Source organism: Microcaecilia unicolor, chromosome 1 (genome assembly GCF_901765095.1).
Source record: "Microcaecilia unicolor chromosome 1, aMicUni1.1, whole genome shotgun sequence".
Taxonomy (NCBI): Eukaryota; Metazoa; Chordata; class Amphibia; order Gymnophiona; family Siphonopidae; genus Microcaecilia; species Microcaecilia unicolor.
In genome coordinates, this window is record NC_044031.1 from 406,900,373 (window position 1) to 407,335,021 (window position 434,649).

Sequence of the window (434,649 nt, forward strand, 5' to 3'; positions counted from 1 at the left end):
AAATTCTAGACAAGAGCCAAAATTCCAGGCCAGGGGTCAAATTTTTAGGTAGGAGTCAAAACTCTAGACTGAGGGTTTATACTGTATGGTGGGGGTCAACACTAAGTTAAGGAGTCAAAACATCTGTTCAGGGGTAAAAATTCTAGACAAGAGTCAAAATTCCAGGCTAGGGGCCAAAACTTAAGTTCAATATTCTCTGATCGGCTCAAAACTAAATGAAGGAGTCAAAACTTCTGTGCAGGGGTCAAAATCCTAGAAAATAGTCAAAATTCCAGGTCAGGGGTCAAAACATTTAAGTAGGAGTCAAAACTGTGGACTGAGGGTCAGTACTTCCTGCTGGGGGTTAAAACTAAATTAAGGAGTCAAAACTTCTGTGCAGGAGTCAAAATCCTAGAAAAGGGTCAAAATTCCAGGCCAGGGGTCAAAATGTTTAGGTAGGAGTCAAAACTACAGACTGAGGGTCAATATACCCTTGTGGGGGTCAAAAAATAAATTAAGGTGTCAAAACGTCTGTGCAGGGGCCAGTATTCTACACAAGAGTTAAAATTCCAGTCCAGGCATCAAAATTTTTAGACAGGAATCAGAATTCTAGACAAGAGTCGACAGATTGGTGGGCATGTCAAGATGATGGCAAGCTGTTGATCTCGTCTGAGCTCTCTCTCTGGTTGCTCTTTGTTTTGTTTTTCTTCATTTCCAATGTCACATACGAAGCGAAAGGGGACAGTAAAGGCTGGTTCCTTGATGGCTAGAACCTCCTCGCCACAACAGCAATCCATTGAGAGGATTGTCCTGTCCTAAATACCAAGAGTTGCCCTGCTGTTGCTCTAGGAGGAGGAGACCCTGGAGACTTGGGGTTGGATGTCACTCTTCCCCCCCCCCCCCCAGTTCTAAACCTACCACCTTTCCCCAAGGGACTTGCATCTCAGCAGAGGTCTCCTGAATCAGAAGGCGCTGAGGGTAGACCTTTGGCTCGAGGATCTGAGAAGGCAAGTCCTGACGAAGGTTTGACTTCTGTGGGAGTTCCAACTGAGCATGAGGCTCTAACATGGAAGCCAGAGGCAATAACTTTGGAGAGCATATGGGAAGCTCTCCAACAACTGGATATTACGTTGGCCAAATCTGTGGCAGACGTTTCTGTCCAGTGAGTACAGTTGATAGTTTGTCTAAATCCTTAGAGGGCACCAATGCAGAATTTACTGCTGAAATTTTTGAGGTTAACGAAGATATTATAAATTTGCATGATTTATCAGTTACAATGATAAAAGATAAACTGTTATTACAAAAGAAAATTGAGGCGCGCACACAAGCACGAAACGAGATGGCCGCTTAGAGATTGAGCTCGGTTTCCCGTTATATTACTTTTCCTTATCATAACATTGGATCACGTATATTGGTGGTAAGCAGCGCATTATGGCTTCATCAAGAACACATAAAAATGAGGTTATGATTCAATATTCATTTAAAGGGCTAAAGAGGTCGAAGCAGGAGCTGCTGTCACCAAGTAAAAATAAAAATGACAGCCGCGAAGAAGTTTCTCTTCAAACCTTGCTGGCTGAACTGCTTCAGGTTAAAGATTTAATCAAGGGTAACGCAGAGACATTGTCTGACCTTAAAGAAGAAATTCTTAGTATTAAGCAGCAGCAATCCTTACATTCTTGAGCAGTCCGAAAACCGTTTAAATGCTCAGGCTGATCAACTGTCAGAGATTCCAAAACTGACTCAGAAACTACAGCGGCTAGACAGAGAGCTAGAAGATTTAAATAATAGATCTCGGAGAAAAAATATTAAAATTCTGGGTTTACCAGAGAAATGTGAAGGACAGGATTTATTTCAATTTTTGTTGTCATGGATTCCAAAAGTCTTAGGTACATCTTTCTCACAGCCACTGGAGTTCGAAAGAGTCCACAGAGCACCGTTGTTTCTTATACAAGGGGCAAAGAGGCCACATCCGATAGTGGCAAGATTATTACGATATCAGCAAGCTTATCAGATTCTACAACTGGCAAAAGCAAAATCTCCATTGAAATTTGAGGGTCACTCCATTCTTGTTGTGGCAGATCTTCATAAAAATACTATAGACAGAAGAAAAAGGTTTCTAGCAATGCGTATTCACTTGAAAAGCATAGGAGCTGGATATGGGCTGTTCTTCCCTGCAACAATGAAAATTATGATTAACAACGGCGAAGATCCTGATGCACTGATGGTTTACCTGGATCAGCAGGGTTTTTCACCTATGGATGTCTCTGCTAAGAAGTTTTTGTCTGCCTCTTGACTTGTTCAAATATTATTCAGGTCTCACTAAGTAGCCTAGTGGTTAATGCAGCGGACTCTGATCCTGGGGAACTGGGTTTGATTCCCACTGCAGCTCCTTGTGACTCTGGGCAAGTCACTTAACCCTCCATTGCCCCAGGTACAAATAAGTAACTGTATATACTATGTAAACCACTTTGAATGTAGTTACAAAAACCACAGAAAGGCGGTATATCAAGTCCCATTCCCTTTCTGATGTTAGAGTTTTCTTTTATTCATTTCAATTAGATTAAGTTATTACTATATCCCGTTTTACTTATGGGAAGCTATAGTTCTCTCTATGGCTGCGAGTTAGGCTTGTGATGGCACATAAAAAGTTACTTTTTGCTGTTTTAGAAGCTGTTTATTCAATTATTATTATTTTTGTTTACAGATACTGTTATTTTTCAAAATGCTGAGCTTTATATTCTATTTTTACCTCTACAAGGCTAGGTGTTTTTCACACACTATTGTTTCATTGACCACGACTTTTATTGCTTTAAATGACCAGTCAACTTAATTTTCTCTCAATCAATATAAAGGGTCTAAACAACCCGTTTAAGAGAAACAAGTTTTGGACTTATATTTTAAAACTGTCACCAGAGGTTCTTTTTATTCAAGAAACTCATTTAGATTCTAATACAGTACGGTTACTCACAAATCAAAAATATATCCTCAGTTCATGTTCTCCAGCAATGGGGAAAAAAGAATGGTACTGCTATCTTCTTAAAATCTTCTTTATCTTTCTCTATTATTTCTTCCAATTCTGATTCAGAGGGTAGATGGTCTTATGTTGTTACATCACTTGGATCATTACAATTTTTCTTTGGTTGTATTTATGCTCCAACAAATGATGACCCACAATTCTTTTAAAAAATTGCTGATACTTTAATAAACTATTTTCATATTCCTATTTTAATTGGTGGAGACTTTAATGTAACTCTGAATCCTATGTTAGATAGAAAATCTACTTGCTTAGCACCTTCATCTAAATGTAGATCAGTTCTCCTGAAAATTATGGAAGACTTAAACTTACATGATATTTGGAGAATACTAAATCCAACAACTAAAGATTATACTTTTGACTCTATTCCTCATAAATCCTTTTCAAGGGTTGATATGTTTTTAGTATCTAGTGAACTAATTTCGGATATTACTGCTGCAAGTATCTTACCAATGATTATTTCAGACCATGCGCCTATACGCTTGTCACTATCAAGTATAGGTGCTGAAAAGTCTCCTATAGTTTGGAGATTTAATGCAAGATTAATTAACGAAGATGGTTTTAAAGAGACTATTATCAAAGGTATTGAAGAGTTTTGCTCTTTAAATAAAATAGAAGATACCTCTTTGTGCAATTGGTGCGATACTTTAAAGGCGTACATAAGAGGTATCATCATAAATTTCACTGCAATGTGGTATAAAAAGCAGAAAGTGGAACTATCCAATCTAGAAACAAAAATTAGATCCTTAGAACTTGAATATGCTTCTAACTCAAAATTTGGTATTTTTAAAACTCTGTGTAAATATTTTTCAGACTATAATTCTATATTATCTAAAGTCTCTTATCATCAAATGGTTATCTTTGGAGCTAAGTATTACTCTGAAAATAATAAAATGGGTCGTATGCTAGCTAATTTGTTGAAAGGAAAAAAGAGCAAAACAAAGGTGGTATCTCTTAGAGACCCAGGTAGTAATTCTATAGTCACAAACGATTCCAAAATATTGAAGCTATTTGAAAACTTTTATAACAAGTAATATACCTCAGAGCTATCTGCTTCAGATCAGACTATTAAAGATTTCTTAAAAGATCTACCATTCCCTAAATTATCACAACAACAAACACATCTCTTGGATTCATCATTCACAATAAAAGAGATTGAGCAAGCCATAAAATATTTGACATTAAACAAATCTCCTGGTCCAGATGGTTTTACAGCAGAATACTATAAATTTTTGGTAAAGAATTATCTCCTCTGTTGTTAGAATATTTTTCTGGCATTTCAGAGAATCACTATGTGAATGGTACATTTACAGAAGCTAAAATTATTGTTCTGCCTAAACCAGATAGAGACTTAACCTTAGTTTTTAACTATAGGCTAATCTCATTAATTAATCTAGATAGCAAGATTTATGCTAAATTGCTGGCACTCAGGTTATCCAAACTGTTATCAGATATTAGTCATCCTGATCAATGTGGTTTTATGCTTAATAGATCCACATGTGATAATGCCGGATTATTTTGTAATATTCTTCCGGTGGCTAATCAACAGACTGAGTTCCAGTTCCAGCCCAGATACGGAGTCCACTCCGAGTCCCAGTTCCAGCCAAGAGGCTAAGTCTAAGCCCAGTAACGGTTCTGGCCCAGATGCTGAATCCAAGCCGAGTTCCAGTTCCGGCCAAGATGCTGAGTCCAAGCCGAGTTCTAGCCCAGACACTGAGTCCAGTCCAAGTTCTAGCTCCAGCCCAGACACTGAGTCTAGGTCAAGTTCTAGCTCCAGCCAAGATGCTGAGTCCAGGTCAAGTTCCGAGTCCAGTCAAGATGCTGAGTTCACTCTGGGTTCCAGTCCTGATTCCTGTTCAAGTTCCAGCCCAGCTACCCCTGGTCATGTTTTGAAACTCCTCCGTAGGTTTCATCATTCTTACCCATGGAGACCCGAATCACCCGTGGAGACCGGGGGAGCCTTGAGGGGGAGGTACTGTCACGATTGTGCCCATATTTCATGCTCTCATGCATCTCGCTACCTGGTGGTTAGACCTGGTGGCTGTGATGGACTGTCTGTTTGCTGTTTCCCATGTTCCAGAAGTCATGCTAGTCCGGTCCGGATTTTCCAGCCTTCCAGACTGTCTTGGGATTTTTGGAATTAAGCAGCACCCTTACCTGGTAACCTCTCTTGTATGTTGCCTTTATTAACCACCTGGAAACTTTCTTCTTTGCCTTGGCAACAGAGGTCTTAAGTTGTGTTCCTGTCCCTGTTGGTCTCTTGCGGTTCCTGCCCTGAAAGCTTTCTTTGTCAGCTTGACCCTGCTTGTTTTCCTGGATTATTCTACTGATTGCTGCCTGCCTTTGACCCTGCTGGTTTCCTGGCTTATTCTCCTGTTTGCTGCCTGCCCAAGTCCCTGCTTGATTCCTGGTTTACTACTGATTGCCGCCAGCCTATAGACTGTTTGGTTCCTGGTTTCCCTTCTGCTTTGCTGCCTGCCAGTAAGACTCTGCTTGGCTTGTGGACTATTCTCCTGCTTACTGCTTATTGCTTCTGTTCCAGTCCAGCAGCTTCAGTCTGGCTGTTCCAGTTCTGGTGGTACCAGTCTGTTCTGCCTTGCCTCCTGTTTGGGTGATTCGCCTGCTGCTGCTGCTCCTTGGCAGTGGCCCAAGGGCTCACTATTCCTGACCAGCGTGACACATACTGAGCTGTGACTGTATGGAATTCTCTACCATACTCATTTAGATCTTGTAGACACTATCCATGTCTAGGAAAGGAGTAAAAAAACATTTTTATTTAGGAAATATGTCTGTGGTAATCTTGATTGATATTGATATTTTATTCCTAGTTTGCGTTTAAATATCTTTATTCAGAAAAACAGAGTGGGGTTCACACTTTCCACAGCAATCGAACACAACAGAAAAAAGGGGGTGGAGAGGGCCCAATGTCAAGAGGTCAGTCACCACACTCAAGGGTAAGATGCTCCAGAAAAGCCTTTATTGGGACCCAACATGGTCCGTGTTTCGGCTGTATCAGCCTTCTTCAGGGGTCAATCAATGGATGTTCTATAATATATTAATTGATGGAGCATTTACTTCTTGCTCACAAAGCCAGCTTTTGTTCTGGATGAGCTGGCTTTGTGAGCAAGAAGTGTGACTTTGGAAGAAAAATTAAACATATATCCCCAGAATGGGAAGCATGGGCTTCATGTGACTTTTATTAATTGATCGGTAAATGCTCCATCAATCAATATATTATAGAACATCCATTGATTGACCCCTGAAGAAGGTTGATTCAGCCAAAACACGGACCGTGTTGGGTCCCAATAAAGGCTTTTCTGGAGCATCTTACCCTTGAGTGTGGTGACTGATCTCTTGACATTGGGCCCTCTCCACCCCCTTTTTTTCTGTTAAATATCTTTATTGTCATTATCCGTTCAAAAAATAGATCAAGCGAAACATATAGCAGTATGATTTGGACAGTGAACAGGTTTCAAATGTTTTTCTCCTCCTCCCCCTACCCACCCACAACCTTCTCCCATTAAGACACATGATAAAGCACTTAACCTATCATTCAGGAAAGGAGTCACAGGTGCAGAGTGTTCAAAATAGAAGAGCAAATATGTGGTTCTAGAGTGTTCAAATAAGCAGTCCATAGCTTTAGATACCATTTCTTAGTTTTCCAACCTTGAGTGTCCAAGGAAAGTTGCTCCATAGTTAACAAAATATACATTTGCTTTTTCCATAAGGTCAAGGATGGAGGGGCATCATGAATCCTCTGCAATAAGATACAACGCTTAGCTATTTGAGATGCCTTGAGAAGGAAGATATTGGACACTCAAGTACCTTCTACAATTCCCTGCATGTCATCCAAAAGGCACATCTTTAGGGTCTCTGTCCAGTTCTCCTGATAAAAGAGAACTCAGATAAGCCCATTTTATTCCAAGTTTAAATTCTTATTATAAATGCTGGATGGTATGGTCTGGTCTCTTTAATTATGTGATCCGCCAAGAACTATTGAGGTATTGCTGGAATATGAAACCCAGGTTAATGTAATTGGAAGAGAGAGCATGCAAATCTCTCTCATGCCTATTCAGTAGGAGCCTCGAAGACTAGGAGTGAACACCAAGGGAGTACGGCAAACTTTACATCTGACAGAATGTCCTGGAAAGTTGAAGTGTTCTCTTACTGGCTTTTTGAATGTTGTCAATTTGAATGTTATGTTTGTTCTGATTTATTCTTTTTCTTGTCTTCAGAAGCTCATATATTGATTAATCTATAATGTGTCATCATCCTCTTCCATTTTTGCTATGCCAGACTATTGCAGCTACCCTTCCGGATGGTTGGTTCTAATATTAAAAGTGGTAGAGAAGAACAGAAAGAAACAAAATTAAGACTCTGTCACATCTATTGAGTTCACACATTTTTAATATTTTAAAACATTCCTGATGCAAGGAGAATGTCAAAATATAGAATCATTTTAATATTTCAAATTCTTGGGGCATGCTTCAAATTTCTCATTAGTCTGTTGAAGATAATACTCCTGTGTCACAAAAATACAATTTAAACCTTAAAGTTTCAGCTGCCTTCCTTATCAATTTGTTAAATTCCCAGGTGCATTGTGTGTCTACCCTGTGCAATAATTTTCTTTGTGTCTTTGTTTATCAAATCAACAGTTACAAATGCAAGACTTTGTCCTTGTTTCAAAACCTGAGCAGTGATCAGTATGGAATCCCCGAGTTTAGCAGTATCCATGTACCTTAAAAACATAAAAACAAGTTGAAAATATATATATATATATTTAGGCACATCAAAATTATCATAAAGCTATCATTGCTCAAAAGGTATACATTGTATAGTGGTTATCAACAGACAATATCAACTCAAAAAGCCAGCAAAGTTAAAACGTTGCCTGAGGATGCAGTGGTAAAATATTCACATTCTTGAAAAATGACAAATTTAACTTTTATTGTGATTCACATGCTGGCACATTCTAGCAGCTACCAAGTTTCCTCTCTGGTGTCTCCAACTCCACAAGGGTTGAGAGGGCAGTCTTTCGAAAGAAGCTCTGAAACCAAGGATGAAATATGAACGTGTTTCATCTTTTAAGCTCTTAGCTGTTGACTCTATCGGGCTCATTTTCGAAAGAGAAGGACGTCCATCTTTTGACATAAAACGGAAGATGGATATCCTCTCAGGGACCTCCAAATCGGTATAATCAAAACCCGATTTTGGACGTCTCTAGCGGAAGTCCGTCGCAAGGACGTCCAAAGTTCAAGGGGGCGTGTCAGAGGCGTAGCGAAGGCAGGACTTGGGCGTGCCTAACACTTGGACGTCTTTGACCCATAATTGAAAAAAACAAGGACATCCCTGACAAACACTTGGACGTTTTCACCCGGACCCGGTTTTGTTATGAATAAGGCACAAAAAGGTGCCTGAAATGACCAGATAACCATTGGAGAGAATCGGGGATGACCTCCCATTACTCCTCCAGTGATCACTAATCCCCTCCCACCCTCAAAAAACATCTTTCAAAATATGTCATGCCAGCCTCAGCTGTCATACTCAGGTCCATGACAGCAGTATGCAGGTCCCTGGAGAAGTTTTAGTGGGTACTGCAGTGCACTTTAGACAGGTGGACCCAGGCCCATACCCCCGTACCTGTTACATTTGTGGAGGAAACAGCGAGCTCTCCAAACCCCACCACAAACCCACTGTACCCATATATAGGTGCCCCCCTTCACCTGTAAGGGCTATAGTAGTGGTGTACAGTTGTGGGTAGTAGGTTTTGGGGGGGGGGGGGGGGGTTGGGGGGCTCAGCACACAAGGTAAGGGAGCTATGTTCCTGGGAGCATTTTATGAAGTCCACTGCAATGCTCCCTAGGGAACCCAGATGGTGTCTTGGCATATTAGGGGGACCAGGGCACTACAAATGCTGGCTCCTCCCATGCCCAAATGGCTTGCATTTGGATGTTTTTGACATGGACGTCTTTGGTTTTCGAAAATCGCCGAAAGTCAGAAACGTCCATGTCTAGGTACCACCCCTTCACCCATAAGGGCTATGGTAATGGTGTAGAGTTGTGGGGAGTGGGTTTTGGGGGGGGATTTGGGGGGGCTTAGCACCCAAGGTAAGGGAGCTAGGCACCTGGGAACTATTTTAATGCTTTTTTTTAACTTGTTAAAAGTGCCCCCTAGGGTGCCCAGTTGGTGTCCTGGCATGTGAGGGGGACTACATATCCTGGCCCCTCCCATGACCAAATGCCTTGGATTTGGCCAGATTTGAGATGGCCGGCTTCGGTTTCCATTCTCGCTGAAAATCGATGCTAAGTCTACCAACCACAACCTCAATTCTTGTCCTCTAGTTTTACCATTCTCCCTTCTCTGGAAAACATTTGTTTCTATATTAATACCATAGACGTCTGTATCATATCGCCCCTGTTCCTTCTCTCCTCTAGGGTATACATATTCAGATCTCATATGTCTTTTGGTGCAAGCCCCGTATCATTTTTGTCATTTTCCTCTGGACTGCTTCAAGTCTTCTTACATCTTTAGCAAGATATGGCCTCCAAAACTGAACACAATACTCCAGGTGGGGCCTCACCAACAACTTGTACAGGGGCATCAACATCTCATTTTTTTCTGCTGATTATGCAGCCTAGCATCCTCCTGGCCACGGCTGTTGCCTTGTCGCATTGTTTCTTCACCATTAGATCCTCAGACACCAACACCCCAAGGTCTCTCTCCTGAGTCGAGCTTACTAATCTCACCCCTTCTATTCGGTATCTCTCTTTCGGGTTTCTGCACCCCAAGTGCATCACTCTACATTTCTTGGCATTAAATTTTAACTACCCACAGTTCTCAAGTACTCACTTTACACCAATATTATGATGTTTCACATAAATCATTAATTTTGATATTTTACAGTGCCTTTCATACATACATACCACTAATCATCAATCTCTCACCAGTCACTCCAGAACTCCTTATTTCTAGCCTGTCTCTCCAACACATTTAATCACTACTGCATCGCACCAGTTATCACTCTGCTAGCACAAGCTAGTTATTACATCACTGAATGATACATATACAGCTCACATCGAGGCTTTCCCACTTGCCCACATAAAAAACTCAAAAGCGCTTATTTTCTATTTCAAGTCACAACAGCATAGAAGTCCTTGTTATATCAATGACCCACATATATATATCGGGATCAAGTAAGCAGTCCGTGGGGATGCCAAATTGGGAGCTTTAAACTTCTTTTATGCAGTTGTATAGCTGTGCTCAGTGCGTACGATTTTAGGCATAATAAAGGCTACTGGAGGTACCGCACAAATCCATTCAGCTACTATTCATTGAGTCATTATGGTTCCCAATATGTGACCGCATTTCATCAGAGACTTCATCAGGAGAACCAAATCATCCTCTCTATAAATAAGATAAACACAATGTACTACCCTCGGCACATTAACATCATAGGCAGACTCAAGAAGAATGTCAGGAAGTATTTTTTCACGGAGAGAGGGTGGTGGATGCTTGGAATGCCCTCCCGCGGGAGGTGGTGGAGATGAAAACGGTAACGGAATTCAAACATGCGTGGGATAAACATAAAGGAATCCTGTGCAGAAGGAAGGGATCCTCAGGAGCTTGCCTAGAATGGGTGGCAGAGCTGGTGGTTGGGAGGCGGGGCTAGTGCTGGGCAGACTTATACGGTCTGTGCCGGGGCTACTGGTTGGGAGGTAGGACTAGTGCTGGGCAGACTTATATGGTCTGTGCTGGGGTTGGTGGTTGGGCGGTGGGGATAGTGCTGGGCAAACTTATACGGTCTGTGCCAGAGCCGGTGGTGGGAGGCGGGGTTGGTGGTTGGGAGGCGGGGATAGGGCTGGACAGACTTATATGGTCTGTGACCTGAAGAGGACAGTACAAATAAAAAAGTAGCACATATGAATTTATCTTCTTGGGCAGACTGGATGGACCGTGCAGGTCTTTTTCTGCCATCATCTACTATGTTACTATGTTTTTTAAATTAATCACCTATTCTATACAGTGAAATATAACAATGGCTGCTTACCATCAGGTCTGTTGTCCAAGCCTGGATTACCGGAAATTACCTCAGAGCGTAATGACGTGTTCCTTATAGCTGATATTTAAATAATGCTGGAACTCCACCCCCTACTACCAAATTGTTCCAATTAAACCCATTCAAATTCAAGGTTCAATCCACAAGGGGCCACCATATTGCATTGAAATATATATCTTTGTTCAAGGTTCAATAGCCGTTCACTGACATCACCCCCCCGTGCAGCCAGCAGAATCTGTATTAATGCCAGGCATCGCAAATCATCTACATTATGGTTATGACTGATCCAATGGGCAACCAATAGCACTTCAGTCTTATGATTTTTCAAATTGCTAATATGTTCTGCAAGTCTATTTTTCAATTTCCGTTTGGTTTTCCCGATGTAGTATTTTAAACATGGACACATGATGCAGTATCCAACCCGTTCACTATTACATGTAGTGTTGGACTGTAAATAGAAGCGCCTATTGGACCCTGGGATCATTACTGAATTTGTCGTTGCTGCATATCTACAGTACACGCATCTGCCACATGGGGAATGATGTCCATCAAAAGTATGGGAGAAAGGTCTCTTTAACAATTCACCCAAATTCGCCTTATGGCGATATGCCATCTTGGGGTGCTCTTTAAATTCCGGATACACTGACAACACGTGCCAGTACTTGTGTATAACCCGACCAATCTTAGGTGCCTGATAGGAAAACAGAAGGACACATGCCAAAGGGCTGGCCATCAATGTCTGTCTGGGAGTCAATAACTAGGACCTGAGTGAGTAACAAGCCCTTTTATTTGCCTTCATAAGAACTCTTAATGGGTACCCTCGCTCCCTAAACCTACCCATCATATACTCAGCCTGTATCTTAAACTCATCCAAAGATGAGCACAATCAACACAGTCTTAAAAACTGACCGACAGGAACACCCTTTCTTAATGCCACATGATGATGACTAGTGTAATGTAACAGGGTGTTCCTGTCGGTGGGCTTCCTGAATATGGTGGTGGCCATAGAACCAGCAGCTGTTTTCCTAATTTTAATGTCCAAAAATTCGATCTTGTCTCTAGCGATCCGAGATGCAAACTTGACATGAGGGTCAACTGCATTAAAGGGTAGTGATAAATGTGTGTAATTCCTGTTCTTATCCCCGCCAAAAAAGGATCACATCATCTATATACCTCTTCCACAACACAACCTGAGTGAATTGGGGAGAGGTATATACATGTCTGTTTTCGAAATCTGTCATGTAGAGACATGCCAGGGAGGGCGCTACCATAGCCCCCATGCCTACCCCACATTTTTGAACATAAATTTTTTGTTGGAACTCAAAATAGTTGTTGCATATGACCTAGGTTAATAATTGTCGTAGGATCGAGTTTCTTGTTTTTGAAGTTAACATTTGATCCAGATATTCACACGCCACCTGAATAACTTTACTTTGGGGCAGGTTGGTATATAGTGCTACTACGTCTAGTCCTACCATCAAAAAATCAGTATCTTTGTCATCCCCCTCTATTTTAATTTGTTCCAAAATCTGGATAAAATTTGTAGAGTCGCGAACATACGATTCAGCCCGACTCACGAGGGGTCGAAGGTAACTATCAATGAATTTCGAGAGGGGCTCTAAAACCGATTCCCGGGTACACACTATAGGGCAACCGGGAGGGTCCACTATGGACTTATGGACTTTGGGGACGAAATAAATGTAAGGGATCTTGGGTTTAGGATGACACAGATATCTTTGTTCTTTTTTAGTTAGTGTCCCATCTAAAAAGCTTTATCAACATACTCCCTTATACATACTTTTAACCCCTCAGTAGGATCTTCTTCAACATTAGTGTACAATTCCTCTTGTGACAATTGTCTCAACCCTTCAACTATATACTTCTGTGTGTCCATTACCACAGTGGATCCTCCCTTATCAGCCCTTAAAATTGTCAGCTGTTGATTATTGGCTAACTGATGAATAATTTGCTGTTGTTCCGCAGGTAAGTTATTGCCCCTAGTAATAGTCGTACCTTCTATGTTATCAAGTTCCGGCAATACCAGTTTCTGGAGCGCTGCAATAGAGGGATCCATAGGGCCAGGAGGGACCCATCTGGATTTGCCAATACTGGGCGGTAATGCCTGTGCATTACCACCATCTGGCTGGGGTATGCCAAAAAACCTACACAACCGGAGATCCTTGAAAAATTTGTATAACCCCTGCCGGCTCGCGACCGCATCATAATTAGTTGAAGGGACAAATGATAACCCTTTATTAAGCACATTTTGTTGTTCCAGTGATAAATTGATAGTAGAAATATTGATGACATTACTCATTTCTTTGTTTTCCTCAGTTTGATAGAGAGTTTACTTGAATCTATTTTGGTTTCGACTATCGTCTCTTGCCCTGCACAGGGAGACATAAAAAGAAGCCGGCAGTATACTGTCAGTTTCCTGTCTACTATTTTGTGCTATGGTAGTATGCAGTTGCCCCTTATCCCGCCTATTGTCATCTTCCCCAGACGAATCACTAGAAGAGAGTTTAAAATTAACTCTCCTACCTCCTGGCCGCCCTCTTCGCCCTCTATTACGTTTGTCCATCCAGCTGTGTATAAACCCTTTCGTATAATCATAACTGGTGTGATGCAGTAGTGATTAAATGTGTTGGAGAGACAGGCTAGAAATAAGGAGTTCTGGAGTGACTGGTGAGAGATTGATGATTAGTGGTATGTATGTATGAAAGGCACTGTAAAATATCAAAATTAATGATTTATGTGAAACATCATAATATTGGTGTAAAGTGAGTACTTGAGAACTGTGGGTATTAATAATTGTACTCTAGTTAAAGGAATTTTCCCCTTTTGTATGATAATTAAATTTTAACTGCCAGACCCTCGACCATTCTTCTAAGGTTCGGAGATCCCTTCTCATCGTTTCTACTCCCTCCAGGGTATCCAATCTACTGGCTATTTTCGTGTCATCCGCAAAAAGGCACACTTTTCCTTCCAACCCTTCAGCAATATCTCCCACAAATATATTAAACAGAATAGGCCCCAGCACCGACCCCTGAGGAACTCCACTGCTCATCTTCCTTTCTTTTGAGCGGATTCCATTTACCACCACCCTCTGTCACCTGTCAGTCAACCAGTTTCTTATCCAGTTCACCACTTTCAGTCCTAAGTTCAACCCTTTCAGCTTATTCACGAGTCTCTGTGGGGGACCGTATCAAAGGCTTTGCTGACGTCCAAGTACATTACATCTAGTGCACGTCCTTCATCCAGTTCTTTGGTCACCCAGTCAAAGAAGTCAATAAGATTCGTTTGGCAGGATTTTCCTTTGGTAAAGCCATGTTGCCATGGGTCCGGTTACCCATCGGCTTCTAGAAAATTAACTATCCTTTCTTTCAGCAGCGACTCCATTATTTTTCCTACCACCGACATGAGACTTATCGGTCTGTAGTTTCCCACTTCTTCCCTGTCTCCACTTTTGTGAAGAGGGACCACATCCACTCGTCTCCAATCCGGCGGAATTTCTCCAATCTCTAAAGATCTATTAAATAAATTTTTAAGACGTTCCTCCGGGACCTTCCTGAGCTCCCTCAGTATCCTGAGATGTATCCCATCCCGCCCCATAGCTTTGTCCACCTTCAGATTCTCAAGCTGTTCATAAACTCTTTCTTCTGTAAACGGTGCAGCGTCCACTCCATTCCCAGACGTTCCCTCGGCAGCCGACCGCGGTCCTTCCCACATCATCTTTACTTTTGATGTAGGCACAGGAAAAAAAATTTTAATGCAAAATTTTTTTTAATGCTCCCAGGTTTCAACCTAATTCATGTCTATTGTGTGATATAAATATCATAAATAAGTAAATAAATAGATAGAAACTATCTCTAATGTTGAGCAACTGATTCTCATAACATGATGTCTGTTTTAGTGGTCCCTTACCAGGATTTTATTTTATTTTTATTTATTTACATCAATTTATATACCGTATCTTATTGCTACTGCAAGACAGAACGGTTTACAATTTATAAAAAAAAAAAAAAAAGCAGTACAATAAGTACAAATTGGACAAACATTAGAACTCCAATCATTACAGGAAAGCACAGCAAACCCAACAAACTAGCTACATAAGATGAAAACAATATAACTCATGATTAATACACAGGAGAACACTGCAGATACAAAATTAAATACATAATATAATCTACACAGACAGATAATACAGTTTTGACTTAGTATATATTACAGATGCCCATTTATAACCTTTCTTCCATTATTCTAAATTCTGATCTACATACTCGATAAAGTAGAAGGTTTTCAAAAGTTTCCGAAAATGAAAGTAAGATTTCTCAAGTCTGATCTCTTTTGGAAGGCCATTCCAAAGAGAGGGAGACAGATAGAAAAAAGCCGAATTCCGTGTAGATTCCCATCTAGCCCTAGCAAGGATAAAAAAACTCTTCACGAATATGACAGTGCTAGGGTGTCCCTATAACCAGCCCCTCCAAATGACACACTGATTATGATTTATAACAAATTACTACTCTACCTATAAAAAGTTATTATATTCCATCTGTGTTCATCTGTATGCTGCACAAGCCAGTATGTTTGAAAATATAAGCGAGATTAAATGAAAATGCTACCAACAATAAAGAATGACAACATGGATGCAGCAGTTCATAGGTTTGCCTGCTTTGTTTTGAGTGTAGAGCGATGACGGCTGTGCAGGGAAGGGGAAACTGAGATTGACCTAATTGGCTTCAATGTTTTGATCAAGCCAGACTTCGGTGGGTCCAGACCCCGAGGTGAGGGAGCACATTTTAGCCCCCCCCCCCCGCTGCCGCCGCCATTACTGACCCCCCCAACCATTGCCGACTTCCGCCGCCACCACCACGACGACCCCTGCCGATGACCCTCTCGACCCCCTCCCGCCGCCAACCCTCCCCCGCCATCACCGTGGGCTACCTTTGATGGCGGGAGACCCCAATCCCCGCCAGCCGAGGAGGTCCTCTTCTTCCCGCGAAGGCTGCTTCGTTCTGTTTCTCACACACTAATTTTTAGCACAAGCTAAAAACACTAGCGCACGCTTGTAAGCAGGGCCCTAAGTGAGGAGGATTTTCAGGGTAGAAATATTAAAGCATTAGATATGTGAATTGCTATTTTGAGAAAGTAGTGGATGAATTAGCCTCCCCATCCCCCCCCAAAAATGCCCGATACAAATTGTGATTGGTTAAAATCATCTGGCTTGTTTTCAACTGGGCCTTACTCTATTAGACAGAGGCAATTGGAACAGAGGTGGAAGAGAGTGAACAACAAAGAATCTCTACTGAGATTTAAGGAGATTTGGGTGTTTATAGGGAAGAAATTTGGGAAGGCCAAGAAGTTATTTATTGTTAAACAGTTGACTATAGATGGGGATAGATCTGCACATTTTTTTGAGATCCAGAAAAAAAAATTACCAATGCCCTGGGTTTAAATTTAAAAGGTGGACCTGGGTTTACTATATATAAAAATAAAGAAATTAAGTAAAAAAAAAAAAGATCAAATTAGGAAGAATATGGGATGGGAGGTGAATTTGGATACTGAGATGTATATGAGAGGTGACACCTTTCACTTATCTCTAAATTTTGGAGGCAACTTTAATCTGTCTTTTGATAATGCAATAAATAAATATAACACCTAATTTGGAACAATTTAGGATAGTGACCATGGAGGAAGTTGAAGAAATGTTGGGTAGAATTAAAACCATATTGTATCAATCTGACCCAATTCTTACCTGCTTTTTAAAAATGGTAAAATGTTGGACAATGCCACTTTTAATCTGTCTTAATAGTGTGCTGTTGAAGGGCATTCTGCCTACAGTATTAAAGCACACAATTGTATAGCCCCTTTTTAAAGGGGGTAGTTTAGATGGATGATGTTAACTTCCTATTGTTCATTCTTTCAATTGCCTTTTGAGAGAGTGTTTATCAAGAAGTTTATGCACAATTACTGGAATCTGTGGAGATGACTGGAGCACTCAATAGCAGGCCATCAAGCTTTTGGAGAAATCATGGAACAGAGACTGTTTTGACCTCTCTTATTAATTATATTAGATATAATTTGACAAGGGAAATGGTATCTTATTTCTCCTACTTGATTTAACAACAGCCTTTGATACTGTAAATCAGTGGTTCCCAAACCTGGTCCTGGAGGCACCCCAGACAGTCTGGTTTTTGTGATATTCACAATGAATATTCATGAGAGAGATCTGCATGCACTGCCTCCACTGCATGCAAATCTCTCTCATAAATATTCATCGTGGATATTCCAAAAACCTGACTGGCTGAGGTGCATCCAGGATCAGGTTTGGGAACCACTGCTGTAAATCACTATTTCTTATGAGAAGGTTAACTAAGCTGGGATTTCAGGGGAAAGTTATGAACTGGACTGGTTTGTTTCTTTCTGAGCTCTCAACATGTTATTTGGAATGGGAAGAACTCTGAAAGTATATGCTTTTATTGAAGCCTACCTCAGGGTTCAGTATTTCCCCCCTATTTTTTTGCATTTTTATTTAGGCCCCATGGTTTTGATTATAGAGCACTGTGGCTTAGATTGCCATTTATTAGCAGATGATGTGCAATTATAGCTAGAATTTAAGAAAATCTGAATTTTCAGAATGGCTTAAGACTAAAAGACCTGCTGTATGTGGTTCTCTAGACATCAGAGGACATTCTTTTGTGCTATCTATAGATCATGTTTCTTGGGTAGAAAAATAAGTGGGAAAAATATTCTAGGAGTTTGGTGGGATAAATAATTTAATTTTAACTAACAGATTTGGCAATTCAAGATGGCGGCGTGTTAAGACGCGCTGAGGGACACTCGTAGAACTCGTTTCGGAGGAACAAACTCCCCAGCATAATGCCCCACACCAAACGTAAGGGGTCGGCGAGATTGATCCCACCACCAACCTCGACTTCCTCTCCGCTCCAGACGGGTCTCGAGCGATTCTTGGTGCCGGTCTCCCAGACGAGACGGGGATCCCACTGCGGGGACTTCAAGGGAAGTTGAAACCCTGCTGGGAGATGAAGTGTCTCTTTCTCCACCTTTGACACAGAGACCTCCGAACCCAGCGTCAGCCTCGATCCCAGTGGGTGAACTTTGCCCTGCAGGAAGTGTATTGGGTAAGCTCACCAGTGAGGGGTTGGAATCGTCACGAAAGATGCTGAGGACTGAGACAGGAGTCTCAGAGAAAATGCAGGAGGAAATAAGCCTAGGAATGATTTGGAGGAAGGTGAATGAAATGGACAGTACTCTATAACAGACATCAGGTGAAGTTTCTACTATTAAAATTAAGTTTGAAGAATTAAATTTGAAAGTGGATAAACTAGAAGGTGAATTAGCTGGAAAAATTCAAAATATTCAGAAGGAAGTAGATTCTATGCAAGAATTTAAGCAGGCTATTGTTAAAGATAATATGGATCTCAGAAGAAAAGTGGAACAGATTGAAAATTTTAATAGGAGATTAAATTTACGCCTGCTGAACTTTCCAAAAATATTTGGGATGAACCCGAATGATTTATTTAGAAGATATTTAAATGAAGTATTAAAAATACCCCAGGAATTGATGCCGCCAGTAAATAAAATATATTATATTACAAACATATCAAAGGAAGATGCGGGGGAAAACCAAGAATTACAAGTAAATGGGAAAGGTCTCGGAGACATTTCAGCTATATTGGAACAAACTTTAGATGAAAACATGGAAAGATCCACTCTGCTTGTATCTTTAATATTTGAGCAAGACCTTAATAATATAATGAGACTCTATTTCAAAAATTTGAAGACATGTTTTGGAGGTATAAAGGTAGAAATATTCCCTGATGTGACGAAAATGACCCAACAAAGGAGAAAAGCTTTCTTGGCTTTAAAATCCAAGGACAATAGAAATCGGTGGTACATTCTTCTTAGCATACCCCTGTAAGTGTAATGTTAAGTTGGGTGAGGTGAAATATACTTTTTATTCACCTGACCACCTGAAATCATTTCTGGACTTGAAACAACTTAAGTAAATAGATAAAGCTTGGAATAGCACGCCATTATTTTCTTCTTTTTTTATTTTAATATGTAGAATCTTCCCTAACTCTTATTGCTCTCTCTCAAAATGTAAATGTGGGCTACCAAGCAAAGAAAATTCATTTTGTTGTTGTGAATTGTGATAATGTTGATTTATGTCATTAATTTACTCTTATTTTTGAAGCATTTGCGGCTGTATTTCGAATAACAAGTTGTTCTTGTTAAAATCTTAAATAAATAAATAAATAACAGATTTTTCTTTTGTATTTTCTTCATCTGTAAACTTGTGATTACTTTGTAGACTGTGACCATACTCAGAATCTGGCCGTCTTTATTCATGCCTATGTTCTTTCTAGAGTTACTAAAATGGCTTGTATTGTGATCTCCCAAAATATCAACTGAAGAGACTGCAGTTAGGCTAAAATACAGCTGCTCGTCTATTAACAAACAAAAGTTTCTGATCGTGTCACTCCCCTCTTAGTGGAGTTTCACTGGTTGCCAATCGAACAGCATGTTTGTTTTAAATTAGTAAGTTTTTAGTTTTTAACACTTTACATTTAGAGGTCCTTTATATTTCGAGATCGCTTGAAATATTATGAACCTTCAATGCAACTTTGCTCTTCCAAGTGGTCTCAAACTACAGGTTACTTTTGGAATATTAGGTCCAAAATTGTGGAATGTGTTACCAGTTGAATTTCGTCAAATTCAACACTATGAAAAGTTTAAGAAGCTTTTGAAGACCTGATTTTATGAGAAATATGTTTGTAAAGGGTTTTAGTTATATTTAACTAGCCGTTGAGCCCGTGAAAACGGGCTACTTTTGGAATGGGGGGGGGGGGTTTCTGAGCCCCCCCCCCCGGAGTCGCCGCTGCCGCCCCTCCACCCGGCCCGAGCAGCACTGTAAACTTACATCAGCACGCAGCAGCAGGCACATCAATACGTGTGATGGGGGCGGGACAGAGAGGGAAGTCTCTACTGGCATGCTGCAGACGTCGGAACCGCTCCCCCTCCCCCCTCCCCCCTCCCCCGGATTCGCCGCCGCCCCTCCATCTGGCCCGAGCACTGTGAACTTACATCAGCACGCAGCAGCAGGCACATCAATACGTGTGATGGGGACGGGACAGAGAGGGAAGTCTGTACTGGCATGCTGCAGACGTCGGAACCACTCCCCCTCCCCCAGAGTCGCCGCCGCCCCTCCATCTGGCCCGAGCACTGTGAACTTACATCACCATGCAGCAGCAGGCACATCAGCAAAGCTGCCGTCGGGGCGGCTCTTCCTTCTCTGCCTGTGTCCCGCCCTCGTGTGACGTAACGTCGGCGAGGGTGGGACAAAGGCAGAGAAGGAAGCCTGACGGCAGCTTTGCTGATGTGCCTGCTGCTGCGTGGTGATGTAAGTTCACAGTGCTCGGGCCAGATGGAGGGGCTGCGGCGACTCCGGGGGAGGGGGAGCGGTTCCGACGTCTGCAGCATGCCAGTAGAGACTTCCCTCTCTGTCCCGCCCCCATCACACGTATTGAAGCGGGGGTGGGGCAGAGAGGGAAGTCTCTACTGTGCATTTGCGAGTGAGTATGGTCACTCGCCGTTTATGTGTTTGATTGATTTAGTAGGTCCAGTGATTGTTTACATTTGTGAAGGCCTGGAATGGTGTTGGTTGGTTGAAGATATTTTGATGTATATTTAAATTATTGTAATTCGCCTCAAGCTGTTTGGTGAGGTAAATAATCAAGTTTTGTAAAGTAAAGTAATTTCTCTCGCGGAATGCTTTCCTGTGCTAACTGGCCTAAGAACCCTGGATCTGCATCTCCCCTACTAATTGCATTCATTTTTCTCTTTCTCTAATCCCTAACTACAAACTACCCCTCCTTCTGAACGCTGATGGGATGGTTTACTTCTTAGCCTATAATGTATCTCGGAAAGCTGTGGTAACATTGGTGGATACAAACTGAAGAACCTCAGATGTTAAAAGTTGATGCCTTTCAGAGTAAATGACCTCCCTGCAGGCCCTTGGCCTCCTTGATTATTTCACTCAGCAGGTGGATGAAGGCATGGGAACTTGGGCTTAACACTTTACATCCTCAATAGGACATAAAACAGCACTTCCTCATTCCCTCCCAGTAGCTTTGTAAGATCTCACTCACGTTATGTTCATATCCACGCTGACTGCTAGCTGTCCTCTCTCTGTATACAGCAATGCAGCTGATGAAATGGTATCCACAAGAGTGGCCGTCATACCTCCGTGTAATGTACCATTTGCATTTGTATGCTCGTCTTCAATTTTCATATCACAAACAACCTTCCCTGGACTTGCAGAAATAAGATTCATCTAGTAAAAGAGAAGGACAAAATAAAGTATGCCCAACTATGCACATTCTATAATACATCACCCAAAATATAAGCTTCCAAAATAAATAAGTAAATAAATACCTACATACATAAAACATAAATAAAGGAATGACAGTATATTAACTACTGGGCCCATCTGAACCCTCTTGGACCTGAATGAATCAGCTTTCCTCTTTTCCAGTACTTCTATTGTAACCAGACTGCTGAGCAAGTAAATCAGGAGGCCGAGACGCTGACTTCCAAAGCAAGACAACTTTTATTAGCTAGCTGACACAGTACTAAGTTCAGACTCAGGATACTGTGTGTCGAGCGTCATCTGACACTCATTCTTATACATCATTAGTGATCATGCGCATAACACATGTCATACATCACACAAACACATGCGCAGTACAGTTAGTAGTTCTGTAGTTCTCACAGAGAAAGAATATGTCAGTTTCACAGAAAATGTTACTTTGCAAGAAAATGTAACTTATTGCATTGTTTCAGCACATCCACATAATATAGCCTTTGTATAGTGATCACGAGACTGCGCTGACAGAGCTGGCTGTCTCCCGTAATTGCTGACTACTACAAATTGTTATCTGACTGCTGGTTAACAAAGAGGTTTTACGATTACCAAGTTCAAGCTGTAGGTTTAATCTAGGTTCATTAGAGGAACTCTGATTCTTTGGTTAAAACACAACTTTGGTTAAAACACAAAAGTATTTGTATTTGCAAAGTCCAAGTATGAAAAGGTCCTTCTAGAGCAAATAGTGCAACCTCTCCCCTTACACTATTAGGAAAACTCCCCCTTAACCTCCAACAGCAAATAATTCCCTAATGTAAGAGCAGAAAAATTAAAGAACTACTAGGGGTCAGGCAGAGCCATCTTGAAAACTAGTCAAAATCAAGCACTGTATAACGATCCTAAAATCTTCAGAAGATAACGTGGGTTTGATTTTGCTGATCAATGTCTGAAGGAGGATTTAATAACAAATCTAATATGCTATTTTCTTGTTAAACTGGAATCCGCCTACAATTGTTGAGATAGTGCAGAATAGAAAATTTAAAAATAAATAAAATCACTCCTGAACTGCAGATTTCCTGTGAAACAAGACCTGAATACATTAACCTCTAAATGTCTGGTTGTCTTTTTGTCTTGTATCCTACCCATAGTATGTTGGTTTTATCAGGGTTGATTTTCAGTTTCAGGGTGCAAAACCACTCATAAAGCATTCTTTCATTAGTGAATATACAGATAATGGGTTTGTTCCTGGGAATAAAATAATGATGTTGTCCATGTAGGCATAATGTTTGATTTTGTATGGCGTTAAAATCTTCGCTATGTCTCTGAGATAGAAGTTGAAAAGAATAGGGGTGAGTTGGGAGCCTTGGAGACCTCCATGTTTCACGGGTCATGGTTGAGATTGAGATTGTTGCCATTTGACTTGAATGGATTTGTGTTTTAGAAATTCTGAGAACCAATTGAGTACTCTATCTCTCACTTCTACTTCGAGAATTGTTAAGAGGGTTTCATGGTTGACCAGGTCAAAGGCAGCCGATAGGTCTAGTTGCATATTGAAAATTTACTGATCTTTATCCATGAGAAGGTGTAGTTCCAATAGAAAACCTCTCATTACTATTTCTGTGCTGTATGTAGAGCAGAATCCTGACTGGATTCAGTAGTTGGTGTTGTTCCATGTAGTCCTGTAATTGGATTGCAACCGTGGTTTCCAGGATCTTAGCTATGGTGGGTATGTTTGCTACTGATCGGTAGTTGTTGGGAGAATTCTTGTCAAGTGATTCTCCTTTGATCAGTGGGTTAAGTACTATTCCTCCTAGTTCTTTTGGGAAACAGCCTTTAGTTAACGTGGTGTCTACTAGCGTGGTTAAGTGGTACAGTATCTTCGCTGGTGCTCGTTTAAGATACTCTGCCCTGCATGGGTCAAGAATGCATAGTCCTCTAGAGATGTTTTTTTTTATCATGAGTTTGAGATCTAGATAGTTTGATTTTGTGAAGTTGGACCATTGATGGTCAGCGGGGCATTTGTTTTCCAGTGTTTCAATTTTTTTCTGTTGTGTGTTCTGAAGCTGATGCCTTGAGAATAGTGTCAAGTAGTTTTTCTGACTTCTCCTGAAAGAAAGTTTTGAGGATTTCTGCCGTTAACCTGGATTCTAAGTTTGTTTGCATTGATTTGGTCATTGATTCTACTAGCTGAGGGGAGCGGGTTGAATTGCTATTTTCAGTCACCTTGTGGCTGTAGTATTTCTGTTTTTTGAATTTTATCTTTTCCTCGTATATTTTGATCTGAACTCTCCAGGTGTTTTTGTGTTGTGTGTTTTGGTTTCTAGTTTCCTGCATGTTTTTTGCAGGTTTATTATTTCTGATGTGCACCATGGATTAGTCTTTGATTTGGACGTTAGTTTTTCTTGTAGTGGGGATATTTCATCCCATGTGTCTTGTATTGATTTGCTCCATGTTGAGACCATCTCGTCTGTAGAATTGTGTGTGTGTGTGTGTGGGGGGTGATTTCTCTCTACTAGTTTCCATAGCTTTGGCTCGTCTATATTGCCTCTGGTCATCCAAGTTTCCACAATGCAGACTACATCATAATGTTTTTCTTCTATGAAGCCTCTTACAATATTGCATTTCTGGCAGATCTGGCGTTGAAGTAGCCCAGTATGATGGGGGATGGTGTTGTGTATTTTTATGTTCCTGTTCGTGTGTTTTTGATTGTCTGGGTGGTATGATAAGAGTTTGTCTCCTAGTTTTATTTTTATTTTTATTTCTCATTGTGTTAATTTTCTCCCTTGTAATGATTGGGATCAGGTAGCTGCCTCCGCTGTTGTAATCTGCTTTTATGGTTGTGCTTAGGTTACTGTCTCTGCTAACTCCTTTGCTGTAGTTTTTTAGATTATGGTAGTTAATATTTGCTTTAAGGCTAGATGTTGATTTCTTGTTGTGTGTCTACATTGTCTTTTTGTTCTCCATATAGGTATGTGTCAGATTTGATTCACACATAAGAACATAAGTGCTGTCATACTGGGACAGACAGAAGGTTCATCAAGCCAGCATCTTGTTTCCAACAGTGGCAAGGTTCCAAAACAGTACAATATATTTTATGCTGCTTATTCTAGAAATAAGCAGTGGATTTTTCCAAGTCCATCTTAATAATGGCTTATAGACTTTTCTTTTAGAAAGCTATCCAAACCTTTTTTAAACCCCGCTAAGCTAACCGCTTTTACTACATTTGCTGGCAAAGAATTATAGAGTTTAATCACATGTTGAGTGAAGAAATATTTTCTCTGATGTGTTTTAAATTTACTACTTTGTAACTTCATTGCATGCTCCCTAGTCCTAGTATTTTTGGAAAGAGTAAACAAGCAATTAACATCTATCCATTCACTGCACTCATTATTTTATAGACCTCTATCATATCTCCCCTCAGCCATCTTTTCTCCAAGCTGAAGAGCCCTAGCTACTTTAGCCTTTCCTCATTGGGAAGTCAACCTATCCCCTTTATCATTTTCGTCGCCCTTCTCTGTACCTTTTCTAATTCTACTATATCTTTTTTGAGATGTTCTGACCAGAATTGCACACAGTATTTGAGGTGCAGTTGCATCATGGAGTGATACAAAGGCATTATAACATCCTAAATTTTGTTTTTCATTCCTTTTCTAATAATACCTAACATTCTATTTGCTTTCTTAGCCACCGCCACCACAGACTGAACAGAAGGATTCAATGGATCATCAACAATGACACCTAGATCTCTTTCCTGATCGGTGACTCCTGTAGGAGTATTTCCCTGTGATCTAGCCTAAGCTGGTCTTGGCCTATACAAGCCTATGACATCTTGGTATAATAAGATGGCTGCTGCAACATCTCTGTGTCAGCAAGATCCAGCTTCAGCTTGTGGAAAATCACTGACAGGCTTGCTAAAGCCAAGGACAGTCTGTGTTCTAAACACCCCCTTCTATCACCCTGAGAACGGAGTAGGGAGGCAGACATGGCTCCAGAAGTTACCATTCTCCAAGGTCACAAAACAAAGAACTCTTCTTGCCATGTACTGAACTGGACAAGATCATGATTGGTTCCTACCGTCACCTGACCGAGAGGTACGGGGAAAGCGGGAACAGAAGTAAGGAGTGAGTCGGAGACCCTTGGAAGAGGGGCAACTGGTAAGAGGACCCGGGAAATCCAGCAAGGCTCGGGGGAGCCAGAGACTTTGTATGATACCAACCTCGTGACCTGCATCCTGGTGCAAATACCTGTGGCAGAGATATTGGCTCTGATAACCAAAGGAGTGACGGGAACCTACGCTGATAAAGACCTGCACTACATAAGACACAGACAGCTAAAATAGCGTCTGGGGAGATTCTGCTCCGGTCTTATCTGAAGCCGTCATCAGGACAGCGTGGTAAGATCACAGAGATATATTTCCTGGTCTGGGGTTAGGCACTGGTTTTATCTAAGTACGACTGGTTTATGTCAGCTCTTGGTCAGGGACAGCAGCTAATGTGTATTTTGCATAAGATGTGATAAGTTTCATAAGGATTATTAGGTTATCATTTGTACTGTTCTAATCATTATCGTACTTAGTCTCAGGATAATCAGAGTGTAGTTTAGACAATATATTTTCGGTAGTGCTCATATCAGTAAGGGATATTTTTATTGCATAAGCTAGCGCAGAGTATTTTTATTTTCTTATCCATAATAAAGCTAATATATATATATATATATATATATCTATCAGCTGTGTCTTTCTTTTTCACTCTACACACCAACACCTGGAGAGGTGCCAGAAGCAAGATTCCTGTATCTCACCCTAGACAGAGCTAGTGAGTCTGTTAGGCAGACTTATGCATCAGGGAATCTTGGTATAAGTAATCTGTGGGTACCTGTTGCCCAAAGTATTATTTATCTCACCCTACTCTCCTAATGTGGAATCTTGCACCACGTAACTATAGTTTGGGTTCCTCACATGCATCACTTTGCAGTTGCTCACATTAAACATCATCTGCCATTTGGAAGCCTAGTCTCCCAGTCTCGTAAGGTCCTCTTGTAATGTCTCACAATCCTCTCGCGATTTAACAACTTTGAATAACTTTGTGTCGTCAGCAAATTTAATTATATGTAACATAGTAAATGACGGCAGATAAAGACCTGTACGGTCCATCCAGCCTGCCCAAAAAGATAAACTCATTATACATGGTATGCAATACTTTATATGTATACCCAAGTTTGATTTGCCGTTGCCTTTTTCAGGGCACAGACCATAGAAGTCTGCTCTGTACTGTTCTTGTACTAAAATTTCTGAAGTTAACACTCACTAGTTACTCCCATCTCTAGATCATTTATAAATATATTAAAAAGCAGTGGTCCCAGCACAGACCCCTGGGGAACCCTACCATCTACCCTTCTCCATTGAGAATACTGACCATTTAACCCTACTCTTTCAATCTTTTAGCCAGTTTCTGATCCCCATTAGAACACCACCTCCTATCCCATGACTCCAATTTCCTCTGGAGTCTTTCATAAGGTACTATGTCAAATGTCTTTTGAAAATCCAGATACACAATATCAACTGGCTCATCTTTATCGACATGTTTGTTCACCCCTTCAAAGAAATGTAGTAGATTGGTGAGGCAAGATTTCCCTTCACTAAATCCATGTTGACTTTGTCTCATTAATCCATGCCTCTGCATATGCTCTGAATTTTGTTCTACAGTGGGGGAAATAAGTATTTGATCCCTTGCTGATTTTGTAAGTGTGCCCACTGACAAAGACATGAGCAGCCCATAATTGAAGGGTAGGTTATTGATAACAGTGAGAGATAGCACATCACAAATTAAATCCGGAAAATCACATTGTGGAAAGTATATGAATTTATTTGCATTCTGCAGAGGGAAATAAGTATTTGATCCCTCTGGCAAACAAGACCTAATACTTGGTGGCAAAACCCTTGTTGGCAAGCACAGCGGTCAGAAGTCTTCTGTAGTTGATGATGAGGTTTGCACACATGTCAGGAGGAATTTTGGTCCACTCCTCTTTGCAGATCATCTCTAAATCATTAAGAGTTCTGGGCTGTCGCTTGGCAACTCGCAGCTTCAGCTCCCTCCATAAGTTTTCAATGGGATTAAGGTCTGGTGACTGGCTAGGCCACTCCATGACCCTAATGTGCTTCTTCCTGAGCCACTCCTTTGTTGCCTTGGCTGTATGTTTTGGGTCATTGTCGTGCTGGAAGACCCAGCCACGACCCATTTTTAAGGCCCTGGCGGAGGGAAGGAGGTTGTCACTCAGAATTGTACGGTACATGGCCCCATCCATTCTCCCATTGATGCGGTGAAGTAGTCCTGTGCCCTCAGCAGAGAAACACCCCCAAAACATAACATTTCCACCTCCATGCTTGACAGTGGGGACGGTGTTCTTTGGGTCATAGGCAGCATTTCTCTTCCTCCAAACACGGCGAGTTGAGTTCATGCCAAAGAGCTCAATTTTTGTCTCATCTGACCACAGCACCTTCTCCCAATCACTCTCGGCATCATCCAGGTGTTCACTGGCAAACTTCAGACGGGCCGTCACATGTGCCTTCCGGAGCAGGGGGACCTTGCGGGCACTGCAGGATTGCAATCCGTTATGTCGTAATGTGTTACCAATGGTTTTCGTGGTGACAGTGGTCCCAGCTGCCTTGAGATCATTGACAAGTTCCTCCCTTGTAGTTGTAGGCTGATTTCTAACCTTCCTCATGATCAAGGATACCCCACGAGGTGAGATTTTGCGTGGAGCCCCAGATCTTTGTCGATTGACAGTCATTTTGTACTTCTTCCATTTTCTTACTATGGCACCAACAGTTGTCTCCTTCTCGCCCAGCGTCTTACTGATGGTTTTGTAGCCCATTCCAGCCTTGTGCAGGTGTATGATCTTGTCCCTGACATCCTTAGACAACTCCTTGCTCTTGGCCATTTTGTAGAGGTTAGAGTCTGACTGATTCACTGAGTCTGTGGACAGGTGTCTTTCATACAGGTGACCATTGCCGACAGCTGTCTGTCATGCAGGTAACGAGTTGATTTGGAGCATCTACCTGGTCTGTAGGGGCCAGATCTCTTACTGGTTGGTGGGGGATCAAATACTTATTTCCCTCTGCAGAATGCAAATAAATTCATATACTTTCCACAATGTGATTTTCCGGATTTAATTTGTGATGTGCTATCTCTCACTGTTACCAATAACCTACCCTTCAATTATGGGCTGCTCATGTCTTTGTCAGTGGGCACACTTACAAAATCAGCAAGGGATCAAATACTTATTTCCCCCACTGTATATAATAATCTCTATCATTTTGCCCAGTACCGACATCAGGCTCACCAGTCCATAATTTCCCAGATCACCTCTGGAACCTTTTTAAAAAATTGGCGTTACATTGGCCACCCTCCAATCTTCCGGTACCAGGCTTGATTTTAAAGATATACTACTAACAATAGTTCTGCAAGTTCATTTTTCAATTCTATTAGTACTCTGCGATGAATACCATCCAGTCCAGACAATTTGCTACTCTTCAATTTGTCAAATTGCGCATTACATCTCCAAGGTTTATAGCGATTTAATTCAGTTTCTCTAACTCGTTAGCTTTGAAAAACATTTTTGGCACCAGTATCTCTCCCAAATCTTCCTCGGTGATGACTGAAGTAAAAAATTCATTTAATCTCTCCACTATGACTTTGTCTTCCCTGATTGCCCCTTTTAACCCTCGGTCATCTAGTGGTCCAACTGATTCTTTTGCTGGCTTCTTGCTTTTAATATACCTAAAAAAGATTTTACTATATGTTTTTGCCTCCAACTCAATCTTTTTTTCAAAGTCCCTCTTTGTCTTCCTTATCAGCGCTTTGCATTTGACTTGTCATTCCTTATGCTGTTTCTTATTATTTTCAGTCAGATCCTTCTTCCATTTTCTGAAGGATTTTCTTTTCACTCTTTTCACTTTTTAACAATGCTGGCTGTTGTTTGGCTTCCCTTCCTCCTTTTATTATACATGGACTATAACTAGCCTGCACTTCCACGATGGAATTTTTGAACAGCATCCATGCCTGATGTAAATTATTTCACCTTCGCAGCTACTCCTTTAAGTTTTTTCTTTTTTAACCATTCTTCTCATTTTATTATAGTCTCATTTTTGAAAGTTAAATGCTAACATATTACATAGTAACATAGTAGATGACGGCAGAAAAAGACCTGCACGGTCCATCCAGTCTGCCCAACAAGATAAACTCATATGTGCTACTTTTTGTGTATACCCTACCTTGATTTGTACCTGTCCTCTTCAGGGCACAGACCGTATAAGTCTGCCCAGCACTATCCCCGCCTCCCAACCACCAGCCCCGCCTCCCACCACTGGCTCTGGCATAGACCGTATAAGTCTGCCCAGCACTATCTCCGCCTCCCAACCACCAGCCCCGCCTCCCACCACCGGCTCTGGCATAGACTGTATAAGTCTGCCCAGCACTATCTCCGCCTCCCAACCACCAGTCTCGCCTCCCACCACTGGCTCTGGCATAGACCGTATAAGTCTGCCCAGCACCATCCCCGCCTACCAACCACCAGCCCCGCCTCCCACCACCGGCTCTGCCACCCAATCTCAGCTAAGCTCCTGAGGATCCATTTCTTCTGAACAGGATTCTTGTATGTTTATCCCACGTATGTTTGAATTCCATTACCGTTTTCATTTCCACCACCTCCCGTGGGAGGGCATTCCAAGCATCCACTACTCTCTCCGTGAAAAAATACTTCCTGACATTTTTCTTGAGTCTGCCCTCCTTCAATCTCACTTCATGTCCTCTCTGCCAATATCAAATCTGTTTATATTATGATCACTGTTATCAAGCAGCCCCAGCACATTACCTCCTGCACCAGATCATGCACTCCACTAATGACTAGGTCTACAATTTTTCCCATCTTATTGCAGGGCCGCTGAGAGACTGAGCCGGGCCCAGGGCAAGGCCCCCCCGGGCCCCCCCCCCCCGCTACCACCACCCCCTCCAATCGCTACTCAGGTCGTCGGCGCCGCAGTCCCCAGTCTCCACCCGCCCACCCCCAGCCCAGTCGACAGCCCCCCTGCATTCAAATTGGCAGCACCTCACCTCCATGTGAAAGCGCAGCACCGGCAGATCGCCTCCCTTCGGGCCTTCCCTCCCTGTGTCCCACCCTCGCTGAAACAGGAAGTTACATCAGACGAGGGCAGGACACAGGGAGGGAAGGCCCGAAGGGAGGCGATCTGCTGGCAATGCGTGTGCTTCGATCGGTGTGCCTTTGGCCTTCCCTTCTGTCTCTTAAGCTCTGGTCCCACCCCTCATAGGCGGGACCAGAGCTTGAGAGACAGAAAGGAAGGCCGAAGGCGCGCCAAGCGAAAAACACGCGCTTCGCTGCTGCTGCACGCCGCCTTAACCCCGAGGACGGTCCGCTTTTTAAATTTCAGAGGGGGAGGGGGGTTCCTGGTGCTGGGAGGGAGGGAGGGAGGACGGGCGGGCAGCCTGATGCTTGTTTGGTTGGAGGGAGGGCGGGAGGCAGGCCTGGTGCTGGGTGGGTGGGAGAGAGGCTTGGTGCTGCTGGGTGGGAGGGAGGCCTGCTGCTGGGTGCTGGGTGGGAGGGCGGCCGACCTGGTGCTGGGTGGGAGGGAGGCCTGCTACTGGGTGCTGCTGCTGGGTGCTGGGTGGGTGGGAGGCCTGATGTTGGGTGCTGGGTGGGAGGGCGGCAGGCCTGGTGCTGGGAGGGAGGGCGGCAGGCCTGGTGCTGGGTGGTACTGGGTGGGAGGGAGGCCTGCTACTGGGTGCTGGGTGGGAGGGCGGCAGACCTGGTGCTGGGTGGGAGGGAGGCCTGATGCTGGGTGCTACTGGGTGCTGGGAGGGAGGCCTGCTACTGGGTGCTGCTGCTGGGTGCTGGGAGGGAGGGCTGCCTGGTGCTGGGAGGGAAGGCGGCAGGCCTGGTGCTGGGTGGTGCTGGGTGGGAGGGAAGCCTGCTACTGGGTGCTGGTGCTGAGTGGGAGGGAGGCCTGATGTTGGGTGGGAGGGAGGCCTGATGCTGGGTGCTGCTAGGTGGGAGGGAGGGAGGGATACCTGGTGCTGGGAGGGAGGGCAGGGGGGAGAGGAGGGTGGCTGGAAATGGGTGGCTGGAGGGGAGAGGAGGGTTGCTGGACATGGATGGAGGGCAAGAAATGAAGAAGAAAGGAGGAAAGCAAAGAAATAAATGGAAAGGAAGCCCTGGAAATGGAGTTAAGAGAACAGATAGAGAGCAGCAGAATCAGAGACTGGACCAATATGGATAGAAAAACAAAATCACCAGACATCAAAGGTAGAAAAAATCATTTTATTTTCATTTTAATGTTTGGAATATGTCCAATTTGAGAATTTACATCTGCTGTCTTATTTTGCACTGGGTATACTGGAGCTGTAACAGCTTACAGAAATGATTTATAATGAAAAAAAATCATGTTATTTTTTCCTCCTATACTAGTATAATATTTTCAATGATGTCTGTTTATATGCGCCATGGCTGGTGTAAGGGATGTGGCTATCATAGGGGTGGAGTCATATGTGGTAACCCCGCCCATAATGAGTACCAGCACTTTGCGATAAATAATTCGATTTTGGGTTGCTGTTTGGGCACTTGGTCTCTGAAAGGTTCGCCATCACTGATGTAGACTAAACTTAAAACCCAAGAAGCCACACTGCATCACTAGAAAAAGAGAAATCGAAACAGCACTCTGCAAAATATAAAGAAAGCAGTGTAAAATTACTGTAAAACTGACATTTTCCAGTCAGTGAATTAAAAATAATTTTTTTCTTTCTACCTTTGTTGTTTGGTCATTTTGTTTTCTTTTTCCCATCATGTTTGTCTCAGTCTCCAGTTTCTGGCTTTTCTTAACTTTCTTCACATGATCTCCAGTTCATCTGCCACTTCTTCTCTCCCTTCCTGCCTTCTTCACTTTCTCTCCTATATCCACCTCTGAATTGATCTTTTCCTTTCAGCTTTCCTTCATTTAGTTTTCTGCCTCTTAGACTTCATTCATTTTTACTACTCAGTCTTCAATCTTCCTTTTTATTTTTAACCACATCTGCCTACAGTTTTAATCTCCCTTACTCCAGCCCTCCCATTCTTCATCCTATTATTTCATAGTTTTTTTTTTTTTTGCTATCCCCTCTTTTCCATCACCGTCTCTTTCCTCTCTTCTGTACAGCACCCTTTTTCTATTTTCACTCCTCTGACCAGTACATTCTCTTTCGTTTTCTCTTACCCCCCCCCCCCCCCCGTCCAGGATGTCCTCTTTCCCTCACCTCCATCCAGCATCTCTCCCTGACACCCTACTCTCCCCTCGTATGCAGCATTCCTCCTTGTCCTTCTCTCCTTTCCATATCAGCATCTCCCCTATATCCCTACTCCTCCCATGTGCAGCATACCCCTTCTCGGTCCTCATCCCTGTGCAATGTCCAGTACCCCCCTCTGTTTTTTTATTCCCCCTTGTCCAGCATCTCCCTAGTCTTCCTACTCACCTCATGTCTAGCAACCTCCAATATTCCCTCCCTCTTCCAAGCCAGCAATTGCCCTCATTCAACCCCTTTAGAGGCCTATCCCCTTCCATCCAGCTGGATGGAGTGTTAGGGAAAGATGCTGGAGGGGGTGAGAGAAAACAAGAGAGAATATACTGGGCAGAGGAGTGAAAATAGAAAGAGGGTGCTGTACAGTAGGGAGGAAAGAGAAGGTGCTGGAAAAGGGGGGAGAGTTAGCAAAAAAAAAAACTGTGAAATAATAGGACACCTCTCTCCCCCCCCTTCCATCTAGTGTGTGCCTCCTCTACTTTTTCCATCCATCCTGCACTCTTTCCCCTTCCATCCAATGTCTGCCCCCTTTCTCCCTTCTCTCTCCCTATTTTCCAGAGTCTGTCCCTTCTCTTCCACCTTCCTTTCGCCATCTGTCCCTTTTCTAAACCATCTCACTGACTCTTTCTTCCAGCACCTGCCCCTTCTCTCTGACCATTCCTTCTAGTATTTGTCCCCTCTATTCCTCCTTCCAACCAGCACCCGTCCCTTCCCACTCTCCATTCAGTAACTGTCTCTTCCAGATCTTTCTCCTCCCCTTCTTTCTGACTCTTTCTTTCAGGATCCCATCCAGCCCCTCTCTTCCTCCTTCCAACCAGCATGTGTCCCATCCCTTTCTCTCTCTGACCCTCTCATCCAGCTCCTGTCCCCTCTGCCGTCTTCCCCTTTCCTTCCAGCAAAGATTACTCAAATTGGCTTCACCCTCTCTTCTGCCCGTCTCTCCCATCTGTGGTCACTTTTTACTTCCTGAAGCGTTCTCCCTTCAGCATCGGCGATTTTCAGTCAGCCTGCTAGAGTCGGGGCTTCTGCTTCTCCTCCTCAGGCACATCCCACCTCTGCGGAAAACAGGAATTTGCTTAGAGTAGGCGGGACGCGCGCCTGAGGAGGAGAAGCAGAAGCCCCGACGCTGGCAGGCTGACTGATAATCACCGGTGCTGAAGGGAGAACGCTTCGGGAAGTAAAAGTGACCTCGCGGACGGGAGAGCGTGGGCAGAAGAAGAGATGGCAAAAGATTAAACAAGACTCAGGAGGGAGCAGAAAAAAAATATTTATCGAGTTGAGGCGCATAGGCGCCACTTTTTTAAACAGCTGTTTAGGGGAGCGACAGCTCCCCCTGCGCCCCACTTGGCTACGCTTCTGAGTATAGGGGTAATTATTATTGTGTTCCACATTTTGTTAGCCTCCCTAATTTCTGATAGCATTTCTACATCTGTCTGTTCATTCTGACCAGGTGGACGTTGGTATACTCCTATCATTATCCTTTTCCCCTTTACACATGGAATTTAAATCTATAGGGATTCCAAGCAGGGGTGTAGCTACGTGGGGCCATGGAGGCATGGGCCACCGTAGATTTGGCCCTGCCACCCCCGCGCCAACTCCTTTGACCCCCCCCCCTCCCGCCGCCAACCCTTCCCTGCTGCTGGCGGATACCTTTGCCAGCGGGGATCCCCAACCTCCACCAGCCGAAGTGCTCTTCTCCGGCGCGGCCGCATTGCTGATCTGCAAGGGCAGGCTAAACAGAAGCCTACCCTTGCAGATCAACAATGCGGCCACGCAGGCTTCTGTTTATGTGAGTGTACGTGCAGGACGTCAGTCTCACAGAAACATAAGCCTGCCCTTGCAGATCAGCACCGTGGCCGCGCCAGAGAAGAGGACTTTGGCTGGCGGGGGTTGGGGATCCCCGCCAGCAAAAGGACCCGACGGTGGTGGGGGAGGGTTGGCGGCGGGGGAAGAGGGGGTCGAAAGGGTTGGCGCCTGGGGGGGGTTCAAAAATGGCGGCAGGGGTTATAAATGGCGGGAGGGGTCAGTGGCGCCGGGGGGGGGGGGCTAAAATATGTCCCCTCACCTTGGGCTCTGGACCCCCTCCCGCCGAAGTCTGGCTACGCCCTTGGGTTGAACAGTCCTGGAAAGGCTGGGCCTACTCTTCTGGCACCTGATGAGCGACTGAAGGACTTGCCCCAAGTGCTGGAGACCTAGTTTATTTTTAACCCATTCTGTTCCACAGTAGAAGCAGCATCTTGACAAATCTTTCCCAACCACCTTTAGATAGGAATATGGGCTTGCAGTTCTGTTCTGTTCTGCTGCCACCATTCTATCAGTAAGAGATAAAATGGAAGGGATTATCCTTCAAATTTACACAGCTGTATCTTTCCTTCAAGTAGGGCAATCAAATATCACAGTTCCATTGCATGGAACTTTTCAGGTCTTCTAAACTGTGCCTCTGTGACTGGTGAAAAAGCATTATGGTTTTCTCCTGCTAAGTGTGGATCTGCATGTACTTCAGGCTTCTCTTACAAAAGAGAAATAAGAGGTCCTTTCAGAGAACAGGGTGGGAAGTAAGAAAACAAGACATGAGCTGTCTAACCTTGATGTCAACCACCATCTAGTTTATAAACCTATTTCCCAAAGCAACAGAGGTCAGACTGGTATGTGCTCATGGCTGAGAGCTCATTTACCTTCCCTTCCGGAAAGCACTAAAAACCCATTTATTCAAGCAAGCCTATCCAAATGATCCTGATTAATCTATTGAACCATCTAATGAACCATCTACCTACACGTACCCCATGATAACGACATTAACCCTAACTATATCTCCCACCTCACTCCCCTCTCCATTGCCTATTTCTACCTATTCATCTTGCCTTTTATTGCGATATATTTTACTTTTACCCTCTAATAATATTCTGTATTCCTTTTACTATGTAAGCCGCATTGAACCTGCTTTGAGTGAGAAAGTGCAGGGTACAAATATAATAATAATAATTTATAAAGATTTGTCATGCATGTGAAAGGGCTTTTATAGAATTCCCCTAGGAGTCATGCATTTAAAAGTGTGCACGGTGACAAGGTGACCCAAGCATACATGTATTCAGAGATAAAGTTTTAGTGCAGTATGAGTGGAGTTGCAATTTACTTCTGTTTGTAAAATACATACAGATATTCATGTCTGCTCATGAGCAGGCATAAATGTCTATAGCTTCAGTCTCGCACAATTTCTGCTGCTTTGCCATTAGTGTTTTATAAAGATACAGAAGTGCCTACATGTCTTTATAAAATAGGCTGGAAATCGGTACCCACTTGACTTACTTAAGAACCAACCATTATGAAATTACTCTCTGGTAATTTTATAAAGTCAGCTCCACACAGATGTGAGCATGCATGCATGTAAATGGCCTCATAAAATACTGACTGGTGTGAATGTACACATTTTGACATGCTGGTGTGTACTTTGCTGGTAGGCGTGCACAGGGGCATAGTTTGGATGAAGCATGTAGATTATAAGGCAGTATAATTTATGTGTCTACAGTAAAAAAAACTTGGCATGGACATTTACACCAGTTCCAGGGCTGGCATAGATATCCACATGTGCAATGTACTCACTGTCTATGCTACTTAGGCTTGTATTTTATAAAAGACTCTTAGCAGGGCCGTGCCTAGGGTCTCCGGCGCCCCCCCGCAGTTGCTCCCCCCCCCCCGAAAACGATCGCTACACTACCCGCCCTCTTCTCCCCAGATCCTTTTCCTTTTTTTTTGTTTAAATTTACCTCTGTCCAGCAGCAGCGTAGTGTTAGTGAGAAGGAGGCGGCACTCCCCCGCCCCAACGTGTCAGTCTTCCCTTCGCTCAGTGTCCCGCCTTCTTCTGACGTAATTTCTGATGTCAGAAGAAGGCGGAACTGAGCGAAGGGAAGACTGAACGTCGGGGCAGGGGAGCGTCGCCTACTCACTAACGCTACGCTGCCGCCGGACAGAGGTAAATTTAAACAAAAAAAAAAAAAGGAAAAGGATCTGAGGAGAAGAGGGCGAGGTAAGCATGGTGCGGCGGGGCGCCCCCCAGAGGATGGCACCCTCCTGCCATGCTTACCTCGCTTACCGTGTTGGCACGGCCCTGACTCTTAGGTGCAGTAAAAAAATTCTGCTTGAATGGAAGTCTACTTTGATGCCTAAAAGTCTCTCTCTCTCTTTTTTTTCACTAAACTGTGTTAAGTGCTTAGCATGCGGTTAGCATGTGAAAAGTGGCTATTGCAAAATCGCGGTAACGGGTTACGCATTAATTTTGCATATTCCAGTGCTGTCAGGGGTGCCAAAAAGTAAAGCACACAAGTGGGTAGAATATAGATAAAGAAAGAGCATGCCCAAGATTTGGTGTTAGCATGCTAACTGCTAAGTCCGAAGTTGACGCAAAGGCATTTAGCGCCTGCTAATTGCAATGCTAGTGTGCAACTGAATAACCAACATGCTGGGAACACCCCCACACACTGGCACACTATTTCTACTGTTAGTACATGCTACTTTTCAGCATGAAGCCATGTTAACAGTAAATTATACCTAATGCTGGTATAAATGTCCATGCCACAGTCTTACAAGTATGTGCCTAAATTACAGTAGTTTATAAGCTATGTACTTGCATACTCCACCCCTATGCATGCCCACTGTCAAAGAACACACTATCAATTCAAAATACGTACCTTTGTACCAGTTGGAATTTTGTAAGAGGCCATATATTGTATATGTGCCTAAAATACTACCAAGTGTACCGGCCTCTCATAACATTACCAGTACACTTTTTCTGTCAAATTGATTAAATGGAACAGGATTCTATAATCCAAAATAATCTGTTATCATTAGATAATTAAGTTGATTGTAACACCGTTGAAACAAATATTCAAAAATATACTGTACTTCTTTCTGATGGGTTCCCCTGATTTGTGAAAAATGATTTAAGGAAAGCTTGCTCAATCCAACTGCATTTCAAGCTGTAGAATAATTAAATGACTCCTGTGAAGCCAGTGAGAATGTTATTAATATTTTATTTCTTATTCCATACCTTATTAGTAACTCGTTCAAAACTAGGAAGGTCCATTATGGCTTTCATGAATTGCCGCAAGTGGTTTATGGACATTGTGCTCATGGTGCACTGATAACTGGATTATCCTGGAACAGAAAACAGAGTACGAATGGGAAGATTAAAAGATGGTTAAGGATTGAAAAACATATTCTCCTGCTTGCCTCGGTCATGGTTTATGTTTGTTTATGCTTATTCAGTATTTGATAAACCGCCTTTCAGGCAAATGCAAATACAGAAGAAATAATCAAAAAGAACCACAATTATACGATAGGACAGAAGAAAATAGAGGAGAGGGGGAAGAGGGAGGATAAGAAGGTAGCATGGGAAAGTTTGGTGGACACTGTTGACCAGCAGGGCTAGGAACCTCCATGGAAGGCCAATGAGAATATCCGATGTAAGACTGCTCAGTCTGAACATCAGAGGATAGGGAATTCCAGAGTGCGATAGAGAAAAAAAGCAGAGTGACAGGTAGATTTGAGCCTCGCACAATACACAGGAGGGAGGCTGTGACGATGTCCAGAAGACTGTAATGCCTATGAGGGAGTATAAGGGAAGACAGATAGAAAGGGACCCCTGAATGTAGGACTTTGTGAGTCAGTGTCAAGATTACTTACACTGTCAGGGAGACAGCTAAAGGCAGGAACAAAATTGGATTGGATTGGATTTATTACTTATAACCTGCCCTTATCCAGGGCAGCGAACAAAAATACATTTAAAAAAATCATACAAAAACAATTACAAAACAAATTCTTCATAATGCACAATCAAAAATGAAAACAGAAAACAATGTCCAGGTGCCCTAGATGACAAGGAAGTAGCACCAGCAGGCACATAATACGCTAAGCTTTACATGTTGGTACACGTCGCTCATTTTTAAGTTCACTTGGCGCTGTGAGGGCCCGGGCGGGTGGAGGAGGGAGCAGGGGCGGTGACAACCTCAGGGGGGCGGTGGGGGCGGGGCCTCGGGGGTGCGGAGGAGGCCGGGGCTGCGGGAAGCTGTTATTTCAATGCAGGGGGGAGGGGGGGGAGCGGCAGCGATCTCAGGGGGGGGGGGCGAAGGACGTCTATAAAGGACGTCCATAGGCACAGCTCATCTTTTTTTTAATATATATAGTGAAGCCCCGACGACAGGTACAGACCTCTAGTTAGATTTTCCAGCATTAAGGCAATCGGAAAAGGTTAGTGCATCTCATTACAATAGGGTTTCTACACAATTTGCTCATCTGCATTCAGTTTTCATTAGCTGCTAGCGTCCGGAAAAAGGCTCGGAGAAGCCTTTAGTGCATGCCAGGGTTTACTACTTCCTCTTTAATGGCTCGTTAAAGGCTCATTGTTTAATGCATCTGGCCCTAAGGAAAGGGCTTTAACAAGTCTTTAGTGCATCTTGGCTGAGCTAAACATGTATACTCTGGAGGAAAGGAGAAACAGGGGTGATATGATACAGACGTTCAAATATTTGAAAGGTATAAATCCGCAAACGAACCTTTTCAGGAGATGCGAAGGCAGTAGAACGAGAGGACATGAAATGAGACTGAAGGGGGGCGGACTCAAGAAAAATGTCAGGAAGTATTTTTTCACGGAGAGAGTAGTGGATGCTTGGAATGCCCTCCCGCGGGAGGTGGTGGAAAAGAAAACGGTAACGGAATTCAAACATGTGGGATAAACATAAAGGAATCCTGTTCAGAAGGAATGGATCCTCAGGAGCTTAGTCGAGATTGGGTGGCAGAGCCGGTGGTGGGAGGCGGGGATAGTGCTGCTGGGCAGACTTATACGGTCTGTGCCCTGAAGAGCACAGGTACAAATCAAAGTAGGGTATACACAAAATCGGTTTTCGATTATACCGATTTGGGCACCCACGGGAGAAAGGCGCCCATCTCCCGATTTGGGTCAAAATATGGGCATCTTTCTCTTTCGAAAATAAGCTGGATACTGTTCTTTTCTTAACTGAATATTTAGGCACATTTAAGCTTCCTATCCTACCAAAAGCTTACTGCTTCTAAGGTAACAGATATATATAAACTTCACTTTCAAAATCTCTTAGCCTATACTTGGAGAACATATGAGATTTTAGAGGCTGATTGAGTTTCAGATTCAGCACCAAAAGTGACCCAAAATCCAGGTTAAGGTTTCTGCATTTTCATGTAAATGTAAAACTATAATCAGTCAACTCTAAGGGCTTGTATACTAAGCTGCACTAAGGGCGTGCTACCGTTTTTAGCGCATACTAAACATTAGCACGTGCTAAACGCTAAAGATATCCATAGGAATTTAAGTGTGTCTCTAGTGTGTAGCACGCACTATAAATGCTAGCACGTCGTAGTAAACAGGGCCCTAAGTTTTGAAACCAACGCCTTCTCTTGAGTATAGCTTCTTTTTTTTTTTCAACTTCAGATATAGATAACATGTATAATCTAATCAGTTAAAACATGGATACAAGCACTATTGCAATTTGGAATATAAAATCTAGAAATAGAAACAAAAACAAAGTTAGTTTCCTAGAAAAAAAGATTAAACTGAAGCCTAGGATTATACATTAAACAATACTGAAAGCATAATAAATTGGTTCAAATTAGTTCTATAGATCAATGACTAACACCAAAATTATTCAGGCACAAAGCCTATTCACCTATCACAAGGCCAAGATCAAAGAACTTCTTTCTTCCCCCTTCAAAGGTCTGTGGCTTTGCTTCAAAGGCTTTGCTGTAATCCAAATAGCTCACATCTAGCATATGCACTCAATCCAGTTCTCTGGTCATCCAGTCAAATCAGATTCATTTGACATGATTTTCCTTTGGTAAAACCATGTTGCCTGGGATCTAGTAAGCCATTGGATTCTAGGAATTTTACTGTTCTTTTTGTTCAGCAGTACCTCCATTACTGGCCTTTAGTTTCCAACTTCTCTGTCACCATTTTTGTGGAGAGGGACCACATCAATTCTTTTCCAATTCTGTGGAACCTTCCCTGTCTCCAAGGATCTATTATACAAATCTTTAAGATGATCTACCAGAACATCTTTGAGCTCCTTCAGTATCTTTGGGTGTTTCTCATTTGACCCCATGGCTTTGTCCACTTTCAGTTTCCAGTTGTTCATAAACACTTATTTTCTTCTGTGAACGATGTGATATCTACTCCACACTAACATCTAGTCCTGTATTTCCCATATTTTTATCCAGCATGATTCCACATGACCAAAACAATATAGAGGATTGTGAAAAATTGCAAGAAGACCTTACGAGACTGGGAGACTGGGTATCCAAATGGCAGATGACACTTTAAGCGATCAAGTGCAAAGTGATGCATGTGGGAAAGAGGAACCAAACTATAGCTACTTGATGCAAGGTTCCACATTAGGATCACCGACCAGGAAAAGGATCTAGGTATCATCATTGATAATACTTTAAAATCCTCGGCTCAGTGCAGTATCAGCTAAGAAAGCAAATAGGATGTCAGGTATTATTAGGAAACGAATGGAAAGCAAAAATGAGAATGTTATAATGCTTTTGTATTGCTGCATAGTGTGACCACATCTCGAATACTATGTGCAATTCTGGTCACCGCATCTCTAAAAATATATAGTGGAATTAGAAAAGATACGGATTAGGGTGACAATAATGATAAAGAGGATGGGACAACTTCCCTATGAGGAAAGGCTAAAATGGCTAAGGCTCTTCAATTTGGAGAAGAGACGGCTAAGGAGGGAGATATGACAGAGGTCTATAAAATAATGAGTGGAATGGGTGGGTGTGAATCACTTGTTTACTCTTTCCGAAAATACTATGACTGGGGGATTGCTATTAAATAGTAAATTTCAAACAAATTTTAGAAAATATTTCTTCATTCAAAGTGTAATCAAACTCTGCAATTCATTTCCAGGGAATGTGATAAAAGGAGTTATTAGCAGGGTTTAAATAAGGTTTGGATAACTTCCTAAAAGAAAAGTCCATAAGCCATTATTAAGATGGACTTGGGGAAAATGCACTGCTTATTTCTAGGATAAGCAGCATAAAATCTATTTTACTGTTTTGGGATGTTGCCAGGTACTTGTGGCTTGGATTGGCCACTGTTGGAAACAGGATACTGGGCTTGATGGACCTTCGAACTGTCTCAGTATGGCAACACTTAGTGTTCTATATTCTTAAGGCTTCCATTTGCTGTTTCTCCCCCTCACCTCCTCCCTCACCATACCCAATGCAGGGAATCAGTTAAGTAGCAGCAGGAGTTGGCACAGTGCTTATGAACTGATGTGTGCTCACAGGCCTCAGCCCTTTACAGAGCTTTCTGGTCCAATGGGAAGCCCATACATAAATACATGGCGTCTCTCATACTCCATGTTGACTGCCACAGTTCTGTTTATGACCCCCATCTACTGATTTTGCAACTGCGTTTGGGGTTATAACATGATTTAGGAATGGCTGCTCTAGTCATTGAGAAACTCTTTCCCTTCTGAATAAAACAAAATGCATGTCTTCAGCAGCATAAAGGGGAGCCCTTTTTTGTGTGTGGACAGTAGACTAATAACCTAACGTCACATATATGTCTCAGGCACCACCACCATCCTTTTCAGTCCTGTCTGTTACTCCCCTTCTTCCATATCTTATGCTATCCAGTAATATGTCCATATCCCTCTCCCTTTTCTCTATTTGAAATTAATTGTAACTTAGGCCTCTTGTTGTGCTCTCCCACTTTCCCTTTATCATAACTGCTTAGATATTGGGTTTTTTAAATAATTATTTATCATTTTAAACATTTTACAAGATATTCCACTTGAGTAGGAAAAACAGATTAATCAGTTTACCAAAATATAGTTTAACAAAGAAATCAAAATCTTTTCCATCTTGTCTTAGACCACAAAAAAAAAAAACAGGGGGATAGAGCCAATAAACACTCAGGAGAAGAGGATTAAGAAAACAATAAGGAAAGGCTTTACGGATATCCACTGTTTATCTAGATTTCTTATCCCTGGAATTAATACTGGTTGACTCCAAAACAATTTTCATGATATTTTTTTCTGATCTATAAATAGTTTTAAGTGATCCGGTAAGAAGAAAACATATTTTACATCCATATATTTTATAATGCATTTACACGGATAATTTAGGTTAAAGATAGCACCTAATGCCAAGACAGCTGGTCGTAAAGATAAGAAATCTTTCCTTCTTGTTTGTGTCTGTTTGGTGACATCTGGGAAAACCCAGATTTTTCCTCCATAGGATTCTGTAGGTTTCTTAGAGCCAGTTTTCTCACCAGCTCCAAGTCCTGTTGAAATACAAATGACACCAACAATGTCTGTCTATCAGTTATAGAAATCAAGGAGGTTTCCAAAAGTTCTGAGACATTTAAGTCACTTTGTGGGATCTGCAAATCTTCATTAATTTTTTTTGATGGTAGATAATACATTTTATTCAAAGGTGGTATTTTATCTGAAGCAAATTTTAAATTTTCCACTAAATACCTTTTAAATATATCCGTTGGAGAATACACTGGTGTCTTAGGAAAATTTAACAATTGAAGGTTTAATCTTCGATTGTAATTTTCAAAGTACTCAAGTCTGTTATGTATTAGTGTATTGTCCTGTATCAGTTTTACAGTTGTTTCTTTCATTTTAGTGGTATCAATATTCAAAAGGTTTATTCTCTCGTTAACCTCGCTTTTCATTGTGGTAAATGCACTATTTAAATTTTGCACATTTTCAGAAAGAATATCAATCTTGCCTGTTGAGGTCCTCACCGCATTATCCAAACGCTGGAGCACCTCCCATATCGTCTCCAGCGTCTCCTTCGAACTTAAGGCCGTAGATATTGTTGGCCTTTCCTGAGGAGCAACAACGCCCTCTGGCTCCGATGTCAGGGAAGCCCCGGTTGGAAACCCAACTTTCTGGCCCAGCGGTGGAGCGCCTTCTCTGATTTCCGGGGTTAACGATCCACCCCTCAAGTCGAGTATCGCCGGTTGCAAAGGCGGGCAGAGAGTTGGAGGAGACAACGACGTGTCTATTTCCTGGATCACGGCGTCTCCTATCGCGTTACATCAGCGGGAACTCCAAACCTTTGGTCAGTGGATTGACGCATCAGGAACTTCTCAATCGTCTGCTGGTCGGGCGTTGACGTTAGCGACTGCTGGGCCATCGACCTAACAGTCCCTTTCCTCTTTGTATGAGGCATGTTGGTAAAGTAGGTAAAAAAATCTTAACAAGAAAAGCAAGAAAAAGATCAATCCCCAGCAGCGTTAAGCTAGTCACAGGCGCGAACAGATGGTACAGCCGCCATCTTGCTCCGCCCCCCTTCCATCTAGATATTGTTTATGATTGGCAATATATCACATAATACTGAACAGTGATAATTCACTTGAGATTTAATCCCACACTGAGGACAGTGAGCAGTGTTGAAAGTCACGTGTAATGCACATCACCTTCCTCTTGGAGAGCTCATTTATGAAGCTCTGTGTTGGTTCTTTGCCAGCACCCTGGTGCTCAGAGCTCTTACTGATGTGATTCTAATCTTTTGATGCTCTGTAACTGGGATTATCTAGCACTAATAAATTTTCTCTGTAGGTGACTAAAACAGGAGGCCTGCCTGCGAATATTTTGGACGTTTGGGAATTTCTGGGCAAACCTGAACACTGCCGTTACACATGGGACACCAAGATGAACGGTAACCTGAGAGCGCCATACACCTGCAGGCTACGATTTGATCGTGTATTGTACCGTGCTGCTGCGACTGCGGGCCAGATGATACTACGTGCTCTGGACATCATTGGGCTAGAAAAGCTAGACTGCGGTAGATTTCCTAGTGATCTCTGGGGTTTGCTGTGCAGCTTTGATGTCATATTGTAGCATAAGAGAACACGTGGTTTTATTTTGTGAGCGAATTTATAAACTGGAATGGTTTTTAGTAAGCAATGCAGGAATTTTGGAGCTAAAGCCTGCTGCATTTGGCAGTTCACAGCTTTTAAGGGAATAGCTTTTTACTAGGCTTCCATTTTTATTAGATGTTCGAATCCAATTGAATATTGCTTTATCTCCAACATAAGGGATGTAGATCTTTTTATACAAATAAGATGCTGTCAAATTATATATGTGCCTAATTAGCTAATTGTGCCCCCCACCAAAAAAAAGTTTGTGTTTTTTAATCTAAAAGAAATATAAATAATATAGATATTGTGGTACTAATTTGTCTGACAAGGCTATGGTTTGGAATAAATTGCCTACTTCAAGGTAAGTTAAAAAGCATTTCCCTCTAATGTGTATTAAGTTGCCATATTTATAGCAATATATACATAATCCAATGGCATCCAAGTGTCCCTGCTCTCCAGAAATTCTTTGCAGTTATAAAAATCTTTTAGGATGAGTTGAAGAGTAAAAAATAACATCCATTTAATAATAATAAACTCTCAAATGTCCTACAGTTCTTTAAAAATACACAATTTTTTTTAAATTGTACCCCATGCTTTCCCACTCATGGTAGGCTCAATGTGGCTTACATACACAGGTACTTATTTGTACCTGGGGCAATGGGGGGTTAAGTGACTTGCCCACAGTTACAAGGAGCTGTGCCTGAAGTGGGAATTGAACTCAGTTCCTCAGGACCAGAGTCTACCACCGTAACCACTAGGCCACTCCTCCACAAATCCCTTGAAAGATGTAAAAACAAATGTCAATAGAATCAATCTAGAGATCCTAAATAGGCTTCACACATTGGGGAATTAATTCAAACATTTCCAAATGAAGTGATTTTTGTAAACGTCTGTATATTGCAATAAAAAGATACTTTACAAGGCAGTTGGTTCCAAGATAAAACTATTGTCATTTGATTGCTCTGCGAAGGTAGGTTTCAAATCACCATGCCAGTTTAATCATTTCAGATAAACAACAGTAGTTTCCCTCTAATTGGCAACAATCATTGTATAGGTCAAAGTAAAATGCAAAAAGTCATTGCACCTGTGTTCTTAACACTTTAACTGCAGGATTCTGGTTCAGTGAATGAAATTGCAACTCTTATCCAAGTCAAGCACTTAGTATACCTTCATTTGTTTTACTGATACTACATATATCTTGTTTCCAGTTTGAAAAACTGATAAAATTAAAATCAGAGATGTTAAATTTTTGCTTTTTGTAGTCAGTGTGACAAATGGAGTTGCTCTTGTTTTTATTTGTTTCTACAACATATTATTGATATATTTGTATATCAGATTAAAAAATGTGCAAGGGTCTGGGACCAAAGAAATACATGCAGTTAACCGGAGCGTGCACTTAACCGTTGTGACCCAAAGAAGCTTGACATCTGATAAACATATGTACAGTACTGTTTATTATACGTACAGTATACAGTCTCCGTTAACTGACGTTATATAGTCTCCATTAACTGACGTTAGGCTTACTTGAAGTAATCAGTCATAGTCCTCTGTACACTATTGTGTCTGTGAGTTCCATAGACTACGTCTGCCAGACGGTAAAAACTGTCATAGCACTGACATCCAGTGGCCTCCAAATAGGCCCGCACAGTGTTGAGACTCTCCAGCGCTCTTGCAAAAGTGACAGGAGGTTGTTGAATTTCGTCAGCATGTGCCTCGCTGCTCATTTCATCATCTGTTTCATCATCAGCCATTGCCTGCGTGTAGGCGCATATCTGGACATCAGTGCTATCGTCAGCTGTTTGTAGATCGTAATCAACAGCTACGTAGTGATGAAACTCCTCTTCAGTAACACCGGCTAGGATGTCAATAGCCTGTTCATCTGACGCGTTTGCAACAGCTGCATCTGTTTCATCCCTCTCCACATCCCTAACAAAGCGTGCCCGCTTGTAGCAGTTCACAATGGTTGCCTGTGTAACATGATTCCAGGCTTCTTTCTGCATATGTAGGGAATCCAACAGTGATAGATTACGAGCTGGTTCAACAGCACGTTTATCCTTGCCAGTCTGGTCATCCATAACGCTCATCAGACGGCGTAGCACAAGAGCCCGATAATGTTGTTTGAAATTGGCTATCATGCTCTGATCCATAGGTTGGATCAGAGAGGTAGTGTTTGGTGGCAGGAAGACTACTACTACTACTACTATTAGCATTTCTATAGCGCTACAAGGCATATGCAGCGCACCTTGATGTTAGACAGCCTGACATCATCCCTGTGTGCAGCACAAATATCACAAAGCAACAAAATCTGACGCTTTTGTGCCCGCATTCTAGTGTCTAACTTCTTTAGCTGCTGCTTCCAAATTTCCCCAGTCATCCATGAACTTGCATTAGCCTCATATGACACAGGAAGTCGCTTAACATTCTTGAAGCAATGGGGCTGTTTGCTCTTTCCAATGACGAGTGGTTCCAACATCTCACTCCCATCTATATTGCAGCAAAGGAGGATCATCAGTTGGTCCTTCGACGTTTTACTTCCTGTAGTTTCGGCTTGTTTGAATGCAAGTGTTCCATCAGGAATTGCTCGCCAGTAGAGACCGTTTTCTTCAGCATTGAAAATGTCATGAGGTGCAAACTCGTTCAAGATGGTAGGAAGAACTGAAACAACCCAATTTTCAGCACCAAAGTAATCAGTGTCTTGTTTTTCACCATGCTGTTTCTTGAATTTTATGTTGCTCCTCTCCATCCATCTTTCCAACCATCCAACAGTAGCTTTGAATTCAGTTAGTCCAAGACTTTCAGCTAGCTGGTTAGCTTTCTCCATAAGCAGTGGACCACTGACAGGAAACTGTCTGCTCCTGATTCGAGAAAACCACCGAAGAAGAGCATCTTCTACCTCCTCAGCTTTTCCCACCCGTTTTTCGTTTCGGTTGTGGATTTGCATTGTTTTGCCAGTCTTCCAGAAGCTGGTCTTTCTGCTTCAAGACACGTGAAATTTGACTGGGATTGACACCATATTCTTTAGCAATAGATGCTTGAATTTGTTTGTTTTCTAATTTTTTAAGAACTTCTATTCATTCAGCCAGTGTTAAAATCTTACAGTTGCACGATGACGATGACTCCAGTGTACACTCTATCAACATTCTTTCGCTTATTCTGCCTGTGGCAGTTAAAGGGGCAGTAAATTTGAAATCTTGTTGGTTGTCACGCACCAATCGGCTTCCATATTCCATGCGCGCGCTTATGTGGAGTCTTTCCTGCAGAGGAGCGGTCTTAAACCATGCATATACGCGAATCTTGCACTTATCAGTGGTGCACTAAACTGAAGTTTGTCCCCATAGAAATTGATGGTGCCAAAAACGGGACCGAAGTACGGCATTCAGTTAAACAGAGCATGCACTTATCCAACGTGCACTTAAATGGAGTGCACTGTATATTATATATGTGTATATATATATATATATATATATATATATACATATATATATATATATATATATATATATATATATATACATATATATAAATAAATTCTGTGAATTGTTTCTGGTTTTATATTGCTTGTGGTTTTTTTTTAATCTGAAGGTAGAAATAAACTATAAACCAGGTTACTTTCATTTTTCCAAATTAGTTTTTCCTTCCTCTCTGTCTCCCATCCTGTCCTTAATGTAATCTAACTCGCCTGTTTACAAAGCCGCGCAGTTGAAAGGGGTGTGCCAGCATCTCTGCGTGGCTTAGTAAACAAGGGGTAAGTATCCTGCCAAAGTTTCTCAAATGGGGGGGGGGGGGCATACCTTCAAACCTGTTTTCACACTGTTGCAGTTTTCTTCTGCTTTTAGGGGCCCTTTTACTAAACCACGTAGGTGCCTACACACACCCAATGCACATCAATTTGGAATTACCACCCAGCTACCGTGTGGCCTGGGAGGTAATTTCATTTTATACGTGTGTCCACTACACGTAACGGAAAATATTTTTTATTTTCTGGCGAACGGCGCTAACCGGGTGGTAAAAGGCATTCTACGCTGTAGATCATTACTGCCCGGTTAATGTGTGAGACCTTACTGCTAAGTCAATGGGTGGTGGTAAGGTCTCAGACTCAAAATGGACGCGTGGCAATTTTCATTTGGCTGCACGTCCATTTTCGGCCAAAATTTTTAAAAAGGCATTTTTTTTACAGGGGTGCTGAAAAATGGATCTGCGAGCGTCCAGAACACAAGCTTACACTGGCGCAGGCCATTTCTCAGCACACCTTAGTAAAAGGACCTCTTAGTTCTGTATAGTTTCTGTCCTACTGCCAGTTGAGATGTTTGCAGTCTGTGACAATGCTAACCTCAGATTCAAGAAGGGTACCTCTTCTGTATGAGTCTCTACTAATTCTGTTTACTCCAGAGACTGTTTAATTTAATGACAGTACAATATATGCAAAGATGCTAATTCATTAGGTATAAGATTAGTCTCTCTGCATGTGTATGGTTGCAGTATAACACAGTCTGTGCATTTTCCACTGTTAGCTGATTCCTTACTATTATTGATCTTTCAGTAAGTACATTTGCTGTGGGTGGTCACTAGCTGAGTAGCAGGGGGTAATTGTAACAGCAGCAGGGTAGAGTTACAAGGCCCAAAATGTTCAGCACCATATATATGCAAAAAAGAAGTTTATAAAATGCACTTAAAATGATTTACATGAAAGTCTTTTGGTTTCACACTTCCCTATGAGTTCATTTATCAGAAATAAATGCAAATCCACTGACACACAGAGAATCTGAAAGTTGATTGTGGATGGGCAAGCAAAAAACCATCGTGAATCAGGTTTTTTATTCATTATGAAATGCACATAACAGTGACCACAAGATGGATATATATAAAACTGATCACCTTTATTTTTCACATTTCTTTTGTTTGTAAAGAAAATTAAAATAAAAGTAAGAATACTTGAACACTGTACCTTTTTCCACCACCATCTCCCTGTTCTTCAGTCCATCTCTTTCCTCTACATTAAGCCTCTTCCCTTGCTTCTCCCATTAGCCTGTCCAGCCCTATGACAGACCTGGGTCCTGGCTTCCTGTGTCAGCTTGGAATAAATCTGAGATGAGGGTTGGAAATTCTGCTGTATGCTTTTAAAAATTTTGCTGCAGTTCTTACAAGACTGTATATGCAAACCTCTTTTTTGTTAAATTGTAAATGGTTTTGCTCAAATGTTCCTTTAAAATATTTTTTTTCCAATCTAGTGTGTATTAATCATTTTCTTTCTTTCTTGTTTGTCTCAATCTTTCTGTAGCACCACATGATTTTATGCAGTCCTAGGTTTGTGCTCATTTATATATATAAGAGAGCTGCTGTCCTGTTTATATTGTATAATTACATAAGGGATTGACCCCGATGCAGGAAGGCATTGTAGCTGAAATATGGCTGCTGTTGACTCATTTGTTCCTTTTGTGAATAAAGGATTACATTGCTTCTTGGTAGACATGGGGAAGCAACTGCTTGCCCTGGGATTTGTAGCATGTAACGTTGCGACATTTTGGGTTTCTGCCAGGTACTTGTGACCTGGATTTACTGCTGTTGGAAATGGGATACTGGGTATCACGTCTGTAAAGCGTTGTGAGTTCTTAGGCCAAGCAAAGCTTGGCAGCTGAACAAAACCTCACCTTACCTGCAGGCCACTGGTGAAACAGGCAATCGGAACCAGATCAGATCTCGGGGCCAGCAGCCAGCCAGAGCAGAAGTCAACTCTAGACCGAGTCTAAGAGCAGGCAGTGAAAGATAGCTGAAGTCAAATCCAGGCAAGTCTCTAGGCAGGCAGCAAGTAATATCGGTAGTCAGAATCCAGGCAAAGTCTTTAGGCAGGTAGCAAGTAATATCGGTAGTCAGAATCCAGGCAAAGTCTCTAGGCAGGCAGCAAGCAATATCAGTAGTCAAATCCAGGTAAAGTCTTTAGGCAGGCAGCAAGTAATATTGGTAGTCAGAATCCAGGCAAAGTCTTTAGGCAGGCAGCAAGCAATATCGGTAGTCAGAATCCAGGCAAAGTCTTTAGGCAGGCAGCAAGCAATATCGGTAGTCAGAATCCAGGCAAAGTCTTTAGGCGGGCAGCAAGCAATATCGGTAGTCAGAATCCAGGCAAAGTCTTTAGGCGGGCAGCAAGCAATATCAGTAGTCAAATCCAGGCAAATTCTTTAGGCAGGCAGCAAGTAATATCGGTAGTCAGAATCTAGGAAAAGTCTTTAGGCAGGCAGCAAGCAATATCAGTAGTCAAATCCAGGCAAAGTCTCTAGGCAGGCGGCAAGCAATATTAGTAGTCAAATCCAGGCAAAGTTTTTAGGCAGGCAGCAAGTAATATCGGTAGTCAGAATCCAGGCAAAGTCTTTAGGCAGGCAGCAAGTAGAAGCACACAAAAGACAGTCTCACTAACAAGAAGCCGAAACAAGGAACTGCCACAGGAACTCCCCAGAAATAGTCCGATCCTCAGAGACAGAATAAGATCAGCTGACAGAAAGATCATCGATAGGTCTCAGGTCCCGAGCAGGAGGAGTTACCCCAGAGAGGCAACCAATCCCCTCACAGCGGTAGGCGGGACCAACCCCGGCAGACCCGGAAGGCCATCCAGGGAATCCACACGCAGAACCCAAGCCCGCACACACTGCATGGCGATCAGCCCCAGAAACGGGCGTCGCCCCGGCACAAACCTCCTCCAGTAACTCCAAACATCCTCCTACCTCAGAGGAGCACCATAACCGACCACACACTGCCGGCCGTCTCCGCACCACCCGAGCATGATGAAAACCAGGTGAGGGGTGCGACACTGGGCTAGATGGACCATGGGTCTGACCCAATGTGGCTACTCTTATGTTCTTATGGCATTTTTTAATTCTTTATTTAATTATTAGGATTTATTTACTGCCTTTTTGAAGGAATTCACTCAAGGCGGTGTACAGTAAGAATAGATTAAACATGAACAGGAGGCAATTACAGCAGTAAAAATATTTGAACAACAATACAAAGTATGGCATGGTATACTACTTGCAATAACAACACTATGTACTAGAACATTATAATTGGTAGCGAAGGGTAAGGCAAAGTTGTAGCATATAGATGAGTAAGAAAGTAGGAAGAATTAGAAAGTAAGGTGATTGATTTGAAGAAAGTTGCACGTGAGGTCAGAGAGATGGTTAAATATTATCTCAGCTAGGGTAGGAGTGGATAAACATGTCCCGCTGCAGTATGTGCAGCCCGAGTCAATCCTTGTGTGTGTGAGTGAGACTAACAAAGTTAGTTACTTCTTCCATTAAAGGCTTGGTTGAAGAGCCAAGCTTTCACCTGCATCCTGAAGTACAGATAGTCTTGTGTTAAGCAGAGCCTTTCAGGCAATGCATTCCAGAGTGTGGGGGCTACTCTGGAGAAGGCTCGCTTGCGGGTATCACATCGTGTAATGTCTTTTGGCGAGGGTGTAGTAGTGAAAGTCCTTGGGAGGACCATAGTGTCCTTGGCGGTATGTGGAGGATCTTTGTATAGCTCTCTGCTGTTGGATCCCTTTTTGGGAGACCTATTCTCTGTGATCTATCCACACTTCTGGCATTCACAACACCTAGCTGGTTAACAGTTAATCGACCTGTTTTTCAGAAACATGCCCAAACCTTTTTAAATTTTAGCTGTACTATTAACTTTGACCACAGTGTCCTGGAACAAATGCCATAGCCTAATTCTTTATTAAAAAAAAAACCTCTTAACTTTGTTTTGAATCTGTTACCAATTAGTTTCCGTGTATCTTTTTCAGTCCTATAATTTGATGGAATATAATGGTTTCCTTTTTATTTTATTCATTTGGGACACAGTATTAAAAGTTTGCCTATGCTATAAAAGACCACAAAATGGCAGTATAGAAGCTAATTATATCTGTTCATCAGTCTAATACAATGTAGTTCACTGAAATCTCTAACCCCCTCCCCCTCCTCTTTTAAAATTGTTATAGTTGCATCATATTTGGTATATAGACAAAATATTTTATTTACCCTACCTCTATGGCTACAGTGGTTTAATGATAGGCAACTTGCTTTGAGAGATTTGCTAAATAGTGTATTTCCAAGGCCTGGGAATGGGGGCGGGCGGGAGGGTTCTCTGAAATGTACCTGACATCCAGGATTAACTGTGTTAACAAAACTATGTAAGCCACTTTGAGCCTGCAAATAGGTGGGAAAATGTGGGATACAAATGCAATAAATAAATAAATAAATACTTGTGAGTCTGGGATTTAAACTTATGTTGCCTTCCTTTTATAACATATGTACATGCTATATTGGGAAAGACCAAAGGTCCATCAAGCCCAGCATCCTGTTTCCAACAGTGGACAACAATCTAGGTCACAAATACCTGGCAAGATCCCAAAAAGTACAAAACATGTTATGCTGTTTATCCCAGAACTAGTGGATTTTGCCCAAGTCCATTTAACAATGGTCTATGGACTTTTCCTTTAGGAAGCTGTCCAAACCTTTTTTTTTAAAATTGTTTATTTATAACCATTTAAATGTTTACAAGCGATAAAACAACTTGCCAGAAACACAGAGAAGGTAATATATAGGAATTATTTCAATCAGGTAATTCTATTCTCTTCCTTAGACCACTAAATAGGGAGAGTGAAACAAGACAAGGAGATCAATTAAACAGTAAACAGAAAAGAAAAAAAACGTGGTATTAACCTGTTTTCCCCCCAGATATTACTCATCTAATTCATTATTCCACATTGATCATCTGGTTGGCTTCTTCAAGCCCAATACGGTATATAGTCAATTCATTTCATTGAAAACATACTTATTATCCAATATTAGTTAGAAATAATACATCTGATTACATTCTTTCTCTTTTAAAAAAACAGAAGTTATTTAACAATACATATACTTAAGTCTCTAATTCAGATCCCACTGATTAAAGTAATCCCAGTTTTCACAGGCTTCACTTCTTTTAAAGTAATAATTGAGGAAATATTTCTGAGGAAAACTTTAGGAGTCATACCCGGAACTCTGGGAAAAACAATAATCTCGATATTAATCATCTATAATAATATTCATTTTATTATTCAAAGTTTCTGGTCTATTATCATTTTCAGGATCATAACCACTTCTTGCTTGTGTAGAACTTTTGTTATATCAATTTTTCACTCTCAAAGGGTTCAGTTAAATTGTCCATGTAACTCTCTAATAAGATTATATCTGAAACAAAATTATTTATTGCCACCGTTAGGTCCCGAAGGGCCTTCCAGATTATATTCAATGTAACCTCTATCATATCTCCCCTCAGCTGCCTTTTCTCCAAGCTGAAGAGCCCTAGCCGCTTTAGCCTTTCCTCATAGGGAAGTCATCCCATCCCCTTTATCATTTTCATTGTCCTTCTGTGTACCTTTTCTAATTCCACTATATCTTTTTTGAGATGCGGCGACCAGAATTGAACACAATATTCAAAGTGCGGTCACACCATGGAGCGGTACAAAGGCATTATAACATCCTCACACCTGTTTTCCATTCCTTTCGTAACTATACCTAACATTCTATTTGCTTTCTTAGCCGCAGCAGCACACTGAGCAGAAGGTTTCAACGTATCATCAACGATGACACCTAGATCCCTTTCTTGGTCTGTGACTCCTAACGTGGAACCTTGCATAACATAGCTATAATTCGGGTTCCTCTTTCCCACATGCATCACTTTGCACTTGATCACATTAAACGTCATCTGCCATTTAGATGCCCAGTCTCCCAGAGGCAGATGCACTAAGCTTTAATGACCCTTTAACGACCCTCTAACGAAGAATCTTCAAACTGTGGTATGCATTAAAGGCCATTTTCCAACCACGGTAGCAGAAAACGAAAACAGAATGCAGATGAGCAAATTGTGTAGAAACCCCATAGAAATGAGATGCATCAAAGTTTTCCGACTACCCTAACGCAGGAAAAGTGCTGGAAAGCTAACTGTACCTGTCTTTAGGGCTATCTGACTGAAAACTGTAATGTAAAAAAACAAAAAAAAAGCGGGGGGGGGGGGGGGGGGGGGGGGGGGGGAAGGAAACGCGCGTCAGGGACGTCTTTTATTGACGCCTGAGGTCACTGCTGCTCCCCGCTCCCCCTACATCACTATAAAACTGAAAAATAAAAGTTCGGGAGGGGGCAAAGGCGCTCGTCAGGAGTGTCCTTTAATGACGTCCTTGCCCCCCCCCCGCCCTTGGCCACCGCTGCTGCTCCCCGCTTCCTCCGCCAGCATTAAATAAAAGAAAACAAAAATCAAAGCTTCGGCCCCCCTCCCTTCCTGTCTCTCAACTCTTTCTTTCCCCACACAGCTCCGCGCCCCCCCCCCCCCCGCACGGGCAAGAAGACCAGATCACTACAGTCTTCAGGACGTCTCTCTCCTTCGTCTTCCCTGACCTGGCCCTGCCCCCATCTGACGTTGGAGGGGGGGGCGTTGTCAACGATCTCAAGGGGGCCGGTGGGGGCGGGGGGCGGAGGATGGCGGGAGGCGGAGCTGTGTGGGGAAAGAAAGAGTTGAGAGACAGGAAGGGAGGGTTGCCGAAGCTTTGATTTTTGTTTTCTTTTATTTAATGCTGGCGGAGGAAGTGGGGAGCAGCAGTGGCGACCACGGGCCGGGGGGGGGGGGGGGGGACAAGACCGTCCATACAGGATGCTCCTGACGAGCGCCTTTGCCCCCTCCCGATCCATGTGTTTGTGTTTTGTTTGTTTTTTTATTTTTTTGGTTTTTTGACGTTTGTGGCATGCGCAGAGCAGCCAGCATAACGCTTGGCTGCTCTGCGCATGCTTTAGGGGCCGATTATCGATGGGGATTACACCAGAGTGGTGCATTGTACTTTCAAATACCACACCGAACATGTGCGACTTGTTTTTTTGCTGCATTGTTTGTTTTTTTAAATTCAGTAACAGCTTTTACGTTTTTGCTTTCTTTACGTTTGGTTGATGCATCTGGCTCCCAGTCTCTTAAGGTCAGTGGCGTAGCTACGTGGGGCCTGAGGGGACCTGGACCCCCCTCCCGGTGAACCCGCCCCCGCCGCTGCCTACCTTCACTTTTGCTGGTGGGGGACCCCACTCCCCGCCAGCTGACGTCCTCTCCGTCCTGCTCCTGCTCCTGTTGCATGCATTGCTGACGTCCTGCACGTTGTATGTGCGACGTCAGACTCAGAGAACAGAACTGTTCTCTGAGTCTGACGTCGCACATACAACGTGCAGGACGTCAGCAATGCATGGATCAGGACGGAGAGGACTTTGGCTGGCGGGGAGTGGGGTCCCCCGCCAGCAAAAGTGAAGGTAGGTGGCGGCGGGAGGGGGGTCGGCAAAGACATGGGGGGGGGGGGGCGGCGATGGCGTGGGGGGGGGGGTGGCACCAGGGGGAGGGCTAAAATGTGCCCCCTCCCCTCGGGCTTTGGACCCCCCTCCCACGGAAGTCTGGCTACACCCCTGTTTAAGGTCCTCTTGTCACAATCCTCCCGCGATTTAACGACTTTGAATAACTTTGTGTCATCAGCAAATTTAATTACCTCACTAGTTACTCCCATCTCTAGGTCATTTATAAATATGTGAAAAAGCAGCGATCCCATCACAGACCCCTGGGGAACCACACTAACTACCCTTCTCCATTGAGAATACTGACCATTTAACCCTACTCTCTGTTTTCTATCTTTTAACCAGTTTTTAATCCACAACAGAACACTATCTCCTATCCCATGACTCTCCAATTTCTTCTGGAATCTTTCATGAGGTACTTTGTCAAACACCTTCTGAAAATCCAGATACACAATATCAACCGGCTCACCTGTATCCACATGTTTGTTCACCCCTTCAAAGAAATGTAGTAGATTGGTGAGGCAAGATTTCCCTTCACTAAATCCATGTTGACATGTCTCATTAATCCATGCTTTTGAATATGCTCTGTAATTTTGTTCTTTATAATAGTCTCTACCATTTTGCCCGGCACCGACGTCAGACTCACCGGTCTAAAATTTCCCAGATTTCTTCTGGAACCTTTCTAAAAAATTGACATTACATTGGCCACCCTCCAATCTTCCGGTACCACGCTAGATTTTAAAGATAAATTACATATTACTAACAATAGCTCTGCAAGTTCCTTTTTCAGTTCTATCAGTACTCTGGGATGAACTGCCCCATTACACCCTCCAGGTTTACAGAGAATTCATTAAGTTTCTCTGATTCATCAGCTTTGAATACCATTTCTGGCACCTGTATCCCACCCAAATCTTCCTCAGTGAAGACCGAAGCAAAGAATTCATTTAATCACTCCACTACTGCTTTGTCTTCCCTGATCGCCCCTTTTACTCCTCGGTCATCTAGCGGTCCAACCGATTTTTTTTGCCAGCTTCCTGTTTTTAATATACCTAAAAAAAAATTTACTATGTGTTTTTGCCTGCAACGCAATCTTTTTTTCGAAGTCCCTCTTAGCCTTCCTTATCAGCGCTTGCATTTGAACTGGCATTCCTTATTTATTTATTTATTTGTTACATTTGTATCCCACATTTTCCCACCTATTTGCAGGTTCAATGTGGCTTACATAGTACCGTAAAGGCGTTCGCCAAATCCGGTAGAGAAACAAATACATGGTGATGTTGTGGTCGATTAAGGTTCAGGCACAATGGGGATCGAAGAGAGGAGAGGTTATATAGTGTCCACTACGAGTCTTTGGTTTTGCTGAGTTTTTGGTTATGCTGTTTCTTATTATTTTCAGTCGGTTACTTCTTCCATTTTTGGAAGAATTTTCTTTTAGCTCTAATAGCTTCCTTCACCTCACTTTTTAACCATGCTGGCTGTCGTTTGGTCTTCCATCCTTCTTTTTTAATATGCAGAATATATTTGGCCTGGGCTTCCAGGATGGTGGTTTTGATCAGCATCCACGCCTGATGTAAATTTTTGACCCTCGCAGTCGCTCCTTTAAGGTTTTTTTTTTCACCGTTCTTCTCATTTTATCATAGTCTCCTTTTTTAAAGTTAAACGCTAACATATTTTATTTCCTATGTATACTTACTTCAAAGCTAATATCAAATCCGATCATATTATGATCACTGTTATAAAGTGGCCCCAGCACCATTACCTCCCGCACCAGATCATGCGCTCCACTAAGGTCTAGAATTTTTCCTTCTCTCGTCAGCTCCTCTACCAGCTGCTCCATAAAGCTATCCTTGATTTCATCAAGGAATTTTACCTCCCTAGTGTGCCCTGATGTTACATTTACCCAGTCAATATCAGGGTAATTGAAATCACCCATTATTATTGTGTTGCCCAGTTTGTTTGTGTCCCTAATTTCCTTTAACAGTTCTGCATCTGTCTGTTCATCCTGTCCAGGTGGACGGTAGTACACTCCAATCACTATCCTTTTCCCCTTTAAACATGGAATTTCAATCCACAGGGATTCCAAGTAGTGTTTTGTTTCAGAATTTTCAATCTATTTGATTCAAGGCTATCCTTAATATACAATGCTACCCCTCCACCAATTCGATCCACCCTATAACTACGATATAATTTGTACCCCGGTATGACAGTACCCCACTGATTATCCTCCTTCCACCAGGTCTCAGAGATGCCTATTATATCTGATTTTTCATTTAGTGCAATATATTCTAACCCTCCCATCTTATTTCTTAGGCTCCTGGCATTTGCATATAGACATTTCAAACTATGTTTGTTTCTATTTACATCATGCTTAGTACTTGACAATATTAATTTGCAATCTTTTGTCTGATTTTTATTTATTATTATTTATTGCACTTGTATCCCACATTTTCCAACCTATTTGCAGGCTCAATGTGGCTTACAAAAATCTGATCTACTATGGTCTTTTTTGCAACCTCACTATCAGGATACCCTATCTTCCCTGTTTTGGTGATATCTTTGAAAGATACCTTATCAGGAACCATGCGCTTCTGAGCGACTGTTGGCCTTCCCCCCATTTCTAGTTTAAATGCTGCTCTATCTCCTTTTTAAATGCTGATGCCAGCAGTCTGGTCCCACCCTGGTTAAGGTGGAGCCCATCCTTTCGGAATAGGCTCCCCCTTCCCCAGAATGTTGCCCAGTTCCTAACAAATCTAAAACCCTCATCCCTGCACCATCGTCTCATCCACGCATTGAGACTCCGGAGCTCTGCCAGTCTCTTGGGCCCTGCGCGTGGAACGGGTAGCATTTCAGAAAATGCTACCCTAGATGTTCAGGATTTGAGCTTTCTACCTAAGAGCCTAAATTTGGCTTCCAGAACCTCTCTCCCACATTTTCCTATGTCATTGGTACCCACATGTACCAAGACAACTGGCTCCTCCCCAGCACTATCTAAAATGCTATCTGGGTGACGTGTGAGGTCCTCCACCTTCGCACCAGGCAGGCAAGTCACCAGGCCATCCTCACGGCCACCAGCCACCCAGCTATCTATATGCCTAATGATCGAATCACCAACTACAACAGCTGTCCTAACCTTTCCCTCCCGGGCAGCACTTGGAGACATATCCTCAGTGCGAGAGGATAGTATATCCCCTGGTGGGCAGGTCCTGGCAACAGGAGTACTTCCTACTTCACCAGGGTGATGCTCTCCTTCTAGGAGACCTTCCTCCTCCAAGGTAGCACAGGGGCTACCAGACTGGAGGTGGGACTTCTCTACAACATCCCTGTAGGTCTCCTCTATGTACCTGTCTGTTTCCCTCAGCTCCACCAAGTCTGCTACTCTAGCCTCAAGAGAACGGATACGTTTTCTGAGAGGTAGGAGCTCTTTGCATCGGGCACATACATACGACATCTCACCAACTGGGAGATAATCATACATGTGACACTCAATGCAAAAGACTGGATAGCACCCCTCTCGCTGATGGACTGCTGACTCCATATTAGTGTTTTTGAGTTTTTCAATAATTTAAAACTTGCTACAGTACTAAGGATATTAGCCTAATATAAAAATGTCTTTTAGTTTATGATAGTATATTGTATGATTTAGTTAGTGTTTCCTTCTTAGATGGTAATGAAATGTATTAAAACTCTGTAAGAGCACTCCTTGCTTGTTACCCTAATTACAATAACTGACTATAAATGAAGAGTTTTCCTAGGGGTGGGCAGGTGGGAAGACTAAACTAGATCCTGCAGTGCCTGCTAGATTCTGTTAATGCTGTGGTACAAAGTTTTTAAAACTAAGTGGAAAAGACTATGGAGATTTAGTTGATAAAATTTGCTTTTTATATTTTTATTTTGCCTATCACTAACCTACAATTCCTCCTTTAAACCCCAATCTTTAAGTTCCCAAAGCACAAATAGTGTTCACTTCCCAGAGAAATGTCCTCTTCTCTCAGAACTTCTCAGAAAGAATTAATGTAAAAGTTTTTGTGTCTGTCTACTTTAGGGTAAAATAGCGTTTCACAGCAAGTTACCAAATCTGACTTGCTAGAAGAGGAGATAGTGGATGCAGCAGCTGGGCAGACTGGCCATTTGGTCTTTTATCTGGCATCATGTTTCTGTGTTTAAATGCCACTGAATATCGCCACTTACTCAGTGATAAGCGATTTAACTGGGCAGGACAGGTTCCAGCTTTATTACAATTGCTTTGAATATGGACCAAAGTGTTTTGCTCTGATACTGCACATTTTTGTTCCTATCTTTAAAACTTGCAGGAGACCTTTCTGCTTGTTTAAAAAAAAAAAAAAAGACAAAACTTGCAGTTCATCTTGAAAAATTGACAAGAAATCCTCTGCTCAAAACCTACTCTGCTCCTGCCTCGGTGAAAACATTTTGGTGTTATAGGACATCATTTCTGTCTGTGCATTGCAAAGGAATGCTTACTGACCTCATTACCATACATTTCAGTACAATTTGTGGCCATTTTACTGTGCATGTTAAGACTGGTGCTCAAGCCCTCTGAGCATTTGATACACAATTATGTGCATACAAATCCTCTGTTAACTGTATGTTAGCATTGGTGGTAGCTTTGAGCTCATCCTCCCGCCTTGAAGTTAATACAGCCCAAGATGAGCAGTGGCTAGTACTTAGGGGACATCCTTTAACCCATTAGTGCCCAATGATGACCACTAAAGGGAATCAGGGATCACCTCCCCTTACTCCCCCAAATCACAAAACATTTTTCCAAACAGCATTTTAAAAAGGAAAAGATAGACTTTTTTTGTAGAAAATTAACTTTCCTGTTTTACAAAAAATGTCCAAATTCAGACTTAGATTTCATATCCAAAAATGCCCCTTGTGCATTTGACTTGCCCAAAGTCACAAGGAGCAGCAGTGGGAATTGAACCCATGTTGCCAGGATCAAAGCCCGCTGCATTAAGCCACTCCTCTTCTGTTTTGGATGTCTTTTGTTTGAAAATGGACCAAAAAAAAAAAAAGGATGTCCAAATCACAAGACATCCATAGCATTTTTGAACACAAAAGATAGATGTCTATCTTTTTCGAAAATGACCTTCTTTCCTGTTCAGAATTTGGATGTTTTTGTAAAACGTCATGCCACAGTAAATTGTTCTTGGAACTTTGAAAGTAAAAGTGTGTGTGTGTGTGTATGACCTCATGGAGTCTCATATCCTTCAAGAACTGATTCATGACTGTCTAGGAAGGATTGCAACAATAACAGTGTAATTCCTCCCTGAACCTGAGCAGTCCCATTCAAATTAACAGGGGTCCAAAGGCCATGAACAGTAATTAGTTCCTGAACACTACAAAGTTGCCTGAGCGAATGCAAGACAGATGAGCAGATGAACCAGGGATCAACCATGGGATTTATTTTTCAGGGTCTCCTTTTACCTGATCCCAGATCTCCCTAAGGCGGGAGGGGGAGATGATAGGTGTTTCAAGCCAACAGAGTATCTGAGGGGTTTGAAATTCTTGTTCAGAACTGATATACTGGGTGTACCAAGGCCTCAGACCTCACTGACCCAGATCTTAGGCCTGCTCTTGCACCTCCCTGTGGTAGCGTGGGGGAAGCCAACTTGTAAAGAATTCAACAAGATCATCAAAAGCGTTTTGTCAGAACATCCAGCTGAGGGTCTCAGAGGTACTAACCAGTCATCAAACCTCTTGTCTCTTTGGTATAAATGCACAGAAAGGAAACTCTGGAATGAGGGGGTCACAAAATCAGAGTGAAAAGGGATAGTCATTAGTAATCTAAGGCAATCTCTCTTTAAAGAAAAGATGGTGGATGCTTGGAATAGCCTGACAGTACATGAAGCACCAACAGTCTGTGAGGGAAAGCTAATATCTGGAGTGAAGCTACAAAGAAAATCTATGGTAGCAACATTTAATTTTTGAAAGGACAACCAGTGGCGTACCAAGGGGGGGCGGTGGGGGCGGTCCGCCCCGGGTGCACGCCGCTGGGGGGTGCCGTGCGCCTGTCGGCTTTTCATTTTCATGCTCCCTTTGCCCCAGAACAGGTTACTTCCTGTTCTGGGGCAGAGGGAGCATGAAAACAAAGAGCCAGCAGGCGCGCGGCACCCCCCCCCCAGCGGCGTGCACCCGGTGGGGGGGGGGGTTCATTCGCTGGGGGGGGGCGTCGCGCTGTTCCGGGGGGGGGCACTGCACCCGGGGGGTGGGGCACATCGGCGATCTGCCCCAGGTGTCAGCCCCCATAGGAACGCCACTGAGGACAACTATTATAACATGAGAAAAATGGTTTAAAAAGAAGCTAAAAGTATCAACTGCAAAGGTTAGGACTTTAAATCAGGCATGGATGTTGTTTAAAAACACCATCTTGGAAGCCCAGGCATTCCACATATTGTATATAATTAGGTCTGCCTCACCCATTTGGGCAGCGGAAGCCGTGGGCTCTCTGTACTATCCTGGAAAGAACTTCATATCCCCTCTAGATCCTTAATTACCCCAACCTGGTATCTGCTCATGACAGTGTTACTCGGTCAAGGCAGTATAGACCCTTGTAATTAGAAAGGAACCCAGTATGTAGTAGATATAATAAGATAGTTTATTACAATCTTACCAATGGTAGTACAGGCAAGTTAAGCATTCACCTAATGGAGCAGCATATCATGGCACGTCCTCTCTCTCTAGCCTTCTGGAGTCTTCCTTCTCTGGTCTTCTTCTCCTCTTGTCTGCTCTAATACCCCTCAAACTGCTGCTTATATACAATTTTGGCCCTATTCATTTCAATGGACCCCAGCTGTCTCAACAGGGCTCCTAGCCCTTATCAGTTGATCAGAATGACTTCATATGTTCCCAAACCTTCCTCTAGCCCCCCCTTTGGATGTTCTCACCCAGGATGCAGCTGACCCAGTACTATCTCTACATAACCATAGCAACTCTTGCTTATGACGTCTTGCAGGTGCCAGTCTTAGGATTGTTTATAGAGTAGATTGCCCCCACCCTTGCCAGTTCTCAATTACCTCATTTCAGCACTTGCCACAGTGAAATGTAACTGTGTTAAAGGTGATCTCTGATTTTTACAAGCTAGCTCTCTTTTGTATCAGAGATGATTTTGATTTCTAAGAGAGGCCTAGCTCTTATTATGAGCCATTGGCCTGTATTTTACTGAGAGCAAGGGCTAGCATAACTCTTCATTCCCCTCTTGCCAGGGCCCTCAGGGGGGGCTGGCACACATGACTACTAGTGTGGGTGTGATTATCCTTTCCAGAGGGCTCTTAGAGTTCTGTGGGGGAATGTATAGGGTTAAGGTGACAGGGGCGCTCTGGCACAATAAGGAACAAGGCCATAGCGAGAGTCAGCATGTGGATACATAATTATATGCTGGATGAAATGCAGCTTTAGGTTTCCCCTTTTATCATAACAAAGCCAAGGGGGTCTAACTATCTTAGACCCACCCCTCTAGGGTGGAGTTAGACTTGAAAACATGTGAAGTCAACCAAATCTAGGTACCATACAATGGAATCAATAAGGTCAAGTGCATATGATTGTGATTGATTAATATATCATGATTACAAAGCTGATGTTGGAAGGCGGGGGAAAGAAATTTTTCAATCAAAATTTATCATTAGTCAAACTTTGAATGTGTAAATATAGCTAAAGCTGGTGTTAATAGGGAACAAATATTTCATTTTAGCGTTTAAAAAGGATTAATATTGGCCAAATAATGAATAACTACTGCAAACTCAGGAGCATTATAATTAGAAGTATTGCAAAGGGTAAGCTATGGGTGTCATAGGCCTATATTATATATGAAGGGCCTGCTGCTTAACCTGCAGTAGTCTTATAATTATGGGCAAGATAATAGTTTTGCCATTATCTTACTGCTAGGTGTAATAGATCTATATCATATATGAAGGCACTGTTGAGTTATAGTGTTTTTGGAAAATACATAGGAACATAATCTTTTTCTTCCTTTATACAGAATATGAAGCAAATATGTGTTAAAGAAATGAATTGATCTGCTTCACTTTCTCTTGATGATTAAGAAATCATCAACAGTAGAAAACAGTCTGCTTAGTTACTATTTGAGGTCCAGTGATGAAAGGTACAACAGTCTAAAAATGGAGAGAAAACAATCTAAACCTGTCTATATAAATTAGCAAAATGTAACAAACTAGAAAGAAACATATGATAGTTCAATTAAACAGCATAAGCAGAATAAATATCTTCCTTAATAAAAGAGGTGTACTTGCGTTACAGGCATTAAAGTAAAAATAGGAAAAATAAATAGCAGTAGTCCTACACAAAATTTATGATGGAAATGTAGTTTGTCTTGTACTGAGAGTAGTAACAAGGAGGCTTAAGACAAACCTCTGAACATAGGGAATAATGTACCAGACAACAGTATCAACACCTGATTTAGTAGCTAATTCTGTTGACTAAGGCAGAAAGGTCTTGTAATGCCTTTATAAAGGAATCATCAGTATCAGTATTACTGGGAATATAACAATGATTTCTGGCTTTAAATTGATCAAGTACCCCTCTTGACACTCCTATAGCATTTATAGTGACAATAGAGGTACGGCACCTGTCAATCTGTATGCAGAGTAAAGTTTATAAATTTCAACATATCTATGTCCAGTTTTCCAAATGAAAAACCAAGGATGCCACCCACTTTGACCAATGCTATAGGTGACATACCAAAAAGATACAGGTTCTCTGGTGGAGGGTCTGGTTGGTGGATGTGTACTCTGTTTAGTTTTTAATTTGTCCACATCCCTGGAAAATTGCAAAGTTAAAACAAATGATGATTCGTATTGTCAGGAATAATAGAATTAAAAAGGGCAAGTAATGATTAGATATAGGGTTTCAATTAAAACAGAGTAAATCAACTGTTGGGGTACCTAGGGTGGATTTTTGTGATTATTACTATGTATACTGAAAAAACCTGTGAGTCTTTTCAAATGTATAGTAGATTAGTCCTGGAACCAAAATTAGGAATTATAGAAGTACAAGTCCCAATACAGTTGTTGGAGTACAGAGTACAGTGTCCTCTTGTGGGTAGTTGGACTTGCATCACACAGTTCCACTGGAAAGATGGCAAGTGCAGTAGTAGGCTCTCTTTGATGTGCAATGTTCCGTTCAGGTAAGGTGGTAATGTCTGTAGTTGTCAGATGCTTGGAAAATGTTCTTTTAGTCCATGAACTTGAAGTGGTGGCAGAGGCTGCAGAACCAGTGGTAACTACTGAGCTGGTGGGGATGGCTTGAAAGGGACTGAATCAGGAGCCTTGTAGATGCAGATGTCTGTTAGGTGGACCTAGGAAGCGTGGTCTCATAACTTTACTAATTTGGAAGGGCCCTACGTAAATAGGGGTATAGTACTTCCGGTGAACCAAATCTCCAACTGTGAGAGCTTTTGGATAACTGGTGGCAAAGGAAGGGCTATTATTACCCCTCCCCTCTTCTGACTGAGATTTCCTGTGAAAATCGAAGACAGAAAAAGTAATAATAATAAACAGAATATTGGCAGGCAAGTTGTTATCAGGATTGGCTTTAAAAAGGCAGATGGGGTGGCTTGAAGAGCTAACAAGGCAAGCGGCAGAGCATTGAGCCATTTGTTAATTCAATTTACCATAAATTGTATTAATTTAGTTTTTAAAAGTGCATCGTAGTGCTCAACTAGGCCATTGCTAGTAGGTTTGTAAATACAAGCAGTGCGGTGTGAAATGCCCAATGCAAGAATAAAAAGACTTGAGGAACTCATTAAAAACCAAAACCATTGTCTATAGTAATCCTGCAGGGAATACCAAATATGGGAATAATCTCTTGACAGAGAGAAAGTCATGGTCATGGCACTTTCTCTGATGCAAGGATAAGCTTCTATTTATTATTATTATTATTTTGTTTTAATTTTTTTAGAAAGCATCTACTCAGACAAGCAGGTACCTTTTATCTTTCACAGGTATCTGCATATCTGTAAAATTAGTATAGGCCTGGCCCTTGCACAAGTGACCAGTAGGTATACAGCAGATGATATACTGATCTGGAATGACTTCAATTAGAGAAGCTTTCTCATGTGGTATTCAAATTTGTTGCCAGTAATTCTTATACATTGCCTGAGAAACAGAAAAGCATTTTGAACAGAAAAATTTAGGGAATTAGGGAAATTCAGTATTGGGTAAATTGTAAGGGATACCCCATCCAGTGAAATAACAGATCCAGGTAGGGTATTTATTTATATGAAAAAGAAATAAGCAGTTAGTGTAGAGACTTCAACTATTGTTGTGTGTAAAGAAATGTGATCTGTTTGAGAGCATATACAGAGAAATAGAAACAAGATATAGATATTATACAGTGGGGGAAATAAGTATTTGATCCCTTGCTGATTTTGTAAGTTTGCCCACTGACAAAGACATGAGCAGCCCATAATTGAAGGGTAGGTTATTGGTAACAGTGAGAGATAGCACATCACAAATTAAATCCGGAAAATCACATTGTGGAAAGTATATGAATTTATTTGCATTCTGCAGAGGGAAATAAGTATTTAATCCCTCTGGCAAACAAGACCTAATACTTGGTGGCAAAACCCTTGTTGGCAAGCACAGCGGTCAGACGTCTTCTGTAGTTGATGATGAGGTTTGCACACATGTCAGGAGGAATTTTGGTCCACTCCTCTTTGCAGATCATCTCTAAATCATTAAGAGTTCTGGGCTGTCGCTTGGCAACTCGCATCTTCAGCTCCCTCCATAAGTTTTCAATGGGATTAAGGTCTGGTGACTGGCTAGGCCACTCCATGACCCTAATGTGCTTCTTCCTGAGCCACTCCTTTGTTGCCTTGGCTGTATGTTTTGGGTCATTGTCGTGCTGGAAGACCCAGCCACGACCCATTTTTAAGGCCCTGGCGGAGGGAAGGAGGTTGTCACTCAGAATTGTACGGTACATGGCCCCATCCATTCTCCCATTGATGCGGTGAAGTAGTCCTGTGCCCTTAGCAGAGAAACACCCCCAAAACATAACATTTCCACCTCCATGCTTGACAGTGGGGACGGTGTTCTTTGGGTCATAGGCAGCATTTCTCTTCCTCCAAACACGGCGAGTTGAGTTCATGCCAAAGAGCTCAATTTTTGTCTCATCTGACCACAGCACCTTCTCCCAATCACTCTCGGCATCATCCAGGTGTTCACTGGCAAACTTCAGACGGGCCGTCACATGTGCCTTCCGGAGCAGGGGGACCTTGCGGGCACTGCAGGATTGCAATCCGTTATGTCGTAATGTGTTACCAATGGTTTTCGTGGTGACAGTGGTCCCAGCTGCCTTGAGATCATTGACAAGTTCCCCCCTTGTAGTTGTAGGCTGATTTCTAACCTTCCTCATGATCAAGGATACCCCACGAGGTGAGATTTTGCGTGGAGCCCCAGATCTTTGTCGATTGACAGTCATTTTGTACTTCTTCCATTTTCTTACTATGGCACCAACAGTTGTCTCCTTCTCGCCCAGCGTCTTACTGATGGTTTTGTAGCCCATTCCAGCCTTGTGCAGGTGTATGATCTTGTCCCTGACATCCTTAGACAGCTCCTTGCTCTTGGCCATTTTGTAGAGGTTAGAGTCTGACTGATTCACTGAGTCTGTGGACAGGTGTCTTTCATACAGGTGACCATTGCCGACAGCTGTCTGTCATGCAGGTAACGAGTTGATTTGGAGCATCTACCTGGTCTGTAGGGGCCAGATCTCTTACTGGTTGGTGGGGGATCAAATACTTATTTCCCTCTGCAGAATGCAAATAAATTCATATACTTTCCACAATGTGATTTTCCGGATTTAATTTGTGATGTGCTATCTCTCACTGTTACCAATAACCTACCCTTCAATTATGGGCTGCTCATGTCTTTGTCAGTGGGCAAACTTACAAAATCAGCAAGGGATCAAATACTTATTTCCCCCACTGTATGGGCATAACACTGTTTGTTGTGATTGTGTAGACAGACAAAAAGCATTATAACTCAAAAAGCTTTAGGTAGAATAGAAGGCCACACATAAATAGAGCACAGAGGATAGCAGATACTTTACCACATTCAAACTTTTCAAAATTCCTCTTCACCGTCTACGACTTTGCTCTGCACCCACTTGACTTGCGATATTCTTTCTTAAGGGTCTGTCATGCGAATGTCTACTTATATGCACTTATAGAAAGCACATCCAATGATACATGAACAGCTAGACTATTTTACCATGCAAACATTTCTGAAACCTGTCATATTTGAAAATATCATTTCCTTATAACCTTTATAATTATCCCAAAAATGAATGGGATTCGCACATCCATTTACCTTCCTCCACAACTTAATCAAAACTATACTGGAAATTTGTATCATGATAGCCCCCATGGTGGCTAAAAAGTAGGAAAAAAAACAGTTTGCAAAGTCAGAAAAATAAAAATAATTTAAAAATAAATAAAGTTGAATGGCAGGCTTTGAACCCATCAACTTGGTCATATGGAATGAGTGCAGTAGAAAAGAGAGTATGGGCTGAGTAAATGAGCAGGATTGAGAAAGCAGCCTGTTCATTTCCATTGCATAAGTTCTGCTTGTGTTACTGAAGACTGCAAAATAGAGGAAAAAAAATAAAGAAAAAAAATCTTGTGAAGGGGGGTGGGGGGACATCAGGGGGAGGGGGGTGTGACAGGGGGGGATGGGTGGAGGAGAGAGCGGGGGAGTTGAGGAAAGGGGTAGCGAAGAGGAAGGGGTGTGGGAGTGGAATGAGGGGTAGAGGAAGGGGGGTAGGAGGCATAGAGGAAGGAGGGGCTGTGCGGGGAGAGGGAGGGCTGAGGGGGAAGAGGGGGGCTATGGAGGGAGAGGAAGGGAGGGCTGAGGGGGGCTGTGAAGGGAGAGAAAGGGAGGGCTGAGGGGGTAGAGAAAGGGAGGGCTGTGAAGGGAGAGAAAGGGAGGGCTGAGGGGGTAGAGAAAGGGAGGGCTGTGGGGGGAGAGAAAGGGAGGGCTGAGGGGGAAGAGGGGGGCTGTGAAGTGAGAGAAAGGGAGGGCTAAGGGGGTAGAGAAAGGGAGGGCTGAGGGGGAAGAGGGGGGCTGATGGGGGATAGGAAAGAGGGGGTAGAGGTGGAGTATGGGGTGGGGTTAATGCATCCGGGGTGTGCAGTGGCAGGGTGAGATCAGGACCAAAGGACACCTGACCTGCTGTTACCTGGCGTGCCAGGTCATCAGCTAAATTGCTGTTATTAGGGTATTGGATGAGTGATCTTTATAATATAGATCAAGCATAAAAGAGTCTAGAATTTGGACATGAAAAAGTGCAGTGCATTTTAAATATTCCTGTGTCCTGTAATTCAGCAGCTGTGAAACAGAAAATAGTTAATTTGTAGGCAGACGAATCTGCACTTGCTAACGACAGTTCATAAATCTTTACACACACAGTGACGTCGGAGAGAAAATGGAAGGGAAAGAATTTCCTTTCAAGTTCTCCGGTAGCAGAAAATACAAATTTAAACAAAAGAGAGTTGAACAGAAAACAGTAAACGGTGGGAATTTATTAAAAATCAAAAGTGAGAAATAATGAGTTTTATCTTGTCAGCGGCATTGCTTATCTTTAAAAGTTTAAAGAAAACTGTTCAGTGCTACAGACAAGTATTATAGACAAGTAGCAGAAGAAAATACAGCTGTTAATCAAAAGAGATTTTGTCAGAAGGCAGTGAACAGTGAGACTTCATTATTCAGATGTTTGAAGTAAAGGAAAAAAATAAACCAAGGATCACATTTTTTCTTTTTTCCCTTTTTGTTTCCAGTCTGTGAATAACAAAGCAAGGAAAAAAGTAACAGAATAGATAACTCTATCTGTAAATAGTTTGCGGGAGTTCATAGTGAATGTTTAAAGAAGCAGGCTAGGGGCTTCTGGTGGCTTTAGGGGGAAGTGCCCTATAATTCTGTTTCAATCAAGTAATAAAGTTTTGGAAGTAGCGGCACTTCTGCTAGGGGAGGGGGAGGGGGGGAAGAGTACTCAGCATGACCTTGAAGTACAGAAAAAGGCTTTCCCAGTGTGAGTGTTTACACAGAGAAAAGCAGAGATGCAGCTTTAAGCATGAAGCACAGAAGAATGCATTTTTATGTCTGAGTAACTCTGGCTCAAACCAGATGGACACAAGACCATTCTGTTTTATTTTAAAAAAAGAATAACTTGCACAATTTAATTGCAGATTTAGCTAAAAACAAATCTATTAAATTGTTTTGATTCAGGGGATGGAGGTCTACATAATCTGTTAATAGAAAGCCTGATGAACTGGGATCATTTTATTCCTATGTAAATATCAGATAAAGTAATGGCATTAAACCATGGCATTTTAGTACCAGATATGGTCAAAAAAACATATATGGATAATACAGTAATTCAAGACAGTGTAGGAAGTAACTACTATTTAGAATTAAGTCAGGAGAGACAGTAGGACTACTAAAACTAGAATATTACCAAACACACTCAGGATAACTTCTAATCTTTAATCTAATAGTTTAAGCATTGTTCTCCACAAAATTATAGTTGAGCAGAGTGACCACAGGGTGCTTATAATCTGCTCTGGTACAGGCCATGCCTAGTTACAGAGAACGGCGTGTGTCAGGGAACAATTGCTGGACAGGAGGATTAGTACGCCGGGCATACCTATGAAAGGCCTGCGGATTTCGGCGACATTCTGCTGCAAAATAACCTAACCGATGGCATCTCCAGCACCTAATATGTGCGCAGTGATTTGGGCAGGCAATTTCTGGATGTCGCAAGACATTAGGAGCCTGGTCCATTTTGTCAAGTGCAGTCTCTGCGTCAATTGGTGACTGACCTGGACAAGCATTGCCCGAAGGGATGGGGAATAACTGGGAATTCACTGGTTTAGAGGGCTGGGTTAGAAGTTCATTGGAGAACCCTGACTCATATGATGGCGGAGCCCCCTCACATGGAGTTGGAGGTGTGGCTGCATCCAAAGGTGGATGTACCGGGCTTTGGGAAGGGTGCAGAGACTGGGGATTACCTTTCTGCAACCCAATAAGGAGGAGTATCGCATTAAGGTATTTATCAAAAGGGAAGATCTGTAGAACATTCTCTAGGGGCGTGGCCATGGTAAGAAAAGTATATGGCAGTAAAAGTGGCACTAATGGTGCTGTGTAATTATGTGCTTAACTTTTATTACAGTGGGAAAGGAGTCTAACAACGTAAATCTGCATTAAAAATTAATTAAAGTGAATTATATACTTACCTGTCTTCAGAACTTTCCAGTGTGCAGGGATACTTCACAAAAGTGAAGGAAACCTGTGAATAAGGGTTGCCTAGGGCAATTTCATAAAGGTACAATTATAGCTGAACCGGTCAAAAACAAAAAGAAAATTGCAATGTGCATGCAAACAAAAAAATTCTCAATATGTGTTTGTAATAGCCAAGGTACTTAGCAAAACCCCGTGGTCTAAACCTGGCCCATCAATTAGTGCGTCCACTTATTGAGAGTACACTCAGGATACATCACAAGACACTTAAGACAGGGTGGCTAAAGGTTACCTGTATTACAAAAAAAACCGCAGTTCACCTTGAACCAGAAGAAAAAAACCCTCAACCTCGGTCAGGAGATCGGACAAAAAAACCCCCTCAGTTACTCTGAACTGGACCCTCAGTTTCACTGGACTGGACAAACTCTCGGTCACTCTAGACCGGAAAAAAGAACCCTTGGTTCCACACCTAAAACCGGAATAACCCTCAGTCAATTTAGACTGGAATACAAAAATATCCCTCAGTATTAAACTGGAACTCTTGGTCACCTTGACCAGTATAAAACCCCTCGGCCAACTGTAGACCGGTTAACATAAAAAACCTATTAAAAAAAACCAAAACGTAATGGTCAGCTAAAATTATAGTACCTGAATGAGGGCAACCCCAAAAAAACTACCTATGGGTATTCACCAAGGGACATAGGGTCCAAACAGCTCTCTGTAATAGAGACCTCAAGAGAAAACCCACAGCTCTGTAAAAAGGCAGTAAAAAGTCTGTTTGAAATCAGCGTGTCTATCCTGCTTCAGTGAGTGTCTGTAGACAGCACAAGCAGAGCTGAATTAGTAAACGATGTATGGTTGGCCACTTGCCCAGAAACAAGACAAAGAAAATGTACTGTGCAACGGCCAGTCCCAAAAAAGTGTCCTGCACAAGGCCTAAAACCCTCAAAAGTACCTTGGTAGAGGTTAGAAGGCGCTTCTTACTCCCTTTATTAGTACTGGGGAAAGCGCAGCAACCTACAGACTGTAAGAAGTCCGGAACCTGCACAAAGGGTGGGGGTCAGTGTCCAGTAATTGGAAACTGGCTACTGCGTGATCCAGCTTAAAGTGGTGATTAGGGACCGCAGCCAGGGGAAAGGCTGTTTGTGTATCAGAAAGTGCTGCCAAAGGAGGCAGACTGAAAATCTAGAGATAAGGAATCATAAATCTCATCGGCATTAAGGGAAGGACCCTTGCATTAGTCCACCGTCGAGAATATGTTGAAAAAAAAAAAGTTGTACCAGTTCCGAGAGATGAAACTGGAGTTTAAAGGTGTGAAAAAGATAAGAGAGGGAGTTAGTGAGATGGATTTAGGAGCAATACAGTTGACAGAGGATAGACAGCGGGAGGTTAAAAAGAATACATGTGTAAATGACTGTTTAACTTGTACCACTTTAACATGGGACATAAAAACATAAGAAAAGAAAATTACTGCTGTTATACCCCTGTTTTTTTTTTTCCAAAAGGGAAAAAAACCCAGAAAGCCAAGTTACTTTTAAAAGTGCAGGGCTGGAGAGATAAGACAGCTAAGCTTGGCACATCTCCCAGCTTTTTGTGGCCTTGACAAACTGAGTTAAAGTGCTCGTTAGGAAGAACTTTAAACAATGAAAGAAAAAAATGCTTGATTTTAAAATACAGTTCAGTGGTCAGAAAAATGTTTTAAAGTAAGTTACAGTTCTGTGCTGCAAATCAGAGTGAATCAAATTAAAAGTATAATGAAAAAATATTATAGAGAAATTTATAGTCCGTGCCCAATGTTAAGAAAAGGTACTTAACTGTTAATTAAAAGTTAGGGAGGCAGATCCCAATCTCAGAGGGACAGGAGACCCCATCCTCTGCTTACCAAAAATGTATATAATTAGGTCTGCCTCACCCATTTGGGCAGCGGAAGCCATGGGCTCTCTGTACTATCCTGGAAAGAACTTCATATCCCCTCTAGATCCTTAATTACCCCAACCTGGTATCTGCTCATGACAGTGTTACTCGGTCAAGGCAGTATAGACCCTTGTAATTAGAAAGGAACCCAGTATGTAGTAGATATAATAAGATAGTTTATTACTATCTTACCAATGGTAGTACAGGCAAGTTAAGCATTCACCTAATGGAGCAGCATATCATGGCACGTCCTCTCTCTCTAGCCTTCTGGAGTCTTCCTTCTCTGGTCTTCTTCTCCTCTTGTCTGCTCTAATACCCCTCAAACTGCTGCTTATATACAATTTTGGCCCTATTTATTTCAATGGACCCCAGCTGTCTCAACAGGGCTCCTAGCCCTTATCAGTTGATCAGAATGACTTCATATGTTCCCAAACCTTCCTCTAGCCCCCCCTTTGGATGTTCTCACCCGGGGTGCAGCTGACCCAGTACTATCTCTACATAACTATAGCAACTCTTGCTTATGATGTCTTGCAGGTGCCAGTCTTAGGATTGTTTAGAGAGTAGATTGCCCCCACCCTTGCCAGTTCTCAATTACCTCATTTCAGCACTTGCCACAGTGAAATGTAACTCTGTCAAAGTGATCTCTGATTTTTACAAGCTAGCTCTCTTTTGTATCAGAGATGATTTTGATTTCTAAGAGAGACCTAGCTCTTATTATGAGCCATTGGCCTGTATTTTACTGAGAGCAAGGGCTAGCATAACTCTTCAATATTTACAAAGGTGGTGTGGAGGAACTGAAGTGAACTTGGAAGACGTACTGAGCTAAATCGACAAATTAAATAGTAAATCATCTGGACCAGATGGCATTCATCCAAGGGTACTGGAAGAACTCAAACATGAAATTGCTGATCTTCTGTTAGGAATCTGTAACCTGTCATTAAAATAGTCCATAGTACCTGAAGATTGGAGGGTGGCCATTGTAATACCAATTTTTAAAAAGGTTTCTAGGAATGATCCAGGAAATTATAGACCGGTAAGCCTGTCAGGGCCAGGCAAAATAGCAGGAACTATTATAAAAGAAAATAAATTACGGAAAACAAAAACATGGTTTAATGGGACATAGTCAGGGGTGGAGTCAGCAAAGGGAAGTCTTGCCTCACCAACTTGCTTCATTTCTTTGAAGGCATGAATAAACTGGTCATTAAAGTTGAAGTGGTTGATGTACTGTGTCTAGATTTTCATAAAGCTTTTGACAAAGTTCCTCATGAGAGACTCCTGAGAAAATTAAAGAGTCATGGCATAGAAGGCAATGATCTGTGTGGATTAGGAATTGGTTGTTGGACAGAAAACAGAAGTTAGAGTTAAATGGCCATTTCTCTGAATGGAGGAGGATGAATAGTGGAGTGCGGCAGGGATCTGTGCTGGGACCGGTGCTATTTAACATATTTATAAATGATATGGAAATCAGAACAAGTGAGGTGATTAAATTTGCAGATGACAGGGAGAGCAATCTTTTTTTAGACCCCCCAATACAAACAACGCAGCAGGACATAGAACAGACACAAGTGGTGCGCCCCACACGTCAAACGAGGAAACCCTATTAGTGGATCACTGGATGAGACATGAACATAAAGTGGAGGAGTTAACATTTATAGTTCTGGTGCAGATGGATACCACTAGGGGGGGCAATATACTGCAGAATATGTTGAAGGTAGAACAACGTTTAATGTTTCAGTGGAAGACGGTTTCCCCCACAGGGTTGAATAAAGCAATAGAGTGGGAGGGTCAATAAAAGAGAGGAAAATCTGAACACAGGGTAAAGGAATCAAAACTTGCAGGACGCATGCGTGGCGTCTGAGGAGATTTCAGCGCCATTTTGGGCAGGCTGGTATGAGTCCCGACCTGACAAAGCTGAGAAGCAGAGTTCATTTTTAATTGTGACAAGGTATGTAGAAGATATAAAAAGTGTTTATTATCATTTTCAGAATTGTAGAAAGTAAGAGAGGATGCCTCACTGTTTGTTTTTTGGATTATAGTCATCGCCCCTGATGATGCCTAGAGTGAAACACGATTGTGTTGGGCTTCATTATAGAGAACACAGTGTGATGTGAAAAACGAGTGGTGACATTGAGAACGAGGAGCTGCTTGGCTGCAGCACACAGTGCATTGTAAAAACAAAGCGTAAAGGCAGAAATAGCAGCCCTCTGCTGGAAATCTTTTGAACCGGAAAGACACATTGAAAGAATGAGGCAATTGAGAACCCGCAGGAGATTGAAAACAACTCAAGATAAGAGACTATCACAAACACATGGGAGAGTTGTACAGGTCTTTAAAATCAATATTAAGAACAATTCCATGAATAGAGGGGGTCATTGGGTAACAAAGAGGGGCATAATCGAACGGGGCGCCCAAGTTTTCATAAGGGCGTCCTTGGACGGCCCCGCGAAGGGGCGGGGAAACCCGTATTATCAAAACAAGATGGGCATCCATCTTTCGTTTCGATAATACGGTCGGGGACGCCCAAATCTCCACATTTACGTCGATCTTAGAGATGGTCGTCCCCGGTTTTCAGCCAAAATGGAAACCGAGGACACCCATCTCAAAAACGACCAAATCCAAGCCTTTTGGTCATGGGAGGAGCCAGAATTAGTAGTGCACTGGTCCCCCTCACATGCCAGGACACCAACCGGACACCCTAGGGGGCACTGCAGTGGACTTCACAAATTGCTCGCAGGTGCATAGCTCCCTTACTTTGGGTGCTGAGCCCCCCCAAACCCACTCCCCACAACTGTACACCACTACCATAGCCCTAAGGGGTGAAGAGGGGCACCTAAATGTGGGTACAGTGGGTTTTGGGTAGGATTTGGAGGGCTCACATTTACCACCACAAGTGTAACAGGTAGGGGGGATGGGCCTGGGTCCGCCTGGCTGAAGTGCACTGCACCCACTAAAACTGCTCCGGGGACCTGCATACTGCTGTCATGGAGCTGGGTATGACATTTGAGGCTGGCAAAAAATATTTCTAAAGTTTTTTTTTCAGGGTAGGAGGGGTTTGGTGACCACTGGGGGAGTAAGGGAAGGTCATCCCCGATTCCCTACGGTGGTCATCTGATTAGTTCGGGCATCTTTTCATGGCTTGGTCACAAGAAAAAAAGGACCAAGTTGGCCAAGTGCTCGTCAGGGACGCCCTTCTTTTTTTCCATTATCAGCCGAGGTCGCCCATCTCTTAATCACGCCCCAGTCCCGCCTTTGCTATGGTGCTGACACCCCCCCATGAACTTTGGTCGTCCCCACGATGGAAAGCTGTTGAGGACTTCCAAAATCGGCTTTCGATTATGCCGATTTGGGCAACCCTGAGAGAAGGACACCCATCTCCCGATTTGTGTTGGAAGATGGGTGCCCTTCTCTTTTGAAAATAAGCCTGACAGTGACCACAGTAAAAGATAGTATGGTTTATGTAAAGGTTTGATTTCAATCAGCAGCAAACAGTTTGAACTACTCACACTGTGTATTGAATGTATTTAGAGAAAGACTGTAGTGTGGTGTATGAATGCATAGTGAGTGAAGCAGTGAGGATAAGGGAGTTTTTACAGATATGTGAATTCTAGATTATGAAGAAAATAAATGAATAAAGATTTGCTAAAAAGTATAAGGAATTAAAGACAAGTTACTGGGGAAAGTGAATGTATATTGTAACTATTTGAAGAAATTTCTCACGAGGGTAGGATATATGCATATTCATTAGGGATAACATGAAAAAGCAATCCATTGGTGGCCCTCAAAGACTGGGAGTGAATGCCAAGACTATAGCATCCTCAGACCTAGAGGAATAAAACCTGAGCCGGGTATGGAATCCTTTAATAGTACATATCACTGCCACTTAGCTACAGGACCAGAGCTATAGATCCAATACATTATGAAAAATTGTGAGAGCTCGATAACAGTTTTGTTGGTATCTTCCAGATTAAAATATGATTTTACCAGCTACTATGCAAGGGGCAGAAGATGGGCTCATTTTTCTTAGCACGTTAATGTGGACAATTAGTGCTTCAGTACACCAAGATATTAATACCATGAAGAAACACACAAAACACGTTTTTACCGAATCTAAACATTTATTAGCTGGAAATCAGCAAGTACAGCCATTTAATATCCAGATTTAACACACACTTTCAATGATAACGTCCTTTGAAAACTTTCAATTTCTTCTTTCTGAAACTGAATTCTGTATCACAAGTGACTGATTAGTGTTACTCCTATATGCTGTTTCTCATTGTGTAGTATTAAAAATAATAATAAAAATCACAAGTTTTATTAAAACCTTTCTTTAATCGTAATGCTTTCAAATGAACGTGTATAATGCCTTTTTATACATTTACCAGTGGCTGGTAAACATATAGCTTCTCTATTTGTAGATACTTAAACCCTATATAATGAAAGGGAGGATGGAGCAAAGGCAGGAACCAAAAACCATCTATATGGTAGTAACATTCAACCACAATCCCCTTGGATTCTATATATCGTGCCCAGCTTTCTGCATGCATTAGAGATGTGCACAAATATACTAGTTCCATAAGTAGAAAGACTAGGGGACACTTGAGAAAGTTACATGGAAATCTTTTAAAACAAATAGGAGGAAATATTTTTCCACTCAACAAATAGTTAAGCTCTGGAACTCTTTGCTGGAGGATGTGGTAAGAGCAGTTAGTGTATCTGGGTTTAAAAAAGGTTTGGACAAATTCCTGGAGGAAAAGTCCATAGTCTGCTATTGAGACAGACATGGGAAGCAACTGCTTGCCCTGGGATTTGTTGTATGGAATATTGCCACAATTTGGGTTTCTGTCAGGTACTTGTGACCTGGCTTGGCCACTGTTTGGAAAATAGGATATTGGGCTAGAGGGACCACTGGTCTGACCCAGTATGGCTACTCTTATGTACTAATGAGCTCAGAAGTATCAATAATTGGGTGCTAATTATTGATGTTAATTGGCATTCTTAAAAATCTGCACATCTCACTGCACACTACACTATAAAGCATGGCACCTAAACTTCAATCGCATGTATCTGAAAAGGGGACACGGCCAGTGACGTTCCAAAAAGCTATGCGCAGATTGACAGAATTCACCTGAAGCATGCCTAAGTTGAGTGCTGCCATTTTCACCTTCTTTTAGCAGGCGTAAGTACGTGCCCAAAAGTTAGGCACAGGATCTGCACTGAATGCTATTCTATAAAGGATGTGCTCCCTTTATAGAACAGCTCTTAGCGCTCAAGTTTTTCAGCACCATTTGCTGAATTCCCTCCAATATGGATAATTTATGCCTTTAGTTTAGGCCTGCTAAATAGTAGGCCTAAACTAATAGTTGGTAGCAAATTTAAATTATAATACTGACCACTACCAGCACTGAATATTGTCCTCACAATATCGATCAGTTATGTAAGAATGTACCATTCCAACAAAGTGGTGAATACTGCCCTGAGAAGCCACAACACAGTAACTCAAATTTTGTCAAAACTAAGCTAACTCACCAGATGTCCTGTAGTTAACTGTGTATTTCTTAATCAGGAAGCCATTTAACTTTTGGATGCATTTTCAAGCCTGCAGCAAAACTCCAAAATACAGCATTTCTTGATAAATGGGAGATAAGCCAGAATACAGTACTGTATTAGTTTTAGTCAATAATGACATCATGGGGACTTATTCAAAGAAATCAGTTTTTTGGACTTCTCTCATATTTACGTTCTCAACAGTTACTGTGTTTTGGCTTTTCAGGATAGAATAATAGTCGGGGGGGGGGGGGGGGGGGGTGGGGGGGGGGGGGGGGTAAGACTGGCACTTACTTCATAAATATGCACATATATGACTAAAAACCTTCAGAAATATAGGCCAGGCCAGCTGGCAAGTAATCTAGACTACTCAGGAAATCTAGACTACCCAGCTTGACATTTCGTCCTTTAGATTGTAAGCTCCTTTGAGCAGGGACTGTCCTTCTTTGTTAAACTGTACAGCGCTGCGTAACCCTAATAGCGCTTTAGAAATGTTAAGTAGTAGTAGTAGTAGTAAGTAGCAAATGGTTTCTTTTTTAATAAACTAACTGAATATATTTAAAAAACAAAACAGCCTTTTACGCACTGTGGTAAAAGGGGGCCTTGGCGCATCAAAACAACGCCCAGATGCTACCACAGGCTTCCTTTTACCGAATATGGTAAAAGGGGACCTAAGTAGATTAACATCATCCATACTGGGGGTAATTCTCAGCAGCAATGGCCATATATTTAGCAACACTAAACACACACATGTACCCCCAGATTCTCTATAATGAGACTTAAATTGCCCACACAAATCCGGTCGTATTCTGGATTTGTGCATGCAACTTAATTAGGAAACAAGTCAATCAGCGCTGATAATTGCCAATTAACAAGCAATTATGACACACACTGGCATGAGAATTTACACGAACTAAATGTATTCTGTAACATGATGTGCGCAAATTCTAAGTCACATAGTTGAAAAGAGGCTGTGACCATGGGCGGGTCATGGGCGCTTCTAAACTCTATGCGCGTTGTTATAGAATACATCTGGTCTGCACCTAATTAAGGCATCAGCATTTACATCAAGTTTTACCTAGCGTAACTGTCCGTGACTAAATTTAGTCATGTGGACGGGTGCTCAGCTTATTCTATAAACCTTGAGTTAATTTAGGCGTATTCTATAAAGTACACCTAAATTTAGGCGTATTTTATAGACTAAGCCAAGGTGTATTTTTTGGGGGTGCCGATTTTTTAGGTGTGATATATAAAATCTAGTCCGTAGTGTGGTGACTGCTCCTAATTGGCAGTCCTAAACTAAAAGTACAACTTACCTGTACATTAGATGAATATCACCACTGTGCAGATGATATCTGGTTGCCTCTTCACTCTGCCCCTTCTACCATAAGGATAGTATCATGGAAGTTATACATATTTTCAACCAGCTGAAAATCAAATACCTTTCAAAAACAGGAGGTAATTACGGCCTTTATTAAAAATTAAGAAAATACTATACTCCTGCTGAAAGTATACTTGTGGGAGTGGTGTTCTTGTATCCCACACACTACTTTAAGGGTCCTTTTAATAGGTAGAAAGTGGTCTTAGCATGATCTTATGTAGGGTTTTTCCCGAACATTAAGTCCATTTTTACTGTAGCAGTAAAATGGCTGATTTTCTATTTTTTTCAATGAATGGCCATGGGCTAATGTCAACATTAAAAACAATTACCGCTACCCATTTTGTAGGCGGTAAGGGCTCACACGATAATCCTACGCTAATCAGCACACGATAATGTAGAAGCACTTAACTGATTAGCACAGATACACCCATTCTCAACCCTCAACACGCTCTCTCAACCCAAAAATAAAAGATCTTTTAGTGTGTTGGTAGCGTGTAACAATTTGGAACTTACCATAGGACACCTGAGTACATCCCATTGTAAGACCTTTTAAGCAGTAGTAAATGCAGGCTAGCTTAGTAAAAGGATCCTTTAGCTTGCTGGTGCACTAATACGTTTTCTTGTGCATGAAAATACTGTATTACGATGTAGGTAAAATATCTGTTGGTGAACCACTGCACCCAGAATGCGAAAAAAATCCAAAATAGAAACAAAATAACCTCCCCAACCAAATTTTTAATCATGATCACTGAATTTTAAGTTGTACATGAGACCTTTCCAATGTTAATTCATTCTGGGGGTCTTTTACTACGCCACAGTAGAGTTTTCAGCTCATGGTAGAAATCAGCTAGCGGTAAATGCCAAGATGTCCATTATATTCCTATGCGCATCTTGGCGTTTACCGGCAACTGATTTCTACCGCAGCTTAGTAATGACCCCCTCTACTTCTCTACTGATCCTAGGTCACAGAGATGAACACAATTTCTACAAAAGTAATTCTCTTAACTTTGACTGAATTATCTTGAGTACTAACTTCACCCTTCAAAATAAATTGGTTCCTATTGGCAAACGCAGTTTATATGACTGTTACATAAAATTAATGACTCCCTCACCACAAAAAAAGGAATACATTTATGCTTATAAATATTTCTAAAAAAAATCCTACATTTAAAAAAAATTTCAATCACTGAACCATTTTATCAAACTTGACAATCTATTCTCCAAAATATTTATATTTCATCTCTAGGAAGATTAAAATTGTGTTACTGATTTGGCACAGAACATGAAAACTGCTACCAGATACTTGCCTCCTCTCTCCCATATTAGCAGAATCAGAAAATGCTGTTGTATTTCTTTTTCCTCACCAACTGTCTCTTCACTATAAAAATGTATTCTCCTTGCCACCATTTTCATAACATCATGAATGTGATATATACTGCTCAATACATGCCCAGATCACAACTATTTTGAAATTTAAAGCAGATATTTCTAAGAGGCCCTTTAAATAAAGCTTAGAGCATGCTAAATGCTAAGAAGTCCACGCTTTAAAATGGACTTCTTAGCATTTAGCAGTGAGTAAACCAAAAAGAAAAATAGGACATTAGCTGGTGCAAAGTGCACACATATTCTAGGGAAAAAAATATAACCCTCTTTTTGGGCTCATCTCTCTATATAAAAGGCACCACCAACGTTCTAAATGAAGCCTCCAGCCGGAAGTGTGAAGGGGGAGAGATATCCGGTTTCCCCATGAGTGTCTGCCCCGCCCTCGCTCTCTCTGTAACACAAACAGTGAAGGAAAACACCGCAAAGCACGAAATCAAATTGCTCTCTCTGTAACAGTGAAGGACTCAGAGGGGGGAGGGGAGAGAGGGCAGAAGCCCTCACTAACTCTGTAACACCAACACAGCACAGGGGGGGGGGGGGGACAGAGAGGACAGACAGCACAGGGGAAGGGAGAGAGGGCAGAGGGCAGGGACACACACACTCCCACATGCACACAGAAGAAAACCTTGCTAGCCCCCCGTTTCATTTGCATCAGAAACGGGGCTTTTTTACTAGTATAAAAATAAGATCATGATATGCCTTTTACGCTTGGGAATGTACAAAAAAAGCACAACAACTGATTTGGCACCGATACTTCTAGAAAAACATGTTAAAACAGCAATGGCTAATACAAATACGTCAAACCTGTTTTTAATGGCTCAGTTATTAATTTGTCTTCCATTAATTATCATGAATGCAATTCAGAGAGCTGTGGCACACACGTATGGCAGAGTGATACACCCATACAGCCTTTTCCAGCTTGCATCTCGGCTCTGGACTAGAGAGTTGCACGGGGACAGAAATGCGACCCGTCCCCGCCGGAATCAAACCCGTCCCCGCTTATCCCCGCCAGAATCTAACCCATCCCCGTGAGTAATCTCCTCCGTCCCTGCCCATCCCACGTGGGTGATCTCCTCCGTCCTCACCCGTCCCCATATCAGAGAAAACACTTCTTCACTCATTAATATACTGAATCTTAGAAAAAGGGCAATAAATACATAAAACAAACTGAAGTTTTTTCTACAATACAAGAGAGAGAATTATTGGTCACCCAAACAGCACAATGCCCTCAACAAAAGAAACAAGTGGGTATGCTAATGCTTTAGCTGCAGTAAAACAGCTCACAAACAGCCAGTTCCCACCATGTGAGAAATAAACTGCCTATACATATAAAAAATAAAAGTAGTTAGCTGAGCTCACCTCTGTGCAGTTCTCTTCTGTGGATGACTCAGTCACTCACTCACAGTCACTAGTAGTACTCACTGCCCCTTCTCTTTTGGTCTGGCTCTGGTCACAGTACCACAGCTGCTGAACTTCTGCTGCCTTCAGTTCTCTCTCCTTCAGTGCCAGTTGCTCTGTCCTGCTCCCTCCCTCTCTCCTCTGTGACACAGCTGATCTGCTCCTGCTACCTCTTCCTCTCCTCCTGCAGTGCTCCTCGTGCTGCTGCTTGCTGCTGTCCTCTTCTCTTTCCTCCTACAGCACTGCTGCTGTGCTGCCCATGTGCTTGATCCAAGTGCTTCCTCCTCGGAGATGATTGATGGTGAGTCTGATTTTAAGCATGGTCAGAGTCTGCTTTTATTCATTGGTAGCGCGGACCTGGCTGAAGCCTGCTGTTCTCAGCAGTATTAACAAAATACGAACCAGATACTATCAAAACGTGGATACAATAATAACAAAGGTGAAAGCTTGACCTCACATTTGACTTAAATACTGTGGAGACTAATTCTCACATATGCGATATAATATTTTTTATTTTGGGGGGTTCTCAGAGTATTAACTCACCCAACATGAGGCTATATATATTTGACTTACAGTCTCTACGGGTGGTTGAGCATCTCAATCATTGAACCCCTCCGTGGTTTTTTAATATATTTTTTATATCGTGACGTAACCAAACCACTCTAAAGTGCTCCAACCATATAAGAGTTAATAACTCTACCACAGTAATAAAAATTAATAAAAATATAAGTGTCAAGCTAACACCTACTGTTCCACTAGTCCTCAGTGAACACAGAATATGGAACAATATCTTAGGGAAGCTATAACTCAGCTATCAAACAATGACTATTATTCTCCACTTTCTCAAGATTCTACTCCGATGTTGATGCAGGAAATAGCAGATATTATACAGGAGGCAGTTTCCGAAGGGGTACTGTTGAAGTCTGAAGTGGAGGAGTGGCCTAGTGGTTAAGGTGGTGGACTTTGGTCCTGGGGAACTGAGGAACTGAGTTCGATTCCCACTTCAGGCACAGGCAGCTCCTTGTGACTCTGGGCAAGTCACTTAACCCTCCATTGCCCCATGTAAGCCGCATTGAGCCTGCCATGAGTGGGAAAGCGCGGGGTACAAATGTAACAAACAAAAAAAAAAAAACATCCAAAGATACCTATTTTTTATACTGTTCCTAAGGTACACAAAAGACTTAATCCTCCAGGTCGTCTGATAGTCTCCTTGAGAGATACTGTGTTGGAACCTTTATCTCACTTTCTTGATATACATTTACAACCTTTTGTAACATCAGCAAGATCTTATATCAAGGACACATCCCACTTCTTGAGAGAGTTGTCTTTGATAGGCCCTGTCACCACAGATATGATTTTTGTGACCCTCGATGTGGAGTCTTTGTATTCTAACATACCCCAAATTGCTGCATTGAATATTGTGCAAAATACATTGGAGAAACGATCTGCCACGTCTAGGGTCACTAATGCCTTTCTAATACAGTTGGCTGAATTGGTGCTTTTGAAGAATTATTTTGCTTTTGGAAATACATTTTATGGTAAAAAAACATGGTGTTGCTATGGGCATGGCAGCTGCCCCTAGTATAGCTAATTTGTATGTTAGCTCTTTTGAGGACAGACATTTATATACCTCATCATGGTTTCAACATATCACTACGTGGCATTGGTTTATTGACGATGTTTTTTTCATATGGACCTTTGGTCTTTTCCCAGAGTGGCAGTGCTTATGTACTTCTATACAGACACTACAGCTGTTTGTGGCTTGGTTGAATACTATAGACTAGAACTTAAAATTTACAATGCAATATAGCAGAGAAAGTATATCGTTCTTGGATACTTTGGTTTTCAAACAAGATCATCAATTGTCAGTCACAGTATACAGAAAGTCTACGGATCGCAATTCTTTATTAGAATATCATAGTCATCACCCATATTGAATGAGGGAATCCTTGCCAGTGGGACAACTTTTGCGTCTTCGACATATTTGTTCATCTGATGCATTATTTCTTCAGCAATCTTCTCATCTCATTCAATGTTGTTATGACTGGAGATGTGTGAGCCCTTGTGCCCCGACTGAGCACGGCGAAGATGGAGAGATGCCGTACTCGGTCAGGCAGCCAGACAACCCCTAGCTTCACCTGGGAAGCAACCACCGTTCACCGAGAGTTGAGCCCTCAGCTGCAGGTGGCCACCAGGACTTCTGGAACCGGCGGGGTTGCACAGCCGCTGACCAGGATGGCAGGATGGTGATGAAATCCATGGACAGGTCCTCCCATGGATGCTGTGGTATCGGCATGGGCTGCATCAGCCCCCACTGCTTCTGATGTGAAGACTTAGTTCGGGCGCACACCGGACAGGTAGACACTTATTGGAGAACATCCTGCGCCATCCGGGGCCACCAATACAATCAGGAGATCAGATGTAAGGTCTTGTAGAAACCAAAGTGTCCAGCAAATTCGGACGCGTGCCCCCAGCGCAGCACCTTCCTACGGAGACCCACTGGAACGGCCTTCTGGCAAGCGGCACTGGCCCCAGACATTTTTTTTGGCTGTCCTCGATCAACGCAGGAATCCCGCATGTACCGTTCCGTCCCTGCGGCACTCCCGCTGACCAGGGATCCGTTCCCACGGCACTCCCGCAGACCAGGGGGGGAACCCGTGGGATCCCCGCGAACCCCGTTCCCGTGCAGACCTCTACTCTGGACAGAAGATGCTCACTGACATATGGTTCTCTCATTTGGGTCTTAACAGTAATTAGCAGATTTTACCATGATATCCATAAAGCTTTCTGGTTCACACCACCACAGGGACACCACACATTTAGCCCATTGCATGAGCAATTAAGATGTGATAAAGTTCTGATTACAGATTGTTACATGCATTGCCCTTATGCAGTTGTGGTAGAATTTAAATCCTAGCGTTTGGATATCTCAATCATTTTTTTCACTGAAGGAGTGTGCAACTGTGATCTTTTCTCTTTTTGGGGGTAAATTTGCTAGCTCCTTTTTCTACTATAAGGTGCACCTCAAATAAAAGTGCCTTTATTTTTTATTATTGAATTATGCAACTCTTTTTAAAGGATATGACTTTCTCAAATCACATTTTCACATATTTCAAACCTTTATGGAAAAACACAAAGTTGAGATCCGAATACGAAGTTACATTCATGGAAGTGATGCATTAACCATAGACACTGAGCCTTAGGTTCCCAGGACAGAATTAGAAAATAAGGCCAGCAGAGATGCAAAGATGAGAAGAATTGTGGACAGGCTTCAAAATCTGAGCTCATCTGATGAAACAGAAAAGCTTTGTCAATGGATCTGCTTCATCATGAGCCAGAGCAAGTTATGGGCCAAACACATAAGAACTTGCCCAATCCAAGTTTAACAGGGTGTCATGAATTAACGCAGATGGGACTAATGCTATGGGGACTTCTTCATCCTATGAAGTTCTTTGACTCATTCTTATAGCTTTCACTTGCAATCCTGACTAGCACAGTAATGGCTACTTGAGTCTCTATGCCCATCACTCCTTTGATAACATCAAGGTAAGAGATGCTAAAATCCTTGCTATTCTCCCATTGCTGTATAGTTCTGCAGCTACAGTCCTGAGTAACAGCTTGGTTTTATACAATGCCAGGATGGAGGGAGTGAATTCAAAGAAGGCTAATGGATAAAACTCTGCCCTGAGAAGAATGAAGATTCCAGATGGGAATACGTAATCTCACTCTTCACTTTGTTGTTTTCCCTTTGTCCCCTGTAAAGTTGGTCTATGTACTCTTGCACATATGGCTTGCCTCAGATGGTCACAATACAACTTTATTGTCTTTTAGGCCTACATCTCTTTCCATAAGTTGTCATACTTTGCAGCTACCTCCCATGGTCGACAGTTGCAGGATATATCTCCTTCACGTGTTGCAGCTGGTGCTGTTGCTTTTCATGCTGCTCTTTAGCTTTACAAGAGGCTGGAAGAGAGGTACTTGGTTCAACGACAACCCTTCACACCCCAACCCCCACGTGTGTGCTATTTCAACAGCACTCTCAAGCATCCTCAGCCCAGGGAGACAGGGTCTGAGCTGAAAACATAACCAAAATTCCCTTCTTAGCAAAGTGCAACCCTGTTATTTTAAAAATCTGCAATAGATGTGGGTTTGTGCTGGTGATAAAGAATACCACTTTTGTTGTAAATAAAACAAAAACACAGTTTGACCTCAAAACTCGAAACAACATTCTCACACCTGGGCATCATAAATTCCTTTGCTGGTACTTCTTTAGAGACCTCAAGGCTTGCTACTGTTCTGTAAAAACAGAAAAGGATTCATTTCATTTGACAAGGTAAGAGGTTATATTACACAGGTAGGCCAAGGATCTGCAGATTAGACTAATATTTTCAAGATTTTTGATAACCTTTCTAAATTTCTTTTCCTCTTTCCATCATTTTTCACAAGCCTCCAAAGCATAGATATTTGATCTCCAAGTACTCATCAATGCCATATTTTGAGCCCTCACGACCTAGGCCAGACTGTTTCACACCACCAAAAGGACATTCCACTGATGACAAAAGTCCCTCATTTACACCAACCATCCCGACCTCCAGACGCTCTGCTACTCTCCAGATCTGAGCTGGGTCCTGGGAGTAGAAGTAACCTGCAACAAGTAAAAAAAAAGCACGTGAGGCAGCAGACAGATAGACAAACAGATTCATAAGTATGTAAGTGGAACTGTTCCCATGGCCTGGAGTACGTGGTCACATACCACCTGAATTCTGGTTAAGACGGTCCTAAACGTATCAGTCTGATGGGAGGGATTCCAGCTTCCCTTTCAAATTTACACAGCAAGGGGACTAAAAGCAATCAATTTTTGCAGACATGGAAGGGAATCACAAAATATGGGTAAAGCGAAAACAAAACAAAGTGTAAAAGTTAAAAAAAAAAATAAAAAATATTAAGCTGAATAAAGAGCTCTGATGTCATAAAGAGTAAATGGTCAACTTAACCCTTTCATTTCAGCAAGGAAGATAAGACCTGTTCAAACTGGTTGTCACCATGTTTCTAGAGGTTTTAACTGATAAACATAGGCGGTCTGTGACTCAGATGTTTGGAGAGGCTAAAGTAAGGTGGGGTATGGGGCTGGCCAAGATAGAGCAGAGCAAGTTAAATTCTTTGGCTTTGGGGGGGGGGGGGCACCTATGTCAGTAGTGAAGGGACAACGGGGCACCTTTGACCAGAGCAAGGAAGGCGTCCTTCACTGTGTGGCTCTGGTGCACCTGCACCAGCTGTCTCCCCCTAGTACCTCCATTACCGATGGTAATATGCAAACTGAATACTCTCCAGGAATTATGCCAACAAAAATAAAAATAATGCACTAACATAATACAACATATTAAAGAGAACAATATTTGCAATATTCTAGGAAAATACACAGGCACTTTAACACTTGGCTCACAGTCAGCTCTAGCTCCCCAGTCCAACATCTTCCTGATGACCATGGAACAGTGGCACAACAGAAATCCTGTGGTTACTCGCAGCCATAAAATTATTTGCCTATCAGGTTTTTTTGGTAGGTTGCCAAATAGCCACCAGGCTTTGGACCTGTTGCCCTTTAGTTTATGGTTGAGTTACTGAACATGTTTGGAATATTTATTATCTGTATTAGCGGAAGGTTTTTGTGCTGATTGGTTTAGATACCATTGCATATTATGGATTCCACCTAATGGTTAGAGCAGGATGAGAATCAGGGAAGTCAAGAGTTCAAATCCCATTTCTAGTCCTTGAGATCTTGGAGAAGTTAATTAACCCTCATTGCCACAGGTACAAACTTACCCCTCTGTTTACAAAGCTACGTGACAATGCCAACACAGGCCATTCAAAGTGAATAGGCTGCATGACTTTGTAAACAGGGTGTTAGATTGCAAGCCCTCCCGGGACAAGAAAATACCTACTTTACCTGAATGTAAACTGCATTGAGCTACAACTGAGAAAGGTGAGAGTTACATTCAAATGCAAAATCCAGTACTAGATATATTATGAAATAATACAAAACCCTACAAAACTCACCAGGAAACACATAAGAATATCCTACTTAGGAAAAGTAGGATGAACAAGCCCAAACTGGTCTGGAGGCACCAGGGACGACAAACGAACAACAGCAAACTAACACCAGTACGGCAAAGGAGCGGAGGAGTGGCCTAGTGGTCAGAGCACCGGTCTTGCAATCCAGAGGTGGCTGGTTCAAATCCCACTGCTGTTCTTTGTGATCTTGGGCAAGTCACTTAACCCTCCATTGCCTCAGGTACAAACTTAGATTGTGAGCCCTCCTGGGACAGAGAAATATCCAGTGTACTTGAATGAAACTCACCTTGAGCTACTACTGAAAAAGGTGTGAGCAAAAATCTAAATAAATAAAGAGAAAATTTATTGACATTGAAGTACCTGACACAGCCACGTTTTGGAGGATGCCTGCATCAGGACTATCAATTCTTTGCTACAGTTACAAAATTTGTAACTTGGCATCTAGTGTGACTGAAGCTCTGAACTGTTAGTCTTCTTACCATTGTTGAGCATCAGAAATGCTTCCATTCCTGTGCATCACTAATTTTGCTGTGGCTCAATATTGCTATTCTTTGCAGCAAAGAATTGATAGCACTGACATCCACCAAAACATGGCCACGTCGACTACTTCAATGTCAATAAATTTTCTCTCCACAACATGGCTTGCTGTTTGTTTCTTTGGCCTCCCTGGTATCTCCGGACCAGGTTAGACTTGTTCATCCTATGAATGGTCTTGTTGCCTCCTAAATATTCTCCCACCTAGGAAAAGGCTGCACCATAAACAATACAGTGAACAGTAGAACATCAATACACCTACTGAAAAACTAAAGCTGGATTAGTACAGATCAATCCTACCAGGCCATTCGATGCTAACAGAAAACCTGGTCTCTTTCATATATGCAAAACACAGGTAGACCCTCGCCAAGTATAGAAGCCAGACTCTGCATGCAGTACAACATCAAAGAAATAGAAACAGTGATGCATGACCCCCCCTGCACTGTGAAAAATATAAAATGGCAAATGTAAATAAAAAAAAACCTGACATAGTTCAATCACTACATTAAAAATTAACAAAAACGGAAACTAAGGTGCTACCTTTTTATTTGACTAACTTAATACATTTCTTTGGCTAGCTTCTGGAGGCCAAAACCTCCTTCTTTAGATCAGGGCGGTGCATTGCTGTTTTGGTATACTATCCTGTCCTAAAGAAGAAGATTTTGGTCCCCAAAAGCTAGTGAAAAAAATGTATTGTTAGTCCAGTAGAATGGTATCACTTTATTTTCTATTTTTTTCTTTTTATTTAGTAAACTTTAAAGTGGACACAGCTATCACATCACTTAACCCTAAATTTAAAATAAAATTCTTTTTTCTACCTTTGTTGTCCAGCCATTTAATTTTTCTAATTCAGTTGGTCTCAGTTTCTGCTTTCTTCTATCCTTTCTTAACTCTTTCCAAGGATCTCCAGTCCATCAGTCATTTTTTTTTACTCTCCTGTCTTCTTCACCTCCTCCACTACATCCAGCTCCAACATTGATTCTGCCGCTCTATCCACTCATATTTCATTAATTCTTATTATCCAGTCTTCACTCTCCCTCTTTTTCCATTTTTACTGTGTCCACCTAAAGTTGTTCATCTTTTCCCTTCACCCCAGCCCCCCATTCCCCTTCCTCTTATTCCCGTCTTTCACTAACTCTTTCCTCTCTCTCCCCCTTGCCAACTAGACTCATCTCACTCCCCCCCCCCCCCCCAAATATCCAGGCTCTTTCTATCAAACTGCCCGTGCCATCCAGCATTTTTCTCTCTCTACAACTGCCATCCAGCATTAACCCTCTCTGTCTGTTTCTGCCCCTGGCATGTAGCATTGCTTCCATCTCTCCCTTCACACCAGCATTACTGCTGTCTCTCTCCCCTTCCTATACATTATTGCCCACCCTCTCTCCATCCCACCCATCACTGCCTTTCTCTCTCTCCCCTCCCACCCAGTACTGACCCACCTCTTTCTCTCCCATCATGTAGCATTGCCCCATCTCTCTCTCTCCTATGCAGTATTGCACCACTCTCTCTGCCCACCAGTCCTGCATTGTCTCTCTCTCTCTCTCTCCTCCAATCCAGTATTGTCCCTCTCTCCTCCCCAACCAGCATTTCCCGTCTCTCTTCCCTCCTTTATCCAGTATTGCCCCTGTGTCTCTCTCTCCCAGTCAATCTCTTGCACCAATCCACCTCTGGATCTCTCTCCCCCACCCCAATTAAGTATTGCCCAGCTCTCGAGTATCTCTCACTCTCCAAATCAACATTCCCTCCCTCATTCAGTATTTTCCCTTTTACCTCCCTCATCAGGGCCGGTGCTAGGGTTTCTGACGCCCTCCTGCAGCCTATTAGTCGGCGCCTCTACCCTTCTAGGGGTGGGATCATTATGGCTCTGCCCCTACAGCAGTCACACCCACAGTAGCCACACCCCTTTTACCAGCCATGGCACATATAAACAGGCATCATTGAAAATATTACATCAGTATAGGAGAAGAAAATAACTTGTGTTGTTTTTTGTTTTCATTATAAATAATTTCTGTACGCTGTTACAGCTCCAGTATATCCAAAATGACACAAACCAAATTAGCATAGAGACCAGGAATTAGAAGAACAGTCTTGCCAAACCTGAAACAATAATGCTATCAAAATCTCAGAACCTAACAAACAGATCCCTATTCAGACACTTGGCCTTGCAGTCACACATGCAGAACAGAGATAGCCCCTCTTCAAATTCTTCAAAAATTAACCTGAAATCCTAAGAATCTAAACTCTGCATGCAGCACAATACCATAAAAACAGAAAGAAACGTATTGCTATACACTGCAAAATAAGACAGTAGATATAAATTCTCAAAGTGGACATATTCCAAACACTAAAATGAAAATAAAATGATTTTTTCTACCTTAGTTGACTGGTGACTTTGTTTTTCTGATCATGCTGGTCCCAGTATCTGATCCTGCTGCTATCTGTTCTCTTAACTCTGTTTCCAGGGTTTCCTTTCCATTTATTTCTTTATTCTCCTCCTTTCTTCTTCATTTCTTGCCCTACATCAATAAGTAAAAGCTGGGTCCTCCGCAAACTTAACTGGAGGAGGTATAAAGTAGATCCAGCTTCTGCCTATTTTCTCCATCCATGTGTTGCTTTTCTCCTCTCTTCCTTTTCCCTCATCTCCATCAGTATACATCTCCTTCCTCTCTTTCCTCACCTCTATCCATATGCACCTCCTTCCTCTCTCTTCCCTCTCCTCCATCCATGTCCAGCATTTTTCCTCCTCCCCTCCATTCATGTCCAGCATTTCTCCTCTCTCCCCTCCATTCATGTTCATCTCACTTCCTCTCTCTTCCCTCCCCTCCATCCACGTCCAGCATTTCTCCACTCTCCCCTCCATCCAGGTGCATCTCTTTCCTCTGTCTTCTCTCCCCTCCATCCATGTCCAGCATTTTTCCTCTCACCCCTCTCCTCCATCCATGTGCATCTACTTATTTCCTCCCTTTCATCCCTGGCAACCTGCGGTGTTTAAATCTTTTATTTTACCTCAAGTCACAGCAGCAGCAGTGAAAGCAGCAGGCTCCGGCTAGCCTCTAGCCTTCCCTTCCCTCTCTGTGTCCCGCCCTCCTCTGATGTAATTTCCTCTTTCCACGAGGGCAGGACACTGAGAGGGAAGGGAAGGCTAGAGGTGAGCCAGAGCCTGCTGCTTTCACTGCTACTGCTGCTGTGACTTGAGGTAAAATAAAAGATTTAAACACCGCAGGTTGTCAGGGATGAAAGCAGGGCTGTCGGGGAGCTGAGGGCGGGCAGGTGGGATCCAAGAGCTGCCTGCAGGTGAGCTGCCCAGGCGGCGGTAAGCATGTTTTGTGGCACCCTCCAGAGGTCAGCGCCCCCCTGCCATGCTTACCACGCTTACCAGGTTCCGCCAGCTCTGTCCCTCACCCCTCTCTCTCTCCTACCCAACCTGTCACTATGTAGCATCTTTCTTTCCTTCTGGTGCCTCCCCTGTTGAACTACCATACTAAAGTTACAGTAAAGACATGCCGCTACTTCCTCTTGTGGCTCCACCCCTTCTAAGAGAGGAAGTTGATATTTGAAGGAGCTGCCAGAGGAAGTAGCAGAACGCAGAGCTGCAGTCCTGCGCCTTTACTGTAACTTTAGTTCGGCACAACAGAGGAGGCACCAAGAGATGGGTTAGCAAGCGAAGAAGTTTTGAGGCAGCAATACCAGATGGGCGAGCAAGCAAAGAAGTTTATGGTTGTAGCTTGGGAGGCTTAGACTCCCCCAAGCCTCTTATATGAGGCACCTATGCTGATAAACTACTACTACTATTTAGCATTAACAATAAAATACCATGAAGATTGGTTCTTCTTTGCTTGGTTATGGTTTTGTAGTTCTGATATTTTTGGATAATGTTATGGCTGTCAGGGTCCCTTTGAGTGGTTCAATAATTTCAATTATTGGTTGAGTATGCATTATGGCAGATATCTGTTAGCAGACGTACGTTACTGAATTATTTAATGTTTCTAGAAATGCAACCCCTCCCAAACCCTAAAATACCCCCCAACCCCCTCCCCACTGTATATTATTCTAAAAATGAGGTCTTACCTGCTAAGCCTACTCTGGTTGAATTTGCTATGGACACTGCTTCGTCCTCTGTGTCAAACCTGTCAATTGAAAGCAGCAGATAGCAGTAACAGAGGCAGTCAGAAACACACAGGCAAATCCCATTTTGCTCTCCTCTCTGAAAAACTGATGCAGTTCCTCAGCATCAAGAGCAAACTTCAGGCTTTTTACAAAACAAAATGTCAAGAGATCTCTCCTCAACTGTTACTTCTTTTTCCAAGGTAAGAAGACAAGCACCAGAAACAAATTTTGGACTTCATGCAAGAAACAAGTAAACACTATCTACTATGCAAAATCAAAATGCCTCATCTCACGTCCTGTTAAAGCAACATTCTTCAAGTATCAAGTTGCCTGTTAGAGCCCAACTGAACCCAGGATCTTTGGTTTCTGCCAAAAAAGAATCTCACACCAAAATTGGTGCTTGGATTTGGCAGAAACCGAAAACACCCCCCCCCCCCCTCAGTCTCCGTCACCTTCAATTCTACCCAACCACCCGTAGGCCCTTCCTTGGGCCTAACTAAGGAATCCCTGGTGGTTTGGTGGCCTCTCTGGGGACAGGAACGAACCCCATTCATTCCTACCCTGTGCCGCTGCTCCATTGCAATGGCTGCCAAGACTGATATGGGACGTCCCGGCAGCCATTTTCTGATTGGAACCTGTGCTAGTTCCAATCCACAATTGGCTGCCAGGACCTACACGGCAGTCTTAGTAGTCACTGCAATGCAGCAGCAGCATGAGGCCATTAGATTACCAGGGATTCCTAAGGTAGGCTGGCAGAAGCCCTACGGGGAGGTTGGGCAAGGTGGGGGTGGTGAGAGGGTTTCAGCTGAAAATGCAGAGGCATTTTTTGCCAAAACCCAAACCCAGATTTCGGTGCAGAATCTGAAACCACAACTCTGTTGGCCTCTAGTGCCTGTTAATTTCTACCCTCACCCATTTCTAGGTCTTTACCTGTTTTTGTTCCTATATATTTTTTATTTGTAATATTTTACATTTTTATCTTACCTGGTTATATTTCCAGGCACCCAACCACAGCTGCCAACTGAAATTTAGTGAATTTGTCTTGGGCTGACATGGTTTATATTAATTGAAATCCAAATTTATAAGCCATTCTCATTCTATACCCAAAAGGAAATTAGGGTGTGCACAATAAAATAAAACAAATTATATAATAAAGAAATAAAAAATAGTGAACAAATAAGTCTTAATTAAATATATACAGAATAGAAATCAACACACATCACTTAAAAACAAATATTAATGCCTTATAGACATTGTTTATGAGATAAGGTTTTGCCATTTATTTTCTGAATTTGAATTTATATATTGCTAGAGAATTATGCACTAAGACTATAAGATTTTAATTGCATAAAAAAATCTGCTTAAAAATGCTCTTGCCCTGCAGGCATCCTTTGTGCCAGCAGTTAAGCAGAATGAAAGGGAAGGGAAAGGGGATGGGACTTGATATACTGCCTTTCTGTGGTAACAATAAAAACAGTTTACATATTATATACAGGTACTTATTTTGCACCTGGGGCAATAGAGGGCTAAGTGACTTGCCCAGAGTCACAAACAGCTGCAGTGGGAATCAAACCCAACTGAACAGGATCAAAGCCTGCTGCACTAACCACTAACCAATGATTAAATTTGGTGGATTAAGTTAAAATGCTGAACATTAAACAACCCTTTCCAACTCAATTGGGTAGATGACTTGACTCATGTACTCTGCCTTGCTGTAAGGATCAAAATTTGATCAGTCCAATTAAACATCAAACATTCCATCTATCATATATGATATCAATTTGGCAAATTTGTTTGTTGCTACCGAGGCCCCCATTTTTTTTGTCTGTTACATTTTCCATCTTCCTGTTAGCTTACTGGTCTATGGCCAAGACTGAACCTGCTCTAAGACTTAAGTTCCAACTATTGTACCAATTAAACTGTGCTGAGTGTGAAAATGTTTTAGACACAGCCAGCGGCCTCAAGCCACTTACTTTATTACTGGAGCCAGAGGCCCAAAGGTCTCCTCCTGTGTGCACAGCATGTCAGTCGTCACATTGCTCAGAAGAGTCGGCTCAAAGAAGTTCTTCCCATAGTTGTGTCTCTTTCCCCCAGTCATTATATGTGCTCCTTTAGAGACAGCGTCACTCACATGCCTTTCTACCTGAGGAAACAAATCAGTTTACTTTAACAATGATTTCCTATATATCTAAGGGGTTCACCAAAATCAGATTTCATGAACATTTATCCCCCGGATTTAGACATCATATCGAAAATGCCCCTCCACATGAATTTAGCAGCTGGGCACACACCTGCTAGTGAATAGTGAGAGACTAAGGGGAGCCCACTGCATTGTTCCATGGATTTGTGGAGGCTGAAGAGTTTTTGAAAGGTCAGAAGCAATAGACTACAAATGTCACTAGGAAACTTCAATGATATGAAGGGAAGACAGCCATGCCCAAATCAAATGACTCTATGATGAAACAAAAAGGGGCAAATCACTGAAAAAATAAAGAGGAACACTCCTGACTGATGCTCAGGCCTAAGAGGGCCATGTAAGCCTGAGAAAAATAAAGATAATTTAAAAACTTCCCTTAAGGGAAGGAAGGAAAAATATCCTGAAGAGAGAAAAGGGCAATTCAGGGCAAAAATGCCCACGAAGGAAGGCATAAAAGCTCAAAAAGAGAAAAACAGGCAGATGCTGTGAGGACCCTCGACCAACGTGTTCTCTCCTCACCGTGGATGAAAAGAGACTGATGGTCCTGCACTCGTGCATGCACGGTGGGAGCGCTGCTGCGAGCTCTTAAAGATATAGTACACTAAATAATGTCCAATACCAGGCGCTGTGGATGATGTCACCCACATGTGGGAATCAACTGGCCGGATTGACCTCGGAGAACCCTAGTTTTCCCCTCTCAAATTCTGAATCAAAATAAACTTTGAGAACTAAGAAATTTCAACAATACCTATGTTGCCAACCCTTTGATTACATACTACTAATAAAGCAAAGTTAACAGATGTTTTCTATAAACAGCACGATTAATCTGGCACATAGGTGGTGACATCATTACACAGCTCTACGTTTCCATATGCAGCAATACCCTGAGTGTTGTAGGTGTGTTTTGGCCGGGACTAGGAAGGGTCCAAAATCAGGATGTCCAACAGCAATTACCGAAGGGAAGGAAACATCCAAGAATAAAAAGAAGTACGTTCTTAGTTAGACTTGTTTCAGTCACATCTAAAGGTGTTCTAATCAAGCACCTGGCCACTGGAGGGATTAAAGAATGACACCTCCTTAATCTCCCCACTGGTTGCTGTCCCCTTTCCCTCTTCCCTGAAAGTGAAACAGGAAAGGAAAACCAGGCTCTGTGACAGCTTCAGTATTATGGGCATTCTGAACAGAGCAGCATGCAGATCTGAGGAACAGCCTTAATGGTCAGTACAGTGGACTTTAAACCAAGTGACGCAGGTTCAAATCCCACTTTGTGTGCCCTCTAGAAACAGAAAAATAAACATATAAGCCATCAACAAGACTGAAGGCTATTTGAAGTGGTGTACATTCAGGTACAGTAGATATTTTTCTGTTCCTGGAGGGCTCACAATTATCAAAAGAGTTAAAGCAGGATTTGAACCTGGGTCCCTTGCTTTACAGTCCACTGCACTAACCACTAGACTGCCTTCTGCTCTGTAGCTAGCTGGTGACAACCTAAGGGACAGAGATAGCCCTAACCCAAGTCCCCAAGGAAAGATGTGAAACCCATGGAGAGCAGTCTTTCAGTGGCAGTTTATTTCAGAACAGTTATTTACTTCATGAAGCCTTTGGCATTTTTGCGGCTGCCAAGCTCACAAGATAAGTGAATAGTTTATTATGTATATAGTAATTGAAAACAATATCTGCTTAGTTTGGTTTGTCATTACAGCTGGCTTTAGTGGCATGTTAAATTGCAGTAAGACTACAAATTGGGCATATTTGTACTTATAGCACGATATATAGCACTTGAGTGAGTGAGTGAGCTCCCAATGAAAGAAGTGCTATATCCCGCTATAGAGTGGTCTAAATAGACTAACACGTGGGTCTTTGATTGTCTGATGGAGCTCCTCTCATATTAATTTCTTTTCATAGTTATTCAGTGATTATTAGATTGGTACCTTTTCCTGGTTTTTGGTTGTGGTTCTGCTCTGCATGGACATCTGGGTGGCTATTTTCTAAGAATGTTGCCATACAGATGTCTATGTTCCTTGTTTTCCCCCATTCAAAATTTGGACACTCCAGTTTGTAAAATGACTTTTACTAGGTGTTAAGGGCTCCCGCGCTAATCGGGCAGCGTGAGGCAGGGCTCACCTACATTCTGCCTTCAAACACACCCCCTGCACTAAAAAATAAAACTTATTTTTTAGCATGGGACTGGCATGCTGCCATTGGCAAACTACTGTGGGATGCCTCAGTGCGTCCTTGGCATTGCTTTTGGGCACACGGTAGGCATGCCCTAGTGCCTACTGCCCCTTAGTAAAAGGGCCCCTTAATAAGTTTAGGCCATATTTGAACAAAGAATGACTTTCCATTTTTTCCAGAGAAAGGGGGGTTATTTTTACTTACCTTTTCCACTGCCTTTTCATTAATTAATGGGCCTTGGGTTGTGCCTTCCTGGAATCCACTTCCCACACGCAGCTCTCTCTGAATGGCTTCAGCAAACTTTTTCACAAAGGTATCATGGATTCCCTTCTGTACCAAGAAACGGTTTGTGCAGACACAAGTCTGAGGGCACACATATGAAAGCAGTTAAGAAATAGAAAGAACATGGCACACAGATTTTTTCATTGAGTTATGCTACAGGAAACATTCATGAACAAGGCATCAGTATTAACAAGCCACCACAGAGTCACAGACTCACCTACTGTGCGAAGAGATCATAAGGAACCTCTCCTCTCCCCTCCTTGACTTTAGGAGAAGTATGAAAGAAAGTGCCGAAGACTACAATTTTTAAAAAAGTACGAGTGGTAATATTCAGCCGCTGGTAGTCAGCATTTCTTTAAAACACTGACTACTGCTGCCAAAATTATGTCTGGATATTCAATGCTGGCCTTGTCCAGGTACTGGCATTAAATATTGAGGTATGTGTGGACAGCCAGTGCTTAACTGGATAAATGCCAATATTCAGTCCTTAACCAGTTAAGTTAAACTGGAGAGAGACAGGACTGGTACTTATGTGGTCCTATTTGGGATGTAAGAAATCGTTATTGACTACATATGGTGCAAAATACAGGTGCACATCTAATATTTAGAGTATCTAAGTTTGAGAGGGCATCACTGTTGTTGGTAAAGCTACACTAACTGCCCATAGAAGGTCAATTATTATTTAAACTTTGTATATTCATCTTCCAAATAATATACAGAATTGTTCCCAGCTATATGTAGGGTCTCATTTATTTATTTATTTTAAAAACCTCTAACCCGATTATACCCTAAGTCGTTTCCGTACAAATATACATATTAAAATACAAAATTAAAATATAAACAAATCTTCCAGTGACATACATAAACAGTGCTGCCATCACAAACTCTCCAACCCTATGTTGCCCATCAGAAAAAAGCTTGAACAAAAAGCTGTCTTTTTTTAAACATTTTATTAAATTGCTGAATACTAGTACTTATACTAGGGATGCATTTTGATTAAAGGTTTTAAATTGTAATTAATTACACAATCAACATTTTTTATCTCGCTATTAAATGTGGGGTATAGCCAGCAGTCCACTGGGGGGAGGGCACAAGGATAGACTAGGGGACATGCATTTCCTCCCCCTCATTAGATATCATACCATTGCTGGTGGGGATGCTGAAGCCCCGCAGGTCAAAGAAATCCACTGCCAAAGCAGCCCCCTTCCTCCTTGTGGTGCCTCAGAAGCAAGAAAGTCAGCCGGCACTCCCTGTACATGAACAGTTCATGCACAAACTGAGCATGCTTGGGAAGTGCAAGCTGACTACTTCATTCCTGATGCAGTACAAAGAGGAAGGGGGTGACTCAGGCAGCAAATTTCTTCGGTTGGCAGGGCTTGAGCTACCCCACCAGCTAGTGAACAGGTACTACAGCTTTGGAGGGGGCTGGGGCCCAGGTCTCCAAGGCCCCTCTCCTCCTCTCCCCTGTGGTTATGCCACTGATTAAATGCCCAACACCTTCCTTACTCTCACCTCCAGGTCCAATTCTCTCTCCCTTCCTCCCCTCTTCCTCCAGGTCCATTATCTCTCACTAAACCCCCCACCCCCGGTCCTACACCGCTCTCTTTTTCTTCCTTCCCTCCACCCTCTCCACTCCAAGTCCATTATTTCTCACTCCCTCTCTCTGAGTCCAACATCTCTCCCTCTCTCTTCTCCCTCCATCCTTCTCTCCCTATTTCCCCCTCTCCACCCGTGCACAGTCCAACATCTCTCCCTCCTCTTTTGGCTGTGCTTGCCGTCCTCTCCCCCCCCCCCCCGACACCCCAGGTTCTCTCTCTCTCCCTCCCCCACGGCCACCTAAGGTTCTCTCTCTCTTTCTCCCCTCCCCCCCCCCACTGCCACCCAATGTCCTCTCTTTCTCCCCTCCCCCCCACTGCCACCCAATGTCCTCTCTCTCTTTCTCCCCTTCCCCCCCCACTGCCACCCAGTGTCCTCTCTCTCTTTCTCCCCCCCTCCCACAACCCAAGGTTCTCTCTTTCTTTCTATCCCCCCCCCCCACCATGGCCACCTGAGATTCTCTCTTCCTCTCTCCCTCCTCATGGTCACCTGAGGTTCTCTTTCTCCCCCTCCCCCCACCCCGACAGCCACCTGTGGTACTCTTAATTCCTTCTGCCACTGCCTGCAAGTAGTCCAGCATCTCTGCCCCCCCCCCCCCCCCACAACACCACCGGTGGCACTCTCTTCCCTCCCCTTCCCACCCGGTTTTACCATTTTCCTTTTCAGAAAAATCTTTGGCCCTGCAGCCACAGCAGCGGTACTGAAAAGCTGCCTGTGGCCTTTTCCGGCCTTCCCTCTGACCTATCCCAAACACGAAGCTGGGTCAGAAGAGGGCGGGACACATGAGAGGGAAGGCCCAGTGCAAGCCACAAGCAGCTTTTCAGTGACACTGCTGCGGCTACAGGGCCAAAGATTTTACTAAAAATGGAAAAAGGTAAAACCGGGTGGGTGCTGAAAAGCTGTCTGTGGCCTGCACCAGGCCTTCCCTCTGATGTGTCCCACCCTCTTCTGATGCAAATTCCTGTTTGAGACGGGTCAGAAGGAAGGACTGGTGCAGACCGTCGGCAGCTTTTTCAGTATCACTGCTGTGGCTACTGGGCCAAAGATTTTACTGAAAATGGAAAAAGGCAAAACTGGGTGGGAAGGGAAGAGGAGAGAAGAGAGCCACCGACAGTCTAGGAAGGGCGGGGGGGGGGGGGGGGGGGGGGGGGAGAGATGGCAAGCAGGAAAGGAGGCAGGCGTTAACATGCAGCCTTAACTTATAAGCAACTGGCCAGGCAAAGCATTCCACATAAGTGAATGCTGATGCTCGAATAGTAGCATAATGCACAGAGGACACCAAATGTAAACCCAAGCATCTAGTAAAGCTGGATCTTAAAGACCTTCCAGAAGCGAACAGAGTGAATACCCTACCAAAGCACCATGGCATTTTATCATGAACCACTTGATAAATAAGAGTCAAAACTTTATACTGCACTCTATATTTCACAGGCAACCAACACTGGTGTTATATGGTCAAATTTGGAGATTCCATCAACCAATCTAGCAGCTGCATTCTGCACAATTTGTAACGCTTTAAGCCTATACTCTGGAACAACCAAATAGAGTTGAAGTAGGCTATTTCTGACAGAACCATTGCCTGAATAACACTCCTAAAATCAACCAAGCATAACATAGGTTTTAATTGAAACAACATTCACAATTGATGAAAGGCTGACTGAACCACACGCACAATTTGTTCTTTCATCGTAAGCTGAGAATCTACAATCACACCCAGTAACTTTATCGCAATCTCACCCACACAAATAGTCAGAGACCAGCAATTACCACTTTCCCTACAATAAGAATTTCAGTTTTATCAACATTCAAAATGTCATCCATTTACAAATCTCATTCATATAAAATGTCAATCGCAGTCAACTCCTCTCCCCATGTTACTACTGGGGGAAAAAACTGAATATCATCGGAATACAGCCGATACTCCAAACCTACTCAAGGACTTTACACCAAGGGGCCATATAAATGATAAACAGGAATGCAGACAAGGCAGAACCTTGTGGGACCCCCCTTAACATTAGAAACCCCTCCTCCACTTTGAACAAAACACGTTCTGACAAATAGGAAGCAAACCAAGCATAAGTACATAAGTACATAAGTAGTGCCATACTGGGAAAGACCAAAGGTCCATCTAGCCCAGCATCCTGTCACCGACAGTGGCCAATCCAGGTCAAGGGCACCTGGCACGCTCCCCAAACGTAAAAACATTCCAGACAAGTTATACCTAAAAATGCGGAATTTTTCCAAGTCCATTTAATAGCGGTCTATGGACTTGTCCTTTAGGAATCTATCTAACCCCTTTTTAAACTCCGTCAAGCTAACCGCCCGTACCACGTTCTCCGGCAACGAATTCCAGAGTTGGGTGAAGAAAGATTTTCTCCGATTCGTTTTAAATTTACCACACTGTAGCTTCAACTCATGCCCTCTAGTCCTATTATTTTTGGATAGCGTGAACAGTCGCTTCACATCCACCCGATCCATTCCACTCATTATTTTATACACTTCTATCATATCTCCCCTCAGCCGTCTCTTCTCCAAGCTGAAAAGCCCTAGCCTTCTCAGCCTCTCTTCATAGGAAAGTCGTCCCATCCCCACTATCATTTTCGTCGCCCTTCGCTGTACCTTTTCCAATTCTACTATATCTTTTTTGAGATACGGAGACCAGTACTGAACACAATACTCCAGGTGCGGTCGCACCATGGAGCGATACAACGGCATTATAACATCCGCACACCTGGACTCCATACCCTTCCTAATAACACCCAACATTCTATTTGCTTTCCTAGCCGCAGCAGCACACTGAGCAGAAGGTTTCAGCGTATCATCGACGACGACACCCAGATCCCTTTCTTGATCCGTAACTCCTAACGCGGAACCTTGCAAGACGTAGCTATAATTCGGGTTCCTCTTACCCACATGCATCACTTTGCACTTGTCAACATTGAACTTCATCTGCCACTTGCACGCCCATTCTCCCAGTCTCACAAGGTCCTCCTGTAATCGTTCACATTCCTCCTGCGACTTGACGACCCTGAATAATTTTGTGTCATCGGCGAATTTAATTACCTCACTTACCCCTCATACCCAACTTCTGTAATTTAGCCAAAAGTATAGCCCAATCAACACAGTCAAAGGCATATGACACATTTAAAGAAATCAAACTATTTCTATCCATACCTCTCCTCAAAGCATCTACTGTAGAGATTAACAATGTTTCCATACTGTAGGCTTTTCTAAACCTATACTGAAACTTATCCAAACAATTATTCTCCTCCACAAAGGCTTCGAGTTGCTTCAAAACAGCCTTCTCAATAACTTTCCCCAAAAAAGGGACAATGGAAATAGGTCTATAACTACCCATGCTTTCTGGATCTCATTTTTCAACAGTGGTTTCACAGTAATTTGCTTACAAACAACTGAAGTTCACCCTGTGAGAGACCTATTTATAATACATGTCAAAGGTAGTGCAATTTTGATAGCCATTTGACGGATGACTCCAGAAGAGCAAGGGTCAGACAAAGACTAGAGTATGAGTAATCAGAGACCATCCTTGTCATCTCTTGAACCTCAACCTCTTCAAACCCAACCCATTTTAACTCTGGAACCTGCAACTCCTGTTCTTTCCCTTGATGTTCACAAACTTCCATCCTCTTCTCTAAAGTAGCCATCTTATCCATCAAAAAATTTGCATAAGCCATAGCATCAGGCCCACTCTCCTTACACTTATCATCATAACCATTAACCTAATACTTCACTGTATGATAAAACTCCCGTGGTCTATTCAAAGCCTCCTGAATCCGCTTTCTAAAATAATCATTTTTCATTCACTCACACAAGATCACAAGATTTTCTCTTAGCCTGTCTTAACTCTCTCTTAACTTGCATAGTTGGTTCAGTTCTCCAAGGACACAGTCTATACTCATACCTCTGTACCACCACCTTTTTCATAGGAGCCTACCATATCCAAAGCATGACTCAAAGCCCTATTCCACCTTTCAACAGCATCACTAATTCCATCATCAATACATAAAGTAGGCAACCACTGATCAGCCAAAGCCTTAATTTCAAGCTGTGATCGAACATATAAGACCTCAGCATATGACGGGGGTTTATGGGGCAGGACAGTGTTAAGGGTGTTCCTTAGCGTTCTTGTTAGGTGACTGGTAACATTGACAAGTGAAAAATTTCTCTAACGAAAATCTGTATTTTGTGTAATTCCCGTACACAGATTTGTATAACAAGTCTTGAGTTTTCAATGTTATTTATTATTTCATTTTTTTCTTTCTTTCTTCTGAATCAATAATCTAATAAAACAAAAGTTTTTTGTTTTTTTTTAAAATCAAAACAATTAGTGAGGGTCTCAGAAATAAAATATAGAACATTCCAGCAGAGCCAAGGTGCAAAAATATGTTACCTAACTGGGCATCTCTTCCAAAATAAAATTAGTACAACTTTGTAAAAAAAAAAAAAAAAGAAGTTCTGCAAATACATCAAAACCTGTATCCAACAAAGCTGCGTACAGCACTGAAATGAAGCCCTCTGTGTACAGGGCTCCCATTCTCCCCTCAGACACCAGCCATGCACAGAAGCATCTGGAGGAAGCTGGCTTCTGCAGGGAGAACATAGAAATTTCTATTTTGGTGAATTGATAATCCCATTCAGAAAGGACAGTGCTGCATTATTATGCCAAGATGAAGGAATGATAGATCCAGTCTCCCACAGGAGAAGAAACAGTGGAACAGTGGCTCAATTTAGCCCTGCATTTATCAACAACAGAACCAAGCAATCAAACACACAGACAAGCACTGAAGGGTATATATAAACCTTCATCCACGTGAATGTTAAGGTAGTTATAGCCAAAGTCAGCTTGCTACAAAAAACGAACTGCCACTTTCAAATACTGTTTGCAAGTTAGTGGAAAAAAAAGTTAGTTGCTCCCTCTACTCTTCCCTCCCCCATCCCCCAATCCCACTCTTGCTTTTGCTACACAGAAGGAAACGCACTTGTCCTGAGTTGCGATACTTTGAAGCTAAGGCTCCTGCTACAGCTTTGTTGATATCTGCGCTATCAAACACGATGAATGGGGCGTGGCCCCCAAGCTCCATAGAAACTCTCTTTACGGTGCCAGCTGCATGCTGTAGAAGTATCTGCAGACAAGAGAAGGAGACAACGCCACATTATAAAAGGCAACACATTTTGTATCGAAGTGCCATGATTCACCAAAATCATTCCAAAAGTTGCACACACCAGCAAAACACATACACACAGATACAGGCAAATGGAACAAACTGTGAGGGAGATTTTAACAACCTACCTAACAGGTGACCAAAAAAAAAAAAGTAGAGGCCTCATAAAAGTGTCAATCACCTATCCAGAATTTCTTTCTGTTAAAGAAAAATGTCAGCAAACTCAGGTAAGACATAGGAGGAAAAAAGTGCGCTCAGGAAAGAGGCACTAGCAGTGTGTGCTGTAGGATCGGTTCTTGGTCTCGTTCTTTTGAAAAGAAAAGCAGGATCCTGGCATAAGTAAGTACAGAGAGGAAATTCAGTACATTAGCATTTAACTTTCAAAAACAGACTATGACAAAATGATGAGAATGGTTAAAAAAAAAAAAAAACCAACAAAAAACTTAAGAGGAGCAGCTGCAAAGGTCCAAAATTTACATCAAGGGTGGATGCTATTCAAAAATACCCTCCTGGAAGTCCAGACCAAATATATTCCATGTATTAAAAGAGGAATGAAGGCCAAATGACAGCCAACATAGTTAAAAAGTGAGGTGAAGAAAACTATTAAAAGAAAATCCTTCAGAAAATGGAAAACGGATCTGACTGAAAGTAACAGGAAACTGCAAGTCAAATGCAAAGTGCTGATAAGGAAGGCAAAAAGACTTCAAAAAGAAGATTGTGATGGAGGGAAAAAAAAACACATAGTAAAAACCTTTTTAGGTATATTAGAAGCAAGAAGCCAGTAAAAGAAACAGTTGGATCGTTGGATGACCAAGGGGTAAAAGGAGCACTTAGGGAAGACAAGGCTATAGCAGAGAGATTAAATGAACTCTGCTTCAATCTTCACAGAGGAAGAAGAGAGATACCAGTGCTAGAAACAGTATTCAATGCAGACGAGTCAGAGAAGATGAATCAAATCTCTGTAAACCTGGAAGATGTAATGGGGCAATTTGACAAACTGAAAGTAGCAAATTGTCTAGACAGGATTGTATACCTCCTGAGGAAATAAGAAAGCCTTGGGATAGGCAGTAACATCCTAATGTGGATTAAAAACTGGTTAAAAGACAGAAAACAGAGAGTAGAGTTAAATGGTCAGTATTCTCAATGGGGACGAGTAGATAGTGGGATATCCCAGGGGTCTATACTGAGACTACTGTTTTTTTTAAACATATTTATAAATGGTCTACAGATGGAAATAAACGGATTGTAAAACAATTTCAAGAGAACCTTATGAGGAGACTGGGCATCCAAATGGCAGATGATGTTTTAATGTGCACAAGTGCAAAGAGATGCATGTGGGAAAGAGGAACCCAAACTATAGCTACATGATGCAAGGTTCCACATTAGGTGTCATCACCCAGGAAAAGGATCTAGGTGTCATTGTTGATACGTTGAAAACCTCTGCTCAGTGTGCAGCGAACAGAATCTTAGGAATATAAAACAAAAATGAGATTTGAATAATGCTTTTGTATTGTCCCATGGTGCGACTGCACCTTGAATACTGTATGCAATTTTGGTCCCCGCATCTCAAAAAATATAAAATAGGATTAGAAAAAGTACAGAGAAGGACGATGAAAATAATAAAGGTGATGTGAAGACTTCCCTATGAGGAAAGGTTTAAGTAGCTAGGACTCTTCGGCTTGGAGAAGAGACGGCTGAGGTGAGATATGATAGAGGTCTATACAATACTGAGTGGAGTGGAACAGGTAGAAAGTGAATTACTACTACTACTACTACTACTATTTAGCATTTATATAGCACTACAAGGCATACACAGCGCTGCACAAACATAGAAGAAAGACAGTCCCTGCTCAAAGAGCTTACAATCTAATAGACAAAAATAAAGTAAGCAAATCAAATCAATTAATGTGAACGGGAAGGAAGAGAGGAGGGTAGGTGGAGGCGAGTGGTTACAAGTGGTTACGAGTCAAAAGCAATGTTAAAGAGGTGGGCTTTCAGTCTAGATTTAAAGGTGGCCAAGGATGGGGCAAGACGTAGGGGCTCAGGAAGTTTATTCCAGGCGTAGGGTGCAGCGAAACAGGAGGCGCGAAGTCTGGAGTTGGCAGTAGTGGAGACGGGAACAGATAAGAAGGATTTATCCATGGAGCGGAGTGCACGGGAAGGGGTGTAGGGAAGGACGAGTGTGGAGAGATACTGGGGAGCAGCAGAGTGAGTACATTTATAGGTTAGTAGAAGAAGTTTGAACAGGATGCGAAAACAGATAGGGAGCCAGTGAAGGGTCTTGAGGAGAGGGGTAGTATGAGTAAAGCGACCCTGGCGGAAGATGAGACGGGCAGCAGAGTTTTGAACCCACTGGAGAGGGGAGAGGTGACTAAGTGGGAGGCCAGCAAGAAGCAGATTGCAGTAGTCTAAACGAGAGGTGACAAGGGTGTGGATGAGGGTTTTGGTAGAGTGCTCGGAAAGAAAGGGGCGGATTTTACGGATGTTGTAAAGAAAGAAACGACAGGTCTTGGCAATCTGCTGGATATGAGCAGAGAAGGAGAGAGACGAGTCAAAGATGACCCCAAGGTTTTGAGCTGAGGAGACAAGGGAGAATGAGAGAGCCATCAACAGAAATAGAAAACAGGGGGAGCGGGGAGGTGGGTTTGGGGGGGAAAATGAGAAGCTCGGTTTTGGTCATATTTAATTTCAGGTGGCGTTGAGACATCCAGACAGCAATGTCAGACAAGCACGCTGAAACTTTGGTTTGGATGCAAGGTGAGATATCAGGGGTAGAAAGGTAGATTTGGGAGTCATCAGCATAGAGATGGTAGGAAAAGCCATGGGATGAGATTAATGAACCAAGGGAAGAAGTGTAGATAGAAAAGAGGAGGGAACCAAGAACAGAACCCTGAGGTATGCCGACAGGCAGAGGGATAGAAGTAGAAAAGGATCCACCAGAGTGAACATTAAAGGTGCGGAGGGAGAGGTAGGAAGAGAACCAGGAAAGGACAGAGCCCTGGAATCCAAGTGAGGACAGGGTATCGAGAAGTATGATGTGATCGACAGTGTCAAAAGCAGTGGAAAGATCAAGAAGAATGAGGATGGAATAATGACCTCTGGATTTAGCCAGTAGTAGGTCATTGGAGACTTTAGTAAGCGCAGTTTCGGTTGAGTGGAGAGGGTGAAAACCAGATTGTAGTGGGTCAAGAATAGCATGTGAGGAGAGAAAATCAAGGCAGCGGCGGTGAACAGCACGCTCAAGTAATTTGGAGAGAAAAGGAAGGAGGGAGATGGGTCGGTAATTAGAGGGACAAGTAGGGTCGAGTGAAGGCTTCTTAAGGAGAGGTGTGACCACAGCATGTTTAAAGGCAGCAGGGACAGTCGCAGTGGAAAGTGAGAGGTTGAGAATGTGACAGATAAAAGGAATAAGAGCAGGAGAGGTGGCATTAAGAAGGTGGGTGGGAATGGGATCAGAGGAACAGGTGGTACATTTTGAGGAAGAAAGGAGAAGTGTAGTTTCCTCAATAGTAACTTCAGGAAAGGAGGAAAGGGAATGAGGGGAAGGAGAGAGAGGGGAACAGACTAGTGGAGGGAGAGGTGGTGAGGTAGAGAAAGCAAGGTTTATCTTTGGAACCTTGTTGTGAAAGATTTCAGCAAGGGTCTGAGGAGATAATGAAGGGGGAGTTGGGGGAGGGGGCACCTTGAGGAGAGAGTTCAATGTGGTGAAGAGAAGTCGAGGATTAGAGCCAAGAGAGTTGGTCAGTTGGATATAATAATCCTGTTTGGCACGTAAAAGAGCAGATTGGAAGGAGGTCAGCATGAACTTAAAGTGTAAGAAATCAGCAAGGGCCCGAGATTTCCGCCAGAGGCGTTCTGCGGAGCGGGTACAGGAACGTAGGTAGCGGATATTAGAAGTCAGCCAAGGTTGGGGTTTTGTAAGCCTTACAGGGCGGGTCATCAAAGGTGCAAGAGTGTCTAAGGCAGAGGATAGAGTATTTTTGTAAGAAGAAACAGCCTCGTTTGCAGACGTGGATGGTGCCACAGTAGAGAGGAGGTTTGAAACATGGGAGGATAGAGATGAAGGGTCAATATCGTGAAGATTCCTAGATAAATTAGATAAGATAGGACGGGACTGGGAGGGAGGAGATTTAAGTGTGAAAGTTATAAGATGGTGATCAGAGGAGGGAAGATCAGAGGCAAGGAAACTAGAGGGTGAACAGTTTGAGGAGAAGATGAGATCAAGACAGTGACCATTTTGATGAGTGGAGGAGGTGGAGCATAGTTGGAGATTAAAGGAGGATGTTAAAGCAAGTAACTTGGAAATATAAGAGTTGGAAGGATCATTAGCAGGAATATTAAAGTCACCAAGGATGAGAGAGGGGGAGGAAGGATCATTGAAGAAGGTAAGCCAGGCGTCAAAGTCACTGAAAAAGGATGAAAGGGACTTATCAGGGGGACGATAAATGACCGCTATTCGAAGAGGCAGGAGAGAAAAGGCGGATACAGTGGACTTCCAAGGAGGAAAAACAGTGAGACTGAGGTGGAAGAAGGGGTTGAAATCTGGAGGAGGGAGAGAGAAGTAGTCCAACACCTCCCCCACGGCCAGCAGGGCGAGGAGTATGTGAAAATAGATAACCGCCATGGCACAGGGCTGCGACTGAAGCAGAGTCATCAGGGCAGAGCCAGGTTTCTGTTATGGCGAGCAGATGGAGGTGACGCGAGATAAAGAGGTCCTGGATATAGGCGAGTTTGTTACAGATAGAGCAGGCATTCCATAGGGCGCAAGAGAAGGGCAGAGAAGAGGAGGGGAGTAGAGAAATAGAGATGAGGTTAGAGAGGTCGCGGTGAGATCTGTAGAGTTGGGATAATAGTTGGTGAGGGGGGCCAGGATTGGGATTCATGTCACCAGCTGAGAGTAAGAGAAGGAGTAAAAGAGATAACATTCAATGGGGCGATACATTCGCATACTGTCAGTTAAAGCATTACATACAGTCTCTGGATCAGGTTTGACTCGCCCAGAAGTTGGGAGGGAAAATGAAAAATTTCTCTGCAGAGATCTCAGACGAAGAACCATCTGTTTCAGGGTTACATAGGGCATTGTGGGCGAATTGTTGCTGAATCTACCAGGATCATTTAAGGGAGCGACACCAGAGCACACCCTGTTCTTTCGCAAACTTAATTTGCTGGCAAAGAAACTTTTTATGTGGATGGTAGGGGGTGGTCTATGATTAGAACAGTCGCAGGAAACTGGAAGCAGAACCGGCTATCTAAAGCGACAATATGAGACTTCCCCTGAAATACACATATTGAGTGATCAGTTTATTGTTTTCTACTTTTGTTTATTTGTTGAGTTGTTCATATTGAATAAGTAGAGTGCCATACAGAAGTTTTACAGTATTTCTAGGATAAGCAGCATAAAAACTGCTTTACTCTTTATGGATCTTACCAGGTACTGGCAAGACCTGGATTGGCCACTCTTGGAAACAGGATGCTAGGCTTGATGGACCTTCAGTCTGTCCCAGTATGGCAATGCTTATGTTCTTACGTAACCCTATCTGATAATCTTATGGTGGCCAAACAGGTATATAAGGCGATGGCAAAAGCCAGAGGCTGCTTGGGTGCCTAGGGAGAATGGTCAGCTGGAAAAAGGTGGTGTTAGTGCCTCTGTATAATTCTCAGCAAGACCTTATATACAGTACTATGTGAAATTCTGAACAACACACCTTCACAAGTATAAAAAACTATTGGAGTCAGTGCAGAGAGAGACTAATGCCTGACTACAATTGTCAACAGTCTTTGTCATACGATATATGGGGGACAGGTTTCAAAATCTAACATGTACCCCTTGGAGGAAAGGGCAAGAAGGATAGACATTTAAATACCTCCAAGGTATAAATACACAGGGGGGTTCTGATCAGGGGCCATGGGATGAGATGAAAGAGTAGATTCAGAAGTAATAGAAGGAAAATTTCTTTACTGAAAGGGAAGTGGATACACAGAACAGCCTCTCAGGGGATGTGGTGGAAACAAGAACAGTATCAGAATTCTAGCAAGCACGGGACAAGCACAGAGGATCTCTGAGGGACAGAAAGGGATTGTAGAGACTGAGATATTGTTGTGTATAGTAGATTGGATAAGCCACACAGTCTCTCTCTGTCATGTTCTATGTTTCCTCCAAGGTCTTCTCCCCCACCATGCAAAAACCTCCAGTTTTAATGTCTGTCACATACCTTTCCTGTTGCAGTTGAACCAGTGAAAGAGATTTTAGCCACCAAAGGGTCCGTGCAAAGAGCCTCTCCCACAGAAGGTGCTTTTTCTTTAGAACAGGGGACAACATTATACACACCTGCAGGAATCCCAGCCTGGTCGGCCAGCTACAATAATAAAAAAAAAGTGTCACATAATCATGTTATCAATCCTCTGATAAGCAACTGAACTGTAAAGTGCAAACCAATTTGGGAAACCTGAACCAGTTCAAGAAAAAGGGCCCACTATCAATAGTAACCATAGAAGCGTAGTCCAGCAACTTGTATGCCTCAGGGTTTCCCAGACCCACATCATTAATCAGCTGTATTGCGGATTTTATTCTGGCAGAATTTGCTGATCTCATTAGAAGTCTCTGCACATCCCTCTTTTGGAGGTAGTCACCCACGGTACTGCAACTGTGTCACCACTCAATGGCACTGCAATATGCTCTAGTCATCTGAAATGTCAACTAAGAAAGTTGAACCCAGAGCAAAATTTTAAGGAGTCTCTCTAAATTCTGGGTCCCAGAACACCGTTAACAGGGCAATAACAGATGCCTGGATCGATATTTTTAAAAAACTGCTACACGTTTCCCAACTACGGCTGACAGGGCCCTTCACCTCTGAATGAATTGGATGTGTCATCTTACATACACATACTGAAAACTGCATCACAAAGAATTGCTGGGTTTGCCAGTACTGGGAAAATTGGGTGACCGGGAAATAGTCCTGTGCACATCCACTTATTTCTGTACTGCATATAAAACCTAGATAAAGCACAACAAACTAAAGTGAAGAACCAACAAGCAGAAGATCAAAAGCCCCGTGCTGTTCCAAACAGCGCTCTAAAAATAGCGCTGGAACAGCACTAGGCATTATTAGACCTATGATCAGAGATGACATGCAAATTTAAGCATGCAATTATCTCTGATTATGGGGTAGAAGTGCAGGAGAATTATGCCTGAGCATGCACTCAGCACAATACTCCCACACTTGTTTTGACAGGTCTAGGCTGTCAAAAGCCCAGACCTGTCAAACACAGGGGTTGGAAGTCCATGGAACCACCAGACCCCAACTACCCCTGCCCCGAGCAAGGCAAAACGGGGGCTGGAGGTCCGGTGGACCTCTGGTCCCCCCGTCGACCCCCCCTCCAGGTTCAGGGGGGGCTGGAGATCTGGTGGGTCTCCAGCCCCCCAACTCCCCTCCGTATTTCTAAAAAGTCCCTGGTGGCCCAGTGGGCGACTGACCCCCCCCCCCCCCCCCCGGTGACAGGGGGCTGGAGGTCTGCTGGACCTCCAGTCCCCCTGACACAGTTCAGGGAGGGCTAGAGATCCAGTGGGTCTCCAGCCCCCGCTCACCCCCCAGCATTAGCAAGGGGTCCCTGGTGGTCCAGTGTCAATCCCCCTACCCCCCCCACCTTGAGTTGGAGGGAGGTAGCCTGCCTCCCTCTTTTTTCTTCGATGCCGCCTGCAAAATGGTGGTGCCCAGCCCTGCCCAGTGTATCCTGAGATGCGCTGGGCGGGGCTTCACACCATATAAGGGAGAAACTCCCTTATATGGTGTGAAGCCCCGCCCAGCGCATCCCAGGATACACTGAGCAGGGATGGGCGTCACCATTTTGCAGGCGTTGTCGAAGGAAGAGGAGGGAGGCAGGCTACCTCCCTCCTTCAACTCAAGGTAGGGGGTGGGGGGATTGACAATGGACCACCTGGGACCCCTTGCTAATGCTGGGGGGGAGGGGGGCTGGAGACCCACCGGATCTCCAGCCCTCCCTGAACTGTGTCGGGGGGGGGGGGGGGGGGTTGGGGGACTGGAGGTCTGTTGATCATGGGGTGGTATCAAACACAGGCGCTAGTATGGCGCTAACAGCCTCTAGCACCGGCGTTTGCTTCTGATCATCCATATGCAAATGTACTATCCATTGTAAAATAACCCACAAAGGAGAAGATAAAATGTCAATAGTGATAGCAGACAATGTGTTATATTCATTAACAAATGGAAAGTTCTTTGCTTCAATAACACAAGTACAGGTTAATATGCAGGACCTACACAGTCGAAAGTGGGTGCCAAGCACGTTTAACACTTGGCAATAAAAAACACTATACAGCCAAAAGTTAAGTTTTATATGAGGCATGCTTCCAAAATTCAGCCACTCTCTGCATGAGTTAAAACATCCAAGTATTTTCAGTGGAGGCACTTAAACATTTACTACTGTTGAAAATCTGCATGATCAAGCTGCCTTTTTTGTTTCTTGGAGTGAAACCTGTGAACTGCACTTGGGACTTTCTGTGGTGCTTATCTGCATGGCTTGTTCTGTTTCCTTCATTTGACACCAACAAGTAACATCAGAGACAGCTGATTCAGACCTTTCAAAGGGGCAGGCCTGTAAGTTAGGCCATGCCAAAAGGCCTATCCCTTTATGCATCTCTAATTAGGCTCTGGTTTGCGTTTTGTTTTTAACTTAGGGGTCCCGAGCCCCCTCTAAGAAGGCTAGAGTGACCTTAATCTGACTCCATCTCTAAATAGCGCTAGTACTGGGGTAATCAGGGGGTTGTGAAGTGGGTTGTGAAGTTCTAAGAGGAGTTGCCACTGAGAAAGACGTTAGATCTAAGAGACCCGCATTAGTCCGCCTCTCAGCACTGGCAAGGAATAGATACCAGCCTTATGACAAACTGGATTTAGGTTACAAGTTATACAATGCCGCGAAAGATAGCCTGATGTAGCAAAAGCATTTATACTTACAGCCTTTCATCATTAAGTGAAGCCCACAAATCACCATTTGGAATGAGGAGTTTATTTGCAAATCAGACTTTAATCAGGTACATTCATCAAACAGATTCTGGGTTCAATTGGACAGAGCCCTGCCGTCTGAGAAGTGCTGAAGACGACTCCCCAAAATTAAGCCCAAATCGCCCTCCTTTTATACTGTCGTCTCTCAATAGAAGTCTATGGCAGCACCTATTTTGGGACCTATTTTTTTCAAATATTTCTCAATTTCTGTGGTTAAACTGTCGTGTCCTGCCATCTGTTGTTCTGTACCCAACTCTTTCCGTTCCAGCTATTGCAAGTTATTTCGCAATTTCCTCTTTTGTCAACATGTTTTTCTCTTCTGCCAGAACATCTTATTCTTAGCATATCAGTTTCACTTCCCCTTTTTCTATTATCTTATGATCTAAGTTTCATCTTATAGAAAGACAAACTCCATTTTAATAAGTGCTACATTCAATTTGTACGTTATCAGGCCTAGTCAGTGCTTTTCAGCTGTACAAAGCTATGTAGCTTGGCCTGCCACTATTCCAGTGGATAGATCTTAGGGTAGAACACATATTAACTTGCAGGAAAAGCAAGTCCATGCTCAGCCAGTCATAGATTTTTAAACCTAGCTGGTATTTTTACAGCCTGAGTCCTAAAATCTGGCCTTCCACCCTTCCGGTGGGCATCTTGCTGTAGTATAATTATACATTCCCCACTTGTCACCCCCTCTGGAGAGGGGTGACACAAAGCTCGTCAAGCTTGTCATCATCCATTCCAGAAGGTGGTAAGCTATCAAACGAGAGGGGGAGTTTTGGTCTTACAAATTGTTAGAAGGTATGGTGCAAGATAGGAAACTTCATTCTCAGGTGATATATTATTTGGGCGTATGGAATTCCCTTTATATTACTCTATCCCTTGGGCCTTAATCTTGATGTTACCCCTCTTGAGGCTAACTCAAACCTGTAGTGAGAGAGGTTTTATGAATGGGACAAATCCATGAGTTCATCTGCAAAATCTCATGAAGTATAGGTATGTGGGTAATAGCAATTTCAGGTGGATCATACTAATAAATACTTTCAGGTCTTGCTATGACTTCTATTGCATCTGTTGCATAGTACATGGGGAGATAATCTAATGTATCTATCTCAGTGGTCCTCGAAAGGAACAGTGGTTTTGATTAAGCATTGTTATGGTGGCTCAACAAATATATGGTTAGTACTCAGATTGCAGGCTGTTTTAGGTTGTAGGTATTCAGAATCCTTAAACAAGTATGAGGTTGTCATATCCAGCAAAAAGGGTCAATCCTAGGAAAATTTATATTAACAAAGGTCATGCATGGATATTGACATATGCATAATGACCTGGAAGTATGGGAAGCATTTTATATATCCGTTACCCCACTTGGAGCTTAGTCTAACCTACAGAAAGACATGCAACTTAAGTAAGCCTATACCAAAGTTAAACAATTGCATAACAGGTTGATACAAACAGGGTTTACACCTGCATTACATAAACAGAAATAACGGGGAAACTCTTAGAAAAACAATTAGAACAATAAAGGAAATAATAGGAAAATAAAAATAAAACCTTTTCAATATATATAGACAGGATTGCTGCTAAACTGGAAAATAAAACAAAATATGAATCTATAATGTCCATAAACAGCAACAGTTAATCTCAAATGAAGTATCAGTTCTGAACTCTCTTTCATCGATCATGGTTGAGGCGGTGGAAGCGCTGAAGAATCTGGACGGAGATCTGGAAGATCTAACAGGGCTGGATTTTCATGGTTGGCCTGCTGAAGGAAGTGGCTGGTCTTGAGATGGTTAGGCTGGTAACATCAGGTTCTGCGACTGAGTAAACACGTATATCTTTCACATGGACCCAAGACTTGTGGTCCAGTAGTTTGCAAGGTGTAAAGATCATTGCCACAACCTTAGGGGATCTAACATCATTTGGGCCTGGATAGATCTTGAAGACGTATTTATGGTGTACAAACTTGGATCTTTCCATGTCTTTATTCTAGGCATATACCATCAAGTCCATCAAGAGTCAGAGGCTGGCAAAGGAATAAGCAAACTAACTGTATGCCTGAATGATACATTGCTATATCTTGGTGGGCATAATAAGTGTGAATTGAATAAGCAAAAATAATATATAAATGTCAAGAGAAATGAAAGACAAAGGTGTATTTTGCTGTGTAGGGACAAAACATGCCATGCATATGGCACTATGTAGCACTATGAACCTCACTTCCTTGAAACAGGCTTAGGCCAGTGTCAGTTCCTACACAGAGGTTTGTTTGCAGACCTCGGGCACATTGCTGACACATCAAGGCCCAAGCAAGGCAAAGTAACTTTCAATTACAACCCTGTTTACAGAGAAGGGGGACTTCGTGGTCAGAAGAAATCAGTTGTCTGGTTTCCCAAAGACACAACACTGGAAAACATCAGACTTTGTTATTCCAGTTATTCTAGTCAGAATGGCACCAAACCAGAAGAACCTCTTCCATAAGCATGAAGCAAGCTGGCTGTTATCTTGTGCAGTTCATGTGAGAGATGCTATCAGCTGGCCTGAGCCAGCCACATAATGAAGGTGCATTCATCTGTGGCATCACCTGCTTGCATGATCTTGCCCGGTGGGGAGAGCTTACCTGATGACCGACTTGGCCCACCTGCTGCTGACCAGTCATCCAGAGAAAGAGAGAGCGTCTGCCATTCCAGCTTTGCTGCCTGTTTCCTTCTTCAGCTCCCTGACTGTTTCTAAGTTTGTGAGTGTGAGGGAGTCTTTTCCATTGGTCGGGTTGCACTTCTCTCTTTTGTGTTATAGTGCCTAGGGGGTGTTCGGTGTCCTAATAATTCAGGACTAGGTGCAAGTGTGTGTTATCTTTACTCCATCTTGACAGGTACTTAAAACTCAGTACTTTACTATTATTTTGGGTAATTTTGCATAAGTGCATTGTCTCTGACTGACACTGTTACTGCTATAAGATAATAAGCTTACTGCTGCCAATATTTCTAATGAACCATAAATTTTTCTTATGGTGTCTGAGCCTTGTGTCCTATTCGTTGTGTTATCTTGGACTAAGAATTCGGATCCGTAAGAGGAAGGTTATGACCCATCCATTCCAGAGTGCTAAATGTCTATTTTCTGTCATCTTTTTACCTTCCCTCATTGCCCATTCTCTACCAGGGGCTGGGTAATTGTGATTAGTTCCCACAGCTGCACAACTGTGTGTTTTTATTTAGAAGAATGCACCTGCAAGATAAGTGTGTGTGTGTGTGTATGTGGGTTCTAAAATAGTCATGCCTGGAGAGTCAAACCCTGTCTTATTTGGAAAGGGCATTATGGTCTTGATAAGCTTCTTAACAGATCTAGCATTCTGGGGCTATGTAGCCTCTTTGAAAAGCTTCTACTGTATAGAACTATTAGTAATAATATTATTATTTATTTGTTGCATTTGTACCCCACATTTTCCTACCTAGGATTAAGATCTTGTATGACTTGTTGATAATATAGCTTGGATGTTTTGTGTATTATAGGACCCTGACACTCTACTGCTGGTACTACGCCCTTGAATTTACTTTACCCTCCTGGCTATACTTTTTGGCCTGGTTTATGTTTGGAAAATGTGTTTTGGAGATATTCAGGTTATGAAGGAATATGCATTTGTTTTAGGAGTTGGGCCTTGGTATTAATGTATTGTCCCTCTAATCTTGATCCTTCATTGCTGGCTGAATTTGTAGTTAATTTTCCAATTAAATTTGAAAACGTTTTCATTCTGAGCGGTTTTAATATTCATGGCAATGAACCTTCTTTGCCAGTGGTTGATTCTTTTCTTTTTCTTTCTTTAACTTACTATGGCAGCTAGAGACTGACCAAAACTGAATCTGCAGCCGAAATTCACCACTTAGTTTTGGCTGAAACCGGCACCACCCCAGCCGTGTTCCTGAACAGGAACAGCCCTCACTCCCTGCCACTGAAGAAAAGGAGCCCCTCCTGGACCAACTTGTAGGCCTGCCCCCTCCCAGACCCACCTGTAAGCCCAACCCCTCCCCCCACGGGAGCCAGCATAGCCCCAGTCACGCCTGCCCACACCGGTTCCTTGGTCAAAATAGCTGCTGGGACTTCCAGTGAGAGTCTCGCAAGACTGCTGCTGGAGGTCCTAGAAGCCATTTTGAGATTGAAGCCATCATTGCCCTGACTAGCCACTACACTACTAACAAAATAGTAGGGTTGGGGGGAGTGAATGCACTCCTTCTGTGAGTGGGGAGGAAGGAGGGAGGAAGTGGGGGCTGCACAACACAGTTTCAGCTGAAAATGCAATGGCATTTTTGTCCAAAACTGAAACAAGGCCAAATACCAATTTCAGGCTGGTTTTGGCACCGAAGCCGAAGGAGAAAATTATGCCTTTCCTGATAATTTTCTTTCCGTTAGTTACAGGAGATGAATCCAGAGACTTGTGAGTTGTGACCATCTACCAGAAGGTGGAGATAGAAAACATTAAACTGAACTCTGTCATATAGGATGGTATGCTCCTTGGCCAGTCAGTATTTCTCATAACAAAGCAGGACAATCAAAGCAACCAAGTAGGCAAACAGTCCTCCTCCTCACAGCCAGGGGATAGAAATCTGACCATGACATCTGTAGGCCCAACACCTAAGGAAGAAACTAGAGAAATTGATCCCAAACAGCAAACAGGTGGGACCGTGGATTCATATGCTGTGATTAAAGGAAAGATAACTATCAGGTAAGGCATAACTTCTCCTTCCTTGTCAACAGCAGATGAATCCTGAATCTGGAGTAGAGAATGACACAGGGATAGGGACCCACGGTAAATTTGCATTAAAAAGAAATACAGCATTTACCACGGGACCAAAACTTTTTACCACCTAACAGAAGCAGTTAAAAACCTTGATCCTGCAGTAAAAAAAAACAAAAAACACATGATTACCATGGGTCTGGCATCCCAGTGTGTCTTCCTTCCTCCCTCCCAGTCTTCCCACCTTCGCGAAACAGGAAGTTACACCACAAAGCAGGAGGCGGGAGCCAACAGAGGGAAGGCCCCGGAGTAGGCCTGTAGGGATCCTCCTCGTGGCTGCAAGATAGAGAGACACACCGGGGAGGCAGAGGGGGAGGAAAACAAAATACCGGACCGGGGGAGTGGCAGGAAGCAGATGCTGACTCAGACAGCACTGCAACCAACAGTGATTCAACTGTGGTGCAGTATTTGCACACACCAGTTCTTGTGAGCCCTCTGCGCTGATATACAGCACAGCAGCAGAGTTTTTTGGCCATAGCGCGTTCTGGCGGCTCGAGTTGATTTTTTTTTCTTTATAAAATCCGTTGCACATACCTGGCACTTGTTTATTTATTTATGAACTGAAATCATCTCTCCCAGGCCTTCACACACTCTTCCTCCGAAGAGGTTGAGGCTGTTGTCTGGCCATGGCACCCAATTAGACAACAGGAGGAGGGAGAGATTCAGCCACCTGAGTGTCGCACCCCCAAGGCGCTAAGGGAACCTCCCACGCCAGTGCACAGAAAAGAAAAACCTAGCTAAACAAAGGAGAAACCAACTGCATTTTGTAAAAAAGAACTCTCCTTTAAACTAGAAAGAGCAAAGCATAAAGAGAAAAAGGTAAGAGACTGAAGGGCTCACTCAGCTGATGGAGACTGAGAATACTGAATCTACCTCTAGCTAGCCAGGGCTCTTATTGACTCTCTCTCGAGTCAGAATTCTCAGTCTCCACTGGCTGGAAGGCATGCATAACCCATTAGTCACTTCCTGGGCTGGTCCAGAGGGACGCTAAGGAAAGGCCTTTTGGTTTGCTTTAATCTTATTTTATTTAGGGTTACTTTGGTCTTAAGATGACTTTTTAGGACAACTGTTCTTTAATTTTTGTTTTATTATGTCAGGTTTCTATTGATGTATTTTGTCATGGTGTGTTGCTGTTTTATATTTCTTTGATATTATGTATGTCCTTATTATACTGTGCTTTGCATAGTTTACTGCCTGAAGCTGACAGAATATAAATAGTTTCAAATAAATAAAATAAATAACTTAAAACTGATTTATCACCCACTGCCTTAAACTTCTACTTTTAGAAATTTTCACCTTTTCAAAGATAGTAGGGATAATCATGTTTTAGTTTCCAAGATACCAATTAACCAGGCTCAGACCTCTCAACAGAGATTGCTGTATTACTGGGTTACCTTGAACTACACAGCATATGCTAACCATGGCTCCCTATCTGCTATAGGGACAATTTTATTCCTTTAGACCCTGCAGCAGATAACGGGCTAACCAATAGTAAATGACCCCCTAATCCCACTGGTACATAGGTAAGATTATTTCAAGGCAGTGCAGAGAGCTCAAATGAAGGGCTCCAAGCAAAATATTGAAGAGAGGCCTATCTAGAAGGGAAGCCACCAGAAGAGATAGAGAAGCAGATTCCATGAAGGCTGTCTAATCCCCTGGGCCTTTTACACTACAGGGATTGCTTGAGTAGAATTTACATCACTGTTTCAAGATAGTCACATTATAACTGTGTAATACAGACATTCTGCAACCTACACTGCGACATTAGTGCCTTTCTGTGGACCTGCTGCTCCCTCTTCCTACCATGCCAGGAGGCATGGAGGAACATCCTAGTGTTTAAAGCAGCAAGATGAGAACCAGGGAAGCCGATGTTCAAATCCCACTTCTTCCACTGATACTCCTTATGACCTTGGGCAGATCATTTTATCATCTATTGCCTTTGGTTATAAACTTGACAGTAAGCTTTCTGAAGCAGAAAAATACCTACTGTACTGGAATGTAATTCGCCTTGAGCTCAGGTGTAGAAAGACAAATATTTCAATCTAAAGTCCAAATCCATATCTCCAGGTAATCACAAAGGAGCTCACCTCAGCAAGTGCTAAGGCCGACAGAGGCGTGTCTTCTGCAGGCTTCACCACTACTGTGCAGCCAGCTGCTAGAGCAGCTGCCACCTTCCGCGTGATCATAGCGCTGGGGAAATTCCACTGAAGAACAAGAGGGATGGGAGGGAAGAGCAAATTTGAGATTATTCCTCTGTGAATGACAACTGGTTACACTGACATTTTCATATCTAACGCTCTAATGTAAACCAAGTTCACTAAAAATCTTGGGCTGGATCTTCAGCTGTGACAGTCGGCCTATTAATTTACAAAATGGCTGTGGCATTTAAATTAATATATATACAGCGGCATTTTAGAAAAGACATAAAAACCTAGAACTGAGAAGTCCAAGTCTGGATGTCTCAAGTTCTGCAACTATTTTACAAGAGGATCTGACATGGTAGAACCTATTCTAAAACACAAGGAGAAGCGAACATTTGTGTGTCAGTTACACGCAGTACGAACATCTATTTTAGACAAACATCTAAAATATCAACAGATGAAAACAGGCGCATAAATGTCCACATCATGGAATAGCAACAGACTTTTCATGGCATTAGTTCAGTGATAAAATCCTGTTTTTACAAACTGCGCTTAAATTACCCAATTCGTTGCTCTTTGGCGACAGATGCTTTGCGAGTCACTATGCATTCTAGATTAGATTACTGTAATGCATTACTGACTGGGTCAAATGTATCAGAACTTTAGCATCTTCGTCTTGCCCAAAATTCATCGCTTCGTCTGCTCATTGGTACATCGAAATATGATCACATTACTCCTGCCTATCGATCAGAACACTGGCTCCCAGCACCATCTTGACTAGTTTATAAGATACTTCTACTGGTTTTTATGGTTCAAGCTACTAGTACATCAACATATCTTGTGCAATATCTAATCCACTATGAATCTGGCCGTCTTTTAATATCATCGCAATAAATATATTGATAGTGCCTTCGCATGCTTCTATGCGTTTAGTGCGTCTCTGCAAATGGTTCCTTGGCGTACTAGGACCTCAACTTTGGAAACAACTCCCACTATCTCTTCATCTGGAGAAGTCTTTTGATAAATTTAAGGAAGACTTAAAGACTCATTTATTTAGAACAGCTTTCCCACACTGCAGGGGGGTGGCTGGGCCTCCACCAGGATCTGTGTTTCTGTGTAATTGTATAATCTTTTGGACTTTTAGTACTGTCTTATAATGTTTTTTGCTTTAACACCATCATGTAACTGTAAAATCTTTTGAACTTTAGTACTGTCTTATGTCTTTTGCTTTAACACCATCATGTAATTCACCACCATGTAACACAAACCCTCTGTAAAGCTAATGTATATTCACTTCTATTTCTAGTACCCATGATGTATTGTAAGCCACATTGAGCCTGCAAAGAGGTGGGATAATGTGGGATACAAATGCAATAAATAAAAATAAATAAATAAATGTGTGGTTATGCTTTTATTTTCTAGCTTTTCACTGATCTGTTATCTTTTCTTTCCTATTGACTTTGTAGTTCTTTTCTGTCTAAACTTCTTTTGTATACCGCTCAGAAGGTGCCCAATGATGTAGTATATCAAATTGAAAAAACCTGGACTTCTATGTGACTAAAATAGATATTTATTTTTTCCCAAACCCATCAAGGATGCCCAGTATTCCTTGCCAGTTTTGCTTTCTCAAGGGGGGGGGGGGGGGGGGGGGGGGGATGGACGGACATCCACAGACACACATACATCAATCACTAGGAGTTAAAAGGGTAATCTCCCTGATCCCTTCAGTGGAGCACTGCTCAATAGGAGCACTTTTCCAAAACCTAGATATCCCAAGTAGCAGATGTAAACCCTCATATGGATCTTTTAGGGCATAGAAGTTCATTTAATTTATGAAATGGGGAATAAACGTTCAGTTCTTAGGCCCACTTAATCCCACCCCAAACATATTCAAACCATGGCCCCTTGCCATTTGCATGTCCTTCAGTTTTAAACATGTATATCCCTGCTTAGTAAAATCAGCACTTAGATATTTATGCAATATGACCACCTAAGTGCTGATCTATGTGTGTCTAAAATATGACTAGTGCTTCTAAAACAAGCACCCCAAACCATTAGGGAATGGATCCTCAGAAGCTTAGCTGAAATTGGGTGGCGGAGCAGGTGGGGGGAAGAGGGGTTGGTGGTTGGGAGGCTAGGATAGGGGAGGGCAGACTTATACGGTCTGTACCAGAGCCGGTGATGGGAGACGGGACTGGTGGTTGGGAGGCGGGAAATACTGCTGGGCAGACTTATACGGTCTGTGCCCTGAAAAAGACAGGTACAAATTCAAGATATGAGTTTATCTTGGGCAGACTAGATGGACCATGCAGGTCTTTTTCTGCCGTCATCTACTATGTTACTATGTATGTTACTATGTTACATAGTGCTGAATGTACATATTCACTGCTAACAGCCACTGCCTGCTCAGGTTAGGTCTAAACTAAATGTAGAAACTCTCAGGTCGATATTCAAAGCAATTTAATTGGCCAGAAACAACTCCTGGAGAGTTAAATCGCCTGTTCAGGGTTAACCACTAATTTTCAGTGGAATTTAACCAGTCAGTGCCAAACTGCAAACCAGCTATTTTGGGGACATTCTGGTAGCAAGAGTTAGCAGTTGGCCAGTTAAGTGCTGATATTCAGCAATTAACCACATAAATAGGACCACAAAAAAGTCAGTCCTATCTTTATGTGGTAACCAATGTTCCCTCTAAGCAGAGCGCATGAGCAATTGCTCACACATTTTAGGAGAGTCGCTCACAGATTTTACACGGTTGCTCACAATTTCTTTTTTTTTTTTTGTGCTATATACAGAAATACATTGCTAATACTGGTGCTCAAAAATTGATCCGCCTACGCTCCACAAAAAAACGGATATTCAATGCCAAAGTCCGGACAGGGTCCAGCATTGAATATCTGGGAATAATGCCGGTGGCGGTCAGCAAAACTCTTGGGTGCCACCGGCTGAATACCTACCCTTAGTATAGGAGAGGAATATCACTGCCATACACATAGTTTTGGTTTGCCACACCTGCTCCAACCTCACTCTGCCCCTCCAATATATAAAGATAGTGGCAGAGCAGCTGGACAGATCTTCAGTCTACGGCTATCCATGCAGGAGTTGAAAATCTACAAATAACTATCTGAATACTGGCCCACCTCCTTCACTTTGGGAAAGCAGGAGCTCCGCAAAGGAAACAGTTGTACACGAAGCTTTGAATTCTAGTAATCAAATCATGATAAAAGACTTGCATGGTCTGGAATATTCCAATACAGTGAAGTTTTTAGGTTACTTTTATACTGGCCAGTAAAACATCACAATATGCAAAGACAATAGTCTGTCTAGCAACAATATTGGCACGTAAGTACAGTATACCTCACTAAAAACTGTGAAAGCATGTTACATGTCTCCTTTAATTACTAAAAGCAAATGATTATCACATCAGATGGACATGGATCATAACCCTGCTGTCATACCTATGCAAAACTTAAACCTCCAAAGATTCCTACATATTTTACACTGGACTTGCTCCAGGGCAGACGTCATATCCTGAGAAGTGCTATCAACCTGGCCCATGTATCATTCTTTATGTTCACAGTAGTAAAAAATGCCCGTTTCAAAAAGGAAGGAAACAGGCGCTAGCAAGGCCATCCCCCACCCTCCCTCGCTGTTCCAGACTCTGCCCTCCCTCCGTTTTCACCCCCCCTTCCGCAACCCTGTCGACCCCCCTTCTCGGCGAAAACCGTCCCCCGCCGCCGTCCAGTACCTGTGCTGACGGGGGACCCCCAACCCCCGTCAGCCGAAGTCCTGTGCTGGCCTTCGCGGCGTTGCTTCTTCAATGATTTTGTGTAGACGCACGCAGAGGAACTTGAACCGAAGATCACTGAAGAAGCAACGCCGCGAAGGCCAGCACAGGACTTCGGCTGACGGGGGTTGGGGTCCCCCGTCAGCACAGGTACTGGACGGCGGCGGGGGACAGTTTTCGCCGAGAAGGGGGGGGGGGTCGACAGTGTTGCGGAAGGGGGGGTCCAGTGGGCCGTAAAGTGTGGGGGGGGGGGGGGGTGTTGTAATCGGAGGGAGGGCGGAGTGTGGAACTCGGTTAGTGAGGGGGGGGGTGGTCTATGTTGCCCCTCTCCCTGCCACTTGCTCCGAAGTGGCAGGGAGCAGCGCAATGACAGCTGATTCCCAGGCAGGGGGAGGAGTATACTCCTCCCCTTGCTTTGGTATCAACTGTCACTGACGTCAGTGCGTGCCTGCCTAGCAGACCACCTCCGAGGGAGGCACGGTCCCAGGCACATTCGAACGTTGGAGGTGAGAATTATTATATAGGATAAACCATGGACTAATTCAGAATCCCCAATTACCCAAGAACATCTTATGAGGTGAAGTTCACTAGCCCCATCATTTAAGCTAATGTTTAACTACAAAAAAAATGCCCTCTTATAAATTTCACTCCCTTTACAGAAGATTCCCCCCCCCCCCCCCCCCCCCCCCCCAGTTCTTTCGTCAGAGTCTTTTTTAAATCCAAGCAGCAGTGGCTATAGCTTTGAATTTGAGCTGTAAAATACTGGGCAGTCCTTAAGCAGCCCTAATAACAATTGTCTAAAGGTGGAGACTTTTCATCCCCTTTTTCACAAACTAAAATGGCAGCACTGGGGGGGGGGGGGGGGGGGGGGGGGAGGGAAAGGAAACAAATAAGGAAAAATTTAGACTTACTTGCTAATTTTCATTATTGAGTCCTGCCAGATTATTCCTGATGCGTGCATTTTGTTCTCCTACAAGCAGAGGCAGAGAACACCAACTTGCTGACCTCATATATAGGGTTCTGTTCAGTATTCAGCACTGCAGAACCAAACCCTACAACAAACAATAGTTTCCCCCTTTTTTAACTAAGAGAGCTTGTGAACTGCAACTCGTGGCCTCCCGACTGTCAAGTTCATGAGCAAGGACTGAGAATCCAATTAATCTTGGGAGAGCTAATGACAAAAACCACCACAATATCTGAATTTTCATATACTATAAACAGGAAGAGCAAACAAATAAGGGTGTGTATCCAGGGCTGGTGTGATAGAACTCAAGGAAATTAGCAGATGAATCCAAATTTTCTCTTTCTTGTCAATCCACCATTCAGTCCCAATGCATGGAATGTACCCAAGCTTTTTATGCAGTTGTCCTGCTGCAAAGCCCTCCTACTGTCTGCTGGAAGGGTGAAAATCACAAAGCTTCAAGTTATCAGGTTCCAGAAAACAGATTTTAGCCAACTCTATCCTAATACATTATGGGACCTGCAACATTAATTTCAATGAGAAGAATCAAATACCAGCACCACCAATGCTTTGGGATATGCATTCAAAAGCAGGACTGGCGCTATAAGGATGCCTGGATTAATAGGAAAAGGAATGGCCAGCAGGAAGAAAGAAGCAATAATGCTTCTATATAAGTCTTGGTGAGACCTCATTTAGATTACTGTGTAGAATTCTGAAGAGCGTCCCTTCAAAAAGATATGAACAGGATGGAGTCAGTCCAGGGGGCGGCTACAATAAAGGTCAGTGGTCTTCGTTATAAAGCGTATGGGGACAGATTTTAAAGATCTCAATATGTAGAAAGGAGGGAGAGGGGCGATATGATGGAGAAATGTAAATATCTCTGTGGCATAAACAAACAGGAGGCGAGTTTCTTTCAATGGAAAAGCTGTGGAATAAGGGAGCACAGGATGAAAGTGAAAGGGCAAAGACTCAGGAGTACCCTGAGGAAATACTTCATGGAAAGGGTGGTGAATTTGTGGACCAGCCTCCCAGTGGAGGAGATGAAGACTGTACCTGAATTCAAGAAAGCTTGGAATAAGTATCTAGGATTTTTAAGGGAGAGGAAGGGATAGTAGAAGTCGTGGATGGGTAGACTGGATAGATCTTAGGGTCTTTATCTGCCTTCATTTTCTTTGTTTCTATAGCCACAAAGTCAATCTCCTGAAACTGGGAAACTTGGCAGCTCTGGAAGTCTGCAATTTGGTGTTCTCTGCTTACATCTACTGAAAGGGAGACAAAAAAAAAGCATCAGGACTAGACTAATGGGACAAAAAGGAAAAACCTATTTGCTGAAATATCTGAAGCTGATGAGCTTGAAAATAATGCCAAAATTCAAGGACATCAGAGAACCTATGGTAGGTTCAAAGATGGAGGACTCATTTATGCTTAATAAATCAGGGCCTAAACCTACAAACTCAGTGGCTACATTCGTATCTGTATTTTTTATGCCTTTTTCTTTCCTCTGACTAGATCACCTTGCTGGCCCAGGGTTGGAAGGGAAACCTCCTCCCCTGACTGAATTCCCAAGTGTCACTCTTTGATCAGCAGAAGTCACCCTCCACAGTAGCAACCATATTATTTATGTTAGGTGTTTTGCGGACCACGCTATTGCACCTACCGGAGTGATTATAGCTGCCACACCAACCGGCTGCTTCAGCACCAAGAGGCGGCGATCCCTCACAGGAGAAGGAATTATGTCACCATAAGTATGACGAGCTTCTTCTGAGAACCATTCAACAAAGCCAGCGGAGTAGAGCGTCTCCCCCATGGCCTCCTTCAGTGGTTTGCCCTGTGGTTTGCCAATCAGGAAAGGACACAAATCACACACACCATCTGGAGTAAATCCAAACCCTCATATAGGTGACACCTGCAGACATAAGAGCTGTTGTAGTGGGATGCAGTAGGAATTTGGTGGGTTTTGGAGGGTTCACCATACAATGTAAGGAAGTAATGGTGAGATGTGTACCTGGAACATTTTATGTGAAGTCCACTACAGTGCCCCCCCCCCCCCCCCCCAAGGTGCCCCACTGCTTTGCTGCAATATCTGTGTAGCCAGTCTACTAAAAATGCTGCCCCCCCCCCCCCCAATACATCCCAATGGCTTGTTTTTGTGCATTTTTCCCCTTGCGCCTCTTTTTTTTTTAATGGCCCAAAAAGATAGATGCACTGAGACAAAAACATTTACCAAATGACCTTTTTCGAAACAAAAATTTGGACGATTTTATGGTTTGAAAACAGTTGTGTTCAGTACTGCCCACTTTTTGATCTGGGCAGTGTGAGCAAAGCATTTCTTCTAAAAGGAAACCATCCAGCTTATTTTCGAAAGAGGACAACGCCCATCTTTCGACACAAATCGGGAGATGGGCGTCCTTCTCCCGCGGGCGCCCAAATCGGTATACTCGAAAGCCAATTTTGGGCGCCCCCAACTGCAGTCCATCGCGGGGATGAACAAAGTTTGCAATGTGCACCCACAAAATTGTGCCCCAAAACCAAAGCAACTCTGTACAAAGCCTGCACACACTTTGGTTTTGAGAAGCGTGCTCTCCTTGGGTGTTCTGACTTCTTACTCTGTCTGCAAGCATCTGTGAAGTATAGTCTGTGTTAGATTTCTTCGAGAACCCTGTGCTTGAGCCATATGCTGGCAGTGGGATAGCTTATTCGCCTACAAATTGCCTAAGGAACTCTGTACTACTACTACAAATCATTTCTATAGCGCTACCAGTTGTACGCAGCACTTCACAATTGAACATGAAGAAAAGACAGTCCCTGCTCAAAAACAGAAAGAAAGCAGATGCTGATCAGTTCTTACATTCTCTGCTGTAATTATCCGAGCGAGTTCCTCTTTGTTCTGTATCATCAAATCATGCCATTTGCGAAGCAAAGCACTTCTCTCCTACAAGAAAAAAAAAATCTTTAGCAGTGGGGACCTACTCTTGTTAATATAGAGGGGATTATAAATCCTGAGAAAATTAATGACTGTAACAGATAAGTAGAATCCTTATATAAGGAAGAAAAAAGTGAATTTGGTAGAAGGAAATATTTTTTTTTGTTCTTTTTAAATATAATTGGCATCCATAATATTTATAACAAATACACACACATTTACTTTGTTACAACTATGTTTCTAATTGCATTTGTATACATCTTTCCTAAGGCAGGTCTTGCTCACAGAGAGGCTCTTACATCAGAGGTTCCCAAACCTATCCTAGAGACACACCTAACCACACTAGTTTTTGATTTTTTAAAACATTTCAGCGACATTGGAGAGGTGGCTATTTTGATTTATATCTCCTCCGTGAAGAAGAGTGTGTGTGTATCTATATATATCTGTGTGTTCTAGGCCCATGTCTGTGACTGACCCACATGACATGTGCCTAACCTGTTTGGGCCCTGACCATAAATCTTCTCACTGTTCTCTATGTACTCAAATGCAGAAAAGAACACAGAAGTCAGGATGCCCTGCGTGAGAGACTTTATGGCATGCCAAAGTCTGGTCCACTGTCATTGACATTGGTTCCTATGGCTTCTGGAGCTACACTGGAAACACACCAACATCAAGAAGGTCTCACCTTGCCTCGACGTCAGGTACCAGTATCGCCCGCTTGGGCTAAGCATCACTGAACCCAACACCAAAGAATCATGAGGATTTCATATTGTGCTGGTACCGAGGCTACAAAGTCCCTGCCTCAGCCCATCTACGGCCTCTGCTTCTCAGAGGTTTTTGGGTGGAAGTCGGAAGGGGAAGAAGAGATAGGATTCTATTCTAAGTACTTCCTCATGCTCAAAAAGGCAGAGGATTTCGTCCCATCCTAGACCTAAGGGCCCTGAACAAATATCTGGACAATGAAAAGTTCTGGATGATTTCCCTGGACACCCTTCTTCCCATGATTCAGGAAAACCATTGGCTATACTCTCTGGACTTATAGGGTGCTTACACCCACATCTAGATATGTCCAAGTCACAGGAGGTATCTCAGATTTTAAGTACGGAAACAACACTACCAGTACCATATTCTGTCACTTGGCCTCGCGTCTACTCCCAGAATGTTTGCAAAAGGTCTTACAGTAGACATAGCATCACTATGCAGACTGGGAGAGCACCTGTTTCCCTATCTGGACAATTGGCTGGGTCACAGCTTTCTGGGCTATTTTTGTAATGGGTTGGATGATTTTTCATTGATGCGGTGCAGGTTGGTTGCTCTTAACTGCTTGCCTTCCTATTGGTCCTAATTGGACTAATAGGAGGCAAGATCAGGCCCTCTTTAACACGCGGCGGCCGCACTTCGACCAGAGGCGACGCCCAAGGCAGGAGACAGACATCGGTCATGGACGATGTTGGCTCTAGTGGCAAGTCCCCTCCAGATCTGCTTTCTCTGAATCAGAGAGCAGAATATCAGAAGGGGGGAGCCAGGGGCCGCCACCAGAGAGGAGAAGGCACAAGACAGTGCAGTGAGTGAGTCAGATCAGGACGAGAGGAGCCAGAGCTGGAGGAGCAGAGGGGGAGTGAGCCTGGCTATGACCTGCTGCATCCATGTTTATTTATTAGGATTTATTTACCACATTTTTGAAGGAAATCACTCAAGACAGTGTACAGTAAGAATAGATCAAACATGAGCATTAGGCAATTACCAGTAAAAATATTCAAATAACAATAAAAAGTATGGCACAGTATACTACTTACAATGTCAACACAATACGTAATAGAACATTTTAATTGATAGTGAAGGGTAAAGCAAAGATAGACCATATAGATAGGTAAGAGAGTAAGAAGAGTTAGAAAGTAAGGTGATTAATTTAAAGAAAGTTGCACATGGTTTAATATTATCTCGGCTAGGGTAGGAGTGAATAAATGTTATTATGCTTTATTGTTGGTAGCATTTTTATTTAATCTCACCTATAATTTCAAACATGCCAGCTTGTGCAGCATATACACAGAGGAAGTATAATAATGGAATAACTTTTCATAGGTAGAGTATTAATTTGTTATAAATCGTAATCAGTGTGTCATTTGGAGGGGCTGGTTATAGGGACACTATCACGAGTTGTATTTGTAAAGAGATTTTTTTTCTCCTGGTAAAGGGCCACTAAAACGTCTGTTATGAGAATCGAGTGCTCAACATTCAGAGTTTCTATTTATTTACTTCTTTATAACATTTATATCCTACATTAAACATGATTTAGGTTGAAACCTGGGAGCATGTAAAATCTTTTTTTCCCCCTGTGCCTAGATCAAAAGGGAGAGATGGTTTGTGGGGTGGGAACTTGCTCCTTATTTTTTGGTGGGTGGAAGGATGGATTATGATGTCAATTATGCTGCTGATGGACTGGTGCTGATTAGGATGATTATGATGTTGGTGCTGATTGTGCTAATTATGATTGTGATTATGCTGCTGCCAAGTATGATGATGATGATTATGCTTCGAACTAAATCAGGAAAAGAAGTAATCTCCCAAAATCAATAATAAATATCCACTATCAAAACAGAGTAGGGAGATTATTATATATGGCGTCACAAAACAGCACTATTCTTCTATTCTTCTTCTAATAAAACTAAAAAAGAATAAAACGAATTAAAAGAGGTTTTTTGAAAGCCAATGATGACGAAGCCCAGCTCTCCGAAGTAAAATACGAAATTGAAATTATTAAAGTATTTACCGGAGGCTTCTAGAGGCTTTTTCCTCTGAATAAGCACTTTATCTTTATAAATGTTAAGATTGAAGAATAGTGCTGTTTTGTGACGCCATATATAATAATCTCCCTACTCTGTTTTGATAGTGAATGATGATTATGCTGCCAATGATTAAGATGATTACAATACTATTATCGGCCTTATTAATATTCATATTGACATTATTAATATTGGGCTACTTTTGGGTTGGAAACATTTTCGCCATCTGGCAACACTGAACATTTGTATCTCACATTTTCCCACCTATTTGTAGGCTCAATGTGGGTTGCATAGTACTGGAGAGGACTTTGCAAATACAGGTCTGATCAAGTTCATGTGGCACTGCCACATTAGGGAATCGGAGAACGGAGGAGTTGTGTTATGTCCATTACGTGCTTTTAGTTTAGTTGTGCTTTCTGCTTGGCAGGCTGCCCTTTCTTGTGTGATAGATGGTGATGAGGCTCAAGACAGGCCTCAGACACCTACACCTAAAGAAAGAACTGTGCAAGTCCGCCTCACCTTGGCCGGCACCTCCCTCCAGGAGCAAAAGGCGTCGTAGGCAGCGCTCACCGCCTGGCGGCACTCGGACGGGCCGCAGTCCGACACTCGCCGCAACTCGGCGCCAGTAGCCGGCTCCAACACGGGGAATGTGGCTCGCGCCGCTACCCAGCGGCCTCCAATGTAGCCGTCTGAGCGCACCAGGGGTGACGCGGCCAGCTCCGACGAGTAGCCCCGGGCCAGGCCCGAGAGCCACAGCCGGAGCCGGTGCGGCAATAGCAAGCGGGGCGCCATGCACACAACGTCCGCCTGCAGCGCTGCAAACCCTGTCGGGGACTTCCTCCTCGCCCTGCACGAGCCGCACTAACATGCACGCGGCACCGCCGGCCTCGGAGCTGCAGTGACGCGCCGCCCGCGCGCACTGTCTGCACCGACGCTAAGTTCAAGGCCGGTGAAAGCAGAGAAAGAGCGAAGTCCGTTCGCTTTCCCGCCCCCTCTGGCGCTCAGTGCATGGGCAGGGAAGGGGAAACAACGGGACATGATTTACCAAAGGAATCATTGTGCCATCAATACACTATCTGTTAGCGTGCATTCTGTCATTTTCTTCATGAAGCTTAATAAATATATTATACATAGCATAGCACAACTTTTTACGCGTGCTTTAGCGCCCCCTGCTGCTAAAAGCTAGCAGGACCACACTCATCGCTAGGAAGGTTTAAAGACAAAACAACATCTCTTCACCTGGGTGACAAGAGGACAGCAAGGACTGTGGAAGACATCCCCAGGGAGCAAAGAAGAGGAAGGCAGTGCTATAAAACAAATACATCTTTATCTACATAATTCAGTTTAGTCATGTGGAAAAAAACAAATTATGTGGCCTATATTTATTACAATGAATCAAAAATTACACATACATAAATCATTAAAGCTAGAGCTAATCACAGACATCTGTAAATACATAGTATCAGATGTTAGGGGGAAAAAGCATTGCACTTGTCTGCCTAGGCAAAATGGCTGGAGTGTGTACACAAAAGCACATTTCAACATATTTCAACGTGGGCGTTAAAGACACTGCTACTTCAAAGGTCACATCCCTACCCTGGCAAAGCTTTGCAGGCTTCATTTTCCAGCAGATCATCACCATGCCTGCACTCTGGATTTGGTCTGTTCTAGTGGCTTTGATTTGCAACCAGTGCTCCAGGACCATGCAATGTGGTGTTTCAACACATATAGAAATAGGTAAGCAGCATGCTGTAGTTGCATTCTTGTGCTTCTTTATTTTAATTGCTGAGAAAGTGTCTGGGTGTACCACAGCAATGCTTAACCTGCATGATGTTTCAAATTAAAGAAAAGCTGCATTGGCATTTCAGTTAAGGGATTGTCCCTTAGGGCTCATTTTACTTATTGGACATTAACAGACTAGTTTGGTATACATCAAATTTTCTGTGGCAGTGACCCTATTTGTGCAGCCACAGGAAGTGCATGATCCCCTTAAGGTGTGTGGCGATAACATTTCTGTGGAGGGCCCACGCAGGTCATAACCCCAAACACAGATTTTGCAGTTCTGATCCACAGTTTGGGAATCTCTGATATACACATTAATGGGCGGAGCAGTATTGGCCATATTCATTGAACCCCACTGAACTGTTAGGGGGATGGTTTGAATTGGATTATATCACCTGTAGATAGGAGAGTTATGAATTGGTGACATGCCCCCAAGTGCTCCCACCCTGTCCACTGCATCGTGGCCAGCAAAGGAAGCCAATGGACAGGGTACAATTGTGGTGCCTCGGCCTCCCTTGAGCTCTATGCAGCCGAACTGGCTGCACATAGCTAGCTACAGCCCTGCCTGTATACAACTTTGACCCAGAGTAGTTTGCACTTGTTTCTGAATTGACTTCAGATGGTTGGCAACTCATACATCAGCAAACTGCTGCCAAAACCCATGGGTTAGGTGGAAGAGCTAAAAGATTTTGATTCATCTAATTCTGTCTTTCTGGCTAAGATTATTGAGAAGGTAGTTTGTATAATGGCCTTGAACAATACAGTATTTATTTATTTATTTACTTATCTTTATATACCCTCTCCATAATCGTAGTCTATTCAACATGGTGAACATAAATTAAAAACATTACAGAACAGAAAAAGAAATAAGATAAAAATAAAGAAAAATGAACTGTAGAGTCAACTATCAGGCCTATGCTGGAAAGAGATAGTTTAAACCCTTTTATCATTGGGGTCTATTCCACCACTGAGCTGCTGCAACATGACCCCCCGCCCTTCCATTTCTCTTATCCTACAAACCTTTGTGTCGGTATTACCAAAAGATTTTGCTCTGAAGATCTTATTATTCTGTGGCTGCATATCTTTACAATCTTTACCCAAATTGTGCAGGTCTCAGATACTGAAATATTTTAAACTTTAAAACCTTCAGCTTAAATGTTCGTTACTTAACTATCTCTTGCACCATGCGACATGTTAGAGACTGGCTCACAGGGACTCAGCATTTCACGAATACGAGCCTAGAGGCCTCACTGACACCGGAGACGCACTTGAGTTGCCTGCTTCATACCACAAGAAAGAGACCAGTGGACACACCACTATTAAGCTGTTTTGTGCTCTCGGCAAGAGCAGCGTGGAGATGGTTGTGTCGCAGGCATGGGTTTTCTGCGGCTGCAACCCCATTTCTCTCTTTGAATTTGAACCCTGATTTCCCGGATGGTACCTCTGCCGCAGCGTTTGTCCGCTGGAGACAGAGGGGACTACATTACCTATATCAGCTGCTCAATGAAGAAGGACAGATTAAAGCCTTTGGAGATCTACAACGGGAATATGGAATTTCCAACTGTGATTTTTATGCATACACCCAGGTGAGACATTATGCCCATGCATTAGGAGCATTAAACCTCAGCGAAGATGTACAGGATATTCTGTCTGCGGCGCTTACGTTGGGAGCACAAGGGGTTGTGCCGTTGCGGTTTCATCACAGATCCCTCCTGGATACAACAGAGGACATTGACTACATAAAAACTGCAGCAGCCTGGGCGCAAGATCTGGGAATAACATTTACGGCTGAAATGCTACAGAGGTTTCTATTAGCTATCCAGCATAGAACCCCTTTCATTAGACAATGGGAGCAACAGTATAAATTTGCATTGCGATTTTATATGGCACCGGCCAGAGCGCTGAAAGCGGGTTTTGGAACAGGAACTTGCCTCAAATGCGGAGTGGCCATGGCAACATTGGGACATATGTTCTGGCTCTGCCCGTTCATCCTCCAGTTTTGGGCCCGGATCTTGACAGAGGCGGGCCTGTGCTGGAGGCGGAAAGTGGACGCTCACCCACTGATCTTGTTTGAGAACTTTGCTTTGAAAAAACCCATCCCTGCAGGACTAGTGGGGTTTCTTCAGCGAGTAACAGTAGTCGGGAAAAAAGTGATTCTGCTTCACTGGAGAGAGGCCCTTGCTCCCACAAGAGAGTTGTGGAGGACAAAAATGACAGAACTTCTGAACTTAGAGCTTTGTGGGTTGGTCGCCTCGGCACGCAGAAATAGTGATGTACTTGCATTTCGAAAAGTGTGGCAAAGATATTGGACTACACTACAACCCACCATAAAACGACAGATACTAAACAAGTTAACCAGAATACAACAACATTTGGAGCCTTCTTCCTCTTTGTGAGCTGACTGTTCTTCCATGTGAAATGTTTAGAAATGGGGTAGGGGGGAAGAGGGGAGGGAAATGGGATTATGGGAAGAAAGAGGGGAAAGGGAGAGGGAATAGGTGTAAGGTTTATAGGACTCTGTAGCAAGTTAGGCAATGAATCTGAGGAACAGGGGCAAAGGGGGGGGGGAATCGGGGGGGGGGGGATTCATTATAAAACATCTACTAATGTTCAATGATTGTTATACATTTTAGAAATGTTGTTTCAGATATTTTTGAAATATGTGTTGCTGTACTTTCTAATAAAAATGATTCAAACATAAAACCTTCAGCTTAAAAAAACACACCTCTCCTTCACAGGTAGCCAGTGAAGCTCTTGCAGTAAAGGGCTAGCATGACCATATGCTAGATAATTTGCAATGTTTTATGATGTTTGGAATTTAAATCTACATGTAAACCATTACAGCAGTTAAGGAAACTACTGCTTGATCCAGTGCTCTCATGCTCCCTTCTCCAAAAATGGACCCAGTTTGCTTACCATTCTTAATTTCCAAAAGAGCACAGAGAATTATTATTAATCTAGTTTAGATGTCATTGATATGTGTTGATATTACTTTACATTTCAGCAGCACTGGGCAGGGCTGGGCGCCGCCATTTTGCGGCATTGAAGGAAGAGGAGAGAGGCAGGCTACTTCCCTCCTCCAACCCAAGGTAGGGGGAGTAGGGAGGGGGCGGATTGACACTGGACCACCAGGGACCCTTGCCAATGCTGGGTGGATAGGGGGGCTGGAGACCCACCAGATCTCCAGCCCTCCCTGAACCTGGGAGGGAGTATCGTAGGGGGGGACCGGAGGTCCGCCGGACCTCCAGCCCCCTGCCGCTGGGGGGGTCTTCGGGTTTGCTTTGTTGGGGGGAATGGGGGCCTGCTAGCATGCAAATGCATGCTGGACAGGGCTCACCATTCCTCCCCAATGGTCTGCAAACCCTAATGCCAGCTCGGAGCTGGAGTAGGGTTTGCCGCAGCCAGCAACCCAATCTTTAGTGCGCTGGTTGCTGATCATTGGGGATGAATATGTTTAGCCCTGTTTTGCATGCATTTGCATGCTAGTTGTGTTCAGAGCCCTCGAGCGCATTGTTTTACACGCTCGGGGACTTTGATCACAGGGCGGTAGCAAACATCGGCGCTAACAGCTTCTAGCACCGGCGTTTGCTTCTGATCATCCCCCTGTAAGTGAGTCATCTCTGTATTCCATAGCAATGAAACTTCATTCTCCACTACTCTCCTAATCTCTCTTTAGCAGTGTACTGTGCAGTCTAGCACAAGACAGGCAGAGAGAAAGAAACACATCAATACAGGATCCACATGTACATAAAAACATAATTTTAATTCAGCAGATAGATAAGAAGGGCCTTCATTATTGGTTTGAAACAATTTTCACCCCTAGGTTCCTGGAAGCCAAAAAGAATTTAGGTGATTGCAGACCATACCAATAATTACACCACATTTTTTTGTTTGCTGCATTCCATTTCCTCTTTCTATTACATTAAATTAGGTTAATGTGATCTCATGGATTATGGGAATGATATGCTAGGGTCTGCGAGAGATTTTGGCTTGGAAGAGACATCCCTGAGACTGTTAGCCAACAAGGGGACCTGTGCTGTTTGGCAAAGTTTAGAAGGCAACAAAAAAACCACAAAGGTGGGTGAAAGACCAAAAATTATATATACAAACAAAAAAAAGCATGTCCTCCTGCCAATGATATATTGACATGATGCTAACAGGGGAATGGCCTGTGGAGCAGAGTTGACCTGGCCTTAGAGGGAGATGACACTTTTTTTTTTAAATAATATAACAATACTAATTAGTTACTGTAGGAGGCTGTGATTTGGGAAAGGGAAATGGGACTTGATATACTGCCTTTCTGAGGTTTTTGCAACTACATTCAAAGCGGTTTACATATATTCAGGTACTTATTTTGTACCTGAGTGTCTTTATTAGAAAAGCAGTAATTTTATTTTATTTTACATTTGTAAATGAATGTATTACTACAGTATTCGCTTCTGGTCGCACTTTATATAATCTTCTTTGACAACACTGTTCTTCTAATGGGCCTATTCTTCATCTACTTAATTTATCTTTGAACTCTTATTTTTGGTTCACAAATTAAGGAGAAAACGATCTGTCTCCTTCCCACTGTATTCTGTTTTCTTAACTACATTTAAACCTTCATATTGCATAGTGTTGTTCATTCTTGTGCTGTGTGGTACCCTTCCTTGCTTTGTGATGATGTTTTGTCCCTTTTCTCTGTTTTAGTTATCATCAGTCATAACTTCGGAGTCCTTTTACTAAGCTGCGGTAAAAGGGGGGCCTGCACTAGAGTCAGCTTGTATTCTTAACGTGTGCTGATGCCCCCTTTTACCGCAGTGAGTACAAGGCTGCCTTTTTCACCAAAAGAAATGGCCATGTGGTAAGTGTACCACTTGCTGTGTGGCCATTTTTGGGGGGAGCACTTACCTTCACTCATTGAGGTGGCGGTAACGGCTCCCGTGCTAACCTGGCAGTAATGTCGGGTAAGCACCAGCACTACAAAAATAGAAAATATTTTTGTAGCGCCAGAAATGGTGCGTGCTGGGGGTGGGATCTACTGCCGGGCTCCTGTGGTAGACCAGCGGTAGTTCCGGATAGGTGCACAGCAAGCCTGTTGACGCACTCCAACTCTTTAGTAAAAGGGCCTCATAGATTTGCACACCGCATGCTTTTGTGATAGCGTGCTATATCAGGTACTCATAGATAACTCCTGCAACGTGGAACAGCGCTGCTACAAGTACTGTTGGACTCTTGGAGTGGAGGAGTGGCCTAGTGGTCAGAGCACCGGTCTTGCAATCCAGAGGTGGCCGGTTCAAATTCCACTGCTGCTCCTTGTGATCTTGGGCAAATCACTTAACCCTCCATTGCCTCAGCTACAAACTTAGATTGTGAGCCCTCCTGGGACAGAGAAATATCCAGTGTACCTGAATGTAACTCACCTTGAGCTACCACTGAAAAAGGTGTGAGCAAAAATCTAAAAAAAAAAAATATATATAGATGGCCGTATCTTGCGAAGGATGTTAAAAAAATGGAAACTGTGCAAAGAAAAGCTAAGAGAATGGTATGGGATTTGCGTTACAAGACGTATGAGGAGAGACTTGTTGACCTGAACATGTATACCCTGGAGGAAAGGAGAAACAGGGGTGATATGATACAGACGTTCAAATATTTGAAAGGTATTAATCCGCAAACTAACCTTTTCTGGAGAGGGGAAGGCGGTAGAACGAGAGGACATGAAATGAGATTGAAGGGGGGCAGACTCAAGAAAAATGTCAGGAAGTATTTCTTCACAGAGAGAGTGGTGGATGCTTGGAATGCCCTCCCGCTGGAGGTGGTGAAGATGAAAACGGTAACGGAATTCAAACATTCGTGGGATAAACATAAAGGAATCCTTTTCAGAAGGAATGGATCCTCAGGAGCTTAGTTGAGATTGGGTGGCAGAGCCAGTGGTGGGAGGCGGGACTGGTGGTTGGGAGGCAGGGATAGTGCTGGGCAGACTTATACGGTCTGTGCCGGGGCTGGTGGTTGGGAGGCGGGGAAAATGCTGGGCAGACTTATACGGTCTGTGCCAGAGCTGGTGGTGGGAGTCAGGGCTGGTGGTTGGGAGGTGGGGATAGTGCTGGGCAGACTTATATGGTTTGTGCCCTTAAGAGGACAGGTACAAATCAAGGTAGGGTATACACAAAAAGTAGCACATATGAGTTTATCTGGTTGGGCAGACTGGATGGACCATGCAGGTCTTTTTCTGCCGTCATCTACTATGTTACTTTCAAGTTACTTAAAAAGATCTAGGGGCCCTTTTACTAAGATGCGCTAAGCATGTGCTAACAAGGGACTTTCCCATGTGCTAAGCCCATTTCTAGCATGTCCCTAAAATAGGGCTGTTCTCTTTTTGCAGGTCTCAAACTCATTTTTGCACTACAGCATGGGAATTGCACAAAAAAAAAAAAAAAATTAACGTGGGAGCACTTATCGCCTCCTACTTAGGAGGCGGTAAGTGCTCCCCTGTTAACTCAGCATTATCCAGTTAGTGCGCGCCGATGTGACTTCATTAGTTGGATAACATTTCCCTGCTCATGACACCCGCCCTCCCCCTAAAAAAATACCATGCAAATTAGTATGCACTGACTGGCAAATTTCCACAAAATAGTTTAACATGTTTTGCAGTAAGTGTTTTTGTGCACGCTAAGCACGCTTTAAGGGCTTAATCCCATTTAGTAAAAGGGCCCATAGGCATAGTTTGACTGTTTCATTTGGGGGGGCAAAGGATGGGCGGGGCATATCAGCATATTCATTTGCATATATACATATGCAAATGAATATGCTAATATGGAGGAAGGAATTGAAATTTATAGGCAAAATATCACAGATGCACATTTCAAAAAGCTGACATATTTCACTTAATAAATTCTGAATAAAATACTTTTATCTACCTTTGTTGTCTGATCATTTAGTTTTTCTATTCGCTTTGGTCCCAGTGTCTTCTGTTTTATGCAGTGTCTTCTTTCCAGTAGGCTTCCTTCTGCTCCCCACCCTCCCAGTCCCATCCATCTCTTGCTCCTTCCCTCTGCTCCCCACCCCTCCCAGTCCCATCCATCTTCTGCTCCTTCCCTCTGCTGTGCCTGACCTCTCCCAGTCCCATCCATCTTCCCTCTGCTCCCCACCCCTCCCAGTCCCATCCATCTTTTGCTCCTTCCCTCTGCTCCCCACCCCTTCCAGTCCCAACCATCTCTTGCTCCTTCCCTTTGCTCCCCACCCCTCCCAGTCCCATCCATCTTCCCTCTGCTCCCCACCCCTCCCAGTCCCATCCATCTTTTGCTCCTTTCCTCTGCTCCCCACCCCTCCCAGTCCCAACCATCTCTTGCTCCTTCCCTTTGCTCCCCACCCCTCCCAGTCCCATCTATCTTACATCTGCTCCCCACCCCTCCCAGTTTCATCCATCTTCCTTCTGCTGCCCCCCCCCCCCGCGAGGTCCAAGATCGTGACTCCGTCTACCCCCCTCTCTTCCTCCCTCCCTCCGGCTCAGGCAGCAGTCTTTTTCAGCGTTCCTGGCAGCGGTAGCGATGTACACGCTGCCTTCGGTCTGCCCTGGAAGCCTTCTCTTCAAGTTCCTGTTCCCACCTATGCGGGAACAGGAACTTGAAGAGAAGGCTTCGGGGCAGAGCCGAAGGCAGCGTGTACATCGCTACCGCTGCCAGGAATGCTGAAAAAGACTGCTGCTTGCGCCGGAGGGAGGGAGGAAGAGAGGGGGGGTAGGCGGACATGCTCCTCTCCGTCCGCTTGGCTTCCCTGCCCTCTCTGTCTGTGTCCCACCCGAAAGGAAATGACGTCAGAGGAAGGCGGGACGCAGACAGAGAGGGCAGGGAAGCCAAGCGGACGGAGAGGAGCGCGTGCCTGCTTTTTTTTTTTTTTTAACTACTGGTGCGGCGGCGCCTCGTCGTTGTTTGGGGGGCATTCCCCCCCCCCCCAGTCTACGCCCATGAAAGGGCCCCCTAATTTTTAAATCAGACACTGGTGCCATAATCACAGCCACACAGGATAAGGAATCTATTGCAGAATTCTTACCAAAATCAGATGTGTCCTTGAAGAAGTTTGAAAGGTTTGTAAGTATCCTTGTACACTATAAATTGCGTATAACAAATGCAGTACAGTCTCGATTATCCGACCTTAGCGAATCCGACCATCCGGCAGACACCCCCTCCCCCTCCCGGTGATGTTATTGTGTCTCTTTCCATTTTCTGGCATAGCACAGAGGGAAGTTTCAGATCTAAGACTCTGCTTTTACAGCAAAACAGCACTGTTGTGACACGGGACCCTGCATTTACAGCCTAAGGGCCCTGTTTATTAATGTACACTAGCGTTTTTAGCGTGCACTAAAAAGTAGCATGTCCTAACGCTAGAGACCCCCATGGGTGTTTCTAGTGTTGGCATACGCTAGTTTTTAGCCCGCTCTAAAAATGTTAGTGCGCCTACAGCACGGCTAAGTAAACAGGGCCCTTTGTTTATGCATTGTTTGAGCGGCTACCATTGTTTTCTAAACTTTTCACTTATCTGACAATGGGTTGGGCCCGTTTATGTCGGATAATCGAGAATTTACTGTGCTTAATTGTTTCAATTCCATACTGTGCCAACTTAAGAAAAGTGAGTAAACTGACTTAACATAAGAATAGCGATACTAGGTCAGACCAATGGTCCATCTAGCCTAGTATCCTGCATCTAACAGTGGCCGATCCAGGTTACAAGTACCTGGCAGAAACCCAATTAGTAACAACATCCCATGCGACCAATCCCGGGGCAAACAGTGGCTTCCCTCATGTCCATCTCAATAACAGCCTACGGACTGTTACTCCAGGAACTTGTCCAAACCTTTTTGTAAGCCAGATACGGTAACCACTGTTACCACATCCTCCGGCAACAAGTTCCAGAGTTTAACTATTCTTTGAGTGAAAAATATATTTCCTCCTATTTGTTTTAAAAGTATTTCCATGTAATTTAATTGTCACCTGGTCTTCGTACATTTTTATGTTCCGTGAAATATATGTCACTTTGGCATTGCTGATAGCATTTTGTAACCTGTATTTTTGTTCTTTTGTAGCCCACCGAGCTCTGGAATTTTTCAGTCAACATGAAGGCAGTGTTAATTATAGACAGGTATGAGACTTTGTACACTTCTCTTGCCTTTGAAGGATCTTCAGAGCTCTGTCCTCCAACCATATCAAAACTGTCAATTGTGCATTCCCCATTGCCAGGCTGCACTAATCATTTTCTGGTGCAAAGATATTTTTAACCCTTGAAATGGAAAACAAAGAGGAGCTACTGTGATGCCACTGAGAATATCCACTCAGACATCCTTGTCAAACCTTTATCTCTCTGGCTTCCAGTTCTTCGAAGGATGACTTCAAAGAGAACCATACCACTGTATAGTGCAGGATCTCAAAGAGGCGCATGGCAAATAGGAGCAATGACTATACATTAATATTGAAGTTTCCTTTTTCACAAATATCCCCTTAATTCAGCAGTTTCCTCTTGCTCAGTTGGAACTGTACTGTTACTGTGGCACTCTGAACCTTTCTTCCATCTAGCCCCATTCAGATTTATCTCATGCATATTCATGAAAACATGACTGGCTAGATGCGTCCCGAGGACTGGGTTAAAAAGCATTGATCTAGTGTAAATATTATAGCAACAGTTTCTTGTCTTCAGGCCTGTATCTTTGCATAAGTCCTTATATGTAGAGCCTGTGTCTGGCCAAAAGTATTGTCATTCTATAAGACATCCCTGCCCCTTTGAGCTTCTTTCACCTTAAGTCCCCAAAATTTTTATGAATGTCTTTGGCGATGTATTCTTTATATTACAATCAGCTAATATTCCGTATTTCTGTCACTAATAGAACTGTTAAATCCTGCCTCTTTCTCTCTTCCCGCTCACTCCCCTGTCATCTTCTTTTGCCCTTTCTGCCCCAGTCTTATTCCTTCTGTTTCAAGGGCCGTGGAGAGACTTAGCTGGACCTGGGGCAGGGCTGTTGCCACCGGGCCCGGGGCAGGGCCATTGCTGCAGGGCCACTGCTGCCACCGTTGCCCCCAGATCATCGCCGCTGTCGCCCCCCCCTCTCTCCAGGATCGTTGCTGCAACTGAGATACCTTGGGGCTGGCGGGGATCCTGAGGCCCCACCAGCAGAAGAATCCAGTGCTACTCTCTACTCCATGCCTGCCCTGCCCCTTTGGCTGCTTTTTTCTCTTGTCGCACATGCTTGGTTTCAAAACCGAGCATGCGCCTGAGGGGAAAAGCAGCCAAACAGCGTGGTGCTAGAGGCGAGTGAAGAGCAGTGCTGGAGAGGGGCCCTGTGCCACAGTTCTGTCTCCTGCTTCTGTCGGGACGTGATCACTCGGGGCCCGTCAGGAGCAGGAGCAACAGAGAGAGAAACCCCAGTGCCAGGCCCCCCTTTGAGGCCAGGCCCGGGGAATTTTGCCCCCTCTGCCCCCCCCTCTCAGCGGCCCTGGCTGTTTCCCTTCTTCCCCTTTCTTCTTGCTTTCTCTCCTCTTATCTCTAGGTAACTGGGCCTGAGAATTGCAATCATTTTCTGTGGAGAGGGAAGGGGACCCTTTCACAAGGCCTGTGTAGACATCAGGCAGACTTGGCAGTCGCCTAGGGCAACAACTCGGGTAGGGGGTGGGTGGCAAAGAGAAGCTGAAAGCATGTATTATTAGGTCATAAATAGAGGAAAGCTAATGGACCATCGTTCAAACAGTGGTATGCTGCCCTATGTTCTGATCTAGTCACTAATACTAGGCCATTCTGTACTGCAAGTAGTAGGGGTGGAAAAGCTGCAGAAAAGAGGAAATTCATATCCCAAGCCGAGTCCCTAGACTTTTCCCCCTCTGAGGTGGCAGGTGAACAGCCACAATTCCTGTCTGAGCGAGTCAGAATGGGATGGTGTTTGGTATCCCTGCTCCAGGTCAAACATCAAAGTTGGTGACATGGTGCATCATGGAAATCAATACCCTGCATGACACCCCTGTAGGTGGTTGGGAATGTGGGACCAAAGAGGCTCAAGCTCCCTAATTGCCAAGTACCCTCCAGGACAACTTTTAGTAGGTGGGTGATTCTAACTTATATAACCAGTGCTGTGCCTGGCCAAGGCAGATGGTAGGAACGTGCATTTCTCCAGTAGCATCTGTAGTAGACAGAACACTTCTGTCACGGAACCTGGGATGGTGAGCCCTTGGGCTGCAGCAAGTCCTCTGGGGAGGCGCAGAGCAGAGGCGAACCAGGCATTAAATACAAACAGGATACCAGACATGGCAAATGCACAGCACACTCAAGACAAGCACCACCAGAAAAGGGAGATAGACCACTCAGGCGGGCCTCACAGCCAATCTGGAACACTCGTACAGAGTCCAAGCGTACGGGTCTCACGGCTGAACTGGAACCGAATCATACCAGAGGGAAGGGAAAAGATACAGAACGGAATCTCTTGAGCAAGTATTACTCAAGCAGTGCACACACTGCACTAAAAAGAGCCATAAACAAGGGGTCAAAAGACCCTACACACAGGCACAAAGAAACTGAAGGGGAAAAGACAACCCCACTTAAACTCACATGGTAGAAACCACAAGTAAAAGATAAGAAAATCACACAGGAAGGCAGCACAGGACTGGGCTTGGAATCCTAGCTATAAATGAATAGTCCTAACCAAGTCAAACAGACATCACACAGAGAGGTAGCACAGGGCTGGGCTAGTAGAACCACAAGCATAAAAATAGAACAGGGCTTTGCTTGGAAGCAAAGTTAACAGGCTAGTAATCCGTACAGGTTTAAAGCAGAACAACACATACAAAGAAACAAAAGAGGCCTTTGCTTGAGAGCAAACCTTACAGGAAAGTAATCCATACAGATTCAAACCAAAACCACTCACACAGGCCTCAGGGCTGTGCCACAGAGATACAGCTTAACAAGATGACCAGTTCCCTCAGAATCAAACATCAGTACAAGAAGAAAAGGAAAATAGACCTGTTGCAAAGGCAACGCAGGAAAGCTCCCTGGGTCCTTATAAAGGAGTAGGCTGATGATGTCACAAGTAGGAAATGAAGCAGGGAGACCAAAGCGAGGCTTGCTAACAGGAAGAACAACAACAGGAAAAAAGGCAGACTGGAGAGGTCACAGAGCTAGATACAGAGAAACAGTAGGTCTGAACATAAGGGCACGGCCACAACTGTGACAACTTCAATTGTCTAACTCTCCCAGATGTCACACTGATGGAAGTTGGATGAGACAGGGCAAACTGTAGGTATAGTGGGGACACACCAGCAACAGGGTACAGGTACTGCAGCTCATATCTTAGCAGTGATAAGGGAAATGATGGAGAGCTGGCAGCTAGGAGAGAAATAATTGTGCTTCCTTGTTATTTTGTAACAGATGGTAGAAAGAGCATGGTTAATGCAGGGAAGGTGCTGGGCTTTTATGGAATGACAAGATACTTTCTAGGCTTGGGGAGCAAAGGACATGGCTCACCTATCATGAAGGTACTGATCAAGATGTGCCAAAAAATAACAGGGCATGGGTGGGCATGAACTGCATCAGAAGCAGGAAGCCGCAGGGGCACCAATGCACCGGGTCATTTGAGATGTTGGTATCACATTGAATTCCACCTATCTGATGCTGGAGAGGTGGACTTCAGTGGCGCAACAGGTAGCCCTCCATTAGATGTAATTGAATACCAAGCTTAGGGCTGAGTAAACATGTCTCAGGTCATAGTGTTGCAGGAATGGATGCATGAATTTGTGATACTTCAGGAGTCAGACAGCACACACCAGAATAAGAAAGTAATCTTCTTTATTTGCCAGCAAACAAAGCAGGACATCAGCATTAAGTCTCTTCTTCTCTTTGTGTCTTTCTCTCAGCTCTCTGTGTCTTTGTCTCAGCTGCTTCTCTTCTTATGCTGTCTTCTCCTTCTTCTGTCTGTTCCTTCTGTCCTTCTCTTTCTTCTGAGCTCCTTCTGACGTAAACTGCTTCTGCTCCTACTTAAATACTGTTCTAAGCCCCCTCCTAGCCTGGCCCCCCCCCTTACTCTCCAATTGGTTAAGGAATAGATTGGTCACTTTGCCTCAACCAATCATTACTTTTGAAATATCAGTTACATAGGTTTGGTATTCCTCAAACTGACCTCTAACCTGGGGCCCCTTAAGCCAGACATTTGGTCTCCAGAACTCTTATATTTTCCTTATGATTAATGTCTCATCTATAGCTTAAACTGGGTTCCCTTAGAGACCAAGAGGCCCTAGTGAGATTGGTTATTCTCATATTCCTAGTCTGGTTCATACTAACTGCTAACTAAACTCTGGCATTCATTAAAGAGGTCAAAAGTCAGTCTTACTTAATAGCATACGGCTATGGTCTGTTATTACTTTCAGGAGGCCAGTCCTACACTTAGCTATAATTAATCAAGACTTTTCCTGACCTTTTTCACCTATCAGCTTATACATTGAACCAGCCAGAACTATGGCTAAGTCAAACCACATGTTGGCCTCTTCACTACAGTCTTTGCTTAGAAACATCAGACAAAGAATTGATACAGAATTTAAAAAGGTTTCCTACCTATTAACTACACAGAATACACAGAATCAGTATTTCTTATAAGACATATTCTAAATATCAGGAATATCTACATATTAAGCACTTCTAAATAGTATTTCAGCCTATTCTTAAACTACAATATGTCTAACAGTATACAAATGTTGAGCTAGCATTCATTATTCACAAGGGTGAAAGAAATTCCTTTCTCTGACCTTTTTAACCTTTGGCTCAGCCAAGCCAGACATTGAGATAATATGAACCATCTGGCATACCTTCACTTTAGTTGCAAAGTAAAAAGTTAGAATTCTAACTTCAAGCTTTTAATATCATTTCTCAGAGTTAACACTTTCTTTGCCCACTGCCTCATTCCCCCCTTTGAGACTAAAATCAGCTTATGCAGAGATAAGTCTCACAACTCAAACTCTGGAGATTATAGTGATCCTAACTGGGAATAGACTTATGAATCACCATTACCCTACTTGTTAAGGTTCGACGGCATACTGCCGAAGCACATGAGGCCAGGAAACAAAACAACAACCCTGCTAAAACTAAGACTATTAGGGAAATGAACAAGGGACGTATCCAGGAGGTCAATGACCACCACCAGGAGGTAAGGTCTAATCCTCCTCGGTAATCCTCCACATTAAGGCTGGCCAACTGTAGGACTTTATCCATGGCATGCCTAACCACATGCGTCCTATTTATGACAATAGTACAGCACTCTGAAGAATTTAGCACTGTGCAGAGACCACCCTGGGCTGCAAAGAGATAGTCAAGGCCCATACGATTATACCGAGAAACTATACTTAATTCATTAATTTGATCCTGCAATGCATTGACTACCACGTTCAGCTCATGAACTAAAACATGGAGTAGGGACTGAAGTCTCCGGGTAGCCATACCTAGTTCAGTAATACCCGCTACCGGGCCTCCAATTGGAATCCAGGCTGTGGCAGAAAGGGCTACAAGTCTCTTTTTAGTCAGAGGATAAGTAGAATTAATATACTGGAGGGCTAATTCAATCGCCTCATCCTCTGTGGCAACGGAGGAGGGTAAGGACAAAGCCTCTCGCTTAGAGCGGTGCGGGGATAGTGGCTTGAGAGGAATAACTTTAGGAAAATAATTCAAGGTTACCAATACACAAAAATCATATGTGGAGGGAAGAATCATGTGGAGGACATTATCACAGAGCCAGTAATGACCAAGGAGAGGGTGAGGAAAGTTCCCAATAAATGTTGGCTCAGGCTGGACAGGGTACTTAGGGTGCCCATAATGCGAGCCCCTATCCCAGGGGGAACGAAGACGAAATGGAGACTTTGCACACCATAGGCGCCAATCCCCAATTGTGACAGGCGGCTCATTTGTTAGTAACTCTTCATACCCCGGGGACTTATGAAAGTAGAAAATAAGCTTGGACACTATAGTCTTCTCAGTGGTACGCTTAGGAGCCAGATAATCACCTGGGTCATAATCTACAGGTATGGTAGCAGGGCACATAGGAGTACCTGGAGAAACTACCCACACAGATTCTCCTTTTTCTGGGAGAACATTAGTATAGTTACAGGGAATGGGAAGAACAGTTGAGATGCTTCTTGTTAAACAAAACACTCCAGAGGCTGGATAGGGAGACGTAAAAACTGGCCTTAGAGAAGAGTCAGAGGGGGAAGTAGCATTATAAAAGGACCACCAAGTATAATCCTGGCTCCAAGGACCTGAACTCGAAAAGTAGGGAGGTATAAGAGCTGGGAGTTGCACAGGGACAGGTACAGCTGGGACATCTGTGGTATAAGGAGAAAATCGGGAACACACAATACAAGGGGAAGTAATCTTTGCCTGGCTAATTAGTTCCTGGACAGAGTGTAACCAAAGGTTGGAGCGAGTTGGGGTATTAGGAACAAGGAGGCAAGGAGTAGAAAACAACAAAAGCATCCAAACTACTAACATTTTCTTTCTTCCTAATCTAAAACAAATACAGCAAACTAATTAAGCAATAATATTTCAACAGTCTGTGCTAATCACAGATTACTCTCATATAGTGTTCTCAGTCTTTGAGTTCTTATACCAGTTGGGATAGACCCTCAACTGACAAGGATCAAGCTCTCAAATTCCAAGAAAGCCAGAATCAGGGCAAGAAAGAGTCTCAGTGTGAAGCCGAAGTTCAGCCGCTCCTGCAGTATGCAGTTGACCCTTCTTTTCAGCTAGTAGATTCTTTGGTTCGGGTCAAGCGCAACTTCAATGGCTCCGCTGGATCACTTTCTGCTCTCCACTGTCTAGGCTCCGTCTGATCCGTGCTGGGCTCAGTCTGGTCAGCAGACTTAATTCGAGACCAATGGACCCATGGAGTAATCCCTGCGACCTTCACAGCTGCAGGGGTAGAAAGCAAAACAGTAAAAGGTCCTTTCCACCGGGGCCCCAAAGGCTGGAGCTTCCAATCTTTCACCCAAACTCTATCCCCTGGCAGGAAGGAATGTACCTGAGCCTGGAAGGGGACAGGGTTTATTTCTCTCACATAAGACTGAAGCTCAGAAATTATCTTTCCCAAGAGGGCTACCTGCTCCTGCACCTGGGCAGACCCTAAAATCCCTATGTCTCCCTTAATTCCCTGTAAAATGGCTGGGGGCTTCCCATACACAATTTCAAAGGGAGAGAGGGCTGTTCCTTTAGTTGGGGTGCATCGGAGGCGGAAGAGGGCTAGTGGCAATGCCTGTGGCCATTTCAGTTGGGTTTCCTGACAAATCTTTGCTAGGCTATTTTTCAAGGTTCTGTTTGCCCGCTCAACCTGCCCTGAACTCTGGGGACGGTAGGCACAATGCAATTTCCAGGTAATGCGCAATGCGCGGGACAGGGCCTGAAGTGTAGCTTCAACAAAGGCGGGACCATTATCTGAACCTATGGCAAGGGGCAGTCCATACCTGGGGATGACATCCCTAAGGAGGGCTCGAGCTACTTCTGTGGCTTTCTCAGTGACTGTAGGATATGCTTCCACCCACCCAGAAAAGGTACAGACCATGACCAAGAGGTATCGGAGCCTACCGCTCCTGGGCATTTCTGTGAAGTCTATAACTAAAGACTCAAAGGGTGTTAGTCCTCTAGACTGAACTCCTGGTGGAATACGGGGTCCCTGACGAGCATTATTCTGGGCACAGAGAGTACATCGGGCAGAGGCAGTGGCAACCAGACTATCCAATCCTTCCAGCACCACTACTCGACTGAGTAGGCGGGCTAGTGCTGTTTTCCCTAAGTGTGATAGGTCATGAGCTTGAGACACTACAGGCCAAGCTAGGTGGCGTGGCACCAGAACTCTAGTATCAGGGAGATGTAACCAGCCATCAGGTCTCCTTACCGCACCTTCCTCTTGAGCCCATTTCTCTTCCATTTGGGTATACATAGGCGTCCATTCTTGCAATCGGATTTGGAACAGGGGAGTCACAGTACTTGCTGGGGGTCCTCGAGCAGCTTCTTTGGCCACCCGATCAGCATGGCGATTCCCTCGGGCCACTGGAGTATCTATTCTTTGGTGTCCCCTGCAGTGAATGACAGCTACCTTCTTGGGGGCCCAAACAGCCTCTAGCAGCTGAAGTATTTCAGGTCCATACTTAACAGGTTGGCCTGCAGCATTTATGAGTCCCTTTTCCTTATACAAAGCTCCATGAGCATGTAGGGTTGTAAAAGCATACTTGGAATCAGTATAAATGTTGGTTACCAGTCCTGCTGCTAACTCCAGAGCTCGTATGAGGGCCACAAGTTCTGCTTTCTGGGCTGAAGTTCCTTGGGGCAGGGCCCTTGCTTCTATCACCTTGTCCTCTGTCACCACAGCATAGCCTGCCAGTCGCTTGGAGTTCTCCACATAACTGCTTCCATCTGTAAAATAAATTACATCTGGGTCCCTCCAAGGAACATCTTTAAGATCTGGTCGACTGGAATACACTTCATCCATGGTTTGGATACAGTCATGATCTGGTGGTCCCTCAGATGCTGGCAAAAGAGTAGCAGGATTGAATGTAGCCACTGTTTCCAGGTGTATCCGTGGATTCTCACACAAGCTGGCTTGGTACTTAACCATGCGGTTATTTGTAAACCAGTGGTTGCCCTTATACTCCATGAGGGTGAGAACTGCGTGGGGGACTTTAACAACCAGTTCTTGCCCCAAGGTCAACTTATCAGCTTCCTGGACCAGTAAGGCTGTTGCTGCAATGGCCCTCATGCAGGCTGGCCATCCTTTAGCCACTCCATCCAGCTGTTTAGACAGGTATGCAACAGGCCTCTGCCAGGATCCCATCATCTGGGTCAGCACACCCAGAGCAACCCCCTGTCGCTCATGGACATACAGTGAGAAAGGTTTCTCCACATCAGGAAGGCCTAACGCAGGGGCTTGGAGTAGGGCTTTCTTTATGGCAATGAAGGATTGTTGAGCTGTAGGTCCCCATTCAAATGGTTCCTTTTCACCCCCCTTTGTGGCTTGGTAAAGGGGTTTCGCCATCAATGCAAAATTTGGAATCCAAATTCTGCAGAATCCGGCTGCTCCCAGAAATTCCCTAACTTCTCTTCTGGACTTGGGTTGGGGAATTGCAGCTACCGCTTGCTTCCTACTAGCATCCAGTCTCCGACTTCCCTGGGAAATACAAAAGCCCAGATACTTCACTTCTGACTGACAAAGTTGGGCCTTTGAGCGTGAGACCTTATAGCCTGCATCCAAGAGTAGCTCCAGCAATTCTCTAGTAGCCTCAAAACACTCTTCCTGGGTCACTGCTGCAATCAGGAGGTCATCTACATACTGGAGTAAAACTCGCCTGGAAGGCTCAGATTTAAAAGTCTTAAGGTCTTGCCCTAGGGCTGTCCCAAAAATAGTGGGGGAGTTCTTGAACCCCTGTGGCAGGCGGGTCCATGTATACTGAAGCTTCCTTCCTGTTACTGGGTTTTCCCATTGAAAGGCAAAAAGCAATTGACTGGCTGGGGCCACCCGAATACAAAAGAAGGCATCTTTTAGGTCTAGTGTCGTGAAATGGGTAGCTCCAGAAGGTATCAATCCTAGCAGGACATATGGATTAGGCACTACAGGGTGTAATGAGATAGTGGATTTGTTGACCACTCGTAAGTCTTGGACTGGCCGGTAGTCCTCAGTCCCTGGCTTCTGAACTGGCAATAGTGGCGTATTCCATGGAGACTGACAAGGACGAATAATTCCATGGGATAACAGACGATTCAAATGTGCTTGAATCCCTTCCAGAGCCTTTCTGGGAATTGGGTATTGGCGAAGATGGATTGGCCGGGCACTTGGAAGTAAGTCTACATGGACAGGAGGAATATTTCGGGCCAACCCTGGGGGATTATCTTCTGCCCATACCCCACTGACCTGAAAGCTGTCTGCCAGGGGTAGGTCAACTTGGCTATGTGACTGATGCAGCCGCCATTCTTCTTCAAGAGGGCAGCAGAAACTCAATATACCCTTAGGGCTGGATGTCGGGGGCCGAAAGGAGACTGAAGTCTGGCCATCAGAGTCAAAGGAAATTTGGGCCCTAAGCTTGGACAGCAGGTCTCGACCTAACAAAGGGATTGGACAGTCTGGCATATACAGGAATTCATGAGTGACTATGTGTGAGCCTAATTGGCATCTACGGGTTGTCAGGAAGGGCCTCCGGTTCTGCACCCCCGTGGCACCCACCACTCGGACAGTTTTTCCAGACACAGGCGCTAATCGCTCCGTCACAACAGAATGTTCAGCTCCTGTATCAATCATGAATGGAATTGAGCGGCTCCCTATAGTTAGCTTGACCATAGGTTCCTGGGAGCCCAGTTTGTAGGAACCCGGTCTGTCCTATTCGTCCCATTCTGCCATCTCGGCTATCCCGATGATGTCAGATTCAGGAGGCTCATATCTTCCCTCTCGAACTCGGCCTCGGCTTCCTCGATCTCCTGGTCCCCTTCTCAGTCCCTGGCACCTCTGGGGGCATTCATCTTTCCAGTGCCCTCTTTCCTTACAGTAGGCACACTGGTCCCTCTCCAATCTTGGTCTGGGATTCTCCCCCCTTGGCCGGGATTGATTGAAGGAATCTCGGGGCCTGGCTGGTGGTCCGGGATCCCACTTTGGCTTCCCATTAGCTAGAGGTCGACCTCGGTTAAGGGTGGAATTAGTAATGGCTGCCGCTAAAAGGTCGGCCTTCTTCTGCATCTTCCGGTCAGCCTCTCGGCGCACCTCCTGATCTCTATTAATGAAAACCTTGGTTGCGATCTCAATTAGCTGGGTGGTATTCATCCCTGCGAATCCCTCCTGACGCTGCAACTTCTTCCGGATATCTGGCATACTCTGGGCCACCAATGCACTATTCACCATTCTCTGGTTTTCTTGGGCTTCAGGGTCAAATGGGGTGTATGTTCTGTAGGCTTCAATTAGTCGCTCTAGAAAGGCCCCAGGGGATTCAGTTGCCCCTTGGAGAATTTCAGAAACCTTTGCCAGATTAATGGGCCTCTTTATGCCTTTCCTCATACCTTCCAGTAAGTCCCGGCAATAGCCAGACAACAGTTCATAGTGCTGCCCATCATTTGGATCCCAATCTGGAGCTGCGCGAGGAAACCGAGCTCTAACCCACCCCTCTAGGTCCGGTGTCCTCTCGGGAGCACGTGCTCGCGTGATGGCCTCAGCATTTTGCAAAATCTTCCGCCTCTCCTCAGTTGTGAAGAGGGTCAGGAGAAGTTGTTGACAATCAGTCCAGGTTGGGTTATGGGTGGCCATAATGCTAGCCACTAGGTCCACCACTGCCTGAGGCTTTTCAGTATAAGAGGGGTAATGCGTCTTCCAATTCAGGAGATCGGTGGTTGTGAAGGGTACATACTGATAGGCCTGTGCCTGTATAACCTGACCCTGATTATTAGGATCCGGTCGAGTGGTAGTTACCTGGCGGAGGGGCAGAACTCTCGAGGAGGTGGGAATGGAACCTGAGGTAGAGCTAGGAGCTACCCTCCTATCATGCTCAAAGGTGATTGCAGCGGGTCTAACCCATTCAGTGGAGGTGTGTTGAACCCCTGAGGGATGGGAAGGGGTACTCATAGACTGAGAGGTGGTCACAGGTGATTCAGTCCATTGAAAGGGATGCCGGGCCCCTAATGAATGGGTAGGGGTATTAGAGGGAGAGGCTGGGCTGTCAGGAGTTGAGGAGTCAGGGAGTGGAACCCAAAACGGGTCTTCAGAAGTTAACAGGAGAGGATGTGGCACAGAAGGGTAGAGACTGGGTGAAAAGTCCAACCTAGGGTGTGGCAGGTTTGGCACAGGAGGGGAAGAACTATCCGGAGAAGCCTGTGCTGGAGAGGCTTGGGCTGGGCGGCGTGGATCTCTGGGGGTGGCACGGAACCCCAACAATGGGCCATAAGGTGGTGGCTCAAGGTCTGAGGGGTCATCAGAGAGTATGGGTTTCTCAGACAGGGTAGGGGCGGAAGCCACCGATTGGGTGGTAGGCTTCCTAGGGCTCTTTCCCTCTTCTAGTTTAGATTTTCTAATCTTTCTTTGAACACGGCCTAACATGAATTTTACTGGGGATCCCATATAAGTTTTCAACCACGAGGGAGGGTCAGTCACAAGGCTGTCCCAGGAATCTATATAAGGGAGTTGTTCAGAATATTCTGGTTCTCCTACAACTATGCTGTAGACCTTCCGGATTACTTCAATATCTAAGCTGCCACTAGGGGGCCACCCCACTCCCATAGATGGCCACTCAACTTCACACAAGGTTCTTAAAGTACTTGAGCTTAAAGTCTGTCCATAGTCATTAATTAAAAATCCTTTTTTAAAGTTCTTAAGCATACAATCTAGGGGGGTAGCAATTTGTCTAGATGATGTCCCACCCATAATGCTTACAGTTACAACACACAAAAAGGGAGGGAATTTTTTTGAAAGTGCAGTAAGGGGTCTGCACTCTCGAGACACTAGGTAGACAGACAGCAATCGCTTCCTTCCGTTGCTGACCAATTGAACTCGCGTTAATTGGAAATGCAGCTATAAGAAGTCCGCACTCAATAATCATTCACGCATCACACATTCCATACAGAAAATCCCACCCAACAATTTCAGATTTCTCAAATACAGATAAGCTCAAGCGTTTTCGCTTCTAGTCCCCGCGACTAGAAGGTACTAGGGCCTTCGCTGAGAGTTGATCAGGCTCTCCTTCCTCAATTTGTTTGAGGGGCTGATTTACAATTTTCTAGCTAGAATTACAATACAAAATACAGAATACATACCCGGCGAATGTTCTCCAGTCAGTTGGGTGCTGGGATTAATGCAGGATTCATCCCACCGCTGCCACCAAGAATTGTTGCAGGAATGGATGCATGAATTTGTGATACTTCAGGAGTCAGACAGCACACACCAGAATAAGAAAGTAATCTTCTTTATTTGCCAGCAAACAAAGCAGGACATCAGCATTAAGTCTCTTCTTCTCTTTGTCTTTCTCTCAGCTCTCTGTGTCTTTGTCTCAGCTGCTTCTCTTCTTATGCTGTCTTCTCCTTCTTCTGTCTGTTCCTTCTGTCCTTCTCTTTCTTCTGAGCTCCTTCTGACGTAAACTGCTTCTGCTCCTACTTAAATACTGTTCTAAGCCCCCTCCTAGCCTGGCCCCCCCCTTACTCTCCAATTGGTTAAGGAATAGATTGGTCACTTTGCCTCAACCAATCATTACTTTTGAAATATCAGTTACATAGGTTTGGTATTCCTCAAACTGACCTCTAACCTGGGGCCCCTTAAGCCAGACATTTGGTCTCCAGAACTCTTATATTTTCCTTATGATTAATGTCTCATCTATAGCTTAAACTGGGTTCCCTTAGAGACCAAGAGGCCCTAGTGAGATTGGTTATTCTCATATTCCTAGTCTGGTTCATACTAACTGCTAACTAAACTCTGGCATTCATTAAAGAGGTCAAAAGTCAGTCTTACTTAATAGCATACGGCTATGGTCTGTTATTACTTTCAGGAGGCCAGTCCTACACTTAGCTATAATTAATCAAGACTTTTCCTGACCTTTTTCACCTATCAGCTTATACATTGAACCAGCCAGAACTATGGCTAAGTCAAACCACATGTTGGCCTCTTCACTACAGTCTTTGCTTAGAAACATCAGACAAAGAATTGATACAGAATTTAAAAAGGTTTCCTACCTATTAACTACACAGAATACACAGAATCAGTATTTCTTATAAGACATATTCTAAATATCAGGAATATCTACATATTAAGCACTTCTAAATAGTATTTCAGCCTATTCTTAAACTACAATATGTCTAACAGTATACAAATGTTGAGCTAGCATTCATTATTCACAAGGGTGAAAGAAATTCCTTTCTCTGACCTTTTTAACCTTTGGCTCAGCCAAGCCAGACATTGAGATAATATGAACCATCTGGCATACCTTCACTTTAGTTGCAAAGTAAAAAGTTAGAATTCTAACTTCAAGCTTTTAATATCATTTCTCAGAGTTAACACTTTCTTTGCCCACTGCCTCAATAGAAGTCCTGAAACCCTCAAGGATACACTGGAGGAACTAAGTTTCAGAAGTGCTGCTCTGGGTGTTGCTATGCCAATAGTGAATAAACTGGAGGCAACGTTAGAGGGGTTGGGGTAGGGACTGACATCAGAGGTGTTGGTGCTGATAGTATCCTTGCATGTGGAAGTGCAAAATAGGTTGAAATCCCTCATCAAGGGAAATGCTTACATGCCAACCACCTTGTGTGGCCCATGAATGAAAGGGAGTATTGTCTCCCCCCGCCCCCCCCCCCCCCCCCCGTCCCCCATACAACACACTGATGTTCTGGAGTGAGAAGCTGGTGATTAAGAAAGGGAGTGCCAGATGTAGAGGAGAAGTGTGATGGCAGCAGGGAAAGTGTAAGCAACACATCAAGGAATATTAACAGCATCACTGTCAGCTACTACTTGCTGCCCACTAGTGCCACCTGGGCACTGCAACACTGTCTTTGTTGAAACAGGCTTGGTAATGTGAGTGAGGGTGGGCCTGGAGCCAGGACAAACTGAAACCATACAATGGGCACAGGTCAAAGAAAATGTCAGTTATTATAAGTAGCAGGTAGGGGTCCTGCTCCCTTCACAGGTCCATGGCCATGGCATACGTTGCTGTCTCTCAGCATGGCGGTACACTTTACTTGTCTCTGGCCTGGCTCCCCAGAGTGACTAATGTAGTCTCTAGCAGTTACTTGGGTCAAAATCCAATGTTGCAAGGTTCCAAGTTAAACTTGACCTGCCTGACTGTTGCAGTTCACGTATAGGTAGTGAGGCAAATTGGACCTCCTCAACCTAGCTGTGCACTGAGCTTTTATACTTCCTGGACCATGCCCTCCTGGCTCCATCCCTCCTGTGTCACTTCCCCCATGGGTGGGATTATGAGTTTAAGGCAATTCTGATTTTGTGAGGAAGTGTTATTATGGGGAAGTGGCCATGTCTTATAGACTCCCTCACACAGGCCATAGCTATAGCAGAAAGCAGCATCAGTCTGCTGCATCTGACACTCCTTTATCTGTGAAAAGGAAGTAGGGAAGACCAAAAAAAAGGGGCCTCAGAGAGAAAGCCTGGTTCTAAAAAAGTTCCTAGAAAATAATAAAAGTTCTCTGAGGAGAGAGAAAAGTCAAAGAGGCTTCTCCACAGAGCGTAAGTTTAAAGGCTATTAATATATCCAACATATATTTCTTTGCTATCTGTCCTGAAGGTTAAAATTACTTTTGTTGTGTATTCAACAGATAAAAACAAAGACTCAACATGGAGCTATGTTTTGGCAGAATTGCCTGCAACAGGAGTCACATAGTCTGATAGAACCAGGCTACCTCTCTGAGGCCCTTTTTCCCTTCCTACTTCCTTTTGTATTGAGTTAAGGGGACAATCAGGATAGGAGAGATGTCAAGAGCACGACTCCAACCTCAGGAGCAGGTCTTGGGAATGGCGTCTGGTAACCATATCATAGGAGCCAACTTTTCAAAATTATTGGGGGTGCTAAGCCCAATGAAAATAACCCCTCCCTGGACACATACAAGGAATTTTCTCAATATTGGGGGTGCTCAAGCACCCACAGAGTCGGCTCCAATGAACCATATCATGTCATTTATTAGTGGACCTCTGACTATATTAACAAAAAGGCATTCTTCTGTTTTTACTGTATTGGAAACAGCATAGCTGCCAACCCATGAGACATGCCTGGAGAAGAGTACTACTCTTCTACTCCCCTAAGTCTCCCTATGAAGTGACTTGAGCCAGTGTGGAGTTACAGAAGTGTCATCTTTCTCTTGTTTTTAATTTAATCAGTTTGGTTGTCTACTGCATTGTGCTGCTGCTATTGCCCCTTCATTTGAGCGCTCTTTCCCACCGTGAGACCCTCAGGTACAGATACTCAAAACTCTGGTGCTGTTCTGAACAGCGACAGAAAAATACCGCTGGATCAGTGCAGCGAAGGAACTCCCTAATGCTCGATTATAATGAGATGCAAATTTAGGCATGCTGATAGCATTAAGCATTGGGGAGTTTGGTGGGAGGTTAGTGTCTGGTGCATGCGCTTAAGAGTTGTGTGTTAAGTACAGTTCTTAAGTGCATGCCCAGAATGCCAGAGGGGGAGGAGGAAGAGGTGCCAGCACACTGTTTTACCTCTACCGTACTCCCTGGATCAGCTTCTGAAGCCCCTCAACTCTACTCAGCCACAGTTTTCTCTCTCACCAGCAGCCCAATCATTAAATCTTTTGGGGGTGGGAAAATGACTTTATCATCAAGATTCTCATAGCAACCTTTTAAAAAAAATGAATGCAAGTTAAGAATTTTGAAATAGATATTTGGGAACTCAAAAGAAAGTACTTAAAAAAAAAAGATCTTGACTTTCAAATGCATTATGATTCACAAAATTGTACTACCTATCACCTTCTTTTTCATTCTTCAAACCCCTGCTTCTCCCACCCCCACTATTTCCCCCCTTCAGACTGTAATTGGAGCACTTATTTTCTAATATTGACATATTTTCCTCATTCTCTTCTGACATAAAGAAGGAGAGTTAACACTCGAAAGCTGGTTTGATTTATATTAAGGGCTTCTTTTACAAAGCCACACTAGCGATTCCTGCGCGGAACATGAGAGGAAGTCAATTCAGTTCTATAGGATTCCTCTCATTTGCTGCGTGGGAATCGCTAGCATGGCTGTGTAAACAAAGCCCTAAGTTAGTGCACGAAAAAAGTATCAGCTTATATTTTCTGGTTTTATTTATGAATCTTTCATTTGTGCATTCAGGAGAACTAACACAGCAACACACTGCTTCATCTAATGTTAGTGGGCATGCTGTACACATTTGCAAGTGTTTCATATCCTTTCTTTGATGTAATGATTAATTTTTATGCTGTTGTCTTTCTTTTCCACAGCTATTGTTAAAACACCAGGATGCGTTCCAGGCTGGAAGTGTGTATCCTGATGCTTTCTACTCTTCGATCTGTAAGAAGGGTAAAATAAACAAATCCACTAGCATATCAAAATATTATGAATTTTGCATACTATCATAATAAGATAGGGGCCCCTTTTCTAGGTTGTTGTTTGATGACTGTTGGGCTCATTTTCAAAAGAGAAAAACGTCGAAAAAGTGGCATAAATCTGCATTTGGACGTTTTTCTCACAAAAATGACTAAATTGGTATTTTCAAAATCAATTTTTAGATGTTTTTCTATGAAGTCCGTCAGATGTGCATTCAAATCACGAGGGGGGGTGTCAGGGACGTGTTAAGGGTGGGATTTGGGCATTCCTAATATTTTTAGTCATAATGGAACAGAACAAAACCGTCCAAGACTAACACTAAGACGTTTTGAGCTAGACCTGTTTTTATAACGAATAAAGCACAAAAAGGTGCCCTAAATGATCACTGGAGGGAATCAGAGGTGACTTCCCCTTACTCCCCCAGTGGTCAATAACTCCCTCCCACCCAGTGGTGTGCTGGTAAATTTTTAACAACAGGCTCTCTCCCCGGTCCACCTCGGTGCCCCCCATCCACCACTGCGCCCCCCAATCCACCTCTGCGCCCCCCCCAAAAATTGCAGAGCTGGCTATAGCCGGGGGGGGGGGGGGGGGCAATGCATTACTCTCTCCAGGAAAAAAAAAATTAAATGATCCCAGGTTCCAATCTAATTCATGTTTAATATGGGATAAAATGCCATAAATAAGTAAATAAATATAAACTTTTAACGTTCAGCACCTGATTCTCAAAGTGGACATATTCCAAACACTATAATGAAAATAAAATTATTTTTTTCTACCTTTGTTGTCTGGTGACTTTGTTTCTCTGATCATGCTGGCCCAGTATCTGATTCTGCTGCTCTCTATCTGTTCCCTTGAGTCCGTTTCCAGGGCTTCCTTTCCATTTATTTCTTTTCTTTCCTCCTTTCTTCTTCATTTCTGGTCCTCCACAGACTTGACTGTACAGTGGATCCAGCTTCTGCCTATTTTCTCCATCCATGTACAGTTTATCTCCTCACTTCCTTTTCCCTCATCTAATCTCCTTCCTCTATCTTCCCTCAATGTCTAGCATTTCTTCTCTCTCCCTTCCCTCCCCTCCATCCATGTCCAGAATTTCTCTTGCCCTCCCCTCCATCCGTGTCCTGAAACTCTCTTCTCTCCCCTGCTCCTCTACCCATCCATGCCCAGCAATTCTCTCCCCTGCCTCCCTCTGCCCATCCATGCCCAGCAGTTCTCTCCCCTGCCTCCCTCTGCCCATCCATGCCCAGCAGTTCTCTCCCCTGCCCCCCTCTGCCCATCCATGCCCAGCAGTTCTCTCCCCTGCCTCCCTCTGCCCATCCATGCCCAGCAATTCTCTCCCCTGCCTGCCTCCCTCTGCCCATCCATGCCCAGCAATTCTTCTCCCTCCCCTGCCGCTCCCATCATCAGTTTCAATTACCTCCCTCGAAGCCCTGCATTATTTAAGGCCCTGCTGCCCGTCTCCAGCTGCCTTCCCTGCCTGCTTCTGAGGCGTTCGCGCCCTTAGTCCCGCCGCGGAAAAAGGAAATGACATCAGAATGACGTCAGAAGACGGGACTAAGGGCGCGAACGCCTCAGAAACAGGCAGGGAAGGCAGCTGGAGACGGGCAGCAGGGCTTTAAATAAGGCGGCGCTTCGAGGAAGGTAATTGAAAGTGACAGATGGGAGCGGCAGGGGAGGGTGGGGGCGAAGGGAGCGGCAGGGGAGGGTGGGGGCGAAGGACATCGCTATACATGGATGGGAGCGGGAGGGGAGGTAAGCATGGCGCCCTCCTGCCATGCTTACCTCGTGCAATGGAGACGGCTCGCCCCGAACAACAACCGGCTCGCAAGAGCTGTCAAAATTTAACAAGCGGCTCTTGCGAGCCGGTGCGAGCCGGCTCCAGCACACCACTGCTCCCCCCCCCCCAAAATGTGATTAAAATCATTACTTGCCAACCTGAGATGTTATACTCAGGTCCATTAGAACGGCACGCAGGCCCCTGGAATAGTCTAGTGGTGGGTGCAGTGCACTGCAGACAGGTGGACCCAGGCCTATACCTCTCCCTACCTGTTACACTTGTGGAGGAAACTGTGAGCCCTTCAAAACTTACCAGAAACCCGCTGTACCCACATATAGGTGCCCCCTTCACCCATTCGCCCATACTGCAGCAGGAAGGTGGAAGGCCAAGGCGCACTGGTGCGCAGGGTGCCGCAGGGGGAGGAACGAGGAAGGCGACTGGCGTCATGACGTCAGATGGGTGGGACTTGTCTCAGACTCGGATGAAACTGAGAGGGAGGGAGAGAGATGGGCAGGTGACGTTCTCATCAATCGTCCCTGTCAAGGGCAAAGGTCAAAGCAGAGAAGCTTGCATCCTGGAGGTGAATGCAAGGCTGCGTGGATGGTGTCCTAGAGAATGTTTTGGCTTCCTGGACCATGGGATGATTTTCCGAGAGCTGTGATCCATCTATCAAAGAACAGACAAAGTGGGGCATTTTCAAAAAAACATCTTTAAAAAAAAGTCCTGCTCATGATGTCCAAAAAAAAATGTCCATCTCACAGCCATAATCAAACAGAAAAACGTCTAGATTTCCTGTTCGAGTATGGTTGTGAAATGGACATTTTTGCACTGAAAACGTCCGAAATGAATAGCCATTTCCAAAGTGAAATGTCCAACTTTTGAAGGACAAAAAAACAGGGACATGAACGTCTGTCTAACATCATTTTCAAATATATGGCCACACAGGTGTCCTTGCAGAACAGAGGTGTGATATAGTGCTTAGTGTAGTGGACTCTAAACCAAGGTGCACAGGTTCAAATCCCACTATAACTCTTATTTTTGCAACTGTGATCCCTCCAGGATCTGAAAAATACCTACTGTACCTGAATGTACACCACTTCAATAGACTTTATGCTTGCAGGCATCTTATATATTTAAGTATAGTAGATACTTTCCTGTTTCTGGAAGGCTCAGAAATATATTTTTAAAAAGAGTTGAAATGGGACTTGAACCTGGGTTCCTTGGTCTACAGTCCACTTCACTAACCACTAGGCTACTCTTCTGACCTGGTTGGTGATTTATTCAGATGGGCTACAGTACCCACAGCTGACATAGAGCCTGGCTTTCCTTTGTAGCTTTACTTTCAGGGGACAGCAACCACTGGGTGAATAAAGAGGGGTCATATCTTAACCCCTCCAGTAGTCAACTGCACAATTAGAGCAACTTTTCATAACTTGGATGTGACTGAAACAGGTCTAGATAAAAGTGTTCTTCTAGTTAAACATGAATGTTTCTTCTCATTCAAAAATCCCCGTTGGACGTCCTACATTTGGGCCCTCTCTAGTTCCACCCAAAACACACATCCTTGCTATTTGGATGAACTTCAGGGTGAAACATCCAAATTCTGACTTTCCAAAATCAGGATTTGGATATTTTTAGCAGATAGACATTTGTTAAGCATTTTAAGATGTCCATCTGCTCTGAAAATTAGCACCAAAGTGTCTTGTGCAGCAGACTGGCCAACCTACTGAAGAGGGCTTTAAATTAAATTCATTGGGGATGGGTGAGCAAAGTTCCCATTTAATAAAAACCCTTCAGTGTAGGTAAAACACAAAATACCTGTATAGGAATAGGAAAACATAGTAATATCTGGAAAGCAGTATATACTAATGCCTTTAGTATGGGAAATACATTCTGAATCTAGAGGCTGTAATGGAAGAGGCTAACTTGGATTTAGAGGCAGTCACTGAAAAATGGTACACAAAGAACCATGACCAAGATACAGTTTTATTGGGTTATTGCCTTTGAGGAAGGGCATGGTAGGAAAATTGGAGAAGTGGCATTATCCCCCAAATGCTCTAAATGGTGCCCAAATTTGCCCGCACAAATTTGAGCACTTGTCCAATTTGTGCATACAATTTAATTGAATAATGAGCCAATTAGTGCCAATAATTGGACACTAACAATTATTGGCGTTAATTGGCAACAATTTGGATTTATGCTTGCATCTTGCTATGCACTATTCTGTAAAGATGCATGTGTAATTTATTTAGTGTGTAACTGAAACGGGGCATGGATCAGTCAGGGACGTTCACATTATTATAGAATTTGGGGGATCTGCGCCTAATTTACGCACGAGGATTTATACCAGGTTTCAGTTGGTGTAAAGCCCTTGTGCCCAAAGTTGGGTGGGGATCCCACCGCTATACACTAGTCTATAAATGGTGCCCAACTCGGAGTGCCGTTTATAGAATAAAGCTCAGCGCTGATTTTCAGCACCCAAATTTGGGCATCATTTACTGAATGTAGTCCTGTATGTTAAAAATAATATTAAAGTGACAATTGCAGGACTTACAGGGAAAGGAAGAGGCGATGTGGGTCAATCTGGAAAGAGGGAATGGAAAATGTATTTACATTGGTGTAATATATAGGCCTCCTTCACAGACAGAAGAAATGGACAGAGATTTAATGGAAGACATTCACAATATAGCTATGAAAGGGAAGTACTACTAATAGGTGAATTCAATATGCCAGATGTTGATGTGGATACACAGTCCATGACTCGCCTGTCTGTGCAGATGAGTCATGGACTGTGAATCCATGTGAAAAGAGTCACCGCTGAGGTCTGAAAGGTTCTCATTTGTGGCATGAAGGTTTGACGTGTTAATCTACAGCAGTCGGTAATAGAATCCATGTGGAATGGGCCGAACTAGACGTGGTGTTTACAGATGGGGAGTTTATGATGTTATAGTGGGTGATCATCTGACGTCTAGTTATCACTGAATTGTGTGGTTCATTGTTAATACACACATTGAGAGGATTTATTCAAAGTGAAGGTTCTAGATTTTTTTTTTTTTAAACCTAACTTTTTCAAGATGGGGGAATATCTCAAGGCACTGTTTCCTCTAAGCTAAACGGGAGTCCTTCACCTACAGTCCTGCCAGTGGGGGAGGGGTGCTGTTTCACTATTACATTTTTAATAGTGAGGGACAGGCAAGCTCTGCAGGACTCCAGAGAACCTGTCTGCCCTTAGCAATTGAAAACACAACATTGAAGCTCCACCCCCCACTGGCAGCAATGCAGTTGGAGGAACCCTGCTTAGCTTAGAAGGAGCAGTGCCGCAAGGAGTTGTTAGCTGGATGAGATCATCTAGCTTTCTTCCTTACTAAATAAATAAACACATAAATACAAACAGGCATGCATTGAAACTCCTCTTTTCATTCAAGAAATATCTTCTCTTTTGGCAATAATGATGAGCTTGCTGTTCTTCTCCAGTTGCCAGATCTTTTTCTCAAATGGCTTCTGTTCAGTTTTTCAGTTGGTCCTGCCTATGCCAGCTTCAATCCCAAAATGGCTGCTGTGACCTCCAGCAGCAGTCTCACAAGACTGCCACTGGAAGTTGTGGCAACCATTTTGGCTGGAGGCAGACCATGCACAAGAGCTACTGGGGATCATTCCACTAGGGCTTTAAGGTAGGCCCAAAAGCAGTGGATGTGGCCTATGGGTTGTCTCTGGAAGGGATGGTGGCAACAGAAGCCTATAGGTGGGCCAGTGGGGCAGTGGTCGCAGCTTACAGATGGGGCTTCTTATGTTTGGAGGGGAGAGGTAGAAGTAGACTCAGGGGCCAGAAAAAAAAAGTTTCAGTTTCAGCCAAAACAAGACCAAATGTGGATTTCAGTGCTGAAACTGAAACTTGGTTGGCCTGTAGCTCAGTAGTTGTTGCAAATGATAGAATTAGCTGTTGATGGTTGCTTGGATTTGGGAGATCAGTGTAAATGTTGAATTTAGTTGACTCCAAGATTCCTGACTTGTGATTTAAGGGGAAGTCCACATCTCCCAAAAGAGATTTTGATATCAGGTATGTGTCTACTTGTATTTGGGACCCACAGAAGCGGTTAAACAAGGGTTGTCATCAGCCAACTGTACTCAGCTCAGCAGATTTAATTCCTAAGAGATTAGGGGGCCCTTTTACAAAGGCGTGTAGGCGTCTACGCGCATCCAGTGCACGTCAAATTGGCACTATCTCCCAGCTACCACATTCCCTGGGCAGTAATACCATTTTTGGCACGCGCCCAAAACATGCTGTAGAAAATATTTTCTATTTTCTACCACAAGGCCCTTACCTGGCGGTAATTGGCAGTTGGCACGTGCTGCACACTTACCGCCTGGTTAGCTCATGAGACCTTACTGCTAAGTCAGTGGGTGGCGCTAAGTCAGTGGGTGGCGTTAAGGTCTCAGGCTGAAAATGGCCGCATGTCCATTGTCTGGCATATTAAAAAATCCCCTTTTTTCCTGGTGCATTCAAGAAATGGACCAGTGAGCGTTCAAAACATATGCCTAAACCAGCACTTTTGGGTGCACCTTAGCAAAAGGGCCCCTAAATTTGTCACCTCCCAGTTCTGACTGTAACTGAACCACGATTCAGGGACTACAGTCCCATCAAAAACTTCTTCCAAAGATGCATTAAATTAATCCAGCAAAAAAGTATACCTGCAACTACAACTTGGTTGTTGACTCTTATTTCCACATATCAGATCTCAATTTTCTGTTCAGAAACAATCAGAACATTTTATGCGATAGGTAGATTCCAAATGGATAAAGAGCTACACATCTTTAAACTTAATGATTTTTATTTTCCATTTCCTAACTAGGAATCTCCCATGATGTGTCAGAAGACACTCACTGGACCCCATTTCTCAACACCAGTATCAATTACATCAGGAAGAACTATCCCCAGCCCTGGGAGGAGGTAAGCACTGCTCAGAAGCTACAATCATTGCTTAGAGGAGAAGGGGGCTTTTATTTCTTTTTTTAAGTCAAGCAAAAGCTTCTGATCTATTATGTCTATTGACCAATTTGTGGCTAGATTTCGATTTTGGGAAAAAGGTGGGAACACAAATTTCTTATAGTCAGTGTGTTTGCACAATTTTGAAACAAAGCGTCCAAAGCCTAAGACTTCAATCAACTTTAACATCATGAAATAAAAGTGCCGATACATACAGAGAACCCATTGATCTAAAGAGCAGCGAGGAGCCTTAGCTAGGAAGCTCAGGGATTATTTTTTTGTGAAAAGGTATTCTCTCTGCCACTGACTCTCCTCCCCCTATCCTCCCTTATTTCTCTTCTGCCCCTCCTCTTTGGGCAAGTCACTTAACCCTCCATAGCTCCAGGTACAAAAAAACGTAGGGCCTCTTTTACTAAACCGTGCTAGCAATTTTCACGTGGCAAATATGATGCAGCCCTTTCAAAATGAATGGGCTGCAGCCATAGGCGCCCCCTATAAGAGGCTTGGGGAGGCTAAGCCTCCCCAGCCCAATGAGCGACTTCTGTTTGGGTGTTGCGCCCACCCTACCCGCCCCCCCTTGCGCGTGCATTTTAATTGTTTTACTTGTGGCAGCGATGTCATTGACGTCGCTTCCATGGAGAGTACGGACGTCAGCTCCACCCCCTTGGCAGCAACGTCATTGACGTCGCTACGGAGGTAAGCTCCGCCCCCCTTTAGCCTCCCCAAAACAGTTGGCTACCGACCATCTATGGCTGCAGCACCTTTGCTGTGCCTGGAATCGGTAGCATGGTTTAGTGTGGTTTAGTAAAAGAGGCCACTAGGGACAGAGAAAGTACCTGCATATAATAAATGAAAACCGTTCGATTTTACCACAGAAAGGCGGTACCCTTTTCCTGCACATCAGGTTCAGACAGATGGCAACAGCTTCCTTTCTATAGTGGCTGGTGGAATGAATTCTGCCAGCTACCCTATCCATTCATCACACACATTTTTTTTGAACTCCCAAGCTGGGTGCTGGAAATTTCTGGATGCTGGTCTCATGATGCTTTAATTTTGCGGCTCCTACCCTCTGTTTCCGTAGCCTCAAACTGTGACAGTCTTGAAAAGCAAGTGTGCTATAGTTAGCATTCACATTAGTGACCCAACAGAAACCATTGCTACATAGTCCCAGTGGCATACCTAGAGGGGCATAATCGAACGGAAACGCCTATCTTCATGGGCGTTTATCTCCGAGAATGGGTCCGTGAAGGGGTGGGCCGAACCGTATTTTCGAAAAAATGGACGTTTTTGAGCTGGGCATTTGTTTTTTTTAGCGATAATGGAAACTAAAAATGCCCAGCTCAAAAACGTCCTAATCTGAGCCATTTGGTCGTGGGAGGGGCCAGGATTAGTAGTACACTGGCCCCCCTGATATGCCAGGACACCAACTGGGCACCCTAGGTCAGTGCGGTGGACTTCAGAAAAAGCTCCCACATGCATAGCTCCCTTACCATGGGTGCTGAGCTCCCAACCTCCCTCCCCCAAAACCCACTACCCACAAATGTACAACACTACCATAGCTCTTAGGGGTGAAGGGGGCACCTACATGTGGGTACAGTGGGTTTTGGAGGCCTCCCATTTACCAGCACAAGTGTTGCAAGTGGGGGGGGGGGATGGGCCTGGGTCCACCTCCCTGAAGTGCACTGCGGTACCCACTAAAAGTGCTCCAGGGACCTGCATACACGCAGGCCTCTAGGACTGGTTGCTGCTATATAACATTGGCACACCAGTTGACACCTGAAGACTAATCTCTCCGAAAACGTCCTTTATTGGAATAACCGCCTTTACTCACAGTTAACTGCAGATCAGAGGTTGTGCCCCACTGGCAACGAGTCTCCCTGGTACTGAGATGAGCAGTAGGTCAGAGCTGGCAGAATGCTGTACAATGCCCTTCTTTCAGCCACATTCAAGGGAAGAACTAAGTTGTCTAATGTGGCTAACACAGGAAAGGGAACTAAAACTGGCTTACAAAAATGGCCACTACCGCATGGACTACAACAGGAAACACAACAGGGCACACTCTGACCCAGTAGGCAGGGGGAAAAGCACCATGGGAGAAGAGCCTACCAACTACCAACATCGTGAGACTGTAACACAAGCTAATGAAATCACAGAGTCCAATACCCTACATCCACCACAATGCAATGCTGATGTGACCCTGTACTGCACCCGAGAGCCACATTTGACCCAGGGAAAGGCTGTGACAGGATCGAACACATTCTGCTGTCATGGAGGTGGGTACGGCATTTGAGGCTGGCATACAGGCTGGAAAAAAAGTTTTTAAAGTGGGGTTTTTTTTGGTGGGAGGGGGTTAGTGACCACTGGGGGAGTCCGGGGAGGTCATCCCCAATTCCCTCCAGTGGTCATCTGGGCAGTTGGGGCACTTTTTTGGGACTTGTTCGTGAAAAAAAAGGGTAAAAAAAAAGTGACCCCAAATCACGGTAAAATCGCCTTTATTTTTTTCGATTATCAGCTAAAGACGCCCATCTCTCCTCGGCTGATAACCACGCCCCAGTTCCGCCTCCACCATGCCTCCGACACGCCCCCGTCAACTTTATTCGTTTCCGCGACGGAGTGCAGTTGGAAACGCCCAAAATCGGCTTTCGATTATACTGATTTGGGCGCCTTTGCAAGACAAACGTCTATCTCCCAATTTAGGTCGCACTATAGGCGTTTTTCTCTTTCAAAAATAAGCTGGCTAGCGTACTTGATACCCGGGGCCAATAATTTTTAACACTCTCCTCCCATATGAAAAAAAATTATTTTTAGTAATAATCATGAAATGAGACAAATGGTCAGAAAAGAAAAGATTTTCTAAATATTAAAACATCCATAGCTATCCCAATATGTTTATGATACTGTATTCTAAAATTGGATTCTTACAACAAATTTGTTATGTATCCTATACTGTTCATTGTAAGCCACATTGAAGTCAAACTTGTTTGGGATAATGTGGGATATAAATGTCACAAATAAATAAACACAGGCAGTGAACATTTTCTTTTATTGAAATTTGCATATGTAATCATCATGCCAGTAAAAATAAACATAAAATAAATATTATAGTACAAAAAAGGGAAAAAGTAAAGGATTAATACTTTTTTAATTACATTAATGTATTTTTTATAGGTTCTGTTTTTGAGCCTTTACTTCTGCAAATTTGTCAATGACTTCTTCAAAATTGATCTTCCGTGCATATTCATGTTCAATGGACAGTATAGCCAGATTTGTCAATCTATCTGCACTCATAGTTGATCAAAGAACATGCAGCAACAGATATACAATTAGTTAGGAAAAGTCTTAAACATAAGGATAAGTTTGGCACAGATTCATAAAAATCCCATTTCACAATCAATTCTAGAAATTGCAATACTACCAATGTCTGTTTCTTTAGGATTGATTCTAGCAGCTTTTAAATGCCTCCGCAGCAGGGGCGTATCTGCGTGGGGCCACGAGGGCCTGGGCCCCCGCAGATTTCACCCTGGACCCCCTCCCACCGTCAACCCTCCCCCGCCATCGCCGTGGGCTACCTTTGCTGGCGGGGGACCCCAACCCCTGCCAGCCAAGGTCCGCTTCCTCCTGCCGCTGCCTTTAAAATTATTCCTTCAGCTGGCGGGGGACTCCAACCCCCGCCAACCGAGCCGAGGTCTTTTAAGTTCTTCTTCGTCCTCCGTGCTGTTCAAAGCTGCTGAATCCAGTTTCGGAGTCTGACGTTGCTGCACGTTGTATGTGCAGGACGTCAGACTCACAGACTCTGTTTCTGTGAGTCTGACGTTCTGCACGTACAACGTGCTGCGACATCAGACTCTGAAACTGGATTCAGCAGCTTTGAACAGCACAGAGGACGAAGAAGAACTTAAAAGACCTCGGCAGCTGAAGGAATATTTTTAAAGGCAGCGGCAGGAGGAAGCGGACCTCGGCTGGCGGGGGTTGGGGTCCCCTGCCAGGAAAGGTAGGTGACGGCGGCAGGGGGGGGGGGTCGGCAGTGGTGGCCAGGGGGTCAGCAATGACGGCCGCGGAGGGGGCTATAATGTGCCCCCTCACTCTGGCTCTGGCCCCTCCTACCGCCGAAGTTCAGATACGCCTCTGCTCCGCAGTTGAAAAATTTCCACTAAAATCTATCATCATAATTTTAAACTATGTTTGGCAAAACTTCTTCTGCAAAAATCAGAGAGAATGGCTGAATGATAGCGAACACTGACATTATTTGATCCATTGCCTTAGAACACTAGTCTCCACTTTTTGGTGAAAATGATCAAAGCATTCAAACCCTTTTGATTTCTTCTGGCAATGTAAGACCAGCATCTTTTGTTGTTTCTCCAGGCATTCTTCTTCAAAATTTGATTCTTTTTTCTTTGTCAATGTCCATTTCCTTACATTTTGTTGTTGCATAGTTAATGGCCATAATTTCTGTGTTCTGACCTTCGAGGAACAATTTTAAAGCTTGCACTTTCACTATACATTGTTCAAGGTTGATTCCAGCTGTTTGCGAGTATTTTTGTGTTTGATTAACCTCATCTAAAACTTCGCACCAGAAAAAAAAATAACTAAAAAAAGAGAAATCACACACAGCAGAGAGCAAAATCTGAGCTGACCCTCTTGAATCCACATTTTCTTTTGGATCACATAGAGGGGCATAATCGAAAGGGACGCCCAAATTTTCCTGGGGACGTCCTCGGAGAACAGCTCCAGCAAGGGGCGGGGAATCCTGTATTATCGAAACAAGATTGGCAGTCATCTTTCATTTCGATAATACAGTCGGGGACGCCAAAATCAGCAAATTTAGGTCGACCTTAGAGATGGTCATCCCCAGGACTTGGTCATTTTTGATTTTCAGCGATAATGGAAAGCGAGGACGCCTATCTCACAAATGACCAAATCCAAGCCATTTGGTCATGGGAGGAGCCAGCATTTGTAGTGCACTTTTCTCACTAACTGAATGGAAAAAGCCCTTCCCTTACCGATCCCTTAGTGATTCGGAAAGGAATGGGCATGCATGAAGGAAATCGCATGCAAATGAGCTGCTCGCTGTTAGCTCATTTGCACACAATTTCCTTCCTAAGGAGGGGAAGCCAGTGCAGAGCAGCCAAGCATTCTGCTCTGTGCATGCCAAAGACAGCTTCATACATGCAGACAAGCTGTGTGTATAATAGCTGTCTACAACCTTAAATAAATTGCCATCTACAACCTTAGAAAAATACAAGTCCAGGTGAAAACATCCAAGTGCTCGTCAGGGATGTCTTTTATTTTTAATTTTTTTTTAGAGTATGGGTGAAGGATGTCCTTCGCTATGCCTCCGTCCCTGCAACGGCAGTTGAGGACGTCCAAAATGTGATGTTTCTGTGAGAAGGATGTCCATTAGCAAATCTTACTATTTCATACTCACCAACCTGTCTCCATTCTATAAATGATCACCGTCTGGTCCTTTCTGGTCCAAAACTGTCTTAGCTGGGATCTGCTAGACACTGAGCCTTCTACTTTACAGTCCCTTTCTACTGGAATTCCCTCCTTCTCCAAATTTATACAGATTGTTATTTTAAACAAATGGCTTTTTCATCACGCATATAATCGCACATAGAGCTATTGCTGGTATTACCCACTAGCTTTCAATTACTTTACTTCCTTGCCTATTTCTCACTCTCATTACTTAATCTACCTTCCACTTCCCCTCCTTGTGTGATCCACTATCGGTTTTACTAAGTTTTGTTTTGATTGTTCTTGAATGAATAATATTGTTTTCTCCATCTGTACCCTGTAGTCCCTTTCTTCTCTGGAATATTTGATTTTAGATTGTAAACTGCCTAGATCTGCAAGTTAGTTAAAGGTAGTACAGCAAATCCTAAATAAACTATAAACTAAACTACAAAAGATGCATCAACTCAATAGTGAAATGAAATAGCTCTTTGAGCAGGGACTGTCTTTCTTCTATGTTTGTGCAGCGCTGTGTACGCCTTGTAGCGCTATAGAAATGCTAAATAGTAGTAGTAAATAAACTTGCAGACTCCCTTCACTCTGTCACCTTCTTTTAAATTTAGTTTTCACATTCTCTATATTCATTGAGGAGTTGTAGTACATGTTTACCATTAGCTGTTTATCAACAGGGCTACCAAGATACAAAGCTGGGCCCAGGGCAAGTAATATTAAGAAGCCCGCCGTCCCCGGCTCCCCCATCCTCTACTTGCTGGAGTCATTGAATGGCAGGCAGCAGCGATTGAAAGACACTGCTCTGCCAGTAACGGGTCCTTCTTCTTTCCACATCCTGCCTCCTGTGAAGTAACTTCCTGTTTCCACATAGGTGGGACACGGCAGGAAGAAGGACTTGTGGCCGACAGAGCAGTGTCTCTCGATCACTGCTGCCTGCCATTCAGTGACTCCAGGCAAGTAGAGTACCAGGGATTTGGAAGAGAGGGAAAGATGCTGGATCTCACCTGGGCTGCTGATGCAGGGCTCTCCTTGGAGGCTGAGCCCGGGGGAATCATGCCCCCCTGCCCCCACCCTCTCGGCAGCCCTGTTTATCTATCATTCTTTTTGGAATCCCATTTTAGAAAGAATGTAGAAACTGGAATTGACATGTGTAGGTCAGGACATGTACAGTTCTGGTAGTAGCAGGGTCTGCTGATATAAAACTTGTTCTAAACTATATACAGGAAGGCACGTGGATGTGGCAGCTGGTGTAGTGGGAGCAGCCATTTGCAATGATAAATGTGGAAAAAAAATCAATGGATGAAATACAGCTACTTACAACAGCAACTTGTGGAATACCAACTTTCACATGTGGCAGCATATACACATACATGCCAGCCATTTTGCAACCCTACACATGTAAATGCTGCTAATGAGACACAGTGGCCACAATCACCTGCACTGGAGGGGAACACGATCAGTGCGGGCTTAAGGAAGACATCACCCTTATTCCCTTTTGTAAAGGGCTGGTCAAAATGTGCATTTCAGATATCATGTATGTGCAAAAAGAGCAGGTGTAAATCCTGATGCAAAGCATCCCTTAAACATGTGTGTTTCCTTTGTGTCATAGGGAATGCATGTGTAGGTTTTAATGTCACCAAACCCCACCCCCTTACAGTCTACACTTTGTCCATATATACACATGTAAATAGTGACATGTATGTGCCAGTATTTACACCTTTGTATCATGAATAGAGCTTCTTAAATAAAGGCCTTTATACATAGCAAAAATTTGCAATACTTATCCTTCCACTAAGAAGGGTAGCATGATAAGCAGCGGTAAAACGTCAAACACTGCTCCTTCATTGGGATTACTCTAACATGAATCACAAGTTGTTAGCAGTGACATTACAAGGAAACAAGATGGCTTTATCCATGTTAGTCAGATAGCATAAGAAAGTGTTACATGAAGCCTTTAGAATGTAAAATATTTTTTGTTTGATTGTATAATTATATAGCTACTAGGAAAAAAGGCCCGTTTCTGACACAAATGAAACGGGCGCTAGCAAGGTTTTCCTCGGAGTGTGTATGTTTGAGAGAGTGTGTGTGAGAGTGTCTGTGTGTGAGAGAGAGAGTGAATGTGTGTGTGTGTGACAGACAGAGAGTGAGACTGGGTGCGAGTGTGTCTGTGAGAGAAAGAGTGTGTCTGTGAGAATGAGAGTGTGTGCCAGGGCCCCCGCCTCCCTCCCAGTTCCAGGGTCATCCCTCCCCCCCTCCCTCCCAGTTCCAGGGTTTTTCTTCAGTCTTTTGGCTGTTTTGGAAACTAGCCAGCTCTCAGTGTGATTGAAAGTACGTCCAGCAGTAGCTGGCAATTCACTTAGGATTTCTGCTTATACATTGTGAAGATACACCTTGACCCCTGAGGCAGGCGCTTATGCGCCGAAACACGGCCCGTGTCGGGTCTTTTTCACAATAAAAGGACGGCTATTATCTCTTTCTTGAAGGCCCAGTGGTGCTTTTTTGTCTAAGAATTTTTAAAACATGCACGGTTTGTTAAAATGAGTAACTGACCATAGCTTCAGATAACTTATCCATTAACCCATTAGTACCCAATGTTCCCATATGGCTTATTATGGGAACATTGGGCACTAATGGGTTAAGCATTTTTCTCATCTTCATTTGTGATCTGACCTGCCACTCATTTTCTCCTTTGCAATTGTCATGGCACTGAGGCATGAACCTGTATAGATCTGATTAAAAATCTTCAAGGCAGAACCTATTTGATTTGCTTATTTGGAATTGCATCACACCTTTTTATTGGAAGCTCAAGGCAAGTCACATTCAAGTACAGTAGAAATTTCCCTGTTCCAGAGTGTGTGCTTGAGGCCATTGAGGGTGAAGTGACTCGCCCAAGACCACACGGAGTGCCAGCAAGATTCAGCTCCTGGCTTTCCTGCTGCACAGCTTGCTGGTTTACCACTAGGCTACTCCTTCAGTCTGAGAAGAGAGAGTCAGGTGTATCCATGACTATTGTCAAACAGTTTACTTGCATGAGTATAATCTGTTGCTTGCTGCTTGTATGTTATTGCTGTGCAGGAGACAGAGAAGCTGGTGGTCTTCCTCTTTGGGATCGCTTCACACATGGTAGCAGATGTGAGCTGGCATAGCTTGGGCATTAAGCAGGGATTTCTGAGAACCATGGCAGAGGTATGTGCATATTTCCCCATTGTATTCCCATGAGATGTGGGGCAGTGCTGAAATTTTGTAATGTGCACTCTTGACCAAAATTATTCAATGCCCTGGAATAAAAAAAATAAATATCCCCTGTCTATTTCTCTAAAACTCCTGATAGCTTTTAGTGCTTCTTGCTACACAATCACTTGTCTCGAGAGCTTTCATAGAAGACAGCACAAGGAGATGCAGTCACGTGTCACAAGCATGTGGTTTGGGTTTGTGACAGTCTCCTGAGGCATCTAGGAATGCCAGCACACAGTTCTTGTTTTTGCTAAGTCATGTTTATGAAGTGTTGTAAGTCATCTCCAGTTGTGTGTTTTTTTCCAGGTTGATTTTTACGGCTCCTATTCAGAAGCTCATAGTACTGGTGATTTTGGTAAAGTTAAATTTCAACATATTTTTTCTTTAATTATGTTTGAGGAAGTTTTTTTCATGTGTGTTTATCTTCTGCCTTTCCCAACCTCTCCTTCATCTAGTTAGGAACCTCAACAAAAAGAGGTAAAGTGATATTGCATCAGCTCATAGACCTCACATCCAGTACAAACTGTGGTTAGTAAGAAGCGGTGGCGTAGCCACAGGTGGGCCTCACTTAGAGCTCAGGCCCACCCAAAGTTTAGTGGTAGCTGGTGGGACCCCAAGCTCGGTCAGCTGAAGACTTCTTCCTGATGGTAACGAAAATGCTACTCTCCATGATACCGGCACCTGTGTATGTTCCGTTTTTAGCACATGCCTGCTACAGACTGCCAAGGTGGAAAGAAGCGCTTTCCCACCAGCTGAGATATTTTTTGGGTGGTAGTTTGGGGGGGGGGGGGGGGGGGAGAGAACAATTGGTGCCTACCCAGTTCTTTCCTAGGCCCACCCAAAATCTGTTGTCTGGCTACGCCCCTGGTAAGAAATATATTCATAGTAAAAAAACAACAACAACAACAAAACCTGCTTGTACTAGAAAAGTATGCATGATGATTTCAAAATGCTGATAAACTGCACTGTAAAATTGTCACCATAGCTATCCTTTGAGTTGTACATGAGAGGGCTAGCTCCTCCCTCCCAAATGTTGTAGATGCTAATGCCAAATTGGTCCCCCTCTCCCACCAGGGCCACCGAGAGCCGGGGCCGGGCCCGGGACAAGACCGCCCCCGGCCCCCCCCCCCCACCCGAGGTTGCATCACGCCCTGCCCCCCACCCGAAGTCGCCGGCCCCCCTCCACCCAAGGTCGCATCGCGCCCCTCCCCACCTGAAATTGCCGGGCCCCCCCTCCACCCGCTGACGGGCCCTCCGAACTAACCTGAAGCGCCTTCACGTTCGCATCGCAGCAAGCAGCATCAGCAGGGCAGACCTCTCCTTCCTTCCGTGCCCCGCCCTCGCGGACGTTACATCAGGCGAGGGCGGGACACGGAAGGAAGGAGTGGCCTGCCCTGCTGCTGCTTGCTGCGATGCGAACGTGAAGGCGCTTCAGGTTAGTTCTGGAGCTATGGAGGGAGCCATAGGAATAAAATGGGCCCTGCTGCAGATAACTCGAGCTAAGCTTTAGTAAGCAACCCCCTTTATGTTTTGTTTGTATGTTCTTAGAGTTTTTCTCCATGTGATTTTGTTCATGTTTGATTTGTCCTTGGACCATTGTCTTTCTAATTTCCTGCATAGATTTTTCAACTCTAATAGTTCATTGTTAAACCAGGGGCATGGTTCTCTTCACATCTTTTTTTCAATCTTGAGTGTTGCTATTTTGTCCAGTGTGATTTTGCTCATTTCATCCAAGTTTTTCATGAAGTGGATGTTGTTGGTTTCTATTCAGTGTTGTTTGTCAGAATTCGTGATTATCTACCTTTCCTCTTGTCGTATAGTTCTTTGGTGTTCTAGACTCCCTATTTTGCCGCTTTCTTTCCATTGCATTGTGAATGTGAGTTTGCTTTGATCTGACCATGGCACTTCTTCCCATTTATGGTTTTCTATTATATGGGGTTTGTTCATTGTGAACATAAGCTAGTATGTCAAGTTGGTGGCCTTTTGTATGTGATGCTGCGCTTTGTGGTGTTTTGAGGTTCCACTGTTCCAAGAAGGTTGTTAGGTGTCTTGTGTTATGGTCTTGAAGCTTTTCTAAGTGCAAGTTGATGTCTCCTAGCAGAAGGACATTAGAGAAGTTAGTGCAGATGTTTGATATAAAATCCATAAAGTCCTCTTGAGCATTCAACCAACTTCCTGGGGGGCGATATAGGAGTATGCAGCATAATGTACCTGTTAGTGTTGATTCAGTGATTTTGCATTCCAGAATTTCAATTGCAGGTGATTTGTGTTCATCATCATGTTCTACTTTGAAGGAGGATTTGTATATTAAAGCAACTCCTCCTCCTCTCTTTTTTGTTCTATTGATGTGTATTATTTTGTGGTCTGTTGGGCATAGGCTGTATATTGCTGGATCATCTTTGAGGTGCAGCCGGATAGTTCTGCTGAACATCTCTACATCTCAGCACTATGAGGATAGTGCCATGGTGGAGTGTGGGCAGAGCCAGAACCTATCCGGATAGTGGCAGCATTGCCGTTCTAACGTGTGCATGCTGTGTCTCACAATCTTAGTGACTTAACCCCATGTATTTTGTACATGTGCAATTAATAATGCAAAAGAAGATGAGTTTTTTTTTCTTGACTTGTAGGAGGAGATGTACTAGGCCAGTATGAACTTGACTTTCATTACCTCTCTAAAGAATGGTAAGGAATAATAATAATAATAATATCTGTAGATATTGAGGGGACTCCACTATAGATGTTCATAGCAGTACATATCATTAAGGGAAAAGTTTTTTGTAGCAGACAGACGAATGGTGCTATTCAGCCTCCAAAGCTCTAGGTCTCTTCAATTGCTGCTTCTGAGAGCCTCATCATCATGAGGCTCCTGTGGATCTAATGCTCACAGTCAAGAATTTTGTTAGCAATAGAATTCTAAAGTTATGTGTTTACCCCCACATTCTATATATGGTGACTAAAGTTGTGTGTGCAAATTTGGCAGTGTGACCAAATTGTGTGCACAACTTAATTGTTTAACAAGCCAATCGGCACTGATAATTGGCTGATAATGAGCAATTATCTGCACTAATTGGCACTAATTAGATTTATGGGTGCAGCTTTCTAAGTGTATTCTGTAAAGTGGTGCGCATAAATTCTAATATGCTGATCTCAAAAGGGGAGGGGCATGGCCATGGGAGGAGCAAGTGCGGGTCATGGATGTCCTAGAAAATATTTGCACTGGTATAGAATATGCCTGATCTGCACCTAAGTTAGGCGCAAGCATTTATACCAGGTTTTAGTTGGCGTAAATGGTTGCACCTAAATTTAGTCATGGGTCTGGGCATTATGCATATTCTGTAAACTGCACCTAACAAGCACTAAACACGTTTTTTTCCTCATTAATTTTTTCAGCGCAATATATAGAATCTAGTCCTTAGTGGACAAATTTCTATAATTCTTTTTGGGAATGCAAATTCTACTTCATACCTGAGTTACTGGGTTCTTAAGAGGTCATGGTTGAACAGTTGGTATAGTGGGATCTGGCCCTCAACATGGTAGAGCAACCCTTTTGTGACTGGGACAGTTCTTCATTTGCTCAATAAGAGACCCTAGACTTGAACAATTAAAGAAAGCAAGATACCTCCTTGAGCAGGACAAAACCACTCCAGGCAACCAAGATGGACTGAAGCCAAACGATTGGTCTCTAAAAAATATATATATTTTTATTTAAGAGAAAAAGGCAAATATCACAGCCCAGCAAAAATCAATAGGTAGATAGCATTCTTCTTCCTGTGATGTCTCTGTTAGAAACGTCCGGGTACAAATTCAGTTTCACATTGGTCAGCTGGGCTGGATAAATCAAGAAACTGAATGTTTCCACTTCCAGTCTCTCCATTCCTTTTTCTGACTCTTTGGTAAAACTCTGTTTAATCAGGTGATGAATCCCTTCTACAGATTAGGTCTTTTCAGTGGTCTTCCCAGTCCTTGAGGGCCACCAGCAGGTCAGATTTTCAGAGAGATTTGCATGCCTGCTACCTCAATTGTCTGCAAATCCCTCATATATAAGCTGAGTGCTCTATGAAGAAATAAGAATTCAGCACTTTTGATGCTTATTCATCAGCTTCTAGGTGTAGACTATGCAGAGAGCTAGATAAGAGACCTCTAGAGGTCTTATACATTCACATCACTATGGATTCACCAGCGAGATTGTAAGATTTAAAGGCACACAGCTCTAATTTTACAGTTAGATTCTATTTCAGCTAGGAGTAACTGGCAACAGTACCACCAGTGCTGAATTTCTTAAACATCAAAAAAAGTGCTAATGTCAGGCACTTATGTTTGCAGTTGAAAGGAATCTAGTCACCTGTAATGGCTGCCATCTTTCCTCCTTTCCTTTGGCCTAAGCAGACCACTTTTGCAGTGCATCCAGATCAGCTAGCCCAAAGTGAGATGCACTTCCGTACCCTCTCTCTCGCATGCATTTCCATGACAATGGGAAACTCATGCAGGAGACCAGAGTACCTGTCAGAACACTAATGCCCAATTGATCAGAAGTAAACGCAGGCTAGAGACTGTTAGCGCCATACTAGCACCTGTGTTTGCTACTGCCCCATGATCAGAAACCCCAAGCGTATGGTGTGAAGCCCCGCCCAGTGCATCCCAGGTTGAACTGGACAGGGCTGGGCGCCGCCTTGGAGGCTACCTCCCTCATCCAATGAAGGTAAGGGATGGGGAAGGGCCACTAGACCACCAGGTTGAGGGGGGGGGGGAATTAACTCGCAGCCCACTGGGCCACCAGGGCCATTTGAGGGTATGCTAGGGGGAGTTAGGGGGCTGGAGACCCAACTGATCTCCAGCCCTTTGAACTTGTATCAGGGGGGAACCTGGGGATTGACTAGTGGCCCACTGGGCCACCAGGGCTCTTTTCAAGGGGATGGTAGGGGGGTTAGGAGGGGCTGGAGATCTGGGCTGGAGACCCCCTGGATCTCCAGCCCCCCCCCCCCCCCCGAACTTGGGGCAGGGTGACTGAAGGTCCACCAGACCTCCAGCCCCCATGTCGCTTGGCTCGGGGTGGGGGTACTTGGGGTTTGGTGGTCCCATGGACTGCCATCCCCTTTGTTTGAGAGGTCTGGGCTTTTGACAGCCCAGACTTGTCAAACAAGTGTGGGAGGCTCAGGCACAATCCTCCTGCACTTTACCCTATGTTCAGAGATAATAGCGTGCTTAAATTTGCACGCTATTATCTCTGATCATAGCGCCGGCAAAGCCCCGCGCTGTTACAACGCTATTTGTAGAGCACTGTTTGGAACAGCACAGGGCTTTTGATCATCTACCCATAAGGCAGGCAGGCTCCATGCTGGATTTTCATTTTGAACTCTGTTCTACTGCCATGGAATAGCTGTGGAAAGGGCAACAACAGACCTGCAGGTGGTGAGTGGGGTGGAAAGGACCAAGCAGAGGATCTGAATAGCAAAAGTGAGGGGAGGAGTACCCCCTGTCTGAGATCTATGGATGCTGAAAATTTAAATCAACCACAGACTGCAGTACTATTATATGGAACTCTAGCTGCGCTTTTTGAAAATAAAAAAATAATTCCAATTCTGCCTGTTCTGTTGACTCCAGAGTTAATTAATAAGTTTGCTTTGCTTTTGTTTTGTAAATTAAATCACCTTTTTAAAGAGCTTCTTAACAGATATGACAAAGCTTTAATTTAATCTAGAACACATTTTACCACTCATGGTTTTTCAGTCCTGCATTGTTCTACATTGCAGGCACCAAAAATGTATAAGGAGGAAGTTATAAAAAAAATTCAGGACTGGCCTGAAATTTAGCGGCTTCATCATTTTTATAAATCATTTTCATGCAATTGGGTATTTTACAATAGTAAGGCATAAAATCGGCTGACATTTGGCTTTTGCAAAGGCTGATGTGCAGCAGCTAAACAGTGCACTGGATTCATTACTACCTTCTTCTACTAGGAAACTTCTCACCTTCTTACTCATTCAGAGGGACACAGGATCTGACTGCAGCTCCCCTCCCTCTTTCCACTTAGTGGGAGACCTTCCCAAGGGATCGCAGTGGACATAGCAGGAGCAGCATCAAATTGGCAGTGAACATAGGGTCTCACAGCTCTCATAGAGACCCATTGGTCTCCTTATTGTGACAGTGTGGGGACTGAGAAAGAGAACTTCATTTATTTCAAAGTGGGTTAAGAACATAAGAGTAACCATACTGGGTCAGACCAATGGTCCATCTAGCCCAGTATCCTGTTTTCCAAACAGTGGTCAATCCAGGTCACCAGTACCTGGCAGAAACCCAAATCATGGCAACACTCCATACTACAAATCCCAGGGCAAGCAGTTGCTTCCCATGTCTGTCTCAATAGCAGACTATGGATGTTTCGACAATATTCACCCCCTTTCTGGGTCAAAACAAACAACCCCCTGCAATTTAATAAAATCTAATAAAATTGATGGTACAGTGGTTCCCAAGGCTCCGGTACAACTCCGGAGCCATCAGGCACACTTTTATTACTATGCATACATGGGTGATGTGGAGGGGCATAATCGAACGGCGCCGGCCATCTATTTGGCCGGCGCCGCAAAGAGGCGGTCCCGACCGTATAATCGAAAAAGATGGGCGGCCATCTTTTGTTTCGATAATACGGTTGGGGCTGGCCAATACATTGGATTTGGCCAGGTTTGAGATGGGCTGTCATCGGTTTTCAGCGATACTGGAAACCGAAGTCGGCCATCTCACCCCGGCCAAATCCAAGGCATTTGGTCTTGGGTGGAGCCAGCATTTGTAGTGCACTGGTCCCCCTGACAACTGGGCACCCTAGGGGGCACTTCTAAAAATAAAAAAAAAACAATAACAATAGCTCCCAGGTGCATAGCTCCCTTACCTTGGGTGCTGAGCCCCCCAAATCCCCCCCAAAACCCACTCCCCACAACTCTAAACCATTACCATAGCCCTTATGGATGAAGGGGGGCACCTAGATGTGGGTACAGTGGGTTTTGGGTGGGTTTTGGAGGGCTCCCATTTACCACCACAAGTGTAACAGGTAGGGGGGGGGATGGGCTTGGGTCCGCCTGCCTGAAGTGCACTGCAGTACACCCTAAAACTGCTCCAGGGACCTGCATACTGCTATCATGCATACTGCTGACATTTCAGGCTGGCATAGAGGCTGGCAAAAAAATGTTTTTGTTTTTTTTTAGGGTGGGAGGGGGTTGGTGACCACTGGGGAGTACGGGGAGATCATCCCCAATTCCCTTCGAGGGTCACCTGGTCATTTGGGGCACCTTTTGAGACTTGGTCCTAAAAATAAATGGACCAAGTGAAGTTGGCCAAATGCTCGTCAGAGCCGGCCTTTTTTTTCATTATCGGCCGAAGGGCGGCCATGTGTTAAGCACGCCCCTGTCCCACCTTCGCTACACCTCCAAAACGCCCCCTTTCACTTTAGCTGCCCCTGCGATGGAAAGCAGTTGAGGCACGTTAGTCCATACCCTCAGTACATTGGACCATCAAACCTTCATGATGGTATCTTTCTGGGTACATTTTTCTCTTTTTTGTCCCTGGTTGGCCTTCCAGGAATACTAGGAAGTGGACCATCTTATCTTTTCTTTAACCTTCACACAATAAAGCCAAATTATTATTTGGGATCCCTTCCACATCACCAGATCAAGAGAAGACTACTCACTTAACTTATCCATATCAGAACTAGACCAAATAAGAATATAAGTATTTCACCTATTTGAAACACATACATCACAGAACTTGCCATTTGTTTCTTTATTATTCCATACTAAATGAATCAATCATTCCCTGTGCTAGCTTAGCTCTCCTATAACTATAGGATACTTCAGGTTCTGCTGGCAGTTGTGCAGAGAGAGAGAGAGAAAGGGCTTGAGAGGCAAGCTGCTTGTCTTAGGCTGTCTCATGCCTTACTGCCTGGGACAGTGTTCTAAATGACTGTCGAAGCTGAAGCTGGCAGTTGATAGGGAAGTAACTAAGTGAGTGTATGTGTTCACCATGAGGACTCCTGTCAAGCATAAAAAATAATTTTATTGTAATTGTATCAGAGGTTGAACAGGGGTTACCAAGGAACTGGTGTGAGTGTGAGTGAAGTTCAGTTTAACAGTTTCTGACTAGTAACTACCAGAGAAGAGCAGCCAACGCTGCATGTGACTGTGGAGAGCCCTTCGGTGACTCAGTGGACTCTCAAGTGAGTGTGTGTAAAAGAACAAAGCTCTGATAAGATCCACACTCAAGAGAAAATTTTGTGTTAAAGTTATCTACTTAAAAAAAAACCCACTGGGGGATTTCTGTCACACAGAAAATCCTTTTTGGGGTTGAACAGGGACAGGGAATAAACTGAGAGAACCCTGACCTCAGAGTATTTATAAAGAAATATTTTAAAGAAACAGTCTGGCTAAAAAAAAAAAAAAAAGGTTAAGCTTACAGAAAGTTTGCTGACTGTTCTGCTGTCCCAATTTATGAGCTGTGGGATAAGGCTGCTCATGTACACTGCTGCTGCTTGAAAACTTGGTACTAAGAACTCTGATGCTGTTGGTGTTGAGGTATTAAAGGGACCACACCACAGTTCTATTTAGCAGAAGAATTACTGTATACCTGCAGAGGTTTCAGTAAACTGATTGTTAATTGGTGAAACTGATATGTGAGGAGAATAGAGAGTCTATGGGTTTAGAGAGTGTGAGTGATCAAATATGAAACTAAATTGGGAGGGTTAATTAGGGAATCCAATTATTTCTTTTCCTTAAGCTAGACAGGGACATTTATAGAGCAGGGAACAGAGTTTGATATAAAAATTAAAGCTGAGATTAAAACAAAACTGATTATCAGAGATATAGGAATACTAGAAAGGGTCCTACTTCTTTAAGTTAAGGAGTAGGTTTGCAGGCAGAAGAGCAGATCTGGTCCGGTGTCCAGTTAAGTTAGCCAACGCAAGGACAAGAAGCCTGAAAGAAAGGAAAACAAGTTAAGTAACTGAGCAAAATAAAAATATGGGGCCCTGTTTACTAAGGTGTGCTAGCGTTTTAGCGTGCACTAAATGCTAGAGTTGCCTGTATGTTCTTATGGGCAACTTTAGCATTTAGCGCGCGCTAAAAACCCTAATGTGCCCTCAACGCTGCTTAGTAAACAGAGCCTATAGTGTGCACACTAAAATTTAAATGTAAACAAGAGACTTAGGGTCCTGTTTACTAAGCTGTGCTATAGGTGTGTTATTGTTTTTAGCACGCGCTAATGCTAGAGACACCGCATGGATGTCTCTAGTGTTAGTGCGTGCTAATTTTTTATCAAATGCTAAAAATTGCTAGCACACTTTATAACAGGGCCCTTAGAAAAGGCCATAACAATTCATACTTATCAAATTCTATTTAATACTTATCTGACTTCTTTAATCTTAAACTTTGTGGAAATGAGGCTTCAGATTTGGAAATTACCTTCTCTTGATTTGTTAACACAATGTTTTTAAAATTCTGAAAGAGAAAGTTTAGGGCTCTGTTTACAAAGGTGCGCTAAAAATTAGCATGTGCTAACCATGTAGATGCCCATAGAAATATTATGGGCAACTTCATGGTTAGCGTGCGTTAATTTTTAGCGTGTGCTAAAAACGCTAGCGTGTCTTTGTAAACAGGGACCTTAAGCAGTAATGGATTGCTTGGAAAATAATAGAAAAGTTACAGAATTGTTTAATATTTGAACCAGATTTTATTGCTATTATTTTTGCTCAATAAACACAATTGTTTTATTGTGTCAAGGTCTGCTCACATAAAGGGTGTTTGCTTGTTACAAATTGCCTTAATAAAATGATAAGTAAAGGGTTTAAACACTGAACACTGTCCTGCATGTGACAGGATACTTCTGAAGTAATTCCACCCAGTAACCATGACACGTTACAGAAGTAGAACGTAGCTTTGCCACATGTAGTGATGTGTTACATTATTTACAGGAAATCCAGGCAGAAGAAGGTGCTTCCAAAGGAGTTGTGAGAGCATATGCCCTACATACACTGAAAACCTGTTGCTGTCATCACCACCACTGATCTCTTCTAGCAGTGAGGCCCAGGGCCAGGAGGGGAATCCTATGTAGGAACTGGAGAGAGAAGGGACAGGGGCCTACATGGGATGGTGGAGTGTAGGAGACAGATTTGCAACCCTATATAAAGACCAACCTGAACATGTATGTACAGCGCTGCGTAACCCTGGTAGCACTTTATAAATGTTAAGTAGTAGTAGTTTTCTTGTTATAGGGGTTTAATACACCAGAGGCACTAAAACATTATTGGTTGCAAAACTATTAAGTAAAAAAATGATGCAAACAGATTTCTGAAATGTTAGATGGTGATGTTTTTTTGTTTTAGCCGTTTCCTCCTGCTTTTTAGGTATGTACCTGTCAAAGACCTGACCAAGATTTATGAGGAATTCTATGGCCAAAAGTTATATCTGAGGGAAAGAATTACTGATTGCACATATCTGCAGTTCCTTGGAATGTAAGTTTTAGCAAGGAGCTCCAGATTTTACTGGTTTCATACAAAAACATAGTTTTGTGCCTTTCACACATGCATTATTTGTATGAGGCATTGCAGATTTGTGATACTTCATAAGGGCTCTTTATAAAGCTGTGGTAAGCACTAAGATTGTTTACTGCAGCAATAACATGGTGTACCACGGGGAACACTGAGGCACCTGACCCTGCGCAATGCATCTTGGATGCACCATATGAGGTCAATTGACAAAAGAGAGAATTTTTCATGGCACACAGATCACATAAAAGTAAGCACACACTTTCTATGAGCATAATTTTAGATGCATTTGGTGGTCACATAGTTTTATGAAAAATCCCATTTTAGTGTGCACATTGTGGTTTAACTGGCACCTTGAAGCGTGACTGCAAAGTTCTTGTGTACAGGTCCTGTAAATGGCTTTTTTTTCTGCTCCCCTCTTTAGGTATGGTGAAGTGCTTGCAATTTCCAAGGTATGGTAATTTCTTTCTTTCTGAAACAACTATATAAGGAATATTTATGCTGAATGAGATCTGTACCTGTGATATGCTATGTAGTGTTTCAGGAGTATACCTGCCAAGTGATACTAATCATAGCTGTAAAGCACACAAAGAATCACAGCAGAGCACTGGGTCAGTACGTAGTAAGTGGACCAAAAGTCATATGGCACATTTATTCAGCCCCTACAAATAACTATTGCTTCTCTCTTCCTGTAGCTTTTTCCATTCTTTGCAAGGAAAATCCCCATTCTGGTGGGAGAGGTTCCATGAATATTTTCTTGGTGGAGTGGATGATATGGCATTCTGGACAACTAAAATCTTTCACTTAACTAGTCAAATGTTAGATAATGGAACCAGGTGAGATACTTCTGGCTAGGAACATTATTGACTTATAACAGGATTCATATGAGAAATCCAGAAAGGTGCCTATTTTAAACTCTTTATTAAACCACCACACCAGCCATCCAAAAGGAAGTGATATGTAAGACATATTATTCAAAAGACACTACCAATAAATATCACAATATTTTCATATCACTTTAAAAAAAATCTTTAATCAACATGGAAAAGTAACTTTCAATTCTGGAGTAATCATATATGAGGCAAAAGCTAGCTCCAATATAAGAGACTTCATTTAGTGCCTTCCAAAATTGTTTTTAGTATTTTTGTAAACCTCCCTGATCTGTTTTGCTCAGAAAGGGTGGTATAGCAAATTTTAATAAACATAAACATAATAATCTACCCAAAACTCCTCATAACGTGACTGAATATATCACTTAAAATTTTTTTACAACGAGTGCAAAAAAACTTTATCATATCATATAATTCTCAATCATCTTAAATACAGAATCCCAAATCCTTTCCATACATATACAGAGTTAAAAACACTCACCCATTTACACCCCTATTCTCTCTTATAGGGACTCCCTTTGGGGTGGGGATCATATACAATCTTTAATTTATAAAGAATATACTGGATACATCGCTTACAATGCCTTCCCCCAGTGGGTTTGAATGTATTGCATGGCAGACACTTTTCTAATTGGATAGGTAGTAGATGATGAGGGTTGGAAGACTTGTGTTATGTGATTGAATTTGATTGGTTGTTATGAACTGAAGGTTTGTATAAAATGTTGGGAGCTATCTTTTTTTTTTTTTAGTCCCCATAAGAGAGAATAGGGGTGTAAATGGGTGAGTGTTTTTAACTCTATGTATGTATGGAAGGGCTTCTGTATTTAAGGGAATTTAGAATTATATGTTTTGTATCTGTACTTTCTTAATGAGTGCTTTTTGTATTGCAGAATGAATGAGTGCTTGTTGAAACTCTGACACAGAGCTGTTACTGGCTCAAAATGTGCTCACGTTGGTTGGTTTTGAAATATAATATAAATAGCAGGCATAATCAGATAAGAGCTGAAATAAAGTTTTTTTTTGCACTAATGTTGTCAAAATTGTTTTAAGTGATATATTCAGTGATGTATTTAGTGATGTACATGAGGAGTTTCTGGGTAGATGATTATAATTTTGGAAGGCAATAGAGGAAGTCTCTGTATACCAGTGCTGTAGCGAGGCGGCTGCCACCCGGGGCGGTTTCACTGCTGCGCACCCCCCCCCCCTCGGCGCGCATCCCCCCCGCGGAGTGCATTCTTACCAGTCGCGCTGTAGGAAAGGTAGTGGGCGGGAGGGCCAGTCCGCCCCGAGTGTACGTTGCTGGGAGCTGCGTCGGCTCCGCTGGTTCCCTGCTATCTCTGCCTCAGAACAGGAAGTAACCTGTTCCAGGGCAGAGGGAGCGGGGAACCAGTGGAGCCGACCACCCCCAGCGGCGTGCACCTGGGGCGGACCGCCCCTCCCCCCTTCCTACGCCACTGCTGTATACTGAGAGCTAGCCTTTTGCCTAGGGATACCATGCACCCGAATTTCCCCGGACATGCCCTCCTTTTCAGGAGACTGTTGGGGGTCTGGACGTTTTTTTCCAGCCAGCCCATTTGTCTGAGTTTGTGGGCTGGCTGGTGGGCATGCCTTTCCCTCCCCTCCCAAGCCTTAGGGTGCCCTCCCAAAACATACCATAACTTTGCCCTGGTGGTCTAGTGACCTCTTTGGGGCAGGAAAGAGCCCCACTCTTACTGACCACTGCTGCTGACTTCCTCACTGCCACTGCTTTTCAAAACAGCTGCTGAGACTTCAAGCAGCGGCCGTGTGCGGCTTCTGTGAAAGTAACAAGAATAGGTGGACGACATGAGGCTATTGAGGGACCTGGAATGTATGTATTCTGCCTGAATTGGAGGACATTTCATTTTCAGTCATTACATGAATAAATAGTGAATGGACTTTGTCGGCATGTCGCACCGGCAGCCACTGGCGCGGCTTGATAAAAGGGATGGGCCTTAGTGCTCTCCCACATTAACTCCGCTTTAGCCAGTTAGCACATGCTAATGTGAATTCACTAGCTGGATAACACTTCCATGCCCATTCCCCGCTCATGACCATGCCCCCTTCTGAAAGACTTGGAATGCCTTCCCGCGGGAGGTGGTGGAAATGAAAACGGTACGGAATTCAAACTGCGTGGGATAAACATAAAGGAATCCTGTTCAGAAGGAATGGATCCTCAGGAGCTTAGCCAAGATTGGGTGATAGAAATGGGTGGCGAGGCGGGACTGGTGGTTAGGAGGCGGGGATAGTGCTGGGCAGACTTATACGGTCTGTGCCAGAGCTGGTGGTTGGGAGGCGGGGAAGTGCTGGGCAGACTTATACGTCTGTGCCAGAGCCGGTGGTGGGAGGCTGTGCTGGGGGTTGGAGGTGGGGATAGTGCAGGGCAGACGTATACAGTCTGTGCCCTGAAGAGGACAGGTACAAATCAAAGTAGGTATACAGAAAAAGTAGCACATGAGTTTATCTTGTTGGGCAGACTGGATGGACCGTTGCAGGTCTTTTTCTGCCGTCATCTACTATGTTACTATGTTATAATGAGTTAAGTTTTAAGTTAAATCAAATCAATTTAATTATCTGCGTTTTTGCTTAAAAAAGCATATGAAAATGGGTGACGATTATTAACAATTAAACAAAATTCCTTTTTGTACGGCAGACCAGTGCATGAGTTATGCCCCAGAGACAAAAACAAGAGCTATGAGCCTCGCCCTACAAAGATATAGTGTAGCCATATGCTCTCTAGTATTCTCTGTCTCCAGCAGATGGTGATGAGCGTTCTGTTCAACAGACAATTGTTCTGGTGAGGTAACTCCAGTTAGAGAACTAATCTCCCAGTTAAGCCATACTAGTCAGAGGGATATCCAGCAGACCTGCCAAGTCTTCTGCATTCAGCGGGTCATTTCCCGCACTCTTGCCAAAGCGGGACAGTCTCCCGCTGAGACACCGGGTCACGTGATCGCTTTTTCCTCACACTGCCACCACCGCTGCTGCTTCTCCCAATGAGCAACAGTGGCAGCAAAACAACAAAAGAAGCAAGTGTGGGGCAACAGTAGCCATGTGCTGTCAGTTTTCTCTCCTCTCTCTTGTCCCCGGAACAGGAAGTTGATGTCAGCAGGTGCAGAGGACCAGCAGAGCCGATAGCACATGCCTGAAGGCTGCTGTGGCCCCGCACTTGCTTCTTCTTTTTTTTTTTGGTTGCGGGCACTGCTGCCCATCAGGAGAAGCAGCAGAGGCAGGAGTGCTGAATGGAGAGAGCAGGAGGAAATGATAGAGTGGACACACTGGATGGAAGCGGGTACAGAGAGAGAGAGAGATGAATGGAAAGATGAGGCGGGAAAGAGAGGACATGGAAAAGGGCTGGAGAGAGAGAAACGGCTGGGGAGAAAGGGGGGGCCCTGGCTGGACAGATGTAGAGATAAAGAGGAGATGCTGGATGAAAGGAGGGAGAGAAAGAGGGAAGATGCTGGATGGATGGGAGCAGAAAGAAGGAAGATGCTGGAAGGAAGGGTAGGGAGAGAAACAGAAGAACTGGAAGAATGGGGATAGAGAGGACATGATGAATGGCAAAGGGTAGAGAGAGAAGACACTGTATGAAAGGAAAGAGATAGATAGAGAGACCCCGATGAAAGGATCAGAGAGAGAGAGAAACACTGGATAGAAGGATTGAGTGAGATGGAATAAGGAGAAAAAAGAGAGATGAAATATGAAGAAAGAGGGAAGACATTGGATGGATGGGGAGAGAAAGAAAATGATGGAAGGATGAGAGAGAGGGAAGATGCTGGATAAAGGATAAGGAGAGAAAGAGGGGAAATGTTGGATGGAAGGCTAGCATCTATGGCTGAAGCACGCTGCCAACTGCTGCACTGCTCAAATAGCACAGTATGGGGCTCATGCAGTGGATCTCTTCAGCAAGCGGGGCTTGGGCAGCTCCGCCAGTGATTCAACCAGTGCCACAATTCTGGGGGGAATAAATGCTGGATAGGGGGGTAATACAGTGAACTGAAGCACTCCCTTTTACCATCCCTGTTGTCACTGGTGTAAATAAATATCTTCTGGAATGGTCAAGAAATTGAGGTGTTCGAAGGGTGGAGCCATGAGGTAAAGTGGGCAGAGCCAAGGCAGAGTGGGGCGGGGTTGGGGGCATGTACTAAAATCTCCCTTTCAAATATCAGGACCCCTTGGCAGCTCTGATCCAGGGTGCTACCAGCGGTGGCCACATTCTTGGATGATAACTGGAGGAATTCAGTCCCACCCCATACCCAGCAAACCTCAGGGAGTTTTTTTTAGCTTCTCCCCTTCTCCTCCCTCTTTTTCTCCCTAGAAATGAGAAAAAAAGAAATAATAATTAAAAAAAAAAACTATCTAGACAAATATTTAAAAAGAAAGTGGAAACTATTTAAGGGAGGGGAGCTGAAGCAGACTGGCCGATGAGAATAAGGAGGACTGGCAACAGGGAGCTGTCCCTCTTTGTCCCCTGCAGGGCTAGGTAGTACCTGAAGTGGTGTGGCATCAGGCTCTGAAGCAGTGGTGACAACCTTTTTGGCACCAGGAGTGCTGCAAAAAGCTAGGGTGGTAGCGGCTCAGCAGGGAGCTGCACAGCTATAGCAGCCATTGAGTCAGGCAGATTGGCTCACCATCAAAGTGGTCACCAGAGCAGCTCTGGCCTGTTTGACTCCAGATGCAGGGGAGCATTGAGGCGTGTAATTCTCACCGTGGGAGGTTCTGGAAGCAGAGTTGGAAGGGCCATGGGTAAGCTTTCTCCATTGGTCTTGGAGGAAAAAGAAGATTCAGCTGCCTTCCTTTGATGCATTATTGACAGTAGTAACCAATAAAGTGAGTATTCCTACAGTACTGAAGGACATTCAAGATCACAAGCTTGATTCTTTACTTAAGAAGACTTTTAAAGTAGTTGCCTGAAGCCTCCAAGTGGCTGTTTGCAGTGCATACATGTCCACAGCTTATACTGGCTACAAAAGCACATGAACAAATCAAAAAATGACATTCCAAGAGAGGATGCCTTATACAACCTCATTCGGACCTCAGCCAGGTGTCTGTTTCTGCTAATTTCTCTTGCGGTTCAGGAATTGGTCTACAGGTACAACCTGTAAGACCTGGCTCAGTAGGCTTCACTTTTGAGGGAAGCTTCTTTTTGATGAGAATTTAAAGAAAATTCCAACCACAAAATGATTGCTGGGACCTCTCGTGGCAGTCTTGGCAGCCATTTCCATTTCCATTGGAGCAGTGGCATGGGGCGGGAGCGAGTGGGGTTCGTTTCTGCCCCTGAAGAGGCTACTAGACCTCCAGAGCCTACCGGTAGCGGGGAGGAGCCCAGGGAGTGATTGCTGAGTGGGGGGAGGCCAAGTTTCGGTTTGGCCAAAACCTAGATTTCAGGTTGGTTTTGATGCCGAATGCCGAATCCAAAACCAAAATTCAGTCAGCCTCTAGATCAGACATTTTAGTGTGACATTCAGTGTGTATAATAATAGGGGAAATCGGGAGGGGGGACCTTTTCATATCACTGTATATCAGTGGGAAATAGCCATGTTTTCACTATTTGTAGACAGATTCCTAGCAGAAATATTGCCATAATCTGCAAACAAAATAAGCAAATACTTTCTATCTTGTGCTTTGGCAATTTAATATGATCTGGTACTTTAAGTAGTGATTGTTGAGAGGACCAAAGAGTCTTTGCTATATATAGGAGGAGAGTTCTGAAGCCAAATCTTGAGGAAGGCCAGAATGAAATGAACAAAAGACTAAGCATAAAGCCTTAAATTGGGCCTGATGCTCAAATGGGAGCCAGAGAAGAAAGGAAGAATTGAGAGCTGTGCTCTTTCTGGTCAGTAATCTTGCCGCACTATTCTGGACCAGGTGAAGGAGTTTCATCTGATTCTTAGGAAGAAAGCAAAGCATAAGTACATAAGTAATGCCAGACTGGGAAAAGACCAAGGGTCCATCGATCCCAGCATCCTGTCCACGACAGCGGCCAATCCAGGCCAAGGGCACCTGGCAAGCTTCCCAAACGTACAAACATTCTATACATGTTATTCCCGGAATTGTGGATTTTTCCCAAGTCCATTTAGTAGCGGTATAATATATATAATCTTCTTTGCTTTGATCAATTATATTTAAATAGTGTCTTAAAAATGGTAAACTGGATCTTTCCAGCAGTAAATTATAAATTTGTTTTAAATTCCTCTCTAGTGATGCTTCATACCCGAGAACCCCTGCTCCTGCAATGCAACAGCATAATACAAAACTACTATGTGTAAGTAGAATCTTATATTCACAAAGGCTTCAATCTTGTCTATTTCTTATTAGACAGCAAATCAGTTTCTTTCATGAATGATTAAAAAACATAAAGCTCAACAAAATTTAGTACTGTAGAGACAGGCAGGGCCAGCTCAACCTATAGGCTAGGTAAAGCACTGCCTCAGGCAACAGAGACAGAGTGCCGAAATCACCGTTCCTTCTAGGCCCCCTGGGGTCCGGAATCTATATCTCTTCCTCTCCCCCCCCCCCCCCCCCCCGCCTGCTGTGTAGCATCCCCCTCTCTCTCAACCCCCCCCCCCCTCCGGTTTACCTTCAAACTACCTAGAGGGCGCTGGTAGCGGTAGTGATTCATACATGCTGCTTGTGGCCAGCCAGAGTCTTCCCTCTGCTGCATCCTGCTCCCTTTGCTGCAGCTTCCTGTTCATACCTGCCATTGAGCTGGTGTAAAATAGTCACACCTAAATTTAGGCATTCCAGTGCGAGTTCACGGTAAATTTTATAATGAAATTGAGGTGCCCAGGTGCCATCATAGAATAGGTGCTCCCGTGCACAGCATTGGTACACCTAAATGGAGATACCCTGTTATAAAATTGCCCAAATGTGTCCCGTGGTAACCAATTTTTAGTGTGTTACAGTAAATAAGGTGTTTTGCCATTTAAACGTCTTAAGAGCACATAACATGCATTATGGCCATAATGCTCCTTAATAACGTAAGCAGGCGCATAGCCAGACCTCAATTTGTGTGTGTGTGGGGGGGGGGGGGGCAGAGTCTAGGCTTACCATATGTTCAGTTTTACCCAGACATGTCCTCTTTATGAGGCTATGGCTGCGCAACCGAACAGGTTTGCCAGCCTGCCCATTTGTCTGGATTGTTGGACGAACGCAGGCTGGTGGGCGGATGGACAGGTGGGCCCTCAGGGTGTCCTATCCCTCCCCTCACCTCCTTTACCTTAGTATGGTGCCCCTGGTGGTCTAATGGACCTCTTGGGTCTTGCTCCCGGTGCCGGGTTCAAAATGACTGCCGAGAGTTCAAGTGGTGGCCTCGCGAGACTTCTGCAGAAGACTTGGACATTTTTCAGCCATAACTGTACTAGGCTGCGCAATTTAGTTTGCTATTCACCAAAACACGAATTTTATCCAATATTATAGAAAAATTGTACAGGAATTAGAGAATAAATTGTCTTTGATTACTCACCCACCAGCACAGCATCAGACATCAGTTTCAAGTTATAACAAACTTACAACAATCTAACTTCAGTACCTCTGGTAATTGTAAGTAATTAGACTAATTAGATAAAGAAGAGAAAAAGGAGGAAGGAAAGAGTTTGTTCCTCATACAAAGATCACAGAACACAGAGAAAGCAGAGAGAAGGCAGAGACAGAAAGAATGAATGAAAGAAAGATTCATAGCTATAGAGAATTAGATTCTATCAGGTACGAAGGGGAGAAGAAGCAAACCCCTTCGGGAAAAGCATAGGCCATTGGACGGATCTGAAACTCTCTCTCCAAGCCTAGTTTTTTCAGAGTTCCTTTCTGCAGCGTGGTTTTGTAGGCTGTTGTGAGCATCCACCTCTCCACTACCCTGGACCAATCATAGGTGCTGCATATGGGCTGGAGACTTGTAATTGGGACTTTCATATGTACTGGAGGCTTGCAATTGGTCCCTTGCCACACCTTTTCTCTGTAAATTATTTTCGTAACAGGATATACCAGGTATCTGAGTTGCCTTAGCAACATGAGGCCCCATCAGAGCATGTGACCCAGCCAGAAATTCCTTCATGTGGCTGATAGGAAAAGAGAGATGGGGGGTGGGGAAAATAGTGCAGTATACCTGAAGTAAAACTTTACAGCTTATAGCTAAAAATTATAGACATCCTATATAATAAACTCACCCTCAACGTTCTGAGGACACTGATGTCACTGTCAGGTCCTCCGGGCACTTCCTTCCGGTTCGAAGCCTTCGTGGTGGTGAAGCCACCGAAAACACTGTGTTGGGGCCCCCGCCCTAGCGTCAAACGTGATGATGTAGAGGGCGGAGCAATGGTGTCGGTGGCTCACAAACAACGAATCAGCAGATTGAAGGTGGCGTGCCGAGGTCCGCAACAATGGCGGTCAGTGCCTTCAGAACGCCGAGGGGGTGAGTAGGGAGGGGGGGGAGGTTCAGAAGGAACCGTGCTAGCGCCCGTTTCATTTGCGCAAGAAACGGGCATGTTTTACTAGTAACTGAATAAAGCAAAACCACCCAGGACCTAAAACTAAGACATTTTGAGCTAGACCTGTTTTTATAATAAATAAGCCACAAAAAGTGCCCTAAATGACCAGATGACCACTGGAGGGAATCAGAGATGACCTCCCATTACTACCCCAGTGGTCACTGACCCCCTCCCCCCCCAAAAGAAGTGATTAAAACATTATTTACCAGCCTCTGTGCCAGCCTCAGATATTATACTTAGGTCCATTACAGCAGCATGCAAGTCCTTGGAGAAGTCTAGTGGTGGACAGACAGGTGGACCCTGACCCATATCTCCTCCTACCTGTTACACTTGTGGAAACTGTGAGCCCTCCAAAACTTACCAGAAACCCACTGTACCCCATATGTAGGTACCCTCTTCACTTTTAAGGGTATTGTAGTGGTATACAGTTGGGGGTAATGGGTTTTGAGTGGGTTTTGGAGAGCTCAGCAGACAAGATAAGGGAGCAATGGTGAGATGTATACCTGGGAGCATTTATTTGAAATCCACATCAGTTCCTCCTAGGGTTCCTTATTGCTCTCATAGGATATCTGGGGGACCAGTCTAGTAAAAATGCTGGCCCCTCTACATCCCAATGGCTTGATTTTCTATGTTTTTCATTGGATGTTTCTTTTATGGCTAAAAAAAAAAGGAGAAGGAGAAGTAGTCCACTGAGGTGGATGAACAACAAATCCCACAGGAAGACATCAGTGGAAGGAGAGTGGGAAGTGGACCGATGGCTCAAGAAACCAGGCCAACAGACTATTATTCTTGAAAGTTTATTGTAGACTCGACACAGATCTACGTTTCGGCTACAGGCCTTCCTCAGGAGTCTTTATGGTCTTTATGAATGAGTAGAACTCCGGAAAGGAGTTGAATAATGCACTGATGGTAAGTTGGCTAGTACAGCTGAGAAAGCTATAACTTGCTGCAAAACATTTCTACTCATTTATAAAGACCATAAAGACTCCTGAGGCAGGCCTGTCTCCGAAACACAGATCTGTGTTGAGTCTACAATAAACCATCATAATAACAGTCTGTTGTCCTGGTTTCTTGAGCCATCGGTCCACTTCCCACTCTCCTTCCACAAAAAGAAAAAAAATATACACAGCACAAAACCTTCTTTGAAATGGTATTTTTGAAAAAAAGTTAGACATTTTTCTTTTTTTTCAAAAATGACCTTCTTTCATATTCGGATTTTAGACATTTTGTGCAAAATGTCCAAAGTCAGATTTATATGTCATATCGAAAATGCCCCTCCACGTCGTCTTTCTTTTGTGCATCTTTCTTCTTATGTAACTGTCAAGTCATTGTTTCTGACTTTTACTTTCTCTTCTCGTTTTCTTATAACTACCCAGGACTATGCATTTACCTATTGGCAGAAGCGTAGCTAGGTGGGGCGCAGGGGGAACGGTCGCTCCCCCAAACGGAGTTTTTTAAAAAATGGCGTCTATGCAGGTCTCAACCTGCGGGGCCAGTACACTGCAGCCATTACTTTCTCCCCTACGTTTCCCACCCCACCATGTTCCCACCACCACTTTCTGTTCTCCCTCATCCACCCCACCCTGTGTCGGACTGTCATCAAGAAATTAACAGCCCCTACCTGCACTCCTGCAGCAATAACATGCTGCCTGTTTGAGCAGCGTCCAATCCTTCCCTCTGCTTGCTGTATGTCCCGCCCTCGCGTAACAGAAAGTAGTAGTACTCGTGTGAAGCCAGAGGCGCGCTGCTGCGGATCCAACGCCTCGCTAGCTCAGGCAGCATGTTATTGCTGCAGGGACCGCCTCAACAGAACAGGCAGGCTTGACAGTCCGGGGGTGGCGGCGGGCGGAAAGAGAGAGAGGGGAAACTGAGGGGTCCTGGACTCGGGGAGGGGGATTGATTGTGACGGAGAGAGGGAAACAGAGTGTGCTGGACTCGGGGAGGGGGATTGATTGCGATGGAGAGAGGGAACAGACCTGCTTATAATCGAAAGAGAAAAACGCCTATATTGTGACCCAAATCGGGAGATAGACGTTATCTCCCAAAAACGAATAAAGCGGTATAATCAAAAGCCGAATTTGGACGTTTCAACTGCACTCCGTCGCGGATGCGGACAACGTTGATGGGGGCGTGTCGAAGGCGTGGTGAAGGCGGAAAAGGGGCGTGGTTATCTGCCGATCAGAGATGGGCGCCTTTCGCCGATAATGGAAAAAAAAATATGCGTTTTTAGCGAGAATTTAGGGCACTTTTCCTGTACCCTGTTTTTCCACGAATAGAGCCCCAAAAAGTGCCCTAAATGACTAGATGACCACTGGAGGGAATCGGGGATGACCTCCCCTGACTCCCCCAGTGGTCACGACCCCCTCCCACCACAAAATATGCCGTTTCACAACTTTTTATTTTCACCCTCAAATGTCATACCCACCTCCCTGGCAGCAGTATGCAGGTCACTGGAGCAGTTATTAGGGGGTGCAGTGGACATCAGGCAGGTAGACCCAGGCCCATCCCCCCCCACCTGTTACACTTGTGCTGGTAAATGGGAGCCCTCCAAACGCCCCCCCAAAACCACTGTACCCACGTGTAGGTGCCCCCCTTCACCCCTTAGGGCTATAGTAATGGTGTAGACTTGTGGGCAGTGGGTTTTGAGGGGGATTTTGGGGGCTCAACACTTTACCTTTTTTTTTTTTTTGTAAAAGTGCCCCCTAGGGTGCCCGGTTGGTGTCCTGGCATGTGAGGTGGACCGGTGCAGTACGAATCCTGGCCCCTCCCACGAATAATTGTCTTGGAGTTATTCGTTTTGAGCTGGGCGTTTTCGGTTTCCATTATCGCTGAAAAAACAAAAACGCCCAGCTCAAAAAAAGATAAATGACCATGTTTTTTCGAAAATACGATTCGGTCCGCCCCTTCACGGACCCGTTCTCGGAGATAAACGCCCATGGAGATAGGCGTTTCTGTTCGATTATGCCCCTCAGAGTGTGCTGGACTCGGGGAGGGGGATTGATGGTGATGGAGAGATGGAAACTGAGGGTTCTGGACTCGGGGAGGGGGATTGATTGTGACGGAGAGAGGGAAACAGAGTGTGCTGGACTTGGGGAGGGGGATTGATTGTGACGGAGAGAGGGAAACTGAGGGTTCTGGACTCAGGGAGGATGATTGATGGCGACGGAGAGAGGGAAACAGAGTGTGCTGGACTTGGGGAGGGTGATTGATGGCGGTGGAGAGAGAGAGAGAGGGAAAACAGGGTGCTGGACTGGCAGGGGGATTGAAGGCAAGGAGGTTAGATAAAACAGGAGTTAGGGTGAGGATATCTAGCCTTTTGACCCATAACAATAACAAAAACTGATTATTAGAAATAAGGGACTGCCTATGCATGGTCCATCTACAAAATGTTTAAGCTGTTCTAGTTGGATAGGCAGTGCCTTAAAAGGTGGAGGACAAAACATATTTTAAATTTTTTTTTACTTATTTGGCAGCTTTTTAGTTTATTTGAAAGCTTCCCATATGTAGACATAAATATCATGAAATAACAACTGAATATCACTAAACAGCGTAAAAAATTATTGTAGCTGGTAAAAACAGCACTAGTAAACTCTGTATTTTGTGATAATGTTTCTACACTGTTCTATATAATACAGATGACCAAATTTCAGTGAGGATATCCTGCTTCCTGATGGATTCAATTTTATGTTAACTATTGTAATCTGCTTTGGGGAAGCCTGGTGTTATAATGATGGAAAGCGGGAAGAGAAGAGGAAGATGGCGGACCATAGGAGGAGGAGGAGGAGGAGGGAGAGAGTGAGTAAGAGAAGGGAGAGAGATATGATGCTGGACCTATAGGAGATGCAGCTACACAAACCCTGATGACTTGGTTCCTTCCTGGATTGTGTACACTTAGCAGGCTTTCACTTCTTGTGTGCAGTTTGTTGTCTGTACAACCTGGAAGGCACATGGCATTGGGGATTTGTGTAGCCATGTCTCCTGGCCCAATAAGGAAGAAAGGGGGAAAGAGGGGACAAGGAAATGCTGGTCTGTAGGGGTGGAGGGGAGAGGGAATAGGGAAATGCTCCACCATAGTGGTGGAGAAGGGTTGGGGGGACAAGGAGATGCTGGGCTACAAGGGAATAAGAAGGGAGAGGGAGGAGAGATGTTGGCATGGTGTAACAATGGAGGTTCTCAAGGAGAGATGAGTGAGAGGAGGATGGTAAGTACAGAGGGTAGAATGTATAATGTGGAGTGGGTGAAAAAGAAGGGAATATGAGGCTAGGGAAGGAGTGAGACAGGAGAGGTAGGGGTGAGAGAAGATGGAAAGTTGATAGGTACTGGTAAGTGAAATATAGGTGAAGGACTGAAGAGTGAGAAAATAAAATCTGAGGGGAGAGTCTGAAAACAGTGAAAGGAAATGTCAGAAACAGATAAAGTGAGGAAATAGAAGATACGAGGGAAATAAGGACAAATGGACTGCACCCACTGGAAAGAGAGCAGACGACAGACAGGAAAAAGAAAAAGAAGAAACTGGGACCAACATGCTTGAAAAAAATAAAATACCCAGACAACAAAGGTAGAAAAAAGTGTTTTATTTGAATTTATTTGGTGGAATATTTTAGCTTTGGGAAATGTGCATCACGGATGTCTTTTGTAATTGTTTTTTTTCAGTACAAGAGAAAATACATTTGTATTTTCATTTCGCCTATGTTGTGGAACATGCCTAGTTTGAATTCTTGGGGTTCCCAGTTCAATTTTTATCTTTATATTTCTAATTTGTGATCCCTTGTTCTGTATTTGGTTTGTGACCAAGGTGTGGTATTCTGTGGGCAAGTAGTTTCTGCGTAGAACTGTTTAGCAGTCTCACTTGTTCTGTTTTACCAGTAGTAGATGCTTTGGTGTTCTAGGGTGCTGTGTAATGTTTATAGTACTAGCTTTTCATAGGTGAATTAGGATTGATATGGTGTGGTAAGTTTTCTGTATAGGTTTTAGTGCCTTTTTGCAGGGTTTTGTGTTATTTGTGTTTTCATAAACTGTCTGGCTCTATTTGAAAGTAGGCTCTGGAGCAAGGGCTGCCTTTGGCGGCCCTTGTCACAAAAAATGCTCAGGACTAATGGGCTCCACATCCCTGTAGAGTCACCACACAAACAAAAGCCCCAGTGGCATAGCAAGGGAGGGGCGGTCCGCCCCGGGTGTCAGCTCAGGGGGGGGGTGCTACCTGCCAACTCCCCCCCCCCCTCGGTGCATCGACACCTCCCGACCAGCTCCCGCACCCTACCTTTAAAAAGAATATCGGAATCCGAGGCAAGGCGCAGCGCCTCGTGCCTGCCCTGTAAGTTAAAGAAATGTGGACCGTTGGGCCTTCCCTCGCTCTATCTGTCCCGCCCTCCGCTGACGCAACTTCCTATTTCCGCAAGGGCAGGACAGACAGAGCGAGAGAAGGCCCGATGGTCCACATTTCTTTTATGTGCAGGGCAGGCGCGAGGGGCTGCGCCTCGCCTCGGATTCCGACATTCTTTTTAAAGGTAGGGTGCGGGAGCTGGTCGGGGGAGAGGGGGTGTCGATGCGCCGAGGGGGGGATGTCATTGTGCTGCACCCGGGGGGGGGGGGGGGTGCAACGGCGAACCGCCCCGGGTGGCAGCCCCCCCGCTACGCCACTGAAAAGCCCATCTGATTTAAACAGTTTCTACTAGTGGAAGGAGTGTTCCTGAGGTGATGGCCACAATTTGAATAATTTTACTTGCAATTAAGAAGACAGGTTGCCTGCTCTGGCTGGTCCCGAGACCTCTGCTACCTCCCGCCTCCTAATGTAACTTCCAATTTTCTTGTAGGTGGGATGCAGCAGGCAGCCTGTGTTAATCATTGCTGGCCACAGTCACTGCACCTGAGCGACAATACCGGCACTGCCGCCTGTCCGACACTGACTAGCGCCTAATTAACAAAACTTTGCTCCCCCTGATGTCAAAACCTGGCTACACCTCTGCCTATTGGAGGTCTAATTATATGTGTTGCCTTCCTTCCAACTTTCTACCTGTAATCTGTATTAGCTGTGAGATTACCTAAATGACTGTTCTTCACTGCCCTTTAGCAGTTATGCTAATGCTCAGCCTCTTAGAACAAGAGGTTCAAAGGGAGAACCTTCATACATATAAAGACCCAATGCTCCAGAACCCTGGAACTGCCCTTCCCACTCACTGGGAAAGGAGAGAATGTAGAAAATGTTTTATATATTTTTTTCTAAAACACAAAACTCGTCTCTTGTTGTTGACATTTGGTGTCCCTTTGTGGTTTATTTCTTGCTTTAGTGGGATGTGTATGATAAATGAGGAGTGTGAATGCATGTGTATAGGTTAGGCCCCAGTAACATATTCTCATGATTTTAAGAGAAAAGGTGTGAATTGATAGATCTGTTGAGCTTCTGCAGTAGATAGGATCCAATAGAGCTGCTTTCCATGAGACATATACTCTGCAATTGAGGTACTCTGTCTTTAAAAGCATCAGGAAATGGCTTTAAATTGATCTTTCTGTAGCTGTTTTCTGAGGCCTTTTTGGACTGTGTTCCAGTGGCATCAAATAGTAAAAGAAGATAGTGTAACCTGACCCATATCCTATGATATTTTCATGGGAACAAGAGAAAAAAAATTACAACTTTTATCCCATAGGAAGTCATGGAAGCTATGTGGGTGAAGGACAGGATTCCTGGACACTTCTTTTCTGAGCTAAGTAAAGATATTTAGGGTAGACACCCTAGGTGGCTGAACAACCCTTTGCATGTGGGAAGAGTTTGAGGGACAATTGCTAATACAAAATGCATGCAAAGCCTTCCTTCTGCTCACTCCAAATATTTTAATCAAGCTCCAGCTAATTAGTTTGGAACAGTTTAAAAGGCAATAGAATAGAAACTACATATCCCCCTTTCCAGCAGACTGCAGTAGCCATTTGTCAGTGGTAGCCTTAAGATTGTTGGAACCCAGGGTGAGAAATACATCTGGGGCCTCCTAAAAGCTTTATTTTGATGACCAATAAGTAAGCCAGAGATTATATATTTCATTTTTGGGCCCCCTAAACTATGGAGACCCAGATGTTTCTTGTTTTGCCAACCCATGAGACAGTGCTTATCAATATTTTGGAGGCCATGATCTCATGATTGCACCAAATAAGATTATGCAACCTCCTGTAGGATCAGAATAATGATGTAATAACGGAGAACCTGCCCAGGTCACGGCTCCAAACATAGATTTTGTGACCCCCTTTGTGGTCTTGAACCCCAGTTTGGGAAGCTCTGCCCTAAGGACTCCACTATATTTGAGAAAACTCACAGTTCTGCTAGTCACTTTCTCGAAGGCAAAAACCACTGGAGGGGACTTGGCCATCCCCTCCTATTAACAACTGAAGGACTCATTATCACTTTTTTTTTTCCATCTCCACAGAGCGAAACCAGAGAGGCATACATACTACACGAACGTAACATTTTCGTTTGTGAAAACAGTTGAGCAGACACAATTTCCAGGGAAAAAAGGCGTTTCCTTCAGAATTAATAATTGGGCCCAGGTAAGTGAAATTCTCCCCCTGATATTCATGCGGTGGTGGTCAAGGTTTTTTTAAATGCATACTGTCGCTGGCTAGATTAGCCTCCAGTATTCAGTGCTGGGCCATACCCGGGCACCAGCACTGAACATTGGGGGCTAAATTAGATGGGGATGGCCGCTGGATGGTCCTGACCTGCAAAAGAAAGTTTTAGGTTTAGGGCCTAGCAGTCTCCCTGGTGGTCCTAGTGGGGTCATTGGGGGCAGGAGCAAAGCCCCCTCACTCATGCACTTTGTACTTGCAGCTCGTGATACTACACTGATGACTGTTGCCTGCTTAGTTAATAAGCGAGCTATAAGTGACATAAATAAATAAATAAATAAATAAACTTTTATCTTATCCTTATGTGTCCTTCTGTCTGTCCTTCCCTTATCCTTTTTGGTCCTGTCTGTTTGTCCTGATTTAGATTGTAAGCTTTTTTGAGCAGGGACTGTCATTCTTCTTCATGTTCAATTGTAAAGCGCTGCTTACGACTGGTAGCGCTATAAAAGTGATTTATAGTAGTAGTAGTAAAATTGATAGTACAATTATATTGCTGATGTACAATTTGAGAACTGTCGGTGTAATTCAGGTTTTGCTTAGTTTTCTACTTGACTTTTTTCTTGCAGAATTCTATGCACTTCATAAACACAGCTGCCACTGCGATGAACATGAACATATTGTAGGTCTCTCAACGGGCAGACACTCTAACCATGTCACCAAGCCTAGTGCTTCCTACTATCTGAAAACACCTTATGCTAGGACTTGGCTGGTTTGTGCTCTTATTTTTCATTGTTTCTAAATCGCAAATATTTTACATCAGTAATGACAAACTTTGATCCACAAGTGCCACAAACTAGGTTTGTTTGGTTTTTTTCAGGACATCCGGGCTGATTTATTCTCTGAATCGATTTGATTCAGTAATATTATATTTGTTTGATTTGCATTGGCTGCCGGTGGAGTTGAGAGTGCAGTTTAAACTTGGGACTCTTGGTTTTAGGATATTGCATAGTGAATCAATCCCCTTACTATCTTGTAAAAATGGTTAATATTTCCACTGGTTGTAAGTCTGATCATTTAAGAGGACAATGAGGGGCATTTTCGATATGACGTTTTGCACAAAATGTCCAAAATCCGAATAGGACAGAAGGTCATTTTTGAAAAAGAAAAATGTCTGTCTTTTTTTTTTTTTTTGAAAGTACTGTTTCGAACAAGATTTTGTTTTTTGGTCCATTTTTGAAAAGAAAAAAAACCCAAATAAATGCAAATCGTAGAGATTCATACCATTGGGATGTAGGAAGAGCCAGCATTTTGTAGTAGACTGGTCCCACAGACATCCCAGGAGAGCAATGGGGCACCCTAGAGGGCACTGCAGTGGACTTCAAATAAATGCTCCCAGGTACACATGTGTTACGTCCGTGCTGTCCTCGCCCTCTGGTGGCCAGAACCGGTGGCTGCTATGAACTGCTATAGACTGTCTTGCTGTTCCTGCCCGTTCCAGACTTTGACCCAGTCCAGTCCGGATCTTCCAGGCTGCCAGACTTGGCTATTTTGTTTGACCCTGCACTGCACCCGTAGCTGCCTGATGATTGCTGCAGCTGAAGCTCAGCTGCTGCTGGGCTTGTCATTTGGAACCTCTCTGCCTTTGCCTTTGCATTGCGTCTAAGGCCCTGGTATGTTGGTGCTTTTGCACTTCAGTCTGAGTTTGCTTCCTTGCTCTAGTTCTTGCCTGAAGTCTTGCCTGTTCTAGTTAGTCTATGTTTAGTTTAGGGTCTTGCTTGTTTATTGTATTGCTTGTTTCCCAGTCTTGTGTCTTGTTTGTATGTCTTTGTCTAGTTCTGGGTTTATCTGTGTTTGTTCCCTGCTTCAGTGGCTGCTTGCAGCTTTCGTTCAGTCTCCTGTCTAGCTGTGTTTGTTCCCTGTTTCAGTGGCTGCTCGCAACTTTCAGTCCTGTCCTTTAGCCTATCCTTTCCCTGCCTTGCTGTCCCTGTGCTGCCTAGCTGTTAGCCAGTCCTGCCCTGTCCAGTAAGTCCTGCCGGCCACCTGAAGCCTTGAGCTCAACTCTTGGTGGAAAGTGGCCAGGTGCAGGTGAAGCCTAACTGTTTGTCAGAGATTTGCCCTGTCTCTAGCGTGGGGTGGTTTTGCCTGCCACTGCCACTCCTCGGCAGTGGCCCAAGGGCTCACAAACCCAGTTTCCAGCTTTGAAAACGTGACAGAATGCAAAGGCCATGAGCTCGACAAGATCACCCCGTCAGCTAGGCTTCCAGCCTAGAACTTTTGCCTCTGTTGGCAATCCGGGTTCCAGCCCCGGTACTGCTCCTGATTCTGGTTCGGATTCCAGCTCCAACCCAATTTTTGCTCTTGATCCTTTTATGACGCTCCTGGATTACTGTATTAAACCCAGGAACCCAACAGAGGCTGGCGACCATCAGTAGTAAACCAGGAATCCAGCAGGGACTTGGGCAGGCAGCAGAAAGTAGAATACACCAGGAAATAAGCAGCATCTTGGGCAGGCAGCAGACAGTAGAATAAACCAGAAAACAAGCAGAGTCAAAGACAGGCAAAGCAAGCTTTCAGGAAAGGAACCACAACAGACCAACAAGGACAAGAACACAACTGAAGACCTCTGTTGCCAAGGCAAAGTAGAAAGTTTCCAGGTGGTTAATAAAGGCAACATACAAGGGAGTTCACTAGGTAAAGGTGCTGCTTAGTTCCAAAACTCCCAAGCCAGTCTGGAACGCTGGAAAATCCGGACCGGACCGGACCGGCATGACTTCTGGAACATGGGAAACAGCAAACAGACAGTCCATCGCAGCCACCAGGTCTAAACACCAGGTGGCGAGATGCACAAGAGCCTGAAACATGGGCACAATCGTGACAATATCAGACAGCAGAAAATAATAGAAACATGGAAATGTAGCACTGCCACCTCCCACATGAGTTCCTCCATTACCAGTTGCTGGAACAGTTCAACTTCTAGAAGACACCATAGCTGGTATGTCCCAAAAAAATCAACATCTGGCAAATTGTAATCACCCATCAAGAGCACTTCCCCTTTCATGGCAATATTGTGGCTATCTTTAATTAACTCTTTCTATTTCTTTGGCCTGTGAGGGAGGTCTGTACATCACACCAATGAAAACAGATGTTCTATTCCCTCTTTCCAGATTAACCCACCCTCTTCAACTGATAAGCCTTGCAGAAATCAGGGGGAGGGAGGAGTCATGTGTTGAGAGGGAATGAGCCCATTTTTACCCCCCCCCCACACACACACAACTCCCATTGTAACGTTGATGGCCTTTGTAAACAATATGTTGTGTATCTTAAAATTCCCAAATTTTTTTTTAAACATCGACCACCTAAACATTATCACAAATACTCTAAGAGGCTCCGTTTCAAAAGAGAAAAACGTCCAAAAAGTGTCATAAAGCAGCATTTGGACAAAGTTCTTGTCAAAACGTCCAACTTAGTGTTTTCAAAACCTGTTTTATCGATGCAATTCATCTGCAGTGCATCCAAATCACAAGGCGGCATGTCGGGGTGTATTGGGGTGGGACTAGGGCGGGCTTAGGGCGTTCCTAACACTTGGATGTATTATAGCCATAATGGAAAAAATAAAAATGTCTAGTGCTAAAACTTTTTGATTTAGACTTGTTTTTAGAACGAATAAGGCACAAAAGGTGCCCTAAATGACCAGATGACAACTAGAGGGAATCAAGGATGACCCCCCTTACTCCCCCAGTGGTCACTGACCCCCTCCCACCCACAAAGATGTGAATAAAAATAGTACTTACCAGCCTCTATAACAGCTTCAGATGTGATAGCCAGTTCTATTCGAGCGGCAAGGAGGTCCCTGGAGTAGTGTAGTGGTCACTGCAGTGCAGTGGTGTAGCTAGGTGGGGCGCAGGGGGAGCAGTCGCTCCCCTAAATCGATTTCTCAAAAAACGGCGCCTATTTGCACGCAAGCATCTCTTCTTCCTGCCTTGTGCCGCCAACTTCCCGCTTGCACGTGGTGCCACTACCGGTTCCAGAACAGGATCGTCATCATTGCCTGCTGCTGTGAGCCGCCCAGTGTCCACACACTCCCCGTCTCCTGTCCCCACACTGTGCTGCCTGCAGAAGTGCTTGAAGCCAGGAGAAGGAGAACGTTGTCCAGAGAGCTGCTCAGCCGGAGCCGCAACGGCCATTGTGAGCTGTCTCAACAACATTCTTCTCCTGGCTTCAAGCAGTGCAGGCAGGCAGGCAGCAATGTGGGGGCACACAGGGCCCAGGCCAGGGTTGTTCCATTTTCCAGTAGCAGGTATATTGGTGCTCTAGGGTCCAGTGTCTTTTCATAGGTGGGTTAGGGCTCTTGTGTGTTAAGTTTTCTGTGCAGATTTTGAGTGTCTTTTGTAGGGTTTTGTGTTATTCAGAAAGTGTCCTGGCCCTATTGTTTTTGATATGCTGCTTCATATTCAGCATTTTAGTCTGGTGTGTGTGTGTGTTTTTTTTAAATAGCCTTAACGAATATGTATGAGATGTACATATGCAAATGAATATGCAAATGTGCCAAGTCACACCCTTTGCCCCAGAAAGTGAAACAGTCAAACTATGCCCATGTCTGGCGCCTATTTTACAAAAGTCTGCTCCTCCAGACATCAAAACCTAGCTACACCTCTGCTGCAGTGCACTGTAGAGAAGAAGACCCAGGCCCATATCTCACTCTAACCTGTTACCGGGGGCGTAGGCAGACCTCGCCAGGAGGGGGGGCCAGAGCCCGAGGTGGGGGGGCACTGTTAGGCCGCCCCCCCACCCGAGCCACCGCCACCGCCGCCGCCACATTTGACCCCCCCCCCTGCCGGCCTGCCCACGATCACCTTGAACCCCCTCCCGCCGTCGCCGCCCCGCCCTGCCGCCGCATCTGCTAACCTTTTTTGAAGAGAGCGACTTTCTTCTGCGCTCCAGTAGCGCCTTTCTTCTACGAAGTTCCGGCGATCAGCTGTTTCAACGCCACGTCGAAACAGCTGATCGCCGGAACTTCATAGAAGAAAGGCACTACTGGAGCGCGGAAGAAAATCGCTCTCTTCAAAAAAGGTAGCAGATGTGGCGGCGGGGGCGGGCGGCGACGGCGGGGGAGAGTTGGTGGTGGGAGGGGGGGTTCAAGGGGATCGTGGGGCAGGGGGCCAGGGCCAAATCTACGGGGGCCCATGCCCCCTCAGGCCCCACGTAGCTACGCCACTGCCTGTTACACTTGTGGTGAAAATTATGAGCCCTCCAAAACTCACCAAAAACCTACTGTACCTACATATTGGTGACACCTTCACCCATAAGGGCTATTGTAGTGGTGTACAGTTGGGGATGGTGTGTTTTGGAGGGCACAGCATAAAAGATAAGGGAGCAATACTGAGATGTGTACCTGGGAGCTTTTATATGAAATCCACAGCAGTGCCCTCTAAGGTGCCCTATTGCTCTCCTGGGATGTCTGTGTGGCCAGTCTACTAAGAATGCTGGCTCCTCCTGCATCCCAATGGTTTGATTGTGTGTGTTGTGTATGTGGATTTTTTTCCCAAAAAATGGACCAAAAAGATAAACACACAGAGCACAAAAACATCTAGCATGTGGCCATTTCTGAAAAAAAATATAGATGTTTTGCTGTTTCGAAAATGGCTATAGGACTCATTTTCGAAAGAGAAGGACGCCCATCTTTCAACTTAAATTGGAAGATGGGCGTCCTTCTCACAGGGTTGTCCAAATCGGTATAATTGAAAGCCGATTTTGGACATCTCCAACTGCTTTCCGTCACAGGGACGGCCAAAGTTCAAGGGGGCGTATCGGAGGCATAGCGAAAGCGGGACTTGGGCGTGCCTAACACTTGGACATCCTCGACCCATAATCGAAAGAAACAAGGACGTCCCTGACGAGCACTTGGATGCCTTTACTTGGTCATGTGGCACAAAAAGGTGCCCTAAATGACCAGATGACAACTAGAGGGAAACAAGGATGACCTCCACTTACTCCCCCAAGGTCACTAACCCCCTCCTACCCTCAAAAAATATCTTTCAAAATATTGATTTCCAGCCTCAGATGTCATACTCAGGTCCATCACAGCAGTATGCAGGTCCCTGGAGCAGTTTTAGTGGGTGCAGTGCACTTCAGGCAGGCAGACCCAGGCCCCCCCCCCCACCTGTTACGTTTGTGGAGAAAACAGCGAGCCCTCCAAAACCCACCACAAACCCACTGTACCCACATCTAGGTGCCCCCCTTCACCCATAAGGACTATGGTAGTAGTGTACAGTTGGGGGTAGTGGGTTTTGGGGGGCTCAGCACACAAGGTAAGGGAGCTATGTACCTAGGAGCAATTTATGAAGTCTACTGTAGTGTCCCCTAGGGTGCCCGGTTGGTGTCCTGGCATGTCAGGGGGACCAGTGCATTACAAATGCTGGCTCCTCCCATGGCTTGCATTTGGTCATTTCTGAGATGGACGTGCTTGTTTTCGATTATCGCTGAAAATCAGAAACGACCAAGTCTAGGGACGACCAAATTTAAGGATTGGACATCCCTGACGGTATTTTCGAAATGAAAGATGGACATCCATCTTGGTTTTGAAAATACGGGTTTCCCTCCCCTAGATCGGGACGTTTTGCGAGGACGTCCATATCAAAACATGGACATCCCTTTCGAAAATGCCCCTCCATGTTTCCTATTCAGATTTGGGATGTGCAGCGCAAAACGTCCAAATGCCCCTCTATATCTACTATATGACAAAATGCAATTTATAAAATAAATCGTTAGAAAAATCACTTAAAAATATTCCTAAACTGGATTTTGGAGGTCTCACCATTTTGCACAGAAGTATTAACTATCATTTCAAAGGGAAACCAGCAGCAACAAGATAAAAAGAAACAACTTTCTTTATTTTCTCCTATTTTTGTTGCTGTTTGTTGTACGTGGGAGAGGGTCTATATGCACAATGTGGTATCATTAAAATGAATTCAGCCATTTTAAAGTTGCTGAATTCCGCATTGTCTTCTGCATCTACATTAAGTGACTCAGAAATGTGGCTGGTTAGTATGGGCTGCTGAGGACCCATGCAAGATCTCTCTTCTCCCTCCCCCACCAAAGGTAAACACAAAGGCGTCATGGCCAAAACACTTTCACATATCCCTGCCTGAATCAGAAATTAAACAGCACTTGGGGGTGGAGGGAGAGGATAGTTCTGCTGAAAATCTGGATATGACTCCAGTGAATGGCACTTAAACACAGAAACATAGAAAATGATGACAGACTAAGCAGTGTTATAGGTGCGTTAACATTTTTAATGGATGTTAACCATGTACGTGCCTACAATATCCCTATAGGTGCCTACATGGTTAGCGCATGCGCTAAGTGTAGGCGCGCTAAAAACACTAATGCACCTTAGTAAACAGGGCCCAAAGTCCATATGGCATATCAAGTATACCCACCCATACCAGCTACTAAGCTTTATAATCCCATCCTCTCCATTACAGATCTTATGTGCTTGCCCGTGCTTTCTTGAATTCAAATACAATCCTCCTCTCTACTCCCTCTGCTGAGAGGCTGTTCTATGCATTCACCACCCTTGCCACAAAGAAATATTTCCTTAGATTATTCCTGAATCTATCCCCTTTCACCTTCCTTTCAATCGAATGAAGCCCACCTCCTATGTATTTATCCCATGAAGGTATTTAAGTATCTCTATCATATTGCCCCCCTCCTGCCTTTTTTTTTTTTTTTTTTTTTATACAAAGTATACATATTGAGACCTTTAAGTCTGTCTCCATCTGCTTTATGAGCGACCATTGACCCTATTAGTAGCTGCTCTCTGAACTGACTCCATCATGTTTTTATTGGTTTAAAGGTGTGGTCTCCAGAACTGTACACAGTACTTTAAATGAGTTCTCTCCAGAGACTTATATAGAGGCATTGCCAACTCCTTTCTCCTGATGGCTTTTCCTCTCCCTTTACACCCAAATATCCTTCTGGCTTTTGCCATCACCCTTTCCCCTCGTTTGGCTACCTTAGGATTATCAGATCTATCACCCCCAGATCACACTCTTCTTTTGTGCACAGAAGTATTTCACTAGGGTTACCATATTTTGTCCCCCCAAAAGGACACATGTCCCGCCCCCTTTCACAACCTCGCTCCGCCCCCTGTCACATTTCCCCTCCCCCCGTCACACGCCCCGTCACCCCCCCCCTCCCCTTACCTTACTACTGTCCTGGTGGTCTAGTGACCTCTTCGGGGCAGGAATGCATGCAAGGCAGCGCTCCGGGCAGGAAGGAGGGTCTCTTTCCTGCCCTGAAGGCGGAAAAGGTCACTAGACCACCAGGGCAGTAGTAAGTAAGGGGAGGGGAGGCTAGCAATCTGCCCATTTGACCACCCACCAGCCTGCCCGTTTGTCCAGAAATCCAGACAAACGGGCAGATTGGCAAAAACCCGCCCGGTTGCCCGGACATGTCCTCAAAAAGAGGACATGTCCGGGTAAATTCGGACATATGGTAACCCTATACTTCACCCCCTATATTATACCTCTCCCTCATTTTTGCAGCCCAAAAGCATGACTGCATTTTTTAAACCTTAGCTGCCAATTCTAGAGCAGTATTTCCCAAGTTGGTCCTGGAGTACCCTCTTGTCAGTCAGGTTTTCAGGATATCCATGATGAATATGCATGAAATTGACTTGCATACACTGCCTCCACTGTATGCAAATCTCTTCCATGCATATTCATTGTGGCTATCCTGAAAACCTGACCGGCAAGGGAGTACTCCAGGACTGAGTTGGGAACATTGTTCTAGACCATTCTTCAAGCTTCGCTAGATCTCTCCATATGTTATCCATACTTTACCCTATTGCTGATTTTGGTACTGTCAGCAAAGAGAAAACCTTACCCAACAGCCCTTTCACATATCAGTGGTATAAGTCATTGTGTCCAAAGTTGGGCCTGAGAATTGGCACCTATACATGATTCTACAAAAAGCACTCATCTTGGAGTGCCTTTTATAGAATAGCGTTGACTGCCAATTTTTCACAGTGCCTAATTTTTGGCGTCTTTACTGAATGCGGCCCTTTGTGTAGGCTGTAATAGTAGTTGTGGAGAATGGAGTTCCTCTTCTCTCAGTTGCAGCACACGTGAAGACAACATTGTGGTGCTCTGATTCTTTATTTCTTTGGTAAACAGGGCAATGACTTCAGCTGATCTAAACCAGGATGGGTATGATGATCTGGTAATTGGAGCACCAGGGTACAGTACACTGGGCAATGTCCAAGTAGGAAAAGTCTACATCATCTACAGTAATGAATCTGGCTTACCTCCAGTCAGCATGGACCTGGATGAAGAAGCAGATGGGTTGATGCAGGGTTTTTGAGGTAACAAAGCAAGCAAACTTTGTATACTCTTTAAATATTTTCTAAGCACTTTGTTATGTTCCTCAGAGATCATTTCTACATATACTTTTCTCATCTGATCTGAAATGTACCCTGTGCTTTGATACTGTAATCTTTTAGGACTGGAGTTGAACTCATTAATCAAAGAACCATATATACTCGACTAAGCCTAGATTTTTGGGCCTTAAAAAAAGCCCAAAAATTGTGTTGTTAAGGGAGACCTGGGGAAAGCCTTTGCTTATCCCTGAGGTTAAGTAGCATGGAATCTTGCTCTATGGGATACTGTCAGGTACTTTTGACCTGGGCAGGCCACTGTTGAAAACAGAATACTGGGCTACATGGAACCTTGGCCTGACCCAGTAGGGCAGTTTTTATGTATACTTTCCCTTAGAAAACTGGTGTAACTTGTGTATACCTGCCACACAAGTTAGGTGGTTTGTCTTGCAGTTACCCTCTTAAAAACCACATTATGAAATTACCCCCTATTTGAAATGTCCAAAATGCACCTATTTTATGTATGTTTTGTAAAGGCCCCTATGTGCCTTTATAAAACAGGTTTCTATATTGAATCCCAGAGTGCACAAATCGTCTTGCACAAACTTACATCTGCTCTGAAGGGGTCAGTGTGTGCATATAGTCTGTGCACAGATGCTTGTATTTTATAAAATATGCATAGACATTTATTTATTTATTTATTTATTTATTTATTTATTTATTTATTTCACATGCTTGATATACCACATGGGGCCTAGCCAAGGCTTCAATGCAGTTTACAAAAACAAATTAAAAACTTGGACACAGAAGAAAAACAGAAATGGAAGAGAGAAAAAGAAAAAAGAAGAAAAAGGGAGAAGGAATGGAGGGGATGACACCAAGAAGTGAGAAGGGGCAAGAGGAGGAGACAGAGAAAAGAGGGGGAGGAAATCAGAAAAATCGGGCAAAAGGGAAGGGTTATGAAGGAGGGTCAAATGCAGTTCTGAAAAGGTGCATTTTTAGTGCTAGTTTGAAAGATGAAATGGTGGGTTGATCCCGAATCTGACGTGGAAGCTCATTCCAGAGTTTAGGACCTAAATAGCAAAAAGCAGAATCTTGAGTACTGGTGAGATGGATAAGAAGAGGGCGATGGTAAGGAAAGAAGATTATTATCAGCTGATCTAAGGCAACGTAAAGGAGAGGAAGGAATAAGATAACCTGTTCAGACAGAGAGGGGCAGAAGGGGACCTAAATTTATATACCAACAGTAGATTCTTCAATTTTATTTGGGAGGAAATAGGAAGCCAGTGTTCAGAAATCAGAAGAGGAGTGACATGATCAAAACATTGTGCATTGTTAATTGGATGGGTTGTAAGTGTTTTGTACTCTGTAAAGGTAGGCCTGCAAGAAGGGAGTTAAAATAGTCCAAATGAGAAATAACCAGAGCATGTATAAATGGATGTAAAAATGTGGCAGGAAGGATGGAGTGGACAGACCAAAAACAATGAAGAGCAAAAAAAGGAAGCACGAAGAATCAAATCTATGTGAGGTTTGAAGGATAGAGTCAGGGCTGGCCCTAGGGTTTCTAGCGCCCTCCTGCAGTCTATTAGTCGGCGCCCCTACCCATCCAGAGGCGGGATCACTATGACTCCGCCCCCACAGTAGACACACCCCTTTTACCAGCCATGGCATCATTGAAAATATTACACCAGTATAAAAGAAAAATAACTTAGCACACAGACCAAGAATTAGGAGAATAGACACTTGCCAACTCTGAAAAACAATGTGTTATCAAAATTTCAGAATCTAACAAACAGATCCCTATTCAGACACTTGGCCTTGCAGTCACACATGTAGAACAGAGATAGCCCCTCTCAAATTCTTCAAAAAATTAACCTGAAATCCTAAGAGTTAGACTCTGCATGCAGCACAATAGCCTTCCCATCGAGCACAGTTTAGGATCTAGCTAGGACAGACTTAATCAGCATAAACTAACATATTCTACAATCTGAGTTGGACAGACTAACAGGAGTTACTGAAGTGGGAATGAGAGATAGGTAATGGTTAGGAATTGATAGCAGGCATCTAGCCCTCCTGTCCTGTGAGTTGCTGTGTTGGGGGGGTGGAAAAGGGTGGGTCAGGTGCAGCACTAAACAGCAGTCTCTGACAAAACAAGGGTCCAGGCTCTGCTGTTTTTTATTTATTTTAGTTACATTTGTACCCCGCGCTTTCCCACTCATGGCAGGCTCAATGTGGCAGGCAATGGAGGGTTAAGTGACTTGCCCAGAGTCACAAGGAGCTGCCTGTGCTGGGAATTGAACTCAGTTCCCCAGGACCAAAGTCCACCACCCTAACCACTAGGCCACTCCTCCACTCCTCCTCCTCCACTGTCTCTGTCTGAGCCCTCTCTGGGCAGAGGTTAGCTGAGCTCCCACAAGTTATTTCAGAGCCAGATTCAGTTGGAGCAGTGACATCCTCTGACAAACACAAGGAGGATATTTCTCTGATTGGGAGGGGGGAGGGGACAGGACAGAGAGCTGACAGCTTTGGAGCCAGACTGAGATGAACAGCAGAGATTAGATACTGAAAAACAAAAGCCTCAGCAGAGCTTGATTGCTTGCAAAGTGACGCCCTTGAAGGCAGGCGCCCTCCTGCAGTGCTTACCCTGCTTACTGGGTTTGACGGGCCCTAGATAGAGTCTAGTTGAATGTGACACCAGAATCTTGACTGAGTCCTTGAAAGCTAAGATAGTGCCTTCTAACAGAGGGGCAGGTACTGGTGAATGGTGGGCAGTAGAGAAAGAATCGATTCACACTTATCAGCATTAAGAAACAGAAGGTTAGATTTAAGACACGAGGAGACCCTGGAGAGACAGTTGTTGAGAGCTGAGACTGAAGATGTGTCTGAGACCCTAAAGAACATTTGAATGTCATCCACATAAGAAAAGGAGTGCAGGAACAGTCCTGGATAATAGTGAGTAGAGGGGCTAGAAAATATTAGAAAGCTGGTGACAGTATAGATCCTTAGGATACTCCAGAAAGAAGAGGAAGGGACTCTGTGGTTTTGTCATGTAAAGAAAGATGGTAGGAATGATTAGAAAGATAACTGATAACCAAGAGAGAACAATGTCTGAAATACCAGTGGATTGAACTCGCTGAAGAAGAAGAGTGTGATCAATGAGGTCAAAAGCTGCACCCAGTTCTACCTAAACTACTACCCCAGGAATGTCTACACACAGGTCACATTACAGAAGGCACAGTCTTATGTTGTATTACTTTTGGACATTTTCACATCAGGGGCATAGCCAGACCTGACATTTTTGGAAGGTCCAGAGTTAACATTGGGGGGGGGGGGGCACTAGGTATATAGGCAGTGGTATGCTGGTAAATGTTTAACAACAGGCTCTCTCCCCGGTCCACCTCTGCACCCCCCCCCCCAATTGCAGAGCTGGCTATTGCCGGGGAGAGAGCCGGGGGGGGGGGGGGGGGCAATGCATTACTCCAGGAAAAATAATTAAATGATCCCAGGTTCCAATCTAATTCATGTTTAATGTGGGATAAATACCATAAATAAGTAAATAAATATAAACTTTTAATGTTGAGCACCTGATTCTCAAAGTGGACATATTCCAAACACTATAATGAAAATAAAATGATTTTTTTCTACCTTTGTTGTCTGGTGACTTTGTTTTTCTGATCATGCTGGCCCAGTATCCGATTCTGCTGCTATCTGTCCTCTTAACTCCGTTTTCAGGGCTTCCTTTCCATTTATTTCTTTACTTTCCGCCTTCCTTCTTCATTTCTTGCCCTACATGATCCGTAAGTAAAAGCTGGGTCCTCCGCAGACTCGGCTGTCCAGTGGATCCAGCTTTTGCCTATTTTCTTCATCCATGTGCAGTTTTTCTCCTCTCTTCCTTTTCCCTCATCTCATCTCCTTCCTCACTCTTCCCTCCCCTCCACCCATGTCCAGCAACTCTCCTTTCCCCCTGCCCTGCCCTCCATCCACCCATGTCCGGCAACTCTCCTCTCCCCCCCTCCAGCCATCCATACCCAGCGATTCTCTTCTTTCCCCTGCCCCCCCTCCAGCCACCCATACCCAGCGATTCTCATCTCTCCCTTACCCTCCCCTCCAGCCACCCATACCCAGCGATTCTCTTCTCCCCGCTGCCCTCCCCTCCAGCCACCCATGTCCAGCAACTCTCCCCTCCCCTCCATCCACCCACGTCCAGCAACCCTCCTCTCCCCCCTGCCCTGCCCTCCCCTCCATCCACCCATGTCCAGCAGCTCTTCTCTCCCCTGCCCCCCTCCAGCCATCCATACCCAGTGATTCTCTTCTCTCCCCTGCCCCCCCTCCAGCCACCCATGTCCAGCAACTGTCCTCTCCCCTGCCCCCCTCTCCATCCACCCATGTCCAGCAGCTCTTCTCTCTCCCCTGCCCCCCTCCAGCCATCCATACCCAGCGGCAGCGATTCTCTTCTCTCCCCTACCCCCCTTTAGCCACCCATACCCAGCGATTCTTCTCTCTCCCCCGCTGCCCCACCTCCAGCCCCCCAGGTTGTCCGGTGGCTTTGGGGCAGGCAGGAAAGATCCCCAGTCCTTTCCTGCCCGCTGCTGGCGCTGACTCTCCCGCGGTGCTACGCTCTTTAAAATGGCCGCCGCTGGAAGTCTCAGTGGCCATTTTTAAAGAGTGTAGCGCTGCGGGAGAGTCAGCGCCGGCAGCAGGCAGGAAAGACTGGGGATCTTTCCTGCCTGCCCGAAGAATCCACTGGACTGGAAGCATCATGCCCACGGTGACGGTAGATAGCGGGCTGTGACCAACGGTCGAAGCGGCCGCCGGGCAGTGAAGTGGAGGAGGCGCGAGGGGCATTTCTGATCTATAGTTCTTTTTTTCTTTATCTCTTTCATTTTGTTTTCTACATCTACTTTTCTTCCTTCTCATTCATTCTGAGGCTTCTGTCGCTTTTTTTTTCTCTCTCTCTCCTCGTGTGACTCCCATGCAGGGTGGTTGCTTTCTTCACTGGGACCCTGTAGCTTGGGGGAGGGAAGGAGGAAAGCCGGCTCGCTCTGAAGAACAACCGGCTTGCAAGAGGGTAAAAAATTTAACAACCAGCTTTTGCGAGCCGGTGCGAGCCGGCTCCAGCACACCACTGGGTGAGCCCTTGGGCCACAGCCGAGTTGACACTGCCTAGTCAAACCAAGGGTTAGCTTGGCCCCGACTAATGGCAGGCAAAGTCACACCTGGGCTAGGCGCAAGACTGTCCGATCAAGGCACCATCAGGCAGGTTGGAGTCAGGACAAACCAAGGTCCAGGAATAGTGGGGAAGCCAGACCACAATCTAAGCAAGGGAGGCAGTCAGATCTGCAGTCTAGGGAGTGGTCCGGGCTCTCAAGGGCTGGTAGCCAGAGAAGGACTACAGCGGAAATGGAAGCAGAAAACACAAACCACGGGAAGAGCTGTAGATGAGGCTGGAGCTGAAGACAACTCTGGAGCTGAAGACAAGGCTGGTAGGAACACACACTAGAAAACTCTAGAGACCTGTGCAAAGGCACTGGTAAGAAGTCAGTAACTTCCTGCTGCTGGACAGGAAGTGATTCCCTTTGTGGGCATCCCAGTGCAACTGTCGCTGGCCCTTTAAATATAACTGATCGGTGTGAGCACACCTAGTGGGATCAGCCCCGAGCTGTCCCAGAGTCCTTCACCAGAAGCAGCCTGTACCCCCGGTGGGGCACCTGGTGTGGGGAACTGCAGCGCAGGTGGCTCTCCACTCCAGAGAAACCCCCTAGAAGAGACGCAGAGACCGACCCCGATGCCCCCCCCCCCCCCCCCCGAGGACAGGAGATGAATTGGGGCATGTTGCTTGGCTGCGGACATAACAGGCCCCTTGTTGGGATTTTCATCTGGTATTGGTTGGACTGCATGCATGCATTGAGGACTTTTCAGTTGTTGTATTTATTTGATGTATATTATGGGCCTGATATTCAGACTATGGGTGGTAGCAGGGCTGCCTCCTGCGGTCAGCCCGGATATTCAGTGCCAGGCCATTATATTGACTGGCATTTCTGAGAAGTTCTGAGAGAAGAGGACATTTCTCTGGTAAGTGAACGCTATTTTGCTTTGTGCTTTGGGAACTTGAAGATTGGGGTTTAAAGGAGGAATTGTAGATTAGTGTTAGGCAAAGTAAAAATATGAAAAGCAAATTTTATCAACTAATCTCCATAGTCTTTTCCACTTAGTTTTAAAAACTTTGTACCACAGTATTAACAGATAGAATCTAGCAGGCACTGCAGGATCTAGTTAGTATTAAGGGGGAATAAAAAGAGAGAGAGAGAGAAAAGCAAACATCATTAACTAGTTGCTATACAGGCTTATTTTCGAAAGAGAAGGGCGCCCATATTTTGACACAAATCGGGAGATGGGCGTCTTATCACAGGGTTGCCCAAATCGGCATAATCGAAAGCCGATTTGGGCACCTCAACTGCTTTCCGTCGCGGGGACGACCAAAGTTCACGGGGGTGTGTCATAAGCGTAGCGAAGGCGGGACTGGGGTGTGCCTAACACATGGGCATCCTCAACTGATAATGGAAAAAAAGAAGGGCGTCCCTGATGAGCACTTGGGCAACTTTACGTGGTCCATTTACTTTTACGACCAAGCCTCAAAAGGTGCCCGAACTGACCAGGTGACCACCAGAGAGAATTGGGGATGACCTCCCCTTACTCCCCCAGTGGTCACCAACTCCCTCCCACCCTAAAAAAACTTTTTAAATATTTTTTGCCAGCCTCAAATGTCATACCCAGCTCCATCACAGCAGTATGCAGGTCCCTGGAGCAGTTTTAGTGGGTGCAGTGCACTTCAGGCAGGTGGACTCAGGCCCCCCCTACCTGTTACACTTGTGGTGGTAAATGTGAGCCCTTCAAAACCCACCAGAAACCCACTGTACCCACATGTAGGTGCCCCCCTTCACCCCTTACCGCTATGGTATTGATGTACAGTTGTGTGGAGTGGGTTTTGGGGGGCTCAGCACACAAGGTAAGGGAGCTATGCACCTGGAACTTTTTCTGAAGTCCACTGCAGTGCCTCCTAGGGTGCCCAGTTGGTGTCCTGGCATGTGAGGGGGACCAGTGCACTATGAATGCTGGCTCCTTTCACGACCAAATGGCTTGGATTTGGTCGTTTCTGAGATGGGCGTTCTCGGTTTCCATTATGGCCAAAAATCGGGGAGGTCCATCTCTAAGGACAACCATCTCTAAGGACGACCCAAATATTAGGATTTGGGTGTCCCCGACCGTATTATCGAAACGAAAGGTGGACGTCCATCTTGTTTCGATAATACGTGTTTCCCCACCCCTTCGCCGGAACGTCCTGTGAGGATGGTCCTTAGGAAAACTTGTGCGCTCATTTCGATTATGCCCCTCATAGTGTACAAACCCTTTTCCCGTAGTTTTAAACTGAAATGTTCTCTAGAAATAGGCATTTCCCCATAGTTTTAAACTGAACCTTTTCTAGAGGTAGAAACTAAACAGCCAAAAACGCTTGTTCTAAAAAGCAGTTATTTTCTGTTCCTTGGCTGTTGGAGAGGTAGCTCATCCAGTTACCTCAATTAAGTGTTAATTAAGGTGTAGGGAAGTAGAATACTTGCATAGGTTGCTGAGTCAGCTTCAAAGAGCCTGTTTAAAAAAGGCCCCTAGATTCAAAACTATATAAAGAGGATAGGTTCCACTGAACTTTCTTTCTGAGAATTTCCGAGGGAAGAGGACATTTCTCTGTTAAGTGAACGTTATTTTGCTTTGTGCTTTGGGAACTTAAAGATTGGGGTTTAAAGGAGAAATTGTAGGTTAATGTTAGGCAAAATAAAATATAAAAAGCAATTTTATCAACTAATCTCCATAGTCTTTTCCACTTAGTTTTAAAAACTTTGTACCACAGCATTAACAGATAGAATCTAGCAGGCACTGCAGGATCTAGTTTAATCTTCCCGCCCACCCCAAGGACAACTCTCATTTATTGTCAGTTATTGTAATTAGGGTAACAAGCAAGGAGTGCTCTTACAGAGTTTTAAATACATTTCATTACCATCTAAGAAGGAAACACAAAATAAATCATTCAATATACTATATAAACTAAAAGACACTTTATATTAGGCTAATATCCTTAATATTGTAGCAAGTTTTAAATTATTGAAAAACTCAAAAACACTAAGATGGAGTCAGCAGTCCAGCAGCGAGAGGGGTGCTATCCATTCTTTTGCATTGAGTGTCACATGTATGATTATCTCCCAGTTGGTGAGATGTCATATGTGTGTGCCCAATGCAAAGAGCTCCTAGCTCTCAGAGAACGTGTTCCGTTCTCTTGAGGCTAGAGTAACAGACTTGGTGGAGCTGAGGGAGACAGAGAGGTACATAAAGGAGACCTACAGGGATGTTGTAGAGAAGTCCCACCTCCAGTCTGGTAGCCCTTGTGCTACCTTGGAGGGGGGAGGTCTCCTAGAAGGAGAACATCACCCTGGTGAAGTAGGAAGTACTCCTGTAGCCAGGACCTGCCCACCAGGGGATGTACTATCCTCTCGCACCGAGGATATGTCTCCAAGTGCTGCCCGGGAGGGAAAGGTTAGGACAGCTGTTTGTAGTTGGTGATTCGATCATTAGGCATATAGATATCTGGGTGGCTGATGGATGTGAGGATCGCCTGGTGACTTGCCTGCCTGGTGCGGAGGTGGCAGACCTCACGCGTCATCTAGATAGGATTTTAGATAGTGCTGGGGAGGAGCCAGCTGTCTTGGTACATGTGGGTAGCAATGACATAGGAAAATGTGGGAGAGAGGTTCTGGAAGCCAAATTTAGGCTCTTAGGTAGAAAGCTCAAATCCAGAACATCTAGGGTAGCATTTTCTGAAATGCTACCCGTTCCATGCGCAGCCAAGAGACAGGCAGAGCTCCAGAGTCTCAATGCATGGATGAAACGATGGTGCAGGGAGGAGGGTTTTAGATTTGTTAGGAACTGGGCAACATTCTGGGGAAGGGGGAGCCTATTCCGAAAGGATGGGCCTCCACCTTAACCAGGGTGGGACCAGGCTGCTGGCTTCAGCATTTAAAAAGGAGATAGAGCAGCTTTAAACTAGAAACGGGGGGGAAGGCCGCAGTTGCGCAAAAACGCATGGTTCGGGATAAGGTATCTTTCAAAGATATCACCAAAACAGGGAAGATAGGGTATCCTGATAGTGAGGTTGCAAAAGAGACCTTAGTAGATCAGGTATCCTTAAATAAAAATAAAAAGCAGACAAAAGATTGCAAATTAATACTGTCAAGTACTAAGCATGATGTAAATAGGAGCAACAAACATAGTTTGAAATGTCCTATGCGAATGCCAGGAGCCTACGAAATAATATGGGAGAGTTAGAATATATTACACTAAATGAGGGACACTGTCATACCGAGGTACAAATTATATCGTAGTGATAGGGTGGATCGAATTGGTGGAGGGGTAGCATTGTATATTAATGAGAGCCTTGAATCAAATAGGTTGAAAATTCTGCAGGAAACAAAACACTTCTTGGAATCACTGTGGATTGAAATTCCAGGTGTAAAGGGGAAAAGGATAGTGATAGGAGTGTGCTACCGTCTGCCTGGCCAGGATGAACAGACGGATGCAGAAATGTTAAAGGAAATTAGGGACACAAAAAAACTGGGCAACACAATAATGGGTGATTTCAATTACCCCGATATTGACTGGGTAAATGTAACATCGGGGCACACTAGGGAGGTAAATTCCTTGATGAAATCAAGGACAGCTTTATGGAGCAGCTGGTAGAGGAGCCGACGAGAGAAGGAAAAATTCTAGACCTAGTCCTTAGTGGAGCACATGATCTGGTGCGGGAGGTAATGGTGCTGGGGCTGCTTGATAACAGTGTATTACTGCTCCCTGCACCCGCTGCCCTCCTTCAGTTTTCTGGGCTGCCGTAGCGTTAATGAGGTAAGCAGGTTTACATCAGGCGTGGATGCTATTCAAAACACCATCCTGGAAGCCCAGGCCAAATATATTCCGCGTATTAAAAAAGGAGGACGGGAGACCAAACGACAGCCAGCGTGGTTAAAAGTGAGGTGAAGGAAGCTATTAGAGCTAAAAGAAAATTCTTCAGAAATGGAAGAAGGAACCGACTGAAAATAATAAGAAACAGCTTAAGGAATGTCAAGTCAAATGCAAAGCGCTGATAAGGAAGGCTAAGAGGGACTTTTGTTAGTGAAAGGGAGTGGGCCGTTGATGGTTTCTGCTGTAGTCCTGTTGTTGAGACTTTGCCTTGTAGGGGGCATTTAGCTTTGAGGCTTCCACTCCTTGCCTTTTTCTTCTTTGTTGTCTTTTTTTTTTCTTTTTTTCTCGTTTGTGTTGGTTTTTTTTTTTGCATTTTATTTGATTTTGTCATCAAGTTGATCAGGATTGTTTGAATTATTTTGATATTTGCCCTGTTCCTTCTGTAGGTATTGTATTTATAATACAAATCCAGGCATTTCACCCTGGTGACATACAAACAAATAAAGAGGGGGTGGGGTGTCAATCCTCACTGCAGGAGCAGGACTAGTCCCCTCAGAAGTGCATTCAATGAGGGGGAATAATCATTATACGGGCCACACCTCTGGGTGGGGTTAGAAGTGTAAATTTATCCTTTTTCAGGGTTCTACCTCCTTGCTAAGACTAATGTTTGTTTCTTCAGCCATCGGGCCGTGTTGGTTCTGCAGTGGCAGCCCTGGACTTCAATGCTGATGGAGTGATGGATATTGCTGTGGGGGCACCATCAGTGGGATCGGAATCTCTCTCTTACACGGTAGGATGGGCAAACATTTTTTCAGATTGGGATGTTTAAAGAAGGAAGGGAAAGGTAGAATGTACTGTTAGTCCACCAAAGATAATATTGACATCACCCAAAGAAGAGGTCTTTTAAATCTCCAAAACTTATTTTTTGTGGGCTTTTGACATTTTATAGAATCCTCCCTACCTGCTTTGTTAGTTTTTTTTTATATATAATTTATTTCTAAATAAAGTTAAAATAATTAAGTAAAAGTTTGCTAATTTTAGACTATCCGACCCTCTTTAGAAAGTACACCATGGTTTGATCAGTTCCATGTATTTACAAATTGCCGTTGGAACATCATACTTTCAAAATAGAAGTGCTCTACATATTGCCCTCTACCCCTGTTGTGTTTAATTTCTATGTACCCATATGCCTAAAATCTGATATAATGTGCTCTATAAGTGTAGTTGTCAGTCCAAATACATTCTCTTTGCTTAGAAAGATAGAGAAATGTGGGCAGAGTGAATGTTTTAAACCACTAGCGGAAAACTAACATTACATTTTTTTGCATTTTCCCATCAATCAGTGTGTGTACATCCCACAAGTGGGTATGTGATCTATAAAACATTTTGGGCCCTGTTTACTAAGCTGCACCTTAGGAATATAATAGGTGTCTTTATCGTTAGCAGACTCTAATTTTTAGTGAGCACTAAAAATGTTTGTGCCTACAGTGTGGCTTAGTATACAGGGCCTTTAGCTCACTCTTATGAGGTAATACTGGAATACTGTCTTACATGGTGCTTCCAAGTTTGTACAAAAAGAAAAAATTTAAAAATCTTAAAAACTATTGGGTGAAAAAAGTGTGGGGGGGGGGGGGGGGGTGGAGGAAAGATGGAAAATATTCCTTTGCATTTTCTTTTTTTTTTGTTTGGGCGTGAAGGAGACTTGTAACCCTGCATTGGCTCAACAACCTATTCCCGTCCAGCCCAACACACATAGTCTCTGCTTCTGAGGATCCACTTCCATACAGACCCCTCCAAAGAGGAATTACCTTGGGCACTGTACTTCCTCTGTAGTCCAGCTCCTGAGTGGGCTTCTCTTTCTTGGTCCAGTCAGATTGAGGTCCAGATTACTGGGAAACATCTGGCCTAATACATTCACTTCACATTGGATGAAAAATAAAAAGTTGAGGTGTCTTTATACAAGACAAACTTTCCCCGAGACAAAACATAGAGAGACCCATGCTGGGCCCATAAAACTCAGGTTCCAAATGAGGAATCTGACACCATTTAGCGTCCTATCCACCATCCTTCTTGCACTAAGGCCTCTTGTTTTTAAGGATGGGCATTACCATTGCAGCCATCTGAGAAAAGGGCTGCTGTAACCAGATGGTATATGCCTCCTCTCTACTCTGACTTGGTTATAGTTCTGAGTAAACAGGATTAATGATGGCCTTGCAAGGATCCTTAACATCTAATAAGCTAGAACTCATGATTTTGAAACGTTCCCTCTGACACAACTTCTGTTTCTGGAGAGGGAGGACTGTGTTAGAAGGAAGGCTCTGGGGACGGTCCCTTGAGCAGTGAAGAGAAGATTTAAAAGGTACCTGGTGAGAGAGGGACTGAAAGACTGTGGAAAATGCTGGATCATTGGGGAGGGGAGAGGAGAAAAACATTTTTTGTTCCCACCCATTTGGTCTGAGGACCACCCATAATGGCCCTCTGGCTAGGCCACTGCACTATTCTTGCAAGACTGTGTGAACAATGAAGAAGCTTAGACACCATTACTACTGCTACTACTGCTTAACATTTCTATAGCGCTACTAGACGTACGTAGCGCTGTACACTTGAACATGAAGAGACAGTCCCTGCTCGACAGAGCTTACAATCTAATTAGGACAGACAAACAGGAAAAACAAGAGATAAGGGATATTAAAGTGAGTGATGATAAAATAAGGGTTCTGAACAAGTGAATAAGGGCTAGGAGTTAAAAACAGCATCAAAAAGGTGGGCTTTTAGCTTAGATTTGAAGACAGCCAGAGATGGAGCTTGACGTACCGGCTCAGGAAGTTCTATTCCAGGCATATGGTGCAGCAAGATAAAAGGAACGGAGTCTGGAGTTAGCAGTGGAGGAGAAGGGTGGCAGATAGAGAGATTTGCCCAGTGAATGGAGTTCCGGGGAGGAAGGTAGGGAGAGATGAGAATGGAGAGGTACTGAGGAGCTGCAGAGTGAATGCACTTATAGGTCAATAAGAGGAGTTTGAACTGTATGAGGAAATGGATAGGAAGCCAGTGAAGTGACTTGAGGAGAGGGCTAATATGAGCATAACGACACTGGCGGAATATTAGTCGTGCAGCAGAATTTTGAACAGATTGAAGAGGAGAGGGATGGCTAAGTGGAGACCTGTGAGAAGCAAGGTGTAATAGTCTAAGCGAGAGGTGATAAAGTGTGTGGATAAGGGTTCTGGTAGTGTGCTCAGAAAGAAAAGGGCGAATTTAGTGATATTATAGAGAAAGAAATGACAGGAATATGTGCAGAGAAGGAGAGGAGGAGTCGAAGATGACCCCAAGGTTACGAACTGATGAGACAGGATCAAGCTCACCATGAGCCACATGAACTGGAAGAAAACAGAACAGCTGTCCCAGAGGCAATGCCTGCAGCAAGACTCTGGGAAAGGTCAGAGGAGGCACAGCTTGGAGGGATTAGGGCCAGGATGATGGCGGCTGAATGAAAGGAGAGGCTGGTGGGAACAGGCATTGGGATAGGTTGGGGGAGGAGTGTATATTGAGAAAAAAGTGTTTGGGGAAGGGAATCTGGGTTGGGGGAGATAGATGGACTGAAGGAGAGAGAGAGAAGTCTGGAGAATTAAACTTCATTTTATTTGCTCATAGAGTAAAATGTAGTCAGTCCAGCTGCTCAAGTACACTTAAGAGGAGCAGTTGGACTGACTACATCATGAGAAAGGGACCTCACCTCATCATCTGTTCTCTGGCCACCATCTACTTTGTCCAGCATTGGTCCTGGCTTCATGAAGTGTTTTTATCAACATGGTCCTCCTCTTCAAAAATAGTGACGATCACTGGCCTTAGCCCTTCATCCCCTTCCCTGGTTTTCTTCATTCAGCACGCCACTTTTTACAAGTGGTCTTGTAATATAACTTCAAAGTACTGCCACAAGGACATATCTGGTGAACCTTTGTGAATCTAAGTGGCCCTTTCTGGCTCATAATAGAAGAAAATGGGACATCCCTGATAAACGTTCAAGTAGAGTATTATATAAATCCCGCAAATTTCTCGACCTGCACTTCCCTAGTTGCAAAGGACTAAAGTACAAGCAGATGCATGCGGCCACATTCTCGTATCTAGGCACGCAAATGTGGAATGGACTGCCTACAGACCTGAGAACAATCAGCGAAACAACTATCTTTCGCAAATCTCTTAAGACATATCTCTTCAGCAAGGCATACAATGAGTACTAATAGCCACATAATTCACCCGACAATCCAATCAATTAAGATAACTCATCTATTATAGCTACCTTAATCACTCCTCTCCTTCTTCTTCCTATCCTTATCTAACCTCTGCACAATATTAATGTATATGTCACCTTGCAATAACAATGTTAACAAAACTATGTAAGCCACATTGAGCTGCAAATAGGTGGGATAATGTGGGCTACAAATGCAATAATAAATAAATAAATATAAACGTTACTTTTAAATTGTTTAAGCATCCACTTGGACTAAGTATGTTTGTCCTATGATTCATTTTGAAGCCTGTGTAAAAGTGCTCCTTTACACCCCTCAAAAAATTGTTCTCTGTACATCATGCAAGAGGATAGTTGCTATTAAGGCAGATACTGGCATGTGTTGGCTTTGAAACTTGTTCTCTTAAATCAGGAGTTCTCAACCCAGTCCTTAGGACACACTTTGCCAGTCAGGTTTTCAGGATACCTCAATGAATATGTATGAGATAGATTTGCATACAAGGGAGGTAGTGCATACAGATTTACCTCATGCATATTCATTGTGGATATCCTGAAAACCTGAATGGCTGGGTTGTATCCTGAGGACTGGGATAAGAACCCCTGCGTTAAATATTTCTCTGCAGGCTTGCTCCTTGTAACACAGTAGAGTGTCTTGTGGCGTTCTTGCAGATTGCCATAGAAGTCTGGAAGTTTCGCACTCTGAACTCCAGAATTTCCACTTGTGAAGAAACTTGACTTGTAGTTTTAACATGAAGGATGATTAGTGTCATAAGTTGCTCTGTTTTGCTTCTGCTGTGTTGTTTCACATGGACTTCTTTTACGAGTTTATGTTTAATGTTTAGGGATCTGTGTATGTGTACTTTGGAGCTCAGCACAAAGGTGTGTCAACAAAGCCAAATGTCACTATAACATGTAAGGTAAGTTCTAAATGCATAATTGTGGCAGCCAAAGGGAGAACTTGAGTGTTAAAGGGTAGCATGCCAGCTCACAAATACACCCTTTCAATTATGTCATTTTGGTTAATTGCAAAGGAAACATTTTCCCTCATTTTCAAGATGTTACTTGAGGGATGCTGGATACTTTCCCCTCAATATTCAGCACTATTTAACCTGCCAGGAATGATTTCTGGCCAGTTAAATAACATTTAGCGGGCCTAAGCACAAATATTCAGCGCGAGATAGCTGGGTATCACCTCTGAATATTAGCGCTTAGTACATAAGGCCAGTTTCTATATAAAGTGCCTAAAAAGTCTGCACAGTAAACATTTCTGCCTAAGCACCTAGATTTAGTCACGGTATAGATAATATGCTTACTTGATATCCCAGTGCCTAAAACTACATGTGTCCATTTACACCAACAAAAACATGGTGTAAATCCCTGCACGTAGATTTACATACACTGGGCCATATTCTAAACAACGCGCATAAATTTAGGAATGCCCATTTCCACACCTGTAGCCACACCCCTTTTAAACTGAATGCATTAGAATTTAGGTGCAGTTTATTACAGAGTACGCTTAGTGAGTTGAACATGTAGATTATAATTATTGCCAATTAGTGCTCATTATTCTTGTTAGGCGCTGTTGAAAATGCTGATTGACTTATTAAGCAAATTATATTTACATGCGTTGTTATAGAATACACCTGGATTTCAGTGCAGATCTCTAGGCACGCTATATAGAATCCGGGGAATAGCGGCTAACCGGCTATTTTGCATGATATAGCCAACTATCTGTGAATATTCAAGCAATGACAGGCTAAGTTTAGTGGGCAAATCGGACCGCATAAATAGCAGTCCTATCTTTGCCTGCTATAAACTTAACTGGTCAACGCTGATACTCACTTAGCCACTTAAGTTTAAGCCAGCCAAAAAAAAAGGAGAAATGGCTCGGCTTTGAATATCTGGGGTCAGCACCGATCATGGCACATATTCAAGTTGCCTCCTGCAGTCTGAATATCGGGCCCTTATCTTTATCTTATCTTTATTAAACATTTCTATACTGCTTATGCCAACAAATGTCAGTTCAAAGTGGATTACAAAAATAGATTTATGAATTACAAAACAAAATCATACGCTAAGTAACTCACATATTATCAAACCATTCCTAAAAATATAAAAACACTTCCCCTCCAACACACAAGATCTTAACACCCAACTCCTTACTATAAGCCTTCACGTCTTATACAGATTTCAATAAAAGCATTCCTTGAAAAACAGCGCCTTCAACTTTCTTTTGAGTTGCATCAAATTCCATTCTTAGGTCTCTTGGCAAGGCATTCCACCAAATAGGTGCCATCACAGAAAACATTCTTAAACTAAATCATTCATTTTTGATTTCTCTTACAGAGGTACTTCAAACAATTCATCTTGACTAGAATTCAGAGTCCAGTTTGGCATGTATCCCCTCAATCTAGTATTTAAATAATGTGGTTCAATGTCCTGTAAGGCTTAAAAGTCAATAATAACATCTTAAACTTACATGCAATCGGGAGCCAATGCAACTCCTTCAACAGAAATGCACTTGAATGGCTTGGCCTACCCAGCAAAAATCTTGCTGCCACATTCTGCATTAAGATTTATCAGAATTTTTGGCAGATCCAACAGCATTACATTACACTAATCAAACACAGATAAAACAAAAGATACAATTAAATTGATCATAGCCTGGGATGACAGATATGGTTTTAGACCCCTCACCCTAAAGAGCTTACCATAGAAGCAGTTTTAATCACACATTGTAAATGAGTTATCATATCAAAGCTTGGAGCTATCCAAACTTAAACTCCCAAATCTCTCACACTATCCAAAGTTGATTCTATTAATGTTCCATTCAGAGTTAACTGAATGTTAGATCCCATCTTTCCCATTTTTTTTTTAAAATATAAGAACATAAGAATAGCCATACTGGGTGAGATCAATGGTCTATCAAGCCGAGTATTCTGTTTCCAACAGTGGCCAATCCAGGTCACAAGTTCATGGCAGAAATCCAATTAGTAGGAATATTCCATGCCACCAATCCCAGAGTAAGCAGTGGCTTCCCCCATGTCCATCTCAATAACAGACTATGGACCTTTCCTCCAACAACAGGTCCAAACCTTTTTTAAATCCAGATATGCTAACCGCTGCTACACATACTCTGGTAACGAGTTCCATAGCTTAACTATTCATTGAATTAAATAATATTTCTTCCTATTTGTTTTAAAAGTATTTCCATTTAATTTCATTGAGTGGCCCCTGGTCTTTGTACTTTTTGAAAGAGTGAAAAATCTACTCCACTCACGATTTTGTAGACCTCAATCATATGCCCCCTCAGCCATCTCTTTTCCAAGCTAAAGAGGCCAAACCTCTTTAGCCTTTCTTCATATGGGAGGAGTTCTATCCCCTTAATCATTTTGGTCACACTTCTTTAAACCTTTTCTAATTCCACTATATCTTTTTTGAGATAATGTAACCAGTATGAAAAAAATATTTTTTTATTTACCTGGCCCCTGGCAGCTGTGGGGAGGCTTCGGGGTCTGTTGTGTGCATGTGGGCATGCCAATGGAACGGGGGCAGCCAGCTTACGCTGCAGGAAGGTGTCCTGGGCTTGTGGGACCACATTGGAGGCTGGGAAGCACTGCATTGCACGGTGCCCTAAATTTACCCGATGGCTCCAGAGTTGTGTTGGAGCAGCGGGAACCACTGAACTACCAATTTTTATTGAAATATTAAAAGGGGAAGTTTGTTTTGACCCTTGGAAGGGTCTAATTAATAAAATATTAATGGTGGCCGAAATCGGGCGTTATGCGTCATCGCTCATGCATGAGGCGCGCGCATGTGGCGCATTTATAATTAAGTTTTGTCACAGAGACTGCTGGGAAGTGTAGAGGGGGTTTAGGAGGAGTCCTTGGTTGCCAAGGTGACCTGAAAACGGTGCAAATTTCCGCGCAGGTGCAGTGCAGTTAAGGGAGACTTGCACTGACACCTGAAAGTTAAAAAGTATTAAAAATAAAATTTAAAAGTGTTTGCATAAGTTTTAATGGTAGGGGTTAGGTGCAGGGAGCCTGTAGATATTTGCTTTAATGGTATGCAAATTAGTCCGATTTTATGAAGTTCCAGTTTGGCCATTTGGGTGTCAATTTAAATGAAATTTTCTGTAAAATCTCTGATTTGAGTTGTGTAATTAAAATTCAAAAATGAAGGTTTTATATAGTGTTTTTAATCCAAAATGTATAACGGAATGTCAGTATGGAAATGTGTCCTCAAAGGGAGCTTCCTGATTGGCTGCACTGCTCTAGTTAGGAACCTAGACAGTTGGAGGGAGAGTCATCTCCCATTCCACTTTCCAGGGACAGCAGGAAATGCCTTCATTAGGTGTCTTCTGCTGTCGCTGGAAAGGGAGGCTATGCCGGGGCAGAACTGCGGACAGTTCTGGGTGGAGCTGTGGGCGGTTCTGGGTGGAGCTATGGGCAGGTTGGGGCAGAGCTATCGGTGGGCCCTAAATCTCCCACTGAGGAGCTGACCCCCTTGGCAGCTCTGAGTATGCCGAAAAGTTACAAGAACAGACATGAAGGAATGAAATGAATATAAAAATGCTCAGTGGTGTAACTTAAGCCTCCATTAATGATGGATCATGACAGAAATGTTTTCTCTTTTGCAGGACATATATTGTAACCTGGGCTGGTCATTGCTGGCTGCTGATATTAATCGTGACGGCATCAATGATCTTGTTATCGGTTCTCCCTATGCACCTGCTGGAGGGGAGCAGAAGGGAATGGTGGCTGGGTTTTTTTCGACTGCTCATAGAAGTGGCAAAGGTAATATCTCTGTGATGATTCTGCATTTTCTGTAGGTACCTCTCATTGTTATGGACCACAGATCTGTTCCTCAGGAGGGGCAATAAGCACTGGCTTTTGTAATCAGGCTAGAAAATACTCATCATTCGTTTTATTCCTTTGTAGCACCTACATTATGGAATTCATTATCCTTGCCTCTTCACATAGGTGCAAACAGGCTACCACAGAAACACATTAAAGCGTTTTGAGGTATTTTGCTAACCTACATGTTACTAATTAAAAATATATATTTTTAGGAGGGAACATGGCATGGGCATGGAAGCAATATCCAGCTAGTGCATTGCACTTAACGTACACTAACTGGATAACAGGGAGTTAACACATTAAGTCCTAGCAGGCACCACATGCTAATGACAGCATTAGTACGTGACCTGAATTAAAAATACATTGAAAATGCCCTAAAATTTCCTCATTAACTCCAAATCCTAATGCATTTTAGTAAAAGGACCTCTTAGACACTTCCCATCGTAAATTCAAATCAATTTTGAAAACATATCTGACAAGCTTTTCCAGATTATGATGGAAATTAGGTACTGTCTCGTGTGATTGGTTAATGATCAGTTGACATAAGTGGTTTATGTTAGGTTGAAAATTTGGGTGCTGAGGCTTAGTATGGCAGGTTGGTGGCCATGGTGATGTTTCCTATCTCTTCTACATTTGTCTTGCTTGATTTATTTTTATTGGGTTTTTTTAATACTTTGGTCTGTAAATAGTTTGGTGTCTTTGATTAGAAGTGGTATACCAACTTTTAATAAATAAACAGAGAACAAACTTGGCCATCCTTAACAAGGAAGAAACTCATTTCAGAACGAGTTTGCACACCTCACCAAGTTAAACCATGTGGCAAGAATTCTCTTGAGATAGTCTCTAGCCTCAGGTGAGCAAACAGAGCTGATGGTACTGACATTTGGGGCCCTGCATGATGTATCTCAGAGAATAGGTGGAGTGGAGGAGTAGCCTAATGGTTAGTGCAGTGGGCTTTGAGCCAGGCAACCTGGGCTTAATTCACACTGTAGCTCCTTGTGACCTTGGGCAAGTCACCTAACCCTTCATTGCTTCAGGTACAAAGACAGATTGTGAACCCTCTAGGGACAGAGAAAGTACCTGCATATGAAGTGTACAGTGCTGTGTACATCTAGTAGTAATACTATAGAAATGATTACTAGTAGTAGAATAGCTGCTTTATTTTTCAGTCTTGCATTCTGTTGAGGTTTTTATATTATTGCAGGATTTCACATATTGCATTCTTAATTTAATTTCAGATTGTGGGGGTCAATATTCAAAAATCCCTTGAATGCAAAAGATAACCATCTAATTATAGGGAGTTATATTTAGGAGAATTTTCAGCCAAATCTATCTTTTCAGCTGAAAAGTGGCCTAAATCAAGCTGGTCAAATTTGACCAAATGGAATTCATGCCACTGGGCTCTCCCTGCCTAAACTTAGCTGATTAGTTGAATGTGGACAGATATGTGACAAACACTTTCTGAACTCACTGGACTATTGGGTCACTCTTGGAACTCATCTTAGAGGTGGAAGTGAGCACCTCCTCCTGAAAATACAGCTAATGTTTGACCCTCAGTGCCCTTGAGCCTGGAGAGCTGTAGCCCATATATGCATAAGCAGCCAAGTTGCCAATTATATATGTAAGTAGCGCTACTCATATATGCAAAGCTCCGCGTTGATATTGCTCTTTTATTTTTAATTATTACATTAAGCTGAACGAAAGTCCTCCATCTGCATTGCTGCCAGTGTGTGTTGGGTGGGGGTGGAGGGTTGCTTCAATATTGTGTTATCAATTGCCAGGGACAACCAGGTTCCCTGGAGTCCTGCAGAACTTTCCTGTCCCTCACTATTGAAAATGTGTAGTGAGACAGCACCACCTACTGGCAGGAATATAGGTGTAGGTCTCCTGCTCAGCTTAAGGGTACAGTATTCTGATGGACATCCCAACAAATACATGTACTTCTCTGGTAGTGCTAGAAGGGCAATTCTGTAACAGGGTACTTACATTTACACTCCACGTGTGCTCATAAGTGTGGAGTACAGGAGTAGCCTGGTGGTTAGAGCAGCAGGGTGACAACCAGGAAAGTCCGGTTCAAACCCCACTGCAGTTCCTTGTGATTTGGGCTAGTCACTTAACCCTCCATTGCCTCAGATACAAACTTAGAGGTCCTTTTACCAAGCTGCAGTAAGCACTGCTTACCACAGCTTAAAATGCCTTACTGCAGAGTGCGCTCAGGCTTCCCACGGTAAATTTGGCATTGGCACGCACTGCCCAAGCGCTAATTTAATTTGAATTTATTATAATAGCATAGTGGTTCCCAAACCTGGTCCTGGAGGCACCCCAACTTTTCAGGATATCCACAATGAATATTCATGAGAGAGCTGCGCATGGTAGGGAAGCCCCACGCAGTGCATCCCAGGATGTACCATGCAGGGCACCACCATTTTGTAGGCGGCGCTGGCTGAAAGAGTAGGGAGTGTTGCTCCCTCCTCCAACAAGAGGTACGGGGAGGGGGAGGATTTACTATTAGACCACCAGGGAGGTTGGGGGGTTCATTGCATCAGCAGCCCAGTTGGGTCACCAGCTATATTTTTTTGTATGTTGAGGAGTTAGTGCTCTCGTGTCATGGGGGGGTGGGGGGCGAGAGGCCAGAGGTCACCAGACCTCCAGCCCCATGTGTCCTCGTGGTGGGAGGGGTGTGGGTGCGTGGGGAGGGGCACTAGGCCATCAGGGCCTTGTTTTGGGAGATGGGTCCATGAATCCTATGGACCTCCAGCCCCTTTGTTTGACAGTTCCGGGGTTTTGACAGTCTGCTCAGGCACAATCCTCCCATACTTTCCCAGGATGATCAACGCTAATATCATGTTTAAATTTGCATGTTATTAGTGTTGCACATTGGGAAGTTAATTCCATGTGCTGTTCCAGCACTGTTTATAGGGCGCTGTTTCTGAACAGCGTGGGGAATTGATCATCGGGGCACGGTCCTCTTTTGGCTACCCTTTTACAGGAATTAGCAATCCACTTAGATAAGTGACAAAAGGGCTTTGTGATGCAACTGGGTCGTACGGCTGCATTTATTATTTCAGGCATGCTTTCATTTTTATTGGACAAGAGGAATTTAGGATTTATTAGTTAATGGTAAGACAGCACATTTTTGTTAATATTCTGGTTGTGTGTATCGTGAGAGAATGTGGTTAGGCCATTCCTGTCTATAAGACTGGCGTTCCTTTCTTTTAATTTATAATTTTATTTGTTAACCGCTGTGACCTGTAAAGCCAGGTAGTATATTACATTTTCATAATCAATCTAAACATGAACATTTGACCTGGTGAATCATGATATTCTGCTTACAGAATTCAGCTCCTTGGGGACTGCTAGCCAAGTTCTCAGTTGGTGTGCAGATTTTCTTTAGCTTTGGAAAATGAAAGTAATGTGGCAGGATAAATTTTCCTGCTCCCGGCATCTATTTTGTAGGGTTCCACAAGGCTCTCCTCTTTCGTCAATTTTCTTTAATGTATTTCTCCGTTCTTTGGGTATAATATTACAGCGATATAAGGTAATGTACTACTCTTACGCTGAGGATATTGTTTTTTTCTCCATGTAAAATATCTGTAGAATCTACCTATAAAGTGATGGATGAGGTACTTTATTGGATGAGTGGTAGAGGGCTGAATCTGAATTTTAAAAAAATCTTGTGGGTGGGGGCAAAGAATCAATTAAGTCCCATAATTTCTCCAAATATTGCTTGTTCTATGATCACTTTGAATGAAGAGATCAAGCTGCTGGGGTTTCTTATAGATTCCCATTTGACTATGAAGAAGACTTTTGGTAAACTTCGACATGTTAGATTTATTAGGCCATATTTGGATCAACAGCAGTTATGAATGGTAATTGAAGTGGGTATTATGTAGTTTTTCCCCATCCCTGCAAGCTCTGTCCTTGTCCCTGTGAGCACTATCTCCATCCCTGTGAGTGCTGCCCCGTGTTCGCGAGCTCTGTCTGATCCCATCCTCACAAGCCTCAAACAGTTATGATTTTATATTTAAATCATTTTATTAAAGCATAAAAAGAAACAATATGCCTTACAGCTGTCGTTTTATAAATCACAAACAGTACAGTACAAGGATCAACAAAACCTCTGTCTCCCCTCCCCCCTCACAAATATTGCCCTCCATTATCGGGAAAACTGAACAAACCAAATTACTACAGAATGCTACATAGAAATTCATGCTAACAGAACACCTCAGTCACACACACAGAACACAAATGCCAAATACATAATAGCTGACCAAAAATGATAAACATAAACACGTTGCATGTCAACACGAAAGAAATAGAAAGAGATGCATTTCCTCCTATACCTTGCAAAATATAAAGATGGCACATGCAGTGTTTACTGCAGCTTGATAAAGGACCCCTAAGTTTGTATCTGAAGCAATGGAAGGTTAAGTGATGCACTAAAAAAAATAGATTTTTATTTTCTTCAGTTTGTCTTAAATTTTATTACTTAGTAGCTTCATTGCGTGCCCTCTAGACTTAGTATTTTTGGAAAGAGTAAATACGCGATTCATCTTTACCAGTTCCACTCCACTCAGTATTTAATAGACCTTTGTCATATTTCCCCTCAGCCATCTCTTCTCTAAGCTGAAGTACCCTAGCCTCTTTATCCTTTCCTTAATGTCTGTCTTACTACCTTGACATCTGATACAAAATTAACGTTCATCTGTCGCTGGGCAGCCTACATGATTGGATTATAGTGAGAGAGGTTTGTGACATGGAGTTGGGACTTTATCCACTGGAAAAGCTTGAATCAGCTTCAAAGATTGGCCAGACTTTTTTGACAAATAAATTCTTTATTTGTGGGATATGTAGAAGGTGTGAGCTAGGTCCAAATTATTTGTATTTGACTTTTTCTGGCATGCAAATCCTGTCTGTGCAGAAGATGTGCATTTTTTGCACAATTCATGTCGCTGACACTCACCGGTCAGACATCTGTTGCAGCTCAGCGTTTTTGCACTACTGCGGATATCACAGAAACTCAACAGCCTGGACTTTGACCTCACTCTTTTGTTAAGCTTTTTCGCCATAAGAGATTTACCTGACCCCCAGAGGCAGGCCTTTGTGCCGAAACATGGCAGTGTTAGGTCATTTTTCTGCTATTTACAAATAAGGACTTCTTGATATCTTCCTTGGATCTACCTCACTTTTTTGTCTGCTGCTCACATCTACGTGAGGTTTTTCCTCCTCTTTTTGTTTGACTTGTGCAGAAGATGCACCATCTGGTTAAAATGACTGAATCAAGGCAGTGGAGGATTGAGCATAGGTTGATAAACTGAAGTTAAATCCCAGTAAAACCAAAATTCTGTGGTTTGGTAATTCTGGAGTTGACATTCCTTCATCTCTTACATTGTTTACAGATAAAGTTTTTCCAGTAGAATCAGAATCAAGAGTCCTTGGTGTAGTAGTTGATTCCTCCTTGTCTTATGAACCTTATGTGAACCAATTATGGCAGAAAACTCTTTTTAAATTACAGCAGTTACATCTATTTCTAATTTTGAGTTTTCTTGCGAAGGTGCTAGAGAAGATTGTATTATTTAAGCTCAATGATTTTGTAGCGCAACGGTCTTTGTTGGATTCATGCCAGTTTGGCTTTCAATCTAAGCATAACACGAAAACTTTACTTCTTACAATAACTGATGAAATTCATCTTGGTTTTGAGCAGGGGCAGCAGTATTTGTTGATATCATTGGATGTTGCAGCTGCTTTTGATACGGTCAATCATGCTATGCTGTTAGAAAGTCTTCGTTCTTTTGGGATAGCAGGTAAGGTTCTGGACTTGTTTTGGTCCTTTTTGACAGGCTTTTTTTTTCAGGTGGCTCAGCATACTTCTGTTTCACGGTGGGTACCTGTGATTTCTGGAATGCCACAAGGCTCATGTTTATCAGCAATTTTGTTTAATTTGTATATGCATCCTGTGTGTCAGGTGCCAGTTGATCTGGGAGTTAGTTATCATCTTTATGCGGATGATTTCTTTTCCAGTTCCTTCTGAGAAAGATGATGTTATTGCATTGGTGAAGACTTCCTTTCAGAGAGTTCAACTTTGGATGCATGCAAATGGTCTTTCATTGAACTTAGCGAAGATGCAAATTTTGTGGTTGTCCCATTTAGGAGAATCATGTCCTGTTTCTGGATTTGAGTTAGATTCTGTTTTTGTAGTCTAGGGGTGGTTTTGGACATGAGGCTGTCTTTTAGACCACATGTGGCTGCTATGGTTATGGTTATTTTCTTTAAACTGCGGATGATATCTAGACTTTGGACATTATTTTCTGTGGAGAATTTTCATACTGTGCTGCAGGGTTATGGGTCACCGTCACCTTTTGATTATTGTAATACTTTGTTGTGCGGTTTGCCGCGTACAACTTTGTGGGCCTTGCAGGCTGCACAGAACTCTGCTGCACGGGTTCTTTTGAGTTTGGGTCGAGAGGCACATATTACACCTCAGTTGAGGTTTTTGCATTGATTGTCTGTGGCACAGCGTATTGAATTTAAACTTTTGTTATTGGTGTTTCGAGCATGGCAGGGTTTTGCTCCTGAGGCCTTAGTGCGCAGTTTGCAGTCTTATTGTCCTTCTCGGGCATTACGGGGTCCAAACCAGAATTTATTGGTCATTCCATCTTTTCATCTGGTATGTTTGGAGGAAATTCATAGTCAAGTTTTTTTTTATTGCTAATCCTCATTTGTGGAATTTGTTACCATAGGTTATGTGCCAGTCGGCATCTGCTCCCCAGTTCTAGAAATTGCTAAAAACCTGGCTATTTTCTAAGGCATTTGGCTGATGGGGGTTCTGAGTTTTTAGAGTTTGTGATTTGTAAGATTGTGTATTGTTTGTGTTTTTGTAATGAATGTTTTACTGTACCTCACCTAGCCGTTTAGACAGGCGGGTTATAAATGCAATAAATAAATAAATAGACTTTTTTTCATCATCAGGCTTCTGCATTGATGGTTCAAGTGTTGATTTCACCTCAATTAGATTATTGTAACATTCTTTTTCTGGGTTTATTTTCTAAATATGTCAAAAAGATACTTCTTATTCAGAACATGTCAGTGAGAGTAATTTTTAGACTTAACAAATATAGTAGTGTTTCGGAATTCATTTGCAAATTGCATTGGCTTCCCATCAATGAAAGGATTTTATTTAAGACAGCCTGTCTGCTTTATCAGATTATGTATGGTCTTACTCGGATTTACTGGTTAACATGGCTTCTGTTTCTTTATTTGGAGTGTCAGCTAGACTGCAAAATTATTCAGTGTCCTCCTTTTATTAAGAGTGCGATTATCTAAGGGCTCTGTTTACTATTTGCTCTAGCATTTTTAGCATGCGCTAACGCTAGAGACACCCATAGGAATATATGGGTGTCTCTAGTGTTAGCATGCACTAATTTTTAGCGCATGCTAAAAACACTAGCACGCCTATAGTGCAGCTTAGTAAACAAGACCCTAAAATTGCTAATGCCATATTTTTAGTTAAGGGATTGTCATTGTGGAATTCATTTCTATCTGTTATAAGAATGTTTAGAAAGAAGTTAAAAACTTATCTATTTCCTGAAGATTTGTTTGTTAGATATATATGATTTTAATGTATATTGATGTATGATTTTATTGTATTGTTATGTTGTATTGTAGTATTATGTATTTCAGTTTGCTATTGTAAGCTGTTGGTCTAGATTTTTGTTGAATTGTAAACCACCCTGAACCCTGAAAAGGGGAGTTTTGCAGTTTATAAGAATAAATTTGATATTGATTTTGATGTCTCCCCTCAACAAAGTACCCATCCTCATTTATACATAACATTCCCACCCCCAGATTATATGCTATCTATCACAGAGTGCTATCTTTTGGCAAAATTTGTCTCAAGACCATTATAGAACTTGTATTGCTACATCGCCACTGGGAGTTCCTTCCTACCTGATCATTTGAACAAAATAAAAACATTTGAAGGCTGTTTTAATATATTTTTTCTTTGAAAAGACCAACCCAGAAATAGTAGACACATAATTGATTCACCAGTATGACTGATTTTGTCAGATTTCCTGGATTGTACAGACCACTTGTTATTACTTTCTTTTAGACCACGCACAATAGTAACACTTATCATTTTTATACACGGCACACAAACCTGGATTGTGAGAGAGAATTTGTTCTGCAACATGCAAACTGCCTGCTTTATTGCTTACAGCAGTGATTCCCAAACCTGTCCTGTGGGAGCCCCAGCCAGTCAGGTTTTCAGGATATTCACAATGAATATACATATGATAGATTTGCATACCAAGGAAGCAGTGTATGCAAATCGATTTCAACAATATTCATTGTGGATATCCTGAAAACTGGCTGAGGTTCCCCCAGGATAGGTTTGGGAATCACTGGCTTAAAGAGCAACTCTTTTTTCTTATCCTCCCTATCCATTTCCTAAGAGTTAAGTTCACTCTTGCAGGACTGCTGCCAGTGGAGGAAGCAGACTGGTTGGTAAAGGGAAGCAGGATTACGGCTGGTTTGGATATTCACTGCACAGCCACAGAGTCCAGAAAAGAACCCTGGTGCTGATAGGGAGCCCCACCTGGACAAGGGCTTGTGTCAGGTATGTTCAGGAGAAAGAAACAGAAAGAGACACAATTGTTAATAAGAATACTGTATATTCATCATCTGAGCCTGCCCGCTGGATTTCCTTAAAGCAATGGCGTAGCTACTATGGGGCCATGGGGGCCTGGGCCCCATAGATTTGGCCCTGGACCCCCCTGCCGACGACCCTCTCAACCCTCTCAACCCCCCTCCCGCCGCCAACCCGCCATCCCCGTCTGCTACCTTTGCTGCAGGGGGACCCCAACCCCCGCCAGCCGAAGTCTTCTTCCTTTGTTTGGTTTCTCGCAAGACTTCGTTTTGTTTCTGTGAGTCTGACGTCCTGTACGTTGTACGTGCAGGACATCAGACTCAGAAACCAAAGAAAGGAAGAAGACTTCAGCTGGTAGGGGTTGGGGTCCCCCGCCAGCAAAGGTAGGCGATGGCGGGTGGGCGGGTCAAAGTTGTTGGAGGTGGTGCTGGCGGCGGCGGGGGGTGTCGGCAATAGCGGGGGGAGGGGCTAAAATGTGCCCCCTCACCTCAGGCTCTGGACCCCCCTCCCGCCAATGTCTGGCTACGCTCCTGCCTTAAAGTACCCTCTTCCAATATGGAGGAGTGGCCTAGTGGTTAGGGTGGTGGACTTTGGTCCTGAGGAACTGAGTTCGATTCCCACTTCAGGCACAGGCAGCTCCTTGTGACTCTGGGCAAGTCATTTAACCCTCCATTGCCCCATGTAAGCCACATTGAGCCTGCCATGAGTGGGAAAGCGCGGGGTACAAATGTAATAAAAATAAAAATAAAAAAATATTGTATAGTCGTCATTATTTGACCAAAATTTTCTTTAAGGTGGGGCAGTCATACAATCAACATAGACCAACCCAAAGCTTAACTGTAGCTTATAAGGATTTAAATATTTGTAAAACAAGCAGGTTCATGTAGGTTTTGTAGAAGACCTCAGCGGCGACTTGTTTCACAAGGGCAACTCAACCCTTGACTCGCCTGCCTCCTCATCGGTCTGCAATATTATTTAAAGTTTTCTGTGATATATCTGTGTCAAAACTTTTAATCTTTTTTTCTAATTTTTATGATTATACTTAAAACACAAGCTTAGTACTACTTAGCTTTAGCATGTATATTCTCTTGGTGTAGGACTGCCAGTCGACATTCAGCATATTTCGCATTAGCTGTATCAGGGTTTGGTCTGCTAAAACATCAATTAAACCAAATGAATATGATGTAGAACACCTAATACATGAGATTGCTCCACTGAATCACTATACTCACTTTCCAACACACGCACACCATATCTGTTTCAGCCTTAGTAAAATGGTGGTGAGGTGGAAGCTCATAAAATAAAGCATACTTGTCATCCAAGTACCCACTGAGCCAACCAGAACCATACTCTATCAATAGCATTAACGAGGCCCAATCTAACTTATTATTTAAACCATGTGGGGACAAAGTATTCAAAATATATATCCAACGTTGTTCCCTAAAATTTAATAAATTTTCAGTATCGCCCTCCCTAGGCCCACCCCCTTTCCCTCTTATTTCAGGGGAGAAAGATAAGTGTAGAAAATTCAGTGCAATTAAGGCTTCCCCCAGTAGAGGGTACTGGGACTCACTTAAGCCGAGAGAAGGGTAGGATGACAGAATGGGGAAGAGTAATCCAGAAAAGCTCTGGTGGTACCGCCCAGTGGGGGAAAGGCTTCCTGGGGAGGAGCGGGGATGTATGAAAGCTCACATTGAAACAAGGGAGGGAGGAGGAATGAGCAAGCCCATGGAGGTCGAGGAGTATCTGAGCAGAGGAGGTGCAAGGCTATGAGGAAGGTGTACCAGATGCCCAAGCCCCAGAGGAGGAGATGGAGGTTCAATACATTTAACCACCCATAAAGGTAGCGTTAAGCAGTGCTTCAAAGAAAGAAACTGAGTGCATAACCTATGAAGAAATAAGTTACAGTTTTGTAGTTTTTGGTTTGCTGGCAGAATGGGGCGGGACTCAATGCAGCATAAGCCAGCTGGATTGGGAGTAAAGGATTTGGGATCTGCCAGAGTTTGAACCCTAGGCCTACTACGGGAAAGGGCTGAAACTCTTTTTCTTGTTAACATTTTTGTTAAGATTAAAAAAACTGAGAAAGCTTGCTACCTAATGTGTGGTGTTTTGTTTTGTTTTTTTGTTACTGAAAATCTCTGGACTATTATGAATACATTAGGGAATCTCACAAGAAGTTTTATGATTTTTTTTAAACCAAAACTGTTGAATGACTATTTAAAAACTGTTGGATTATTTGTAGTAAATAATTAGCAGATTTTAGTACACACAGCTTCAGCTTTAGAAATGTTAATTTCTTTCTTCATCTCTCTCTCATTCACCCCTGAATAATTCACTGCTGAGTCACTTTAAACTTGAAGTAACAAAACATCTGTTTACTCACAGTTTGTAGTTAGATTATAATCAGACAGGCTTATATATACATATTACTATACATTTGTATTATCAGCTCCTTCCATGTGCTTAGATGGTAATGGATGCTCACACCACCATAGATCCTCTCAGGTTAGGAGAGATCATGAGCTCCATGTGCTCCATGTGCTGCATCTGCTGCATCTAACCCCCACAGGAAGTTGCATAGCTGTGTGACCTCTCTAAGTAATTCACATCAGAGGTCACAGAGTAATCACAGAGAAATAATAGGTGACAGGCAATGCATGTAAAAATACAATTACATTCCAACAAACCCCTTCTCATGCATAACTGTCATGCAATTATTTATTCATACAAAGTCCAAGCTTTATACGCAGATTCACAAAACGTTCTCTGGGTAACGGTTTGGTCATGATGTCAGCTGTCATCTCACTGGTGTGACAATAGTGTAGACTGATGACCCCTTCTTTCGCCAACTCTCGCACGTTGTGGTATTTCGTTGCGATGTGCTTGGTGCGTGACTGAACCTTGTCATTCTGTGACAGTCGGATGCAGCTCTGATTATCTTCCATTATCTGGATTGGTCTCTTTTCAGCTATTCCAAAATCCAGCAAAAGTTTTTCAATCCACATCAGTTCTCTGCACGCTTCCGATACGGCCACATATTCAGCTTCTGTAGAAGACAAACTCACAATACTTTGTTTATGACTGGCCCATGAAATTTGTACATTTCCATACATAAACACATATCCACTTGTGGATTTATAATCAGAATGATCCCCTGCCCAATCTGAATCACAGTAACATATTAGTTTTGGATTACTATTGGCTGAAACCTTTAATTTACAATCAATGGTACCCTTTAAATACCTTACCATCCTTTTAACTGCAGTCCAATCTGATTTGGTAGGTGAGCTGACCCTTCTGCTCAAAATTCCTACTGCATTTGCTATATCAGCCCTGTATGTGGTAGCTAGATATAAAAGCTTACCTATGGCTGATCTATATTGGATGTTATCTGGTAAAGGTTCTCTTACTGTTTCATCCTTCAGAAAATCAGTGATCATGGGAGTGCTTACAACTTGGGCATCTTGCATACCTAAACTTTCAATAAGCTCATTTATTTTCTGCTTCTGGCTTAGAAGATAAGAACCATCATTTTGTTTCTCAATTTCTATACCAAGATAGTATGACACATTACCAAGTTCTTTTATCTCAACATTGAGGTTTAAACACTTTACAATGTCCTTGTACTCTTGCTCACTTTTGCTTGCAATGAGCAGATCATCAACAAAAGCTAAAATGTATGCATATTGTCCATTTGTGCACCTAGTGTACAAACATTTATCTGCTTCACCTTGCTTAAATCCTAAATTTGTCAATATTTCATGCAATTTTTCATTCCAACATTTTGCACTTTGCTTTAATCCATAAAGACCTTTGTTTAATTTACACACTAGCTGTCTTTGTTTTGTATTTATGAAACCTGTTGGTTGTTCCATGTACAAGTCTTCAGTTATTTCTCCATGAAGAAACGCTGTTTTCACATCAATGTGGTTGACTTGCATGCCTTTTGAGACTGCAATGCTCAGAAGTGTTCTTATTGTCGTGTGTTTCACTACAGGTGCAAACACTTCATCAAAATCTTCTCCATATTTTTGAAGATATCCCTTTGCCACTAATCTGGCTTTATACCTTTCCACTTTTCCTTGTGCATTCCTTTTTAACTTGAATACCCATTTGCATCCTATAGCTTTCTTGCCAGGAGGTAATTTTGTAAGAATCCAAGTATTATTTTTATCCAATGCATCAATTTCTTCTTGTGCAGCTTTATGCCATTCAGCAGCTTCTTCTGCTGGCATTTTCTCAATCTCATCCCATGTTAAGGGCTCTTGAGCTTCTGCTGACTTTGTTAGGTAAGACAGTCTTAGGGGTGGAACACCTTTGTTTTCCCTGGATGAGCGTCTGACAACAGGTTGGTCTGACCTTTCCGCATCCTCTAAATCTGAGAGTTCTTCTCCAATTGATTCCCCTTCTCCAACTGTACTGTCCTCTTCAATGATCCTTTCTGTGTCTGCTTCCTCTGCCTGTTCCTCGTTAGATACAGGTGAGTTGCTTTCAGACATCTGCCTTGGTATGGCATTTATATACACTGGCATGTCTATTATGGTTCTAGTTTCATATTCTGGATGATAAGGCTCATCTGGGATAATCCAGCCTTTATCAACCCTTTTGTTTTCATCAAAATATGTAACATGTCTTATGCCAACAATGCCAGTTTTCAGATTCAAAATTCTATATCCTTTGTGTCCTGGAGCATAGCCAACTAAAATGCCCCTTTCTGTTGTGGAATCCAGCTTATGCCTTCTTTGCTTTGGTACATGAGCATATGCTGTACTTCCAAATGTTCTTATGTGTGACAGGTTTGGCTTCCTACCATGCCATGTCTCATGTGGTGTGCGCTCAGCGCCTTTAGTTGGCATTCTGTTTTGTAGGTACACTGCTGTGAGAATGGCTTCCCCCCATAGTCTTTTAGGGAGATTGCTATCTGACAGCATACATCTGGTCATTTCCACAAGTGACCTAAATTTTCTCTCTGCAACAGAATTTTGCTCTGGTGTATAAGCTACTGTTGTGATATGCTGAATGCCTTCTTGTTCTAGAAATGTGCGCATGCTTTGTGAAGTGAACTCACCACCATTGTCGGTCTGAAGAACCTTTGGTTTTCTTTCAAATTTATTGCTCACCATGGCTACGTATTTCTTCAGCATGTCTGTGACTTGACTTTTCTCTTTCAGCAAATAGGCCACACAATATCTAGAGAAATCATCCAAGAATATTAGCACAAATCTGTTGTTTCCCAATGATGGGATATTAAACGGTCCACATAAGTCACTGTGTATTAAGTCCAGCACTTTATTACTCCTATTTCCTGTGTATGCAGGAAATTAGGGTCTCACACCTTTTTGAGTAACACAGTCTATGCATTTCTCCATATTACCAGCATCTGCACTTATCTGAATGCCGGTGGCCAGTTGCTTACTGTAAAGATCCTGGATCACCTTAGAATCACGATGTCCCAGGCGGCGGTGCCAGATTTCCAGACTACATTTACCATCATTCTTCCTTACTTGCACCATATGTGAGGCTTCACCTGAAATGCTCAGTTTATAAACATCATTATGCATAAAAGCTTCAGCATACACTTCATCATTTTTAGAGATTGTGCACTTACTGTTTTCAAAATGAATCACAAATCCCTTCTTATCTAATGTAGATACACTAAGCATATTGCAAACTGCTTGGGGAATATACAAGACATCACTTACAGGAATTTCTTTAACTTCATTAGACACTTTGCATTTTAAGAATCCAATACCTTTTGCTTGGATCTTAGCAGTCCCTGCGTTTGCAGTTTTAAGAATACCTTCCTCTGGACACATTTCCTGAAAGAAATCCTTACAATTGGTTAAATGGCATGTGCTCCCTGAATCCAAAATCCAAGTACTTTCATTTGAATTATTATTTACCATAGTCAAAGATTTTTCTGCCATTAGAAAGCCCTTGTGTTTATCTTTGTCCTTCATACATTTCCTGGTTTGAAAATTCTTTAGTTCCATTGGCTTAGGTGAGCTAGAGGGAGTGTTTTGTGTTTCCTTACACCATTTAGATACATGTCCCTCCTTTCCACATGAGTAGCAAATCAGCTTGCCCTTGGGTGGAGTTTTCCCATAGCTCCGCCTTCCTCTGTTCTTTGCCAAGAAATTTGTTTCATTTCTCTCTGACTGACTTTGAGAACACATCTCCTCAGAATCATTTATTATGCATTCCTGCCTTAGTTTTGATGTTGTCTGTTCAAAAGATTGCCCTTCAATGGCCTCATTTACAGACCTAAAAACATCAAACTTCTTTGATAGTGAGGTAAAAAGAAATGCTCTTTTCAATGCATCACACATGGGAATTCCAGAAAGTTCTAGCTTTTGAAATGAAGACATAAGATGCATAATGTGATCATTACATTTACTTTTATCCCTTAATTTGGTTTCATTCAACTCTGCCAGCCAAATTGGTTGCTGCTTTGCATATGTAGTTGCATACATAGTTCTCAGTTTATATAAAATGTCCTTTGGTGTATCTTTTCCCTCCACTAATATGGCTTGTTTCTCTGAGAGAGCTTCCAAAAGCATGCACTTCACATAATAGTTTGCATTGTCCCATTCAGCCATATTTTCAGCTGTTCTGTCTTGATCTAAGCATATATTTAATCTTTTTGCTCGAAGGAGACATATGAATCTTAATTCCCACTGCCGATAATTAAACTCAGTTAATTTAGGCACCTTGAGAGAATAGAACAATGGTGAATTTCTTCCCTCAGCCATTTTCTTAGCCTTCTGTCTGCTGTGTGGGGGGAGAGAGAGACAGACTGAATCTTTCCTTTAAAACTTAAGAGAAAAATGTGGCCTTTTTTTCTGCCTGGTAATATTTCTCTTCTTTTTCAATTCCTGGACCCTGGGCCCATAACCCTTTTGTTGGATTATTTGTAGTAAATAATTAGCAGATTTTAGTACACACAGCTTCAGCTTTAGAAATGTTAATTTCTTTCTTCATCTCTCTCTCATTCACCCCTGAATAATTCACTGCTGAGTCACTTTAAACTTGAAGTAACAAAACATCTGTTTACTCACAGTTTGTAGTTAGATTATAATCAGACAGGCTTATATATACATATTACTATACATTTGTATTATCAGCTCCTTCCATGTGCTTAGATGGTAATGGATGCTCACACCACCATAGATCCTCTCAGGTTAGGAGAGATCATGAGCTCCATGTGCTCCATGTGCTGCATCTGCTGCATCTAACCCCCACAGGAAGTTGCATAGCTGTGTGACCTCTCTAAGTAATTCACATCAGAGGTCACAGAGTAATCACAGAGAAATAATAGGTGACAGGCAATGCATGTAAAAATACAATTACATTCCAACAAAAACCTGCTAGGAATCAGGTGTGGAAAATTAGACTGACCTTGGTGGGGAGAAGGGAAGTAAGTACAGGAACCTGAACTAATTTGCATATGTTTTTTCCCCAATCTTTAATGAAGTCATGGCTGTTTTCCTTCCTTCTCATAGGGAGAAAGAAAGGGGATGAACTAGAAAAGTAAGAACCCTTTTATCACTGACCAGAAAAGAGGACCAAAAGATTGTTTTGGGAATCAGTCACCCTAAAGGAAAAGGGCTGTCTAGTGTGACTGTGGGAGGGAAAAGTGGTCAGTGGAGTATTTCCCTGGAGACTTCTTTTTCTGGGGAAAATGTTCCTAATTCCCTAGTACCTCCTGTTGGAGTGGGACAGTTATTTCCTAGAAAGGAGAAAAAGGAGCTGGAGGTGGAGGTGGTAATAGTTCCTCCACCTGGAGACCTCGTATAGAGGGGAGAGTGTCTGGAGAAGCCCTGATGTCATTAGGTGTTAGGCATTGGGTTGGTTTATGTTGAATATATTGTATATTGACAAATAATTTTATGAGAAAAAAATCTGATATCTGAGGCGTCTGATTAAGAAATCAGATTAACACATTTTCAATGAAGTGATACTTTTTGGGAGGGGGTGGGCTGTATCCTACATTGTTCCAATCCCCTTCTTCATGAAAATGATCTAGTGTATGAAATGTGTGTGGAATGTATGTAGCCACAGTGCATTCGTTTTACTGAAAACAACATTGCTCTTTTCAGCCCAGACTGCAAACTTTCATTTGAGAAAAAACAGAGTGTAGGAATGATATATGGATACTACCCACCAAGCAAAAAATGTCAGTTTACTGTATCAGGAGAGGAAGTAAGTCTGACTTTGTATTGCACATACCATCATATTTGGAATTGCCTAATGTGCTTTTAGTAGAATTGCATTCTTTTCTTATTTCTTGAACTTTCATTTCAGGAGCAATGTAACTTTTTTTTTTAATGTGGGTTCCCAAGCTCCAGTCCCATCCCAAGCATTCCGTACTATCCCATAGTCCCCCTCCCATGGCATCCAACACCTCTCCTTCCCTTATCCCCCCCCCCCCCCCCGCCCCTGCCTCCGCCTCCATTTGTGGTGTCAGCATTTCATCCCTCCCCCCTCCTCCGTCTTCAGCATTTCTCTTTCCTTACTGCTACTACTGTGAGCCATTTATTCTTTTACCTCAATCCCCTGGGGCGGAAGGCCAGCACAGGGCCTTGAGCATCTGTGCTCAAGGTCTGCGGGCTCCCACCCCCCTCTGAACTTCCTCTTTCAAGCAGGATGGAAGCTAGCCGGCCCTGCTCAAGGCCCCTGGCCATCCATCCATCCGATTTAGTTCATAGAGTCACTGCCCGTGGAGAGCGAGGTAAAAGAATAAATGTCTCACAGGGAAAAAGAAAGGACAGGGAAACTTTGGGGGTGCCATGGCACCTGTGGCTCCCCCATTCTGACACCTATGATTCTTTTCTCTGTTGTGATATTTACAGTGCTAGATCTCTCTCTCTCTCTCTTGCTCTTTCCTCCTCCCCCTCCCCCCCCCCCCCCCCCCCCCCCCCCCCCACCAAACAGGAGCAAAGCAAGCTGGGCTCATCAATTGCAAGTGGGCTGGTGGCAGTAGATGGTGTCCCAATCCAAGTACTGGTGACTGGTGCACCAACACAGGGTAAGACATTTTGATTGCTTTAAAACTACTTTTGTAATACTTTGATTGAAAGCATAAACACATTTTGGACCAGATTCAGTTTATGGCGCTGAACAGTATCCTATAAAGGGCGCTCCGGGTTGGGAACCTTTCATAGAATAGCACTCGACTATGCGCTAGCCTTTGGGCACAAGGATTTACACCAACTGAAACCAGAGGTAAATCCTGGCACACAAGTCGGGCTCAAATCCCCCAAATTCTATAACACTGTGCCCATTTTAAGGGAACGCTTCTGACTTGCCCATTTCCCTCTCATCATTACGCCCCCTTTTCAGATCTGCGTGGAAATACTTAGGTGCTATTCTATAACACAGCAGCAGAGGAGTGGGTAAAAAACCAGGAATCCCAGAGACTGGATCTTAGTAAAGATGAACTAAATTTTATTATACAGTATATTGACTCGACACAACATTGTGTTTCGGCCAGAAGGCCTACATCAGGAGTCTAAATACTGGAATGGAAAACAATGATGATGATCCAGAGTAAGCAATGCTGGAAAACTGCAGTCTGTATTTGCAATGTTCTCTACTGTTATTCTATAACACGGCACGTAAGTGTAGTTCCACGCTGATCTGCTGCTTTGGGGCCATTTTGGTGCCTTGCTTCCATTATAACACTTTTCCGTGCCAAAATATTAGCAATGAAATAGCGCATAACGCTAGACACCATGTATAGAATTACCTAGTATGTGACTCTAGAACTAGCATGTGTATGTGTCTTTCTGTTGGTCTATGAGTGTTGGAGAATAGGGATGTGGGGGTGATGCATTTCAGAGGGTAGAGGGACAGTTCTAAAATGAGGCACCCACTTATAAGTTCTCTGATGCCACTCAGTGAAAGCATATTCTATAAAGGCCTGTGGGCACCCAGATTCCATTACAGAATACTAGCGTAGCCTGGCATCAGTGCACTTTATATTTAAGCACATTCAGCTACCCCAACCATAACCTGGTGTAACTGTGAGCACCTAAAAGCAGCAAGGACACATGTATCTGTAAGTTACTCATGTAACTGGGAGACCCTTGTATGCCCTGCTCACCTGCATGCCCCCCTTGAATTTTGTGTGCTATATAGCATTTACATTTGTCCTTATAGAATAGTTTTTAAGGTGGTTATGTGTGTAATTACTACTTTTCTCTGCACTTATGCATACAAAAGGATGCATACCTGTCAGCACCTAGTTATGGAATTTCATGTTCCACCAGATTCTATATATCGCACCTAGCGTTCTGCGCTGAAATCCAAGTGTATTCTATAACAACACGCATAACTTAATTGGCTTAACAAGCCAATCAGTATTTTTAACAGCACTTAAAAAGCAATAATGAGCACTAATTGGCAATAATTAGAATTTACGAACATAACTCGCTAAGCGCATTCTGTAATGAACTGTGCCTAAATTCTAATGTGTGGAGCTAAAAAGGGGCGTGGATATGGGTGGAGAAACGGCTGTTTCGTGGGCTTTCCAAAATGTATGCACACTGTTATAGAATATGCCCCTTTGCGCCTAAATCTACGCACCAGTATTTATGCCACGTTTTCCTTGGTGTAAATAGATGCGTGTAGTTTTAAGCGCTGGACTATCAACTAAGTGTATTCTGTATACCGTGCCTAAATCTAGGCACTGCTTATAGAATATGTTTAGGCGGAAATTTATTCCGCGCCAGTTTTTAAGGCGTCATATATAGAATCTAGCCCTTTACGTGTGTATGCTTACTTGAGTCAGACTGGAGGGGTGCATGGGTAGAACTGGGGCTGCACTGGACTGAGGGGTGCATGTGTGTACTAGTGGGGAGATGGCTGGCAGTCTGTGTGAGTGGTTGTATTTATGGAGAGCTGTATGTAAAGGGGAGAGAAAGAGTGGCTGGAGTGTGGCACAATTTACCCCTTCCGTCCTCATCAGACCTCACTTCTCCACCAGTGCACTTTCTCCTGTTCAGCTGGTAAGGCCTGAGCTTCCTGCCAGCTCTACATTTTAAGTCAGGGCACAATTCCCTTTCCTTCAACTAGCCTAGACTCTCTACCAGCTTCAGTGTTTTGGCTTCAGGCATGCTTCCTCACCACAGCTTATATTCTGGGTTTTCTGCCTGCCAGCCATTGCTAGTGTCACAAACTAAGAGACAGATTGTCAGGCAGAAAGCCCAAAAGAGAAACATGGTTTATGTTTATAAAACATGCTTAAAGTGATGAGTTCAAACAACAAAAGCTATAATAGTTTGATAGTTCTGTTAGAATATAACGTCTGCTGTTTTATTTGACAATTGATGAGGGTTTTGTGACATGAAATGACATTGTCAGGCTGATGTTCAAAAGCAGTTATGTGGTTGGTGACAGTATAGTAACTGCTATAGAGACATGTAAAAAAAACATAACAAAAGATACAAATCAAGGTCAGTATGGAATCCTCCCCCTTCTGAATCTTTGGCAGTGCTGCAGTATAGCACTACAGATTGAAATGCATGAGGCAGGCAATAACTTGATGTATTATAAAAGTTTATATTTATTATTTTGCACTGTTTTTTTTTCAGATAGTACTAGCAGATTAGCATTCCTGCCGATTACACTTCCCCAGGCTGGAGCAGTGTTCATCTATAAGTTGGAGTCACCTGCAGCACCCTCCGCTCATAGCACTTTGAGGGGTGACAGGAGGTTCTCTCGCTTTGGAGGAGAGGTGTACCTAAGTGACCTCGACAATGATGGACTGGGTAAGAAAAAAGGGATGTCTGTAATGCTGGAAAGATTTCCAGTACAGACAGTATTTACTGTATGGATCTAATAGTCAGCATAGCTAAGGTTTCAAGGCATAGGAATAGCACAGTGGTTCTCTCTCATCATTTAAGGATATTTTATGAACGCGTACAGTGGAAAACACATTTCTGTATGCAAATACATCTGGTACACACCACCAGTGTGTACAGGCATGAAGTTTAACAGAAAGGATTAAAAAATACTGAGTGGAGTGGAACAGGTAGATGTGAATCGCTTGTTTACTCTTTCCAAAAATACAAGATCTAGGGGGCACGCAATGAAAGTTCTAAGTAGTGAATTTAAAACAAATTGGAGAAAATAGTTCACTCAATGTGTAGTTAAACTCTGAAACTTGTTGCTAGAGAATGTGGTAAAAGCAGTTAGCTTAGCAGGGTTTAAAAATGGTTTGGACAATTTCCTAAAAGAAAAGTCCATAAGCCATTATTAAGATGAACTTGGAAAATTCCGCTGCTTATTTCCAGGATAAGCAACATAAAATCTGTTTTGCTCTTTTGAGATCGTCCCAGGTACTTGTGACCTAGATTGGCTCCTGGATTGGCTACCTTTGGTCTTTCCCAGTATGGCAATGCTTATGCTATTATGTTATGAATTAATCAAAACAGTCAGCAAAGGTTGTTTTTTATTTTTTTCAACTCGATGGAAGTTGGAAAGATTTATAGAAAAGTGTTGAAAATATCCATCTGTCGGGGGGCAAAATTATTCTCCAAGGACAATTAGGCCTTCGTATTCTCACACGTGGGTGATGTCATCCCGATGGAGCCCGGTGCTGACTAGCTTACAGTGTAGAACTTTCTAGCAGCGTCCCATTGCGCATGCGCTGGTGCCTTCCCGCATGATGTGGGAGCACGAGTCCTCCAGTTTTCGTTTTTCCGCAGAGCTGTGAGTAAGCATTTTGTGTTCTCTTCTCATGCTGTGCTACATATTCAAGCTAGTGCCTTCTCATAAGGGTATTTTTCCTTTTTTTTCTCTTTATTTCATGTATTTTCCTGTTATATTTCAGTTCATTTGTGGCATTTTTTAAGTTTTCTTTACTTTTTCGTGAGTGGCTATGCAGTTAGGCCACAGCCCTGACCTCAATTTAAACACTTTCCCCTTTTTCATGGTTCAAGATTGAGGAGTTTATGGGTGACAAATGGTGACGGAACCCACGAGCGAAGGGTCGATGCTGGATCTAGTGCTCATGAATGGAGGAAGTGTTTCCAATATCCGGGTGGGTGCCCACCTATATAATAGTGATCATCACACCATATGGTTTGATATAAGGGAGAAGGGAGAAGGCAGAGTGCAGACGCAGAAAACTCAAAGTACTGGCTTTCAGACGTACTGATTTTGATCAAATGGGGGGAATACCTGAAGAAGGAGCACTTAGTGTAGGAAGGCATAGGAGATGTGGAAAATCAGTGGTCAAAGCTAAAGACTGCTATAAATATGGCAACTGATGTTTATGCGAGGAAAGTAAAGAAAAACAAGAAAAGCAGGAAGCCTATATACAGTGGTGGAAATAAGTATTTGATCCCTTGCTGATTTTGTAAGTTTGCCCACTGACAAAGACATGAGCAGCCCATAATTGAAGGGTAGGTTATTGGTAACAGTGAGAGATAGCACATCACAAATTAAATCCGGAAAATCACATTGTGGAAAGTATATGAATTTATTTGCATTCTGCAGAGGGAAATAAGTATTTAATCCCTCTGGCAAACAAGACCTAATACTTGGTGGCAAAACCCTTGTTGGCAAGCACAGCGGTCAGACGTCTTCTGTAGTTGTTGATGAGGTTTGCACACATGTCAGGAGGAATTTTGGTCCACTCCTCTTTGCAGATCATCTCTAAATCATTAAGAGTTCTGGGCTGTCGCTTGGCAACTCGCAGCTTCAGCTCCCTCCATAAGTTTTCAATGGGATTAAGGTCTGGTGACTGGCTAGGCCACTCCATGACCCTAATGTGCTTCTTCCTGAGCCACTCCTTTGTTGCCTTGGCTGTATGTTTTGGGTCATTGTCGTGCTGGAAGACCCAGCCACGACCCATTTTTAAGGCCCTGGCGGAGGGAAGGAGGTTGTCACTCAGAATTGTACGGTACATGGCCCCATCCATTCTCCCATTGATGCGGTGAAGTAGTCCTGTGCCCTTAGCAGAGAAACACCCCCAAAACATAACATTTCCACCTCCATGCTTGACAGTGGGGACGGTGTTCTTTGGGTCATAGGCAGCATTTCTCTTCCTCCAAACACGGCGAGTTGAGTTCATGCCAAAGAGCTCAATTTTTGTCTCATCTGACCACAGCACCTTCTCCCAATCACTCTCGGCATCATCCAGGTGTTCACTGGCAAACTTCAGACGGGCCGTCACATGTGCCTTCCGAAGCAGGGGGACCTTGCGGGCACTGCAAGATTGCAATCCGTTATGTCGTAATGTGTTACCAATGGTTTTCGTGGTGACAGTGGTCCCAGCTGCCTTGAGATCATTGACAAGTTCCCCCCTTGTAGTTGTAGGCTGATTTCTAACCTTCCTCATGATCAAGGATACCCCACGAGGTGAGATTTTGCGTGGAGCCCCAGATCTTTGTCGATTGACAGTCATTTTGTACTTCTTCCATTTTCTTACTATGGCACCAACAGTTGTCTCCTTCTCGCCCAGCGTCTTACTGATGGTTTTGTAGCCCATTCCAGCCTTGTGCAGGTGTATGATCTTGTCCCTGACATCCTTAGACAGCTCCTTGCTCTTGGCCATTTTGTAGAGGTTAGAGTCTGACTGATTCACTGAGTCTGTGGACAGGTGTCTTTCATACAGGTGACCATTGCCGACAGCTGTCTGTCATGCAGGTAACGAGTTGATTTGGAGCATCTACCTGGTCTGTAGGGGCCAGATCTCTTACTGGTTGGTGGGGGATCAAATACTTATTTCCCTCTACAGAATGCAAATAAATTCATATACTTTCCACAATGTGATTTTCCGGATTTAATTTGTGATGTGCTGTCTCTCACTGTTACCAATAACCTACCCTTCAATTATGGGCTGCTCATGTCTTTGTCAGTGGGCAAACTTACAAAATCAGCAAGGGATCAAATACTTATTTCCACCACTGTAGTTCTCCAAACAAGTAGCTGAAAAAATAAGAGCAAAAGAGGCTTTGTTCAAGAAATACAAAAGAACTCAACAAGAGGATCACAGAAACGATTATCGGATTAAACTCAAAGAAGCGACAAGGGAAATACGGCTAGCAAAAGAGCGAGCAGAAGAAAAAAAATAACTAAAGATGTAAAGAGAGGTGACAAGACCTTTTTCAGATATATTGGAGAAAGGAGATAAGATAGGAATGGAATTGCGAGACAGAAAGATAGTGAGAATGGCTATGTGGAGAGCGATGAAGATAAAACAAATGTGCAAAACAATTACTTCTCTTCAGTGTTCACAGAGGAAAATCCTGGAGAAGGACCGCGGTCAGCTACCAAGGGAATGAAGTGGATACTGCGCTGTTTATGGAAGAAAGAGTTTATAAACAGCTTGAGAATCTAGGAAATCAAATACACTAGCGTTTAACTTTAGAAAAGGAGATTACGATAAAATGAGAAAAACGGTGAAAAAAAGACTAAAAGGAGCAGCTCACAGGGTAAAAAACTTGCATCAGGCGTGGATGCTGTTCAAAAACACAATCCTAGAAGTACAGGACAAATATATTCCGCGTATTAGAAAAAGAGGGAAAAAGACCAAACGTCAGCCGGCGTGGCTAAACAGTAAGGTAAAGGAAGCCATTAGAGCCAAAAAACAATCCTTCAGAAAATGGAGAAGAGAACCAACTGAAAATAATAAGATAAAACATAAGGAATGCCAAGCCAAATGCAAAGCGGAGAAAAGAAGGGCAAAAAAAGGACTTTGAAAAAAAGTTAGCGCTAGAAGCGAAAATACATGGAGGGGCAAAATGGAAAGATCGTCCAAGTACGAATTAGGGCGTTCTTACGATAACGTCCAAAAATAGACCTGTATAATGGAAAAATAGTGTGGGCGTTTTTCGACAATCGATTATCCCTGTAAGAAAACAATCAAATGACGAGCGCATAAGCGTGACTAAATTGGGCGCCCTAACACGGTCGACTATTGCAGGTGCAAACGACCAAATCACGTGGTGTGTAAAATAATGTACATAGGTGTATCGCAAGTACAGTACATGTTGTTCAGGCCATCCAGGTACGGAAATATATGAGGAACGCATATATGTGTCAACTACAGACATATCATGCTGCTCCACCCATACATTCATCATATGTGCCCATCTAAATGTGCGGATCTGCATGCACTGTACACCTACTGAACATGCAGTAAATGTATATTGTGTATATGTGAAAAGGGTCGGGTGGGGTGCGTCATACTCATCTATAGAAGGCACGTTTCACACTCCTGCAGGCATGTGCACGTCAAAGACGTCTATGCTTACGAGGGCGTCCACGTGCTGATAGGGGCCATATATGGAATGGTCATCCATATATGGAGCTGTGCATGAAACGACGTCCCTCACGCAAGGTCGTCTATATAAGGCACTTCTTTTCCAACACGTGGAAAAATGGCACAACGCAGGGAGCCAAATTTTGGACAAGAGGAGAGCCTGCTGCTTGTCCGGCTCTGCCTAAGGCACCGCCATCGCCTTTTCATCCAGCACCACCACCTGCCCCCCAGGCTGCAGGCCATGCGAGCCTGGTCCCGCATCCGGGAAAGATTAGAGAGGTAAGGTTATGGCCCAACCCCCCTCCCCTCCTGTACCTACACATATAACAGCTCCGTCATCAATGTTACCAGCAGTAACTGGAGTGTCCATGCAAGGATCATGAGTAATATAGGAACATGCACAATCACCAATAATTTGTATGTTATTGAAACGACCACCATTCCCACATCCCTACAAGAATGTATTTCGTTAGGTTAGGTATGTGACTATTCTATTAGTGTTATGTGACAATTTCGTTAGTTATGTGAAGGCCACATTTTCCAACCCCTCTTTGGAGCCTCTGAATAGTGGAAGCATGAGACCAATGAAACCTATACCATACTTTATAACATGGTCATGATAACACATATAAAGTAGTTTAACAAGCATACATTATAATGTATACAAACGGTACTGTCTGGCCTCATGGCCACCTCTCTGGCATCATCTGCATAGGAACCAACTCGGTGGCTGCTGTGGGTGCTTCACCACCCCACCCCCCAATATCAAATATGTATGGAGGGAGGGGTCATCTCCACTGGGGGTTCCACCCCCCAAAATGGAAAAAAGGTGGCTCCTATGATTCACTACCAATGGAGGTGCCCCCCCCCCCCCCCAACACTGTAGACCCTCTCTCTCTGGTATGTGAATAGCAAATGAATGTGTGCAGGGGACAAAAAGGACCAACACCCCTGACCCCTGCTCTCCAAACTTATATCTTACAGACGCTTTGGAGTCCACCGGGACCTCGAGTCCCTGCGGAGGCGGTTCCGCAGGGTGAGGCGGGAGAGGCCCGACGTCATTCGGGCGGTGCGAAGGCACCTCAGGGCTCGCCGTAAGTATTTTGAAAAACAGGACACCTGTACAGATTACTACATACATTTTATGAATAAAGCAAATGTGTTGTACAATATCACTTCCCATGTGCCTAATAGCCACCTAGTAATACCATATCTGTCCCAGATCAAGGATGCAGGTTGCAGGGGTTCTCCCATGAGCGTGCTTGCAACGTCCGACCATCCCCCCCGAGATGAATGAGATGATATGCCACACTTTACTATTCCCCTTACTGTGGTGGCTGATTAGTGTGTCCTGGTACAGTTGCCTGAGGCCCTACTTTTACTGCATGTTATGGCCTAACTCACATAAAAGAATTGTGCTCAACACCCTTCCCACTGCCCCCCCCCCCCCAATAACTCCTACAACAACTGCCCATCAACCCCTCGTTGCATCTCACAATGCAAACATGCTGGTCAGCAATGAATTTGGTATGGCAACATGTCCTGCGTGGTGTGTATCAGAGGAGGGTCCAGGGTTCTGTGTCATGTCATCTGATGCAGCTCATTCCCCATGGGCATAGGCTACGCCTTACCACACCCTGCCCCATCCCCTGCCTCACGCCACCCAGCTACTGCACTATGCAAGCCATGTTGTATGCACTGATCTCAATCACACTCCTTTTACATACACAGGGCTCCACCAGCAGGAAGCCGAGCGGGAAGATGAGGAGGGCCACCACCTCCAGGAGGAGGAGGAGGAGGAGGAGGAGGAGGAGCAGGAGGAGGAGGAGGAGCAGGAGGAGGAGGAGGAGCAGGAGGAGGGGCACATGGAGGAGGAGGAGGAGCAGCAGCCAGGCCAGGAGGCGGCCCACCAGGGAGAAGAGGAGGAGGAGGACTCGGAGGAGGGAGTCCTCATCATAGACATTCGTGAGGACCCCTCCCCACCTGCAGCTCCTTATGAGGGCTCTCCCTCCCCACCTGCAGCGCCATCGCCTGGCCCACCTCCATCCCCTGGGCCAGCTTCTGTGTCCCCTGGCCCACCTCCATCCCCTGGGCCAGCTTCTGTGTCCCCTGGCCCACCTCCATCCCCTGGGCCATCATCCATGTCCCCTGGCCCACCTCCAGCCTTTGGGCCAGCGACTGTAGTGCGCCTCCTGCAGCAGCTGGTAGATGGCCAGCAGCAGATTATAGTTGGCCAGCACCAGCTGCTGCAGGAGGTGACAGCCCTACGGCAGGGCAATGAGCAGCTCCAGGGCCCACTAAGGGTACTGCTGGGGCTGCTCATTGCCCTGCTACAGAGGGCCTTACTAAGAGGGCGTGGCCGCCCTTAATTTAAATAGGGGGGCCTGTTGGTGTTGTGTGTGTGGGGGGAGGGAGGGAGGGAATTGTTGGGGTTGTGTGTGTGGGGGGAGGGAAATGTTGGGGGTTCTGTGGGGGGTGGGGGAGGGAATTGTTGGGGTGTGTGGGGAGTTGTGGGGGGGAGGAGGGCATTGTTGGGGTTATTTTGTAGGGGTGGGGGTGGGGATGGGGGGCAAATAAATTTTTGTTATAATATAACTATCAGGGTGTGTGTGTGTGTGTGTTTGTCTCCCTTGTGCATTACATCACCAAATGGTGCTGTTGAGTTGAGAGGAAGGAGGCAGCAATATGCATAGCATTAAATGTGCTGTGTGAATGAGAAGGTGATGTATGTCTGAGAATGTTGGCCAGACAGAACGCCACCTGTTCATTCCAACCTGCATGGCCCATATGTGCAGGGGGGTTGGGCCGGGGAGGCTGGATGGATATTTGTGTTCATTAATAAAAATGGCCAGCCAGCATCTCTCTCTCCCTTCCTCCCTCCCTCCCCTCCACCATACTGACCCACATTACAGAGTGCCATCAATAAGAGATTAATAGTGTACCACGTGTGATCTGCCAGGTACACACTTCCACATAACTCCAGGTACCACATACACAGTGTTTGCTGTCTGATGGACACATATCTTTACCCACAAGCCACATTGGTGGGGTGGGGGGGGGGGGCCCAAGAAGGACCTACAAACAGCTGGCTCATATTTTCACATTGAATACATCAGCTATGGTATATAATGCTGAGGAGCAAAAGGGAAACAATGGGAAACCCAATAGATGGATGGTTACTTCATCACAGTTGCAATGTAATACTTGTGTTAGGGAAGGGCACAAATAACAATGGTGCTCATTATTTGCAGGTGTGATCACACTTTCTCCAGTAGTGAACCAAGGTGTGTTACATTCAAGTATTCTGGGTTTGTGTCCAACTTTGTCTCTGAAGTGACTTGCCTTAGGTGGGATTTGAACCAGCAACCTTATGATTATAAGGCTGGTGCTCTAACCACTAGGCCACAGCAGCCACCAGGCTTTATCCACCACCAGTTACTTTGGGTTGGTACCTGTACACACACCCCTTTCCCTCACCACCACGTCATAGGCCTCAGTGGCACTACCTGTAGCCACCTCGATCATTTTGTCCAGGCTACCGATTAAAAACAATGTAATGTGCATGTTCCCTACCCTACTACCTATGGAGCAATTTAGGAAGGTGTTGCATAAAGTGCTATACACATCCATTGCATTAATCATTCTCCCCTCCCCCGCCTATGGACCTTGAGAATGGGTGGCCACTTCATAAATGGGGACTGGGGTACACCACATAAACAAGGAAGATGGAAGCTACCGGGAACCAATACAGCACCTCCAACAGCTGGCCCACACCACTGAGGACCTGCCAACCCCACAGTACAGTGCACAGGAACCTGGTGAAAACAGAGCTACCTAACATCTGACTCCAGACTACATACATAGAGTGAATGCACACTCCTTGACTATGAGCACAAAGAGAAGAGGTGGCAGACAAACGAGAGCTTACCATGAACGTCTGTTTCAAGACTGTGTAGTGCGCCTTTTATCTTCTGGAACATTAGCTGCACATCTCCCTGATTGAAATGACCCTTACCGAGGGGTGCTTGATTTGGGGTGAGTGTAGCAAATTCGTGGCCCCCACACACTGCCTGCTACAACCAGGCAGAGAGAATGGGAGAAAGGAAGGGAGCATCAGGCGATGTGGAAGACAGGAAACGGAAGGCGTGGTGGCTGAGGGCCAACAATTATTCCCCCCCCCCCCCCCCCTAAATACACAGGTGTACCCAAGCATGCTAAGTGAGGGTAAAACCCTGTAAATGATTATTACGAACAACCGGCAAGGTCTCAGTGCAGGAAATGGCAGGTAAAATGGCAATGAAGAAAGGGAAGGCAGGTGGAGACGCCCATACTTATCTACTCATAATCGAAAGCATGTGTTCCTAATCGCTATCTGAGCTGGGCACGCTTAGGAATTATGTGTATAATTGAAAAAGTAGCGCCCAAATCAGAAACGCCTATTCCCCCGTCTCAATGGGCGTTCTTGGCGCCTATATAAACGCCCACTCCGTATTTTCGAAAACACCATTGGTACAATGCCACCACGCATGCCGCCGACCCGGAAGGGTAATTTTCTCGAGGCAGAGGTGGAGCTCCTGGTACAAGAAATTGTACAGCGGCACCGGAGTCTGTTTGCTCCCACAGGGCAGAGGCTGGCAGCAACAGTAAAGCAGCGGGAATGGGAGGCAGTACGGGACAGCCTGAATGCTGTCTTCCATGCTGGGAGAGACGTGGAGGACTGCAAGAGGAAGTGGCGGAAGCTGAGGAGGGATGTTCGCAGGAAGGCAGGGGCCAATCCCCCAGGCAATGACACTGCCAATCTTACACCAATGGAGCTGATGGTGTACTCCCTCCTACCCCAGGAGGGCATCCACGGGATTGGCTCCATGGACACCTCGGGCCAGGCTGAGGACTCAGGTAGGTGTTTCATTATGCAGTTGGGGTATCTGTTGTGCTGCAGTACACTTGTGTTATAGAAGTTGGGGTCAGGGGGAGGGAGGTGAGGAGTGGGGGGCAGGAGGAGGGAGGTGGGTGTGGGTGTGGGTGGGGATGGGGGGGGAGTATCTCTGGCTGTCTTTCTGTATATTAACAGGCCACCTTTATGATGCTGTTGTGACCTGGTAACCCCTACTCACTAGCTCTCTACCCTTACTCCCTATCCCTACCGTTGTCATTGGGTTTCCTCTTACTTGTCCTGTGTGCCCATATTTATAGAATTAATTGTAAGCTCTATTTGAGTAGTGGTAGTGGTCATGTGTGTTATAGGAGCAAGCAGACAGGGTGGGTGCTGTGTGTGTGTGAGAGCACCCCCAATATTGAGGAAAGATCATGTAGCTGTGCAGGGAGGAGTGTTGGTCACTGGGCTTAGCACCCCCAATACTACTTTCCAGTTGGCTCCTATGGGTGTGTGTAGGTTACTACTGTGGCAGAACTCTGGGGGCCGTCCTTCCCTACTACTCCCTCCTATTTTCCCATTACCAAACTGTGCCTAGTTCCTCCTGTGACCTCTGTGCTCTACTGAGTGTGGGCCACATGCATTCAACTGAAGGAGCCTGTAATGGGGGTCATAAAGCAGTTCTATGCAGTTTAGCAAGTCAGTAGTAACACAACACATGCTGCAATGTTGTTCAATTTAACAATTATACAACTAACAGCTTGTGCACAACGTTGTGAGTGGTGTCCTTCTCTTGGCTGCTCATCCACCACCTCTACCCAGCTGCCTGCGGGCCTCTCTCTTTCATACCCGTGTCAATTCCATTTCTCCTCACCATCTCTTTGCTGGGTCATCAGGTTGGGGGACATACCAATGTATATGAATGCTGAAAGACAAAAGTGGGTTATTTGCACCAACACTATTCCTCACTCTTGTGCTATACAGGTGAAGACTCAGAGGAGGCTGGCCCTAGTGGCCTGCAAGGCCAACGCCCTACACCATCTGTCCAGCCTCAACCTCCACAGCCTGCAGCACCAGCAGTCCAGCCGCCACCACCTGCACCAGCTGTGCATCCTCCGCGTCCACCACCACCTGCACCAGCTGTCCAGCCTCTACCACCACCAGCTGTCCAGCCTCTGCCAGCACCACCACCACCACCTGCACCGGCTGTCCAGCCTCTGCCAGCACCACCACCACCTGCACCGGCTGTCCAGCCTCTGCCAGCACCACCACCACCACCTGCACCGGCTGTCCAGCCTCTGCCACCACCACCACCACCACCACCTGCACCAGCTGTCCAGGCTCTGCCACCACCACCACCACCACCTGCACCAGCAGAGGCCGCACCTCCAGCACCGGAGGACTTTGGTGAGGAGGAGGAGGGCCCAGCTCCCCGCCAGAGGCCATCCGCCCAAAGGAGGCAACTCCTGCGGCTGGCCACGGAACTACTCCGCCACAACGTGCGCTTGGAGGAGTACCGCCAGCAGAAACTGGAGCTGCAGCGCCAAGCACTGGAGGCACAGCAGCGAGCACACCAAGAACTCCTCCAGGCGCAACGTGAAGGCCACCAGGAGGTGCTCCAGCAACTGAGACGGCTGGAGCAGAGCATCCAACACCTGCACCCTCAGGGCACCGCGCCTACTCCAGCCCCCGTGCTGCTGGAGCAGCCCCTGCCATCAACCTCCTCCTCCACTGACCACCAGCAACCACCACCAGCTAAGAGGTGGGCATTGCGCTCCTCAGCCTCCGCACCCACTCCTGCTGCTCCCATTCTGGGTCCTGTGGCCAGACCACTACAACCAAGAAGGTGGCCCGATTTCCACGGTGCAGCCGAAGCCGCAGGCTGCCGTGGGGATAGGGAGGAGGACACTGGGAGCAGCAGCTCCGAAGAGGGGGAAGAGACTTCCCGTGCAGCACCAGCTGCAAAGGAAGGGCGTGGGAGGGGTAGGAGGGGACGGGGGAAGGGAAGGGGAAAATGATGGGACATGCTGTAGGGTGAGGGTTGGTGGGAGGGGGGTGGGTGTGGGAGGGAGGGGGGTGGTGGTGGTGGTGGTGGGGTTGACCAAACACATATGCACTGTATGTAAATAATAAATGCTCACTTACATTCACCTAAAACTTGTTTCAATGAGTCTTTGTCTTGCTCTTACACCAAGCTGGTAGGCATTGAGCTCTGCTCTGTGGGCTGGGGGTGGAGGGGGCTCCTCTTCCAGCTCATCTGGGGCCTCTTCTGGTGGTGGCTGTGGCTCCTCTGGGAGAGGCTGTCCTCTGCGCTGGGCCAAATTGTGTAACATACAGCACGCCACAAAGATCTTGGCCACCTTTTGTGGACTGTAGAGCAGCTCTCCTCCAGACCGGTCCAGACAGCGGAAGCGGTTTTTCAATAAACCAAAGGTGCGCTCAATGATCCCCCGGGTGCTGCGATGTTTCCTGTTGTAGGTTTCTTCTGGCCCTGGTTGTGGGTGGATCAGGGGGGTCATAAGCCATGTCCTCTGCGGGTAGCCTCGGTCACCTTTGCAGAAAAGCAGAATGAGATAGATGAGTGTGTATCGCTTGGAGCAGGTACAGGGGGGGCGGGGGGGATTTGGATAGTGGGTTGTGGTGGAGGAAGCCAGGGCGGAGGGTTGCCCAGTGGAGGAGGTCTAGTATGGGTGGTACATGCATGTTGCACTTACCTAGTAGCCATCCACCAGTGAACTCCCCTCGCTCGAACCTGCGGAAGATGCCCGAGTGCTGTAGGATGTAGGCATCGTGGCTGGAGCCGGGGTACCTGGCACACACGTCTAATATCTCCCCCTGGGCATCACATACAACTTGCATGTTCATAGAATGAAATGCCTTCCTATTTCTGTAGGTGGCTTCGTGTGCCCGGGGGGGTCTGAGGGCTATGTGTGTGCAGTCTATCACACCGATGACCGAGGGGAATCTAGCAACAGCATAGAAGGCGGCCATGTTGTTGTGCAGAGCCTGGGGGGTGGTGGGGAAAGTGATGTAGTGTGAGGTGTGAGTTATGAAGGCATCCAGGAACTGGGTGAGACAGTGTGAAATAGAAGCCTGGGTGAGGCCTGTGTTAGCAGCTAATACGGATTGAAAACTGCCAGTGCCCAGGACAGAGAGAGCGGAAGTGATTTTGAGGTGGGCAGGGATGGGGTTATTCCTACGTGTCTGGGGCTGAAGGAGGGGTTTCAGCTGCTCACACAGCTGACGAATGGTGGCCCTATCAAACCTGAACCTTGTTAGACACTGCTGGTCAGTGAGTTGTAGGAAGGTGGTGCGGGGCCTAAACACTCGGGGCCGTGAATACCTCCTGCGGTGGGTGGCCTCTTCGTGTAGCATGAATGCCACAAGTGCATTAAGTGCATCCATATCCCCACCACCAGTGCAAGTATTAGGACTAGTAGTCAAAAAGCAACACACACAGATCTGTCACTTCCAGCCACCACGCCCCTCTGGCCACTCACTCGCCAAACAGTACAGGCACACAGAGACAAACGGAGGTCAGGGAATACAGTATACACGTGGGAAGAGTGAATGGGGAGGGGGAGGGGGAGGGGGAGGGGAAGGGGCGATAGAGCAAAGGAGTAGGTGAAAGGGTAAGACACAAAAAGAGGCAGGGCACACAGACGACCGTCACAGGTACTGAACACGCTCGGCTTTCTCTCTGCAACCACCACTTCAGCTCTTCCACCAACAATATCGCCACTCTCCAACTACACACAATCGCTAATGAGTCTAAAGACGCTTTCCCCCTTGCTCTGGTCGCTTTTATTTCGGGTCCATCATATTACGCCCATCTTCCCGCTCAACCAGAGCCATTTCGCTATTCGTTATACGTTGTACCCGTCCACGTCGTATCACCGCCCCTAACACGCCCCCGACACGCCTCTTATTTGGGCGTTTTTACGTCCACGTACGAGCGACACGGACGCACTGAAACATTGCTTTCGATTATATGGATTTACTCGTTTTTGTGAGATTAACGTCCATCTCCCGATTTAGGTCGGCTCTTGGGCGTTTTTCTCTTTCGATTATAAGCAGGATAGTAAAATTTTTTTTAGATACATTAAAAGCAGGAAGCTGGCAAAAGAATCGGTTGGGCCGTTGGACAAAAGTAGTGTTAAAGGGGCAATAAGGGAAGACAAAGCCATAGCGGAGAAATTAAATGAATTCTTTGCTTCGGTCTTCACCGAGGAGGATTTGGGAGGGACATCTGTGCCGGAAAGGGTATTTGAAGCAGGCGAGTCAGAGAAACTAAACAAATTCTCTGAAAACTTGAAGAATGTAATGGGTCAGTTCTGCAAACTGAAGAGTAGTAAATCACCAGGACCAGATGGTATTCATCCCAGAGTATTAATAGAACTGAAAAATGAACTTGTAGAGCTACTGTTAGTAATGTGCAATTTATCCCTAAAATCAGGTGTTGTACCGGAAGACTGGAGGGTAGCCAATGTTACGACAATTTTTTAAAAAGGTTCCAGAGGAGATCCGGGAAATTATAGACCTGTGAGTCTGACATCGGTACCAGGCAAAATGGTAGAGGCTATTATCAAGAATAAAATTACAGAGCACATACAAAAACATGGGCTGATGAGACAAAGTCAGCACAGATTTAGTGAAGGGAAGTCTTGCCTCACCAATCTACTGCATTTTTTTGAGGGGATGAACAAACATGTGGACAATGGGGAGCCGGTGGATATTGTGTATCTGGATTTTAGAAGGCATTTGACAAAGTGCCTCATGAAAGACTCCAGAGGAAACTGGAGAGTCATAGGATTGGAGGTAGGATATTACTATGGATTAAGAGCTGGCGGAAGGATAGGAAGCAGAGTAGGATTGAATGGTCAGTATTCTCAATGTAGAAGGGTAGTTAGTGGGGTCCCTCAGGGGTTTGTGCTGGGACCGCTGCTTTTTAACATATTTATAAATGACCTGGAAATGGGAGTAACTAGTGAGGTAATTAAATTCGCAGATGACACAAAGTTATTCAGGGTCGTCAAGTCGCAGGAGGAGTGTGAAAGATTACAGGAGGACCTCGCGAGACTGGGGGACTGGGCGTCCAAGTGGCAGATGAAGTTCAATGTTGACACATGCAAAGTGATGCATGTGGGTAAGAGGAACCCGAATTACAGCTATGTCATGCAAGGTTCCGCGTTAGGAGTCACAGACCTAGAAAGGGATCTGGGAGTCATCATTGATAAGACGTCGAAAACTTCTGCTCAGTGTGCTGCGGCGGCTAAGAAAGCGCACAGAATGTTGAGTATTATTAGGAAAGGGATGGAAAACAAACACAAGGATGTTATAATGCCTTTGTATTGCTCCATGGTGCGACCACACCTCGAATATTGTGTCCAATTCTGGTCGCCGCATCTCAAAAAAGATATAAAAGAATTGGTGAAGGTGCAGAGAAGGGCAACAAAAATGATAAAAGGGATGGAACGACTTCCCTATGAGGAAAGGCTAAGACGGTTGGGGCTCTTCAGCTTGGAGAAAAGGCAGCTGAGGGGTGATATGATAGAAGTCTACAAGATGAGCAGAGTAGAGCGGACAGATGTGAAGCATTTGTTTACACTTTCAAAAAATAATAGAACCAGGGGACACAAGATGAAGCTAGAATATGGTAGATTTAAAACAAATAGGAGAAAGTTTTTCTTTACTCAGCGTGTAGTTGAACTCTGGAACTCGTTACCGGAGAATGTAGTGTCAGCAGCTGGCCTTACGGAGTTTAAGGGGGGTTTGGACAGATTCCTGAAGGAAAAGTCCATTATATATATATCCTAGTAAAAAAGCCCCGTTTCTGATGCAAATGAAACGGGGGCTAGCAATGTTTTCTTTTGTGTGCATGTGGGAGTGTGTGTGTCCCTGCCCTCTGGCCTCTCTCCCCTCTGAGTCCTTCACTGTTACAGAGCCAGCGATTTGATTTCGTGCTCTGCTGTTTTCCTTCACTGACTGTGTTACAGAGAGGGCGGGGCAGACACTCATAGGGAAACCGGATATCTCGCCCCCTTCACACTTCCGGCTGGAGGCTTCATAGAACGTTGGTGTTGCTTTTTATATAGAGAGATATTTTATATATATATTTTTATTTTTTTTTTTTGGGGGGGGGTGTTCTTGAAGCCTGGATTGGCTGCTGTCGGAGACAGGATGCTGGGCTTGATGGACCCTTGGTCTTTTCCCAGTATGGCAGTGCTTATGTGCTAATGTGGACAAAGCTATGGGGCCGGATGGGAGCTCAGAGAGGTCCTGGTCTTTAATAGATCTTTTAGAAGTTTTTAAGCTTTTTAAGCTCCGGTCTCCTGGGTCGTCGTGGACGACGACCCATCAGTGATACTACTCAGCCTGCTGTCCTCGGAGAATACCTGCTACAGGTATGTATCTTCATTTTTCTGGCACAGCTTTGGCTTGGTTCTCATCCTTTCTTTCAGGATGCACTTTCTCAGTTTTTGTGTGATCTATGACCTCTGCATCTTTACCACTCTCTTGTGAAGTTACATAGTAACATAGTAGATGACGGCAGAAAAAGACCTGCATGGTCCATCCAGTCTGCCCAAGACAAACTCATATGTGTATACCTTACCTTGAATTTGTACCTGTCCTTTTCAGGGCACAGACCATATAAGTCTGCCCAGCAGTATTTCCCGCCTCCCAACCACCAGTCCCGCCTCCCATCACCGGCTCTGGTATAGACCGTATAAGTCTGCCCTCCCCTATCCTCGCCTCCCAACCACCACCCCCCTTCCCCCCACCTGCTCCGCCACCCAATTTCAGCTAAGCTTCTGAGGATCCATTCCTTCTGCACAGGATTCCTCTATGCATATCCCACGCATGTTTGAACTCCGTTACCGTTTTCATCTCCACCACCTCCCGCGGGAGGGCATTCCAAGCGTCTACCATCCTCTCCATGAAAAAATACTTCCTGACATCTTTCCTGAGTCTGCCCCCCTTCAATCTCATTTCATGTCCTCTCATTCTACCGCCTTCCCATCTCCGGAAAAGATTCGTTTGCGGATTAATACCTTTCAAATATTTGAACGTCTGTATCATATCACCCCTGTTCCTCCTTTCCTCCACGGTGTACATGTTCAGGTCAGCAAGCCTCTCTTCATACGTCTTGGAACGTAAATCCCATACCATCCTCGTAGCTTTTCTTTGCACCGCTTCCATTTTTTTAACATCCTTCGCAAAATACGGCCTCCAAAACTGAACACAATACTCCAGGTGGGGCCTCACCAACGTCTTATACAGAGGCATTAAAACCTCCTTTCTTCTGCTGGTCACTCCTCTCTCTATACAGCCTAGCAATCTTCTAGCTACGGCCACCGCCTTGTCGCACTGTTTCGTCGCCTTCAGGTCCTCAGATACTATCACCCCAAGATCCCTCTCCCCGTCCGTGCCTATCAGACTCTCCCCGCCTAACACATACGTCTCCCTTGGATTTCTACTCCCTAAGTGCCTCACTTTGCATTTCTTCGCATTGAATTTTAATTGCCAAACGTTAAGACCATTCTTCTAGCTTCTTCAGATCTTTTTTCATGTTTTCCACTCCCTCCGGGGTGTCCACTCTGTTGGAAATCTTGGTGTCATCCGCAAAAAGACAAACTTTACTTTGTAACCCTTCGGCAATGTCACTCACAAATATATTGAACAGAATCGGCCCCAGCACCGATCCCTGAGGCACTCCACTACTCACCTTTCCCTCCTCCAAGCGAACTCCATTCACCACCACCCTCTGGCGTCTGTCCGTCAACCAGTTCCTAATCCAGTTCACCACTTCGGGTCCTATCTTCAGGCCGTCTAGTTTATTTAAGAGCCTCCTGTGGGGAACCGTGTCAAAAGCCTTGCTGAAATCTAAGTAGATGACGTCCATAGCACGTCCTTGATTTAATTCTCCTGTCACCCAGTCAAAGAATTCAATGAGATTCGTTTGGCACGATTTCCCTTTGGTGAAACCATGTTGTCTCGGATCTTGCAACTTATTGGCTTCCAGGAAATTCACTATCCTTTCCTTCAGCATGGCTTCCATTACTTTTCCAATAACCGAAGTGAGGCTTAACGGCCTGTAGTTTCCAGCTTCTTCCCTATCCCCACTTTTGTGAAGAGGGACCACCTCCGCCGTTCTCCAATCCCTCAGAACCTCTCCCGTTTCCAAGGATTTATTAAACAAGTCTTTAAGAGGACCCGCCAGAACCTCTCTGAGCTCCCTCAGTATTCTGGGGTGGATCCCGTCCGGCCCCATGGCTTTGTCCACCTTTAGCTTTCCAAGTTGTTGATACACACTCTCTTCTGTGAACGGCGCTCTATCCACCTCATTCTCAGGTATACTTTTGCCAGTCCCTCTCAGTCCTTCCCCAGGGTTTTCTTCAGTGAAAACAGAACAAAAGTATCTATTTAGCAAATTGGCTTTGCTCACGGTTCAGTTCTATCTCCTCTTCTCTTCAACATTTTTCTTAGTCCACTTGCTGTTCTCATTCAAGATCTTAATGTTAATTTTTATAGTTATGCAGATGACATCCTTCTGATTTTCCCTTTCTTTCCATACCAAATTGATCTTACTCGTGTCCAGTCCTGTCTTTGCACAATTCAATCTTAACTCATTACTCACAAACTCATTTTAAATCCTGATAGGACAATTGCCTGTTGAGTCACAGGTTCTCTTCCAACTCCTATAGTTCCACTTTTTCTTTTCAATCAAGTTATGCAACCTGTCCGATCTTTTCGCTATTTGGGTATCATTTTGGATTTGGAACTGTTCTTCATTCAACATATTTCTTCTGTTATTAAGTCAAGTTTTCATTGACTCTGGGCAAGTCATTTAACCCTCCATTGCCCCAGGTACAAATAAGTACCTGTATATACTATGTAAACCGCTTTGAATGTAGTTGCAAAAAAAACACATAAAGGCAGAATATCAAGTCCCATTCCCTTTCCCCCTTTCTCTTCGTAGGCTTCGTTCTATTCGTTCTTTGATTTTGCCTCTTTACACACTCTGGTGCATGTGTTTATCATCTCTAAACTGGACTTGTAATTCTATTCTTACAAGTCTTCCTAATTCTCATTTAAAAAGACTTAGGACACTCCATAACTTTGCTGCCCATTTTTTTTGTAGAGCTAAACGCTTTGATCATGTCACTCATGTGTTTTTGTTTTTTATTTTTTTGTCCTCACTGGCTGCCCTTTCATTATTGGTCTTTTTTTTTTTAAAGATTATCTGGTTCACAAAACTTATCCCAGTGGTCTTCCTTCTTTTCTTTCTTCCTTGATTATTCCTTACACTCTTTCAAGATGTTTTCACTCCTTGGACTCTCACTGCTTAGTTTTTCCAACACCCAAACTAGCTCATCTTGAATCTACAAGACACACCACTTTTTATTTTCTTGATCCAAAGCTCTGGAATGACCCTACCCCCCTTTGTTCGTACTGAACCTTCTTTTAAGAAATTCAAATCTTTACTTAGATCCCATTATTTTTGGATTATCTCAGTGATGATGTTTTTCTGACTAGGGTTTCAACTGCTTTTATTTAATTGTAAGTAATGAGTGCTCTTGGTTCGTGTGCTTTCTTTCTTATCACAATGGAATTCTTTTCTCTATGTGTTTTAACATGTTTTTTTTTTCTTTTAGTTCTTTTGTAAACTACCCTGAACTGTCAGTTCAGAAAGGGCAGTACAGCAAATTTTAATAAACATAAACTTAAAAGACTGGTGGGGGGGTGAAAGAGAGGGAGAAAGAGTGTTGCTGAACTGGGGAAGGGAGAGCGCTACCTTACTGAGAGGGAAGGCGGAAATGGAAAGAACTGAGCTGTCTTACCATGAGGGTAAGGGAGGAGAAGGAACAGAAAGAACTGAGCTGCTATATCAGAGGGGAGGGAAGGGGAGGCAAGGGAAGGGAAGGGGCATGGGGGAGAGAGCTAAATGATGCCAGGAACTGCGGGGAAGAGGGAGAAATACTGGACCCATAGGGTGGGACTCAAAGAAGACAGAGGAAAGCAGAAACCAGAAACTGGGACCAACTTAATTAGAAAAGTAAAATTACCATACAACAAAGGTAGAAAAAAGTTTTAAAATTTTTCTATTATTGATTAAGACTTGGCAGGGGTCCGAGAGAAATCTCACTCATTGGCCTTAAATCTCTAGTGGTGTGGTGGTAAATCTCCAGCTTTGAGATGGGCCACCCTTGGCATCTCTGCAACTGTCTGCTTTTTTTCAGAACTCAGCAGAATGTTACATTAATGGCCAGAAGGTAGAAGGATGGGTAATATCTGGACTTTTTTCTGTGTTTAAAACCCTTTATCTGCATTTCTCTACTTACCCATGTCCCGTCCCACCAACACAATGTCAGTGAGCCTGCCCTGCCTTTATCCATCTAAGTAGCTGCAGAGACTAGGTAGGATCCAGCAAGTGGGAAGAAAGTGGAGGAGGGAGGCAGCACTACTCACAGGAAGGGAGGATGTGTTATGGATGCAGTTTCTGTCCTGAAGAAATTAAATTTCTACATGTAATAGAGGGTGGAAGAGAAATGAACCTCCTCCATAAAATACCCCAATACATTTCTAAATGGGAAGTACAGTGCAATCCGCTTAAGTGCAAGGGTCTGGGACCAAAGAAATATATGCAGTTAACGGGAGCTTGCACTTAACCGTTGTGACCCAAAGAAGCTTGACATCTGATAAACATATGTACAGTACTGTTTATTATACGTACAGTATACAGTCTCCGTTAACTGACGTTACGCTTACTTGAAGTAATCAGTCATAGTCCTCTGTACACTCTTGTGTCTGTGAGTTCCATAGACTACGTCTGCCAGACAGTAAAAACTGTTATAGCACTGACATCCAGTGGCCTCCAGCATAGGCGCCCGGTATAAGAGGCTTGGGGAGGCTAAGCCTCCCCAGTCAGAAGTGCAGCAAGGGCGGGGCGGTGGGCGGACTGTGCGATCCCCGTCTAGTGCGGTATCGCTTCTCCCCCGCCGCTCCTGTCACGTCGGCTTTCAACTTCGAGGCTTCCGATCTTTGCCCCCCCCCCCCCCCCGTCTGGTGTGGTGTCGCTTCTCCCCCTCCGCTCCTGTACGTCGGCTTTCAACTTCGAGGCTTCCTTCCGGTAGCAGCAGCAGCATCAGCAATGATGTAAGCGCTGCTTTCAGCCTGCCCCGGAAGCACTCTCTGTACAGCTTCCCGCGTAGGAGGGACGCTGTCCAGAGAAGGCTTCCGGGGCAGGCTGAAAGCAGCGCTTACATCATTGCTGCTGCTGCCGGAAGGAAGCCTCGAAGTTGAAAGACGACGTACAGGAGCGGAGGGGGAGAGCGATACCGCACTAGTCCGGTTGGTGGGTGGGGGTGGGAAGCGATGCCAGCCAGCCAGCCAGCCAGCTGCCAGACCAAAGGGAAAGGGGGGTGGAGAGAGGAGGATGTGAGATGCCACATCTAAAGGGAAGAGGGAGGAAGGAAAGCAATGGCAGGGCATGGGAATAGGAAAAAGGAGGGGGTGGAGAAAGGAGTGAGAGTGATGGAAGCAAGAAGGGGAGGCAAGAGAAAGGTGGGATGCATGAAGGAGAGGAGAGATGCATGAAGACGCTGGAGGAGAGAGAGAGAGAAAGTGGAAAAGTGCAGGGGAGAGTCAGGGACATGCAAAAGAGCAGGGGAGAGCCAGAGAGAGATGGGGAGAGAAAAAGGGGACATGGAAAAGAGCAGGGGAGAGCCAGAGAGAAAATGCTGGATGGAAGAGGGGTACAGAGAGAGAGATTAGTGGAAAGATGGGGAGAGAAAGAAGGGACATGGGCAGAAGAGAGAGAGAGAAGCTACTGGGGGAGACCCTAGCTGTCAGACGGAGAAATGCTGAATGAAAGGAGGGAGAAAGAGGGAAAATGCTGGAAGGAGGGGGCAAAAAGAGGGAAGACACTGGACTTAAGGGTAGGGAGTGAAAGAGGAAAGACACTGGAAGGATGGGGATAGAGAGGACATGCTGAATGGAAAAGGGTCGAGAGAGAGAACTGTTTAGAAGGAAGGGGAGATAGAGGGAGACAATGGATGGAAGGAGAGGGAGACAATAGACAAAAGGATTGGGAGAGGGTAATGGGTAGAAGGATGGAGAGAGAAAGAGGGATGACACTGGATGGAAGGGTAGAAGAGAAAGAGGGAAGGTGCTGGACATGGATGGATGGAGGGGAGGGAAGAGAGGAGAAATCTGGACATGGATGTAGTGGAGGGCAGGGAAGACAGGAGAAATGTTGGATAAGGATGGAGGGAAGGAAAGACAAAGGAAGGAGATGTACACGGATGGAGTGGAAGGGAGAGAGGAGAAATGCTGGACATGGATGGAGGGGAGGAAAGACAGGAAGTACATGCACATGGGGAGGGGAGAAATGCTGGATATGGATGGAGGGAAAATTGCTGAATTTAAGGGCTGTATTGGAACACTTTGAGGGCAGATGCTGAAACTGGAGAAAGGATAGGGACAGGGCTACAGGTGGTAGACAGGACGCATAAGGACACAGGAGGATGGTGGACATGTTGAGAGAAAAAATATCAAATGGAAAGAAGACACTGGGACCAAAGCAAATAGAAAAACTAAATGATCAGACAACAAAGGTAGAAAAAAGTATTTTATTCAGAATTTATTAACTAGAATATGTCAGCTTTTGGAAATGTGCATCTGTGATATTTTGCATGTAAGTTTCAAATTTTCTAGTATTGCTGTATGCTGAGTCTGACTTCTTGAGGTAACTTTCCAGTTTTGCCTTCATATCTGTTGTGTCATGTGTTTTTCATGTGTAATCAAGGTGCAGTATTCTACTAGTGTGTAGTATTTACAGCCCTTTTGGTTTGTTTTTTTTTGTTTCACTTGGTTGTGTACTGGTGTTTTAGAGCCCAGAGTAATTACAGTGCTGCCTTTCCACGCATAAGGTTGTAGCTCGTCCTGTCCTTGGAATTAGTGCTGTTATGGTTTGCTAAGGTTATGAGTGTGTTTTTGCACAAGTTTGTGTATAGTGTTTTGCAGTGGAGAGATTGTGTATTGGCTTTACTGAGGTGAGACCAAAACATCGGAAAGGGTTTTAGAGCCTAAATCATGACACACTACCTCTTGAAGGATCTACATATAGTCGTTAATAAAAGGAGCTCATTGTGAACACTATCCACCCTAAAAGGGTGTTTTGTGGCTCTACATGAAAATTGTGATATTATGATCCCTTGTTTCATATTGTCTGCATTTTCCATATGGGTGGTATATTGGTGTATTAGGGTCTGCCTAGTGTTATGATACAGTAAGGTTCTGAGTGTGTTTTTGCACAAATTTGTGCATAGTGTTTTACAGTTGAGGGATTGTGATTAGTATATGCTTTGAGCAACCACTTTATTCTTTGACATATGATACATATCTAATATCTAAATTTAATAAAAGGTATTAATTGTGACTATTTTATTTTTACTTATTTTTTTCTGTTAATTGTGGCTATAAGCTCCGCCCCTGGCTCCACCCCATAACCCCGCACCATTTAGCCTCCCCAAACAGTTGGGCCACCGACCGCCTATGGTCTCCAGATAGGCTCACACGGTGTTGAGACTCTCCAGCACTCTTGCAAAAGTGACAGGAGGTTGTTGAATTTTGTCAGCATGTGCCTCACTGCTCATTTCATCATCTGTTTCATTATCAGTCGTTGCCTGCATGTAGGCGCATATCTGGACATCAGTGCTGTCGTCAGCTGTTTGTAGATCATAATCAACAGCTACGTAGTGATGAAACTTCTCTTCAGTAACACTGGCTGGGATGTCAATAGCCTGTTCATCTGACGCGTTTGCAACAGCTGCATCTGGTTCGTCCCTCTCCACATCCCTAACAAAGCTTGCCCGCTTGTAGCAGTTCACAATGGTTGCCTGTGTAACATGATTCCAGGCTTCTTTCTGCATATGTAGGGAATCCAACAGTGATAGATTACGAGCCAGTTCAACAGCACGTTTATCCTTGCCAGTCTGTTCATCCATAATGCTCATCAGACGACGTAGCACAAGAGCCTGATAATGTTGTTTGAAATTGGCTATTATGCTCTGATCCATAGGTTGGATCAGAGAGGTAGTGTTTGGTGGCAGGAAGACCACCTTGATGTTAGACAGCCTGACATCATCCCTGTGTGCAGCACAAATATCACAAAGCAACAAAATCTGACGCTTTTGTGCCCGCATTCTAGTGTCTAACTTCTTTAGCTGCTGCTTCCAAATTTCCCCAGTCATCCATGAACTTGCATTAGCCTCGTATGACACAGGAAGTCACTTAACATTCTTGAAGCAACTGGGCTGTTTGCTCTTTCCAATGATGAGTGGTTCCAACTTCTCACTCCCATCCATATTGCAGCAAAGGAGGATCGTCAGTCGGTCCTTCGACGTTTTACCTCCTGTAGTTTTGGCATATTTGAATGCAAGTGTTCCATCAGGAATCGCTCGCCAGTAGAGACCGTTTTCATCAGCATTGAAAATGTCACGAGGTGCAAACTCGTTCAAGATGGTAGGAAGAACTGAAACAACCCAATTTTCAGCACCAAAGTCATCAGTGTCTTGTTTCTCACCATGCTGTTTCTTGAATTTTATGTTGTTTCTCTCCTTCAATCTTTCCAACCATCCAACAGTGGCTTTGAATTCAGTTAGTCCAAGACTTTCAGCTAGCTGATTAGCTTTCTCCATAAGCAGTGGACCACTGACAGGAAACTGTCTGCTCCTCCCTTGAGAAAACCACAGAAGAAGAGCATCTTCTACCTCCTCAGCTTTTCCCACCCGTTTTCGTTTCCAGTGTGGATTTGTATTGTTTTGCCAGTCTTCCAGAAGCTGGTCTTTCTGCTTCAAGATACGTGAAATTTGACTGGGATTGACACCATATTCTTTAGCAATAGATGCTTGACTTTGTTTGTTTTCTAATTTTTTAAGAACTTCTATTCGTTCAGCCAGTGTTAAAGTCTTACAGTTGCACGACAACGACGACTCCAGTGTACACTCTAACAACATTCTTTCGCTTATTCTGTCTATGGCAGTTAAAGGGGCGGTAAATTTGAAATCTCGTTGGTTGTCACGTGCCAATCGGCTTCCATATTTTGTGCGCGCCCTAATGCAGAGTCTTTCCTGCAGAGGAGCGGTCTTAAACCATGCATATAAGCGAATCTTGCACTTATCAGTGGTGTGCTAAACCGAAGTTTGTCCCCATAGAAATTGATGGTGCCAAAAACGGAACCGAAGTACGGCATTTAGTTAAACAGAGCATGCGCTTATCCGACGTGCACTTAAATGGAGTGCACTGTACTTTCAACAGCTGCAGTACATATACACTAATTGATGTTGGATCTGAATATTATCAGTATACCTAAGAGATATAAAATAGAAGAGGTAAGTACTTCTTCTGTACAGTGTGTGATTTTTTAAAGCACTAGTGTACTAGAAAAGGTGCAGTAATGACTACAGTAGTCCTATCAACTTACAAATGGATATTAATGTATTGAGTGGTGATTAGACGGCAACTCTAGCTGTGAGGATCTAAGACCTGCACTGAGCAAACATCTACGGTCGAATATGGCAAGACAGATCAGGATCAAGTATACGTATTTCATACTACATTCATTGTTGGTTTAATCATGACTTGATATTGAGTGTGACTGTTGGGCACACTGGATGGACCGTTCAAGTCATTGGGACCCTTTTATTAAGATGTGGTTAGAACTAATGCGTGCTTACTGCAGGTTAAAAACCAAAAACCGCAGAGTGCGCCCAGGCGTCCTGTGGTAATTTTGGCATCTGCATGCACTTCCCATGTGCTGGGGGCATGTTTGGGGGCAGACATTAGGTATGCCCAGTGCTAATTGGTTAGCACAGCTACTTCACCATGCGCTAACTGATTAGTGTATGGTTAGCATATAAGTCCTTACCACATAGAAAATAGGTGTAGTTAAGGGCTCACACACTAATGGGAAAATTAGTGCATGGCTGTTATTGCAAAAATGGAAAATGCGGCCATTTTACAGCCACGCTAAAAATGGCCTCAGCATGTGAGAAACCCACATGCTAGTCATAGCACGGGCCATAGGCACCGACTCCGTGGGTGCTGTGGGTGCTCGAGCACCCCCAATAGTCACCCACCGGAAGTTCCCTGCAGGGCATCCCCTCTCCCTCCGAAATTTAAAAGTCACTCATCTTACCAGGGCCGGTCCAACCCAGTAAGCGTGGTAAGCATGGCAGGAGGGCGCCAACCTCTGGAGGGCGCCGCTGCACCATGTTTACCTTCGCTGCTTACCTCTGATCCTGGACCCCGACAGCAGCCCTGCCTTCGGTTTCCTGCTCCAGTACCCGCGCCGCCCTGGGGGATTTAAATATTGTATTTAAATTTACCTCTGACATTGCAGCAGCTGCGCAGCGTCAGTGAAAGTGCTGCTGTCCGACGTCTCTAGCTTTCCCTTCACTTGTTCGTTTCCTCAATGTCCCGCCTTCTTCTGATGTCATTTCCTTGCGAGGGCGGGAAACTGAGAGGGAATGAACGAGCGATGGGAAGGCTGGGAGACGTCAGCAGCAGCGCTTTCACTGACGCTGCGCAGCTGTTGCGACATCGGAGGTAAATTTAAACACAAGATTTAAGCCAGAAAAGAGGGTGGACAGGTGGGCATGGGAGCGGGAGGGCAGGGGAGAGAGGAGCATCGATCGATGGACATGGATGGGAGGGCAGGGCCCCAGGAGAGAGGAGAAATTGCTGGACATGGAGGGGAGGGAGGAGAATTGCTGGATATGGATGGATGGAGGGGGGCACGGGAGAGAGGAGCATCGATGGACAAGGATGGACATGGATGGGAGAGCAGGGCCCAGGGAGAGAGGAGAAATTACTGGACGTGGAGGGGAGGGGAGGGAGGAGAATTGCTGGATATGGATGGATGGAGGGGGGCAGGGGAGAGAGGAGCATCGATGGACATGGATGTGAGGGCAGGGCCCAGGGAGAGAGGAGAAAAGGCTGGACATGGAGGGGAGGGCAGGGGAGAGGAGAATTGCTGGATATGGATGGATAGATGGATGGAGGGAAGGGGAGTTGCTGGACATGGGTGGATGGAGGGGAGGGCAGGGAGAGAATTGTTGGACATGGATGGGAGGGGATGGAAGGGAAAACAGGAAGGAGATGCACATGGATGGAGGGGAAGGGAGAGAGAGGAAGGAGATGAGATGAGGGAAAAGGAAGAGAGGAGAAAAACTGCACATGGATGGAGAAAATAGGCAGAAGCTAGATCCACTGGACAGTCACGTCTGCGGAGGGCCCAGCTTTTACTTATGGATATAGAGCAAGAAAGGAAGAAAGTAAAGAAATAAATGGAAAGGAAGCCCTGGAAACGGAGTTAAGAGGACAGATAGGAGCAGAATCAGATACTGGGCCAGCATGATCAGAAAAACAAAGTCACCAGACAACAAAGGTAGAAAAAAATCATTTTAATTTAATTTTAGTGTTTGGAATATGTCCACTTTGAGAATTTACATCTGCTACATCTGCTATCTTATTTTGCAATGTATAGCAATGTGCTTCTTTCTGTTTTTCTGGTATTGTGCTGCATGCAGAGTCTAACTTCTTAGGATTTCAGGTTAATTTTTGAAGAATTTGAAGAGGGCTATCTCTGTTCTGCGTGTGTGACTTCAAGGCCAAGTGTCTGAATAGGGATCTGTTTGTTAGATTCAGAGATTTTGCTAACACATAGTTTTTCAGAGTTGACAAGACTGTCTGTTCTCATAATTCATGGTCTGTATGCTAATTTGGTTTGTGTCATTTTGAGTATAATGGAGCTGTAACAGCTTACAGAAATTATTTGTAATTAAAACAAAAAAAACACGTTATTTTTTTTTACTGGTTTAATATTTTCAATGATGCCATGGCTAGTAAAAGGGGTGTGACTACTGTAGGGGCGGAGCCATAGTGATCCCACCCCTGGATGGGTAGGGGCGCCGACTAATAGGCTGCAGGAGGGCGCCAGAAACCCTGAGACCGGCCCTGCATCTTACCTCCTCATCGGAGGAGTTACATCTGCAGCAGCAGCAGCCCAGGAAAAAGCGTGCAGGCAAGAGACTCAGAGCTGTTCCGTTTAGTCTCTCTGAGCTCTGGTCCCGCCCTCATTTCCTGTTTACGCAAGGGCGGGACCAGAGCTCAGAGAGAGCAGACGGAACAGCTCTGAGTCTCCTGCCTGCATGCTTTTTCCTGGGCTGCTGCTGCAGTTGTAACTCCTCCGAAGAGGAGGTAAGATGTGTGACTTTTAAATTCGGAAGGAGAGAGGGAGATGGGGGGGGCCACCCTGGAACTTGGAGGGAGGGGGAGGGGGCCTGGAACTGGGAGGAAGGGAGGGTGGGTGAGGGGGGGCCTGGAATTGGGTGGGAGGGGGAGGGAGGGTCTGGAATTGGGAGGGAGGGGGGCCTGGAACTGGGTGGGTGAGGGAGGGGGGCCTGGAACTCAGAGGCAGGGAGGGAGGCCTGGAACTGGGAGAGTGAGAGGGGGGCTGGAACTCGGAGGGAGGGACAGGGGGGCGGGGGAGGGGGGAGAGGAGGGGAGGGGGGCAGGAGAATGCATCACCTGTAAAAAAAAAAATTCAGCACCCCCAATCATTTTGAAAAGTTGGCTCCTATGGCACGGGCCACTTTTAGTGCAGCTTAGTAAAAGGGCCCCTTTATGTGCCATCATGTACTATGTTACAATGGGGTCCTTTTTACTAAACTGTGTTAGGCTCTGACACATCTAATGCAGCAAAACATAGAGTACTGCTGGGCACACTCAGGTGTCTTGTGGTAACTTTGCAATCTGCATGCTCTAACTGTGCACTAAAATTTTTTTTGGGAAGATAAAACAATGAGGTAGACCTTGTAAAAAAACCAATACCTTTATTAGTTGATTAAAAGCTCCCAAACATTCAACATAAAATGCCCGACATGCTTTTTGAGTATGTTGTTTTTAGATACTGAATAATGTTATTTTCATTTACAGTGACCCACTGCCCCTTATGCAGCCATTTTTAAAAAATTCTTTATAAGTTTTACATTTACATCCTTTGACATAAATATGGCAATATCAGAAAATAAAATACAAAAAAGGAAATACATACTTGTAACCATTTCTGGCATAAAGGAAAAACTTTTTTAAATTTGTCCACAATTAATTGAATCAAGATACTAGGTAATATAATATGAAAGAAAAAGGAAAAAAATTATTAAACGGTTGGGTCAAAGCATATTTTACAGCCAACGTAACAGCGCACTCTAATTAGGTAGGCAAATCAAGATGTTTAACACCTTCCTTCAATACTATGAATTCTAGCAGTTTCAAGGGAGTAAAGAATATATAATTAACTAATTCAAAGGTAACATGACATTTGCAAGGAAACTAACAAAAAAGTAGCTCCTAGTTTAAGCACTCTAGATTTATACGATAAAAATTCCTTTCTCCTCTTTTGTGTACTCCTTGCCATGTCGGGGAAAATCTGAATCTTTTGTCCCAAGAAAATATCGTTTAAATGGCGAAAGTATAGTCTGAGAATGTTATTTCTATCCAGTTCAAGAGCAAAAGTCACAATTAAAGTTGTTCTCTCTGTGATCAATTCCAAAGAATTCTCAAGAAATTCTGTGAAATTTAAGTTTGGAGTAACCTGAGGTTGTTCTTCAGAAGATCTCACTACTCCAGAGATATATTGGGCCTGTGTTACAGGGAGGTAACCCTCTACTGGGATCCCCAATATATCATGTAGAAAAGGCCAGACGAATTTCCTATTTAATATAAAAAGTTTATTCACTTTTTTAGTTTACAATTTTACTGAATACCATCAATTGGGTATTCAGGAAGCATTTCTGCAGTGGAAGCATATCTACACAAACAAGCAATATACAGCAAAGAAATCAGAATGCTTTATACAGGCAAAGAAATCAGAATGCTTGCTACCTCTTTGTTCTACCCTGCTTATATACTGTTTTATGAATAATCTTCTCCTGACATCACGTGCATGCTGTATGCAGGCTGTACCATACCATAAATCCTTAATTTAAAGCAGAACATATGCTACATCTGTTTTCCCTTATCATTCCTTTTTCTTTTCTTACAGACAGTCAGGCGCCTTGCCCGTTTTGCTTCATATTTCAGCACATTCTTTCTCTCTCAAGACATGGGGGAGGTTGCATTAATCACTGTCAGCACTTCCTGCTGCTGTGAACTTTTCAACTCTTTCCACTTTATATTTCTTACAATCCTCCCTTGAGACCTGCCCTGTCAGGTCTCACACTTTCTTATGTGCGTGCAAGTATTCTTTTGGGTCTGGTACTGGCTTCCTTTTGTCTGCGAGATTAGAAAATAGGACATTTATATACACACCTCTTCTAATCCACCCCCTCATTATTTGTGGTATGCTATGCCTGCAAGCTCTGTCTTTCCATCATCTTTATCATACGTCTTTCAATATTTTCTTCTGACATATTAAAGTTCTGTTCATTCTTGATTTCAGTTACCATTGTCATTAAAAGCACCCTGGCACATCTTTTGAAAACATGCTAATACACATGGTACACAGCATTAAACAGATTCAATTGTACTATAACTTATAGTCACACCATAGATACCTGTCATTCTTACTTTTCATATAAGAACAATTATAAGGATAATGCCCAATTGTATTAGCTGATGTGGCATTAAGAATTACACAAATTAAAAGCATATTCCAAGGTATTAACATTCATTGCATCAGTTGTTACATACCATTGAGTTAAAGTCTTATTACAGCTTGTTTTATTGCCACACTTTTCTTTGGCTGTGACATTTACAATCACTGTATTTCCTCCTATAGACCAATTACCTGTTACAATATTGTGCGTGTAATTGCACTTTATCGGGGGGATGTTTCCAGTTGCCATATTATAAATCAGACACCAAAATGATGTCTGTGGATACTTGTCCGTAAGCAAGGCTTGCTTATGAATAGTCTCATTTGTCCAATGAAGGTTTCCATCATCCCTTACACAGGTATTATTGGGATAACAGACATGATGCTGAGCTTTATCATTGTAGTCCCAAACATCATAGCTGGCAAGGACAAGGATGATGTCAGTCTGTGTGCGCATATAATACAGTCAATTAAATTCAACATTTTTGCTGCCGTTACAAGCCTGTTCTCATACGTATTCATTGTCCATCCTATTGGAAAACTAAACAGCAACAACAACGCAATATCAATATGTTCAGGGACATGATTGTTTATTCTTTGTCCATTTCAATATTATTAATTCGTCGAATATCTGATAAATGTATCCAAGAAGTATGACCTTCCAGACGGGCAGCGGTCTGAGTAAGGGCCGTGATAGCAAAAGGCCCTACATACACAGGATCCTTCCACGTTTTATGTGTAAAGTTCTTTCGTAGTACTAGATCACCTACTTTAAAAGCACAAACATCATTAGTAGTCCCTGCCTGTGATGCTACATTTGTTCAGATCATATCACTTGTCAGGTTCAACATAGGTTGTAGCTTTTGCCAGTACTGAGCTGTGCTATCAGTACTTGCTGTCTGCATCGGGAAGAAATGACGTCCTGTCTGAATTTGGAATGGGGTCAATTTTGTACGCCCATTAGGTTGGGCCCTTATTGTCATTAATGCTAATGGCAATACATCAAGCCATGTATATAATTTTCCCACCATTTCTTTATTGAGAGATTTTAGTAAGACTCTCAATTTTGTTTTTAAAATACCATTGTAGCGCTCTACCAAACCATTGGAGGTGGGGCGATACACTGATACTTTCCTGTGTGTTAAACCCATAATCGTTTCCATTTCTTTCAAAACACTGTTATTGAAATGCGTCCCGTTATCAGAAATTATTCTAGACGGACACCCATGTCTTGGCATAATGTGAGTTACCAGGCATTGTACCACCTCATGTGCTGTCTCCCTTTTACATGACTGTCTTTCTTCTATGTTTGTGCAGCGCTGCGTAAGCCTTGTAGAGCTATAGAAATGCTAAATAGTACATGGAAATGCTTCTATCCACCTTGAGAAAGCATCCACCCAAACTAACAAATATCTTTTTCCCTGCACTGGAACAATCATATCAGTGAAATCAATATACCATTCTTTTGCTGGGCCTTCTGGTATTGGAAGTGTCCCAGGCGATATTTTAGGACCTCGTTTAGGTATGTTAATATTGCATACCATGCAATTTTGCACAACCTGTTGAATCAAGTTATCAATTTTCAAAGTCCAAAATCTTTGCTCAAATTGTTGTTTCATTGTTTCCCTGTTCCAATGCATGGTTGCATGCCACCCAGTCAATACCTTAATCGCCTGGCTCATTGGCATGCAAGGTAATCCTTCTTCCTCATTAAACCATTCACTTCCCAATTGCATACATCCCTTCTTTAACCATTTTTCACTTTCCTGTCCCTCTGGCTGCCACATTTCAATCTTATCTACATTCGTAAGTGGCCCTTCCTGTGTCTGTCTAGTATTATACAAAATCTTTTCACTTTGCTTAACCACCTCCGTTGCTGCTGCATCAGCCATTGCATTACCTAATGCCTCAAAGGTTGGCCTTTCAGTGTGGGCCGGGGTCCACACAACTGCCGTTTTCCTACCTTCTCGTTCCCTTCTTGCCAAAATTTCAAACAGCAAATTCCAATATGTGTAATGTTGTAAATTTTTACCTGCACTGGTTATCATCCCCCTACGCTGCCATTTTAATATATGATACTGTAGTGAACTTGCAACGTAACCACTATCAGTATATATGGTGACATTTTGAGTCATATCAGTTTGTTGTAAGGCCGTAATAACGGCCAAAAGTTCAGCATGCTGTGCAGTATGGTCAGGAGGGGTTTTATATTGTACTTGCATTATCTTTCTTAGATTCTCATCTACCTGCACGCAGGCAAAGCCTGCAACAGTCCTTTCACAAGCTCCATCTGTAAACCATATCAACCCATCAGATAAGGGTTCAAAAGTAAGACAGTGAAATGTAGGGATTTTTATAGTATCGATCTCACCCTCTAGATCGACAGGAAAAAGCAGATCTATCTTATTTCTCTGTTCTTTAGTTAATGGTATTATTCTTATATCTTGTCCTAAAAGTACTGCTTGATATTTTTCAAATCTAGTGGCTGTCAATGCCGTCTGGCTAGGGCTCAACAGCGTTTAATCGTGTGGTTGGTATGTATTACAATAGGAACAAAAGGCATTTGTGCTCTCCATTTGCCTACTGCTGCCACAATAGCTGTCAGTAACTTTGGTATTTCTTTCATTCCCTTTTCCACATGATTAAAAGAGCCTGATAAAAAAGCTACTGGTGTATTTACCTCATTATTTTGATTAATCATAGCTGCCCAACTGTTTCCCATGTCTTTTACCCACAGATGCACAGGTGATTGTATATCTATTACTGCTAAAGGTCCTGGGGATAACAAATCCCTCACAATCTTAGCCAGTACTATCTTATCCTGTTCTTCCAACACAATTAGTGTATTCTTTGGTGTAGCTGCGGGCAGTTTCAAATGTTTATAAAGTCTCATTACTTTTTGTGTATAATTTGGTATCCATTGTCTGCAGTAATTTAACATTCCCAAAACAGCACGTAACTGGGTAACTGTTTGCGGTACCGGGGTTTCATTTAAAATAGATATAACTTCCGGTATAATGACCTTATGTTCTGCTGAAACATTTTGTCCTAAAAAGGTGACAGTAGACTGAGCTACAACACATTTCTCCTTGTTACATTTATATCCTAACTCTCCTAATAACAAAAATAATTTTCTAGTCCATTCCAGGCATTCTGCTTCAGTCTCAGCAGACAGTAGAATATCATCTACATAGACAAACAATGACACCGTGTCAGGCAATTGACTCCTGAAATCCTTTAAATCCATCATTAGTTGTTTTGAGAATACCGATGGACTATCAGTAAAGCCTTGCGGCATCCTAGTCCACCTGTATGCCTCATTCTGTACTATAAATGACGTCAAATCCCTAGACTCTGGATGAAGAGGTATTGAAAAGAATGCATTAGACAAATCAATGACAGTGTTGTGCGCATATATATTCTGGGTATGCAAAAGAGTAGCGGGGTTCGCACAAATTGGAAATTGATTTTTTGTAACCTCATTTAGCTCTCTTAAATCATGTACTATCCTTACATTGTTTTCCCCTTTTGGAACCGGAAACAATGGGGTATTGTACGGGGATACTGAAGGTTCAATAATACCACATTTCAATAATTTACCAATGTGTTCCAGGGTTTTGGATACTAATTTAGGTCGTATGGGGTAAGGGTCTTGCTTCGGCCCCTGTGCCCCTTCTATTAATTCTATCTTGTGGGGTTTTGCATTTACGGCTAGTCCATATGGTGACTCACTTGTACTCCAAATATGTTGCGGTAATTCTTCCATAACCTTTACTTTATTTTCATTATTCAACTGTTGGACCATAGTGAGCAAACTTGGTATTTCTTTATCTCCAAAATCTAAGCAAAGTCCTAATTGAGACAACAAGTCTCTACCACACAAATTTACTGGGCAATCAGGTGCCACTAAGAAGGGTACCACAGCCTCCCTTGAACCGTGCGGTTGGCATTCCAGGCGCACCAGAGTCGGCTCCGTTAGCCTTTTTCTTTGTTCTATCCCCATAAATCCCACTGTTGTTCTATACTGATTTGAAAGCTTAACTCCCTGTGGTTTTGCACATAACACAGAGGTACTCGCCCCTGTATCTATCAAAAATCTCACAGGAGTTCCATATTTGCCAATTGTCAATGTAATAAAGGGTTCCCTTGTGTCTAATCTGAAAATCATTCCCTCTTCCTGACACGGGTCGTCCGCTTCCAGTCAATAGCATTGGTCTGGAATATTCTGCCAAGTTGGAAAGGCATTTATAGTGCCTTGTCCCTGTACTGCAGCCCCTGGTCCCTGTGATTGCGTTGCCGGCTGCTGTATTGCAGTCTGCGGGGCACTCACAGGTATTCCTACTACTTGTGGCATTAATCCTTGCTGCGTCTGCATTTGTACTTGGGGCATTCCTGTATTCTGATAACATTCTGAAGCATAATGACCATATTGCTGACATCCCCAACATTGTACATGCGCCCTCCTGTTAGGTGATAGTCCTGATCCTTGCATCCCTCGACCTCTACCCCTTCCTCTAACCATGCCTCGTCCCCTTGGTTGGTATGGCCGGCTATATCCCGGTTGTACATAGTAAATGACCTGTGGAGGTGAGGCAGAGGGCATTACCATTGTTTCCTGTTTTTTGTTTCTATCCTGTTCCTTGCTTTCCAAATCCTTTAACTGCATAGTCATTAACTTAGAAGTTAATTTAGCCTGTTCTTTCTGTGGGGTCTCTATCAGTTTACGATGCACATTACTAAAATGCATCAACGTCTCTCTTATTTCTGGCCACGGCTTTGAGGACAGGGCAATGACAGCGTCTAAATTCTTACGCATATTATCAGGCAGTGTGGACATGAATAGGTGTAAAAATACTGCTACATTATGGTCCACATCCGCATCTTGCCCTGTTTGAGCCTTATACAAATTTATACATTTTGTCAAATGCGCCGAAAAATCAGTTTTAGGATCCCATTTATTTGCCGTTATGGCTGAAAAATCAATCGGGGTTGGATACATCACATGCAGAGCTGCAGAAAGAGCAGCCTTAATATTCCCTACATATACATCCCCATCTGCAGTATGTGACGGCAGACGCTGATATCCACACTGCACTGCCAGTTGAGAAATACTAATACCTGACGCTGCACACAGGGCTTTAAAATCTCCAATAGTCAATTGAGTCCCTGCAGTTGCCTGTTCTATCCCATCTAACCACATACGAGCTCCTTTCACTATACTGGGAATTTTTGCAACTAAAGTTGTAACATCTACGGGGGTGTATGGTTTGTAATGTTGTATTCGATTGCCAGCCGCGTCCACCCGTGTCATAACTGGCATGACCTGTTCACTGAAGCTGGAGGCCAATGCCCCACAGACTTCCTGCTTTTGTTCTTCTTCCAAATCACGTTTTATTTTGTGGAACCAATTATCCCAGAATTCCAATCCCTCTTTTACAAATGTTCCATTCCCTATACCCGGGCAATTTTTGTGGACAGCCTTTAATAATTCCTGAATGTCCTCATGTGTACTAGGACCATTTTCATCGCACGGCAAGGGGAGCCGTTTTACATTTAACAAGTGTCTAGTAGCCCCCCACCATTCCTCACCATATTTAGTACTATTCAGTCTCATAAGTTCTGCAGCCACATGCATGCCTCGAAAAATTGGCCTGGGGGGCCCTGGGGTTAAAGATGTTGGCATAGTTTTTGTTCGCTTATGAGTTGGGGTTGACATGGTCATGGGAGGCTCGGAATACATCCGCAGTCGTCCCTCAATTTCAAATTGTGTGGCTAGGTCATATTGTTCTGATGTAATTAGAGTTTTCAAATCAGGGTAAGTACCTGAATCTATATTAAACTTTCCTTTTTCTTTCTGTCTCACCCGTTTTTCCTCCTTTTTCTGTTCCCTAGTCCCCACATCACTGTCCTCATTATCCCCTCCCTTTTCACTTTCTGAATCACTGGGGGGGTCATCAAGAGCCGAATACCCAGCGCATGGCACAGGGCGCTTTGGCTTTGATTCCTTCATTTTATCAGTCGCCCTTATGGGGCACAACGTGTCCCTGCTAGATTCATACGACGGGGGATTATTTCTTTTATACATTTCTGCCTCTTGTTGTATCCTATCTACATCAGCATGAAAAAGATCTGCTGCTACAGAAAATAAATTCCAAATTGTAAGATGCTTCTCTAAACTTTTCTGCTTACTTTTATGTTCTTGTATGTATTTCAGGAGAGATAATAATTTTGGACGATCAAACGATCCATACTGAGACCAGCTCAAAAAAGAATCTTTTGCATCATATTTGACCCATTTCTCATGTGTTTCTTCAATCTGTTTTTTTTCTAACGGGAATAATTGTATGACATGCTGCAAAGGGGTACATTTTTTTGAACTATCTAAATCTAAATACAAAGTATATACAGGGGGCTTTTCTTTCTTATCTGCCCCTTTCCCTTCCATTTTATTCTGACTATTAAAATTTCTCCTATAAAGCCACAACCTACAAAAATATACTAATGCACCTAAACAAAGAAAATATACAAAAAAGAAAACTACAAAGCTAAACAAATATACCACTAATAAGTCCACAATGTAAGCTTACTCACGCGTCTTCTCGTTTCTTTTTAGCAAGCCCAGGAGTCGTCGCCCGTATGTCCACTTCAGTAGGTTGATCACTCCCACTTCCGTGGTGCACAGAAATCAGGCTTAAACAACGCTTGCTCTCAAAATCCTGTAAAAAACTTCGTTAACAACAAACACTTAATTTGTCATTCGTCTCGCCTTCTCTTTTCCGTGTGCGGCATAAATCTTCTGTCCTGCCGCGGTCGCCACTTTTGTAGAAAAGGCCAGACGAATTTCCTATTTAATATAAAAAGTTTATTCACTTTTTTAGTTTACAATTTTACTGAATACCATCAATTGGGTATTCAGGAAGCATTTCTGCACTGGAAGCATATCTACACAAACAAGCAATATACAGCAAAGAAATCAGAATGCTATATACAGGCAAAGAAATCAGAATGCTTGCTACCTCTTTGTTCTACCCTGCTTATATACTGTTTTATGAATAATCTTCTCCTGACATCACGTGCATGCTGTATGCAGGCTGTACCATACCATAAATCCTTAATTTAAAGCAGAACATATGCTACATCTGTTTTCCCTTATCATTCCTTTTTCTTTTCTTACAGACAGTCAGGCGCCTTGCCCGTTTTGCTTCATATTTCAGCACATTCTTTCTCTCTCAAGACATGGGGGAGGTTGCATTAATCACTGTCAGCACTTCCTGCTGCTGTGAACTTTTCAACTCTTTCCACTTTATATTTCTTACAATCACTAAAATATTTTTTAAGCATATCTATTGCTGTAATTAAAGGGGATTTAGGAAAATTCAATAGCCTCAGGTTATTCTTCCGCCCATTATTTTCCAGGTATTCCATCTTTCTTTCCTGAGTTTCTTTTTCTTTAACCAAAGTCACTGTTAGGTTTTGCAATTGTTTAACCTCATTTTCCATCTTCAACATTTTTTCATTTTGTTCCTGAACTTTTATAAACAAATTCTGACTAGTTTGCTTCAGTTCCATAATTTCACCTTTTATGGAAAGATTCATTTAAAGTAAAGTGTTATTTACCTCCTGGATTGCGTCCCATAATGAATTCATTGTCACCTGAATAGGTCTTTTCAATCCTCCACCACTCTCAGAAGTAAATCCACGGGAAGCAGGGACCTCAACCAGCGTTTGTCCCTGGTTTGTTGTTTCCTTCCCCGGAGTTGAAGTGCTCGAGGGTCCTCCTTCCACAAACATAGCTTCTAGCTGCTGTGGTCCCGCCGGCACTACTATGCTTCCGGGTTGTGGAGAAGCGGTGAGGGTGGGGGGCTCAGCATCGCTCCCTCTACACTGCACTCTGCTCCATGAAGGGGCGAGCCTGTCGAAGTAGATACCTGCACGCCAGGGGTCCCGATTCCGTAACTCTCCAGTGTCGCTTGACAAGAGGTTGGGGTCAACGCTGGTGCCGTGGAGGTAGGAGCCTGCGTTTTCCCCTTTCTTTTCCCCATCTAAAAGTTGGGGATAGAAATTCTCTCTCTCGATCACTATTGGGTCTCAGGAACTCCGAGATCCGACAACCGTTTCTGACGCCATCTTGATTCGGGTGTTCCCAGGGGGGTCTCCACAGCCATTTTTGTATTGGTGAAACATGGCCATGTCGGGCATTTTATGTTGAATATCTGGGAGCTTTTAATCTACTAATAAAGATACTGTTTTTTTACAGGGTCTGCCTCATTGTTTTATCTTCCATATTGGATTTGGCGGACCAACTGCCTTGTTGTTTTTTGACTAAAATTTTTTCTTACATTTTTTTGAGGGGGTATTAGGGGAAGAGAGTGGGTGATCTGTGCTAACCAGTTAGCACATTTATGTTATTGTATGTTAAAGGGCTAGCACATAGATAACACTGGAGCCCTTGCTGTCTACAAGATAAGAGGTGGTAGGTGCTCCTGCTTTCATTTTTAAAAATGGCTGCACATTAATGGCAACATTAGCATATGGCCATTAATGCAAACAAATAGGAAATCAGGGTTTTTATGGCTGCGGCAAAAGTTGCCTTAGAATGTGGGTAAGACCCACGTAATGGCACACTAAGGCCACTTTTTACCGCAGTTTAGTAAAAGGACCCTGTGTTACCTACAATGCTACTACTAGGATAAACAAACACACCAATGCTCCAGAGTTTTACTATAATTCATTTTACCTTCCTATGATTTGTCCTTATGCTGAAAACCTGAAGATGAAATAATTGTGTCATCACCCTTGAGAAGCGATGACATCACATCTGTCCTGTATGGAGCCGAGGCTGGCCAGGTTTACATATTCAATGGAAACAAAACCATTTCAGGTCAGATGACGAACACCTGTAAATCCTGGATATCCCCTTGTCCAGAGGACTGGGTAAGAGACTACTACTGCTGTCCTACCGTTCAGCCAACAACATCTAGTACACAACACAGGAAGTCTTTGTAGTAACCAACACATACAAAAAAAAATAGTGTAATATTTGAACTGTGTGATTTTACAGGCATCTTCTTCAGATATAGAAAACCCAAGTTTGCCTAAGCGTCTAGGCCAGAAATGAAATGTTCACAATTACAAACGGCTTGCTGAATGTGGAGCCTATTGTGTTTCTTCCCTGCCCAATTTGTATGTTACATGCGTATTTTCCTGAACATGTCTTTTTCTAAAAAGGCTTGCTTCTGCTGCACATGTAGAAAGCCTAAGCACTGGTGCTTGCATGTATAGGTGGTGATTTTCACTACATACACATGTAGGTACCAACGCTTACATGTATAAGCACTATATTTTGCAGAATTCCACATATAGGAGGAGTCAGTTAAAAAGCTGGACTCCTAAAGGCAATTTTTTTACATTTTTATGGTTAAGCACAACTGTCCCCCTTAATCACTGTTCTATATACCTGGCTGAAATAAGTAAATTGCTGCCTTACAGGAGGTATAGAAGTAGATAGGGAAATGTTTTCAAATATATGAGTAGTCCATGCAACTTGGAAATATATGTTTAGTATTTGGACCACTATTTAAAAAAACCCAAACAAACCTAAATTTATGCCCATTTTCAGTCAAATGTAGCATTCCAAGGGGTCATTTTACCAAGGTGCACTAATGGCATGCTAAAGATTAGTGTGCACTCTGATTGTATACCTATAGGCTGCATGGCACTTAGCACACACTAATTCATTTGCATATGCTAAATCTGTTAATGCACCTTAGTAAATGGACCCCTAAGTTCTCAAAATTTGTACATGGGGTGCAGCCATTCTAAAATAACCTCCATAATGTAATGTTGCCATAACCCAATAAACTAGGTATTCTGTTTTCTTACATGATTATGTTCTAACATTTCTTTAAATAATTCACATTCAAGAAGCTTTTTACAAATCATATAGACTGTGGAAAGTAGTCTGCAACGTAACTGTGTTTCATTCTGCTTGTTCCATCCTTGAGGGCTTTTGACTTCCTTCTGGAGTCTTTAAGGGGATGGGATAGGATTTGATATACTGCCTTTCTGTGGTTGCAATCACTGTGGTTTACAGATTATATACAGTTACTTATTTTGTACCTGGGGCAATGGAGGGTTAAGTGACTTGCCCTGAGTCACAAGGAGCTCCTGCAGTAGGAATTGAACCCAGTTCCCCAGGTTCTTGGTCCACTGCACTAACCATTAAGCTACTCCTCCACTTCTCTATTTGTCCAAAAATCCTCTCTCATAATCATAGAAATTAATCTCTCTGCAAGTCTTGTTTTTAAAGAGATGCTGCTGGGCTTGGTGAGTTGAAAATGACTGATTGGTTTATAGCCAGGATGCAGCAGCATAGATATGCAAAATGAAGACTGAGAACTCAGCAGGAAGACATTCTGTAGACTAGAGAAAGCCAGTCCTATTTCTCAGCATATCTTCACTGCCACAGCATACCGGTAACCCAGATGGTCTCAAATTGTTTAAAAGGTTTTAAATTCCTATTTTAGAGAGTCTTTTACTAAGGTGTGCTTACGTTTTTAGCGCACGCTAAAATTGTGGGCGCGCTAAACGTTAGAGACGCCCATGGGGTCTCTAACATTTTGTGCACCCACAATTTTAGCGTGTGCTAAAAACATGAGCGCGCCGTAGTAAAAGACGCCCTTAGTAAGTCAAGAAGATGGAGGTAGGATATAGATTATGGATCAGTATTGCTTTGTAACCAGATCAGGTAGTTTTTTGTTATAATATATATTATATATCTATCTATCTATATCTATTTATTTGTTAATTCATTTTAAAATGTGCTGAATTGGGTCTATATAGTAGCTTCAGCTGAGTTCAATGCAGCAATAATCCTTCTCCACCATGTCTATTTTCTTGTAGGCACAATATGTACTAATTTCACCTGAAGTAAGTACCTGACTTTGTTACCATATCTTTTTTTAAGGTAATTAACTCTTCACTAGTAATAATCACTATTATTTTTATAGGACAAGTCCAGATTTGGAAGCAATGTTATCACTGTAAAATCAGGACAAAAGGTAAACAATTATTTTTTAAATCTTTACTGGTCATTTATTTTTTTTCCCAGAAATTTTTATTGAATTTTCATAAAGAACAAAATATATAAACCAACAACTAAATATATGCTATAAAATACAATACAAAGATTATGCATAGGATAAGGCATCACACTATGCTAGGCTGTATAGAGAGAGGTGTGACCAGCAGAAGAAAGGAGGTGTTGATGTCCCTGTATAAGTCGTTGGTGAGGCCCCACCTGGAGTATTGTGTTCAGTTTTGGAGGCTGTATCTTGCTAAGGATGTAAAAAGAATTGAAGCGGTGCAAAGAAAAGCTACAAAAATAGTATGGGATTTGCGTTACAAGACGTATGAGGAAAGACTTGCTGACCTGAACATGTATACCCTGGAGGAAAGGAGAAACGGGTGATATGATACAGACGTTCAAATATTTGAAAGGTATTAATCCACAAATAAACCTTTTCCGTAGATAGGAAGGCGGTAGAACTAGAGGACATGAAATGAGATTGAAGGGAGGCAGACTCCAGAAAAATGTCAGGAAGTATTTTTTCATGGAGAGAGTGGTGGATACTTGGAATGCCCTCCTGCGGGAGGCGGTGGAGATGAAAACGGTAACGGAATTCAAAAATGCGTGGGATAAACATAAAGGAATCCTGTTCAGAAGGAATGGATCCTCAGAAGCTTAGCGGAGATTGGGTGGCAGAGCTGGTGGTATAATAAATCGGGGAAAAATGCTTAGCGGAGATTGGGTGGCAGAGCCAGTGGGGGGAGGTTGGGCTAGTGGTTGAGAGGCAGGGCTAGTGCTGGGCAGACTTCTACAGTCTGTGCCCTGAAAATGGCAGATACAAATCAGTCAGGTATACACATAAAGTAGCACATATGAGTTTATCTTGTTGGGCAGACTGGATGGACCGTACAGGTCTTTCTCTGCCGTCATATACTACGTTACTATCACGCTTATTTTTGAAAGAAAAGGACGCCCATCTTTTGACACAAATCGGGAGATGGGCATCCTTTTTGCAAGGTCGTCCAAATCGGCATAATCAAAAGTCAATTTTTGGACACCCTCGACTGCTTTCCATCGCGAGGACGACCAAAGTTCACGGGGGCGTGTCGGCAGGGTAGTGAAGGCGGGACTGGGGCGTGATTAGGAGATGGTCGTCCTCGGCCGATAATAGAAAAAAGAAGGGTGTCCCTGACGAGCACTTGGCCGACTTTACTTGGTCCATTTCTTTTCACGACCAAGCCTCAAAAAGGTGCCCGAACTGACTAGATTACCACCAGAGGGAATCGGGGATGACCTCCCCTTACTCCCCCCAGTGGTCACTAACCCCTGCCCACCATAAAAAAAAGTTTAAAAATACTTTTTTGCCAGCCTCTATGCCAGCCTCAAATGCCATACTCAGGTCCATCGCAGCAGTATACAAGTCCCTGGAGCAGTTGTAGTGGGTGCAGTGTACTTCAGGCAGGCAGACCTGGGGGGGGGGGGGGGAGGTTCAGCACCCAAGTTAAGGGAGCTATAAACCTGGGAGCAATTTGTGAAGTCCACTGCAGTGCCCCATGGGTGCCCGGTTGGTGTCCTGGCATGTGAGGGGGCAGCAGTGCACTACAAATGCTGGCTCCTCTCATGACCAAAGGGCTTGGATTTGGACGTTTTTTTAAGATAGACGTCTTTGGTTTCCATTATTGCCGAAAACCGAGGACGACCATTTCTAAGGTCAACCTAAATGTCAAGATTTGGGCATCCCCTACCGTATTATCGAAACGAAAGATGGACATCCATCTTGTTTCGATAATACGCAGTGCCCCGCCCCTTCGCGGCACCAGCCTTATAGTTGGGCGCCCTTAGAGATGGTCGTCCACATTTGAAAATGCCCCTCTATGTCAGGGGCGTAGGTGCGTGCAGCCATGGGGGCCTGGGCCCCCGTAGATTTGGCCCTGAACCCCCCTGCCGACGACCCTCTCGACCCTCAGGACGTCAGACTCAGAAACAGAACGAAAGAAGAAGAGGACCTCAGCTGGCGGGGGTTGGGGTCCTCCGCCAGCAAAGGTAGGCGATGGCGGGGGAGGGTTGGTGGCGGGAGGGGGGGTCGAGAGGGTCATCGGCAGGAGGGGTCAATGTTGTTGTTGGTGGCGGTGGCGGGGGGGGGGTGGCTAAAATGTTCCCCCTCACCTCGAGCTTTGGACCCCCCTTCCCACCGAAGTCTGGCTATGCCCCTGCTCTATGTATTCTAGGAATTTTGGATTTCCAGAGAAAAGTAGCCAGAAGTTTATCAATTTGTTTATAAAATGAGGATTGGACAAGGACTGGAATCAGACAGTATAAAGTTTATTTTGGGAGAGATCATCATTTTAATGGTTTCAATCCTTCCCCACCATGAGATGTGTAAAGGATGCCATTGCAAAAGAAGATCCTTGAGAAATTTGACTATATGTTAGTGTCTTGTATTGTATAATGTAAATCAATACTAAGATATCTAAGCTCTTTAGAAGACCATGTGAGATTATACGGTTGAATTAGGCTGGGTACTGCATGTATATTTAGCGGTAGGACTTCTGTTTTAGATTAATTTTGTATCCAGAAAAAAATGAAAAGGATTGTATGAGAGAAAAAAGCGGGGGGAGAGAAGTCGTAGGATTAGAAATGTATAGTAGTATATCATCTGCATAAGCGGAGATTTTAAATTGTCCATTTTGATAAGTGATTCCTGTTATTGCAGCATGGAAGTTAATGGCAAGGAGAAGTGGTTCTAATGCCCAATTGACTAAATAAGGAGACAAGGGGCATCCTTGCCGCGTGCCTCTCTGTAAAGACACAGTGTCTGACAAATGATTATTGGCAATTATTTTAGCTGTAGGCTGAGCGTAGAGGACTTTAATTTTATTTATAAAGATTGGTGAGGCACCGAACTAATCAAGAACTAGGAATTGATAGTGCCATTCTACCCTATCAAAGGCATTTTCTGCATCCAAAGACATAGCTATAATGGGATAATCCTGGGACTTGGCAACGTGTGATAGTTGGAAAAATAGCCTGGAATTATTTGATATTAATCTATTTGGCATAAAGCCTATTTGAGTTGGAGATATAACTCCTACTAATTACTTTCTTCATTCTGTTAGCTAGCATTTTTGCGTAAATTTTATAATCTGAGTTGAGGAGGGAAATGGGTCTATAATTCTGTATTAATTGAGGATCTTTATTGGGTTTAGGTATAACTGAGATAACAGCTTCTGTGAATCTACTAGTTGAGACGTTTGAGAGGGTCCAGTACATTGAATAACTGTATAAGAATTGTAGAAAGAGAGCTTTGGAAAATTTTATAAAATTCAATAGGAATGCCATCGGGGCCAGGTGCTTTGTGGGAGGGAAGATCTTTGAGTGCTTGAAGAAAATCTTCTATATCGTATGTTTTTAAAAGAATTTTGTTGTCTGAAGCAGACCATTGCAGGTGTTTAAGATGAACAAGGAAACTCTCTATTTTTGTAGAGTCTTCACAGTGGCGTTCCTAGGGGTGCTGACACCCGGGGCGGTCGCTGATGTGCCCTGCCCCCCCCCGGTGCAGCGTGAACCCCCTCATCACCCCCCCACCCCGGCGAAAGAACCCCCCCCGGGTGCACGCCGCTGGGGGGGGGGGGGGGGGGTGCCGCACGCCGGTCAGCTTTGTTGTTTCCATGCTCCCTCTGCCCCGGAACAGGAAGTAACCTGTTCCGGGGCAGAGGGAGCATGGAAACAACAAAGCTGACCGGCACGTGGCACCCCTCCAGCGGCGTGCACCCGGGGCAGGCCGCACCCCCCCCCCCCCCCCCTTTGTACGCCACTGAGTCTTCATCTGTCTCAGATGTATATAAAGTGTTGTAAAATTGGTGGAACGATTTCAATATGTCAGCTGCCGATGTGACAACTTTATTTTTGTTGTTTTTAACTGATGGAATTTGAACTTTGATTCTTTTACATTTAAGATAATTTGCTAGTATCTTACCACTTTTGTTATCTCCATTGTAGTAATGTGATTTGGTATGAGAAATTTCCTGTGTGGCTAATTCACTAGCTATTTTGTTATATTGATACTTAAGCTGGTATAGTTCAGTTAGGAATTGCCTGTCTTGTGTAGAAAGAAGGTTGCCCTCGCATTCTTTAATTTGTTTTCCTAAACTTTCAAGTAAAGCATTTTGTTCTTTTCTTTTAAACGCTGCGATAGAAATCATTTCACCTCTTAATGTGGCCTTAAAGGTTTCCCATATGGTAAGAGGGGGAAGTGTGTTATCTGAGTTATTTCGAAAAAAAACTCAGAAATAAAGTTATTGATCCGTAATTTAGTTTCTTCATCAGATAAAAGATTCGCATTCAGACGCCACAAAGGGGATTTAGTACATACATAATAAGATGAAGATAAATTTAATGTGATAGGGGCACCCTTCTTCCCATGATTCAGGAAAACGATTGGCTATGCTCTCTGGACTTAAAGGATGCTTACACTCACATTTCGATACTTCCAGCTCACAGAAAATATCTGCGGTTTCGGCTGGGAACGCAGCACTTTCAGTACTGTGTGCTGCCCTTTGGCTTGGCCTGCGCCCAGGGTATTTACCAAGTGCCTGGCAGTCATTGCAGTGTCTCTACACAGACTGGGAGTTCATGTGTTCCCTTATCTTGACGATTGGCTGGTGAAGAGCACCTCCCAGGCAGGAGCTTTACAGTCCATGCGGATGACTAATCAAGTGCTGGAGCTACTAGGGTTTGTAATCAATTACCCAAAGTCCCATCTCAGCCCAGTTCAAAAATTGGAATTCATAGGGGCTCTGTTGTGCACGAAGACAGCTTGTGTCTATCTTCCCGAGCCAAGAGCAGACAATCTTCTGTCTCTGGTCTCCAGGGTTCAAGCGTCTCAGCAGATCACAGCTCAGCAGATGTTGAGACTTCTGGGGCACATGGCTTCCACAGTTCACGTACAGTGGGGGAAATAAGTATTTGATCCCTTGCTGATTTTGTAAGTTTGCCCACTGACAAAGACATGAGCAGCCCATAATTGAAGGGTAGGTTATTGGTAACAGTGAGAGATAGCACATCACAAATTAAATCCGGGAAATCACATTGTGGAAAGTATATGAATTTATTTGCATTCTGCAGAGGGAAATAAGTATTTGATCCCCCACCAACCAGTAAGAGATCTGGCCCCTACAGACCAGGTAGATGCTCCAAATCAACTCGTTACCTGCATGACAGACAGCTGTCGGCAATGGTCACCTGTATGAAAGACACCTGTCCACAGACTCAGTGAATCAGTCAGACTCTAACCTCTACAAAATGGCCAAGAGCAAGGAGCTGTCTAAGGATGTCAGGGACAAGATCATACACCTGCACAAGGCTGGAATGGGCTACAAAACCATCAGTAAGACGCTGGGCGAGAAGGAGACAACTGTTGGTGCCATAGTAAGAAAATGGAAGAAGTACAAAATGACTGTCAATCGACAAAGATCTGGGGCTCCACGCAAAATCTCACCTCGTGGGGTATACTTGATCATGAGGAAGGTTAGAAATCAGCCTACAACTACAAGGGGGGAACTTGTCAATGATCTCAAGGCAGCTGGGACCACTGTCACCACGAAAACCATTGGTAACACATTACGACATAACGGTTTGCAATCCTGCAGTGCCCGCAAGGTCCCCCTGCTCCGGAAGGCACATGTGACGGCCCGTCTGAAGTTTGCCAGTGAACACCTGGATGATGCCGAGAGTGATTGGGAGAAGGTGCTGTGGTCAGATGAGACAAAAATTGAGCTCTTTGGCATGAACTCAACTCGCCGTGTTTGGAGGAAGAGAAATGCTGCCTATGACCCAAAGAACACCGTCCCCACTGTCAAGCATGGAGGCGGAAATGTTATGTTTTGGGGGTGTTTCTCTGCTAAGGGCACAGGACTACTTCACCGCATCAATGGGAGAATGGATGGGGCCATGTACCGTACAATTCTGAGTGACAACCTCCTTCCCTCCGCCAGGGCCTTAAAAATGGGTCGTGGCTGGGTCTTCCAGCACGACAATGACCCAAAACATACAGCCAAGGCAACAAAGGAGTGGCTCAGGAAGAAGCACATTAGGGTCATGGAGTGGCCTAGCCAGTCACCAGACCTTAATCCCATTGAAAACTTATGGAGGGAGCTGAAGCTGCGAGTTGCCAAGCGACAGCCCAGAACTCTTAATGATTTAGAGATGATCTGCAAAGAGGAGTGGACCAAAATTCCTCCTGACATGTGTGCAAACCTCATCATCAACTACAGAAGACGTCTGACCGCTGTGCTTGCCAACAAGGGTTTTGCCACCAAGTATTAGGTCTTGTTTGCCAGAGGGATCAAATACTTATTTCCCTCTGCAGAATGCAAATAAATTCATATACTTTCCACAATGTGATTTTCCGGATTTAATTTGTGATGTGCTATCTCTCACTGTTACCAATAACCTACCCTTCAATTATGGGCTGCTCATGTCTTTGTCAGTGGGCAAACTTACAAAATCAGCAAGGGATCAAATACTTATTTCCCCCACTGTAACTCCCATGGCACATCTACACATGAGATCAGCTCAGTGGACCCTAGCTTCCCAGTGGTATCAAGCTACAGGGAATCTAGAGGATGTGATCCAGCTGTCCACCGACTTTCAGAATTCCCTTCAGTGGTGGACAATTCGATCCAATCTGGTTTTGGGGCGCCCATTCCAAATTCCTCAGCCACAAAAAGTGCTGACGACGGATGCATCCCTCCTAGGGTGGGGAGCGCATGTAGATGGGCTTAATACTTAAGGAGCTTGGTCCCTTCAGGAAAACGTCGTCAGCTCAACCTCCTGGAGCTGCGAGCGATCTGGAACGCTCTAAAGGCTTTCAGAGATCGGCTATCCAAACAAATTATTCTAAGTCAAATAGACAATCAGGTTGAGATGTACTACCTCAACAAGCAAGGGGGTACTGAATCTCGCCCTCTGTGTCAGGAAGCCGTACAGATGAGGCTTTGGGCTCCCCAACACGGCATGTTTCTCCAAGCCATTTATCTAGCCGGCGTAAACAACAGTCTGGCCGACAGGTTGAGCAGGATAATGCAACTTCACGAGTGGGTTGCTGAACATGGCTGTAGCCAGGAAGCCACTCAACTCAATCACAAGGTCCCTCAGTTCTGTTCCAGACTACAGGCCCACGGCAGGCTAGCGTCGGATGCCTTTCTCCTTCATTGGGGGACAGGCCTTCTATACACGTATCCTCCCATACCTCTGGTGGGGAAGACTTTGCTGAAACTCAAGCAAGACTGAGGGACCATGATTCTGATAGCACCCTTTTGGCCCCGTCAGATCTGGTTTCCTCTTCTTCTGGAGTTATCTTCCGAAGAACCGTGGAGATTGGACTGTTTTCCAACCCTCATTACTCAGAACGAGGGGGCGCTTCTACATCCCAACCTCCAGTCTCTGGCTCTCACGGCCTGGATGTTGAGAGCTTAGAATTCGCCTCCTTGGGTCTTTCTGAGGGTGTCTCCCGAGTCTTGCTTGCTTCCAGGAAAGATTCCACTGAAAGGTGTTACTCCTTTAAATGGAAGAGGTTTGCCGTCTGGTGTGACAGCAGGGCCCTAGATCCCTTTTCTTGTCCTACACAGACCCTGCTTGAATATCTTCTATACTTATCAGAGTCTGGTCTCAAGACCAACTCAGTAAGAGAGCACCTTAGTGCGATTAGTGCTTATCATCAATGTGTAGAAGGTCAGCCTATCTCTGGACAGCCTTTGTTCGCTTCATGAGAGGTTTGCTTTTGTCAAAGCCCCCTGTCAAGCCTCCTCCAGTGTCATGGGATCTCAATGTCGTTCTGACCCAGCTGATGAAACCCCCTTTTGAGCCACTGAATTCCTGCCATCTGAAGTACTTGACCTGGAAGGTCATTTTCTTGGTGGCTGTTACTTCAGCTCGTAGGGTCAGTGAGCTTCAGGCTCTAGTGGGTCATGCTCCTTATCTTAAATTTCATCATAACAGAGTAGTCCTCCGCACGCACCCTAAGTTCCTGCCGAAGGTGGGGTCGGAGTTCCATCTGAACCAGTCGATTGTCTTGCCAACATTCTTTCCCCGTCCTCATACCCGTCCAGGCGAAAGCAAGCTGCACACTTTGGACTGCAAAAGAGCATTGGCCTTTTACGTGGAGCGGACAAGCCCCCACAGACAGTCCGCCCAGTTGCTTATTTCTTTTAACCCCAACAAGAGGGGAGTTGCTGTCGGGAAACGCACCATATCTAATTGGCTAGCAGATTGCATTTCCTTCATTTATGCCCAAGCTGGGCTGACTTTAGAGGGCCATGTCACGGCTCATAATGTTAGAGCCATGGCTGCGTCAGTGGCTCATCTGAGGTCAGCCACTATTGAAGAGATCTGCAAGGCTGCGACGTGGTCATCAGTCCACACATTCACATCTCACTACTGCCTTCAGCAGGACAGTCGACGCGACAGTCGGTTTGGGCAATCGGTGCTGCAGAATATGTTTGGGGTTTAGAATCCAACTCCAACCCTCCTAGGCCCATTTTTATTCTGTTCCAGGCTGCACTCTCAGTTAGCTGTTTTCTTGTTTCAGGTCAATCTCTGTTATGTCCTCACCGTTGCGAGGTACAATTGACCAATGGTTATTGTTTTGAGTGAGCCTGGGGGCTAGGGATACCCCACACATGAGAATATCAGCCTGCTTGTCCTCGGAAAAAGCGAAGTTTCCTACCTGAAGCAGGTATTCTTCGAGGACAGCATATTCTCACAAACCCTCCCACCTCCCCTTTGGAGTTGTTTTTCTGTTAAACTATTGGATTCAACTGAGGAGCGTGACCGCACGACAGGCGGGAAACTACGTGCGCGCAAGCACGGTTCGAGCGCCATGCACGGTGGAACGCTCCAGAAGAGACTTCTGTAGATTTTTTACTGAAAATCCTCCGGGGCTGACGTGACGTCACCCACACATGAGAATATCCAGCCTGCTGTCCTCGGAGAATACCTGCTTCAGGTAAGAAACTTCGCTATATCTGCTGTATCTGAATGTACACCACTTCAATAGCGTTGCAGGTGGCTTATATATTTAGGTGTTTCTGTTCCTGGAGGGTTCACAATAAAAAAAAATATTGGTGGGATTTGAACCTGGGTCCCTTCGTTTACAGACCACTACACTAACCACTAGGCTGCTCCTCAGACTTGCTTCCTGCTGTAAGATTGCCCATAATACCTGCAGCTGCCATACAGCCTAGTTTTCCTTTTCAGTTTCACTTTCAGGGGAGAAAGATGGGGACAGCAACCATTGGGGGTATTAAGGAGAGGTCATACTTTAATCCCTCCGGTGTTTAGCTGCTCAATCAGAGCACCTTTTGGTACCCTGGACTTGACTGAAACAGGTCTAACTTAGGATGTCGTCCTTTTTAGGCTTGGACGTTTCTGCCCGTTTGGTATTCACTGTTGCAGATCCTGATTTTGGGCTTTCCCTGGTCCCACCTAAAACACGCCCTTATGCTACGTGGACATACTGCAGTGTTGGATGTCCCTTTTCTGCCTTTGCAAAATCAGGATTTGAATGTTTCATTTGGGCATTTTGGGATGTCCATATCCTTCAAAAATAAGTATCATAATCAGTAGTATGGGAAGAATTATGTTTAAATATCTGTATTGTCATCAGCCACTCAGTAAACAATGACAAACTGGAACAATTAACAGAATAACACGACAATGAACAGTTTTTGAATTTTTTCCCTCCTCCTCCTGTTATCAGTCCCCAAATGCCCATTCCCCCCTCTATCCTCCCTCCACTCCCTCCCCCAATGTTCAACATGGAAATAAACATACTGAAGCCACACAACCTTATGGTCAAGGAAGGAGTTGTGTGGAAAGAATTAAGAGCCTGATTCAAATCTCTACCCAAAAGACATATTGGAAAAAAAAATCCAAAGTGAAAACATGGGATTGCCATATGAAAAAGGGTAGCTGCTCAAGGGCATGGCGTAATGCATGAATTTTGCTATTTATTTGCCCTCAGTGCATGTTTTTGGCCTCACAACATCAGCAAAATAAAAAGATGCAAAGTTTGCAAGTCCAACATTACTATGAAAATAATTTTGAGCTGGCATTTTTTCTCATGGGATCATCAGGCCATTATGGCACAAACTGATGCTTCCTATGAGCCTTTAAAGGGGCTGGTACCAATCACAACCACCCAGGTCGCCCCCAGATCTACTCAAGATTTTCAGTGCCTAGCAGCTGGAGCAGGAGTGATGCCCTGTCACCTCTGTCCAATTAAGCACCGAGGATCAAATTGGTACCAGTAAACCCCTAGTGCTAGCCGCCCAGTATTACCTCTAGGAGGGGGCAAACTGCTGTATAACGGACAGGCAACAGAAAAGTTACATCCTAAAGTACTGGAATTTTTTTATGCAACCCATTTGAAAAGCCAATCATTTAGAGTGTTATAAAGAAATGTTCCTACGTTATAGTGTGATTCTCACAGGGCTGAATGAAGCTGGAACCCAAGTTACTGTATATTAGCATAACAGAGGGAACAACCCACTTCACTCTTGAAATAGCCCTTTTTTAATATGCTTGCTTTTGTATTGTTTCAGACTGAAGTGGTTGTAGCAGCTGAAAGAAGTTCAATGAAGGCCAGACTCTCTGGTGCTCTCCATGTCTACAGCCTGTAATCTTAAACTGGTACCATATTTTGGAAAAGCCACATTTCAATTAAGCATTATGATATGGTAAAGGGCTACTGTAGCATGTTGCTTACAAGCCCATCTTGTGCCAGCCTTCAAAAGATAAGCGGTAGTGTTGCCAAATATGTAAGTGAATTGTAGCTCCCTGAATTTTTGCACAATTATGATTATAGGCCACAGGAAATACAGGCACTTTTCTGAGAAAAGGAATGGTGACAGCACTCGAAGCCCTGTACTTCATCTCTGTATCTACAAAACTAATCATAAGGATCAGATTTTGGGATGTACATACAACAGGGCTTCACAAATCTGTCATGGTAATCATACAGCTAGACAGTGAATAGGAATAATATTCAGTGAAAATTTGTATGCATTAGAAACTGTCTATGTGAATTTCTCTTATGCCTAGTTGATTGTAGATATACTGAAACTTCAACTGGCTACTGGGTTTCTAAGACAGACTTCGGAAGCTGTGGTTCACTTTAATTTTATACTGGTTGACTAAGAACCCATTGCAGTCTCATAACAGGTTCTTTTCTTCTACCCCATTCCCCAAGCAGAACTCAGGATTAAGACATGCCTTTTAAAACAAGAGACTTGAGATTTATAAGATTGATGAAGAGTTATACTGAGCTTGCCTTCTGTATTTACATTTGTAAGTGTTTTAAGATAGACGTGTACAGTTAAACATTACTTTGCTGAGGCGTGATATTTGTAACCAACTCAGCTAGGATAGCAGTTCATCCTGCAACTTTATGAATGCAAACTGGTCATAATGCTTTCAGCATAACAGATAAATGCATGCTACACTGAAGACAGCAAATACAGTTTACAACAGCAAAACTTAAAATCAAAAACAGAAGACATCAGGAACAACTGGTGAAAATTACCAAAAAATATAAATATAAAATTAAAAAAGCCCAAACTATTATTCTAAATATGTAGGTGGGTTCACATTAAATACCAGAAAGCTCTATGCTTTGTTTAATAATCTATCCGCAGACCAACTAGCAAATTGCTTTGAGGAGAAAATTAATAAAATTAGACAAGAAATAAAAGACTCCAGCACCAATATTGACAAATATATTCTTCTATCTGTCAATTCTGCTGTATGGCACCCAGCAGACAGAACATGGCCTGACTTCTCCCCTCCCCCACTGGATCAGGTAAAAAAATTTTTTATCCAAGTATGCAATGTCAAAATGTATTTTAGACATGTGTCCTATCTATCTTCTAAGGTCAGCTCCCGACCTATTTATCAACTGTTTTACAATCATACTTATCCTTCATGTTATTGAATGGACTATTCCCTGAAAATGATGGTAAAATCATTCTAACACCTATCCCAAAGAACACAGTAGAAGCGAAGCATCTAATTATAGACTTGTAGCCTCTATTCCTTTATTGGTAAAAGTGATGGAAGGTTTAGTAGCTAGTAAACTCATGGAGTTCCTACCAGCCTTTTCCATCCTTCACAGTACACAGTCGGAATTTCGGCCATCCTTTAGCACGAAACAGTGCTCATTATCCTTATTGCAAATTTCAGAAAAGAGTTGAGCATGGGCAGAAAAATCATAATTTTACAATTTGATCTGTCCAGTGCCTTCGCCACTGTTGACCATAATATATTGTTATACTTATTAGACCACTTTGGTATTAGTGGAACTGTATTAAAGTGGTTCCACAGTTTTCTATTATCAAAATCCTAACAAGTAAAATAATCAGGTCATATCCACAAGGATCTCCTTTATCTCCAATATTATTCAATATCATGATGGCACCACTGGGTTACTTGCTTTATCTATGCTGATGATGTCACCATTTATATCCCCTTCAAAAGGGAATTATGAGAAATTATATACGAGATTAAAACCAGTTTAGATCTGATGGAATCTTGGGCATCCAGTTTCAAACTCAAATTAAATTGGGAAAAGACTAAATTCCTCATACTTACCAACCCCTTTCAACCCCTTTCATTAAAAAACGTAATTACTGACAACACACCATATGCTTTAGATCAATCGTTGAAAATCCTGGGCATCACCATCGACCAGCATTTATCATTTGAAGCTCAGGTCTCAAAGGTGGTCTTGAGCATCTTCTATACACTATGGAAGTTAAAAAGGTTGTGTCCTTTCATCCCAAGCTCCACAATTCATACAGTCACCCAATCTCTGGTAATATCCAGATTTTATTATCGTAATGCTATGTATGCGGGTATTAAAATCTCACTCCTTAAAAAAATTACAAACAGCACAAAATACCGCTACCCACATTGTATGCAGTGCTCCTCGCTTTGAGAAGGCTTCCCTTTTCTTGTTAAGACTTCACTGGCTTCCCATAAACGCCAGGATCACATTTAAAATATGCATAACTGTTTATCATATATAGATTATCACCCTCCTACATGCAACAACTAATTGATATATCTTCAAGTAATACAGTAAAAACATCTAGAGAATTCCTCGCGCGTCATTATCCAAACTGCAAAGGTCTTTCTTACAAATCAATGCTTGTTGCAGGATTCACATATCAGAGTACAAACTTTGGAATTCTCTACCCAAGCAATTAAAGTGCTTAGAAGGTTATCCAAGATTCCATAAATTACTAAAGGCTTTTCTATTGAGTACATATCTTATCAAAAGACAATAAACTAAAGTTGCTGTCTCTCTTCAACATAACCAATACTCTAGCCTAGCTTTATGACAAACACACAATTATTCCTAATATGTTAAATGTTATAATTAATTATCTGTATCATATTTTTGATGTTTTTCTTGAATGTAAGCCACATTGAACCTGAGCTTGTTCGGACACAAATGTCATAAATAAATAATAAAATATATTGGTGAATTCTGCTGATGTTTACTAACAGGGAAGCAACACCCTCAGAAAATGATTATAATGCTTTGCATCTTACAGACAAGAAGGGCTAATTTTACAGCAGTGTCCTCTCCATCTGTAAAAGTCAATGTGATGAAGGACTATTTTTAGGACACCTGATGAAAGGGGTGATTTCAAAATGTCTGATTGTGACAGTCACCATAATCAGGGGGGGGGGAGTACCATCATAGGATCAGCGCATTTGAGTCATAAAATGCAGTAAGAAAGGGGGCTTGTACTCTGACAAATTGGCTTCTGGTCATTATTGGACTTTTGTGTGTATAACCTAAGATTATGCTGACAGTTACTGGTATATTACAAGGACTGAAAATTCTATAAAATTCAAGTGCAGTATGTTTCTGAATTTATTTATAAGGGAAAAGGCAGATCATGAAATTAATGAACTGTTTTAAAATTGTTTAAATAAAACAAAGCTTTTACAATAGCTGTATTGCTTTTTTTTTTAAATTATTGTATCTTGCTACTCTTTGGGATTCTGTCAGGTATTTGTGACCTGAATTAGCCATTGCTGGAAGCAGGATACTAGGCTAGATGGATCATTGGTCTGATCTGTTGGAATAATGTATTGTATTTTACATGCATTGCCTGTCAGAAATTGTTTTTCTCTGTGATTACTCTGTGACCTCTGATGTGAATTACTTAGAGAGGTCACAGCTATGCAACTTCCTGTGGGGGTTAGGCACAGCACATGGAGCTCATGATCTCTCCTAACCTGAGAGGATCCATGGTGTGAGCATCCATTACCATCTAAGCACATGGAAAGAGCTGATAATACAAATGTATAGTATTATGTATATATAAGCCTGTCTGATTATAATCTAACTACAAACTGTGAGTAAACAGATGTTTTGTTACTTCAACTTTAAAGTGACTCAGCAGTGAATTATTCTGGGGTGTATGTGAGAGAGATGAAGAAAAGAAATTAACATTTCTAAAGCTGAAGCTGTGTGTATAAAAATCTGCTAATTATTTACTACAAATAATCCAACAAAAGGGTTATGGGCCCAGGAATTGAAAAAGAAGAGAAATATTACCAGGCAGTAAAAAAGCCACATTTTTCTCTTAAGTTTTAAAAGAAAGATTCAGTCTGTCTCTCTCTCCCCCCACACACCAAACAGCAGGCAAGGCTAAGAAAATGGCTGAGGGAGGAAATTCACCATTTTTCTACTCTCTCAAGGTGCCTAAATTAACTGAGTTTAATTATCAGCAGTGGGAACTAAGATTCAGATGTCTCCTTCAAGCAAAGAAATTAAATATATGCTTAGACCAAAACAGAACAGCTGAAAATATGGCTGAATGGGACAATGCAAACTATTATGTGAAGTGCATGTTTTTGGAAGCTCTCTCAGAGAAACAAGCCATATTAGTGGAGGGAAAAGATACAGCAAAGGACATTTTATATAAACTGAGAACTATGTATGCAACTACATATGCAAAGCAGCAACCAATTTGGTTGGCAGAGTTGAATGAAACCAAATTAAGGGATAAAAGTAAATGTAATGATCACATTATGCATCTTATGTCTTCATTTCAAAAGTTAGAACTTTCTGGAATTCCCATGTGTGATGCATTGAAAAGAGCATTTCTTTTACCTCACTATCAAAGAAGTTTGATGTTTTTAGGTCTGTAAATGAAGCCATTGAAGGGCAATCTTTTGAACAGGCAGCATCAAAACTAAGGCAGGAATGCATAATAAATGATTCTGAGGAGATGTGTTCTCAAAGCAAGTCAGAGAGAAATGAAACTAATTTCTTGGCAAAGAACAGAGGAAGGCGGAGCTATGGGAAAACTCCACCCAAGAGCAAGCTGATTTGCTATTCATGTGGAAAGGAGGGACATGTATCTAAATGGTGTAAGGAAACACAAAACACCCCCTCTAGCTCACCTAAGCCAATGGAACAAAAGAATTTTCCAAGCAATGATAAACATAAGGGCTTTCTAATGGCAGAAAAATCTTTGACTATGGTAAATAATAATTCAAATGAAAGTACTTGGATTTTGGATTCGGGGAGCACATGCCATTTAACCAATTGTAAGGATTTCTTTCAGGAAATGAGTCCAGAAGAAGGTATTCTTAATACTGCAAACGCAGGGACTGCTAAGATCCAAGCAAAAGGCATTGGATTCTTAAAATGCAAAGTGTCTAATGAAGTTAAAGAAATTCCTGTAAGTGATGTCTTGTATATTCCCCAAGCAGTTTGCAATATGCTTAGTGTATCTACATTAGATAAGAAGGGATTTGTGATTCATTTTGAAAACAGTAAGTGCACAATCTCTAAAAATGATGAAGTGTATGCTGAAGCTTTTATGCATAATGATGTTTATAAACTGAGCATTTCAGGTGAAGCCTCACATCTGGCGCAAGTAAGGAAGAATGATGGTAAATGTAGTCTGGAAATCTGGCACCGCCACCTGGGACATCGTGATTTTAAGGTGATCCAGGATCTTTACAGTAAGCAACTAGCCACTGGCATTCAGATAAGTGCAGATGCTGGTAAAATGGAGAAATGCATAGACTGTGTTACTCAAAAAGGTGTGAGACCCTCATTTCCTGCATACACAGGAAATAGGAGTAATAAAGTACTGGACTTAATACACAGTGACTTATGTGGACCGTTTAATATCCCATCATTGGGAAATAACAGATTTGTGCTAATATTCTTGGATGATTTCTCTAGATACTGTGTGGCCTATTTGCTGAAAGAAAAAAGTCAAGTCACAGACATGCTGAAGAAATACGTAGCCATGGTGAGCAATAAATTTGAAAGAAAACCAAAGGTTCTTCAGACCGACAATGGTGGTGAGTTCACTTCACAAAGCATGCGCACATTTCTAGAACAAGAAGGCATTCAGCATATCACAACAGTAGCTTATACACCAGAGCAAAATTCTGTTGCAGAGAGAAAATTTAGGTCACTTGTGGAAATGACCAGATGTATGCTGTCAGATAGCAATCTCCCTAAAAGACTATGGGGGGAAGCCATTCTCACAGCAGTGTACCTACAAAACAGAATGCCAACTAAAGGCGCTGAGCGCACACCACATGAGACATGGCATGGTAGGAAACCAAACCTGTCACACATAAGAACATTTGGAAGTACAGCATATGCTCATGTACCAAAGCAAAGAAGGCATAAGCTGGATTCCACAACAGAAAGGGGCATTTTAGTTGGCTATGCTCCAGGACACAAAGGATATAGAATTTTGAATCTGAAAACTGGCATTGTTGGCATAAGACATGTTACATATTTTGATGAAAACAAAAGGGTTGATAAAGGCTGGATTATCCCAGATGAGCCTTATCATCCAGAATATGAAACTAGAACCATAATAGACATGCCAGTGTATATAAATGCCATACCAAGGCAGATGTCTGAAAGCAACTCATCTGTATCTAACGAGGAACAGGCAGAGGAAGCAGACACAGAAAGGATCATTGCAGAAGACAGTACAGTTGGAGAAGGGGAATCAATTGGAGAAGGACTCTCAGATTTAGAGGATGCGGAAAGGTCAGACCAACCTGTTGTCAGACGCTCATCCAGGGAAAACAAAGGTGTTCCACCCCCAAGACTGTCTTACCTAACAAAGTCAGCAGAAGCTCAAGAGCCCTTAACATGGGATGAGATTGAGAAAATGCCAGCAGAAGAAGCTGCTGAATGGCATAAAGCAGCACAAGAAGAAATTGATGCATTGGATAAAAATAATACTTGGATTCTTACAAAATTACCTCCTGGCAAGAAAGCTATAGGATGCAAATGGGTATTCAAGTTAAAAAGGAATGCACAAGGAAAAGTGGAAAGGTATAAAGCCAGATTAGTCGCAAAGGGATATCTTCAAAAATATGGAGAAGATTTTGATGAAGTGTTTGCACCTGTAGTGAAACACACGACAATTAGAACACTTCTGAGCATTGCAGTCTCAAAAGGCATGCAAGTCAACCACATTGATGTGAAAACAGCATTTCTTCATGGAGATATACAGTGGGGGAAATAAGTATTTGATCCCTTGCTGATTTTGTAAGTGTGCCCACTGACAAAGACATGAGCAGCCCATAATTGAAGGGTAGGTTATTGGTAACAGTGAGAGATAGCACATCACAAATTAAATCCGGAAAATCACATTGTGGAAAGTATATGAATTTATTTGCATTCTGCAGAGGGAAATAAGTATTTGATCCCCCACCAACCAGTAAGAGATCTGGCCCCTACAGACCAGGTAGATGCTCCAAATCAACTCGTTACCTGCATGACAGACAGCTGTCGGCAATGGTCACCTGTATGAAAGACACCTGTCCACAGACTCAGTGAATCAGTCAGACTCTAACCTCTACAAAATGGCCAAGAGCAAGGAGCTGTCTAAGGATGTCAGGGACAAGATCATACACCTGCACAAGGCTGGAATGGGCTACAAAACCATCAGTAAGACGCTGGGCGAGAAGGAGACAACTGTTGGTGCCATAGTAAGAAAATGGAAGAAGTACAAAATGACTGTCAATCGACAAAGATCTGGGGCTCCACGCAAAATCTCACCTCGTGGGGTATCCTTGATCATGAGGAAGGTTAGAAATCAGCCTACAACTACAAGGGGGGAACTTGTCAATGATCTCAAGGCAGCTGGGACCACTGTCACCACGAAAACCATTGGTAACACATTACGACATAACGGATTGTAATCCTGCAGTGCCCGCAAGGTCCCCCTGCTCCGGAAGGCATATGTGACGGCCCGTCTGAAGTTTGCCAGTGAACACCTGGATGATGCCGAGAGTGATTGGGAGAAGGTGCTGTGGTCAGATGAGACAAAAATTGAGCTCTTTGGCATGAACTCAACTCGCCGTGTTTGGAGGAAGAGAAATGCTGCCTATGACCCAAAGAACACCGTCCCCACTGTCAAGCATGGAGGTGGAAATGTTATGTTTTGGGGGTGTTTCTCTGCTAAGGGCACAGGACTACTTCACCGCATCAATGGGAGAATGGATGGGGCCATGTACCGTACAATTCTGAGTGACAACCTCCTTCCCTCCGCCAGGGCCTTAAAAATGGGTCGTGGCTGGGTCTTCCAGCACGACAATGACCCAAAACATACAGCCAAGGCAACAAAGGAGTGGCTCAGGAAGAAGCACATTAGGGTCATGGAGTGGCCTAGCCAGTCACCAGACCTTAATCCCATTGAAAACTTATGGAGGGAGCTGAAGCTGCGAGTTGCCAAGCGACAGCCCAGAACTCTTAATGATTTAGAGATGATCTGCAAAGAGGAGTGGACCAAAATTCCTCCTGACATGTGTGCAAACCTCATCATCAACTACAGAAGACGTCTGACCGCTGTGCTTGCCAACAAGGGTTTTGCCACCAAGTATTAGGTCTTTGTTTGCCAGAGGGATTAAATACTTATTTCCCTCTGCAGAATGCAAATAAATTCATATACTTTCCACAATGTGATTTTCCGGATTTAATTTGTGATGTGCTATCTCTCACTGTTACCAATAACCTACCCTTCAATTATGGGCTGCTCATGTCTTTGTCAGTGGGCACACTTACAAAATCAGCAAGGGATCAAATACTTATTTCCCCCACTGTAACTGAAGACTTGTACATGGAACAGCCAACAGGTTTCATAAATACAAAACAAAGACAGCTAGTGTGTAAATTAAACAAAGGTCTTTATGGATTAAAGCAAAGTGCAAAATGTTGGAATGACAAATTGCATGAAATATTGACAAATTTAGGATTTAAGCAAGGTGAAGCAGATAAATGCTTGTACACTAGGTGCAGAAATGGACAATATGCATACATTTTAGCTTTTGTTGATGATCTGCTCATTGCAAGCAAAAGTGAGCAAGAGTACAAGGACATTGTAAAATATTTAAACCTGAATGTTGAGATAAAAGAACTTGGTAATGTGTCATACTATCTTGGTATAGAAATTGAGAAACAAAATGATGGTTCTTATCTTCTAAGCCAGAAGCAGAAAATAAATGAGCTTATTGAAAGTTTAGGTATGCAAGATGCCCAAGTTGTAAGCACTCCCATGATCACTGATTTTCTGAAGGATGAAACAGTAAGAGAACCTTTACCAGATAACATCCAATATAGATCAGCCATAGGTAAGCTTTTATATCTAACTACCACATACAGGGCTGATATAGCAAATGCAGTAGGAATTTTGAGCAGAAGGGTCAGCTCACCTACCAAATCAGATTGGACTGCAGTTAAAAGGATGGTAAGGTATTTAAAAAGGTACCATTGATTGTAAATTAAAGATTTCAGCCAATAGTAATCCAAAACTAATATGTTACTGTGATTCAGATTGGGCAGGGGATCATTCTGATTATAAATCCACAAGTGGATATGTGTTTATGTATGGAAATGTACAAATTTCATGGGCCAGTCATAAACAAAGTATTGTGAGTCTGTCTTCTACAGAAGCTGAATATGTGGCCGTATCAGAAGCGTGCAGAGAACTGATGTGGATTGAAAAAACTTTTGCTGGATTTTGGAATAGCTGAAAAGAGACCAATCCAGATAATGGAAGATAATCAGAGCTGCATCCGACTGTCACAGAATGACAAGGTTCAGTCACGCACCAAGCACATCGCAACGAAATACCACAACGTGCGAGAGTTGGCAAAAGAAGGGGTCATCAGTCTACACTATTGTCACACCAGTGAGATGACAGCTGACATCATGACCAAACCGTTACCCAGAGAACATTTTGTGAATCTGCGAATAAAGCTTGGACTTTGTATGAATTAATAATTGCATGACAGTTATGCATGAGAAGGGGTTTGTTGGAATAATGTATTGTATTTTACATGCATTGCCTGTCAGAAATTGTTTTTCTCTGTGATTACTCTGTGACCTCTGATGTGAATTACTTAGAGAGGTCACAGCTATGCAACTTCCTGTGGGGGTTAGGCACAGCACATGGAGCTCATGATCTCTCCTAACCTGAGAGGATCCATGGTGTGAGCATCCATTACCATCTAAGCACATGGAAAGAGCTGATAATACAAATGTATAGTATTATGTATATATAAGCCTGTCTGATTATAATCTAACTACAAACTGTGAGTAAACAGATGTTTTGTTACTTCAACTTTAAAGTGACTCAGCAGTGAATTATTCTGGGGTGTATGTGAGAGAGATGAAGAAAAGAAATTAACATTTCTAAAGCTGAAGCTGTGTGTATAAAAATATGCTAATTATTTACTACAAATAATCCAACATGATCCAGTATGGCTCTTCTTATGGTCACTTTTATGCCAAACAGTATTGTAATCAACACATGATTAACACACATCAGTCCAGGAGCAAAGAGGTGTAATAGTAACATGACAGCAAATAAAGACCTGAATGGTTCATCCAGTTTGCCCAATTGTCATACTGATTATCAATTCATGATTAAATCAACGAGTGTAATATTATATACTTGATTATGGTCTATCTTTGGTGTTTCTGGGACATAGACCATAGAAGTGTATCCATCCCTATCCTTATGTTCCAACTGCCAGAGTTGCCGTCGAAGCCCACTACAGTCTATTTGTCTTCTCATTTGTGGGACACAGACCATAAAAATCTGTCCAGCACTGTCCTCATGTTCCAGCCACTGAAGCTGCTAAGCCCTTTCCAGCCCATCCTAAACCAGATTGCCATATATGAGACATAGACCATACAAATCTGCCTGCTATCGGCCTTAGTTCATCACAGCCAGAGTCGCCATCTGTCACTCGACATATCCACACACATGCAGCCATTTAAGGTTAGGTTTTTTTATAATTAGAGATGCTCTGTGTTCACCCCAGGCCTTTTTGAATTCCCTCATCATTTGTGTCTCTACCACCTCCTTAATGGAAGACTTTTCGCATTTGTGCTATTAAGCAAGGAGGAGGAGGAGACAGCACTCAAAGAACTTTGTAATCGATAGATGAGAGGCTGGCACAGGTGCAACTTACACTTCCACGGGAACCCCACAGGAATTATTTCTATTCCCATGGGAATCCTGCAGGAACTGCTTCTGTCCCTACAGGAACCCCACGGGTTCCACAGGATTCCCGTGAACTCCATTTCCATGCAGGTCTCTACTCCAAAGGTAAAGTTTGGAATAGAAAAAGTAATCTGGGCGAGAAGTTCATTTTAATAACCATTATGCATCCTCACCATGACAGCAATAAACCCTTCCATTTCCCCAACTTCACCTTGATCTGCTGTATGATTTTCCCATACTTTTTCAGGAATAGAAGGAATACCTAGTGAGTTGTACTCCTAGATACTATGTCCCCCCCACTTGGACCATTTAGAAGGGTAGTTTTGCTGCCATAACTCTTCATTCGCCCTTTTAGTTGTTATACCTAATAACGCAGATTTATCAAAATTTACTTTAAATCCAGCTACATACCCATACACAATAACAGGAAGCATCAGGCCCGGTGAGTTCATATAAAGATACATCATCAGCAAAAAGTGCTATTGGTGGTCTCCCTGCATGAAACCCCCTTACATTCCTATTGTCCCTCATGGCTTGTGCCAGGGGCTCTATAAAGAGGGCAGAGCAGTGGACACAAGGGACACCCACTGTGAGCCTTGGTGGATGGGGAAAGCCTCCCTATATCCTCCATTAACTTCAATTCGGGCCCTGGGTGCTTCATAGAACTTACAAATTCACCTACAGAAATGTTCTCCCTTCCCCATCTTAGATGACTTGCCAAAGGAAGGGCCAGCTGACCCAAAGGCCTTTTCTGCATCCACAGATAAAGCTAAATTTGACCAGGACCACTGGGACCCCCTCCCCAAATTAATGAGTATGCCTAATATTATCTGCCACTTGGCGTTTAGGGACAAACCCCGATTGATCAATATGGATTAAACCAGGCAACACTCCAGCCAGGTGCTGTGCCAATATTTTTGCAATCAATTTAACTTCTACGTTCAAAAGCAAAATTGGCCTACATGACCCAAAGACAGAGATCCTTTCCGGGCTTCAGAAGAACTGCTACACCTGCTTCATTCATACTAGGGGGCAATGGATTGCCTTCCAGCAGACCATTACCCACTCTGCATAGCAGCGCTCCAGTTTCACCCGGAAAAAGTTTGTGAAATTTGGAGGCGAGTCTGTCAAATGCTGGGGCTTTTCAATTTTCAGTTACCTCGCTGCCCGATCCATTTCAAGAATAGTTATTGGCGAATCCAGTTGTTTTTGATCTGCAGGTGAGAGTGGGTAAATGAACACAACTCAGATATTGCTGTATTTCCTCCACAGTACCCCCTTCCCTCATTCTCTATAATAATTTGTACCTCCAACGTTCCATCGCTGGCTGGGTTCGTAACATCTCCCGACGTCAGCCAGCCTCCAGCGTTCCATTCCCTCTCACTATTCCGCCCTCACGTCAAAATGTAATGACATCAGAGGAGGGCGGAATAGTGAGAGGGAAGGGAACGCTGAAGGCTGGCTGACGTCAGGAGATGTTACGAACGGGGAATGTTATGGAAGCCAGTCAGTCAGAGAACTTTCAGGTACAAATCGCTGGACATGGAGGGAAAGAGAAGCACTTAGCACGACATTAAATGCCCCCTGCCTATTTGCCTAAATGCATTAGAGCTCAGGTTAAACGCAATGAAACCGAGAGAGGCAGAGCCAGATCACTTCAATTTGTCTGCCTGCTCAGGCTCCTGCAATCCTCAGGCTGGCAGGGGTCCAGATAACTTGGGGGTGCTACAGGAAAAGCTGCTTTGCAATAATTCATTGCCCTCTCCAGTAGGTTTAAAACTTAATACAGCAAGTTGACTCCGGCTTCCTCCTCCCAGGCATTTTAAATGTCCACTAAACAGTTCTTTTAGCTACCAGCTGGGAGGTGTAAAATGTTAATCATCAGTCTGTGGGCCATTATGGAAGTAGCTTTCGCTTTCTCAAGTTGAACAACCAGAGGGGAGGGGAAGATAACAGGTTTGGTTAACAGAGCTGTTCTGATAACAGAGATACTGAGAGCAAAGCTTTGATGGTGTCAGCATGGTAGCTCAGCACACTGATCTGTTCCTGCTGTCAGCTACTGTATCAGGCTTGAAACCTTTGCTGGGAAGTAAAATTGGGGAACACACACACACACTCTCTCTCTCTCTCTCACATACACACTCTCTCTCAAATACAGCCTTTCTAATACCATGCATCTCTCCCCAGAAACTGCCTCTCACACATAAACAGAACATACCGATGGACATGGATGGAGAGGAGAGAATTGCAGGACACGGATGGGAGGGCAGGGAAAAGGAGAATCGCTGGACATGGAGGCCATGGGAGGGGAGGGCAGGGAAGAGAGAAAAAAACGCTTACATGAGAGCCTTGCTAGGCAGCTATAGCCTTTTATTTCTATATAATCTTTATCAGAGGCCTGCTGTGATACATATGTCCAATAGTACATAATGCAAGCACACTGCCAGTTTTTCATATGCAGCTCCCAAAGTAGAGGGACTGGTCACCTTTGTTCACAGGGATAGCACAATACACAAACCCCAACCACACATTCAAATACAGCCTCTCACACATAAACAGAACATACCAATGGACATGGATGGAGTGGAAAGAATTGCGGGATGGGCAGGGGAGAGGGAAAAAACCGCTTACACGAGAGCCTTGCTAGGGCCCGTTTCATTGAAATGGGCTTGGTTCCACTAGTTGCTATATAATTTGGTGTAAAATCTTAAAATCCCTCCCTAATCTCTTTATCCACATAATGAAGGGTATCATCCTGACCCTTTATCTTTTATATAGAGTGACTAATCTGCTTCTCTTGCAAGTGCCTGGCTAATACAGAGCCAAAATTATTGCCATACTCAAAAAAAACATTGCTGTACCTTATCTCTGCATGACATTTTTTTTCAATGTATAATCTGCCCAACTCAGCTCTCACCCTAGTTAGCTCCTGTAAAAAGAGTAGGATCAGGTTTTTCTTTATGCTGTCTTTCCAGAGAGCTCAATTGTTCTTGAAGCTGTAACAAATATCACTAGCCTTTTTCTTATACGACCTCTCACCATCGCCTTTCATTCACTGTACCAATATCATTTTCCAACAAATAATCATTGTTTAACCCTTAATTTCCTCCCGTATCCTAGTAGATTTTCATTGTCTCCAAAATACCAGGACCCTAGACACCCCCCCCCCCCCCCAAATCGCCAAGTTCAACCCAAATAGGTACATGATCTGAGATCTGAATATTCAACATGGGCTTCCCAGAAGTGATCCCAGTGATTTATATGTCCCCCACAGTAAATCTACATGTGTATGTGTCCCTAGGATGGGGGGAAAATGTACAATTTGAGTAGGATGATGTAGTCACCAAATGTCCACCCCTTCCAATGCCCGCATTAAAGATAACACAACCTTTCTATAAGATGCACTATACCCCCCCTCCCTTGCTCTTTAAATGGTCCAATTTTCCATCAGGAACAATATTAAAATCCCCACTACTAAAACTGCCCCTGTACAGAAACCCAATAAAGGGCAAAGACCCTGTTTGTGGCCCTCAAGGACAGAACTAGATGGGCTAGCTCAGGTCATCCTATAACACACACAAAATGTACTTCGGAAATTAAAACAAAAACCTGGCAGCAGTAAGAGCAATAAAGGAAGATATTACACGGACAAACAAGAATTCTAGGACTTTCTGATGTTTTACGTTTCCATTTCAGAACAATTGTAGCCTTCTGCATTTCACATAATTGTTTCATTTATGCCATTAGTTGTGATGTGACAGTGACAGAGTGAGAAACTAGTGTCCATTAATCTGAAGTCTTATATATAAATTAAAATTGTCTTGTGTATTTTCTTTGGACCTTGCTTCTCAAGTTTAAAGAAAATAAAAGTAGTCTGAAATGGGCTTAAATGAAACAAGAAGCTAATTGCAAAGAAATGTGTGCTGCTCATTAACAGTTCATTTGCATATTAGACTAAAACATCAGCATGTGTATTAAAGATTAATTCATTGCATAGGACTGTCTATATAGCATATTCTATTTAAATCCCCCCCTCCCAGCACACAAAAATGTTCATCCAGCATTGTAAAAACAAGACTGCTTACATACAAAATATGATTTTATTTAGCAGCTTGCCACAATCTACATCTTATTTACAAAAACTTGAAATAAAATAGCAGCATTATTAGTAAAATCCAATCTCCAACATGAGGTATCTCAGAATATGAAGAGCAAAGCTTTATACCACAGGCTAGAAGATAGGATACAAGAGGAAATAAGCAGCTTTCCTCACATTAAAAATATTAAGTTTAAAAGAGTTAACCAGAAATCACCACCAACCTTCAATGCCAAGTACCAATGCATTAAAAAATAAAAAACAGGTGCTATTATATAAAAATATAGACATTTGTTTTACAAAATATTTTAGGAAATGTATATACATTTGTGACTAGTATTTAGAAATCTTTTCTATGTAAAATAAAGATCTCATAATACGTAAGTATGTGTGTGTGTATATATATACTAGTAAAACATGCCTGTTTCTTGCGGCAATGAAACGGGCGCTAGCACGGTTTCCTTCCGGACCTCCCCCCCATCCCTACTCATCCTGTCGGCGTTCGTCCGCCATTGTTGCGGACCTCGGCACCACCTTCAATTTGCTGACATTGCTCCGCCCTCGACGTCATCACGTTTGACGCGAGGGCGGGGCCCCAACACAGTGTTTTCGGTGGCTTCACCACCACGAAGGCTTCGAACCGGAAGGAAGTGCCCGGAGGACCTGACAGTGACGTCAGTGTCCTCAGAACGTTGAGGGTGAGTTTTATTATATAGGATATACACACACACACACACGTGATAGGAAAAAAAGGAACCTCTAGATTACTGAATTAGATAGAGTTGTTATCAAGTTATTGACTTATTGCTGAATTTCCAACAATGAACTGCACAGTGTGGGGCTTAAAAAAACTTCTGAAAAAGATTGATGAAACTAGTCAGCAGTACATTGGAAGGGTAGGAACAGCTTGGGAAGAATTTGATCAACACATGTTCAACACAGCAATAAGACAGTGGTGTACATATCTTCACACTTGAGTATTTGCTCAGAGAGGGCATTTTGAACAAACTCTGTGACTGAAATTAGTCTTATTTCATTTTCAGAAGCAGCTCTGCGTTTGTTACTAATAAAAAAAAAGTCATATAAGTTTTTCCTAAATGTGTGCTGGACAACGGTTATGTTTTGTTGAAATGTATGAATCTTGTATTTTACAAGGAATGTGACAATAGCATTAGGATGTGGTAACTGTATTGTTATTGCCTTATTTTGAATATATTTTTGCACATTTACTGAAATTTTTAATTAAATAGGTGCACAGTAACTCATGTTATGAGGTAAAATGCACGAGTTCTCTTTTTCCATTCACTGTGTATATTATATATATGTATCATGCACACACATACAAATATTATATACACATATAAACACTGGCCACCCATATCAGCTAGGATACCCTATAAAATTATAATCTTGGTATATAACACACTTGTATTAGGTTTTCCCTTATTTCTATTATGTAACTTAATTCCCTATGCACCTGCACAATCTCTACATTCTTCCTAACACCAGTACCCTCTTATCAACTCTGCTTTGAATCTATCTGTTCATCAATTTCAGTGCATTAGGGACTACACTTTGGAACTCCTCAGCACTAGACATAAGATTTGAATCATCCTATCAAAATTTAAGTCGATTAAAAAGCTATTATTTTAGAAAAACTTTTGAAAGCAAATAATGATTTTAGGATATTTTAGTGCAGGGAATGATGCTGGAATTCTTGAGATATAAAATAAAGATCTTTGTTTTTAAATTGTATTATTTTTCCTTTTAAAATGTTTATATTGTACACTGTTGAAATGGTATTTATCATTTGGCAGAAAATCAAATATTAAATAAACTTGGAAACTTGTACAAAGAACGAGGAGCAGGTGGAGATGCCTGATACGAATGACTATCGGTTGGTCAGAGAACTTCTGCTGAATCCAGTACTTTCTGTTTTCAAGCCATTTCTCGTCTCCACTCTTCCACTTGTGGGCTGAGCTTTCTTCAGTAAGGACTGCACCTAATTTAGTCACGCAACAGCAGAGTGTGTTAGAAAAGAGTACAAGACAATCAGACTTGAAACATATGTTTCTTTTGCCCCAAACTAGTCATAATGGTAATATGGTAACTAGTCTCAGCACTGTCCATTTCTAGGTCATATAGGTATATGAAATCTCTGAACATCTCCTTTCCCACAACTAAATGCAATAAGCTGCCAAAAGGTACAGAATTTCTTAAAATTTGAAAAACTTGCAACTTCAATTTGCAATAGTATACATATACAGCCTCATTTTAGAAAGGATACAGAAGTCAGAATTGAGATGGCCACATCTTAAGTTTCACTAGTATTTTAGAACACAATCAACCAATGTAGAGGCTATTCTAAAATACAGGAGAAATGGACTTGTGTGTCAACTGCAGGTGGCATAAACACAAATTTTAGAAATAAAACAAGCATTGATAATTTCAGTGGGTTGAAAACCAGCACACACACATTTATGTTGTATAACAGCAACAAATGTGTAAGTATCAGCATATGCATATTTAGTTTGTACTTTCCCACTGCTGTCATAGAGATTGCTTTCCCTTACCAGTTTGGCATTTTGAGGAGGGACAAAAACCATTGGAAGATTAAGAGGACAATCTCCCCTAACCCCTCCAGTGGTGTGCTGTTCAATAGCAGATGCTTATCAAATTTTAAATATGCTGGGGAGCAGGTGTAACTCCTGATGTCGATCTTTTAGGACATTAAGAGACTCATTTTCAAAGCACATAAACTTACAAAGTTACATAGGTCACTATGGGGATATTTTACAAAGGCACACTAGTGGTTTTAGTGCACACTAATGATTAGCGCTCGTTAAATGCTAGATATGCCCATAAAAAATATATGGGTATTTCTGACGTTTACCGTGTTGTTTTTAGCACATGCTAAAAATACTAGCATGCCTTTGTAAAGGACCCCCTATGTAACTTTGTAAGTCTATGTGCTTTGAAAATGAGGGCCATGGTCCCCCTTCTGAAATGGGGAATAAATGTCTTATCAGTTTGTCAGGACTTGTCTCACCCAAAACACACCCAGATCACACCCCCTTGTCATTTGAACACAGTTGGGTTTGAAACATGCATATACCAGCTCTGTAAAATAGGGACTTAGATGGTTATGCAAAATAAATGTTTAAGTGCCGGTTTATGCACATGCCAAAAGCAAATAGGACTTGTAAAATGAAGGCCATAGCTAATAAGTAAGGCTTGCTGTAGATCTCAGGTAGGTTTCATAATCAGCAGTGTTAAATATTTGAAAATTCTTCGATAACCATTTTTAAAACTTCTGTAGCATTTTACAGGCAAAATATATTTTTCTCTGAAGAAAACCAACCCAAAACAAAATATTTGATATTTCTTGCATCTTTAGATTTTTTTTTCCTTTCTCCATGTTTTTCCCCTTTTAACTTTCTAATTGTTTCCTTGCATTTTATTTTGCCACCATCTCCCTCTCCAACGTTTTGTTTTACTCCCAAAAGTCCGTCTTCTCTTATCTACCTACATCCTTAAAGTCTATCCTCTAGTCCACAGTTGTGAAACCTGGTAGACCCCCAGCCAGTTGGATCTTTACCATGAATATGCACAAGAGAAGTTTGCATGCAATGAATGCAGTGCAGGCAAATCTCTCTCATGAATATTCATTACAGATATCAAGAAAACCTCACTGGCTGTGGGTCCCCAAGACAGGTTTGGGAACTACTGCTGTTTGTCTACTCCTCCCAGACTTTCTTCCCTCTTGCACATTTTCCTCAAGCTGTCCCTTCTAGTCCTCCTTTCTCTCTATCACATTAACCAATGCTCTCACAGTCAGATCCACACCCACCCCCCAATTTTCAGGCCAGTGTATAATCCCTTCACACATAGTGTTTCATTGTACTTCAATAGTTTCATATAAACTTCCTACCACTCCTGACATGGATACTGCAGGGCTTTGTGTACTGTAAGACAGTGTACGAATGTACAGCCATCAGGAGAAACGCAGTTGCTGTCACCGCATGGCCACATATCCATGGTATCATTGGGAATAGAATAGATAGGACCCAAAGTGACCTCAACAGTGGCTACAGCTACTAACATGGCCATCATCAGTACAGGCATCAGAAAAAAACTAAACAAAATAAAAACACAGAAGCCACCATGGGAGTTTCCTCAGCATACCTTACTTGTGGCGACACAGGCAGAAGGAAGCAATAGTGAGCGTGGGCAGTTTTAGCATACTTATGCAGCCCACAACAAATTCAATGGTCAGAGGCAAATTCTACAGCATAGTCATGAGATATGGAGCTGTATACTTTCTCCTGAGGCATAGGTTATCTTAACTTACACACAGATGATGCAAGCCAAAGTCTCGGCTCGGTCATGAATTAGTGTATTTAAAGCTGTCTGCTTAAAGGTTGCACATGGGTGAGCACCATACTTCCTAAGCATAGCCAGCAATTGTCTCTCCAGACAAAGCATTTCTCTATCCTTAGCCCTCTTAAGATGGCTAGAGTAGCTAATGATGTCACCTCGCAAGACCGCTTTTGCTGCCTCCCAAAAAAGGACTGCATCAGATTCGAAAGCCTTGTTGAAATGCTTATACTCGGTCCAACCTGCTAATAATCTCTCCTGAAATCTCACATCATGATATAGATGACTCAGAAAGGCCCAGGCCCTAGGAGAGTTCCCCAAACCACCATGTTGCCAGTCCAACCAAACAGCTGAATGGTCTGAGACTGCGTATAGACCAATCTGGGTATCCACGATATCAGTAAGAAGTGACCGAGAAGTCAGTAAGTAATCAATCTGTGACTGAGTGGCATGTGCTCGAGACAAGTGCATGTAATCTCTGTCTAAAGCGCGCAACACGCACCACATGTCCAAGAGATCCAGTAGAGAACAAAATTTCGGCAAACCCCTTGCAGTCCAAGACTTCAACTTTGGGGAAGGGTGAGACTTGTCAAGTTCTAGATCCCAAACCATATTAAGATTCCCCCCCCCCCCCCCAAAATCAGAGAAGCAGAGTTTTCTCCAGCTAGAACCCCAAAATCTTCTTATAGAAAGTGCTATCCAACTGATTAGGGGAATAGATACTACCCACTAACATGACTTGTTGTGCTACCATGGCATGACAAAAGATCTCTCCAGATCTTTAACAACCTTATGTATCTGAGTAGCCAAGACTTTTCTAAATAATATGGCCACTCCTCCCTTCCTACCCACTGCAGGTGTTGCCACACAATCTCCCACCCACCATTTCACCAATTTGATGTGTTCCAAATCAGAAAGGTGCGTTTCCTGCAGGAGGGCAATATCTGCTCTAAGACGCTGAAGATGGTGTAGGACTTTAGAGCGCTTAATGGGGGAGTGAATACCCCCCACATTCCAAGTAACAATTTTCACTATAATAGGAAGCACGAAGACAAACATTAGTTTCTTTGTAGGGTCCTTAAGTGAGAAAGACCGTCCCATCCTCTCCCCCTCATGCCAGATTAAAAATAAAAGACCATAAAATTGCCATAGTCAGTCCACCCAAATCCAAAACACGAAAGTTGCCCCCAACACTGTGAACAAGACCCCCAGCCACGATAAACCCCTGAGACTTTACCCTATCCCCCACCCATCTTCCCCCCACCCACCCTCTTCTCCCAATGTCTTGTTCCAACTTGGAACGAGTTACACCCCAATGTCCCCCCCTCTTCACAGCTCCCCTTTTAACAAACATACAAGAGACCCCCAAATCTACAGCAACAGCTGCCCAACCAATCCCCACACAGGATATCCATTGCTGGTTACTAGCATGCCCGCCCCCTTGTAAGCACACATACGCAGCCAAATACACAACATGCAAACAGCCACTCTCAACAAATGCAACAAGGAAGACCAGCATAAAAGCAGCCTTCACAATCTATAAAGATTTTTAAAAATAATTAAAAAATAAAAAATTTTAAAAATAAGTTATCTAGCACAGAGAATCATAGGCAAAATTGTTTAAACACCATCACTGTCACTCCTCTGTCTCAGGACCCCAGACAGAAAAAAAAAATAATAATAATCACAGAGTACTGGCTAAACTGCCCAAGTAGGCCTCCACAGCATAAAGCCCATCTTGGTGGTGCATCAAATTAGAACCATATTAACAAGCTTTCCAGGAGAGCAAGCAACTGTGTTCTCTCCACATGGAACCACTGAGCTTAACTGATGAAGCAAGCTCTGAGCCTTCTCCACCAAAGCATAAATCTTTGTGACTGATTGGTAAGTAACCCTCAGCTTAGCGGGATATAGGAAAGCAAATTTGATTTTACGAGCAAACAGTTGAAAACAGATTGATGAAAAGCTCCTCCGCTGTGCTGCCACTGATGCCGAGTAGTCCTGAAAGCACAGGACTTTGTGATTTTCATAATGAAGCTCCTTCCCTCTATGCAGGGCTTGCAGAATCGCTGATTTTTGGGAGAAGTTGGGAAGTCGACAGATAACTACCCGGGACCTGGAGAATGTTGACTGCCTAAGACCAACCCGATGTGCCAGCTCTATATGCAACGGGCCCACTGAGGCCGGAAGCGACAGCTCCTTTGGCAACCAGGGTTCCAAAAAGTCTCGAAGGTCCCGGTCTCCCAATGTCTCAGACAGATCCAAAAAGCGGAGGTTATTCCGCCTGGATCTATTTTCCAGGTCTTCTAGTTTTTCTGCATAAGAATCCACCATTTTTTGCACACAGGACTGCATGTCTTCCACTTTTATTATGCAGTCTTCTAGTTCCCCAGTACGCTGCTGGTAAGTTGCCAAATCATGACTAAACTGTTCCATGTTGCTCTGGAGCTGCTCCAATTTTGAGTCAATAGGTGTCACGTCTGTGGCTGTGACCACCCTCAGCCTTACCTTCTTTCTGGGGGTCAGCAGCTCTGCTGGCTTCTGTCTGTGTTTGTCTTTAGTCTCTGTGCTGATTGCTTCACTAGACCTCACCTGTGTGGGCTATGCCTCTCTATGGAGCCAGCATCTAAGATGGCTGCCACCGGCTCTGTGCCAGCTTCCAAGATGGCTCCTGCTTGTCTTTCCTGTGGGCTCACTTCCTATGTGTGTCAAGCCTCTCTTTGGGGTCAGTGTACTTCCTGCTTCTGTCCTGCTGCTGGTGACTCATCAGTGAGAGCCTTCATAAGGAAGTGCTGTGCTTGCAGTCAGGGCCTTTGCATAGTGTTATGCTCTTAGGCCAGGTCAGGTCTGCACTACTGCTTAGCCTCTCTCTGGGTTCCTGCCCAGCTTCTTTCTGTGTCTGTGTGACTGTGTCTTTTGTCCTTCCATGGGGGGTCTTCCCTGCCACTGTCTGTCTGTGGACTGCGGGTCCTTCCGGGCTTACCCTGAGTTGGGGTGAAGCTTCTGTCTGTAGACTGCGGGTCCTTCCTGGCTTACCCTGTGTTTGGGGTGAAGCCTCTGCTCCAGGCTTACACTGGGTTGGGGTGAAGCCTTTGTCCGGGTTTGTTCTCTGTCTGTATGCGAAGCCTCAGCCTTTGTGAGTTCCTCAGTCAGTGTGTGGAACGGCTGTGGCGTCAGACCCTTGGCCCGATATTCCTGGTTACTCTGTTTGCTCTGCTGCCTGCCCAAGACCCTTGCCCTTCTTCTTCCTGGTTACTCTGTTTGCTGTGCTGCCTGCCCAAGACCCTTGGCCTGTTATTCCTGGTTTGCTCTCTTTATCCTGAACCCTGCCTTGCCTAGCCTGTGTGCCTATCCTGCTTGTATATCCTGAGGGTATATCCTGAATCCTGTATCTGTCTGGCTAGTGTGTATTTACTGGGTGATTATTCCTGTATCCTGTCTCCACCTAGCTAGAGGGTTTACCCTGTGGGTATTCCCGGATCCCCGTTCTGCCTAGTGTGTATGCTGCCCTAGTCCTTGCTCCTGCTAGCTTCTGTACGCCTTGTGTTCCTTGGTCTGTCTTCTGGGTCTTGCTAGTGGCTGTGCAGCAGCACACTGTCTGAGTGTAGTTCCTAGTCTAGTCTTCCTCGTATTTCCTAGACCCAGGGTGGGTCCTCTGGTTCTCCAGTTCCGGCCCTGTCCTGCAAGTCTTGCCGGCCACCTGCACGTTGGAGCTCAACTCTAGCGGAACGGTGGCCAAGCGCAGGTGAAGCGGATCCTGTCCTGCCGGTTCCAGTTGCCTACTTCCAATCCAGAATTCCAGTCCGGTCCTTCCGTATGCCCAGCTCCAGGGTGGTCCTTGCCTGCCGCTGCCACTCCTCAACAGTGGCCCAAGGGCTCACGAACTTCAGTTCCACCTCGAGAACCTGATAGAATGCCAAGGCCCTCGAGAACGCAACAATAGGGATTAATCGTTTATCCAGAATAGTTTCCATAGCCCCGGTTACTTCAGCAGCAATTTCCGCCACCCATGCTGATCAAACCAGGGAATTTGCAGGACTCGCTGGTGCTGCCATTTTGTCCTCACGTAATCTGCTTTTTTCCTTGTCCTTCTACAGTAATTTGGCAGCCATTCTCCTCGGCAAACCAATCAAACAGTTCCCAGAGTAATCAGCAATGTCAGCCCACTAAGTGGAAATAAAAAGTTGGATTCAGGGTTGTTTCAGGTTGCAGGATTCATGAAGAGGTGGCAGGAGCAGAGGAGCTAGCAACCACTCCTGAGCATAGCGTCACGTGACTTCTCTCCTGGATCTCTTGCATTACATTGGCCACCCCTCAATCTTCAGGTACTACGAACGATTTTAAAAACAGGTTGCAGATCATTAATAGCAGACATGCAATTTCATATTTGAGTTCTTTCAGTACCCTGGGGTATATACCATCCAGTCCAGGTGATTTACTGCTCTTTAACTTGTCAATTTGGCTCAATACAAATTTATTTCAGTTCATCTGCATCGTCACCCTTGAAAACCATCTCTGCTACAGGTAGATCTCTTACATCTTCTTCAGTAAAGACCATGACAAAGAACTTATTCAGCCTCTCTATGCCCCTGTCCTCCCTGAGTGCCCCTTTTACTTCTTGATGATCTAATGGTCCCATGGATTCCCTCACAGGCTTTCTGCTTCTGCTATACCTGAAAAAAGTTATTACTATTAGTTTTTGCCTCACAGGCAAGTTTCTCTTCATAATCTCTTTTGGCCTTCTTTGTCAGTTTTGCATCTAACTTGCCAGTGCTTACGTTCCTTCTTGTTTTCATTCAGATCTTAGATTGTAAGCTCTTTGGGAAGTGTACTTAAATATTTATCGCCACTCTACATGGCTGCATATATCTAGAAGCACTAGAAGGAGGGCAAGTATTGTTATTACTCAAAATATTCCACATAGTTATACTCTCTTTGGAGCAGGTATGAATTTGTGCCCTACTTGGGGTCACTGCAGGAGTCTGTTATAAAGGCTGATATGTACTTTTTTGGACATTTTATATAGATACCTTATTACAAAATTATCCCCTTAATGTAGTCAAAATCTATATGAGGATAATTTTATGACTGCCCTTCACTGGTGAAAAGTGCACACATACTTTCTTTTTGAAAATTATCTTAAGAAAAATACTAGTATACACTTAATTCATGCACATATTTCTCCTGAGTAGAAACAAGTGCATATCTTCGAAAATACAAAATTATCTGTTTAAATTCAACCCCACTCCCAGAGCACCTCTTCCTTACAGAGGGTAAAAGTATGTTCAAAACAGCACCACAAGCATATTGATCATCAGCATATAGGGCAGAAAATACTAGAAAAACCCAAATTATGCAGGTAAAACACTTTTACCTGTTGCAATGGGATAAAAATTTCTATAATGTGAAGCCTGGGCTCTTCTTGCCCATGACTGCAGTCATAGACCCAGTGGCGTATCGGGGGCGGCTGCCACCCGGGGCGGATCGCCGCTGCACCCCCCTCCCCCCCAGGTGCAGACCAACACAACACCCCCCCCCCACCGGCATAGCGCCACCCCGACACGGTCCCCACCTGTCTACAAGCTCCATCCATCTGCAGCGCTGCTGTAAAAATCGCTTTGTCGGCCCTTCCCTCACTCACTGTGTTCCGCCCTCTGACGTAACTTCCTATTTCCTCAAGGGTGGGACACAGTGAGTGAAGGAAGGGCCGACAAAGCGATTTTTACAGCAGCACTGCAGATGGATGGAGCTCGTAGACAGGTGGGGACTGTGTCGGGGGGGGAGGCGGTGCGCCGGGGGGGGGGGGTGGACGGATGCACCCCCCACCCGTTGACACCCGGGGCGGACCGCACCCACCGCCCCGCCCTTGCTACGCCACTGCATAGACCGGTGCTGAATTCTTATCTGTAAAACCTGGGCACCTGCTCAGAAGGAGGGTAATTTTATAACAGGGCATCTAGCCTGGCAAGGAACATATTTTATAAAGATACATAAACCTACCTAAACCGATGGTTCCTACAGAAAAAAAAAAAGTTGTGTCTGCTCTGAGGTAGGAATAAGTTTATACAATTACATGGTGACACCGGTGTGTATTTCACAATACACTCATATATGGTTTACCTTGGTATTGTGAAATGGGTCTCAAAGTTGTGGACTAGTGAAGTTTAGAATTTATTGATTTATAATCTTTTTCTTCTTGCCCTTTTCCTAAAAACTGAGCGTATTACAATTTCATTTTGCTTGTGATTCTAATTTTAAAAGTTCAGAAAAATATAAAATGAAATACTCATATACATGCCAATCCAACCCCATGCTGTAGATAAGATATGCAGAGAGAACGATAGAGACAAATGCCACGGATCCAAGATGGCCGCTGCTGCACCTGGATGGTAGAGACGCTCACATCATTCTTCTCTAAGAATACCAAAGAGACGAGGGAGGGCGCCTGCCCGAGCACCTCAGACCCCCACCCGATTGCCTTCAGGTCCTATGGACTGGTTTGTGGGCGTCCTGGGACAGAGTACACTAGTCGGGAGCGGACCCCTAGAAAACGCCGGCGGAGGACAGGAGACTTCAGTGTCTTCGGGGCTTAATGTTTCTCTGAGCCCCGACCAACGAACCCCACCCCCACAGCCGTCCAAGCTCACCCCTCAATGGATCGATGGGGAACACACCGAGATGCGATGAACCCACGATGGCAGCTCTTACACAACCTGAGGGAGAACCCGGAGGCATTCTGTTGCCATATGAGGTGAGCGATACTGCTAAAGTTTCTGTGGGGCAACAAGTTATGGAGCTAGAGAAGGGCCCAGAATGTTTTGAAAGTATGCCTCTTAAAATAATGGAGAAACCAACGGAAGTAACATTGAATTCCTTATGAGATTTAATATCCCAATTTATGATGTCTTCTACCCAGAAAATAAACCTTATTGGAGAGAAAGTATCTAAATTAGATCAAAACGTATTAAAATCTGAATTAGAGGTTAAATCATTGAATGAAAAAATAGTTGTTGTTGAAAAAAAAGTCAGACATGGATAATTTGCAGTCAGCAATGATAAAAGATATTACCAGCTTAAGGAGGAAAACAGAGACATATGAAAATAATATCAAAAATAATAATGTAAGACTTATACATTTTCCTAAAATTAAAATGGTAAAGCTGACAGATATGATTAAGAGATACCTCCAGGAAATTTTAGAGATTCCTGAATCTAATTTACCTCCATTTAATCAGGTTTACTATGTCCCTCAAAAGGATTTACCTCAAGAAAATAAAGACTTAACAGCATTTCTGGAGACTTCTGAATCAGAACAGGTACAACCTACAACATTAATAGCAACGGTTGCTTTAACACCAGATAAACAGTGGCTTTTCCGTTTGTTTTTCAAGAACAGAGATAAATTATTTCTGGGATTGAGAATTAATATGTTTCCTGATGCTGCAAAAGAAACCCAGAAGCGCCAGAAACAATTTTTGTTACTAAAACCTGCAGTTCTCCAGTTAGGAGGCATTTTTCATCTGAGGTTTCTCTGTAAATGTATCATACGATACAAGTTATCTAAAGATGTCTTTATGGACCCTCCGCAATTGTCATCCTTCATAACATCTAAAAGAGCTGGAAGTTCAAGTTAAATTTAATTTCTCTGTCTCCTCTAGGTGCAACACAACCTATATTTTCTTTATTTTTATTATTCTTGCCTGTCTCTGTGAAAATCTTGGATTCGCATTATTGTGGACTTGAGTGTTGAAAATTGTTTACATATATATTTCTTAATGGCTGTTCAGTCAATTTGATAATTGTATTAACACTTTCCTGATCAAGAGTGTAACCTCGAAAATATTGGAAAAATTGAAAAAAAAAAAAAGAGACAAATGCCACCTTGCAGTGCAGCAACATTTACATACATGGAACCTACTACTTCCCAATATATTTTCTGGAATGTCTAATTTTATGCATGCTTATGTAGGGACAATCTGAACACACAAAATGCTGCTCCCTGTGACCTTGGGCAAGTCAAATGCACAAGGGGCATTTTTGGATACAACATCTAAGTCTGAATTTGGATGTTTTCTTTTGTAAAACGTCCAAAATCAGAACAGGAAAGGCCATTGTCTACAAAAAAAAAAAAGTCTTTTTGGAAAAATGTTTTGTGATTTGGATGTTTTATTTTTTAGTCCATTTTCAAACAAAAAATATCAAAATGCAAAACGTACAAAATACACAAGAAAAGCTGCAATAAAGTGAAACCATTCACATGTTCTAAGTGTGGTAAAAGATTTGGGTGTAATGCAAATCTCAAAGTGCATCAGAAAGTCCACACGGGAGAGAAACCATTTGCCTATACAGTGTCTGGTAAAAGCTTGAGTCAGAAGGTAAACCTCACAATGCACCAGAGAATACACTTATGAAACTATTTACATGTTCTGAGTGTGGTAGAAGCTTGAAAGCCTCACATGGCATCAGAGAATCCACACAGGGATGAAACATTTACATGCACTGAGGAGGTAAAAGCTTCAGTTGCATTGGGACAGGTAATTAGGGAATGTACACTCTTACTATGAAGTACGGAAAAATAGCACTCTGGTATTTAGATATATGTAATTAGACCTCCTTTTCATCTATAGATCTGAATTCAAAGCCCAAATCTAATGATAAACAATAGACACAAGGCTCAGATGTTACAGAAAGCTTGGCATCAGGTAGAATAGTGGAAAAGTGACACCCCAGGAAAGCAATAAGACATCCTTGGGGGCACTGCAGTGGACTTTATAAAATGCTCCCAGGTAAATGGAGAGTGAGTAGGTTGAAAAGAGAACTATGCACTTATACATGTATATGTCTAACTTTGGAGGTATATTGTTCTACAAGGAATGTAACGTGTGTTCAGTATTTTGAGGTGTTAGGCTTGTTAAACTCTCAATAAAAACTTTAAAGTAAAAAAACAAAAAAAAACTGTTGAAACATTAAAAAAAAAAAAAAATGCTCCCAGGTACACATCTCACCATTGCTCTCTTACCTTGTCTGCTGAGCTCCCCCATAACCCACCCAAAACTCACTACCCCCAACTGTACACCAGTACCATGGCCCTTACAGGTGAAGGGAGCACCAATATGTGGGTACAGTGGGTTTCTGGTGGGAAGTGTAACAAGTAGGGGGAGGTAGAAGCCTGGGTCCACCTGTCTGCAGTGCACTGCACCAGTACTAGACTACTCCAGGGACCTGCATGCTATTCTAATTGACCTGAATCTAACATCAGAGGCTGTCAAGTAATATTTGTAATCACATTTTTGGGGGTGGGAGGGGGATAGTGACCACTGGGGGAGTAAGGGGAGGTGATCCCCGATTCCCTCCAGTGGTCATCTGGTCATTTGGGGCACCTCTTGTGTGGAGTAGAGGAGTAGCCTAGTGGTTAGTGCAGCACACTTTGATCCTGAGGGAAGTGGGTTCAATTCCCACTGCAGCTATTCATTATAAAAACAGGTCTAGCTCAAAACGTCTTAGTCTTAGTCTTGGATGTTTTTGTTTTGTTCCATTATGACTGAAAGATGTCCAAGTCTTAGGAACGCCCAAGTCCCGCCTTGAACATGCCCCCTTGAGATTTAGACGTCCTTCTGTCGGACTTCAGAGAAAAACGTCTACAAAGAGGTTTTGAAAATACAGATTTGGACGTTTTTGTGAGATAAACGTCCAAATGCAGACTTATGTCACTTTTTGGACATTTTTCTCTTTTGAAAATGAGCCTGATAGTCACTTGTACAGTTACATCCTTAATTTCTTCTTGACTTGGGGAGCTGATTAAAAAGCAAGTGTTCTGGATTAAATTAACCCAGTAAATATTCAGTCGGCGGTGGTCAGCGTTTATTTATTTAAATGCCGACTGCCATGGGCAGAATTATCCCCGGATATTCAATGCAGGGCCATGCAGGCATGTGCTGGCTGCTGGAGCTTATACAGGTCCCGACTAATATTCAGCAGGGATCCATATAAGACTTACAGGGGCCCCACCTGAACATCGGCTGCGACCTGTCTAAGCTGAAGCAGGTTCCCTCACGCCTTTTTATTCCCACTCTTCCCCTCCCTCATGATCCAGATCCCCCTCCCTTCCGACCCCAAAAACAGAGGCTCCACACTGAGCCCCCCTCGGGCCTACCCTCTATATTTCTGATGGGTTAGGGGGTTCTACAAGCAGAAGCAATGCTCACTTGCTCTTATCTTTTGTGGTGCCTTTTTTTTTTTTTTTTTGGAGGCAGCCATTTTGAGAAAGGAGCCACAACGGGCAGGTGCAAGTGGGCATTACTCCTGTTTGTAGAACCCCCTAGAACACCTAGGATACAAAGGTAGGCCGGGGAAGGTGCGGTCAAGAGCTTTCTGTTATCACCGGGCCGGGGGGGGGGGGGGGGGCATCAGAGACCCAGATGCCACTATCTGGAAGTTATCAGGGCACAAGCTGTTATTCAGATCGATACCCTGGTTAGCTCGGCAGCTAAACTTAGGACAGCCTTTTTGCTTTCCTAACTTTAGCCAAATATTGCCACTAACTTGTTAAGTACTAGCTCCGTCCAAGCTCTGTCCACAGAATACCTCGGAAGTAGCCAGACAGTGCAGGGGTGATTAGAGTTGATATTCAGTGGCATTGTCCAGTTAAGTGCTGCTGAATATCAGAGGATAGGCAGGCACAGATGATTTAAATGAGCAGCAGGCTCTCCTGCCCAGTTAAATCATTTTGAATATCGGGCTGAACATTCTACACTTCATAGGAAATAAAGCAGCACAAAAGATGTACATACAGCAGGAGGTACTGAAGGTTCTAGGTGACGTCCAAGGAATGAAAGAAGACGCCTCCAGATAAGTCCACTTCCCAGAAACATAATTCCAGTGACCAGCCAAAATGCTATGGGGTCCTAGGAACACAAAGCTAACAGTCACAGGCAGTAAAGCATTCTTCAGCTATTTACATAAATATCCTGCCTAAGAAAAACGTTGCCCTGTGAAAACACTGCATGACTGGATTCTTTAAAGCATCAGTAGCTTTGGTGCCCCCAGTTCCAGAAAAGCTGTTTTGGGTCAGAGCCTCTAATGGGGGACCATGGTTTACTTCCACTTTGCAGTTGTTGAAAGTGAGGCAACGTTTGCAGTGGCAGTGGCTTCCATCATGGTGTGACTACAGTAAGCAGCTTGGCAGACATTTTGTACTCCAATAAGAAAAGCTTTTGATGAATTAGACATAATGTAGGGATGGACTTTCACAATATCTAATTCTTTATTTCCTATGTTTAATATTCATGATTGTTTCAAACTAAGTTATCCCAATTTTTATTATAAGATGAACTTTCCTTCCTGAATACCTACTCCATTCTGTCTCCTCTACCTTAACTATGTATTTCTTTTTTTTCCGGAACTGGTAATCACCATTACGGAAATATGTAATCCACATTGAGCCTGCAAATAGGTGGGAAAATGTGGGATACAAATGTTGTAAATAAATAAATAAATAAATGTAGGGCTTTCTATGAGAAGGAAAAGTACAAGTGTGAAGGGGATATACAATGCTACCTGAATTAGGGGGCAGATCATCCAGCTATATTGCTGTTTAATACAGTGGCCCCCAAACTGTGGGTAGTCTTCTTGGGCTGTGACTGTCACTCAACTAAGCTAAACTGACAAGTGTGTCAGATATGGTGGGCAATGCTTTAAAGGCTACCAGATAGACGTGTGAATGGTTATGTACAGACAACGTTCCATTGTCTGGTTGACCTTACAGGAGCTAGAACAATGTGATATCCGAATCATGGGGTAGTAAAACCCTCATTTAGGATCTCAAGTACATTTTCACAAGCAAATAGACACATATGGCAGTACCATGTGGCCAGGAAGCATATACATTAAGCCTGCACTTTCTAACATGAAGCATGTTTGTAAAATGCAGAATCACTGGCTCTGTCTTGCCAGTGCACCTGCTACTAGTTAGCAGCTCAGTAGGACTAAGAGAAACACTGCTAACCACTGTAGCTTTGACCTACTCCCATTCCCCTCATCAGCCAATCACTGCCAGCTCTAGCCTTCCCCGTCGATCAATTGCAACTACCAGCTTGGGCAACACTGGCACTATCCTGAATCTCCCCTTCCATCAATTTAGATCTCGCCTTCTCTAGCGCAAACTACATTTAATGGACAATTTCACTTCCTTTACTGTGGGAGTCATCAGTAGAAACAGTGTTTACCTTTTAACATATAAAATACATAGCTCAACAATAAAACCTCACATCACAAGACACTAGGCCTTCCTTACCTCTTCAAATGAGGATGCTAAGTTCATACCAAACGCTACTCCCATTAACCCAAACAGAGAAACGGAGAAGGTCCCCATGGTCAATTGCAAGTTCAACCTCATCATAACGTTGCGATGGCTAAAACGGGACAAGAGAATTCAAAGTGAACTCAAAAATATTACCCATTATTTGTATAAACTTGCTTGAAGACTGATGCTAAATGCTCAGCCACAAATATTGTTTTGAACTTTTCCTTTTCACATCAGAGCAAGTAATAAAATCAAGAAGGAGAAGGCCTTAAATCAGTGTTTTTCAACATACCATTGAGTAACAGGACCCCAGTGCTTGGGTCACAACCTGTTTTCAGCTGTCCTAGGGCAGGAGCTCTTTATTGCCAACTATTGAGCTCCACACAGCTCTCAGGATGTTGGAGCCATGCAGTACCCATACTACTGAGCTATTCTCAGAAAAATCACCAAGCAGCGCAGAAGTACAGGCACAATGCGGCTCAAAGTGACAGAGCCAAGAGTTGACAAGAGTGGTGCAGGAGCCAAAGTATGAGCAATAGGTTTTGGGAAGTCAGGTGTGAGTATATTGAAAACTACTAGGCTTAATTATACTAGAACGGAAGAACCATTGCATTCTACTATATCACTGTCCGCTGTTGCTAATTTCCCCAATAAAAGTCCATTTCCTACGAATAATGGAACATATAGGGGCCCTTTTATTCAAGTTTTGCATTTACTATACAGTAAGTACAAAGCCTGTGCAGTAACTGCTAGGGCATTCTCACTATTTTCCCATACAGGTACCACACAAAAAGAGAAACCACAAGGTACGTTCATACTTACCACATGGTAAGTGCATCTGTGCTATCTGCAATAGTGACAGTGTATATTAAAGGTACTGTGAGGTAACTGCAAGGTACAGTTCATGCCCTTTCCCTACCCATAACAAGGTATGCAGTTAAAGCATAAATTATCATATTGGAACCGTTATGCCAGTGCAGTAATAGAAATCCCACCCGTGTGCCAACAGTTACTGTGAGCTAATTCACGTTTACTGCATTGTAATAGAGCCCCACATACCCATTTACAAGTATGTGCTACACAGCCAAAATTCACTAGAATCTTTCAAATAGAAATATGTACACAAAAATTAAACTGAACCCCCCAAGAAACTTCTGCATGCAATTCAGCATCAGAGATATAGGAGATGCAACTACCTCAGCACTGAGCAAAATACAAAGTTAGCATATGTAAATTCCAAAAATCAAAATATTCAAATCACTAAATTGAAATTTTTTTCTACCTTTTGTTGTCTGGACATTTTATTATTTTTTTTTATCAAGTTGGTCTCAGTTTCTGCTTTCCTCTGTCTTCTCAACTTTCCTTCTAGGGTCCCCAGTCCATCTGATAGTTCTTCTAACCCTCATATCTTCCTCACTTTCTCTCCTACAGCCATCTTGGACATTGATCTCCACCTCTCAGCTTGCTCTATTTAGTTTTCTCTCTATATCCAGTAACATTTCACTCCTCCTCCTTATCATCCAGTTCTCAATCTCCCTCTTTTTACTGCATCTACCTATAGCTTTTCATTTCTTTCCCTCACCCTAGCCACCATCCCCATATCTCTCTCCTTTCAGTAACTTTCCCCACCTCCATATCCAGCATTTCTCTCCCTCACTCTCCTCCATCTAGTGTCTTCCCTCTTACTTGCTCTTCCTCTGACCAGTGTTCCCCCCTCTTTCCCAATCTCTCTGTGCCCAACATCCTTGTCTCGCTCTCTCCCAACCATTTCCAGCACCTCTTTCTATCTCCTCTCTGTGTCCAGCATCTTTTCTCTCTCTCCCCTCCAGCATCTGCCTCTCTTTCTCTTCCTATTCCCTACTCCTCTGAATTCCTAGTAAAATTGCTAACAGAATGATAAACACCCTAAACTCTGCGTGCAGTTTCACCCAACCAAGAAATAACTTGCACCTATAATCCCCTCCATACAAACCTGTCTAGATTGATGAAAATAACACTTTCTGAATCATCAATCAACTCTCGCAGCTCCCGAGCTGCATTTGCGAGATCCTCAGCTTGCCGGTAGTAATTCTCCAGCAAAAGCTCCATTTCCTCTGCATGATCAATTCCAGAAATGCTCGCCTCACTAAAGACAAAAAACAGAACTCAATTTACTATTATGTCCAAGGAAAGTCTAATATCAAAAATGGTAAAATACAGAAAGTACTTTGAACAACTGCATGACATGCCATATGTTCTCCTCGAGAAGCAACTGTGTGCACGTGTTGCACATGAAAAGGAATGCACTAGAGATGAACAGAGTAAGTTCTACAATTAATGAAGCAGATTAAAAAAAAGCAAAATTTATATTAACACTAGTAAAAAAGGCCCATTTCTGAGAGCAATGAAACGGGCGCTAGCAAGGTATTTGTTTTGTGCAATGAATGTCTTGAAGAGGATTTTGTGCCAGGGTGGCCCCCCTCCCTCCCAGGTGGAAGTGTGTGTTTGTGACTGAGAGAGAGTGATGGTGGGCAAGTGTGTTTGTGAGAGAGAGAGAGAGTGTGTGTGTGTGTGTGAATGAGAGTGTGTGGCAGGGTGTCGCGCCTCCCCCCCTTCCCTCCCTGCTTCCTTGCCTGCCTGCGCGCGAGTGAAGGGGAGTGATGTCAGTCGTGCTTAGCATGTCGTCTGTTGTGTCTGAAGTGGTGGCGGAAGGAGTCCACCTTGTTTACCTACCGCCGCTGCATTTTGTTCGCTGTCACCGTCGCGGTCGTCTGAGGCGCAGATGAAGGCTGTGGAAGTCCTCTTGCGCCCTCGATGTGTAAACGTGAGGGCGGGGCGGGCGTCAATGTTGTTTGTAGGGGGTTGTATAGCGGCGTTCGCGGCGGCGTTTGTAGTGTGTGTTATGTTCAGCTGCCCTCGACGTGTTGATGCGAGGGCAGGGCGGTGATGGTATTCGGACGTCATGGGGACGTCACGACTTTCGAACGCGAGGGCGGGGCGGACACTTGTGGGGACACATTCCGATCTATGCCGCCTCACATTCCGGAAGTGCAGCTTCACTTAGAACGTTGGCCTTGCGAATTATGTGCGGAAGAGGCGTGGCTGGGGCGGGTGAGTGACAGTGAGGGGTGAGGGACAGGGAGTGTAACAGTGAGGGGCGCTAAGAATTACTGGGTGAGAATTATTTATATAGATAGGAAGCTACTGATTCTCCTGTTGGTCCAGATACTTTTTTCCCCTTCAGTTTCTAAGTCATTTCAGGAATTTACTTAGAATTTAATATATGAATTTATGCATTTGATTTGGCCTTCTAGGTTCTTTGTGGATTACTGCACTTTCAACTGGACCAAAGGTCATAACAATAAGTTTCTGCGACCACATAAATCCATTCTTGTGATTTGGACATGATATTAGGGGCATGGACGAGTGGTTTTATAATTTTGGTTGCTGCATAGTCATAAAACCACTTTTCCGTGATTGTGTGACTGCCCTACTTACAATGCCAGTATTTGATCATGGCAAAGTGTAACCTGCTCTGATCACCTTATTGGGCAGACTAGACGGACCATGTGGGTTTACCTACCATCATATACTGGAAGCCTGTGGAAATTTAAAAGAAAATAAATTGGGCCTATCAGGTGGAATGTAAGGTTTTTAAGTATCATTATAGTCTATATTTCTATGAATGCATTTATATTGTAAATCAACCTGTAAAAAAAGTATTGATAAGTCTAGTCCAATGCTTTTCAAGGCCAAGGCACACCTACATTAATAACAATGTTGTGCAATATACCATCTTATACAAGTACATAAGTATTGCTACACTGGGACAGACCAAAGGTCCATTAAGCCCAGTATTCTGTTTCCAACGGTGGCCAATCCAGGTCACAAATACCTAGCAAGATCACTGAAAAGCTCAATATATTTTATGATGCTTATCCAAGAAATAAGCAGTGGATTTTCCCCAAGTCAATTTAATAATGGTCAATGGACTTTTCCTTTAGGAAGCCATCCAGACCCTTTTTAAACCCCGCTAAGCTAACCGCCATTACCACATTCTCTGGCAACAAATTAAATAGTTTAATTACACATTCAATGAAGAAAACTTTTCTCCGATTCGTATTAAATTTACTACTTTGTAGCTTCATCACATGCCCCCTAGTCCTAGTATTTTTGGAAAGAGTAAACAAATGATTCACGTCTACCCATTCCACTCCACTCATTATTTTATAGACCTCTATCATATCTCCTCTCAGCCATCTCTTCACCAAGCTGAAGAGCCCTAGATGCTTCAGCCTTTCCTCATAGGGAAGTCATCCCATCCCCTTTATCATTTTTGCCGCCCTTCTCGGTACCTTTTCTAATTCCACTATATCTTTTTTGAGATGTGGTGACCAGAATTGAACACAATATTCGAGGTGCGGTTGCACCAAGGACCGATACAAGGGCATTATAATGTCCTCACTTTTGTTTTCCATTCCTTTCCTAATAATACTCAACATTCTATTTGCTTTCTTAGGTGCTGCAGCACACTGAGCAGAGCATTTCAATGTATCATCATCAACGACGCCAAAATCCCTTTCTTGGTCAGTGACTCCTAACGTGGAACCCTGCATTACATAGCTATAGTTCGGGTTCCTCTTTCCCACATGTATCACTTTGCACTTGTTCACATTAAACGTCATCTGCCATTTAGACACCCAGTGTCGTAAGGTACTCTTGCAATTTTTCACAATCCTCTCACGATTTAACAACTTTGAATAACTTTGTGTTGTCAGAAAATTTAATTACCTCACTAGTTACTCCAATTTCTAGATCATTTATAAATATGTTTAAAAAGCAGAGGTCCTAGCATAGACCCCTGAGGAACCCCACTATCTACCCTTCTCCATTGAGAATACTGACCATTTAACCCTACTCTCTGTTTTCTTTCCTTTAACCAGTTTTTAATCCACAATAGGACACTACCTCCTATCCCATGACTTTCCAATTTCCTCATGGAGTCTTTGTCAAACGCCTTTTGAAAATCCAGATACACATCAACTAGCTCGCCTTTATCCACATGTTTGTTCACTCCTTCAAAGAAATGTAAGATTGGTGAGGCAAGATTTCCCTTCACTAAATCCATGTTGGCTTTGTCTCATTAATCCATGCTTTTGAACATGCTCTGTAATTTTGTTCTTTATAAAATAGTCTTTACCATTTTGCCTGGCACCGACGTCAGCCTCACTGGTCTATAATTTCTTGGATCTCCTCTGGAACCTTTTTAAACTTTCCGGTACCATGCTTGATTTTAAAGATAATTTACATATTACTAACAATAGTTCCGCCAATTCATTTTTCAATTGTATCAGTACTCTGGGAAGAATACCATCCGGTCCAGGAGATCTGCTGCTCTTCAATTTGTCAAATTGCCCCATTACATCCTCTAGGTTTATAGAGATTTCATTCAGTTTCTCCAACTTGTCCGCATCGAATACCATTTCTGGCACCGGTATCACTCCCAAATCTTAAGAACATAAGCACTGCCATACTGGGAAAAGACCAATGGTCCATCAAGCCCAGCATCCTGTGTCCGACCAACGCAAAGAATTAATTTAATCTCTCCGCTATGGCTTTGTCTTCCCTGATCAACCCTTTTACCCCTCGGCCATCTAGCGGTCCAACCGATTCTTTTGACAGCTTCTTGCTTTAAATATACCTAAAAAAAATTCTTACTATGTATATGGAACAGGCATTGTGGACACCAAGATGACAAGTCGCCAACAGGAAAGCCAAAAGTGGCTGAGGAGGGGTAAAGATGAGGAGGTGACATGTGCAATGGGTGTGCTGCACAAAACAGGACTCACCTATTTGTGACCTACATGCTGCCCATCATTTACTACACTCTGAGGAATATAATGTGGTCAAGAATAGGATGCAAGTGTTGCCTCTTGCTGTGAGATACTGAGAGAGTGCCCAGGTGCTGGTCACTCTTCTGTCACCTGGTCTAAAGGAATAATGGTTGGAAAATATTGGTCTAGCCAACCTATTACAACCTTACTCATTACTTTGTCGGCCAGCTAGTTTTTCTTAAAAAAACAAAAACAAACAAAACAAAAAACAAATGGAAGATAAGATCAATTTGCCTTTAAAGGATTTTATACATCCTCCTCAGCTCAACTCAGGAACACTCTCCCCCACTTGCCCTTCTTCACTTTAACCCCCAATTCTCTCTACCACCTCTGCCACTGCATCCTTCCATTGCCCTTTGTGGGTGATGCAACCCCCACAGTCCATGTCTCTAACTGTCTGCCTGCATGGGTCATTATCTTCCAGCAGCTTGAATGGTAGGTATTGGCCCCTCCTTTCATCATCTGCTTGTACTTTCTAGCCAGAGACTACCAAAACGCACCACTGTCTTCAAGCACTAGGCATACTTGCTCAAACTGCATGTTTCAATGGCTCTCTAAATGAACACAAACGAATATAACCTCTATGTGATGTAATGCTAAAAGACATATTTCTTCAAAATTCAATGCATACTTGTTATTAGTTTGTGCACACTTTTAGGTAGTACTTTACAACACCTTATTTGGCAAAAATAATAGCTTCCAAATGTTTCCTGCAGCCAGTTAAGAGTCTTGCTGTTCTGGAAAGGCAGAGAAGGAATAAAGGGAGGGGGAGTGGAATTATAGGTTTAAGATAAAATAAAAACCACACAATTGCAGGACCGACAGGGTAAGGAAGAGGCACTGTGGGTTAATCTAGAACGAGGGAATGGAAAATGTTATTTACACTGATGTGATATAAAGGCCTCCTTCACAGACAGAAGAAGTGGACAGAGATTTAATTGAAGACATTCAAAATATAGCTATGAAAGGGACATTGAAGGAACTTATGGAAGTTCTAGCAGCTTCGCTGGCTGACCTTTCAATGGACTGGAAAAGAGCAGATGTGGTCCCTCTCCACTAAAGTGGAAGTAAGGAAGAGGTTGGGAACTACAGGCCGGTAAGTCTGACTTCTGTGAAGTAAATTAACGGAAACACTTTTAAAACAGAGAATAGTACAGTTTTTGTAATACAATAAATTATAGGACCCAAGGCAACATGGTTTCACTAGCGGCAGGTCTTGTCAGACAAATCTGATTGATTTTTTTCACTGGGTGGCTACAGAGTTAGATCGAGGAAGATCGCTAGATGCGGTGTAATTAGATTTTAGCCTTTGACACAGTTCCACAAGGAGGGCTAATAAAACTGCATGCCCTTGTTACGGGCCCTAAAGTGATTGAGTTAGAAATTGGTTGAGTGGAAGGCAACAGAGGGTAGTGGTAAATGGCCCTCACTCTGAGGAAAGGGATGTTACTAGTGGTGTGCTGCAGGGTTCAGTTCTTGAAAGTCTGAAAGTATATCATTCCAGGATAAGAATGCTTTTCATATTTTTACAGTAAGATTGTTTTGAAATAACACTGAAAAAAAAATCAATCCATGACGAATTTGTGGTACTAATATAGGTTGTATTACCTTGATACCCTCTGTGACTATCTGATTCGCATTTGCTCAAATTCAGTGTTGGAAGTTACTATATCTGGTTTCTGTTAAATTGCTTCATACCACTTTGGACAACCTAGGCCAGGAAGGCAGTTTAGAAACATTACAACTGAAAATTATTCCCATTCCTTTAGGTCACTTACAATACTTGAGGGTCAGTCCACTTAGTAAGGCAGAGCTCTTCTATTAATTCCTCTTCATCCAAGATTTTTAAAATAGCCTCTTTGAAGACTTTAATATCTGTTTCTAATTCTGACAGGCTGGAAGAAAGAGGAATCTTAGATCAGTGGGTTGTAAATCTCACAACCTTCAATTGTCAACCTCTTTTTTACTATTTATGTTTCAACATTTTTATTGATGGAACCATATAAATTCACAAACAACAGTTCCAAGTATAATCATAACAATCAGTACACGCTGAATAGCTACCGAACAGAGCTGTGCCACCAAAAGTTTTACATTTTCCGCCCCCCAACTAAGATGAAATACACATCTTGATATAACCTCTTGTCTTATTAAATGCGACAGGTGCGATTCCCCATCTGTCCTACAACCTATAGGTAACAGAACTTCATTGCACACAATTCAAACCAATAGAATCCAAGACTCTCCAGGATTAACATAAATCAAAAGCACATCACTTATCTCTATTCACACCTGTCTAAACCACCCAACCCCACCCACCCACCCACCCCAGTGCCTTCTCTCCCCCCCCCCCCCCCCCCCCCCCCCCCGTTACATGCACATAGAAATCCCATTCAAAGAGGAAGTATACCAAAAAAGTCAGATTTCTCAGCTTTATGTTACTTTATGTCTACTGCAGTACAAGTTCTGCTCTTTTTGAAGAAAATATGTAAGCACCAGAGAGTGATAATATGCCCAAAGACAGGCCACAAATGTTTACGCTGATCAAGGTCATACTTAAGTCGAGGCCATACTTAAGTCAGAATGCAAGTCTCTTTACAGATACAATATCATATACTTGAGTTTTCCTCCCACTGACATTTGGTTATTTTCTATTGCAAAGGAATTGAAAACCTGGTGGCATTTAATAACTATGAATAATGTTCCCTCTAAGTTGCATGGCACCGCACTCTCTTTAGAAGCTGCACAGCAGTTCTAGTTTGCATTGCAGCAGAGGCATAGAGACCTACCCCACCTCCTTTCTGCCAGTGCTGCTTCTCCAGACCAGCATCAACAGCAGTAAAACCAAGGACAGCCATCAAGGGGCAGCACTGTGCATACTTGTGTCTACTAGTCCTGCCCCTCCATCACTTCCTGGTTCCAGGAGAGAGCCAACAGCCATGAATATGTACAGTCAGCCTTGTTTTGCTGATGCTGGTCTGGAGGTTGGGGAGGGGAGAAGGGTCAGACACTGGAAAGAAGAGGGAAGGAACAGATGCTGAATGGAAGGGTCATGGAGAGGATCAGATGTTGGATGGAAGGGTCAGAGAGAAGGAACAGTCACTGGAAGGAAAGGGGAGAGAAGAAAGAGGATAGAGTTAGAGACTCTGGTAAGGGAAAGAGATGGCAAAATGTAGGTAGAGTAAAAAGAGGGAAACTGAAGACTGGATACTAAGCAAGAATTAAATCTGGACATAGGCAGAACAATAAATTGAAGAAAGATGAAAAGAAAAATAAGGGAAAAAAATAACAAATAGACAGGAAATCCTGGCCAGTTAAGAAAAGATAATGAAAACAAATAAACAGAAGCCTTGTGGCCATTTGGCATCCTACCAAAACAGTGATAGGTAACATAAGCATTGTCTGTCCCAGTATGGTGATGCTTATGCTCATATTTTATGTTGCCAGTAACATCAGGATTTCTGTTACATGGCCAACAGGAAGATGCTGATCTGGGAGCTAAGGCTGACTGAGAGTCAAGTGTAAAAGTACCTGCATATATTTCCAGAATACTGCAAACAGTATTCTGTTTAACATGTTGTATTATTTTGCCATGTGTTATTTTGATTTTTTTGGATACATAATTCCCTGGAGTGCATACTGTATACATAATATCATAAGTAACAGAAGTAATGGGGAAGGCAGCTGGTAGACAGTGAATGGGTTCTTCTCTATTGTGTTCCTAAATTATCATCTGCTCAAGAGAATTGATACACAGCAAAAATAATTTTTATGCTGCAGATCATATCTGGCCGAATAGTAATTTAAATTCAAATATGAATAATCCGGGGCTCTACTGTGCTAACTCCTACTGAAATAAACACTTGATGTCTGATGTCACGTTGCTTCTTTTATTATTTGTTATGTTAAAGCTCAATGCCCATTATTAATATTTGGCCAAATATTTTTCATTAACTGTATTAGGTAGAATAGTAAAATATGCTATTTGGTACAGCTCTAATACAAAGTAATTTTAGGTCGCAATGACCCCTCAAGACTGAGGCAGACTGGAGCCTGAGTTCTGAGAAAGTCCCCAGAACTAATGTCACAAGACTGGTCAGAGCCCTGAATTCCAGGAAAAGCACTAAGAATGACACCAAAAGCTCGACCACTAGTCTCATCCGAGCCAGAGATCTAAGAAATGCATCTTGAATGAAGTCAAAGACATTCTTGTGGTTTCTCTGGCCTTCTAAAATGTCATCAGAAGATCAGACATTACTGTTATAAAAAATGGTATAAAAGATGGATCTCTCTAACTGGAAAGGACCTGACCTTTCCTGCTATTAGCCTCCTTACATTCATCTGACTTTCATCCGATCTTTAATCAACTCACTGAATACCCGAGCCTTCCAGAAGCAAGCACTGCCTGCAAGACAACAAAAACCTTGCTTCTCCAGTCGTCCATGAAAGACACAATCAACACAAGCAGGTTGTACAAACACTGTAATTGGTAACAGGTAGTAGGCAGTGGCCTGCAGGGTAAAGTGTGTGTTTGTACTAACTAATTTCTGATAGGTGTGAGTTTTATTTTCAAAGAACTCTATTTCCTATATGTCATTTCCCCAGTTTTGTAAATAGCTTTTTACTCCCTGTAAGTAGTTAAGTAAATAAATGTATTACTCTTTTTATAGATACGTGTTTTTATGATTCTTCAGTAAATAAAGGAGTGAGAATGCCAAACTGCTTACAGAAGAAATGTTTTCACATAATTCCTGAATGATGATAAAAATATTCTTTGCAAGTCTCTACACAATTATTGTACTATACACCCATATAATGGATGCCCAGCCACCAGGTTATCACCCTTGTCGACCATCAGTCCCACATAAGGGACTGTAAACACTACCTTTGTTCAATCTACTGAGGTGCAGAAAATCTGATCTGGAAATTTAACTATAGACCTTCCAAATGGCAACACTCAAGCACTGTCATAGAACTACAAAGTAAGCCTTATCTTTATCATTTTAGTCAGAATCTCTTAATATATTTATATAACTGAGTTGTGCACATGAGAAACTCATTGATTACAGTCTCTCCAACACAGGTGACATACCCTAAAAATCTTGAAAAAGGCTCTTTCTAAATAAGTTATGCCAGCAGTTCAATAATTATGGCAGATAGGGTCATCCTTGATGCATCCATTTATGAACTGACACAAGAGAGGACAGTCAGCTGTTTAATGATACTTGGGCTCAGTGATCTTAAATGTTTCTACAGGTTATTTCTGGTTATCAAAGGTGATGAACTAGACCACTAAAGAGAGAGAGGCAAATACATGAACAAACTTTTTTTTTAAAAATGATCCAAGGCTGGAATTTTCCCATTCAGCAGCTTCAATGATTTCCTCTTAACGACAAAAACAAATTAAACCTTGTTTAATTTTAGGTGAAGGCATGCAAATGTAAAAAAGAAAAAGAAAAAGAAATCAAGTAATTGTTCTTGTTGTACCTCTTATCCGAGAAAACAGAGAAGTGAAAAATACTGAAGATGTTCAACATTAAGCTTCACATATTTTGGACATTTCCCGAATGATTTTCAATAGCTCTGATAGACAGGTTGAACATTCTTTTCTATACTGCTCTAGTTAATTAAAGCCTTTTGCCCCAAATACTCAACACTATGCAGTCAGGAGGTTTGAATATCCAATTGTTCAATTTGGTGAACAAATAGAATATGATCTTCAAGTAAGAGATTCTGCAGAAACCTCCGATTAATATCATCATTAGCCCTTTTCCCCTCTCTCCACAGTAAATATCATGTAGTACACCAACAAGAAATGTATTTAACCAAACCAAAGGTGGCTGCATACACTAGGAGTCTGTTTGAATAGAGAAATTCTATAACGTCATATTTATAACCACCAACCAATTCCTAGTTACCTTTTGCTATTTTGTAGAAGAACATGTAGTTTGCTCCTATCCACTGACAAAAGCTTAGGGTCCACTAGAGATTCCAGCGTCTCCAGTATATGAGGCTGCAAAACTTGAAGTCTTCCCTGAAGACAGCTGATCTAGAAAAAAGAAAAATCCTTCATAGAGATTATTAATGACCTTTTAAAAATACTGTGGCTCCTGAATCCTTAATACCGCATTAAACAACGTTTTTTAGTAACTTTGTACAATCTACTAGAGATCATCCTAGAAGAATGCTTTGGGGCCATTTATGGGCCTTAAGGCTCCATCTGCTGAAAGAAGGGAAATGTATTAAATGGATGGAGAGTAATCAGGATTCGATTATAGGACATTAGCAGCTACATGCGGATCCCTTAATCAAGAGAGATCTGCCAAAAAGTCTTGCACTTTCAGAGATTCCATCTGTAAATCATTAGTGCTTTCTCCCTAGAAACACACACACTCACACTCAGATGTTAAGAAAGGTTAGAATTAATTGCCGTTAATAAAACTTCAGTAGGAAGTTTATGTTTCCACCTTTCTCTTGAGCCTTTGCATAAACTAACTTTATCAATAAAAGCTGTGACTATCATTGAATCAAGGGTTATGATTTTCACTTTAGTGAGAAGGAATGATTGGGTCAATATTTGAACTCCGTGGTCAGCATTTCTTTTAAACCTGTGTAGGTTTCAGCGATGTCTTGTTCCTTGGCAGTAGTTGAACTAGCTAACGGTCACAGTGGTCTGGGATAAGTTTGTTTACGCCCCTGGAACAAGACATGCTTCCACCCCTGCACCACAGCTGCTAAAATAACCAGCGTCGATAGCTGGTGAGTGAGACCAACATACAAGTGACAGGCAATCAAGGGACTCTGCAAACTTCTATGATAACAAATCTTTTATTGCACAAAGGAATCTTTTAAAACCAACTTTTAAAGGTGAATTTGTAAAGTGCTCAGAAATTTAAGAGGAGAAATTAGGCCTTACCTGCTAATTTGCTTTCCTTTAGTCCCTCCGGAAAGGCCCAGACTGTGACTGATGGGTTGCGCACGGCTTCCAACAGGTGGAGACTGAGAATTCTGATTGAACAGAGTGAGCCAATAAGAGCCCTCACTAAGACTAGAAAGATCCAGTATATTATACCAAAGCAGGAGAAAAACAGAGACACGTTCTGGCTGCCTGAGAACCTGAGCAGCCACCAGCACCAGACTACCACCGAGCTTGTGCCATATACTGAGTGTGCCCGTCGACGGAAAGGCACTAACAGCACTGCAGGAATTTGTTCAAGCATGCAAAGCTGTGCTCATTTTGACTTTTTTTTTTTTTTTTAAATAATATCTAAGAACAGGAGATGGACAACATGACTCTCCTTAGCCCAAAACTTGTCGAACTACATCAACAACAGCAAACAGGAATGGGAGAGTTCTGGGCCGGTCCGGAGGGACTAAAGGAAAGCAAATTAGCGGGTAAGGCTTAATTTCTCCTTCCTCAGCGTCCCTCCGGACCGGCCCAGACTGTGACTGATGGGAAGTAACAAAAGCAGTAAGAATTCATGGGCGGGACCCCAGCAAACCTGCTGTAAGAACCTACGCTCCAAAAACTGCATCCTGATGACTTTGCACATCCAACCGGTAATGCTTAGAGAAGGAATGCAGCGAGGACCAGGTTGCCGCCCTGCAGATCTTTAATGGTGGAACCAGACAACGTTCGGCCCAAGAAGCTGCCTGTCCCGCTTTTACACTGTCGGGTACCAACCTGCCCGCCAGGAGGTAAGCAGAAGCAATCATCTCCTTAAGCCACCTACATAGAGTAAGTTTAGAAGCCGCTAACCCCCTGCAAACTCCCCCAATCAATACAAACAGACGATCCATCTGATGGAACTCCTCTGTAATATTCAAGTAATGCTTGAGAACTCTCTTGATATCCAGACACTTCAGACGCCGCTACTCCTCCGAGTCACAAGAAGACCCCAGACTACTCTCCCGGGATCCAGAGTGGTGCAACTGAGGAAGCCTGCCTGAACATTCTCCACTCCAACTACATGAGCCGCCAAGAGGGCCTCCAGATGCCACTCCGCCCAGCTCATACGCTGAGCCGTTTCCTGCTCTAGACGCAGACAGAGTTCCTCCTTGACAATTGACATAGGCCACGGCGTTGTCTGACGTGATGCAGACTGATGCACCTTTCAGTACAGTACAGAACAATTGGAGGGCCAAATGTATTGCTCTGGTCTCCAAGTGATTAATAAAGCAAGATGCTGCCTCCTGCGACCATAGGCCCTGAGCATACTACCCCTGAAAATGAGCTCCCCAGCCCAAAAAACTGGTGTCTGTTGTGACCACAATCCACTGCGGGGTCTCCAGAGACATCGCTCTGGACAAATTGGGCGTCCGGAGCCACCAGCGAAGACTGCCTCTCTCCTGTGCTGGTAGTGACTACTTTCGCAGGAGGAAGTCCATCTGCGGTGACCACCTGGAGAGACGAGATCGTTGAAGAGGTCTCAAATGTGCCCTGGCCCACAGCGCAACTTCTATTGTCACCGCCATGGAGCTCAAAACCTGCAGATAATCCCACGCAGACTACAGAAACCAATGTCTGCAACTCGAGAATCCTGTCTTGGGCGAGTAACACTCCCAGATAATCCAAGGACTGAGATGGCTGTAGGCAACTCTTCTGCGCATTGACTACCCATCCAAGAGACTGGAGGAAATTGACCACTCTCTCTGTAACCTGAAGACTCACTGTGCAACTTCACTCTGACCAGCAAATCGTCCAGATAAGGATAGACCAGAATCCCGTCCCTTCTGAGGGCTGCTGCAACCACTACTTTGGTGAAAGTGCGTGGAGATGTCGCCAGACCAAAGGGCAACTCCCCAAACTGAAAATGCTGGCCGAGAATTGCAAAGTGCAGGAACCGCTGGTGCAAGGGGCAGATCGGAATGTGGAGATATGCTTTGGTGAGATCTAAAGTCGTCAAAAACTCTCCGGACCGCTATGACTGACTGTAGAGTTTCCATAAGAAAGGAGGAGACCTTGAGTACTTACCTTGAGGTCTAAAATGGGTCTGAAAGAGCCTTCCTTTTTGGGGACAATGAAATAAATGGAATAGCGTCCCTGCCTGATCTCTCATGGGGGAACTGGACAAATAGCCTGGAGGTTAAGAAGCCTTTCCAGAGTTCCCTGGACAACATCCGCTTTGAGACGAGACCGACAAGGGGACTCCAGAAATGCATCCGAGAGAGGCCGCGCAAACTCTAAGGTGTACCCTTCTCAAATAACCTCCAGAACCCATTGGTCAGAGATGATTTGGGCCCACCTCCAGTAAAACTGCACCAAACACGCTCCTAAAGGCACTAGAGGCTGGGACCAGACATCTTCATTGGGAAGGACGAGCAGGGAATTGGAAAGAACTCCCCGAGTCTCTGCCCCCTCTACAAGTTCCCCGAAAGGACTGGGACCTCTGGAATAGATGGGACCTCTGAGTCGAAGAGGCGGATTGGGGTGGGGGGACCTGGCCACCCGGGTATAAACACCCCAGAGGCTGGAATAGGCCCCCACGGGGACCTCAACCTCCAGAGAACAGGTTTATTCAATACACCCCAGGCACGCAAAAGTAAGGAAAAATAAAGGACTAACCCAAGAAAGGAAAAGAAAATTCAGAGAGACTGAATGGTTCACAACTTTCCACCTGCTGGAGACTAAGATTACTAGATCTTTCTAGTCCTAGCGAGGGCTCTTATTGGCTCACTCCGTTCAATCAGAATTCTCAGTCTCCACCTGCTCGAAGGCGTGCACAACCCATCAGTCACAGTCTGGGCCGGTCCAGAGGAACACTAAGGAATATATATATATATATTTTTTTTATCATGCTTGCCATAATTGCTTATTTTATATATAGATAGATAGATAGATATATGTAGATAGATAGATAACAAAATAATATATTTTCCCACTTTGGCATCATTCTTTCATTGGACACAGCCTAACTCAGGTACTCTCATACTTCTAACCAAATGAGTCCAGAGTAATTGCTATTTGAGTGATTATCTGTCATACTAGCAATGCCTACAAGTTGGTACCCCACATCATCGACTCTGACTCTTATTTTCTACTGTCTGACTGACTCCTACCAGATCTAAAGTGCTGGTAAACATAACCTTAGGTCCAGGACAAAAACAAGTATGTAAGTATAAAAAGATTATTATAATGTTTTTTTTTATTTTGAAGCTGAAGTCGGTACATTTTTACCAACTCTGACTCCACCCAAAATGGATTCCAACTCCGACTCCACAGACATTCCAGAATGAAGGAATAGAAAATGTGCCACTGTGATTAAATACAGTGACAAAAGATTAATGTAAATATACATTTAAGCAAGGTATATAGCATTATTCTGAAGACAGTATTAAGCAAGGCTCACCCTGTACTGCAGAATTGCTTCTATCGCTCTGAATTCAAACGGCAAGGAGTATGTAACTAGTTGGCCTTCTCCTGCCAGCTGAGGTGCAAGTTCCTTGAACAGCCACTGCTCCAGGCTTAAGTAGCGATAATCCAGGATTAGGAGATATTCTGGTGTTATCACAGCTTTCAAAAACTGTAAACATATACAAAAAGAATTCTCTGATCTCTCCAAAACAAACATGCAATTATACAGCATCTGATATTTAGGAAACTTTGGTTATTGTCATTGCCATATAAGGACACCACAGTCATCACAAAGACACATGCCACAAGTGCCTTCTGTCAAAATGACACACAAGAGTGACCGGCAGCCCCAAGCATGTGGAATCAGCTTCTCCTTGAGATTTAATCAGAGATTGATCATTTGATAATTTCTTAATAACTTAAAAGACGATCTATTTCCTGGGCCTACAATATGGATGGGAAATGGATGTCCCTTCTCCCCAGAACTCTGTTTACTTATTTGGCATGATTGGTATTATGTTGTCTAATTTTCGATTTTTAGCTTTTCTGATTTCTGGCTCTATATGAATTATTTAATTTTAGGGGGTGCTGCAGTGGACTTCACATAAAAGGTTCCATCTCATGTGTCACCCATATGTGGGTACAGTAGGTTTTTGGTAGGCTTTGGAGAGCTCACACTTTCCACCACAAGTGTAACAGTTAAGAGTGGGATATGGACCTGGGCTCCCTTCTCTACACTGCACTGACCACTAGGCTACTCCAGGGATCTGCTTGCTGCTCCAATAGGACTGGCCATATAATCTGAAGCTGTCAGGGGCTGGTATGTACTGTTTCTTTCACATCTTTGGGGGTGGGGGTGGGAGTCAGTGACCACTGGGAAGTAAGAGGGGCCATACTTTAATCCTTTCAGTGGTCATTTAGGGCACCTTTCTGTGACTTAGTCATGACTGAAACAGATTTAGACTAAAACGTCTAACTTTTAGTACTGGACATTTTTGCTTTGTTCCATTACAGCAGAAACAGAAGCAGGACGTCAGACACATGCACACAAACAGATTGTAACTTGATGAGATCATTCGTCCACGTCGCGCGGCCGAGAAGAGGACTTTGGCTGGCGGGGGCTGGGGGTCCCCCGCCAGCACAGGTATGTGACGGCGGCGGGGGAGGGTTGGCGGCGAGAAGGGGGGCTCGAGAGGGTCGCGGCAGGGGGGTCCAGGGGTCAGGAACTCGGAAGGGGGTCTGGAAATTGGAGGGAGGGAGGCAGGGAGGTGGGTTCTGGAACTCTGGGGGGGGAGGGAGGGGGCCTGGAAGGAGGGAGGGGGCCTGGAAATCGGTGGAGGAGAGGGGTTTGGAACTCAGGGGAGGGGGGGAATGCACCACCTGTACAAAAACTAGAAAAAAAAAGCGGGGGGACGACCCTGGAACTTGGAGGGAGGGAGGGGGGGACGACGACCTTGGAACATGGAGGAAGGGGGGACACTGGAACTGGGAGGGAGGGGGCCCTGGCACACACTCTCATACATACTCTCTCTCTCTCACACACACACACACACTCTCTCACACAGTCATTCTCACACACACTCTCTCAAACATACACACTCCGAGGAAAACCTTGCTAGCGCCCATTTCCTTTGTGTCAGAAACGGGCCTTTTTTACTAGTTAAATAACTAAATATATAAAAAGTATATAAAATCAATAACAAATATGCATACTAGACGTGACCACCAACTGATGAAATATTTTAGAATCTGCATGTCTTACCAAATAAATTCTCTCAACAAGGGCAAATAAAATCCAGACAGGGTCATTCAAAACAGCACTGCTATAAAACAGCATTAAGAAAGGGGGGGTGGGGAGGTTAAATCTTAGATAGATACCAGAAAAAAAATCCTATATTGAAAAGTAAGCTATGCACTGTGATACTTCATGAGATCCAAACAAATCCTTAAAAAAAATACTACTCTAAAATGTCAAAAAAGGCACCTTGGAAAATACTACTCTGAAACATCATTAAAAAATCATTAGAAAGTGCCCTGTATACAATAATAAAAAATGTTGCAATGCTAAATATCATATCACTTATGCTTATGTTGCAATCTTTGATATCCTACCTCCAAAGATAATATGTCAAACTGATGAAAACATGAGCAGATGGAACACACATACCAAATAAAAATGGTGCCATCTCCAAAGAAACTCCTTGAAGCACCACAGCGCCAATACTTTATATTATTATTCTAACACAGAAACTTTATGCAGCCACAATACGTAACCAATCTTAGAACAAAGCACTCTTCAGCTATCTAGAAACGTACTTAAAAGTACACAGAAAAATGCGAGTAAAAAAAAAAATACTTGCTGCATTGAGTGAAGAAAACACGGGATAAAAATATATAAAAATACTCATTAATACAAAAGCAATTACAGCTACTCACGTGATAATCTGAACAAAACATATGTAGCAAAATAGGCTTACAAAATAATGTCATATAGCTTACTGTTATAATTAACAGCAGACCAAATAAAATGCATTCTTAAGCATCCAAGGCTTCCAACAAACCACCAGAAAGGGAACACACATGCACAACAAAGACTTATGGCTAACTTATGGAATTCTGTACCTTAAAAACTTGAATGAATTAAAAAAAGGCTTGAAGACTGTTTTGTTTAATAATTCTACTTGATAAGTATTTGCTTTTCTGATTGCTGTTTTGTCAATTTTTTTTTCCATTTATATACATGATTGTCACGTCTGTGGCCGTGACCACCTTCAGACTTACCTTGTTCCTGGGGGTCAGCTTCCTAGCTGGCTCCTGTTTCTTCTGTCTGTCCTTTCTGAGCTAGCTCTGGCTCTCTGTGCTGGCTGCATCCAGCAGCATGACACTAATTGCTTCACTATACTGCACCTGTGGGTGTTGCCTGGGTTAGCTCTCTCTCTCTCTCTCTGTGCTGGCTGCTTGCAGCATGACTCTAATTGATTCACTACACTACACCTGGGTGTGGGAAGCCTCTCTGTGTTTCACTGTGCTTTCTGCCTGCTCTTTGGTTTGTGCCTGAACAGCCTCCGTAGTTACTTAGAGATGGCTGCAGCTGCGCCTCTGGTGTTGAAGGGCTTTATTAAGCACTTAGAGACTGCAGCCTTTGCATCGTCTAAGGTCCCTGGTATGTTAGAGTGCTCTGTGCACTGCTACCTTGTCCAGTTCAGTGTGAGTTCCTAGTGTATGACTAGTTAGCTTGGGCACAGCTTTGCTTGTTAGCCTGCGTACAGCTTTACTAGTTCTCCTGTGTTTGCTCAGTGTGAGTTCCTAGTGTATGACTGGTTAGCTTGGGCATAGCTTTCCTGTTAGCTTGTGTACAGCTTTACTAGTCTTCTTGTGTTTAGCGTTCTGGTTTTCCCCGTGTGTGTTTTCTTTTGCTTCTGGAGCTTCAGCCCTTGTTCTGTCTGTTGCCAGTACTCCTTGAAGCTCCAGCCATAGTCTTGCTCCTTGACCTGACCATTGCTTTGAACTTGACTACTGCTTTGCTAGCTGCCTGCCCAGAGACTTTGCTTTGAACCTGACTACTGCTTTGCTAGCCACCTGCCCAGAAACTTTGCTAGCTGCCTGCCCTGAGACTTGCTTTGAACCTGCCTACTGCCGGAACCCGGACATTCCCTGCCTGTCTGCCTTACTTTTGCCTAGGTGCCTGGGGGCACTTCTGTATCCTGATTCCTGTTGTTCCTGCTTGCAAGTTCCAGTTCCGGTTTTCCTGTAAGCCCTGCCGGCTGCCCGAACCTGAGGGCTCAACCCTCGGGAACGGTGGCTAAGCGTAGGTGAAGCCTAGATCCAGTGTGTTCCTGTCCAGCGGGTTCCGGTCCCGTAGGTTCCGCTCCAGTGTGTTCTAGTCCAGTGGGCCACTCCAGTGTGTTCCAGTCCAGTGGGCTCCACTCCAGTGTGTTCCAGTTCAGGGGGCTCCACTCCAGTGTGTTCCAGTCCTGTGGGCTCCGCTCCAGTGTGTCCCGGTCCAGCGGGCTCCGCTCCAGTGTGTCCCGGTCCAGCGGGCTCCACTCCAGTGCGCACCCGTCCGGTGCGTTCCAGTCCTGTGTATTCCTGTGCAGAACTCCAGTCTGGGGTTCCAGTCCAGTCTTGCCTCGTCTCTACCTTGAAGGTGACCTTGCCTGCCACTGCCGCTCCACGGTGGTGGCCCAAGGACTCACGAACCCAGTGCTCCCGGGGAAGAAGCCTGACAGAATGCCAAAGTCCTCGAGAACGCGACAATGATTTATGCAAGTCTATGTCTGTATTGTGTTTTTATGATATTTTGATTATGATTATGGACAAACTTTGCACTTCGTCAAGAATAGGAGATTGTGGAGATTAGAAATCTTTTAATTAAATAACTACAATTTTATTGGCAACTTATTTTTATTAGTAAATAACTTACTAAGACGTGCAGCAATGCCAACACAGCTCTTTCAAAGTGAATGGGCTGTGTCAACATTAGCACACAGCAGCCTCTATCATGGCTTAGTAAACAGGGGAGTAGGTCTCACTGCATAAAATGGGACCTGTGCTAAATTAGCATGAGCTACTGGTAAAATGATTCGAAATATTTTAATTAAACAAAATTTTACCGATAACTTTTAGTAACTAGGTCTCGCTGCATAAAATGGGATCTGTGGTAAAAAGACCCATCTTAACAGTAGCCCACAATAATAACTGCACCCTTTACAGAGTTAAAATACAGGTAAAGTAGGATTGAAATAACATTACCTCCATTCTCATGATAATCCTGTTGTTGCGAGCACCGATGCTCATTAAATGCTGAAACCGTAGATCTCGTGCTTGGAGACCCAACTCCTGGTACAACTCCGTTTTCTTTCGTTCTAGCAAAGAGTCAAACCATGAAACCTTACTGAGGAATTTCAAACTGAGTGATTAATCTTTCTGGTCTACAAAGAAAAGACTTCAGTTTTCTTAAAGAATGAAAAAAAAAGTTCTTAAACTGCTTATACAGCCTCAATTATAGCACTGGGGTAGAAAAAAATCATCAGGGCAGCACCTATGATTTACACTACATTATTTCAACAGTTAAAGTATTCCAACTGCTTCAAAATCTATATAAAAATCCTTTATGCTATACTTTTCCCAGGAATACTGGCCCACATCTATAAAGCATTTTGAAATAAAAATGTCAAAAGAAAAGCCCTAATTGTACTTACCAAAAGAAGTAATCTTCCCTTCTTGGTCAAATTTCACCTAGCAATGGAAGAAAACAAGTAGAAGTACTCTGCTCTTCAAGCTAGAAATGTGTTCATTTTATTCCACATGGTTTCAGACAAACCTCTTACCTTCTATGCTAAGTTGCCAAGTAATTCCACAATACCTTTGGACAGAGGTTTCTAAGACGATAGTACTGCTTTGGGCAGGTCTGTAAGAACCTAAGTGCCATGCTGACCCAGGACGACGGTCCACTGAGCCCAGCAGCCTGTCTCCCATAGGCAGGCAGTGTAATGGAGCCACTGAACCAATTTTTGGTCCCACACAGCATTAACAACCAGGGTACTTGGGGTCAGGGACGTTGGTTTGCTGCGACCTCCAAACAAAAAGGGTGTTCTGCTGCCCTCTGTCTTTGATAGTTGTCAATCCCATTCAGTAGGGTGTCTCCATTGTTTGTTGTTCACTCTCAAAGTAAGAGGTGGCAGCCTTCATGCCTAGTTAATAGGTCCATTAATGGGTAGCCCCAAGAAATGTATCCAAATCTGTCTTTAAAACCCAGCTACACTATTAACCTAAACCGCAGCCTCTAGCAATAACAAAAAAAAACCTCTTCTTATAATGAAAAACTGCTACCAATTTTCTGCAGTACTTGAAACTACGGTAGTACTATTTACAAGAGTTAAACAACATTCCCTATTGTTTCAAAATACTTATTTTTACAAAACTATAATATTACCTCTCACTTTTCTTCAGTTTTTGGAGAATTCCTAACCAGTTAAACCTTTTATCATAAGGGAGCCAATCTGTCCCATTTATTGGTCTCTCCTTCTCTGAACCTCTCTCTGCTGTTAACCTTTTTGTGATGGGAGCGACCAAAACTGCACACAGTACTCAAGGTGCAGTTGTACCAGAGAGCTGTTAGAGACATAACATTCACACTTGCATTGCTTTTGTGCTCACTTACATAAAATAAAACTGTCTAAACTATTATATTAAAGTGGATTAAAAAAAACTTTGCCGTAGCTTTATTCAAATCAACATATAACCAAATATACTTCCTTACAACTCCTTTTCCTATTATTAAGCAACCTTCAATTCAATTCATCACCTCTTTCTTAGTGACAACCTAGCAGCCCATGCTGATTCATCAATAAATTACTCCTTTTCCGGTGAGACTTGTGGCGTCATCAAAGCCTCATTTGTGCTTGCGGCAGTGTTGAACACAAGCAGATAACACCACTGAGTAAGTCTCTCAGTTATTATGTTCCATTTAATGAAGGCTGCTTAAGGAATTACCCATTTCTTCTTTACAGATGCAACTCCTTTACACCCCTAATATAGCAAACCCCAAAATATCATCATAAAATTCTTCTAAACATCATAAATTACCTATCCCCTGTTTTACCATAACCAACCCCATTCGATTCCTGGGAAGGCTGGGTGGAAATTTAAAATTACTCAAACTTAACTTTGCACTGCCTCAACACCCCAACCACCTTGTCTCTTCCTCACAGAGCTCACCAAAATACATCATTCTCTTCTCCTAAGTCTTTTTTCCTGCCCACCAATTAGCTCACTAATCCCAGACATTCTAATATATTTCAGTGTCCCAGGCTCGTAACTTGTTGTCCTTTACAATTTTACTGCTCCACAGAAACTGTATAACATTCCTCAATTACCTTTTCTCCATTCACTCCCCCTTCTACCTTTAAACATCTTCCCTAACCCTTCCTCCCTTATCCTTCTAATCATAATAACCATCCCACCCATTCCCCCCTCATTAAACAGGGTAGTATTCCTCAAGGCAGTGAGGCAAATGTTATCTGGCCCTCCATTAATTCCTCGAGCCATCCTTATGATATTCAGTTTCATTCTCTTCTTATTTGGTTTGCTGACTGCTGCTGTACAGTGAGCAGATTAATGTAGTGTTCTTCCCAGAAATATTTGCCAGCTAGGTGAGGGCAGGGGAGTACTGTGCGGTATTACAAAATTTTCTGTTTCTTAGCCAGGTGGTACACCCATTCAAAAGGGGGGAACACAGCAATGTATCATCCACAATGACTTCAGGTCCTTTTCCGAGTGGTAACTCCTCATATGGATTGCATACCTATAGATTACTGGGTTATTTCATGCCTATCATCAAGATTGCCAAGTGTGGCACAAAAGAAGACGTATGAACGACTAAGCCAAACCAAATGGCTATCTAGCAAATCACATAACCAACATGAAACAAAACGGGATGAAAAAAAGAAAAATGTATATTACAAAAGCAATCTCTAAAAATATCAAAAATGTTAGAAAGAGACCAATAAGGACTACTCCATGAACAGACACACCAAGGGCCCTGTTTATTAAGCCACACTATAGGTGCGCTAGCATTTTTAGTGCTTGCTAATGCTAGAGAAACCTATAGGAATATATGGGTGTGTCTAGCATTTAGTGCGTGCTAGTTTTAGCACACGCTAAAAACAGTGCACCTTAGTAAACAGGGCCCCAAACTTAAAAAAACAAACAAATAAAACACTGCATGCACTTCCGTGTAGACTGTGCACCCACTCTGGAAGCAGTATTTTTAATTTGGTGTATTTATTGGTAGAGTAACCCTTGTTTGAATCTCAAAATTTTTATTTTAAATATCTTTTGAGATTGTTTTTGTAATAAATATGCATGTTTCTCTGTAAATGTTTGCAAATAATCACTTTGAGTAGTTGAAAGAGATACTTTTTTACTTAATTAGTCCTTTTTTAATGATTTTTACATATACTTCTATTTTGTTGTTTTTATCGTATTTTTTTTTTTCATTTTTTTATTTATTTCAGAGGAAAAGGTTTCAAAATTGCCCCAGTGCCAGGACGAACTTAGTCATAAATGTGTATCAAGGCACACACTGGGCTCAGTTCATCACAGACCTAAAAACCTCCATTTACAAGACGTAATTCAGAAATCTTTATGTCAAAATTATAACTAATCAAGTTACTTAGCTTTTTTTTTGCTTCAGATGCAGGTAAAAATACAAGTTTACATTAGCGTTTTGGGGATAACTTATCACTGGCTGAAAGAAGATCTCTAACATCTCTAAGAAATGATGAACGTGTAGTTATCAAGAAAGTGGATAAGGGCGGGGCAGTGGTGATCCTCAATCAGAAGGATTACATTTTTGAGATTCAAACTCAGTTAGAAGACCGAGGGGCTTACAGACCCCTCAGCGAAGATCCCACCCTCCGTTTGCAAGAGTTGATCAAGGAACTGGTAAAGACAGTGGTAGATGAAGGATTCCTCACTTTAAAGGAATTTAAGTTTCTAACAACAAAACATCCTATTGCACCAGTTCTATACGTTTTACCCAAGATACACAAGCGTTTAGTGAGTCCAGCTAGGCGACCAATTTTATCTTCAAAAGGATCGGTTTTGGAACCTCTATGTATTTTTGTTGACCACCTTTTGAAACCCCTAGTTCCCCAGACATGGTCCTATTTACGCGATATAAAACACTTACTGAATGATAAAAGATATAGAGCTTCCTCGAGATTCAGAAGTGGTGTTAGTAACTGTTGATATTAAATCATTGTATACGTCCATCCCACAGGATCAAGCATTGAGAGTGATTCATGATGCATTTGAAACTAGACCCAAACCGGAGGATGTCCCCACAGATTTTTTTGATGAATCTCACCAAAACTGCCATGCAAGAAAATTATTTCCAATTCCAGGGCAGTTATTTTCTTCAGTTGAAAGGGGTCGGCATGGGGGCCTCTTTTGCACCCTTGGTTGCCAATCTTTTTATGGCACATTTTGAGGACCAATATCTTAAGAAGTCCCCCTATTGGAAGTTTATCCTATTCTGGAAAAGGTTCATTGATGACGTATTTATGCTTTAGACTGGTCAGGCAGAGACCCTGCTGGACTTTGTAAACTGGTTAAACCAATGTAATCCAGTGATTCAGTTTACCAGCAATCATTCAGATTCCAACATACAATTTTTGGATGTGGATATTTTGCTCATGGATCGAAGATTCAACACCCGTGTTCAGAAGAAAAGCACAGATAGTAACACTTTGCTACAGTACGGTAGCTGCCATCCTAAGTCTCTTAAGAACAGCCTACCATACTCTCAATTTTTACGGTTCCGCAGGATCTGTGACAATGATATGATTTTTAAACATCAGGCTAAGATATTTGGCTCTTCTTTTCTTGAAAGAGGCTATCCCTCAAGGATAGTGAAAAATGCCTACCGGAGAGCTAAGTACAATGACAGGAACCTGTTACTATCGCATGAGAGAGGTCTGAGTGATAAGGATATTGATGCAGTGGATACCTTTGTATTAAGGTATTTGAAGGGAGGGGAAGAGGTGGCCAAGATACTAAAACTCAACTGGGACATCATGCAAACGCACAAACTGTTCAATCATCATCGTTTGCGTATAGCTTTTTCCAGTGCCCGGAATCTAAAAGAGCTTCTGATCCCAGCTGTTTTACCCATCAAAAGAAGTCAGCAAGGTTTAAGTGATGGACACAGCAAATGTGCGATGTGTGCCATCATGCTGGAATGTACAGAGTTTACAAACCCTGCAGATCAGAAGAAATTTGTGTTGAGGTCATACACTAATTGCCTATCTACCCAATCTATGCATTGAGATGTCCATGCAATAAACTGTATGTAGGAAAAATTAAGAGGAAACTACAGGTTTGGTTAGTGGAGCATAAATCATGTATATTCACCAACAAATTTGGAGCGTCTTTAGTTTCACATTGCAAAGAAACCCACCACTTATTTGATGATCTCCGATGCTTTGTGATACAGCAGGTTACATTACCAACACGAGGCGGTGACCATGATCGCCTGCTTAGACAATGCAAGCAGCGCTGGATACATCGTTTGCGATCCTTAGAACCGCTTGGGTTGAATACTTCGTTGGAATGGACTGCATTTCTATAAAGCATTAAAGTATTAAAGCAACCAAACCCGAGCAAGGGTGAAGTATTCAGGATGCAGTTTGTCCCTATAGGCTCGCCGTACCGCGATGGTTCACAGCTGATTGGTACGCACATTCTGAGCGCCCTATTTTAAGCTTGGGCTGTGGGTCCTGGTGTGGAAGCATGGAACGAGACTGTCAAGTATGTGATTAAGAACTCAGGTGCAGTTGTGAGTATGTTGAAAGACGTTTACTGAGGCTTTCTGCTTGATTTTCAGAGCGTCTGGACTCCTCCCTTGACAAAGCTTGTGGGCGAAACGGGTCCCCGTTGGGAGTCACACGACTAGGCATTTGACATGAAGATTTCTGAATTACGTCTTGTAAATGGAGGTTTTTTAGGTCTGTGATGAGCTGAGCCCAGTGTATGCCTTGATACACATCTATGACGAAGTTCGTCCTGGCACTGGGGCAATTTTGAGACCTTTTCCTCCGAAATAAATAAAAAAATTAAAAACCAGAAAGGGTGGTGGAGGTGTGGAACGGCCTCCCGGTGGAGTCTAGGACTGTTCCAGAATTTAAAAAGGCATGGGATAAGCATGTAGGATCGCTTAGGAACAGGAAGAATTAGGGGTTACAGAGGACGGGCAGACTGGATGGGTCATATGGCCTTTATCTGCCGTCATTTTCTATGTTTCTATCTATGTTTCTAATAAAAATACGATAAAAACAACAAACCAAGTGTAAGTAAAAAAATATGTTAAAAAAACTAATTAAGTAAAAAAAGTATGTAAGTCTTTCAACTACTCAAAGTGATTATTTGCAGTCAATTGTTGATATCCGTATTTGAAGATTCTGCAAAGGAGAGGGATATTGTTAGAAGTGATCACTGTAAATGTTTCCCATCACTTTAGCATATAAAAATAGTTGGCCCAAAATTCTACAGTGCGTATGCAGATAGCAGCCATCGCACCCCAGATTAGTGCCCTATCCATGAACCTTAAGAGGCGCTATAAGGACAATGCCACTGAGAATTCTTACAAACCCGCTCCAGCACTATCTAGGATAGAGTGTGAGCATGCCATCTAACTCTACGGATTATTGGTGATAACTTTATTCACATGGCAGTCTGGATAGCAGATAAGACAACAAATCCAGCGCCGATCACCACTGAATACATATACTTAGTGCCACCGCTTCTGCAGATAGCTCCGCTGAAGACAATTTAAACGCCATGGCCAGCATTTAAAATAAATGCAAGGCATAACATTTGAATACTGACCTGAGTAAAATAAGATCACATGCAACAAACTATAAAATACATAGGGGCTCATTTTCAAAGCACTTAGCCTCCCAAAGTTCCATAGAAACCTATGGAACTTAGCCTCCCAAAGTGCTTTGAAAATATGCCTGATATTCTCTCAAATTTCTATAAGTTCATCATATACTTACAGAAGCATAAGTAGAGCTTTGTGGAGCACGAGACATGCTCTACCGCGCATGCATGATTGCCTTCCCGCCCACCACGCATAAAAGGAAAAATAATAAAGAAGACAACTCCAAGAGGTGGTGGGAGGGATTATGAGAATATAAAGCCTGCTGTCCTTGGAGAATACCTGCTACAGGTAAGTATTTTTGCTTTCCCTGAGGACAAGCAGGCTTATAGATTCTCACAAGTGGGGAATCCCTAGCATCCAGGCTCATCAAAAACAACAAATATTGTTCAACTGGGCCTCGAAACAGCAAGGACAAAGATTAATGAGAAACTATATACAATCTGAATGAGAGTGCAGCCTGGAACAGAATGGGCCTAGGAGGGTGGATTTGGATTCCAGACCCCAAACACATTCCTTTCAGGTGGAGGGGAGGGTTCCGAGGGAATTCCATAGGACTCATCCAAGGAGAAGTACCTTGGATCCTCCTCTGAATCCCATGAGCGCTCCTCTTCGGTGTCAGACAAAATCTCCTGATGGGAGTGTTGAGACTGAACCTGCCTTGACGTAGAGAGGCCATCTCCTCAGGAATGGAACTGAGAAGTCAGTTCTCGCTTCAACTCCGGTAAAGCTTCCTCCACTGACGTCGAGGGAGTGCCAGCTTGGGTGGCAGTCGACACCAGAGCTGAAAGCGGCATCGGTGTCAGAGGCTGCACCACAGGCTGAGGGCCAAGTGGGGCTGTAACAGGAGGCAGGGTAGGCACAAGCACCCTCGATGCCAATGAACACCGTTACATAAGGCCATCCAGCAGCTCAGGCAGCACAACCCAGATGCGCTCATTAAGGGCTGACACCGTATTTTCGAAAAAGATGGCTGGCCATCTTTTCTTTCGATAATACGATTTAGGCCGGCCAAATGCCAAAGTTCACCAGGTTTGTTTTTCAGCGATAATGGAAAAAAAATGCCAGCCATCTCAAACCCGGCAAAATCCAAGGCATTTGGTCATGGGAGGAGCCAGCATTTGTAGTGCACTGGTCCCCCTGACATGCCAGGACACCAACCAGGTACCCTAGGGGGCACTTCTAAAAATTAAAAAAAATATATACAAATAGCTCCCAGGTCCATAGCTCCCTTACCTTGGGTGCTAAGCCCCCCAAATACCCCCAAAACCCACTCCCCACAACTCTACACCGTTACCATAGCCCTTATGGGTGAAGGGGGGCACCTACATGTAGGTACAGTGGGTTTTTGGGGGGGTTGTAGGGCTCAACACTTAGCACCACAAGTGTAACAGGTAGGGGGAGGGATGGACCTGGGTCTGCCTGCCTGAAGTGCACTGCACCCATTAAAAACTATTACTACTATTTAGCATTTCTATAGCGCTACAAGGCGTACGCAGCGCTGCACAAACATAGAAGAAAGACAGTCCCTGCTCAAAGAGCTTACAATCTAATAGACAAAAAAAAAAATAAAGAAAGCAAATCAAATCAATTAATGTGTACAGGAAGGAGGAGAGGAGGTTACAAGTGGTTACAAGTCAAAAGCAATGTTAAAGAGGTGGGCTTTCAGTCTAGATTTAAAGGTGGCCAAGGATGGGGCAAGACACAGGGGCTCAGGAAGTTTATTCCAGGCGTAGGGTGCAGCGAGACAGAAGGTGCCAGGGACCTGCATACTGCTGTCAGGGAGCTGGGTATGACATTTGAGGCTGTTATACAGGCTGGCAAAAAAGTATTTCATTTTTATTTTTTTAGAGTGGGAGGGGGTTGGTGACCACTGGGGAAGTATGGGGAGGTCATCCCCCATTCCCTCCGGTGGTCATCTGTTCAATTGGGGCACCTTTTTGAGGCTCGGTCGTGAAAATTAAAGGACCAAGTAAACCCGGCGAAATACTGCTTAATGCCGCTTTTTTTTTTTCCATTATCCGCGAAAGCTGGCCATCTGGTAGCCATGCCCATGTCCCGCCTTCGCTTCGCCGCCGACACGCCCCCTTGAACTCTCACCAGTGCGGCGACGGGAAAGCGGCAATGGTGTCAAAAACGCCACTTTCGATTATACCAATTTCGCTGCTTTTGCAAAATCGCCGGCCATCTCCCGATTTATGTCGGAAGATGACCAGCGATCACTTTCGAAAATAAGCCTGATAGCAACCTATGGAACTTTATAATTCTGTGCTTTGAAAATGAGCCCCATGGAGGGGCATAATCGAACGGCACCGGCCAAATAGATGGCCGGCCATCTATTTTGGCGGCGCCGCAAAGAGCTGTCCGGAACCGTATTATCGAAAAAGATGGCCGGCCACCTTTTGTTTCGATAATACGGTTGGTGCTGGCCAAATGCCACAGATTGCCGGTTTTGAGATAGCTGACTTTGTTTTTCAGTGATAATGGAAACTGGAACCGGCCATCTCAAACCTGGCCAAATCCAAGGCAATTGGCTGTGGGAGGGGCCAGCATTTGTAGTGCACTGGTACTTCTGGATATTTAGATCTTGCTGATCAGTTATGTTATGACTTACTTGTTCTGGAGTGCTGTATTTTGTGATACTGTTTTGAGAAAATGTTCAATAAAGACCATACAAATTAAAAAAGTCCCTGCCGTGCATTTTCCCTTGATGGCCATCCCTGACGTGCTCTTCCCTTAATGGCCATCTTTCTCCCCGTTGCCTTAATGGCCCTCGTTCTCTTGATGGCCGTCTTTCTCCCCAAACGGGAAAATCAAAGGTAAAATTATGTATCATACCTGATCATTTTCTTTCCATTAATCATAGCTGATCAATCCATAGACTGGTGGGTTGTGTCCATCTACCAGCAGGTGGAGATAGAGAGCAAACTTTTGCCTCCCTATATGTGGTCATGTGCTGCCGGAAACTCCTCAGTATGTCAATATCAAAGCTCCATCCGCAGGACTCAGCACTTAGAGAATTACACCCACGAAGGGACACTCTGCCCAGCTCACCACCACCGAAACGGGGGAGGGGAATTAACCCAGCTCATCCCCACACAAGTGGGGGAGGGGAATCCGTCCAGCTCATCCCCGCGAAGCGGGGGAGGGACACCACACCCGCCGATGCGGGGGGGATCTGGCTTATCCTGCAACCGCAACCGCGGGAGGAGCTGACTGACCCTAACACCGCCGAAGCGGGAGGGGTACAAAGCTGCCCTACAGCCGCACGAAGCGGGAGGGAGTGCTGGCAGAATTTAAATCTCAATCCAGCCCCGTAAAATGGAGGGGAGAGGAATGCAGCAGCTCACTGTAACACAAACTCGTCTCAACTCTTGAAGAATCCAAGTGAAAGAAGAACTTGAACACGAAGTCCTCCTGAAGTAACTGAAGGCTAAACTTGAACCTAAAATTCAACCAGAATATAAACAGTACAGATATCTGGGAGGGGCTATGGATTGATCAGCTATGATTAATGGAAAGAAAATTATCAGGTATGATACATAATTTTACCTTCCATATCATCAAGCTGATCAATCCATAGACTGGTGGGATGTACCGAAGCAGTACTCACCCAGGGCGGGACATAGAAATCCCTGACCGCAACACTGAAGCTCCAAACCGGGCCTCCGCCCGAGCAGCCACAGTCAAGCGGTAATGCCTGGCAAAGGTATGGGCCTTCCCCGCGGCCACCTAAGCCGCTGCAATGGCTTCCTTGCCCATCTTGCCACTGTAGGCTTAGAAGCCTGCAGACCCTTACGAGGACCTGTAAACAGGACAAACAGATGATCCGATTTCCGGAAATCATTGGTCACTTCCAAGTATCTGATGATGACTCGTCTCACATCCAGAAAATTGAGAGCAGAGTATTCCTCTGGGTAGACCTCCCTACGAAAGGAAGGGAGACAGAGCTGCTGAATCACATGGAAGCGAAAAACAATCTTGGGCAGGAAGGAAGGCACTGTGCGAATAGTCACTCCTGCCTCAGTGAACTGCAGAAAAAGCTCTCGACATGAGAGTGCCTGGAGCTCGGAAACTCTTCTGGCTGAAGTGATAGCCACCAAAAAGACTGCTTTCAACGTCAGGTCTTTCAGAGATGCCCTCGACAAGGGTTCAAAAGGCGGCTTCTGCAATGCTCTTAGCACCAGGTTGAGATTCCACGCAGGCACCACTGAGTGCAGAGGAGGGCGCAGGTGATTAACTCCCTTGATAAAGCGCACCACATCTGGCTGCGAAGCCAGGGAAGCACCCTTCAGGCGGCCCCTGAAGCAAGCCAGAGCCGCTACCTGAACTTTCAGGGAACTGAGCGACAGGCCTTTCTCCAGACCTTCTTGCAGGAACGCCAACACTGAAGAAATTGGAGCAGTGAAGGGAGAAAGTGAGCCTGCTTCACACCACGCTGCAAAGATACGCCAAACCCTGGCGTAAGCAGTAGAAGTAGAGCGCTTCCTCGCTCTCAGCATAGTGGCGATGACCTTGTCTGAGAAGCCCTTCTTCTCAGACGCTGCCGCTCAATAGCCAGGCCGTAAGACCAAAGGGGGAGGGATCCTCCATCACCCCGGGACCCTGATGTAACAGGCCCTGCTCCACTGGCAGCCGCCGAGGATCGCCGACTGAGAGCCTGATCAAGTCCGCATACCAGGGACGTCTGGGCCAATCCGGACCCACCAGGATTACCCTGCCGGGATGCTTTGCCACCCGGTCTAGCACCCTGCCCAACATGGGCCAGGGCGGGAACACATAGAGAAGCTCTTGTGTCGGCCACTGTTGGAGAAGAGCATCTACTCCCAGGGATCGAGGGTCCCGTCCTCTGCTGAAAAAGCGCGGCACTTGGCAATTGGCCGATGACGCCATCAGATCTAGGCTCGGCTGGCCCCAGCGCTTCGTGATGCCCAAGAACGCCTGCGCAGATAGCTGCCACTCTCCGGGCTCCAAGGTATGGCGACTGAGAAAGTCCGCCTTGACATTCATGACTCCGGCAATGTGGGCCGCTGACAGCTGTTCCAGGTTCGCTTCCGCCCACTGGCATAGCTTCATGGCCTCCTTGGCTAGAGGGGCGCTCTTGGTACCTCCCTGACGGTTGACATAGGCCACAGCCGTGGCATTGTCCGACAGGACCCGTACAGGCTTCAACACCAGTACCGGGATGAACTCCAACAACACCAACCGAATGGCTCTGAGTTCCAGGAGGTTGATAGACCACTTGCCTCTGCAGGAGACCAGAGCCCCTGCGCTGTCCTTCCCAAGCAGTGGGCTCCCCAGCCCATCAAAGAGGCGTCTGTCGTGACGACAATCCACTCCGGGGTCACCAGAGGCATTCCTGCAGACAACTTGTCTGTCTGCGTCCACCAGCTCAGCGCCTTGCGCACTGCTGGGTCCAAGGGAAGGCGCACAACATAATCCTCCGACATCGGAGTCCAGCGCAGCAGCAGAGACTGTTGTAGTGGTCTCATATGAGCCCTGGCCCAGGGCACTACTTTCATCGTGGCCGTCAGAGAGCCCAACAGCTGCACGTAGTCCTAAGCCCGAATAGGAGAGGCTACTAGGAACTAGTCCACCTGAGCCTGAAGCTTGACAATCCGATTGTCTGGCAGGAACACTCTGCCCACTTGGGAGTCGAATCGAACTCCCAGATACTCCAGGGACTGAGTCGGGCGCAGCTGGCTTTACTCCCAGTTGATGATCCACCCCAGGGAGCTCAAAAGAGCAACCACCCGGTTCACAGCTTTGCCGCACTCTGCATAAGAGGGGGCTTGGATCAACCAGTCGTCCAGATAAGGATGGACTTGAACTCCTTCCTTCCTCAGGAAGGCCGCGATGACCACCATTACTTTGGAGAAGGTCCGCGGAGCAGTAGCCAACCCGAACGGGAGGGCTCTGAACTGGAAGTGTCGGCCCAGTACTGCAAAACGCAGAAAGCGTTGATGAGGAGGCCAGATGGGAATATGCAAGTACGCTTCCTTGATGTCCAAGGATGCCAGGAACTCTCCTGCCTTCACTGCCGCTATAACAGAGCGGAGGGTCTCCATGCGAAAGTGCCGAACTTTCAAGGCCCAATTGACCCCTTTGAGGTCGAGGATAGGCCGTACAGAACCTCCTTTCTTTGGTATCACAAAGAAAAAGGAGTAACATCCCTTGCCAAGCTGATTTTCTGGCACCGGAACGACCGCCCCCAGGCGGATCAGATTGTTCAAGGTCTGCTGCACTACCACAGCTTGACCGGAGACTTGCAGGGAGAGAGTACAAACCCGTGTTTTAAGGGTCGGCAGAACTCTAGCTTGTAGCCGTCTCTGATGACTTCCAGCACCCAAGCGTCTGAAGTTATTGTGGTCCACTCCCCATAAACGAGGACAGCCGTCCTCCAATCTGCATTGGGGCGTGGACCAAGGCCCCGTCATTGGGTACGAGACCCTGGGGGAGGACCGGAGGGAACACCTCCGGGACGGTGGGTCTCTGCGAAAGGAATGCTGCTTGGGGGAGAAGTTCCTCTTGAAGGAAGAGGGGGCAGAGGAGCCCGACCTGCCCGGGCGGCACCGACGGGCTTCCTGAAACCGTCCTCTGGAGGTACCAGGGCGAGTACTAGCCCGAGCCCGAGCCCTGACCTCTGGTAACTTCTTGCCCTTAGACGTGCCGAGATCGGTCACGATTTTGTCCAGCTCGACCCCAAAGAGCAGCTTGCCTTTAAAAGGCAATCTAGCCAGGCGGGATTTAGAGGCGTGGTCAGCAGACCAATGTTTCAGCCAAAGCCACCGCCGCGCAGAGATTGTCTGAGCCATGCCTTTCGCTGAGGCTCTCAAGACATCATACAGCAAGTCTGCCAAATAGGCTAAGCCCGATTCCAGGGCCGGCCAATCAGCCCTCAAGGAAAGATCCGAGGGGAAAGCCCGCTGCACCATAGACAGGCACGCCCTGGCCACATAGGAGCCGCAAATTGAGGCCTGCAAACTTAAAGCAGCTGCCTCAAAGGACGACCTTAAGGCCGCCTCCAATCTTCTGTCTTGGGCGTCCTTTAGGGCCGTGCCACCTTCCACCGGCAACACCGTTTTCTTAGTCACCGCAGCGATTAAAGAATCCACGGTAGGCCACAGATAGGCCTCACGTTCACTTTCAGTCAAAGGATAGAGGCGGGACATAGCCCTAGCCACTTTAAGGCTCGCTTCCGGGACATCCCATTGAGCCGCAATTAAGGTGTGCATGGCATCATGCACGTGGAAGGTTCTAGGCGGGCGCTTCGTCCCCAGCATAATGGCACAGCCAACAGGGGCTGATGGAGAGACGTCCTCCGGAGAGGAAATCTTCAAAGTGTCCATGGCCTGTACCAACAGGTTGGACAAATCCTCTGAGCTAAAAAGCCGCGCTGCAGAGGGGTCATCCGCTCCATCCGAGCGGGGATCCGTCTCCTCCAAGGAATCCGCAAAGGACCGTTGGGAGACCTCAGATACGCTGCCCTCATCTACATCGGAGGAGACAAAGTCCTCCAAGGCCTGGGAATCAACCCGAGGGCGTTTACCTCTGGGAACCTCAACCTCTTTACCAGACGAGGGAGCAGGGGCAGCGTTTTGCATAAGGAAGGCCTGATGCAGCAGCAAAACAAACTCGGGGGAGAAACCCCCCAGACTGTGTACTTCCGCAGCCTGGGCAACAGCCCTAGACGCACCCTCAACCGGCGCTCGCAAGAGCGGGGGAGAGACATGCTGCGCATCCAAAAAGGCGTCCGGCGCGACACTCCGCGAAGGAGCCGCGCGGGAAGAACGGCGCTTAACTTTAGCTGCTTTTGTGCCGTCGCCCAAATTAAGGGCGTTCATGGCATTAATGTCTCCAACCTCAAGGGCGGCCCAAGAAGAAGCCGTCCGAGCCGCGTGGCCGGCCAAGATGGCGGAGGCGAGGAGCGGGGGATGGGCGTTTATGGCGGGAAAAATCGCCACGCCGGAGGAAGGACCGGGACATTCATCGGCCACGAAACTGTCACCCAACAAGGGCGAATCAGGCTTTAAGACCCCCGCATCCCCTCTAGAAGCGTCCAAGCGATCCGGGGAGCGACTCTTTACGCCCTCGCCCTCCGACGCCATATGCCACGTGGAGATAAATCGGGGAACCCCCTGCCCGCTATAAAAAGGTAAAAATTACCTGCTTGCTGCTCCGAGCTGTAACGACCTGGTGTCCCAGTGAGTAGCTGCAATAAACGTTTAAATAAACGTCGAAATAAACGCCTTTAAGGACGTTCAAAATTTTTTTTTTTTTTAACGGAGCCAGCGGGAGGGGGGAGAAAAGGAGGGACCTGGCACCACCAGGTTTGCACTTGCTCAAAAGAGCCCTCAACCCCAGGCACTCAACAAAACCTAAAAATTAGGCTTGGAGGCCTAGCCAGAGCTGCTGCTGTGTGTGACCACCACCTGCTGAGATAGAGAACATACTGAGGAGTTTCCGGCAGCACATGACCACATATAGGGAGGCAAAAGTTTGCTCTCTATCTCCACCTGCTGGTAGATGGACACAACCCACCAGTCTATGGATTGATCAGCTTGATGATATGGAAACTGTTTTTGCTCACAGCTTTTTTAGTAGTAACAGTGGGATTTGAACCAGCCACCTCTGCATTACAAGACCAGTGATGTAACCACTTGGCCCCAGCTCCACTTACTTGGATGTCCCTCCCTTTTGATTATGCCCCTCCAGGTCTCTCTCAGCCACTCACAGACAGCTAAACGCGCTGTGACTGGCTGAGAGAGACCTGAAGGTGTATAATCAAAAGGGAGGGACATCCAAGTAAGTGGAGCTGTGGCCAAGTGGTTACATCACTGGTCTTGTAATGCAGAGGTGGCTGGTTCAAATCCCACTGTTACTACTAAAAAAGCTGTGAGCAAAAACAGTTTTGATTTTCCCGTTGGGGAGGAGTGTGGTAGCCGTGTTAGTCCACTCTTAAGGTTATCAATAGAAATCAAACAAAATAAAACATGGAAAAGAAAATAAGATGATACCTTTTTTATTGGACATAACTTAATACATTTCTTGATTAGCTTTCGAAGGTTGCTTATTTCCGATCTGACAAAGAAGGGCAACCTTCGAAAGCTAATCAAGAAATGTATTAAGTTATGTCCAATAAAAAAGGTATCATCTTATTTTCTTTTCCATGTTTTATTTTGTTTGACTAGTGCGTTTGCAGAGTTTCTCTGCATAGTCAGAATTGTAAGTAGTAGCCAAAGGATTTCTGATCCTCAGTCCTTTGGGAATGATGTCATTCTTCTTGCAGATTGTCAGAAAGTAAAGATGACTGTTCACTTTTGTTTCTTTTTCCAAAAGTTTGTTCATTTGCTTTTTCATGCGGCTGTATGCGGTATCTTCCATCTTAAGTAGAGGAGTGTGGTAGCCATGTTAGTCCACTCTTAAGGTTATCAATAGAAATCAAACAAAATAAAACATGGAAAAGAAAATAAGATGATACCTTTTTTATTGGACATAACTTAATACATTTCTTGATTAGCTTTCGAAGGTTGCCCTTCTTCGTCAGATCGGAAATAAGCAACTGTCGCGTGCGCGAGGACCTTGGCACACTGTCAGGCTTCTTCCCCGGGAGCACTGGTTTCGTGAGTCCTTGGACCACTACCGTGGAGCGGCAGTGGCAGGCAAGATCACCTACAAGGTAGAGATGAGACAAGACAGGACCGGAACTCCGGACTGGAGTTCTACACCGGGACACTCGGAACTGGAACGCACCGGACGGGTGCGCACTGGAGTGGGGCCCGCTGGACTGGACACCCTGGAGTGGCCCCACTGGACAGGAACATACAGAAGTGAAACCCGCTGGACTGGAACACACTGGAGCGGAACCCGCGGAACTGGAACCCCCTGGACCTAGGCTTCACCTACACTTGACTGCCTTCCCCCTCGGGTTGAGCCCTCAGGTTCTGGCAGCCGGTAGGACTTACAGGAACCGCCGGAATGAAGGTCCAGGAGTGCCTCCTGGCCCCTGGGCGATGGCAAGGCAGACAGGCAGGGAATGTCCGGGTTCTGGCAGTAGGCAGGTTCAAAGCAATGGTCACAGAAGGGCTGGAAACCCACAAAGCAATAAACACAGAAGGGTAGGAAGCCCACAGAACAATAAACAAAGAAGGGCTGAAAACCCACAGAGCAATAAACACAGAAGGGCTGGAAACCCACAGAGCAATAAACACAGAAGGGCAGAAACCCCACAGAGCAATAAACACAGAAGGGCTGGAAACCCACAGAGCAATAAACACAGAAGGGCAGAAACCCCACAGAGCAATAAACACAGAAGGGCAGAAACCCCACAGAGCAATAAACACAGAAGGGCAGAAACCCCACAGAGCAATAAACACAGAAGGGCAGAAACCCCACAGAGCAATAAACACAGAAGGGCAGAAACCCCACAGAGCAATAAACACAGAAGGGCAGAAACCCCACAGAGCAATAAACACAGAAGGGCAGAAACCCCACAGAGCAATAAACACAGAAGGGCTGGAAACCCACAGAGCAATAAACACAGAAGGGCTGGAAACCCATAAAGCAATAAACACAGAAGGGTAGGAAGCCCACAGAACAATAAACACAGAAGGGCTGAAAACCCACAGAGCACAAGACAAGGAAAGCAAACAGTGCTAACAGCACACTAACCTCGGGACCTAAGGCACTGCGGAGGAAATGGCAATGCAAAGGCCAGGACTGTAGTCTTCAAGTCACTAATAAAGCCCTTCAACACCAGAGCCACAGGTGCAGCAATCACCTTACAACCAAACAGAGGCTTGACACACAAAGCAGTCATCCCATAGGAAGGAACAGCGGGAGCCATCTTGGATACTGGCAAGGAGGAGGAAGCGGCAGCCATCTTGGAAGAGGCAAAGCCCACACAGGTGAGGTTCAGTAAGGCAATCAGCACACAGAGCCAGAGAGAAACTAAGACAGACACAGAGACAAGCAGAAGCCAGCACAGCCACTGACTCCCAGAAACAGGGTAAGTAAGAGGGTGGTCACGGCCACAGACGTGACAGTACCCCCTCCTCAAGACCCCTCTCTCGGTCTCCCTGAGGAGGTCAGGTGTCCAGGGGTAACTGTGGTGAAACCTTCTGATCGGTGTCAACCCCCAGACATGGATCACTGGACTGGAAGTCACAAAGAAGTTCAAAACTGGCAGACAGGAGCGGAACTTGTCAACAGGAGGCTCCTTCCAATCACCGCTGGGCCAACTCAGGAACTTGGATGCATCAAGAGGAACCATGTTCAAAAGGAACCCTTCTCTGAGGGAACCCAGACTGAACTCAGGAAGCGAACCGGGACTGGGACCCGGACTAGAGTCAAGAAGCAAACCGGGACTGGAACCCAGGCGTGCGTCAGGAGCTTGACTGGAACTGGAACTCAGAGCAGGCTCAGCATCTTGGCTGGAAGTGGAACTAGGAACGGACTCAGCATCTTGGCTGGAACTGGAGCTCGGAGCAGGGTCAGCATCTTGGCTGGAACTGGAACTTGGAACTGACTCAGCATTTTGGCTGGAACTGGAGCTCGGAGCAGGGTCAGCATCTTGGCTGGAACTGGAACTTGGAACAGACTCGGCATCTTGGCTGGAACTGGAGCTCGGAGCAGGGTCAGCATTTTGGCTGGAACTGGAACTTGGAACTGACTCAGCATTTTGGCTGGAACTGGAGCTCGGAGCAGGGTCAGCATCTTGGCTGGAACTGGAACTTGGAACAGAAGTTGAACCGGGACTGGGACCCGGACTGGAATCAGAGTCTTGACTGGAACAGGAATTCTGAACAGGAGTTGAACCGGGACTGGAACCCGGACTGGAATCAGAGTCTTGACTGGAACAGGAATTCTGAACAGGAGTTGAACCGGGACTGGAACCCGGACTGGAATCAGAAGCTTGACTGGCAGGGCCCCTCAAACTGGACTCAGGAGCTTGGCTGGGAGCGCCCCGCGAACTGGACTTTAACTGAGGCTTGGCAGAACACAACCTTTGGACAGGGATCGGAGGCTCGAGCGGAAGCGCCACTCGAACTGGCCTTCGGAGCTTGATTGGAGGTACCCTCCAGACTGGAAGCGGAGGTGCCACCTGAACCATCCTGTGGACTGGCATCGGAGGCTTGGTTAGAAGCCCCCCTCGAACTGGACTCAGTGGCTTGACTGGACGGGTCACTTGAACAAGAACCGGAGACTTGACCCGAAGCGCCACTTGCACAGGAATCTGAGGCTCCATCGAAGGCTTCCCTCGGACTGGACTCGGAGACTTCAAAGGGCGTGCCACTTGAACGAGGACTGGAGGCTCGACCTGGAGCGCCACTTGCATAGGAATCTGAGGCTCCATCGAAAGCCTCCCTCGGACTGGACTCGGAGACTTCAAAGGGCGTGCCACTTGAACGAGGACTGGAGGCTCGACCTGGAGCGCCACTTGCATAGGAATCTGAGGCTCCATCAAACGCCTTTCTCGGACTGGCCTCGGAGACTTAAGCTTCCTCGTTACTTGGACTGCAATTGGAGGTTCAGTATGAAGCATCCCCTGGACTGGACTCAGTGACTTAGGAGGCAGCGCTACTTGAACTGGGGTCAGGGGCTTGGTCCGACGCCTCACTCGGCCTGACCTCAGAGACCTGGTCAGGACCGTCCCTCGGAACGAACTCAGAGGCTTAACTGGCGGCTTCACTCGAACAGGATTTGAAGACTCCACTTGAAACTCTCCTTGGACTGGACTCAGCGCCGGTGGACTGGAATCCCGAATAGGAACTAACCCGCTATGGTACCGCAGGCTGCTCTGCTGAGGAGACCTGAGCGGAGGGATTCCCCGGCGTCTTCTTTCGGCCTCAGCTTCAGGAGTATCCCGCAGAGCTGGCTCCTCCAGAAGTCTGAGGCGGTACTCACAGAGCGAGATAGCAGGATTCATGTCAGAAACTGGGCTATGGCGGACCAGACGCCACCAGAGACGCTTTCTTTCAGCTGCTGCTTCAGGAGTAGCCTTCAGGGCTGGATCAGACAAAAGTTTATCTCGGTACTCCCGAAGCGTCATAAAAGGACCCAAAAAAGAAACTGGGCTGACATAAGGATCAGAGTCAAAATCAGAAACTGCACCCGGATTGTCCACAGGGAACGAACTCATGGGCAGGCAGCCCACTGGGAGTGATGATCTTGCCGGACTCATGGCCTTTGCATTCTGTCGCGTGCGCGAGGACCTTGGCACACTGTCAGGCTTCTTCCCCGGGAGCACTGGTTTCGTGAGTCCTTGGACCACTACCGTGGAGCGGCAGTGGCAGGCAAGATCACCTACAAGGTAGAGATGAGACAAGACAGGACCGGAACTCCGGACTGGAGTTCTACACCGGGACACTCGGAACTGGAACGCACCGGACGGGTGCGCAATGGAGTGGGGCCCGCTGGACTGGACACCCTGGAGTGGCCCCACTGGACAGGAACATACAGAAGTGAAACCCGCTGGACTGGAACACACTGGAGCGGAACCCGCGGAACTGGAACCCCCTGGACCTAGGCTTCACCTACACTTGACTGCCTTCCCCCTCGGGTTGAGCCCTCAGGTTCTGGCAGCCGGTAGGACTTACAGGAACCGCCGGAATGAAGGTCCAGGAGTGCCTCCTGGCCCCTGGGCGATGGCAAGGCAGACAGGCAGGGAATGTCCGGGTTCTGGCAGTAGGCAGGTTCAAAGCAATGGTCACAGAAGGGCTGGAAACCCACAGAGCAGAAGGGCTGGAAACCCACAAAGCAATAAACACAGAAGGGTAGGAAGCCCACAGAACAATAAACAAAGAAGGGCTGAAAACCCACAGAGCAATAAACACAGAAGGGCTGGAAACCCACAGAGCAATAAACACAGAAGGGCAGAAACCCCACAGAGCAATAAACACAGAAGGGCAGAAACCCCACAGAGCAATAAACACAGAAGGGCAGAAACCCCACAGAGCAATAAACACAGAAGGGCAGAAACCCCACAGAGCAATAAACACAGAAGGGCAGAAACCCCACAGAGCAATAAACACAGAAGGGCTGGAAACCCACAGAGCAATAAACACAGAAGGGCAGAAACCCCACAGAGCAATAAACACAGAAGGGCTGGAAACCCACAGAGCAATAAACACAGAAGGGCAGAAACCCCACAGAGCAATAAACACAGAAGGGCAGAAACCCCACAGAGCAATAAACACAGAAGGGCAGAAACCCCACAGAGCAATAAACACAGAAGGGCTGGAAACCCACAAAGCAAAAAACACAGAAGGGCTGGAAACCCACAGAGCAATAAACACAGAAGGGCTGGAAACCCACAAAGCAATAAACACAGAAGGGTAGGAAGCCCACAGAACAATAAACACAGAAGGGCTGAAAACCCACAGAGCACAAGACAAGGAAAGCAAACAGTGCTAACAGCACACTAACCTCGGGACCTAAGGCACTGCGGAGGAAATGGCAATGCAAAGGCCAGGACTGTAGTCTTCAAGTCACTAATAAAGCCCTTCAACACCAGAGCCACAGGTGCAGCAATCACCTTACAACCAAACAGAGGCTTGACACACAAAGCAGTCATCCCATAGGAAGGAACAGCGGGAGCCATCTTGGATACTGGCAAGGAGGAGGAAGCGGCAGCCATCTTGGAAGAGGCAAAGCCCACACAGGTGAGGTTCAGTAAGGCAATCAGCACACAGAGCCAGAGAGAAACTAAGACAGACACAGAGACAAGCAGAAGCCAGCACAGCCACTGACTCCCAGAAACAGGGTAAGTAAGAGGGTGGTCACGGCCACAGACGTGACAGCAACCTTCGAAAGCTAATCAAGAAATGGAAAAAGAAACAAAAGTGAACAGTCATCTTTACTTTCTGACAATCTGCAAGAAGAATGACATCATTCCCAAAGGACTGAGGATCAAAAATCCTTTGGCTACTACTTACAATTCTGACTATGCAGAGAAACTCTGCAAACGCACTAGTCAGAAACTAAGAAATGAACTTATATATCAACTCTACAAGAAAAAAAGAATAATACAAACCCAAAGGGATGTAATCATGAGGAACATGGAGGAATTACATTCATACCTTGTGAACCAACTTAAAGAGGACCTACATAACATCCAAGGAGAAAAAAAATACATTGCTATCCGCAAAAAGGAAATAAAGCTATATTCTCTTCTTCAAAATCAAAGAGAGAGAAACTGCTTATCCTTGAATAGCTACAGCTCTGCAGAACCAACATCCCCAGACACCTTGGAAACACTTGGATACACATCTGAGGCATGTGAAAATCAGAGCCCAAACAAACCAGGGAATACTGATCACACCTTTACAGATGCAAACCAAATGGGGATAATAAACCTCTCGAACCATCAATTATCACAGCATGAGGTATCTGTGCTATCCAAAAGGCTCTCATTCTGCCCATCCAGGAAACTAGATGAACTCCAACTATACTCAGACCTAGAAGAATTCTTTAGAAAAATGCGCCTTAAAACACATTTCTATAATAAAGGGATACCAAACAGACCGGAATACAGTCTTAAACAAAAGAACACTTATTTCACCCCACAGGAGGGACAAAACTACAAGCTGGATAATTACACAGAAAGTTTCAGACATAGGGTGAAATCCCAACTTTCCAACAAACAAAAGAGAATCCTGTACAATCTTACCCCACCACAAAGAGCGGCCATAAGAACCCTACAAACTAACGAATGCATTATCATCAAACCCGCAGACAAAGGAGGTGCAGTGGTAATTATGGACATACAAAAATACATTGAAGAGGGGCACAGACAGCTCTCAGACAATAAATACTACAGGAAACTAACTGAGGACCCCACACAGGATTACACAAAACAGCTGTAAGACCTTATCAAAACATTTCCTACACAAGCTCAACCTCACCTGAAGAAACTCAAACCAAACCAGCCTGCTGTGGGCACAATCTACATGCTACCCAAGATCCACAAACCGGGAAACCCTGGCAGACCAATCATATCAGATATTGGCACACTCACGGAAGAAATATCTGGATTCATAGAGGGAATTCTGAAACCTCTCGTACACAAAACTAACAGCTTCATACAAGACACCACAGAATTTCTGAATAAATTGAAAAATATCAAGCAACTACCACCTAACACCCTTCTGGTCACGATGGATGTAGAATCACTATACAGCAACATTCCACATGCGGATGGCATAGCTGCATGTGGAAGACTCCTAAAAAAATCCACACTGGACCATCAATACTCACCAGAAACTATTACAAAATTAATCAAATTCATTTTAACTCACAACTACTTCCGCTTTAACAATGATATCTATCTACAAATAATGGGCACTGCGATGGGCACCAGGACAGCACCCCAATATGCCAACCTTTTTATGGCTGAGCTGGAAGAGACATTTCTGAATACACACCAGACCAAACCTCTAAAATACTACCGGTACATCAATGACATTTTTATGATTTGGACAGAGGGTGAAGAAACTCTGAAACAATTTTATTCTGCCTTCAATACATACCATCCTACAATCAGATTCAAAATTGACTACTCCCTAGAAAAAGTCAATTTTTGGACACCACGGTCTCAATCAGTGATGGCTGTATACAAACATCTATATACAAGAAACCCACAGACTGATGCAGCTACCTCCACAACTCCAGCTTCCATCCTTCACATACAAAAAGATCCATCATTTACAGCCAAGCCACAAGATACCACCGTATCTGCTCTGACCCAGGGGACAGAGACAGACACCTTAAAAGCTTGACTGCATCCTTCAAACAGAAAGGCTACAACCCCAAAATAATCTCCAAGAATATTGCCTCCTCCCTCAAAACACCCATGGAGAATCTGCTACAGTACAAGGAGAAAAAATCCACAGACAGAATCCCCCTTGTAGTGACATACAATCCAGAGCTGGAAAAACTGAGGAAAATCATAAGAGATCTACAACCTATACTCCAGGAGGATGAATTACTGAAAGAGATATTCCCATCCCCACCAGTATTGGCCTTCCGACAGCCACCCAACTTAAAACACAAGCTAATCAGAAGTAAACTTCCATCACAGACTGAAAAGGAACAGAAGGGCACACTTCCCTGTAATTTATCCAGTTGCAAACTATGCCAAAATATTTCACAGGACCCCAAAGTCATCCACAAAGGAAAGATATTCAACATAAAGGGATCTTTCACTTGCTCATCTTCCAATGTGGTATATATCATTCAGTGTAAAAAATGTAACGAAGGATGCTATATTGGAGAAACAGGCCAGATGCTTAAGACAAGATTCAATTTACATAGACATCATATGAACAATACTGGTGCCAGCAGGGTTCCCACGCCTGTTGGTCAACATTTTACAGGACCAGGACACTGTACCAGTGACTTCACAGTGAGAATCCTGAAAGGTAACTTTAAAACCATACAAGAACGTAAGACCTTTGAAGTCAGAATGATTGAATATTTTAACACCCAACAGAAAGGACTTAACAAGGATCTGGGGTTCCTAGCCCATTATAAACCATAAAGCTGTATATCTCTGTTGATCACCCCACCCCTCACCTATCCACACCCATCCTGTTAGAATATCAATGATATGCTTTGATGTCCCCATGCATACCTCCGACCCACCCCTATCCTCCCACCCTGTCAGACTGTCATAGTAATGCTTGAATGTTTTCACTTATATACACTATCAGCTAGCACATTTGCTTATTTCCGATCTGACGAAGAAGGGCAACCTTCGAAAGCTAATCAAGTACATAAGTACATAAGTAGTGCCATACTGGAAAGACCAAAGGTCCATCTAGCCCAGCATCCTGTCACCGACAGTGGCCAATCCAGGTCAAGGGCACCTGGCACGCTCCCCAAACGTAAAAACATTCCAGACAAGTTATACCTAAAAATGCGGAATTTTTCCAAGTCCATTTAATAGCGGTCTATGGACTTGTCCTTTAGGAATCTATCTAACCCCTTTTTAAACTCCGTCAAGCTAACCGCCCGTACCACGTTCTCCGGCAATGAATTCCAGAGTCTAATTACACGTTGGGTGAAGAAAAATTTTCTCCGATTCGTTTTAAATTTACCACACTGTAGCTTCAACTCATGCCCTCTAGTCCTAGTATTTTTGGATAGCGTGAACAGTCGCTTCACATCCACCCGATCCATTCCACTCATTATTTTATACACTTCTATCATATCTCCCCTCAGCCGTCTCTTCTCCAAGCTGAAAAGCCCTAGCCTTCTCAGCCTCTCTTCATAGGAAAGTCGTCCCATCCCCACTATCATTTTCGTCGCCCTTCGCTGTACCTTTTCCAATTCTACTATATCTTTTTTGAGATACGGAGACCAGTACTGAACACAATACTCCAGGTGCGGTCGCACCATGGAGCGATACAACGGCATTATAACATCCGCACACCTGGACTCCATACCCTTCCTAATAACACCCAACATTCTATTCGCTTTCCTAGCCGCAGCAGCACACTGAGCAGAAGGTTTCAGCGTATCATCGACGACGACACCCAGATCCCTTTCTTGATCCGTAACTCCTAACGCGGAACCTTGCAAGACGTAGCTATAATTCGGGTTCCTCTTACCCACATGCATCACTTTGCACTTGTCAACATTGAACTTCATCTGCCACTTGCACGCCCATTCTCCCAGTCTCGCAAGGTCCTCCTGTAATCGTTCACATTCCTCCTGCGACTTGACGACCCTGAATAATTTTGTGTCATCGGCGAATTTAATTACCTCACTAGTTATTCCCATCTCTAGGTCATTTATAAATACATTAAAAAGCAACGGACCCAGCACAGACCCCTGCGGGACCCCACTAACTACCCTCCTCCACTGAGAATACTGGCCACGCAATCCTACTCTCTGCTTCCTATCTTTCAACCAGTTCTTAATCCATAATAATACCCTACCTCCGATTCCATGACTCTGCAATTTCTTCAGGAGTCTTTCGTGCGGCACTTTGTCAAACGCCTTCTGAAAATCCAGATATACAATATCAACCGGCTCCCCATTGTCCACATGTTTGCTTACCCCCTCAAAAAAATGCATTAGATTGGTGAGGCAAGACTTCCCTTCACTAAATCCGTGCTGACTTTGTCTCATCAGTCCATGTTTTTGTATATGCTCTGCAATTTTATTCTTAATAATAGCCTCCACCATCTTGCCCGGCACCGACGTCAGACTCACCGGTCTATAATTTCCCGGATCTCCTCTGGAACCCTTCTTAAAAATCGGAGTAACATTGGCTACCCTCCAGTCTTCCGGTACTACACTCGATTTTAGGGACAGATTGCATATTTCTAACAGTAGCTCCGCAAGTTCATTTTTTAGTTCTATTAATACTCTGGGATGAATACCATCAGGTCCCGGTGATTTACTACTCTTCAGCTTGCTGAACTGACCCATTACATCCTCCAAGGTTACAGAGAATTTGTTTAGTTTCTCCGACTCCCCCGCTTCAAAGAAATGTATTAAGTTATGTCCAATAAAAAAGGTATCATCTTATTTTCTTTTCCATGTTTTATTTTGTTTGATTTCTATTGATAACCCGTTTGGGGAGAAAGACGGCCATCAACGGGTCCTTGATATGAATATTCAGAATAAACTGTTTTTTGATATTATCTCCCTATTGGTTTGCGCATGTCAGCCTCTACTTTTACTGTTTTGATTTGACTTTCCGTGGAGGCTCCTCCTGTCTTCTTGGATTTTTTTTTTTTTTTTATTCTGTTACAGTTTTCATCTCCACCAACTCCCATGGGAGGGCATTCCAAGTATCCACCTCCCTTTTCGTGAGAAAATCACCCCCCCCCTGGCATTATTCCCGAGTCTGCCCCCTTTCAACCTCAATTCATGTCCTCTAGTTCTAGCGCCTTCCCATCTCTGGAAAAGGTTTATTTGCAGATTAATACCTTTTCAATATTTGAACATCTGTATCATATCACTCCTGCTTTTACTTTCCTCCAGGGTATACATGTTCAGGTCAGCACGTCTCTCCTTGTATGTCTTATAACGCAAATCCCATGCCATTTTTGTCACTTTTCTTCCTTTCTCAACTCTGTCCTTGGGGCACACCTAGTAAGATGGATTTTCAGGATAACCACAATGAATATGCAGGAGACAGATTTACACACCAAGAAAGCAGGCATTAAAACCTAGCTCCTGCATATTCATTTTGGATATTCTGAAAACCTGTCTAGGTGTGCCCTGAGGACTGGGTTGAGAAGCACTGTTATAGACATCTAATCTACTATGTATGTACAAAATATTTAATATATAAAATACTGAGTGGAGTGGAAATGGTAGACATGAATCACTTGTTTACTCTTTCCAAAAACACAAGGATTAGGGGGCATGCAATGAAGCTACTAAGCAGTAGAACAAATTAGAGAAAATATTTCTTCACTCAACATGTAATTAAACTCTGGAATTCTTTGCCAGAGAATGTGGTAAAAGAAATGAACATAGCAGGGTTTACAAAAGGTTTGGATAATTTCCTGAAAGAAAAAGTCCATACACCATTATTAAGAAGAGTTTGGGAAAATACACTACTTTTTTCTAGGATAAAACCAAAAGCCCACTCACCACAGCAAACACAGGTACAACACTAGCTAATGTGGCTTGGGAGGCATCTGTAGTAGTGAGGCGATACATCTCCCCTAGAGAGAGAGAGAGAGATTCATATACAATTAGGTACTTAGATACTCCACCCAAAGTATTGTACAAATTTTATTTTAAAAATATATAATTAAACGACTTCAGGGAAAAGAAGGCACGGAGATGAACAGGGACAGGTCCACTTGGTAATACTCAAATGACAAGCGATCGAGGACTATATATCTTCCAAAAACTGTCAGCAATGGTGAAAAATGAACTTTCAGAAGATAGAAATTCAAACCCACCTCAGTTTAACATTTTTAAACTAATATATGAAGCATCACTCACAGCCACAGAGTGCATTCGTAAATAATCTTCAGACTACTACTACTATTTAACATTTCTAGCAGAGGTATATTTATCCCTTTCAACACAGGTTCTGGAGAAGAGTGGTAACTAGGGACATCCTGTTACAGGCAGCTTGCACCGTGCAGCACAACCCTGTGTTGACCCCTTCTCCTTTCCACTACCCCCTTGCCTTGCTCAGCTCATGAGAGCTTCTGCACCCCTGGAGAAGTAGAGGATACAACACTGAGCACTGGTATCGCACTGCACACTTACTGGGTAGGCGCCATCCCAGGTCCAGCTGCGTTCCGACAGTGGCTGGCAACCTGGAGCCCCAGGCGGGTGCGGAAACATACCGCCATCCTCTACAAACTGCAGCACCCAGCAGAGATGCACGAATACAGTGCCGACTCAGCAGGCGCCTAGCGTGCATGTCAGACACGGAAGAGCCGGCCAGCCGGGCAGTGGGCACGTGACGCGTCAGAGTCGCCGGCTCGTGACGTCATCGCGCAGCTTGAGTTTACGGTGAGAAAGGGGCGTTGCCAATTAGTGTAGGAATTGCGTTCCGCTATGTTATTCGATTGAGAGCCGGCATGACGTCAAAAAATTGAAGCCATGTAGATTAGTCTGGTTTCCTTCCCCGCGCAGCCGTCGTTCTGCGTGCGTACACTCAAAAACAAAGCAAACAAACCCAGGGGGGTAGCCAGACACCCAACTTTGAGTGGGCCTGGACCCAAGATAGGTGGGCAGAAGAACCCCTCCCTGTCCCACAGGTGATTTGGTCTCTCCTTGTCTCACCTGCATGCCATCTGCTATTTACAAGGTATACAGGAGGGACAGTTGTTAGGAGTTTTCAGCTGGTGGGGCTTGGGAATCCCTGCCAGCCACTCCATAGGTGTGTTGCCACTGGGTGGGCATGAGCCCAAAGTGGGCGGGCCTGGGACCTCCCAGGCTTACCCTTGGCTATGCCACTGCTATGAGCTGCTGCATCCACGTTGTCGTTGTTTATTGTTGGTAACATTTTTATTTAATCTCACTTATATTTTCAAACATGCCAGCTTCCTTCTGCAGCATACAGATGTACACAGAGGAAGTATAATAACGGAATACCTTTTCTTAGGTAAGTAATTTGTTATAAATTGTAATCAGTGTGTTACTTGGAGGGGCTGGTTATAGGGACACCCTAGCACGTGTTATATTCCTGCAGAGATTTTTTTTTCTCCTGGTAAAGGGCCAATAAAACAGACATCATGTTATGAGAATCATGTGCTCAATATTCAGAGTTTCTATTTATTTGTTTACATATTTATGACATTTATATCCATAATGTTTGGCAGCACCTCATCGCCACCATAGACAGTGACCTGTGGGATACCAAAAGGATCGATACTGTCACCCATTCTGTTCAATTGCTACCTCAACCCACTAGCTGAACTGATTCAGTCAATGGACAATCAGTGCTACATCTTTGTGGATGATGTGCAGCTACTCATACTTATTGAACCTGACTTACCTACAGGCCTGAATAAACTGGTTACCTGTATAACATCAGTTCAAGAGTGGGCTAAGTACAACAAACTTTGCCTGAACCGAGCTTCTCTGGGTCCCTAACACAAGTGGACATGTGCCTGATATCAAAAACTCTTTTGGAAATATGAAGTCTCCCTCAAATCACAAGTCAGGAACCTTGGAGCGCTGTTAGATTCAACACTGATTCCCCAAATCCAAGCAACTTTCAAGAGCTGCTTCTACAATTTGCTACAACTACGCTGTCACTATCCATACATCAAGAAGGAAAATCACTCTACAGTGGTCTGACTACAAAGGGTCTACACTAGCTCCAATTGATTCAGAATACTGCAGCAAGACTCAGAAGGTTGCAAGCAATGTGACCACATCACACCATTTCTGCAAAAACTTAATTGCCTACCAGTACAATACAGGGCTAAATTTAAAACTCTATGTCTGATCTTCCAGGCCCTTAAAAGAAATGGCCCCGAGTACTTGAAAAACAGGATGACCCTCTACACACCTCCAAGGACGCTAAGGTCCTCCCAAGGGGTATCCCTAACCTCACTCTCTCCAAAAGACATTACACGATGTGATAGCAAGTGAGCCTTCTCCGGAGTAGCCTCCACACTCTAGAATGCACTCCCTGAAAGGCTCTGCTTAACACAACACTATCTATACTTCAGGAAGCAGGTGCAAGCTTGGCTCTTCAACCAGGCCTTTAATGGAAGAAGTAACCAACTTCTTAGTCTCACACACACACAGGGAGTGACATGGGCTGCACCTATAGCAGCAGGACATGTTTATCCACTCCTACCCTAGCTGAGATAACATTTAATCATCTCTCTAACTTCATGTGCAATGTTCTTAGATTAGTCACCTTATTTTCTAACTCCTCTTACTCTATTACCCATCTATATGTTAATCATCTCTCTGATCTCATGTGCAGCTTTCTTTAAATTAGTCACCTTATTTTCTAACTCCTCTTACTCTCATACCTATCTATATGTTCCATCTTTGCTTATACCCTACACTATTCAAATGTTTTATAACGTATTGTGTTGACATTGTAAGTTTACTATCTGGCTTATTTTCGAAAGGGAAGGATGCCCATCTTCCTACACAAATCGGGAGATGGGCGTCCTTCTCCCGAGGTCACCCAAATTGGCATAATCAAAAGCTGATTTTTTGCGTCCTCCACTGCTTTCCATCACGGGGATGACCAAAGTTCACGGGGGCATGTTGGCAGTGTACCGAAGGCAGGACGGGGCCATGGTTAAGAGATGGGCTTCCTCGGCCGATAATGGAAAAAAGAAGGGCGTCCCTCACGAGCATTTGGTTGACTTTACTTGGTCCCTTTTTTTTCACGACAAGCCTTGAAAAGGTACTCGAACTGACCAGATGACCATCGGAGGGAATCGGGGATGACCTCCCCATACTCCCCCAGTGATCACCAACCCCCTCCCACACAAAAAAAATTAAAAACATTTTTTCCAGCCTCTATGCCAGCCTCAAATGTCATACCCAGCTCCATCACAGCAGTATGCAGGTCCCTGGAGCAGTTTTTAGTGAGTGCAGTGCACTTCAGGCAGGTGGACCCAGACCCATCCCCTCCCCCACCTGTTACACTTGTGGTGGTAAATATGAGCCCTCCAAAACCCACCCAAAACCCACTGTACCCACATGTAGGTGCCCCCTTCATCCCTAAGGGCTATGGTAGTGGAGTACAGTTGTGGGGAGTGGGTTTTAGGGGGTTTGGAGGGGCTCAGCACCCAAAGTAAGGGAGCTATGCACCTGGGAGCAATTTGTGAAGTCCACTGCAGTGCCCCCTAGGGTGCCCAGTTGGAGTCCTGGCATGTGAGGAGGACCAGTGCACTATGAATGCTGGCTCCTCACACGACCAAAGTGCTTGGATTTGGTCTTTTTTGAGATGGTCGTCCTCGGTTTCCATTATGGCCGAAAACCGGGGACGACCATCTCTAAGGACGACCTAAATGTTGAGATTTGGATGTCCCCAACCGTATTATTGAAATGAAAGGTGGACGTCCATCTTGTTTCGATAATACGGGTTTCCCCGCCCCTTCACCAGAACGTCCTTAGAGATGGTCGTCCCCGTTCGATTATGCCCCTCTATGTCATACTTTTACTGCTGCAATTGTCTATTGCTTATGTTTGATTAATTCTTATGTACACCGCCTTGAGTGAATTCCTTCAAAAAGGCGGTAAATAAATCCTAATAAATACAATAAATATTCCACATTAAACATGAATTAGGTTGAAACCTGGGAGCATTTAAAATCTTTTTTTTTTTTTTTTCCCTGTGCCTAGATCAATTAAGAAAGATGGTTTGTGGGAACTTGCACCTTATAAAAATTCACATAATATTGTTTATTACTACTGTTTAAAAGAGAGATATTCAATAATGGCAGAATTACCTTCATGCAGAAGTCCAGTCAGTCTAAGGGCCCTTTTACTAAGTCGTGTTGTAGGTGTGCTAGAATTTTTAGCTCATTCTAAAAATTAGCACACGCCAATGCTAGAGACACCCATAGGAATATATGGGTGTCTCTAGCGTTAGCACACACTAAAAACGCTAGTTCGTCTTAGTAAACAGGTCCCTATTTGTGCCAACATTTACTAGTTCTGTGATATATATTTTTCTTCAAGTCATTTTTCAACAGCATTTTCTCAGTTATTACCCAAATGTGAACACAGTTATAATGTTAAAGTTTTGGATGTTACAAAATTCTATTATTCTATCACACTGTATTTCCAATTTTGCCACAGTATAAGTCATCACAAGAACAAAATATAAGAAAACCAATGGACTGCATTAGGGTCTTATAGCCCATTTAGTTATGTCGAAACAAATGAGAGATTTGCATGAAAGAAAATGTTTATTTTTATTATTTTGACTTATGAAAACCACTTGTCCCTGAAACATGTTCAAATCTGAATAAAATCAACAGGATCAATAAAAATCATGGAAAATAGGACACAGTTTTTCCATTGATCATGTTTGTGATACTCTAAAAGGCACCTCTCTTACAGCTGGATCCATCAGCTACTGTTTCAGTTTCTTGGTCAGTCCTTTCTAATATGAAGAAGAGATTAATTAAGTCAGAATTGCATGGAGCAACTCTCATTCAATATTGTAGAAAAGAACTGATTCCCTGAGGTTTGAGGCTACTTAACCTAAATTATTTCTGGATAATAATAATTTTTTGCAAAAACGGGTTGGTATTCTAAACAAATGCTCTTTAGATCTAATGGTCTTGATCATTGATAAAACCAAAGAAGTGTCTACAACTCTTAAAGTAGAACTGGATAATACTTTTGAAGCACTAAAATAAAAGGACTCTTTAGAAGCATTTGGCAGACAATACGATGAATTAAAATATAAGATGGATCAGTTTCGTTCAGATTTACAAAAATTAAAACTTAATAGATTGCAACGGGATGAGAAGGATTATGAAGTTAAAGCAGTATATCCTTGGTTGGAAAAGAAACCCGAGGGAATTCGTCCTCCTTTTGAGGAAGATGAAAAGAGAACCTCGGATAGTCGTTCCATCTGGTTCTGAGAATCCTTTTGTAGGCAGAAGCTGAGGATACAGAGGGAGACCCAGAGGAGGCAGACGAAAATGGATGAAACGAGGAGTGAGGTTTCAGGATTGGCAGGATTACACAAGCAGGCTCATTTTCGAGAGAGATGGACGTCCATCTTCCGACATAAATCAGAATCAGAACATGGACGTCCATCTCCCAGGGATGTCCAAATCGGTATAATCGAAACCCGATTTTGGACATCTCCAACTGCAGTCCGTCAGAAGGACATCCAAATCTCAAGGGGGCGTGCCAGGGGTGTGTTCAAGGTGGGACTTGGGCGTTCCTAAGACTTAGACGTCTTTCAGCAATAATGGAACAAAACAAAGACGTCCAAGACTAAAACTTAGACGTTTTGAGCTAGACCTGTTTTTATAAAAAAATAGCTGCAGTGGGAATTGAACCCACTTCCCCAGGATCAAAGTCTGCTGTACTAACCACTAGGCTACTCCTCTAATCCACACAAGAGGTGCCCCAGATGACCACTGGAGGGAACTCGGGGATCATCTCCCCTTCCGCCCCCAAATCACAAAACATTTTTCCAAACAGCATTTTCAAAAGGAAAAGATAGACTTTTTTGTAGAAAATTACCTTTTCTGTTCTGATTTTGGACGTTTTACAAAAAAACATCCAAATTCAGACTTAGATGTCATATCCAAAAATGCCCTTTCTGTATTTGACTTGCCCAAAGTCTCAAGGAGCAGCAGTGGGAATTGAACACATGTTGCCAGGATCAAAGCCCATTGCACTAACCATTAAGACACTCCTCCTCTGTTTTGGATCTCTTGCATTTGGATGTCTTTTGTTCGAAAATGGACCAAAAACGAGGACATCCAAATCACAAAGATGTCCAAATCACAGGACATCATTGGTATTTTTGAAATGACAAATGGACGTCCTCTTTTTTCGAAAATGACCTTCTCCCCGCCTCCGAATTTGGACGTCTTTGTGAAACATCCAAATTCCGACTTAGACATTTCTTTCAAAAATGTCCCTCAAGACCCATTACCCCTCTGTTCTGCCCCAGTTTTACAGCCTGCCTCACTGACACAGACTACTCACTAATTACTGTGGATTCTTTTGGATTCATATTAAGTGAATGAGACCTTTATTAGAGGTTCATAATTGTCTAAGATACACAATGATTAAGATATATACACACATATACAATGATTAAGCTATATAACTGAAAAGAAACAATACCTATCTATAGTTAAAAAGAAACAATCATTACATCACTGGTCACTACATCCAAGCAAAGCTAGGAGTTTCTAGACTAGGAAAAGAAGCAATAATACACTATACATACATCATATCTATAGATACATCACTGGTCCTTAATCTCTACATTCAGGCTCTTATCAGCTGGGGGGGCCCTGTTCACAGCGAAAGCCAGGAGTTCCTTTGACCAGGAAATATGGTTCTCTGCACAGTACGTACGTTACAGACGCGCTCCCAATTTCACTGGCAAAAATTCCCCTTTTTATTAGGTTTAGAACTCATTTTCAGAGTTGAGAAAAATTACAGAATGCTTGAGACATGTGGGAATGTGGTCACATGTTTCTCAGTCCATGTGGCCAGTCTGAACTCGAAACAGGCTCCACCTCTCCCTTCACATACCAGATTAATTAGAGCTGTGTCTTATCTTCTTCCACATTCCAAATCATTTTCACAGAAACATAATTACTTCTAATCAAAAATACAGACCCCGAGTGCACTGTTGGTCAAGGCAGACTTGAAAAACAATCTTTAAAATCTTCCATTACATTCGGCCTTTGATTTTCTACTCTGTCTAAATGACAGTCCATACATATTGCTCTATATCAGGTAAAACAACCAAAAAAGGAACAAGACAGATTATACATATGGGTAATATACTGAGCACTAGTTTCAACAAACATACTAAAATTAGTATGAAGTATAGTCCAAGGGCAAATGGTAATAAAGCTGCCCACCAATAACTAACCAAAATTAATTATTACAAATAATACACACTGCTTAGTTAAATTAAACTACACAATTTACCCAGAACAAAAGAGGTCAGTGCATAAGACAGTTTCTGAAGTTATTAATCAAGTTGTGGAAAGAATCCACCGGTGAAAGATTCACCTCCACAAGTGTTTAGGGTTAGGCATCTCAAGCCTTATTCCTTTGTATAAGGGCAAATAAATGTTACAACATGCAAGTAGTAAAGTACACTATATTAATGTCTACTTGTAAACTAAGTATAATAAAAAAAAACTTTATCATATTTCAAAGTATTAAGCTGATTAATTTTGCTTAGGCTAAAGTTTCAGCATCAATAGAATTTATTATCTCGACTTGTACCAAAAGCTCCTAGCAATGTATCATACCAAGCTCATTTTACTCTACAATTAAGGCAATTAAGGGTACTACAGTATTTACACACGTCTTCATAGGTGTAGCATTTACACAAGAAGAATATAAACGTACTAATAACACATTGGTGGTGTAAATGTCAACAATGTCCACATTTTTGGGTCAACATTGCTGTATTGTCTGTCTCTGACTTGTGCAAGTCATATTAAACGCGTTCGTGTGGCAGAACTCCTTTCCATATTTGAGTATTGTTAATAGTTGCCACAGGACACGTCTAGTAAGCTGAGCATGTGTAGTCATCTTGTCAGATTTCATTATGATTTTTCCATCGCCCAATCAGCTTGCCCTGACTCTCGATGGTGAGTTATAAATGTCCACCGGGGGTAATAGCCATACCCAAACACACAGTAAGATGGAGGATTATACTGATTCTTACAAGGATCTATGAGTAAAGCATATAAACAGATCAGTTACTCTCTAAGATAACTTTCATTTGCTGGGACATAAGTCCATTCTTCTTGCCCAGATTGGAGGATCAGGACAGTATTACATTATGACTTAAAGGCATATTGTTATACTAATTAGCCTTTAAAATGGGAACCATTATCAATTATCAATTCTAAAGTTTTAATAGTGTTGCCTACAAGGATGTGCAATTACATATCTAGAATAAGTATCTACTGCTGTTCACACATATTGACATCCTTGCAAATTAGGTAAAGATCTTATAGAAACCATCTACCAAATTTGTCCAGGTAATTTTCCCCTTTATAATTGCCCCTTAGACATGTGGAGAACAGATCGCCTAGTCTGGTATTAACAGACCAGACATTCAACAATAACAGTTCTAATAACATCCATAATTAAACTAATACCACAATCTGTTGCCCACCTGTAAGTGGCCTTTCCTCCCAGAGGTCCACATTTTTGGTGCGCCCATTTCGCCAAACCTGAGCAATTATTTGGTTCTTCCACAGTTTCCACCTCAAGTAAAAAGTCTGTAAAAAGTCTAAAGCTGTTCTAGTTAGATAGACAGTGCCTTAAAAAGTAGAGGTTAAGGGATTTTATGTTTTATTTATTTGCAAACTTCCCGTAACTAGATGTAAATATCATGAAATAAAATTGAATATTACTAAAACAGCTTAAAAAATTATTATAGCTGGTAGAAAACAGCACTCTTGCGATTTTTGGTCTTTTGGACCTCCAGATAAATTGAACTAAAAGACACTGCAACTGGTCTAGCACCTTAAAAGGAACCAGAATAGGTAATGCTTGAAATAAATATAAAAATCAAGGTAAAATATTAATTTTCACTATAGCTACTCTACCTAACCACAAATAAGGAAATCTATTCTACTCTTGAAAATCCATTTGTATCAGTTGAACCAGTGGGACATAGTTAGCAGAGAAATTTGATCAATAAGAGGTGTAACATTCACATCCAAATATTTTCAGTGATGAGGTATCCACTTGAAAGGGAAATTAGCCTGTAAAGTTTCCACAATTTTCCTATCTGAGGTCAAGTTAAGAGCCTCTGTATTATCAATATTGGCCTTAAATCCTGACACATTACCATAGTCCCTCATCTCCTGAATAATTATAAGCAGAGTCGTAAGAGGTTGCACTAAGGATAAAATCATGTCATCCACAAAGTTTATGAAGTTGGGAGCCCACCACAATCCCCTTGATATCTGGATTGTCCTGAATATGTTGAGCAAACAGTTCCATAATTAAGGCAAACAACAGAGGTGGCAAAGGACACCCCCTACCTCATGCCCCTCCCCAATAAAAAAGCAGACGTAAACCCACCATTCACCTTTATGCAGGCCCTGGGTTTGACATATAAGGCATTCAACTAGGCACAAAACCCACCACCCACTCCAAATTTCTTCAGAGTAGCAAACATAAAAGGCCAATGTACCCGGTCAAATGTTTCTCCACATCAATAGCTAACAACATTGCTGCTATCTTCTCAAAATCGGTTGCCCAGGTAAGACACAGAACCATTTTGATGTTATCCAGTGTCTGCCTACTGGGCATAAGCCCTGCTTGGTCAGCCTGAACCACTGAGGTCATCCAGGGGGCCAATCTATTAGCTAATATATAAGTACATAAGTAATGCCATACTGGGAAAAGACCAAGGGTCCATCGAGCCCAGCATCCTGTCCACGACAGCGGCCAATCCAGGCCAAGGGCACCTGGCAAGCTTCCCAAACGTACAAACATTCTATACATGTTATTCCTGGAATTTTGGATTTTTCCAAGTCCGTTTAGTAGCGGTTTATGGACTTGTCCTTTAGGAAACCGTCCAACCCCTTTTTAAACTCTGCTAAGCTAACCGCCTTCACCACGTTCTCCGGCAACGAATTCCAGAGTTTAATTACACGTTGGGTGAAGAAAAATTTTCTCCGATTTGTTTTAAATTTACTACACTGTAGTTTCATCGCATGCCCCTTAGTCCTAGTATTTTTGGAAAGCATGAACAGACGCTTCACATCCACCTGTTCCACTCCACTCATTATTTTATATACCTCTATCATGTCTCCCCTCAGCCGTCTCTTCTCCAAGCTGTATAGCCCTAGCCTCCTTAGTCTTTCTTCATAGGGAAGTCGTCCCATCCCCGCTATCATTTTAGTCGCCCTTCGCTGCACCTTTTCCAATTCTACTATATCTTTCTTGAGATGCGGCGACCAAGATCTTCAAATCAGCATTAATCAGCCAAGATCTTCAAATCAGCATTAATAAGAGAAATCAGTCTGTAGGACCTACACACAGTATTATCCCTTTTTGGATTACACAAGATAGGAGATCAAAGTAATACGGCTGGTAAAATTATCAATTCTCCATGTTGAAGCGTGTTAAAATATTGAGCCAGGACAGGGTCCACCTTAGCCGAAAAAGTTCTCTAAAAAATATTTGAGAACCTATCCAGATCCGGTGACTTGCCCATAGGTAAGCCTTTAGTTACCTTAAGAATTTCCTCCAATGTAATAGGAACATCAAAGGAGGATTGTGCTTCCCGAGGAAAAACCAGGAGATTCACTTCCTGCAAATATCTCTGAATGCCCCCCTCAGTAATAGTCTTATCTGGGGAATATAAATGTTGGTAAAATTCCCAAAAGCACTGCTGGATCTGCTCTTACTTACATACTAACTCCCCCCTACTGTCCCATATTTTCAATATTTGCTGCTGCGCCTGTCTCTTTTTAAGATGCCTTGCTAACAAACACCCAGCTTTACTTGCAAACTCATAGAATTGTTGCTGTGCCTTTCTTAGTTGAAATTCTATGTCTTCAAGCCTAACCTCCTGTAGTTCCAGTTTCAGGCAATTTAGAAGTTTCTTATCAGAACCCCTACCAGTATCCTGATATCTCCCCTCCACTTCTGCTGTCTTAGAGAGAAGTATCCATTCCTTCTGGGCATTTTCCTTCTTTTTCTTACAATCCCACTTAATGAGGGTCCATCTAAGGACTGCTTTGAGCCCATCCCACAAAATGGCCACCCTGATGTATAGAGTATTATTAAAGAACAACAACCAAAAAAGGAATACTGTAATCAACACAACACTTCTGAAGAAGACAGAAGCACGACACCGATGTTCCAAAGAACTTTATTATATAAAAGACCCAACACGGCACTGTCTTTTGGCTCTAGTGCCTGCCTCAGAAGTCTGACTGGTAAATGTAATGCAAAAAACACAGAATAACGTCCCAAATAGCAATCACAAATCTTAAAAAAAATGAGATTGTCAGGATCGACACAATCCTCCAAAGAGGTGAAAGCAGTCAGCGGTTCTGTGGCCTAGGGAGATAGGCCTGTCCTTCTATCCTGGTGCACCAGTCTGATTCTGCACCATCTGTTGGAGGCAGAGAAATACTGGAGTGTTCCAGACTGCATCATTCCTTATAATGTGATATTCAGATTTCTCTGCATCTCTTCTGCTGCTACAGGGAGACAACCCATTGGTTTTGTAGTGGACTAGCAGGAGGTTAAAGAATCAACTTTACGTTAATAACATTTCTGAATTAATGTTCATAAAGTTGATCAATGACGCACCTTTAATTTTTCAAGTATTAAATGAAACAAACAAAAAAAGTCTGACAATTGGCAAAAATTTCCAGAAATACATCCAAAAGCAAACCAAAAGTTTGCCATGAACATCATTGTGTGCTCTAATATGTGTATGTGTATTTTTATATGATTCTGTAAAAAATGAATTAGAATTTCTGGTGGATCCTGACATGTAGGACACAAGTAATTCAAATAATTCCTGTTTTCTATGCCCAAAGAGGATGTATGTTTATTTTGTGTAGAGTTTTAAAGTGAATTTGCTTAAAGTTTGTTATTTATGGAGGGTTCTATTTCTACCAAAACCTTTTGGCAGATGTGATTAGACTAGTTGAACTTTGCTGCCACCTACTGGCAAATATAGTAAATGTTTTATCCACATTATTTATTTATTTATTTATTTATTGCATTTGAATCCCACATTTTCCCACCTATTTGTAGGCTCAATGTGGCTTATCCTTGTTTAAGTATTGATAATACATTGACAAATTGAAATGCAAAATTTTGTACAGGTTACCAAAAAATACATCCAAAGATGATTCACTAAGGGGCCCTTTTACTAAGGTGTCCTGAAAAATGGTCTGCGCTGTTGAAGGAGAGTGTATTGGATGCACGCAGGTCCATTTTTCAGCATGCCTGCAAAAAGGCATTTTCTTTTTTTGGGGCCAAAAATGAACATGTGGCAAAATAAAACTTGGTACGTGTCCATTTTGGGCCTGAGACCTTACCACCACCCATTGACTTAGCGGTAACGTCTCACGTGTTAACCAGGCAGTAATCATCAGCACGTGTACACTACCAATTACCACCCAGTTAGCGCCACATGGTAGAAAATTTCGGACGCGCGTATTGGATGCGCATAAAAAATGGAATTACCACCTGGGGCTTGCAGTAGCCACAACTACTACTACTACTTATCATTTCTATAGCGCTACTAGACGTGTGCAGCGCTGTATACTTGAACATGAAGAGACAACCCTGCTCGACAGAGCTTACAATCTAATTAGGACAGACAAACAAGAGATAAGGGCATATTAAAGTGAGGATGATAAAACAAGGGTTCTGAAAAAGTGAATAAGGGTTAGGAGTTAAAAGCAGCATCAAAAAGGTGAGCTTTTAGCTTATATTTTAAGATGGCCAGAGATGGAGCTTGACTTACCGGCTCAGGAAGTCTATTCCAGGCATATGGTGCAGCAAGATAAAAGGAACAGAGTCTGGAGTTAGAAGTGGAGGAGAAGGGTGCAGGTAAGAGAGATTTACCCAGTGAACAGAGTTCCCGGGGAGGAATGTAGGGAAAGATGATAGTGGAGAGGTACTGAGGAGCTGCAGAGTGAATGCACTTATAGGTCAATAAGAGGAGTTTGAACTGTATGCGGAAACGGATAGGAAGTCAGTGAAGTGACTTGAGGAGAGGGCTAATATGAGCATAACTACACTAGCGGAATATTAGTCGTGCAGCAGAATTTTGAACAAATTGAAGAGGGGAGAGATGGCTAAGTGGGAGACCTGTGAGAAGCAAGTTGCAATAGTCTAAGCGAGAGGTGATAAGAGTGTGGATGAGGATTCTGGTAGTGTGCTCAGAAAGGAAAGGGCGAATTTTAGTGATATTATAGAGAAAGAAATGACAGGTTTTAGCAGTCTGCTGAATATGTGCAGAGAAGGAGAGGGAGGAGTCAAAGATGACCCCACGGTTACGAGCTGATGAGACAGGAAGGATGAGAGTGCCGGGTGGTAGTTCCAATTTGACTTGCGTTGGATGCGCATAGGTGCCTACGTGCCTTAGTAAAAGGGCCCCAAAGTAGTTTTAAGAAAATGGTACAGTACACTAAATGGCTAGTTTGCTACTAAGTGTAAAAGTCTTCATGTGTGGACCATATGTTCTTAAAATAATTAAATGAAGTAGTGTTGTTGCCACATTAAAAGAGAAGTAGCTTAATGGCTAGAGGAGCAGGCTAAGCACGAGGGAATCCAGGGTTCTAAATTATACTGATGCTCCATGTGACATCGGGCAAGTCATTTCATTCTCTTGCAAGAGGTACAAATGAGGGGGTTTATTTATTTTCTATCAATGTATGTTAAAAAAAAAAACTTAGGGGCCCTTTTACTAAAGTGTGGAAGGGGTATGGCTGGCTTGGCGTGCAGCAAACTGGATCTACCACCAAGTTCAACCAGGAGCCCACGGTAGTCCTGCCTTTGCTACACACCACTTCTGGTGCTAGAAAATACATTTTTATTTTCTTGCACTGGGGGGTATGCCCAGCAGTAATCGGGCAGCATTGTGCACTGCTCAGTTACCGCTGGAGCCCTGACTGCCTCCTAAATAGGTGGCGATAAGGGCTCCAGCTGTAAATGGCCATGCAGCAATATTTACCGGTCCTCTTGAAAAAAGGTCCTTTTACTGACGGCAGTAAAAAGTGGCATTGGTGCATGGCAAACCCACACACTGACACCACCGCGGGCCACCTTTTACTGCCGTTTGGTAAAAGGGCCCCTTAATGAGACAATTTACATGCAAAGCAGCTCATTATTATGCAAAATGAATAATGCAGCTTCAGGTTTGTTTTTAACTTTTCCAAGACTGATACTTCTGGGGCAGACTGTTTACCTCAAACTTTCTATGCCTGCAACCCCACTATTAAGACCATAGAAAGTATGTGACCACAGAATTAGGCATGATCCAAAATGGTTCTGAAAGACTGAGATGCTGCTGCTAGGTGCTCCACTTTTCTTGACTTTTTTTTCTACTTGTTTTCTCTCTTGCCGGCCCATCCTACCCCCTGCACAACCTCTCACTCTTCTCTTCTGTGGACAGGTCACTCACTGATCACCTTTTCCTATAAAGTGTCTACCTGCTTGCTCCACATAACTTCACGAAGCTTGCATTTTAGGGATCTCAGTAAGATTACACACCAGTTGGTATCACAATCTATTGTTTTTCAAATTGACAGCTTTTCTACACTACCCCTTGAAAACAGAGTGGTGCTCTGGAACACTTCCTTGAGCAATGCCCTTGATGCAACTTCCCCTATCCTGACATACATGCTCCTCTGCCCGCCCAACACGTGCAACAAATCCTTGGTACACATCTGATCTGCACCTCTTGAAACAGAGGCTTAAGCAAGCAGAATCTAACTAGAGGTGCCAGCACTCTTCAGAGACTCTTTCTGCCTTCAGGCATTCTCCTACAAGGAAGCCCTCTTAAAGGCCAATAAAAAATTATACAGAAATTAAATCTTCAATACACCAAACACTGCTGCCTTGTACAAGACCCTAAAATCATAAACGACCCCTCCTCCTTCCCAAGAGTCTGCCACCACTGCACTTACAGCCCAGGTCTTAGCACTTCATTTTGAAGGTAACATCGCTACCTTGCGGGCCACCCTCTCGACTGTCTCTATTCCAGCCTCTCCTGCACCAGCCTCTTCTGCAGCTTTGACCCGCAAGCTCATGGGGGCTTTTACTGTCCTCTCTCTCCAATCTCTCTTTAGAACTATTAAAGCCATGAAACTGACAACCGCCCCACGTGGCCCCTTACCATCCTGCTCTCTGATATTTCCCCCCCTTTTCTTCTTTCTATTATAGCCACCAGTTTATCTGACAGCTATTTTTTCAGTTAAATGCCTGACCCTTTGGAATAAACAGCCTCCACTTCTCAGATTGTGCCCTTCCCTCCAGCAATGTAAAGTTGAACTTAAGACTTTCTTGTTTTCTGAAGTATACACTTGACTTCTGCCCCAGTCGAGTGTAACTGATAGTTGGCCTGAACTGTACTTTCCCCTACCCATTATTCTTCCCCCTCTGCTTTCCTGTTATTATTGTAGTTCCACTCCTTCCCTCTCCCCACCACCCCATCTGTTTTCTCAATTTCACTTCTCCTCTCTATCATCAAATTACTATGTAAGCTGCCCAGATATTAAGTTTGATGGGCGAGGTAGAAACCTGTAATAAACTTGGATACTTAATTTTCTTACTGTATGATTTTGGGATGGTGAAGAGGAGGGAGAGGACCCCCGCCCCAAATGACCCAGCTGACAATTCTGCAGTTGGTGGGAGCTCCAAAAGTGGCAGCTAAATCAGGCGTAGTCCTTGCTATCGAGTCTGCCAAAGGAGAGGCAACTCAATTTGAGGCAATGTTGAGCCCTGAGAGCCGGAAGCGACCTCCTCAAACAGGAACTCAGACAATGTCAGAAATGAAGGCTGAGGAGGCAGCTACAGGGGGAAAATTGGACATTGTGTCTAGCCTTCATTTGATGACTGCTGGGACAATGGTGGCTTCTCCCGGCCCAGAAGCGTTTCCATTTCCCTGCTGGATTCACTTCAGCGCGAGAAGGGAGCCTGCTCATTGTCAGGTGGAAGTAAGGTTAGTGCAAGCAACATCATTCTAGTTCTGCACGATCCACCGTCAGCCAGTTAATTTTAAAGCTGGCTAAACCTATAGTCATTACATTTTATGTGATGTGGAGGGGCATAATCGAACGAAAACGTCTATCTCCATGGGCATTTATCTCCGAGAACGGGTCCGTGAAAGGGCGGACCGAACCGTATTTTCGAAAAAAATAGACGTCCATGTTTTATTCGACAATTTGTGAGCTGGGCGTTTTTGTTTTTCAGCGATAATGGAAAATGAAAGCGCCCAGCTCAAAAACGAATAAATCCAAGGCATTTGTTAGTGGGAGGGGCCAGGATTCGTAGTGCACTGGTCCCCCTCACATGCCAGGACACCAACCGGGCACCCTAGGGGGCACTTTTACAAAAACAAAAAAAAGGTAAAAGAGCTCCCAGGTGCATAGCACCCTTCCCTTGTGTGTTGAGCCCCCCAAATCCCCCTCAAAACCCACTGCCCACAAGTCTACACCATTACTATAGCCCTAAGGGGTGAAGGGGGGCACCTACATGTGGGTACAGTGGGTTTCGGGGGGGTTGGACGACTAAGTATTAAGCAGCACAATTGTAACAGGTAGGGGGGGATGGGCCTGGGTCCACCTGCCTGAAGTCCACTGCACCCCCTAACAACTGCTCCAGGGACCTGCATACTGCTGCCAGGGAGGTGGGTGTGACATTTGAGGGTGAAAATAAAAAGTTGTGAAACATCATTTTTTTGTGGTGGGAGGGGGTTAGTGACCACTGGGGGAGTCAGGGGAGGTCATCCCCGATTCCCTCTGGTGGTAATCTGGTCATTTAGGGCACTTTTGGGGGCCTTATTCGTGAAAAAACAGGGTCCAGGAAAAGTGCCCTAAATTCTAGCTACAAACGCATACTTTTTTTCCATTATCAGCGAAAGGCGCCCATCTCTGTTCGGGTGATAACCATGCCCCAGTCCCACCTTCACCACGCCTCTGACACGCCCCCGTCAACTTTGTATGCTTCCGCGATGGAGTGCAGTTGAAAACGTCCAAGTTCAGCTTTCGATTATACCGCGTTATTCATTTTTGTGAGATAAACGTCCATCTCCCGATTTAGGTCGGAACTTGGGTGTTTTTCTCTTTCGATTATAAGCAGGATGGTCTACCCTGGTTGCATTGGAGAAAACTGTAAGTGGTAAAGGGGTCCTTTTATTAAAGTGGTAGGTCTACCCTACTGCGCACGAAAAGAGCACTAACACGGGACATGCTGAGCCGTCCTGTGGTAGTGTTCTACTTAGCATGCGCTACTCCCATGCTGGAAAATATTATTTTCCAGCGTGAGAGGCATGTCTGGGGGGGGGGGTGTCTTGGGGGTGGAGAGTAGGCATGCCTGCATTAATCGGGTAGCTTGAGCACATTATTGCACGCTACCCAATTAGTGCAGGAGTAGCACAGGAGCCCTTACTGCCTTAAATAGGTGGCAGTAAGGACTCCTATGGCAATGGCCACTCGCTAATGGGGAAATTAGCATATGACCATTACAAAAAAAAACCCCGAACGCGGCCATGTTACTGCTACACTAAAAGTGGTTGCAGCAGCTGACAGCAACGCTGGTCACTTTTTAGCGCGGCTTAGTAAAAGGATGCCAAAGTGTTTCATATGGAAGGGGCTCTAGAGCAGCTTGAAGATCATTTTAATACCCTAGAAGGGAATGTTCTGGAGCAAAATAACCAGTTGAAAGATTTAAATCAATAAGTTCCATCTACCTAGGAGATCAGTGATTAAAGATACAGTGTTGCTTCGTAATAGATTCAAGATCTTTAAAAATAGGACAAGGAATTTAAATCTGAGGGCTTTGAACGTCCCATGGACTCCCTCCATACCCCTAAAGTTCTTTCCAAGAAATTTCTTTGAGAAATCTTGGAATAACAGAAGGGGCTGTGCTTCCTTTTCAAATAGTTTTCTATGTACTTTACAGGTAAAAGGCAAAAGATCAGAGAGTAGGAGAACTGCAGGTAGTAATTTCTCCTGATAGCCTTAACTGGACAAACCTTTTGGAAAAATCAATAGAGAACATTCAAGATAGAGTTTTGTGTCGGATAAGGACTCCATATTGAGACTTTACTTTCATCAGCAACAAGCTATGTTTTTGAGTCATCATGTTTGTTTTTTTCCTGATGTCTTGAAACAGATTCTGGATAAGTGAAAACCTTTTCTTATTTTAAGACTGTTCTGAATGGACTGTACTCCACTCCATATCACAGAATAACAATCTTTTAGGGATTTTCTTTGACTTCTTTATCTAAGTCCATTCTATGAAAATATTTACTGTGAATTAGATTCAATAATGCTTTCTTGGATCAAAATTCCTAGACATGATCTTTAACCTGTGTTGCTGTGGATGGTCAATCAGAGCCTGTCTTCTGGTTCAGTTCCTCTGAACTGGAAACATGCTTTGGTGCGTCCTATTCTGAAATCCAGTGCTTTAAATTATGCTAATCCTCAAAGCTATAGACCTATTATGAATCTGACTTTTCCTGATAAGGTGGCCAAGAAAACAGCTAGTAAGTTTTATTGAAGGTACTAACATTTTGCTTCCTAGTCAGTCAGGACTTAGACAAGGACATAGTACAGAAACTATCTTGACAGCTTTACCTGGAGGGGCTTAATCGAACGGGGCGCCAAAGTTTTCCTGAAGGCGTCCTCGCAAGAAGTCCCGGCAAAAGGGCAGGGAAACCCGTATTATCGAAAGAAGATGGGCGGCCATCTTTCGTTTTGATATTACGGTCGGGGACGCCCAAATCTCCACATTTAGGTGGACCTTAGAGATGGTTGTCCCTAGAGATGGTCGTCCCTGATTTTCGGCGATAATGGAACCTCAGGACGCCTATCTCAGAAACGACCAAATCCAAGCCATTTGGTCATGGGAGGAGCCAGCATTCATAGTGCACTGGTCCCCCTCACATGCCAGGACACCAACCGGGCACCCTAGGGGGCACTGCAGTGGACTTCAGAAAAAGCTCCCAGGTGCATAGCTCCCTTACCTTGTGTGTTGAGCCCCCCAAAAGCCACTCCCCACAACTGTACACCACTATCATAGCCCTTAGGGATGAAGGGGGGCACCTAGATGTGGGTACAGTGGGTTTGTGGTGGGTTTTGGAGGGCTCACATTTGCCACAACAAGTTTAATAGGTAGAGGGGATGGGCCTGGGTCCACCTGCCTGAAGTGCACTGCAGTACCCACTAAAACTGCTCCAGGGACCTGCATACTGCTGTCATGGAGCTGGGTATGATATTTGAGGCTGGCATAGAGGTTGGAAAAAATATTTAAAAAATTTTTTTTAGGGTGGGAGGGGATTAGTGACCACTGGGGGAGTAGGGGGAGGTCATCCCCGATTCCCTCCGGTGGTCATCTGGTCATTTAGGGCACATTTTCGTGGCTTGGTCATAAAATTAAAATGGACCAAGTAAAGTCGGCCAAGTGTTCGTCAGGGACGCCCTTCTTTTTTCCATTATCGGCCGAGGACGCCCATGTGTTAAGCACACCCCAGACCCGCCTTCGCTATGCTTCCGACATGCCCCCGGGAACTTTGGTCGTCCCCGTGACGGAAAGCAGTTGAGGGCGCCCAAACTCGGCTTTCGATTATGCCGATTTGGGTGACCCTGGGAGAAGGATGCCCATCTCCCAATTTGTGTCGAAAGATGGGCGCCCTTCTCTTTCGAAAATGAGCCCAATAGTAATCTTCACACTTTATTGGATAGTGGTCTGTGAGGGAGTCTATAGGACACTGCCACTTCCCTTTAGGAAATCTCCCTCACATTCAGGACCACCTTAAATCTCTAGTCCCGCCCAAAGGGGAAGTGACATGGGAGGGGTGGATCCATGAGGGCATGATCCAAGAAGTATAAAAGGTCGGGCCAGAATTAGGTTAAGAGGGCACAGAGGGAAGCAGTGATGCTCACTGCATATGTGTCCACCCTGATGCTAAAAAACTAACCACTATGTTCAGGTAAACCAGGTTCAGCTTAGAACCTGAAAATTTTTTTGTTTTGACCTGGCTGGCAGCAGGCCAGCCTTGTGTGTCTGCTAGAGCCTGTGCTGGTAGTTCTGGATCCAGGGACCACGCCAGAGACTAGTAAGAATTGTTGCTGAGAGAAAGACATTTATGTATGCTGTGGCCCTGCAGGAGCAGGCCACCCGAGGACACTGTTATATTTACAGAACTAGTTAGAGTGTTGATTCCTTCCCCCCTGTGAAGTGAACAGTGGCCCTTTCCAGATACCTTTAATATATTTATTTGGATTTTGCTCACACCTTTTTCAGTAGTAGCTCAAGGTGAGTTACATTCAGGTACACTGGGTATTTCCCTGTCCCTGGAGGGCTCACAATCTAAGTTTGTACTAGAGAGTTGCACGGGGACAGAAATCTTACCCATCCCCGCCCGTCTCTGCTGGAATCTTACCCGTCCCCACCCATCCCCACTGGAATCTTACCCATCCCCACCAATCCCCGCAAACATTTAACCCATCCCAACCCGTCCCCGCAAGAATTTAACCCATCCCCGTAAGAATTTAATAGTACATAAAAGAAAATTCCAGTCAGCTCCCTCAGTCTCTCTCTGGATTTGAGCCACAGCACTGTAGGCAAGGAAGGAACGGAAGTTGGAACACTCTGGTGCGCACATGTAAGACTTGTCTCCAATTCACTTGCACTGTATGCTGAGAGGTCGCCACATGCACGCACCAGTAGGTTAGGTGACATCTGATTCTCGTGCCTGTGTCAGAGCTGAGGTCTGTGCACCAGCCTGGTACCAAAGAGGATTAATAGTAACATAGTAAGTGACAGCAAATAGACCTGAACGGTCCATCTACTCTGCCAATAGTCACACTCATGATCAAGTCATCATTAAATCAACAAGTGTGATATTATATACTTGATTATGGTGTTTCTTTCGTGTTTCTGGAACAAAGACCACAGAAGTCTATCTGGCCCTATCCTTATGTTCCAACTACTGGAGTTGCCGTTGAAGCCCACTCCAGTCTGTTCGTCTTCTCATTTGTGGGACATAGACCGTAAAAGTCTGTCCAGCACTGTCCTCATGTTCCAGCCACTGAAGTTGATGTCTAAGCCCTTTCCAGCCCATCCTACACCAGATTTCCATGTATGAGACACAGACCATTCAAGTCTGCCAGATATCAGCCCTAGTTCATCACAGCCAGAGTCGCCATCTAAGCGTCACTTGACACATCCACACACATGCAGCCATTTAAGGTTAGGTTCCATGCTGAAGGAAAGGATAGTGAATTTCCTAGAAGCCAATAAGTTGCAAGATCCGAGACAACATGGTTTTACCAGAGGGAAATCGTGCCAAACGAATCTCATTGAATTCTTTGATTGGGTAACTGGAGAATTGAATCATCGACGTGCTATAGACGTAATCTACTTAGATTTTAGCAAAGCTTTTGACATGGTTCCCCACAGGAGGCTCTTAAATAAACTAGATGGGCTGAAGATAGGTCCCGAAGTGGTGAACTGGATTAGGAACTGGTTGATGGACAGACGACAGAGGGTGGTGGTAAATGGAGTTCGCTCGGAGGAGGGAAGGGTGAGTAGTGGAGTGCCTCAGGGATCAGTGCTGGGGCCGATTCTGTTCAATATATTTGTGAGTGACATTGCCGAAGGGTTAGAAGGTAAAGTTTGCCTATTTGCGGATGATACTAAGATTTGCAACAGAGTGGACACCCGGGAGGGAGTGGAAAGCATGAAAAGGGATCTGAGGAAGCTAGAAGAATGGTCTAAGGTTTGGCAATTAAAATTCAATGCAAAGAAATGCAAAGTTATGCATTTAGGGAGTAGAAACCCACAAGAGCCTTATGTGTTAGGCGGGGAGAGTCTGATAGGTACTGAGAGGGAGAGGGATCTTGGGGTGATAGTATCCGAGGATCTGAAGGCGACGAAACAGTGTGACAAGGCGGTGGCCATAGCGAGAAGGTTGCTAGGCTGTATAGAGAGAGGTGTGATCAGTAGAAGAAAGGAAGTGTTGATGCCCCTGTACAAGTCGTTGGTGAGGCCCCACCTGGAGTATTGTGTTCAGTTTTGGAGGCCGTACCTCACGAAAGATGTTAAAAAAATGGAAGCGGTGCAAAGAAAAGCTACGAGAATGGTATGGGATTTGCGTTCCAAGACGTATGAGCAGAGACTTGCTGACCTGAACATGTATACCCTGGAGGAAAGGAGGAACAGGGGTGATATGATACAGATGTTCAAATACTTGAAAGGTATTAATCCGCAAAAAAATCTTTTCTGGAGATGGGAAGGCGGTAGAACGAGAGGACATGAAATGAGATTGAAGGGGGGCAGACTCAAAAAAGATGTCAGGAAGTATTTTTTCACGGAGAGGGTGGTGGATGCTTGGAATGCCCTCCCGCGGGAGGTGGTGGAGATGAAAACGGTAATGGAATTCAGACATGCGTGGCATGTGCATAAAGGAATCCTGTACAGTAGGAATGGATCCTCAGAAGCTTAGCCAAAATTGGGTGGCGGAGCAGGTGGGGGAAGAGAGGTTGGTAGTTGGGAGGCGAGGATAGTGGAGGGCAGACTTATACGGTCTGCCAGAGCCGGAGATGGGAGGCTGGACTGGTGCTTGGGAGGCTGGAAATACTGCTGGGCAGACTTGTACGGTCCGTGCCCTGAAAAAGGCAGGAACAAATCAAGGTAAGGTATACACATATGAGTTTATCTTGTTGGGCAGACTGGATGGACCATGCAGGTCTTTTTCTGCCGTCATCTACTATGTTACTATGTTATAACTTCCATTTTCTAATTAGAGATCCTCTGTGTTCATCCCATGCCTTTTTGAATTCCGTCATCATTTGTGACTCTACCACCTCCTTAATGGAAGACTTTCCACATTTGTGCTGTTAAAGCAAGGAAGAAGAAGAGGAGGAGAAGACAGCACTCAAAGAAATTGGTATTCGGTAGATGAGAGGCTGGTGCAGGTGCAGCTTACACTTCTACGAGAAAACCGCAGAACTGCTTCCATCCCCGCGGGAACCCCGCAGGAACTGCCTCCATCCCCACGGGAACCCCGCAGAGCTGCTTCTAACCCCGCGGGAACCCTGCAGGAACTGCCCCCGTCCCCGCGGGAATCCCGCGGATTCCCGTGAACCCCGTTCCCGTGCAACTCTCTAGTTTGTACCTAAGGCAATTGAAGATTAAGTGACTTGCCCAAGATCACAAGAAGCAGCAGTGGGATTTGAAGTGGGCACCTCTGGATATCAAGACCGGTGCTCTAACCACTAGGCCACTCCTCCACTCCATAAATATTGTTTGTTTTCACTGCAACTTGCTGAGTGTGTGGCGCTTGTCTTACCTGGCCCCACAGCCCACCCTTGTTCACTGTACCACATGGTCAAATAGCTATAGCTGTTTCATTAGATCTAGCATCAACATTCAATCTTGTAGATCATTAAGCTGCTTCTTCTTCAGCAATTGCACTCTCTAGGTCAGATCGATATTAAATAGCCCAGGAGAAAGGGCCAAACCCTGTGGAACTCCACAGACTAATGGATACTGTTTAGATGGTTTAGATTGTGATGCTTCTGTAAAAGATCTGATGGTTAAAAAAGATCAAAACCAATCCAAAACAGTCCCTGCAATACCTTGAGCAGGGGTTCCCAAAATGTTTCCGTTCACAGCACCCTTCGCGTCTGAGCAATTTTTCGTGGCACTCCCCCAACCTCCACCCCCACCCCAGCCACACAGGTCTCCATTCTTTTTATCTGCACAAATATATCAATACTAGGGTGTCCCTATAACCAGCCCCTCCAAATAACACACTGATTATGATTTATAACAAATTACTACTCTACCTATGAAAAGTTATTCCATTATTATACTTCCTCTTTGTACATCTGTATGCTGCACAAGCCAGCATGTTTAAAAATATAAGTGAGATTAAATAAAAAATGCTACCAACAATAAAGAATGACAACTCAGATGCAGCAGCTCATAGGTTTGCTTACTTTTTTTTAATGGGAATGGAAACAGAAACTACTAACCTATTGGCTTAAATTTTTTTACTTCATCCCGTCTCCTGTTTTCATCCAACGTTCCAACCTCCTTAGCAGTTGCCTCTGAGTCTCAAATGCCGTCTACTCCGTTTCCCCACTGGCCAAGTAAAAAAAAAAAGTACGGGTCTGCAGCAGGCTTCAGGCATTTGCTGTCAGCTCTGCTGGTCCTCTGCCCCCGCTGAGGTCAACTTCCAGTTCCGGGGGCAGAGGATCGGCAGAACTGACAGCACATGCTTGAAGGCTGCTGCAGTCTTGCGCTTGCTTTTTTTGTTATTGTTTTTCTGCCGCTACAGTAGTGGATTGTGTGGGAGGGAGGTCAGGATTTGCTGTGGCACCCCAGAGAGATTGCTGCGGTGCACAGTTTGGGAAATGCAAATTCTCTCAGAGCACGTTAGAGAAGGCTCAGGTTATCAGAGAGGAGGAGGGACCCAGCCACCCGAGTTTGCACTCCAGAATCCCTAGAAACCCCCCTCCACCCGGGTCTCAGCCTCAGCCAGCTAACACTCCCAAAGAAAGAAAGAGAAAATTAAACAAAGTTTAGAAAAGAATATGAAAGAATAGAAATGAGACTGAAGGGCTCACCACGTCTTTCACCTGCTGGAGACTGAGAATACTGAGACTTGAGGGGGCTGTGCTGGGTTCTTATTGGCTCTCTCAAGAATCATTGTTCTCAGTCTCCATCTGCTGGAAGGCATGCACAACCCATCAGATCAGCTGGGCAAGTCTGGAGGGACGCTAAGGAAAGGCAAAGGTTAATAAATCCTCAAAAATAAATAACTACACAAATAACTACTTTTATGCATATACACCAGAGCAATTCTATATGTGGCTACTTGAGCATATAAAACACTATTCTACACTCTCAAGGACTGTTGGGAGAGGGGGGAGGTTTGTGGTAATCATGATGGTTGACGTTATTATCAAATTATTCGGGCCTTAAGGGCCTCAAAATTAATTGCGGAAGTAAAACTCTGAAGATAAGTACATAAGTACTTGGACGTTTTAAGGCACCTAGTTCCCTTGCACCAACCCTACCTGAATGTAACTCATCGAGAGCTACCAACGAAAGGGTGAGAGCTAAATCCAAATAAATAAACATTTGACCCAGCATAGAAAGTGCAGCATATTAGCAAACAAAAAGACAAAGTTTCTATCAAACAGTAACAGCAGTGAAAACTGTTTCAGCCCTCCAGACTTCTCTTTTGGTAATGGTTAACCCAGCTACAATGCTCTTCACAGCAGGAGGTGATTTCTGACAAAGATGGAGATGAAGGTATTCCACTGCTTATCTTGCATTGCAAAGTCATTTCTCAATGCTGATGTTTCCATTGAATAAACTCAGGAAACCTAATTCAGAATTGTTTTGGTTGTTCTTCAGTTGTCCTTGAAACATATATATATTTTTTGTTTAAACATCCTGGGACTGAGAGGTTCTGATAAGTCACCTGATAAAAAGTGAAATCACTTATCTAAATATTCTGTTCCCATCCAAACTTCCCTTGCTTTCACTCATTCTTCTTTTTAAGAGCTGTCATGCCCAGTTTTAACTGATAAGCTTGTTCTAGTCAAGCACGACTGACCAGTCAAAGATATCAGATTATAATTATCTTTTTCAGCAAGGGTTGAGTTGGAGGAGTAAATTATTACTTTAAGTATTCAAAACAAATGAACACATTATGCAAACATAAAGAAGCCAATTCACTAACAGCGCTGGTCTTAGGTGCGTTTGGCCTGTAATAGGAAATTATGGTATGCGGTCATCGGTAAGACTATTGGGCTCATTCCAAAAGTGGCATCCCAATAACATAGGCATAAAAATGTTGTTTGCGTCTGCATATTATAATGAGCAATTTGATTATTAAAATTAGTTTTTAGCCATTAATGTCATATTAACACCTACCATGTTAAACAGTGCGAATTTTATTTGCTCCAGCTCTAGAGGTTATGTTAACTGAGGAAGTGTACTTTCTCCCACCACAGCATTCTATGATGGAGACACAGGAATACTGAGGCAAAGGGAAGTGTCCTTGGGGTGTTTGAACACCATAAAAATGTCTTTTAATTCCTGGAGGGGAAGGGAAAGCAGAGACCAAAAGACTGTATCAGGAACTCTATAGATTGCGAGGGTCAGCAGTAACTGAGAGCATTTTTTTTTTATTTTGAGAAATTTGATATACCACTTTTTAAATTAATACGTTTATAATGTATGGAAAAAAATGCAAGAGTAAACCAAAGCACAACAAAAAACACACACAAATGGAAAACAAATACACAAGAGAGACGGGAAATATAATATCATAATTACAACCAAGAAAACTAACTAACAATTAAAACCAAAGGACTGGGCTAATTCTAAAAGAAATACCTTAAAAAGAAAAACAAAAGTGAACTAAAATAACCAATATTAGCGCAAGAATAACAGTAGCAGTCTGTACAGATGGGCCAGAGCACACACACACAGGGGCATTTTTTATATGACGTCTGAGTCTGATTTTGGACGTTTTGAATGCACTTCTGACAGATTTCATAGAAAAACATCTAAAAATAGGTTTCGAAAATACTGATTAAAACGTCCAAATGCTATTTTATGCCACATTTTAGACATTTTTCTCTTTTGTAAAAGCTCCATAGTATTCCAAATAACAAACATTGGAGCCCTTCTACTAAGCTGCAGTAAGCACTAATGCGGTCCCATGCACTATGTGGAGAGCTCTCAGGCGTCCCATAGTAGTTTTGGGAAAGATAAACAATCTGCACGTGCTTCCCATGTGCTAAAAAATACTTTAAATTTTTTAGCGCTGGGAGCGTATTTGGGGGTGAAGAGTAGGTATGCCCAGTGCTAATCAGTTAGCGCAGTTACTTTGCCACACACCAACTAAAATAGGTGTGGGTAAGGGCTCACACACTAATGGCCATACACTGTTTGGGAAATTAGTGCATGGCCATTAATGGGAGAAATAGGAAATACGGACATTTTATGGCCACACTAAAAGTAGCCTCAGCACACAGGGAACCCATGCACTAGTTACAGTGAAGGCCACTTCTTAGCACAGCTTACTAAAAGGGTCCCGTTATTTAATAAACTAACAATAATGGAAGAACATTAAAAACAGTGAACAATCTTTCCTTTGCCATATTTTACAGAGGAGTCACACACTAGAAATGCTTGCCAGCTCAGAGCAGAGAACTTGGTTTTGGCTTCATATTTCAGACCTCTACCTGAGTCATCCTGTTGAAAGCCCTAGGGCTGTCCTTGCCTTGTGCAGGTGTTGTGCCCTTATTGGGACGCCTTTCTTATCTGCATCTCATGGCAACTTTGTGAAAGCTGCAGCAGCTCTCCCCAGACTCTAAGGTGATAGCGGACTGAAGTGTTTGGACTATAAGCCACTACCCATCACTCATAACTTGTTCACCAACTTGTGCATTTAGACCATTGATTGATGTACATGTGAGGCCTCTGCCCTCCTTGAGATCCATGTTTGCTCTTTTACTGCTTCTCTAGGTTTTGGATTTTCCAGCAGAGTAACCAAGTCTCTTTCTTGTGATCCCTCAGTCCTTCCCAAATCAGGACATCTCTTCTTCTGTTGTCCTAGAATTACTGAATGTCTAGATAGTGGGGAACAAGGACCAGACTGGCTTTGGGGATATTCCCTTTAAGGGAACGCTAGGGTTATTTATCTTAACTTATAAAAGCCCCCCTTTCCCTTCAGAAGCTACCAGGACTTGAATCATGGAGATCCCAAGGAGGAGGGAGTGGACACTGGAGGTTAAGCAGAGGACGAGACAGGAGAAGTATCTGGTGGAGAACAAATCCAAGACACCAAGCAGAGTCCAGAAACAGGCAGAGGTCAGGGAGGCAGCATAGGTTCGTTAGTGATACATTGGCCAAAGTAAAACACCAAAAATCAACAGAGAACAGACCTATCTGAGGACAAAAAAGACTGGGAGTTCCAGGGTCTACATATGTATTGCCATACTGGGAAAGACCAAAGGTCCATCGAGCCCAGCATCCTGTTTCCAACAGTGGCCAATCCAGGTCACAAATACCTGGCAAGATCCCAAAAATGTACAAAACATTTTATACTGCTTATCCTGTCCAAACCTTTTTTAAACTCCGCTAAGCTAACCGCCTTTACCACATTCTCTGGCAACGAATTCCAGAGTTTAATTACACGTTGAGTGAAGAAACATTTTCTCTGATTCATTTTAAATTTACTACATTGTAGCTTCATCGCATGCCCCCTAGTCCTAGTATTTTTGGAAAGCGTGAAGAGACGCTTCACATCTACCCGTTCAACTCCACTCATTATTTTATAGACCTCTATCATATCTCCCCTCAGCCGCCTTTTCTCCAAGCTGAAGAGCCCTAGCCACTTTAGCCTTTCCTCATAGGGAAGTCGTCCCATCCCCTTTATCATTTTCGTTGCCCTTCTCTGCACCTTTTCTAATTCCACTATATCTTTTTTAAGATGCGGCAACCAAAATTGAACACAATATTCAAGGTGCAGTCGCACCATGGAGTGATACAAAGTCATTATAACATCCTCATTTTTGTTTTCCAGTCCTAATAATATCTAACATTCTATTTGCTTTCTTAGCCGCAGCAGAACACTGAGCAGAAGGTTTCAACCTATCATCAACGACGACACCTAGATCCCTTTCTTGGTCCATGACTCCTAACATGGAACCTTGCATGACGTAGCTATAATTCGGGTTCCTCTTTCCCACATGCATCACTTTGCACTTGCTCACGTTAAACGTCATCTGCCACTTAGACGCCCAGTCTCCCAGTCTCATAAGGTCCTCTTGTAATTTTTCACAATCCTCCCGCGATGTAATGACTTTGAATAACTTTGTGTCATCAGCAAATTTAATTACCTCAATAGTCAAGGAATATAGGAAGAAACCACTGAGGGATGTCGCCTCATAGAGCAGAGACAGGCAGTCTATAATAGACTCTACTTCATAATTAGCTTTCTATCTACCATGACTAGCCTGGGAGTAATCTCCTTTTTACATGGTTGTATGCTGGCTTAATCATGGATACATGAAACATATTGACAATGAACAAGGAGGGTGGTAACAACTAACACCTCTTGCAATTCATAAAGACCAATCCAGCTGATATTCAAAGCTATTTAACCAGCCAGAAGTGGCCGCTGACCAGTTAAATAGCTTGTTTGCGGCTGACTGCGAATATTCAGCAGGACTTAACCAGTTATCTCCGCTGAATATTTGCTATTAGTTACTACTGCGAAACTGGCTAACTCGGGGGACTTATTCAGTTAGACGCTGATATTCAGCGCCTGACTGCATAAGATAACCGGTTAAGCTGGGCCGCATAAATAGCAGTCTTATCTTTGACCGGCTTAACTTAAGCACTCAAGTGCTGAATATTGTCTTAACCGGTTAGGTTTTAGCGACCAAAAATAAAACCGGAGAGTCAATTCCAGTGGCCGGATATGGTCTGGCACTGACTATCCAGGTTTAACACTGGCGGCGGACATTAAAAGCTGTGCCTGCCATCAGCTAAATATCGGACGGAATGTGTTTAGGACTCAGTTTAGTAGATAGTAACATGAGCCAAATGTGCTGGTGAACACCTACACCTTATCTCCTTTAAGGGGTTACACAGGATGATATCAATCCACCAGTCATCTCTGTGTTTATGTGGCTACAAAGCAAACTGGATAGACTGCCAGATCTTCCCTATATGGTGAACAAGCTGATCTGCTGGAGGCATATATAAGGTGACCAGGGTATGCATGAAAGCCCTGGGGGTGCCTCCCATATCCATACAAAAAGGGGATAGAATCATTGGAACACTTCAAGGCATCATTATGAACAAATTTTGCTCAGAGTAGGAGTTCAGTTTAGTTGTCTTGGTGCTTAGACATATAGCAGTGCAGGAATTGTCCCAAAACCTAGTTAGTCAAGCATATCGGTCAAGCCAGTCAGTGAGTAACACAGTCAATTATCTCAGTCATCCTAGTCAGTGAGTCAGTCAGTCAATCAGTCAGTAAATCAACCCTGTGAGTGGGTCAAGTCAGTTAACCCAGTCAGTTATCCTAGTCAGTCATCCTAGTCAGTCAATCAGTCAACTCAGTCAGTCATTGTCCCGTCCCTCAACTCCGTAGCGGGCCCGACACTCCCTCTCCAGTGCTGTGCTTGCGCCGACGATGCTGGCATTGCCCTCCATTTCCACCCATGCTGTACACATTCCGGAGCCCCGTATTGCGGACTGCTCGGGCCATGGCCTCGCCTCCTTGCTCCGCAGGGATTGGCCTTCCCTCTCAGGCGGGCTCATGCATTTCTCTCCGGCTGGTCCCTGCTGACGTCAGACGCCAGCACTATTTCTGGGAAGCTCTTCCTCTGCTGCATTGCTTCGGCTTCTAGTTGACCAGCGTTATCTTCACTGTGTTTTGCTTGTCTCTCGTCTGCTGCCTGCCTGAAGACCTTGCCTGTTGTAACCAGGTACCTCTTAGTGCAGCCAAGGATAGAACAATCTCCTCCAGCCACGGGCTTCCAGTACAGTCAAGAAATAAATGTCCAACAGCAACTTCCATCTTAAGGACTTTATTCCATGCAGGTTTCTAGTAGACCTGATACACAGTTCCCACAGCAGCATTCACCTTCAATCTTAAGCACATGTAAACCACCTGAAAGTGTGTGACACATAGAGGGGCATAATCGAATGTCGCCGGCCAAATAGATCGCCAGTGGCGCTACAGCTGGCCAGAACCGTATTCTCGAAACTTAGCCCAATTAACCTTGTACCAGAAAATTCCCCAAAGTCATCAATTAGTTGTAATAGTGAAGAGATTGTAGAACAGAGATTGGCTAAGTCCATGGTTCCCAAACTTTTTCGGTTCATGGCATCCTTAGTGTCTGAGCAATTTTTCACGGCACTCCCTCTACCAGCCACGCAGGTCTCCACCCCCCGCTACACATCATGTCCATATTTCTCCCTCTCTCCCCCATGCACTATCTCTGCCTTCACCCCTATGTCCAACATTTCTCCCTCTCCATGCAGCATCTCCCCTCCCCTTTGCTATCAACCCCTTTGCTGTATCTCACCCTTCCAGTTCCTCCCTCTCTAACCCATGTCCCTCATTCCTCTTGCAGTATCTCTCCTTCTCTTACCCACCCCACCCACAGTTCTCCCTCTGCTTCAACGGGTGCATAACTATTTAATTGTGGTTACCTTGGCTTATTATCTCTTTCTCTCTGTCAGCTGCTATGTACAGAATCTCACTCTCCAACGGAGGACTGCTCTTTTCCTGCCACATATGGCTGGAGGCAAGCTACCGATCACAGCTCAGCTGTGATTGGCCATAGAGCCTGTCTGGTGCCTAAAAGGGCGAACTTGATTGGGAAGTAAAGAGCCTCACTCCTTGCTTCCCAATCAGGATTGCCCTTTTAAGAGCCAGACAGACTCCTATCAGCTCATATCAGCAATGTAGAGTTATAGAGGGGTTATTGTGTGGGGAGGGGGTGCACTTCCTGCTCCTTGCAACTTATTCCTGTGCTTGGCATGTGAACTCTCATCTGCCCAGGGGACCCCTGTGAGTTCACCATGGCGCACTGGGGTGCTGCTGCACACAGTTTGGGAAGTGCTGGGTTAAGTACAACAGAACATCATTAGCATACGCAGACATCTTATATTCATGTGACCCTTAAGATATACCCATAATATCCCTGGATTGTATTATATGACAAAGAAGGGGCTCCAGAGCCAAGTTAAACAATAAGGGATACAGCGGACACCTCTGCTGTAATTGAAGATTTTAAAGTTTGTTTTTCAACTCCGCCTTGACTGACAGGTCACTTGGGGTCTGTATTTTAGATTAGAAGTAATTCTGTTTGTGTGAAAATGATTTGGAATGTGGAAGAAGATAAGACACACCTCTAATTAATTTGGTATGTGAAGGGAGAGGTGGAGCCTGTTTCGAGTTCAGCCTGGCCACCTGGACTGAGAAACATGTGACCACATTCCCACATGTCTCAAGCATTCTGTAATTTTCCTTAGCTCTGAACATGAGTTCTAAGCCTAATAAAAAGGGGAATTTTTGCCAGTGAAATTGGGAGCTTGTCTGTGAGTAACGTACGTACTGTGCAGAGAACTATATTTCCTGGTCAAAGAAACTCCTGGCTTTCACTGTGAACAGGGCCTCCCCCCCCCAGTTGATGATAAGAGCCTGGATGTAGAGATTAAGGACCAGTGATGTATGTATATTATGATGTATTATTGCTTCTTTTCCTGGTCAAGAGACTCCTAGCCTTGCTTGGATGTAGGGACCAGTGATGTAATGATTGTTTCTTTTCAACTATAGATAGGTATTGTTTCTTTTTAGGTATATAGCTTAATCATTGTGAATATATCTTAATCATTGTGTGTCTTAGGCAATAATGAACCTCTAATAAAAGTCTCATTTAACTAATACGAATTCAGAAGAATTCCCAGTAATTATTGAGTAGTCTGTGTCAGTGAGGCAAGCTGTAAAACCAGGTCACAACACCCTGCCTAGTTCCTCTATGGAGCTTATAAGAATCTGACAACTGACAATTAATGTAAAGCCTAGCGCTAGGTTGGGTATATAACAAATATAACATTCTCAAAAGGTTTTTCCTGAACCCAAATCAATGCAAAACCCTGAACATATAAGGCCACTCAACCTTGTCGAACACCTTCTCTTTCACGAAACCAAGAAGGCAGGACATTTCAGAGTCTTGGCCAACTGCAGGAGATGCAAACAGAAACTGGTGTTATTAGCTCAATATCTGTTATGAAGAAACCCAGTTTGGTCTTGATTAATTATTTGCATTAAAGGATCCATCAACTGATTTGCTAAAATCCTAGCAAATATTTTTGCATCTAAGTTTCTAAGTTTATTAAATAGAAAAATAGACCTATAATTTGAAATCTACAGAGCATCCTTACCTGGTTTTCGAAGGACCACTGCTGGAGCTTCAGTTAATGTCCCAGACATAAATCCCTTAGCCCTTTTCACAAAGCCACACGGCAATGCTGACATAGCCCATTCAAAGTGAATGGGCTGTGTCGGCATTGCCACACAGCAGCTGCTAGTGTGGCTTTGTAAAAAGGGGGAGGGGGTTAGTAAAGAAGAACTGAAATAAAGACAGTAAATGGGAAATAAGTTCATTCTGGAATGTGGCAAAAAATTCAGCAGTAAAACCATCCAAACCTGGTGTTTTATTAGCTTTAAAGGACCTAATGGCACACAGAACCTTAGCAGCCATAATCTGAGTCTCCATACTATACTTCATCTGCTGCTTTAGACAAGGAACTTTAACAGTAGAAAGAAACTCATCAATGTTCATCAATACACCAATCACTTTCAGACTGATACAACTGCGAATAGTACTCAAAAAATCTATTCAAAATATCATGTTGCTCCAGCCACAGCTTACCATGCTTATCCTTAATAGCATGAACCATTGCTCGCTTATTCTTACCTCTCAGATACGAAGCAAAAACCTTCCCAGCCCTATCACTAGCAAATATCTGGAGGCCCCCTGTAAATACATGTACCCCGGGCCCGTTCGCTAAGTAAGTGATTATATTGAAATTCAGCATGCATTAACTCTCGGAGTGTTTCTGTATCCTACCTTTCCTCCAAAGCCTGCTCCTTTATATCTATTACCTGCAACAAATCAGTCAGTTGGGTCTGCTGCTGTGTGACCTTCCCAGCAGCAAAACCAATAATGTCCCCAGGAAGAGATTCCTTAAAGGCATCCCAGGTCATTACTGCTGACCTCTGACTAGGATAATTAAGCTGAAAGAAATCTGCAATGTGTGCATTTACATAATGATGGAACTTCTCCTCCCTCAGCAAGGAATTGTTAAACCTCCATAAAGGAGTATGCTTCTTAGCACACAAATCACAAAACTCAAGACCTATGCCCACATGATCAGAAATTGTAATATTGTCAATAGTAGCAGATTCCACTAGCAACATCAATGGCTTAGGGACTAAAAAATAATAAATACATGAAAATTAATGATGCACCTGTGACATAAAGAAATAGTCCTTTCCTACAAGATTCAAATCCCTCCAGAGATCCAGTAACCCCAAAGTGTATTTTGCAAAATCACCATATCCTTAATTTTAAGGTGGTGCATACTATGTGGCTGACTGTAATGGAAGATTTAAAGGATTGCTTTTCAACCCTGCTTTGATCGATAATGAACTCTGAAATCTTCCGTCTTTGACAGAAAGTAACTTTTCTTGTAAATACAAAAACAAGTTGGAATGCGGAAGATAAGACACAGCTCTAATTTGTTATGTGAAGGGAAAGATGGTGCTTGCTTTCGGAGTCCAGCCTGGCCACCTGGACTTGGAAGGCATGTGACCACATTCCCACTGTATGGCTTGTTTACCTAAACAGAGAAGCATTCTGTAATTTTCCTTAGCTCTGAAGAGTTTCTTTCAGTGAAATCGGGAGCTCATCTGTGAGTAACGTACGTACTGCGCAGAGGTCTAAAAAGCTCCTGGTTTTCGCTGTAACGGGCCCCCCAGCTGATGATAAGATCCTGGATGATGTAAGAACCAGTGATGATTGTATGTATAGTGTATTATTGCTTCTTTTTCTGGTCTCTTAGCATTGCTTAGATATAGAGACCACTGATGTATTGATTGTTTATATAGCTAATCAGTGTGTGTATATAGCTAATCATTATATATATCTTAAGCATTGTAGATTTTAGCACCTCTAATAAAGGTTTCATTTATCTAATACGAATCCAAAAGAATCCAAGGTAATTATTGAGTAGTCTGTGTCAGTGAGACAGGCTGTAAATCCATAGCAGTACACTGACAATCCACAAAGGGATCCAAAACTTGGTTAAAATTCCCTATTATAATTATGTCTGAGTACATCTCCTCCACAGCACCCTGTATCAGAGAATGTAAAAAAATGGTGTCCGTCTTCAGTTGGAGCATATATATTAAACAGCACTAGCTTCTGGCCATCAACACACATGTGCAACATAACTCATCGCCCCTGCTGGTCTACCCTATGCTCTAAAACCTGAACTTTTGTAGCTTTAGCCATCAAAACTACAACCCTGCATGTCTTTCACAATGCCAGAGCAAAATAACACTGATCCACCCACCCCACCCTGAGACTCCACAGTTGTAATATGAGTCTCCTGAATACAGCAGAGGTCTGCTTTTGTTCTCCTCAAATGTGCTAATATTTTCTTTTGCTTAAAAGGATGATTCTTGCCATTGACATTAAGGGAAAAGACTTTAAATAACCCCCCAGTAGGCATCTTAACAACTACATGCACACATCTTAACAACCAGTAATAGCCAAAAAGCCTGAATTCCAACTCCTCCCTTATATCCCAGCTCCAACACTATACTATACTATACAGTGCTTCTAGTCTGCAAAACACCTGATCAGTTCGTTGAGGATTATATAAAGAAAACTGGATCAAACTTTACAGGAAATACAATAAAAACTCAAAATGAAAACAAAATTAAACTCTAAAAAGTTTCTCAACCAAGTTTTTAGCATTTTACAACCTCCCCCAACCCTCCCCCCCAAAATAATTAGAAATAATATGAATTTCCAGAGGTAAAAGATTCCAAACTAGTGGTGTCTGATAATATAATGAAGAATTAAATATAGATTTATATCTAAGCTATCTAATAGAAGGAAACTGCAGCAACATAAAGATCAGGCTGGTTTTGTGAAACACAGATATGGTGCTGACAACACCAGATTACTGTGTCATCTTATCCACTCTGCTCAGTCTATGGACTATCCTGTTTTATCTGTCTAGTTAGATGCCGAAAAAGCCTTTGACCGATTGGAGTGGAAATACTTATTTGGTGTGCTGGCGCATATTGGGTTCCCTGAGCCCTTTCTGCGTATGATACGTCTGCTATATTCCCGGCCATCTGCACGAGTATTGGCTAATGGTGAGTTCTCTGCCTCCTTTGAATTGCACAGAGGTATGAGACAGGGTTGCCCTGTCTCTCCTCTACTGTTTAACTTAGCGCTTGAGCCCCTTTTGGTAGCTATCTGGAGCTCTAATGATATCACTGGTGTGGTGCTGGGGAAGGAGGAATTTAAGCTCTCAGCATATGCCGATGATATTATGCTGTATCTCACCAATCCTATGACGTCATTGAATGCCCTTATTCAGCTAATTTATCAATTTTCAAAATTATCTGGCTATAAAATTAATTGGGACAAAACTGAGTTGATGCCGCTAAATGATGCTTGTACCCCTTTCATAATACCTGGTTATCCCCTAAAGTGGGTAGTCTCCTCCCTCAAGTATCTGGGTGTCCTTTTTGATAGAGACCTTCAAACTACCATAAAACTTAATTCAGATAGAATTGCTACCATGGTTGCGAATTCCCTTTCGTCCTGGTCTCCACTTAATTTAACTTGGTGGGGCAGACTTGACTCTATCAAGATGATGGTAGTCCCCACAATTACGTATTCCCTTAGCATGATTCCTATCCTGTTTCCAGCTGCCTTCTATAGGAGGATGGAGAAGCTACTCTCCAACTTCTTATGGAATTCAAAATCATCTAGAATCTCCCTAGGAAAACTTAAATTATCTAAATTACAAGGTGGAGTAAGATTCCCTGATCTCCTATCCTATCACAAAGCCTTTATTATCCGCCAAGGTCTAGAATGGATTGCCCCCTTTAATGCAGATCTTCCACCTCGTTGGTTGCTACTGGAGCAGTCTGTAATCAATCCTCTAATACATTCTTATTTAGTAGTTATGTAACTCCCAAAGCGTATTGCCTCCAACCCTATCATTAACACTACTCATAGATTGCTGTCCTCGTTTGATAAAATATTAAACATTCCCTGGTTATCTACTTTATCCATGCCTATCTGGAATAACCCTAAATTTACAATTGGTAAAAAACAAGTTTCCTGGTCTCACTGGCAATGAATAGGTATATGGAATCTTGGACATTTTGTTGATGTAAATGCTCATACCTGGAAATCGTTTTCAACTATGCAGGCTGACTTTCCATTATTAAACTCTCAATTTTACCAGTGGTTACAACTTAGCTCCTTGTTGAAAAAAAGCAAATTGCAAATTACCAAGATGCCCCATTCTCCAGAGAATATTGATGTAGCTAAAAGCCTTCAGTCTACCAGACATGTTGCATCGCATGTTTATACTATCCTTTTAAGTAAATCTCCCATTACATGTCTGGGCCTATGTCGGTGTTGGGAAGAGGATATTCAACAGCCCATTTCCGATAGACGCTGGAAACAGTTATGGAACTCAATGTAAGTGATCCAGGTCTGTGGCCATAACACAGTCCTTCTATTTTTTTCATGCACAGATCACTATGGACGCCCCTCAGGTCGCATTCTATTAACCCTTCCATTCCCAGTTCATGTTGGTCTTGTCATGCTCAACTGGGCACTATCAAACATCTTATTTTTGAATGTGTATGTATTAATCCATTTTGGAATGAAGTATGGCTCACTTTAACAGATATGTTTCATTTCACTGGTCCTATGTTATACAAATATGTGTTGCTTTGAGACCAGTGTTTTCAATCTATGTTAAGTCAAAATGAATGCTTGCTTGTTAATACTTTACTTACTTTAGCCTTGAAAATTGTATTCTGCCACTGGAAGACTCTGAATCAAAGTTCCACACAAAGAGAGACAAAGCGGGGTTCACACTCTCCACAGCAATCGAACACAACAGAAATAGGGTGGAGAGGGCCCAATGTCAAGAGATCAGTCACCACACACAAGGGTAAGATGCTCCAAAAAAATTTAATCGGGACCCATATCAGCCTTCCTCAGGGGTCAATCAATTAGGATTCAGCAATACATCAACTGAAGGAGCATTTAATAATTAGTAATGATCACAAAAACCTTAACTGGAAGCTCCTCTTGCTTTATATCCTTTGAAGCAACAATCTCACAGCCTCCCTTCTCCGGTGCCCCGTCCCCATGAAATAACTTCTCTCCATTTGAGGCGTCCCGTGTCATGGGGACGGGGCACCAGAGAAGGGAGGCTGTGAGATTGTTGCTTCAAAGGATATAAAGCAAGAGGAGCTTCCAGTTAACGTTTTTGTGATAATTACTAATTATGCTCCTTCAGTTGATGTATTGCTGAATCCTAATTGATTGACCCCTGAGGAAGGCTGATATGGGTCCTGATTAAAGTTTTTTGGAGACTCTGAATCAAGCCACACATCAAGGCTGGTGGAATTTAGTATTTCAGACTTATAAGTATGAATCATTCCTTGCTAAAAAGTCCTGTCGCTATATCTCTTATAAGGAGAAGTGGTCTTTGTTACTAACGTACTTTAGAGGTGCATCTTGAGAAGTCCTTTCTCTCTTTTCCCTCCTTCATGCTTTTTGACATTTGTATGATATTATAATGCTTTATAATATGTTATTCTGTTCTTAAATCAATAAAAATACTAAGACAAAAAAAGTTACGCATTCTAGAAGCAAAATTAGAACAAAGTAAATTGACCCAGTTTGCAAGATAGAAAGGTGCTAACCCAAACAATATTTTATGGACAAAAGAGCAAAGCTGAAATTGAGCCCTTGCTTCAATAGGAAGCCAATGAAGCTTCTCAAGAAGCAGGGTAGTTGATTAAAATCTAGAAACTGAGAATATTAAGCATGCTGCAGTGTTGTGTTCTAACCACACCCTCTCCAAAAGACATACGTGAGCAGATTTCTGACACTTTTTGGACGTTTTTCTCTTTTGAAAATGAGCTCCTATATCTTTTTGTGATCTCCCTATTTTGTACCAGGTGAGGATCTATCCTTGTTCCTTATGAGCAACTAAGATGAAGGATTGTGCAAGCATGTTTGTGTAGGAATCTGTAACGGTACAGCATATTCTAGTTTCCCAGTAGTAGGTATATTGGTGAATATTTTTTTCTATGGTGAGTTGTGAGTGGAATATACAGAACTGGAGCTGCAAGGTTTATACTGAGTTACTATCCTAGGGTGGGCAACCTGTGATCTACCATTGAATTTTGTGCAGCGTGTGAGACTATGGGAAGTATATATAGAAAAGGGCCCACACAAAAGTCATTAACCAGAGTTTTGGGGATTTTAGCCACTCAAGAAGTTTGTTTCCATCATTTTGAGTGCGTATGTGTTTCTGCATGTGCCTAGACCAATGGTTCTTAACCAAGGAACTGTGTTGTGGACCAGCAGCATGCATTTATTTGAGTTCAACTTTATTTATTGAACTTTGGTTTTTCTCTCTGTTTTAAGAGGCATAATACAAAACTTGTAAGTTGATTAAAGTGTCTTAATTTTCAGTAAAAAGATATCAGCGTATACATTTGGTTTGTATTTATTAACCTGTATTTCTGTAAATTCAGATTATGTACTGTACCAGCACTGTCACTAAATCCACCTCAGCATTTTTCTAACTGCAGCCTAACAAATGCCAACATCTTGCCATATAGCAGGGGCGTAGCTACGGGTGGGCCATTTCAGCTCTGGCCCGCCCACCCACTTTTCTTCCAGGCCCGCGGCCAGCCCCAGCTCCCATTGCTGGCCACTGCTGCTTTTCCTGTTGAGCAGCAGGGCTGGCGCTACAAAAAGAAGAAGCGCTCAGCTGACTGAGCTGAGCGCCAACGCTAACGCTGAGAAAAAATGTTTTTAAAAAAAAGCGCGGCACCGCAGGCAGCCTCGAAGCATTGGCTGCTGGCTCTGCTGGCTCCTCCCGTCTCTTACGTCACTGCCAATGCTTCGAGGCTGCCTGCGGTGCAGCGCTTTTTTTTAAACATGTTTTCTTGGCGTTAGCGTTGGCGCTCAGCTCAGTCAGCTGAGCGCTTCTTCTTTTTGTAGCGCCGGCCCTGCTGCTCAACAGGAAAAGCAGCAGCCAGCAATGGGAGCTGGGGCTGGTGGGCCTGAATCGGGAGAGGGAAATCGGATGGCAGGATGGGGAGAAAGAGGGAAAACGGAAGGATGGAGAGAGAAAGAGGGAAAACAGAAGGATGGGGAGAGAAAGAGGGAAAACAGACGGAAGGATGGCTGAGAGAGGGAAAACAGACGGAAGGATGGCAGAGAAAGAGGGAAAACAGACGGAAGGATGGCAGAGAAAGAGGGAAAAGGAAGGATGGGGAGAGAAAGAGGGAAAACAGATGGAAGGATGGCAGAGAAAGAGGGAAAACGGAAGGATGGGGAGAGAAAGAGGGAAAACAGACGGAAGGATGGCAGAGAAAGAGGGAAAACGGAAGGATGGGGAGAGAAAGAGGGGAGATGGATGAAAGGATGCAGAGAGAAAGGGGAGAGACTGGAAGGATGTGGAGAGAGAAGGGACACTGAACAGAAAAGGGTAGAGAGATAGACACTGGTTAGAAGGAGGGAGAGAGACATTAGATGGAAGGATCAGGAGAGAGGGTAGATGGGTGGAAGGATGGGGAGAGAAAGAGGGAAGACGCTGGATGGAAGGGTAGGGAGAAAGAGGTGACACTGGATGGAAGGATACAGAAAGAAAGAGGGGAGACTATTGGAAGGATGGGGAGAGAGAGGGGAGACGCTGGGAGGATGGGGAGAGAAAGAGGAGAGCTGCTGCATGGAAAAGGGGAGTAGTGAAAGATTGGAGAATAAGAGGAAGGGGCATGGGGAGAACAAGGGTGAGAAAAAGATGAAAAGCCATAAGTAGATGAAGGAAATTAAAGAATGGATAGTAAGAATGAATTAAATCTGGACAAAGAGAGAGGCAGAAAAATATTGAAGAAAGCAAAGAAAAAGGAGAGAAAAATGACAAATGGCCAGGAAACCCTGGCAGAAGAGTTAAGCGAAAACGAAGGAAAGCAGAATCTAGAGACTGGGAGCATCACAATGAGAAAAAGTAAATGGCCATACAACAAAGGTAAAGAAAATAATTTTATTTTTAATTTAGGATAAAGTAATATGGTGTTAATAAAGTTTCAGAGACCAATACTTCCTTCCTTAGGTCAGGAGAGGATACCGTAACAGCATTATACTGACCTGAGGCAGGAGGTTTTGGCCTCTGAAAGCTCACTGAAAAGGATTAGGCTATTAAATAAATTGTCTGAAATTGGATGCACTGAAAAGCAGCACTTTACCCTGTGTGACAAATGCATCGAGTGTGACTAAATTTTGCTGGGGGGGGGGGGGGGGGGGGTAGAGAGAAAATTTTGTGCCCACCCACTTTGGGTTCAGGCCCACCCAAAATTGGAAGTCTGGCTACGCCACTGCCATATAGGCTGCGAGTGTAAAAGATATTTCTTCGGTATATGTTTGTATTTGTGTTTGCACTTGGCAGTACATTGTAAAAGGTCAGAGAAGTTCCTATTTGGTTGTTACCTTTATAGGAGAGTCAGAGCCTAGGTACATTCCCCTTGGAAAATGTGCTAATCCCAATGAAATTCTAAAGCAGCCACCAGTGTCCCCTAGGCTTGGGGCGCATTAGCAGTGCCTTGACTTTTCTATGAATGTCTAGTTGCACCTTCTCTGCTGTGGGATGCTATGGCCAGCCTACCCTTCTGGCGCCTGTTTTACAAAGGTCTGCCCCCCCCCCCCCCCCCCCCCCCCCCCCAGACGTCAAAACCTAGTTACGCCTCTGGGATTAGGAAAATGAATGGCCTCAGATTTTTGAGGATTTAGTCATTCAGTCCGGTCAGTCAGTCAGTCAGTCAGTCAGTCAGTCAGTCAGTCATCTCAGTCAGACAATCATCCTAGACAGTCAGTCAACCCAGTCATTCATTTTGTCAGTCAACCCAGTTAGTCATTAATTAACCTAATGCAGCCCCCTCAAAATTACTACTCTATCTATGAAAAGCAATTCCATTATTAAACGTTCTCTGTGTATATCCGTTCCAGCTGCCATTAAAAAAAAAAAGCAGAGCCAGGACTTATGGGAGCAGATACAAGAAAGAAGCTATGGTCAGTAAAATAAAAGGCTAGGGAGGGTGGGAAATGACTGGGTAAAGGGGGGGGGGGGAAGTCTTTAGTGGGAATTGTCCCCTTTAAATGGGAATTGTCTTCGGGAGAATTGGTGGGTGGGAACTGCCTGGGTAGGAAATCGCCTGATACCATTATTAATCTAGTCAGTCCACTCAGTCTACCCAGCTGGCGGGCCAAAAACGGCTTCTGTGACCTTTCCCAGAAGCTCACAGTATTATACAAGTATTCAGAGATGCCCAAGGGCATAGTTAGACAACCAATTTTGGGTGAGCCCTGGCCCAAGGTGGGTGGGCAGAAGAACCTACTCCACAGGCAATTTGTTTTCTCCCTCTCCCGCCCACCAGCAGGCCATCCAGTCTCTCAAGCCCCCCTCCCGTACCTTTTATGTTTCAACAATTTTTATTGATGATATAACATATTAACAATCAACTATCTCAGTATATGTTCATATAAAAGCATAACAAACTGAGTGCAAACATGGGACATTCACATCATCAAGATTTTGAACTTCTTTCTCCCCCCCCCTTTCCTCCCCTTCCTAACTTCACCCCCTCTCTCCTCCATTGTCTATAGAAAACTAACTATTAATTATTCTAACAGAAAATACTCATCTGTATATTCAGTTATTGTAGTCCTGAACAATCAATAAAGGTAGAGAGCCTGGTTTCTTATGGCCCCCCACTACCGTTACATGTCAACATCAAATTAAACTAAGACTTAACATGAACTTTCGGAGCCTTGTGGTGATTTTCCAGTGTTATACATTTTAATCCGTCATATCTTCTGAATTTTCTATTTCCTTTCTCACCTTCTGCACTTTGTAAGTGTCGTATCTTATTAAGGAGGAAATATGTGGAGTATACAACTGATGTGTTTTTTATCTTGCGTGTGGTGCTTCTTTTTAATGATATTTAGGATCTTCTACACTGTTTTATGACCCTCCTTTGACAATCATTCCCCCCCAACTCCCTTCCCCCCCCCAATAGGTTTGACTCTGTGTCATCTGCGGTCCGGAGGCACCCCAGCCGCCCCTTCCCTCATCCTCCCCAGCCCTTCATCGGTCTTCCTTGCTGTTTGATATGACTCTACTTATGATATTGAATTCAATACCAGACCACGAGCTCTATGTGACAGAGATTGAATATACCTATCCCAGGTTGAAAGGAATAATTTTTTTCCGTTTGAATGTCGAGCGGGCGTATTGAAGTTCTAATAACCCTCCACTTAACCCTCCATTGCCCCATGTAAGCCGCATTGAGCCTGCCATGACTGGGAAAACGCGGGGTACAAATGTAACAAAAATAAAATAAAAATAAATAAAAATAAACATCAGCTGATGCAGTTTATTCCTCCAATGCCAATATGAGGGATCCTGATCACTGGTCCACACCCCTAATATTACTCTTTTGCCCACCATCCCTGCTTTCTGAATCAGCAATCTAAAATGTTTATCTTGTGGCCCAAAATCTTCAAAGCGGTCCAGGAGAAATCCTGTCGGGGTTATCCTCACCTGTTGCCCCCCCAATTGTTCCAAATAAAGGGCTATTTGTTTCCAAAATGCCTGGATGTGTTCACATTTCCAAAACGCACGTATGAATGAGTTTATCTCCTTGTGACATTTTATACAAATTGGGGAACCAATCCCTCCTACCTTGAAGAGGCGTTCTTGTGTGAAGTATGATCTATGAAGTATTCTAAAGTTACATTCTTGGTGTTCTGCGCTAATCGACCCTGAGGGTATACGCCCTATTAATTTGATCAAGTCGATGGAGGCAGACGGAATTCCCAAGTGTCGGCTCCATCGCATTTGTAATATCTCTTTCCCTGGCTTTTTCTGTATAGTATCCAATGCTGATTTCAGGGTTGAGATCGTGATTCCTTTATCATGAATAGGCTAAAAAAACTCTAATAATTACTGTCTAAGGGGGAATCGTTGATCCACCACCTGCAGACTCTGAACATAATGTTGTATTTGTCGGTAGGCGAACAAATCCCGTGTCTCTACTTTCCCTATCTCCAACATTTTCTCCCATGTCCAGATCCGCCCTTCAGTGTCCAACAGATCTTGAATATAACAAATCCCTTTGCTTGCCCACCTTCAAAAACTATTATTATCATTGCCCGGGGCAAACTCCGGGTTCCCCACTATTGACATATAGTCTGATTGTTTTGGATTGCCTCCCAGCAAGGGAATCAAGAAGTTCCACACCGCTCAGAGTGGCCTCAAGAGCAGACTCTCCCGTAATTCCTCCAGGATCTTACCCGTTGAGCAATGCAACAATGAAAAAATATTCCATTTGCCATATGTTGCCTGTTCCAAGTTCTGGGGAGTGTATCTTTGCTTATCCAAGACCCAATCCCCTAGATGTCTTAGTAGGCACGCCCAATTGTATTTTTGCATATCCGGTATCCCTAGTCCCCCCTGGCCCCATGAGCCCAATAGATTTTTAAAAGGAGTTCTTGGTTTCTTCCCTTGCCAACAGAATTTGGATATTAGTTTATATAGAGCTTTAATGTCTTTCTTAAGAAGTTGGATCGGTATGGATTGTAATATATATAGCCATTTGGGAAATATAATCATATTAAATAATTGAATTTGGCCATGTAAGGACATGGGCAAAGACGCCCACCGCGTCAGCGTCTGTCCTGTCTGTTCCAACAAGTGGGTTACATTTAAATCTCGAATCAAGAATGTTTTATATGGGAGCTTAACCCATAAGTATCGAAACTGACGCGACGTCTATCTCAAGGGAAATTGTCCCTCCCATTGTCTGCGCACTATCGGACTAGTCGGCAGCGCCAGCGACTTATCGAGATTTAGTTTGAATCCTGAGAAGTCCCCGAACTCTGCAATGCTATCCATCAGATGCGGAAGGGATTCCTTGGGTTTAGTTAAGTGCACCAGGAGGTCATCTGCGAAGGCTGAGATTTTAAAACTTCCCCCCCCCCCCCCATTTCTACTCCTCCAATATCTGGGTTCATGAGAACTTCCCTGATTAAGGGGTCCAAACTTAGAACAAATAGTAAGGGTGAGAGCGGACACCCCTGTCGTGTCCCTCTCTGGATATTTATGGTTTCCGATAGGACCCCATTTACCCAGATTTTTGCACGTGGTTCCGCGTATAATGCTTGTACTGCCGTAGTCCATAATCCCCTAAAGCCATATTTCTCAAGAGTCACGAACATAAAGTCCCAATTCACTTCAAAACTGATTAGTAGAGAAGGCGTTCCATGTCTCTCCACCCAATCCATCGAGGCCAATATTTTCCTCATATTTTTAACTGTGGTTCTTCCTCTAACAAAGCCAACCTGGCTCTCTTCTATCAGGGATGGCAAAATAACCGCTAATCTATTAGCTAACAATTTTGCAAACATCTTAGCCTCAACATTAAGCAGTGATATGAGACGGTAGGATGATGTCTTTTCTGGATCCCGGCCCGGCTTCAGCAGTACTACTACCCTGGCTTCTTTAAGGGAATCTGGCATGTGTGCGTTTTCAACAATTTTATTGAAGAAAGCTGTCAGGGTCGGCACCACCGGTTGTTCTAGAATAAAATTTGTATTGAAACCCGTCCGGGCCTGGTGCCTTTAGTGAGCTCCCTTGTCCTATAACTCTAGATACCTCTTCTTCTGTAATTGGTTGATTTAGCCTAGTTCACTGCGCCTCGGTCAATCTTGGAAGGCTTCTCTCCTCTAGGTAAATATGGCTATCCAGTTCCCCCTCCGGTGATCTAGCATATAATGCTTCATAATATTGTTGAAAGGATTCTGCTGTTTCTTTGTCTGTTCTAACTAGATGCCCCCCCATGATCTTGATCTGTAGTATTTTCTGTTTTCCCATTTTCCTATTCACCAAATTGGCTAGCATCTTTCCCTGTTTATTACCATGTAAATAAAGTTGATATTTATAATATTGTATAGATTTTACTGCTCTCTCATGTAATAAGTTATTCAGGGAGGCCTGAAGCACCAAAAGATGTTCTTTATTTTGCTGAGTCTGCATATTGCCCCATTGCCTACGGGCCTTCCCAATTTGTTGACCCAAGCGAATAATCTCCTTCTCTCGCATCTTACACTTATGACTGGAGTAAGCTATTATCACCCCCCGTAAAACCACTTTTGCTGTTTCCCAAAACAGGATCGGGTCCCCCCTCCCGTACCTTTTAAACAGCAGATCTTCGCTGGCAGTGAGCAGCAATTGATACACACTATTCACTCCAGCCCCGCAGCCTTCCCTCTGATGTACTTTCACCTATGCGAAAACAGGAAGTTGCATTAGAAGCAAGACTGGGGCTGGCATGGCTTGCTGGTGGTGAAGATCTGCTATTTAAAAGGTACATGGGAAGGAGAGGTGTTGGGAGTTTTCAGCTGGCAGTGCTTTGGGATCCCCGCAAGCAACATCATGGGTGTGTTGCTACTGGGGGCCTGGGCCCACCCATGGTTGCATGACAGGAGCTGCCAGAGGTTGCAGCAGACATTTTGGCCTAGCAGCCGCAAGGGGCAGGAGCAAGGGGGTTCTGCTTCTGCTCCCAACAACCACCACTAAACCACCAGGGCTAGAGGTAGGCCTGGGGGTCTAGCTGCACAGCGGGGTGGGGGGGGGGAGGTTAGAGACGAGGGGTGGCTTTCTGGGGAAGGGGGAGAGTGATAGGGTGTGGTTGCTGCCAGTGGGCTGGGGGGGGGGGGAGGTAAGGAATGGATATTATCAGGGAGGGGGAGCCAGGAGGAGGATTGGGGCATTTTCTAAAGCCAACCAAAGTTTTGCATGGCCTGGCACTAGATGTTGGGGGATAATTTAGCCGGCAACGATCAGCATTTAAAAAAACGCTGACCACTGGTTGCTGAATATTGGAGGGGGGGGGGGGGATGTCTAGTCATTGCCCATATGCCTCGGATGAAGAGACTCAAACCACAAAAAGAATGGTGGATACATCGCTTGAGTAGTGTGGAGCCAATAGGTTTAAATGACTGTATTAAACGGAATGCTTTTTTTCTAGGTGATGAAGGTATCACTTTAAGCTGTTGGCTTCCTGATTGTGATGTCACGATTCAGCCTGTGTTTGATTGGATATTCCTGCTTGAAGGTGTCTTTTTAAATCAGTGAATGAGTCATCCTAGTAGTCAGTCAGTGAACTCAAACATAAGCTGCACTAGGCCAGAATCAAACAAGAAAGATAAAACTTCTAGGCCTGTAGGAATGATGCTCCTGCAAAGGGGTAGCATGATCCAAAGTAGACTGCAGAGTACAGGAAGAGGGTTGCAACAGTATAAGAAGGAATCCAAATGATGGGCTTAGTGTTTCTAAACTGAGGCGATGGAGCAACATGATTCTTACTCATAGGAGTCATATAGGACCAGCGGTAAGTAATAAGGGAACGGTCAGACCGGTCTAACCAAGGAACTGGAGCAACTCTATGGAAACAGATACTTGAGGTGCTATCCTCATTTACAATAAGGAAATTGAGTGTATACCCGGCAGCATGAGTTGGTTCAGACACAAATTACACAAGACCAGAATCAGACAAGAAAGATAAAGTCCATAGCAAGAGAGCTTAGCATATAACAAAGATGTAAATTAAATTCCCCCCAAATGATTATATTAGGGAGCTTAAGAATGTGAGGTGAGAGAAAATCAAAGGCGTAAAGTGTAACAGGAGCGGGGGTTGGTAGACAAGAACAATATAACTTGCGGTTAAGGTGTCTTGATTTGAAAAACGACTCCTTCAACAGTCAAACAGAGGTGAAATGACACACCTCATAAATAACAGCCAGACTTCCTCCTCTTTTATATGGACCATTAGAGAAGAAATAGCTATATCCAGGTGGACAGGCCTGGTTCAAAGAGCAAAGGTCAACATCATCAAGCCAGGTTTCAGTCAGGCAAACTACTTTCAGTTTTCAGCCGAGCACAATTTCTTGCAGCAGTATGAACCGGTTTGGGAGCTTAGTTCATCACAGTCAGAGTGCATATTTGTTTGTAACCGTCTGCACTGAACCCTTCTGGGGATTTTAGCGGTATGTAAGACCGACTTTGTATTTGTAATGTATTGTACATTTGTCAATTCAATCCCTGAGTTCTACGTCTTTTCCTGTACCAGTAAGCAAGCATTTTCATGCTACCCAGCAGTGCACTACAATCTTAGAAAAGAAATAGCTAACCTCAAAAAGATGCCACACTAAAACCTGGGGATTTTTGCACTAGCAATGGGTGGGTGGAGACCGTGGAGTTGTGTTTTTCAGAAATCCTTTGAGGCGGATATACAGTAATTTTTAGGTTTTTCATAATTTTTACTCTATATGGAGATGTCTTGCCTAAGTTGCTGTTGTAATGAGTAAGCTAAGCTAGTGTATCTGTTCTTGGGGAGTAATTTTATAGCTTTGTTTGAGGTTTTAGGCATTTATCCCCTCGTTCTACAAGTCACCTAAAGTTAGGGACAATTTGCGCCATAAATTATAGAATACTAGCACTTATGTATGCGATTGTTACAGTTGTGTGTGTAAGTGCTGGCCGTGCACTCAGTGGTGGTATTCTATAACATAGGCACACAACACACTTAGAATGTAATTGCATACACATGGGCAAAGCTTGTGCGGGGCATGGCAGGTCCCACAGTTACACATGTAACTTACAGAATACTGTAAGGTACATACTACAGTACCACATTTAAGTGTATGCATTTACACCTGCTATTGACATGAGGTGAGGAAGAGTGCTATACTGAAGATCCAAGCCAGATGCTAAAGACAAGAGTCAATTTTCACAGGCATTACATACATCAAACATCACAGAGCAAACCCATAAGGTCATCAAAGTGGTTCTCTTGTCCTGAAAAGTGCTCTCCACAGCTTTTTTTGTGCATCACATATATTTTGATATTGTCATCTTTTGCTTATGTTGTCCTGACCCAAGGCTGAACGTTTTGGCCTTTGAAAGCTAGTTAAAAAAAAAGTATTAAGTTAGTCCAATGAAAACAGTTTATCATTTTATTTTCCTTTTTTGTGTTATTACCTTTAAAGAGGACTAACACAGCAAAATGCACCTAAGTGCAATGGTTCATAGTTTGCAGATGAGCATGCATATGTGCTGAGTATAGGTGAGGTGCATGGTCTTTTAAGTACATAAGTACATAAGTAGTGCCATACTGGGAAAGACCAAAGGTCCATCTAGCCCAGCATCCTGTCACCGACAGTGGCCAATCCAGGTCAAGGGCACCTGGCACGCTCCCCAAACGTAAAAACATTCCAGACAAGTTATACCTAAAAATGAGGAATTTTTCCAGTCCATTTAATAGCGGTCTATGGACTTGTCCTTTAGGAATCTATCTAACCCCTTTTTAAACTCCGTCAAGCTAACCGCCCGTACCACGTTCTCCGGCAATGAATTCCAGAGTCTAATTACACGTTGGGTGAAGAAAAATTTTCTCCGATTCGTTTTAAATTTACCACACTGTAGCTTCAACTCATGCCCTCTAGTCCTAGTATTTTTGGATAGCGTGAACAGTCGCTTCACATCCACCCGATCCATTCCACTCATTATTTTATACACTTCTATCATATCTCCCCTCAGCCGTCTCTTCTCCAAGCTGAAAAGCCCTAGCCTTCTCAGCCTCTCTTCATAGGAAAGTCGTCCCATCCCCACTATCATTTTCGTCGCCCTTCGCTGTACCTTTTCCAATTCTACTATATCTTTTTGAGATACGGAGACCAGTACTGAACACAATACTCCAGGTGCGGTCGCACCATGGAGCGATACAACGGCATTATAACATCCGCACACCTGGACTCCATACCCTTCTTAATAACACCCAACATTCTATTCGCTTTCCTAGCCGCAGCAGCACACTGAGCAGAAGGTTTCAGCGTATCATCGACGACGACACCCAGATCCCTTTCTTGATCCGTAACTCCTAACGCGGAACCTTGCAAGACGTAGCTATAATTCGGGTTCCTCTTACCCACATGCATCACTTTGCACTTGTCAACATTGAACTTCATCTGCCACTTGCACGCCCATTCTCCCAGTCTCGCAAGGTCCTCCTGTAATCGTTCACATTCCTCCTGCGACTTGACGACCCTGAATAATTTTGTGTCATCGGCGAATTTAATTACCTCACTAGTTATTCCCATCTCTAGGTCATTTATAAATACATTAAAAAGCAACGGACCCAGCACAGACCCCTGCGGGACCCCACTAACTACCCTCCTCCACTGAGAATACTGGCCACGCAATCCTACTCTCTGCTTCCTATCTTTCAACCAGTTCTTAATCCATAATAATACCCTACCTCCGATTCCATGACTCTGCAATTTCTTCAGGAGTCTTTCGTGCGGCACTTTGTCAAACGCCTTCTGAAAATCCAGATATACAATATCAACCGGCTCCCCATTGTCCACATGTTTGCTTACCCCCTCAAAAAAATGCATTAGATTGGTGAGGCAAGACTTCCCTTCACTAAATCCGTGCTGACTTTGTCTCATCAGTCCATGTTTTTCTATATGCTCTGCAATTTTATTCTTAATAATAGCCTCCACCATCTTGCCCGGCACCGACGTCAGACTCACCGGTCTATAATTTCCCGGATCTCCTCTGGAACCTTTCTTAAAATCGGAGTAACATTGGCTACCCTCCAGTCTTCCGGTATTACACTCGATTTTAGGGACAGATTGCATATTTCTAACAGTAGCTCCGCAAGTTCATTTTTTAGTTCTATTAATACTCTGGGATGAATACCATCAGGTCCCGGTGATTTACTACTCTTCAGCTTGCTGAACTGACCCATTACATCCTCCAAGGTTACAGAGAATTTGTTTAGTTTCTCCGACTCCCCCGCTTCAAATATTCTTTCCGGCACCGGTGTCCCCCCCAAATCCTCCTCGGTGAAGACCGAAGCAAAGAATTCATTTAATTTCTCCGCTACGGCTTTGTCCTCCTTGATCGCCCCTTTAACACCATTTTCGTCCAGCGGCCCAACCGACTCTTTGGCCGGTTTCCTGCTTTTAATGTATCTAAAAAAGTTTTTACTATGTATTTTTGCTTCCAACGCTAATTTCTTCTCAAAGTCCTTTTTTGCCCTCCTTATCTCCGCTTTGCATTTGGCTTGGCATTCCTTATGATCTATCCTGTTACTTTCAGTTGGTTCTCTTCTCCACTTTCTGAAGGATTGTTTTTTGGCTCTAATGATTTCCTTTATCTTACTGTTTAGCCACGCCGGCTGACGTTTAGTCTTTTTTCCCTTTTTTCTAATACGTGGAATATATTTGTCCTGAACCTCCAGGATGGTGTTTTTAAACAGCATCCACGCCTGATGCAAGTTTTTTACTCTGCGAGCTGCTCCTTTCAGTCTTTTTTTCACAATTTTTCTCATTTTGTCGTAATCACCTTTTCTATAGTTAAACGCTAGCGTACTTGCAATTTAGGTGCATTTCCTCACTCTATAGTAAAGTAATTGCACCTTAATTCTAGGTGCTTTTATGACATACTACGCTTGTATTCTATAAAGAAGAGTGCACATGTATTTTTCCCTTATTGCATGGCTGCAAGAAAGCCACCCCTTTATAGAACTGATTCCCCCCTCTCCTCCCCCA

General features: G+C 43.7%; 4 protein-coding genes across 4 annotated transcripts; 1 reads left to right on the top strand and 3 right to left on the bottom strand.

Annotated features, from left to right (window-relative positions):
* Nucleotides 1-7,402: 7,402 nt before the first annotated feature.
* LOC115475608 (acyl-coenzyme A thioesterase 13-like) lies at nucleotides 7,403-83,921 on the bottom strand. Its single transcript, XM_030211469.1, has 4 exons — nucleotides 82,890-83,921; nucleotides 37,843-37,949; nucleotides 21,242-21,426; nucleotides 7,403-7,751 (listed from the first exon to the last, which is right to left on the bottom strand). The coding sequence occupies exons 2-4, from the start codon at nucleotides 37,924-37,926 to the stop codon at nucleotides 7,595-7,597; spliced, it is 426 nt and encodes a 141-aa protein (XP_030067329.1). The 5' UTR covers nucleotides 37,927-37,949; nucleotides 82,890-83,921; the 3' UTR covers nucleotides 7,403-7,594.
* A 1,249-nt stretch (nucleotides 83,922-85,170) lies between these two features.
* On the bottom strand, nucleotides 85,171-132,451 carry ALDH5A1 (aldehyde dehydrogenase 5 family member A1). Its single transcript, XM_030211458.1, has 10 exons — nucleotides 131,989-132,451; nucleotides 128,612-128,695; nucleotides 127,421-127,591; nucleotides 120,962-121,078; nucleotides 111,284-111,427; nucleotides 104,889-105,032; nucleotides 98,215-98,373; nucleotides 95,612-95,781; nucleotides 93,600-93,658; nucleotides 85,171-87,573 (listed from the first exon to the last, which is right to left on the bottom strand). Exons 1-10 carry the CDS (start codon nucleotides 132,259-132,261, stop codon nucleotides 87,368-87,370), a joined length of 1,527 nt encoding a protein of 508 aa, XP_030067318.1. The 5' UTR covers nucleotides 132,262-132,451; the 3' UTR covers nucleotides 85,171-87,367.
* Nucleotides 132,452-133,031: 580 nt separating this feature from the next.
* On the top strand, nucleotides 133,032-305,573 carry GPLD1 (glycosylphosphatidylinositol specific phospholipase D1). Its single transcript, XM_030185601.1, is given in 26 exon segments — nucleotides 133,032-133,206; nucleotides 142,313-142,368; nucleotides 159,172-159,250; nucleotides 165,902-165,999; nucleotides 174,574-174,684; nucleotides 175,039-175,087; nucleotides 177,360-177,414; nucleotides 185,117-185,224; nucleotides 185,682-185,714; nucleotides 185,953-186,093; nucleotides 192,367-192,430; nucleotides 202,061-202,105; nucleotides 202,826-202,878; nucleotides 211,376-211,563; nucleotides 222,237-222,367; nucleotides 226,663-226,737; nucleotides 230,460-230,616; nucleotides 239,153-239,191; nucleotides 239,194-239,296; nucleotides 247,426-247,528; nucleotides 248,261-248,354; nucleotides 250,921-251,097; nucleotides 289,908-290,068; nucleotides 292,037-292,063; nucleotides 292,144-292,194; nucleotides 302,804-305,573. Coding segments are annotated over 26 exon segments (2,373 nt in total). The 5' UTR covers nucleotides 133,032-133,109; the 3' UTR covers nucleotides 302,882-305,573.
* Nucleotides 305,574-318,546: 12,973 nt separating this feature from the next.
* On the bottom strand, nucleotides 318,547-383,671 carry MRS2 (magnesium transporter MRS2). The gene is made up of 11 exons (XM_030190093.1): nucleotides 383,468-383,671; nucleotides 382,835-382,908; nucleotides 355,980-356,016; nucleotides 355,531-355,643; nucleotides 350,774-350,947; nucleotides 346,343-346,473; nucleotides 342,203-342,319; nucleotides 336,524-336,676; nucleotides 334,543-334,660; nucleotides 333,041-333,154; nucleotides 318,547-319,875 (listed from the first exon to the last, which is right to left on the bottom strand). The coding sequence occupies exons 1-11, from the start codon at nucleotides 383,622-383,624 to the stop codon at nucleotides 319,765-319,767; spliced, it is 1,299 nt and encodes a 432-aa protein (XP_030045953.1). The 5' UTR covers nucleotides 383,625-383,671; the 3' UTR covers nucleotides 318,547-319,764.
* Nucleotides 383,672-434,649: the final 50,978 nt, after the last annotated feature.

Bases quoted from the DNA above. Each gene is read 5' to 3' on its own strand.
- LOC115475608 (XM_030211469.1), bottom strand. From the start codon at position 37,926: ATGAGCACAATGTCCATAAACCACTTGCGGCAATTCATGAAAGCCATA. The intron at 21,427-37,842 runs GTATGGAATAAG...CTCTTTTACTAG, and splicing joins TTGAACGAGTTACTAATAAG to ATGAATCTTATTTCTGCAAG. The intron at 7,752-21,241 runs GTGAGTGAGATC...TATGTTTTTAAG, and splicing joins AGCGTGGATATGAACATAAC to GTACATGGATACTGCTAAAC.
- ALDH5A1 (XM_030211458.1), bottom strand. From the start codon at position 132,261: ATGGCGCCCCGCTTGCTATTGCCGCACCGGCTCCGGCTGTGGCTCTCG. The intron at 121,079-127,420 runs GTAGGTGCAATA...CTTGTTCTTCAG, and splicing joins TGGCAGCTATAATCACTCCG to TGGAATTTCCCCAGCGCTAT. The intron at 93,659-95,611 runs GTAAGTGGCTTG...TTCAATTGACAG, and splicing joins CCTCTGGCTCCAGTAATAAA to GTTTGACACAGAGGACGAAG.
- MRS2 (XM_030190093.1), bottom strand. From the start codon at position 383,624: ATGCACGCTAGGCGCCTGCTGAGTCGGCACTGTATTCGTGCATCTCTG. The intron at 356,017-382,834 runs GTGAGTGGGCTT...TTCCATTGCTAG, and splicing joins TTGTACCTGTGTTTGCTGTG to GTGAAATTTGACCAAGAAGG. The intron at 355,644-355,979 runs GTAAGTACAATT...ACTCTTTGCTAG, and splicing joins AGGGAAGATTACTTCTTTTG to AACGAAAGAAAACGGAGTTG.